Here is a 419,204-nt window from a genome sequence, read left to right on the forward strand (position 1 = left end):
ACACTTAGCATAATGCTTGGAACATAATGAGGCTCAGTAAAAAAAAAATGAGGCTCAGTAAATATTTGCTGAATGAATTAACATGTCCTTTGTTATTATTGTTTTATGCATTTGGTAAATACACCACATCAACTATATTAAGAAGCTTCTTCACTATGAATGTATTTCTTTTTTCTCTGAATTTTTATTTAAACTCCAGTTAGTTAACATACAGCGTAATATTAGTTTCAACTGTAGAATATAGTGATTCAAATTTACATACAACACCCAGTGTTCATCACAAATGCCCTGTTTAATACCCATCACCTACTTAACCCATCCCCTCCTCTAGTAACCTTCCATTTTGTTCTCTAGAGCTAAGAATCTGTTTCTTGGTTTGCCTTTTCCCCCCTATGTTCATGTGTTTTGTTTCTTAAATTCTACATATGAGTGAAATCATATGGTATCTGTCTTTCTCTGACTGACTTATTTCATTTAGCATAATATTCTCTAGTTCCATCCATGTTCTTGCAAATAGCAAGATTTCATTCTCTTTATGGCTAATTAATATCCCACTCTGTATTAAATTTCACCTTCATAAATGTTTATTCATTCAACATTCCTCTTAGCTTATAAACATGCATACATCTCTCTCATTTAAAAAAATCAAAATCCCTTCATCAATTCAAGGATTTTAATAAATCCCTGTTTCTCAGTTCTTTCAGTTAAGTCCCTCTACATCTATCTCAAATATTTTTTTTTAAATATCTGCTCCATCCTGCATTATCACTGTCTCTGTTCACCTCATAGAATATGTTCTTGGACTAGTTATACTAATGATTCCTCTTAACCTGTCTTTCTGACTCCAAATGTATACTCTTTCTCCAATCCATCCTCCTCACTGGCAGCCCAGGAATCAAAATTCCTCAATGATAATTCATCATTGCTAGTAAAGCATCCACACTTATTAGCTCTTAATGTGAATGTTCTCACCAACTGGCCTCTATCTTTCCAGTTTCATCTACCATCTCAAATTCCAGTCAGATCTATGCACATGTTATTGTATCTTCCTTATCCTACTCTTTCTAAACAACTTATTTTTAATAGCAGTCAATACTGACAACTACAATTACTGAGAGCCTACTATGCTCCAAGCATATACTCTTCATGAATTCATTTAGCCCTCATAACAATTTTTAAAAGTTCATATTATATAGATAATTTTACAGATGAGGAAACTGAGCCTGAGAAAGGTTCAGTGATTTTACCAATACCTTAGAGATATTAAATGGAAATTCTAGAATTAAAACTACATCTGCTGGATGCCAAGCTTTCTACCCCACCCTGTTGTTCTGTGAAAGCCCTCTGATATTACCTTCCCTCTCCATACCCTAATTCCACTCATCCATAGGAAAAATTAGTTACCCATTCTTCTTTACTTCCATAAAACTTTTTGCCATATCCTTATTTCAACACTGCTTTAATTTTCTTTAGTAAAAAACTTTGAGATTTTGGTGTTAATTAATTTACCTATTAAGATCTGCTTTCACAGCACATGTCTGGTGCTCAATATGTTGGATGGGCAAACAGTATTTCCCTACTCTAGCCAGAAACAGTTGAGGCTGTGGGCTAATATAACAGTGTATAACAGTACTTAACCCTGCATAGTTTCTTTTTTCTTTTTTTTTTAAGATTTTATCTATCCATTCACAAGAGACACAGAGAGAGAAGCAGAGACACAGGCAGAGGAAGAAGCAGGCTCTATGCAGGGAGCCCGAAGCGAGAAGCGAGACGCGAGACCCGATCCCGAGTCTCCAGGATCACGCCCTGGGCGGAAGGCAGTACCAAACCGCCGAGCCACCCGGGCTGTCCTTAACCCTGCATAGTTTAATGCTTATTTGCTCTGTTTTGATTCCCTTTATCAAAGATGTATTGTCTGATTTTAAGTTACTAGTAACCAAGACCTATTATATACAATTTCAACTAGCTCAGAGGTCCTTAGATTCTTGGTGAAAAACATGATGACTTTATTTAAGCACAAAAGCAGTTATTAAGGAAGTCTCAAGCTTCAGTCTTCTGAAAAGTATACATAGCACATAGCAGATATTCTTGCTTTCTCTTTAGTCTTCAGGAAATTTTTAGCCTGAAATTTTCTATATGCCCATGTATCTCTGGATGTCTAATTATTGGAGCATAATATTAGAAGTTTACACAATAGAGGCACCTGGGTGGCTCAGTGGTTGGTTGAGCATCTTCCTTCAGCGCAGGTGGTGATCCTGGGGTCCTGGGATCGGGTCCTACATCAGGCTTCCAGCCAGAAGCCTACTTCTCCCTCTGCCTATGTCTCTGCCTGTCTCTCTGTGTCTCTCATGAATAAATAAATAAAATATTTTTTAAAAAGAAGTTTACACAATATTTAGTAATATTTTGTTGGCTCTGGAACTGGGATGTACTATATCTAGTTTCTAAATAATATATTGTTCACCATAAAAGGTAATGAGATGTGCTCCACCATCATTAGAGCATGTGTTTTGAGTATTTTCAGGACTAAGGAAAGAGTACACTTAAACATTCACAGTGACTTATTTACCTTGTGATAAATGGCACTCATTGGATTACCAAGGTCAAAGGTGAAAATAAGTGGTCATGTAATTTAACTGAAAAAGGTTAGCTGACCCATATAGAGATAAAAATCTTCTTGGCCCCACTAAAGTTGTGTAAAATATGAACCAAGGACCTTTGATCACCAGATCACAGACCACTCACAGATCCTACGCTATGGTCTTGATTTCTAAACTGTAGAATTTACAAAGTAATGCTTATTTGGGGTATAATTATAGAAAGAGCCATTTAGTCTCTCAGTATTCTATGCCTATTTCCCCAATGTTTATAATCCAAATAGCTGGAAAATGGTGAGCCAACACAGAATATAAAAGCACTACTAGGAAAATATTCAAATATTTTATTTTGAAGGTATTCAGACATAAATTATAAAAATTGATTCATATACACAAACAGAGAAGTTTTAAATGTTTAAGTTTTAGCAAATACTTACAGTCTTTAGATAATTCCTTGAAGTGTCAGAGAATTTTCATTTTCTAAAAATAACAACTTTGTACCTTCTACAAATCAATTTGAAAATGGAAGCAATACACACATATCAAATGTCAGCTCATTGTTGCCTTTTTGGTGAAATTAATGAGATTAAACAATAAATAAATGATAAATATGATAATAGTTTTTCTTCTTTGGACAGTAACAATGCATGCAAAGCTTACAATGCATGAAAAGTGAAATCACTTAATAATACTAAAGACTAGGAAGAATACTAACAATCATTTTGTAATCTAACTCTTAAGATATTTATGAAAGATTGTTAAATTTCATGATTTAGCTTCAACTTACTAAATTGTAGTAACGGTATGTGCTACAAAGGCATTCTGCTGTATCACATATAAAGAAAATATCAAGCAGTAAAATTTTATTTTCTTTTTATTTCTGAGTCTCTTCAAATCATATCAACATATTTGGTTATAATGTCATTTTCTGAGGGAAAAAAAAAAGTTGATCTTACTAGTGGGTTTACCAAAATGATAGAATGATAGGAAATGAATTCCAATGATGATGTAAATAAATATAATAACCAATTATAGTTGACAAAATGGATACATTTTTTACAAGCCAAAGGAATATGCCAGATGTAAAGGTAATCTGGCTGCCCATGTCCTTCACAGCATTGTTCACAAAAGTTGAGTCACCAGTTTGACAAGTTACTTGATGTCTCTTCCCTAATTCACAATTTTCCATTGGGTTCCTAGCAAAGCTTAGAACCTTTTTAAGGAGACTTCTTTCTGAGATAAGGTGGACCAGTCACTGATTAAGAATATGGGAGTAGCTATGTTACCCTATTCAAGCTTCAAACATACTCATAAATTTGTAAAGCAATTGAAATATATAAATGTATGCAACTACCAATTTAACTAGTTTCAGATTGTCCTTTGCATATAATTCACAAAACTGTTTTCCCCTACAATAAAACATGTGATTAGAGTTCCCATGACTGAAGTAATTTCCCTGGTGCCATCCATACCTGCTTACTAGGTTCTCCAAGTGTTTAAGGTTTCTAAATAAAATTTACATTAAACTGAACCAGATAATTTTAGACTTACAGTCATGGTCTTATTAACAACATACTCTAAGTCACTGGTAAGTATGCATCAGAATTTTCTGCAGGACTTTGTCAAAACACAGATTGCAGAAACCCAGTGTTTCTAATTCAATAAACTGAGGTTGGAAACTTAGTGTTTGCATTTCTACCAAGTACTCAGGGATTCTTATGATGCTGGTTTTGGGACTCCAATTTTAGAGCCACTGCTTTTTAAGTTATAATTAGGCAAAGTAAGACACACATATTTTAAAGTGATTTTGTTTAAAAAGCCTAAATAATTCACTTGAATTTCAGATCCTTTGAACTCATATGACATATGAACAGAGACTTGGAAAGTAAATATAAATTTAAATTTTCTAAGGAAAACCGATAGAGGGTAGAAACCCTATAGAGGTATTTTAAGATAATATAAAAACAGTTGGCAAGCTAATAACTTATTGTTAGTGTACAGAGTTGAATATAATAAAAAGTGTCTTTTCCCTGATGCCCCATTTCAGGAATTCAACTGGTAAAATAGGCAAATTTGGAGGTGGATATAGAAGAAAAGGATTTAAAAAAGAATAGGATTAAAACATTAAGACAACGTCAGGTACATGCAGCATAGTACCCTGGATAGCTCCCTGGAAGAGATGTTGTTTTGAGTCTAAGTTTGATCTTCTCTAAGTAAGCCTCTTCTATTTAGAGCCCAACTCCTTATTTGAATTCTGAATGTTCAAGAAGGCCATATATTTTTGTATATTTTTTATTTAAGTTTGATTTGCAAACATATAGTATAACAAGCAGTGCTCATCCCATCAAATGCCCCCTCAGTGCCTGTCACCCAGTCACCCCATCCCCCTGCCCACCTACCCTTCCACTACCCCTTGTTCGTTTCCCAGAGTTAGGAGTCTCTCCTGTTCTGTCATTCTCTCTGAAGGCAACATATTTATGTAAAGTTGAGTCCCTGGAAACTAGGGAGTGGGGAATTATTTAAATTTCCTCATTAATATTTGGACCCCATGCACATAAAAGTTGTATATATTTTTACCTAATTTGGAGTAACAGACATTCATAATATCAAGTAGGCTTATGTCAGGGCCTAGACATATGTACATAAAACAAGATGTTTCAAATTAAGAATTGGGTTTCATTCTGAAACTGAGAATCATTTTCATTATTTCCTTTCTTTATTTAGTGAGTCAGAGTTCATTTAGCTCCTAAATTATTTATTGAACTGACCTAAGTCTAGTCTCAACAGATTTTCACAGTGAATATAATATAAAATAGTCTTACAACTTAACATACTCCTAGAAAATACATCCTATAAAACCACTGGAAGTTCTTAAAGGCAACACAGTTTCTAGATAACTTCCCTTCTTTTTACAACTTTGAGTTCATTTAAATGGAAATTTAGTTAAAGCAATATTAAAACATATTTTAAACAAAAAGTTGTACATGCTTAATGTGTACAATATGATGATTTGGTACACATATACACCAGTAAAGATTAATAGAGCCAACTAATTAACTTATCATTTTCTCTTTTTTTTCAGTTCTTCAGCATTAAACTTTTTTTTAATAATAAATTTATTTTTTATTGGTGTTCAATTTGCCAACATAAGAATAACACCCAGTGCTCATCCCGTGAAGTACCCCAATCAGTGCCCATCACCCAATCACCCCCACCCCCTGCCATCCTCCCCTTCCACCACCACTAGATAGTTTCCCAGAGTTAGGAGTCTTCATGTTCTGTCTCCCTTTCTGATATTTCCTATCCATTTCTTCTCCCTTCCCCTCTATTCCCTTTCACTATTATTTATATTCCCCAAATGAATGAGAACATATAATGTTTGTCCTTCTCCAAATGACTTATTTCACTCAGCATAATACCCTCCAGTTCCATCCACGTCGAAGCAAATGGTGAGAATTTGTCATTTCTAATGGCTGAGTAATATTCCATTGTATACATAAACCACATCTTCTTTATCCATCATCTTTCCTTTTTTTTTTTTAATCCATCATCTTTCGATGGACACCGAGGCTCCTTCCATAGTTTGGCTATTGTGGACATTCCTGCTAGAAACATTAGGGTGCAGGTGTCCCAGCGTTTCATTGCATCTATATATTTGGGGTAAATCCCCAGCAGTGCAATTGCTGGGTCATAGGGCAGATCTATTTTTAACTCTTTGAGGAACCTCCACACAGTTTTCCGAGTGGTTGCACCAGTTCACATTCCCACCAACAGTGCAAGAGGGTTCCCCCTTTCTCCACATCCTCTGCAATATTTGTTGTTTCCTGCCTTGTTAATTTTCCCCATTCTCCCTGGTGTGAGGTGGTATCTCATTGTGGGTTTGATTTGTATTGTCCCGATGACAAGTGATGCAGAGCATTTTCACATGTGCAAGTTGGCCATGTCTATGTTCTCTTCTGTGAGATTCCTGTTCATGTCTTTTACCCATTTCATGATTGGATTGTTTGTTTCTATGGTGTTGAGTTTAATAAGTTCTTTATAGGTCTTGGAAACTAGCCCTTTATCTGATACGTCATTTGCAAATATCTTCTCCCATTCTGTAGGTTGTCTTTTAGTTTTGTTGACTGTATCCTTTGCTGTGCAAAAGCTTCTTATCTTCATGAAGTCCCAATAGTTCATTTTTGCTTTTGTTTCTTTTGCCTTCATGGATGTATCTTGCAAGAAGTTACTGTGGCCGAGTTCAAAAAGGGTGTTGCCTGTGTTCTCCTCTAGGATTTTGATGGAATCTTGTCTCACATTTAGATCTTTCATCCATTTTGAGTTTCTCTTTGTGTATGGTGAAAGAGAGTGGTCTAGTTTCATTCTTCTGCATGTGGATGTCCCATTATCCCAGCACCATTTATTGAAGAGACTGTCTTTCTTCCAATGGATAGTCTTTCCTTCTTTGTCGAATATTAGCTGACCATAAAGTTGAGGGTCCACTTCTGGATTCGCTATTCTGTTCCACTGACCTATATGTCTGTTTTTGTGCCAGTGCCGCACTGTCTTGATAACCACAGCTTTGTAGTACAACCTGAAATCTGGCATTGTGATGCCCCCAGATATGGTTTTCTTTTTAAAATTCCCTTGGCTATTCGGGGTCTTTTCTGATTCCACACAAATCTTAAAATAATTTGTTCTAATTCTCTGAAGAAAGTCCATGGTATTTTGAAAGGGATGATATTTAAAGAGAGAACAGCTGGAATGCTCCATTAAGAAGAGTTTGCGCTTCTATCAAGGTAGGAAAACGAAAAAAAAAATAAAGAAGGAAATAAACAAAAAAGCATCCAAGGTGGAGGAGCCCCCGTGAAGAGAAGGGCTAAGGCCAGGCAGCGACCTCCCCCAGGACAGGAAAGCCCAGTCCCAGAGAAGCAGGAGCTTTACCAATCTTCCCAGATGGAAAGGCACTCACAGGGAGTTCCTGCAGGATCCCCGGAGGGGCAAGGATGCCCTCAGGCTCCCAGAGGCACTAATAGGAACTACACCCCAGGGGAGAGCGCACCACACAATGCGGTCCGAGCTCCCTAAAGAGCTGGAGCACAGGCTGGCAGGGCCTGGGAGCAGCTCCAGTGGCTCAGGCGGCGGCTCCATGCAGAGGGGGCTGCGCGGCCCCGGGAGCGCAATTTCACTGGTGCAGGCCCCGGAGCTCAGGGCACTGGGGACACAGCCAAGATCCGGCGCTCCCCCCAGGACAGGCAGAGGCCAGGAAGACACAGAACAGCAAGGACACTCCTGCTGCCTGCCACCCTGAGCCGTGCAGATCGGCACCCCCCACCCCCGGAGCATCCAGGCCCCTGTGGACTGGGAGCTGCGGTAGTTACTGAGGATGACTCCAGAGCTGGAGAGCTGGCGGCCACCACTGCTGTTCCTCCTCCAGGTGTCACCTTGTACCTGGGACTGAGCAGGGGCCTCACAGGATAAACAGCTCCTACTGAGCCGTGCACCTGGCAGGGGGCTGGTAAGCTCCCCTAGGTGCACACACCAGAAAATCAGCACAGCAGGCCCCTCCCCCAGAAGATCAGCTAGAAGGACAGGAGAAAAGCAAGTTATTGACCAGCAGCACTGAAAAGTTCCAGGGGAAGTTGAAGGATTTAAAGTATATAGAATCAGAGGATACTACACCTTGTTTTTTGTTTTCTGTTTGTCCCCCCCACACACTTTCTTTCTTTTATTTTTTCTTTTTCTCCTCTTTCCAGTACAACTTGTTTTTGGCCTATCTGCCCTGAGCTAAATGACTAGAAGGAAAAACTCACCACAAAAGAAAGAATCAGAAACAGTCCTCTCTCCCACAGAGTTACAAAATTTGGATTACAATTGAATGTCAGAAAATCAATTCAGAAGCACAATTATAAAATTCCTCAGCATCTTAAAAGCCATCTATGAAAAGCCCACAGCAAATATCATTCACAATGGGGAAACACTGGGAGCCTTTCCCCTAAGATCAGGAACAAGACAGGGATGTCCACTCTCACCACTGCTATTCAACATAGTACTAGAAGTCTTAGCCTCAGCAATCAGACAACAAAAAGACAAAAAAGGCATTCAGATTGGCAAAGAAGAAGTCAAACTCTCCCTCATCACCGATGACATGTTACTCTACGTAGAAAACCCAAAAGCCTCCACCCCAAGATTGTTAGAACTCATACAGCAATTTGGCAGTGTAGCAGGATACAAAGTCAATGCCCAGAAGTCAGTGGCATTTCTAAACACTAACAATGACCCTGAAGAAAGAGAAATTAAGGAGACCATCCCATTGACAATTGCACCCAAAAGCATAAGATACCTAGGAATAAACCTAACCAAAGAAATAAAGGATCTATACCCTAAAAACTATAGAACACTTCTGAGAAAATTGAGGAAGACACAAAGAGATGGAAAAATATTCCATGCTCATGGATTGGAAGAATTAATATTGTAAAAATGTCAATGCTACCTAGGGCAATTTATACATTTAATGCAATCCCTATCAAAATACCATGGGCTCTCTTCAGAGAATTGGAACAAATCATCTTAATATTTGCGTGGAATCAGAAAAGACCCCGTATAGCCAGGGGAATATTAAAAAAGGAAAACCATAGCTGGGGGCATCAAATGCCAGATTTCAGGTTGTACTACAAAGCTGTGGTCATCACGACACTGTAGTACTGGCAGTAAAACAGACACAGAGATCAATGGAACAGAATAGAGAACCCAGAAGTGGACCCTCAACTTTATGGTCAACTAATATTCGACAAAGGAGGAAAGCAGCACTGGACAAAAGACAGTCTCTTCAGTAAATGGTGCTGGGAAAATTGGATAGCCACATGCAGAAGAATGAAACTAGACCATTTTCTTACACCATACTCAAAGATAAACTCAAAATGGATGAAAGATCTTTTTTTTTTTTTTTTTGGATGAAAGATCTTAATGTGAGACAAGATTCCATCAATATCCTAGAGGAGGGCAGCCCTGGTGGCACAAAGGTTTAGCGCCGCCTGCAGCCCAGGGCGTGATCCTGGAGACCGTGGATCTGTTCCCACGTCAGGCTCCCTGCATGAAACCTGCTTCTCCCTCTGGCTGTGTCTCTGCCTCTCTCTCTCTCTGCATCTCTATGAATAAATAAATAAAAATCTTTAAAAAAAAAAAAACAAAATCCTAGAGGAGAACACAGGCAACATCCTTTTTGAACTTGGACACAGTAACTTCTTGCAAGATACATCCATGAAGGCAAGAAAAACAAAAGCAAAAATGAACTCTTGGGACTTCATCAAGATAAGAAGCTTCTGCACAGCAAAAGAAACAGTCAACAAAACTAAAACACAACCTACAGAATGGGACAAGATATTTGCAAATGATGTATCAGATAAAGGACTAGTATCCAAGATCTATAAAGAACTTATTAAACTCAACAGCAAAGAAACAAACAATTCAATCATGAGATGGGCAAAAGACATGAACAGAAATTTCACTGAGGAAGACATAGACATGGCCAACAAGTACATGAGAAAATGCTCTGCATCACTTGCCCTCAGGAAAATACAAATCAAAACCACAATGAGATACCACCTCACACCAGTGAGAATGGGGCAAATTAACAAGGCAGGAAACAACAAATGTTGGAGAGGATGTGGAGAAAGGAGGAACCCTCTTGCACTGTTGGTGGGAATGTGAACTGGTGCAGCCACTCCGGAAAACTGTGTGGAAGTTCCTCAAAGAGTTAAAAATAGATCTTCCCTACGACCCAGCAATTTTACTGCTGGGGATTTACCCCAAAGATACAGATGCAGTGAAATCCTGGGACACCTGCACCCCGATGTTTATAGCAGCAATGTCCACAATAGCCAAACTATGGAAGGAGCCTCGGTGTCCGTCGAAAGATTAATGGATAAAGAAGATGTGGTCTATGTATACAATGGAATATTACTCAGCCATTAGACATGACAAATACCCACCATTTGCTTCAACGTGGATGGAACTGGAGGGTATTATGCTGAGTGAAATAAGTCATTCAGAGATGGACAAATATTATATGTTCTCTTTCATTTTGGGAATATAAAAAATAGTGAAAGGGAATAAAGGGGAAAGGAGAGAAAATGAGCGGGAAATATCAGAGAGGGTGACAGAACATGAGAGACTCCTAACTCTGGGAAAGGAACAAGGGGTGGTGGAAAGGGATGTGGGTTGGGGGTGGGGGTGACTGGGTGACGGGCACTGGCGGGGCACTTGATGGGATGAGCACTGGGTGTTATGCTATATGTTGGCAAATTGAACTCCAATATAAATAAATAAATAAATAAATAAATAAATAAATAAATAAATAAATAAAAAGTCTTTACATTAGCTGATAGAATCAACTACCGAGACCATCAAATTCATGATTCTTAGTGAACCTGGACTAAATTTAAAGTTTTAGATATAGCTGATGTGAATAAAACAATGAAAATAGCACCCAATTTTATAGACTAGAGTAGTTAGGTTGAGGAAGAAAATGTAAAAGGAAAGGGAAAAAAATGAGGGCAGGCAATGAGCCAAATGCTTTACGTTAAGTTACCTCATTACCTCAAATTCTGCAAATTAAATATAATTCCCATTTCGCAGGTAAGAAAACAGGTTTAGAGAAGTTAAGTGCCCCACTAATTAGTAGCAAAGCTCACATTGGAATTGAAATCTGAGCCCAAGGGCTGTGTTTTCAACTACCCATCACTCTAGTGAAGGAAAAACATAATGAAGAATGAGACAAACTAACAAAAGCTAATTTCCAACAAAGTGGCTACTCATTACTTTCCCCATTATCCTACTCTGACTAAACAGCAAAACAATAATACAGCTTTTCTATTTAGTTCCAAAATATACTTACAGAACTGAACTATTTATTAATAAACTATGTTTATAAAAATTGATGCAGACTTTTTCTTTCTTGGGGTCAGAAACTAGGGCCAGAAAAAAGGAATTCTATGAATTAAGAGTTGGAACTATCATTTCTAAGCATTAAATATAATTAGTATTCCAAATTCCCAAACTTAGCCTGTGTGTTTATAATATAATCATTTGTACTGCCATAAACTCTTGTGAATCTGTTCTAAAAATACAATTTAGGAAAAACATTATCAGGGTATATTATAAATGATAAAAAATGAACATACAGATCTGTAGCATTAATATTCTAGTATCAATGCACAAAGATTTATTGGCTTTGTACATTGGTTGATGGCTTAATGGATTTAGTGAATAGCTAGTTTTTATAACCAGAACATGCATGTAATAATAATCAAATATTTTATTATTTAACAAATTTCTGGAAGCATAGGTAAACCCAACCTGGAAAACAACTATTATATAATCGTACTGCTCCCTCTAACTACGACATCTTTTCCCTCCATTCATTCTCAAACACTTCAAATGTTCCACATAAGCGTTTTCCTTTTTCTAAGTAACCTCTTCCATATATATATATATATATATATATAACTTCAATTTTTACTTATGCTCCACTTCACTAGGACAACTGCTTTCTCAGAGTTCACTTTTTAGGAAATCCATGCTCTGTCTTCACAGGACATTGTGGTTCATCATTTCCATATTGAGATTCTTTCTTCTCTTTCCTCCATAACAGTATCTATCTTGGTTCTTTTTTTTTTTTTTTTTGCATATTTTTAATTGGACTTCAATTTGCCAACGTATAGTATAACACCCAGTAATTCTTTGCCTTTCCTTCATATATTCAATCTTTATTTACTCCAGTGGCTATTCTATTGTCTAGATCTTTCTGTGGACTTATTTTTTAATGCTCCTGGTTTCTTTTTCATTCTTTATCTTGGAAATTTTATTTATTTTCAGGGCTTCTATCACATCTGTGTTGATGACAGCTAAATTGAGATTTCAGGCAACATCTAGTCTCCAACTTATTACTGAAAATGTTTATACGACTATCAATCATTTCTACAGATTCTACAAGTCCAAAACAAAACTCATATTTTTCCCATAACTATCTCTTTCCTTTTTTTTTTAAATATATTTTTTATTTATTTATGATAGTCATACAGAGAGAGAGAGAGAGGCAGAGACACAGGCAGAGGGAGAAGCAGGCTCCATGCACCGGGAGCCCGATGTGGGACTCGATCCCGGGTCTCCAGGATCGCGCCCTGGGCCAAGGGCAGGCGCCAAACCGCTGCGCCACCCAGGGATCCCTCTCTTTCCTATCTTTCACCCATTCTTCCTCTTTCTCTCTCTCTCCCTCACTTGTTCCATTCTTCCATCTATGAATCATCACTTTCTTTGACCTATTTTATTATATCTTCCACCAAGTCCTATCAAATTCTTCTCTTACCACTGCTCTTATGTTATTATGTCAACTGGACATACTGGTCCAAGCCAGAGCTGGGGAAACATGTGAAACTACCATCAGCACTTTGCCTTGTGTCTCCAGAATCTAAGTCTAAATATCATGCTTTTGCTATATTACTTAGCCTGCTATCCAAGATTGTTGCATATTGACCACTTTTATTTGCCAAGCCTTTTCCATTAAAATCTTAGTTTCAAAGATTTAGTATTTTAGGTATAACACTTATTTCCTTTCAAGACACAATTTGTCTTTGCCCAATGATAAGGACTATGCTATGCAATAAAGGTTACTAATGTTTTGACATATATTAAGAATCCAGAAACTACATAATTCCACTGCCTGCTTGCTTTCTTGAACTATAACTCCTCTGAAAATACAATGAGGGGAAAAGTAGAATAGTCAAGATACTATCCCTGTCTTAACTGTTCAATCCAGCCTAGATTTCATTTTCGATCACTTCAATTATTCTCTTGCCAATTCCATCACCTTTCTTATTCATTGTCCTTATGTAGCATCCACATGATAAATTCCAAAGATATATCAATCAAAATGTCCACCTCTTTGGCTGTACTACATTGAACTCCTGAATGCTGTTATAGAAAATTATAAATTGGTCTAATTCAAATTCTTGCTCTCTAATCTCTACTTTCTTTCAATGCCACCCAGTCATTCTCCTATCTCCCTCACTTTTAACAGGCATTTCAAACATTCTCTACTCTCCTACCACTACCTCTCTGCTCTATTGTCTCTTTTTATTCATTTTTTAAAAACCATTTTATATCTTCAAGTGTACAATTAAGTGGCATTAAGTACATTTACAATGTTTTTAATCTCATCACCATTCCCAGAATTTTTCATCCCCCCAAACAGACAGTGTGTATCCATTAAACAGTAACTGCTCATTGATCTATAGTCTCTCCAGAAAGACTCACTTTCTCTGTGGTGAAATTCAAACACATTATATGAGGATCCCTTAAATTTTCTGCCATGCTACCTATAATCTTACATGCTACCTACAATCTTACTCAGTTTCTCCTCCTCCCCTTCTATCACAATGGAAGAAGTGACACACCTCTGGTCCAAACTTAATATCTCCACATAACATGTTCTTGATCTTACTGTTTCCTGATATCTCAAGGTACCACCCCATCAAGTCCCCCATCCCAAACTCACTTTCTCTTTTTATCTGTCCTATTTTTTGACTGTTTCCCTTGCTGTGCAAAAGCTTTTTATCCTGATGAAGTCCCAATAGTTCATGTTTGCTTTTGTTCCCCTTGCCTTTGGAGATGTATGTAGCAAGAAGTTGCTACAATTGAGATCAAAGAGGTTGCTTCCTGCAGTCAGATTTTTTAAAATCAGAAATATTTTTTAAGATAAACTACCAAACAAAACTGATAGCATGAGATGGCTCTCTGAAGTCTAATCTGAGTAGGCCAAGGACAAAAGAGATCTGAATAGTCACAGTGGTGGCAGCCTGGGGCTCCTGACCTGGGGGGATACAACCCACAGCCTCCCCACCCTGAGCCTGAGCGGAGCTCCCATGCCTGGGGACATGGTTCTACCACTGCCTCACTGGGATCACTAGAATTCTTCTCTAGGACTTTAATGGATTCCTGTCTCTTATTTATCATTTTTATCTATCTCATCTTTCATCCATTTTTTAAGTTTTGTGTATGGTATAGGAAAGTGGTACAGTTACATTCTTCTGCATGTGGTTGTGCAATTTTCACAACACCATTTATTGAGGAGACAATCTCTTTTTTTCATTGAATATTCTTTCCTGCTTTGTCAAAGATTAGTTGACTATAGAATTGAGGGTCCCTCTCTGGGTTCTCTATTGCATTCCACTGATCAATTTGTTGGTTTATGTGCCAATACTGTACTGTCTTGCCCATTACAGCTTTGTAATAAGAATTGAAGTCTAGAATTATGATGCCTCCAAGCTTTTTTTTTTCAACATTACATTGGCAATTCAGGGTCTCTTCTGGTTACATACAAAGTTTAGGATTGTTTGTTCCGGTTCTGTGAAAAATGCTGATGGTACTTTTATAAGGATTGCACTGAATATGTAGATTGATTTGGGTATCATAGACAATATTTGTTTTAACAATATTTGTTTTTCCAACTTGTTAGCATGGAATGTTTTTCCATTCACTTCCATCTTCCTCAATTTCTTTCAGAAGTGTTCTATAGTTTTAAAAGTAAAGATACGTTACCTCTTTGGTTAGGTTTATTCCTAGGTATCTTATGGTTTTTGGTGCAGTTGTAAATGTGATCAATCCTTTAAATATACTATTGGATCAAAAATAAATAAATAAATAAATAAATATACTATTGGATCATATTAGCTAGTATCTTGGTGAGAATTTTTGCATCCATGTTCATCGGGGATGTTGGACTGTAACTCTCCTTTATAGTGGATGGAATTCCTTCTCTGGTTTTGGAATTAAGGTAATGCTGGACTCATAGAATGCGTTTAAAATTTTTCCTTTCATTTCAATTTTTTTTGAAACAGTTTCAAAAGAATAGGTATTAATTCCTCTTTATATACTTGGTATATATCCCCTGGGAAACCATCTGGCCATGGACTCTTGTTTGTTTGGAGATTTTTGATTATTGATTCAGTTTCTTTGCTGGTTAAGGTTCTGTTCAGGCTTTCTATTTTTTCCTGTTTCAGTTTTGATACTTTATATGTTTCTAGGAATGTATCCATTTGTTCCAGATTGCCTAATTTTTTGGCATGTAATTGCTTAGAATATTCTCATATAATTGTATTTCTTTGGTGTTGGTTTTGATCTCCCTTCTTTCATTCATGATTTTGTTTATTTGGGTTCTTTCCCTTTTCTTTTTGATATGTCTGGCTAGGGTTTTATCGATTTCATTAATTCTTTCAAGGGGTAAGCTCCTAGTTTCATTGATCTGTTCTACTATTTTTTTATTTCTATATCATAATTTCTGCTCCAATATTTATTATTTATCTTCTACTGTGAGTTTAGGCTTTATTTAGTGTCCTTTTTCCAGCCCCTTTAAGTGCAAGTTCAGTTTGTGTATTTGAGACTATTCTTTCTTGAGGAAGGCCTGTATTGTTATATACTTGCCTCTTAGGATTTTCATCCCTATGTCCAAAAGGTTCTGAACTACCATGCTTTCATTTTCATTTGCTTCCATGTATTTTTAAATTGTTATTTAATATCCTGGGTGACCCATTCAATCTTCAGTTTGATGTTCCTCAACCTCCATGTATTTGTGTTTCTTCCAAACTTTTTCTTGTGGTTGCCTTATATTTTATAGCATTGTGATCTGAAAAAAAATTCCTCATATGATCTCAATGTTTTTGTACTGGTTGAAAGCTGCTTTATGACCCAGTATGTGATCTATTCTGGAGAATATACTATGTTCACTCAAAAAAGGATGCATATTCTGCTGCTTTAGGATGAAATGCTCTGAATATATCTATGAAGTCCATCTGGTCCAGTGTGTCATTCAAAGTCCTTGTTTCCTTGTAGATCTTCTGCTTCGATGATCTTTCCATTGCTGTGAGTGGGGTGTTAAAGTCCCCTCTTATTATTATATTATCATCAATGAGTTTCTTTATTTTTGGTATTAATTGGTTTCTATATTTGGCTGCTCCAAAGTTAAAACCATAAATATTTATAATTGTTAGATCTTCTTGGTGGACTGACCTTTTTATTACAATATAGTGTCCTTCTTCATCATTTATTACATTCTTTGGTTTAAAATCTAATTTGTCTAATATAATGATGGCTACTCCAGTTTCCTTTTGATGTCCTTTAGCATGATAAATGGTTCTCGACCCCCTCACTTTCTCTCTGGAGGTGTTTTGGTTCTAAAATGAGTCTTTGTAAGCAGCATATCAGTTTGGCTTGTTTTTTATCCATTCTGACACCCTATGTCTTTTTTTTTAAGGTTTTATTTATTTATTCATGAGAGACACACACTCACACAACACAAACACACACACGGAGGGGGGAGGGAGAGAGAAAGTCAGAGACATACGCATAGGGAGAAGCAGGCTCCATGCAGGGAGCTTGATGTGGGACTCAATCCCGGGACTCCAGGATCACGCGCCTGAGCCAAAGGCAGGCACTAAACTGCTGAGCCACCCAGGTGTCCCTACTCTATGTCTTTTGATTGGAACATTTTGTTCATTTACATTCAGAATAATTATTAATAGATATGAATTCAGTGCTATTGTATTATCTATAAAGTTGCCATTCCTGTAGATTGTCTCTGTTCCTTTCTGGTGTATGTTACTTTGGGTTCTCTCTTTGTTCAGAGGATCTTCTTTAATATTTCTCGCAGGTCTGGTTCACAAATTCCCTTAGTTTTTGTTTGCCCTGGAAACTCTTTATCTCTCCTTCTATTCTGAATGACAGCCTTGTGGATAAAACATTCCTGGCTGTGTATTTTTCCCATTCAGCATGTTGAATATGTCATGCCAGAATTTTCTAGCCTTCCAGGTCTATGTGGACAAGTCTGCTGCCAGCCTTGTGTGTCTACTCTTATAAGTTAAGGACTTCTTTTCCCAAGCTGCTTTTAGGATTTTTTCTTTATCTTTAAAATTTGCAAGTTTCACTATTATATGTCAAGGTGTTGACCTGTTTTTATTGATTTTGAAGAGGGTTTTCTGTGCCTCCTGGGCTTGATTGCCTGCTTCTTTACCCGGATTGGGGAGTTTCTCAGGTAGAACTAGTTCAAATAAACTTTCTCCCCCTTTATCCGCCTCATCTTCTGGGACCCCTATTAGACAGATATTATTTCACTTCATGTAATTGCTGAGTTCTCTATGTCTCCCTTCATGATTTAATACTATCTCTCTTCTTTTCAGTTCCTTATTTTCTGTCATTTTATCTTCTATATCACTGATTCTCTCCTCTGCTTAATTCATCCTCATTTTAATAAACACCACTTGGGACTGTATCTTGATAATAGCATTTTTTAAATTTCAGCTTCACCAGATTTTAGTTCCTTTATTTCTATAGTGAGAGATTCTCTAGTGTCGTTTATATGCTTTTTTCATCCCCAGCTAGTATCTTCATAATCATTGTTTTAAATTCTAGTACAGATATCTTACTCATGTCCATATTGATTAAATCCCTGCGGTACTACCTCCTGTTCTTTCTTTTGTGGTGAATTTCTCCATTTCATCATTTTGCCCAGAAAAGATAAAAGGAGAAAAAATAATAATAACAAGAATGACAACAGAATAAACCAAAGCTAAAACCAAAACCAAACCAAAACAACAAAGAAAAAACTAGATCCTGGGTATATTTTGGTTGCTTGTTAAAAGAAACTATATCTCAACATGAAAGAAAGAAAGAAAGAAAGAAAGAAAGAAAGAAAGAAAGAAAGAAAGAAATTTTATGTATATATACATATACATATACATATGTATATACATGTCTATACATATACATATATACATATACATATATACATGTATATATAATATATAATATATAATATATAATATATAATACAATGAAATTAAACAAAAATTTAAAAACATATTACATATAAATTAAAATTTAAAAATGAAAAATAATAAAATAACTGAAAAAATAGTACTGAGAGACTAAAAAATAATTTTGAAAAAGAATGCTATGTACTGTTTTCCTCAAGAGCTAAAGCTTTTCCATCTTCTATGATCAGTAAACTTGGTGGTAGACAGTTATTCCTGCTGCTCTTCCTCAGGAAGGGCCAATTGCACTGATTCTCAGTTGCACTTCCTCTATAGCAAATAAGTGTCTCTTGCACAGAAGCAGGGCTCAGTGTAAGTGGTTCCAGATTCAACCATGTGGTGCTGGTTTGCTACCTGAAAGCTTTCAGAACCCACAGGCTAGATGACTCTGGTAGTGCCCTGCTATCTCTAGCACCGGAGCTGAAAGTTTGTGCCACCCCATTCTTCATGAGCCCTCACAGAAAAGCAGTCAATCACTCCTGTCTCCCAGGGTTCAATCAAAATTCTGTGTTCACCCGGCCTGTGATGGAGTGTTTTAACTCAGGCATGCTATTGAGTTTTAAAACTCCAAATTTTAGGAATTCCTATGGTGTGGACCAATGCTGCTTCTCCTTCAGTGCGGGGAGTGGAGTCTTGCCACAATTCTGCCTTTTGCTGAACTCCTCCCAGGAAAGTGGTCACTTGATAATGCAACAGTTTGCAGTTTATAGCAACATGGAGCAGAAAGCTGGCACCTAGACTCACTGTTTTTAGCGGGCTTCATTGCTCTTATGCCAGGGAACTCTGCCACCCGAAGGCACCATCCATTGTTCTTGTGGCCCCAGAGATCCTGAGACCACACTGTCAAACCTGCGATTCTGCCCCATTTTGCCACCTAAGTGCATTTAAGCCAGACATGCCCCCCACTGTAGCAGACTTCTAAAAGTTCAGATTTTGCACTCCACTCCTTATAATACTTTGTGGTAGCCTCTTTAAGCAGGCTCCCACCCCTGTGCCATAGCTTCCGATAAATCATGCTGGATTCAAGTCTCTGCACCTCCTATTTTCCAAAAAGTGATTGCTTTTACACTTGTAGAATTATAGCATTTATTTCCTCAGATGTGCAATTGATTTCTCAAGGGTTCAGTTGATTTTATAAATAGATAGCTGAATTTGAAGGAAGAGCAAATATAGGGTCTCCTACTCCTCTGTCATCTTAACTCATCCACCATTTTAATTCCTCCTCCCAATAACCAAGACAGTTGGGAGGAGGGGCAAGATGGCGGAAGAGTAGGGTCCCCAAGTCACCTGTCCCCATCAAATTACCTAGATAACCTTCAAATCATCCTGAAAATCTACAAATTTGTCCTGAGATTTAAAGAGAGAACAGCTGGAAGGCTACAGTGAGAAGAGTTTATGCTTCTATCAAGGTAGGAAGACAGGGAAACAAGAAATAAAGAAACAAAAGCCATCCAAGGGGGAGGGGCCCCCGGAGGAGCCGGGCTAAGGCCTGGGCGAGTGCCCCCAGGACAGGAAAGCACCGTCCGGGAGAAGCAGGAGCTTCACCAATCTTCCTGGACAGAAAGGGGCTCACAGGGAGTTATAGCAAGACCCCAGGAGGGCGGGGATGCCCTCAGGCTCCCTGGGACACTAACAGACACCTGTGCCCCGGGGAGAGTACACCGAGCTCCCTAAGGGGCTGCAGCGCGTGCACGCATTGACCCAGGAGCCACTCGGAGGGGCTCGGCACCTGCTCCCTGAAGATGGGGCTGCACAGCTCTGGGAGCAGCTCGGAGGCAGCGCCGGCAGAGGAAGAGGCGCAGTGCGGAGGGGGCTGAGCGGCCCCGAGACTGCAATTACAAGGGCGCCAGCCGGAGGACAGGACTGCGGGGACACAGCCCAGGATCCGACCTCCCCCTGGGACAGGCAGAGGCCAGGAAGACCCAGGACAGGAAGGACGCTCCTGCTGAGCAGATCAGCGGCCCCAGCCCCCGGAGCATCCAGACCCATGCAGAGTGCTCTGTAGTTACTGCAGGAGCTGAATCCATGGCTCCACAGTTGGCCGCCGCCACTGTGGTTGTTCCTCCTGGGGCCTCACAGGATAAACAACCCCCACTGAGCCCTGCTCCAGGCAGGGGGCAGAGAAGCTCCCCCAAGTGCTAACACCTGAAAATCAGCACAGCAGGCCCCTCCCCCAGGAGAGCAGCTAGACGGAAAAGTTCCAGGGGAAGTCAAGGGACTTAAAGTATACAGAATCAGAAGATATTCCCCCCTGTTTTTTTTTTCATTTTGATTTCTGTTTGCTTCCCCCACCCATTTTTTCTTTCTCTTTTTTATTTTTTTCTTCCTTTTTTCTTTTTCTCTTTTCTTTCCTTCTTTCTCTCCTCTCTTTTTCCTTTTCCAAATACAACTTATTTATGGCAACTCTGCACTGAGAAAAATGACTAGAAGGAAAACCTTGCCTCAAAAGAAAGAATCAGAAACAGTCCTCTCTCCCACAGAGTTGCAAAATTTGGATTACAATTCAATGTCAGAAAGCCAATTCAGAAGCACTATTATAAAGCTACTGGTGGCTCTAGAAAAAAGCATAAAGGACTCAAGAGACTTCACAACTGCAGAATTTAGATCTAATCAGGCAGAAATTAAAAATCAATTGAAGGAGATGCAATCCAAACTAGAAGTCCTAATGACGAGGGTTAAGGAGGTGGAAGAATGAGTGAGTAAAATAGAAGACAAGTTGATGGCAAAGAGGGAAACTGAGGAAAAAAGACACAAACAATTAAAAGACCATGAGGATAGATTAAGGGAAATAAACGACAGCCTGAGGAATAAAAACCTACATTTAATTGGGGTTCCCGAGGGCACCGAAAGGGACAGAGGGCCAGAATATGTATTTGAACAAATCATAGCTGAAAATTTTCTGAATGTGGGAAGGGAAACAGGCATTCAGATCCAGGAAATAGAGAGATCCCCCTTAAAATCAATAAAAACCGTTCAAAACCTCGACATTTAATAGTTAAGCTTGCAAATTCCAAAGTAAAGAGAAGATCCTTAAAGCAGCAAGAGAAAAGAAATCCCTGACTTTAATGAGAAAGATTATTAGAGTAACAGCAGACAACTCCACAGAGACCTGGCAGGCCAGTAAGGGCTGGCAGGATATATTAAGGGTCCTAAATGAGAAAAACATGCAACCAAGAATACTTTATTCAGCAAGATTCTCATTCAAAATGGAAGGAGAGATAAAGAGCTTCCAAGACAGGCATGAACTGAAAGAATATGTGACCTCCAAACTAGCTCTGCAAGAAATTTTAAGGGGGGCTCTTAAATTTTCCTTTAAGAAGTCCAATACAATCCACAAAAAGAAGGACTGAATAGATAGGATGACACTAAACTAATATCTTTCAATAGTAACTCTGAGCATGAACGGGCTTAATGACCCCATCAAAAGGCACAGGGTGTCAGACTGGATAAAAAAGCAGGAGCCATCTATTTGCTGTCTACAAGAGACTCATTTTAGACAGAAGGACACCTACAGCCTGAAAATAAAAGGTTGGAGAACCATTTACCATTCAAATGGTCCTCAAAAGAAAGCAGGGGTAGCCATCCTTATATCAGATAAACTAAAATTTACCCTGAGGACTGCAGTAAGAGAGGAAGAGGGACTATATCATACTTCAAGGATCTATCAAACAAGAGGACTTAACAATCCTCAATATATATGCCCCGAATGTGGGAGCTGCCAAATATATCAATCAATTAATAACCAAACTTAAGACATACTTAGAAAATAATACAATTATAATTGGTGACTTCACTCTAGCACTATCTACACTCAATAGATCTTCTAAACACAAGATCTCCAAAGAAACGAGAGCTTTAAATGATACACTGGACCAGATGGATTTCACAGATATCTACAGAACTTTACATCCAAACTCAACTGAATACACATTCTTCTCAAGGGCACATGGAACTTACTCCAAAATAGGCCACATACTGGGTCACAAATTGGGTCTGAACCGATACCAAAAGATTGGGATCACCCCCTGCATATTCTCAGACCATAATGCCTTGAAATTAGAACTAAATCACAACCAGAAGTTTAGAAGGACCTCAAACAAGTGGAGGTTAAGGACCATCCTGCTAGAAGATGAAAGGGTCAATCAGGAAATTAAGGAAGAATTAAAAAGATTCATGGAAACTAATGAGAACGAAGAAACAACCATTCAAAATCTTTGGGATGCAGCAAAAGCAGCCCCGAGGGGGAAATATATCGCAATACAAGCATCCTTTCAAAATTGGAAAGAAAAAAAAAACTGGAAAGAACTCAAATACAAAAGCTAACCTTACACATAAAGGAGCTAGAGAAAAAAGAAAGGAGCTACAAAAAAAAAAAAAAAAAAAAAAAAAACAACAACAGAAAATAGATCCTACACCCAGCAGAAGAAGAGACTTAATAAAGATTCGAGCCAAACTCAATGAAATCGAGACCAGAAGAACTGTGGAACAGATCAACAAAACCAGGAGTTGGTTCTTTGAAAGAATTAATGAGATAGATAAACCATTAGCCAGCCTTATGAAAAGTAAGAGAGAGAAGACTCAATTTAATAAAATCATGAATGAGAAAGGAGAGATCACTACCAATACCAAGGAAATACAAACGATTTTAAAAACATGTTATGAACAGCTATATGCAAATAAATTAGGCAATCTAGAAGAAATGGACGCATTCCTGGAAAGCCGCAAACTACCAAAACTGGAATAGGAAGAAACAGGAAACCTGAACAGGCCAATAACCAGGGAGGAAATTGAAGCAATCATCAAAAACCTCCCAAGACACAGAAGTCCAGGGCCAGATGCCTTCCCAGGGGAATTCTATCAAATGTTAAAGAAGAAACCATACCTATTCTACTAAAGCTCTTTGGAAAGATAGAAAGAGATGGAGTACTTCCGAATTCATTCTATGAGGCCTGCATCACCTTAATTCCAAAACCAAAGACCCCATCAAAAAGGTGAATTATAGACCAATATCCCTGTTGAACATGGATGCAAAAATTCTCAACAAGATACTAGCCAATAAGATCCAACAGTACATTAAGAAAATTATTCATCATGACCAAGTAGGATTTATTCCCGGGATACAAGGCTGGTTCAACACTCGTAAAACAATCAATGTGATTCATCATATCAGCAAGAGAAAACCAAGAACCATATGATCCTCTCCTTAGATGCAGAGAAAGCATTTGACAAAATACAGCATCTATTTCTGATCAAAACTCTTCAGAGCGTAGGGATAGAGGGAACATTCCTCAACATCTTATAAGCCATCTATGAAAAGCCCACAGTAAATATCATTCTCAATGGGGAAGCATGGGAGCCTTTCCTCTAAGATCAGGAACAAGACAGGGATGTCCACTCTCACCACTGCTATTCAACATAGTACTGGAAGTCCTAGCCTCAGCAATCAGACAACAAAAAGACATAAATGCCATTCAAACTGGCAAAGAAGAAGTCAAACTCTCCCTCTTCACTGATGACATGATACTCTACGTAGAAAACCCAATAGCCTCCCCCCCAAGATTGCTAGAACTCATACAGCAATTTGACAGCGTGGCAGGATACAAAATCAATGCCCAGAAGTCAGGGGCATTGCTATACACTAACAATGACCCTGAAGAAAGAGAAATTAAGGAGTCAATCCCATTGACAATTGCACCCAAAAGCATAAGATACCTAGGAATAAACCTAACCAAAGAGGTAAAGGATCTCTACCCTAAAAAGTATAGAACACTTCTTAAAGAAATTGAGGAAGACACAAAGAGATGGAAAAATATTCCATGCCCATGGATTGGCAGAAATAATATTGTGAAGATGTCAATGTTACCCAGGGCAGTTTACACGTTTAATGCAATCCCTATCAAAATACCATGGACTTTCATCAGAGAGTTAGAACAAATTATTTTAAGATTTGTGTAGAATCAGAAAAGACCCCGAATAGCCAGGGTCAGTTTAAGAAATAAAACCGTAGCTGGGGGCATCACAATGCCAGATTTCAGGTTGTACTACAAAGCTGTGGTCATCAAGACAGTGTGGTACTGGCACAAAAACAGACACATAGATCAGTGGAACAGAATGGAGAATCCAGAAGTGGACCCTGAACTTTATGGGCAACTAATATTCGATAAAGGAAGAAAGACTATCCATTGGAAGAAAGACAGTCTCTTCAATAAATGGTGCTGGGAAAATTGGACAGCCACATGCAGAAGAATGAAACTAGACCACTCTCTTTCACCATACACAAAGATAAACTCAAAATGGATGAAAGATCTAAATGTGAGACAAGATTCCATCAAAATCCTGGAGAAGAACACAGGCAACACCCTTTTTGAACTCGGCCATAGTAACTTCTTGCAAGATACATCCATGAAGGCAAAAGAAACAAAAGCAAAAATGAACTATTGGGACTTCATCAAGATAAGAAGCTTTTGCACAGCAAAGGATACAGTCAACAAAACTCAAAGACAACCTACAGAATGGGACAAGATATTTGCAAATGACCTATCAGATAAAGGGCTAGTTTTGAAGATCTATAAAGAACTTATTAAACTCAACACCAAAGAAACAAACAATCCAATATTGAAATGAGCAAAAGACATGAACAGAAATCTCACAGAGGAAGACATAGACATGGCCAACATGCATATGAGAAAATGCTCCGCATCACTTGCCATCAGGGAAATACAAATCAAAACCACAATGAGATACCACCTCACACCAGTGAGAATGGGGAAAATTAACAAGGCAGGAAACAACAAATGTTGGAGAGGATGCGGAGAAAAGGGAACCCTCATACACTGTTGGTGGGAATGTGAACTGGTGCAGCCACTCTGGAAAACTGTGTGGAGGTTCCTCAAACAGTTAAAAATAGACCTTCCCTACGACCCAGCAATTGCACTGTTTGGGATTTACCCCAAAGATACAAATGCAATGAAACGCCGGGACACCTGCACCCCGATGTTTCTAGCAGCAATGGCCACGATAGCCAAACTGTGGAAGGAGCCTCGGTGTCCAACGAAAGATGAATGGATAAAGAAGATGTGGTTTATGTATACAATGGAATATTACTCAGCTATTGGAAATGACAAATACCCACCATTTGCTTCAACGTGGATGGAACTGGAGGGTATTATGCTGAGTGAAGTAAGTCAGTCGGAGAAGGACAAACATTATATGTTCTCATTCATTTGGGGAATATAAATAATAGTGAAAGGGAATATAAGGGAAGGGAGAAGAAATGTGTGGGAAATATCAGAAAGGGAGACAGAACGTAAAGACTGCTAACTCTGGGAAAGGAACTAGGGGTGGTAGAAGGAGTGGAGGGCGGGGGGTGGGTGTGAATGGTGACGGGCACTGGGGTTATTCTGTATGTTAGTAAATTGAACACCAATAAAAAATAAATTAAAAAAAATTAACCAACAATCAAAATAATAAAACCATTGTATGTATAGGATACACAATACAATAATATAATATGTAATGGCAACTGCAAATCAAAAACCTGTAACAGATATAAAAAAAGAAGAAAGTTAGTCCAAGCCTATCACTAAAGAAGGCCATGAAACCACAAGAGAAGAGAAAAAGGAAAAAAAAAGGAACAGAAAAAACTACAAAAGCAACAGTAAAACAAGTAACAAAATGGCAATAAGTATGCATCTATCAGTAATTACATTAAATGTAAATGGACTAAATACTCCAATTAAAAGACACTTGGCAACTGAAAAGATCCAAAAGCAAGGACCATCTATATGCTGCCTAAAAAAGACTCATTTCACACCTAAAGACATATGCAAATAGAAAACGAAGGGATGGAAAAACATCATGTGAATGGAAATGAAAAGAAAAGTGAGATAGCAACATTTATATCAGGCCAAATAGACATTAAAACAAACAATGTAACAAGAGAGAAAGAAGGAAATTATATAATCATAAAGGTAGCAATCAACAAGAATATGAAACAACTGTAAATATGTACCCAACAAGGGTGCATCCAAATACAAAAGGCAACTTATTAACAGACATAAAAGAAGAAATTTACAGAAATACATTATTAGTAGAGGATTTTAACACCACACTTAGATCAATGGATATATTATCCAGACAAAATCAATTAGTAAACGGTGTGCTTTGAATGACACATTAGACCAAATGAACCAAATAGATATACACAGAATATTCCATCCAAAACAACATAATACGTATTATTTTCAAGTGTACATGAGACATTCTCCAAGGTAGTCCACAAAACAAGTCTCAACAAATTCAAGAAGGTTCTAACCATACCATGCATCTTTTTCAATCAGAATGGTAGGAAACCAGAAATCAGCCACAAGAAAAAATTCTGGTAAGAATACAAATACCTTGAGTATAATAACATGCTACTAAAAAATGAATGGGGCATGTACTAAAAATACATGGAGACAGGGGCACCTGGGTGGTTCAGTGGTTGAGTGTCTGCCTTTGGCTCAGGTCATGATCCTGGGGTCCTCAGATTGAGTCCTGCATCAGGTTCCCTGTAGGAGCCTACTTCTCCCTCCACCTATGTCTCCACCTCTCTCTCTGTGTCTTTCATGAATAAATAAATAAAATATTTTTAAAATACATGAAGACAAAGGAAAAGGTAAACAAAATGGCTCAAAATCTTTGGAATTCAGCAAAAGCTATTCTAAGAGGGAAGTTTATAGCACCAAACACCACTCAAGAAACAAAAATATCAATTAACCTAAACTTACACATAAAAGAGCTAGAAAAAGAACAAAGCCCAAAGCCAATAGGAAAAAGCAAAAAAAATAATGATTCTGCTCTATTCTTTTCAAGTGCACTAGACACTGACAAATACAATAGAAGAGATCAATGAGAGCAGGATCTGTTTTTTTTTAATATTAACAAATTTGATAAAGTTTTAGCCAGATTCATCAGGAAAAAAAGAAGACACAAATAAGTAAAATCAGAAATGAATGAGGAGAAATAATCAACACAATAGAAATGCAAAGGATTATGAGGATACTATGAAATATTTTATGCCAAAATATAAACAATCTACTAGAAATGGATAAATTCCTAGAAACATATAATCTACCAAAAATGAATCAGGAAAAAAATAGAAAACTTGAATAAACTGAGTATTGGCAATGAAATTGAATCAGGAATCAAAAAATTTCAAACAAACGAAAGTCCAGGACAGGATGTCTTTAGAGATGAATTCTACTGAACATTTTGAAAAAAGTTAATACCTATTCTTTTCAAACTATTCCAAAAATACAAGAAGAAAGAAAGACTCCAAGTTCATTCTACAAGGCCAGTATTGCCCTGATACCAAAATCAGATAAAGACACTAACACAAATAAACAAACAAAAAACAACAGGCCAATATCTCTGGTGAACATAGTTGAAAAACCCTCAACAGGACACCTTGGTGGCTCAGTGGTTAGGCGTCTGCCTTTAGCTCAGGGCGTGATCCTGGAGTCCCAGGATTGAGTCCCACATTGGCCTCCCTGCATGGACCCTGCTTCTCCCTCTGCCCATGTCTCTGCTTCCCTCTTTCTCTCTGTGTCTCTCATGAATAAATAAATAAAATCTTCTTTTTAAAAAAGAAAAACCTTCAACAAATTATTAGCAAACAAAATCCAATAATACATTAAAATATCGGGATCCCTGGGTGGCAAAGCGGTTTGGCGCCTGCCTTTGGCCCAGGGCGCGATCCTGGAGACCCGGGATCGAATCCCACGTCGGGCTCCCGGTGCATGGAGCCTGCTTCTCCCTCTGCCTGTGTCTCTGCCTCTCTCTCTCTCTCTGTGACTATCATAAATAAATAAATTTTAAAAAAAAAGATTAAAAAAGAATAAAAAATCATTCACCACGATCAATTGGGATTTATTCCCGGGATGAAGGGTGGTTCAATGGTTGCAAATCAATCAATGCATCATATCTACATCAACAAAAGAAAGGATAAAAACATATAATTTCAATAGATGTAGAAAAAGTGTTTGACAAGGTAGTACATCCCTTCACGATAAAAAAAAAAAGTTTTAACAAAGTAGGTTTGACAGAACATATCACAACACAATAAAGGCCATATATAAAAAGAAAAACTCACAGCTAAAATCATACTCAATGGTAAAAAAATGAAAGCATTTCCTCTAAGATTAGGAACAAGACAAGGATGTCTACTTTCACTTTTTTTCAACATAATACTAGAAGTCCTGGCCACAGCATTCAAACAATGGAAAGAAATAAAAGGCATCCTAATTGGTAAGAAGAAATAAAATTTTCACTATTTGCAGATGACACAAAACTCTATGTATAAACCCAAAGACCCCACCAAAAAACTACTGGAACTGATAAATGAATCCATTAAATTCACAGGCTACAAAATCAATATACAGAAATCTGGTACATTTATTTTTCTTTAATAATAAATTTATTTTTTATTGGTGTTCAATTTGACAACATAGAGAATAACACACACTGCTCATCCCATCAAGTGCCCCCCTCAGTGCCCGTCACCCATTCACCCCCACCCGCCACCCTCCTCCCCTTCCACCACCCCTAGTTCGTTTCCCAGAGTTAGGAGTCTTTATGTTCTGTCTCCCTTTCTGATATTTCCCACACACTTCTTCTCCCTTCCCTTATATTCCATTTCACTATTATTTATATTCCCCAAATGAATGAGAACAAATAATGTTTGTCCTTGTCCGATTGACTTATTTCACTCAGCATAATACCCTCCAGTTCCATCCACATTGAAGCAAATGGTGGGTATTTGTCGTTTCTAAAGGCTGAGTAATATTCAATTGTATACATAAACCACATCTTCTTTATCCATTCATCTTTCGATGGACACTGAGGCTCCTTGCACAGTTGGCTATTGTGGACATTGCTGCTATAAACATTGGGGTGCAGGTGTCCCGGCGTTTCATTGCATCTGCATCTTTGGGGTAAATCCCCAACAGTGCAATTGCTGGATCGTAAGGCAGATCTATTTTTAACTCTTTGAGGAACCTCCACACAGTTTTCCAGAGTGGCTGCACCATTTCACATTCCCACCAAAAGTGTAAGAGGGTTCCCTTTTCTGCACATCCTCTCCAACATTTGTGGTTTCCTGCCTTGTTAACTTTCCCCATTCTCACTGGTGTGAGGTGGTATCTCATTGTGGTTTTGATTTGTATTTCCCTGATGGCAAGTGATGCAGAGCATTTTCTCATGTACCTGTTGGCCATGTCTATGTCTTCCTCTGTGAGATTCCTCTTCATGTCTTTTGCCCAACTCATGGTTGGATTGTTTGTTTCTTTGGTGTTGAGTTTAAGAAGCTCTTTATAGATCTTGGAAACTAGCCCTTTATCTGATAGGTCATTTGCAAATGTCTTCTCCCATTCTGTAGGTTGTCTTTTAGTTTTGTTGACTGTATGCTTTGCTGTGCAAAAGCTTCTTATCTTGATGAAGTCCCAATAGTTCATTTTTGCTTTTGTTTCTTTTGCCTTCGTGGATGTATCTTGCAAGAAGTTACTGTGGCCGAGTTCAAAAAGGGTGTTGCCTGTGTTCTCCTCTAGGATTTTGATGGAATCTTGTCTTACATTTAGATCTTTCACGCATTTTGAGTTTATCTTTGTGTATGGTGAAAGAGAGTGGTCTAGTTTCATTCTTCTGCATGTGGATGTCCAATTTTCACAGTACCATTTATTGAAGAGACTGTCTTTCTTCCAGTGGATAGTCTTTCCTCCTAAATCGAATATTAGTTGACCATAAAGTTGAGGGTCCACTTCTGGGTTCTGTATTCTGTTCTATTGATCTATGTGTCTGTTTTTGTGCCAGTACCACACTGTCTTGATGACCACAGCTTTGTAGTACAACCTGAAATCTGCCATTGTGATGCCCCCCAGCTATGGTTTTATTTTTTATTTTTTTATTATTATTTTTTTATAAATTTTTTTATGATAGTCACAGAGAGAGAGAGAGAGAGAGAGAGAGAGAGGCAGAGACACAGGCAGAGGGAGAAGCAGGCTCCATGCACCGGGAGCCTGACGTGGGATTCGATCCCGGGTCTCCAGGATCGCGCCCTGGGCCAAAGGCAGGCGCTAAACCGCTGTGCCACCCAGTGATCCCTGGTTTTCTTTTTTAAAATTCCCCTGGCTATTCGAAGTCTTTTCTGATTCCACACAAATCTTAAAATAATTTGTTCTAACTTTCTGAAGAAAGTCCATGGTATTTTGATAGGGATTGCATTAAAGGTGAAAATTGCCCTGGGTAACATTGACATCTTCACAATATTAATTCTGCCAATCCATGAGCATGGAATATTTTTCCAGGTCTTTGTGTCTTCCTCAATTTCTTTAAGAAGTGTTCTATACTTTTTAGGGTAGAGATCCTTTACCTCTTTGGTTAGGTTTATTCCTAGGTATCTTATGCTTCTTGGTGCAGTTGTCAATGGGATTGACTCCATTTCTCTTTCTTCAGGGTCATTGTTAGTGTATAGCAATGCCCCTGACTTCTGGGCATTGATTTTGTATCCTGCCTCGCTGTCAAATTGCTGTATGAGTTCTAGCAATCTTGGGGTGGAAGCTTTTGGGTTTTCTACGTAGAGTATCATGTCATCAGTGAAGAGGGAGAGTTTGACTTCTTCTTTGCCCATTTGAATGCCTTTAATGTCTTTTTGTTGTCTGATTGCTGAGGCTAGGACTTCCAGTACTATGTTGAATAGCAGTGGTGAGAATGGACATCCCTGTATTGTTCCTGATCTTAGGGGAAAGGCTCCCAGTGCTTCTCCATTGAGAATGATATTTGCTGTGGGCTTTTCGTAGATGGCTTTTCAGATGTTGAGGAATGTTCCCTCTATCCCTACACTCCGAAGAGTTTTGATCAGGAATGGATGCTGTATTTTGTCAAATGCTTTCTCTGCATCTAATGAGAGGATCATATGGTTCTTGGTTTTTCTCTTGCTGATATGATGAATCACATTGATTGTTTTACGAGTGTTGAACCAGCCTTGTGTCCCAGGAATAAATCCCACTTGGTCATGGTGAATAATTTTCTTAATGTATTGTTGGATCCTATTGGCTAGTATCTTGTCGAGAATTTTTGCATCCATGTTCATCAGGGATATTGGTCTGTAATTCTCCTTTTTGGTGGGTCTTTGTCTGGTTTTGGAATTAAGGTGATGTTGGCCTCATAGAACGAATTTGGAAGTACTCCATCTCTTTCTATCTTTCCAAACAGCTTTAGGAGAATAGGATGGTTTCTTCTTTATTTTTTTTTAATTTTTATTTATTTGTGATAGTCACAGAGAGAGAGAGAGAATGAGGCAGAGACACAGGCAGAGGGAGAAGCAGGCTCCATGCACCGGGAGCCCGACGTGGGATTCGATCCCGGGTCTCCAGGATCGCGCCCTGGGCCAAAGGCAGGCGCCAAACCGCTGCGCCACCCAGGGATCCCTGGTTTCTTCTTTAAACGTTTGATAGAATTCCCCTGGGAGGCCATCTGGCCCTGGACTTTTGCGTCTTGGGAGGTTTTTGATGACTGCTTCAATTTCCTCCCTGGTTATTGGCCTGTTCAGGTTTTCTATTTCAAGACATTATGGTCTGAGAATATGCTGGGGATGATCCCAATCTTTTGGTATCGGTTCAGACCCAATTTGTGACCCAGTATGTGGTCTATTCTGGAGAAAATACCATGTGCACTTGAGAACAATGTGTATTCCGTTGAGTTTGGATGTAAAGTTCTGTAGATATCTGTGAAATCCATCTGGTCCAGTGTATCATTTAAAACTCTCGTTTCTTTGGAGATGCTGTGTTTAGAAGACCCATCGAGTATAGAAAGCACTAGATTGAAGTCAGCAAGTATAAGTGTATTATTATCTAAGTATGCCTTAACTTTGGTTATTAATTGATTGATATATTTGGCAGCTCCCACATTCGGGGCATATATATTGAGGATTGTTAAGTCCTCTTGTTGGATAGGTCCTTGAAGTATGATATAGTGTCCCTCTTCATCTCTCACTACAGTCTTCGGGGTAAATTTTAGTTTATCTGACATAAGGATGGCTACCCCTGCTTTCTTTTGAGGACCATTTGAATGGTAAATGGTTCTCCAACCTTTTATTTTTAGGCTGTAGGTGTCCTTCTGTCTAAAATGAGTCTCTTGTAGACAGCAAATAGATGGCTCCTGCTTTTTTATCCAGTCTGACACCCTGCGCCTTTTGATGGGGTCATTAAGCCCATTCACGCTCAGAGTTACTATTGAAAGATATGAGTTTAGTGTCATCATGATATCTATTCAGTCCCTGTTTTTGTTGATTGTTCCATTGGACTTCTTCTTAAAGGGGAATTTTAAGAGTCCCCCTTAAAATTTCTTGCAGACCTGGTTTGGAGGTCACATATTCTTTTAGTTGCTGCCTGTCTTGGAAGCTCTTTATCTCTCCTTCCATTCTGAATGAGAGCCTTGCTGGATAAAGTATTCTTGGTTGCATGTTCTTCTCATTTAGGTCCCTGAATATATCCTGCCAGCCCTGTCTGGCCTGCCAGGTCTCTGTGGAGAGGTCTGTTGTTACCCTAATACTCCTCCCCATAAAATTCAGGGATTTCTTGTCTCTTGCTGCTTTAAGGATCTTCTCTTTATCTTTGGAATTTGCAAGCTTCACTATTAGATGTCGAGGTGTTGAACGGTTTTTATTGATTTTAGGGGAGGATCTCTCTATTTCCTGGATCTGAATGCCTGTTTCCCTTCCCAGATTAGGAAAGTTTTCAGCTATGATTTGTTCAAATACATATTCTGGCCCTCTGTCCCTTTTGGCGCCCTCGGGAACCCCAATTAAACGTATGTTTTTCTTCCTCAGGTTGTCGTTTATTTCCCTTAATCTATCCTCATGGTCTTTTAATTGTTTGTCTCTTTTCCTCAGTTTCCCTCTTTGCCATCAACTTGTCTTCTATGTCCCTCACTTGTTCTTCCACCTCATTAACCCTCGTTGTTAGGACTTCTAGTTTGGATTGCATCTCATTCAATTTATTTATAATTTCTGCCTGATTAGATCTAAATTCTGCAGTCATGAAGTCTCTTGAGTCCTTTATGCTTTTTTCTAGAGCCACCAGTAGCTTTATAATAGTGCTTCTGAATTGGCTTTCTGACATTGAATTGTAATCCAGATTTTGTAACTCTGTGGGAGAGAGGACTTTTTCTGATTCTTTCTTTTGAGGTGAGGTTTTTCTTCTAGTCATTTTTCTCAGTGCATAGTGGCCATAATCAAGTTGTATTGGGAAAAGGAGAAAAAGAGAGGAGAGAAAGAAGGAAAGAAAAGAGAAAAAGAAAAAAGAAAAAAGGAAGAAAAAAAGAAAAAAGAGAGAAGAAAAAGAGAAAGGAAAATAGGGTGGGGGAAGCAAACAGAAATCAAAAAGCAAACAAAAGAAAACAAAACACATGGGGGAGTATCTTCTGATTCTGTATTCTTTAAGTCCCTTGACTTCCCCTCAACTTGTCAGTCTAGCTGGTCTTCTGGGGGAGGGGCCTGTTGTGCTGTTTTTCAGGTGTTAGCACTTGGGGGAGCTGCTGGGCCCCCTGTCTGGAGCAGGGCTCAGTGGGGGTTGTTTATCCTGTGAGGCCCCATGTGGAACAACCCCAGTGGTGGCGGCTAGCTCTAGAGCTCTGGATTCAGCTCCCACAGTAACTAACTCCGGAGCTCTGCGTCTGCAGGGGCCTGGATCCTCCGGGGGCGGGGCCGCTGATCTGCTCAGCTTGGTCAGGAGCGTCCTTGCTGTCCTGGGCCCTCCTGGCCTCTGCCTGTCCCCGGGGGAAGTCGGATCCTTGGCTGTGTCCCCAGCGCCGTGTGCTCCCAGGCCTGCGCTGTTGGATCTGCCCCATCCCCTCCGAGCTGCTCCCGGGGCTGCGCAGCCCCCTTTCTGTAGAGCCGCTGCCGGAGACCATCCAAGCTGCTCCCGGGTCCAGCCGTTCACGCTGCAGTCCTTTATGGAGCTCGGCGCACTCTACCCTGGGCGCAGGTGTCTGTTAGTGTCCCAGGGAGCCTGAGGGCATTCCCGTCCCTCCTGGGATCCTGCTCCAACTCCCTGCGAGTTCCCTTCTGTTTGGGAAGATTGGTGAAGCTCCTGAGCCTTCATAACGGGGCTTTCCTGTCCTGGGGGTACTCGCCCGGCCTCAGCCCGGCTCCTCGCGGGGCCCCTCCCCCTTGGATGCCTTTTGTTTCTTTATTTCTTTTTTCCCCCGTCTTCCTACCTTGATAGAAGCGCAAACTCTTTTCACTGTAGCATTCCAGCTGGTCTCTCTTTAAATCTCAGGCCGAATTCGTAGATTTTGAGGATGATTTGAAGGTTATCTAGGTAATTTGGTGGGACAGGTGACTTGGGGACCCTACTCTTTCGCCATCTTGCCCCTCCCTCTGAAATCTGGTACATTTCTATATACTAATAATAAATTAGCAGAAAGAGAAATTAAGAAAACTGTCTCATTTACCATTGTAGTGTAAATAATAAAGTACCTTAAAAATGAACTTAACCGGGATCCCTGGGTGGCGCAGCGGTTTGGCGCCTGCCTTTGGCCCAGGGCGCGATCCTGGAGACCCGGGATCGAGTCCCACGTCGGGCTCCCGGTGCATGGAGCCTGCTTCTCCCTCTGCCTGTGTCTCTGCCTCTCTCTCTCTCACTGTTGCCTATCATAAATAAATAAAAAACTTAAAAAAAAATGAACTTAACCAAGAAGGTAAAACACCTCTATACAGAAATCTATAAACCATTGATGAAAGATATTGAAGATGACACAAATGGAAAGATAAAGAATAGCATATAAAACCCACAAATAAACCCATAAATACACAATCAACTAATCTACAACAAAAGAGGCAAGAATATACAGTGAGGGGGAGAAAAGCAGCCTCTTCAACAAATGGTGCTGGGAAAAATGGACTGCTACATGTAGTAGAATAAATTTGGACCACATTCTTACACCATACACAAAACATAAACTGAAAGTGTCATTCAAACCTAAATGTCTTATCTGAAGCCATAACATTCCTAGAAGAAAATATAAGCAGCAATCTCTCTGACATCAACCATAAGAAGATTTTTCTAGATATATCTCTTTGGCAATGGAAACAAAAACAAATTTAAACTATTAGGACTACACCAAAATAAAAATATTCTGCACACTGAAAATATCCATCCACAAAAAGACACTACTGAATGAGAGAAGGTATTTGAAAATGATATACCCAATAAGGGGTTAATATCCAAAATATATAAGCAACTTATGCAACTCAACAGCAAAATAATACAATTTATAAATGGATAGAAGACATGAATAGACATTTTTCCAAAGAAGTCATGCAGATGGCCAAAAGATTCATAAAAAGATGCTGCACATAACTCATCATCAGGGAAATGCAAATCACAATGAGATGTCATCTCACACCGGTCAGAATGGCTAAAATCAGAAACATAAGAAACAAATTTTGGTGAGAATGTAGATTAAAAAAAGGAACTTTTGTATACTGTTAGTGGGAATGCAAACTGTTGCAACCATTATGGTAAACAGTATGGAGGTCCCTCAAAAAATTAAAAATAGAATTACCATAATATCCTGTCATTCTAGTACTGGGTATTTAACCAAAGAAAATGAAAACACTAATAAATAAGATATGCTCTCCTATGTTTACCTATGTTTATTTCAGCATTATTTACAATAGTCAAACTATGGAAGGAACCCAAGTGTACATTGATAGATGAATGGTTAAAGAAAATGTGATATATGTATATATGATATATAATATAATATTATTAAGCCATAAAATTAATTAAATCTTGGCATTTGCAACAACATGGTTGATCTAGAGGGTATAGTGCTAAGTTAGAGAAAGACATACGATATGATTCTACTCATATGTGGAATGTAAGAAACAATATAACTGAGCAAAGAAAAAAGGACACAAACAACTATACAGACTCTTAAATACAGAGAACAAACTGGTGGTTTCCAGAGGCAAGATCGGTGGAAGGATGGGTGAAATAAGTGAAGGGGATTAAAAGTATACCTATCATGATTAGCAAGGTAGAATGGATAGAATTGTTGAATCATTTTGTACACGTGAAATTAATATAACACTGTATGTTAATTTGACTTAATTAGAAAATAATAAAATAAAAATATCATTTTTTTTTGCTAAATCCGATGGTTACATTGACCTCTCTCTCTCTTACCAAAATGCCTCTTTTTCATTTTGTTTCTAAAACACTGTCCTGCTTTTCCTCTTGTCTGTGTAGCTACTGCTTCATTGTCTTTTTTGGGGTAAATGTACTTCTCTTGTAAGTCCCTTAAATATCAGTGTTTCTTGGGACGCCTGGGTGGCTCAGTGGCTAACCGTCTGCCTTCCAGCTCAGGGTGTGATGCTGGAGTCCTGGGGATCGAGTCCCACATTGGGCTCCCTGCATGGAGCCTGTTTCCCCCTCTGCCTATGCCTCTGTTTCTCTTTCTCTCTGGATGTTTCTCATGAATAAATAAAAATCTTTTTTTTTTAATTATCGGTGTTTCTTAATGTTTTACCCTTAGCCCTTGAGTTTTCTCATTTTATACTCTCTTCTCCATGTGATCTTATTCTTATATGCTAATATGTCAGAAATTTTATTATCAATGCAGATCTCTGTTCTAAACTACTAGATACCTCTACTTGAGATTCTCTTAGGCTAGTCCAGTTCAACATATCCAAAACTGATTTCATCAACTTTCATGTTCAAACCCAAAATGATAGAACTGTTCCCTTCCCTTTGTTTCTATTCTACCTTGTCCAAATCTAGAAACCTCGATATCAACCTTGACTCTTTCTTCTTCACTAAACTTCAAATTCCTTAAACATGGTCAGCCCTTTCATAACTCTTTTACACATAGTGGCTCTCCCTTCTTCCTTACCCAGGACTTTCCCTTCTTATCTCACCCATATTGACTCTTGCAGATTTGATATTAAGTAGCAACCTAGGACTTAACTCCTCTAAGCTTCCATAACAGCTAATTTACATCTTTTCTGTGATAATACCCCATTGTTTCATTCACTTCTCTGTGTCCCCATAAGAACTAAGTAATATGATGGTAGAGTCTGTGCTTTGGTCATATTCATATCCATGTACTTCATGTAGTACACCAACATCTTAAAATTTAAATTTAAATTTAAATTCTTTTAGCTAACATATAGTACAACATTAGTTTAAGATGTAGTTTTCAAGAATTCATCAGTTGTACATAACACCCAGTGTTCATCACATCACATGCCTCCCCTTTAATGTCCATCATCCAGTTACCCCATCCCCTCGACCCACTTCCCCATCAGCAACCCTCAGTTTCCTAGCATTAAGAGTCTCTCATGGTTTTTCTCCCTGTATGATTTCTTCCTATTCAGTTTCCCCACCCTTCCCTTATGATCCTCTGTACCATTTCTTATATCCCACATATGAATGAAACCATATGATAATTGTCTTTCTCTGATTCACTACTACATTGGGGTAAATACCCAGTAGTGCAATTGCTGTGTTGTAAGGTAGGTCTATTTTTAACGTTTTGAGGAACCTCCATACTATTTTCCAGAGTGGCTGTACCCTCTTGCATTCCCACCAACAGTGTAAGAGGGTTCTACTTTCTCCACATCCTCACCAACATTTATTGTTTCTGTCTTGTTAATTTTAGCCATTCTCACAATTGTACAGTGCTATCTCATTGTGGTTTTGATTTGTATTTCCCTGATGCCAAGTGATGAACATTTTTTCATATGTGTGTTGGGCATTTGTATGTTTTCTTTGGAGAAATGTCTGTTAATGTCTTCTGGGCAATTTTTTGACTGTATTATTTGTTTTTTTTGGGTGTGGTATTTGATAAGTTCTTTATAGATCTTTGATACTCTTTATCTGACATGTCATTGGCAAATATCTTCTCTCATTTCATAGGTTGCCTTTTAGTTTTGTTGACTGTTTTCTTTGCTGTGCAGAAGCTTTTAATCTTGATGAATTTTTAAAATCTTAGCAGAATGAAGAAGGCAGGCAGAAAGAAAAATTAGAAAAGCATCAAAGGGGTTTTGGTAGCAAAATATAAAAATGTCAAATCTTCAAAAAACAGCTAATTCCTTCTTTCCTCACCATTAACACTTTTTAATCACCTTTCATCTAATTATAAAAAATATAGTGTTCATTGTAGAATTATCAGAAAATACAGATAAATTTTAAAAAGAAAATAATCTCCTACAATGGTATCATTATTTTTTTATTATTTTAAATATCTTTATAATTAAAAGTTGTGAAGATATTATAGCAAATGTCTATATGTTCATGATTATTATTTCTCAAGAACTCTTAGAGACTCCCCAACTTTTCTCACTCTCACTTTTCTCATAGTCTTCATTACCATGGATTTTTTAACCAAATTTTTTTAACTCCTTCTAAAACAGAAGAGTTTTAATTGTGTTAAGGCTTAGTCTCTATCTTGTTGATTATTTGGGTTCATTTCCCAGAGATAGCCTCCAGTTTTTCTCAGTCCTTAACCAAATAGAATGATATTTCCAAAAATCAAGTAAACTAAAGACCAACTTATTAATAATAAAGAGATACCAGTTTAGAAGATTCAAACATATATTTTAACAAAACATCAAGGAGTGCTTTTATCATTTCCAATCTTCTATTCAGGACCATAGAAAGGCAATGTCTTTTTTTTTTTTTCTTTACTAAGTCATGCCTGAAAATGAAGATGTTCAGGGGTTAAAAAAATTAATACATAATTACTCATGGTATACAATTTCTAGCTCTTTAACAAGGATCCCTTCTTCAAAGTCAGATTCCATGTGGAGACAACACTTTAAAACTTAATAATAAGAAATTTCTGCAAACTGACTGATTTCCTACTAACTCACTTTACTTGGTTGAAACTGGCACTTTTTCCTCAAATTTCATAACCATACTCCATAGAGAAAAGAGTTTCTCACCACTCCACAAACTTTCATACATATGGCTTTTCACAAAATCTTTTAACCAACCCAAAAATGTTAACTGATATATAATTTACTATTTCTCAAGACTTTTTTTCCTTAGCTTTTTACTCAGCATCCACAGGGAAATATAATGTCCTAGCTTTCTGTGAGCCAGGCTGTTTTATATTTTTCTTCCTTAACTGTGAACCTGGGAATAAAAGGACCAAAAATGTAGAAGAGTTGCCCCATCATTTTTAAATATCTTCTTTCATTACCATGGTCATCTTTTGGTCAACAAAGTCTGGAAAAAGTAGATGTCATAGACAGAGGACAGTGCATTAAACTAGCTAGTGCTTCAGTTAAGCTTGTAAAAGAGGGAGAGGAGATTTTTTTGCCCTTGTACTTAGGTCTTTGTTCTCTACCTCTTGTCTTCCAACCCCTGTCTGTATGATACCTAGGCCTCCATTGTCTTTATATTATCCCTTCAACTGCCCAAATTCCCCACACAAAACATTTGGCTAGAGTAGCCATCTATCCTCTAGATCTTTCTCCTCCTGTTTCTCACTAGCAACTCTCACTTATATTGTGGTTTTTCATCTCAAGGACTTGCTATGTGATTGAAACTGATCTGAGGAAATCACCTATGTTAAGATATTAATAGTTGACAAAGGCCTAATGAGTTTCTGCTCTGAGGTAAAAAAAAATGGCTATGATAAGAGCCTTCCACATCTTCTTAACACAAGTTACTTTCAGGCACTAAGGAAAACTTTTGAGAGAGAGATTTGTGGCCTTTTTCCAGTACCCCTTAAATCATCCCATAGATGCCAATCAGAATCTTTTGAGCTTCTGTTGCAGTTTGATAATAGCCATGCAGTTTACTTTTTTCTACTTTTTCTTACCTATCGAACCCCAACTCCCTATCAGATACAATCAGTGAAAGTAAAGGACCTCTGTAATTTATCAAATGTTGTCTAGACACATTTCCTCCTTTTTTTCCTCCTCATTTATATTGTTATTCTCCCTGGTTTATTAAGTGTTTAAGTGCCTGGACAAAGAAGCCTATGTTTTTAATTATTTATATGTACTGAGGGGGCCTCTGCAATAGGCTCTTTTTATAAACTGAAAGAATATGTTAACCAGTAAAAGGATCACCTTGGTTAGTATTTGGGGCAAATGGCCACTCTGAGTTCAGTGTCCCTATCAATCCCACACTCCTGGCAACACATAATTAATGTTTACATATTGCAAGGAAAGGCCAAATGAAAATGTGCCTAGCCAGGTCTCTGCATCGTCCTTGCAGGGATCCATTTGCCATTACACTAATCAAATTAGGCTATACTCCCTGACTTACTTAAATAAATGCTAGGGATGGCATTTTAAAATGTTAATACCATGGATAAATTCAAACCCATTTGAGAATTGCACATATTCTCAATTGAAAACACTAAAGTTCAAAGTATACTTAATTACTTCCTATAAACACAACTCTGAAAGCTCTTTTTGTTTATTTCAAGTGAAGAAAATCCATATTTCTCTTTAATGTTATTAACAAAAATGGGTGGGAAAAGTTTTTAAAATTTATTTTTATTTTTTATTACCTCACCCAAGATTTTTCTAGTTTAAGCCCTGGCTTATATAATACCTATCATAAGAATTCTAAAACAAAAAGTCATACAAATCATCCAAACAGGGTTTTTGAAGGAAAAATATTTGGTAGCATTAATCACAACAATTTATCCTTAGTGATGAATTAAATGGGCTCATTTTTTTAATATTACTTCTGTTTTTATACTTGCTGTGAATACTACTAGCTCTCCATTTCCTTTTCTGTCTCTAGGCCTCTTTTCTCTCTCATACTCACACTTACATGTTCATTCATAGTCCACACTCTCAAAAACTAAATGATCATTCTTTACAGCTGCTGTAACCAATGTCACTTGGTTTTTCTGAGTCACTAGTGTTTGCTAGAGGTGCTAAAATCCTTCCTGTTCATCTGCCTAATTACTAACTAAGCATTGCATCAGAAATTGCAATAATACAGAAGCAGAAGCTATCAATTCTCTTGAGAGAGGGTAAACAAATCAGCAGAAATGATAAAGTATCTTGTCCTTGTTTTTGGCTGATATTTGTATCTAAATGAGCAGCTTCTTAAAACCCAGCTGTGGGTTTTTACCTGAGATCCAAAGTACATTTTGCAGCAGCATTTCTTAGTACCCTCCAAAAAGAAATATTGTATCACTGCAGTGAAAATGCAAATGCAAATGCATGCATGAATAATATTTTTTCCTCTGAAGAGTATATGCTAACTCAGGCCATGTGAAATCATTTACTGATGCACGTATTTTCTTCTCTCTGATTTAAAACTCAATATTATTTAAAATTAATAACTTATTCGATATTCCTGGGGAAGATTATGGCCATGAAGATATATGTTTTTGTTTCCCTTTAAGAAATATTCACACAATTGTAAAATCCCGGATTTGCAACAAAATTAAAAACCTGATGTAAGCACTGAATTGATAAATACTTAACAAAACATACAGATTGCCTGGGTTAAACTTTTAACCAAATAGGTTCAGTGCATACACAAACATGTATTCCAAGATTTTCTCTGAGTAACAGATAGGATTCAAGTTTTCCTTTTATCTGGAGGCTTTGTGTATCCAGCCTGGCAGAGATTGCTGTGGTGTTAGAAGGAAGAGTTGTTTGGAGGATAGATGTAACATTTAACTGGTTTCTAGATTTTATTTATAGTTTCCATGACTGTAGTCCCTGGGTTGACTTAAAGGCTGAATTGTGAAGTGAGAAGCAGAGAGGCACCAAAGGAAATATTAGATTGAAAATAGGGACATCTGATTCACTCACAACCCCTACTTCCTACCTCTTTTCCTCTATTTACAAAATAATAAAAGAAAATCACTAAACTGCACTATGCCTGCTACTCTACATTCTATAAGCTGGCAAAAGAAAAAAGTATTTCACATCTTAACCAAACACATTTTTAAGAAATCCAATCTGCATTATGTGTTCAATAAATACTTATCAAGAGTGTCAATTTTCAAAGGAAATAACAAGTTCCAAACTGACTCCTCATACAGCTATTGTGCCCCTCTAGCTTTGTCTTCTCAAAATACAAATAAAGTTTACCCTCTAGGGCTTTAGGAAAAATAAAATATTTCATACTTGTGAAGGAACAATATGGGTCTAAGGATAAAGTAATCCACAACTCAGAATCCCTTGTTTCTGGCTATGCCTAAAAGCATAGTTTATTGTAACAAGATATGAAGGTATAGAGAGAGGTAGATAAATTAAATAATAATTTATCACTTAAGGCAGTCATTAAAAAGCATACACTTTTATTAACAGTGATTGAGTCATTAAAAAACCAGAGCTACTCAATACATATTCAGTGCTTGTTATGCTATGCTATGCTAAGTGAATTCTGTGGGGGGTGGGTAAATTGCTATTAACTAAGATTACATTTGAGAATTTACTTTTCTTGTGAGCCCAAATGAGGTGCTCAAAACCTCAGTTGGTTTTGATGAGTTTTTAAGCAGTATAAAGTTTTGCGTTGAGCCCAAAGATTTCAGATGTTATAAAAATCCATCTTATCTAACAATAACTTTGAAACTGCTATTTTTTCTCTTATTCACTCTCTCCAAAAAGTGTTGCCTCAAGACATGCCACTACCATTGCTTTCCACCCACTCCATTCTCTTTCCCTTAGTTTTCATATCTCTTCACCCACTTGATTTTCACTTTTTGTTCTAGTTAGCACATTAGCTTAATATTAATTTCAGGAGTAGAATTTAGTAATTCATCACTTACATATAACACTCAGTGTTCATCACAAGTGCCCTCCTTAATACCCATCACCTATTTAGCCCTGGTTCATTTTCAGTTTTAATGTCTTCTCATTCAAATAAATGATTGCAAAGTCCTTTTGCAATTTAATCCATAGTCTGAATTCTAACTTCTTTGAGATTTCATTTTCTTTTTTCTCTTTTTGAATAATAATTTCTTTTCTCCTTTCTTCCAAAAAAATTATTTGGAGTAGGAGGGATAAAAAGGTAGAAAGCATCAATATTTTATTTCCTTCTCTCTATTTTTGGGAAACTCTTTCTCTCTCTAAATTTATTTATTTGTTTATTATATATTATATATCAATATATATGTAAACTTTTGTAGAAATCTCTAACTGGCAATAAATGTCTATCTGTGTTTCACCTATAGGCCATAATTCTCTTTGTTGTTCTTAGAATCCTTATTATTTATCTTTACATTTTCTGCAACAATCCTTTTTATTTCTTATTTTTTCCCACCCTTTAAATCCTTCTATGATTTTTTTCCAGTGGTGATTTCTACCATTTTTTTAAAGATTTTATTTATTTACTAGAGAGAGAGAGAGAGAGAGAGAGACAGAGAGAGGAGGGAGAGAGACAGAGAGAGACAGAGAGAGAGAGGAGAGAGAGAGAGGCAGAGACACAGGCAGAGGGAGAAGCAGGCTCTCTGCAGGAGCCTGATATGGGACACGATCTCAGACCCTGGGATCACGCCCTGAGCCAAAGGCAGACAGATGTTCAACCGCTGAGCCACCCAGGCATCCCTCTACTAAATATTTCATTAAAAATTTATATCAAACCTTCACAAACACTTCCAAAAGAGCGCAACATCTAGGAAATTTATCAATTCATTCCATAGGACCACTTATTACCCAGATAACAAAGCCAAACAAAAGAAAAAAAGAAAAAGAAAAAAAGTAAAGTACCCAATTTGTTATCTGTAATTTCAAGCTTTGATGGTTTACCCCTTAAGAGTTTCATGACTTCTTTGCTGACATAGTCTAGGCAAACTCATTTGGTTGAAATGAGAACTATTTTTTTCTGAATAGGTTTTGGCTGAACCCCTGGTTATAAAGAGAATGAAAAAGGTTTCTGGAGGCATTACCTTAGTCACAATTTACAGAGGTATATTATACCATCCACCTTGCATCATCAGTCACAATCCCTTAGGGAGAACAGCAGATGGGGTAGAACAGAATGAGTCAGTATGGCCTTTTTTATTTACCTATGGCCTTTTCCTTCTGCTTTTTCTTTCTTCATGGGATTCTTAGTCATTAATAATACCACTAATAAGAATTAATCCAAAATACAACATCTTATAGTTCAATTAGCCTAGGTTAGCTGTCCCCCAACAATTAGATAATGATTTATTGGTAGATCTCAAAGCCTTCTCTGGATGGTTTCCAAGCCATGTAGATCAAAGGTTGAAAGGTTGAAATATAAGTCAGCTTTCCTCATTACATGTTCCTCTCCAAAGCTCTGTGTAGGAAAATGTCATGCACCAATGTGATATAGGGGAAAATTACTCCTTTATCTTAGCAACTCATACTCCCCCTGCATTCCTGCAACAATCACAAAACCTCAGTTAAATATAAATGTCTCTCCATTATATTCCTTTTAAAATGAAAATGACTTGAAAATCCCAAAAGAAAAAAAAATAAAATGAATATATTGAGGACTCATTTATGGAAGTCTTGATAACTGTGACTAAAATAAGAAGAGGTAAAGCAAAAATGAAGGTTGTTGCTTTCAACAAAAGTCCATTTCAAATTGTAGACCATGGAAATATTGTTCCTACCCAATGATTAGGCACTACAAAAGATTTCAAGAGCCATCAAAACAACAGTCTCACAGGGGTTTGGGGAATACTGGGTGATTGGTTGACTTGTATTTCAACCAATTACTCAGTCATATTTCCCAGGATTAACATTAAATCAACAAGAAAAGTGGAATTGTGCTATTCTTATTAATCCACTTAACGGAAAACTGACAAAACAAAGGATAGGCCAGCAAGGATGGACCCCCACTGTTCCCTTGAACCACTTACTCTGCATCCTCATTCAGAAAAGGGAAGTAGGTAAAAATGAACAAAGTATTGTAGATTGGCATCAGGCCATTGTGGACAAAAATATGTTACCTACAGCTAACATCAATGCCATTAAACAGGGGAATGGAGACTTAGCCAAACAATAAATGAAGGGTCTCCTACAGCTAATGAATCAGAAGATAAAGCCAGCCATTGCTTGAAATGATGAAAGAAGATAAAAAGAGTAAGCTATGCCTGTGAATGAAAGAATCTATAAATATTGACTTAATAGAAAACCATCTTGTTATTGTGAACCTACTTAAAGATCCTAAAGCTCCATGGACAGAATTCCAGCGATACTCTTCTTAACATCAAAAGTGTTGATTTTTAAAAGTATTATAAAGGAAGCACAGTGAGAGGTGCCTGGGTGGCTCACTGGTTTTGCATTTGCCTTTGGCTCAGATCATGATCCCAGAGTCCTGGGATAGAGTCCCTCATCAGGCTTCTGTGAGGAGCCTGCTTCTCCCTCTGCCTATGTCTCTGCTTCTCTCTGTATGTCTCTCATGAATAAATACATTAAAAAATCTTAAGAAAGCACAATGAATTTGTTTTGAATTCTAGTTATCCTGTATTTAAGTATGTATTTAAAGGTTATGTCAATAGAGAGAAAAGAACAGCCTAGCCTAGGGGTGCCTGGGTGGCTTAGTCAGTTAAGTGTCTGTCTTAGGCTCAGATCATGATCCCAGAATCCAGGGAACTAGTCCTGAGTGCCACTTTCATTAGGCTCCCCACTCAGTGGAGAGTCTGCTTGTCCCTCTGCCTCACCCCTATGCATGCTTTCTCTCTATATATAGGGAGATTAATTAATAGAGATTAATAAATTAGAGAGATTAATAAAGATATTAATTTAATAATATATTAATATTTAATTAAATGATATATTTAATATTAATTATATTTAATTAATGATATAATGTATTAAATATATTTGAAATATATTTAATTAATATATTACATTTAATATATTAAAATTATATCATATAATATGAATATATAAATATTATACATTATATTTATAAATATAAATATTATATTTATATATTTATATATAAATGTATATTATATAATATTTATATATCCATATATAATATATTAATTAATGTTTTAAATATATTTAATAATATATTTAATATTGGTTATATGATTGATAGTTAATATATTAATATATTGATTTATTATATAATAAATCAATAAAAACTTTTAAAAAATAAGGATAATCCTAGCCTAAAGCCCACATATGGAAAGCTGTGTCTCATAACAGTAGAGCTTATGGACATCACAACACTATCTACAAGATGTGTAATGACTAATTTTTTCATGAAAATTGGGATTTTACATAAGCTTTAGCCTCAAAGAGTAGGACCTGAGCTGGGAAGAAAAAGATAAATCATCTGTTCAGAAAGATATTTACATAAGTTTAACAAGGATTTACAAGAGAACCAAAATATAAATTATCCTTATCACAATTGTTCCAAATTGAATAGTAGGAAGATGGGGACTCAATTGCAAGATTTTGGAATTGTAGGCAAGTATTTGGGAATCAATAGAATATCATAGCACTGAGATAAATTGCTTTAAACAAAATGGGAATTTATTCAACAGAGAATTATTAGAATATTACCAACTAGACTATCCGGGCAAAAGTTTATTCAAACCCATTACCCATCCAAAAGTACCAGGCCCTGACCTGCTGCAGAATTTTTACTACAAGGTGCTCATGTCAATACCCAGAGCTACTGCTAAATATTTCTTAGTAAGGGGTAAAAATCAGCATTAGACATCATTGCTTTAAATTTCACCATGGAAACATTTACCACATACCAAATAATTCTAGGGAATACTCACTCAAACTGTTACAAGAATAACATTATGAGTGGTGAACAAGACTAAGTACCCCAAATAGGCATTTGCCTATCTGGTGTGATTTTAAGAGGCACTGAGAAAGTAATATGCCCCAAACTAACTAATGGTTGAATTTCCATTGTTAGGGATCCATTAATTTAAGGAGTTCAAAACTGATAGATTTCAGCACTTCCCTCATCCCCAAATTAAAATGTAATTCCTTCTGAAAAATGCCAAAGATCAATCTTCTTGTACTTATTACAAAGAGTTACTAACCTCTTGCAAAAGTTATTACAAATCTAGCTGAAAAAGTACTTTATCAGCTAGATTTGTAAATATGACCACTAGTTGAGAGAAGTACACTATGGTGGAAAGGGCCTCCAGGGCAAGGTGATAGTCAGATAAGATATTAAAATAAAGTAAAGGGGAAGAAAACTTTGCTTACTTTATTTGTTATTGGTCCAAAAGTAGGTCCTGTCTATAGACCTGGACAATAGATGAAGAAAAATTCCTGTAAAGATAGAATAAGAGTAGAATTAAAGACATGGGTACAAGGGGTTGGTGATGTAAATAAAGGATATTTATTCTATAATTAGAAGATGACGTGGAAAAATTAGACTGGAAAGATAGAGATGTGAGAAGGAGAGAAGAGAAAGATCTCGTTTATACAAACATTTAGTTGGCCATGTCAATATAAAGACTGCTGAAATGGAAAAATATGAAGGGAAAGTTTGAGTTTAGGACTTAGGGGTACCAGTAATTATTTGGAAATGTGTTAGAGGTTTATAAATAATCTCAACATCTTCTGGTGACACTTGACTACATAGTTACAAGAATGGACAAAATAAATAGAATACTAATGAAAAAATCTCATATATCTCACCTGATATCTTCAGTTGAACCATAAGTTTTTCACAGGGAGACAGAAAAGAGGATTAATCAATACTGAAAATTTAAATTGCCCCCAAACTGCCACAGTTGGAATAAACATTTTAGAGCAGCTATGATTATAATCTGTATAAGAGTGTCAGGGAAATGACTAGTTCTTTATTGCTAAAATGAAAAGAGATGGTATCCTTGTTCCTTGATTATACCATAACAGCCTAATAGTAAAATCAATCCTGAAAATTGGGTTTCACTATTCTGTGTTATAATGGGTTAGCCAAGATTTTAAATGTAAAACCACATTAAATTAGCTTAAGTTTAAAAATACAACTTGCTCAGTGATGCTGAAGGGTTCAGTGATTTAGGATAATGATTGTCACTACAAATAACACTTGGGTCAATTTCTTTGGAAATTCATGAAAAACAAAATATCACCCATTATTTATAAAACAAAAAAAAAGTTTTGTTTTTAAAAGGTAGAGTGATTGAGATCCATATTTAAATTGGAAACATATGTGGCAATTCTTAAGTTACATTTAGCCAAAATAAGAGTAATGGTCCTAAGATTCACCAGCAAATTAAGAGAATCTAACTCATGAGAAACAGAATTGATGTAAAACAAATGGTAAGATGTTACTGCATTTGGTTCACCAGCAATTAGCTCTCAAATCTGATTAAATAATTTTATGGCTACTTATGATCATCAACATAAGATTCACTGAAAAGAAACTATTACACCAAACCAATAAAGTCTGGCCAAAACACAAATATTTTGGCCATTAAGCAAACCCTCTAATATAGTGAAATATTCAGTTGTAGCTAATCAGTTGCAATCTAAGCTCACTTTCACAGTTTGCAAAAGCCTTTTGCAAACACCATCTGTATCAGTCATCACAGTAACTAATTTAAGACTGGTTTCCCATAAACTGAGTAGGTTGTTCAAGGTCACAAACAGAGCCAGAACAGGAAATCTGACCTTCAAGTTCTAAGTCCCTCTCACTCTGTTGTTACACAGTTTTCTCTCAACAGATATATTTTTAAAAACTTGCATAAATCAAATAAATAAATAATGTAGCCTTGGCAAATGAGGAGAGAATTTTCTAGGCATCAGCTTGCTAACTAGAGAGGGTTGACAAATCCTGGTTATAGATCATGACCCAATGACAATCTACAAGGTGGCATTTATGGACACTATTTCAAGTTGATCAGGATACTTCTAATCCAAAAGCAAATCACCATAATATTGGACAACTGATTTCATGTTATGAAGAAGTCACACCAGATTAGCAACAAACAAAAAGCATCTCTTAGAAAATGGCTTTTTCTGGGTGGCTTGTACTTGGGTCCAGATAGTGGTAAGTTTTCCCATTCTTATCAGTAATAATTCAAGAGGACCACTGCCATTTATTAATTTGTGACCTTAGGGATTTGTGACTGAAAGTGGGGATTATAGTGTGGATGAATGGCTATAACAAATTAAAATACCTTCCATGTAATATGTAATTTTTATAAAATTAACTTTTTTTCTGATATATAAAAATAACTAGTAGTTGATTAATTTATTACTTTTATAAAAGTAATTCTGTGGATTTAAGAAGAGACACTTCATTGAGCATAAACAGAGGTAGTAGGAGCAGAACTAAGGTACTCCCTCTCCTTGTGAATATAGTGGCAATGAGTATAATTGATCTTAAAAGAACAGGAAGTATTGGACCATTAGACAAGACCTCTGCTTTAAGACCCCATGCAGAAATTGTGAGAAAGACAGCAGGATGGAATGTCAACCAGGACCAACTTATATACTATTCTGTCATCAGTTCTTTTACTTTAATGTTTTCCAGAAGCAGCCACACATAAGCTAATTCTGCTCTCATACTATTTGGGGATTCACATTTTGGAATAAATTAACTTTGCTCCCTAGGTTTCTGAAGTTTTTTTATTAGCTTACTATCATATGACTCTTTCCAATTTTTCCTGCATAGAAACATGGAAAATCTGTACAAAGAAATGAATTCCTGTTTCCAACAAGAATGATAACTTCATAAAATCTCAGTACTTAAAAAAAACAAAATCCCATCCTTCTCAATACTATGAAGTTATTTGTATTCTCCAAAGCCTAAAAACTCTTAATAATTATGACACTTGTAGAAATTTGTTTATATGTATTTGTAACAAATTTGTTTTGAAGTACCTCTGACAGAGTTAAACCTTAGACAACCTGTTATAATAAGCTTAGATAGGAAGTGTGGAATGGGGGAAAAGAGGGTAAGAAGTGTGGAATGGAGAACTGTAGAGGCCTTAACAATCCCAAGAAATAATACCTTAGTCAATTAGAACTACTAAAAGCAGTAGATCAATGACAAAATATAATTCACTAAATTAGAGGCTTGTTAAAAAAATTTCTCTGGGATTTTCTTAGCCTGAGACAAACAAAAAGAACATATTTTCTTCAACAGTTGAGCATTTCTTACAAATTTGATTTAATAACTGTTCTGGAATGATTCAAAAGTAACCTACATAAAGTAGCCGACACAGTATGGTATACTTCACAGAATTTTTTTATTCTGCACATATTTATATGGACCTCAAGAAAAAAAGTATACAGATAGAACACATAATTTAATCACATGGGTGGCATCAAGTTGAAAGATCAATTTTGCCCTGATTTAACAGATTACTTTGGCATAAGAGAAACAAAAATCAATGGGGATGTTAGCAGCCTTTCTGTCATGCAGAGCTAAAGGAGTTGGCTATAATCATTTCAATGCATGGAGAAGCCAGCAGTGCCAATACTGGCAAAGAGTGGTCAGTTTTTATGGTGCTGAAACAATCTGATAAAAATAAAAAGTAGCCTTGGGATTTGAAACACTCAGCTAGGAATGAATGATGTATATATTAAACATGTTAGTGAATTGGTTCTTGAAATAGAAACAGGAAAAATTTGTAGAAAAACATGATTTATATTCTAAATACCATAGAGAAGTGAAATGGAATTGTTATGGGGAACTCAAAATTCTAGAGCTAGTAGCTGGATAGGTGGAGGGAGGAGAGAGAGACAGTACACTTGTGACATAAATAAGAGAGAATATAGGTGTTCCTACCCCTTCATTCAGTAAATCCTTTACATCAAGACTACTTGATATACATTATTTCTGAAGGTCATTGAAAAAACTAATAACACAACTCTATAACTATACAGGAATAAGCCAGTTAGATCTTATTCTAATTCCCCTCTCTTCCCAAAGGGAAACTTTATATCATTGCTGTAAGTTTATCAATATTTTTTTCTAACAATCTTAAATTATAAGATCAGATGTAGGATCACATTTCTTCCATCTCTTTGAGGTAGCTGAAGGAAGATAGTGAAAGAGGGGAAGAATGGCTGGCCTGATAAACTCTATAAACATAGCAAGCTTATGTGACTTGTAAAAATTCACCCAGGTAAACATAGGAAGTTGATAATAAAATATAACCCAGAATTCCACTCTGACTCCCAAGGCAAAGAAAAAGAATGAGAGAGAATGCTCCCTGTGAGTATGTTTTAGGAGAGAAAAATGGCATTTCTCCACAATATATTTTCTTTATGAAATGCTTTTCTCAGATAAAATGAGATTCTGCAGAGAAGCTAACAAGAATAAATTAATAGCTGAATATGAACTTAGAAATCATATTTTAAACTTGCCAGATTAACTCTAATATTAATTGATTGCATAAATTGGAAAGAATTGTATGAGATTAAACCCCAAGGCCTGAACCCTAACTCTCAGTTTTACACAGAGAAGCAAATCCTAATATAATGTTATCCATTTATAAAAATTTAACTGCCTATCATACACAGGCACCATAATGAGATAAAAGACACTGCTCATGCCTGCTTGCCTTAAGTAGCTCATACTTTATAAATATAAAAAATATATACATACATACAAAAAATTAGGAAGCTTCAATTGAATCAAGAAAAAGGAGGCAATGGGGGCAGGGAAAGATGGTGGAGGAGTAGGGACCCCAAGTCACCTGTCCCACAAACTTACCTAGATAACTTTCAAATCAACTTGAACACTTATGAATTCAACCTGAGATTTAAATAGAAAACAACTAGAATGCTACAGAGAGAAAAGTTTGTGCTTCTAACAAGTACAACTTGTTTTTAGTCACTCTGCCCTGAGCAAAATGACTAGAAAGAAGAACTCACCACAAAACAAAGAATCAGAAACAGTAGTCTCTACCATAGAGTCACAGAATTTGGATTAAAATTCTATGTCAGAAAGCCAATTCAGAAGCATGATTTAAAGCTAATTGTGGCTCTAGAAAAAAAGCATAAAGGATTAAAGAGACTTCATGACTGCAGAATCTAGATATAATCAGGCAGAAATTAAAAATAAATTAAATGACATGCAATCCAAACTGGAGGTCAGTTGACGAGGGTTAATGAGGTAGAAGAACGAGTGAGAGACATAGAAGACAAGTTGATGGCAAGGAGGGAAGCTGAGGAAAAAAGAAAAAAACAATTAAAAGACCATGAGGAAATGTTAAGGGAAATAAATGACAGCCCTGGAAGGAAAAATCTATGTTTAATTGGGTTCCAGAGAGTGCTGAGAGGGAGAGATGACAAGAAAGCATATTTGAACAAATCATAACTGAGAACTTCCCTAATTTGGAGAGGGAAATAGGCATTCAGATCCAGGAAATAGAGAGATCCCCTTAAAAGAAAAAAAAAATGTTCAACACCTCAACATTTAAGAGTGAAACTTGCAAATTCCAAAGATAAAGAGAAGATCCTTAAAGCAGCAAGAGACAAGAGATGCCTAACTTATATGAAGAGAAATATTAGATTGACAGCAGACCTCTCCACAGAGACCTGGCAGGCCAGAAAGGGCTGGCAGGATGTATTCAGGGTCCTAAAGGAGAAGAACATGCAGCCAAAAATACTTTTTGCAGTAAGGCTCTCATCCAGAGTAGAAGGAGAGATAAAGAACTTCCAAGATAGGCAGAAACTGAAAAACTATGTGACCACCAAACCAGCTCTGCAACAAATATTAACAGGGATTCTGTAAAAGAAAGAGGATGCCCAAAGAAATAAGCCACAAAAACAGGGACTGAATAGGTAATATGATGACACTAAATTCATATCTTTCAATAGTAACTCTGAATGTGAATGGACTTTATGATCCCACCAAAGACGCAGAGGTTCAGGCTGGATAAAAAAGTAAGACCCATCCATTTGCTGTCTACAAGAGACTCATTTGAGACCTAATGACACCTCCAGCCTGAAAATGAAAGGTTGGAGAACCAATTACCATTAAAATGGTCCTAAAAAAGAAAGCAGAGGTAGCAATCTTCATATCAGATAAATAAAAGTTTATCCCAAAGATGATAGTAAGAGATGAAGAGGGACACTATATCATACTTAAAGGATCTATCCAACAAGAGGACCTAAAAATAATGAATATTTATGCCCCTAATGTGGCAGCTGCCAAGTATATCAATCAATTAATAAGCAAAGTTAAGACATAGTTAGATAATACACTTATACTGGGAGACTTCAACATGGCGCTTTCTGCAAATGACAGATCTTGGAAGCACAACATCTCCAAAGAAACTGGAGCTTTAAATGATACACTGGACCAGATGGATTTCACAGACATTTACAGAACTTTACATCCCAACGCAACTGAATACACATTCTTCTCAAGTGAACATGGAACTTTCCCCAAAATAGACCACATATTGGATCACAAATCAGGTCTTAACCGATACCGAAAGATTGGGATCGTCCCCTGCATATTTTCAGACCATAATGCTTTGCAATTAGAACTAAATCACAAGAAGAAGTTTGGAAGGATTTCAAACACGTGGAGGTTAAGGACCATCCTGCTAAAAGATGAAAGGGTCAACCAGGAAATTAGGGAAGAATTAGAAAGAATCATGGAAACTAATGAGAATGAAGATACAACTGTTTAAAATCTTTGGGATACAGCAAAAGCAGTCCTGAGAGGGAAAAACATCACAATATAAGCCTTCTTCAAAAAATTGGAAAAAACTCAAATACAGAAGCTAACCTTGCAAATAAAGGAACTAGAGAAAGAACAGCAAATAAAACCTACACCCAGCAGAAGAAGAGAGGTAATAAAGATTCAAGCAGAGCTCAATGAAATAGAGACCAGAAGAACTGTGGAACAATCAACAAAACCAGGAGTTGGATCTTTGAAACAATTAGTAAGAATGATAAGCCATTAGCCAGCCTTATTAAAAAAAAAAGAGAGAAAGAGAAAACTCAAATTAATAAAATCACGAATAAGAAAGGAGAGATCACTACCAACACCAAGGAAATACAAACGATTTTAAAAAACTATTATGAGCAGATATACACCAATAAATTAGGCCATCTAGAAGAAATGGATGCATTTCTGCAAAACCGCAAACTAGCAAAACTGGCACAGGAAAAAACAGAAAACCTCAACAGGCTACTAACCAGGGAGTAAATTGAGGCAGTCATCAGAAACCTCCCAAGACACAAAAGTCTAGGGCCTGATGGCTTCCAAGGGGAATTCTATCAAATGTTTAAAGAAGAAGCAATACCTATTCTACTAAAGCTGTTCTGAAAAATAGAAAGGGATGGAATACTTCCAAACTCGTTCTATGAGGCCAGCATCACCTTAATTCCAAAACCAGACAAAAACCCCACCAAAAAGGAGAATTATAGAACAATATCCCTGATTGAACACAGATGCAAACATTCTCAACAAGATACTAGCGAATAGGATCCAACAGTACATTAAGAAGATTATCCATGATGACCAAGTGGAATTTATCCTGGGGAAGCAAGGTTGGTTCAACACTCATAAAGCAATCAACATGATAGATCATATCAACAAGGGAAAAAACAAGAACTAAATGATCCTCTCAATAGATGCAGAGAAAGCATTTGACCAAATACAGCATCCATTCCTGATCAAAACTCTTCAGAGTGAAGGGATAGAGGGAACATTCCTCAGCATCTTAAAAGCCACCTATGAAAAGCCCACAGCAAATATCATTCTCAAAGGGGAAACACTGGGGTCCTTTCCCCTAAGATAAGGAACACGACAGGGATGTTCACTCTCACCACTGCTATTCAACATAGTACTAGAAGTCCTAGCCTCAGCAATCAAGCAACAAAAAGAAATAAAAGGAATAAATTGGCAAAGAAGTCAAACTCTCCCTCTCATAGATGACATGATATTGTGCATAGAAAAGCCAAAAGTCTCCACCCCAAGATTGCTAGAACTCATACAGCAATTTGGCAATTTGGCAGGATACAAAATCAATGCCCAGAAGTCAGTGGCATTTCTATACACTAACAGTGATACTGAAGAAAGAGAAATGAAGGAGTCAATCCCATTTACAATTGCACCCAAAAGCATAAGATACCTAGGAATAAACCTAACCAAAGAAATAAAGGATCTATACCCTAAAAGCTGCAGAACACTTCTGAAAGAAATAGACACAAGAGATGGAAATATATTCCATGCTCATGGATTGGAAGAATTAATATTGTGAAAATGTCAATGCTACCTAGGGCAATTTACACATTTAATGCAATCCCTATCAAAATACCATGGGCTTTTTTCGGAGAATTGGAACAAATCATCTTAAGATTTGTGTGGAATCAGAAAATACCCCAAATAGCCAGGGGAATATGAAAAAAGAAAACCATAGCTGGGGGCATCAAATGCCAGATTTCAGGTTGTACTACAAAGCTGTGGTCATCAAGACAGTGTGGTAATGGCACAAAAACAGACACATAGATCAATGGAACAGAATGGAGAATTCAGAAATGGGCCCTCAACTCTATGGTCAACAAATATTCGACAAAGAAGGAACACTATCCCCTGGAAAAAGGACCCTCTCTTCAATAAATTGTGCTCATAAAATTGGACAGCCATGTGCAGAAGAATGAAACTAGACCATTCTCTTACACCAGATGCAAATATAAGCTGAAAATGGATGAAAGATCTAAATGTGAGATAAAAATCCATCAGAATCCTAGAGGAGAACACAGGCCACAACCTTTTTGAACTTGGCCACAGTAAGTTCTTACAAGATACATCTATGAAGGCAAGGGATACAGAAACAAAAATGAACTCTTGGGACTTCATCAAGATAAGAAGCTTCTGCACAGCAAAAGAAACAGTCAACAAAACTAAAAGTCAACCTACAGAATAGGAGAAGATATTTGTAAATGACCTAGCAGATAAAGGGCTAGTATCCAAGGTCCATAAAGAACTTATTAAACTCAACAGCAAAGAAACAAACACTCCAATCATGAAATGGGCAAAAGACTTGAACAGAAATTTCACAGAGGAAGACAAATACATGGCCAACAAGCACATGAGAAAATGCTCCACATCACTTGCCACCAATGAAATACAAGTCAAAACCACAATGAAGTACTACCTTACACCAGTGAGAATGGTGAAAATTCACAAGACAGGAAACCACAAATGTTGGAGAGGATGTGGAGAAAGGGGAACCCTCTTGCACTGTTGATGAGAATGTAAACTGGTGCAGCTATTCTGGAAAACTGTGTGGAGGTTCCTCAAAGAGTTAAATATAGTACTGCCCTATGACCCAGCAATTGCACTGCTGGGGATTTACCCCATAGATATCACTGCATAGATACAGTGATACCCTGGGACACCTGCACCCCAAGGTTGATAGCAGCAATGTCCACAATAGCCAAACTGTGGAAGGAGCCTCGGTGTCCATCGAAAGATGAACAGATTAAGAAGATGTGGTCTATGTATACAATGGAATATTACTCAGCCATGAGAAATGACAAATACCCACCATTTGCTTCAAGGTGGTTGGAAGTGGAGGGTATTATGCTGAGTGAAGTAAGTCAATCAGAGAAGGACAAACATTATATGGTCTCATTCATTTTGGGAATATAACAATTAGTGAAAGGAATAAAGGTTAAAGGAGTTAAAATGAGTGGGAAATATCAGTGAGGGTGACCAAACACGAGAGACACCTAACTCTGGGAAACGAACAAGGGGCAGTGGAAAAGAAGGTGGCCGGTGGTTAGGGCGACTGGGTGACAGGCACTGAGGAGGGCACTTGGTGGCATGAGCACTGGGGTTATGCAATATTATGTCAAATCGAACTCCAATAAAAAATTAACAAAAAATTAAAAAATAAAACAGTACAGTGTCCAAATCAAGCTATTACACAGTTCTCTGAATGGATCATATCCAGTGTATAAATATGGGAGGGTGTACATTTGAAAAAGGTCATTGACAACTTGTATGTAAACAAAGGCAGATAACCAACTTTATTTTTTTTATTTTTTATTTTTTTTATTTTTTATTTTTTTTTATTTTTTATTTTTTTTAGATAACCAACTTTAAGGAAGAAACTGAAGGGTTGGGTGGTGGGGAAGAGGACTGTATACATAGTGGCAACTTTCAAAAGTTTTAAGGTCTGTGAAATAAAGATTAATTTATTCTCATTTTGATAAGGAAATTACGTAAATCATCAATTAATAGCATTTTGTGTTTTTTTTTAAGATTGTATTTATTTATTTATGAGAGAGAGAGAGAGAGAAAGGCAGAGACATAGGCAGAGGGAGCAGCAGGCTCCCCACAGGGAGCCCAATGTGAGATTCCATCCCTGGATCCAGGATCACACCCTGAGCTGAAGGCAGACACTCAACCACTGAGTGTTTTAATAACTGAAACATGAGAACCATGTGGGGCAATGCAAATCAATTTCTCCAGAGTATTGAGTGCCACTTGCTTATTTCAGTGCTTCGCAAGAAGAAAAGTCAATGAATTTGGCAAAATTATCAACTTGAACAGCAGAAATCAACATCTTCTTACTTATGAAAGCAATAACCAGCAACTATCTGTTAGGAAAGAGAGGAGAGAATGGCTGGTAAATGAAGCAAATTCTGAAAAGTTCAAGTATGCTGAGACAAAGGAGCCCCAGTCTTCAGGATAACCAGTGACAAGTTAATTCTTGACTCTGAGGCTTCCTAGCCTGTTCTAAAACACTCTTAAAAAACTACCCATCACAGAGAAGTTGGCTCTTTATATGTGACCAGAGGCAGCTCGTCTCCTCCAGCAGACAGGCACAGAACAAGGAAGCAGGAGCCATGGTTTTTAGTTCCACCTCAGCCACTGACTTGTTTTGTGATTTTGATCAAGTTCCTTCACCAACTAAACCTCAGAGAGGTGCTAGAAGAACTCAATGAAATCACAGATATGGAAGTACTCTGCAAAGCAAAGAGTCCTGTACAAGTGTGAGGGATTATTATCAAAACAGATTTTATGCCAACCTTTCTGATATCACCTCAAAGCCTCCTCAGCTTTGATGCAGGATTCCCAGCTCCCTAGTTGCTTCTTCTAAATCCTACTGGCATGGAAACATGAGCTTGCACCTTCCTGTCTCTTGCCAACTGCATCCTTAATGAGGCCAGATGGTTATTCTTTACCAGCTCTAGTCTCTCCCAGAGGGGCACAGTCTTCCTCAGAAAAAAGACCCTCCCTTCCATAAACAGCAATGACTCTTTAGGCACAATCTACCTATGTGGTAAGTGTGAAGCAAGGAAGAAAGAAAGCTGGAGCCATCTACAGCTTCAGAGGAGAAATCTGTAATTTGAGTAAAACTTGCTTGACAAGCTCTCAGTATCTATAACACACACACACACACACACACACACACACACAGTTAATGAAAGACTCAGTTTAGTCCATATACCATAGCAATCAGAAATCTTACCTGATTTCCTCTCCCTGCTCCTAATCCCGTGCTGCCCACTCTGAGTTTGTCTTCTCTCTACTGCCTGTGAAGATTCTAATTCAGTGCTGCCAATTTATACACTCCTGGGAGGGACAGGATTCCAGGAATCTTTGTCCCTGCCAATCATAAGTTAGAATTCCCAAATTTTTGGTCATGTCTGATTTAACCCTGTCTATATATTACATGAATGTTATTGGCTTCCTAACTGGGGACAGGAGTTGGCCTCAAAATTAAGAATCCGTTGTTTCATTCCTGCTGTCCAGACCCTGTACCTGGTTCTCCAATTCTCATAGACAATTCAGTGTGCCAGTAAGGCATAAAGAATATTTTGGAGAACAAGTCTCACTCCCAAGTGACATGAGGAAAATAGAGGACACATTAAGTCCTATGGAACAAGGGGCTCAAGGGTATAGTGGTTCCAAAAGGAAAAACTAAACTCAGGGATTTGGGTGTCACATTAAAGCAGAGGGAATAGGATATGGACATAGTTAAAATAGGCAGTGAGCTTAATACTTACAGATCCAGGCTTGGCACAAGAACACAGACCAAAACAGTGTCTCAACATTCAATCAAAATTTGGTAGCTCAACATCCTAACTGGTGTGGACAGAACTGGAGTCTAAAGATAATATACAGGTGGGAAACGGTATAGACTGAGCCTAAGAATAGTGTCCTAAGCTTTCATACACTCAAATACATTTCTAGAGTAAAGAAGTCATAATATGTCTGAAATTCTTAGGCTGAGAGTACCAATTTTCAGCATGCCACCTGGTATAGAAAAACAAGGACCCTGAAAAAGGAGGTAGGGCAATATCAGGCTTCAGAACTGAAGCTCAAGCAGAGAAAAGGGTTCTGGATTACTATATTGAGTGTTATTAAATCTTGGAGCAAATGCCCTACCTAAATGGAATATAAAGATTGCCTTTGTGGTTTAAATATTAGGCTAAAAAAATTTAAAAAATAAAGATTAGGCTATTCCAACTCATATTCAGTCCTGGATGGCTTATCGGGAAAACACTTCTCTCTTCTCTTATTCTCTCTATTATTTCTTTCCCTTTTACTTTCATACTTCTTCTAAGTTTTCAGGGAAGTTTGTTGTAGAATATAACTCAGGACTTGTGATACTATGCCAGAAAAGAGGACTACTATGGTAAGTTTACTCCTCATGTCATTTGATTCCCACATGCCAATGGCCACAGGAAACAAAAACAGCAAGAAAATTGTGTTAACTCTTGGCAGGATTTTCCATGGCAAAAGTAGTCTCTACCAGAGGTATCTAGGGACTATATCTATTTTAGTCCAAGCTTCTCATTTATAAAAACAACTATACACCTCCCTGTTCCTCATGGAAGTGAGAACAGGTGAAAAGCACTTGGCAGAGTAAGACCCAGGTGGTAGCAACATACTTTGCCAAGGGCTGAAGTTGTGAAATTGGGACAGATGTTGGAATAGATTGTTTAAAGAAAATCACAGGTAAATAACTAAATCTGTTCTCAAGTGGCTCCATCTAAAATAATATCCCCACAAAATTTCCCTTGTAGTAACTGATATAATACCTACTTAACTCTGAGCCTGGCACATAGTAGGCACTCAATAAGTGGTTTTAAGTAAATGAATAAGTTACACAATAAAACAGCAAGATAGAAGGATGCTGTGAAGATAGGGTTGTAAGAAGAGCTTAAGCTCAACCTTTCCCATGTTTACAACTAGATATCACTGACATCCATGTCGATAAACCTGACAGTGACCCAAAGACTGATAGGACTGACAGAACAAACTCTACAACTAAATGTAGAGAAGAAGCTGCCTCTGAGAATTTAGAAAATGCAGAATGGTGTTTGGAAGGCAGTCCCTGCCTGCAGGAAGGAGAGACCTGGGGACGCCTGGGTGGCTCAGCGGTTGAGTGTCTGCCTTTGGCTCAGGGCATGATCTCAGACTCCTGGGATCAAATCCCACATCAGGCTCCCTGCATGGAGCCTGCTTCTCTCTCTGCCTATGTATCTGCCTCTCTCTCTGTGTCTCTCATGAATAAATAAATAAAATCTTTAAAATAAAAAAGGAGAAAGCAGTGGAAAGGGGAAAGCATTAGGGGGCCCACACAGGGGAAAATGAATCCCCATAACTTCTGGCCTTGAAAACCAAAGGGGCAGAATTCCCTGAATTTATATAACCAGCAGAACTTGGAGCCTGGAGCTTTAAAAGTCAGGTGACTCAGCACTGAGCAAGCTGGGAGGGCAAATGATAGCTGGGTCCCTACCCTCAAAGAGACAATAGTCCAAGGAGAAGACATAAAAGCCACAGCTTGCACAGCATGGCGGGGGGATATGTTTGTCCTGATTTCAGAGCCTTTTGGAGGAGTTCTCTGGGAACAAAGGAGCTGGCAGACAACATTTTTTCCCCTCCCCCCACCCCTAAGCATCTGGGAAGTGGAGCTGCCCAGACATTTGCTACCTAACCAGCTAGCAGTGTGCCCATCCACAAATTCTGAGGACTTGCCCACTCCAAGCCTGCTGGCCTCGCCCTGGATGCAATGTAACTTTTGTGGATAAATGGCTCAGTGAAAATTTTTCTGTCACCATACATACCCTTCTCAGCCACGATGAACCCAGCCACCATTTGTCCAACAGACACAAGATCCAGCTGCCCTGCCCACAGACACCACAGGACTTTGGCTTATACTGCTGCTGTGCACCATGCCCTGGGCTGCTGTCACACTGTGGGGGGATTAGCCTGGTACTAGTTGCTCAGAGCAAATTTGGCTAACGCTGCCGCCCCACCCTTAAGACTTCTGCTGTCATACCCACTCAGAGCCTCCCTGCCTGGATCTCAGTAACATCATAGAGAGCAGGCACAGCCCACAACAGGCAAAGAGTCAGTGCAGACTTCTGGACTGAAAGAAAGAGCAACTCAGACACAATAACAGGACACAAGCAACACCCAGACTCCTCTAAATCCCAGGTTCTGGTGAACAAGGTACACTGCACCACTTCTTCTTCATAAAGCCACTATTTTCAAGAGCAGAAGACATAGCTAACTTTCCTAACACGGATAAATAGACACAGAGAGGTAGACAAAATGAGGAGATGGAAAAATATGTCCCAAATGAAAGAACAAGACAAAGCCATAGCAGGAGATCTAAGCAAAAGAGAAGTGATATGCCTGATACAGAATTTAAGGTAATGATCATAAAAATACCCACTAGACATCAGAAAAGGGCAGAAGACATCAGTGACATCCTTGACATAGAGATAAAAAATAACATACCAGAGAGGAAGAACTCAATCAATGAAATTACAAATAAAATAGAAGAAGTAAATAGTAGGCTACAGGAATTAGTGGAACATATCAATGACCTAGAAGATACAGTAATGGAAAGCAATCAAGCTGAACAGGTGAGAGACAAATAGTGCATAATGAAAATAGATTTAGAGCCACCCTGGGTGGCTCAGTGGTTTAGCGCCTGCCTTCGGCCCAGGGTGTGATCTGGAGTCCTGGGATCGAGTCCTACATCAGTCTCCCTGCATAGAGCCTGCTTCTCCCTCTGCTTGTGTCTCTGCCTCTCTCTCTCTCTCTCTCTCTCTCCCTCTCTCATAAATAAATAAAATCTTTTTTAAAAAGAAAGGAAATAGATTTAGAGAACACAGTGATTCCATCAAGCATGATAACATTTGCATTATAGGGATCCCAGAAGGAGAAGAGACAGAAAGGAGGGCAGAAAATGTATTTGAAGAAATAATAGCTGAAAACCTCCTGAATCTGGGGAGGGAAACAGAGATTCAGATTCAGAAGGCACAGAGATCCCTAAGCGAATTAAATTCAAGCAGGTCCACACCAATACACATAGTAATTAAAATTGCAAAAAATACTGTTAAAGAATTTTTATAACTGTAGAGAAAAAATGACACTTAAATACAATGGAAACCACATTAGGATATCAGCTGATTGTTCAAAGAAAATTTGCAGTCCAGAAAAGAGTGGCATTATGTACTCAAAGAGCTGAAAAGGAAAAATCTGCGGCCAAGAATAGTTTATACAGCAAAGCTGTCATTCAGTATAAAAGGAAAGGTAAAGAGTTTCCTAGACAAATAAAAGTTAGAAGAATTCATGACAACTAAGCCAGTACTATAATAAATGTTAAAGGGAACTCTGTGAATGGAAAACAAAAACCATGAGTAAGAGTAAGAAAAACAGGGACATCTACGTGGCTCGGAAGATGAGTGCCTGCCTTCAGCTCAGGGCATGATCCTGGGATCCGTCATCGAGTATTGCATCGGACTCCTTGCATGGAGCCTGCTTCTCCCTCTGCCTGTATCACTGCCTTTCTCTGTGTGTGTGTGTCTCTCATGAATAAATAAATAAAATATTTTTAAAAAAGAGTAAGAAAAATAGGAAGGACAAAACTAAAGGATATAAAAGATGATACCAATTACCTGAAATGTGGAGGGAGAGGAGTAAAGAATAAGTTGAAAAATAAGTGACTATCCACCTAATATAGACAGCTATATGCAGAAGATATTATATATAAATGGAATGGTAATCACAAATTAAATAAAAGTAAAGGTTATGCAAAAATGAATAGTAAAAAACTCAAGTATACCACTAATGAAAATGAGAAAACCATGAGAAAGAGAGAGAAGAAATGATCAGGGAAGAACTATAAAAAACAACCACAAAGCAAGTAACAAAATGGCAATAAATACATATCTATAAATAATTACTTTGAATGTTAATGGACAAAATACTTCATCAAAAGACATAGGGTGACAGTGCATAAAACATTAAGACCCATCTATATGCTGCTTACAAGAGACTCATTTCATAACTGACACCTACAGATTGGAAATTGAGGGGAGAGAGAAATATTTATCATGCAGATGAGTGTCAGAAAGTCAGTGGAGCAATACTTATACAAGACAAAATAGACTTTAAAACAAATTCTGTAAAAAGAGTCAGAGGATATTATCTAATATATATTATATAATAATAAACAATTTTAAAAACCACAAATAAACAAAAAATAAAACAAACCCCCAAAACAATAAAACAGCAATAGAACAGATCAATGAGCAGGAGCTGGTTCTTTGAATAGATCAACAAAACTGACAAACCTCTAGCCAGATTATCAAACAAAACAAAAAAAAAAAAAGAAAGAAAGAAAAAAAACCAGAAAGGACTCAAATAGACAAATGCATCACTGAAAGAGGAAAAAATAACCGACATCACAGAAATACAATTTTAAGAATATATTATGAAAAACTACATGTTAACAAATTAGACAATATGGAGGAAATTGATAAATTCCTAGAAATATATAGCCTAACAAAACTGAAGCGGGAAGAAATAGAAAATTTGACCAGACTAGTTACCAGAAAGGAGATTGAGTCAGTAATCAAAAAACTCCCAACAATCAAAAGGCAAGGACAAGATGGCTTCACAGGTGAATTCTACCAAATATTTAAAAAAGAGCTAAGACCTATTTTTCTTAAACTATTTAAATAAATAAGAGGAAAATTTCCAAATTCTTTTCATAAAGCAAGTATCACCTTGATAGCAAAACTAGATAAACACACCACAAAAAAGGAGAACTAGAGGCTAATATCTCTGATGATTCAAAAATTAATAACAAAATACTAGCAAAAAGAATCTAGCAATACATTAAAAAATAATTCACTATGATCAAGTGGGATTTTTTTCTGGGATACAAGTATGGTTAAACATTTGCAAATCACTCAAAATGATAACATCACATCAATAAGAGAAAGGATAAAGAATCATATGTTCATCTCAATAGAAACAGTAAAAGCATTTGACAAATTACACCATCCATTCAAGATAAAAGCCCTTAACAAAGTAAGTTCAGAAAGAAAGTACCTCAACATAATAAAGGCCATCTATGACAAAAAAAAAAAAAAAAAAACCCACAGGGAACATCATCCTCAATATGGTAAAACTGACAGATTTTTCCCTAAAATCAGGAACATTACAAGGATATCCACTCTCACCATGTTTATTCAACATTTTACTGGAAGTCCTTGCTACAACAATCTGAGAAGAAAAAGAAATAAAGTTATTCAAATCTGTAAGGAAGAGGTAAAAGTTTCATTATCTGCAGATGACATAATACTGTTATACAGAAAACCCAAAAGACTCCACCAAAAACTACTAGAACTGATAAATTCAGTAAAGCCACATAATATAAAGTCCATGTGCAGAAATGTTTCATTTCTACACACCACTTATTAAGCAGCTGAAAGAGAATTAAGTAAACAACCCTATTTACAATTATACCTAAAATAATAAGATACCTAGGAATAAACCTAATCAAAGAGGTGAAAGGCCTATACTCTGAAAACTATAAATCACTGATGAAAGAAATCGAAGATAACACAAAGAAATGGAAAAACATTCTATGTTCATGAATTGGAAGAATATTGTTAAAATATCTACACTATTCAAAACAATGCATGTAATCTCTATCAACAGCATTTTTCACAGACCCAAAACAAATAGTCCTAAAATTTGTATGGCAGCAGAAAAAAAAAAAAAACTGAATAGCGAAAACAATTTGAAAAAAAAAAAGCTGGAGATATCACAATTCTGGATTTCAGTTATATTAGAAAAGTGTAGTAACCGAAGCAGTATGGTCGTAGCACAAAAGTAGACATATAGAGCAATAGAACAGAGTAGAAAACTCAGAAATAAATCCACAACTAGATGGCCAATTAATCTTTCACAAAGCAGAAAAGAATATCCAGTGGGAAAAAAGTCTCTTCAACAAATGGTGTTTGGAAAACTGGACTGCACCACTTTCTTTTACAATACAAACTTGCACACTCACATACACACTCATGCACACAAACACACACACACCTCAAAATGGATTAAAGACCTAAATGTGACACCTGAAACCTTAAAAATCTTAGAAGAGACCACAGGTAGGAATTTTTCTGACATTGGGCATAGCAAGGTTTTACTAGATATGTCTCTTGAGGCAAAGGAAACAAGAGGAAAAATGAACTATTCAGATTACATCAAAGTAAAAACCTTCTGCACAGCAAAGGAAACAACAAAACTAAAAGGCAACCTACAGAATGGGCAAAGATGTTTGCAAATGGCATATCTGATAAAGGATTAGTATCCAAAATATATTAAAAATTTATTAAAATGAACACCCAAAAAACAAATCATCCCATTAAGAAATGAGCAGAAGTCATGAACAGGCATTTTTCCAAAGAAGACATACAGATGGCTAACAGACTCATGAAAAGATATTCAACATCACTCATCATCAGGGAAATACAAATCAAAATTACAATGAGCTACCACCTCAACCTGTCAGAATGGCTAAAATTAACAACAGATGAAAAACCAGATGTTGGAGAGGATGTGGAGAGAGGGAAACCCTTTTACACTATTGGTGGGAATATAAACTTGTACAGCTACTCTGGAAGACAGTATGTGGGTTCCTCAAAAAGTCAAAAATAGAACTACCCTATATCAAGCAATCACACTACAATATATTTACTCAAAGTTTACAAAAACACTAATTCAGAGGAATGCATGCACCCCAATGTTTATCAACAATACCCAAATTATGGAAACAGCCCAAATGTCCATTGACTGATGAACAGATAAAGAAGAAATGGTATATATACACAATGGAATATTACTTAGCCATAAACTCGATATTTGCAGTGAGGTGGATAGAAATAGAGAGTATTATGCTAAGTGAAAAAATTCAGAGAAATACAAATAGCATGTGATTTCACTCATATGTGGAATTTAAGGATGTAAAGTTTTAGTAAAGTTCCTCTTATACTGAAACAACTACTTTCAGAAGTAATTTTACATAGCTGATATAATATTTTTCTCTCATGATTTAAAGCCTCAGTTATATACAATATTTCCTAAAGATGTAATGGGGAAACTGTCTAAGACCAGTGAGATTATAGGGCAGTGGAGGAAAGCAGAAATCAACCAATCAAAGGTAGAAATATATAAAATATTTTTATTTTTTTAAAGATTTATTTATTTATTCAGAGAGAGACAGAGAGACAGAGACACAGGCAGAGGGAGAGCAGGCTCCACGCAGGAAGCCCGATGTGGGACTCAATCCCGGGTCTCCAGGATCACACCCCAAGCTGCAGGCGGCGCTAAACTGCTGCGCCACCGGGGCTGCCCTAAAAGATTTTAAAATTAGAACAGAACTATACCTCATCTTGTTAATGTGACTATAAAAACTGTTCTTACAAAAACCAAAGGCTAAGAAAAAACAATGGGATATATCCATGGATTTCTTTTTTTTTTTTAAGATTTTATTTTATTTATTCATAGAGACAGAGAGAGGCAGAGACACAGGCAGAGGGAGAATCAGGCACCACACAGAGAGCCTGACGTGGGACTCGATTCCGGTTCTCCAGGATCACGCCCTGGGCTACAGGCGGCGCTAAACCGCTGCGCCACCGGGGCTGCCCTATCCATGGATTTCTAAAGTCAACAATTATGCCTCTGTATTCCATTGACTCAATTCAACTTAAGCCCCCTTCCCAATCGGCAATATTCCAATTTTTAAATATTCTGTGCCTCTGGATGTAAAAGAATATGTTAGAAAAATGTGCAAGCCTTAGTGAATGTATAGGCTGGTTCTGGAAGAAAGCAGGGTCCAAAGTCTTGGAGGTTTAACAGTTGTCAAGAGGATAAGAGATGTGCAGGGTCAATTAGCTTTAATCTGAAGAGAGCATCTATTTGTTTCTACTAGATTTTAACCTATGTGCTAGGTGTGATTTTACAGGTATAAATCACAGCCAGAATAAATTAAGAAGCCTATAGATAAATTCTGCCCTTACCAGAAAGCCAGGGAGAGAGATGATAGAATCATCCCTATGAATGGAAAAAGATGTGAGATATATATCTATATATCCGTATATAACATCCTAAATTTATAATTTATAGTTTGTATTGACACCAAATTAGCTTCAATAAACATATATTATCAGGGCAACTGGGGTGGCTCAGTGGTTTAGCTCTGCCTTCAGCCCAGGGGTGATCCTGGAGTCCCAGGATAGAGTCACAGGATCGAGTCCCACGTCAGGCTCCCTGCATGGAGCCTGCTTCTCCCTCTGCCTGTGTCTTTGCCTCTGTGTCTCTCATGAATAAATAAATAAAATCTTTTTAAAAAGAAAAGAAACATATATTATCTCTTATATAGCTCCATCTATCCCTTTATGTTTTGTCACAAATTAAATCTTTATACATTGTGTGCTCATTAACATGGATTTGTAATTATTTTCTTACGTGTCTGTGAAATCATGTTAGAAGCAAAGTTGCAAACAAAAAATACAATAATACAAGCTTTATTTCTTTTATTTTTATTGAAGTATAATTAACATACAATTTTATATTAGTTTCAGTTGTGCAATATAATAATTCAATAACTCTATACATTGTTCAGTGTGTACCATGTTAAGTGTACTCCTAATCCCTTTAATCTATTTCACCTCCCCACCTCCCCTCTAGCAAACATCAGTTTATTCTCCACATTTCAGTCTGACTTGTCTGATTCATTTTTCTTCCTGTTTATGTTGTTTCTTAAAATCCACGTATGAGTACACTGTATTTTATGTTCTCTGTATGACTTATTTCATGTAGCATTATAGCCTCTAGTCCATCCATGTTGTTGCAAATGGCAAGATCTTGTTTTCTTTATGATTGAGTAATATTTCATTGCATATATATAACACCTCTGTATCCCTTCTATGGAAGGACACCAGGGTTGCTTTAGTATCTTGGCTATTGGAAATAATGCTGCAATAAACATAGGGGCCCATATATCATTTCAAATTAGTGTGTTTGTTTTCTTCAGGTAAATAGTAGTGGAAATACTGGATCATACAGTAATTCTATTTTTAATTTTTTGAGGAGCCTCCAAACTATTTTCCACAGCAGCTGCATCAATTTACATTTAAATCAACAGTGCACATAGCTTCTCTTTCTTCACATACTTGCCAACAGTTGTTATTTCTTGTCTTTTTCATTCTAGCCATTCTGACAGGTGTAATGTGATATCTTATCGTGGTTTTAATTTGCATTTCCATGGTGATTAGTGATGTTGAACATCTTTTCATGAATCTTGGCCATTTGTGTGTCTTCTCTGAAAAAATGTCTATTCAAATTCTCTGTTGATTTATTAATCTAGTTTTTCATGTTTTTTTTGATGTTGCATTGTATAAGTTCTTTATTTGGTTTTTCTATACTAATCCATTATTGCGTATATCATTTTCAAATTTCTTCTCTCATTCATTAGGTTGCCTTGTCATTTTGTTGATGCATTTCTTCAATTTACAAAAGCTTTTTATTTGGTAGTAGTCCTATTAATTTGTTTTTGTATGTTTTCCTTGCCTGGTGGCACATATCTAGAGAAATGTTTCTGTTGCAGATGTCAAAGAAATTGCTTCCTATGGTTTCTTCTAATAGTTTCATGGTTTCCAGGCTCATTGAAGTCTTAAATTTACCTTGAGTTTATTTGTATGTATGATGTAAAAAAAAGTAGCCCTGCCTCACTCTTTCCCAATAACTGTCCAGTTTTCCCAATATCACATATTAATAAAGACTGTCTTTTCCTTATTGTATATTCTTGCTTCCTTTGACATAGGTTAATAGACTATATGGGGGTAGATTTATCATAGGCTCTATTTTCTGTTCTATTGATCTATATGTCTATATTTGGGGCAGTGCCTTGCTGTTTTGATTATTGTATTTTTGTAGCATGCATTGAAATTAGAGACTGTGTTATCTCTGACTTTATTATTTTTTTGTCAAGATGGCTTTGGCTGTTTGAGGTCTTTTGTAGTTCTGTAAAAGTATGTTTTATTTGTTCTACTACTGTGAAAAATGCTGTCGGTATTTTGATAGGGATTGCATTAAGAATGTAAACTGCTTTGGGTTGTAAGGACATTTTAATAATATTTGTTCTGCCAATCCATCAACATGGAAGGTCTTTCCATTTGTTTATGTCATCTTCAATTTCTTTCATCAATGTTTTAGAGTTTTCAGAGTACAGAGCTTTCACATACTTGTTTATTTCTAAATATTTTATTTTGGTGCAATTGTAAATAGGATTATTTTCTTAATTTCCATTTCTGCTACTTAATTATTAGTGTACAGAAATGCAATAGATTTCTGTATATTAATTATATAACTTGCAAATTTACTAAATTTATTTATTAGTTCTAGCAGTTTTTTGCTGGAGTCTTTAGGGTATTCTTTTATTTTCCAAATTATTATTTAAATTCTAATTAGTTAACATATAGTTTAATATTGGTTTCAGAGGTGGAATATACTGATTTATCACTTACACATAACACCCAGCCAGTGATCAACACAGTAAGTGCCCTCCTTAATATCCATCAGTCATTTACCCCATCCTCTAATCTCTACCCTCCGTCCACACTCAGATTGATCTCTATCCTTAAGTCTCTTTTTTTAAGATTTTATTTATTTATTCATGAGAGACACAGAGAGAGATGCAGAGACATAGGAAGAGGGAGAAGCAGGCTCCATGCAGGGAGCCCGATGTGGGACTCGATCCGGGGAATCCAGAATCACGCCCTGGGCCGAAGGCAGGCGGCACTAAACCACTGAGCCACCTAGGGATCCCTATCCTTAAGTCTCTTTAGGAATATTTGCTTTCTCTTTTTTCCCTTTTCCCTATGCTCATCTGATTTGTTTCTTACATTCCACATATGAGTCAAATCATATGCTTTGTCTTTCTCTGACTTATTTTACATAGCATAGTACACTCTACCTCCATCCACATCATTGCAAATGTCAAGATTTCATTATTTTTTATCTCTGAGTAAAATTCTATTCTATATATTTATGTCACATCTTCTTTATCCATTCATCAGCACATTTGCACTTTCCATAATTTGGCTATTGTTGATAATGTTACTATAACCATTGATATGGGTGTGCCTTACAAATCAGTATTTTTGTATCCTTTGCACAAATACCTAGTAGTGCAATTGCTTGGTCATAGAGTAGTTCTGTTTTTAAATTTTTGTGGAAGCTCCATACTGGTTTCCAGAGTGGCTGCACCAGTTTGCATTCCAACCAACAGTATGAGAAGCTACATCTTTCTCCACATCCTTGCCAACATCTGTTGAATCCTATGTTGTTAATTTTAGCCATTCTGACAGGTGTGAAGTGGTATTTCATTGTGGTTTTGATTTGCATTTCCCTGATTATATGTGATGTTGACCATCTTTTCATGTTTCTTGTTGCCATTTGTATGTCTTCTTTGGAAAAATGTTCATGTTTCTGCTCATTTCTTTTTTTTTTTTTTTTTTAATTTTTTTTTTTTCTGCTCATTTCTTAATTGGATTATTTGCTTTTGGGGCTTTGAGTTTGATAATGTCTTTATATATTTTGTAAACTAACCCTTTATCAAATATATCATTTGCAAATATCTCCTCCCATGCCATAGGTTGCCTTTTAGTTTGGTTCATGGTTTCCTTCACCATGCAAAAGCTTTGTATCTTGATGACATACCAATAGTTCCTTTTTGCTTTTCTCTTGCCTCCAGAGATGTGTCTAGTAAGAATTTGCTATGGCCAAGAACAAAGAAGTTGTTACCTGTGTTCTCTTGTAGGATTTCAATGTTTCCCTGTCTCATATTTAGATCTTTTATCTATTTTTAAATTTATTTTTGTGTATGGTGTGACAAAGTGGTCCAGTTTCATTTGTCTGCATGTTGCTGTCCAGTGTTCTCAGCACCATTTGTTGAAGAGACCATCGTTTTCACATTGGATATCCCTTCCTGCTTTATTAAAGATTAGTTGACCATAGAGTTGAGGGTCCATCTCTGGGTTCTCTAGTCTGTTCCATTGATCTATGTGTCTGTTTTTTGTGACAGTACCATACAATGTGGATATCTACAACTTTGTTTTTTTTTTTTTAATTTTATTTATTTATGATAGTCACAGAGAGAGAGAGAGGCGCAGAGACACAGGCAGAGGGAGAAGCAGGCTCCATGCACCGGGAGCCCGATGTGGGATTTGATCCCGGGTCTCCAGGATCACGCCCTGGGCCAAAGGCAGGCGCCAAACCACTGCGCCACCCAGGGATCCCCCGATATCTACAACTTTGTAATATAGCTTGATGTCTAGAACTGTGATGCCTCCAGCTTTGCTTTTTTTTTCAAGATTTTTTTTTGGCTCTTTAGGGACTTCTCTGGTTCCATACAATTTGAGGATTGTCTAGCTCTGTGAATGAGGATGATGGTATTTTGATAGTGATTGCATTAAAAGTATAGGTTGCTTTGCATAAGATAGACATTTTAACAATATTTGTTCTTCCAATCCATAAGCATGGATTGTCTTTCAATTTCTTTGCATGTTCTTCAATTTCTTTCATGTGTTCTATAGTTCTCAGAGTACGGATCTTTCACTACTCTGGTTGGGTTTATTGATAGGTATCTCATGGTTTTTGGTGCAATTTTAAATGAGATAGATTCCCTGATTTTTCTTCCTGCTGTTTCAGTATTGGAGCATAGAACCACAACAGAGTTCTGTACTTTGCTGAATTTGTGTATACATTCTAGCAATTTTTTGATGACGTCTTACAGATTTTCTATTTAGAGTATCATGTCATCTTTGAATAATAAAAGTTTGACTTCTTCCTTGATGATCTGTGTGCCTTTTATTTCTTTTGTTGTCTGATTGCTGAGGCTAGGACTTCTACTACTATGGTAAATAGAAATGGTGACAGTGGCCATCCCTGTGTTTTTCCTGATCATGGAGGAAAAGTTTTCCATTTTTCCCCACTGAGAATAATATTAGGTGAGAGTCTTTTGCATATGGCCTTTATGATGTTGAAGTGTGTTCCCCCATCCCCACTTTGTTGAGGTTTTTTACCAAGAATGGATGTTGTGCTTTGTCAAATGCTTTTTCTCATCTGCTGAAAGGATCATATTGTTATTATCCTTTCTATTATTAATGTGGCGTATCATATTAATTGATTTGCAAATATTGAACCAACCCTGAATGAAGCCCAGGAATAAATCTCGCTTGCTCATGGTAACTAATTGTTTTAATGTACTGTGGGATTTGCTAGTAATCTTGTTGAGAATTTTTGCTACCATGTTCATCAGGGATATTGATCTGTAATTCTCCTTATCATTGGAGTCTGTCTGGTTTTAGAATCAAGGTAATACTGGCCTCATAGAATGAGTTTGGAAATTTTCCTTCTATTTCTATTTTTGGAACGGTTTGAGAAAAATAGGTATTAACTCATCTTTCAGTATCCGGTAGAATTCCCCCCTGGAATTTGACCCTAGAATTTGATTTCTTGGGATATTTTTTTGTGTACTGATTCAATTTCTTTGCTTTGTTTATGGTTGTGTTCAATTTTTCTATTCCTTCCTGTTTCAGTTTTGATGGTTTGTATGTTTCTAGGAATTTTTCCTTTTCTTCCAGATTGCCCAATTTGTTGCCATATAAATTTTCACAATACTCTCATAATTGTTTTTAATTTCTGTGGTTTTGGTTGTGATCTTCCCTACTTTATGATTTTATTTATTTGGGTTCTTTGTTTTTTCTTTTTGATATATCTGGCTAGGGCATTATCAATTGCATTAATTCTTGCAAATAATCAGCTCTTAGTTTTGTTGATCTGTTCTTCTGTTTTTGTTTCTGTGTCTTTTATTTCTGGTCAAATCTTTGTTATTTCCCCTCCTCTGCTGGCTTTAGGCTTTATTTTCTGTTCTTTTTCAAGCTCCTTTAGGTGTACTGTTAGGTTGTGTATCTTAGACTTTTCTCTTTTCTTGATGTAGGCCCATATTTCTTTATACTTTCCTCTTACGACTGCCTTTGCTGGATCCCAAATGTTTTGGACTGTCATGTTTTTATTTTCATTTGTTTCCATGTATCTTTTTAATTTTTCTTTAATTTTCTGGTTATTGCATTCATTTAGTAAGATGTTCTTTGTCTTCTATATGTTTGTGATCTTTTCTGTATTTTTGTTGTGGTCGCCTTAAAGTTTTATAGTGTTGTAGTGAGAAAATATGCATGGTATGATCTCAATCTTTTTGTCCTTATTTAGGCCTTATTTGTGACCCACTCTGTGATCAGTTCTGCAGAATATCCCATGTGCACTTGAAAAGAATGTGTATTCTGCTGCTTTAGGATGGAATGTTCTGAATATATCTATTAAGTCCATTTGGTGCAGTGTGTCATTCAAGTCCACTGTGTCTTTTTTTATTTTCTGCTGAGATGATCTGTCCATTGATGCAAATTGGGTATTAGTAGCCTAAAAGTATTGTTATCGATGAGTTTCTTTATGTTTTTATTAATTGATTTTTATATTTGTATGTTCCCACTTTGGGGGCATAAATATTTAAAATTGTTAGATTTTCTTGTTGTATAGACTCTTTAATTATGACATAGTGCCCTTCTTTATATCTTATTTTTGTTGGTTAACATCCTATTTTGCCTAATATAAATATGGCTACTCTACCATGATAGATGATTCTCTACTACCTGTCTTTCAATTCGGCAGAGATTGTAGGTCTAAAATGAATTTACATTTTTTATTTTACTTAAATTAATTACTATATAATGTATTATTGGTTTCAGAGATAGAGGTCAGTGATTCATCAGTCTTTTATAATATCCAGTGTTCATTACATCACTTGCCCTCCTTAATGTCCATTACCCAGTTATCCCATGCCCTCACCTCCCACCCTCCCAGTGACCCTCAGTTTGTTTCCTATTATTAAGAGTCCATTGTGGTTTTTTCCCTCTCCAATTTCACCATGTCTTATTTTTTTCCTTTCTTCATTCATGATCCTCTGTTTTGTTTCTTAAGTTCCACATATGAGTGAGATCATATAATTGTCTTTCTTTGATTGACTTATTTCACTTAGCATAATATCCTCTAGATCCAACCACATCATTGCAAAGGTGAGATTCTTTAATGGCTGAGTAGTATTTCATAAAATGAGTTTCTTATAGGCATCTTATAGATGGGTCTAGTATTTTAATCCATTCTGATACCCTAATGTCTTTTGATTGAAGCATTTAGTCTATTTACATTCAGAGTGATTATTGATAGATATGATTTTATGCCATTGTATTACCTGTAAAGTCAATGTTTCTGGAGATTTTCTGTTCCATTCTAGTCTTTGTTGCTTTTGGTCTTTCTTTCCCACTCAGAAAGTCACCTTTATTATTTCCAGCAGGGCTGGTTTAGTGTTCATGAACTCCTTTAGTTTTTGTCCAGGAAACTCTTTAGGTCTCCTTGTATTCTGAATTTCAGGCCTGCTTGTTAAAGTATTCTTGTCTGCATGTTTGTTTGTTTGTTTGTTTGTTTGTTTTTTCCATTCAGCACAATAAATATATCATGCCAAATTTGGCCTGCCAAAATTTCTGTAGAGAAATCTGCTGTGAACCTCATTTGTCTTCCTTTGTAGGTTAGGGATTTCTTTTTCCTTGCTTATTTCAGGATTATTTCCTTATCTCTATATTTTGCGAATTTAATTACAATATTTCTTGATGTTGCCTTGCTTTTGTTGATTTTGATGGAAGTTCTGTGTGCCTTCTGGATTTGGGTGTCTGTTTCCTTTCCCCAATTGGGAAAGTTTTTGGCTTTAATTTGCTCAAATAAACCTTCTGCCCCTTTTTCCCTCTCTTATTCTGCTGGGACTCCTATGATATGAATGTTATTATGCTTAAAGGAATCGCTAAGTCCCTAAGTCTACATTTGCGATCTAATGTTTTCCTTTCCCTCTTCCTTTCAGGTTCATTATTTCCCATAATTTTATCTTCTTTATTACTAATTCATTCCTCTGCTTCTTCCATCAGAAGAAGCATAGGAAGTACATCCAGTCATTTTCACATCTTATGATATTTCTTTATTTCAGCCTGACTAGTTTTCAGGTTTCTTCCCTCTGTGTTAAGGGATTCTCTGGTGTCTTCTATGCTTTTCTTTAGCGCAGATAGTATCCTTAATGATTTTTTTAAATCCGGTTTGGGCATGTTACTTATACCTGTTTTGATTAGATCCTGGCAATGACCTCTATTTGTTCTTCCATTTGTGATTAATTTCTTAATTTATGCATTTTGTCTAGAGCTCTGTCTTCTGTGTTAGGAAAACCTGTTATGTTTCCTGCTCTTGAGAGTAATGGCTATATTAAAAAGAGGTCATATACTGTCCAAGACCTGTCTCTTCAGGAAGTGTTTTTGGCGTATTCTGTGTGCAGTTTCTACTTGCCTATAGTGTTTGGACCCTATCCACTGTGTGGTGAGCTTTAACTATATATGTTTTGGTCTGCTTGTTAAGAAAGGCCAGATACTATTTTCCCTAGAAGTGAAGCTTTGCAGAACTCTATGGTCAGGATACTTGGTGCATCAAGGGGGTGGTCATCTTGGAGATGGGCCTGCTGCTGTTCTGAGTCTCAGGCGCACTTACCTAATTAAAAACAATCACCTAAAGAGCACAGAGGGGTGGGGCTTGCTGTAAGCAGTTAGTCTCCACTTTGGGCACTGTGCTGCTCACCAAAGTCCATCCTTGCTGGTGGGCAGGGGCAAAGGTGGACTCAATTCCAGTTGAGTTGAGCCCTCTTCTTGTCCCAGGCGAAGGGAGCTCACATCTGCCACTGATCAGAAAGCCCTCACAGAAGTGTGAAGACTCTCCCCTCATTTGTCCCGGACATCCTTCATATACCTGCCTTCACTTTGTGCCTGAGCCATCTGTCCACCAAGTAGTGCAGTGTTTCTGTATTTTATCTCAGGTGCACTAGCTGGGTTTCAAAACTCTCAATTTTAGGTATCTGGTATGGTGTGGACCCATCCATGCTGAAGGTGTCCTTTAGATGTGGCTGTGCAAGTTTGTCCCAGAAGAGCAGTCATAAGAATGTGCAGAGGCTTGGAGTTTATTGTAAAGTGAGGCAAAAAGCCCATGGGCAGGTTAGCTGCCTTAAACAGGTACCTCTGTTCCTATGCTAATGAACAGGGCAGCTCAATAGCACCCACCAGCTCTTTTGTCCTTGTATAGGCAGTGTCACTTTTCCTAAAGGTACTCCAAGATGGGGTACTATCTCTCCCACTGTGATCTAGGGCACTCTCAGACCATGCTGTGGGCTCCTAGGCCACTGCCCTCCTTCTTTTTTTTTTTTATTGGTGTTCAATTTACTAACATACAGAATAACACCCAGTGCCCGTCACCCATTCACTCCCACCCCCCGCCCTCCTCCCCTTCTACCACCCCTAGTTCGTTTCCCAGAGTTAGCAGTCTTTACGTTCTGTCTCCCTTTCTGATATTTCCCACACATTTCTTCTCCCTTCCCTTATTTTCCCTTTCACTATTATTTATATTCCCCAAATGAATGAGAACATATAATGTTTGTCCTTCTCCGACTGACTTACTTCACTCAGCATAATACCCTCCAGTTCCATCCACGTTGAAGCAAATGGTGGGTATTTGTCATTTCTAATAGCTGAGTAATATTCCATTGTATACATAAACCACATCTTCTTTATCCATTCATCTTTCGTTGGACACCGAGGCTCCTTCCACAGTTTGGCTATCGTGGCCATTGCTGCTATAAACATCGGGGTGCAGGTGTCCCGGCGTTTCATTGCATTTGTATCTTTGGGGTAAATCCCCAACAGTCACTGCCCTCCTTCTCCACAGAGCACCCGTGGAAATCCACCTGCCAGGCTCCACCCCAGCAATTTGCAGACTCTAAGACTTCAGACTGTGAGCTCCTCTGACTGTGAAAACTTGCAATAATCTACCCCTCTTGTTTTCCCAGTAAATTGTTTAGGAAATTGTTTTTCTTATGCAATGCGTTTCACCCTGCTTGCTCACTCTCTTTCTCACTCCCTGATTGGGGCTGTCTTTCCTCCATAGCAACAGTGATTCCTTTCTCCCTAAATCAGGGCTCTGTGCCTCCTCTCTTCCACAATACAGCCTTTTTTCTTCCTCTAGTTGTACAGTATGTTCTCAGTCTTCAGATGGATTTCCTGGGTGTTCAGAATGATTTCATATTTATCTAAGCTTTGTTTGAGGGACAATGCAAGCATAAGGTCCTCGCACTACTCTACCATCTTAAGTCTCCATCCTTGGGGGTTTCTATATGTGGTTTCATGTCTTCTATAAATAGTGAAAGATTTATTTCTTCCTTACCAATTTGGATGCTTTTCAATTCTTTTTTTATCTAATTCCTGTGGCTACAATTTCCAGTACTATGTTGAATAAAGTGTTGACAGTGGAAATCTTTGTCTTGTTCCTCATCTTAGAGAAAAAGCTTTCAATTTTTTTAGCATTATGATGCTAGCCATGTGATTTTTATATACAGCCATTCTTATGTTGACTTGTGCTTCCTCTATATCTACTTTATAGAGTTTTTATCATGAATTGATCTTAAGTTTTTCAAATGCTTTTATTGCATCTATTGAAATAATCATATACTTTTTGTCCATTCTCTTGTTAAGGTGACACATTGACTGATTTATGAATATTGATCAATGCTTGCATCCCTGGAATAAATGCCCCTTTGTGATGAGTGAATTTTTCTAAAATTTACTTGTTTATTTTGAGAGAGAGAGAGAGAGAGAGAGAGAGAGAGAGAGAGAGAGAAGATGTGCATGTGTGAGAGAAGGAGGGCAGAGGGAGAGGGAGAGAAAGAATCCCAAGCAGACTCCCTGTTGAGGGTGGAGCCTGATGCAGGGCTTGATCTCAGGACCCGATCTCAGGGCCCTGAGATCATTACCTATGCCAAAACCAAGAGTCAGATGCTTTAATGACTGAGCCACCCAGGTGTCCCTGTGATAGGTAATTTTTTAATGTATTGTTAGACGCTGTGTGCTAATATTTTGTTGATCATTTTTTGCATCAATTTTCATCAGAGATACTATCTTATAGTTTTAGAATTTTTTTCTTGTGTCTTAATCCGGTTTTGGTATTAGTGTAAATCTTGTCTTGTAGACATAGTTCTGGGTGATGTCCTTCCTCTCTATTTTTTGGAATTGTTTGAGAAGAATAGCTATTAACACTTCTTTAAATGTTTGGTAGAATTCATGGGAATCCATCTAGTCCTATACTTGTTTATTAGAAGATTTTTTATTACTAATTCAATTTCATTGCTAGTAATTAGTATGTTTAAATTTTCTGTTTTTTCCAGATTCAGTTTTGGAAGGTTATATGTTTCTAGGAATGTATTCATTTCTTCTAGGTTGTCCAATTTGGTGTCATATAATGCTTCATAATGGTCTCATAATCCTTTTTTATTTTTCTCCCATCAGTTGTTATTTCTCCTCAATTTTTTATTTAATTTTTGAGTACCATTATTTTTCTTCTTTTTGAATCTAAAAGTTTATCAATTTTGTTGATCTTTTCAAAGAACCATCTCCTTCTTTCATTGATTTTTTCTGTTGTTGTTGCTTTTGTGGTTGTGGTTTGGTCTCTATTTCATTTATTTCTATTCTAATAATTATTATGCCTTTCCTTTTACAGCTTTGTGATTTGTATGGCTCCTTTAGCTGTAAGATTAGGATTTTATTTACAATTTTTCTTGCTTTCTTGGGTAGGTCTGATTGCCATAAATTTCCCTCTTGAAGAGGTTTTGCTTCATCCCAGTGATTTTGGACCATTGCATATTCACTTTCTTTTGTGTCTATATATTTTGATTTCCTCTGTAATAACTTGGATAACCTAGTCATTGTTTAGTAGTATGTTATTTTTTCTTCATGTATTTGTATTCTTACCAGATTTTTTTCTTGTGATTGATTAGTGTCATAAAGTTGTGAGTGGAAAAGGTACATGCTATGATTACAATTTTCTTGAGTTTCCTGAAGGTTAATTTGTGACTGGACATATGATCTGTCCTGGAGAATGTGCCATGTACACTTTAAAAGAACGTTTCTGCTTTTTTTTTTTTTTAAAAGAATGTATTATTCAAACCATACTGGTTCTTTGTTGATTTTGTGTCTGGATGACTTTCCCTTGAAGTAAGTGGGGTGTTTAAGTCCCTTATTTATTATATCCCTGTGAATTTCTTCCTTTATGTCTGTTAATGTTGCTGTATGTATTAAGATGCTCCCTAAATGCTGCACAAATATTTAAAATTGTTATTTACTATTGTTGGATTATTCCTTTTTTCCACTATGTAGTACACTTCTTTGTCTCTTGTTGCAAACCCTTTTTTATTTTGAAATAATATTGTTACAATAGCTGTTTTTCCTCTTCCATTTGGATGATAATATTTTTCCATCCCTTCACTTTCAATCTATATGTGTCTTTAGGTTTAAATTAAGTCTCTAGGGCAGTCCCAGTGGCGCAGCAGTTTAGTGCCACCTGCAGCACCGGGTGTGATCCTGGACACCCAGGATCGAGTCCCACCTCAGGCTCCCTGCAAGGAGCCTGCTTCTCCCTCGGCCTGTGTCTCTGCCTGTCTCTCTCTCTCTCTGAATAAATAAATTAAAAATCTTTTAAAAAATAAAGTCTCTTGTAGGCCACGAATAAGTAGATGTTACAGTTTAATCCATTTAGTCACCCAAAATTCTTTTGATTGGAACATATAGTCCAATTACATTTAAAGTAATTATTGAGGGGAGGAGGGGCAAGATGGCAGAAGAGTAGGGTCCCCAAGTCACCTGTCCCCACCAAATTACCTAGATAACTTTCTTTTTTTAAAATTTTTTTTATTTTTATGATAGTCACACACAGAGAGAGAGAGAGAGGCAGAGACATAGGCAGAGGGAGAAGCAAGCTCCATGCACCGGGAGCCCGACGTGGGATTCGATCCCGGGTCTCCAGGATCGCGCCCTGGGCCAAAGGCAGGCGCTAAACCACTGCGCCACCCAGGGATCCCTAGATAACTTTCAAAGCATCCTGAAAACCTACGAATTCGGCCTGAGATTTAAAGAGTGAACACCTGGAATGCTACAGTGAGAAGAGTTCGCTTTTCTATCAAGATAGGAAGACAGAAAAAAAATAAAGAAAAAAAAAGCATCCAGGGGGAGGGGCCCCATGAGGAGTGGGCTAAGGCCATATGGAGACTGCCTCCAGGACAGGAAAGCCCCCTCCCGGAGAAGCAGGAGCTTTATCAATCTTCCCAGATGGAAAGGCGCTGGCAGAGAGTTCGTGCAGGATCCCAGGAGGGCCAGGGATGCCCTCAGGCTCCCAGGGGCACTAACAGAGCACCTGCGCCCCCGGGGGAGAGCGCGCCACAAACCACGGCCGAGCTCCCTAAAGGGCTGCAGTGTGCCCGCGGCTGGGCCCCGGGAGCAGCTCAGGTGGCTGCTCAGGCCGCGGCTCCACATGGAAGGAGCGGCCCGGGAGCGCAAATCCAGCAGCGCAGGACTCAGAGCCCAGGGCAACTGGGGACATAGCCCAACATCCAGCGCTCCTTCTGGGACAGGCAGAGGCCGGGAGGGCACCGGACAGCAAGGATTCTCCTGCCGCTTGGCGGCTCCGAGCTGTGCAGATCGGCGGCCCCACCCCCGGAGCATCCAGGCCCCTGCAGACTGAGAGCTGTGGTAGTTAGTGCTGGTGCTGACTACAGGGCTGGAGAGCTGGCTGCCACCACTGTTGTTCCTCCTGGGGCCTCACAGAATAAAAAACTCCCACTGAGCCCTGCACCAGGCAGGGGGCTGAGCAGCTCCCCCAAGTGCTCACACCTGAGAATCAGCACAGCAGGCCCCTCCCCCAGAAGACCACTTAGGGGAAAAGCAAGTTCTTGACCAAGAAGCACTGGAAGGTTCCAGGGGAAATCGAGGGATTTACAGTATATAGAATCAGAGGATACTCACCCTTGTTTTCTGTTTGCATCCCCCCATTTTTTTCTCTTCTTTTTTTTCTTCTTTTTATCGTTTTCTTTTCTTATTTCTCGTCTTTTTCTCCTTTTCCCATTACAACTGTTTTTGGCCACTCTGCACTGAGCAAAATGACTGGAAGGAAAACCTGACCTCAAAATAAAGAAACAGAAACAGTCCTCTCTCCCACAGAATTATAAAATTTGGATTACAATTCGATGATAGAAAGCAAATTCAGAAGCACTATTATAAAGCTACTGGTAGCTCTAGAAAAAAGCATAAAGGACTCAAGAGACTTCATGACTGCAGAATTTAGATCTAATCAGGCAGAAATTAAAAATCAATAGAATGAGATGCAATCCAAACTAGAGGTCCAAAAAACGAGGGTTAATGAGGAAGAAGAATGAGTGAGTGACATAGAAGACAAGTTGATAGCAAAGGGGAAAATGGGGAAAAAAGAGGAAAACAATTAAAAGATCATGAGGATAGGTTAAGGGAAATAAATGACAGCCTCAGAGGAAAAATCTATGTTTAATTGGGGTTCCCGAGGGTGCCGAAAGGGACAGAGGGCAAGAATATGTATTTGAACAAAACAGCTGAAAACTTTCCTAATCTGGGAAGGGAAACAGGCATTCAGATCCAGGAAATAGAGAGATCCCTGCCTAAAATCAATAAAAACCACTCAACACCTCGACATTTAATAGTGAAGCTTGCAAATTCCAAAGATAAAGAGAAGATCCTTAAAGCAGCAAGAGACAAGAAATCTCTAACATTTATGGGGAGAAATACTAAATTAACAGCAGACCTCCACAGAGACCTGGCAGGCCAGAAAGGGATGGCAGGATATATCCAGGGTCCTAAAGGAGAAGAACATGCATCCAAGAATACTTTATCCAGCAAGGCTCTCATTCAGAATAGATGGAGAGATAAAGAGCTTCCAAGATAGGCAGAAACTGGAAGAATATGTGACCTCCAAACCAGTTCTCCAAGAAATATTAAGGGGGACTCTGTAAAAGAAAGAGGAAGTCCAAGGAAACAATCCACAAAATAAGGGACTGAATAGGTATCATGATGACACTAAATTCATATCTTTCAAGAGTAACTCTGAAAGTGAATGGGCTTCATAACCCCATCAAAAGGCGCAGGGTTTCAGACTGGATAAAAAAACAAGACCCATCTATTTGCTGTCTACAAGAGACTCATGTTAGACATAAGGACACCTACAGCCTGAAAAAAAAAAGATTGGAGAACTATGTACCATTCAAATGGCCCAAAAAGAAACCAGGGGTAGCCATCCTTATATCAGATAAACTAAAGTTTATCCCAAAGACGGTAGTAAGAGATGAAGAGGGACACTATATCATAGTATCATAGTTAAAGGGTCTATCCAACACGAGGACCTAACAATCATCAATATTTATGCCCCGAATGTGGGAGCTGCCATGTATATCAATTAATAACCAAACTTAAGACATACTTAGATAATAATACACTTATACTTGGTGACTTGAATGTAGCACTTTCTACAATCGACAGGTATTCTAAGCAGAACATCTCCAAAGAAACGAGAGCTTTAAATGATACACTGGACCAGATGGATTTCACAGATATTTACAGAAGTTTACATCAAAACGCAACTGAATACACATTCTTCTTAAGTGCACATGGAACTTTCTCCAGAATAGACCACATACTGGGTCACAAAGCAGGTATTAACCAATACCAAAAGATTGGGATCATCCTCTGCATATTTTCAGACCATAATGCTTTGAAATTAGAACTAAATCACAAGAAGTTTGGAAGGATTTCAAGCATGTGGAGATTAAGAACCATCCTGCTAAAAGATGAAAGGGTCAACCAGGAATTTAGAGAAGAATTAAGAAGATTCATGGAAACTAATGAGAATAAATATACAACCGTTCAAAATCTTTGGGATACAGCAAAAGCAGTCCTGAGGGGGAAATACATTGCAATACAAGCATCCCTCCAAAAACTGGAAAGAACTCAAATATAAAAGCTAACCTTGCACCTAAAGGAGCTGGAGAAAAAAACAGCAAACAGATCCTACACCCAGCAGAAGAAAGGAGTTAATGAAGATTCGAGCAGAACTCAATGAAATAGAGACCAGAAGAACTGTGGAACAGATCAACAAAACCAGGAGTTGGTTCTTTGAAAGAATTAATAAGGTAGATAAACCATTAGCCAGCCTTATTAAAAAGAAGAGAGAGAAGACTCAAATTAATAAAATCATGAATGAGAAAGGGAGATCACCACCAACACCAAGGAAATACAATTTTAAAAACACATTATGTGCAACTATACGCCAATATATTAGGCAATCTAGAAGAAATGGACGCATTCTGGAAAACCACAAACTACCAAAACTAGAACTGGAAGAAATAGAACACCTTAACAGGCCAGTATCAGGGAGGAAATTGAAGCAGTCATCAAAAACATCCCAAGACACAAAAGTTCAGGGCCAGATGGCTTCCCTGGGGAATTGTCTCAAACGTTAAAAGAAGAGATAATATCTGTTCTACTAAAGCTGTTCCAAAGAATAGGAAAACTGTGTGGAGGTTCCTCAAAGAGTTAAAAATAGATCTGCACTATGACTCAGCAATTGCACTGCTGGGAATTTTCCCCAAAGATACAGATGCAGTGAAACACCGGGACACCTGCACCCCGATGTTTATAGCAGCAATGTCCACAATAGCCAAACTGTGGAAATAGCCTTGGTGTCCTTCGAAAGATGAATGGTTAAAGAATATGTGGTTTATGTATACAATGGTATATTACTCAGCCATTAGAAATGACAAAAACCCACCATTTGCTTTGAGGTGGATGGAACTGGAGGGTATTATGCTTAATGAAATAAGTCAATAAGAGAAGGACAAACATTATATGGTCTCATTGTTTTGGGGAATATAAAAAATAGTGAAAGGGAGTAAAGGGGAAAGGAGAAAAATGAGTGGGAAATATCAGAAAGGGAGACAGAACATGAGAGACTCCTAACCCTGGGAAACGAGCTAGGGGTGGTAGAAGGGGAGGTGCGCTGAGGATGGGGGAGACTGGATGAAGGGCACTGAGGAGGGCACTTGATGGGATGAACACTGGGTGTTATTCTATATGTTGGCAAATTGAACACCAATAAAAAATAAATTTATTAAAAAAAAGAGGTAAAGGATCTATACCCTAAAAACTACAGAACACTTCTGAAAGAATTGAGGAAGACACAAAGAGATGGAAAAATATTCCACGCTCATGGATTGGCAGAATTAATATTGTAAAAATATCAATGCTACCCAGGGCAATTTACACGTTTAATGCAATCCCTATCAAAATACCATGGACTTTCTTCAGAGAGTTAGAACAAGTCATTTTAAGATTTGTGTGGAATCAGAAAAGACCACGAATAGCCAGGGGAATATGAAAAAAGAAAACCGTTGCTGGGGGCATCACAATGCCAGATTTCAGGTTGTATTACAAAGCTGTGGTCATCAAGACAGTGTGGTACTGGCACAAAAACAGACACATTGATCAATGGAACAGAGTAGAGAACCCAGAAGTGGACCCTCAACTTTATGGTGAACTGTATTCGACAAAGCAGGAAAGACTATCCACTGGAAGAAAGACAGTCTCTTCAATAAATGGTGTTGGGATATTGGACATCCACATGCAGAAGAATGTAACTGGACCATTCTCTTACACCATACACAAAGATAAACTCAAAATGGATGAAAGATCTAAATGTGAGACAAGATTCCATCAAAATCCTAGAGGAGAACACAGGCCACAACCTTTTTGAACTTGGCCACAGTAACTTCTTGCAAGATACATCCATGAAACCAAGAGAAACAAAAGCAAAAATGAACTCTTGGGACTTCATCAAGATCAGAAGCTTTTGCACAAGAAACGAAACAGTCAACCAAACTCATAGAGAACCTACAGAATGGGAGAAGATATTTGCAAATGACCTATCAGATAAAGGGCTAGTATCCAAGATCTCTAAAGAACTTATGAAACTCAACATCAAAGAAACAAACAATCCAATCATGAAATGGGCAAAAGACGCAAACAGAAATCTCACAGAGGAAGACATAGACATGGCCAACATGCACATGAGAAAATGCTCCGCATCACTGGCCATCAGGGAAATACAAATCAAAACCACAATGAGATACCACCTCACACCAGTGAGAATGGGGAAAATTCACAAGGCAGGAAACAGCAAATGTTGGAGAGGATGTGGAGAAAGGGGAACCCTCTTGTACTGTAGGTGGAACGTGAACTGGTGCAGCCACTATGGAGAACTGTGTGGAGGTTCCTCAGAGTTAAAAATAGACCTGCCCTATGACCCAGCAATTGCACTACTGGGGATTTACCCCAAAGATACAGATGCAGTGAAATGCTGGGACAGCTGCACCCCGATGTTTCTAGCAGCAATGTCCACAATAGCCAAACTGTGGAAGGAGCCTCAGTGTCCATCGAAAGATGAATGGATAAAGAAGGTGTGGTATATGTATTCAATGGAATATTACTCAGCCATTAGAAATGACAAAAACCCACCATTTGCTTTGAGGTGGATGGAACTGGAGGGTATTATGCTGAATGAAATAAGTCAATCAGAGAAGGACAAACAGTATATGGTCTCATTCATTTGGGGAATATAAAACATAGTGAAAGAGAATAAAGGGAAAGGAGAGAAAATGAGTGAAAATATCAGTGAGGGTGACAAAACATGAGAGACACCTAACTCTGGGAAATTATCAAGGGGTAGTGAAGTGGAGGTGGGTGGGGGTATGGGGTGACTGAGTGATGGGCACTGAGGGGGGGCAGTTGGCAGGATGAGTACCGGTGTTATGCTAAATGTTGGCATATTGAACTCCAATAAAAAATTTAAAAAAATAACATTATATGTTTTCAATATAGAATAGGAAGTATGGTTCTTATGTAAAGCAGCTACTTATTAGTTCTCTAGAACAGATGCATTGTTATTGATGAAATTTTTGTGTTTTTTTTCTGATATAAATTTTTAAAATTCTCCCTTTAAGTACAAATGTAAAATTCCTTGGTGGAGAATGATTACATAGGAATGCTATCAATACATAATTAAGAAAATCTTGGGGAATCCCTGGGTAGCTCAGCAGATTAGCGCCTGCTTTTGGCCCAGGAGGTTATCCTGGAGTTCTGGGATCGAGTCCCACATCGGGCTCCCTGTATGGAGTCTGCTTCTCTCTCTGCCTGTGTCTCTGCCTCTCTCTCTCTCTCTCTCTGTGTCTCTCATGAATAAATAGGTACAATCTTTTTAAAAAAAAAAATAAAAACAGCAGGAAATGAAAAAACATATTCAGTATAATCCGAATTTTGCTGAATATATGTAATATGCAGAAGAAATGACCGGAATGAAATATACTAAGATGTTATCAATGATTTGTGGGTTACAAGTGTTTGTCTTTTTTATACTATTTACATTTTCTAGAATGTCTAAAAGGAACATATATTACTTTGTAATATAATACACATAAGAAATGTAAAAAACTAGTATAAAAGGTTGTGAAAAACATTATTCAATCCTAGGGGCATGCTCATCCATTAACTTGTACCTTAAATAGATTTATAATAATTCCCATTCATTTTTGTAAAATCAAAGGATTTCACCACCTTAACTCAATGTTTTTGCAGGCTGAGAAAGAGGGGTCATTTGAAGCTCTTGTTTGTATGTGATTTTTCTCCTTGCAACACTCTTGAAAATTTATCAACTGGGAAGGAAAACTGCTGATGTGCTTTTTGAAACTCATCCCCTGTCCTCTCCCATTAGTTAGGTAACATGAATAGTTTAATTGATTTAAGATTTTGAAAAAAAAAAAGACATGGGCATATTCTACCCAAATTAAAAGCATGCTCTACTGATGTCAAAGAAAGCAAAAGTTAGATGCAACACCGTCACTTTGAAAATTTTGCTATGAAAATAACATTCTTTTTTTTAATGGATTTTTTTAAATTTATTTTTTATTGGGATCCCTGGGTGGCGCAGCGGTTTGGCGCCTGCCTTTGGCCCAGGGCGCGATCCTGGAGACCCAGGATCGAATCCCACGTCGGGCTCCCGGTGCATGGAGCCTGCTTCTCCCTCTGCCTGTGTCTCTGCCTCTCTCTCTCTCTCTCTGTGACTATCATAAATAAATAAAAATTTAAAAAAAATTATTTTTTATTGGTGTTCAATTTACTAACATACAGAATAACCCCCAGTGCCCGTCACCCATTCACTCCCACCCCCTGCCCTCCTCCCCTTCTACCACCCCTAGTTCGTTTCCCAGAGTTAGCAGTCTTTACGTTCTGTCTCCCTTTCTGAAAATAACATTCTTTGTTTATGCTGTGGCAATTTACTTGCTGGTTTTACCATTTAAATATCCTATCCTGGACAAATCTGTTATCTATTATAGAATATTCACTCTATTACATTGATATTACAGTAATTATTTTTTTAAGTAAAGTCAATTAAAAATGACATATGTGGCAGCTTGGAAGTCAACCAAATTTCCACTTGAACATTACAAGTTCCCCTTTCTCTGACCACCAGTGCCTTATTATTCTTTGTATTTTGGGTTTTTTTAATCAGAAATTTATTTTGGGGAGGAAAATACTATCCTTATAAAAGGAACAATTTTTTTCAAAGCCAAGTGGAAAGTTGTTTTTTTACATTTTTTACATTTAAATCCAATTTGCCAACATATAATATAACACTCAATGCTTATCCCATCAAGTGCCCTCCTCATTGTCCATCCCAGTTACCCCCCCCCCCACTTCCCCTCTGCAACCTTTTGTTTCCCAGAGTTAGGAGTCTCTCATGGTTTGTCTCCCTCTCTAATTTTTCCCCTCCTTTCTGAAAGGAACCATTCTTTTTTTATTTATTTACTCATTTTTTTTTATTACACCCAGCTCAAATTTAGTATTAATCTTTTTAAAAAATTTTTATTGGAGTTCAATTTGCCAACATATAGCATAACACCCAGTGCTCATCCCGCCAAGTGCCCCCCTCAGTGCCCATCACCCAGTCACTCCAACCTCCCGTCCACCTCCCCTTCCACTACCCCCTGTTCATTTCCCAGAGTTAGGTGTCTCTCATGTTTTGTCACCCTCACTGATATTTTCACTCCTCTACTGAAAAGAACCATTTTTAAAACAAAAAGACTTATGGAGCATCTGGGTGGCTCAGTTGTTTAAGTGTCTGACTCTTGGTTTAAGCTCAGGGTCATGAGATAGAGCCCAATATTGGATTCCCCACTAAATGTGTAGCTTTCTTAAGATTCTCCTTCTTCCTCTGTCCCTCCTTCCCCGACTCTTGCTCTCTCTCTCTCTCTCTCTCTCTCTCCAAAACAAAACAAAACCACAAAGACTTAGAAAGAAAAATAAACATTAAAAGAAAGAAATAGATGTCTATTAGTTGGAAATCATTTATTGCCTCTATAAAAGTTTAAATAAAAACCCTACAAAAATCACATTACAGTGATGTGCTTTTAAGGTGGTAATATATTTCAGAGGTAGTATCAGTAAAATGGGATGCAGGATCACTTAAAGGAATTACTTAACAAGTTAATACAAAATAAAATTTCAATTCAGAGCAATATATACTCAGTATAAACTTTAACGGAGCAATCAATTGTATTTTCATGAAAATATTATTTTATTCTTTTTCCCTCTTAGCAAATCTGTTCTTAATAATGGTTTGTTTGGGGCGATATGCTAACTGTAGTCTCCCAAATTATCAGGATCCTCCCTTATATCATCACAGAGCATAGCTTGATAGGATGAGTATGATAGTGTTGTCTGCCAAGGATAACACCAACTTCAAAGATAAACATTAATTCATCTTTTAGACACTATAGCACTGATGGTTCCCTTAAAAAGGTAATTTGACAGAATATGTCACTTTGAGGACCTGAATGAAAATCTAATATATTTTTTAAAATAGACAATATTCCTTGTATACCATTACTATAATGTGGGAGAAGGGCAGAATTTAAATTTTCTCAGAATTTCTCCTAGAAAATAATAATGAACCATCAGGCTAAGGGGGGGGAATTATTCCTTGGAAATGGGCTGACTGTCCCCTCCTCCAAAACATAAAGCAATAAAGTATAATTTAGAGCCTAGAATTCTTTTAAATACACCACTTACGTTTTCTCCTACAAACTTAAAATGGCTGAATATGGAAGTGTCTTAAAATAGATGCTGCTTCCTTTGGGGAAATGGCCTCTCCAACATTTCTTGAAGTCTGGTAGTATAGAGAGCACAAGATGTGATTGGTTTGTAGCTTTTTCTTCTTCAACAATAACATTTTATCATTATTACAATGGTAGCATAGAAGTCCTAATGTGGATACCTGACCTTATAACAAAATATCCCATTTCCATGAAAAGATTAATTTTCTTTTTCTTAAACGTTTATTCACTATAGAGAGAGAAAGAGACAGCAAGTGGGAGAGGGGCAAAGGGAGAAGCAGACCTCTGCTGAGCAGGAAGCCCAATGCTGGGCTCCATCCCAGGACCCTAAGATCATGACCTGAGCCAAAGGCAGTTGCTTAACCAACTGAGCCACCCAGGTGCCCTCCAAAAAGACCAATTTTCTTTTTAACATTTTCCTTGCATGTGCTAAGTTTCCTATTTTCCAGGATAACTGCAGTTCTCATTTTCTTGTGACTAACATTAGCTTGGGTGGAATGAGGAGGGTACCTTCAGGTTATTTTTAATACACATTTTAAGGTAAGTGCCCTTAGATAAACATTTGTTACTTAGAAACTGGCTATCCCTAGCTGAAAGCAGACATCAAAATGCAGTGAAAAGGGAAAGAAAACCTTTTTCACCTTGATATCTGTCTTTGTGAGAGATGCTTCACATAGTATGGCTTGTTTTAACGTGTCAAAGCCCTAAAGAAAGAAACACTAGTTGTTTTTCTTCCCCTTTTGTGAAGATGTCACAAAAGCAGTGAAACTGATATTTTTTCTGCTTTAAGATGTCTCAAAAAATTTCAACCTATATGTACAAAAATATAATTTCTTCATAATAAAATTTTAATACTTGGCTTTGACATCTTTTAAAATCTCTGCAATGGTTAATTTCATTTTGTCAATTATGATTTTTTTTCTCTAGATACAGCTATTTCCTTTGGTTCCTGGTACAGAACAACCAAATGTCATTTATAAAATGCTTTAATTTTAATGATAATAAAAGAAAATTCTGGTGCTGAAACACAAATACCAAAACAAAAGGATTCCTAAGTATATTGTTTCTATTTTAATGAAACTTTAAATAGGAATAAAGGAATCATCTATGCTTCTTTTCAAAATTATACATGAGGATTTTTTATAGGAATCACACCTAACGGAACCTTTAAATCTATTAAAATTTCTACTTAATAATTTTTTATTGTTATCCCTGAAAAAGTGAAAAGACATAATTCATTTTGAAGTTTATGGCTTGCTGAGGAGTAGAAATCCAATGCCCCTATAGCAGAAGCCCAATGAATAGTTTTTGATTTGGTGACTAGTTGCTGAGATGTGACAAATATAGTCCATAAAGTTGAAGATGTAGGAGATAATTATCTATCCTTACTTGGTGATAAGAACAGAATGAGAAAGAACTTAAATTAAAGCAGAAGAAATTAGAGTTTAAAGATAGATTCAATGGATAGGAAGGAAGCGCCTAAGAGAGACTTGAAAGCCTGAAATTTGTTCATTCTATCTTAAGAAATGGTTTCTACATTTGCTGTATATAGTAGGGACTCTAGCTCATGGAGGAATTGGTGTGGCTTATAAATTTAATCTTAGTGTCTGAGATCCTTTTACTTAGCACTCTTTTTCTGAATGGAATTTTACTTGTCAGCAAGGAGTACTAAACGTTATTTGAAAAGAACCATATGGCGTTCAGCTAAAAGGGGTCATAACTAACCATTGAAATATTTTTGTTAACAAAAGAACCATAGCAGTAGCATGGCAACAATAATAAACAATAGCTAACAAAATGAAGGATTATCAACGAACCTTAACTATTTACACATGTGCGGAGGGGACATTTCAAGTTCAAAAATATTCACTGAATGAATTCGAGCATTTATGACTGCTTTTCTGCATTCATAAATTGGTATCTGTAAATTCCAAGATCAAAACTGATTTTACTTGCAAATTACAAAAATATGTGACATAGAAACTTGGCGAAAAGAACCACGTAGTTGGGGCACCTGGGTGGCTCAGTCAGTTAAGTATCTGAGTCTTGATTTCTTCTCAGGTCATGATCTCAGGGTTGTAAGATTGAGCCCTAGTAGGGAGCCATGCTGGAGATGGAGCCTGCTTAAGATTATCTCTCTCCCTCTCCCACTGCCCCTCCTCATCTCTCTCTCTCCCTCTCTCTAAAAAAAAATCTAGCTACTTGATTAATCTTTTAGGAATAAATAGTAAATTAACCACGCAACACAATTCCACACAGCCAATTCACAAATAGATGATTCTGTGTGCTTAGGGAGAAACTGAGAAACTGGCATTTACCTTTCTATGGGTCTTGTTAATACCATCTGGTGCCCCAGAAGAAACAGTCTGCAAAAATTTTCTACAGTGTGTAGCCATCTGGTACCTACTCATAGAACAACTGGGTAACATGCCCATTTTAGGAGTGTACTCACTGAATAACGTCCAGGAAATTCAGAGGATTGTGAGTTACATTCATAGTAGTGTATAACTCATTTTGGATATTATCCTTGGCTGATGGCTCTGTACAAGCCTCACATGAGAATGAGGTAAATTTTGTGGCAAAGCTGAGTGACTAGATTAAAAAAGAAGACTCTGCCTCACCTTGACTTCCTGTTTCATAAAATGCAAGAATTGAAACAAATATAAATGTGTAATATTTGTGCAACATTTCATCTAACTCAGTTACACAAATTTACTAGTAAAAGGTAAGTCTTATCAATATTTTTCATTTACAGCAATGAAAAATCCTCATTAAGACTAATGTTTTACAACATTTTGTTTCTGTACACTGAATTTATTTGACTTCATGTTGGTTAATTACTTTTCCATAGTGCTTCCCCCTACCCCCAGATATTTGGGTTAGAAAACAGAAGAAGAATACCAACAATTTACACATATATACCAGTAATCACTTCAATTTTCAATCATTAGCTTAAGTCAAATTCTCATAGGAATTGGAAAATAAATCCCAGGACTCATCCAAGTAAAATCATTTTTAAAGTTTTGTTTTCAAATTTTAGTCCACTTTCCTGAGTAAAAGTATATGTGGATGATAGGAAAGGAGAGAGAAGAAAGATGTAATGGCTACAAAACAAAACTAACCAAACTTTAGTAACTTGATAAGCAATGTTGAAATACCTTTATTTTTGTGTCTCTGGTGAAAACTATTACTAAAACTAAGATTCTTCTAAAAACCACACAAAATCTTTCAGAAATTAGGTATTATGCATTTCATAGATAAACTGCTAAAAATTAAATACACTTTTCCCCAGATTTTTGTCAGTTTGGAAAAAATGCTGCTTTTAAATTTCACATACATTTTTGCACTGTAGCCATTATATCTTGTCCATTCTTCACAGAACATGTAAGTTTCAACAATATGTTTTTCCAACTGAAGAATTTTGAGGCAACAGAATGAAGTTATCTTGAAATGTACACCTGTTAGGCAGCCAAAAGGCTGTATTACATATCCCCCTCAAATCACAAACTGTCTGAGGCATTTTTCTCAGATAAAGAAGACACACTGAATGAGGTATCATCAGGCTCCGGTGAGGCATGATTGAAATCCATCTCTTCTAATTCAGGAGGTAAATCTGACAGCAGTGCCTGAGTCAGAAAAATCAATTTTTTAGAATTAGTATGTGGGCAAGTTTTTTTCCCCCAATTTTATGTTAATAAGTGTTCTCTCTTGTCAATTTATTTTCATGTACTTAAAGAATGAAACATTTTTCTTCAGGACCTTATACAATACCTTACATAAAGCAAAACTCTTCATACACTATTAAGGAAGTAACAAAATACTGGATCTTGAGATTGTGGTTTATATAGAGTGAAACCCTAGACAAAGGGAAATCAGGAGGGAAATGAGCAACTATTTTGAACCAAGTGCTTTGAAGTATTTGAGAAAAGTGATTTTCATACTAATTTTTTTAAATTTATTTATTTATTCATTCATTCATTCATTCATTCATTCATGAGAGACACAGACAGAGAGAGGCAGAAACACAGGCAGAAGGAGAGGGAGAAGCAGGCTCCATGCAGGGAGCCTGATGTGGGACTGGAGCCCGGGTCTCCAGGATCACGCCCTGAGCTGAAGGCAGAAGCTTAACTGCTGAGCCACCCAGGTGTCCCTCATACTAGTTTTAAATGTTCACTGATCACTGCTAAAGGACTTTAAAATTATATTCATTATTAAAATACTCCTGCCCACTTATGCTGTCCTTTGGAGAAAAATACTTTTCACAAGATTAATTGGTACTTCAGTGGGAGAAAGAACATATCAATTAGGAAAAAATCTCAGTTATTCTACTTTAAACTAAACATTAACAACTTGAAAATTCCAAGTATTTTTTTTTCTTTTCTTAGGCTATGGCCTTATCTATAGATGGCCAAGTACCAACCCATTGAACCAATGAAACTAGTTGTGGAAATATGTATCTAAGAGGGCTGCTCATTTCTCTATTGGAGTAATGAAAATAAGCCAAGAGTCATGAACTAAGCTTTGCCATGGTATAAGTGTTTCAGCTGGAATTGTAGAGCATGCACCCATACAAGAGGAATAAATAATTAATAGTTTTACGTGATTGACTGTGCTAATGCTCACTGGACCATAAAAAATACTGTGAACTAAATGATTATTTTGACACTGCCAATATTAAAAATAATATATCATATCTGGGTACTTTTGCAGAATTAATTGTAGTGTGGGCTTTGGGTGCAGCACCAATAAAGACCAAGGGAACAGGGACAAATGCAAGCTTGCCATACTGAATTAAAGAACAGAGAGGCAGGGCATATTGGAGAATTTATGAAATCCATTGTTGAAATAAGATAACATTTTATTTACTTTATTAAAATAAATGACATTTATACCTTTTGTCTTATAGCAGAGAGACAAGATTAGAACCTTTCTCCTTTTTGTCAATCTACATAATGAAAGACTAACTCCTATCTGATAGAACAGTTGTTATTTATTTTATACTATTAAAGCTCATGAACTTCTTGCTGAAATTTGGAGAATTTACAAAGCAGTGATCTACTGGTTCTATATTATTTCTAAGGTGTTAGGTTGCAGTCATAGGACACAAAGCCGTTTTCTTATATAATGGTTGTTTATCACTAACCCAGTCAAAATGGAACTGACTAGGCTGTTCATAGTGGCTGATCATGGTTTATGAGAAATACACCACTGCATTTAGTTCACTTTGCAACTGTGAAGAAGCCATATTTAAAAAGTCAAAGTCCTCCAACTCACATTCATTGATGATGTGCTTAGAGTATTAGAAAGCCAAGTAAATGAACGGACTTAATGACATTCTAAATGCTAGTGGGGAGACCTTCAAGTCAAAAGAAAATTTTATTTATTTATTTATTTATTTATTTATTTATTTATTTATTTATTTATTTTGTTATTTCATGTCATGTGCTGACTGACTATATATAAGGCAGCATGGGGCATTACTGATGCATAAGGTCCACTTCAAATTTCTTTTTACTATCTTACTGGATTGCAACTTTGGCACACCAAAGAAATCTATGTATTATGACAAGAGCTGCCTTTTTCATAGATACAAAACACATAATTTTTTTAAACTATAGGTTAGTCTATCTTCATTCTATCCTCTTCATTAGTCTATCTTCAGTGTCTGATCTAGTGCCATATTCCCAAATGATTAAAGCAATTCCCAGGCATTTGTCTTTATAACACTTATTCTAAGCCCTGAGAAATGAATGCCAAGTTCCAAAATGTTAATCATTCTTATCCTCCTTGCAAAGTGGATAAATTGACGTTCAAGAAAAGCAAAGCAATTGATCTGGCTGGGATCTCACCGTGAATTGCCAGGGGAAGAAGGAAAATAACTAATGATAGTACAGTGTTGGCAACATTATTTTTATTTAAAACGGCTATTAATTAAAAAAAATCCTTTTGGGTAATCTAATATTTCAATGAGATAGAGCCAAATATTTTTAAACCCTGGACTGCTCCATTGGGGAAAAATATGCTGTGGACAACTCATCTCACTGAGCTTACCCAAACCAAAATTCATGGAAAAAAAAATTTAAGATTTTTAAAAATGAGAAACCAATCACACAATGTTTTTTTTTAACTAGGTAGAATAAAAATTGCTTTCTCCCATAAATAAACCTTTAAGTATCTCATAATGTAAAAATTAGTAACTTAGATCACCTTAATAACTTTTGTAAACTACTATTGGTGTCTTCTATATTTAGACATTTATTATACCTGATCTCAACTATAAAAATTAGTAGTTTCTATTTGGGTGCTAATTATATATGCAATTACTTTCAGTACAATTTTCATATGACTTTCTCCTTTTTGATGGCCAATGTTTTGTCATATCTTAGTTCATTGGTCTTTTATCAGAAGAAAAGTAAGTATAAGAGAAGGAGAAAAGTAAGATATACAATAGTTACTTTTATTTGTTAGTGGTCTTGGAGAAAGAACCAAGTCAGGGATGAAGTTAGAATTTGAAAACAAAATGCAATCTGTGTGCTGTTCCTAGATTTCAAGACACATATCTGCTAGTTAGCTAGCCATGTAACTCTGAATTAAAAAACCATGCTGTAACTTTTGGAGCCAGTACCACACTCTAAGTTATTTCTATGATTGAACCTAAATTTTACAGTTATTTCAAATTTACATACAGGTGGGGCCATGTTTAAGACTGTCATTTTATTCATTTAAAATCCATAATTTACATTCCTAAAAATACACTTTCAATATGCCATGGAATATGAATAATTCACATAATACAGCAACATGCTTAAATAAAGTGGGCAAAGGTAACTGAAGATAAGTGTCTTGGAACATCTATTTGTGGGAGGCATGGAGAGAGCAAACTTTATAAAACTGGACACATACTGTACATACTCGATTGAATCTCATGAGTATTCTTTTCCTTTAAAAAAGAAGAATTGTGGAATGCTAAGACTTTTTCCCTGGAGATATCTGGGAGGATACAAGTCTTGTTTAGATATAGAAGATGATTTTTTTTCTCAGTATGCTTGATATTCCTTGCTGAATAAAAACCTACAAGGCTGCTTCCAAATTAATGGTTACCTGTGTGACATACTATTTACTGAATGTCTCTAACAACAAATCAACACTATAGTATACAACTCAGAGGAAAATTTGGTATTATTTAGCATTGAATGTAACACTTAATAAAACTTTATAATTTTTAAGCAAGCTTAATACATTTTATACAAATTTCACATGAAAAAATGAGGCAGGATATGTAATTTGGAAGGAATTTGTAAATAAACTCCATAGTGACAAACAAAAGACATCTTTGAAGCAAAGAAACCAAACATTCTAGTTAAATTGTGAAAAGTAAATGATGCAATGTGGCCACAAAGAATTTCACAAATTGCATATTTTTTAGTGATAAGCAACATATTATGAAATAGAAAGTATTCAAATGTTTGTGAATCTAGTGAGATCTGGAGGGTAACTGAAATCCAGAAGAGGGGCAAATTCCTCACCTCTGTTATTCACAATCCAAAACTGTGCCTCTCCAGTTGAGGTAGCCCAGTCTCTACAAACATTTTGAGAATTTCTTTAAAATTAAATTTTAAAATTATTTTTCCCTGCTTAAGTCTAGCCTGAAATTAAGAAAGTATGTTAATCAGTTATTTTTATTTTCTACAAAGCAGCATACAAATATCTGAATATGAATCTACTCTTAAAAATACTGTGATAAAAAGGTTATAAAGTAACAAATCCTTTCTTGATGTCAAGCAAGAATGAAGAATAAAAATAAAAAAAATATTAAGAACTCAGCATCAAGTCATTTTTCAACATGATACATTACAACTTACTATTCTCTTCTGGCACCTACCTGCTGTTGTTCCTTATCATCAGCTTTCATAGCCAGTATCAAGCTTCTAACAAACGTCTTGAGTTTAAAGTATTTTTGCTTTTGAATCTCTAGCTCATTTTCAATGAATCTGACTTCTTCATTCTGAAGGAGAAAAGATAAAACAATACAATTACCCTATGCAAACCTAAGACTATACATGTTTGATGCACAATAAAGGTTTAAAAAAAGCAATGAAATTGGCACAGAAGATAACGTTTTGGCATAAGGAATGTAAAGCACAGAAGGAAATTACCCTGTTACTCAAAGGCTACCTTTTAAGCAAATCACCAACAGAAAACAATTTGCAAGGTCAAAAATAAAATCAAATAAATTCCAGTAAGATAAAACTCAAGAAATAGTTTCCTTTTGGAAAGAATCCTCCTATGTGAAATCTAATTAGCATTTGGATTAGCATTAAGGACAGAGTCCAATTAACTCCAACTAAAGAGCAATTGAATATGCAGTAATGCTGAAAGAACCATTCACAGAGCCAAATACTGAGAACTAAAAAGATTATTATTTTGTACCAAGGAGAAACTAAAATTATTACTGTCTCAAGTAGTTTGTTGAGCTCTCTGCCTTTATGTAAGAGTCTGTTATTCAAAAAATATCTCCTAATGTACCACTGTGTACCACTGATTTGAGACACTGTCTCTTTTCACTACTTTTGTTAGTTTGGTAGGAAAAGAACAATATACTAAGATTTGTGAGGATTTTAGTGCCAGGTCTACTAATAGCTGTGGTAAACTTGAGCAGGCCAATCAAGCTTTCTGTGATTCTATTTACTCATCAGTGAAATTGATATTAATACTAGTAATCTTTGACAATTCTAGGTTTGAGGCTTATAAGGCTCAAATATGATAATGGTCACAAAAGTGTTCTGAATAGGTTAACTAGTAAAGCTACAGTAATCAAGAAGGTGTAATATTGGCAAAGGGTGGACATACAGATCAACAGAACAGAAAAGTGGCCAGAAACATATATATTTTCTTAAATATATTAAATATTTTCTTAAAATGTGAAGTAATTCAATAGAAAAGGACAATCTTCCAAAAATAGTGGTTGAACAATTGTAAATCCACATAAAAAGATTATCAATCCTAAAAAAAAGATTATTAATCCTTACATCATATACAAAATTTAACAAGTTTATAAAACCTAAAACCATAAAACTAGAGGAAAGCAGGAGAAAATTTTTGTGTCCTTGGTTTAGGCTGTTTTTCAACAGGCACAAAAAGCATGAAACTTAAAGACTTCATCAAAATTAAAACAATTAAACAAAAAAACTTTGCTCTTCAAAAGACACTGTTAAAATAAAAACATGAGGTACATATTGGGGGAAAATAATTGCAAATCACAAACTGATAAAATACTTGTTTTCACAATACATAAAGAATGTTGACAATTTTAGGACCACCAACAGAATAAAAACAAGAAAAAATATTTGAATACACATTTCATCAAAGAAGAATTGAATGACCAATAAACATGTGAAAAAATGCTTGTTATTTGTCATTAAGGAAATGCAAATTAAAACCTCAAAGAAATACTACCACTAACAAACTACAATACCTAAAGTTAAGAAGACTGACAATAGCTAATGGTGGAGAATGTGGAGCAACTAGAAATCTCATACATTGCTGGTGGGATTATAAAACAGTACAGACACTGGAAAATATTTTGGCAGTTTCTTATAAAATCAAACAATCTTTGTTTCTTGCCATCTGACTCAGGAATCTTACTCTTAAGTATTTACCCAAGGGAAATGAAAATATGTGTCCACAAAATGACATACATGAATATTCATAACAGCTTTAATCATAATAGCCAAAGCCTAAGAACAACACAAGTGTTCATCAGCAGATAAACAAAATGTGTTCTTGATTACACAACTGTGTCCACTTGTCAAGACTCATTTAACTATATAAGAGATGAACTTTATTGTATGGAAATTATATATCAAAACTTGATTTAAATTGTTAGCTAGCGGGAGGAGGGGCAAGATGGCTGAAGAGTAGGGTCCCCAAATCACCTGTCTCCACCAAATTACCTAGATAACCTTCAAATCATCCTGAAAATCTCCGAATTCAGGCTGAGATTTAAAGAGAGAAAGCTGGAATGCTACAGTGAGAAGAGTGCATGCTTCTATCAAGGTAGGAAGACCGGGAAAAAGAAATAAAAAAACAAAAGGCCTCCAAGGGGGAGGGGCCCCGCGAGGAGCCGGGCTGAGGCCAGGGCGAGTGTCCCCAGGACAGGAAAGCTCGTCCGGGAGAAGCAGGAGCTGCACCAACCTTCCCGGGTGGAAAGGCGCCCACAGGGAGTTAGAGCAGGACCCCAGGAAGGGCGGGGATGTCCTCGGGCTCCTTGGGACACTAACAGACACCTGCGCGCCCAGGAGAGTGCAACATACCCCGCGGCCGAGCTCCCTAAAAGACTGCAGCACGCACGGTGGGCCCCGGAGCAGATCGGAGGGGCTCGGGCGGCGGCTCCGCAGAGGGGGCTGCGCGGCCGGGAGCTCGAATCCAACAGCGCAGGCCCTGGAGCCCAGGGCGCCAGGGCCACAGCCTGGGATCCGGCCTCCCCCCGGGACAGGCAGAGGCTGGGAGGGCCCAGGACAGCAAGGACGCTCCTGCCCCGAGCTGAGCAGATCAGCAGCCCCGACCCGGAGCCTCCAGGCCCTGCAGACGGAGTGCTTCAGGGTTCCTGTGGGGGCTGAATCCAGGGCTCCAGAGCAGCCGCCGCCACCGTGGTTGTTCCTCCTGGGGCCTCACGGGGTAAACAACTCCCACTGAGCCCTGCACCAGGCAGGGGGCAGAGCAGTTCCCCCGAGTGCTGACACCTGAAAATCAGCACAACAGGCCCCTCCCCCAGAAGACCAGATCGACGGACAAGTTCCAGGGGAAGTCAAGGGACATAAAGTACGCAGAATCAGAAGATACTCCCCCGTGTTTTTTTTTCTTTTCATTTCTTTTCTTTCTTTTCTTTTCTTTCTTTTTCTTTTATGGGCGGGGTATTTTCTTTTGTGGGTTGGGGAGTCGGGGGGAGGGGAGGGGGGAGGGGGGTTTTGTTTTCTTTGTTATTTCTTGTCTTTTTTTTTTTTTGTTTTTTTTTGTTCTTTTGCTTTTTTTTTTCTTGATTTCTGTTTGCTTCCGCCACCCTTTTTTTCCTTTCTTTTTCTTTCTCTTTTTCTTCTCTTTTTTCTTCTTTTTCTTCCTTTTTTCTTTTTCTCTTTTCTTTCCTTCTTTCTCTTTTTCTCCTTTTCCCAAAACAACTTGTTTTTGGCCATTCTGCACTGAGCAAAATGACTAGAAGGAAAACCTCACCTCAAAAGAAAGAATCAGAAACAGTCCTCTCTCCCACACAGTTACAAAATCTGGATTACAATTCAATGTCAGAAAGCCAATTCAAAAGCACTATCATACAGCTACTGGTGGCTCTAGAAAAAAGCATAAAGGACTCAAGAGACTTAATGACTGCAGAATTTAGATCCAATCAGGCAGAAATTAAAAATCAATTGAATGAGATGTAATCCAAATTAGAAGTCCGAATGATGAGGGTTAACGAGGTGGAAGAACGAGTGAGTGACATAGAAGACAAGTTGATGGCAAAGAGAGAAACTGAGGAAAAAAGAGACAGACAATTAAAAGACCATGAGGTTAGATTAAGGGAAATAGACGACAGCCTGAGGAAGAAAAACCTACGTTTAATTGGGGTACCTGAGGGCGCCGAAAGGGACAGAGGGCCAGAATATGTATTTGAACAAATCATAGCTGAAAACTTTCCTAATCTGGGAAGGGAAACAGGCATTCAGATCCAGGAAATAGAGAGATCCCCCCCTAAAATCAATAAAACCGTTCAACACCTCGACATCTAATAGTGAAGCTTGCAAATTCCAAAGAAAAAGAGAAGATCCTTAAAGCAGCAAGAGACAAGAAATCCCTGACTTTTATGGGGAGGAGTATTAGGGTAACAGCAGACCTCTCCACAGAGACCTGGCAGGCCAGAAAGGGCTGGCAGGATATATTCAGGGTCCTAAATGAGAAGAACATGCAACCAAGAATACTTTATCCAGCAAGGCTCTCATTCAAAATGGAAGGAGACAGAAGTGCTTCCAAGACAGGCAGGAACTGAAAGAATATGTGACCTCCAAACCAGATCTGCAAGAAATTTTAAGGGGGACTTTAAAATTCCCCTTTAAGAAGAAGTTCAGTGAACAATCCACAAAAACAGGGACAAAATAGATATCATGATGACACTAAACTCATATCTGTCAATAGTAACTCTGAATGTGAATGGGCTTAATGACCCCATCAAAAGGCGCAGAGTTTCAGACTGGATAAAAAAGCAGGACCCATCTATTTACTGTCTACAAGAGACTCATTTTAGACAGAAGGACACCTACAGCCTGAAAATAAAAGGTTGGAGAACCATTTACCATTCAAATGGTCCTCAAAAGAAAGCAGGGGTAGCCATCCTTATATCAGATAAACTAAAATTTACCCCAAAGACTGTAGTGAAAGATGAAGAGGGACACTATCTCATACTTAAAGGATATATCCAACAAGAGGACTTAACAAACTTCAATATATATGCCCCGAATGTGGGAGCTGCCAAATATTTAAACCAATTAATAACCAAAGTGAAGAAATACTTAGATAATAATACACTTATACTTGGTGACTTCAATCTAGCTCTTTCTACCCTCAATAGGTCTTCTAAGCACAACATCTCCAAAGAAACGAGAGCTTTAAATGATACACTGGACCAGATAGATTTCACGGATATCTACAGAACTTTACATCCAAACTCCACTGAATACACATTCTTCTCAAGTGCACATGGAACTTTCTCCAGAATAGACCACATACTGAGTCACAAATCGGGTCTGAACTGATACAAAAGATTGGGATCATCCCCTGCATATACTCAGACCATAATGCCTTGAAATTAGAACTAAATCACAACAAGAAGTTTGGAAGGACCTCAAACACGTGGAGGTTAAGGACCATCCTGCTAAAAGATGAAAGGGTCAACCAGGAAATTAAGGAAGAATTTAAAAGATTCATGGAAACTAATGAGAATGAAGATACAACTGTTCAAAATCTTTGGGATGCAGCAAAAGCAGTACTAAGGAGGAAATACATCGGAATACAAGCATCCATTCAAAAACTGGAAAGAACTCAAATACAAAAGCTAACCTTACACATAAAGGAGCTAGAGAAAAAACAGCAGGTGGACCCTACACCCAGCAGAAAAAGAGACTTAATTAAAATTCGAGCAGAACTCAACGAAATCGAGACCAGAAGAACTGTGGAACAGATCTCCAGAACCAGGAGTTGGTTCTTTGAAAGAATTAATAAGATAGATAAACCATTAGCCAGCCTTATTAAAAAGAAGAGAGAGAAGACTCAAATTAATAAAATCATGAATGAGAAAGGAGAGATCACTACCAACACCAAGGAAATACAAACGATTTTAAAAACATATTATGAACAGCTATACGCCAATAAATTAGGCAATCTAGAAGAAATGGACGCATTCCTGGAAAGCCTCAAACTACCAAAACTGGAACAGGAAGAAATAGAAAACCTGAACAGGCCAATAACCAGGGAGGAAATTGAAGCAGTCATCTAAAACCTCCCGACACACAAAAGTCCAGTGCCAGATGGCTTCCCAGGGGAATTCTATCAAACGTTTAAAGAAGAAACCATAGCTATTCTACTAAAGCTGTTTGGAAAGATAGAAAGAGATGGAGAACTTCCAAATTAGTTCTATGAGGCCAGCATCACCTTAATTCCAAAACCAGACAAAGACCCCACCAAAAAGGAGAATTACAGACCAATATCCCTGATGAACATGGATGCAACAATTCTAAACAAGATACTAGCCAATAGGAATCAACAGTACATTAAGAAAATTATTCACCAAGACCAAGTAGGATTTATCCCCGGGACTCAAGGCTGGTTCAACACTCGTAAAACAATCAATGTGATTCATCATATCAGCAAGAGAAAAACCAAGAACCATATGATCCTCTCATTAGATGCAGAGAAAGCATTTGACAAAATACAGCATCCATTCCTGATCAAAACTCTTCAGAATGTAGGGGTAGAGGGAACTTTCCTCAACATCTTAAAAGTCATCTACGAAAAGCCCACAGCAAATATCATTCTCAATGGGGAAGCACTGGAAGTCTTTCCCCTAAGATCAGGAACAAGACAGGGATGTCCACTCTCACCACTGCTATTCAACATAGTACTGGAAGTCCTAGCCTCAGCAATCAGGCAACAAAAAGACATTAAAGGCATTCAAATTGGCAAAGAAGAAGTCAAACTCTCCCTCTTCGCCGATAACATGATACTCTACATAGAAAACCCAATAGCCTCCACCCCAAGATTGCTAGAACTCATACAGCAATTTGGTAGTGTGGCAGGATACAAAATCAATGCCCAGAAATCAATGGCATTTCTATACACTAACAATGAGACTGAAGAAAGAGAAATTAAGGAGTCAATCCCATTTACAATTGCACCCAAAAGTGTAAGATACCTAGGAATAAACCTAACTAAAGACGTAAATGATCAATACCCTCAAAACTATAGAACACTTCTGAAAGAAATTGAGGAAGACACAAAGAGATGGAAAAATATTCCATGCTCATGGATTGGCAGAATTAATATTGTGAAAATGTCAATGTTACCCAGGGCAATTTACACGTTTAATGCAATCCCTATCAAAATACCAGGGACTTTCTTCAGAGAGTTAGAACAAATTATTTTAAGATTTGTGTGGAATCAGAAAAGACCCCGAATAGCCAGGGGAATTTTAAAAAAGAAAACCATATCTGGGGGCATCACAATGCCAGATTTCAGTTGTACTACAAAGCTGTGGTCATCAGGACAGTGTGGTACTGGCACAAAATCAGACACATAGATCAATGGAACAGAATAGAGAACCCAAAAGTGGACCCTGAACTTTATGGTCAACTAATATTCGATAAATGAGGAAAGACTATCCATTGGAAGAAAGACAGTCTCTGCAATAAATGGTGCTGGGAAAATTGGACATCCACATGCAGAAGAATGAAACTAGACCACTCTGTTTCACCATACACAAAGATAAACTCAAAATGGATGAAAGATCTAAATGTGGGACAAGATTCCATCAAAATCCTAGAGGAGAACACAGGCAACACTCTTTTTGAACTCGGCCACAGTAACTTCTTGCAAGATACATCCACGAATCAAGAGAAACAAAAGCAAAAATGAACTATTGGGACTTCATCAAGATTAGAAGCTTTTGCAAAGCAAAGGATACATTCAACAAAACTAAAAGACAACCTACAGAATCGGAGAAGATATTTGCAAATGACATATCAGATAAAGGGTAGTTTCCAAAATATATAAAGAACTTATTAAAGTCAACACCAAAGAAACAAACAATCCAATCATGAAATGGGCAAAAGACATGAAGAGAAATCTCACAGAGGAAGACATAGACATGGCCAACATGCACATGAGAAAATGCTTTGCATCACTTGCCATCAGGGAAATACAAATCAAAACCACAATGAGATACCACCTCACTCCAGTGAGAATGGGGAAAATTAAGAAGGCAGGAAACCACAAATGTTGGCGAGGATGTGGAGAAAAGGGAACCCTCTTACACTGTTGGTGGGAATGTGAACTGGTGCAGCCACTCTGGAAAACTGTGTGGAGGTTCCTCAAAGAGTTAAAAATAGACCTGCCCTACGACCCAGCAATTGCACTGTTGGGGATTTACCCCTACGATTCAGATGCAATGAAACGCCGGGACACCTGCACCCCGATGTTTATAGCAGCAATGTCCACAATAGCCGAACTGTGGAAGGAACCTTGGTGTCCATCTAAATATGAATGGATAAAGAAGGTGTGGTTTATGTATACAATGGAATACTACTCAGCCATTAGAAATGACAAATACCCACCATTTGCTTCAAAGTGGATGGAACTGGAGGGTATTATGCTGAGTGAAGTAAGTCAATCGGAGAAGGACAGTGTATGTTCTCATTCATTTGGGGATTATAAATAATAGTGAAAGGGAATATAGGGGAAGGGAGAAGAAATGTGTGGGAAATATCAGAGAGACAGATCATGAAGACTCCTGACTCTGGGAAGCGAACTAGGGGTGGTGGGAGGGGAGGAGGGCGGGGGGTGGGGGTGAATGGGTGACGGGCACTGAGGGGGACACTTGACGGGATGAGCACTGGGTGTTATTCTGTATGTTGGTAAACTGAAAACCAATAAAAAATTAATTTATTAAAAAATAAATAAATTGTTAGCTAGCCCTCTTGCCAAAAAAAAAAACACCTTAAAAATGTTAAAAATAAGCTATAAGTATTCTCTGTAGCTGGAGAACTGGTCTCAAAGAGCATAGCAGGACCTTTATCAGTATATGTTCAAAGAGCTCCATAAAAAACATTGAAATTAGTTAATTCTATGGTCATTCTTATTGTTTCAATTGTAAGGATACAGTTATATTAATTGCATTCACTCTATGAACTGCACCAATTATTTCATCAGCTCAGTTTAGAGCTTCTTTTGCCTAATAAAACTGCTTCCTTTTCAGACAATTTAATATCAAGCTAATATCAAGCTATCAATTTAATATTAATTTAATATCAATACAAATGATTATTTAAGCCAAATTCCTTATACAAAAGCTCCCTACAGCAATCTCATTTAGTAAAGCATTATAATAAAATTCAACACGCTTCTGCCATATTATATTTGACTAATTCTAAACTTATTTTTTTAGTATTTACTGTCAGAGCAATACTATTAGTAAAGTATGGACCCAGAAGTCTTTTCAAATGCAGGAATTGTAATGTCTCCTTTGAATGTATAGTCTTAATGAACAGCACTCACAGTCCATTAGAAAACATTTCAAAATATTAACTCACATTTGCAGAAATCACAAATCATCTTTTGGTTTACAGATCTCTATTTTCTCATGCAAATATTTCTTTTACTCAATATTTATACAATGTTTGAGGGGTCGAGCTCACCAACTTGCCTCATAAGTATTTTGGATTAGTCAAAACTCAGCATGTGTATTTCTAGCAATATATATCATTCAGAAAACCCACTATGCACAAACTGAGTATTGCATAGTAATAATATTACTATAGTAATGATTATTACTACTAATTGAACACATATAAGAAACCATTCTTTCATTTTGTTTCAATGAATTCCAAGAATAATGAGGGACTATTTAATTCAATGTGGGAAAAAAAAAAATAATTCAATGTGGGAGAAAAGTTATAGTGATCCAGTTTCTAATTTTAATTGATTTTATAGAAGTGAGTACTTGCATACTACAATTAAAAGTTTTTTTTAAGGATAAGTAAACTAAATTATTCGCTGATGCAGGAATTAGATACTAGATACCTATATGCTGGAAACTAGACCAGGTAACACATAGATGAAGAAAAATATGTAGTTTCAAGAAGCTTATGATGAATATACTTAAGAAATCAGTGAAGTGATTTTGATCCCCAAACAAGGAATACTAGCATATGTATGCAAAAAGGGAACAAAACTATTCTCTGAAAAAAGACTGAATTTCAAAACTGATCAGCTGTTTTAAATCAACATCCTGAAATCAGCAATGAGAATTGTTATATGAGGTTTTATTTACCCATAATTTATATTTCCTTTTTTTCTGGGAGAAAATAGATTTCAATTCAACTAATCTCCAACAAATCAATAAGGAAAAGACATTAAAACTTTAGAAAATTAGGCAAAATACTTTAAAAGTTACTTCACAAAGATTATACAAAAGGCCAATATCATAATAAAATATTTAGATGTATTAATTACCAGGGAAATGAAAATTAAAACCATAATACAATAATATTTCACATGAAACAGAAAGGCTAACATGCAAAAATCAGACAGTACTACTCAGGGAGAATACTAGAACTCCCATTCACTGATGCTGATGTGTAAAATTGGGAATTCCAATAAAGTTGAACATTTTTTACTTATTTCCCTTATGACTCAGCAATTCTATATGTGTGGAAATGTATGTGTGTAGATATAGATATAGATACAGATACAGATATAAATATTTACACATATATGATATTACTCTTTTCTACAAAACTGTTATAATTGAGGTAAAATTGACATACAATGTTATATTGGTTTCAGGTATACAAAATATTGATTTGACAAGTTTCTCAATGCTCATAACAATAAGTGTAGTCCCAATCTGTCACCATATAATGTTAATAACATAACAATATTATTGAATATATTCCCTATGTTGTACTTTTGTACTCTGCATCTTATTTATTATATAACTGGAAGTTTGTACCTCTTAATTCCCTTCATCTATTTTGTTCATTCAAAAATTCCCATAGGAACCACCTCCCCTCTGGCAACTACCACTTTGTGCTCTGTATTTAAGTGTCTGTTTATTCTGTTTGTTCATCTGTTTTGTTTCCTAAATTCCATGTTATATGTGAAATCATATGGTATTCATTTTTCTCTGCTGGATTTATTTCAGTTAGCATGATACCCTCTAGGTCCATCTGTGTGGTTGCAAATGGCAAAATCTCACTCTTTTTTAAGTTAAAGTAATACACATACACCACATACACACAAACACATATTATTTCTTTACCCATTCATATATCCATGGACAATTTGGAAGACTGTATGTTTCTAGAAATTCATTCATTTCTCTAGGTTGTCAGATTTGTTGGCATATAATTTTTCATAATATTTTTATATAATTCTTCATATTTCTGTGGAGTTGGTTGCTATTTCTCCTTCATTTTATTTATTTGAGTCATTTCTCTTTTTTCTTGTTGAGTCTGGATAGAGGATTATCAATTTTATCTTTTCAAAGAACCAACTCTTGGACTCATTGATCTTCTCTATTACTTTTTAGTCTCTATTTTATTTATTCCTGCCATAGTATTTATTAATTCCTTCTTTCTACTAGCTTTGGACTTTGTTCTTTTTGTAGTTCCTTTAGGGGTAAGTTTTTGTTGTTTATTTTTTTCTTGTTTCTTGAGTTAGAGCTGTATTGCTACATAAACTTCACTCTTACAACAACTTTTGCTACATACTAAAGATTTTGGATTATTGTGTTTTCATTTTCGTTTGTGTCCATGTATTTTTTAATTACCTTTCATTTCTTCATCGACCCATTGGTTGTTCAGTAGCATGTTATTTAGCTCTGTGTGCTTGTGTTTTTGAGAGATTTTTACCCCTGTAATTGATTTCTAGTTTCATACCATTGTGGTTAATTTTTTTTCTTAGTGTTATTTTAAACTTTTCAAATTTATCGAGGCTTGTTTTATGGCCTTGTTTTATGATCTATCCTGGAGAATGTGCCATGTGCACTTGAAGAGGGTGTGTTCCTCTGCTTTTATAATATTCTTCCATCCCTTCACTTTCAATCTACATGTGTTTTTAGGTGTGAAGTAAGTGTCATGCAGGCAATATATAGATGGGTCTTGCTTTTTTATATTATTCATGAGAGACACAGGCAGAGGGAGGAGCAGGCTCCTTGCAGGGGGCCTGATGCGGACTCGATCCCAGATTCCAGGATCAGGACCTGAGCCAAAGGCAGGCACTCAACCACTGAGCCACCCAGGTGTCCCTGGTCCATTTACATTTAAAGTAATTATTAATGGTTACATATTTATTGCCATTTTAAAATTGTTTTCTTGTTGTTCTGGTAGTTCTTGTCTGCTCCTTTCTTCCCTCCTTTACTTCTCTTGTGTTTTGTTGTTTTGTTTTGTTTTGTTTTTTTCCCAAATCAGTATAGTTTTTATTGCATTATTAAGGTATCACAAATAAGTCTGAAAAATCATCTGGCCACTTGCTGTTTCTGTTGCTGGACAACTGAGAGCTTATTCATCAGCCTGCTGAACTGTTCGTTTTTCAGAAATATAGATACCATCAAAAAATTTTCTGATATCCTTGTTCTTAACAGTTGTCGCTTGCTGAATCAAAGCAGCTGAGTTCGAAACAAGTTCAATGTCATTTCCTTCAAGAATTAACTCATCTTTTTGGGCTTGAGATACAGAACAAGCAATACCTCGCCTCATTCAAATGCTGCGAATGTATTTTTCACCTAGGAAATTTCGGATTTCAACAAGAGAACCATTCTTCTGAATAACACTGATGGGGAAGTGAGCATACCCCGACCTCATCTTGTTTTTTTTTTTAATTTTATTTATTTATTCATGATAGACAGACAGACAGAGGCAGAGACACAGGTAGAGAGAGAAGCAGGCTCCATGCAGGGAGCCCAACGCGGGACTTGATCCTGGGACTCCAGAATCACGCCCCGGGCCAAAGGCAGGCGCTAAACCACTGAGCCACCCAGGGATCCCTCACCGACCTCATCTTGTAAAGGAAGCCCAGTGTAATGCCCTTGATCATGTTCAGTATGTGACTACAGATCGTGAGAACAGTAGCCAGTTATTTTCTATTTCCCCACCATGCGTCAACTCGGAGCCTCTTCTTTTTCTTTCCGAGAAGACTGAGTTCTACATTGATGTGATTGAAGTCCCTTCGCAGCGTTCCTCTGGGGTCCTTCACAATCACAGTGTGTACCTTCATGGTGATGTCAACATTTTCTGGAATGTCGACAGTCTGATTGCTGAGAATGGTCTTCATTCTCGCAATAGATGTGGCAAAGCTTCCCTTGCGTTTTGATAGCTTTCTTTAGTGTTTGCTTAACTTCCCTTCTCTTTATTTTTTTGTTTATTGTGATTTTTTTTAACTTGTGGTTACCACTGCATTCATATATTATGCATGTTGTGTGTATAGTAGGCTATAATAAGTTGATGGTTGCTTAAGTTTGAACGCGTTCTAAAAGCCCTAACTTGTTACTCCCTCCCTCACGTATTATGTATATGATGTCATATCTTACATCTTCTTATTTTGTGTAACCCTTAACCAAATTTTTGGCACACTTTATTTTACTACTTTTGTGTTTTAACCTCCATACTGGCCTTATAAATAAATAATCTTTCATTCTGTTGTCATATGTGAAATTGTTTCCTTTCTTAATTTTCTTTACTTCTAATTATCATTACTTATAAAGTTGGTTTAGTGGTGATGAATTCCTCTAACTTCTTTTGCCTAGGAAGCTTTTTCTGTCCTCTTCAATTCTGAATGATAACCTTGCTGGGTATTCTTAATTGTAGGTTTTTTACTTTTATCACTTTGAAGATATCATGCCAATCCCTTCTGGCTTGCAATGTTACTGCTAAAAAAAAAAATAGCTGATAACCTTATGGAGTTTCCCTTATTTGTAACTACTTTCTTTTGTTGTTTTTAAATTCTCTCTTTATTGTTATATTTAGCTTTTTTAATTATTATGTGTCTTGTGGACCTTGTTGGGTTCATCTTGTTAACGGCTTCTTTTAATTCTTGCACCTAGATCTGTTTCCTGCCCCAGGTTAGGGAAGCTTCCAGCCATTTTCTCAAATATTTTTTGCCCCTCTCTCTCTCTCTCCTCATTCTGGGATTTCTATAATGTGAATGTTTTTATGCTTGATGATGTTACATTGTTTTCTTAACCTATTCTCTTTTATTATTCTTTTTGCTTTTTGATGTTCAGATTGGTTACTTTCCATTATCCTGTCTTCCAGATCACTGACCCATTTTTCTGCATTCTCTAATCAGATGTTGATTCTTTTCTAGTGTATTTTTCATATCACTTACTGAATTCTTCAGCCCTGATTCATTATTATTTATATTATCTATGTCTTTGTGGAAGCTCTCACTGAGTTTACCCATTCTTTGCTAAAGTCCTGTGAGTATCTTTATGACCATTACTTTGAACTTTTTATCAGGCATATGACTTACCTTTGTTTCATTTCATTCTTTTACTGTGATTTTGTCTTGTTCTTTCATTTGGAACATATTCCTCTGTCTCTTCATTTCGTCTAACTCTCTGTGTTTGTTTCTATGTATTAGATAGGTCAGCTACATCTCCTGATCTTGAAACTGGTGGCCTTGTGTATAAGAGCTCCTGTGGTACCCTATAGTGCAGTGTCCCCATATCATCAGGATCAGGTGCCTCACAGGTGTGCCCTGTGTGGGCTGCATGTAACCTTCTGTTGCGGCTGAGCCATCATTGCCTTCAGCCCAGATAGCTACAATGGCTCACTTTGCCCTCTGTGAGCACACTTTTGAGAGTTCTGGCTGAGACCAGATAGGACTGGTTGGTGGGTGAGACCATTACACATCCCAGCAGTGTGCTATTAGCCTCTCTGCCAAAACTGCACAAAAGTGCAGGGCTCAGTCACTGTACATGCAGTTAAGAAGCCAGGCTGAAGGAACTGTGGATGCCCAGTGTGTGGGTTTGAGACCCCTCTCCAGGACTGGAGTCCCCTTGGAGTGGTGCTAGTCCAGGCCTAAGCTGCATACCAGGTGTAGTAGGGCAGAAACAGCTTTGGAGGGCTGGGGGCAAAATGGTGGAAAAGTAGGGGTCCTCAATTCACTTGGTCACATAAACTTACCTAGATAACTCTCAAAGCATCCTGAACACCTACAAATTCGACCTGAGATTTAAAGAGAATAGCTGGGGATCCCTGGGTGGCTCAGCAGTTTGGCACCTGCCTTTGGCCCAGGGCATGATCGTGGAGACCTGGGATCGAGTCCCACATCGGGCTCCTGGTGTGGAGCCAGCTTCTCCCTCTGCCTGTGTCTCTGCCTCTCTCTCTCTCTCTCATGAATAAATAAAAATATTTAAAAAATTAAAAAATAAAGAGAACAGTTGGAATGCTTCCAAGAGAAAAGTTTTCACTTCTAATGAGGTAGGAAGGTAAAAATAAATAAATTACTTAATTAAAAAGAATTAAGTGGGGGAGAGGAACCGTGAGTAGCAAGGCTAAAGCAGAGTGGCAAAAGCCTCCAGGATAGGAAAGCCCAGCCATGGAGAAGCAGGAACCTTAAAAATCCACACCAGAAAAGTGCTTAGCAGGGAAATTGGGTCAGTGAAGCCTCAAGATTCCTGGAGTCACTATAAGAGGAGGGGCACCCAGGGGAAAGCTCACGGCAAACCATGGTCCAATATCGGTAAAGCGCCACAGCCCTTCAAGGCATTTAGGAGAAGCCAGTGGTTAAGAGAGTGGCTCTGGAGCTGCATTAACTCTATAGCCAAGCAATGGACAGAGGTGACTGAGCCCCATTGTCTTCAGAAGAGGCAGTCCCTGGGAGTGCAGATCCAGTGGCACTGGCCCTGGATCCCAGGGCACCCAAGCAGACAAAGCCCGGGATCATGTGTTCCCCCTGTGATAGGCAGAAGTGGGGAGGGCACAGGATAGCAAGAACTCTCCTGCTACTGGGCGCCCCACAAACTGTGCAGATCAGTGTAGCTGTGCGGACCTGGAGCATCTAGGCCAGTGCAAACTGGGAGATTGTGGTTAGTTACTTGCAGGGAGCTTGAATCTGGAGCTGGAAATCTGGCTACTGCCATTATTGTTTTTCCTCTTTGTTTCACCTTGTTCCTGGGAGAGGCAGGGCCTAGAGTGAACAAAGGCCTCACAGAATAAACAGCTCACATGGAGCTGGAAACTTGGCAAGGGGCAGGGCACCTCTGCCCAGGCACACACACCTGAAAATCAGCAGAACCCTGCCCCAGAAGACCAGCTGGAAGAACAAGGGAAGAGCAACTTTATTGACCAAGCAGCACTGAAAAATTCCAGGACCTAGGGAAAATTGAGGGAAAGTACTATATAGAATTAAAGGATCCCCTTTTTTTCTTCTTTTTTCTTCCATTTTCCATTATACTCATCTTTATATCACACTAAAAATTTCCAATATTTTTTCTCCTTTCCCACCTTAACTACATTATACCAGCTCTTCAATTTTAAGTTTTTTCTTTTTTGACTTTCATATTTCTAAAAATACATGTCTTAGGTATATTTTTCACTTATGGATTCCCTTCAATGTATTCAATGTAATTTTGGTAGATATATGAGATATGAGTTTTTGTTTTGTGTTTTTTGTTTGTTTGTTTTCTGCCTCATTTTGTTTTACAATGGTGGGAGTTAATACCTTCTAAAACATGACCAACATACATCCAGAACCAAGTGGAATACCATACTGGTTCATTCTGTGAGATTATATCCCCTCTTTCTTCCCATTCTGACCCCTACTTTTATCTTGTTTATGTTTTGGTGGTCAATGTTGGGGTTTTCTACAAGTATTGCTGTTTTAAACAAATTTGGGATTGAGAATTTTCTAACATACAGAACAAAATTCACTCAGAACCAAGAGGATCACCCTCGAGGACCCCTCAGGTAGACTACATTCTCTCTCCACTACCACTTCTTCACCACAACTATCCCCAGACTGCTTTTTTTACTCTTTTCCCTCCTTTCTTTACTGTTTTTAATTTTTTTCTTTTTTCTGCTTCTTTGTGGTTTTTTGGCCTTTTATTTTTACCATTTTGTTTTAAAATTTGTTTTTCACATTAGTGGTCATTTGTTTTATTTTGTTCTGTTTTTCTTTTATTTTCTAGTCTCTGACCTCTTCAGAATCATAAAGGGTGGGGGATCCCTGGGTGGCGCAGCGGTTTGGCGCCTGCCTTTGGCCCAGGGCGCGATCCTGGAGACCTGGGATCGAATCCCACATCGGGCTTCCGGTGCATGGAGCCTGCTTCTCCCTCTGCCTGTGTCTCTGCCTCTCTCTCTTTCTCCCTCTGTGACTATCATAAATAAATAAAAACTTAAAAAAAAATTAAAAAAAAAAAAGAATCATAAAGGGTGTATTTTAATTAGGTTGTGGTTGATATTTTTGACACAGCCCACTCATAAAGACACTCGGCACTGAACTAAATGACTAGAGGGAAGAATTCACCACAGAAGAAAGAACCAGAAAGAGCACTCTGCCACAGGGTTATAGAATTTGGATTTCAATACAATGTCGGAAAGTCAATTCAGAAGAATAATTATAATGCTACTGGTGGCTCTGGAAAAAAACATAAAGGACTCTAGAAACATCATTACTGCAGAATTGAGATCTAATCAGTCCAAAATTAAAAAGCTGCAGGAGACTTCAACACAGGACTTTCTGCAAATGACAAATATCCTAAGCACAACATGACCAAAGAAAGAAGGGCTTTAAGTGATACACTGGACCAGATGGATTTCACAGATATGTACAGAACTTTGCATCGAAACGCCACTGAATAACATTCTTCTCAAGTGCACATGGAACTTTCTCCAGAATAGACCACATACTGGGTCACAACTCAGGTCTTAACTGATACCAAAAGATTGGGATTGTCCCCTGCATATTTTCAGACCACAATGCTTTGAAAATAGAACTCAAACACAGGGACTTTCTTCAGAGAGTTAGAACAAATTATTTTAAGATTTGTGTGGAATCAGAAAAGACCCCGAATAGCCAGGGGAATTTTAAAAAAGAAAACCATATCTGGGGGCATCAATATGCCAGATTTCAGGTTGTACTACAAAGCTGTGGTCATCAAGACAGTGTGGTACTGGCACAAAAACAGACACATAGATCAATGGAACAGAATAGAGAATCCAGAAGTGGACCCTGAACTTTATGGGCAACTAATATTCGATAAAGGAGGAAAGACTATCCATTGGAAGAAAGACAGTCTCTTCAATAAATGGTGCTGGGAAAATTGGACATCCACATGCAGAAGAATGAAACTAGACCACTCTCTTTCACCATACACAAAGATAAACTCAAAATGGTTGAAAGATCTAAATGTGAGACAAGATTCCATCAAAATCCTAGAGAAGAACACAGGCAACACCCTTTTTGAACTCGGCCATAGTAACTTCTTGCAAGATACATCCACGAAGGCAAAAGAAACAAAAGCAAAAATGAACTATTGGGACTTCATCAAGATAAGAAGCTTTTGCAAAGCAAAGGATACAGTCAACAAAACTCAAAGACAACTTACAGAATGGGAGAAGATATTTGCAAATGACATATCAGATAAAGGGCTAGTTTCCAAGATCTATAAAGAACTTCTTAAACTCAACACCAAAGAAACAAACAATCCAATCATGAAATGGGCAAAAGACATGAACAGAAATCTCACAGAGGAAGACATAGACATGGCCAACATGCATATGAGAAAATGCTCTGCATCACTTGCCATCAGGGAAATACAAATCAAAACCACAATGAGATACCACCTCACACCGGTGAGAATGGGGCAAATTAACAAGGCAGGAAACAACAAATTTTGGAGGGGATGCGGAGAAAAGGGAACCCTCTTACACTGTTGGTGGGAATGTGAACTGGTGCAGCCACTCTGGAAAACTGTGTGGAGGTTCTTCAAACAGTTAAAAATATACCTGCCCTACGACCCAACAATTGCACTGTTGGGGATTTACCCCAAAGATACAAATGCAATGAAACACCGGGACACCTGCACCCTGATGTTTATAGCAGCAATGGCCACGATAGCCAAACTGTGGAAGGAGCCTCGGTGTCCAACGGAAGATGAATGGATAAAGAAGATGTGGTTTATGTATACAATGGAATATTACTCAGCTATTAGAAATGACAAATACCCACCATTTGCTTCAACGTGGATGGAACTGGAGGGTATTATGCTGAGTGAAGTAAGTCAGTCAGAGAAGGACAAACATTATATGTTCTCATTCATTTGGGGAATATAAATAATAGTGAAAGGGAATATAAGGGAAGGGAGAAGAAATGTGTGGGAAATATCAGAAAGGAGACAGAACGTAAAGACTGCTAACTCTGGGAAATGAACTAGGGGTGGTAGAAGGGGAGGAGGGCGGGGGGTGGGAGTGAATGGGTGACGGGCACTGGGGGTTATTCTGTATGTTAGTAAATTGAACACCAATAAAAAATAAATTAAAAAAAAAAAGAACTCAAACACAGGAAGAAATTGGGAAGAGACTCAAATACATGGAGGTTAAAGAGCATGCTACTAAAATATGAATGAGCCAAATAGGAAATTAGAGAAAAATGGAAAAGATTCATGGAAACTAAAGAAAATGAAAATATAACCAATCAAAGTCTTTGGGATATAGCAAAAGCAATCCAAAGAGGGAGATGCATTGCAACACAAGCCTATCTCAATATATTGGAAAAAAAACTCAAATACACAAGCTAATCTCACCAAAAGGAGGAATTGGATAGAGGACATAAAGTAAAACCTATACTAAGCATAAGAAGAGAGATGATAAAGATTCGAGCAGAACTCAATGAAATGGAGACTAGAAATACTGTACAACAGATCAACAAAATCAGGAGCTGGTTCTTTGAAAGAATTAAGAAGATAGATAAACCATTAGCCAGCCTTATTAAAAAGAAAAGAGAAAGGACTCAAATTAATAAAATCATGAATGAAAGAGGAGATACCACAATCAATACCAAGGAAATACAGTTTTAAAAACTTATTATTCCATTGTATACATAAACCACATCTTCTTTATCCATTCATCTTTCGTTGGACACCGAGGCTCCTTCCAGAGTTTGGCTATCGTGGCCATTGCTGCTATAAACATCGGGGTGCAGGTGTCGTGGGAAATATCAGAAAGGGAGACAGAACATAAAGACTCCTAACTCTGGGAAACGAACTAGGGGTGGTAGAAGGGGAGGAGGGCGGGGGGTGGGAGTGAATGGGTGACGGGCACTGGGTGTTATTCTGTATGTTAGTAAATTGAACACCAATAAAAAATAAATTAAAAAAAAAACTTACTATGAGCAGCTATATGCCAATGGATTAGGCAATCTGGAAGAAATGAATGCATTTCTGGAAAGCCACAAATTACCTAAACTGGAACAGGAAGAAATAGAAAATCTGAACAGGCCAGTAACCAGCGAGGAAATTGAAGCAGTCATCAAAAACCTCCCAAGACACAAAAGTCCAGGGCCAGATAGCTTCCCAGGGGAATTCTCTCAAACGTTTAAAGAAGAGATAATATCTGTTCTACTAAAGCTGTTCCAAAGAATAGAAAGGGATGGACTACTTTGAAACCGTTTTATGAAAGCCAGCATTGCCTTGATTCCTAAACCAGACAAAGACCCCACCAGAAAGGAGAATTATAGACGAAAAGCCTTGATGAAATCAGATGCAAAAATTCTCAATAAGGTACCACCCAATAGGATACAACAGTATATTAAGAAGATTATTCACCATGACAAGGTGGGATTTATCCCCTGGATGCAAAGGAGGTTCAACACTGTTAAAACAAACTGATAGATCACATCAACAGGAGAAAAAAAAAAGATATGATCCTCTCAATAGTTGCAGAAAAAGAATTTGACAAAACACAGCATCCATTCCTGATCAAAACTCTTCAGAGTGTAGGGATAGAGGGAACGTTCCTCAATATCTTAAATGCCATATATGAAAATCCCACAGAGAATATCATTCTCAATGGGGAAAAGCTGTGAGCCTCTCCCCTAAGATCAAGAACACGAGAGAGATGTTCACTCTCACAACTGTTATTCAACATGGTACTAGAAGTCCTAGTCCTGGCAATCAGACAACAAAGGGAAATAAAAGGCATTCAAATTGGCAAAGAAGAAGTCAAACTCTCCCTCTTCACAGATGACATGACACTGTACGTAGAAAACCCAAAGACTCCACCCAAAGATTGCTAGAACTCATACAGCAATTCAGCAATGCAGCAGGATACAAAATCAATGCACAGATATCAGTGGAATTTCTATACACTAAAAATGAGACTGAAGAAAGAGAAATTAAGAATCAATCCCATTCACAATTTCACCCCAAAGCATAAAATACCTAGGAATAAACCTAACCAAAAAGATAAAGGATCTATACCCTAAAAACTACAGAACACTTCTGAATGAAATTGAGGAAGGCACAAAGTGTTGGAAAAACATTCCATGCTCATGGATTGGAAGAATTAATATTGTGAAAATGTCAATGTTACCCAGGGCAATTTACACGTTCAATACAATCCCTATCAAAATACCATGGACTTTTTTCAATGAGTTGGAACCAATAATCTTAAGATTTATATGGAATCAGAAAAGACCCCGAATACAAGGGCAATATTGAAAAAGAAAACCAATGCCAGGGGCATCACAATGCAAAATTTCAAGCTGTATTACAAAGCTGTGATCATCTAGACAGGATGGTGGTGGCACAAAAGCAGAGACACAGATCAATGGAACAGAATAGAGAACCCAGAAATGGGCCCTCGACTCTATGGTCAACTAATATCCCCTGGAAAAAGACACCCTATTCAATTAATCGTGTTGGGAAAATTAGACAGCCATGTGCAGAAGAATTGACCTGGACCCTTCTCTTACATCATACAATGATAAACTCAAAATGGATGAAAGATCTAAATATGAAACAAGAATCCATTAAAATCCTAGAGGAGAACACAGGCAATACTCTTTTTGAACTTGACCACAGCAACTTCTTGCAAGATACATCTAGAAAGGCAAAGGAAACAAAAGCAAAAATGAACTATTGGGACTTTTTCAGGGTAAAAATATTCTGCACAGCAAAAGAAACAGTCAAGAAAACTCAAAGACAACCTACAGATTGGGAGAAGATATTTGCAAATGACATCAGATAAAGGGCTAGTAATCAAGATCTATAAAGGAGTTATTAAACTCAACTTGCAAGAAACCAAAAATCCAATCATGAAATGGGCAGAAGACATTAACAGAAATTTCACCAAAGAAGACATAGACATGGCCAACAAGCACATGATAAAATGCTCCGCATCACTGGCCATCAGGGAAATACAAATCAAAACCACAATGAGACACCACCTGACACCAATGAGAATGGTGAAATTTAACAAGACAGGAAACAACAAATGTTGGAAAGGATTTTGAGAAGTGGGAAACTCTCTTGCACTTTTGATGGGAATGCAAACTGGTACAGGCACTCTGGAAAACAGTGTGGAGGGTCCTCAAGGAGTTAAAAATGGAGCTACCCTATGACCCAGCAGCTGCACTACTTGGTATTTACCCCAAAGATATAGATGTAGTGAAATGCCAGGACACCTGTACCCCAATGTTTATAGCAGCAATGTCTATAATAGCCAAACTGTGGAAGGAGCTAAGATGTACTTCAACAGATGAATGGATAAAGAAGATGTGGCATATATGGCATATATATATATATATATATATATATATATATATATATATATACACACACACACAATGGAATATTAGTAATCAGAAAGGATGAATATGCACCACTTGTTTCAACGTGGATAGAACTGAAGGGTATTATACTGAGTGGTGTAAGTCAATCAAAAGACAATCATCATATGGTTTCAGTCATACGGGGAATAGAAGAAATAGTGAATGGGATTATAAGGGAATGCATGAGAACTGAGTGGGAAAAAAATCGAGAGTGAGACAAACCATGAGAGACTCCTAACTCTGGGAAATGAACAAAGGGTTGTGGAAAGCGAGGTGGGCTGGGGGTTGGGGTAACTGGGTGATGGGCACTGAAGAGGGCACTTGATGGGATGAGCACTGGGTGTTATACTATAAGGTGGGAGATCAAACCTCAATAAAAACAAATTTAAAAAAATAAAGAAAAAAACAGCTTTGGAAATTGTGTGGCAGGTATATTGGGTGTGGCTGGTCCACAGGGGTTTTCCAGGTTGAAGCACTTGGCTCTGGCAAGGAAGATGGAGAGTATTAGAAATGGCTCTTGTAAGCCTCTGGCCATTTACACTGGTGGAAGGAAAGAAATATGTGTCAGCTTGTATGTTCATTCTTGTAGAAATTTAGATACACTTGTCTTTCCAGCACATGTTCTAAGATTAGTCAGTAAATCTCTTTCATGGAAAACCCAGCAACTTTTCAAACTGCTGCTTCTGTGCTGTGTCTTGGGTCCATTTATATTATGAATATTCTGGCTCTTTTCCTATCAATTCCAGCTTTTCTGGCATTAAGTTTACTGAATTTTAAAGCTCCCAGAGTTAAAGACTGCTAGTTTTTAAAGTCAGACATTATGAGGGACTTGTCTTCTCAGTGTGTCTCCAGTACCAACAGTGCCCTGTGTGGGGTCTGAGTCTCCCAAATCCCCATAGTTGTGATATCCCTCTTGTTTGTGTTTAGTCACACAAGGGGTTTGGTTCCCAACTGCATCTCTGTTCATCTTACCCTTTTTAACGTGGCTTTCTCTCTAAGACTAGCTGTGGAATGTCTCTTCTGCTAGTGTTCATGCTGTTTTCAGAGTTAGTTGCATAGATATAGCCTTGCCTAGGTGTGTCTGTGGGAAGAGGAGCTCTGGAGTCTCCTAGTCTGCCACCTTCTTTCTTTTACTAAGTTGTCCTTACTTTAGAATTAAGGCAATACAATTCACAGATGAGGTGAAGTATTTTTTATAATGATTATGAAAAAATATATTTCTATATAGGTGCTAATTTTTTAGAGTTAAGGGAAAGAAATTTATGTAGTATGTGATATGTTGTCAAAAACATTTTATAGTTAAGAACTCCTTGTTACCACAGCATTTACCACAGTGGAAAACACAGATTATACGAACTGTAGAGTTCAATAAAAACGTTAATTAGCATGCCTGAATTGGACACTCTACCCCACTCTGGTCTTTAGCTCCAAATCTTCTCAAGTGTTACTCCAGAAAGATGAGGTTCTGGAAAGTATCTTTGTTCTGAGCCTAACCCATTGACCTCTTTCAGACTGCTAAATGGATAATCTTTAACAGCTGTGCAATCCAGTCCTCCCCTCTATAGTTTCCATACCCTGTGTCAAGTGGTAAAGAGCCCATTTAAACCTGAACTGGGCATTTAGAAATATTTTATGACCAATGAGGAGAGATCAGGATGATATCTTGTAGTTCAGAAACAACAATCTTATAATTTTATTAGTGGAAAATACAGTTAAAATACAGGATTATACAGTGGTCTTTGAGCATGTATCAAATAAATTTCTTTTTAAAAAGATTTATTTATTTATTCATAAGAGACACGGAGAGAAGGAGAGAGGCAGAGACATAGGCAGAGGGAGAAGCAGGCTCCTGGCAGAGAGCCCGATGTGGGACTCAATCCCAGATCCCAGGATCACGACCTGAGCCGAAGGCAGGCGTCCAACCACTGAGCCATCCAGGCATCCCCCAAATAAATTTCAAAAGAAAATTTCCTTCTGTATTTACAATATTCACTATTATAAAGTCTGACATGTTATAAACATTTAGGAAAAAATTTGTTGAATGACATAACCTTCAATTATAGTAAAACTAAAAATATTTTTGAGAAAATGAAAACTATTGTCTTTTCTAATTAAATTAGTTAACCTTTGTGTATCATGTAAGAGAATGGTCTAGTTTCATTCTTCTGCACGTGGCTATCCAATATTCCCAGCATCATTTATTGTGGATAGTCTTTCCTGCTTTGTCAAATATTAGTTGACCAAAGAATTGAGGGCCCATTTCTTGATTCTATATTCTTTCCATTGATCTATAGTCTGTTTCTGTGCCAGTACCACACTGTCTTGATGATTACAGCTTTGTAGTACAACCTGAAATCTGGCATTGTGATGCCCCCAGCTCTGGTTTTATTTTTCAATATCCCCCTGGCTATTCGGGGTCTTTTCTGATTCCACACAAATCTTAAGATGATTTGTCCCAACTCTCTGAAGAAAGTCCATGGTATTTTGGTAGCAATTGCATTAAATGGGTAAATTTCCCTGGGTAGCACTGGCATCTTCACAATAGTAATTCTTCCAATTCATGAGCATGGAATACTTTTCCATCTATTTGTGTCTTCCTCAATTTCTTTCAGAAGTGTTCTGTAGTTTTTAGGGTATAGATCCTTTACCTCTTTGGTTAGGTTTATTCCTAGGTATCTTATGCTTTTGGGTGCAATTGTCAATGGGATTGACTCCTTAATTTCTTTCTTCAGTCTCAGTGTTAGTGTATAGAAATGCCACTGACTTCTGGGCATTGATTTTGTATTCTGCCACACTGCTGAATTGCTGTATGAGTTCTAGCAATCTTGGGGTGGAGTCTTCTGGGTTTTCTACATACGATATCATGTCATCTGCAAAGAGGAAGAGGTGGACTGCTTTGCCAATTTGAATGCCTTTTATTTCTTTTTGTTGCCTGATTGCTGAGGCTAGGACTTCTAGTACTATGTTGAATAGCAGTGGTCAGAGTGAACATCCCTGTCTTATTCCTGATCTTAGGGAAAAGGCTCCCAGTGTTTCCCCATTGAGAATTATATTGGCTGTGGGCTTTTCGTAGATGAATTTTAAGATGCTGAGGAATGTTCCCTGTATCCCTACACTCTGAAGAGTTTTGATCAGGAATGGATGCTGTATTTTGTCAAATGCTTTATCTGCATCTATTGAGAGGATCATTTGTTTCTTGTTTTTTTCTCTTGTTGAAATTATCCATCACAATGTTTGCTTTAAGTGTGTTGAACCAGCCTTACATCCCAGGGATAAATCTCACTTGGGAATGGTCAATAATCTTCTTAATGTACTGTTGGATCCTATTGGCTAGCATCTTGTTGGGAATTTTTGCATCTGTGTTCATCAGGGTTATTGGCCTATAATTTTCCTTTTTGGTAGGGTCTTTGGTTTTAAAACTAAGATGATGCTGGCCTCATTAAACGAGTTTGGAAGAATTCCATCCCATTCTATCTTTTGGAACTCCTTTAGTAGAATAGGTATTGCTTCTTTAAACATTTGATAGAATTCCCCTGTGAAGCCATCTGGCCCGTGACTTTTCTGTTTTGGGAAGTTTTTGATGACTGCTTCAATTTCCTCCCTGGTTATCGGCCTGTTCAGGTTTTTTTTTCTTCCTGTTCCAGTTTAGGTACTTCATGGTTTTTCATAAATGTGTTCATGTCTTCTAGATTACCTAATTTATTGGTGTATAGCTGCTCATAATAAGTTTTATAAATCGTTTGTATTTCCTTGTTATCTGTGTTGATCTCTCCTTTTTCATTCTTGATTCTATTAATTAGTCTTTTCTCTCTTGTTTTTAATACGGCTGGCTGATGGTTTATCTATCTTATTAGTTCTATCAAAGAACCAACTCCTTATTTTATTGATATGTTCTACAGTTCTTCTGGTCTCTATTTCATTAGGTTCTGCTCGAATCTTTATGAAGTCTCTTCTTCTGCTCCATGTAGGTTTTACTTGGTGTTTTTCTCCAGTTCCTTTAGGTGCAAGGTTAGCTTGTGTATTTGAGTTTTTTTCCGTTTTTTTGAGGGATGCTTGTATTGCGATGTATTTCCCTCTCAGGACTGCTTTGGCTGTATCCCGAAGATTTTGAATGGTTGTATCTTCATTCTCATTAGTTTCCATGAATATTTTTAATTCTTCTCTAATGTCCTGGCTGACCCTTTCTTCTTTTAGCAGGATGCTCTTTAACCTCCATTTGTTTGAATTGCTTCCAAATTTCTTCTTGTGATTGAGTTCCAGTTTCAAAGCATTATGGTCTGAAAATATGCAGGGGACGATCCCAATCTTTTGGTATCTGTTAAGATCTGATTTGTGACCCAGTATGTGGTCTATTCTGGGGAAAGTTCCATGTGCATCTGAGAAAAATGTGTATTCCATTGCGTTTGGATGTAAAGTTCTGTAAATATCTGTGAAATCCATCTGGTTCAGTGTATCACTTAAAGCTCTTGCTTCTTTGGAGATGTTGTGCTTTGAAACCCGTCAAGTGTAGAAAGCGCTACATTCAAGTCACCAAGTATAAGTGTATTATTATTTAAGGATGTCTTTACTTTGGGTATTAATTGATTGATATACTTGGCAGATCCCACATTTGGGGCATAAATATTGATGATTGTTAGGTCCTCTTCTTGGCTAGATCCTTTAAGTATGATATAGTGTCCCTCTTCATCTCTTACCACAGTCTTCGGGATAAACTTTAGTTTATCTGATATAAGGATGGCTACCCCTGCTTTCTTTTGAGGGCCATTTGAATGGTACATGGTTCTCCAACCTTTTATTTTCAGGCTCTAGATGTCCTTTTGTTTAAAATGAGTCTCTTGTAGACAGCAAATAGATGGGTCTGGCTTTTTTATCCATGCTGCAACTCTGTGTCTTTTGATGGGATCTTTAAGCCCATTGACATTCAGAGGTACTTTTGAAAGATATGAATTTAGTGTCATTGTAATACCTATTCAGTCCTTGCTTTTGTGGCTTATTTCTTTGGGCTTCCTCTTTCTTTTGCAGAGTTCCCCTTAATATATTTTGCAGAGCTGGTTTGGTGGTGACATATTCTTCCAGTTTCTGCCTATCTTGGAAGCTCTTTATCTCTCCTTCTATTCTGAATGAGAGCCTTACTGGATAAAGTATTCTTGGCTCCATGTTCTTCTCATTTAGTACCCTGAGTATATTATGCCAGACCTTTCTGGCCAGCCAGGTCTCTGTGGAGAGGTATCCTCTTAATCTGATATTTCTCCCCATATATTAAGAATCTCTTGTCTCTCACTGCTTTAAGGATTTTTCTCTTTATTTTTGAAATTTGCAATTTTCACAATTATATGTCGAGGTGTTGAAGGGTTTTTCTTAATTTTTGCAGGGGATCTCTCTATCTCCTGGATCTGAATGCCTGTTTCCCTCCCCCAGTTAGGGAAGTTCTCAGCTATGATTTGTTCAAATATGCTTTCTGGTCCTCCTGGAACCCCAATCAAATGTAGATTTTTCTTTCAGAGGCTGTCATTTATTTCCCTTAACCTTTCCTCATGGTCTTTTAATTGTTTTTCTCTTTTTAACTCAGCTTCCTTCCTTGCCATCAACTTGTCTTCTATGTCACTCACTCGTTCTTGTACCTCATTATCTCTCATCGTTAGGACTTCCAGTTTGGATTGCATCTCATTTAATTGATTTTTAATTTCTGCCTGATTAGATCTAAATTCTTCAGTCATGAAGTCTCTTGAATCCTTTATGCTTTTTTTTTCCAGATTCACCAGTTGTTATATAATTGTCCTTCTGAATTGGTTTTCTGACATCAAATTGGAATCCAAATTCTGTAACTGTGGCATAGAGTGCTGTTTCTGATTCTTTGTTTTGTGGTGAGTTCTTCTTTCTAATAATTTTGCTCAGTGCACAGTGGCTAAAAAATGAGTTGTACTGGGAAAAGGAAAAAAAAAGAAAGAAAAAAAACAAGGAGGGGTATCCTCTGGTTCTATATACTATAAATCCCTAGACTTCCCTTGGAGCTTTCTAGCACTGCTCGGTCAAGAACTTGCTCTTCCCCTGTCCTTCCAGCTGGTCTTCTGGGGGAGGGGCCTGCTGTGCTGATTCTCAGGTGTGTGCACCTGGGGGAGCTGCTCCACCCCCTGCCAGGTCCATGGCTCAGTGGGAGCTGTTTACCCCATGAGGTTTCTCTTCCCTGGCTGCCCCGCTCCTCCCAGGCACAGGGTGACAGAAGGAGGAACAAGAACAATGGCGATGGTCAGCTCTCCATGTCTGGAGTCAGCTCCTGCAGTAACTACCACAGTCTCCCAGTCTGAACTGGCCTGGATGCTCCGGGGGTGGGGGGTGCTGACCTTCACAGCTTGGAGCCGCCCAGTGGCAGGGGAGTCCTCAGTGTCCTGTGTCCTTCCCATCTCTGTCTCGGGGGAATGCAGGATCCTGGGCTGTGTCTGCCCGGTGCCCTGGAATCTGGGGCCTGTGCTGCTGGAATTGCGCTCCCAGGGCTACGGTTTCCGAAGGCAGCCGGGCGCAGACCCCTCCGCCGAGAGCCACCGCCTGAGCTTCTCACGAGGCCCTGCCGGGCGTGTGCTCCAGCCCTTTACAGAGCTTGGCCCACAGTCTGTGGAGTGCTCTCCCCCGGGCGCACTTCCTCTTAGTGGCCCTGGAGACTGGATGCTCCACTGCCCCTCCTTTGGTTCTGCCAGGTTTCCCTGCTAAGCATCTTTCTGTCTGGGAAGAATCTGGTGCAGATTTTTAAAAATATTTTATTTATTTATTCATGAGAGACAGAGACAGAGAGAGAGAGAGAGAGAGAGAGAGAGAGAGAAAGAGAGAGAAGCAGGTTTCACACAGGGAGCCCGATATGGGACTCGATTCCGGGACTCCAAGATCATGCCCTGGGCCAAAGGCAGGTGCTCAACCACTGAGCTACCCAGGAATCCCCCTCGTGTGGATGTTTAAAGTTCCTGCTTCTCCGGGACTAAACTTTCCTGTCCTGGAGGCTTTCGCCACCCGGCCTTAGCCCGGCTCCTCACGGGGGGTCCCTCCTCCACTTGATTCTTTTATATTTTATTTTTTTCTGTCTTCCTACCTTGTTAGAAGTGCAAACTCTTCTCTCTGTAGCGTTCCAGCTGTTCTCTCTTTAAATCTCAGGTCGAATTTGTAGGTTTTCAGGATGATTTGAAAATTATCTAGGTAAGTTGGTGGGGACAGGTGACTTGGGGACCCTACTCCTCCACCATCTTGCTCTGCCCCCTGGGGAATTGTTATTAAAATGTAAAAGAGGTTTCTTAAAAATGTTCTTCAGAAGTTGCAATTCAAGAGAAAATTAGCAAGGATCACTGGAAAAAAATCTCCCCATTACCACTATTTAAAAATAAACTTTAGCTTTATAGTCACTGTCATAAATTTCGCATTAAGCACAATTATGCCCTGCCTCACCTTGACATACACTATAAATACCTACTTCCACTCAGCAAGCTCTTTGCTTAAAACCATAATCAGCAAACCAGCCAGATTTGATTAAAGTGTCCAGCATGCTGACTGAAATCAAGTGCCTGAGAAAGTCAATGAGGAGTCCCAGTTTAACTTATCAAATAAAAGGGAAAGTGAAATAAGTTAGTACATAGGCACCATAAAAGTCTGTCTCATTTAAAGCTTTCTCTTAATGAATTCAGAATTTGAAATTATTTTCACCTTATAATCCAAGAGAGAATTCACTTGTTCAACTTCAGAATTACTTATCATGTCACTTTCTTCATCATCAATAATTTCTATTTTCTGTAACACAAGTTGAGAAATTTTCATAAGTACCTATCTGATCATCATCACTATACTCAACAATGTATAGAACATAAACATTTAATGTTTAGTTTTAATGATGGGATTATCTAGTCTAGGTTATCCAGAATAAACTCTGAATGGCTCTTCAGTGTTATACCCAGTGTGTGTCTGAGCCATCTTTCTCTACCTTTAATTTATGGCTGCTTAGTAAATAGAAAACTATTAAAATACTATTTAAAATAGAAAAATTTCTTTCATAATATTTTTGAAAAAAATAGGCATTTGAATTCTGCTTAAATAGTGCCTTCCAGTGATAGGAAACACATTTTGTGTAAAAGTAATCTATTTAATGCTAACCATACCTACTTTGTTGCAAGTTTTTTTTTTAATTACTATACATTTATTTACAACTTCTAATGTAAAATATCAACATGTGACATGCTTCCAAAGTCAAATACAGGGATTTTAAAAATTTATTTATTTATTCATGTGAGACACAGACTGAGAGAGAGGAAGAGACATAGGCAGAGAGAGAAGTAGGCTCCTTGCAGGGAGCTCAATGTAGGACTCAATCCCAGATCCTGGGATCACGACCTGAGCCGAAGGCAGATGCCCAATCGCTGAGCCACCCAGGCATCCCCAGGGATTTTTTTAAGTCACTTATTTAATGCACTCCATTATGGGCTACACAATTGAAACCAAATATTTATGATATATTAATAAAAATAACTTGGGTGTTTTCTTCCTTCACTGTACAGTAAGTAAGGAGAGAGAAAGAGAGATGCTAAACTGCCATTAGCTTTAGAATTAAGGTGCAACATAGTTTGTACAGTATTTTGTACATAGTAGGTACTAATTAAACATCTGTCAAAAGAGTGAATAAAACAGCCTACTGCTTATGTGAAGAATGACCACTATACTGTAACCATGGGGGCAAGGAAAGTTCTCTAATCATGGAATATTTAAAAAAAAAAAGAAAAACCAAAACCAAAATAAACTCTAAATATCTGAGCACCAGTGTTGTGTGGAAGTGTTGAATCATTACATTGTACACATGAAAATAATATACTGTATATTAATTCATTGGAATTTGAATAACAATTTTTAGAAGTCCCAAACATATGTGGAATGATCATGCTTAATACATGGCCTATGAGGATATGTAACCATAACAGGGTGTGTGACTTGCAGGTTTCTGAGTCAAGAGGATAGTTGCAAAGAAATTGCTTTCTACTGATGACTGGACATGAATCTAATGTTTTGGTTTTTATTGAAATCACTATAAACTTGGGGTTTAATCATGTCAGTTTTCACAAGACCTGGTATACTTTCTAAAAAAATTTTTTTAGATTCTTTATTTGGATCAGTTCTTGGGAAAAGGAGATAATAAGTATCCCAGGGAAGAAAGCACCAAAGGCCACTCTATAGGTTTGTGCATGTAAATCAGTCTTAATATGTTTTTGTGATTTGCCATCTATGAATAATTGGGGGCATTCAAAAGTTGCAGACAGAGATGAGGCTTTGAAGGTTTAAAGTTCTGTCTCTAAAAAATAATTGTGTTTTTTTTTTTCAAAAATTAGGAGGTGCTAAGCGATTTGGGTCATTCTATGTCATTATTTTATTTATTATTTCCAAATGTCTGCTGAGGGAGATCCAGTGCAGAGAAATTCAGATTAAATGTGAGCATGTGTCTATGGGGGAAAAAAGTGTTTTTTTTTTTTTTGTTGTTGTTGTTGTTTGGTTTTTTGTGGGAAAAAGTTTAATTTGTAAATAATAGTATATAACTTATTTAGTGTGACCCGAACCTAAAACAGAGGAGATTATTACTTCATGGAATTTAAGAATATTAACACAATCAATTGTGGAAAATAATTATTACCAGCTATCCAATGAAAACACTGCATCAAAATAAAAGTTTGCTTTCCTATATGCCTACTGAGTTGTGTTAGTAGAGTCAAACATCAATTTAAATTAGGACTGAAATCAATAAAATGTAATCCTAAACTATATCCTGCATGTGGAAAATACTGTTATATACTGTTGATGTTTAACAAAAAAGAGCAAAACTGTATTTTATGTGTTCAATTTCTAGTAAGGAGATGTGGCAGAATTATAATGTCATATAATGTCATTTGTAATGGAAGCCAGGGTAAATGAAGTTACACTCATTTTGTAACAGAAAAATCCATTACAGGGACTATTTTTTTTAAAGATTGCAATCAAGAGGTAGCTGGGTGGCTCAGTGGTTGAGTGTCTACCTTTGGCTCAGGTCATGATCCCAGGGTCCTGGGATCGAGTTCCACATCAGGCTCCCCGCAGGGAGCTTGCTTCTCCCTCTACCTATGTCTCTGTCTCTCCTGTGACCCTCATGGATAAATAAAATCTTTTAGAAAAAAAAAGATTGCAATCAAGCAAAAATCATTGATTTAGAAGAAAAAAAAAATGGCCCTTGCTTTTATGTTTGATTTTAATACTATCTTGATTTCTGTATTACTTAATGGAGTCAGGATATAAACATGCTGCTAAAATAAAAACATGCTGCTTGGAGAACATTTATGTATACTAATAATGTTTACATTTTCACAAATCCAAGTTTAATCCACATACAGTCTGTCTCTGCCTGTTATTCAGTCTTTGAATATTGTCTTTCCTCCATTAGTGCAGTTTTAAAGAAGACTAAGAGAATCTAATTCAACTAGAAAGAGGAAAGGCTCCAAACATAGTAGAGATAGATATGGTCTGAACAGAGAACTCTGAATCAGGAATCCTTGGATACAATCTTAGAACTAACAAAGGCTTCTTTCATGATTGCAGGCTAACCTCAGTCGTAATTTCTCCATCTGTTAAATGAAAGAAATCTGCTCTTTGCTAAATGTGTTAAAGAAGAATAACATATGTAAAAAATGTCTATCTGTAGTAAGCATTAAATTTTTATATTTGCAAATCTCTTCAGTCATAAAAATTTGAGGTACAAATGACAGTGCTTTAAATTTCATTTCTTAAACCCTCAAATATTTAAATTTCATTTCTTAAGCCCTCAAAGATACATAAATTCATTGGTGACAGCTTTGTTTTGGTTTGTGAAATGGAGCAGGATTTAATTATGGTAACACTGATATTATTACCAACTGGAAACATATCCTTGAAATCCATCATGAGGAAAGAATTTCAATATGTACATACCACATTATCTGCAGATACTGCATGGTGGTCCTCTTCCTTATGAGCCCTTGCCTCATTTGGAACTTCACTGGACTCTTCTATAGAAAAAATAAAAAGGCTATGATTTCATTTTTCATTCCTCAAAACTTTATTGAGAATGTTTTTCACAAGATCACTTAAATAATTTCTCTATTTTAAAAAGACACAAATGGGTGTGCATTAGTGGCTCAGTCGATTAGCATCTGCCTTCTCCTCAGGTCATGATTCCAGGGTCCTGGGATTGAGTCCCACATTGGGCTCCCTGCTCAGTGGGGAGCCTGCTTCTCTCTCTCCTCCTGCCACTCCCCCTGCTTGTGCTTTCTTGCTCTTTTTGTCAAATAAATAAATAAAATATTTAAAATGAAAAAAATAAAAACCCAAAGATGATAAATTCACATCATATATGCTTTGATGAGCAATTGTATTTCTAACACTGCATTCTAGGAAGTGTGGATAGGTGTAAATACAAGGATGGCCACTACTGTACTGTATAATTGGAAAAACATGGAAGCAGCCTATATGCTTCACAATGGAGAATTGGAGAAATCATTTAGGACCTGTTCCTACAATAAATACTATAAAATTGAAGGACAAGAATAGTTTATAATAAGGAAAATATCATTATCTATTGGAAAGTGAACAAGTGATGGTGACAAATCCTACTATGTAGGTACACTGTGATTTAATTTAATTTGATTTCTTTTTTTAGAGAGTAAGTGCAAATGGGAGAGGGGTAGAGGGAGAGAGAGAGAGAATCTCAAGCAGACTCCATGCTGAGCACAGAGTCCAATGTGGGGCTTGATATCATGATCCTGAGATCACAACCTGAGCCAAAACCAAGAGTTGGACATTTAACCAAGCCACCCAGGTGCCCCTGTGATCTTAATTTTATAAAAGGAAAAAAAAGTGTACATTTTCATAGACAATGAAAAGACTGACATTATTTATACCAAAACAGACATTATTATTCCTGGATGGAATTACAGGAATTCATTTTTTCTTCCTTTTGTCTAATTTTATTTTGATACTTCTTTTTTTCAAGTTGCTTACTTATATTTAGATATTTTAAAAATGAACTTGTATTGCTTGCTGTAATAAGAGAAAAATGATAAAAATAATTTTGAATACATGATATAAAACTATAAATACAGTACATTTCCATTTTTTTTGAAGAAGCATGTGTATGTGAACACACACACATACCTGTATATATAAAGAGAAAACACTGGAAAATATTCGACGCACTCCAATTTTAAGAAAATTCATTACTGAGAAGTGGGATTATTTCAAGTTTTTTCACTGTATTTTATTATATTTTCTATAATGAACATGTATTCCCTTTATGATCAAAAAGGAGACAAACCATAAGAGACTCCTAAATATAGGACACAAACTGGGGATTGCTAGAGGAAAGGTGGGGGGTGGGGTGAAGGAGTGATGAACATTAAGGAGGGCACTTGATGTAATGAGCACTGGGTTAAATGCAACTGATGAATCACTAAAGTCTACCTCTAAACTAAATGCATTATATGTTAATTAATTGATTTTAAATGAAATTTAAAAATTCAATATTCTAAAAATGCGAAAAAAATAAACTAGGAAAAATTAATTCAGAGGAACAAGTCTATTAAAAAGCTCTCTGTGTTGAGCTAGGAAAAGTGGCTGGTTCACAGCATATGGTATCTACAAAATAAAGTCTTGTCTTAGATTATCCCTACCTCTACTCCTTAGTAAAACAGGGCAGTAAGTTTCTTTTTTTTTAAGATTTTATTTACTTATTTATGAGAGATACAGAGAGGCAGAGACACAGGCAAAGGGAGAAGTATGCTCCATGCATGCAGGGAGCCCGACGTGGTACTCTCTGCTGGGTCTCCAGGATCAGGCCCTGGGCTGAAGGTGGCACTAAATCAATGAGCAGCCCAGCCTGCTCTGCCCCATGTTTCTTTCTATGCACAGTCATGTCATTGAGATTATTTAAACACTAGTTGAAGTTCTCAGCCTCTTGGTAACTGATGTTTTATTTCACTATAGAAAGTAGAACAAAAATATTTATCAGTCCTCCTAAGATTTTTTCCAGATCCATTCCTTCACATGGAAAGATATATAGAGGTGCCCTCTACGAGCATGGAGCATGAACAAGCAAAAACATGGCTAACTGAGGAACTCACATGAAGACATAGAGAATTAGGTTTAAGATATACAGAAAAACCTTACCAGAATTTTAATGCAAAGTCCACCATAAATTCAATTTATGTTTTTATCAAGTTAGTTATTTTCAAGTTTTTATCTAAATTCCAGTTAGTTAACATACAGTATGATATAAGGTTCAAGTATGTAAAATAGTGATTCATCACTTCATACAACGCTCACTGCTTACCACAAATGTACTCTTTAATCTCCATCACCTATTTCACCCATCCCCACACACTTCCCTACTGGTAACCATCAGTTTGTTCTCTATAGTTAAGAGTCTGTTTCTTAGTTTGTCTCTCTCTCTCCTTTTTTATTCCCTTTACTTATATATTTTGTTTCTTAAATTCTGCATAAGACTGATCTTTCTCTAACTGATTTATTTTGCTTAGCATACTACTCTCTAACTCCATGTTGTTGTAAATGGTAAAATTTCATTTTATTTTATTGCTGAATAATAATCTATTGAATATGTATATACTACATTTTCTTTATCCATTTATCTATCAATACACACTTAGGCTGCTTCCATAGTTTGACTATTGTAAATATTGCTGCAATAAACGTATGGGTGTATAAATCCTTTCAAATTAGTATTTTTGTATTCTTTGTGTAATTACCTAGGAGTTCCATTACTGGATTATAGGGTAGTTCTATTTTTAATTTTTTGAGAAACTTCCAAAAGTTTCCACAGTGGCTAATCAGTTTGCATTCCCACCAACAGGACACAATAGTTCTTCACATCATCCCCAGGGCTTTTTTTTTTTAATTTCAGCCATCTGACAGATGTGAGATGATATCTCATTGTAGTTTTGATTTGCATTTCCCTGATGATGAATGATGTTGAACATCTTTTCATGTGGCTGTTGGCCATCTGTATGTCTTCATTATAAAAATGTCTATTCACATCTCCTGCCCATTTTGTAACTGGGTTATTCATTTTTTGGGTGTTGAGCTTTATACATTCTTTATATATTTTGGATACTAATGCTTTATTGGATGTCATTTACAAATATCTTCAGCCATTCCATACGTTGTCTTTTAGTTTTATTGATTGTTTCCTTCATTGAGCAGAAGCTTTTTATTTTCATGTAGTCCCAATAGTTTATTTTTGCTTTTTTTCCCCTTGCCTTAGGAGACATATCTAGAAGGAAGTTACTACAGCCAGTGTCAAAGAAATTACTGCCTGTGTTCACTTCTAGGATTATTATGGTTTCAGATCTCACATTTAGGTCTCATCCATTCTGAATTTATATTGTGAATGTTGTCTTTTGCCTGTAGCTGTCCAGTTTTCCCACCACCATTTGTGGAAGAGATTGTCTTTTTCACATTGGATATCATACTTGCCTTGTCAAAGATTAATTGACATAGCTGTGGGTTCATTTCTGGGTTTTCTATTCTGTTCTATTGGTTTATGTGTCTATTTCGGTGCCAGTACCACACCATCTTGATCACTACAGCTTTGTAATACAATCTAGAATTGTGATGCTTCCAGTTTTGCTTTTCTTTTTCAGGGTTACCTTGGCCATTTGTGTGTGTGTGTGTGTTTTAAAGATTTTTAATTATTTATTCATGAGAGACATACAGAGAGAGGCAGAGACATAGGCAGAAGGAGAAGCAGGCTCCCTACAGGTAACCTGAGCAGGACTTGATCCTAGGACCCTAGGATTATGACCTGAACCAAAGGCAGATGCTCAACCACTGAGCCACCCAGGTGCCCCTGCTTTGGCTATTTGTAATCTTTTGTAGTTCTATACAAATTTTAGGTTGTTTATGCTAGCTCTGTAAAAATTGATGTTGGCATTTTGATAAGGAATGCATTAAATGTATAGATTGTTTTGGGTAGTATAGACATTTTAACAGTATTTTTATCTTTCAATCTATGAACATGGAATGTTTATCCATTTTTTTGTGTCCTTTCAATTTCTCACATAAGTGCCAGTAAAAGGATGTCTTGTGCATGTTTGAAGCAGAATGCAAGGGAGACTATAAAGTGGATCAAGAAATCCTTAACATTATCCAGGAGAAGCTGAAGGCTTGTCAGCAGCAGGAAGGCAATAGCTGCAGGCAGAACTGTGCCAAGGAGCTGGCGCAGTCCACCCAGGTGGCCAAAGCCTACCAGGACTGCTATCATGACCTAGGGGCCCATTATTCTGCCAGGAAGTGCCTGGCAAAACAGCAGCAGAGGATGCTGGCAGAGAGAAAAGATGCTAAAGAGGCTGCCTGCTGCCTAAGGCAGCTCCTTGAGCCTCTTTACAAGATTATCATAAAAATAGAGTAGTAAGAAAAAAAAAGAGCCTCTTTGGTTGGGTTTATTCCTCGGTATCTCATGATTTGGGGTGCAATTTTAAATGGGATTAATTCCTTGATTTATTTTTCTGCTGCTTCCTTATTAGTGTATAGAATTGCAATAGATTTCTGTATGTCGATTTTGTGTCCTGAAACTTTACTGAATTCATGTATCAGTCCTAGCAGTTTTTTGTTGGAGTCTTTTGAATTTTCTATGTAGAATGTCATAACATCTGTAAATAGTGAAAGTGTGACTTCTTTATTGCCAATTTAGATTCCTTTCATTTCTTTTGTTTTCTGTTTCCTATGGCTAGGACTTCCAGAACTATGTTAAACAGCAGCAGTGGAAGTGGACATCTCTGTTTTGTTCCTGACTGTAGAGAAAAAGTTCTCAGTTTCTCCCCATTGCAAATGGCATTAGCTGTGGGTTTTTCATATATGATTTTTATTGTGTTGAGATATGTTCCCCTACAGTTACTTTGTTGAGGGTTTTTATCATGAATGGATGTTGTGTTTTGTGAAATGTTTTTGCTGCCTCTATTGAACACCATAAATTCAATGTAATTTTGTAATAAAAATGACTGCTAGATGGAGGAGACTTTATTCATTATTTAGACATTTCAAATCACAGAAATTTCAAGTCCTATGTAATCAGCAACTAAATGAAATGAAGAAGTGGGGATTGTTAACAGATTTAGGTGCAGAGCTAGTATTAGTACTAATGCTGTAAGAATAGAGGTTATAGTGCTCATCAATAAGATCATTACTGTTATCATTCCTTATAGGTTTGTCTCATATTTCTGTTCTTACTTGCTCATAACTATATACATTTCTGCTTTACTAGCCACATGTACATGCAGGGTTTATTTTGTTGGATGTTAAGAAAAGCTGTTTTGAGGATTTCTAAAATATAATGTTATGAAGTGATACAGCTAAATGAGGCATGTTTTCTTTTGCTTGCAGATAGCTTTGACATTACTGCAAGTTTGAAAGCTAAGTACAATGTGTCTGCTTATTCCTCAGGAAAAGCAACTCTGCAAATTGAAAAGTGAACAAATAAGTAAAATTAGTAATCAGTGAAAATGCTAGAGGGCACTCTATATGGTAGCCATACACTTATGTGGAGTAACTATGCAGAAATATATTTTATATGGACACCCACATAATAGATACAGCTGATAAGAGGCTTTGTTATAAAATTTAACAATATAGATGTTAATTGTTCTTATAGTTTAAACAGTTTGATTCTCTGGATAGTAAAAATCTTTAAGATTGCTCAACCATGCATATGTTTTAGTAGACACAGAACTTTAAAATAAAGAGCTGAATCATCTATTACTTTTGTTAGAGTTTGCAGTTGTGTGAGGGGTGAAGTCAGGTAGCTTTACCATATCTCCTTTCTCTTCACTTCCACACAGGGAAAGGAAAAAGAAATGGGAGTAGTGAAGGTGGGAGATAGAAGGTGGAAATAAGAGGTAAGTCAGAAGCTTTGTATCAGGGAAGTACCTGAACTCTCAGAAAAAAAGGAAATGAAACTGAAACTGCTAAAGGATCAAGAACACTTTTTGGAGATTTTGGCTAAACTTGCCTTTTACTGTATTTTAAAACTATAATGCTTATTTTAGCTTGTAGATTTTTTCTAGAGAAATTTAACATGATTTTTAATTGATTTTTAACATGTAAAATGTAAGCCTTGCTTTAAAGATGTTTTTTTCTTAGACATTTAGAAGACTAACTCTCTTAAATCAATAGCTATAACATAAAGGACTCTGAATTTCAATTGCTAGATTTTTGAAATAGTATGGGCAATTATATTGACTATTTTTTCTCTATGTCTCTCAGATGTAACTAATGTAAATCTCAAAATAAACACATTTAACTACATTTTCATAACTGAAAGAGTATATGGTGAGCATATCTGAAAGTTATATTAGTCCAGGCCGAATGATACAATTTGCTTGATCATCACAGAAGGATCACGCAATTAAATTAATCAGATTAGTATTTTCCATCAGCAAAATAAGGAGGAAAACAGTACAGAACTCATTGGAAATAGAACCTCCAAAAAGGTTCTTTTTGTATTTTAAGACTCTTATGCTTTTCTGTTCCAATTTCTGATAAGAATGAAAAGGTTATTATGCATCTGTAAAAAATAAACCACGAAGAGGAATTATAGGCAATCTTATTTCCCATCAAGTGTTTTTTTTTTATTCATGCATTAAATTCTCTCTCCTTTTTCTCACTAGGTTTTAATTACTATACAGTTATCTAGAGAACACACTATTAATCAACAAAGAATGCCAGAGAAGGAGCAGTGGTCCATTAGCAACCTTAAAATACACTCATTTTCCCCCCACTAAATACTTATTTTGTAAATTCCCTGTTAGATGAGGAAATGGAAGTCATGGATTGAAATTCCCCTTTAGGGGCTTATGTAATTTACTTTTATCAGAATATTTCTTTTCTCATCCATCCATAGAAACAAACAAATCCCTATTATCTTCTAAATGGCTGCCAGCCATCATTCTTTAAAGATCTATTCATAAATCACTGAAAGTACACAGCAATTTGGCAGTGTGGCAGGATACAAAATCAATGCTCGGAAATAAGTGGCATTTCTATACACTAACAATGAGACTGAAGAAAGAGAAATGAAGGAATCAATCCCAAAAGCATAAGATAACTAGGAATAAACCTAACCAAAGAGGTAAAGGATCTATACCCTAAAAACTACAGACCACTTCTGAAAGACATTGAGGAAGACACAAAGAGATGGGAAAAATATTCCATACTCATGGATTGGAAGAATAAATATTGTGAAAATGTCTATGCTATCCAGGGTAACTTACACGTTCAATGCAATCCCTATCAAAATATCATGGACTTTCTTCAGAGAGTTGGAACAAATCATCTTAGGATTTGTGCAGAATCTGAAAATACCCCGAATCGCCAGGGGAATATTGCAAAAGAAAACCAGAGCCGGGGGTATCACAATGCCAGATTTCAGGTTGTATTACAAAGCTGTGGTCAAGACAGTGTGGTACTGGCACAAAAACAGACACATAGATCAATGGAACATAATAGAGAATCCAGAAATGGGCCCTCAACTCTATGGTCAACTACCATTCAACAAAGTAGGAAACACTATCCACTGGAAAAAGGACAGTCTCTGCAGTAAATGGTGCTGGGAAAATTGGACAGCCACATGCAGAAGAATGAAACTGGACCATTATCTTACACCACACACAAAGATAAACTCAAAATGGATGAAATATCTAAATGTGAGGCAAGATTCCATCAAAATCCTAGAGGAGAACACAAGCAACACCCTTTTTGAACTTGGCCACAACAACTTCTTGCAAGATACATCTATGAAGGCAAGAGAAACAAAAGTAAAAATGAACTATTGGGACTTCATCAGGACAAAAGCTCCTGCACAGCAAAAGTAACAGTCAACAAAACTAAAAGACAACCTACAGCATGAGAGAAGATATTTGCAAATGACCTATAGATAAAAGGCTAGTATCCAAGATGTATAAAGAACTTATTAAACGTAACAGCAAAGAAACAAACAATCCAATCATGAAATGGGCAAGAGACATGAACAGAAATTTCACAGAGGAAGACAGAGACATGGCCAACAAGCACATGAGAAAATGCTCCACATCACTGGCCATCAGGGAAATACAAATCAAAACCACACTGAGATACCACCTCACACCAGTGAGAATAGTGAAATTTAACAAGACAGAAGCAACAAATGTTGGAGAGGATGTGGAGAAAGGGGAACCCTCTTGCACTGTCAGTGGGAGTGTGAACTGGTACAGCCACTCTGGAAAACTGTGTGGAGGTTCCTCAAAGAGTTACAAATAGACCTGCCCTACAACTCAGCAATTGCACTGTTGGGGATTTACCCCCAAGATACAGATGCAGTGAAAGGCTGGGACACCTGCACCCCGATGTTTATAGCAGCAATGTCCACAATAGCCAAACTGTGGAAGGAGCCTCAGTGTCCATCAAAAGCTGAATGAATAAAGAAGGTGTGGTATATACATTTATATACAATGGAATATTAGCCATTAGAAACGACGAATACCCACCATTTGCTCCAAGGTGGATAGAACCGGAGGGTATTATGCTGAGTGAAGTAAGTCAATTGGAGAAGGACAAACATTATATGGTTTCATTCATTTGGGAAATATAAAAAATAATGAAAGGGATTAAAGGGGAAAGGAGAGTAAATGAGTGAGAAATATCAGAGAGGGTGACAAGTTATGAGAGATTCCTAACTCTGGGAAACAAACAAGGGGCAGTGGAAAGGAAGGTGGGCGGGGGGGATGGGGTGACGGGGTGACGGGCACTGAGTGGGGCACTTGATGATATGAGCACTGAGTGTTATATTGTATATTGGCAAATCGAACTCCAATAAAAAATATACAAAAATATAAATCACTAAAAATATACAAGTATTCCTAGGCACATATAATTTAGTAAAGACTAACAGAAAACGAAAATGGTTTGATGGACCAAATTGATTATGAATAAGAGATTTGGAAATGAAGCAATAGTCTCTCTTATTTCCTGCTTCAGTTTTCCTGTACACTAAACTCTATGCTATCATCTTCATCAATACCAACAGCAAATTTTGGTAAAGACAGAGAGAGGGAGGGAAGAGGGAGATAGAAAGAGAGAGAGAAAAAAAACACTTGAATACTCATACAACTTTTCAGACACTTATTATTAAAATATATGGCCCTGGCAATACTAAAGGCTTTTTAGTCAACCTACTGTAATCTGCCTGCCTCCACCTTGCAACACACATTGATTTTAGAAAGAACCTCTTAAGCACCAAATTCAGTGGGTTCTCATTCGTTTTTATTTTAATTTTCCTGCTTTATTAAGATATAATTGGTATACACAGAGTGCATATAACTTACTGTTTACAATTTGGTGAGTTTGGACGTGTGAATACACTCATGTTACCATTACCACAATCTAGATAATAAACATATCCATCACCTCCAAAAGTTTCTTGTCCTTTTTTGTGTTAAGAACAAAATATGATTTATCCTCATAACAAGTTCTTTAAGTCTATAACCCCTAATTACCAATTATAGGCACTATATTTGTTCAACAGTTGTACTCCAGTTGTATAACTATAACTTTATATTCTTTGAACAGCTCCTATCCTTGTCCCTCATCATCTGGCACACAATTATATTGTCCACGTATATACCTTTGACAATTTTAGATGTCCCATGAGAGAAATTTCTATTCAACTTCCAAAAGATGACTGAAACAATGACATTTCTTTTTTTCTGAAATATCTTTCCTTGATTTTAGTAATAAGATAATATCTTTATTCAGTCTTAATGTTCCTTTGGTGGCTCCCTTTTCTCTTCTAGCCCCTAAATTTGGATATTTCTCAACACACAACTCTTGTACATCTTTCCGTCTTGTTCTCCATTTTCTCATTTAACCAAATCTTCTATTTCTATGCTAGATTTTTTTTGGCTTTGATGTGGGTGGTTCCTATATTTCTTTTAACGTCTTAACTCCTTTTCTGAGCTTCAGACCCACATTATCCATGAGTTTGCTGAACAGCTCCACATGGATGTCCTGATGTCATCTAAAACTCAACACATGCAAAATTGAATTTATCTTTCCACATTTTACTACGATTTAATGCAGTGCCAATAAAAATCTTAAATGATTTTAGGGGAGAGGGATTGGGGAAGTTATGACTAAACAATTCTAAAGTTAATCTAAAAGAATTTGTGCTACAAGAGCTAAGAATAGTAATCAGAGAACTACCAGATATTTATATATTTTATAAAGCCACAGGTATAAACAATCAGATCAATGTAACATAATACGATAACCCAAATATATATGTATGCATGTATGTGTGTATGTATATGTGTGTATATATTATACTTGATAAAAAGCTACAATTAAACTCAATAGAAAAATGCTGGATTATCTAACAAATAGAGTAGCTGGTTAAACATTTGGAAAAAATAAAATTAGGTATTTTCCTCATACATCTTACAGTTAAATAAATTCTAGCCAGAATAAATAATAAGTTGAAAAAATGAAACCATCATAATATAAGAAGCAAATGTAGGGGTATGTTAACATAATTGTGGTACAATGAAGGACTTTGTAATCATGATGCCAACATCGGAAATCATAAAGAAAAGGATTGATATACTTAGCAAGATAAATATTATAAGCAAAAAGTTCTGACATCCATAATCACATTTAAAAGGCAAAAATTAAACTGGAAAATACATTGTTAATATTCTGATCAGCAAAATAAAATGGGTCAGTGCAAGATTTTCTTTCTCTCAGATGCAAAAAGGCTACGTGTTGTATGATTCCTTTTATAAGAAATACTCAGAAAATACAAGTTTGCATTGTCAGAAAGTAGACCTGTGGTTGTCTAGGTTTGGATGTGAGAATGAGGGTTGATTACAAATGGGCTCAAATAAATTTTTTGAAGTGATGAAAATATTCTAACATTGGATTTTAGTGATGGTGATAATTGTACAACTCTATGAAATTTACTAAAAATCATTGAATTCTGCATTTACAGTAGATGAATTTATAATATGTAAATTAAATCTAAAAGTGCTCATTGCGAAGGCACATATTATTTCAATTCGCCTTAGGGAAACACTGGGCAATGCTATAAAGATGATTTAGTCTATTCTTCTTAGATTACAGATGTGGAACTAAAGCACCATGAACTAAATGTTTTGCCTGAAGTCACAAAATCACCCAGTAGAAGATCCAGGGCTTTCACCCAGTTTGTCTGACTACTACTCTGGTGTTTATCACATTATACCATACCATATGTATTTATTACAATACATTTATAATTTTATAATCTAAATTGATTAGAATTTCAATAAAATAAAAACAATCATGTACTTAATTATAATTATGAATTGTTGCAATAATCAACATTTCTAAATGTGAGAGATCATTATTGTGGTAGATAAGTGTTCCTTGTGATGACTCAGTGTGGGAATTTCTTTAGTTGGAGGCATTAAAACTTTAAAAAAAAGATAAAAGATAATGGGTGTTGGTGAGGATATAGAATAAAGGGAACACTTGTACACCATTGTTCAGAAAGCAAATTGGACAGCCATTATGGAAAACAGTATGAAGTTTCCTCAAAATCTTAAAGACAGAACTACCATGTAGTTCTATCTAGTAATCCTTCTAGTAATCTAATAATCCTTCTTCAGGATATATAATCAAAGGAAAAAAATCATCACCTCAAAGAGATATCTGTGCTCCCACATTTCCTGCAGCATAACTATTAGCCAAAATATGGAAGCAACCTAAGTATCTGTTGACAGATGAATGGATAAAGAAAGTGAGAAAAAAATATATTTATATATATATATATATAAGAATTATATATATGTAAAACACATATAATATTTATATATATATATATATCTCCTATATATAGGAATACACCATACACACACACACACACACACACATGAATTTATTCAATTTTTTTGAAAGATTTTATTTATTTATTCATGAGAGAGAGAAAGAGAGAGAGAGAGAGAGAGAAACACAGGCAGAGGGAGAAGCAGGCTCCGTGCAGGGAGCCTGATGCGGGACTCAATCCCAGGACTCCAGGATCACACCCGGGGCCAAATGCAGGAGCTAAACCGCTGAGCCACCCAGGGATCCCAAATTTATTAAATCTTAAATAAAGGAGATCTTGCCATTTACAATGACATGGATGAACCTGGAAGTTACTATGTTAGATGAAATAAGCCAGGAACAGAACTAAAAATACCGCATGATCTCACTTATATGTGAAATCTTAAAAAGTCAAATAGAAGCAGAGAACAGAATGATAGTTATCATGCTGGGGAAGTCCAGAAAATGGGGAAATTTGGTCAAAGGATACAAATTTGTGATTACACAGGATGTATAAATTTAGAGAATTAACGTACAGCATTATTATTACAGTTAACAATTCTATATTGCATACTAGAAATTTGCTTAAAGTAGATTTTAGGTGCTCTAGTCATACACATAAATGATAACTATGAGAGGAGATGGATATGTTAATTTGTAAAATAATTCATTATGTGTGTAAATATATAAAGTATAATAAAAATAAATCAAAATAAATCCATTTCTTTCCAAATGTTTAACCAAATGTTTTGAAGACTTTAGATTTGAAATGCAATTAGCTGAAAAGCAAGTAAAAATCCATCAAATTTACAAAAACTTTTATTAGTAAGTGCAGCATATTAAAATACCTTGAGAGCTTCCTTCAGACAAACAGATAGATACTTCATCATTTCTTTCATTATCTTCTCCTACTTCAGGACCAGCTTCCTCTCCTGATGTGAGTGCAGACAAAGAACCAGGCTCAGGCTGCTCAGAAAAATCAGCAGGGCCTCCTCTTGGAGGAGGAACTTCAATCCCCATTAAACGATATTTCCTTCTTCGATTCCCAATCCAAGTCTTTTAAGAGAAATAAAAACGGAGTTTTTGTAAATATTGAACCTTTAGCAGTTCTAGCCATTAAAATAATAAATGGATGCTGCATAAAACATGATTAAAAAGAAACCGGTACCTAAAATAATAAAATGTATTTATTAGTCAATAAACAAAAGTTAATTATGCTTTTACTTTTAAATATATTATTAGCAGAAAGATAAACTTTATCTAAATATTCAGACTTTCAAGCAACATGCAGTCCCTTGTAGAACACTTTTTTTACATTTTTGAAATTGCTTATTTTATTGATTTTATGTAGTATAATGTATCAAAATGTCCAACAATGTTGAATAAAGGACTAATAAAAATTTATAAGCAGATGTTTATTTTTATGAAGCAAACGTAATTCAAACAGAACAACCTTGAGAGGAAATTAAACAAAACATATTTAAATTTCTGATAAATGATAAATAAATAACAATATTAATTTGTTACAAAGTATTTCTCTTAAATAAATTATTATATTTTTTAATTAGTCAAAATTCATAAATACTTAATATTTCTGTAAAAATAATCCACCATATCTTTCAAACAAAACATAAATTGATTCTTTTCCTAAAAGGACTAGACATATAAGAATAACTGCAGTTCATATTTCATTTTCATTCTTGCTTCCATGGTAAAAATGTAACTTCTATTAACTTTGACTCTTTAATAGTTACTTGGGTATTTCTAGTATTCTAAAATGTTATTTCATTGGATCCAGAACAAAATTTTAAAACTTTTTATATCAAAATATTTTGAGTCACAGGAAGTTGCAAAGGTAAATCTCCTTCACTCGATTTCTCCAATTTATGTTTTGTATAATTATATTACAATAATTAAAACAGGAAATTGATAATGCATGATATGTATGTACACTTCTATGTTCCTTTATCACACTATTCTTCTTCCTCTTTTTAAGAGTTTATTTATTCATGAAAGACATAGAGAAAGAGGCAAGAGACATAGGCAGAGGGAGAAGTAAGCTCCCTGCGGGGAGCCCAATGCAAGACAAGATCCCAGGACAATGGGATCAAGACCTGAGCCAAAGGCTCAATCACTGAGCCACCCAGGAGCACTCTTCCTCCTCTTTTATCTACCATTCCCATCCCCTGGCAACCACTAGTTTGTTTTTCACTTCTGTGGAAATTTCAAGAATGTTATATAAATGGTGTCATACAGCATGTGATTTTTTTTTAAGTTGACTTTGTTCATTCAGCATAATTTTCTGAAGATTTTTTCAAGTTGCATGTAACAATAGTCCATTCCTTTTTATTGTTAAGTAGTATTCCATAATATTTATGTGCTATTTTTCCATTGTATTTGCTATGTTTGTTTAATCATTAATTCATGAAAGGGCACTTGGGTTATTTCTCAGCTGGGGCCCTTAAAGCTCCTATGAACAGTAATGAATAGTTTTTGGTGCAGATATAAGTTTCTATTTCTCTAGAATAAATGCTCAAGAATTCAAATGCTTGGACATATGGTAATTACATGTTTAGTTTTAAAAAAATTGTCAAATTGTTTCCAGAAAGGTTGTACCATTTTACATTTTTACCGGCAATGTATGAAAAATCCAATTTCTTGGCATTCATGCCAGCATTTTGGTATTCTCAATAATGAAAAAATTGGCTGTTCATTTTTGTGTGTGCAGTGATATAGGTCATTGAGTTCTTAATTTGATTTCCAATGGCTAGTGATGTTGAAAATATTTTCTTGTGCTTATTTGCCATCTATATACTCTCTTCAGTGAAATGTTTGTGTATTTTGCTCATTTTCTAATTAAACGTTTTAAAATGTTGAGTTTTAAGCTTTATTTATTTTATATTAAGTTATTATCAGATATGTAATGTGCAAAAATTTACTCCCAGTCTGTAGCTTTTATTTCCCTCATCCCAGTCTTTTGCAGAAAAAAAAAAGACTTTTAATTTTGATGAAGTACAAGCTATTGCTTTTTTTCTTTTATGGATTGTACTTTTAGTATCCTTTCTAAAACTATGTCACCAAGTCCTAGGTCTTAAAGATCATCCCCTATTTTTTTTTACTTTTTTACATTTTAATCTATGATCCATTTTTAAATCATTTTTGTTTTTTTTCAGTTTCAAATTTTATTTCAGTAACTTAAATGTTGAAGAAAATGTGTATTTCAAATTTTTAATTAAACTCATTTATCTAAAACATGCTTACACACAGGACAGATACAGGATTTCAAGTAACTTATGGTAGAGTTCACTGTCCATTTAAAAGTATGCTTCTGGGGATCCCTGGGTGGCGCAGCGGTTTGGCGCCTGCCTTTGGCCCAGGGCGCGATCCTGGAGACCCGGGATCGAATCCCACGTCAGGCTCCCGGTGCATGGAACCTGCTTCTCCCTCCTCCTGTGTCTCTGCCTCTTTCTCACTCTCTATGTCTATCATGAATAAATAAATAAATCTTTAAAAAAAAAAAAAATAAAAATAAAAGTATGCTTCTTTCTTCCACAAAAACTCTGCGTTGAAAAGCAAACAAAATTTTCTTTTATACTGCGTAAGGGCTAGATGCAAAGTTCTGATGCAAATTTATTACGCTGTCAACTCTGATGCTGAAGCTGAGAGGCAGAGATGTCCATAGTTCGGTTAAATGATGCAAATATAAAGCTTCTGTTTCTCTTAAATATAAATTAGAAGACTTCATTCACGGTCTCTCTCAGTAGTACCAGACTTGGTTCCCATACGCAGTCACTTCTTTCCTTTTCCTTTTTTCACTTCCCTCTCCTTGCTGAAGACTTTCGTCCCCACCTCCTGTTTTTTGTGTCCTTGTTTTTAGTTTAGGTATCATTTCTGCTGCATACAACATTACTGACTTACGTGATGGGAACTGTACGACACAGAGGCTGCCATCTTCCTGTTTGAGTTGGACCCGGACTCTGCCTCTGTACTGAACATCACGATTCCACTCTCTAGAGTACATTTTATTTTTCTCAAGGAATACATTAAGTCCGACTGCTGAGCACCCATCTTGAATCTCAGTAGCTTGCTGATGGGGATGCGCCGGCCCTTGGTGCTGGTCTTCTTGTTGTTCAGATACGCAGGATAGATACAGAAGAACCTGTTCTGCTTGGCTGGGGACTGCGCAGCGGTGCACGCCATCTCCGCCCAGGGACCGGTACGCACAGGCCCTTTAAATCATTTTTGTATAAGGTGTGAAACTTGGATCAAAGTTCTTTTCTGTTTTCTATGGATATCAAAGTGTTCCAGAAACACTTTTTGAAGACTTCTCCATTAAATTGCTTTTGCATCTTTGTCAGAGATCAACTAAGCTGTTCATACTTGTGCAGGGCTATTTCTGGGTTTTGTCATCTGTTTCACTGATGTGTATATGTATCTTCCTGTGAATACCACATAGTCTTGAAATTATATAGATGGATTTCTTCCACTTCATTCTTTTTTTCTAGAATTATTTTAACTATACTAGCATGTTTCCTTTCCATATGAATCTTGGAATTTTCTGGTCTATATCAATCAAAAATATTGTTGAAACTTTTATAAGAATTATGTTAAACCTGCACATTAATTTTGGAAAAATTTACATTTTTACTATGTTGAAAGTCTTTCAGTCCATGAACACAGATGTCTTTCCATTTATTTAGAATTTCTTTGATTTCTTTCATCAATGTTTTGTAGTTTTCAGCATAAAAGTCCTATACATGTTTTGTTAGATTTACATTAAGTATTTGACTTTTTTCAGTGATTGAGAATAGTATTATATGTTTTATTTCAGTTTCAATATGTTCATTTTTACTGTATAAACAAGCAGTTCATTTTTGTATGTTGATCTTGTATCCAGAGACCTTACTAAATTCACCAGTGCATTTTGGAGAGATGGCACTCTCTCAGAGGACAAAAGTAAAAGCAGAGTTGACTTTGAGCTGCCCTGTTCATTAGCATAACAACAGAGGCACCTGTGGAAGGATATAACCTGGAAGTCAGCTTTTGGCTGCACTTAATCATAAACTTTGAGCCCCTGAACAGTTGTGAAACTGCTTTTCTGGAACAAACTTATACTAGCCACAGCAAGGCAAGACTCTCCCCTAGTCTGAGTCCCTAAATTGGGAGTTTCAAATCCCAGCTGGCATGCCTGAGACAAAACACAGGAATGGAGATTGCTTACTTACAGACAGGGTAAAAGAGGTGTTCTGACAGAGGCCTGGGACACAAAAGTGGAGAATGTTCACTCTTCTGTGAAGGCTTCCCGAACAGTGGCAGGCATGAACTTGCCTCTCCAGAGACAAGAAAGCCAGTTGACATATTTGCCCATGTTAATCAGCACAGATAGACTTCATTGAACAACACAGTACCCCCAGTGAGCCACCTACACCACGCCCCACCCCACTGTGCCCTGCAGGTGCATCTTTACTAGGACAAATCAGCCTAAGAACCAGAGCAGAAGGCCCCTCCCCCAGAAGACCAGCACAAAACTCCCACATACACCAAGTCTACTGATCATAGAGTGCTGCAAAGCTTCAGCTCTAGAGGAAATACGACCTAGCTTTTCTGACAAGCAGGCCAAAACACATTTAGTTAAAATTTGCCACACACTGGAGAAAGTCCAAACACCCTATTGCAGGCAAGGAAAAACTCTGCACAGGATGGGTCTGAGGGAAGGAGCAGAAGAACAGCAGAGTGCAAAGAGCATACACCAATAAAACTTTCTCAAGTGCCAGGTCCTGAACAGTGTATCACTTCTTCTTAATATAGCCTTTATTCTCAGGAGCAGGAAACATAATAGGCTTTCCTAACACAGAGAAAGCAGAAATATTGGTGAAATGCCAGGATGGATGAATTCATCTCAAATGAAAGAACAAGAAGTCATAGCCAGGGATCTAATCAAAACAGATGTATGTCATATGCCTGGGCAAGAATTTAAAATAGTAATCACAAGGACACTAGCTGGGCTTGAGAAAAGCATAAAAGAAACTACTAAGTCCATTACTGCAGAGATAAAAGAACTAAAACTAGGCAGGCTGGAATAAAAACTGCTATAAACAAGATGTAAAAGCAATTGCATGTAATGACAACAAAGATGGAAGAAGCAGAGGAACAAATGAATGATATGGAAGATAAAATTATGGAAATAATAAGCTGAAAAGAAGAGGGAATGAAAAACATTAGATCACAAATGTAGACTTAGGGAACTCAGTGAATCCTTAAAGCATAATAACTTATATAAAATAGGAACCCCAGAAAGAGAAGAGAGGGAGAAAGGGGCAGAATGTTTATTTCAGCAAATTGCAGCTGAAAACTTCTCTTGAAATCCAGGAGGCATGGAGAACTTCAATGAAAATCAATAAAAGCCAGTCAATACCAAGACAAATCATAGTAAAATCTGCAAACTACAAAGATAAGGAAAGAATCCTGAAAGCAGTAAGGGGAAAAAGTCCTTAACTTATAAGGCAAGACAAATAAGTTTTGAAGTAGACCTCCCAACACAGAAAATTGGCAGGACAGAAGAGAGTGGTAAAATACATTCAATGTGCTAAATGGGAAAAATACACAGTCAAGAATACTTTATTCAGCAAGGCTGTCACTCAGAATAAAAGGAGAGACAATTTCTTCTTCAAGAACCCTCCAAATTAGAGGAGTTCATGAACACTAAACCAGCCCTGCAAGAAATATTAAAGGGGATACCTTGAGTGGGAAAGCAAAGACTATAATGGAACAGAGAACACCTCCAAAACACCAAATTTATGGGTAATACAATTGGACTAAATTCATATCTATCGATAATCATTCTGAAAGTAAATGGACTAAATGCTCCAATCAAAAGACACAGAGCATAACAATGGGTTAAAAATACAGCATCAGTATTTCATAAAAACCCTCAACACAGTAGGGATAGAGGGAACATACCTTAACTTCATAAAGGTTATGTATGAAAGACCCACAACTAATATCATCCTCATTGGGCAAAAACTGAGAAATTTTCCTCTATGGTCAGGAATAAGACAGGGATGTCTACTCTCACCATTGTTATTTAACATAGAACTACAAGTCCTAGATTCAGCAATCAGACCACAAAAGGAAATAAAAGGCATCCAATTCACCAAGGAAGATGACATGATACTCTATGTAGAAAACGCAAAAGACTCCAAAAAATTTCTATAACTGATACACGAATTCAGGAATGTGGCAGGATATAAAATCAATGTACAGAAATCCGTTCCATTTCCATGCACTGATAATGAAGCAACTGGAGGAGAAAGGAAGAGCTAAAAGACCTGTTTTTTGAAAACTGTAGAACACTGATGAAAGTAATTGAAGAGGACACAAAGAAATGGGATTATATTCTATGCTCATGGAATGGAAGAAAAAATATTGTTGAAATGTATATACTCCCCAAAGCAATCTTCATATTTAATACAATCCTTATCAAAATACCACCAGTATTTTTCGCAGAGCTAAAACAATCCTAAAACCTGTATGGGACAATGTTGAAAAAGAAAAGCAAAGCTGGAGGCATCACAATTCTGGACTTCAAGCTATATTACAAAGCTGTAGTCATCAAGACAGTATGCTACTGGAATAAAAGCCGATACGTAGATTCACGGAACAGAATAGAAAACCCATAAACAGACCCTCAATTCTTTGGTCAACTAATCTTTGTCAATGCAGGAAAGACCATCCAATGGGAAAAAGTCTCTTCAAAAATGATATTGGCAAAACTGGACAGCAACATGCAAAAGAATGAAACTTGATCACATTCTTTTACCATACACAAGAATAAATTCAAAATGGGTGAAACGCCTAATTGTGAGACCAGAAACGATCAAAATCCTAGAGGAAAACACAAGCAGCAACCTCTTTGATCTTGACTGCAACAACTTCTTGCAAGACACGATTCTTTTTTTAGTATTTTTTAAAATTTTTATTTATTTATGATAGTCACAGAGAGAGAGAGAGAGAGAGAGAGAGAGAGAGAGGCAGAGACACAGGCAGAGGGAGAAGCAGGCTCCATGCACCGGGAGCCCGATGTGGGATTCGATCCCGGGTCTCAAGGATCGCGCCCTGGGCCAAAGGCAGGCACTAAACTGCTGCGCCACCCAGGGAGCCCGCAAGACACGATTCTAAAGGCAAGGGAAACAAAAGCAAAAATGAACTATTGAGACTTCATCCAGATAAAAGTCTTCTATACAATGAAGGTAACAATCAACAAAACTAAAAGACCACCTAAGGAATGGGAGAAGATATTAGAAAATAGCACTTCAGATAAAAGGCTAGTATCCAAAAATCTATAAAGAACGTATCAAACTCAATACCCAAAAATAAATACTCCAATTAAGACATGGGCAGAAGACATGAGTAGACATTTTTCCAGAGAAGATATGCAGATGGCTAACAAACACATGAAAAGATAATGAGCATCAGTCATCACTAGGTAAATACATCATAATTATGAGATACCACCTCACAACCTGTCAGAATGGCTAAAACTAACAACATAAGACACAACAGCTGTCAGAAAAAATGTGGGCAAGGGGAACCCTTTCATACTTTTGGCAGGAATACAAACTCGTGCAGTCTCTCTGGAAAACCATGTAGATTCCTCAAAAAGTTAAAATTTGAATTACCTTTTCATCCAGCAATTGCACTCCTAGAATTTACCCAAAGGATGCAAAAATACTGATTCAGAGGGGCATGTGCATTCCTATGTTTATAGCAGCATTATCAACAATAGCCATAGCATGGATAGAGCAGAGTTCTCCATTGACTGATGAATGAATAAAGCAGATATAGTAGTAAGACAAAATCATAGAGGAACACAAACCATAAGAAACTCTAAACTATAGGAAATGAACTGAGGATAACTGGAGGGGAGGTGGTTGGGAGGATGGGGTTACTGGGTGATGGGCATTAAGGAGCGTACTTAATGTAATGAGCACTGGGTGTTATATACAACTGATGAATCATAAAGTTCTACCTCTGAAACTAAAACAAAACAAAACAGAAAGATGTGAGATACATACGCACATATGCACACACAGAATGAAATATTACTCAGCCATCAAAAGGAATGAAATCTTGCCATTTGCAATGACATGGATGGAGCTAGAAAGTATTATGCTAAGTAAAATAAGTCTGTCAGTGAAACCAAATACCATATAGTTTCACTCATACATGTAATTTAGGAAGCAAAATAGATGAACACAGGGAAGGGGAAAAATAAAGATTGAGGGAGGCAAACCACAAGAGACTCTTAAAAATAGAGAACAAACTGAGGGTTGATGGAGGGGTGTTTGTGTGTGGGATGGGCTAAATGGATGACGAGTATTAAGGAGGGCACTTGTTGAGGTGAACACTGGGTGTGATATGTAAGAGAGGAATCACTAAATTTTACATATGAAATGAATTTTACCATATATGTCAACTAACTAGAAATTAATTTAAATCTTGAAATACAATTAATTTATTATTGAAGTAAAATTGGCTTGTAATGTTACATTACCTTCAGGTATACAACATATTGATTTACAATTCTGTACAGTCCTCAATGATCACTAAGATAAATGTAGTAATTGGTAATATATATATATATACACATACATATGTTATATATAGTAAACACCAAATTTTATTTTATATATATATTTTTACTACTTTTTTCTACAAACTTTTTATTACTGAAGTGAAATTGACATATATATATATTTTTTTCTATATCAAGGTTTATTTTTCCACTGAATTGCCATGTAGTTTTGTCAAAGGTAAATTGACTATATTTATGTGAATTTACTTTTAGGCTCTTTATTCTTCTCTATTGTTTATTTTTTTTATACATTTGCCATGCCACAATGTGTTTTTTTTTTCAACTAGACTCTCTGCTATGAGAGTTAAATTTTTTTTTTATTGGAGGTCAATTTGCCAACATATATAGCATAACACCCAGTGCTCATCCCGCCAAGTGCCCCCCCTCACTGCCCGTCACCCAGTCACCCCAAACTCGGGCCCACCTCCCCTTAACTACCCCTTGTTAATTTCCCAGAGTTAGGTGTCTCTCATGTTTTGTCACCCTCACTGATATTTTCACTCATTTTTTCTCCTTTCCCTTTATTCCCTTTCACTTTTTTTTATATTCCCCAAATGAATGAGACCATATAATGTTTGTCCTTCTCCGATTGACTTATTTCACTCAGCATAATACCCTCCAGTTCCATCCACGTCGAAGCAAATGGTGGGTATTTGTCGTTTCTAATGGCTTAGTAATACTCCATTGTATACATAGACCACATCTTCTTTATCCATTCATCTTTTTTTAAAACTTTATTTATTTATTTATAAGTATTATAAGTATTTTTTTTAATTTATTTCTTCAGAGAGAGAGAGAGAGACTGAGAGGCAGAGGGAGAAGCAGGCTCCATGCAGGGAGCCTGACGCGGGACTCGATCCTGGGTCTCCAGGATCAGACCCCAGGCTGCAGGCGGCGCTAAACCGCTGCGCCACCAGGGGTGCCCTCCATTCATCTTTTGATGGACACCGAGGCTCCTTCCACAGTTTGGCTATTGTGAACATTGCTGCTATAAACATTGAGGTGCAGGTGTCCCGGCGTTTCATCTGTATCTTTGGGGTAAATCCCCACCAGTGCAATTGCTGGGTCATAGGGCAGATCTATTTTTATAACTGTATTTTTTTAAGATTTTATTTACTCATTCATGATAGACATAGACAGAGAGAGAGAGAGAGAGAGAGAGAGAAAGAGACACAGGCAGAGGGAAAAGCCGGCTCCATACAGGGAGCCCGATGGAGTCCCGGGATTGAGACTGCAGGATCGAGCCCTGGGCCAGAGGCAGGCGCCAAACCGCTGAGCCAGCCAGGGATCCCCCAGATCTATTTTTAACACTTTGAGGAACCTCCACACAGTTTTCCAGAGTGGCTGTAACAATTCACATTCCCACCAACAGTGCAAGAGGGTTCCCCTTTCTCCACATCCTCTCCAACATTTGTTGTTTCCTGTCTTGTGAATTTTCACCATTCTCACTGGTGTGAGTTTTGATTTGTATTTCCCTGATGGCAAGTGAGGCGGAGCATTTTTTCTTGTGCTTGTTGCCATGTCTGTGTCTTCCTCTGTGAGATATCTGTTCATATCTTTTGCCCATTTCATGATTGGATTGTTTCTTTGCTGTTGAGTTTAGTAAGTTCTTTAGAGATCTTGGATACTAGCCCTTTATCTGATACGTCATTTGCAAATATCTTCTCCCATTCTGTAGGTTGTCTTTGAGTTTTGTTGACTGTTTCTTCTGCTGTGCAGAAGCTTTTGATCTTGATGAAGTCCCAATAATTCATTTTTGCTTTTGTTTCCCTTGCCTTCATGGATGTATCTTGCAAGAAGTTGCTGTGGCCAATTCAGAAAGTGTGTTGCCTGTGTTCTCTAGGATTTTGATTGAATCTTGTCTCACATTTAGATTTTTCATCCATTTTGAGTTTATCTTTGTGTATGGTGTAAGAGAATGGTCTAGTTACATTCTTCTGCATGTGGGTGTCCAATTTTCCCAGCACCATTTATTGAAGAGACTGTCTTTTTCCCAGTGTTTTAATTAGTGTAGCTTTTGTTAAGTTTTGACGTTTCGTAGTTTCAGTCCTCTGTTCATTCTTTTTTTTAAGATTTTATGTATTTATTCATAGACACACAGAGAGAGGCAGAGACACAGGCAGAGGGAGAGAAGCAGGCTCCATGCAGGGTGCCCGATGTGAGAGAGCATGACCAGGGAGGAGGAGCAAAGAGAGAGAGAGAGAGAGATAAGAGTTCCATGGGCACTTAAAAGAAATGTGTATGCTACTTGTTTGGTTGTGTTCTATAAATGTCCATTAGATCCTGTTGATTAAAGGTAGTTTTATCTTTGGATGCACACAAAGCTGTACATAATTGAAGTATATAATCTGATGGGCTTGAAGAGAAGTATACACCTGTGAAACAATCCCCACAATCACAAACCTCTACATCATTACCAAGTTTCCTCTTATTTTTACATTTGTATTATTATTATTATTACTACTCGTAGTAGTAATATTTGATAATAACTAACCCCTTTGACAGATTTTTAAGAATACAATACAATATTTTTTACTATAGGGGTACCATGCTGTGCCTATTTCTAGGACTGATGGATCATATGGTAATTCTATTTTTAGTTTTTTTGTGGTACCTCGATAAGGTTTCCCATACTGACTGCACCAATTTAAAGTCCCATCAACAGTGTACAAAGGTTCCTTTTTTTCCACATCCTCTCCAGAATTTGTTATCTTGTACTTAATTGCTAATAGTCATCCTAGTAGGTGTGGGGTAATACCTCATTATGCTTTTAATTTGCACTTACCTGATGAATAATGATATTGCATACCTTTTCATATATTTGTTAGCCATTTGTATGTCTTTGGAAAAATGCCTATTCAGTTCCTTTGCCCATTTTAAAATCAAGTCACCTATCTCTCTATCTATTATCTCCCCATGTATCATTTATATATCATATATATTTTGACAGAATTACATAAGGGAAAAAAGTCTAGGTTTTCTACTTGGTTTTCATTGCCACCCAATAGAGGAAAAGATTTTTTTTGACTTTTGGTTGGATATGGAATTCCAATATCTCTACTATATCTCCTCTAACACTACCTCAATGATGAATGGGAAGAAGTCTTCATTAACTTTAAATGGGGGTGGGGGTGAAAGCCCTCTACTGACATGACAGAGAGAAAGGGAAGGAGAATTTTTTTTTAATTTTTATTTATTTGTGATAGTCACAGAGAGAGAGAGAATGAGGCAGAGACACAGGCAGAGGGAGAAGCAGGCTCCATGCACCGGGAGCCTGACATGGGATTCGATCCCGGGTCTCCAGGATCGCGCCCTGGGCCAAAGGCAGGCGCCAAACCGCTGCGCCACCCAGGGATCCCGGGAAGGAGAATTTTTAATGCCCACCTCTGCACACTTTATTCTCTGACACCACTCTGAAAATGGTTGGGCCATCTAGTAGCCTGGTGAGAGCACAAGACTAAGCCCTTCACTTAGTCATTTCTGATAGGGGTTTGGATGCAGATTTTTCTGTGGTATTTGGCTGGAAAGTTATTGTCTAAACGTTTACTCTTGGTAAGCTGTCCTTTTCCTGCTTCTCTGTCTGGATAGAACAAACTTTTTTGGGAGGAGAGGGATTGTTGTTATTTGCACCCATGGGTATTTCTGGATTGCCAGCTTCTTTAATATCCAATATGGGGTATATGAGGGAAAAAGAGAACCCAAGGAACTCATCATCACTGTGTGATTTCTTAGTTCCTTTGGTTTCTAGCAGATGTGACTTATTTCCTCTCTTCACATTCTTCTTAGGTATCTTTTATATATAATGGTGAGGAATTTTTGTTGCAGATAGTGGGGAGAATAAGGAGAATTTTGTCTACTCCATCTTTTTGGAAGCAGCAGTCTAAAACCAATTTTTTATTTTTAAAAATGTTTTTATTTATTTATGATAGTCACACACACACACACACACACACACACACACACAGAGAGAGAGAGAGAGAGAGAGAGAGGCACAGACACAGGAAGAGGGAGAAACAGGCTCCATGCACCGGGAGCCCGACGCGGGATTCGATCCCGGGACTCCAGGATCGCGCCCTGGGCCAAAGGCAGGCGCTAAACCACTGCACCACCCAGGGATCCCTAAAACCAATTTTATTTTCAAGTTTCTTCTGTATTTTTTTAAAAGCTGATTTTATATGACTAGAATTTATAAGCTTTATAGTTTTGCCATACCAATCTACAAAATAGAATTGGCATGACAATATACAAAGAAAATATATTTCTTAAAACTTCTGTATTCTCTTTCAGTGTGGAAAGCCATTCAATATTTCATAGTATCCACTCTAAATTTGATTATGGTACCCTTTCTTTTTGTACCAAGCAGTATTTCTTCCATTCAAGGCCTACATAAATACACATGAATATATTCTCTAATATAACTTATTTATTTTAAAGACTATTTATTTGAGAGAGAGAGAGAGAGAGAGAGAGAGAGTTCACCTGTGTGCACATGTTCAGTAGTGGAGGGAGGGGTAGAGGGTGAGAAAGAAGGACAAACAGACTCCACGCTTAGCACAGAGCCCAGTGCAGGGCTTGATCTCATGATCAAGCCACCAGGAGCCCCTCTAATATAAAGAATAAATGAAGTTAATTTCATACTTGGTATGCCTTTGCAAAGAAAATGCAGAGCAAAACAGAAATATTCAGGTAGTCAAAGAAGACTAGATCTTCTATATATTTGTTGGAGGCCATTTTCCTTCAAATTCAGAAAATGTAGTTCCTTCAGTGCTAAATGTGATGCCTGAAGCACATGGATTGTTTTGTAGACTCCCAAGTGAAAATTACCCAGTAAAAACGAATATATATATATATATATATATATATATATATATATATATAATAACATATATAATATATACATTATATATATACTTTTCTAATATCCTTGATAGGAAAAGTACTAGTTCTAAGAATATGGTTCCATTTCAATTTTTATTATATGGTGTACTGAAATGAAATACTAGAATTCCAGAACAAACAAAAAGCAGCAACTTCTTAATAAAACTCTAGTAAATTGTTATGTACTTTCACTATTTTTTGGTCTATGAATACTGATGTTTCTCAAATTCTAAATTCAGAAACTTATCACTTATAAAAATCCCAGTTACTGATGCTTGTGAAAATAATGGTGTGGGAAAAAGAATGAAGATAAGAGTTTCTTCACAATGTTTCCTGTTTCCTTTGATCATAAAAGTTTGGGAAGAGAAAAGAAATTAATAACCAAAGTTAAAACATACTTAGATAATAATACACTTATACATGGTGACTTAAATGTAGCACAATATTTATGCTCCATATGTGGGAGCTGCCAAGTATATCAATCAATTTATAACCAAAGTTAAGACATACTTAGATAATAATACACTTATACTTGGTGACTTCAATCTAGCTCTTTCTACCCTCGATAGGTCTTCTAAGCACAACATCTCCAAAGAAACGAGAGCTTTAAATGATACACTGGACCAGATAGATTTCACAGATATCTACAGAACTTTACATCCAAACGAAACTGAATACACCTTCTTCTCAAGTGCACATGGAACTTTCTCCAGAATAGACCACATACTGGGTCACAAATCAGGTCTTAACCGATACCAAAAGATTGGGATCATCTCCTGCATATTCTCAGACCATAATCCTTTGAAATTAGAACTAAATCAAAAGAAGAAGTTCGGAAGGATTTGAAGCACATGAGGGTTAAGGACCATCCTGCTAAAAGATGAAAGGGTCAGCCAGGAAATTAGGGAAGAATTAAAAAGATTCATGGAAACTAATGAAAATGAAGATACAACCGTTAAAAATCTTTAGGATGAAGCAAAAGGAGTTCTGGGGGGGGGGATATACATAGGAACACAAGCATCCATCCAAAACAATGGTAAGAACTCAAATGCAAAAGCTAACCTTGCACCTAAAGGAGCTGGAGGAAAAACAGCAAATAGATCCTACACCCAGCAGAAGAGAGTTAATAAAGATTCGCACAGAACTCAATGAAATAGAGACCAGAAAAACTGTGGAACAGATTAACAAAACCAGGAGTTGGTTCTTTGAAAGAATTAATAAGATAGATAAATTCTTAGCCAGCCTTATTAAAAAGAAGAGAGAAAAGATTCAAATTAATAAAATCTGTCTTTCCAAACAGCTTTAGGAGAATAGGTATGGTTTCTTCTTTAAACGTTTGATAGAATTCCCCTGGGAAGCCATCTGGCCCTGGACTCTTGTGTCTTGGGAGGTTTTTGATGACTGCTTCAATTTCCTCCCGGGTTATTGGCCTATTCGGGTTTTCTATTTCTTCCTGTTTCAGTTTTGGTAGTTTGTGGCTTTCCAGGAATGTGTCCATTTCTTCTAGATTGCCTAATTTATTGGCGTATAGCTGTTCATAATATGTTTTTAAAATCGTTTGTATTTCCTTGCTGTTGGTAGTGATCTCTCCTTTCTCATTCATGATTTTATTAATTTGAGTCTTCTCTCTCTTCTTTTTAATAAGGCTGGCTAATGGTTTATCTATCTTATTAATTCTTTCAAAGTACCAACTCCTGGTTTTGTTGATCTGTTCCACAGTTCTGGTCTTGATTTCGTTGAGTTCTGCTTGAATCTTTATTAACTCTCTTCTTCTCCTGGGTGTAGGATCTATTTGCTGTTTTTTCTCTAGCTCCTTTATGTATAAGGTTAGCTTTTGCATTTGAGTTCTTTCCAGTTTTTGGATGGATGCTTGTATTGCGATGTATTTCCCCCTTAGGACTGCTTTTTCTGTATCCCAAAGACTTTGAACGGTTGTATCTTCATTCTCATTAGTTTCCATGAATCTTTTTAATTCTTTCTAAATTTCCTGGTTGACCCTTTCATCTTTTAGCAGGATGGTCCTTAACCTCCACGTGTTTGAGGTCCTTCCAAACTTCTTGTTGTGATTTAGTTCTAATTTCAAGGCATTATGGTCTGAGAATATGCAGGGGACAATCCCAATCTTTTGGTATCGGTTCAGACCCGATTTGTGACTCAGTATGTGGTCTATTCTGGAGAAAGTTCCATGTGCACTTGAGAAGAATGTGTATTCAGCCAGCATCACCTTAATTCCAAAACCAAAGACCCCACCAAAAAGCAGAATTATAGACCAATATCCCTGATGAACAGGGATTCAAAAATTCTCAACAAGATACTGGCCAATAGGATCCAACAATACATTAAGAAAATTATTCACCATGACCAAGTAGGATTTATCCCCGGGTCACAAGGCTGGTTCAACACCCGTGAAACAATCAATGTGATTCATCATATCAGCAAGAGAAAAACCAAGAACCATATGATCCTCTCATTAGATGCAGAGAAAGCATTTGACAAAATACAGCATCCATTTCTGATCAAAACTCTTCAGAGTGTAGGGATAGAGGGAACATTCCTCAACATCTTAAAAGCCATCTACGAAAAGCCCAGAGCAAATATCATTCTCAATGGGGAAGCACTGGGAGCCTTTCCCGTAAGATCAGGAACAAGACAGGGATGTCCACTCTCACCACTGCTATTCAACATAGTACTGGAAGTCCTAGCCTCAGCAATCAGACAACAAAAAGACATTAAAGGCATTCGAATTGGCAAAGAAGAAGTCAAACTCTCCCTCTTCGCCAATGACATGATACTCTACTTAGAAAACCCAAAAGTCTCCACCCCAAGATTGCTAGAACTCATATAGCAATTTAGCAGTGTGGCAGGGTATGAACCAATGCCCAGAAGTCAGTGGCATTTCTATACTCTAACAATGAGACTGAAGAAAGAGAAATTAAGGAGTCTATTCCATTGACAATTGCACCCAAAAGCACATGAGACCTGGGAATAAACCTCACCAAAGAAGTAAAGGATCTATACCCTAAAAACTACAGAACACTTCTGAAAGACATTGAGGAAGACACAAAGAGATGGAAACATATTCCATGCTCATGGATTGTAAGAATTAATATTGTGAAAATGTCAATGTTACCCAGGGCAATTTACACATTTAATGCAATCCGTATCAAAATAACATGGACTTTCTTCAGAGTATTGGAACAAATCATCTTAAGATTTGTGTGGAATCAGAAAAGACCCCGAATAGCCAGGGGAATTATAAAAAAGAAAACCATAGCTGGGGGCATCACAATGCCAGATTTCAGGTTGTACTACAATGCTGTGGTCATCAAGACAGTGTGGTACTGGCACAAAAACAGATACGTAGATCAATGGAACAGGATAGAGAATCCACAATGGACCCTCAACTTTATGGTCAACTAATATTCGACAAAGGAGGAAAGACTATCCACTGGAAGAAAGACAGTCTCTTTAATAAATGGTGCTGGGAAATTGGACATCCACATGCAGAAGAATGAAACAGACCACTCTCTTTCACCATAAACAAAGATAAACTCAAAATGGATGAAAGATCTAAATGTGAGACAAGATGCCATCAAAATCCTAGAGGAGAACACAGGCAACACTCTTTTTGAACTCAGCTACAGTAACTTCTTGCAAGATACATCCATGAAGGCAAGAGAAACAAAAGCAAAAATGAACTGTTGGCCTTCATCAAGATAAGAAGCTTTTGCACAACAAAAGAAACAGTCAACAAAACTAAGACAAGCTACAGAATGGGAGAAGATATTTGCAAATGACCTATCAGATAAAGGACTAGTATCCAAGATCTATAAAGAACTTATTAAACTCAACAGCAAAGAAACAAAGAATCCCAATCATGAAATGGGCAATAGACATGAACAGAAGTCTCACAGAGGAAGACATAGACATGGCCAATACGCACATGAGAAAATGCTCTGCATCACTTGCCATCAGGGAAATACAAATCAAAACCACAATGAGATACCACCTCACACCGGTGAGAATGGGGCAAATTAACAAGGCAGGAAACCACAAATGTTGGAGAGGATGCGGAGAAAAGGGAACCCTCTTACACTGTTGGTGGGAATGTGAACTGGTACCACCACTCTGGAAAACTGTGTGGAAATTCCTCAGAGAGTTAAAAATAGATCAAAGCCCTGGTGTCCATTGAAAGATGAATGGATAAAGAAGATGTGGTATATGTATACAATGGAATATTACTCAGCCATTAGAAATGACAAATACCCACCATTTGTTTCGATGTGGATGGAATGGAGGGTATTATGGTGAATGAAATAAATCAATTGGAGAAGGACAAAGATTATATTGTCTATTTCATTTGGGGAATATAAAAAATAGTGAAAGGAAATAAATGGGAATGGAGAAAAAATGAGTGGGAAATGTAAGAGAGGGAGACAGAACATGAGACACTCCTAACTCTGGGAAATGAACAAGGGGTAGTGGAAAGGGAGGGGGGTGGGGGATTGAGGCGACTTGGTAATGGGCACTGAGGGGGGCACTTGATGGGACAAGCGCTGGGTGTTATGCTGTATGTTGGCAAATTTAACTTCAATTAAAAATATGTAAAATAATAAAAAAGAGAAACTAATGAAATAGAAACAAAAAGAATAATAGAATAAATCAATGAAACTAAGGGCTGGTTCTTTGAATATTTAATAAGATTTTTAAACCCCTCCTCAGACTTATCAAAGAGAAAAAAGAAAGGACCAAATAAATAAAATCATAAATAAAAGAGGAGAGATCACAAGATGTTGCTTGTCATCAACATCAAAGAAATGCAAGCAATTCTAAGAACACATTTTGTGCAATGATATGCCAACAAATTAGGCAATCTGGAAAAAAATGGGTGCATTCCTAGAGATGTATAATCCACCAAAGCTGAAATAGGACGAAATAGAAAATTTGAACTGACCCATACCCAGCAAGGAAATTGAAGCAGTAATCAAAAACCTCTCAACAAATAAGAGGCCAGGGCTGGATGGCTTGCCAGGGGAATTCTACCAAACATTTTAAAGAAGAATATATACCTATTTTTCTGAAGGTGTTTCAAAAAAATAGAAAGGAAAATTTCCAAACTCTTTCTTTAAGCCCAGCCTTACCGTGGTCCCCAAACCAGACAAAGTCCCCACCAAAAAGGAGAATTACAGACCAATATCCCTGATGAACTCGGGTGCCAAAATTCTCACCAATACAGTAGCCAATAGGATCCAATGGCATATTAAAAAGGATTCTTCATCATGACCAACAGGGATTTATTCCTGGGCTGCAAGGTGGTTCAACAACTGCAAACCAATCACTGTGCTATGGTACATTAGTAAAAGAAAGTATAAGAACCATATGATCCTTTCAATAGATGAAGAAAAATCATTTGACAAAGTCCAACATCTTTCCTTTATAAAAACTTTCCACAGTGTAGAGATAGAGGAAGCATACCTCAATATCGCAAAAGACATGTATGAAAAGCCCACAACAAATATCATTCTCAATGGAGAAAAACTGAGAATCTTTCCCCTTAAGTCAGGAGCATGGCAGGAATGTCTACTATTGCCAATGTGTTCAACATAGAACTAAAAGTCTTAGCCTCAGCAATCAGAAAACAAAAAGAAATAAAAGGCATCTGAAATGGAAAATAAGAAGTCAGACTCTCACACTTTGCAGATGACATGAATCTCTATATGGAAAACTCAAAATAATTCACCTCAAAGTTGCTAGAACTCATATAAGAATTCAGCAATGTGGCTGGATATAAAATCAATGCACAGAAACCAGTTGCATTTTTATACACTGAGACTGAAAAGAGAAACTAAGGAGTCAATCTCATTTACAATTGCACTGAAAACCATAAGATACCTAGGTATAAACTGAAAGAGGCAAAAAGATTGGTACTCAGAAAACTGTAGAACACTCATGAAAGAAATTGAAGAAAACACAGAGAAATGGAAAAATTTCCATGCTCCTGGATTGGAAGAACAAATATTGTTCAAGTGTCTGTGATACCTAGAGCAATTTACACATTCAATGCAATCCCTATCAAAATACCATCAACTTACTTTACAGACTTGGAACTAATAATTCTAAAATTTCTATGGAACCAGAAAAGATTCCAAATAGCCAGATGAATGTTGAAAAAGAAAACTAAAGCTGGTGGCTTCACAATTCTGGATTTAAGGTCTATTACAAAGCTATAATCATCAAGACAGTATCGTACTTGCACAAAAACAGACACGTTGATTAATGGAAAATAATAGAGAACCCAGAAATGGACCCTTAACTCTATGGTCAACTAATTTTAGACAAAGTAGGAAAGAATATCCAGAGGATAAAGGACAGTTTATTCAACAAATGGTGTTGGGAAAATTGGACAGCCACATGTAGAGGAATGAAACTGGACCATTTTCTTACACCATACTCAACAATAACCTCAAATGGGATGAAATACTTCATGTGAGACAGGATTTCATCAAAATCCTAGAGGAGAGGGACACCTAGGTGTCTCAGTGGTTAAGCATCTGCCTTTGGCTCAGGTCATGATCCCAGGGTCCTGGGATCTAGTCCCGCATCGGGCTCGCTGCAGGGACGCTGTTTCTCCCTCTGCCTATGTCTCTGGCTCTCTCTCTTTGTCTCTCATGAATAAATAAATAAAATATTTAAAAACTTCTAGAGAACAGAGGCAGCAACCTCTTTGACTTGAGCCACAACAACTTCTTGGTAGACACGTCTCCGAAGGCAAGGGAAACAGAGGCTAAAATGGACCACTGGGACTTCATCAAGATAAAAACCTTTTGCAGAACAAAGGAAGCAACTGGAAAAACCGAAAGACAGCCAAAAGAATGGGAGAAGATATTTGCAAATGGCATATTAGATTAAAGGCTATTATCCAAAATCTATGGAGAACTTATCAAACTCAATACCCAAAGAAAAAACAATCCAGTCAAGAAATGGGCAAAAGTTATGAACAAACATTTCTCCAAAGAATACATACAAATGGCCAACATACATATGAAAAAAAATGTTCAACATCACTTGGTATCAGAGAATTACAAATCAAAACCCACAATGAGATACCATCTCATACCAGTCAAAATGGCGAAAATGAACAAGTCCATAAATGACAGTTGCTGGCAAGGATATGGAGAAGGGGGAACCCTCTTACACTGTTGGTGAGAATGTAAGCTGGTTCAGCCAATCCAGAAAATAGTATGGAGGTTCCTCAAAAAGTTGAAAACAGAGCTACCCTATAATCCAGGAATAACACTACTGTGTATCTACCCCAATGATATAAATATAGTAATTTGAAGGTGTACCTGCACCCAAATATTTATAACAGCAATGTCCATAATAGCCCAATTGTGGAAGGAGCCATGATATCCTTCAACATATGAATGGATAAAGAAGATACACACACACTCATACACACACACACACACAATGGAATACTACTCAGCCATCAAAAAATAAAATCTTGCCATCTGCAATGATGTATATGGAACTAGCGGGTATTATGCTAAGCGAAATAAGTCAATTAGAGAAAGATAATTATTGTATGATCTAACTTTATGTGGAATTTAAGAAGCAAAGCAGAGGATCATAGGGAAAGAAACAAAAAAATAAAACAAGATGATATCAGAGAAGGAGACAATCCGTAAGAAATTCTTTTTTTTAAAGATTGTATTTATTTATTTGTGAGAGACACAGAGAGATAGAAAGGCAGAGACAGAAAGGCAGAGAAAGAGAGAAAGGCAGAGGGAGAAGCAGGCTCCATACAGGGAACCTGATAAGGGACTCAATCCTAGTACTCCAGGATCACTCCCTGAGCCGAAGTCAGATGCTTAACTGCTGAGCCACCCAGGCATCCCAAGAGACTCTTAATCATAGGACACAAACTGAGGGTCTCTGGAAAGAGAGAGTGGGGGTCAGGCTAGCTGGGTGATGAATATTAAAGAGGGCATGTAAATTAATTAGCACTGGGTATCATATAAGACTCATGAATCACTGACCTCTGCCTCTGAAACCAGTAATGCATTATATACTAATTAAATGAATTTAAATAAAGTTGTAAAAAGAACTGATTGGTTGATATAACTACATAAGAATTAAAAATGTCTAAAGTGAAAGTTACCACAGATAAAGTTAAGCATAAAACTAGAAACAAATATTTGTAACAATGAAGACATTGTTTTACCCATAATAAAGATATAAATCGCTCCTAAAACATCAATATAAAAGCAACCACATAGAATAACAGAAGAATTGTCAAAAGATACAAAGAAAACAAACCCAGAAGTAAATAAAAGAAATATAAAACATGCCAATATATGTCTAGTTTTATTTTTTAGCAGAATAAATAACTAAAATAAAAGACTATTTTTCTCCCACAAAAAAAAAAAATAACCGGGAATATGGAACATGTTACTTTGCAGGGTTCCTTAGTCCTATTTTTGAATAGTTTTTTTTCTTAAAATATTCTTCCTTAAAACAAATCAATATCTATTATCTTACTAATTCTAGGCATTAGTTCTGATTCTTCACTCTGGATCCACCTCATCCAAAATACCTTCTTCTATATTCCAGCTATCAATTATGTAGTTTTCTTTCCTCTCTTTCAAATTGAACATCCCTGTTTTTGAAACATGCAGTTTTCAACTATTTTATATGACCTGTGGGCAAATTATTTTATAATCTGTGCCTTAGTTTCCTTATCTGAGGAAGCTGCAAAATGAGGGAACTGTTTCCAAATATTTAGTGTCCTGGGTAATTTTGGTCCGTCCTGGATGCTCATCAATCTGTAAGATGATACTCTATCTTTTCAACTACAACCCATATATACTGGCAGCACAAATATAATGGCTATAAAAATGAAGACTCTCAGGCCCTAAAAACTTCTAAGTACATTTTGGTTGAAATAATATAAAACAATATTTAAAACTGCTGTTTGTTTAAATGTATACTATTATATATTTGTATGGTGGGAATGGTATATGTAACATATATATGTAGAGGGTACAGTGTTCTGTTAAACAATCATTCCACAAATATTACTGAACATCAACTATATACCAAACTCTGTTCTAGTTCTGGAATCTGAGTAATAAACAACCAGGCATAATATATGTCCTCATGGAACTCAAACTTACAATCTAGTAGAGACAAAAAAAATTTTTTTGTAAAGATTTTATTTATTTATTCATGAGAGACACGCAGAGAGAGGCAGACACAGGCAGAGGAAGAAGCAGGCTTCCTGCAAGGAGCCCAATGTGGGACTTGATCCAGGATCCCGGGACATGCCCCAAAGCCGAAGGCAGACACCCAACCACTGAGCCACCCAGGTATCCTTAGACAAAAAAAAATTACAAGAAAATATAAATAACAAAATTTAATCAAGTATTATAAGACAAGGGATGCCTGAGTGGCTCAGAGGTTGAGCATCTGCCTTTGGCTCAGGGCATGATCCCCGGGTCCTGGGATCGAGTTCTGCATCGGGCTCCTAGCATGGAGCCTGCTTTCTCCCTCTGCCTATGTATCTGCCTCTCTTTCTGTGTGTCTGATAAATCTTTTTTAAAAAGTATTATAAGACAAAAGAACCATCTACAATATTTAACCACAATGACATACTGTAGTGTAATGAAGTGAATGCTTCCAAATTTACCTGATCATTAGAATTATTGAGGGAAAGAAAACATACAGATTCCCAGGTCCTTTCCAGGAAATACTGATTTAGTGGCCCTACATGGAGTAATCTGTATTTTTAAAGAACCATTCAAGTTAATTCTTCTGATAAGGCATACGTTGGTGAAATGGAAATGGAAACAATATTAGACTAGTAATACAGAGATCTGGCGTCTATCTCTGACTAGCAGTGTGAGCTTTAACAAGTCATTCTTCTAACAATGAAGTATAATTTTAAAAAATTTTTGGAAGTATAATTGACATAAAATATTATATTAGTTTCAGGTGTAAAATATATTGATTTGACATTTGTATATATTGTGAAATGATCACCACAATAAGTCTAGATACCACCTCTCAACTTACGAAGTTAATACCATAACATTGACTATATTCCTCACACTATACATTTCATTCCCATGACTTAACTTTATAATTGGAAGTTTATTCCTAATTCTCTTCAGCCTTTGCTCATCAAAACCTCCAACTCTTCTGGCAACCAACAATCTGTATCCCATTTCTAAAGCTTCTTTTGAATTTTAAGATTCCACCATATAAATAAAATCACACAGTGTTTTTCTCTGACTTATTTTACTTAGCATGATATCCTGATGTTTCCTCCATGTTGTCAAAAATGGCAAGATAGCAAGATCGCATTCTTTTTTATGGCAAAGTATTATTTAATTGTATATATACAACATAAACATTATATATATAATATATACATATACAATATATATATTACTTTTTAGAGTTTTTATTTAAATTCCATTAGGTTAACATACAGTGCAGTATTAGTTTTAGGTGTACAACTTAGTGATTCCACATTTATTATATAACACCTGGTGCTCATATAGTGTTCTCCTTAATCCCCATCACCTACTTAGCCCATCCCCCAACCAATTCTACCCTCATAACCATCAGCTTGTTCTATATAAAGCATTTTTTTTTAATTTTTATTTATTTATGATAGGCACACAGTGAGAGAGAGAGAGGCAGAGACACAGGCAGAGGGAGAAGCAGGCTCCATGCAGGGAGCCTGACGTGGGATTTGATCCTGGGTCTCCAGGATCGCGCCCTGGGCCAAAGGCAGGCGCTAAACCGCTGCACCACCCAGGGATCCCGAGCTTGTTCTATATAATTAAGAGTCAGTTTCTTGGTTTGCCTCTCTCTTTTTTCTCTTATGTTCATTTGTTTCTTAAATTCCACCTATGATTGAAATCATATGGGATTTCTCTTTCTCTGACTGACTTATTTTGCTTAGCACAGCACACTCTAGCTCTATCCATGTCATTGTAAATGGCAAGATTTCATTATTTTTATGGTAAAATAATATTCCATTGTATATATTTACCACTTTTTCTTTATCCATTCATCAGTTGATGGACATTTGTGCTCTTCCCATAATTTGACTATTGTATGTAATGCTGCTATAAACATTGGGGTGCATGTATCCCTTTGAACTAGTATTTTTGTATTATTTTTGGTAAATACTTAGTACTGAAATTGCTTAATCATAGGGTAGTCCTTTTTTTAACTTTTATAGGAGCCTCCATATTGTTTGCCTGACTGGCTGTGCCTATTTCTATTTCTACCAACATTGCAAGAGGATTCCGCTTTTTCCACATCCTTGCCAACACGAGTTGTTTCTTATGTTGTAGATTTTAGCCATTCTGACAGATGTGAAGTGATATCTCATTATAGTTTTGATTTGTATTTCCCTGATGATAAAGTGATATTAAACATCTATTCATGTGTCTATGGGCCATCCATAGGTCTTCTTGGAAAAATGTCTATGCATGTATTCTGCCCATTTTAATAGGATTATCCATTTTTTGGGTGTTGAACTTTATAAGCTCTTTATATATTTTGGATACTAGCCCTTTATCAGATTTGTCATTTACATATATCTTCTCCCATTCCTTAGGTTGCCTTTTAGTTTTCTCAGTTCTTTCTTTTGCTGTGCAGAAGCTTTTTATCTTGATGAGTTCACAATAGTGTACTTCTGCTGTCATTTCCTTTGTCCCCAGAGATGTGTTTAGTAAGAAGTTGCTATAGTCAATGTCAACTGCCTGTGTTCTCTTCTAGAATTTTAATGGTTTCCTATCTCACATTTGGATGTTATCCATTTACAGTTTACTTTTGTGTGTGGTGTAAGAAAGTCATTCAGTTTCATTCTTTTGCATGTTGCTGTCCAGGTTTCCCAGCACCAGTGTTGAAGAGACTGTCTTTTTCCCATGGGATATTCATTCTTGCTTTGTCAAAGATTAACTGACCATATATTTACGAGTTCATTTCTGGGTGTTTGTTAGTCTGTTATTACCTTTTACACATTCTTTATATTTTGGATATTACTTCTTTTTTAAGATTTTATTTATTTATTCATGAGAGACAGAAGGAGAGGCAGAGACACAGGAAAAGGGAGAAGTAGGCTCCATGGAGGGAGCCCAACGTGGGACTGGATCCCGGGTCTCCAGGATCACACCGTGGGCGGAAGGCTGCGCTAAACCGCTGAGACATCCGGGCTGCCCACCTGTCTTTCTTTCTTTTTTTTTAAATAATAAATTTATTTTTTATTTATTTATTTATTTATTTAGTATTTATTTATTTATTTATTTATTTATGATAGTCACAGAGAGAGAGAGAGAGAGGCAGAGACACAGGCAGAGGGAGAAGCAGGCTCCATGCACCAGGAGCCCGACATGGGATTCGATCCTGGGTCTCCAGGATTGCGCCCTGGGCCAAAGGCAGGTGGTAAACCGCTGCGCCACCCAGGTATCCCATAAATTTATTTTTTATTGGTGTTCAATTTGTCAACATACAGAATAACACCCAGTGCTCATCCTGTCAAGTGCCTCCTCAGTGGCCGCCACACAGTCACTCCCACCACCACCCTCCTCCCCTTCCATCACCTCTAGTTCCTTTCCCAGAGTTAGGAGTCTTCCATGTTCTGACTCCCTTTCTGATATTTCCTACCCATTTCTTCTCCCTTTCCCTCTGTTCCCACTCACTATTACTTATATTCCCCAAATGAATGAGACCTTATAATGTTTGTCCTTCTCCGATTGACTTATTTCACTCAGCATAATACCCTACAGTTCCAACCACCTTGAAGCAAATGGTGGGTACATGTCATTTTTAATGGCTGAGTAATATTCCATTGTATACATAAACCACATCGTTATCCATTCATCTTTCGATGGACACCGAGGCTCCTTCCACAGTTTGGCAATTGTGGACATTGCTGCTACAACATCGGGGTGCAGGTGTCCTGGCGTTTCATTGCATCTGTATCTTTGGGGTAAAAACCCAACAGTGCAATGGCTGGATCATAGGGAAGGTCTATGTTTATCTCTTTGAGGAACCTCCACACAGTTTTACAGAGTGGCTGCACCATTTCATATAACCACCAACAGTGTAAGAGGGTTCCCTTTTCTCTACATCCTCTCCAACATTTGGGTTTACTGCCTTGTTAATTTTCCGCATTCTCACTGGTGTGAGGTGGTATCTCATTGTGGTTTTGATTTGTATTTCCCTGATGGCCAGTGATGCAAAGCATTTTCTCAGGTACTTGTTGGCCATGTCTATGTCTTCCTCTGTGAGATTTCTATTCATGTCTTTTGCCCATTTCATGATTGGATTGTTTGTTTCTTTGCTGTTGAGTTTAAGAAGTTCTTTATAGATCTTGGAAACTAGCCCTTTATCTGATACGTAATTTGCAAATATCTTCTCCCATTCTGTAGGTTGTCTTTTAGTTTTGTTGACTGTATCCTTTGCTGTGCAAAAGCTTCTTATCTTGATGAAGTCCCAATAGTTCATTTTTGCTTGTCAGTCTTTTGCCTTCGTGGATGTATCTTGCAAGAAGTTACTGTGGCTGAGTTCAAAAAGAGTGTTGCCTGTGTTCTCCTCTAGGATTTTGATGGACTCTTGTCTCACATTTAGATCTTTCATCCATTTTGAGTTTATCTTTGTGTATGGTGAAAGAGAGTGGTGTGTTTCATTCTTCTGCATGTGGATGTCCAATTTCCCAGCACCATTTATTGAAGAGACTGTCTTTCTTCCAGTGGATAGTCTTTCCTCCTTTATCGAATATCAGTTGACCATAAAGTTGAGGGTCCACTTCTGGATTCTCTATTCTGTTCCATTGATCTATGTGTCTGTTTTTGTGCCAGTACCACATTGTCTTGATGACCACAGCATTGTACTACAACCTGAAATCTGGCATTGTGATACCCCTAGCTATGGTTTTCTTTTTCAATATTCCCCTGATATTCGGGGTCTTTTCTGATTCCACACAAATCCTAAAATAATTTGTTCTAACTCTGTCAAGAAAGTCCAAGTTATTTTGATAGGGATTGCATCAAACATGTAAATTTCCCTGGGTAACATTGACATTTTCACAATATTAATTCTGCCAATACAAGAGATTGGAATATGTTTCCATCTCTTTGTGTCTTCCTCAATTTCTTTCAGAAGAGTTCTATAGTTTATAGGATATAGATCCTTTACCTCTTTGGTTAGGTTTATTTGAAGGTATCGTATGCTTTTGGGTGAAATTGTAAATGGGATTGACTCCTTAATTTCTCTTTCTTCAGTCTCATTGTTAGTGTAGAGAAATGCCACTGACTTCTGGGCATTGATTTTGTATCCTGCCACACTACCAACTTGCTGTATGAGTTCTAGCAATGTTGGGGTGGAGGCTTTTGGGTTTCTACGTAGAGTATCATGTCATTGGCGAAGAGGGATACTGTGACTTCTTCTTTGCCCATTTGAATGCCTTTAATGTCTTTTTGTTGTCTGATTGCTGAGGTTGGAACTTCCAGCACTATGTTGAATAGCAGTGGTGAGAGTGGACATCCCTGTCTTGTTCCTGATCTTACGGGAAAGGCTCCCAGTGCTTCCCCATTGAAAATGATATTTGCTGTGGGCTTTTCGTACATGGCTTTTAAGATGTTGAGGAATGTTCCCTCTATCCCTACACCTGAAGAGTTTTGATCAGGAATGGATGCTGCATCTTGTCAAACGCTTCTGTGCATCTAATGAGAGGATCATATGGTTCTTGGTTTTTCTCTTGCTGATATGATGAATCACATTGATTTTTTTACAAGTGTTGAAACAGCCTTGTGTCCTGGGGATAAATTGTATTTGGTCATGGTGAATAATTTTCTTAATTTATTGTTGGATCCTATTGGCTAGTATCTTGTCGAGAATTTTTGCATCCATGTTCATCAGGGATATTGGTCTATAATTCTCCTTCTTGGTGGGGGTCTTTGTCTGGTTTTGTAATTAAGGTGATGCTGGCCTCATAGAACGAGTTTGGAAGTATTCCATCTCTTTCTATTTTTCGGAACAGCTTTAGTAGAAGAGGTATGTTTTCTTCTTTAAACGTTTGATAGAGTTCCCCTGGGAAGCCATCTGGCCCTGTATTTTTGTGTCTTGAGAGGGTTTTGATGACTGCTTCAATTTCCTCCCTGGTTATTGTCCTGTTCTGGTTTTCTATTTCTTCCCATTTCAGTTTTGGCAGTTTGTGGCTTTCCAGATATACGTCCATTTCTTCTAGATTGCCTAATTTATTGGCGTATAGGTGTTCATAATATGTTTTTAAAATCGTTTGTATTTCATTGGGGTTGGTAGTGATCTCTCTTTTCTCATTCATTATTTTATTAATTTGAGTCTTCTCTCTCTTCTTTTTAATAAGGCTGGCTAATGGTTTATCCATCTTATTAATTCTTTCAAAGAACAAACTCCTGGTTTTTTTGATCCGTTCCACAGTTCTTCTGGTCTCGATTTCGTTTAGTTCTGCTCTAATCTTTATTAACTTTCCTCTTCTGCTGGGTGTAGGATCTATTTGCTGTTTTTTCTCTAGCTCTTTTAGGTGCAAGGTTAGCTTTTGTATTTGAGTCCTTCCCAGTTTTTGGAGGGATGCTTATATTGCGATATATTTTGCCCTCAGGACTGTTTTCTGTATCCCAAAGATTTTGAACCGTTGTATCTTCATTCTCATTAGTTTCCATGAATCCTTTTAATTCTTCCTTAATTTCCTAGTTGACCCTTTCCTCTTTTAGCAAGATGGTCCTTAACCTCCACGTGTTTGAAGTCCTTCCAAGCTTCTTGTTGTGATTTAGTTCTAATTTGAAGGCATTATGGTCTGAGAATATGCAGGGGATGATCCCAATCTTTTGGTATCGGTTCAGACCTGATTTGTGACCCAGTATGTGGTCTATTCTGGAGAAAGTTCCATGTGCACTTGCGAAGAATGTGTATTCGGTTGAGTTTGGATGTAAAGTTCTGTAGATATCTATGAAATCCATCTGGTCCAGTGTATCATTTAAAGCTCTCATTTCTTTGGAGATGTTGTGTTTAGAAGACCTATCGAGTGTAGAAAGCGCTAGATTGAAGTCACCAATATAAGTGTATTATTATCTAAGTATGCCTTTACTTTGGTTATTAATTGATTGATATGTTTGGCAGCTCACACATTGGGGGCATATATATTGAAGTTTGTTAAGTCCTCTCGTTGGATAGATCCTTTAAGTATGATATAGTGTCCCTCTTCATCTCTCACTACAGTCTTCGGGGTAAATTTTCGTTTATCTGATATAAGGATGGCTACCCCTGCTTTCTTTTGAGGACCATTTGATTAGTAAATGGTTCTCCAACCTTTTATTTTCAGGCTGTAGGTGTCCTTCTGTCTAAAATGAGTCTCTTGTAGACAGCAAATAGATGGCTCCTGCTTTTTTATCCAGTCTGACACCCTGCACCTTTTGATGGGGTCATTAAGCCCGTTTACGCTCAGTTACTATTGAAAGATATTTTAGTGTCATCACGATACCTATTCAGTCCCTGTGTTTGTGGATTGTTCCATTGGACTTCTTCTTAAAAGGCAATTTTAAGAGTCCCCTTAAAATTTCTTGCAGAGCTGGTTTGGATGTCACATATTCTTTCAGTTCCTTCCTGTCTTGGAAGCTCTTTATCTCTCCTTCCATTCTGAATGAGAGCCTTGCTGGATAAAGTATTCTTGGTTGCATGTTTTTCTCATTTAGGACCCTGAATATATCCTGCCAGCCCTTTCTGGCCTGCCAAGTCTCTGTGGAGAGGTCAGCTGTTATCCTAATACTTCTCCCCATAAAAGATAGGGATTTCTTGTCTCTTGCTGCTTTAAGGATCTTCTCTTTATATTTGGAATTTGCAAGCTTCACTATTAAATGTCGAGGTGTTGAACGGTTTTTATTTATTTTTTGGGGGGGATCTATTTCTTGGATCTGAATGCTTGTTTCCCTTCCCAGATTAGGAAAGTTTTCAGCTAGGATTTGTTCAAATACATATTCTGGACCTCTGTCCCTTTCTGCACCCTGGGGAACCCCAATTGAACGTAGGTTTTTCTTCCTCAGGCTGTCACTTATTTCCCTTAATCTATCCTCATGGTCTTTTAATTGTTTGTCTCTTTTTCCTCAGTTACCCTCTCTGTCATCAACTTGTCTTCTATGTCACTCACTCGTTCTTCCACCTCGTTAACCCTCATTGTTAGGACTTCTAGTTTGGATTGCATCTCATTCAATTGATTTTTAACTTCTGTCTGATTTGTTGTAAATTCTGGAGTCATGAAGTCTCTTGAGTCCTTTATGCTTTTTTCGAGAGCCACCAGTAGCTTTATAATAGTGCTTCTGAATTGGCTTTCTGATATTGAATTGGTATATCCAAATTTTGTAACTCTGTGAGAGAGAGGACCGTTTCTGATTCTTTCTTTTGAGTTGAGGTTTTCCTTCTAGTCATTTTGCTCAGTGCAGAGTGGCCAAAAACAAGTTGTATTGGGAAAAGGAGAAAAAGAGAGAAGAGACAGAAAGAACCAAAAAGAAAAAAAGAAAAAAAAAATGAAGAAAAAAGAGAAAAAATAAAAGAAAAGAGAAGAAAAAGAGAAAAAAAGAAAAAAGAAAAAAAAGAGGCAAGCAAACAGAAATCGAAAAGCAAAAAGAAAAAATAAAACAAAACAAAAAAACGAACAAACAAGCAAACAAACAAACAAAAAAAAAAAACAAGGAAGAGTATCCTCTGATTCTGTACACTGTAAGTCCCTTGATTTCCCCTGGAACTTTCCAGTGCTACTTGGTCAATAATTTCTTTTTCCCCTGTCCGTCTAGGTGGTCTTCTGGGGGAGGGGCCTGTTGTGCTGATTTTCTGGTGTTAGCACTTGGGGGAGCTGCTCAGCCCCCTGCCTGTTGCAGGGCTCAGTGAGTGATGTTTATGCTGCTTATCTGGTGAGGCCACTGTAAGCTCAGTGTGGGTTGTTTATCCCGTGAGGCCCCAGGAATAACAACCGCAGTGGCGGCAGCCAGCTTTGGAGCCCTGGATTCAGCTCCCAGAGAAACTACGGAGCTCTCAGTCTGCAGGGGCCTGGATGCTGGGGGTCGAGGCCGCTGATCTGCTCAGCTTGGGGCAGGAGCGTCCTTGCTGTCCTGGGCCCTCCTGGACTCTGCCTGTCCCGGGGGGAGGTTGGATCCTGGGCTGTGTCTATGTCACATATGAGTGAAATTATATATTTGTCTTTCTATGACTGACTTATTTCACTTAGACCATCCTCATCTCTCCATGTTGTTATATGCATAAAATGCTATATATGTACCTATGGGTATCCACAAATTAAAACCTATACTAGATAAACAAAAAGAGAGAGAAAGAGAGAGACAGAGAGACAGAGAGAAAGGAAACCAAGCATAAAACTAAAGAAGGTCAGCAAACTATAAGGAAAATAAAAAGAGAATAACAAAGGAACAGAAAATCACAAAACAACCATAAACCAAGTAACAAAATGGCAATAAGTACATACCTATCTAGAATCATTTTATCTTATTTTTTACTACTTAGTTAATGGGAGAGGATCTGGCACTTGTAGTTGAGGGAAGCCTCTTCCTTACAGTGTAAAACCAACTAATCACACCACAATTTACTACTTATAAAGAAAAAAGATGAACTTTTCAATGGTCAGATCTGACATCACCTTAGCCAACCTTGACATCACTTGTAATGAAAATATCAACAGCATACCTCATGAAATAATGCTAAACACATTATCCACAAAAAACACAATATCCTTTCTTCATATTTTGCCAAAAGTGCGATTGAGTGTCTACAAATAGATGGTCACTACATGACTATTTTAAATGGCCAAGGAACTGTTTCTGATTAAGACAAAAGGGACATGAAAAATGAATGCAATGGATGGTCAGGAATTTTGCTATAAACAACTCTCAGAACAATTAGTGAAATTTGCATCAGGTCTGTAAGAATAGCTAATAGTGCTATATGCATAGTGTTTTCCTGCTTGTTAGGTATGCAGTTGTTATGTCAGAGAATATCTTCAGTTTTAGGAATACTCAACTATGTAAGATCAACAATTGCGCAATAATTTTTATGCCTCCCTCAAAATAAGAAAATATTTACTAATACAAGAGTGTGTGTGTCTGTGTGTGTATGTGTATGTGTGCCTGTGGGTGTACAAGAGAGAGAAGTGAAAGTTGAATGTTACCATGTAGAAAACTGACTGATGAGGATGTAAGAATTCTTTGCAATTTTCTTGTGACTTTTCTGTAAGCCTAGAATATTGTATTAAGTAAAAATTTAAATGAATGCAATCCCATCTACTCTTGGAATGTCTTGGAGATTTAATTTATTTTTTATTTTATTTTTTTAAAGATTTATTTATTTATTCAAGAGAGACACAGAGAGAGAGGCAGAGACGTAGGCAGAGAGAGAAGCAGGCTCCATGCAGGGAGCCCTATGTGGGACTTGATCCCAGGACTCCAGGATCATGCCCTGAGCTGAAGGCAGACACTTAACCGCTGAGCCACCCAGGCATCCCTCTCTTGGAGATTTTAAATGAGCATTATGATATTGAGGGATGGGCAAATATGTTTTAAAATTTTGTTTAGGTTTTATTTTTTGAGGATTTATTTAAATTCCAATTTATTTTAACATATAGTGTTCTATTAGTTTCAGGTGTAAAATATAGTAATTTAACACTTCCCATACATTATCCTGTGCTCCTCACAAATGCACTCCTTAATCCCCATTACTGGTTTCACACATTCCCAAACTCACCTTCCCTCTGGTAACAGTTTATTCTCTATCCTTAAGATTCTCTTTCTTGGTATGCCTATCTATCTTTTCTCCTCTTTGCTCATTTGTTTTCATTCTTAAATTTTACATATGAGTGGAATATGCCATTTCTCTTTCTCTGATTGACTTATTTTGCTTAGGATAGTATACTCTAGCTCCATCAATATCCTTGCAAATGACAAGATTTCTTTCTTTTCTATGGCTAATATTCCATTTTATATATTTACCACTTCTTTAACCAGTCATCAGTCAATGGACACTTCTACTGTTTCCATAATCTTACAGATAATGGTGTTCTAAAAACCAAGGTGAATGTATCCCTTTGAATTAGTATTTTGTATTAATATTCTTTTAAAATATTTTTTTATTTATTCATGAGAAACTTATAGAGAGAGGCAGAGACATAGGCAGAGGAAGAAGTAGGATCCCTGCAGGGAGCCTGATGTGGGACTTGATCCCAGGACCTCGGGATCATGACCTGAGCCAAAGGCTGATACTCAACCACTGAGCCACCCAGGTGCCTCTTTGTATTAGAATTTTTTATAAAAACCCAGAAGTGAAATTGCTGGATCCTAGGGTAGTTCTATTTTTAACTTCTTAGGATCCTCCATACTGTTTTCCAGAGTAGCTTCACCAGTTTACATTTCAGCAACATTGCAAGAGTTTTCCTCTTTCTCCATATCCTCAATACCTGTTGTTTCTTGTGTTTATTTTAGCCATTCTCACCATTGAGAGGTAATATTTCAATGTAGTTTTGATTTGTATTTCCCTGATTATGACCGATGTTGATTACCTTCTCATGTGTCTATTAGCAATTTGTATGTTTTCTTTGTAAAAATGTCTATCCCTGTCTTCTGCCCATTTGTTAACTGGATTATTCATTATTTGGATGTTGAGTTTTATAAGGTCTTTATATATTTCGAATATTAACCCTTTATCAGATGTGTCATTTACAAATATCTTATCCCATTCCATAGGTTGCCTTTTAGTTTGTTGACTTCGCTGTGCAGCTCTTTTGATTATGTCCTGATAGTTTATTTTTGCTTTTGTTTCTCTTGCCTCAGAAGACATGTCTAGAAAGATGCTACTATGGCCAATGTCAAAGAGATTACTCGCTGTGTTTTCTTCTAGGATTTTAATGGTTTCCTGTCTTACATTAAGTCTTTTAACTATTTTGAATTTATTTTCACATATGTTTGAAGGAGGTTGACCAGTTTCATTCTTTTGCATGTTGCTGTCCAGTTTTCCCAACACCACTTGTTGAAGAGACTGTCTTTTTCCCATTGGGTATACTTTCTTGCTTTGGCAAAGATTAGTAAAGCATATAGTTCTGGGCTCATTTCTGGTTTTTATATTCTATTCCATGGATATATGTTTCTTTTTTTGTGCCAGTATCATACTGTCTTGATCACTACAGCTTTACAATGTAACTTGATGTCTGGAATTTTGATACCTCCAGCTTGCTTTTTTTCAAGATTGCTTTGTCTATTACAGATCTTTTGTAGTTTCATACAATTTTAGAATTGTTTGTTCTAGATCTGTGAAAAATGCTGGTGGTATTTTGATAGAGATTGCATTATATGTGTAGATTGTTTTGGGTAATATAGTCATTTTAACAATATTTGTTCTTCCAAACCATGAATATATAATGTTTTTCCATTTTGTTCTGTGCTCCTCGATTTATTTCATCACTGTTTTATATTTTTTAGAGTACACATTCTTCATCTCTTTGGTTAGGTTTATTTTTAGGTAGCTTATGGGTTTTGGTGCAATTCTTAATGGGATTAATTTCTCAATTTCTCTTTCTGCTATTTCATTATTTCTCTGTAGAAACTCAACAGATTTCTGTACATTTATTTCTTTATCCTGCAAATTTAGTGAATTAGTTTATTGGTTCTAACAATTTTTTTGCATGTTTCAGGTTTTCTATGTAGAGTATCATGTCACCTGCAAATAGTCAAAGTTTCACTTCTTCCTTGATGATTTGGGTATCTTTTATTTTTGTTATCTGATTGCTGTGGCTAGGAATACCGGTGCTATTAAGTAACAGCAGTGAAAGTAGACAGAAGTAGTCTGTGTTTTGTTCCTGACCATACAAGAAAATCTCTGTTGTTCCCCATTGAAGATGACATTAGCTTTGTGTTTTTCATGTATGAACTCTATTATATTGAGGTATGTTTCCTGTACACCTACTTTGTAGGAGGTTTTTTATCATAAGTGGATGTTGTCCTTTGTGAAATATTTTGTCTACATCTATTAAGAGGATCATATGGTTCTTATCCCTTCTTTTAATAATATGTATCACGTTGATTGATTTGTGAATATGGAATCACCCCTGCAACCCAGGAGTAAATCATATGTTATCATGGTTAATGATTATTTTAATGTATTGTTGGATTTGGTTTGCTAGTATTTCACTTAGAATCTTTGCATCCATATAAATGGACTAAATGGTCCAATCATAAAATATAGGGTGATAGAGTGGATAAAAAAGAAAAACTCATCTATATACTGCCAAAGGGAAATCATTTTAGAACTAAAGACTCATGCTGAAAAAAGGTGAAGGGATGGAGAAACATTTACCGTGCAAATGGACGCAAAAACAAAGATGGTGTAGCAATACTTATATCAGACAAAAACAGACCTTAAAACCAAGTTTGTAACAAGAGACACAGAAGGACACCACATAATTATAAAAGGAACAGTCCAACAAAAGGATGCAAGAATTGTAAATACTTATTCACTCAATATAGGAGCACCTAAATAAATAAAGCTGCTAGAATAGAAACAGAAATAGAAGAAAAGTTGATAGTAATAGAATAATAGTAGGGGACTTTAACCATCAATGTATAGATTATGCAAACATAAAATCAAGAAAGAAACAGTGGCTTTTCATGACACATTGGACCAGATGGATCTAACAGATCAATTCAGAACATTCCATCTCAAAACAGTGCAATACACATTCTCTTCAAGTACACATCGCACATTCTCCAGGATTGACTATATATTAGGCCACAAAACAAGTCTCAACAAATGAAAAAAGATTGAGACAATATCATATATCTTTTTGAATCAAAATAATTGAAATTGGAAATCAATCACAAGAAAAATATGGAAGGCACACAAAGGGAGGCTAAATAACATGCTACTAAACAATGAATGGATTGACCAAGAAATAATTTTTTTAAAAAAACACACGAAGACAAATGCAAATAAAAACAGAATGATTCAAACTCTTTGGGAAGCAGAAAACTCTGTCCTAAGTGGAAAAAGTGTAGCAATACAAGCCTACCTCAGGAAACAAGGAAAATCTCAAACAAACCACCTAACATAACACTTTAAGGAGCTAGAAAAGAACAATTAATTTCTCCCTTTATGTCTGTTGATATATAGCCTGGTACTCCTATGTTGGGTGCATATATATTTATAAATGTTATATCTTTTGATGGCTTGACTATCATTATGTAGTACTTCTCTTTTTATTAGAATCTGTTTTTAAAAGATTTTGTTTGTTTGTTTATTTGAGACAGAGAGAGAGAGAGAGAGAGAGAGGCAGAGGGAGAAGCAGGCTTCTTGCAGTGAGCCTGATGTGGGACATGATCCCAAGACTGGGATCACACCCTGAGCCGAAGGCAGACACTCAACCACTGAGCCACCCAGGCATCCCTAGAATCTATTTTAAAGTCTATTTCATCTGATATGGTCATAGCTACACCATCTTTCATTTTATTTCCATTTGCATGGAATATCATTGTTTATCCTTTCACTCTCTGTGTGTTCTTCTGAAGTGAGTCTGTTGTAGACAATGTAGGTATGTATGTGAATTGTTTTTTTATCCATTCAGCCATGCTACAGTCTTTGATTCACAAATTTAGCCCATTTACATTTAAAGTAATTATTAATAGCTATGTGCTTATTTCCATTTTAATAGTCTTTTGGATATTTTCATAGTTCTATTCTCTTCTTTCTAGTATTTTCTCTCTGTGATTTTATGACTTTCCTTGGTGTTTTTAGATATTTTTCTCATTTTCTTTTGTGTTTTTACTTTACAGTTACCGTGAGATTCCCATTTTATCCTACCTATGTAACAGTCTAAGATGATAGTGACTGAAATTTGAACACATTTCAAAACTACATTTTTACTCCTCCTTATTTTATGCTTTGATGTCACTATTCCCACCTTTTCATTTTATGTATCCCTTAACTAATTATTGTAGTTTAATTAATTTTCCTACTTTTGTCTTTTACCTTTCAAATAGCTTTATAAGTGATTAATCCATTACCTGTACTGCATTTTTACATTTGCCATTTAGATTTTACTTTTGTATGTTTTCTTGTAACTAATTAGTGCTATTACTTTTCAGCTTAAAGAAACTCCTTTAATATTTTTAAGGACAGTTTTTAGCAGTGACAAACTCAGTTTTAAGTAGTGATTAGCTTTTGCTTATCTGGAAACTTTATATCTCCTTCAAATCTGAATTTGGTAGAGTATTCTTGATTGGAAAGTTTTTTTTTTCCCTTTCAGCACTTTAAATATCTCATGCCACTCTTTTCTGGCTTTCAGTTTCTTCTGAGAAATCTGCTGATAGCTTTAGGGTATCCTAATATGTAACTATTTTTCTCTTGCTGCTTTTAATATTTGCTCTTTAACTTTTGAAATTTTAATTATAGTGTGTATTGGTGTTTCTTCTTTTGGGTTCATCTTGTTTGGAACTCTCTGGGCTTTCTTGACTTGGATGTCTGCTAGGGAAATTTTCAATCATTATTTCTTCAAATAAGTTTTCTCCCCTTTCTATCTCTTCCCTTTTTGGGGCCCCTATAATGTAAATGTTATTTCACTTGATGTTGTCATAGAGTTCTCATAAGTTATCTTTATTTTAAAAAATTGTTTCTGTTTGCTACTCTGGGTGAGTTCCATTGCTTTTTCTTCCAGCTTACGGATTTGTTCTGCTTCATCCAGTCTGCTGTTGAATCCCTGTATTGTATTTTTCAGTTTAGTTATTGTATTCTTCAGCCCTGTGACTTGAATTTTGTACTTCCTTAAGCTTTATATCCTATTATTGATGCTCTCACTATATCCACCCATTCTTTTGAGTTTGGTGAGCATCTTTATGTTCATTAATTTGAATTCTTTATCAGGAGATTACTTATCTCTGTATTACTATAATCATTTTTAATGTTTTTTTCCTTGTTCTTTCATTTGGAACATTTTTCTGTTTTGTTTTGATTTTTTTTTTCATTTTGCTTTACTCTCTGCATTTTTTTTAAGGTATTAGGCCAAGAGTGAAGGAATAGCTATGTTAAATCCTCTTGTTTAATCTTGTCCTAACTCTTGGTTGCCTCTTGAACCTTGGGATTATCTAAACTGCCTAACTTATTCTTAATATGCCCCCATTATTGAACATAAGACCTTTCAGTAATCCAAGTGGAAGAATCTCATTTAGCATCTACTTTCAGGCTGACTAGAAGCCAGACCTTCAGGCAGCAGCTCTTGAACTACACAAATATATGTAACTCTATGGGGATATAATTCTATTCTCTCCTGGCCTCTGAACTAAGATAGATGTCCCCTGGGTGACATTTGTCAATACTGGGGCTTTACACAAGTGATAAGCTCATCTTGGAGAAAGAGTTATTGAGATGAAATGAGGCCAGGTGGGTGCACAAAGCTGGTGTCTTCCTGCTTATGTTCCCTAGGAGTGTCTCCTTAGTCTCTAAATGTGTGGATAACCTGAAGCCTGTGTCTCTGGCTGTAGCTCCAGGCTAATAGAGAGGTTGTGGTTTTTTCTGCTATTTGTACAGTGTATTAGGTGTGGTGGCCTGTCAAGAATTGTTTCTCTGATTGTTTCAGTTCCCGTGAAGCTCTGTAAGATTAGCCCTCAGGACCATCAAGGCCAGGCAATCAAAGGGTATCCCCTATGTCTATCATACATACCCAGTGGCTTTAGCAAGGCAGCTGGAGTGTGTCAGGAATGGGGCAAGCTCACCAGTTTCAGAAAGGCAGTGGGAAGTTATCTTGACAGTGTGCACCAGTGGGCTTCAACAATGCAGCAGGAGAGTGCCTTGCCTATGCATGTGTTGGCTTTAGGCTGTGAGCAGGAGAATGTCATGACAAGGCATGTGCCAGCCAAGTCAGAGTGCATGGGAGTGTTACAACTGCTTGCACTTGCAATATTTAGGTAAAGAGTGGGAGAACTCCGTAAGCATTTTTGTTCACCCATTCCAGCCAGAAAGTGAAGGAGCACTGCTACTACTCATTTTCTCTAGCAAGTGACATGACTGCTCACCCTTACCTGTCCCAGCACAGTGGCAGGAAGATGCCATGTTTGAGCTTACTTACCAGTACTAGCAGGCTATGTGGAGAGAGCAAAAATGTTGTCCACCAGCCTCTCTATCTCCAGGGAGTATCTCAACTGTCTCTCACCCTTCCATCTGATGCCCCTAGGTCAGCAAATGAATTGCCTTCATATGTAGTCTAGGCACTTTTTTTTGAGGTACTATTCAGTTTTATTAGGCACAAAGAATTATTGATCCAAGTCAGAAGCAGCACAACTACTGCCATGTTAGAAGGATTAATATGCACCAGCCCCACCTGTGACTTGCCTGGAGGCCCTCACCTGGCCCACCCCAATCTTCACGCCTTCTGAGAGTCCTTGGAGAAGAGACCTACCACCAAGGTCATCCCTTCCAGCACCTAACTCTTCTGTCTGCTAAAAAAATAGCAACCAGATTATTCCTAAAAAGATCATGCTTATCTTTGCCATGTGTCGAAAAAGCCAACCTGGGTCCCAAAGTATCTCAGTCCCATGTTTCCCAGTTGGGAAGCAGAACACAAATCTCAGTAAAGACCTTCTCTCTTCAACTAGTCACCAGGGAAACTGAAAGTAATGAAAAATATGTATACCACCCTTTATGCCACAGGTTTGTAAACTCAAATGTCCACCAGGACCAGGCAGGTGGCATAGATGAGTGAAGTACAGTGGTGGGGTGGACTAGGTGGGTGGGAGGAGGGTTCCAGGGCAGGGGGATTACAGCAAACCAGACTTAACCAGCATGCCCCATCCTCCACCCAGAAAACCAGCTTTTTTAACATGCAATCTCTCAAGTTTCAAATATTGGCAACAAATACAAAAGGATTTTAAACACAGCAGAGACTGTGCCTTGTAACTTCTGCCTTATATAATTTCCTACCTTAATTAAAGCTCCCTCCCCCCACCAAATAATAAGACTCCAACCCAATTATTACAAAGAAATTAACAGAGAAATAGAAAAATATAGCAGCTTCAAAAATACCAGTTTCCCCATTTTAAAACAAAATCAGTGGTAATTCTTTGAGTTCATTCATGTATAGGAGGTCAGCCAGGTCTACCTATTGGTAAGACAGCCTTGCATTATTAGAACCAACCCCAAATAAGATGTCACCCTGCCTGCCTTCACACTATCCCCACCAGGCAGAGAAAGGATAAAACCAGGCTGAATTTTATGAAGAATAAATTGAAGCACAAAGCCAGGAGGGACCCTCCTTGATATCACATGGCCCCTCAGCCACAGGTTTCCAATTCCACATTTTGGTATCAGAGATGAAAGCCAACATAACTACTGGAAGGTATGCAGCACCTTATAGAATCCTGGGCAGATAGTAGCCCAACTGCATGTCCGCTGAGCAAATCATGCACGAATGAATGAATCTAGCTATTTCCCTTAGACAGTGCTTCCTACCAGGGAAAATCAGGAGCTGCTCTTGCCATTCCAAAGACCGCATTTCTCCAGGGGCAGGAGAGGAAGGCAAGGGAGGTAATGCAGAGTTCCTTCTATGAGTGAATAGATGGCTTTCCTGGTTTTTAAGGGAATATCATCAACTCTAGGCACTTTTTAAATTGCTGTTTTACTGCTGGGTCTTAGGGTGAACAAGACTGCCCACGTGCCCTCCAAGAGGGGAACCTCAGTTTCCTATAGCACTTTGAGACCTCTAGATTTCAGCTTCATTGTTTTTCGAAGCCAGACATCCTGGTCCTCTGTCTGGTGCAGATCCCAGGTGCTTGAGTGACCAGTGTGGGGCACCTACCCTTCCTCCTCCATAATTGTCTGTATGGTGAGATACCTCCCAAATTCAACCCCTATTGTTGCTGGCCCAGGGGTAGGGTTTTGTGAGACCATGTCTCTACATCTCAGTGTGGTCTATTTATCCTTTGTTGTGGATAGCAGTCCATTCGGTTTTCATATCTTTTTCAGTGGGAAATGATCCATATGTAGACATAGATTTGGTGTGTCTATTGGAGGAGATGTTTTCAGAAACTTCCCACAACACAATCTTGAAACTTCCTTTTTTGCTAATTATTCTTATATAAAATAATAGTATAGAATTCAACCTCAAGGTACTTACCAACCTTGAGTCAATATCTATATTAGATAATAGAAACTTTACTATTATTTTTTGGTACAAACATTGGGGGTAGAGGCTTATATTTAATGCAAAAGGCAAGGTTAAAACAGTATAAGTGAAAATCACTCTTCTATTTAAAGACATTTTTAATCTAGCCATATTCCTTAGAAAATAAACATAATCTAAAATGTAAAAACATACATTTTTCAGGAAATTTGTTTTTCAAAATGTATTTCAAACACCAGACACATGTTTCTTACACAAATATTTCACCACACAAGAGTACATTCAGACATATGTCAACTATAACCAAAACATATGGAAAGGATAGGCATTAAACTGAATTGTAGAGAGATAGGGGAAGGAATTAACTTTTACCGAGGAATTATGGTGCTTTGCACTTATTATTTACATGTATTTTCTCAAAATAACCCTTTGTTAAATTGCTTCAATTTACTGCTAACTGAAGCACAGCTACTAAAAAAATTGACTATGTTAAATTGCAAGTTCCTTAGGAGAGCTGAATTTTTTCATGGCACCTGGAAGAGTTGTGGTCCATAACAGGTGTTCAGTTTACCTTTGGTGAATGAATATTTCAATACGTAATAGGCACTAATCTGGGAATGACATTTTAAGTTAAAAAGAAATATATTCTAGAAGTATAAAATATAACAAGGGAACATTAATCTAAAATTTCCAAATTATATCACAAATAATGATTAACTAGACATACTGAGGCAAATTTCATTTTGGTGATCAATAAACCAGAAGGTCTATTAGACTTGAAAACATCTACATCGAGTTTCTCTTGAAATCTTAAGAGTATATTCATGTGGCAAACATCTTCTTTGGAGTTAACCTATCAAACATTATGGAAGAGGTCTTACAAGACATCATATTTCCAAATTTTCTCTCTACTGTGGTGATGCTGGCATTTGGAAAATCACTAGAAACATAATGATAGCAAGAATTTCCCTATGTTTTAGTAAAAAGTTTAACTAGTCACAAGCAAAAAAGAAAATGGTAACACTTCTTCCTTTTCCTGTGTGTTAAGATTTTCCATAGGGCTAGAGGGTTCTGCACAAAATGATAATTCATGGGGCAGAATTGCCATACCAGCTTTAAATTGTATACCCCTGGACTTGTCCATGAAATTAAGAAATCTTGCTAAGTCACTGTTACTTTGAATCTTCCTGTTACAGTCAAACCTAATTCTAATTAATACAGCACCTTATTCATAGATGGAAATAAATGCTAAATGAATTATCTAGAAGAGTGAAAAGTGGTTGATTCTAGCCATTAGGAAATAGTAATAAGGGAGCAGTAAGGAATATTGGTTTTATAGCAAGTTTTATGGAACTTAACTCCTTAAGCTATGTGCATGTATAACTTTGATTTTTAAAAAAGTAAAAAAGATAATAACAATAAAAATATGCTCTGATGTTCCTTATTTTGGCATTTAGGCTTCTCATACCATTATCCTACTCCAGTTCCTCTCTAGTCATTTGTATTCTTGTATTATCCCTCTTCTAGACTCCAATCTCCTTAAAAAGAGAAAAAGTGTCTAATGCATTTCTACTTCTTTGTTAATATATATACCATAGCATATTCAGCAAACGTAGGATTTAATTTGATTTTCCTTATGGATCCTAACAAAATAAAAGGCAAGGCTCTGAACAAGGCACTGTTTATTTTGAAAATAGTATTTCTTTTTAGAACCCTGTGCTCCATGATTTATCTCTATATTCTCTTTTTCTTCATGTATTTATGGGATAATACTTGATTTCTTCCTTTAGAATAATTTGTGTTTTGCCATTTTTTTCATTAATAGCATTTCCTTTTTGATCTTCTGGGATGACTCTCCAGTGTGAGCTGAAGCCTACTCGTATTTCCTTGAAAGGGCCAGCTGTAAGAATCTTTTCCGATTTACACACTGAATGATCCATGAAGTCAGCCATGGTGGGAATCTTTATGCCACAGAAATCAACAAATACTGTAAATCAGGGTATTTTTCCTTAAAAATATTTACCATCATACTACTGCTACTACTTAAATCTTATATCCACATCTTTCAAATTGAATGTAAACTACTGTTTCCCTGACTGATCAATATAATTTTTCAATCTAATATTCATTACATAAAATGTGAGATATATTTCACATTGCATCATACAATGTTTTAAGTAGTGTTACTGAGATATGTTTAGTATATCATACAATTCACTTATTTCATGTATATGATGAAAAGGTTTTTCCAAAAATATATTCATAGATTTGTGCAACAATTAGTCCAATTCCAAAATACATTTAGCATGCCAAAAAGAAACCCTATCCTCAGTAGTCATTCTCCATTCCTCCTTATCTCAAGCCCTTGGCAATTACTAATCTACTTTCCATCTCTGTAGATGTGACTATTATGGACATTTCATATAAATGGAATTATAAAATATGTGGTGTTTGGTGACTGGTTTCTTCACTTAGCATAATGTTTTCAAGAATCATCTATTCTGTAGTATGTTTCAATATTTCATTCCTTTACATGGTCATATACTATTGCATTATATGTATATATCACATTTTATATGCATTCACTTGATGAATATTTGTTTTTCCCCCACTTTTGAACAATGCTGTTATGAACATTCATGTATAACATGTTTAATTTTTCATTTAAATTCCAGTAGGTTAACATACAGTGTAATATTAGTTTCAGGTGTACAGTTTAGTGATTCAACACTTACATGCAACATCTGGTGCTTATCACAAGTACACTCCTTAATCCCCAGCACCTATTTAACCCATTTCCCAAACTAAATCCCCCCTTGAAATTATCAGTTTGTTCTCTGTAGTTGAGTCTGTTTCTTGGTTTCTCTCTCTCTCTCTCTCTCTCTTTTATTCCCCTCTCTCCCTCTATCTCTCTTTCCCCTATGCTCATTTGTTTCATCAAAATAACAAACTTCTGCACAGTAAAAGAAACAATCAACAAGCAAAAGGCAACTTAGAGAATAGGAGAAGATACTGGCAAAGGACATATCTGATAAAGGGTTAGTATCCAAAATCTACAAAGAAGTTATAAAACTCAACACCCCAAAATGAATAATCCAGTTAAAAAATGAGCAGAAGACAAAATAGACATTTTCCAAAGAAGACACGAGGATGGCCCACAGACACATGAAAAGATGCTCACCATCACTGATCATCAGGGAAATAGCAAAAACTACAATGAGCTATCACCTCACTCCTGTCAAAATGGCTAAAATTAACAACACAGGAAACTACAGGTGTTGGCAAGCATGTGGAGAACGGGGAGTCCTCTTGTATTGTTTGTGGAATGCAAACTAGTACAGCCACTATGGAAAACACTATGAAGCATCTCAAAAAGCTAAAAATACAATTACCCTATGAACCAGCAGTTTCATTACTATGTGTTTATCTAAAGAATACAAAAATACTTGTTCAAAGCAATAGATGTAGGCCAATGTTAATATCAGCATTATCTACGATAGCCAAATTATGGAAATAGCCCAAGTGTGCATTGAATGATGAATGGAATATTAGTCAGCCATAGCAAAGAATGAAATCTTAACATTTACAATGACATCAATGGAAATGTGGAGTATTACATTAAGTGAAATAAGCCAGACAATGAAAAATATTATATGATTTCACTCATATATTGAGTTTAAGAAACAAAACAAATATGCATATGTAAGTTTTTTAGTATATATACATTTCATTTCTTTTGGGTATGTGACTTGGACTGGAATTGCTGGATCATATGATAATTCTATGTTTAAAATTTTGAGGACTGTTTTCTAATGTAGTTAAAATATTTTACATTTTCACCAGAAGTGTATAATAGTTCCAATTTATCCACATCCTGGTCAGTACTTGTTACCATCTATCTTTTTTATCATAGACATCATATTGCCTGTTAAGTGGTATCTCATTCTGGTTTTCATTTCCATAATTACAAATGATGAATATTTTTTTGCATTTATTGACCATTTGTATATGTCCTCTGGATAAATGTATATTCCAATTCTCTGCCCATTTTAAATTTCATTATTTGTTTTCATTATTAAGATGTAAGAGATTTTTATGTAACCTGAATACAAGTTATTTATCAGATACGTGATTCGAACATATTTCCTCCCATTCTGTGGATTACCTTTTTCACTTTATTGATGTTCTTGTTTAGAGCACCTTGTGCAATTTTTAAAGCTTTCATTTATGACAATCTTCAGCCACAGCATGAAAATTATTGAAAATGTCTTACCCGAACTATTTCACAGTCAACATTTAATTCAGTTGCAACTGCTTCAATTTTCTCTCTACAGACAGAACCAAGGCTGGTCATTCCATTGTCCCAGTACTTCTTAAGGGTGGCTAAGTCTCGGTCACTGAACTGAGTGCGATCTTGTAGCTGTAAAACAGATTTAAAATAATTAGAATAATCAAAGGAAAGAATATCATAGAAAGAACCGTCTGGGTGATACATGCTAGGTTAATTTAAACACATAACAGTAGTGAAATTAATTTCATAGTACTTTTTAAACAAAATATTTATTTATTTATTTATTTATTTATTTATTTATTTATGAGAAAGAGTGGGAGGAGGGGTAGAGGGAGAGGTAGAGAGAATCTTAAGCAAGCTCCATGTTCAGTGTGGAGCCTGATGCTGGGTTCAATCTCATGATTCTAAGATCACAACCTGAGCAGATACCAAGAGTCAGCGGCCTGACTGTGACACCCAGGCACTCCTAATTCACATTTCTTAATATTCTGAAATGGGCCTTTCTATGATATTTATTTCCATAATATGAAAGTATACTAGAATAAGATGAGTAAAAAATTTTATTTGTTAGCAATAAAGCAGTACTGATTTTAAATGGTTATTTTTAAAAAATATATTTATTCATGACAGACACAGAGAGAGGCAGAGGCACAGGCTGAGGGGGAAGCAGGCTTCATGCAGGGAGCCTGACATGGGACTCTATCCCAGGTCTCCAGGATCACACCCCGGGCTGAAGGCAGTGCTAAACCACTGGGCCATAGGGGCTGCCCCTTAAATGGTTATAATCACTTAAATAATATAATGTCATTATAAAATACAGATAAAATTTTAAAAAAGAATTTAAATAACCCACAATTCTGGAAATAGCACTTGTTGAAATTATGATGTGCATTTTTCAAAAATTTTTCTATGATACCCATATTCACATTTACACTATACACATTTCAAAAATAATAGGATAGGAGGGTGGGGGTTTGTCTCCAGCTCCTCTGCTTGAGCTGCCATCTCATCCAGTGCCCTGAGTAGATGGAATGGAACACTGATAATAAAATGTCTATTAACAATAAATAAATACATACATACATACATACATACATATATACATACAAACAGGATCACATCACTGTGTTATTTTTGGATAAGTTAATCTAGATTTGCCATACATATATCTTGCACTACTGTTATAATTAAAAGTATAAATAAAAGAAATATAAGAAGGAAAGGTAGCCATAAAAATCATGTTTATGGCTTCAGAAAGTTTCATAATAGAATAGAATTTCTATTCTATTTGTTCCTATCCCTTTTGTTCTTAGATTTTTTAATCCAATCAACAATGGTCTTTATATATTTTTTTAATTCAATGAATCCTGGAGGCATCCCTAGGAAGTAAATTAGAAGCCTAATGGAGAGGCCCTGGGTAGCTCAGTGGTTGAGCATCTGCCTTTGGCTCAGGTCATGATCCCAGGGTCCTGGGATCGAGTCCAACATTGGGATCCCTGAGAGAGTCTGCTTCTCCCTCTGCCTATGTCTCTGCCTCTCTCTGTATGTCTCTCATGAATGAATGAATAAATAAAAACTTTTTTAAGAAGTATGATGGAATAATGACTTCCATTTTACTGATAAGGAGTCAGAAAAGCAGCGTTATGGATCTCATTCAACAGGGCATAGAATGTCCATAGCAGAGCTAGAAATAGAAATCTGATATTTTTTCTAGTAACTTCACCCCATGATGCCTCCAATTATCTCACAGGATAGCGAAAAAATCTAAAAATAAATTTTAGTTAAAAATATATATCCTACAAAGCCCTGTATGTGTATATATATTTTTGTGATGAGAGAACAAGAATGGGAGAACAAGAGAGTGAGAGAAAAAAATCTTTGAGAATGAGTTGAGGAGAAATGCTGCAGATCATGGAATGAGGTATGAGGTTCTGATGCTGCCCTCCACCTCAGAAGATATCGTCCGGTCTCATATAGGCTGCACTTCAAATCCTTTGTAGACATATACTAATTTCTTTCTTTTTAAGATTTTATTTATTTATTTGAGGGAGAGAGCAGAAGTAGGGGGAGGGAGAGGCAGAGGGGGAAGCAGACTCCTTACTGAACAGGGAGCCCAATGTGGGGCTAGATCGCAGGAACCTGAGATCATGACCTGAGAGGAAGGCAGATGCTTAACTGACTAAGCCACCCAGGCACCCCAACATATACAGATTTCAATATTCTTTTTCTAACTGAAATTTAGAATGGAGCCTTTTCCTAAATTGGATTTGAATAATAATGGAAAATAATATATACAACATATAAAATGACTTATATAAAAGAGTTATCATAACTAAAACTGATAAAATACTAAGCAACAAGTGCAAATTTGTTTTAAAGCTACAATCTTTCGAAAAAGAATTTTAAACATTAGGAATGAAAGCAATATATGAATGCATGGTTTACTACCAAAAGAGTGAATTTAGGCTGTATAATTAACCTGTTTGTCTATTTGTAAGAAATATAATACAGTTGTTCTGTGTGTATGTTAATCAACCAAATTGCTTATCAGATAAATCTGTTCTTCTACTTAAAAAGCCCTGATAAGTAACATGTATTATAAGTACTAGTACTGAATTACATGCTCCTAATAAATGAATCAAAATATTCCATCCAAGCTTTCTTTTTAAAAACAAGTCACATAACCTCAAGTTATTTACATAAAAATCTCATTAGGTTTTCATTCTATATTGATTATATAATAGTTTTATAGTTAAAATTCTCAAAATGGATAGCAAAATAAATGGTAGTCAGGTTCTATGTAGATTCAAATAATCCACCATAACAGCCAGCATAAGTATTCTCATATATTTTCATTGCATCAAATTCTCCAGTGAAAGACAGCCTATATTACTGTCAGAATGGAAGGAATAATTAGAACACTAAACACACTCAGCCATTAATTTGTAATTCATTTAGAAGACACCCAAAGCTGATTCATTCCTTGAATTGAACTAAATAAAACCTAACTTGATTTGTTAGAAATGTGCTGGGGTCTCAACATTACCAATGTTGATAGAATCTTTTTGCTTATTTTTTTAAAGATTTTATTAATTTATTCACGAGAGAGAGAGAGGCAGAGACACAGGCAGAGGGAGAAGCAGGCTCCATGCAGGGAGCCTGATGTGGGACTCCACACCGGGTCTTCCAGGATTAGGCCCTGGACCAAAGGTGGCACTAAACTACTGAGCCACCTGGGCTGCCCTCTTTTTGCTTATTAAGTAGAAGTTTATGGGGGAAGAGTAGTTACATTTAAAGTTCTTTTTGAAAGGTTTATATTTATTTATTCATGAGACTCAGAGAGAGAGGCAGAGACACAGGCAGAGGGAGAAGCAGGCTCCCCATGGGGAGCCCCATGCAGGACTTGATCCCAGGAACCCAGGATCATGCCCTGAGCCGAAGGCATATGCTCAAACACTGAGCCACCCAAGCGTCCCTATTTTTAAAGTTCTTAAGAGCGGATGGCTGGATGCCTCATTGGTTAAGCTCTGCTTTCAGCGCAGGGTATGAGCCTGGGGTTCAGGGATTGAGTCCCACATCAGGCTTCCTGGGGCGAGCCTGATTCTCCCTCTGCCTATGTCTCTGCCTCTCTCTCTTTCTCAGTCTCTCATGAATAAATAAATAAATTTTAAAAAGGTTATTAAGAGCATATTTTAACCAAGCAAATAAATAAGGTAACAAAAATAATTTATCATTATAACTGTAAATATTGACTTAGAGAAGGATAAAAAGGTGGACCCAAAGAATAAGGTAGATACTGTCTTGAAGTCAAAAATCAGTTTTGTTTTTCAATTGAGCTCTAAAGCCACTTTCACTTTACAAAGAAACTTACTGCCTAAGCCACTGGCTTAAGTTAGAGAGACATATTACACAATGCTCTTGCTGATTTTGTGAAAAGAGTGACATTCCAGTTACATTCCTTGACAATTTAGGTGAAAGCTGAGGCTTGGCCCAAGTGACCAGATAATTGTGTTGATTTTATGTGAATTATATTTAATACAACAGAAAACTTCTGGCCTCTTCACCAGCTTCAATAACATTTCTAGGAATTTAGTTATTTGTTTTTCTTTTAAAAAATAGAATTAGATGTCAAAAGTGTGATGTTGGGGAGCACAGTTTCCTGTTTTAAATGTGTATCTTAGTTAAATGTAGAACTAAACTATTTATTTGTATTCAGAGGTAACCCTTATTCCTTTAGTGTTCCATAGGCTGTGCACTATTCAGGTCTATTTCAATCATCAGTCAAGACACTAGGCAGCACTGCTGAGATATCAAACTTGTTTTATGAAATTCTGTTTACCTTTCCACTTGACAATGGGCTCATTAATAGCAGAGATCATACCTCTTTACTTTTTTTTATACCTCTTTACTTTCATTTTCACTGTAAAAATGAATTAATAATGTACTTGATTAAAAAAATAGTCAAACTCTCAGAAAGGTATAAAATGAGCTACATCCTCTCTTCCTTATTTACAAATTCCTATTCTAAACAACAAAGACAACTGCTATAAGTAATTTCCTTCTTTTCAAATAATAAATTTATTTTTTATTGGCGTTCAATTTGCCAACATACAGAATAACACCAAGTGCTCATCCTATCAAGTGCCCACCCTCAGTGCCCATCACACATTCACCCCCATGCCCCGCCCTCCTCCCCTTCCACCACCCCTAGATCGTTTCCCAGAGTGAGGAGTCTTTATGTTCTGTCTTCCTTTCTGATATATCCTACCCAATTCTCCCATCACTTCTATTCCCTTTCACTATTACTTATATTCCCCAAATAAATGAGAACATATAATGTTTGTCCTTCTCCGATTGCCTTACTTCACGCAGCATAATACCCTCCAGTTCCATCCACTTTGAAGCAAATGGTGGGTATTTGTCATTTCTAATGACTGAGTAATATTCCATTGTATACATAAACCACATCATCTTTATCCATTCATCTTTCCATAGACACTGAGGCTCCTTCCAAAGTTTGGCTATTGTGGACATTGCTGCTAGAAACATCAGGGTGCAGGTGTCCCGGCGTTTCATTGCATCTGTATCTTTGGGGTAAATCCCAAACAGTGCAATTGCTAGGTCGTAGGGCAGGTCTATTTTTAACTCTTTGAGGAAACTCCACACAGTTTTCCAGAGTGGCTGCACCAGTTCACATTCCTACCAACAGTCAAGAGGGTTCCCTTTTCTCCGCATCCTCTCCAACATTTGTGGTTTCCTGCCTTGTTAATTTTCCCCATTCTCACTGGTGTGAGGGGGTATCTCATTGTGGTTTTGATTTTTATTTCCCTGATGGCCGGTGATGCGGAGCATTTTCTCTGTGCTTGGTGGCAATGTCTATGTCTTCCTCTGTGAGATTTCTCTTCATGTCTTTTGCCCATTTCATGATTGGATTGTTTGTTTCTTTGCTGTTGAGTTTCATAAGTTCTTTATAGGTCTTGGAAACTAGCCCTTAATCTGATAGGTCATTTGCAAATATCTTCTCCCATTCTGTAGGTTGTCTTTTAGTTTTGTTGACTATATCCTTTGCTGTGCAAAAACTTCTTATCTTGATGAAGTCCCAATAGTTCATTTTTGCTTTTGTTTCTTATGCCTTCATGGATGTATCTTGCAAGAAGTTACTGTGGCCGAGTTCAAAAAGAGTGTTGCCTGTGTTCTCCTCTAGGATTTTGATGGAATCTTGTCTCACATTTAGATCTTTCATCCATTTTGAGTTTATCTTTGTGTATGGTGAAAGAGAGTGGTCCAGTTTCATTCTTCTGCATGTGGATGTCCAATTTTCCCAGTACCATTTGTTGAAGAGACTGTCTTTCTTCCAATGATTAGTCTTTCCTCCTTTATCGAATATTAGTTGACCATAAAGTTGAGGGTCCACTTCTGGATTTTCTATTCTGTTCCATTGTTCTATGTGTCCGTTTTTGTGCCAGTACCACAGTATCTTCATGATCACATCTTTGTAGTACAACCTGAAATCTGGCATTGTGATGCCCCCAGCTATGGTTTCCTTTTTTAAAATTCCCCTGGCTATTCGGGGTCTTTTCTGATTCCATACAAATCTTAAAATAATTTGTTCTAACTCTCTGAAGAAAGTCCATGTTATTTTAATAGGGATTGCATGAAACGTGTAAATTGCCCTGGGTAACATTGACACTTTCACAATATTAATACTGCCAATCCATGAGCATGGAATATGTTTCCATCTCTTTGTGTCTTCCTCAATTTCTTTCAGAAGTGTTCTATAGTTCTTAGGGTATAGATCATTTACCTCTTTGGTTAGGTTTATTCGTAGGTATCTTATGCTTTTGGGTGCAATTGTCAATGGGATTGACTCCTTAATTTCTCTTTCTTTAGTCTCATTGTTAGTGTATAGCAATGCCCCTGATTTCTGGGCATTGATTTTGTATCCTGCCACAATTCGAAATTGCTGGAGGAGTTCTAGCAATCTTGGGGGTGGAGGCTTTTGTGTTTTCTACTTAGAGGATCACGTCATCGGCGAAGAGGGAGAGTTTGACTTCTTCTTTGCCAATTTGAATGCCTTTAATGTCTTTTTGTTGTCTGATTGCTGAGGCTATTGAATGCCTTTAATGTCTTTTTGTTGTCTGATTGCTGAGGCTAGGGCTTCCAGTACTATGTTGAATAGCAGTGGCAAGAGTGGACATCCCTGTCTTGTTCCTGATCTTAGGGGAAAGGCTCCCAGTGCTTCTCCATTGAGAATTATATTTGCTGTGGGCTTTTCGTAGATGGCTTTTAAGATGTTGAGGAATGTTCCCTCTGTCCCTACCCTCTGAAAAGATTTGATCAGGAATGGATGCTGTATTTTGTCAGATGATTTCTCTGCATCTAATGAGAGGATCATATGGTTCTTGGTTTTTCTCTTGCTGATATGATGAATCACATTGATTGTTTTACGAGTGTTGAACCAGCCATGTGTCCCAGGAATAAATCCCACTTGGTCATGGAGAATAATTTTCTTAATGTACTGTTGTATCCTATTGGCTAGGATCTTGTTGAGAATTTTTGCATCCATGTTCATTAGGGATATTGGTCTGTAATTCTCCTTTTTGGTGGGGTCTTTGTCTGGTTTTGGAATTAGGGTGATGCTGGCCTCATAGAACGAATTTGGAAGTATTCCATCTCTTTCTATGTTTCCAAACAGCTTTAGTAGAATAGCTATGGTTTCTTCTTTAAAAGTTTGATAGAATTCCCCTGGGATGGCATCTGGCCCTGGACTTTTGTGTCTTGGGAGGTTTTGAATGACTGCTTCAATTTCCTCCCTGGTTATTGGCCTGTTCAGGTTTTTTGTTTCTTCCTGTTCCAGTTTTGGTAGTTTGTGGCTTTCCAGAAATACATCCATTTCTTCTAGATTGCCTAATTTATTGGCGTATAGCTGTTCATAATATGTTTTTAAAATCGTTTGTATTTCCTTGGTGTTGGTAGTTATCTCTCCTTTCTCATTCATCATTTTATTATTTTGAGTCTTCTCTCTCTTCTTTTTAATAAGGCTGGCTAATGGTTTATCTTATTAATTCTTTCAAAGAACCAACTCCTGGTTTTGTGGATCTGTTCCACACTTCTTCTGGTCTCGATTTCATTGAGTTCTGCTCGAATCTTTATTAATTCTCTTCTTCTGCTGGGTGTAGGATCTATTTGCTGTTTTTTCTCCAGCTCCTTTAGGTGTAAGGTTAGCTTTTGTATTTGAGTTCTTTCCAGTTTTTGGATGGATGCTTCTCTGCAATGTATTTCCCCCTCAGGACTACTTTTGCTGCATCCCAAAGATTCTGAACGGTTGTATCTTCATTCTCATTAGTTTCCATGAATATTTTAAATTCTTCCTAAATTTCCTGGTTGACCCTTTCATCTTTTAGCAGGATGGTCCTTAACCTCCAAATGGTTGAAGTCCTTCCAAACGTCTTGTTGTGATTTAGTTCTAATTTGAAGGCATTATGGTCTGAGAATATGCAGGGGATGATCCCAATCTTTTGGTATCGGTTCAGACCCAATTTGTGACCCAGTATGTGGTCTATTCTGGATAAAGTTCCATGTGCACTTCCGACGAATGTGTATTCACTTGCGTTGGGATGAAAGTTCTGTAGATATCTGTGAAATCCATCTGGTCCAGTGTATCATTTAAAGCTCTCATTTCTTTGGAGATGTTGTGTTTAGAAGACCTATCGAGTGTAGAAATCACTAGTTGAAGTCACCAAGTATAAGTTTATTATTATATAAGTATGCCTTGACTTTGGTTATTAGTTGATTGATATTTTGGCAGATCCCACATTCGGGGCATATATATTGAGGATTGTTAAGTCCTCTTGTTGCATAGGTCCTTTAGGTATGATACAGTGTCCCTGTTCGTCTCTCACTACAGTCTTCGGGGTAAATTTTAGTTTATCTGATATAAGGATGGCTACCCCTGCTTTCTTTTGAGGACCATTTGATTGGTAAATGGTTCTCCAACCTTTTATTTTCAGGCTGTAGGTGTCCTTCTGTCTAAAATGAGTCTCTTGTAGACAGCAAATAGATGGGTCCTGCTTTTTTATGCAGTCTGACACCTCGTGCCTTTTGATGGGGTCATTAAGCCCATTCACATTCAGAGGTACCATTGAAAGATATGAGTTTAGTGTCATCATGATATCTATTCAGTCCTTGTTTTTGTGGATTGTTCGACTGGACTTCTACTTAAAGGGGAATTTTAAGAGTCCCCTTAAAATTTCTTGCAGAGTTGGTTTGGATATTCTTTCAGTTCCTGCCTGTCTTGGTAGCTCTTTATCTCTCCTTGCATTCTGAATGAGAGCCTTGCTGGATAAAGTATTCTTGGTGGCATGTTTTTCTCATTGAGGACCCTGAATATATCCTGCCAGCCCTTTCTGGCCTGCCAGGTCTCTGTGGAGAGGTCTGATGTTACCCTAATACTCCTCCTCATAAAATTCAGGGATTTCTTGTCTCTTGATTCTTTTAGGATCTTCTCTTTATCTTTGGAATTTGCAAGCTTAACTATTAAATGTGGAGGTGTTGAATGGTTTTTATTGATTTTAGGGGGGGATCTATTTCCTGGATCTGAATGCCTGTATCCCCTCCTAGATTAATGTTTTCAGCTATCATTTTTCAAACACATATTCTGGACGTGTGTCCCTTTCGGCGCCCTCGGGAACCCCAATTAAACGTAGGTTTTTCTTCCTTACGCTGCTTTATTTCCCTTAATCTATCCTCATGGTATTTTAATCGTTTGTCTCTTTTTTCCTGTTTTCCTTTGCCATCAACTTGTCTTCTATGTCACTCACTCACTCTTCCACCTCGTTAACCCTCGTCGTTAGGACTTCTAGTTTGGATTGCATCTCATTCAATTGATTTTTAATTTCTGCCTGATTAGATCTAAATTCTGCAGGCATGAAGTCTCTTGAGTCCTTTACGCTTTTTTCTAGAGCCACCAGTAGCTTTATAACAGTGCTTCTGAGTTGGCTTTCTGACATTGAATTGTAATCCAGATTTTGTAACTCTGTGGGATAGAGGATTGTTTCTGATTCTTACTTCTGAGGTGAGGTTTTCCTTCCAGTCATTTTGCTCAGTGCAGAGTAGCCAAAAAGAAGTATTGGGGAAAGGAGAAAAAGTGAGTAGAGAAAGAAGGAAAGAAAAGAGAAAAAGAAAAAAGAAAAAAGGAAGAGAAAAAGGAAAAAGAGAAGAAAAAGAAAAAGAAAGAAGGAAAAAAAGGGTGGGGGAAGCAAAAAGAAATTAAAAAAAAAAACCACGGGGGAGTATCTTCTGATTCTGTATACTTTAAGTCCCTTGGCTTCCCCTGGAACTTGTCCGTCTAGCTGGTCTTCTGGGGGAGAGGCCTGTTGTGCTGATTTTCAGGTGTTAGCACTTGGGGGAGCTGCTCAGCTCCCTGCCTGGTGCAGGGCTCAGTGGGGGTTGTTTACCCCGTGAGGCCCCAGGAGGAACAACCACAGAGGCGGCGGCCAGCTATGGAGCTCTGGATTCAGCTCCCGCAGTAGGTACAGAGCTTTCAGTCTGCAGGGCCTGGAGGCTCCGGGGCGGGGCCGCTGATCTGCTCAGCTTGGGGTAGGAGTGTCCTTGCTGTCCTGGGCCTTCCTGGCTTCTGCCTGTCCCGGGGGGAGGCCGGATTCTGGGCTGTGTCCCTGGCGCCCTGTGCTCCCGGGCCTGCGCTGTTGGATTCGCGCTACCGGCCCGCAGCCCCCTCCGCTTGGAGCCTCCGCTCAAGCCCATGGGGAGCTGCTCCCGGGTCCAGCCGTGCGCGCTGCAGCCTTTTAGGGAGCTCGGCGCACTCTCCTGGGGCGCAGGTGTCTGTTAGTCTCAGGGAGCCCGAGGGCATCCCCGCCCTCCTGCGGTCCTGCTCTAACTCCCTGCCAGCACCTTTCCCGCCCGGGAAGATTGGTGAAGTTCCTGCTTCTCCGGGTCGGTGCTTTCCTGTCCTGGGAACACTCGCCTGGGCCTTAGCCCGGCTTCTCCCGGGGCCCCTCCCCCTTGGATGCCTTTTCTTTCTTTATTTCTTTTTTCCCCCGTCTTCCTACCTTGATAGAAGCACGAAATCTTCTCACTGTAGCATTCCAGCTGTTCTCTCTTTAAATCTCAGGTCTAATTCGTAGATTTTCAGGATGATTTGAAGGTTATCTAAGTAATTTGGTGAGGACAGGTGATTTGGGGACCCTACTTTTCCGCCATCTTGCCCCTCCTCAGAGGGATGGTTTAAATAGATGATAGGCATTAAGGAGTGAAATTCTGATGATCACCAGGTGTCATAAGTACTTAATCAGTATATTGTACACCCTAAATTAATATTACACTGTATTTTAACTAATTGGAATTTAAATTAAAGTTTAAAAGAATTAAAAATAAAATAAAAAATAAAGATTATTTAGAACCCCTCCCCCCAAAGAAAGTTCTTGCATCCCAGGATAAATTCAACTTGGTCAGAATTTATGAATCTTTTAATATGCTGTTTAATTCAGTTTGCTACTACTTGTTTAAAAATTTTGCATGTATATTCATCGGGGTTATTGGTCTGTAGTTTTCTTATAGAGCCTTTGTCTGACTTTGAATCAGGGTAATGCTGGCCTCTAAAAATGTGTTTGGGTGTTTCTTGCCTTTTTTTTTACAGCTTTCATAGACCTAGTGTATGTAGCATCCCATTACCATTCTGAGACAGAGGAGGTAGAAACCAGTTGCTTGGTAGCACTCTGAAAATCTGGGATACTGAATATTTGATACATCTCTTACCCTCTTCAAGAAGAAGCTGGGATCCAAGGGTTTCCTCCTAATACTATGGTGCTATGCCAATGGTAGGGATTATAATGAGAGTATCTCCAATTTTCTTACCAGTTTCAATGTGGCTAGTTTTACACTTGCCCTGGGGCCAGGAACCTCTAACTTGTTTCTTGATTTCTCACAAAAGAACTTCTATGTGTATTGCTGTGGAACTGATAGGTCTGTCAGGGGAAAGACAGTTTAGGGCTTCCTATTCTACTATCTTGCTGATGTCACTTCCATTATTTTTTTATAGGTTAACACTAGAATTTCAAAGGTTTAGACTGATTATTAGTTTATATGACTCTCACGTATTACTCTTTTTTTTTCTAAAGAGAACATATTATATTTTGGCAGTTTTAAATTGTATTACGTATTTGAAACATTGTAGTGCTCTTTGGCTCTCAATGTTGATTTTTTATAAATCCTAAAATCATGTAAAGTTGTTAAAAGATCTTAAAATATATTGCAATTAACCTGAGTAGCTTGCTAAATACTAATTTAATTTGTAAATTTCTTCTTTCTGCTACAAGTTATGAGAAGATATTTTAAGAAAATCTCAGGGTATAAATAGAAGTAACAGAAAATTAGAATTCAAATGAAATTACAAATAAATCCAGGAGGTTTCATAGACCTATAGTCCTTTTGGGAATAAAAAAGTCACTTAAAATTTTGGTAAGTTTATTTTCATAATATGGCTTAATTACTGACAGACAATGGATTCTGATCAGTGCACCCCAACCAGAAGAATAAGGACAGTGTTTTACAACTTTGACTTATCATAAGAATCACCTGGCCATTTTTTAAAAGATTTTATTTGTTTGAGAGAAAGAGAGAGAGAGAGAGAGAGAGAGAGAGAGAGAGAATGAGCAGAGGGGTGGGGCAGAGGGAGATATAGAGCAGACTCCCCTCTGGGCAGGGACCCTGACATAGGGCTCAATCCCAGGACCCTAAGATTTGACCTGATCCAAAGGCAGATGCTTAACCGACTGAGCCACCCAGGCACCCCTCAGCTGGCCATTTATTAAGAATACTATTTTTAGGTCTTCCCTTAGAGATTCTGATTTGCTAGATTTTGGATAATATCCAGACATTTATTTTGACACAGCACATCCACCCTCAACACACAGTGATTCCTATGGTAAGGCAAGGTTGGGAAACAGTATACTGCCTTGACAAATTCAAGATACTGACTGCTATAAACTGTTAATTCCAGGGGCTGAAAAGAAGAGAATGCTATTAGTACCCATTATCAGCGACTTGCTTAAAAAGTTAAACCTCCATATTTTTGCAAACCTGACTGGAACAGCTACCCATCTTCTTTCTTCCATTCTCCTTGTAGTCCAAACATAATCCTAAACATGCCAAGACTCCAAAGAAATAAAAATAAATAGGCGATCTTACTAGAAAGAAAAGCTGAGGACCCCTACAAACAATAGCTTTTTTGCTTTGCTGATTCTACTACAAGGCAAAATACCAAAGATTGTTAGATCACAAGTCAGAAGAGACTTGAGTTCTAATCAAAGTTTAATCATTTGATAGATATACAGTATTTTCAAATAATTTAATCATTCTGCATTTAGTATTTTCATAAAGGAAATATAAATAAAAATGTCTACCCTATCTATCTTTTAAAATTTTTGCACAGATTAGAATAAGGTGGCATAAATAAAATACAGTTGGCCCTTGAATAATATGAACGTTAGGGGCACTAACCTCTGCAAAGTCAAAAATCTGTGTATAACTTTGACTCCTCAAAGCCATAAGTACTAAGGGCCTACAGTTGACCAGAATTCTTACCAATGAAATAAACATTTGATTAACAAATACATACTGTATTCTTACAATGAAGTAAGCTAGAGAAGAACATGTTATTAATAAAATTATAAAAGAAAATGCATTTATAGTACTGTACTGTATTTAAAAATCTGCATGTAAGTAGACCCATGCAGTTCAGACCCATGTTGTTCAAGGGTCAATTGTAACTTTAAACTATAAATAACTATGCATATGTTAGAATGATTTTTACTACTGAAGAGCCAAAATCTAATACAAGTAGTATTTCCATACATAGATTGTTATAATAACAATCAGAATGATTTTGTAGTTCATAAAATTCAAAAATACAGCATCCAGATTTTTAAAATGCTACTTTAATTCCCTAATTTATATAGACCTATTTTCATTCCACAAGTGGAATGAAAGCATATTTTCTTACAGTTTGGTTAATACAAGAAACTAAAGCACACAAAATTCCGCATTTTTTTCTGTATTGGGAATGCACCCCATTTTTACATTTCTTTTTTTAATAAATTTTTACTTATTTATGATAGTCACACAGAGAGACAGAGAGAGGCAGAGACACAGGCAGAGGGAGAAGCAGGCTCCATGCACTGGGAGCCCGACGTGGGATTCGATCCCAGGTCTCCAGGATGGCGCCCTGGGCCAAAGGCAGGCGCCAAACCGCTGCGCCACCCAGGGATCCCCCATTTTTACATTTCTAAGCACAGTTTTCAATAATCTTTCTGAGGCTTTCTGTAAACCACATTTCTGCCTTTGAACCAACTGTCTTTGAATGAGATTTTGCCAACAGAGTGGTAGATGTTCCTTCCTTTCATTTTGTTTTCTATTTCTGTCAGCATCATCCTAGGAATAGCAGTTCATCCTGGCACTGATTGCTGGTAATAGTAGCAATCAGTTTCAGTTTTCTCACATTACTAGAATCAGCCTCCTTGTGCCCCCAGAGATAACATCATTAGCTGGCAGGGTACCAATACTCGGAAATCTGAGTCTTAGCTTAGCAGATCCCCTCATTTAATTTTGTAGCTTCTGAAAATCCAAACTTCACTTTGTCTTCTTAGCCCCAGGGGTGACAGCAACCTCACACATTTACACTCTTGTTGTTTCAAAGTTTCCTCTTTGGTTTTAAAAATTATCTAAAATTTGTCTAAACAATTTATCATATTAAATTCCTCTGGCGTGTTTTCTGTTTTCCTGCATGGACACTTATTGATACAAACTGTTCATTTAACAATCAGTTTCACAAAAATGACCTTTCAGGATGATGTGTTTGTGGACAATAACTATTGCATGAATAGAATATTAGACACAGTGTGGTACTGGCACAAAAACAGACACATAGATCAATGGAACAGAATAGAGAACCCAGAAGTGGACCCTCAACTTTATGGTCAACTAATATTCAATAAAGGAGGAAACACTATCCACTGCAAAAAAGACAGTCTCTTCAATAAATGGTGCTGGGAAAACTGGACATCCACATGCAGAAGAATGAAACTACACCACTCTCTTTCTCCATACACAAAGATAAACTCAAAATGGATGAAAGATCTAAATGTGAGACAAGATTCCATCAAAATCCTAGAGGAGAACACAGGCAACACCCTTTTTTGAATTCAGCCACAGTAACTTCTTGCAAGATACATTCATGAAGGCAAAAGAAACAAAAGCAAAAATGAACTATTGGGACTTCATCAAGATAAGAAGCTTTTCCACAGCAAAGGATACAGTCAACAAAACTAAAAGACAACCTACAGAATGGGAGAAGATATTTGCAAATGACGAATCAGATAAAGGGTAGTTTCCAAGATCTATAAAGAACTTATGAAACTCAACACCAAAGAAACAAACAATCCAATCATGAAATGGGCAAAAGACATGAACAGAAATCTCACAGAGGAAGGCATAGACATGGCCAACATGCACATGAGAAAATGCTCGGCATTACCTGCCAAAAGGGAAATACAAATCAAAACCACAATGAGATACCCCCTCACTCCAGTGAGAATGGGGAAAATTAAGAAGGCAGGAAACCACAAATGTTGGAGAGGATGCGGAGAAAAGGGAACCCTCTTACACTGTTGGTGGGAATGTGAACTGGTGCAGCCACTCTGGAAAACTGTGTGGAGGTTCCTCAAAGAGTTAAAAATAGACCTGCCCTACGACCCAGCAATTGCACTGTTGGGGATTTACCCCAAAGATGCAGATGCAATGAAACGCCGGGACACCTGCACCCCGATGTTTATAGCAGCAATGTCCACAATAGCCAAACTTTGGAAGGAGCCTTGGGGTCCATATAAATATGAATGGATAAATAAGATGTGGTTTATGTATACAATGGAATATTACTCAACCGTTAGAAATGACAAATACCCACCATTTGCTTCAACATAGATGGAACTGGAAGGTACTATGTTGAGTGAAGTAAGTCAATCGGAGAAGGACAAACATTGTATGTTCTCATTCATTGGGGAATATAAATAATAGTGTAAGGGAATATAAGGGAAGGGAGAAGAAATGTCTGGGAAATATCAGAAAGGGAGACAGAACATAAAGACTCCTAACTCTGAGAAACGAACGGATGGTGGAAGGAGAGGAGGGTGGGGGGTGAGGTTGAATGGGTGACGGGCACTGAGGGGGGAACTTGACGGGATGAGCACTGGGTGTTATTCTGTATGTTGGTAAATTGAACACCAATAAAAAATAAATTTATTATAAAAAAAAGTCGTGAATGATGGAGGATTGGGGACAGAAGCTAAAGAGAAGAGGAACTTTAAAGACATGTCTGTTTCTAAAAAAAAATTAAAAAAATAAAAAAGACATATCTGTTTCTGTATGTGTATGAGTGGTATTGAACATAGAAATATAGTTCATCATAACAATCACTCTAAACCTCAAGTACTCTAATACTATATTAGTTTTCCAAATGGATTCATCCTTCTTTATTCCTTCTTTTGGTTAACGGAATTTCATTTTCCTAGTCACCATTATAAAGAAAAAAATTAGAAGTCACCTATGATTTCATCTACTCATTCATTCTTTCTACATTGAATCAGTTATCAAGTCCAATCATTTTTCTCCTTTACACCTATTGTATTCACTACCTCATTCTATCCACACTGTTACCGTCTTCATTCAGGTCATCATTTCCTGCTTGGAGTATTGAAATTGTTTTAGATTGTGTTCCCAGCTTCAGTTTAGTATTTTTCCAACTGCTAAAGGTTTACCAATCTCACTGATTTTTACCCAGAATTAGATTGTTTGTTCATTGATTTTATCTATCCCTTTCATATTTTAATTTCCATGATTTCTGCTCTTTTAATTTCCTGCCTTCTGTTTGCTCTGGGTTTGTTTTGTTCACATTTTTCTAGTTTCTTGAAATACAAACTTAGATGTTCAATTTGAGTCCTTTCCTCATTTCCAATGTTAGTATGCAGTGTTGCAATGAAAATTTTAGTACTGTTTAAGCTATATTCCACCTGTTTTGATTGCTGTATTTTCATTTCTGTGTAGTTATATGTATTTTCTTCTGTGATTCTCTCTTTGATTCATGGATTATTTAGAATCATGTTGTTTAATTTCTATGTAATTAGTTAATGTTCTTATTGTTTTCCTGTTACTCAGTTCTAGTTTGATTCCAGTGAAGTCAGAGTTTACAATATGTACGGTTTCAATCTTTTAAAGCTATTGAGACTTTTTTTATGGTTTTGGATAAGGTGTATCTTGATGAATGTTCCAAGGACCTTTATTTTTTTTCCAAGGACCTTTAAAAGCTATGTTCTCTTCTTGTTGGGTGGAGTATTTTATACATGTTCTATATATTTTTATTAGATCTTATTGGTTGTGTTGTTCAAATCTTCTTTGTCCTTATTGATTTTCTGTCTCGTAGTTTTATCAGTTTCTGAGAAGACAGTGTTGAAGTACCAATCTATAATTGTATACTTGCCTATTATCCTTCCTGCTCTATCAGTTTTTGCTTCAGGCATTTTGAAGATCTATTTCTTTTGTACAATTTTAGGATTGATAGGTCTTCCTGGTGAATATACCATTTTACAGTATATAATTACTTCTCTTTATCTAGTAATTTTATTTATTTTAAAGTCTATTTTAGTTTTATTGATTGCTTCCTTTGCTGTACAGAAGCTTTTTTATCTTGATGAGGTCCCACTAGTTCATTTTTGCTTGTTACATTTACCTATGTTGATGTGTCTAGGAAGAGGTTGCTGCCTGTGTTCTCCTCTAGGATTTTGATGGTTTCCTGTGTCACACTTAGATTTTTCATCTGGTTTGAATTTACTTTCCTCTGTAGTGTAAGAAAGTGGTCCAGGTTTATTCTTCTGCATGTTTCTGTCCAGTTTTCCCAACAGCATTTGATGCAGAGATTGTCTTTTTCAAATTGGGTATTCTTTCAGCTTTGTTGAACTTTATTTGACTATATATTTATGGGTCCAATTCTGAGTTTTCTATTCTGTTCCATTGCCTATGTGTCTGTTTTTGTGCCTGTACCAGAATGTCTTGACAATCAAAGCTTTGTAATATTGCTTGGTGTCTGGAATCATGATGTCTCAAGCTTTGGTTTTCTTTTTCAGGATTGCTTTGGTTGGGATCCCTGGGTGGCGCAGCGGTTTGGCGCCTGCCTTTGGCCCAGGGCGTGATCCTGGAGACCCGGGATCGAATCCCACATCGGGCTCCCGGTGCATGGAGCCTGCTTCTCCCTCTGCCTGTGTCTCTGCCTCTCTCTCTTTCTCTCTGTGTGACTATCATAAATAAATAAAAATTAAAAAAAATTAAAAAAAAAAAAAAAAAAAGGATTGCTTTGGTTATTCAGGGTCTTTTGTGGTTCCATACAAATTTTAGGACTGTTGTTATAGATCTGTGAAAAATGCTGGTGGTATTTTTTAATTTATTAATTTAAATCCAATTAGCCAGCATGTAGTACATAGTTTTAATGTAGAGAGAAGCAATCAATAAAGCTAAAAGGCAGCCCATGGAAGATATTTGCATAATATCTGATAAAGGGTTAGTATCCAAAACCTATAAGGAACTTACCAAACACAACACCTAAAAAAACAAATAATCCAGTTAAGAAATGGACAGAAGAGATGAATAGATCCTTTTACAAAGAAGACATTCAGATATTAAAACATGCTTGGGAGTGCCTGGGTGGCTCAGTGGTTGAGTGTCTGCCTTTGGCTCAAGCTGTGATCCCTGTGTCCCGGGATCAAGTCCTGAATCAGGATCCCCACAGGAAGCCTGCTTCTCCCTCTGCCTATGTCTCTGCTTCTCTCTGTTTCTCATGAATAAATAAATAAAATCTTTTAAAAAAACATTTTTAACATCACTCATCATCAGGGAAATACAAGTCAACACTACAGTGAGATGCCACTTCACATCTATCAGAATGAATATATTTAACAACTCAGGAAACAACAGATATTGTCAAAGATGGGGAGAAAGAGAAACTTTCTGGTGGGAAAGAGAAACTGTTGGTGGGAATGCAAACTGGTACTGGCATTCTGGAAAACATATGGAGGTTGCTCCAACAGTAAAAAAGAGAACTATCCTATGACTTAGTAATTGCACTACTGGGCATTTAACTAAATGATACAAAAATATAAATTTGAACGTGTATATTCTCCCCAATGTTTACAGCAGCATTATCAACAATAGGCAAACAATGAAAACAACCCAAATATTCATCGACTGATGAATGGATAAAGATGTGAGATTTATGTACATGTATATACATGTGTGTATACATACATATGTATGCATATATAAATTAATATTACTCAGCTAATACAAAAGTGAAATCTTGCCATATGAAACAACGTGGATAGAAGAAGAATGTGTTATGCTAAGTGAATTAAATTGGTCAGAGAAAGAAAAATACCATTTGATTTCACTAATGTGGAATTTAGAAAATGAAACAGATGACCAAATTGGTAGGGAAAAATAAGAGAGGGAAACAAACCAAAAGAGATTCTAAAAAATAGAGAACAAACTGAGGGTTGATGGAGAGAGGTGAGCGGGATATGGGTTAGATGGATGATAGGTATTAAGGACATATTTTGGGCAGCCCCAGTGGCCCAGCAGTTTGGCAACGCCTTCGGCCCGGGGTGTGATCCTGGGGACCCGGGATCGAGTCCCACGTCAGGCTCCCTGCATGGGGCCTGTTTCTCTCTCTGCCTTGTCTCTGCCTCTTTCTCTCTGTGTGTCTCTCATTAATAAATAAAATCTTTTTTTTTAAATGGACACAGTATAAAATTGGATTGACATTGGTCTCTTTCACTATTTCATATATTCCACATATGAGTGAAACCATATAATGATCGTCTTTCTCAGACTGACATATTTCACAAAGTGAAATAGCTTTCATTTCCATCCATGTCAGTGTAAATGGCAGGTATTTGTCCTTTCTGATGGCTGAATGATATTCTATTGTGTGTGTGTGTGTGTGTGTGTGTGTAGATGATAGATAGATGATAGATAGATAGATAGATAGATAGATAGATAGATAGATAGATAATGTGTGTATATGTATAATATCTTCTTTACCCATTCATTTTTCAAAGGACATATCAGCTCCTTCCACAGTGGCTATCGTGGACATTGCTACTATGAACATTGGGGTGCAGGATTCTTGTCAATTCACTACACCTGTATGTATCTTTGGTGTAAATACCCAGTAGTTCAATACCTGGGTCATAGGGTAGCTCTATTTTTAACTTCTTAAGGAATCTCCACACTGTTTTTCCAGAGTGGCAGTACCAGCTTACATTCCCACCAACAGTACAAGAAGGTTCTCCTTTCTCCACAACTGGTCAACATTTGTTGTTTCCTGTCATATTAATTTTAGCCATTTTCACTGGCATAAAGTGGCAAGGAATGTGAAGCAATTTTTCATATGCTTGTTGGAAATGTGTAGGTCTTTTATGGAAAAATAGTCTGTTCATATCTTCTGCTCATTTCTTGACTGTTTGTTCTTGGGTATTGAGTTTGATAAGTTCTTTATAGATCTTGGAAATCTGTGTAGCTGATATGTCACTTGCAATTATCTATTCTCATTGTGTACGTTGTCTTTTAGTTTTGTTGACTGTTTCTTTTACTGTGCAGAAACATTTTATCTTGACAAAGTCCCAATAGTTCATTTTTGCTTTTGTTTCCCTTACCTTCATAGATGTGTCTCACAAGAAGTTGCTGTGGCCAAGTTCAAAACGGTGTTGCCTGTTCTCCTCTAGGATTTTGATCGATTCTTGTCTCACATTTATATCTTTCAACCATTTTGAGTTTATTCTTGTGTATGGTGTAAGAGATGGTCCAGTTTCATTCTTATGCATGTGGTTGTCCAATTTTCCAAACACCATTTATTGAAGAGATTGTCTTTTTTCCACTGGATATTCTTTACTCCTTTGTCAAAGATGAGTTGACCATAATGTTGAGGATCCATGTCTGGGTTCTCTGTTCTGTTCCATTCATCTACGTGTCTGTTTTTGTGTCGGTACCATACTCTCTTGATGATTACAACTTAATAACATAGTGTCAAGTCTGACATTGTGATGCCCCCAGCCTTAGTTTTCATTTTCAACATTTGTCTGGCTATTCAGGTTTTTTTTTCTGATTCCATACATATCTTAGGATTATTTGTTCCAACTCTGTGAAGAAAGTCCACGGTATTTTGATAGGGATTGCATTGAATGTGTAAATTGCTCTGGGTAGCATAGACATTTTCAAAATATTTATTCTTCCAATCCATGAGAAAGGAATGTTTTTCCATCTGTTTACATCTTCCTTGATTTCTTCATAAGTGTTCTGTAGTATTTGGAGTATAGTTACTTTACCTCTGTGGTTAGGTTTATTCCTAAATATCTAATGGTTTTGGGTGCCTTAATTTCTCTTTCTTCAGTCTCATTGTTAGTGTATAGAAATGCCACTGATTTCTGGGCACTGATTTTGTACCCTGCCACACTGCTGAATTGCTGTATGGGTTCCAGTGATCTTGGAATAGAGTCTTTTGGGTTTTCTATATACAGTATCACATCATCTGCAAACAGGGAGAGTTTGACTTCTTCTTTGCCAATTTGAATGCCTTTTCTTTCTTTTTGTGTCTGCTGTGGCTAGGACTTCTAGTACTATGTTGAATAACAGCAATGAGAGTGGACATCCCTGTCGTGTTCCTGATCTTAGGGGAAAGGCTCCCAATGTTTCCCCATTGAGAATGATATTCACTGTGGGATTTTCATAAATGGCTTTTATGATATTGAGGAATGTTCCCTCTATCCCTACACTCTAAAGACTTTTGATCAGGAATTGATGCTGTATTTTGTCAAATGCTTTCTCTGCTTCTACTCAAAGGATAATATGGTTTTTGTGTTTTATGTTATTGAAGTGATTGCAAAATTGTTTTATGAATGTTAAACCACCCTTGCATCCCAGGGATAAATCCCACTTGGACATGGTGAATAATCCTCTAAATGTACTGCTGGATTCTATTGGCTAGTATCTTGGTGAGAATTTTTGCATTCATGTTCATCAGGGATATTGGTCTATAATTCTCCTTTTTGGTGGGATCTTCGTCTGGTTTTGGGATCAAAGTAATGCTGGCCTCATAACGAGTTTGGAAGTATTCCCACCATTTCTTTCCTTTGAAATAGCTTTAGTAGAGTTAAGTATTAATTATTCTCTAAATGCTTGTTAGAATTCTCCTGAGAAGCCATCTGGCCCTGGAGTTTTGTGTCTTGGGAGGTTTTTTCCTCACTAGTTACTGACCTATTCAGGTTTTCTATTTCTTCCGGTTCCAGTTTTGGTAATTTGTAGGTTTCCAGAAATGCATCCATTTCTTCCAGATTGCCTAATTTGTTGGCATATTGTTGCTCATAATGTGTTTTCTAAAATCACTTCTATTTCCTTGGTATTGGTTGTGATCTCTCCTCTTTTGTTGTTGGTTTTATTAATTTGGGTTCTTTCTGTTTTCTTTTTAATAATGCTGACTAGGGGTTTATCTATATTATTAATTCTTTCATAGCCAGCTTCAGATTTCATTTACCTTGTCTAGGAAAGATGGTAGAAAAGTAGGAGTCCTTGATTCATCAGGTCCTCCAACTAGATAACTTACAAATCATTCTGAACACCTATGAATCCAACATGAGATGTAAAGTGAGAATAGCTGGAATCCTACAAAGAGAAAAGTGATCACTTTTGACAAGACAGGATGGCAGAGAAGAGGAAAGGTGGGGGAGAGGAGCTGTGGAAAGCCTTGGCAGGAAAGCACCACAGTGGACAATCGGGAACTTTAGAAATCTGTGCCTGAAAGAGTCTTCTCTGACTGTAAAGTGCTCATGGGGAAATAGAGCAGAATCTTAGGAGGGGCAGTGAAATCTCAGTATTTCCAGAGACACAACAAGAATAGGGTCGCCTGGGAGAAAGCTCATCACAAACTGCAGTAGGATCTCAGTAAAGGGTTGGAATGCCATAACCCTCCCGGAGCATCTGGGAGAACCCGGCTGGGTGCATGGACTATCACCTGAGCTCTCTTACCCTAGAGCTCTGCAATGGATGGAGGCAGGCTGTCTTCCATTCCCTTTGTGAGAGGTGAAGAGAGCATGGGTACAGTGGCACAGGGCCCTCAATCTGAGGGCACCAAAGTGGAAAAAGCCAGCTATCCTCCATTCCCTCCAGGACAGGTGAAACCAGGGAGGGCACAATATGGCAAGAACTCTCCTGCCACTGGGCCCTCTTCAATTTGTGCAGATCAGTGCCCTCACATCTGCCCCCAGGATGATCTAGGCCAGTGTGCACTGAGAGACTGTGGTTCAGTACATGTGAGGAACTCTTGGCTCAGGGGCTGGAGATCTGGCTGCCATTTTTTTCCGTTTTGCCTTTCACCATGGAGAGGCAAGGCCTCTAAGGAACAAAGGCCTCACAGGATAAATAGCTCACACTGAGCCAGGCTAACTGGCAAGGGACAGGGCATCCCCGCCCAGGCACAGATACCTGAGAATCAGTGCAGCAGGCCCCTCCCCAAGAAGACCAGCTGGAAGAACAAAGGAAGAGCAAGGTTACTGATGAAGCAGCACTGGAAGGCTCCAGGACTGAGGAAAATAGTATATAGAACTCAAAGTTCTTTCCTTATGATTCGTTTATCTTTCAGGTTAAAAATTTCCAATATTTTTTCTCTTTTCCTGCCTTAATTTCAATATTTTACCAACTCTTTGTTTTTAAGCTTTTTCCTTTTTGACTTTCATATTTCTACAATTATATATCTTAAATATATTCTTCACTTTTGCATTCCTTTAAATGTATTCAAGTTAATTTTGGGAGATTTATGAACTATGGGTTTTTGGTTTCTGTTTTGTTTTTTCCTGTCTTGTTTTGTTTTATAATGGTGGAAGTTAGTACCTTCTAACACATGGATCAAAATACACCCAGAACCAAATGGAACATCATGTTGGTTCATTCTGTGAGATTATATTCTCTGTTCCTTCCCATTCTACCCCCCTCTTATCTTGTTTCTGTTTTGGTGGCTGATGTTGGGTCTCTATATAAGTTTTGCTGGTTATATAAATTTGGAATTTAGCATCTTCTAACAAACACAACAAAATACACCCAGAACCAAAAGGTTCACCATCTAGGTCCACTCTGTGAGACCATATAGTCTCTCTGCCACCCCTACTCCCCACCCTTTTTAAAATTCTATTTTTTAAAATTTGTTTTTCACTTTCCTGGTACTTTTATTTTGTTCTGTTCTTCTTTTTCTTTTATTTTCTGGTCTCTGACCTCTTTGACATTGTCTACATTGTAATTTACTTAGGTCTTGGCTGATATTTTTCACTCTGCTCACTCATGTAACCATTCTGCACTGGACAAAATGACTAAAAGGGAAAATTCAACACAAAAGAAGGAATCAGAAGGAATATTCTCTGCCACAGACCTACTTGATATGGATTTAAGTAGCATGTCAGAGATAACATTCACAACTACAATTATAAAATTACTGGTGCCTCTGGAAAAAAGCATAAGGGACTTGAGATTCTCTTACTGCAGAATTGAGATCCAATCAGGCTGAAATTAAAAATACTTTAATTTAGATTCAGTCTAAACTGGATGCTGTAACTGCTAGGGCTAATGAGGTGGAAGAGAGAGTGAGTGACATTGAAGACAAGTTGATGGAAAGGAAGGGGTGAGGAGAAAGAGAAAAACAAGAACCTACAAGGAAAGACTTCAGGAAATAAATGATAGCTTGAGAAGGAATAATCTTATTGGGATTCCAGTAGAAGTAGAGAGAGAGAGATGATCTCAAAGTATATTTGAACAAATCATAACTGAGAACTTCCCTAATCTGGGGAAGGAAACAGGCATTCAGATCCAAGAGATAAAAAGGACCCCCCCAAAAAAATCAACAAAAACCAATCAACACCCTGACATATAAGAGTGAAGCTTGCATATTTCAAAAATAAAGAGAAAATTCTAAAAGCAGCTAGAGACAAGTGATTCTTACCATATATGGGGATAAACATCAGGTTAACATCAGATGTCTCCACAGAGACCTGGCAGGCCAGAAAGCACTGGCATGAAATATTTAGGGTACTATACAAGAAAAACATGCAGCCAAGAATACTTTATCCAGAAAGTCTGTCTTTCAGAATAGAAGGAGAGATAAAGAGTTTCCAGGAAAGACAGAAACTGAAAGAATATGTGACCACCAAAGTGGCTTTGCAAGAAATATTAAGGGGGACATTGTAAGACATGGAGGGAGCCCCCCCCAAAAAAAACTGCAGAAATAAGGACTGTATAGGTAATACTATGACACTAAATTCATATCTTTCAAAAGTTACTGTGAACATGAATGGACTAAATGATCCCATCAAAAGACATAAGTTATCAGACTGGTTAAAAAAGCAAGACTCATTTATATGCTGTCTACAAGAGACTCATTTCAGACCTAAGGACACCTCCAAGGGTTGAAGGGGTGAAGAACCATTTACCATTCAAATGGTCCTCAAAAGAAAGCTAGGGTAGCAATCCTAGTTTCAGATAAAGAAGGCCACTATATCATACTTAAAGGGTGTATCCAACAAGAAGATCTAACAATTATGAATATTTATGCCCCTAATGTGGGAGCTTCCAAGTATATCAACCAATTAATAACCAAAGTAAACAGATACACAGATAATAATACGTTAATAGTAGGAGACTTCAACACAGCACTCTCAGCAAAAGACAGATATTCTAAACAGAACATCAGCAAAGACACAAGGACCTTGCATGATACATTGGATGCAATGGATTTAACAGATATATGCAGAACATTCCATCCTAACGCAACAGAATACACATTCTTTTCAAGTGCACATGGAACTTTCTCCAGAATAGACCACATGCTGGGTCACAAATCAGGACTCAACTGATACCAAAAGATTGAGATTATCCCCTGCATATATTCAGACCACAATGCTTTGAAACTAGAATTCAATCAAAAGAAGAAATTTGAAAGGAACTCAAACACTTGGAGGTTAAAGGGCATCCTACTAAAAGATGAATGGGTCAACCAGGAAATTAGAAAAGAATTCAAAAGAATCATGGAAACTAATGAAAATACAACTGTTCAAAATTTTGGGATTTGCAGTCCTAAGAAGGAAATATGTTGCAATACAAGCATCCCTCAAAAAATTGGAAAAAAACTCAAATACACAAGCTTACCACTCACCTAAAGGAATTGGAGAAATAACTGCAAATAAAGCCTAAACCAAGGAGAAGAAGAGATATAAAAGACTAGAGCAGAACTCAATGAAATAGAGAGCAGAACTATAGACCTGGTCTCCAAGGTTTCAGATGAGAAATCCACTGTCATTTGAATTGGTATTCCCCCATAAGTAATGCATCATTTCTATCTGTCAGAATTCAGGATTTTTTGCTTTGTCTTTGTTTTTCAGTTTAATTATTATGTGCCTGGGTGCAGCAGCTTTCTTTTCATGTATCTTGCTTGGAATTCACTCAGCTTCCTGAATCTGCAGATTTAGGTTAGATTTTTCCCCAAATTTGAGAAGCTTTGGCCATTATTTCTGTGAGTATTCTTTAAGTCCTGTTCTCTCTTTCCTCTTATTGTAGGATTTCCATGATACAAATATTGAATTTTTGTTATTGCCCCACAGGATTTTGAGGCTCTATTTATTTTTCAGTCTGTTTTATCAGTGTTGTTCCAATTGGGTACATTCTAACAATCTGTACTCAGCTTAATTGATTTGCTTCTCTTTTATAACCACTCAAATCTTAAGGAATCTTGTAGGTTTGTTGTAACTTTTAGTAGTGTAATTCTATTTTTAATTTTTTTTGTTTTTATTTAAATTTGATTTGCCAACATATAGTATAACACCCAGTGCTCATACCATCAAGTGCCCTTCACCCAGTTACTCCAACCCACTGCCCATCTCCCCTTCCACAACCCTTTTTTTTTCTTTCCCAGAGTTAGAGGAGTATCTCATGATTTGTCTCCCTCTAATTTTTCCCACTCAGTTCCCCTCCTTTCCCTTATAATCCCTTTAACTATTTCTTATATTCCACATATGGGTAAAACCATATGATGATTGAAACCATAATTCTAATTCGGTTTTTTATAACATTAATTGCTTTCTTGAGATTTTCTATTTTTTCATTGTTTCAAGGTAATGTGTAATTGCATGTTGAAACAGTTTCATAATGGATGCTCTGAAATACTTGTCATAAAAAAAACAAAATAAAATGCTTGTCAGATAATTCCATTATCTCATTCACCTCAGCATTTGTGTCAGTTGATTTTCTTTTATCATTCAAGTTGTGACTTTCCTGGTTCTTGGTATGCTGGGTGATTTATTGTTTCCTGAACATTTTAGCCATTATGTTAGGAGATTCTGGGTTTTGTTTAAATCTTTTTTTTTTTATTTTATCAGGCGGGCACGTGGGTTCTCGTCTACATTTATGTGTTGTGGTTCCAATGGTACTTTCTGGTGGTATTTTAATTTTCAAATCATTTTAGTATTATTTTAATTTGCTTGGTTTATTTGGTACCACATGGGCTACTGTCTCTATGTGGGAAAAAAGATTTTCCACCCTTCAGGGATGAATAGCACACTTAATAATCTGTGCACATTTAGTGTCTTGATCATTTTTGTTGGTGCTAACCAAGCCATATGATTCTTTAATTGGGGGAAAGAATTCTCTGGCCTACAGGGAAAAAGAAGCTTTCCAGGTCAGAATACTTTTTGTAGAATCTCCTTCAGCATTACTACCTGGTATCTCAACCAAGGGAGGAAAGGTTCAGGCACAACAGAGAAGGAGAGCACTTCTCTGGTTGCTAATTGTCACTGAGGCTTCCAATTGAGCTCCTTTGCCAATCTTTCTAGGATCACTTCATGCTGTTTGGGGACTCCCATCCCATCAGTAGAAGGAATGAGCCTACTCAAGCTGTTTTTTCTTGTTATATTGGGGGTCATGAGTTGCCTGGCCTGAGTTAACTTCTGTTGTTAATTGGGAGGCAAAATACCCTGTAGTTCTTCCAAGTCATGGAGTTACTAACCAGTTGCTTCCTTTCCAACTTTCAGAGATCTCCACTGGTGGCATCCTAATTTTTCCATGGTTTATATCTCTACTTTTTGGGGAAGAAAAAAAAGGAGAAAAAGAGTTTACATAATATTGTTCAATTCAAAAATTCCTAGCTTCAGTTTTATTATCCCTACCTACCATAAAGTAACTTATCTTTCTAAAAGTCTACTCATGTCTCTTTTATAATTAAAGTCCATTAATAGTTTGCCATCTATTGCAATGTCTGGGTGGCTCAATGGTTGGGCATCTGCCTTCGGCTCAGGGCATAATCCCAGGTCCAGGGATTGAGTTCTGCATCGGGCTCCCTGAAAGGAGCCTGCTTCTGCCTGTGCCTGTGTCTTGGCCTCTCTCTGTGTCTCTCATGAATAAAGAAATAGAATATTTAAAAAAATAGTTTCCCATCTATTGACATCACAATCTCCTAAGGTACTTGTTAAAATTCAGATGTATAGGTCTTATGTAGACCAACTGAGTAAGATTCTTTGAGAAAACACAATTTTAATGTTTTTTTAATATTAATATTACACAAATCGCAACAACTGTAGTAGGACGTCAGAAAAGCGAAATAAGACTTAAAATACTAGTTACTCATTGCTTCTAAATCCCAAAATGCACTAATAATAAATAGTAATGTGAATTTCTTAATTTTGATTGAGATATTTATATCAATCATGACTCAATTATATGATCAAATTAACTGGGATAATTAGATGTAAAAACATTATGATACTTTATTAATTATCTTTTTATTGATATATAATTAATATATAGTGTTATATCAGTTTCACTATATAGTGTACACTATAATGATCCAACAATTCTACACATTAATCAATGGTCATTATGATAAGTGTACCTCTTAATCTCCTTTATCTATTTCACCTATATCATTTATTACCTTAGAGTGCTTTTTAAAATTGCAAAAACCTGGTCAAAGTTTAGATGGTGTACTGATTACATTTTATTTAAGGTTACATTGGTAATATATATAAATATGATCTCAAAATATGTCCTTTGAGATAATGCTGTCTTATTGAGATTCAATTTTGCCAACTTTACAAATATCATGACAATTTTCTCAATGTCATTCTTATCAACAGCACAGGGTAAAACCCTGCTTGCTGCTTTAAATAAAATATTACTTACTGCTCTTTTTCTAGAACACCCTGTAATCCAAGGCACAGTAAGGTTTCCTGAAATCTGTGGAAACAACAAATGGAATTTCAGTAAGGTATGAATTGATACTACTTGGAATGCTGATCAACAACAAAGAATTCATATAAGAAAGATGTCAAGATAGGTCTGCATTCAGAGCATATCTCCCACATAGACAATGTCATCTCCTTATTGAACACAACAGATTTAAAGGGCCTTCTTTTGTAGGAAAATTTTAGAAGTTGTACAGTTCCCCTGGGAAATTCAAGAAAATTTCTAGGGTGTTGTTGGGGCCTGGAGGTATTCTGTAGACAAGATAATTTTTATAGGGTGGCTCAGTTGGTTAAGCACCTGCCATTGGCTCAGGACATGATCCTGGGGTCTTGAACTCCCTGCTCTGCAGGTAGTCTGCTCTTTCTCTGCCCCTTGCCCCTGTTTGTATCTAACTCTCAAATAAATAAAATCTTATAAAAATTTTATTTTTATAGTAAAAATTAAGTAGTCTGTAGAATACATGTTACAATAATTAAGTTATTAACTATAGTCATCATGCTATGTATTAGTTCTCTAGACTTATCCTACATAACTGCAAGTTCCTTTTTAAGCAGAAACTACTAAAATGAATAACCAGCAACACCTTATTACATCAGCATTGACACACAAGAAGATAGGTGCTACTCCAGTTGGATTCTGGGAGACCAAGGTGGTCCTGTGAGCTACAGCACAGGGTAGCCTAGATGTAACCATACTTTTTGCTGGCATACATAAATTTTGGGGAACACTCCAAATTCTCCACTTGCCATCTCCTTCCCTTCCAAATAAATACCTCCTGAGAGACTGACAAGTCAAATCAGCTTACTAAATGGTAATGCTGAGAATATGGTATTCACTTGAACACTTATTTTTGTTGATAAAATTATATTTAGTGATGACCTATGAATGAGTATTATGCTTACTGATGAGGAATGATAATCAAACAGACAATGCAAATAGTAATGTCCTTTATTCAAAATTCAGGTAAAATATTACTGTCCCTGTTACTAGATCTGAAATTTTGAGTTCAAAATACACCAACATACTAGGGTTAGGCTAAAAAATTTAATTATATAAACTCCAAATAATACTTTTAAGTAAAAAATATTAAAACTAATTTTACTTGAGTTAAAATCGCATTACAGTAACATAGCAATAAACTGTAATGTTTGAGGATCATGAAGTTTTGAGTAACTGATTATTAAGATGGTAAACTAAAAAGTAAATAAATAAATACATAAATATATAAATACAAAATGGTAAACTGAGTGAATATGAAATTTCTATGGAAAAAATTCTTCAAAATGTATACTTTCTTGTCCTCCCATCAATACTTTGCATATAATATGCTTGCAAAGTAAATTGGTTGCTAGTCTTTTTTTTAAAGATTTTTATTTATTTACTCATGAGAGACACACAGAGAGAGGCAGAGACATAGGCAGAAGGAGAAGCAGGCTCCTTTGGAGGAGCCTAATGCAGGACTCCAAGACCACGACCTGACGCAAAGGCAAACGCTCAACCACTGAGCCACCCAAGTGCCCCAATTAGTTGCTGGTGCTATGAAGGAGGTGATGCTACTATAATAATCACATGATATAGTCTTGAAAAAATAGAGATATCCACCTATTTTGTATTATCTGTGCATATGCTCCCACCTATTAATGAGGATAATTTGAAACTAGCTATATAAAGTTGCTAAAGAAAACATGTTAAATCAAAGGAATTGCAAAAAAGAAAAACCAAAACCCATAAACCAGTAAGCAATAAAAAGTTGCATGTGAAATTTAAAAAAATGATACATATAATATACATGGCAATCGGATGTCTTTAAAAATGGGCATTATACATTTTAAGAACATAAATGTGGTTTTGAGGAGTGCTTGTGTAGTTCAGTCTGTTAAGCACTCGACTCTTGATTTTGACTCAGGTCATGAACTCAGGGTCATGGAACTGAACCCCACATTCGGCTCCACACTCAGGGCTGAATGCTTGAGATTCTCTTCCTCTGCCCCTCCCCTCTACTTGAGCTCCCTCTCTCTCTCTGTTTCAAAATAAATAAATTAATTAATTAATTAATTAAATTTGGTTTTCTGCTTAAGTCAATTGTATGTAACCAAGAAAATAGAAAACTCTTATAAGCACTTTCACATACAAATCTTATCAATTCCATGAGCATTAGGAAGAGATGAAGTTTCATACCTTTTTAAAAAATTCTGTGACACCAGTTACAAAACACTCAAATGCTATATTCAACTATCTTCCCCTGTTTACTTCAAATCATTTTTCAGTTCTTTATGTTTCTGGCAAAATTCAGGAAAGCCAAGGATAGCAGGTAAAATTGTATGCTTTTTTGAATAATAATGCTGTAAAAATATATTCTTCAAATTCGGGTAGTTTTGTTTGGTCAATAGTGATTATAAGATTTCTCCCTCATCAGAAGCTATAAAAATAGTATTTCAAATGAAAAGCATACCACATTTATCATTTAAATGACATTTAAATTCCAAATGCATTTTCTAACACCCTGATTTGGAAAACTGCAAAATTAACTGACAAAGAGAAAAAACTGATTCAACAAATATATTCAAACTTACACATCCAAATGAGTACTGTGTGTATCAAAGTAGAAAACTTAGAAATTATAAAGTCATTACAATGATGTTGCCATTGTTTGAAACATCTTGGGAACTTTTCTTTCAGAGTTGGTAATCCATAACACCCAGAGACTGTCTCATTATTTTGTATTCCCATTGTTTTAACCGAAAATATAAAAGCCCAAATTGGATATCAATATTGTTCACTAAATGTGGCTTAAAATAAATTCTATTTTACAAAATCAAATTCTCCCTCAAATGATGAAGATTTGCCACCAGTGAGAGCATATAAAAAAACCTCATAGGCCTTAAAAGCAATTGAAAAAGAACTTCAATAACTTTTTGACATATTAAACATTATTGAAATAAGTATAGATAGATAACTTTCCAAAGTAACTAATTGAATTCTGTTCAGGTATTTATCAGGCATCTCTTCTACAATGGGCAAGTTTTAGGTGCTATTGGAAATAAAAAAAAAAAAGATGTGTAAAACATAATTTCCTGGAGGGTAAAAATTATGATACGAGAGGGAAAGGTAAGAAAGGAATATGAATGACATTAACATAAAGAATACTATGATAAGTGTCATAAGAAAGGTACAATTGAAATGCAACAGGAGTTCAAGATATGGCAAAATTACTTTAAACTTGCGGAGGACAAACATTATATGGTCTCATTCATTTGGGGAACATAAAAAATAGTGAAAGGGAATAAAGGGGAAAGGAGGAAAAATAAGTGGGAAATATCAGAAAGGGAGACAGAACATGGAAGACTCCTAACTCTGGGAAATGAACTAGGGGTGGTGGAAGGGGAGGTGGGCGGGGGGTGGGGGTGACTGGGTGGCAGGCACTGAGGTGGGCACTTGATGGGATGAGCACTGGGTGTTATTCTATATGTTGGCAAATTGAACACCAATAAAAATAAATTTATTATTTAAAAAAATAATAAAAATAAACAAAGTGCTAGAGATTAGGTAAACTCAGTTATTGGTAGTAATGAAGGTCTCAATTCAAAACCCTCTTTTGGGTAAAGTGATTCAGAGTGAAAAAAAAAACTTGAGGATTTGTATCTCAGCTGGACCTTTAAAAATGAGTAGAATTTTAATAGAAATAAAAAAGAGCATTTAAGGGGGAAATAATGGCATGAGCATAGTTGAATAAAAGAATAGGATGTGTTTGGGAATAGTCAGTTCAACCAGACCTCAAAGTAGAATTGAGGTGACTTTGGGGAAGCCATGAATAACAAAGTACATACACATCGAATTCAGTGGAAAATAGGGAACCACTGAATGTTTTTAAGCAAATGAGTTGTTTGTTCAGAATATATTTTTATACATTAAGATGACTGATTTAACTCAATGTGTATAGTAAACTGAATAAATATGGAAACTTAAAATAGTTTAGGCAAGAGGCAATCTAGGCTTGGAATAAAGTTAGGGGAGGTAGTAATTGAGAAGAGGCATGTAAAATACGTTTCAGAAAACAGGTCATCTGCATGAGATTGAAGAGAACTAGACAGGCAGTAAATTACTGGAATGGTTTTTTTATGGTCCTCATAAGACCGCCTCTCCAAATGGCTGGCCTGCTCAAACAAAAAGAGAGTTGGAGAGTCACAATTTTGGATGTGAATGCAAGGAAGTGCCTAATGTTGTAAATCTGCTTCTCATGGCTAAAAGTAGATATACCAAAGGAAGCAATACACTTATTGGCATATAAACTGGAGCCACATCATATGGATAGTTAAGGTTTGTGAACCCAACTATAACATACTTATATTTTTTTTGTGGAAATTTATGTTTAACATAGGTACTATATATCAGAATATAAATTATATGTGTGTGTGTGTATACATATATATATATATATATATATATATTTCTGTACATGAGTATGCATTCACAGGAAGGCATGTTTATAGTTACTTTTATAAATGATTTAAGGGATTTTTAAAAATAATTTTACTACATTTCATTTTACACAATTTAGACCCTACATATGACTCTGCTGTAATATTTCTGCTGGACTATGAGATTCTTAAGGGCAAAGTATCATATCAATTTAGTCTAATTATAGTTACACATGAATATATACAAAAAAGCATTTATGTGATTTCAAAACACTTTCTTATAAAAACAATTCTAAGGGCACCTGAGTGGCTCAGTTAAGTGTTTGACTCTTGATTCTGGCTCAGGTCATGATCTCATGGTTGTGAGATCAAACCCCAAGTCAGGCTCCATGGAGCCTGCTTCAGTTTCTTGGTCTCCCTCTCCCTCTACCCCATCTCCCTCACTCTTTCCCTCTCTCTCTAACAAAGCAAAACAAAACAAAACCACAAAAAACCCACAACACAATTCTATACATATTCTGGATATTCTATTTAAAAAATTAATTAACTAAAATAATCAGACAATAACCATGTCTATCAGAAAAGTTTGTCAGTAACAGATTTGTAAACCAATATTTTAGCTTTCCATCAGTTATTCTAATGTCAGCTGAACAATAAAACCTATCAATCATTCTGCTTTAATCATCAAAGCTTCCTAGATATTTTAAAATTATAAGATTTATCACACAGAAGATACTGCTAGGTATGTGGTAAGCAATCAATAAATATATGCTGATTGACTGAATTAATCATGCACCATCACTACACACTAGTTTTACTTGCTGAAATTCAACAAAAGGCCAAAAGTGGAAATGTACTAGAGACCATTATATGCAGGTAGGCCATTGGGAGGAGGGAATAACTAGCTTCTGGTAGAGAACAATCTGTTCTGGAGCAAAGAAGAAAAGATGTACTGGCTTATTTAAAAATACTTCCCTCTGATCTCTCTACCAAATCTGGAAAAGCTTTCAGAAATAAGCTTTACAAATTGAAATTTCAATACTTCAACTTTTGTCCAAACAACTAACACCTTATTTAAGCATATGATTTTTTCTTCTATTAAGTGATGAAAATAAACTTGTGTTTAGAAAATCTTATCATCCTGAAAAGTTCTTGCAAGCAAAAACCAAGATGCTATTTGGGATTATTCTTTTTCCTATATAATTTTAGTAGTTAAATTTCATAAAGCACAAGAGACTAAAATCAGGGAAACTCAAATTCCAAGATGTTCAATGGAATTATAAAAAGTAGTCAGACATAACATTAACTAACCTGATTTCACCATTCTGATTCTAGTAGAGATACTATTTGTGAAAAATAATGGAAGGATATTAGAAAAATAATATAACTTAGCATGTGGAATGATTATTTCTGATCCAATGGCCTTGGGGAGTATACAATTACAAATCTGGATACCCTGAAATTATACTCTAACATATTTTAAAATATTACATTAATTTTACTCATATAAGAGAAATTTTATAAATTATAAAAATATAAATTCTTTACTATCATCAGAAAATAAATTGTCAAATGGTATCTTTCAGTTATAAATATACAACTGAAATGAAATGTTTTATTACAGGTATATTCAGAGATTAGTTCCTTAAACAAAAGAAAAAGATTTATAGTTCTTATCAAGTTAAAATTCCTGCTAGGTTAGGCCAGGTTTCTTAATATTAATTATGATTCCAAGTCTTTGCTTTACACATGGTTCCTTGTTTAACCAAAAGATAGGCATTTAAAAGAAATAAAACATCCTGGATATTTTTTGCAATAACTCTATATGGACTACATTTACCCTGCAATTTAAAAAACAGAGAGATGCCAGCAAGATAAATAAGCAGCTCCATAGTCTCATCCCCCATGGAAATATTAAAAATTAGAGAATGACAAGAGTTACATTATGGTAGCTTTATAAATGATTCAAATATCTACAGCAATCAGGCAAAAGCCCAACCAAAAAATTACACATTGTAAATGGTAGGAAGTTTTATGGAATTTTGACTTGATCTTGTCATACTCACTTTCTGGTGGAGCATGACACAGTTCAGGAGAAGTACTGGACTGGTTTCCAATTATCTTATGTGAACCAAAGAATAGAACAGACTGAATTTATAGCGTTCTTACCTGGATTTGGGCTGCCTGAGTGATTAATCTCTTTAGCACCTAACTTGGAGCTCAGATAGCTAAAAGTGGCATGAATCACATCTCAGGCTAGGGAAAATAAGAGGAAGTAGCAAGCAAGGCTCAAGAAAACTCCAAGGCCACCACAGACCCACATACAGCTCGATAAAAAGATTACTGATTGAGGAGATAATAGACCAACCTAGAGTTCTAGGAGAAGCATAAGTGATGCTCTTTGGGAAATGAAGACCTTTCATAGGATAATCAATAAAAAGCATATACACAGGACCAAGGGAGACACATGCCCAGAAAAGGCCTGCAAAGGCGTTAAGCCTTTATACCAGGCAAATTAGTGAAGGTCTTAAAGTGCACTGACCCAGACTGCAAGGACTGGAAGACAATTGTTTTTCAAATGCCCAATTTAAAAAAATCACAATATGTATAAAGAAACAGGAAAACTTTGCCCATTCAAAGGAAAAATTCTGTAGAATATATCCCTGAAGACATCAGACTTCCCAGACAAATATGTTAAAACAATGATCTTAAATATGCTCAAAGAGCTAAAGGAAACCATGGACAAAGAACTAAGGGAAAAAAGGAAGAAGGTATATTAACAAAATGAGAATGTCATCCAAGAAATATAAATTACAAAAAGAACAAAACAGGAATTTTGGAACTCACAAGTGCAATAATTGAAGTGAAAAATTAACTAAAAGAGTTTAACAGAAAATGGAAGAGATAGAAGAAAGAACCAGTGGACTTGAAGAAATATAATTTGATATTATTGTGTTTGAAGACCAAAAAGTAAAAAGGATGAGAAAAAGTAAAAAGGGTTTAAGAAACTTATGGAACATTAACAAGCAAACCAATATGTGTATTATAGAAGTCTCAAAAGTAAAAGGAAAAGAAAAAGGGGCAGAGAAATGATTTGAATAAATAAAAACTGAAAACTTCTCAAATCTGAGGAGAGTCATTGACATAAAAATCCACAATCCACTAAGCTCAATTCTAACTAGGATAAATTGGAAGGGATTCACAAGGAGATACATTATAATCAAACTGTCAAAAGACACATACAAGGAGAGAATCTTGAAAGCAGCAAAAGAGACTCACTACACACAGGGGCTCACAGCAACCACTACTCAGATTTCAGCAGACCAAATTCTTAACTGCAATGCCCAGGCAGTAGTTCCACTCAGTGGTATGGCTTCTTCTACAGAGTCAACATGGATGTACAGTCTGACCAAGGAACTCAGCAAGGTGCAGGTCTGCCCAGTTCGGGTGCTCAAATAAAGAGCTTTCAAGCTCTGCAGTACAGTTTTCTCCTAGGTTGCAAAGTCATAATCCAACCAACTGCTGAGTGTAGCTCTTAACCATTCCTAATCAGAAAGGCTAGCCAGAATACCTGGAAGCTGCATAATTCAGCATCACTACCACAGAGTGTGGCAGGCAAAGCTGATTATCCACAGAACATAGCCAGTGGCACTGTTCAACTAGGGAACAAGGACAGTGGGCCAACTTGAATGAAGATCATAAATAAAGAGCTTTTCCCAGATTGGAGTCAGTTTACCCACTCTTCCCAAGTTAAGGGAGTTAATCTGCAATTCCCTTCATTGAGGAGCATAGCTCCAGACTCTCTGGACCTTGACTTGGAATACATGGGAGGTTGCTTGGGGCTGGCCATTCTGTTTGTTCAGATGGGGAGCTACAACCTACCATATTCACTGCTAAGTGTAGTTCCCAGTACCACCTGACAAGAAAACCTGGCTGAAACATGTGCAGAGCCCAGCAATGCTTAAGTGGAGAATCTGGCAGGAATAGCTAATTATCCACAGAGCAAAGGCAGTGGCCCCCTTCAGCCAGGTAAATTGGTGAGGTGGTTTGACTTCAGTCAAGATTAAAAGCAAAGAGCCTTTCCAGCCTTTTCTCTGTCTGCTCCACTCAGGTAGAGAAATTAATTTTAGCACTTCCCAATGTTGAATACAACTTTCCATTTAAGCATCCAAGGAACCTAACATGGAAAGTTGCACACCTCATCCAACAGCTCTGCTTACAGTGGGACTTAAACAGAAAGCAAAGCCAATAGCTTTCCCCATCTGCAAAGTAAAACTGGTGGCCTATCTGGCTAGGGAATTCAGAACGTAGGCTTGCCTGATTTAAATCCCTAAACAAGGAGTTATGAAGAACCTGGGGCCTGTTCTATTACACTGAACAATTTCAAAGCATCAACTATTACTGAGTATAGTACCCAGACTTAATTATTTAAGAAGCCTGTCCATGGAACCCAGGCAACTGTGGAACATAACCTACAAGGTAACTTGCCTTGCTTGAGAGAAGCAAACCACAAGAAGTCCTATTCAACTGATTTCAGCCAGAGGAAACCCAATTAAACTCAGAGCTCAGGCAGTGTTTTTGCCCCAAAATAGATACTGATAGCAAGTTCCACCTTCCCAAGGACATTACCAGGAGACATATTCAGAAACCCAAAATGAGCTGACTGGTAAAGAACTGTCTCTGCCAAAGAGAACATGTAAATTCTGGAAGGGGAGACTGCTTATTCAAATGCAAAGGCACCAAAGTAAACAATCAAGGATCATGAAAAATCAGGTCACATGACACCACCAAAGGAAACTAATAAAATTTAAATAACTGCGCCTAAAGCAATGGAGGTCTATGAAAATTAAAAAAAAGAAGTTAGAACAATCCTTTTTAAATAAGTGTACTAGTGAACTGAACTACAAGAACACAAAGATATAAAATTAAGGAAACAATGCATGACCAACAAGAGAAGCTCAACAATAGAAACCATCATTGAAAACAAAAACAACAACCAGAAAGCCTAGATCTGAAAAATATCATGACTGACCTGAAGAATTCAATGGAGAGCTTCAAAACCAGGTTCAATCATGCAGAAGAAAGAATCAGAGACCTAGAAGATAGACCATTTGAAATTACACAGACAGAAAAGGAAAAAGGAAAAAAAAAGTATGAAAAAGAGGGAAGAAAGCCCATGAAATTTATGGGGCATGATAAAAAAGAAATATACACATTATGAGAATACCAGAAGGAAAAGAGAAAGAGGATAGGACAGAAAGTATATTTGAAGCAATAATGGCTGAAAACTTCCCAAATGTGGGGAGAAAAATGAACATCCATATCCATGAGTTCCAAAGGATCCCAAATAGTTTGAACCTGAGCAGGGCTAAGCTGAGATACATTATAACTAAATTTTCAAAAGTCAAAGATAATGAAAGATTTTAAATTAGTGATAGAAAGAAAGTTACATACAAGGGATCTCATAAAATCATAGGCAGATTTCTCAGCAGAACCTTTTCAGGCCAGAAGATAACGGAATGATACATTCAAAATATTGAAAAAACAACTGGAGTACCTGGGTGGCTCAGTCAGTTAAGCATCTAACTCTTGGTTTTAGCTCAGGTTATGATATCATGGATCATGAGATCAAGCCCTGTGTCAGCCTCTGAATTCACCGGGAAATCTGCTTGAAGATTTACTCCCTCTGGCCCTGCCCCTCCTTTCACCTATGTGCTTGCTCTCTCTCTCTCTCACTCTGTCTCACTTTATCTCTTTTTCCCAAATATTTTTTTTAAAAAAGAAAAGAAAAGAACTGTCAACCAAAGATCTATACCCAGCAAAGCTGTCCTTCAGAAATACTTTCTTGAATAAATAAAAGCTGAGGGAGTTTATCATACTAAGCCTGCCTTACAATAAATGCTAAAGGGAGATCTAATAGTGAAAGTAAAAAAGATGATAAATAACACCATAAAAACATGTAAAGGTAGACTAAAACTCACTGGTAATTTTAAATATATAGTCAAAGTTAGATTCTATAATATGGAAGTGGTGGTGTATAATTTGCTTACCCCAGTAGTTTTTTTTTTTTTTTTTATGATAGTCACAGAGAGAGAGAGAGAGGCAGAGACACAGGCAGAGGGAGAAGCAGGCTCCATGCACCGGGAGCCTGATGTGGGATTCGATCCCGGGTCTCCAGGATCGCGCCCTGGGCCAAAGGCAGGCGCTAAACCGCTGCGCCACCCAGGGATCCCTACCCCAGTAGTTTAAAAGTTAAAATATATAGTAAAATACAACTGTAGGTAACAAAATGTGTTACTGGTTATACAACAAAAAAAAAATGTAAACTGCAACATCTATAATCCAAAATATGGATGGGGAGAAATAAAATGAAAAGAAACACAATGGCTTAATGTATGGAAAGGCATGATTCAATAACACACTGCCTACAAGAGACTCACTTTACCTTTAAAGATATACATAGACTAACAGTGAAGAGACAGAAAAATATTTCAAGGAAACTGTAAAAGAAATCAGGAATATCTATAATTATATCAGACAAATTAGACTACACTATAAAAAGGTAAAAAGAGACAAAGAAAATCATCATACAATGATAAGGGGGTCCAATCCATCAAGACAATATAATAATTGTAGATGTTTATGCTCCCAACATCAGAGGACCTAAATATATAAAAACTAAAAGAGATAAAAAACAAAATAAACAATAATATAGCCATAGTTGGTGACTTTATACTTTTTAAGTTTTTATTAAAACTCTAGTAAGATAATATACAGTGTAGTATTAGTTTCAGAGGTACAGCTTAGTGATTCAACACTTTAGTGATTCAACATTTAAATATACACCCAGATCTCATCACAACAGGTGTACTCCTTAATAACCATCACTTATTTAACCCAACCCCCAACCACATCACCTCTAGTACTCATCAGTTTGCTTTCTATGTTTAGTCTGTTTCTTGAAGGGAAATACTTTTTCACTGTTGGTGGGAATGCAAACTGCTGCAGCCACCCTGGAAAACAGTATGGAACATCCTCAAAAAGTTAAAAACAGAGCTACCACATGATCCAGTAATTGCACTAGTAGGAATTTACTCAAAGGACATAAAAATGCTGATTCGAAGGGGCTCATGTACCTCAATGTTTACAGCAGCACTATCAGCAATAGCCAAATTATGGAAAGAGCCGAAATGTCCATCGACTGATAAATGAATAAAGAAGAGGTGATACACACACAATGGAATATTAGCCATCAAAAGAATGAAATCTTGTCATTTGAAACAACATAGATGGAACTAGAGTACATTATGTGAAGTGAAATAAGTCAGTAAGAGAAAGAAAAATATGAGATTTCACTCATATGTGGAATATAAGAAACAAAATGGATGAACATAGAGGAAGGGAGGTAAAACAAAAAATAAATACAGACAGGGAGACAAACCATAAAACAGACTCTTAACTATAGAGAACAAACTGAGGATTGCTGGAGGGAGATGAGTGGGGGGATGGGCTGAATGTGTGATGGGTATTAGGGAGGGCACTTGTTGGGATGAGCACAGGGTGTTATATGTAAGTGATAAATCACTAATTTCTATTCCTAAAACCAATACTACACTCTATGTTAATTTGATTTTTTTAAAGATTGTTTCTTGGTTTGCCTCTTCCCCTTTTTCCTCTATGATCATTTTTTTTGTTTCTTAAATTCCACATATGAGTAAAATAAGATGGTATTTGTCTTTCTCTGATTGATTTATTTCACTTAACATAATATTCTCTATATCCATCCATGTTGTTGCAAATGGTAAGATTTCATTCTTTTTACAGCTGAATAATATCCCATTGTGTGTGTTCGTGTATACACCACTCTATCTCTTTATCAGTTGATAGACATTTGGATTCTTTCCATAAATTATATATAATATTTGGGCTCTTTCCATAATTTGGCTATTGTTGATAATACTGCTATGAATTTCATGATGCATGTATCACTTTGAATTGGTATTGTTGGATTCTTTGGATAAATGCTTAGTAGTGCAATAACTGTATCTTAGGATAGTTCTACTTTTAACTTCTTGAGGAATCTCCATACTGTTTTCCAGAGTGGCTGCACTAATTTGCATTTCCACCAAAATTGTAAACAAGTGAAAATTAAAATGCAACAGTCCAAAACCTTTGGGATACAGCAAAAGTGGTCTTCAGAGGTAAGTATAAAGCAATACAGGCCTACCTCAAGAAACAAGAAAAATCTCAAATAAGTAACTGAACCTTATATCTATCTAAAGGAACTAGAAGAAAAACAACAAATAAAGCCTAAAGCCAGAGAAGGAGTGACATAATAGAAGATTAGAGCAGAAATAAATGATATAGAAACTAAAAAACAATAAACTAGCTCAATGAAACAAGGAGCTGGTTTTTTGAAAAAATTGGAAAAAAAAATTGGTAAGCCCATAGCCAGAGTTGAAAGAAAAAAAAAGACCCAAATAAATAAAATCACTAATGAGAGAGGAGAAATAACCAACACCAGAGAAATACCAAGAATTGTAAGAAAATATGAAAATCTAATGGCATTAAATTAGAAAATCTGCAAAAAATTGATAAATTTCTAGCAACATATAAATACCAACACTGAAATAGGAAGAAATAGAAAACTCAAACAGACTGATAACCAGCTAAGAAATTGAATCAGTAATCGGAAAATTACCAACAAACTCTAGGGCCAGGTGGCTTCACAGGTGAATTCTACCAAACATTTAAACAAACTATTCAAAAAAAATAGAATTGGAAGGAAAATTTCTTTTTTTTTTTTTTTAAATTTTTTTTTTAATTTTTATTTATTTGTGATAGTCACAGAGAGAGAGAGAATGAGGCAGAGACACAGGCAGAGGAGAAGCAGGCTCCATGCACCGGGAGCCCGACGTGGGATTCGATCCCGGGTCTCCAGGATCGCGCCCTGGGCCAAAGGCAGGCGCCAGACCGCTGCGCCACCCAGGGATCCCGGAAGGAAAATTTCAAAATTCATTCTATCAGGGGCACCTGGGTGGCTCAGTGGTTGAGTATCTGCCTTTACCTCCGGTCCTGATTCCAGGGTAATGGGATTGAGTCCCAAAGCAGGCTCCCCACAGGGAGCCTGTTTCTCCCTCTGCCTGTCTCTACCTCTCTCTGTGTCTCTCATGAAAAAAAAATAAATAAAATCTTTTTAAAAATTAATTCTAGGAGGCTAGCATTACCCTGAAACCAAAACCGGATACATGAAGAAACCACTAAATAAGAGAACAATAGGCCAATATCCCTGATGAATATGGATATAAAATTCTTAATTAAATACAAGCATAACAAATCCGAAAGTACATTAAAATAATCATTCACTGGGCAGCCCAGGTGGCTCAGCAGTTTAGCGCCGCCTTCAGCTCAGGGCTTGATCTTGGAGACCTGGAATCCAGTCCCACTCAGACTCCCTGCATGGAGCCTGCTTCTCCCTCTGCCTGTGTCTCTGCCTCTCTCTTTCTCTCCCTGTGTCTTTCATGAATAAATAAATAAAATCTTTAAAAAAATCATTCATCATAATCAAGTGGGATTATTCCTGGGATACAGAATGGATCTCTATTCGTAAATCAGTCAACAGTAATAAAAAATTATAAGAACCATCCGATCCTCTCAATAAATGCAGAAAAAGCATTTGGCAAAGTACAATATCTATTCATGACAAAAAAAGTCAACAAAGTAGGATTAGAGAGAACTTATTCAGCAAAAAAAATTCCATATACAACAAACAAACAGCTAATATTGTCCTCAATGGGGAAAAGTTGAGAGCTTTTCCCTTATTGTCAGGAAAAAGATAGGGATGTCCACTCTGACCACTGTTATCTTACATAATATTGAAAATCCTAGCCACAACAATCAGAAAACAGAAAGAAATTAAAGGTGTCCAAAAGGCAAGAAGGAGTCACTTTTCACTATTTGCAGGTGACATGATACAGTATGCAGAAAACCCAAGACACTGCACCAAAATATTGCCAAAACTGACATATGAATTCAGTAAAGTTTCATGATACAAAACCAATGTACAGAAATATATACACCAATAATGAAGCAGCAGAAAGAGAAATCAAGGAATCAATCCCATTTACAATTGCACCAAACCCCATAAGATACCTAGAAATAAATCTAACCAAACAGGTAAAAGAACTGTACTGTGAGAAGTATAAAACACTGATGAAAGAAATTGAAGAGGAGATAAAAAATGGAAAAACATTCTATATTCATGGATTGGGAAAACAAATATCGTTTAAAACGTTTATGCTACTCAAAGCAATCTATATATTTAATGCAATCTTTATTAAAATACCAAAATAATTTTTCAAAGAGCTAAAACAAACAATCCTAAAGTTTGTATAGAATCAAAAAAGACTCTGAGTAGCCAAAGCAACTTTTTAAAAAAAAGCAAAGGTGGAGTCATCACAATTCCAGATTTCAAGCTACATTACAAAGCTATAGTGATCAAGACACTAGGGTACTGGCATAAAAACAAATGCATCACTGGAACAGAATAGAAAACCGAGAAATGAACATAAAACTATATGGTCACTTAATTTTTGACAAAGCAAGACAGAATATCCAAAGGAAAAAAAAGACAGACTTTTTTTGTTGGGAAAACTGGACAGGAACATGTAGAAGAATGAAACTGGACCACTTTCTTACGTCATATACAAAAATAAATTCAAAATGGATGTAAGACCTAAATGTGAGACAGGAAGGAGGAGAACCAGGCAATAACCTCTTTGACTTAAGCAATAACAACTTCTTACTAGTTACATCTCCTGAGGCAAGGGAAACAAAAGCAAAAATGAATTATTGGGACTTCATCAAGGTAAAAAGCTTCTAAAGAGCAAAGGAAACAATCAACAAAACTAAAAAACCAACCTATGGAATGGGAGAAGATATTTGCAAATGATATATCTGATAAAGGGTTAGTATCCAAATTATATGAAGAATTTATCAAATTCAACTCCCAAAACCAAATAATCCCTTTTAAAAATGGAAAGACATGAATCAACATTTTTCCAAAAAAGACATCTAGATGGCTAACAGACACATGAAAAGATGTTCAACATCCCCCAACATCAGAGAAATACAAACCAAAACTATAATGAGATACCTGTCAGTATTGCTAAAATTAACAACATAAGAAAGAACAGGTGTTTGTGTTTTAAGGATGTGGAGAAAGGGTAACACTCTTACACTGTAGGTGGGAATGCAATCCAGTGCAGCTACTCTGGAAAACAGTATGGATGTTCCTTAAAAAGTTACAAGTAGAACTCCCCTAGGATCCAGTAATTGCACAACATGGTATTTACCCTAAAAATGAAAAAAAAAAAAACTAATTCAAAGGAATGCATGCACCTCAATGTTTATAGCAACATAATCTACAATAGGCAAATTATGGAAATAACCCAAGTTTCCACCAACTGATGAATGCCTAAAGGAGAAGTAGTATATGTATACAATGAAATATTACTCAGCCATTAAAAAGAATGAAATCATACCATTTTCAATGACATGGAAGGAGTGAGACAGTATCATGCTAAGCGAAATAAGTCAGTCGGAGAAAGTCAAATATCATATGATTTCACTCATATGTAGAATTTAAGAAACAAAACAAATGAATATAGGGAGAAAGAAAAAGAATAGCAAACCAAGAAACTGACTTTTAAGTATAGAGAACAAACTCATGGTTACCAGAGGGGAATTGGATGTGTGGGTGGGTTAAAAATTAAGGAGAGCAACTGTTGTAATTAATCACCTAATTGTACACCTCAAACTAATATTACACTGTATATTAACTAAGTAGAATCTAAATAAAAAGATAAAAAATAAAAATCATATAATCATTTCAATAGATGCAGAAAAAATCATTTGACAAAGTACAACATCCATTCATGATTAAAAAAAAAATCTCAACAAAACAGGGTTAGAGGGAAAGTATCACAACATAATAAAGGCCATATAGGAAAAACCTACAGTTAATATCATTTTCAACTGGGGACTTTAATTCTACAGTATCAAGAAGATCATCTTGACTAGGAATCAATAAAAAACAGCAAACTTGAATTACAATATAGACCAAATGGGGCTAACAGACCTATACAGATCATTGTATTTGACAATAGCCCCATACACATTCTTCCTAAGTGCACATGGAACATTTTCCAAGACAGGCATTATGTTAGGTCACAAAACATGTCTTAGTAAATTCAAGGAGACTGGAATCGTACCAAGTTTCTTTTCTCACCACAATTATATAAAACTGGAAATCAATAATAGGAGGAAAAGTAAACTCACAAATACATGGAAATTAAACAATATTCTCTTGAATAACCAATGAATCAATGAAAAAATTAAAGGGAAGATTAAAAAATCCTGAGACCAACAAAAATGGAAATACAACACTCCAAAATATGTAGGATTCAGCAAAAGCCATTTTGAAAACAAAGTTAATAAGAGCAAATGCCTATATTACAAAACAAGAAAGATCTCAAATAATCTATCTCTATGCTTCAAGAAACTAAAAATGAACAAACTGAACCCAAAAGTAGCAGATAGAAGGATTTAATAAATAGAAATAAATGAAACAGAAAACAGAAAAATTAGGAAAAATTGACAAACCTAAGAGTTGTTGTTGTTTTAATGGCAAATTTGACAAACCTTTAGTTGATTACATACAGAAATGAGAGACCATAACTTAACAAAATTATAAGTGAAAAATAAACCATTACTACTGACTCCACAGAAATGTGAATGGTAATAAGGCTCACTTAGGAATAAAAAGAAAATTTGAACAGACCAATTACTCATAAGGAGATTGAACCCATAATCAAAAATCTCCCAACAAAAAGGTCCCAGGTTCAAATGACTTCACTGGTAACTTTTAGGAAACGTTTAAGGAAGAATTAATGGCAATTCTTCTCAAAATCTTCTAAAAAGCCCAAGAGGAGGGAACACTCTGAAACTCATTTCATATGGGCAGCATTACCCTGATACCAAGGGCAGAAAAGGGCACTATCAGAAAAGAACATTACAAGCCAATACCACTGATGAATATAAATGCTCAAATTCTCATTGAAATACTGGCAAACTTGGGCAGCCTGGGTGGCTCAGCGGTTTAGCACCGCCTTCAGCCCAGGGCCTGACCCTGGAGACCCAGGATCGAGTCCCACGTGAGGCTCCCTGCATGGAGCCTGCTTCTCCCTCGGCCTGTGTCTCTGCCTCTCTCTCTCTCTCTCATGAATAAATAAATAAAATATTAAAAAAAGAAAGAAATACTGGCAAACCAACAAGGATATGAAAAGATGCTTAACAGTAGTAATAATTAGAGAAATGTAAATCAAAACCAAAATGAGGTATTGTCTCACTCATTGTGGGAGCACTTAAAAAAACCTGTTGTTAGGATGTAAAGAAACTGGAACTGTTGTGCATTGTTGATGGGATGTAAAATGGCGTAGCTACTATGGGAAGTATGGTAGCTCTTCAAAAAAATTAAAAATAAAATTACTATATGATCCAGCAATCTAATCTTACTGCTTGGTATATACCCAAAAGAATTAAAAGCAGGATATTGAAGAGATATTTGCCTGATATATTTATTACAAAATTATTCACAATTAGTTAAGAGGTGGAAGCAAACCAAATATCCATCTTGGATGAATGGATAAAGAAAATGTTGTATATACCTACAATGTATGGCTGTATACCTTGTATAGAGTCTCAAAAAGAGAAGGAAATCCTGTCACATTCTACCACATGAATGAACCTTGATAACCTTATGCTCTATGAAATAAACCAGTCACAAAAAAAGATAAATACTGTATGAATCTACTTATATGAAGAAGCTAAAGTATTCAAACTCATAGAAACAGGAAGTAGGACGATGACTTCCAGGGGATAATGGAAGGAGGAAATGAGGAATTGTAGTTCAATGGCTATAGAGTTTCAGTTTTGCAAGATGAAAAACTTCTAGAAATCTGATTCATAACAGTGTGAATATAATTAACAATCTAGTAGTCTACACGTAATAATAGGTAATATGGTGAATTTTATGTTTTTTACACAATTAAACAAGAAAAACACTACTAAAGCTATTCAAGAAGAAATAGCCTGTATAGTCCTATATTGAGGAAATTAAAATCCCACACTGTAAACTCCAGGCACAGATGGCTTCATTAGTGAACTCTATCAAACATCTGAGGAAGAAATAAGACCAGCTATATACATACTTTTACCAAAAAATCAAAGAAGAAAAAATACTTCATAACTCATTTTACAGGGTTGGCATTATACTTATAAATCAGACAGTTTTCTTTTATAAGAAAACTCAGATCAATACCTCTCATTGACATAGATGCAAAATTCTAACAAAATTTTATCAAATCAAATCCAACAACACAGTAGTAGGATACTGCATCATGATGATGTGGGGCTTGTCCCAGGAATGTGGGGTTGGTCTTAACTATAGAGAACAAACTGAGGGCTGCTGGAGGGGAGGGGAGTAGAGCATTGAGCTAAATGTGTGATGAGTATTAAGGAAGGTACTTTTGATGAGCACTGTTTATTTTTTTAAGATTTTATTTATTTATTCATGACAGAGAGAGAGAGAGAGAGAGAGAGAGGCAGAGACACAGGCAGAGGGAGAAGCAGGCTCCATGCAGGGAGCCTAACATGGGACTCAATCCCAGGTCTTCAGGATCATGCCCTGGGTTGAAGGCGGCACTAAACCACTGAGCCACCAGGGCTTCCCAATTTATTTATTTATTTATTTTTAAAGATTTTATTTAGAGCACTGAGTGTTATATGTAAGTGATGAATTACTAAATTCTACTCCTGAAACTAATATTACACTATATGTTAACTAAGTGGAGTTTAAGTAAATTCTTGAAACCAAAAAAAAAAATCAATGTAATTCACCATATTAATAATCTTTTAAGAGTTATCTGAGATGAAGAAAAATCACTTGACAACATCCAACATCCATTCATAACAAAAAACTCTCAGCAAGGGGTGACTGGGTGGCTCAGTTGGTTGAGCATCTGCCTTTGGCTCAGGTCATGATCCTAGAGTCCTGGGATCAAGCCCCACATTGGGATCCCTGACCAGTGGGGAGCCTGCTTCTCCCTCTCCATCTGCTGCTTCTCCTGCGTGTGCTCTCTCTCTCTTTCTCTCTCTCAAATAAATAAATAAAATCGTTAAAGAAAACTCAGCAAACTACAAATAAAAAGGAACTTCCTCAATCTGACAATGGTCATCTACAAAAAATTTCAACCAATATCATACTTAATGTAAAAGCCTAAATACTTTAGCCCTAAGATCGGTGACAATAAATGGATGTCCATTTTCACCACTTATCTCCAACATTCTATTGGAAATTCAAATTAGTGCAACTAGGCAGGCTAAAGAAAAGGCATCCAGATAAAGAAAGGAAGAAAATCATGTTCACAAAAAAATATGATTATGTAGAAAACTGAATGGAATCTACAAGAATAGCTATTGGAGCTGAATGACTTTTAGAAGAATGTAGAATGAAAATATATAAAAGCAACTGTGCATCTATATAATAGCAACAAACAGTAAGAAATTGAAAACAAAAAATCAAATACCATTTACAAGAGTACCAAAAATATTAAATAATTAGGAATAAGTAATGAAGGATACAAAAGGTGTGTATACTAAAAAATATAGAAAAATGTAAAGAAATCAAAGACCCACATAAATGGATTAATATGCATTATTCATGGATCCTTAGTTAAGATTATAATTTTCTCTAAATTGTTCTATAGTTTCAATACAATTCCCTAAAAATGAATGTTTTTTTGTAGAAATTGACAAAAATAGACTTTAAAATTTATTTAGAGCATATAGAAAGTCAAAGGCACTAGAATAGGCAGAACAATTCTGAAAAAAAGAATTAAGTCAGAGTACTCACACTACCAAACTTCCGGACTTACGTATAGTAATCAAAACAGTGTGGCATTAACTAAATAATGGACATATTTAGTTAATTATGTAGATTAGTAGAGCAGAATAGAGAGCCTAGAAACAGACTCACATAACTGGATGTTTCACAAACGCAACTCAATGGAGGACAAATATTTTTTTCTGTTAACAAACTGCTAGAACACATGGACACCCGTTTTTAAAAAGTGAACAATACGTACCTCACACTTTGCATAAAAAATAACTCAAAATGAATCAGGCTTAATTATACTCGTATGTACACATTATATTTACACAAATTTACAAAACTGCTAGACAAAAATGTAAGAAAATCTGCATGTTCTTGGGTTTAGGTATGAGTTTTTAGATACAGGGGGGAAAAAGCAAAGCACAATTCATGAAAGGAAAAAAATAAATTCAACTTTATCAAAATTAAACCTTAAAGAGAAAAATCACCAATGCCAGCATGTGATCTCTCACACCCCACTCCACCTGCAATCACCCCACTTCAGTGGTAAGTAAAGGCAGCCTGAGAAAGACTGAAAGGCAGAAGAAAGAGACTGGTGAAGGACCTAAGTTTAAATCTTAATGTCCAATATGTAAAAAATAAATAAAATAAAATAAAATAAAATAAAATAAAATAAAATAAAATACTAGCAAACCAAATCCAGCAGCCCATCAAAATGATCATTCACCATATTCAAGCGTGATTTATCCCTAAAGATGGTTTAACATACACAAATCAATCAATGTGATACAAGGTATTCATTAATAGAATGAAAGAGAAAAATCATATAATCATTTCAGTTGATGCAGAAAAAGATTTTGACAAAACTCAACATCTATTAATGCTAAAACGTCTTAATAAATTAGGCATAGCAGGAAGAGATCTCAACATTAAAAATAGCCATATATGGGGGATCCTGGGGTGGCTCAGCAGTTTAGCGCCTGCCTTTGGGCCAGGGAGTGGTCCTAGAGTCCCAGGATCGAGTTCCGCTTCGGGCTCCTGGCATGGAGCCTGCTTCTCCCTCTGCCTGTGTCTCTACCTCTCTCTCTCTCTCTCTCTCTCTCATGAATATATTAATTTAAAAAATCTTTAAAAAATAGCCATATATAAAAAGTCCACAAATAACATTATACTCAATATTCAATGGTTTAATGCTTTTCCTCTAGGATAAGAAATAAGACAACTGTGCCCACTCCTCACTCTTATTTAGCCTAGTTCTGGAAGTCCTAGCCACAACAATCAGGTAAGGAAAGGAAAAGGCATCAGAATTGGAAAAGACATAAAATTGGCTCTATCTGAAGATGACATATTATATGTAGAAAACCCTACAGACTCCACAAAAAACCTATATCCAATCAACAAATTCAATATAGTTGCAAGAAAAAATTACATGCAAAAATTAGTAATATTTCTGTATGCTAACAACAAATTATTTGAAAAAGAAATAAAGAAAATGATTTCACCTTCACTGGAATCAAAAAGAATAAAATACTTAAGAACAAACTTAACCAAAAAAGTGAAATACCTCTACTCTAAAAACTTCATGGCATTGATGAAAGATATTGAAAAAGACACAAATAAATGAAACAATATCTTATGTTCATGTTTTGGAAAAATTAATATTGTTAAAATGTCCATACTATCAAAATCCATCTATAGATTCAATGCAATCTCTATCAAGATTCCAATGACATATTTTTTACCAGAGTAGGAAATAACCCTAAAATTTATATGGAACCACCAAAGACTCCAGATAGCCAAAACAATCCTGAGAAAGAACAAAGAAGGGGGAATCATACTTCCTGACTTCAAGCAAGATCAAAAATGATAGTAATCAAAGCAGTGTGTACTGGCGTATAGATGAATGGAACAGAATTGAGACCCTAGAAATGAGTTAATGCATATATGGTCAACTAATATTTGACAAAAAAGCCAAGAATACTCAATGAAGAAAACAGTCTCCTCAATAAATGGCTCTGGAAGAATTGTATATTCACATACAAAATAATGATACAAGACTTACAAAAATAAACTCAAAAAGGATTAAAGACTTAAAGGTAAGATTGTAAGCCATAAAACTCCTAGCAGAAAGGATAGGTAAAAATCTCCTTGACATGGGTCTTGGTGATAACTTTTTTGGTATATGATATTTAAAGCACAAGCAGTGCAGTAAAGAAAATAAACAAGTGGAACTAGGGGCACTTGGCTGGCTCACTCAGTGAAGCATGTGATTCTTTTTTTAAAAAAAAATATTTTTTTTATTTGAGAGATAGAAAAAACAAACAGTGGGAAGGGGCAGAGAGAGGGGGAGAAGCAGACTCCCTGCTGAGCAGGGATCCTGACATGGGGTTTGATTCCGGGACCTTAAGCTATCAGGACCTGAGCCAAAGTCAGTCACTTAAATGGCTGAGCCACCGAGGGGCTCCAAGCATGCAATTCTTGATTGTAGGATTGTGAGTTCGAGCCCCATGTTGGGTGTAGAGATTGCTTAAAAATAAAATCTTAAAAAAAATAAGTGGAACTACATCAAACAGGAAAGCTTCTGCACATCCAAAGAAATGATCAAGAAAATGTAAAGACATATATGGAATGGGAAAAATACTTGTAAAACACTTATCTGATAAACAGCTAATATTCAAATTATATAAAGAACTCATATATAGCAATAACAAAATTCTTATGATCTGGTTAAAAACTGAGCACAGGACCTCAATAGACATTTTCCAAAGAAGATATATGAAGAGCCAACACATACATGAAAAGCTGCTCAACATCACTTATCTTAAAAGAAATACAAATCAAAATCATAATGAGATATCATCTCATGCCTGTTGAAATGGCTATCATAAAAAATGACAAGAGATAACAAACATTGGTGTGGATGTTGAGAATAGGCAACCCTTGTGCAATGTTGGTTAGATTGCAAATTGATACAGCTACTGTGCAAAATAGTATGGAGGTTCTTCAAAATATTAAAAGTAGAACTACTGTATGATCCAGCAATTCCACTTCTGGGAAGTATCCGAAGGACACTAAAAATCTTTGTCAAAGAAATATCTGCAGTCCCATGTTCACAGCAGTATTGTTTTTTACAATAGCCAAGACACTTAAATTTCCACTGATGGGTGAATGGATAAATAAGTTGTGGTACACACACACACACACACACACACACACACAGAAGAATATTATTCTGCCATAAAAAAGGAAATCCTGCCATTGGCAATAATATGGATGGACCTTGAAGTCATTAAGCTATGTAAAAATAAGTCAAGCAGAAAAACACAAATACTATATGATCCCACTTATATGTAGTATTTAACAAGAATAAAACACCACCTTATAGAAGAAAAGATCAGATTTGCAGTTATCAGGGGTGGAGGTAAGGGGAGGAGGATATTGGAAGAAGGTTGTCAAAATATACAGACTTTCATTTACAAGACAAATAAGTACTAGAAATGTAATGTACAACATGACTATAGTTAACCTAGCTGTATTGGTATATTTGAAAGTTAAGAGTATATATAGTTCCCACAGATTCTCATCACAAGAAAAATAACATTTTTGTTTGTATCTATAGGAGATGATGAATGTTAACTAAACTTCTTGTAATACTTTCACAATATAATTGAAATAATTAATGAGCATTTTCACCTTATACAGTGCTTTATGTTAATTAACTGAAAGAAGATATACACAATAAATACCAAAACAATAAAAAGAAAAAAGAATGTCAATCAGTGCAATACTTTATATTAATAGAATGAATAAAAAATGAATATCTTATTAAGTGCAGAAATAGCATTTGACAAAAATCCAACATCTTTTCATGATAAAAGCCCTCATCAAACCATGAATGAAAGGGCATTTCCTCATCCAGATAAAGAGTATCTACAAAAAATTCACAGATAATATCATATTTAATTGTAAGAGATGGAATGTTTTCAACCTAAGATCAAGAAGATAAAGATATCTGGTCTTACCAGTTCTATTCAGTCTTGTACTGAAGGTATTAACAATTAGTAAAGAAAAAAATGCATTCAGGTTTCACACAAGTAAAATTACCTGTGCTTGTAAGGTGACATGATGGTATATATAGAAACTCTAAGGAATCCTCTAATGTCTATTGTAACTAGTACTTCAATTCAGCACCTTTTCAGGATTTAAGTTCAATATACAAAAATCAATTAAAAATTCAACAATTAACTAAGAAATTTCATTTAAAATAGCATACAAAAAGTTATATACTTAAGAATAAATTTAACAAAATAAGTGCAAGCAGAAAGCAGAACACATTGTTAAAATTTTTTTAACTCTAATAAGTGGATAGGCTACCATGTTCATGAATCAGAAAGCAGAATATATGACAAAACTACTCAAATTGATCCACAAACTGAACGTGATCTCTATTAAAATTCGAGCTGGCTTTTTGCAGAAATTGATAAGCTGATACTAAAACTTATATGCAAATCTGAAGGATCCAGAATAGCCAACATAATTTAGAAAAAGTAGAACACAGTTGGAAGACCCACATTTCCCAATTTCAAAACTAACCACAAAGCTACAGCAACAATAATAGCATGGTACTAGCAAATAGTGTGATATTAGCATATATGTCAATCAAGTAGAATTGAGATCCTGAAATAAACTCTTACATATGATCACTGATTTTGAGAAGGTTGAAAAGACATTTAATGGGGAATGTATCATCTTTTCAATAAGTGGGGATGGGACAGCTGGATATCCATATGCAAAAGAATCCAGATAAACTCCTGCCTCACACCATACACAAGAACTATCTCAAAACAGATGAAAATACTACATGTAAAAGACACAAATATAAAATCCTTAGGAAAAAAGGCAGGATTCAGTCTTTGTTATTTTGGCTTAGGTAATAGTTTTTAGATAGAACACCAAAGCACAATTAACAATAGAAACAACAGATAAATTGAACTTCATCAAGATTAAAAATGTTTGTGTATAAAAAATACCCTTGAGAAAGGAAAAATATGAAGTGGGAGAAAATATCTGCAAGTCCTAACTCTGATAAGGACTGGGGTATAAAATATGTAAATACGCTTACAAGTCAGAAAAAAAATAAACAATTGGGGAAAAAAGGACAAATTATTTCCAGACATTTCTTCAAATAAGATGTTCAAATGGCCAATATGTACATGAAAATAAGGTTACATCATTAACTATTAGAGCAATGCAGATAAAAATTCCATCAGAGGGGCGCCGGGGGGGCTCAGAGTTGAGTGTCTGCCTTCGGCTCAGGGCATGATCCCAGAGTGCCGGAATCGAGTCCCACATCGGACTCCCTGCATGGAGCCTGCTTCTCCCTCTGCCTGTGTTTCTGCCTCTATCTCCGTGTGTCTCTCACGAATAAAAAAAATTATATCAGATATTTTACACCAGTGATAGTGGCTATAATCAAATGATCTACATAACAATTGTTGATCAAGATGTGGAGAAATTGGACACCTTATACAATGATGGTGGGAGCTTGAAAAAATGTTTACAGTTCCTCAGAATTTTAAGCACAGAATTATAATATTAGAAATTTACTTCCAGATATAGACTCAAGATATTTGAATACATGTCCACATAAAAATTTGTATATGAATGCTTCCAGCAGCATTATTCATGAAAAACAAATGTGGAAACAAATCAAATATCCATTAACTAATGAATAGATAAGCCATACATGCTATATACACACAGGTGAATATCATAGAGAAATAAAAAATAATGTAGTACTGATACATATTACAACATGGACAAACCTTGAAAACATGCTAACTGAAAGAAACCAGTCACAAAAGGCTTGTAATTGTATGATTCCATTTAAAATAATATCCAGAATAGAGCACCTGGGTGGCTCAGGCAGTTAAGCATCTGCCTTTGTCTCAGGTCATGATCCTGGTGTCCTGGGATTAAGCCTTACATGAGCTCCATGCTCAGCAGGGAGTTTGCTTCTCTCTCTCCCTCTAACCCTCCCACCTGCTCATGCTCTTGCTCTCTCTCCCTTTTTCTCTCAAATGAATAAATTTTAAAAATCTATTTAAAAAGATGAAAGTAATATCCAGAATAGGCAAATTCATAAGACATAAAAAAGATTAGTGATTGTGTAGTGCTGGGATGGGATATTTGTCATGCTAATGGGTAGGTCATTCATTTTTGAAGTTTAAAATACTCTAAAATTTGGTTGTGGTGGCATTTGAATAGCTCTGTGAAAAAATGACTCAACTGTATGATTTTAATTTGAATTAATTAAATAAATTAAACTGAATTGAATTCTACAGTATGAAAATTTTGTCTCAATGAAGTTGTTCAAAAATGATCCCTGCTAACTATACCCATTCAACACATATTACTATTATTTTTTAACTCGAATATTTGCCTGAGAGTTATTTTAGCAAAGTCATTAACTAATGATTTCCATTTTTCTGAGATCACAATGCCATTTGTATTGGCTGAGAATTTTTTTAAGATTTTTATTTATTTATTTATTCATGATAGACATAAAGAGAGAGGCAGAGACACAGAAGGAGGGAGAAGCAGGCTCCATGCCGGGAGCCCCATGCGGAACTCGATCCCGGGACCCAAGATCGCGCCCTGGGCCAAAGGCAGGTGCTAAACCACTGAGCCACCCAGGGATCCCCCGTATTGGCTGAGAATTGAATGATTTTAAAGTTTCTACAACTATTAAAATTTCATAATACACTAACGTTCACAAATACTTGAATAAAGTTGGAGTGCACTACCAAAGCACTTTCACAGATGGAGATGCATTCTATTTATTAAGTACCTTTTAAAATGTCATTAAAGATTCCTAGAAACAAAGACAAAAAAGTAATAAAGGAAATTCAAAGTACTCAGCTACTATTAACTCCTAAGTCTTTATGAAGTCCATGAGAGATGGGAATGCAGCTAATTGATAAGCCATAATAATAATTGCAACAAACATATCCTATACTTACAGCACTTGTCTCCCAAAATGCTCCAGTATCTTCAAATAAATGATCAAATATTAATCTCCAATCATCACAGTACTCTTATAACAAGAAGGTGAACTAACATAGAGATATTATAAAACATGAATGGCACTTTGGAGACCGATATGGTAACAGTGTGGCCCCAAAGGAGTGAAGTTAGTCTGGAAGGGTTTTTTTTTTTCTTTTTAAGATAGAACTGGAAAGAGGAAGAGCTAAGGTGGTAGAGTAGTAGGAGGACCGTAGGCTTGACTCATCCTTTGAATACAGCTAGATAAATATCAAATCATTCTGAATATCCAAGATATCTGAGGACTGACATAAACTGCACAACTAGAGGGAGAGAAGAGGCAAAATCATGGAAAGTAGGAGAAGTGGAGACATGGTTTAGGGGAGAAAGGGATTTCAGGTGCTGCAGAGAGGAGGAGCCCTGGTCACGGACAGATGAGAGGAGGGCAGCACACAGAGGATCATGCAAGGAAAACACTTCACCAAAGCCACTGACCGGGGGAAAAAGAGGGGGTGGTTTTCCTGAGTTTTTGCAACCAGTGGAGCTCAAAGTTGAGATTTAGAGGTCCTTGGTGTGGCTAGTATACAGCTCTGAGGACACTGTGATGCTCCTGCACAGAAGGCAGACAGCCTGGGGGCAGAAGGAGCAATGTGAGAATCCCATGGGACACACTGAGACAAGGAGCTGCAGATGCCATATTCCTTCCCTAGCCCGCAGCATAGGCCCAGAGACACCTGCTGATGGCAACTAACATGGACACTGACTCTACTGTGCTTTACTCCAAACCTCATGCTCCTGCACTTTAGTGCAAAGGTCCTTCTGGGTCAAACCTGCATAAGTTTCCCGCACTGTGCAAGAAAGTTCAAAACCTTTGGGATGCAGCAAAAGCAGACATAAGAGGTAAGTGTATAGCAATACATACTTACCTCAAGAAGCAAGAATATTTTCAAATAAACATAAAACAGAAATAGAACAACAAATGAAGCCTATAGCCAGTATAGTAAGGGAAATAATAAATATTAGAGTAGAAGTAAATGATATAGACACAACAACAACAAAACAGTAGAACAGATCAATGAAACAAGGAGCTGGATCTTTGAAAACCTTAATAAAACTGAAACTCCAACCAGACTTATCAAAAAGAACAGAGAAAAATGCAAATAAATGAAATCCAAAGAGAGAAGAAAAATCAAAACCAATACCACAGAAATACAAACAATTATCAAAGAATGTTATGAAATTATATGCCAACAAACTGGGCAATACAGAAGAAATGGATTAATTCTTAGAAACATAAAAACTATCAAAACTGAAACAGGAGGGGCAAGAAGCCAGAGGAATAGGGGTCGTCAACTCACCTGGCCCCACCAACTTACCTAGATACCTTTCAAAACATCCTGAACACCTACAAATTCGCCCTGAGATTTAAAGAGAGCAGCCAGAATGCTACAGAGAAAAAGGTTTTCACTTCTAAAAAGGTAGGAAGGCGGAAAATAAAAAAGAATCAAGTTGGAGAGGGGCACCCCGAGGAGCCAGGCTAAGGCGGGCAGAGTGTAAGCCTCCTCAACAGGAAAGACCTGTCCTCGAGAAGCAGGAACTTTACAATTTATTTTTTTTAAGATTTATTTATTTATTTATTCATAGAGACACAGAGAGAGAGAGAGGCAGAGACACAGGCAGAGGGAGAAGCAGGCTCCATGCTGGGAGCCCGATATGGGACTCGATCCCGGGTGTACAGGATCACGCCCAGGGCTGAAGGCAGCGCTAAACTGCTGAACCACCCGGGCTGCCCGAGTAGCAGGAACTTTAAAAAATCCACCCCGGATTCTTCCCGGATGGAAAGGCACATACCAGGGAAATCGGGCAGAATCGCAGGAGGGGCAATAAAGCATCCAATCTCCTAGAGTCACTAATACAGGAAGTGCGCCCAGGGGGAATGCAAGCCACAAATTGTGGGCCAATCTCAAAGGGCTGGAGGGCAGGGGGCATCCTGGAGAAGCCGGTCATTAGTCGGGGGGCTCTGGACTGAGGGGTCTGCGCCCCATTCCCTGCTGGAGCCACGAACCCCTCCCCCCTCCCCTCCCCCACCCCTGTGAGCGCAATTCCAGCAGCATAGGGCCTCGGATCCCAGGGCGCCAAGCAGACACAGCCCATGATCCTGTGTTCCACCAGGACAGGTGGAAACGGGGAGGGCACAGGACAGCAAGTCTCCTGCCACCGGGCACCCTGCAAGCTACCAGATCAGTGCACCGGGCGCCACACCGGGAGCTTCTAGGCCAGTGTGGCCTGGGAGACTGTATTAGTTACTAGCAGGGAGCTGACTCCAGGGCTGGAAATCTGGCCCCTGCCATTGTTGTTGTTCCTCCTTGTTTCACTTTGTGCCTGGAAGAGGTAGAGCCTCCAGGGAACAAAGGCCTCACGGTGTAAACAGCTCCCACTGAGCCCTGCACATGGCAGGGGGAAGGGCAGCTCTGCCAGGCACACACACCTGAGAATCAGCATAGCAGGCCCTCCCCCAGAAGACTGTCTGGAACGACAGGGGAAGAGCAAGTTCTTGACCAAGCAGTGCTGGAATGCTCCAGGGGAAGTCAGAGGGCTTTATACTATATAGAACTAGAGGATACCCTTCCAATTTTTTTCTTCCTTTTTCCAATACAACTCGTTTTTATATCAGACTGTAAATTTCCAATTTTTTTCTTTTCCTACCTTAACTACAATATTTTACCACGTCTTCATTTTTAAGTTTCTTCCTTTTGGACTTTCATATTTCCACAATAAAGTTCTTAGATATATTTTCCACTTCTAGATTCCCTTCAATATACTCAACATAATTCTGGGAGATATACAAGATATGTTTTTGTTTGTTTTGTGTTTTTTTGTTTTCTCTGCCTCATTTTGTTCTACAATGGCAGAGGTTAATAACTTTTAAAACATGACCAGCATGCACCCAGAACCAAGTGTTATACCGTGCAGGTTCATTCTGTGAGATTCCTGATTCCCATTCTGCCTCCCCATTTTATCTCATTCATGTTTTGGAGGTCAGTGTTGGGGCTTTCTACAAGTATTTCTGATTTATATAAACTGAGCATCTTCTAACATACAGAACTCAATATACTCAGAACCAAAAGGATCAGCCTCTAGGACCCCCAGGTAGACTATATTCTCCCCACAAAACAACATCAACACCACCACCATCTCCCAGTCCACCCATTTTTTCTCCTTTTCTTTCTTTTTTTCCCACTTTACTTTTGTTTCTATTCTCTTCTTTTTTTCTTTTCCTTTGTTTTTTAATTATTTGGTATTTTTGAACTTTTTTACTACTTTGTAAAATTTGTTTTTCACTTTAGTGGTCGTTTTGTTTTATTTTGTTTTAATCTTTGTTTTCAATTTCTGGTCTCTGACTTTGTCAGAATCATCAAGGTTGAAATTTACTTAGGTCGAGGTTGATATTCCTGACTCAGCCTACTCATACAGCCAAGCTGCACTGAGCAAAATGAATAGAAGGAAGAACTTACCACAAAAGAAATAGTCAGAAACAGTACCATCTGTCACAAAGTTACAGAATTTGGATTACAATTCGATGTCAGAAAGCCAATTCAGAAACACAATTATAAAGATACTGGTGGCTCTGGAAAAAGCATAAAGGTTTCAAGAGACTTCATGACTGAAGAATTTAGATCTAATCAGGCCGAAATTAAAAATCAATTAAATGAGATGCAATCCAAACTGGAGGTCCTAACGACGAGGGATAATGAGGTAGAAGAAAGACTGAGTGACACAGAAGACAAGTTGATGGCAAGGAAGGAAGGTGAGGCATAAAGAACAAAACAATTAAAAGACCATGAAGAAAGGTTAAGGGAAATAAATGACAGCCTCAGAAGGAAAAATTACATTTAATTGGGGTTCCAGAGGCGTCGAAAGGGACAGAGGACCAGAAAGTGTATTTTAACAAATCATAGCTGAAAACTTCCCTAATTTGGGGAGGGAAACAGGCATTCAGAACCAGGAGATGGAGAGGTTCCCCCAAAATTAATAAAAACCGCTCAACACCTCGACATTTAATAGTGAAACTTGCAAATTCCAAAGATAAAGAGAAGATCCTTAAAGCAGCAAGAGACAAGAAATCCCTGATTTTTATGGGGAGGAGTATTAGGGTAACAGCAGACTTCTCCACAGAGACCTGGCAGGCCAGAAAGGGCTGGCAAAATATATATAGGATCCTAAATGAGAAGAACATGCAGCCAAGAATTCTTTATCCAGCAAGGCTCTCATTCAGAATAGAAGGAGAGATAGAGCTTCCAAGATAGGCAGAAACTGAAAGAATATGTGACCACCAAACCAGCTCGCAAGAAATATTAAGGGGGACCCTGTAAAACAAAGAGGAAGCCCAAGGAGTAAGCCACAAAAACAGAGACTGAATAGGTATCATGATGACATTAAAATCATCATTCTATATTTACTCTAAATGTGAATGGGCTAAATGATCCCATCAAAAGACACAGGGGTTTGGACGGGATAAAAAAGCAAGACCCATCTATTTGCTGTCAACAAGAGACTCATTTTAGACCTAAGAACACCTCCAGCCTGAAAATGTAAGGCTGGAGAACCATTTACCATTCAAACAGTCCTCAAAAGAAAGCAGGGGTAGCAATCCTCATATCAGATAAATTAAAGTTTATCACAAAGACTGTAGTAAGAGATGAAGAGGGACACTATATCATACTTAAAGGGTCTATACAACAAGAAGGCCTAACAATCATAAATATTTATGCCCCTAATGTGGGAGAGGCCAAGTATATCAATTAATAACCAAAGTAAAGACATACTTAGATAATAATACGCAAATACTGGTAGACTTCAACACAGCACTTTCTGTAAATGACTGATATTCTAAAAACAACATTACCAAAGAAAAAAGAGCTTTAAATGATACACTGGACCAGATGGATTTCACAGATATTTACAGAACTTTGCATTTAAACTCAACTGAATACACATTCCTCTCAAGTCCACATGGCACTTTCTCCAGAGCACACCACATACTGGGTCACAAATCAGGTCTCAACCAATACCAAAAGATTGGGATTGTCCCCAGCATGTTTTCAGACCATAATGCTTTGGAACTAGAACTCAATCACAAGAAGAAATGTGGAAGAAACTCTAACAGAGCATCAGTGAGGGAGACAGAACATGAGAGATACCTAACTCTGGGAAACGAACAAGGGGTGGTAGAAAGGGAGGTGGGTGGGAGGTTGGGGTGACTGGGTGACAGGCACTGGGGGTGCACTTGATGGGATGAGCACTGGGTGTTATGCTATATTTTCACAAATTGAACTCCAATAAAAAATATACCAAAAAAAAAGAGCATCCTGCTATAGATGAATAGGTCAATCAGGAAATTAGAAAAGAATTAAAAAGATTCATGGAAACTAATGAAGATACAACCGTTTAGTCTTTGGGACACAGCAAAAGCAGTCCTAAGAGGGAAATACACTGCAATACAAGCATCCCTCAAAAAATTGGAAAAAACTCAAATACACAAGTTAACCTCGCACCTAAAGAAACTGGAGAAAGAACAGTAAATAAAACCTACACCCAGAAGAAGAGAGTTAATAAAGATTCGTGCAGAACTCAATGAAATAAAGACCAGAAGAACTGTAGAACAGATCAACAAAACCAGGAGTTGATTCTTTGAAAGAATTAATAAAATACATAAACCATTAGCCAGCCTTATTAAAACCAAAAGAGAAAAGACTCTAATCAATAAAATCATGAATGAAATAGGAGAGATCATACACAATAATGTTGAATACAAACTTTTTTTTAAAAAGATTTCATTTATTTGTTAATGAGAGACACACAGAAATAGACAGTGGCAGGGACACAGGCAGAGGGAGAAGCAGGCTCCATGCAGGGAGCCTGATGTGGGACTCGATCTGGGTCTCCAAGATCTGGCCCTGGGCCAAAGGTGGCATTAAATGGCTGAGCCACCCAGGCTGCCCGTAAACGGTTTTAAGAACATTTTATGAGCAGCTATACACCAATAAGTTAAGCAATCTAGAAGAAATAGACACATTTCCAGAAAACCAAAAATTACCAAAGGTGGAACAGGAAGAAATAGAAAACTTGAACAAGCCAATAACCAGGGAAGAAATTGAAACAGTCATCAAAAACTTCCCAAGACACCAAAGCCAGGGCCAAATGGCTTCCCAGGGAAATTCTATCAAATGTTTAAAGAAGAAACATTACCTAATCTACAAAAGCTGTTCCAAAAGATAGAAAGGGACAAAATACTTCCAAACTCTTTTTTTATGAGGCCAGCATCACCTCAATAAAAAAACTAGACAAAGATCTCACCAAAGAAGAGAATTAAAGACCAATATCCCTGATGAACATAGATGCAAAAATTCTAAACAAGATATTAACCAATAAAAAAAAAGATATTAACCAATAGAATCCAACAGTACATTTAGAAGATAATTCACCAGGACCAAGTGGGATTTATCCACAGGATGCAAGGCTGGTTCAACACTCGTAAAACATTCAACATGATAGATCACATCAACAAGAGAAAAAACAAGAACCATATGAACCTCTCAATAGATGCAGAGAAAGCATTTGACAAAATACAGCATCCATTCCTGACCAAAACTCTTCAGCGTGTAGGGATAGAGGGAACATTCCTCAGCATCTTAAAAGCCATCTACGAAAAGCCCACAGCAAATATCATTCTCAATGGGGAAACACTGGGAGCCTTTACCCTAAGATCAGGAACACGACAGGGATGTCCACTCTCACCACTGCTATTCAACATAGTACTAGAAGTCCCAGCCTCAGCAATCAAGCAACAAAAAGAAATAAAAGGCATTCAAATTGGCAAAGAAGAAGTCAAACTCTCCCTCTTCACAGATGACATGATACTCTACATAGAAAACCCAAAAACTCCACCCGAAGATTGCTAGAACTCATACAGCAATTCGGCAATTTGGCAGGATACAAAATCAATGCCCAGAAATCACTGGCATTTCTATACACTAACAATAAGACTGAAGAAAGAGAAATCAAGGAATCAATCCCATTTACCATTGCACTCAAAATAAGATACCTATGAATAAACTTAACCAAAGAGGTAATGGATCTATACCTTAAAAATTATACAACACTTTTGAAAGAAATTGAGGAAGACACAAAGAGATGGAAAAATATTCCATGCTCATGGATTGGAAGAATTAATATTGTGAAATTGCTACCCAGGGCAATTTACCCATTTAATGGAATCCCTATCAAAATACCAGGACTTTCTTCAGAGAGTTGGAACAATTCATCTTAAGATTTGTGTGGAATCAGAAAATACCCTGAATAGCCAGGGGAATATTGAAAAAGAAAACCAGAGCCGGGGCATTACCATGCCAGATTTCAGGTTGTACTACAAAGCTGTGATCATCAAGACAGTGTGGTACTGGCACAAGAACAGACACATAGATCAATGGAACAGAATAGAGAACCCAGAAATGGGCCCTCAACTAATATTCGAAAAATCAGGAAGGACTATCCAATGGAAAACGGACAGTCCCTTCAATAAATGGTGCTGGGAAAATTGGACAGCCGCGTGTAGAAAAATGAAACTTGACCATTATCTTACACTATATACAAAGATAAACTCAAAATGGATGAAAGATCTAAATGAGAGACAAGACCCATCAAAATCCTAGAGGAGACCACAAGCAACACCCTTTCTGAACTTGGCCACAGCAACTTCTTGCAAGATACACCTATGAAGGCAAGGGTAACAAAATCAAAATTGAATTATCGGGACTTCATCAAGATCAAAAGCTTCTGCACAGCAATGAAACAGTCAACAAAACTCAAAGAAAACCTACAGAATGGGAGAAGATATTTTCAAATGACCTATCAGATAAAGGGCTAGTATCCAAGATCTATAAAGAACTTAATAAGCTCAACAGCAAAGAAGAAACAATCCATTCATGATATGGGCAAAAGACATGAACAAAAATTTCACAGAGGAAGACATAGACATGGCCAAAAGGCACAGGAGGAATGCTCCACATCACTTGCCATCAGGGAAATACAAATCAAAACCACAATGAGATACCACCTCACACCAGTGAGAATGGGGGAAAATTAACAAGACAGGAAACCACAAATGTTGGAGAGGATGTGGAGAAAGGGGAACGCTCTTGCACTGTTGGTGGGAATGTGAACTGGTGCAGCCACCTTGGAAAAATGTGTGGAGGTTCCTCAAAGAGTTAAAAATAGAGTTACCCTATGACCCAGCAATTGCACTACTGGGGATTTACCCCAAAGATACAGATGCAGTGAAATACCGAGACACCTGCACCCCAATGTTTATAGCAGCAATGTCCACAATAGCGAAACTGTGGAAGGAGTCTCAGTATCCATCCAAAGATGAATGAATAAAAAGACGTGATCTATATATACAATGGAATATTACTCAGCCATTAGAAACAACAAATACCCACCATTTGCTTCAAGGAGGAAGGAATTGGAGGGTATTATGATAAGTGAAATAAGTCCATCAGAGAAGGACAAACATTATATGGTCCCATTCATTTGGGGAATATAAATAATAGTGAAAGGGACTAGAAGGGAAGAGAGAAGAAATGAGTAGGAAATATCAGAAAGGGAGACAGAACATGAAGACTCCTAACTCTGGGAAACGAACTAGGGGGTGGTAGAAGGGGAGGAGGGCAGGGGGTGGGGGTGAATGGGTGACAGGCACTGAGGGGGGCACTTGAAGGATGAGTAGGGGGTGTTATTCTGTATGTTGGCAAATTGAACACCAATAAAAAATAAATTTATTATTAAAAAAATAAAAATAATAAAAATAAAAATAAAAGGAATTTAGAGGAAAGGAGAGAAAGTGAGCGGGAAATATCAGAGACAGGTACAGAATATGAGAGACTCCTAACTCTGGGAAACAAACGAGGGTAGTAGAAGGGAAGGTGGGCAGGGGGACAGGGTGACTTGGTGATGGGCACTGAGAGGGGTACTTGATGGGATGAGCACTGGGTGCTATACTATGTTTTGTCAAATTGAACTCAAATAAAAAAACTATACAGGAAAAAAAAAACTGAAACGATAAGAAATAGAAAAATGAATAGACTGATAACCAGAGAAACAATTGAATAAGTAATCAAAATCTCCCCAGAACATAATATAAAAAATAGTGAAAGGGAATAAAGGGGAAAGGAGAAAAAATGAGTGGGAAATATCAGAAAGGGAGACAGAACATGAGAGACTCCTAAATTTGGGAAATGAACTAGGGGTGGTGGAAGGGGAAGTAGGTGGGGGATGGGGGTGACTGGGTGACGGGCACTGACTGGGGCACTTGATGGGATGAGCACTGGGTGTTATTCTATATGTTGGCAAATTGAACACAAATAAAAAAAAAAAATCTCCCCGGAACAAAAGTCCACAGCCAGGTGGCTCCAAATGTGAAATCTACCAAACATTTAAAGAAGAGTTAAAACCTATTTTCTCAAGCTACTCAAAAGGTAGAAATGGAAGGAAAACTTCCCAACTCATTTTACAATTCTGATTCCAAAATCAGACAAAGGGTTCATTAAAAAAAGAGAACTATACACCAATATCACTGATGAATATTGGACGCAAAAATTCTCAAAAAAATACTAGGAAAATGAATTCAACAATACATTAAAATATGTTCACATGGGGTATATCCTGGTGTGCAAGAGTGATTCAATATTCACACATCAATCACTGTAATATATCACACTAATAAAAGAAAGGATAAGAACCATATGATCCTCTCAATTGATGCAAAAAAAGCAGTTGACAATGTACAGCACCCATTCCTGTTAAAAATCCTCAACAAATTAGGGATAGAGGGGAACATACCTCAACATCAGAAAGGCCACATTATAAATATCATCTTCAATGGGGAAAAATTGAGAGCTTTTCTCTCTGGTCAAGAACAAGACAAGTATTGTCCACTCTCACCACTGTGATTTAACATAGTACTGGAATTCCTAGTCTCAGTAATTAGATAAAAAAAGAAATAAAAGGAATCAAATTGGCAAGGAAGAAGTGACACTTTCACTATTTGCAGACAACGTAATGTTCTATGTAGAAAAACCAAAAGACTTCACCAAAAAAAATTACTAGAACTGATACATAAATTCACTGAAGTCACAGGATACAAAATCAATATACAGATACCTGTTTCAATCCTATACACCAATAATGAAGTAGGAAAAAGAGAAATCAAAAAATTGATCCCATTTACAATTGCACCAAAAACTATAAGGTACTTAATATTAAACCTAACTGAACAGTTAAAGATCTGTACTCTGAAAAGGATAAAACACTTATGAAAGAAACTGAGGAAGACACAAAGAAATGGAAAAACATTCCATGCTCATGGATTGGAAAAACAATTATTACAAATGTGGATACTACCTATCATAATCTATATACTTTATGCAATCCCTATCAAAATGCCACCAGCATTTTTCACAGAGCTGGAGCTAACAATCCTAAAATTTATATGGAACTACAAAAGATCATGACTAGCCAAAGCAATTTTGATAAAGAATAAGAAAGGTGGAAGCATCACAATTCTAGACTTCAGGTTATATTACAAAGTTGTAGTAATGAAGACAGTATGGTGCTGCCACAGAAACAGACACATAGATTAACTGAACAGAATAGAAAACACATAAATGAGCCCACAACTATATGGTCAACTTATCTTAAACAAAGCAGGAAAAAACATCCAATGGAAAAAATCTCTTCAACAAATGGTGTTGAGAAAACTGGACCTCTTTCTTACATGATACACAAAAATACATCAAAAATAGATGAAAGACCTAAATTTGAAAAAGGAACCCATCAAAATCCTGTAGGAAAATGCAGACATAACATCTTTGATGTTGGCCATAGCAGCTTCTTACTGGAAAGGTCTCTGGATGCAAGGGAAACAAGCAAAAATGAATTATTGGGACTTAATCAAGATAAAGCATACTCTCTTAAAAACTATTTTATTTGTTTATTTGACAAAAGAGAAAACAGAAGCAGGTGGAGCAGCAGGCAGAGGGAGAGGGAAAAGCAGACTCCCTACTGTGCAAAGAGCCCAGTGCAGGGCTTAATCCCAGAACCTTGGGACCATGACCTGAGTTGAAGGCGGATGCTTACCTGACTGAGCCTCCTGGGTGCCCCATGATAACATACTTCTGCACAGCAAAGGAAATAATCAACAAAACTAAAAGGCATCCTATGGAATGGGAGAAGATATTTGCAAATGATATATCTGATAAAAGGTTAGTAGAGAATATTATGATAAGGGAAAGAAAAGGATAAAAGGAGAAATACTATATTATTTCATTCATATGTGGAATTTAAGAAACAAAGCAAATGATAATGGGGGCTAAGAGAGAGGCAAACCATAAAACAGACTCTTAACTATAGAGAACTGAGGGTTGCTGAAGGACAGGTTGGTGGGGAGGTGGGTTAAATGGGCAATGGGTATTAAGGAGGAGACTTGTGATGAGCACTGAGTGTTGTACGTAAATGATAAGTCACTAAATTCTACATTTGAAACTATTATTATAGTGTATATTAACTAACTGGAATTTAAATAGAAACTTGAAAGTACAAGAGAAACACATGTATGCAAAATGAAATAAATTGGCCTATAAAGAAAAAAAAATTAGAACTGAATTATAGTATCCTGATATAGCCACCCTCTGACAGTTTCCTTACTACAAATTCAACCCTTAATATGGTATTCCCAAGACATTCCAAAAGAGAGCTGATTTCAACTTTCCAGCATCTTTTAGGATTCCTTCAATTTGTACTCACTCACCTAGATTGCTTGGATTTAGATTGCCTTCCAGGAATGGGACATCAAGTTGAGGATCCCTGGTTTAACAGGAAGAAGAGGCAGATATCTCTGCTATATAGCCCTACAGTGAGAAACTATTGAAAATTGCTTGTAGTTTCTTAGACAGAAAGTTGCCAATATGTCTGCAGGTTCTATTTTTCTAAGTATCACCTAACAGTAATATACCTTGGTAATAAAACTTCATCAAAATCTTATAGAATAGAGGAGGGGCAAGATGGCGGAAGAGTAGGGTCCCCAAATCACCTGTGCCCACCAAATTACCTAGATAACCTTCAAATCATCCTGAAAATCTACGAATTCGGCCTGAGATTTAAAGAGAGAACAGCTGGAATGCTACACTGAGAAGAGTATGCGCTTCTAATCAAGGTAGGAAGACTGGGAAAAAAGAAATAAAGAAACAAAAGGCATCCAAGGGGGAGGGGGCCCAGGAGGAGCACGGCTAAGGCTGGGGCGAGAGTCCCCAGGAGAGTAAAGCTCCGCCCCAGAGAAGCAGGAGCTGCACCAATCCTCCCGGGTGGAAAGGCACCTGCAGGGAGTTAGAGCAGGACCCCAGGAGGGCGGGGATGCCCTCAGGCTCCCTGGGACACTAACAGACACCTGCGCCCTGGGGAGACTGCGCCAAGCTCCCCTAAAGGGCTGTAGCACGGGCACACATTGACCTGGGAGCGGTCCGAGGGGCTCGGGCGGCGGCTCCACGGAGAGGCAGCTGCACAGACGGAGCGCGAATCCAACAGCGCAGGCCCCAGGGCATAGGGCGCCTGGGACACAGCCCAGGATCTGAACTCCCCCCGGGACAGGCAGAGGCCGGGAGGGCCCAGGACAGCAAGGATGCTCCTGCCCCGAGCTGAGCAGATCAGCGGCCCAGCCCCAGAGCATACAGTCCCTGCAGACCAAAAGCTCCATAGTTACTGTGGGAGCTGAATCCAGGGCTCCAGAGCTGGCCGCCACCACTGTGGTTGTTCCTCCTGGGCCCTGACGGGGTAAACCACCCCCACTAAGCTTAGCACCAGGCAGGGGGCAGAGCAGCTCCCCCAAGTGCTAACACTTGAAAATCAGCACAACATGCCCCTCCCCCAGAAGACCAGCTAGACGGACTAGTTCCAGGGGAAGTCAAGGGACTTAAAGTATACAGAATCAGAAGATACTCCCCCGTGGTTTTGTTTTTTTGTTTATTTGTTTCTTTGGTTTTCTTTTGCTTTTTGATTTCTGTTTGCTTCCCCCACCTATTTTTCCTTTCTTTCTTTTTCTTTCTCCTTTTCTTCCCTTTTTTTCTTTTTTTCTTCCTTTTTTCTTTTTCTCTTTTCTTTCCTTCTTTCTCTCCTCTCTTTCCTCCTTTTCCCAATACAACTTGTTTTTGGCCACTCTGCACTGAGCAAAATGACTAGAAGGAAAACCTCAAAAGAAAGAATCAGAAACAGTCCTCTCTCCCACAGAGTTACAAAATCTGGATTACAATTCAATGTCAGAAAGCCAATTCAGAAGCACTATTATACAGCTACTGGTGGCTCTCGAGAAAAGCATAAAGGACCCAAGAGACTTCATGACTGCAGAATTTACAGCTAATCAGGCAGAAATTAAAAATCAATTGAATGAGATGCAATTCAAACTAGAAGTCCTAACGACGAGGGTTACCGTGGTGGAAGAACGAGTGAGTGACATAGAAGACAAGTTGATGGCAAAGAGGGAAACTGAGGAAAAAAGAGACAAACGATTAAAAGACCATGAAGACAGATTAAGGGAAATAAACGACAGCATGAGGAAGAAAAACCTACATTTAATTGGGGTTCCCGAGGGCGCCAAAAAGGACAGAGGGCCAGAATATGTATTTGAACAAATCCTAGCTGAAAACTTTCCTAATCTGGGAAGGGAAACAGGCATTCAGTTCCAGGAAATAGAGAGATCCCCTCTAAAGTCAATAAAAACCGTTCAACACCTTGACATTTAATAGTTAAGCTTGCAACTCCAAAGATAAAGAGAAGATCCTTAAAGCAGCATGAGACAAGAAATCCCTGACTTTTGTGGGGAGGAATATTAGCGTAACAACAGACCTCTCCACAGAGACCGGGCAGGCAAGAAAGGGCTGGCAGGATATATTCAGGGTCCTAAATGAGAAGAACATGCAACCAAGAATACTTTATCCAGCAAGGCTCTCATTCAAAATGGAAGGAGAGATAAAGAGCTTCCAAGACAGGCAAGAACGGAAAGAATATGTGACCTCCAAACCAGCTCTGCAAGAAACTTTAAGGGAGACTCTTAAAATTCCCCTTTAAGAAGAAGTTCAGTGGAAAATCCACAAAAACAAAGACTGAATAGATATCATGATGACACTAAACTCATATCTCTCAATAGTAACTCTGAACGTGAACAGGCTTAATGACCCCATCAAAAGGCGCAGGGTTTCAGACTGGATCAAAAAGCAGGACCCATCTATTTGCTGTCTACAAGAGACTCATTTTAGACAGAAGGACACCTACAACCTGAAAATAAAAGGTTGGAGAACCATTTACCATTCAAATGGTCCTCAAAAGAAAGCAGGGGTAGCCATTCTTATATCAGATAAACTAAAATTTATCACAAAGACTGTAGTGAGAGATGAAGAGGGACACTATATCATACCTAAAGGATCTATCCAACAAGAGGACTTAACAATCCTCAATATATATGCCCCGAATGTGGGAGCTGCCAAATATTTAAATCAATTAATAAGCAAAGTCAAGACATACTTAGATAATAATACACTTATACTTGGTGACTTCAATCTAGCTCTTTCTACCCTCGATAGGTCTTCTAAGCACAACATCTCCAAAGAAACGAGAGCTTTAAATGATACACTGGACCAGATGGATTTCATAGATATCTACAGAACTTTATATCCAAACTCAACTGAATACACATTCTTCTCAAATGCACATGGAACTTTCTCCAGAATAGACCACATACTGGGTCACAAATCAGGTCTGAACTGATACCAAAAGATTGGGATGGTCCCCTGCATATTCTCAGACCATAATGCCTTGAAATTAGAACTAAATCACAACAAGAAGTTTGGAAGGACCTCAAACACGTGAGGGTTAAGGACCATCCTGCTAAAAGATGAAAGGGTCAACCAGGAAATTAAGGAAGAATTAAAAAGATTCATGGAAACTAATGAGAAGTGAAGATACAACCGTTCAAAATCTTTCGGATGCAGTAAAAGCAGCCCTTAGGGGGAAATACATCGCAATACAAGCATCCATCCAAAAACTGGAAAGAACTCAAATACAAAAGCTAACCTTACACATAAAGGAGCTAGAGAAAAAGCAGCAAATAGATCCTACACCGAGCAGAAGAAGAGAGTTAATAAAGATTCGAGCAGAACTCAACGAAATCAAGATCAGAACAACTGTGGAACAGATCAACAAAACCAGGAGTTGGTTGAAAGAATTAATAATATAGATAAACCATTAGCCAGCCTTATTAAAAAGAAGAGAGAGAAGACTCAAATTAATAAAATCATGAATGAGAAAGGAGAGATCACTACCAACACCAAGGAAATACAAACGATTTTAAAAACATATTATGAACAGCTATACGCCAATAAATTAGGCAATCTAGAAGAAATGGATGCATTCCTGGAAAGCCACAAACTACCAAAAGTGGAACAGGAAGAAATAGAAAACCTGAACAGGCCAATAACCAGGGAGGAAATTGAAGCAGTTATCAAAAACCTCCAAAGACACAAAAGTCCAGGGCCAGATGGCTTCCCAGGGGAATTCTATCAAACGTTTAAAGAAGAAACCATAGTTATTCTACTAAGGCTGTTTGGAAAGATAGAAAGAGATGGAGTACTCCAAATTCGTTCTATGAGGCCAGCATCACCTTAATTCCAAAACCAGAAAAAGACCCCACCATAAAGGAGAATTACAGACCAATATCCCTGATGAACATGCATAAATTCTAAACAAGATACTAGCCAATAAGATCCAACAATACATTAAGAAAATTATTCACCATGACCAAGTAGGATTTATCCCAGGACACAAGGCTGGTTGAATACTCGTAAAACAATCAATGTGATTCATCATATCAGCAAGAGAAAAACCAAGAACCATATGATCCTCTCATTAGATGCAGAGAAAGTATTTGACAAAACACAGCATCCATTCCTGATCAAAACTCTTCAGAGTGTAGGGATACAGGGAACATTCCTCAACATCTTAAAAGCCATGTACGTAAAGCCCACAGCAAATATCATTCTCAATGGGGAAGCACTCGGAGCCTTTCCCCTAAGATCAGAAACAAGACAGGGATGTCCACTCTCACCACTGCTATTCAACATAGTACTGGATGTCCTACCCTCGGCAATCAGACAACAAAAAGACATTAAAGGCATTCAAATTGGCAAAGAAGAAGTCAAACTCTCCCTCTTCGCCTATGACATGATACTCTACATAGAAAACCCAAAAGTCTCCACCCCAAGATTGCTAGAACTCATACAGCAATTTGGTAGCGTGGCAGGATACAAAATCAATGCCCAGAAATCAATGGCATTTCTATACACTAACAATGAGACTGAAGAAAGAGAAATTAAGGAGTCAATCCCATTTACAATTGCACCCAAAAGCATAAGATACCCAGGAATAAACCTAACCAAAGAGTTAAAGGATCTATACCCTAAAAACTACAGAGCACTTCTGAAAGAAATTGAGGAAGACACAAAGAGATGGAAAAATATTCCATGCTCATGGATTGGCAGAATTAATATTGTGAAAATGTCAATGTTACCCAGGGCAATTTACATGTTTAATGCAATCCCTATCAAAATACCATGGACTTTCTTCAGAGATTAGAGCAAATTATTTTAAGATTTGTGTGGAATCTCTTCAAAAAAAAAAAAAAAAGATTTGTGTGGATTCAGAAAAGACCTCAAAACCAGGGGAATTTGAAAAAAGAAAACCATACCTGGGGGCATCACAATGCCAGATTTCAGGTTGTACTACAAAGCTGTCCTCATCAAGACAGTGTGGTCCTGGCACAAAAACAGACACATAGATCTATGGAACAGAATAGAGAACCCAGAAGTGGACCCTGAACTTTATGGTCAACTAATATTCGATAAAGGAGGAAAGACTATCCACTGGAAGACAGTCTCTTCAATAAATGGTGCTGGGAAAATTGGACATCCACATGCAGAAGAATGAACTAGACCACTCTCTTGCACCATACACAAAGATAAACTCAAAATGGATGAAAGATCTAAATGTGAGACAAGATTCCATCAAAATCCTAGAGGAGAACACAGGTAACACCCTTTTTGAACTCATCCACAGTAACTTCTTGCAAGACACATCCACCTAGGCAAAAGAAACAAAAGCAAAAATGAACTATTGGTACTTCATCAAGATTAGAAGCTTTTGCACAGCAAAGGATACAGTGAACAAAACTAAAAGACAACCTACAGAATGGGAGAAGATATTTGCAAATGACATATCAGATAAAGGGCTAGTTTCCAAGATCTATAAAGAACTTATTCAACTCAACACCAAAGAAACAAACAATCCAATCCTGAAATGGGCAAAAGACATGAACAGAAATCTCACAGAGGAAGACAAAGACATGGCTAACACGCACATGAGAAAATGCTCTGCATCACTTGCCATCAGGGAAATACAAATCAAAATCACAATGAGATACCACGTCACACCAGTGAGAATGGGGAAAATTAACAGGCCATGAAACCACAAATGTTGGAGAGGATGTGCAGAAAAGGGAACCCTCTTACACTGTTGGTGGAAATGTGAAATGATGCAGCCACTCTGTAAAACTGTGTGGAGGTTCCTCAAAGAGTTAAAAATAGACCTGCCCTACGACCCAGCAATTGCACTGTTGGGGATTTACCCCAAAGATTCAGATGCAATGAAACGCCGGGACACCTGCACCCCGATGTTTATAGCAGCAATGTCCACAATAGCCAAACTGTGGAAGGAGCCTCGGTGTCCTTCGAAAGATGAATGGATAAAGAAGATGTGGTTTATGTATACAATGGAATATTACTAAGCCATTAGAAACAACAAATATCCACCATTTGCTTCAACGTGGATGGAACTGGAGGGTATTATGCTGAGTGAAGTAAGTCAGTCGGTGAAGGACAAACATTATATGTTCTCATTCATTTGGGGAATATAAATAATAATGAAAGAGAATATAAGGGAAGGGAGAAGAAATGTGTGGGAAATATCAGAAAGGGAGGCAGAACATAAAGACTTCTAACTCTGGGAAACGAACTAGGGGTGGTGGAAGGGGAGGAGGGCGGGTGGTGGGGGTGAATGGGTGACGGGCACTGTGGGAGGCTCTTGACGGGATGAGCACTGGGTGTTATTCTGTATGTTGGTTAATCGAATACCAATAGAGAATAAATTTATTATAAAAAATTTATAGAATAACTACCATGGATTTGAATGTTTCCATCCCAGTGGAATTCATATGTTCAAGCCTAATCCTCAGTGTGATGATGTTTTGTGGCTTGGCTTTTGAGAGGTGATTAGGTCATGAAAATGGAGCTGTCATGAATGGGATTATTTCCCTCATAATAATGAACCCAGAGAATTCCCTTGCCCCTTATGCCATATGAGGACATAGTAAGAGGCCAATCGTTTATGAATTAGGTAAGCAAAAAGGAAGCATCCCTTTACCAGATACCACAATTAGGTAAGCATAAAAGAAGAATCCCTTTATCAGATACCAAATCTGTCAGTACCTTGATCTTGGGCTTCCAGGCTTCCAGAACTGTGAGATTTAAACATTTGTTGTTTAATTCACCCAGTCTATAGTATGTTTGTTTTAGCAGCTCGAATGAACTAAGACATTTTTATGGACTACACTTCCTCAGGCTGCTTTGATTTCCCTCAAATCTCAACTAAATAAAAGAAAGGTGGGGCAAAGTGATGCCCCAAGGATTCTCTGCGAACACCTTTTGCCATACTGTCTAAGGTCAAGTTAGAGAACATCCAGTACAATATAAATAAGTACACAGCTTATGTTAAAGTTGATGGCTGATCTCCAGCCAGCACTACGGCTACTTCTTCTTCAACTACCCTGTGATAATTGTGGACTCTGCAATATGATATTTTATTTGAAATTGAATGTAAAGGAGACCTGGACTAGCAGAGCTTCATTAACTTTCCAACTAAAACATAAAAAGTGTAAGAAAGTTTATGTTCCAAGTAATGCGCAAGTAGCCTTACACTGATTGTGATGTAATCATGGCATAGCTTTCCTGGGAAATAGATATTATTAACCACATTATACAAATAAAGAAACTGTTACACAAAGAATCTGTGGCACTTGCCTGAGGTCACCCAAGTAGAAAGTGGCAGAACCTAGATTTGAATCCAAGTCTACTGGGCTCTAAGTCAATGCCCTTCATTGTTATGTCAGACTGCCTTTCTTTAAAGAGATTACTATTTTTTTAAAGATTGTATTTATTTATTCATGAAAGAAAGAGAGAGAGAGAGAGAGAGAGGAAAGAGGCAGATACATAGGCAGAGGGAGAAGCAGGCTCCATGCAGGAAGCCTGATGTGGGGCTCCATCCCAGGACTCTGGCATCACGCCCTGAGCCAAAGGCAGACACTCAACCACTGAGCCACCCAGGCATCCCATAAAGAGATTACTATTCAGAAAAGTTGCTAAGTTGTATTTCTTTTAAGGGGTTCTTTTAAATAAAACAAATTTAATCCCTTTAAAAGTTCTGTCAGGAAAAAATAGAGACTATAAAAAAGCATAGGTTAAATTATTTTTAATGGAGTGGTTGGTTTATGAAAAAAATAAAAATTAAACTGTACGTCCAGACTTCCAGATAATTCTAACACAGTTGAAATCATTAGGCTGTATGATAAAGTAGAAAAAATACACATGATATATTTCTTAGTTGGAATACTGGTTCTGTCATGTACTTACTGGCTATGTGATCCTGGACAAGTTATTGAAATATATATAAAATATCTATATGTCCAGAAGATTATATGAGATCAGGTATATAAAGTGACTGATGATGCCTAGTATGTGAAAGTCCCTCAACAGATGGTAATTGTTATTGTCATTACAGTTATTAAGAACAACACTAAAGGGTTTAAAAAATACAAAAGAGAAGGTGAATTAAAGCTGGTTTGGAAAAAAAAAAGCTGGTTTGGTGGAGAATCTTAATAGTATGATTCAATGTTGCTTTAAGCATGCTTTAGGAAATAACAAACACAGGAAAATGAGTAGATTCTCAGTAATAAATGAATATTAATGATGATACCCTGTTACTGCTTCTCATATTGAAACATGGAGCTATAAACTGGAGTTAAGAGAAATTGGTTCCTTACATTGGTTGAAAATAGCCAAAGGATCTTAAGTCCAGATTAAACTTAAATACTGTGGCTGAAAAATTCAAAGGGTCTAGCCAGTAGCAAAGAAAAATAGCAAACACCCATATCCTGCTATTCAAATTCTCAGAAACATATTTTTCAGAGAAAACTATGGTCTTAGATGTTCTGAGGTGGGCTTGCACCTCACTGTTGAGATTATCTGAAGCATACATAAACAACTGAATATGTGAAATAGTGAAGAAATAATACCTATTTTTTGCACAGGCTTAAAGTTACTTTAAATTTTACTCTGAACAACTCTTCCTATAAATATTTTTAAAACTCGATCAATCTTCCATTTGATGTTTTAACAGGGCATTTATTTTTAGATAAAGCAATTGGCTGAGCTATTGTATTCTCTGACTTCTTTACCATTATCTCTTGGGGAAATGACTGACTTACCTTGCCAAACTACCACTTTGAAGCAAAAAAAAAATCTCAAATTACTTCAAAATATGAGTTAAGTGAGCCAAGTCTCATGTTTAACTGGATATCAAGTGCAGCTTTTTATTCCAAAGAAAACTTTTTAAAAACTTATAGAATAAATGTATACATTACCTGGTAATTGTTTTGGTTTTGTGATAACCTCAGCTGGTTTGATGAAGCAAAATGCGATGAAAAATTACTCCGTGATGGATTTGTATTACTGTACATTGTAGTAGCTACTGTATGTAATGAGGTCCGTGGTGTCAAATGGTAGTCTCTGTTTTGATACAGTACATTGTCTGAAAAATCTCTAATATTTACCATTTGGGAATTTGGCATATTTCTTCCTGGTCCAGGCAATGCAGTACTTTGGTTCTCTGCTCCATGGGATCTACCACTTTCATAAAATCTTGAGTAGCTTGGTATCTGTGCTCCCATCAATGCCAACTCTTCCTCTTTGGCATATTCATCATCAGCATCTCCAGTCTCCATTGCAATGGACAAACAAGTTCCTTCTGCTGAACTATGCTTCTGTGGGGCATTTCCTCCTAGAATTCTCTGGGGGTAGTCACTAACAGCCAATGAAAATACTTCGCGGATTTCCAAGTTTTGTGTTCTACAGTAAGGGTCTCTAATAGGTGGCTTTTGTCCACATAAGTTATGTGAAGCTAGACCTGTGTGTTCGGGCTTATATGACCTTTGAATTCCAACTGGTTCAATTTTGCAAGGTCGGTGGCATTCAGATGGCTTTTGAGGTACCATCATCTCAGAGGCTTGCATTGAAGAGCTTCCATAGTTTTTCTTGGTGTGGCTGTATACTGAGTTTCCAGCATTTAGCACACTTGTCTGTCTTGATAAGATAATTGTTTTTTCACCTAAGAGCAGAGAGGCATTTTTACAGTGTGCTACTTGTCTTTGAACAGGAATGTGCAACTGAAACTCAGTATCATTTTTACTGGCTGTTTTCTGAACAGGAATTTTATGTGCTTCTGTAAGTTGTGTATCTGAAAGTTTGGTTGTCACTTGCCTACTTGATGAACTTGCCGGACTGTATGTACCAGTTACAATGACATCATTATTGGCAGATGTCCAAGAAGACTGTTGGCTTGAGGGTCTAGTGATGTTAACTACATTTCTGACTGTAATGTCTGGAGCTGTCAAAGAGGTACCAGCAAGTGTTCCTGTTGTTGCTCCTGATTCAGAATTCTTACTACTCATTTTTCTTCTCTTATTGCCAACCCACGTCTGTAAGGATAAAAAATGACAATATAAAAATGTTCTTAACAAAAACAATAAGAAAAAACACTTCCAATGTGATAAACTGTACTCTCATTTGTCATAGGAATAAGTCCTATACAAATTTAAAACAAAAAAGATATAATAAAAGAAAAAGTAACTAAAGTATAAGATTAAAAAATAAAAATAAATAAAGTATAAGGTCAGACAAGAGCTTACTCTTAACAAATATCTAGGAACTTTGATAACAGAATTGTATTATTGCTTCTTTCCTCAAAATCCATTCAATTAATCTGTAGCAAGAATCCTAAAAATGTTTATATCCCTTGACCTAGTAAATCCGTTTCTAGGAATTTATCCTAAAAATAATCATAGATATATACAAAGTTTATATGCAATTAAGTTCGTCATATATTTATTTATAATAGTGAAAAATTGGAAGCATACTAAAAGTAGGATGCTTACCAAGATTGGAAAATGCTCAGAGTATTATTAAATAACTATATACTTGTAATCTTCAGGTTTGACAACTTCTGTTCTACAAATATATCATAACTTGGTTAATTTATTTATCGCTAGATACTAATGGGTTATTTTAGAAGTATTCACTATTATAAATGATACTGAAATACATGTCACTGTATGTGCATCTTTGTGCTACTGGTCCATTAGAATGCTATCCTAGAAGGGAAAGTGTTGGGCATTTTGATACTTTCAAAGTACCCTCCGATGTATGAGTTCTGGTTTCCCTACACCCTCAACAACATTTTGCGTTATCTTTTTGTAGTCTTTAGTAGCCTAGGATTAAATATAAGGTATATAATCACTGTTTTCATTGGAATTTCTATGGTTACTATATTACTTTAATAAACTGTCTATCCATTAACTTTACTCATTTTTACATTGGAGTATTTATCTTTTTAAATTGATATATAAAACAATTTTTTACTAGAGATAGCAACACTTCATCACAAGTTACAAATACTTCTCCCAGTTTGTCATTAATTTATGGTAGTTATTTCCTTCTTTATAGTTCTCTCTACCTACCAAATTTTATATAGTAAATGTGTATTACTTTTATAAACAGAAAAATCATTATTAATAAAATAATAAAATAGGTTGGCATTTAGGTTTAATTTAAAAATATGTACTTTTATATAAGTAATTTGTTTTAACAATCACAGTGATATTACACTGAATCATAATTATGCAATAAGAAATATGCTCTAAGAAATACATTCCATAATGTGATCAGTAAACTTTGTAACTATTTCAAAATGCGTACCATATTTATAAACTACCAAAACACATTAATCTATTATATTTTTTTAAAAAAATAAAATAAGTGAAAATATTAAATGAACTAAACTACCACAAACATGGTGCAGGGTGTATTTGTTAACTTTTATGTGACGTGTTTTTGAAGACCACAAAAATTACTCAGTTTTTGATGCTTACACCATTAATGTTGCTGTAATTCTACAAATAAAAGCTAACATATATTGAATCCCCATTATGTGTTTATATATATTAGCTTATTTGATTATTCTTCCTAATTGTATAAATGAAAAAAAATGGGGTTCAGAAGTATTAAGTAGCATATAGAAGGATAACGTGTCAGCAGGTGTTGGAGCAAGGATTCAAAATCAATTTTACTTGACCTCAAAGCAAAATCTCCTTCCACTAATGCAAGAAACTCCTGAAATGGTCATCTTTATTGGCCATTTTACTTTTATAATTAGTATTTCTCTAACAAGGAAAATATTCTAGAGATATAGATGCTCTATTTTGCTTCACATGAGGCTGTGGGAATTTTAAACTCATTCTAATTTAGTTTTATTAAACAGCAGAGGTGAGAATTACAAGCAGAGGAACAAAGAAATAAAATGTCAAAGGAGAATGAGGCAGAGTAGAAAAAGTGAAAGGTTTTAAAGTATATACTCGAAATATTTTTGGATAAATATAATTTCAAGGTATGATTTAAAAAGGTGAATTTTACAAATATTCAAAATAAGTTACTCTCTTATGGTTTTTCAAGTTTGAAAAACATGCATAGGAAGTATAATGTGTTTGTTCATAATTTTTTAAAATGTACAATCATTACACTCAGAAACTTTCAGTGGGATGGCATAGTGAATTTGTAAAATTTTAACTCAAGGACTACTAAATCTGGAAGGTAGCTCTGGGCAATATTTCTAAGAAAACAAATAAACGTCCTCTAATATAACTACCTTAATGCAGGAAGTTTAAGAGTGATCTTAGTGAATAGTTTTACATAAAATATTAAATAAGCCATAAATTTGCAATCTAAATATAGAAATATACATATATAGAAATGCTTAGTATATATAGTATATGGTATGCATAATATATATACATATAGACATATATAGAAATATACAGTATATACAATGTGTATATTTCTATATATATGTATATTTCTAAATATAGTAATTTATGTAGTTTTTATTTTTTAAATAATAAATTTATTTTTTATTGGTGTTCAATTTGCCAACATACAGAATAACACCCAGTGCTCATCCTGTCAAGTGCCCCCCTCAGTGCCCGTCACCCATTCTCCCCCACTCCCCGCCCTCCTCCCCTTCCACCACCCCTAGTTCATTTTCCAGAGTTAAGAGTCTTTATGTTCTATCTCCCTTTCTGATATTTCCTACCCATTTTTAGATATTTATATTACATACTCATCAAAAAGTAAAACGCAGTAGCGTATCACATGCATATGAAGCTCAGCTATCTAACAATTTCATTTGTCTAGAACAGACAATATAGATATCACAAGATACATGTACTTTACTAAAGCACAATCGTCCACCTTAAAACACACTTCCTCTTATTTTATACATTATTTCACCAAATCTGGTATTCTAATCTATAACAAATTAGAAATAACAAAATAAGTAGAGCATTGGTGATAGAGATTGCAATTGGAGGCAACTTGATAGCACCGAAATGGAATGTCCATGATATTTTGCTCATTAAAAAGGGGAAGTAAAAAAAAGGAGAAGTAAGGAAAACATAAGAGAATTAATGTGAGAAATAATTAGTTTGTTGTTCTTTAGTGAAGGAGAAAATAAATCCATATAGCTAACCATGTTATGAGAGTTATTATTTTATAGCATAGTACAGTAATTCATTTAATAATGCAACTGAGTCAAAAAGTAAAGGTTGAATTCAATATTTTCCACTGAAGTTAAAGTGGGAAAGTGTATACTTAAGAAATATTTTTAAAATTCTGAAAATAAAGAAAATGTATTGCCTGAGCATTCCCAATAACCGAATTAAATTTTATTTAAATCATTCAGTTACACAATCCAAAAATAACGAGTGCCTACAGGATATAAATGATTCTCATTCCAAATGCCTCATTGGTGAGAGAAAAAAAATGGGTCAAACAAAATTGATATGATGAGAATTTGGGGTCTGTAGCTAACAAAGTAAAAAGAAAGAAAGAAAGAAAGAAAGAAAGAAAGAAAGAAAGAAAGAAAGAAAGAAAGGAAGGAAGGAAGGAAGGAAGGAAGGAAGGAAGGAAGGAAGGAAGAGAAAGAAAGACAGGCAGACATTAGGTCGCCAGTTAATAAAATCCTCTTTCATTTCTGTCTTTGAAATTCACTGTCTTCGTTGCTTCTTGGCCTTTTGGCTATGATCAAGTGAAATTCACTGTCTCTAAACCTGTTTTCCTTTTTCTATACTTCCTTCTTTGTTTCCCTGTTCCCTTACTCTGTTTTTACATGGTGTTTTAGCCTTTTAAGTTCATTTTACATTACATTGAGATCAGGTCCTTAGTGCCATGGGATTTGAGTTCTGAGGAAAAACACAATAAACACTGTATTAAAAATAATAAAGGTATCTTTCAAGTAGAACATATAGACCTACTAAAATACTGAAGGCAGAAGAGGTTATTGAATGATGTCTATAAACAACTCCCTTCTCAGACAGGAAAACAACCAAAATTGTGTTGGAATTTAGATTAGGAAGACTGAAATTCTGTACAATTTACATTCTTTTAGAACAGAGAGAATGAATCTGTTTTACACAATTCCTTAAAACTTAAATAACATCTTCCTTGTAAGCTTACAATCTAGGAGTTTATTCCTTTTATTCCCATTGTTTTAGATTTCATACCATTTGGAGCATAAATTGGAGCATAAATATAAATCTTTGTATTTCAGTATTCTCAGTATTCTCACTATTCAAGTACAATCAAGCAAGTTATTGAGGGGAAATTGCAATAACAAATTGGAAATATAAAAGGTCACATAGTCCACAAAGCAGCTTTCTGAGAAGGCTTTTCACTTTAAAGTAATGATAAAATAAAAGGAAATAAAGAAGAAAAACAGTACTTCAAAAAACTGAGTTTGTAGTTATAAAATACAATCTCATCAATCTGAAATATTATATATTTAATTTTTCTAAGGAAATTAAACACTTTTCTCTGAGATTTACTAAAGGAAAATAGGGACTTGAATTTACTAAAAGATCAACATTTGACCTAAAACATACTTTCTCTTATTTTATGCACAATTTTACGAAATCTGGTACCAAAAAAAGAACCCATTAAATACTCAAGGGTTCACAGTAAAAAAGAAAATCGAGTTGTAAATTCAAATAGGGAATTTATAGCTATAAATGGAAGATACTCCTAGTTCTTACATTAATCTGAATATAATGGTTGATTTCAGAAATTAAAAAAAAAAACAGATATCCTGTGATATTTCCCCCCTAGAACTGGAGTCATAATTCCCTGTTCAAAGGTGAATATATCTTTTATTTTTTTTTAATCTTTTAATTTTTAAGAAACTTTCCAAACAATTCTTCTTATCAAGAGTTTTTTTTTTTTATATTTAGGGTCCTTTGAAAGTTCCTCCAAAAGAAACATAAACCTAAAAACAGATGTCCCTTCTCTTTGACAAATTAGCCTAATGAATGACAAGAATGGGAAAGTCACCAATCTTTGAATCCATAAGTTTTCAAGTGAGAAGTATTTGCATCATGTTCAGACAAACATAAAACATGGTGTTCAGACAGACCTGTGCACTTAATAATACCAGGAACTAGTTCTATTAGATTTATCTCTTGTCTCCTCTCTATCTATCATCTTCCCATTGCCTTTCACAAAAGTTTAGTGGCTCTGATTTTTACAGATGAATACTTATGGTCATAATAAAGGAAAATTTCCTCCCGTGGGATTTCTTGTTCCTTACTCATTAGCTAAACCATTAAAACACATGCATTTTACTTAGAAAAGAGGAGTGGGAATTCATTTTAAAAAGGCCAGGTTTTCCTAAAAAAAATACTGAAAATGTCTGGTTAAAAAAATTCAAATATACCAAGAAAATATGCTAGGTACATAATAGTCTCTTGGTAAATGATGTTTTACTAATATCATTTTGGAGGGTTATATGAAGATCAATCCTGGATTTAAAGAAGGCACAGGATAAGGAACTAATCTTAAAAGTATTCAGTAGTTCAAAGGACTGGAATTTTTTAAAACTATGTTTATGATGTGAAAGTTTTGGTGTTTTCAAGGTATTTACAGAAACACATACTAAATTATTAGCTCCATTTATTATTTTTTAAAGTAGTATTTTTATACCAGGGAAACGAAACTGTTTATAAAGTTAGTGACTTCATACTCTTGATGATTTTTTTCATATTAAACAATTATCACTTATAATAAAAAGCCATAAATTCAAGAATTATGACCTCAATACTTACCCTGACTACACTGAAGTCCAGCTTAGTCTCCTGTGCACACTGTAATATGAGCTGAAAGCAATTTTTACTTTGATTTGTCATTCCATTTTCATAATAACGCTGTAAAATCCTTTGTTGTTCTACAGTAAATACAGAACGTAGATTCATCTAAAAATAAAAGAAAGATACTCTGAGAGTTGGAATAAAAATTGGGTATATGCAGAATTTCATGCTCCCACTTTTTGATACAGTTACAATGCTTCAAAGCTGAAAGGTTTATTTAATTGAACTAAATCCCAGTAGTGGGCAATAATTTGTGTGCTAAAGGGAGACAGGTTCTAACTGAAAATTATATATAATGCAAAAAGTTATTAAATTTGTTCAGAAGAAGTAACAATGTTAAGGACAAAGAGAAAGAGAGAGAGAGAGAGAGAGAGAGAGAGAGGAAAACCCGATCTGGCTAGTGTCACTACACGGGAAATAAAGATTCTTTCACTGAAATAAATATTTTTGGCCAGTAAAGCCAGAGATCGTGGTAGCCATACATTCATGATAGGTTATCAACAGGACACTCACTATTTTTCATCAAACAAGGCATCTGGAATATGTCTTACAGCTAGAAATTGTGGTCTGAAATAAAGGGGTGCTTTTATTTTTCCTTTCTTGGATAAAGGGGTTATTTTTATATATTAAGACAAAAATTATCTTAAAAAGCTTAAAAATAAACAGGAACTATTAGTGACTCAAAATATCTTTGCTTTAGCCAATACTAACCAAAATAATTGTATATAAATCAAAATTCAAAATCATGTGCATTTTCCTAAAGTAAACCATGTACTTTTAATCACTCAATGGGAGGACCGCCTGGGTGGCTCAGTGGTTGAGCACCTGCCTTCGGCTTAGGTCGTGATTCCAGGGTCCTGGGATTGAGTCCCACATCTTCCTCTGCCTATATCTCTGCCTCTCTTTGTGTGTCTCTCATGAATAAATAAATAAAATATTTTTAAAGTTATTTAAATAAAAAAAAGTTATTTAAATTTACCTCAAAATGTACTAATCTAATACTCCTTGCAATGTGCCACTCACTCAGCATATGACAGCCCATAGGAATAAAATGACCTGTGTACTACACTTAGCTCCACTGCAGACTACTGTGTAAGTCACTTAATTTCTATGAGCCTCTATTTCTTAGTTTGTAAAATACTAGAACACATGACATGTTCTACCTACCAGTCTGGGTTTTTACAAATAATTTAGGATATGTGAACTCATTTTCTTAAATTATAAAGCATGCTATAGTTGTAACATTTATAAGTATGACTAGGCCCTTCACTTTATCATTTTCAGATATGGGATATCTCAGGGTACTCTCAGCTTTAAGATTCAGTGTTTTTAGTGAAGATCCTGAGCCACTGAAAGGATTATGCTCAGTGTGTTCTATTCAAACAAGCAAAGCAATAAGTAAAATGTTATAAATTTATTGCTTCAGGAATACTTGAAAAATGAAGCTTCTAAGAATGACTTCTTAGCAGTACCACAGAGCTTAGATCATATTTTCACATGGGAACATTTCAGACAAATTTCTACATAACATTTTTCTTATACATCTGATGTCATACATAAAACCAGCTTTAATAATGCCCTAATAATGTCTTAACTGGTTGAATCATTTGAAAAGTACTAAACAGTTTTACTCATAAGTACTCACTCTTGGAAAGCTGATTCTAAAAATGGATTGAGTCCATAAAATCATCACTAAGTCAAATATAACACATTCTTTCCAATATTAGAAACTTTAATTTTAAGTAAACCACTGATTTTTTTTAGTTTACAAAGAGATGCACCTAGATTAATAAAACATTTTGAAAGTCTTTAACTTAACCAATATGTCTCTATTAGCATTGTTATTTTATCTATTATTATTAACTTTTAAATTTATATATAGTTAATTTCACTCTTTTTGGTATACTGTTTAATGAGTTAAGACAAACATACATAGTAATGAAACCACCACCACAACCAAGATACAAAACAAATCTATTACTCCAAAAAAATTCCCTTATGCTGCTCCTTGATAATTAAATCCTCAGGTTACCCCAGCCCTGGGCAACAACTAATCTGGTTCTATAATTTTGACTTTTGAAGAATGCTATATAAATGGAATAATAGAGTATATACATATTCCTCTTAGACGAACATCTTTCACTTACCTCCACTACACTTAGCTAGCTCCACTGCAGACTACTGTGTAGTAGTATAATGTATCTGAGATTTATCTGTGTTGTCTGTATTAATAGTTTTCTCCTTTCTATTTCACAGTAGTAGCCCATTGCAAAGAATGTACCAAAGTTTACCCATTCATCCATTGGAGAACATCTGGAATTTTCAAGTCCTTGGCTATCGTGAATAGAGTTGATAAAAAAAAAAAATTGTGTGCAGGTATCTGCAAATGTCTTTTCATTTCTCTGGAGTAAATATCTAGGTGTGGGATTCCGTTATGGTAAGTGTATGTATAACTTTATAAGAAACTACTACACAAGTCTCAAAAGTGACTAAAAATTTGCTTTCTCAGCAATATTGTACGAAAGTTTCAGTTTTTTTTTCATGTTCTCACCAGCATTTTGGGATTTCAGGAAGGGCTATGTCATAGTGCTGCAGTTTGCGACAAGTTTCTCCCACCCCCTCACCCAGAGTGCCATCATAGGCCACTGTGACGTGAAAGCCATCACCAGGCTTATTGCCATCTTCCTGGAACTGCATCACCTGGAGAGTCCTACGGATCTGTCTCAGAGCAGCAACAGTGAGGATAATGGCCCCAGGGACCCAGAGCTAATGCCCACAGAGCCCCTGGTCTTTGGTTCTGGTAGCGCCTTAGTGGACTTGATGGACCACTGGCAAGTCTTCCTTCAGTGCCTGGCTGTGTCCCTGGCAGCCCCAGGGTGGAATCCTCAGCCATTCCTGCTGCTTGCTTCTGCCCTCTGAGCAAAACCACAGGCTGGACCATTTCTGCTGGCTCTGAGCCATCCAGGGAGGGCACACGCCTCAGAGCTGTCTCCTCCTGGCATCAGATGGCCAGCTCCAGCCTGGCCAGTGTGGGTGGGGTGTGAGGGTACATGTACCCCACTGCCACCAGCTATGTGAGGATCAGGTCTCTGAAAGGATAGAGATGCCTAGGCTCCCCAAGGTGGGAAGGTAAGTTTGCCAGCACCACCTCTCCCAGCAGTTCAACTCCCCAGTGAGCACAAGGCCAGCAGCTGGGTTAGGCCCTGAGGATGCCAGGGGGGCTGCCCAAGCTGGTATGTGTTCTCCCTGGGAATTCCGATTTGCCCTGCCCCAGGTGCTGCAGCCCTTCACTGGCTCAACGTCCTCAGCGGTTAGAGTGAGGTGCTGGCCCAGGGTCTGTGGGGCCCACTGGATGTGTGTGCTGCAGCCACTCCAAAGGCCTCCCCAGCCCACGGAGAGCCCTTGTCCAGCTGGGAGGACAGCTGGGCTTTCACAGGGTGGGGGGAAGCCTGTGCACGGCCTGGGCCTGGGTGACTCCTTTAGGGACCCAGGCAGGAACTGATGCCCTGGGCAGTGAGGGCGCCACTGAGCGGGCCCGGGGGAGCTGGGAACATCACATGAGAAGGAGACCTGGCCCTTTCTTGGAGAAGGTCACCAACAGCTCTCGTTTGAGGACACAGTCATATACACATACCAAAGGTAGGTTTGTAAGTGGTAAAATCCGGAAGCCTTCTTTTTCTAAAATAAAGTATGAAATGCCATTAAAATAAAGCACAGCTCTATCTCACAATGCAGAGATCATGACCTGAGCTGAAATCAAGAGTTGGACATTTAACCAACTGAGCCACCCAGGCACCCCAATGATCAGATATTTTTTTCAGATATTTTTTAAAATTAAATACAACTACACTATGATCCAGCAGTTTCAATATTTACCCAGAGAATACAAAAATACTAATTCAAATGGATACATACACCCTAATGTTTCTAGCAGCATTATCTACAATAGCCAAATTGTGGAAACAGCCCAAGTGTCCATCAACCAATAAATGCATAAATAATGAGTGGTATATATATTCAATGGAATATTAGCCATAAGAAAAAAAGGTATCTTGCCATTTGCAATGAGATGAATGGAGTTTGAGAGTATTATGTTAAGCAAAATAAGTCTATCAGAAAAACACAAATACCATATGATTTCACTAATATGTGGAATTTAAGAAACCAAACAAATGAACAAAAAAAGGGGGGGGGGCAAACAAAAAAACTCTAGAGAACAAACTGATGTAGTTACCCAAGGAGAGGTGGGTTAGTGGATGGGTAAAATAGGTGATAGGCATAAAGGAGTTATACTTGATGAGTACCAGGTATTGTATGGAAGTACTGAATCACTAAATTGTACACATGAAATTAATATTATACTGCATGTTAACTAGAATTCAAATAAAAACTAAAAAATAAAAAAGACATAAAAACTAGCCATTCTAAAAGGTTTAAAATTGTATGTTATTATTGTGGATTTAATATGTATCTCCCTACTGAGTAATGACATTAAACATTTTCTTTCTTTCTATTTATTTATTTATTTATTTATTTATTTATTTATTTTAATTGGAGTTCAATTTGCCAACATAAAGCATAACACCCAATGCTCCTCCCATCACGTGCCCCCTTCAATGCCCGTCACCCCCAACCCCCGCTCCCCTCCCTTTCGACCACCCCTTGTTCGTTTCCCAGAGTTAGGAGTCTCTCATGTTTTCTCTCCCTTTCTGATATTTCCCACTCATTTTTTCTCCTTTCCCCATTATTCCCTTTCACTATTTTTTATATTGCCCAAATGAATGAGACCATATAATGTTTGTCCTTATCCGATTCACTTATTTCACTCACCAAAATACCCTCCAGTTCCATCCACGTCAATGCAAATGGTGGGTATATCTCATTTCTAATGGCTGAGTAATATTCCATTAAATACATAGACCACATCATCTTTATCACCTCATCTTTCGATGAACCCCAAGGCTCCTTTCACAGTTTGACTATTGTGGACATTGCTGCTATAAAAATCGGGGTGCAGGTGTCCCGGCGTTTCATTGCATCTGTATCTTTGGGGTAAATCCCCAACAGTGCAATTGCTGGATCGTAAGGCAGATCTATTTTTAACTCTTTGAGGAACCTCCAGTTTTCCAGAGTGGCTGCACCAGTTCACATTCCCACCAACAGTGTAAGAGGGTTCCCCTTTCTCCCCATCCTCTCCAACATTTGTGGTTTCCTGCCTTGTTAATTTTCCCCATTCTCACTGGCTTTAGGTGGTATCTCATTGTGGTTTCGATTTGTATTTCCCTGATGGCAAGTGACGCGGAGCATTTTCTCTTGTGCTTGTTGGTCATGTTTATGTCTTCCTCTGTGAGATTTCTGTTCATGTCTTTTCCCATTTCATGATTGGATTGTTTGTTTCTTTGGTGTTGAGTTGAATAAGTTCTTTATAGATCTTGGAAACTAGTCCTTTACCTGATACGTCATTTGCAAATATCTTCTCCCATTCTGGAGGTTGTCTTTCAGTTTTGTTGACTGTTTCTTTTGCTGTGCAAAAGCTTCTTATCTTGATGAAGTCCCAATAGTTCATTTTTGCTTTTGTTTCTTTTGCCTTCGTGGATGTATCTTGCAAGAAGTTACTGTGGCCAAGTTCAAAAAGGGTGTTGCCGGTGTTCTCTGCTAGGATTTTGATGGAATCTTGTCTCACATTTAGATCTTTCATCCATTTTGAGTTTATCCTTGTGTATGGTGTAAGAGAATGGTCCAGTTTCATTCTTCTGCATGTGGATGTCCAATTTTCCCAGCACCATTTATTGAAGAGACTGTCTTTTTCCCAGTGGATAGTCTTTCCTGCTTTGCAGAATATTAGTTGACCATAAAGTTCAGGGTCCACTTCTGGGTTCTCTATTCTGTTCCACTGATCTATGTGTCTGTTTTTATGCCAGTAACACAGTGTCTTTTTTACCACAGCTTTGTAGTACAACCTGAAATCTGGCATTTTGATGCCCCCTGCTATGGTTTTCTTTTTTAATATTCCCCTGGCTATTCAGGGTCTTTTCTGATTCCACACAAATCTTAAGATAATGTGTTCCAACTCTCTGAAGAAAGTCCATAGTATTTTGATAGGGATTGCATTAAACGTGTATATTGCCCTGGGTAACATTGACATTTTTACAATACTAATTCTTCCAATCCATGAGCATGGAATATTTTGCCGTCTCTTTGGGTCTTCCTCAATTTCTTTCAGAAGTGTTCTATAGTTTTTAGGGTATAGATCCTTTACCTCTATGGTTAGGTTTATTCCTAGGTATCTTATGCTTTTGGGTGCAATTGTAAATGGGATTGACTCCTTAATTTCTCTTTCTTCAGTCTCATTGTTAGTGTATAGCAATGCCACTGTCTTCTGGGCATTGATTTTGTATCCTGCCACGCTACCAAATTGCTGTATGAGTTCTAGCAATCTTGGGGTGGAGGCTTTTGGGTTTTCTATGTAGAGTATCATGTCATCAGCGAAGAGGGAGAGTTTGACTTCTTTTTTGCCAATTTCAATGCCTTTTATTTCTTTTTGTTGCCTGATTGCTGAGGCTAGGACTTCCAGTACTATGTTGAATAGCAGTGGTGAGAGTGGACATCCCTGTCTTGTTCCTGATCTTAGGGGAAAGGCTCCCAGTGTTTCCCCATTGAGAATGATATTTGCTGTGGGCTTTTTGTAGATGGCTTTTAAGATGCTGAGGAATGTTCCCTCTATCCCTACACTCTGAAGTGTTTTGATCAGTAATGCTATATTTTGTCAAATGCTTTCTCTGCTTCTATTGAGAGGATCAAATGTTTCTTATTTTTTCTACATTAAGCATTTTCTAATATGCTTTTAAGCCATCTATATATCTACTTTGTAAAAGTGTACAAATATTTTTCAAGTTTTATATTGGATTTTATTTTTTTACTTTTTATTCATTTTTTAGGGATCATTTCATATTCCGGATACAAGTACTTTATCAGAAATATGACGATCTTCCTGTTAGTGGCTTGTCTGTTTTATTTTTTAAAGTAAAGCATATTTCAAAAACATAAAGTGTATTTCACAGAAAATTGTATTTAATTTTATTATGTCCAACTTCTCACTGTATTCTCTCTTACAGATTGTGCTTTTAGTGCTACATCTAAGAAATGTGTCTAGCACAAGTTCAAAGAAATATTTTCCTATGTTTCCTTCTAGTAGTTTTATAGTTTTCCATTTCACATTTACGGTTATGATCCTTTTTTTTTTTATGATAGTCACACAGAGAGAGAGAGAGGCAGAGGGAGAAGCAGGCTCCACGCACCGGGAGCCCGACGCGGGACTCGATCCCGGGTGTCCAGGATCGAGCCCTGGGCCAAAGGCAGGCACCAAACTGCTGCGCCACCCAGGGATCCCGGTTATGATCCATTTTGAGACAATCTGTGTCAAAGTATGAAGTACAGGTCAGTTTTGTGGGCTTTTTTTGCATATGGATATTTAATTTTTCTGGTCAGTTTTGTGGGCTTTTTTTGCATATGGATATTTAATTTTTCTAACAACATTAATTAAAAAAACTTTATATTGAATTGCTTTTTCATCTTTATAAAAAATCAACTGACAATATATGTATGGGTCTGTTCCTGGACACTCTTTTCTATTCCGTTGATCTATGTGTCCATTCTCTCATCCAAACCACCCTGTCTTAATTACTGTAGCTTTACAATGACTCTTTTTAAAATTTAAGTAAAGCTGACATATAATATTAGTTTCAGGTGTACAATGCAGTGGTTCAATGATTACATATATTCAAAATGCTCACCACAAGAAGCATAGTTATTGCGTGTTACCACACACTTATTACAATATTATTTACTATATTTCCTAAGCTGTACTTTTCATCCATGTAGATTATTTATTTTGTAACTGGAATTTTGTACCTTTTAATTCTCTTCATTTATTTTGCCAATCCTCCATCCCTCTCCCCTCTGGCAACCACTAGTTTGTTCTCTATATTTATGAGTATTTTCTCATTTTATTATTGCTGTTTGTTCATTTTTCTTGTTTTTTTTTTAGATTACACATATAAGTAAAATAAGGTATTTGCTTTTCTTAATCTAATGTATTCCACTTAGCATAGTACCTTCTAGGTCCATCCATGTTGTCACAAAGGGCAAGCTTTAATTATTTTTATGACTAATATTCCATTGTGTATATATACTACATCTTCTTTATTCATTCATCTATTATGGACACTTGGGTTGATTCCATATCTAGCCACAGCAATCAGACAAGAAAAATAAATAAAAGACATTCATAGTGGTAAAGAAGTTAAACAGCCACTATTTGCAGATTATAAGATACTATACATAGAAAACCCTGAAAAAATCCACCAAAAAACTACTATAAGTAATAAATGCATTCAGTAAACTTGAAGGATACAAAATTAATACCCATCAACCTATTGCATTTCTATATCCTAATAACAAAGAATCAGAAAGAGAAATTAAGAAAACAATTTCATTTACAATTGTCCAAAAAGAATAAGATACCTAGGAATAAACTTACCCAAGGAGGTTAAAGACCTATGTCTGGAAAACTATAAGACATGGATGAAAGAAACTGAATATGACACAAAAAATGGAATTCCATACTCACGGATTGGAAGAAATAATATTGCTAAAATGTCTATATTATCCAAAGCCATCTACAGATTCAGTGAAATCCCTATCAAAATACCAATACCATTTTTTCATAGAACTAGAACAAATAATACTAAAATTTGTATGGAACCACAAAAGACCCTGAATGTCCAAAGTAAACTTGAGAAAAAACAACAAAGATGGAGATATCACAGTTCCAGATTTCAAGGTTATACTACAAAGCTGTAGTCATCAAAACAGCACGGGACTAGCACGCTGACAGACACACAGATCAATGAAACAAAATAGTCCAACACCAGTCCAAATTCATACTGATATGGTCAACTAATCTATGACAAAGGAGGCAACAATACATTTTGGAGAAAAAGCAGTCTCTTCAACAAACGGTGCTGGGAAAATAGGACATGCGAAACTGGGCCACTTTCTTACACCATACACAAAAACAAATGCAAAATAAATTAAAAGGCCTAAATGTGAGATCTGAAACCATAAAAATTCTAAAAGAGAACACAGGCAGCAATTTCTCTGACATTGGCAGTAGTAATATTTTTCTTATAATAAACTGCTGGGATTACATCAAAATAAAAAGGTTTTGCACAATGAAAGAAACCATTAAATAAAACAAAAAGCCAAGTTACTAAATGGTAGAAGATATTTGCAAATGATATAACCAATAGGGGATCAATATCCAAAATATATAACTAACATAAACTCAAGACAAATAATTCAAATCAAGACCAATAAAACAAATAGTCCTCTAGTTACTTTTAAGATTTTTCTTTTTTCTCTGGATTTCAGTGATTAGAATATGAGATGCCATTTTCTTCAGCTTTTTTTGGGGGGGGATTTACTGAGCCTCTTACTATGTGGGTTTATACTTTTTATACTTTTTATCAAATTAAAACTTTTTTCAATGTTAATTTCAAAATAATTTTCATTTTCCCACCTTCTGAGACTCAAAAACTATGTATGTTACATTGAATAATATTGTCTTACAGTTCACTGTTGCTCCATTTTTTTCTGTATTTTTATATCTTTTTTTGAATAATTACTGGTATTATGTATTCAAGTTAACTAAGCTTTTATTCTTCTGCAGTTAATCTGCTGCCAAACCCATCCAGTGCATTTGTCATTTTATGTACTTTATTTTGTCTCTAGAATTTCAATTTGGATCTTTTAATAAATCTTCAATTTATTTCTTTATCATGCTTTTACTTTCCTTTACCTTCTTGAACATTGAGAATACAGTAATCCACAGCTGTTTTAAATACTTGGGGGGCCTCTTTGGGACATATTCATGTTACTTGGAAATTATCGGATCCTTTGAGTTTTAAATTTGTTAGGAAAATCCAGAATTGCCTATAGGTTAAAGCTAATTTTCCCATTACTGAGTCAATATCCTTCTGAGACCTTCTTAGATGCTTCATAAAATAGAAGATTTTCCAGTCTGGCTATTGGGAATATATAGAATTTTGAGTCCTGAACCATTCTAGTGGTTCTTTCCTTTTACTCGATAGTTTTGTTTTTGTTTTTGTTTTTGTTTTTGTTTTTGTTTTTGTTTTAAGACACGGGAGCTGAAAAGTATTTAGCTAAAGACTTGAGGGGTCCTTCTGTAAAACTTCATAGCTTTCTCAATGTGCAGTTTTCATCTCTCTGTGAGCTTTCTCCTCTCCAGTATTGTCTCTCAAATGCTAGTGACCCAATCCTTCCTGAACCCTGTCTCCTCAACTCAGAGATAATTCCAATCTGTTTTGCTTCCTTTTCTTTGATTGTGATCTGGATACTTTTTTGAGACAGTGATTGAGACATAGAGGATTCATCTTGTTTCCTTTCTCTCAATAATCATGGTTTTGTGGGGGATGCCTGTGGCTCAGTGGTTAACCATCTGCCTTCAGCTCAGAGTGTGATCCAGGGCTCTGGGGATCAAGTCCTGAATCTGACTCCCTGCAGGGAGCCTGCTTCTCCCTCTGCCTGTGTCTCTGCCTCTCTCTGTGTGTCTCTCATGAATAAATAAATAAAATCTTTTTTTTTCAAATAAATAAAATCTTTTAAAAAATCAATCATGGTTTTGTGCTGCCTTTTGCTAAATATCTGAAATCCAATGTTTCATATAGATTTTTCCTTTTTTGTTTGTATTTAGATACTTAACAGAGTAAATCCTGCTCCTGTAACTTCACCATGGCCATAAACAAAAGTTTAGGTGGTCTTTAGGAGTGGTAGAGTAGTAATAAGATGTTAAGAAACAGGAAACAGGGGAGCCCCTGTGGTGCAGCGGTTTAGCGCCGCGTGCAGCCTGGGGTGTGATCCTGGAGACCCGAGATCGAGTCCCACGTTGGTCTCCTTGAGTGGAGCCTGCTTCTACCTCTGCCTGTGCTTCTGCGTCTCTCTCAGTGTGTCTCTCATGAATAAATAAATAAAATCTTTTAAAAAAGGGATCCCTAGGTGGCGCAGCGGTTTAGCGCCTGTCTTTGGCCCAGGGCGCGATCCTGGAGACCCGGGATCGAACCCCACATCGGGCTCCCGGTGCATGGAGCCTGCTCCTCCCTCTGCCTGTGTCTCTGCCTCTCTCTCTCTCTCTCTCTGTGTGACTATCATAAATAAATAAAAAATTAAAAAAAAAATCTTTTAAAAAAAGAATCGGGATCCCTGGGTGACTCAGTGGTTTGGCACCTGCCTTCAGCCCAGGGTGTGATCCTGGAGACCCAGGATCGAATCCTGCATTGGGCTCCCGGCATGGAGCCTACTTCCCCTCTGCCTATGTCTCTGCCTCTCTCTCTCTCTCTCTCTCTCTATCATTAATAAATAAATAAAATCTTTAAAAAAATAAAAAATAATAAAAAAGAATCAAGAAACATCTGTTTATACTCAGCTTTACTATTTACTAGTCTTATCACCTTAGCAGATATAGTTGACCTTTTGGACTCAATTTCTTCATCTGGAAAATAGGGCTACAAAACCTTTCTTATTCTTCTTAACATAATTAGTTATCTTCATTAAAATACATGGCAAACTATAATGTGCCATGTAAATGCTATTTTTTGTTAATACTTAACATTTTCTCTAATACTCCTCCCCATAAAAGTTAGGGATTTCTTGTCTCTTGCTGCTTTGAGGATCTTCTCTTTATCTTTGGAATTTGCAAGCTTCACAATTAAATGTCGAGGTATTGAACGGTTTTTACTGATTTTGGGGGGGATCTCTCTATTTCCTGGATCTGAATGCCTGTTTCCCTTCCCAGATTAGGAAAGTTTTCAGCTAGAATTTGTTCAAATACATATTCTGGCCCTCTGGCCCTTTTGGCACCCTCGGGAACCCCAATTAAACTTAAGTTTTTCTTCCTCAGGCTGTCGTTTATTTCCCTTTATCTATCTTCATGGTCTTTTAATTGTTTGTCTCTTTTTTCCTCAGTTTCCCTCTTTGCTATCAACTTGTCTTCTATGTCACTCACTCGTTCTTCCACCTCGTTAACCCTCGTCGTTAGGACTTCTAGTTTGGATTGCATCTCATTCAATTGATTTTTAATTTCTGCCTGATTAGCTCTAAATTCTGCAGTCATGAAGTCTCTTGAGTCCTTTATGCTTTTTTCTAGAGCCACCAGTAGCTGTATAATAGTGCTTCTGAATTGGCTTTCTGACATTGAATTGTAATCCAGATTTTGTAACTCTGTGGGAGAGAGGACTGTTTCTGATTCTTTCTTTTGAAGTGAGGTTTTCCTTCTAATCATTTTGCTCAGTGCAGAGTGGCCAAAAGCAAGTTGTATTGGGAAAAGGAGAAAAAGAGAGGAGAGAAAGAAGGAAAGAAAAGAGAAAGAGAAAAAAAAGGAAGAAAAAAACGAAAAAAAAGAAGAAAAAGAGAAAGAAAAAGAAAGAAAGGAGAAAAAAGGGGGATGGGGGAAGGAAACAAATCAAAAAGCAAAACAAAACAAAACAAACAATAAAAAGAACCACGGGGGAGTATCTTCTGATTCTGTGTACTTTAAGTCCCTTGGCTTCTCCTGGAAGTTGTCAGTCAGTCTAGCTGGTCTTCTGGGGGAGGGGCCTGTTGTGCTGATTTTCAGGTGTTAGCAGTTGGGGGAGCTGCTGTGCCCCTGCCTGGTGCAGGGTTCAGTGGGGGTTGTTTACCCCATGAGGCCCCAGGAGCAACAGCCCCAGTGGCGGGGCCAGCTCTGGAAACCTGGATTCAGCTCCGGCAGGAACTCCGGAGGTCTCCGTCTGCAGGGCCTGGAGGCTCCGGGGCGGGGCCGCTGATCTGCTCAGCTCGGGGCAGGAGGGTCCTTGCTGTCCTGGGCGGAGGGCCCTGCCTGTCCCGGGGGGAGGCCGGATCCTGGGCTGTATCCCGGCGCCCTGTGCTCCGGGGCCTGCGCTGTTGGATTCGCGCTCCCGGCCGCGCAACCCCCTCCACGGAGCCGCCGCCGGAGCCCCCCCCCCCCGGCCGAGCTGCTCCTGGAACCTCGCAGCCCCCTCGGAACCGAGCCTCTTCCTCTGCCCGAGCCCCTCCGAGCTGCTCCGGTCCCGCCGGGTCCCGCCGTGTGCGCTGCAGCCCTTAGGGAGCTCGGCGCACTCTCCTGGGTGCGCAGTTGCTCTGTTACTGTCCCAGGGAACCCGAGGGCATCCTCGCCCTTCTGGGTCCTGCTCCAACTCCCTGCGAGCCCCTTTCCGCCCGGGAAGGTTGGTGCAGCTCCTGCTCCTCCGGGACGGGGCTCTCCTGTCCTGGGGACACTCGCCCCGGCCTCAGCCTGGCTCCTCGCGGGGCCCCTCCCCCTTGGATGCCTTTGTTTCTTTATTTCTTTTTTCCCGTCTTCCTACCTTGATAGAAGCGCAAACTCTTCTCACTGTAGCATTCCAGGTGTTCTCTCTTTAATTCTCAGGCCGAATTCGTAGATTTTCAGGATAATTTGAAGGTTTTCTAGGTAATTTGGTGGAGACAGGTGATTTGGAGACCCTACTCTTCCGCCATCTTGCCCCTCCTCCTGAATAATCTTCTTAATGTATTGTTGGATCCTATTGGCTAGTATCTTGTTGAGAATTTTTGCATCCATGTTCATCAGGGATATTGGTCTATAATTCTCCTTTTTGGTGGGGTTTTTGTCTGCTTTTGGAATTAAGGTGATGCTGGCCTCATAGAACGAGTTCGGAAGTAATCCATCTCTTTCTATCATTCCAAACAGCTTTAGTAGAATAGGTACAGTTTCTTCTTCAAACGTTTGATACAATTCCCTGGGAAGCCATCTGGCCCTGGACTCTTGTGTCTTGGGAGGTTTTTGATGACTGCTTCAATTTCCTCCCTGGTTATTGGCCTGTTCAGGTTTTCTAGTTCTTCCTGTTCCAGTTTTCGTAGTTTGTGGTTTTCGAGAAATACGTCCATTTCTTCTAGATTGCCTAATTTATTGGCGTATAGCTGCTCATATGTTTTTAAAATCGTTTGTATTTCCTTGGTGTTGGTAGTGATCTCTCCTTTCTCATTCATGATTTTATTAATTTGAGTCTTTTCTCTCTTCTTTTTAATAAGGCTGACTAATGGTTTATCTACCTTAGTTCTTTCAAAGAACCAACTCCTGGTTCTGTTGATCTGTTCTACAGTTCTTCTGGTCTCTATTTCATTGAGTTCTGCTCGAATATTTATTAACTCTCTTCTTCTGCTGGGTGTAGCATCTATTTGCGGTTTTTTCTCTAGCTCCTTTAGGTGCAAGGTTAGCTATTGTATTTGAGTTCTTTCCAGTTTTTAGATGGATGCTTGTATTGTGATGTATTTCCCTCTCATGACTGCTTTTGCTGTAACTAAAAGACAACCTACAGAATGGGAGAAGATATTTGCAAATGACCTGTCAGATAAAGGGCTAGTATCTAAGATCTATAAAGAACTTACTAAACTCAACAGCAAAGAAACAAACAATCCAATCCTGAAATGGGCAAAAGACACGAACAGAAATCTCACAGAGGAAGACATACACATGGCCAACAAGCACAAGAGAAAATGTTCCGCATCACTTGCCATCAGGGAAATACAAATCAAAACCACAATGAGATACCACCTCATACCAGTGAGAATGGGGAAAATTAACAAGGCAGGAAACCACAAATGTTGGAGAGGATGGGGAGAAAGGGGAACCCTCTTACAGTGTTGGTGGGAATGTAAACTGGTGCAACCACTCTGGAAAACTGTGTGGAGGTTCCTCAAACAGTTAAAAATAGATCTGCCCTACGACCCAGGAATTGCACTGCTGGGGACTTACCCCAAAGATACAGATGCAGTGAAACACCGGGACACCTGCACCCCAATGTTTATAGCAGCAATGTCCACAATAGCCAAACTGTGGAAGGAGCCTTGGGGTCCATAGAAAGATGAATGGATAAAGAAGATGTGGTCTATGTATATAATGGAATATTACTCAGCAATTAGAAAGGACAAATACCCACCATTTGCTTCAACGTGGATGGAACTCGAAGGTATTATGCTGAGTGAAGTAAGTCAGTCCGAGAAAGACAAACATTATATGGTTCCATTCATTTGGGAATATAAAAAATAGTGAAAGGGAATAAAGGGGAAAGGAGAAACAAATGAGTGGGAAATATCAGAGAGGGAGACAGAACATGAGAGACTCCTAACTCTGGGAAATGATCTAGGGGTAGTAGAAAGGGAGGTGGGCGGGGGGCGGGGGTGACTGGGTGATGGGCACTGAGGAGGGCACTTGATGGGATGAGCACTGGGTGTTATTCTATATGTTGGCAAATTGAACACCAATAAAAAATAAATTTATATAAAAAAAGAAGGAAATTGATAACAATACAGGCTGACTTCTAGAAACAAGCAAAATATCAAGTATAACCTAAACATACAAGTAAAGGAGCTAGAAAAAGAAGAACAAAGCCCAAAGCTAATAGAAGGAGGGAAATATTAAATATCAGAGCAAAATTACATGAATAGAGACTAAAAAATAAAAAAGGTCAATGAAACCAAGGGCTGATTCTTTGACAAGATCAACAAAAGTGATAAATGTTTACCTAAACTCATTAAGATAAAAGAGAAAGAACTCAAATAAAAACAGAAACAAAAAAACAACAACAAAAGGAGAGAAATTATAACAGATACCACACAAACACAGAGGATTATGAGTCTACCATGAAAAGTTACATGCCAATAGATTGAAGAACCTAGAAGAAATGGATAAATTCCTAGAAACATACAATTTCCTTAGATCGATTTACAAAGAAATAGAAAATTTAAACAGACTGATTTATAGTAATGCAATTGAATCAATAATCAAAAAAAAAAAATCCCAACAAAACTCCAGAACCATTTCACTACACAAGTGAATTATGCCAAACATTTAAAGAAGAGTTACTACCAATTCTTTACTAACTATTCAAAAAAAATAGAAAAACAAAATAATTATTCCTAATTTATCCTATGAGGTCAGCATTAACTTTATATCAAATCCAAAAACACTACGAGAAAAGAAAGTTACAGGCCAAAACCCTTGATGAGCACAGATGCAAAAACTCTTAACAATATATTAGCAATCCAAATTTGAAAATACGTTAAAAGGATCTTTGACCACAATCAAGTGGAGTTTATTCTAGGGATACAAACATTATACGTTCTCATTCATTTGGGGAATATAAATAATAGTGAAAGGGAAAATAAGGGAAGGGAGAAGAAATGTGTGGGAAATATCAGAAAGGGAGACAGAACGTAAAGACTGCTAACTCCGGGAAACGAACTAGGGGTGGTAGAAGGGGAGGAGGGCGGGGGGTGGGAGTGAATGGGTGACGGGCACTGGGTGTTATTCTGTATGTTAGTAAATTGAACACCAATAAAAAAAAAAAAAAAAAAAAAAAACAAAAACAAAAAAAAAAACAAAAAAAAAATATATAAACATAGTTCAATATATGCAATTCAATCTAATAAAGCACATTAACAAAATGAATGATTAAAATCTTAGGATAATCTCAACAGATGCAGAAAGAACATTTGACAAAATTCAGTATCAATTTATTTAAAAATTAATAATAAAGTATGTATAGAAGGAACATAGCTCAAAATAATAAAGGCTGTATATGTCAATCCCACTGCTAACATCATACACAACAGTAAAAAACTGAAAGCTTTTCATTTACGATAAGTGACGACACTAGGATTCTTATTCTCACCAGTATTATTCAACATAGTACTAGATGTCCTGGCCACAGCAGACAAGAAAAAAGTAATAAAAGGTCTCCAAAATGGTAAGAAATAAGTAAAACGGTCACTATTTGTAGGTGGCATGATACTATACATAGAAGACCCTAAGGATTCTTCCCAAAATTATTACAACTAATAAATGAATTCAGAGAAGTTGCAAGACACAAAATCCATATACAGAAATATGTTGCATCTGTATACACTAACAAAAAAGCAGAAAGTAAAATTAAGAAAACAATTCCATTTGGAATTGCATCAAAAAGATTAAAATATGTAAAAATACATTTTTCCAAGGAGGTAAATAAGCAGTACTCTGAAAACTACAACACAGACAAAAGAAATTGAACATGAAACAAATCAATGGAAAATTATAGCATACTCAAATGTTAGAAAAATTAAATGTTAAAGTGTTCATATGATCCAAAATAATCTACAGATTAAATGAAATCCCTATTAATATACCAATAGTATTTTTCTGAGTACGAAAAATCCTAAAATTTGTGTGGAAACACAAGAAACCCTGAAAAGCCAAAGTGATCTTGACAGAGAACAAACCTGGTGGTATCACAGTCTCAGATTTCAAACTATACTAAAAAATTATATATAGTAATCAAAATAGTACAGTGCTGGCACAAAAATAAGAACACAAATCAATGGAACAGAATTGAGAGTCCAGGAATAAAACCACGTTTATGTGGTTAATTAATCTATGACAAATGAAGCAAGAATGTATTTTGGGAAAAAAACAGTCTCTTCAATAAATGGTTCTGGGAAATTGGACAGCTATATTCAAAGGAATGAAACTGGATCACTTTCTTTCCATACACAAAAATAAACTCAAAGTGTATTAAGTACCTTAATGTAATACTTGAAAACATAAAACTCCTAAAAGAAAATATAGGTAGCAAACTCATGGACATTGACCTTTGCAATATTTTTCTGCATATGTCTCACCATGCAAAGGAAACAAAAGAAAAATAAACAAGACTACATCAAGCTAAAAAGATTTTGCACAGTGAAAAAAAACCACCAAGAAAATGAAACGACAACACCATATGGTTTCACTTACATGAGGAATCTACAAAAAAATCCCAAAACAAATGAATAACAAAAACAACAAAATATGAGAATAGTTGCTTGCCACAGGGGATGACATTTGAGGTAGCAGGCAAAATAGGTGAAACAGATTGAGAGTTACAAACTCTCACTTTTAAAATCAGGGATGCCTGGGTGGCTCAGTGGTTGAGCGTCTGACTTTGGCGCAAGGCATGGTCCCATAGTCCAGGGATTGAGTCCCACATCGGGCTCCCCACAAGTAGCCTGCTACCTCTGCCTATGTCTCTGCCTTGCTGTGTGTGTCTCTCATGAATAATTAATTAAAATTAATGAGAGAAGATATTTGCAAATGATATCTGATAATAAATTAATATCCAAAATATACAAAGAACTTAAGCAACTCGAACACCAAAAAAAAATCTGATTAAAAATGGGCAGAGAGCCTCAATATACTTTTTTTTTCAAAAAGACATACATACGATCAACTGAGACATGAAAAAATGCTAAACACTATTAATCATGAGGGAATGCAAATCAAAACAATGAGTATCACCTCACACTAGTCAGAATGACTAGGACCAAAAAGACAAAAATTCGGGGATCCCTGGGTGGCTCAGTTGTTTAGCGCCTGCCTTTGCCCATGGTGTGATCCTGGAGTCCTGGGATCAAGTCCAACATTGGGCTCCCTGCATGGGGCCTGCTTCTCCCTCTGCCTGTGTCTCTGACTCTCTCTCTCTGTGTCTCTCATGAATTAATGAATAAGTTCTTTAAAAAAAAAACAAAAAGACAAAAAATAACAAGTGTTGGCAAGGATATGGATAAAAAGAAAATCTCAAACTCTGTTAGTGGGAATTTAACTTGATGCAGTCACTGTGGAAAACACTATGGAGATTTACCAAAAAACTAAAAATGGAAATATCATATAATCTAATATTTCCACTTTTGTTTTCTGAAGAAAACAAAAACACTAATTAAAAAGATATCTACACCTCTATGTTTATTATAACATTACTTACAATAGCCAAAATATTAAAGAAACCTAAATGCCATCAATAAATGAATGTATAAGGAAGATAGGGCATGTGTGTATGCAATGAAATATTACTTAACCAAAAAAAATAATGAAATCTTGAAATAAGACAGAGAAAGATAAATACCATATGACTTCACTTACATGTAGAATCTACAAGAAAATGGAATAAATGAATTAATGAACAACAACAAAATACAGATAGGAGAATAACTGGATGCCAGAGGGGAGGCCATGGAGGGGCAGGCGAAATAGGTGAAGGAGATTAAGAGTAACAAATTTTCACTTTTAAAATAAATAAGCTACAGGGTGGAGCAAAGAAGATGGCATAGTAGGAGGACCTTAGGCTCATCTCTTCCATGGAACACAACTGGATAACTATCAAATCACTCTAAATATCCCCAGCAATAGGGGGCAGGGCAAGATGGCGGAGGAGTGGGGTCCCCAAGTCACCTGTCTCTTACCTAGATAACTTGCAACTCAACCTGAAAACCTACAAATTCGACCTGACATTTAAAGAGAGAATAGCTGGAACGATACAGAGAGAAGTTTGTGCTTCTAACAAGGTAGGAAGGTGGAAAAAATAAATAAAAAAGAACCAAGTGGGGAAAGGGCCCGTGAGAAGCCAGGCTAAGGCCGGGCTGCAAAAGCCTTCAGAATAGGAAAGCCCAGTCCCAAGAAGCAGAAACTTTAAATATCTGCACTGGATTCTTCACGGACGGAGAGGCGCTGAGCAGGGAAACCAGGCAGAACTGCCATAGGGCACTGGAGACTCCAGGTTCCTGAGGTCACTAACAGAGGAAGTGCCTGTCACACACCACTGGCCTATCTCAGTAAAGGGTGCAGTGTGAGCCCAGCGGGGCCTCAGGAGAAGCTCAGGAGGCAGCTCTGGACAGAGGGGGCTGCACCCTGCTGCCTTCAGGAGCCGCAGCCCCAGGAACGCGATTCCAGCAGCACAGACCCTAGATCCCAGGGCGCCGGGGGACACAGCACAGGATCCTGTGCTCCCCGCAGGACAGATGGAGGCGGGGAGGGAACCGGACAGCAAGGCCTCTCCTGCCGCTGGGCGACCCCAAGCTGTGCAAACCAGCAAACCCCGTACCTGGAGCATCAAGGCCAGTGGGGACTGGGAGACTGTGGTAGTTACTGCAGGAGCTGACTCCAGAGCTGGAGAGCTGGCCCCACCAGATTGTTGTTCCTCCTGGTGTCACCCTGTGAGGCAGGACCACCAGGGTACAGGTGCCTCACAGAGTAAAAACTGCAACTGAGCTGAGCACCTGACAGGGGGGCGGGGCAGTTCCCCCAGGTGCACACACCTGAGAATTAGCACACCAGGACCCTCCCCCAGAATACCAGCTGGAAGGACAGGGGAAGGGCAAGTTCTTCACCGAGCAGCACTGGAAAGCTCAGGGCAAGTCGAGGCATTTACAGTATATAGAACCAGAGGATACCCTTCCTTGTTTGTTCGTTTCTCTTTTCTTCCTTTTTCCAGTACAACTCGTTTTTAGCCACCCTGCCCTGAGCAAAATGACTAGAAAGAACTCACTACAAAAGAAAGAATCAGAAATAGTACTCTCTGCCACAGAGTTACAGATTTTGGATCGCAATTCAATATCAGAAAGACAATTCAGCAACACAATTATAAAGCTACTGGTGGCTCTGGAAAAAGCATAAAGGATTCAAGAGACGTCATGACTGAAGAAATTAGATCTAATCAGCCCTAAATTAAAAATAAATTAAATGAGATGCAGTCCAACTGGAGGTCCTAAAAATTCAATTAAATGAGATGCAATCCAAACTGGAGGTCCTAATGACAAGGGATAATGAGGTAGAAGAACGAGTGACGGAGAAGACAAGTTAATGGCAAGGAAGGAAGCTGAGGAAAAAAGAGAAAAACAATGAAAAGACCATGAGGAAAGGCTAAGGGAAATAAATGATAACATCAGAAGGAAAAATCTACGTTTAATTGGGGTTCCAGAGGGCGCTAAAATGGACAGAGGACCAGAAAGTGTATTTGAACAAATCATAGCTGACAACTTCCCTAACTTAGGGAGGGAAACAGGCATTCAGATGACAGGTATTCTAAGCACAACATTTCCAAAGAAACAAGAGCTTTAAAGGATACACATGACCAGATGGATTTCACTGATATTTACACAATTTTACATCCAAACGCAACTGAATACACATTCTTCTCAAGTGCACATGGAACTTTAGTACATTAAGAAAATTATTCACCATGACCAAGTAGGATTTATCCCCGGGTCACAAGGCTGGTTCAACACCCGTGAAACAATCAATGTGATTCATCATATCAGCAAGAGAAAAACCAAGAACCATATGATCCTCTCATTAGATGCAGAGAAAGCATTTGACAAAATACAGCATCCATTCCTGATCAAAACTCTTCAGACTGGGAAGGAGGGAACATTACTCAGCATCTTGAAGGCCATCTATGAAAAGCCCACAGCAAATATCATTCTCAATGGGGAAACCCTGGGAGCCTTTCCCCTAAGATCAGGAACACGACAGGGCTGACCACTCTCACTACTGCTATTCAACAGAATACTAGAAGTCCGAGCCTCAGCAATCAGGCAACAAAAAGAAATAAAGGCCATTCAAATGGGCACAAAAGAAGTCAAACTTTCCCTGTTCGCAGTTGTCATGGTACTGTCCATGGAAACCCAAAAGACTACACCCCAAGATTGCTGGAACTCATACAGCAATTTGCCAGTGTGGCAGGACACAAAAATCAATGCCCAGAAGTCAGTGGCATTTCTATACACTAACAATGAGACTGAAGAAAGAGAAATTAAGGAGTCAATCTCATTTACAATTGCACCCAAAAACATAGGATACCTAGGAATAAACGTAACCAAAGCTGTAATGGATCTATGCCCTGAAAACTACAGAACACTTCTGAGAGAAATTGAGGAAGACACAAAGAGATGGAAAAATATTCCATGCTCATGGATTGGTAGAATTAATATTGTGAAAATGTCAATGTTACCCAGGGCAATTTACACATTTAATGCATTCCCTATCAAAATATCATGGACTTTCTTCAGAGAGTTAGAACAAATTATTATAAGATTTGTGTGGGGATCCCTGGGTGGCGCAGTGGTTTGGCGCCTGCCTTTGGCCCAGGGCGCGATCCTGGAGACCCGGGATCGAATCCCACATCGGGCTCCCGGTGCATGGAGCCTGCTTCTCCCTCTGCCTGTCTCTCTTTCTCTCCCTCTCTCTGTGACTATCATAAATAAATAAAAAAATTAAAAAAAAAAAAGATTTGTGTGGAATCAGAAAAGACCCCGAATAGTCAGGGGAATTTTAAAAAAGAAAACCATATCTGGGGGCATCACAATGCCAGATTTCAGGTTGTATTACAAAGCTGTGGTCATTAAGACAGTGTGGTACTGGCACAAAAACAGACACATAGATCAATGGAACAGAATAGAGAACCCAGAAGTGGACTGTGAACTTTATGGTCAACTAATATTCGATAAAGGAGGAAAGACTATCCATTGGAATAAAGTCTCTTCAATAAATGGTGCTGGGAAAATTGGACATCCACATGCAGAAGAATGAAACTAGACCACTCTCTTTCACCATACACAAAGATCAACTCAAAATGGATGAAAGATCTAAATGTGAGACAAGATTCCATCAAAATCCTAGAGGAGAACACAGGCAACACCCTTTTTGAACTCAGCCACAGTAATTTCTTGCAAGATACATCCACGAAGGCAAAAGAAACAAAAGCAAAAATGAACTATTGGGACTTCATCAAGATAAGAAGCTTTTGCACAGCAAAGGATATAGTCAACAAAACTAAAAGGCAACCTGCGGAATGGCAGAAGATATTTGCAAATGACGTATCAGATAAAGGGCTAGTTTCCAAGATCTATAAAGAACTTATTCAACTCAACACCAAAGAAACAAACAACCCAATCATGAAATGGGCAAAACACATGAACAGAAATCTCACAGAGGAAGACATAGACATGGCCAATACGCACATGAGAAAATGCTTTGCATCACTTGCCATCAGGGAAATACAAATCAAAACCCCAATAAGATACCACCTCACACCAGTGAGAATGGGGCAAATTAACAAGGCAGGAAACCACAAATGTTGGAGAGGATGTGGAGAAACGGGAACCCTCTTACACTGTTGGTGGGAATGTGAACTGGTGCAGCCACTCTGGAAAACTGTGTGGAGTTTCCTCAAAGAGTTAAAAATAGTTCTGCCCTACGACCCAGGAATTGCACTGTTGGGGATTTACCCCAAAGATACAGATGCAATGAAACGCCGGGACACCTGCACCCCGATGTTTCTAGCAGCAATGCCCACAATAGCCAAACTGTGGAAGGAGCCTTGGGGTCAATCGAAAGATGAATGGATAAAGATGTGGTTTATGTATACAATGGAATATTACTCAGCCATTAGAAATGACAAATACCCACCATTTGCTTCAACGTGGATGGAACTGGAGGGTATTATGCTGGGTGAAGTAAGTCAATCGGAGAAGGACAAACATTATATGTTCTCATTCATTTGGGGAATATAAATAGTAGTGAAAGGGAATATAAGGGAAGGGAGAAGAAGTGTGTGGGAAATATCAGAAAGGGAGACAGAACATAAAGACTCCTACCTCTGGGAAATGAACTAGGGGTGGTGGAAGGGGAGGAGGGCAGGTGTGGGGGTGACTGGGTGACGAGCACTGAGGGGGGCACTTGACGGGATGAGCACTGGGTGTTATTCTGTAAGTTGGCAAATTGAACACCAATAAAAAATAAATTTATTATAAAAAAATAGCATGGACTTTCTTCAGAGAGTTGGAATAAATCATTTTAAGATTTGTGTGGAATCAGAAAAGACCCTAAATAGCCCCTGGAATATTGAAAAAGAAAACCAGAATATTGAAAAGAAAATCACGATGCCAGATTTCAGGTTGTATACAAAGCTGTGATCATCAAGACAGTGTAGTACTGGCACAAAAGCAGACACATAGATCAATGGAACAGAATAGAGAACCCAAAAATGAGCCCTCAATTCTATGGTCTTCTAATATTCAACAAAGCAAGGAAAGACTATCCAATCGAAAATGGACAGTCTCTTCAATAAATCGTGCTGGGAAAACTGGACAGCAACGTATAGAAGAATGAAACTAGACCATTTTCTTACACCATACACAAAGATAAACTCAAAATGGATGAAAGTTCTAAACGTGAGATAAGATTACATCAAAATCCTAGAGGACAACACAGGCAACACCCTTTTTTAACTTGGCCACAGCAACTTCTTGCCAGATACATCCATGAAGGCAAGGGAAACGAAAGCTAAAATGAACTATTGGCACTTCATCAAGATAAAAAGCTTCTGCACAGCAAAAGAAACAGTCAACAAAACTAAGACAACTTACAGAATGGAAGAAGATATTTGCAAATGACCTATCAGATAAAGGGCTTGTATCCAAGATCTATAAAGAACTTAGTAAACTCAACAGCAAAGAAACAAACAATCCAATCATGAAATGGGCAACAGAAATTTCACAGAGGAAGACATAGACATGGCCAACACGCACATGAGAAAATGCTCCGCATCACTTGCCATCAGGGAAATACAAATCAAAACCACAATGAGGTACCATCTCACATAAGTGAGAATGGGGAAAATTAACAAGGCAGGAAACAACAAATGTTGGAGAGGATGTGGAGAAAGGGAAACCCTCTTGCACTGTTGGTGGGAATGTGAACTGGTGCACCTACTCTGGAAAACTGTGTGGAGGTTCCTCAAAGAGTTAAATATAGAACTGCTCTACGACCCAGCAATTACACTCCTGGGGATATACCCCAAAGATACAAATGCAGTGAAACAGCAGGATGCCTGCACTCCAGTGTTTATAGCAGCAATGTCCACAATAGCCAAACTGTGGAAGCAGCCTCATTGTCCATCGCAAGATGAATGGATAAAGAAGATGTAGTCTATGTATACAATGGAGTATTATTGAGCCATTAGAAACAACAAATACCCACCATTTGCTTCAATGTGGATGGAACTAGAGGGTATTATGCTGCGTGAAGTAAATCAATTGAAGAAGGACAAACATTATATGGTCTCATTCATTTTGGGTAATATAAAAACAGTGAAAGTGAATAAAGGGGAAAGGAGAGAAAATGAGTGGTAAATATCAGTGAGGGTGACAGAACATAACAGACTCCTAACTCTGGGAAACGAACTAAGGGTGGTAGAAAGGGAGGTGGGCAGGGGGTGGGGGTGACTGGGTGACGGGCACTGAGGTTGGCACTTGATGGGATGTGCACTGGGTGTTTTTCTATATGTTGGCAAATTGAAAACCAATAAAAATAAATTTATAAAAAAAAGAAAACAATCAGTCCAAAATAAAAATACAATAATTGAGACTGAAAGTAGAATTGGTAGAATGAACACAAGGATAGAAGCAGAGGAATGAATTAGTGATACATAAGATAAAAATAATGGAAAATAATGAAGTTTAGCAAAAGAAAGAAAAAAGAATTATGGAACATGAGCATAGATTTAGGGAACTCATTGACTCCATCAAATGTAATAACACTCATAGGAGTTCCAGAAGGAGAGAGAGAAAAGCGGGCAAAAAATTTATTTGAGGAAATAATAGCTGTAAACTTCCTAATCTGGGGAAGAAAAGAGACATCCAAATCTAGGAGGCATGCGGAATTCCCATCAAAAGCAACAAAATAGGCCAACACCAAGACATATTGTAATTAAATTTGCAAAATATAACAATAAGGAAAATCTAAACAGCAGTAAGATAAAGGAAATCCCCATCTTGCAAGGGAGAACCAGAAAGATAGCTATATATCTGTCAACAGAAAAGGAGCAAACCACAAGGGAATAGCATGATATATTCAGTGTGATGAAAGGGAAAAATATGTAGCCAAAATACTCTGTCCAAAAAGACTATCTTTCAGAATAGGACAGATAATGAATTTTCTAGAAAAACAAAAACCAAAAGAGTTTTTGACCACTAATCCAGCCCTGGAAGGAATGTTTAAAGGGGTCTCTCTGAGTGGAAAGGAAAACCAAAAGCGATAAAGACAAGACAGGATCAGAGAAAATCTCCAGGATCAATGACAAAACAAGTAATAAAATGACACTAAATATATATGTATCAATAATTATTATGAATGTAAATGAACTAAATGCTCCAATCAAAAGATATAGGGGTCAGAATGGATTAAAAAAAAAAAAACATGACCCATCTATATCCTGCCTATAAGAGACTCATTTTAGACCTAAGGACACCTAAAAACTGAAAGCCAGGGGATGGAGAAATATTTGTTACACAAGTGGAAGTCAAATGAAAGTCAGAATAACAATACTTGTATCAGACAAACTATATTTTAAACCAAAGACTGCAACAAGAGATGAAGAAGGGCACTATATCATAACAAAGGGGAATAGCGAACAAGAAGATCTAACAATTGTAAATATTTATTCCCCAGCATGGGAGCAGCCAATATATAAAACAATTAATAATAAACATGAATAAATATGAAGGAACTCATTGATAATAATATAATAATAGTAGTGGACTTTAACACCTCACATCAATGCACAGATCATTTAATGAACAAGGAAGCAATGGCTTTGAATGACACACTGGAACAGATGAACCTAACAAATATATTCAGGACATTCCATCCTAAATCAGCATAATACACATTCTTTTCAAGTGCACATGGGACATCCTCCAGAATATGTCACATTCTAGGTCACATATGAGGTCTCCACAAGTACAAAAAGGTTGAGATCATACCATACATATTTTCTGACCACAGTGCTATGAAACTTGAAGGCAACAAAAGAAAAATAATGAAAAACCACAAATACATAGAGATTGAACAACATGCTACTAAACAGAGAATGAATGGGTCAACCAGGAAATCAAAGAACAAATAAAAAAATACATGGAAACAAATGGAAATGAAATATAATGCTCCAAAACCTTTGTGACGCAGCAAAAGTGGTCAGAAGAGAGATGTATATAGCAATACAAGACTATCTCAAGAGGCAAGAAATACCTCAAATAAACAACCTAACCTTAGAAAGGAGCTAGAAAAACAACAACAAATGAATATGAAAGCTAGCAGAAGGGAAATAATAAAGACCACAGCAGAAAAAAATGATATAGAAACAAACAGAAAAAACCCAGGAGAACAGATCAATAAAACCAGGAGTTGGTTCTTAGAGAAAATTGATCAAAAAGAAAAGGCAAATGACCCAAATAAATAAAATCACATATTAGAAAGGAGAAATAACAACCAAAACCACAGAAACATAAGCAATTACAACAGAATATTATGCAGGACGCCTGGGTAGCTCAGCTGTTGAGCATCTGCCTTAGGCTCAGGACGTGATCCTAGAGGTTCCCACATCAGGCTCCCTGCAGGGAGTCTGCTTCTCCCTCTGCCTACATCTCTGCCTTCTCCCTTTGTCTCTCATGAATAAATAAATAAAATCTTTAAAGAAGAGAGAGAATATTATGAAAAACTATATGCCAACATATTACACAACCTGGAAGAAAAGAATAAATTCCTAGAAACATACAAACTACCAAAACTGAAAGAGAAAGAAATAGAACACTTGAATAGACCAGTAGCCAGCAAAGAAATTGAATCAGTAATTAAAAATCTACCAACAAACAGAAGTCCTATACCAGATGGCTTCACAGGTAAATTGTACAAAACATTACAGAAGAGTTAACACCCATTCTTCTCAAACTACTCCAAAATAGAAATGGAAGGAAAACTTGCAAACTCAATCTATGGTTTTGATTCCAAAACCAAACAAAGATTCCACTAAAAAAGAGAACAAAAAGCCAAATCTCTAATGAACATGGATGCAAAAATTCTCTATAAAATATTAGTAAACCAAATCCAACAGTATATTAAATGAATCATTCACCATGATCAAGTGCAATTTATTCCTGGGCTGCAAGGGTGGTTCAATATTCACAAATCAATCAATGTGATACACCACATTTAGAAAAGAAAGGGTAAGAACAATATGTTCATTTCAATAGATGCAGGGAAAGCATTTGGCAAAGTATAACATGGGCTCATGATAAAAACCCTCCACAAAGTAGGGTTACAGGAAATAAACCTCAGCATAATAAAGTCCGTATATGAAAAACCCACAGCTAATATCATCCTCAATGGGGAAAAACAAACCTTTTCTCTAAGGTCAGGAAAAACACACAATCTCCACTCACCACTGTTACTTAACATTGTACTGGAAGTCCTTGCCACAGCAGTCAGAAAAGAAAAATAAATAAAAGGCATCATATCGGCAAGAAGGAAGATGAAATGATACTCTATTTAGAAAACCTAAAAGACTGCACCCAAAAATTGCTAGAAGTGGCAAATTCGTACATTCACAGGATGTAAAATCAATGTTCAGAAATCTGTTGTATTTCTATATACCAACAATGAAGCAACAGAAAGAGAAATCAAGGAATTGATCCCATTTACAATTGGACCAAAAACCATTTGAGACCTAGGAATAAACCTACCCAAAGAGCTAAAAGATCTGTAGTTTGAAAACTGTAGAATACTTGTGAAAGAAACTGAAGAGGCCATGAAGAAATGGAAAAAATTCCAACCTCATGGATTGGAAGAACAGATATTGTTAAAATGTCTGTATTACCCAAAGCAATCTATACATTTCACGCAAACCCTATCAAAATATCATCAGCATTTTTCAGAGGTAAAATAATCACAAAATTTGCATGAAACCTCAAAAGATTCCAAGCAGGCATAGCGACTTTGAAAAAGAAAAGCAGAAGCAAAGACAACACAATTCCGGACTTCACCTTATATTACAAAGCTGTAGTGTTGAAAATAGTATGATATCGGCACAAAGGTAGACACATAGACCAAAAGAACAGAACAGAAACCCAGAAATGAACCCATAACGATATGCTGAATTAATCTTTGACAAAGTAGGAAAGAATATCCAATGAGAAACAGTCTCTTCAAGAAATGGTGTTGGGAAAACTGGACAGCAACAGACAAAAGGATGAAATTGGACTTCTTTACACCATACACAAAAATAAATTCAAAATGGATTAAAGACCTAAATGTCAGACAGGAATCCATTAAAGTCCTAGAGAAAAATACAGGCAGTAACCTCTTTGAAATTGGCCATAGCAACTTCTTACTAGATATGTCTCCTGAGGCAAGGGAAACAGAAGCAAAAATGAACTATTGAGACTTTATCAAAATAAAAAGCTTCTACACTGTGAAGGATGTTTCCTTTTTCCTTTTTCCTTTTCAACAAAACTAAAAGGCAACCTAAGTAATGGGGGAAGATAGTTGCAATAAATGGTTAGTATACAAAGTATACAAAGAATTTATAAAACTCAACGCCCCCCTCAAAAAAATCCAGTAGTAAAATGGACAGAAGCCATAAATAGACATTTTTTCAAAGAATACATCCAGATAACCACCACAGACACATGAAATGATGCTCATCATAACTCATCATCAAAGGAACCTAAATCAAAACTACAATGAGATATCACCTAAAACCAACCAGAATGTCTAAAATTAACACAATAAACAAGTGTTGGCCAGGATGTGGAGAAAGGGAGTCAACCCTTTTACACTGTTGGTGAGAATGCAAACTGATGCAGCCACTCTGGAAAACAATGGTACAGAGGTTCCTCAAAAAGTCAAAAATACATGCATATGAGAAAATGCTCTGCATCACTTGCCATCAGGGAAATAGAAATCAAAACCACAATGAGATACCACCTCACACCAGTAAGAATGGGGAAAATTAACAAGGCAGGAAACAACAAATGTTGGAGAGGATGCGGAGAAAAGGGAACCCTCTTACACTGTTGGTGGGAATGTGAACTGGTGCAGCCACTCTGGAAAACTGTGTGGAGGTTCCTCAAACAGTTAAAAATAGACCTGCCCTACGACCCAGCAATTGCACTGTTGGGGATTTACCCCAAAGATACAAATGCAATGAAACGCCGGGACACCTGCACCCCGATGTTTCTAGCAGCAATGGCCACGATAGCCAAACTGTGGAAGGAGCCTCGGTGTCCAACGAAAGATGAATGGATAAAGAAGATGTGGTTTATGTATACAATGGAATATTACTCAGCTATTAGAAATGACAAATACCCACCATTTGCTTCAACGTGGATGGAACTGGAGGGTATTATGCTGAGTGAAGTAAGTCAGTCGGTGAAGGACAAACATTATATGTTCTCATTCATTTGGGGAATATAAATAATAGTGAAAGGGAATATAAGGGAAGGGAGAAGAAATGTGTGGGAAATATCAGAAAGGGAGACAGAACGTAAAGACTCCTACCTCTGGGAAACGAACTAGGGGTGGTGGAAGAGGAGAAGGGCGGGGGGTGGGAGTGAATGGGTGACGGGCACTGGGGGTTATTCTGTATGTTAGTAAATTGAACACCAATAAAAAAAAAGTCAAAAATAGAACTACCCTATGATCCATCAATTGCACTTCTAGGTGTTTACCCTAAGAATACAAAAATACTAATTCAAAGGGATACATGCATCCAGATGTTTATAGCAGCATTATCAACAATAGCCAAATTATGAAAGAAGTCCAAATGTCCATCGATTGATGAATGGATAAAAAAAAAAGGTGTGGTATAGGGGCACCTGGATGGCTCAGTGGTAGCAATCCCAGGGTTTTGAAATCAATTCCCACTTCAGGCTCCCTGCAGGAAGCCTGCTTCTCCCTCTGCCTATGTCTTTGCCTCTCTCTGTGTCTCTCTCATGAATAAATAAATAAAATATTTTTTTAAAAAAAGGTGTGGTATATATACACATATATGTATATATATACACAATAGAATATTAGCCATAAAATAGAATGAAGCCTTGCCATGTGCAACGACATGGATAGACATGTGATGAGCACAGGGTGTCCTATGTAAGTGTTGAATTACTAAATTCTACACCTGAAACTACTATTACACTGTATATTAACTAACTGGAACTTAAATTAAAACTTAAGACAATAAACAAATAAGGCATGGAGACAAAAATATAGAATAAGGAATATAATCAATAATATTGTAAGAACTTTTTATGGTGATAGATAGTAACTACTTATTGTGGTGAGCATTTCTTATTGTGTGCAATTGTCAAATCACTATATAGTACATATGAAATTTATATAATATCTTATGTATATCTGAATAAAAGTTTTTGTAAGTTTTGATTAAAATAAGCTTAAAAACAGAGCATTGGTAAGTAGATATGCTAGACCTCATTTTGTTTTATCATATATAATTATTTATTAGCTTTTAAGACACTTGTTTTATTTTTTTTAAGATTTTATTTATTTATTCATGAGATACACACACACACACACACACACACACACACAGAGGCAGAGACATAGATAGGGAGAAGCAGGCTCCATGCAGGAAGCCTGACGTGGGACTTGATCCCGGGTCTCCAGGATCACGCCCTGGACCAAAGGTGGCGCTAAACCGCTGAGCCACCAGGGCTGCCCAAGACACTTGTTTTATTACAAAATCCTAATGTTAAATTAATAAAATACCTTTAAACTACAAGTACCTTATCATATACTCAGACATCAAATCTCACATTTTTAAACAAAATAAAGAAGATCAATTTCAAATAGATAATGAGTTGGATAACAGAGGCATAAATAGAGCCTTTATTGGATAATTGATTTCCTGTTGTCTTAATTCTGCTTTGATACAATCCCACAAACCCTCATTCAAAATGTATGACGATTAATGACCAGTGATATACAGCATCTCCTGGTAGCCTAAGTAGGACCACAAATACCTATTTGTTCCATACATTTTTGTTGACTAAATTAAGCTTTATTCTTACATTTCTAGCCCCAAGCAAATTATGCAAATAAATCACTTATATCTTCTACCAGTAAATAAAAGTGTTTGCACTGCTTCAAGCACTGACCATGAACAAGCTTGCAATTCACATTCTAGTTTAACACCTTTAAAATGTAGGTTGCATTTTCAGTTACTTTTTAGAGGATCTCTATGAAATTTTCCATAGCCACACTTTGGAAAAGTAATTATTAACAAATTATTCATCATATCTAAATAATCTATATACCCCTTAATTTACTGTACTGTAAACTTATTAGTTTTTTCTTAACCTTTTTAAAATTATCCACATAACTCCATCCTATACTGTCTACATATTCTCTAACCCATTCCCAGCAAAAATTTTGATTGGTATTTAAAATTTGTTTTAATAGGGTTAAAACCACACTTATTTACTTAGACTAGATATTGTTTTAGTGTTTTGTGAATCAAATTTAAATGGCATATAGTAAGATTTAAGGGCAGCTTCACCTAGAACCAAAGAGATAGTCTATTAAATGTCTTGTATCTTCCATTCTCAATTTTCCTGCAAAAATTAGTGGAAAAATTAAACATCCTCCTCTTTTAGGATTAGATAAAGGATTAGGATTAGGATTAGGATTAGGATTTGGATTAGGATTAGATTCAATGCACACCATCTAGTGGTAAATTAGTAGGTAGCAGTATATAAGGACATACATGCATAGAGTGTTGAAACGAGATACATGCACATATTTAATTCATCAAATAGTGGAAGCACAAATTTATCTCCACAAATAATTTGAATAGACTAAGAAGCTGCTTAATAACTTAAAAGCCTTATAGAGTACATCCCAAATCTGAAAGCCATAGGTAAAGCCCACTCTTTCTTCTTCCCTTGAAAGAATAACACAAAAAATATCTTTCTTATCCCACAAAAATCTATCTTTGGATGTCACTTTGAGGAACTCTCTATTAAGATATTCAATCTATTCCATTAGATGTCTTTTAAATGTGATTTATGACTATAAAAGAGAAGATTTGTGTTTATACCTAGTAGAAAGGCCTTCTGTATGAGTGAATGCATGCATAATTTGGATTTTTCTTTCAAGTTCATCATTTACTTTTTAAGATAATTTATTTCAAGATCAAATAAAACCCTCAAATTTAAAAATAGCCATAAGAGTTGCAGACCTCTGAAAACATGTCCATGGGCCCCTAGGGGTCTGCAGACCTCAGTTTGAGAGACATTGCCCTATGTTAAGCCTATAACATTAAGTTAAAAAAACATATGTTGCTGTCAAATTAGAGACATACATATGTTTGAAATATGATATTAACATTGATCCCTAATGTTTTTGTTGGCACTTCATTTCTCCTGCCTAGTCATTTTGTTTTCATGTAGATATGAAGCACTAATGCAGAGACTGCTACGCAACTAATGTGTTTCTAAATATTTTATTACAATTACATTCCTTGTTGTTAATCAGACCAGAACGGAATACATGGAATATACTCTCCAGTGTTTAATTATGACTATATCAGCAATTATTTTTTTACTGTTAATTAATCCAGGAAACCTGATAACCATTTGTAAAAATATTCTCGAGTCTACTACAGCTCCATCAGTGAATTCTGAGAGCACATATTGCTCCAATATACTTTGCAGTAATGAGAAATCAGGGCATAACTTTTTCAAAATAACCATTTCCTCTTCAAGTCACTGCTCTCAATATTTTCTAATATATAAATGTCTTGCCTCAGGTTTCTGACAATTTACTCATTTATTTAAATATTTATTAAGCATATATCATGTGCAAAAGTATCATTAATATACTATGTCCTGAACATAAGTCTTTCTTTTAAGATTTTATTCATTTGAGAGAAAGAGAGAGAGAGAGCATGCTTTACGGGGGGTGAGGAGGGTCAGAGGGAGAGAGAGAGAATCACAAGCACACTCCATGCAGAGCATGGAGCCCAACATGGGGCTCAATCACAGGACCCATGAGATCATGACCCTAGCTGAAATCAAGAGTTGGATGCTTAACCAATGGAGCCACCCAGGCACCCCTGAACATAAGCCTTAAAACAATTTCAAATGGGTCGAGTCAAAAGAACAAAAGTGTTTCTCAAAAATGTCTTTAATACTTCTCTTTAAAATTGAAGGATAGGAGCACCCGGCTGGCTCATTTGGAGGAGTGCACAATTCTCGATCTTGGGATCATGAGTTTGACCCTGATATGGGGTATAGAGATTACTTAAATAAATAAAACTTTAAAAAATTAAAAAAAATAAAATCGAAGGATAGAAAGTGGGCAATGAATAGCAGAGATGGTAATAATTAAGATACTGATCCTGAAGAAAATTTTAAGACTGTTTTGATGGCTTTGCCTGACCTTAATACTTTTTATTAATGTATGGATATAATAACTTCCTAAAATTCAATTAATAAATAGAAGTATGAATTTTTAAGCTAGAAATGCTGTTAGATTTTATGAATACTATGTTCTCTTTTCATAGTTGAATAAATGAAGGGCCAGAGGTGTAAAAGTCATTTATTTCAGAGCTTGCTATATGAAAATTGTCTAATATATATAAGTTCTTTAATGTCTAATTCACTTTGTCCAACATCTAGCACATTACAAATATAAACTTACTAATTAAGTGCTTTTGAGGAGAATGACACTTATTATTGACTGAAAGACAACCCTGACTTTTCTTAGGTTGCTGTAACAAGGTACCAAAAACTGGATGGCTTAACCAGAAATTTATTGTCTCACAATTATGAAGGCCAGAAGTCTGTAATCAAAGTATTGGGAAGGTTGGTTGTCTCTGAAGGCTGTGAGAGAAGGCTCTGCTCTAAGCATCTCTCCTTGCTTATAAATGGACATCTTCATGTTCACATGGCATGCTCCCTTTATGTGTGACAGTATCCAAATTTCCTACTTCTATAAAGGCACCAGTTATATTGGATTAAAGGCTTACTTTACTCAACTGTCACCTCATCTTAAATTAACTACTTACATCTGCAATGAACCTATTTCAATATAAGGTCACATTATGAGCTACTGGGCATTAAAACTTCAACACATGAATTTTGAAGTTGGGGGGGAGGAAGCACAATTCAACCCATAACACTAAATACTTATTTTCTTTTTTTTAAATAATAAATCTATTTTTTATTGGTGTTCAATTTACCAACATACAGAATAACACCCAGTGCTCATCCCGTCAAGTGCCCCACTCAGTGCCCATCTTTTCATAACAAGATTAGAGGTTGACTTTCTTTATTGTCCAAAAAGGTTATCAAATCCTGTGCCCCCACAAACATACCCAGAGATATTTATATCTAATTCCTGAAACCTGTGAATATGTTAGATCCCATGGCAAGAGTGAATTAAGGTTGCAGAGGAATTAAGGTTCCTAATCAGCTGACCTTAAAATAAAGAGATTATTTTAGATTATCTGAATGGGCACAATGTAATCACAAGGATCCTTAAATGTGGAAAATAGATTCAGAAGAGTGTCAGAGTGATGAGATATGAGAAAGATTTGATTTGCCATTGCTAGCTTTCAAGATGAACATGGCCATACACCAAGGAATGTGGGTAGCCTCTAGAAGCTAAAAAAGGTAAGGAAATAAATTATTTCCCAGAAGCTTTAGGGAAAAAATGCCTGTTGACACCTTGATTTTTAACCCAATGATACTTATTTCAGACTTCTAACTGCCAAAACAGTAAGATAAGTTGTTTTATTTTTTTAAAAGATTTATTTGAAAGAGAAAGAGAAGGAAAGAGAGAAAAAAAAGAGAAAGCACATGTGTGGGATGGGCAGAGGGAGAGAAAATTTCAAGCAGACTCCATGCTGAATGTAGAGCCCAATGTGGGGCTCAACCCCAGGATCCTGAGATCATGACCTAAGCCAAAACCAAGAGTCAGATGTTTAGCCAGCTGTACCACCTAGGTACCCCAATACATGTGTTATTTTAAGCCACTATGTTTGTAGTGATTTCTTACAATAGGAAATAGAAAAACAAGTACGGTTCTTGTAGATATTACTGACAGTGACCCCAATACATCCATATTCTTTTGTAACACTCTGTTGACAATTAGGAAAAATATTGTTTCAATGGTAAGGCCATTGCTATCACCAAAATAATTCGATTCACTCAGACTCAACAATTTTACCCATGTAAAATACCCATACCCGTGTAGCTATTCTTTCAATGAGATAGACGCCAAAATGGAGCAAAGCTGATGTATATTAGATAGATAATACTTCAATTACATATTTCTTTACATATGTGAAAACCGTCAAAAAGAAATTAAGGAATTTTTCTTATTATCAGCTCTTAAAAGTCTAAGTTGTACAGGAAGTCATATTTCACTTTGTATCAGTGGTTCTCAGAGTGTAATGTGCATATGAACCACCTGAAGATCTTATTAAAATGCAGAGTCTGATTCAGTAGGTCTTGGTTGAAGCCAGAGATTCCATAATTTCTAAGAAGTTTCTAGGTGATTCTCATGCTGGTAACTCCATGGAACACACTTTGAGGAGCAAGAATTAAATAGATACAGATTAATTAAATCCTACCAGAAAAGTAAATTGGCTATACATCACAATAAATACTGTGTGTTTTTTTTTTTAATGTCTCTTTACATTAAGCACTAGCAGTTGGGGAAAGAAGAAAAAACTCAAACTGATCTTTAGCATCTTTTAAGCATTCATTGTTAATAAAAGTGAGACTAGAGGTTCCAAATAAGATGATCATTTTAGTAACTTACATACATATTCAAAAATAACTTCATGTTGTCTCAGGATAGTGGAGATAAGTCAATGCTGAGCATTCTATGCCTAATGTAATATTGCCCGCTACCATAGAATGTATTTTTTCTTCCATATTTCATAATGTTTCAGATCTCTATTGAAGAAATTGCAATACAACTAGCAGGTCTATGGAAAGGCAAAACTATTTGTAGGATGGGTCTTAGATAATTACTTTCCTAAGTGGCATAACTACTTCATCCATAAAATACACAATACATAGACCAAATCAATCAAGTCAGACAGTATGTATATATAAAGAAACATATTAAAACAATATATTACTAAAACAAACAAACAAGAAAACAATATATTAGTGTAGTAAAACAAAACCTGAAGAAGAAATGCTTTTTCCATTGCTTAGTACTTGACAATTGAAAAAAAAAATAGTGTATGGGTCTATCTGCCTTTTGCCTCTAAAGCCATTGGAAGTTAACACAATGATCCCTTTCTCCCAAACCTTGGCTTTTCTATTCAAAATTTGTATCTCCACTGATATAAAAAGGAAAATGTCACAGGCATTAAATACTTAGAAAGAGAAAAGTTAGGGGTAATTATATACATACACATGCACACACACACAAACATATAAACAATTTATAAAAACAAATAAAGATGGGCCTCATTCTAGCTCTTCAGTCTGTAACCTAGTAAAGAGCGCAGCATCTAGAATGACACCTGCTTTAAATCTCTGGCTCTGCAACTGACTACTTGCATGACCTTAGACAAGCATCATGCACAAATTCTTGTCTACATAAGAAAAGTGCCTACCTAGGGCATTTTTGCATTTAAGAATCTTAAAATAAATTTCCACCAACTCCAAGGGAAACAAGGCTACAAAAATGTTTCCCTAAATTTTTGCCACTCTGACAACATATTTTTCATTAGTTTCAGGTCTACAATTTAGTGATATGACAAGTTTATGAGTTTATGCATTATGCTATGTTCACCACAAGTATAACTGTCAATTGTCCCATTACATTGCTATTACAACATCACTAACTGCAGTCCTTAGGATCTTCTTTTTATTCCTGTGACTTATTCATTCCAAAACTGGAAGCCCATATATCATTCTCCCCTTTACCGATTTTGTTCAAACCCCTATTTCCCTCCATTTTAAAGATTCTAAGGATCAACCCAATTAGAACATAACTCTAGTTGCAAAACAATAGGATACCAAGAAGGTAGGACAGCTGCTATTGTAGAGTTCTTTATAGATGACAAATGTATAGTATAGCATTTAGTTGACATGATAAAATCTCATTTATTCAGTTGCCATGTATCTAGATCTCCAGTTAATCCAGAAAATTTTGCTACTAGTTGGTATATGGATGACTCCATTTGCACACACAGGTTTCAGTTTATTGTCTTGAAATTTTACACAGACCAGAAAGGTCTCAGGGTGTTAATGATAGCTTCTGAATATACTAACATCTCCAGATCCCATCTAATTCAGAATATATTTTTCTAAAATTCTCATTACTTACTTCCAAACCAGTATGCTTAGATATAATATACTCTATACAAGTATATTAAGACACCACCAACTTCATGTTTAGCTGACTCCGCTGTAAAATCAAAATCAACAATTCAAGTATTTTGACTCTGGGGTTACAATACACAAAAATATATAATTCCTTCTGGAAGTATAATTTTTGAAGCAGAACTAATTAAATATCTTAAAAATTATATTTTGTTTGTACAAAATGTAATGCCATTCTTTTCAACCAAGACAGAGCAAGTGTGTTTTAGTAAAATACCTAAAAAGAAATATAAGTGTACACCATTTGGTCAAGTTTAGAAATCAATGATTTTGTAGAAGTAGTATGCTATTCATGGAAAACATTATGATATAAAACACACACACACATATACACATTGGGCTGGGACTCGAGAGACTTAGGTTCTTGCTAAAGCTCTGCCTAAGATTCACTGCATATTACCTTGGTCAAGTATAGTTTGGTGATTCAGAGTCAAAGCAGACCTATGTTTGAATCCTGACTGTGACATTTTGTAGTTGTATGGCCCCAGGGAAGTCAACTACTTTAAGTCACTGTTTTTGCATTTGTAAAATGAGAAATAATACTAGAAACTATCTCATAGGGATGTGGTGAGGTTTAAATGTGAAAACATATATAAAGTTGTTAGCACAATGCCTGGCATTAAGTGCTTAATAAATATTAGCATTTATTAATTCTGTTAAGTTACTTCACTTCTCTAGACTTCAGCTTCCTCATACATAAAATGGGGGGACTAGCTTATCATTATAAAATCCCCTCCAGCTCAAACTAAAACTTAAATGAGAAAAGTCCAATGCCATCCTCTTATTCAGGCAGGAATTGTAAAATAAACCTTAAAACATGAATACCACACTCTTATTTTTTCATATTTTATTTTAAGCTTTCTAAAATGGGTAGCATAACGCTAAGCATTACATATTCTATCTAGAGTGTCCGACCTTTGAACAGTTTAGTCTATTAGTCTACATGTAAATGTCTGGGTAAGTCTTATTAATTACTATGAAATGGCTACAAGCTAAAACACTTTGAGGGAATTTGCATAATGTAGGTAATAAGAGAAAAAGTCGAGAATAAAGGATTTGCTTTATAATAAATAACATTCATTGTTCACTCATAATGATATAGGAAAATGATTTCTAAATGTAAAGGTTATAATACTTATTCTAGAATGTTTTTTATCCATGTTTCTTAAACCACAAGCTTTGATGTGATAATGGTTGGGAAGTAGAAGCCAAAGTGAAATCTGTAGAAAACCTCTATATTAAATTGTAATCACACTTTCCTTCAAATATAACTAAGCTTTATGAAACAATGAAGTTTGAAGCCGAAGGGGTAGATATACTGATATACAGTAGCAATTATGGCAGCCATCACAATGATAAGCTCTGACTCAATATATGTACACATGAAAACTACCAGTGATAGACAATGTAAAGCAGTGATTTCAAGATACATTGCAGCAAAAAGAGTAAACAATTAGTAAGTACTAGCAAAGCATACATGATGTAATGTCATCAAAGAGAAATACAGAAAATAGAAAATGACTTAGTATTTTTAAAACTGGGAAAATTACAGACAGAACCACTTCTGGGATAATGTCCCTTTGGTCTCCTTTATGAAGACAGTATATATTTGGGAGCCACCCACTATATAGATATATCCATGTTGCCTATTCTCTGACTCACATTAAAGTTTATTCAGTCACTGGAGGGTCTCTTATCTGACCAATGATGAATACATTTTCACACATATACAGTTCTCTCTATAACAATTATACTTTGCTACCCAAGAAATTGGGATACAAAAAAACATGCATAGTTATAGATATTTCAAATAATCATCTGGGTGCTGTAGGCAGAGGATAAAGAATGAGGTTGCACGGTCCCAATACTTAAGAAGGGGTTTAAAATCCAGTTGAGAAATTTAGTCTAACACACGCACACACACAAATAAGGGGACGATATAAAACAGGCTATAAGAAAGTGACAACTACAAGAACTGATGTAGGAGTTCTAGAAAAGGTGAGCTTAATAATAGTTGGGTTACACTTGGAAGGCACTTATGGAGAGGTGTAACTTGAGTCTCCAAATTGAGGAAGATCTGAATAGGCAGAAAGTGAGGGCATCCTGGATTAAGGGAGTGGTAGTGGTGAAAAGAGCAAAGCTCTGGAGGTAGATTGTTCAGGTATATTGAGGAGAATTGTGCACTGAAAAATCAAGTAAAATAAGGTCCCCATGATACAATGAAGCCAGATTATTAAATTTTTGCAATCTGACTGGAATTAGACTTGGAAGAATAAAAAAAAATTCCAAGAATATTTTGGTGAAGAAAGTGATTTGCTAAAACGAGTGTTCACTAACCATTATTAATCTGGCAGGATGAATTAGGGATTTGGGGCACAAGTGAAAACTGGTTAGGAGGTTCCTGGAATGACTATATGGGTGATGAGAGCTTAGATTGTAGAATAAAGGAAGAATTATAAGAGTGAGCTTTCAAAGGAAAATTCACCAGGATTTGATAATCACTTAACTATAAGAAACGAGAAAAAAAAATCAGAGCTCTCCGTGAAATAGTCAGGAGTTAACACTACTGTACAATTTTTCTACCAAGGACAAACAGGCAGGTTGTTCCTCACAACTGCTAAGTAATATTGCCCCTCTCAAAGAAGGAGAGTTAGAAAGGATCTCCCAAACAGAATTTTACTTTCTTGTTTTACACAGAGGATGGAAGGAAGGAAGCCTCAGTACCAAACCAGAAAGGGAAACCAAGGTTTTGTAAGAAACCATTCCAAGAAAGAAAAAAAGAGAGAAGAAAGTTAAATTTTTTACTCTGAGTCTCTCCAAAAAAGTTTAAGTTTCAAAATCACTGAGTGGCACCTCAAATCAGAGTTCACTCAAAATTAAAAGTTGGATTTGCTTGAATAGTGTTCTTTTTTTAAATGGTTTCTCATCTCAGTAATTTCTATTCCACAAATTACTTTCCGAGTTTTTTCAATTATTACAAACCTGACATTTGTAGATTAAGAACTTGCTTTCTTAAATTCATCAGGTCCATTTGGGGTCTGGGTATGCCCAGTAAGCCAGATTCAAAATAACTGGCAGATCCCTCTCCAGCAAGAGGCGCTTGAAATACCACACAGACAACTCCCCAGCCCTTTCGGCCCGGAGCTCAGCCCCACCTCCTCCAGCGAAACAGAAAAGGCGCCTGCGCAAACTCCATGTCTATTCTTCTCGCCACGAACTCCCCCCTTCCCCCAAGATCTCAATGCGCAAGCGCGGCACTCAGTGCGTTTGAGTAGGGCTGTGAGAAATCTGCTGTCCAGTGAAATCTAGAAGTGGTAGAATTCACTACCAACCCCCCGCCTCCTTTCTTCGCAGGCAGAGGTGCCACTTCCTCCTACTCCGAAGCCAGAGCGCATCCCAAACATTGCCGTCTCTCGGAGCAAGGTCCTTTGCTCTCTAGCAATACCCACTGTATCCCTAGCCTCAGCTCTTTTTTAACCTCATGCTGCCGCCAGCTTTGGCTCAAATAGTAGAGGCAGTTAGCTCCCCAAAAGACGCAGGGGTTTGTTGGCAGCCTCTTTAGGCCTCTGGACCTATAAGCCCCCCACTGGGCAGAGCATTAGCTCCTTGCCTTGCTCATCCTCCTTCGCCCTTCACACCCACCCAGGCTGGGTCCTTACCTCGGGGCGTGGTGCGGTCACGGGAAGGATCGGAGAATCCCAAATCAGGCCGGTGCTGGAGCAGGCAGATTCAGCAAGATTTTTCCTGGGTCTCACTGTCTCCTCAGACAATGAAATCAGCGTGTCCGATCATCAATTCTCATCATGATTGTGACGTCACAAAAGACAGCGACCAATGGGAGCCCGAGATCAGCTCCGGACAGTCCCTGGCCTCAGCCCAGAACCCAAGAGTGGGGAGAGGGGGAGGAAAGATAGCTGCCTGCAGTGGGGCTGCCTCTTCTCCGCACATATCAGCTGTGTCCAAGGCCAGACCTCTCTGTACCTCTCTCTTCCTGAATAGCTGTGGACACCCAACATCCCTGTGACTATAGTAGTTATATTCCTCCATTTGGGCAGGTGCTGCCTGGTCTTACAATTTGAGATTCTTTTTTCAGCAGAATTTTTGCATGCCAAACTCAAATGATCACATACAGAATTAATAGTTGTTTTTTTTTTTTTTTTTTGTGGTCAGTGTTCAATTGACATGTACATACTCAGTGTTACTAAAATCAAGAAGGTCTCCATCAATCCTTTGGAATTTATCAATAAAAGCAAGTGTACTGTTTTATGTGACCAGCTGACTCTGCGACTATAACAAGAAATTAAAACTATGAGTTCTATTCACCTAGCCTCAATCCCTGTTCTGCCAGAAGTTACTTGCATGATCACCATTACACCCTTGCAGAAAAGAAGCAAGCAAGCAAGCAAGCAAGAACTTAAGCCATATGTTTCATCTGTTAACACACACTTGGTACCCTCCCCAAATTTGCTGGGTGCCATGAGAGATGTACAATTTATTGGTCCTATGCTATTACAGAATTTATAACATCATTCAGAAGGCAAGATTAGCATGCATTCACGACAATAAAATTAAGTACATTGTTAGGTGCTCAATCATCAACTATAGACAAGAGATACATTGTTTAATGACTGGAAATACTAGTGAGGTGATAATAGTGGGGAAGAATTTTATTTTGTAATTGAAACTTGAGATGGTTCTTGAATGGTGGAGAAGAGAGGACTGAAACCACTGTCTTAACAAAGAAAGAATAAGCAAAAGTAGGAAAGCATAGATAGATGTGCTATGAGGAAATCCATGATGAACTCAGCTTAGCAAATAGAGAGCATATATGAGAACTAGTGGGGAAATAGGCTGATAATAAACGTCTTTGAAAGTAGACAGAGAGCTTTCGTTTTATTAAAAGCAACTGAAGACCCTAGGGCAAGAAGACCCTCAGTCTTCTACAATCATCTACAAAGCAGCTTGAGTGATTGTTTTAAGAGGAAAGTCAAATCATGCCCAGCTCCAGATTGTCCAATAGTTTACATTCACATATACTATAAACTGCGTATTTCCTACCATAGTTTCAAGGTCCTAGATGAGCTGGCCTTTACCATATTTCTGTCCTCAACTTTTGTCATTCTTCAATTAACTTACTTTCAAATCACATGGGCCTTCTTTCCACTTCTCAAACAAACTAATCTCATGATCACATCAGGACCCTTACACAATTGTTCAGTTTGATCTCTGTATTACTTTACTCCATCATTTGATTCACATCTCTGCTCAAATGTAACTTCTTTAAAATTAATCTTTTTAAGATTTTAAAGAAGTCACACTGCAACCCTATTTCAAATTGTGATCTTCTCGACATTTCATCTACTTCCCTATATTCCTTTCCTGTTCTATTTTTGCTCATAGCACTTATTGCTATGTAACATACTCTATGTATTTAGTTATTGCAAATATAAGCTCCATAAGGGCAGGATTTTTTGTCTATCTTATATATTTTTATATCCCTGGCATGCAGAAGAGTCCTGGATATAAGGTAGAGAAATCAGTAACTATTTGTTTAATGAATGACTGAAAGCAAATTTTTGAAGTAATTAGTCATCAATTTGCAGTTTGAATCTGATTGACGATAGGCTGGAGAAAGAAAGATCAGTTAGACAGTTGTAATGGTAATACATTTTCTAGATGACTTGGGCCTAGATCAGGATAATAAGAGCAGCAATGAAGAGAAATTATTGAATTTCAAATAAAGAATGATTAGGATGAAAATGGAGGATTCAGATATGGCCTACCTATTATAGAGTAAGTAATTACTGCATAGTTTATTTAATCATTTTTTAAGTAGTCTCCATATCCAGCATGGACCCCAATGCAGGGCCTGAACTCCCAACCCTGAGATCAAGACCTGAGCTGAAATCAAGAGTTGGAGGCTTAACCAACTGAGACATCCAGGCACTGCAGTACCTACTGTATATCCTGAACTGAGGTGATTTGAGAGAAAAAGAAAAGAAGGATCCCAACCCTTAGAGAATTTATAGTCCAACTGATAAGAAGACAAATATGAAACCAGAGTACAAAAAAGTAATCAAATTCATCCAGTCGCTTATTCTTCTTTTCCCTTCACACTCTATGTCTAAGTCATCTCTGAATCCTGTAGGTGGCACCTTCAAAATATGTCCGAAATCTGAGCACACCTTATTTCTTCCATTACTACTACAACTACAACAATCAAAGTCACTATCATTTTTAGCTTGAACCACGAAAAATCATCTTACATGGTTTGCTATTTTCTACTACTACCTTCTTTAATACTTTCACTTAACTGCTGTCAAAATATTCTTTATAAAGTTGAATAGGACCATATTACTCCCCAACCTAAAGCTCTCCAAATGCTTCCCAACACATTAACAATAAAATCCAAAATCCTTGTTATGGTTTATTTCCTACCACTTCTTTCTACCTTGGTTCACTATGCTACACTGATTTTTTTTTTCTCCTTCTTTCTTTCTGGAAATCCTGTTCCCTCTTTGGAGACTTTGCACTTGCAATGCCTTCTTAGAAAACGCTTCCAGATCTTCACATAGCATACTACTTCACTCAGGTGGCCAGCTAAAATTTACCACCTCAGATGTGTCTTTGTGGAACAATCTGTTTAAAATAGCATCCCCAAATCACACTATCTCCTCCATTCTCTTGCTGTGCATTATTCTTCTCAAATAACTTTGGGAAATCACATAATTTGTTTATTTATTTTGCCTTTCCCTAATGGGTTAGGATTTTATTTCTCTTATTTATTGTTATATCCCCAGTACCTAGAATTGTACCTGGCATGAAACTTTGTTGAATGAATGGATGTAGAAAAGCATAGATTGTGTCGTGTAAGCTAGAATAATTGGTTTTTAGAAATCAGAGATATTTCTTGTACCATGTCATAGATATCCATCCCTATTCTACACACAATGTGTCAATTAAAACCATGTTTATTGAATTTGTGGATAAAAAAATATCTGGGGAAATAATTAAAGCATGGATATTAACCATGATTTCAAAGATCTCAAAGACTCAAAATTCAAACGCAGCAAGATCAAATTTGAGAGCACTGAACAGTTAAGTCTTACTTTTAGGTTTATAAAAAAGCAACTGCACAAGTACAGGATGGGCAATAAACACTTAAGATGGGCAAATTTTATTTAAAAAATTTATAAATTCAGTATGAGTTGATATACCATAGCTATTAAGGAAGATAATTAAGACTTAAACTACATTTAAAAAGTTAACATCTAAAGCAAGAAAGAGTCCTATAATCCTTAACCCTGATCAGACAAAATCTGCTCTATTCAGTCGATTATTTTTTTTAAATTCATAAATGGGGGCACCTGTGTGGCTTGCTCAGTTAAACATCTGACTCTTGATTTCAGCTCAGGTCATGATCTTTGGGTCCTGAGATTGGGCACCACATGGAGCTCTGCACTCACCACGGAGTCTCCTTAGGATTCTCTTTCTCCCTCTTCCCCTTCCTTGCTTACACAATAGATAGATGATAGATAGATAGATAGATAGATAGATAGATAGATAGATAGATAAAATATTTTTAAAATTTCATAAATGGCTGCATCTAGAGAAGAGAGACCAGGAATGATGAAACATCTTAAAAAATATATGATATGAGGCAAGGTTCCAGGAAGTGAGGATGCTTAGTTAAATTCAAGAAAGATCTGGAGAAAATAGAACTACCTTCAAATAGTTGAAAGACTACCAGAAATGAAAGACAGACTTATTGTGTGGTTCTCAAAAAGGCAAAACCAAAGCCCAAAATGAGAACTGATAAGGGGACAAGTTTCAGTTTAACATTCAAGTTTTCAAAACTGATGGGGGCTGCTTTGTGAAGTCAAAAGGCATCAGATCACTAGAAATGTTTAAGCATAATAACCATCAATCAGGAAGAAAGGCTTATCTATGTTGTGTGACTGCTAAAATCCATTCCAAAATGAATTTTTCATTTTGGAATGAAATAGATTTATCTATTCATGAGAAACACAGACTGAGAGAGGCAGAGACACAGGCAGAGGGAGAAGCAGGCTCCTCACAGGGAGCCTGATGGGGAACTAGATCCCAGATGCTGGGATCATGACCTGAGCCGAAGGCATGTGCCCAACCGCTGAGCCACCCAGGCGTCCCCCAGCATGAAATTTTCTAATCTTTGTGTCATGTCAGATAAGAATTAGTTCAGAATATGCCTTCAAAGTAGAAGAGGGTTTGTTTTTTTAGGATTTGGCTTGGTGGAGCTGAATAGGAGGGAAGTTCTAGGTTGGGGCGCCACTAATAAAAGACAAAAAATTACTGCTTTCCAGTTCTTCAGTAGATAGAATCTAAATAAAACATTTTCGCAGTGCATTTTGGGTCAGTGTGGAGCTCTGTGCACCAAAGAAAGTGCTTTCTTTTCTTTTTTTAAAAAGATTTTTAAAATTTATTTATGAGAGAGAGAGAGAGAGAGACGTAGGCAGAGGGAGAAGCAGGCTTCCCGCTGCGAGGCTTATGAGGACTGGATCCCAGGACCCCAATCCCAGGACCCCGGGATCCTGAGATCACAACCTGAACCAAAGACAGACCCTCAATCACTGATCCACCCAGGGACCCCAAAGAAAGTGCTTTTGACCTTTATTTTTGCTGTTTAAACGTTCCGCATTAATAAGCAATTCATTTCCAGTTCATCTTAACCAAGTCAGTCACTTATTAAAATATGTGAAACCTGACCATATTATCCCAAACCACAGCTATTAACAACATGGCTTGCTAAGTTTTCAAAAACTAACTTCTAAGGTGCTGAAAATTAGATTGATCTCCCTGGTAGGGCCAATCTTCACTATAATTAGAGGCTCAATGCTTTGTAGATTATTGAGGCTCTTCTCTTTCACTTTTTTGCTGTCCAACTTTTAGACATTTTCAGCTTACTGATATTGCCAATCAAATTTGTAAACCAAAAATTAATGAGAAAATTAAAATTAGCTGCTGTCCTTTAAATGTTCTTGATACAAAGCAAAACAATTTTAAAATGAAAATGCAAAAAAAAAAAGAAAACACAATGTTAAATTTGTATGTTCTCAATAGACTTCATACATTCTCAATAGACTTCAATTATCCATGACAGTCTTATTATTAGGATCCTGGTTAGTTAAAAAGATGCCAGTTGAAAAAACTTGCCTCAGCTGTGGGCCAGGTCAGAGTAAAATCAAGAAGGAAAATATACTATGGCACAAACCTTTGGTGGGAACCTCCTCAAAATCATCAACATATCCTCTTCTGCTCTGAAGATACTTTTTTGAAAAGTATTTTATTTAAATTTCAGTTAGTTAACATACAGAGTAATATTAGTTTCAGGTGTACAGTCTAGTGATTCAACAGTTACATCAACATCTGGTGCTCATCACAAGTGCATTCCTTAATCCCCATCACCTATTTAACCCATCCCCCCCACCACCTACCCTCTGGTAACCATCAGTTTGGTTTCTAAAGTTTCCTGTTTCTTGGTTTGCCTCACTCTTTCTCTTCCCCTATTGTCATTTCCTTTGCTTTTCAAATTCCACATATGAAGGAAATCATATGGTATTTGTCTTTCTCTGATTGGCTTATTTTGCTTAGCATATACTAACTCCATCCATGTCATTGCAAATGGCAAGATTTCATTATTTTATATTGCTGAATAATATCCCATTTTATATACATACCACAACTTCTTTATCCATTCATGAGTGGATGAACATTGGGACTCTTTCCATAATTTGGCTATTGTTGATAATGCTGCTATAAGTATCAGGGTGCATGGATCCCTTCAAATTACTATTTTTGTGTTCTTTGGATAAATACCTAGTATAACTCTATAAATAACCTCTACAGAATATTATTATTTTTTTAATTTTTATTTATTTATGATAGTCACAGAGAGAGAGAGAGAGAGAGAGAGGCAGAGACACAGGCAGAGGGAGAAGCAGGCTCCATGCACCGGGAGCCCGATGTGGGATTCCATCCCGGGTCTCCAGGATCGCGCCCTGGGCCAAAGGCAGGCGCCAAACCACTGCGCCACCCAGGGATCCCTCTACAGAATATTATATTTCTTCTTTGTACTTTCGTTATTAAGGGACTTCATTTATAGAAAATATATTTAATGAAATTTGTTTTCCTAGTAAATTTCAAAAATGAAACTGATTTTGAAGTTGCACTGTGGTTTTTAAGATGCAATTCAATGTGTATTACTAATATTCCTATTTGTTTCTACTTAAACCAAGCACGTTTTCCCCGGACCGATAGCATAATCATCTGGAAATTTGTTAGAAATGTAAATCTGAGGGCCCTACCCACAGATTAAGAAACTCTGAGAGTAAGACTCAGCAACCACTGTTTTAGCAAGCCCTCTAGAGAATCCTTGTGTATGATAAATATTGAAATCCAATTTATTAAGTTATAAGTTATAAGAGGGAATATCAGAGGCAATTTCATTGCATAAACTTTGATTTAGCTCCTATTATGTTCAGTCTTATATAATTTGCTAAAATCATGATTTTTGTCCTCAAAATATTTGTAGACTAATTCAGTAGTCAAAGACTTAAAGAGAAAATGCAAAATAGTGACATAGAGATGGAAGGGGGGGCAGGAATTGTGAGTGGATCCAGGAAAACTAAAGTTATGAGAGTAAGTGATTGTCTTTGTATCATGGAGTTCTATATCTCATATGTCCACAGCTATATTCCTCATATGGCTCCAGATGCTTTTCCCTTTAGTCACGCTATTGATGGCAAGATAAAGCAAGAGACCAGAACCTCAGTTATTCTAACTTGGCAGTTGTGCAATAGCAAAACATTTAAAAAGGAAAAAAAGAAAGAAAGAAATATTTTTATACATCCAGGAAAAAGTCCACTTATAAATATCTTCCTCGAGCACATAATAAAATTGATTCTTGTTTTTCTAATTCCATATTGAAATATATCTGCAGAATTTTACCAGATATGTAGGGGACCTACATATTTGTGTTGATTGACTTCAGGAAGCAATTTGAAGCCTATTTATATAAGAAAAGAATTAGACTACTTTCTCAATGTTAAACTGCCTTTTCTTTAAATTTAAAGTTGTTGTCAGCCACTCAGGGGATTCAGGGATCCTTTTGTTACTATGACATAGTCATGGATCCTTTTTCCAGAAACATACACACATACATACATACATTTCCTATAGATCATCTTTTTTTAAAAAGATTTATTTATTTATTCATGAAAGACACAGAGTGAGAGACAGAGGCAGACACATAGGCAGAGGGAGAAGCAGGCTCCATGCAGGGAGCCTGATGTGGGACTCGATCCCAGATCCTGAGATCCCAGGATCACGACCTGAACCAAAGACAGGTGCCCAACCGCTGAGCCACCCAGGCGTCCCTCCTATAGATCATCTATGAACTTGCTGGAGTGGGTAGACTGTAGGAAATAACTCTTTTGTTGTATCTTCAAAATGGTCCAAAAAAAAGCAAAATGGTCCAAAAAATTATGTTTGGTCCTAAAAGTGCCAGTAGTAGTCCAGAGAAATTATCCAGAAAGAGATTAGTTAGTTATTTAGCACTATGAGGTATAGGCCATTCCAGAATGCCTCAAATTAGTATTCTCTGCAAGTTTTCACCCCCAAACCACATAAATATATCAGCCAGACATCCATAATTTGATATGAAATCTCGTCTATCTCTAAGGAAACTAAAAGATCTGAGGATTTGAAAGGACCAGTAGTCCTCAGGTCAAATCAAGGGATATACATTGAGAATACTTTTACCCAAATAAGGAAAATGTATCTGAAGAAGCACAGATACATGCTTTCTATCTGTGCTATCAAAGAAGATAGTAAAAAAGCCTAATTTTTCTAAACTAATATTTGAGTTAGAGGGAGAATTGGGGAAGGAAAGACAAAGAAGAGCTCTTAAATAAAATCTTTTTTAAAATGAGATAGATTTTTTTCATTACTTTTTTAAAAGATTTTATTTATTCATGAGAGATACACAGAGAGCCAGAGACATAGGCAGAAGGAGAAGTAGGCTCCCTGTGAGGACTCTGATATAGGATTCGATCCCAGGACCCTGGGATCATCACCTGAGCCAAAGGCAGATACTCAATCACTGAGCCACCCAGGTGCCCTAAACCTATCTCATTTTATACATCATTTTGCCATCACTTTTTATGAATGAGGAAAACAAAGTAAAAGAAAGAAAAGTGAATTATCTAACTTCGATGGATCAGTACTTTACTAAATGATATACTTTTGATCAAATAGAGTTCATGATTATTTGAAAGTCACTATTAACAATTGTGTCATGTTAAGGCCTAGATAACGGATGTAAATGGAGGCAAAAGATTTGACAAGTCAAATTAATGGATTCAGGAGCTGGACTTAAGTCAAGGTAGAACTGATGATCTGAAACCATGTGAATGGAACAATCCTATATATATATATATATATATATATATATATATATATATATATATATAAAATCTCCAACAGTCAGAAGCAAACAGTGAAATCAGAATTATAGATAGTCAGGGAAAACAAAAAGACGTGCAGGAGGGTGTTTAGGTGGCTCAGTCATTTATTTGTCCAATTCTTGATTTTAGCTCAGGTCATGATCTCAGAGTCCTGAGATCTAGTCCCACAGTGGCTCTGCTTACTGGATATGGAGTCTGCTTAGGATTCTCTCTTCTCCCTCTCCCTTTGCCCCCCTCTTTCTTAAAAGCAAAAAGATATTTAGCAAAACTCACAGAAGGCAAGATTCTGAACTCAGAGGTGGAAGACTGGGTTACAGAAATCAAGAATGTAGTTAAAGAAAATAAGCATCAAAAAGAAGTCAAAGTACTGGGAAAACAGTACGTTAGAACCTAAGTTGGCAGGAAAAAGATGGGCAGATTCCAATACAAAAGTCAAGTTGAAAAGAAAGAAGCCAAAGATCAAAGAAGATAAACTAAGGCCAGGCAAATTTGATTTATTTAATAATTAAAAAATTGAGTGGTCAGGGAATCAAAGCCAATCAAGAAATAGCAGCCAGGGCAGCCTGCGTGGCTTGGCGGTTTAGCCCCTGCCTTCCGCCCCGGGGCATGATCCTGGAGACCCAGGTTCGAGTCCCACATCGGGCTCCCTGCATGGAGCCTGCTTCTCCCTCTGCCTGTGTCTCTGCCTCTCTCTCTCTCTCTGTGTGTGTGTGTGTGTCTTTCATGAATGGATGAATAAAATCTTTTTAAAAAGAAAGAAAGAAATAGCAGCCATATAAGCACAGAGGATGTATAAGTAAAAGGATATATGTATTATATAAATATTATATATAATATAAATATATATCTAACCATTGTCCTTTTTTAAAAGTTTTAATTTAAATTCCAATTAGTAAAGGGAGGAGGGAAAATGGTGGAAAGATAGGGGACCGGTCTTTCATTTGGTCCCTTGAATTCACGTAGATATCTCTCAATTCATTCTGAACCTGTGATTTCAAACTGAGATCTAAGAAAAGAATTGCTTCAATTCTACAAATATAAAAGCACAACTTTTTGCAAAGTAGGAAGTGCAGAGAAGTGAACCTGAGGGGATATACTGGAAGATAAATGGGCAGGGTGGGGGGAAAGCCTCTCTAAGCCATCTACCAGGAAGTGATATAACAGCAGAGTGCAAAATTGGAACTTTTAGCAGTCTGCTCTGGTAAGGGACATCCTTGCCTGAAAGCTGCTAAGGTGGAGAAGTGGGCAAAATCATAGGTGGGAAAGTATGGTCTCAGGATCCTTGGGGTCACAGAAAGAATGGGAGTGACTGAGTGTGGCAGAGAACTAAGCATTGGAGCAGGGAAGTTGGGCTACAATCAGTGAGCCCCGGAGTGCGCTCTCAGCTCATGTTGCCATAAAATGTGAAGTCAGGTATGATCAAGCAACTGCTGCCAGAGCAGGTGCCCAGAAAGTGGTAGTACCACAGTAAGATCATGCTTCTTCCCCCATGAGGATTTGATTTGAGCACAGGAGTCTGCAGAGATTATGTCGAAAAAAAAAAATTGACTGCTTTTCCCTGAGGGTGCACTGAAAAGTGGGACTGACATCATTCAGTTTCAGGGCTGGAGATTGGGGCACTGCATTTTTATTTATTTTTCTTCTTCAAGCTGCACAGAAAGCCTTCAGGAAACAAAAGCCACATAGAGCAGCCCAAAGCAGCTTACACTGAGCCTGGCCTCCTGGTAAAGGGTTGCACAATTCTGCTTCAGCTCCAACTGATAATCAGTGCAAAGGCCCCATCCCAGAAGATGAGCAGGAACATCAGACTAATATCGAGTTTATACATCACACAGAACTAAAAACTACTGTATGCGGGGAAAATAGTATATGGGATTTGAGGTTTTTTCTCATGAGTCTTTGGTATTCCAATTTAAAATTTTCTTTTTCTTTTTTTCCATTTCAACTATTTTCTTATATTATTAACTCTTCTTTTTAAGACTTATTTTAATTTACATTTTTCATCTACATTTTAAAGATCTATTATTCATTTTTGCTTCCTTTCACTGTATTCAAATTTATTTTTGGGTAGAAATAAGTGTTTCATTTTTTTAATAAATTTATTTTTTATTGGTGTTCAATTTGCCAACAAACAAATAACACCCAGTGCTCATCCCGTCAAGTGCCCCCCTCAGTGCCCATCACCCATTCGCCCCCACCTCCCACCCTCCTCCCCTTCCACCACGCTTAGTTCGTTTCCCAGAGTTAGGAGTCTTCATGTTCTGTCTCCCTTTCTGATATTTCCCACACATTTCTTCTCCCTTCCCTTATATTCCCTTTCACTATTATTTATATTCCCGAAATGAATAAGACCATATAATGTTTGTCCTTCTCCAATTGACTCATTTAACTCAGCATAATACACTCCAGTTCCATCCACCTTGAAACAAATGGTGGGTATCTGTCATTTCTATTTCTAATGGCTGAGTAATATTCCATTGTATACATAAACTACATATTCTTGATCCATTCATCTTTCGATGGACAGCGAGGCTCCTTCCACAGTTTGGCTATTGTGGACATTGCTGCTAGAAACATCGGGGTGCAGGTGTCCCAGCATTTCATTGCATCTGTATCTTTGGGGTAAATCCCCAGTAGTGCAATTGCTGGGTCGTAGGGCAGGTCTATTTTTAACTCTTTGAGGAACCTCCACACAGTTTTCCAGAGTGGCTGCACCAGTTCACATTCCCACCGACAGTGCAAGAGGGTCACTCTTTCTCCACATCCTCTCCAACATTTGTGGTTTCCTGCCTTGTTAATTTTCCCCATTCTCACTGGTGTGAGGTGCTTTCTCACTGGGGTTTTGATTTGTATTTCCCAGATGGCAAGTGATGCGGAGCATTTTCTAATGTGCGTGTTGGCCATGTCTATGTCTTCCTCTGTGAGATTTCTGTTCATGTCTTTTGCCCATTTCATGATTGGATTGTTTGTTTCTTTGGTGTTGAGTTTAAGAAGTTCTTTATAGATCTTGGAAACTAGCCCTTTATCTGATATGTCATTTGCAAATATCTTCTGCCATTCCGTAGGTTGCCTTTTAGTTTTGTTGACCGAATCCTTTGCTGTGCAAAAGCTTCTTATCTTGATGAAGTCCCAATAGTTCATTTTTGCTTTTGTTTCTTTTGCCTTCGTGGATGTATCTTGCAAGAATTTACTGTGGCCGAGTTCAAAAAGGGTATTGCCTGTGTTCTCCTCTAGGATTTTGATGGAATCTTGTCTCACATTTAGATCTTTCAACCATTTTGAGTTGATCTTTGTGTATGGTGAAAGAGTGTGGTCTAGTTTCATTCTTCTGAATGTGGATGTCCAATTTTCCCAGCACCATTTATCTTTCTTCCAGTGGATAGTCTTTCCTCCTTTATTGAATATTAGTTGACCATAAAGTTCAGGGTCCACTTCTGGATTCTCTATTCTGTTCCATTGATCTATGTGTCTGTTTTTGTGCCAGTACCACACTGTCTTGATGACCACAGCTTTGTAGTACAACCTGAAATCTGGCATTGTGATGCCCCCTGCTATGGTCTTCTTTTTTCATATTCCCCTGATTATTCGGGGTCTTTTCTGATTCCACACGAATCTTAAAATAATTGTTCTAACTCTCTGAAGAAAGTTCATTGTATTTTGATAGGGATTGCATTAAACTTGTAAATTGCCCTGGGTAACATTGATATTTTCACAATATTAATTCTTCCAATCCATGAGCATGGAATATTTTTCCATCTCTTTGAGTCTTCCTCAATTTCTTTCAGAAGTGTTCTCTAGTTTTTAGGGTATAGATCCTTTACCTCTTTGGTTAGGTTTATGCCTTGGTATCTTATGCTTTTGGGTGCAATTGTCAACAGGATTGACTCCTTCATTTCTCTTTCTTCAGTCTCATTGTTAGTGTAGAGAAATGCCACTGACTTCTGGGCATTGATTTTGTATCCTGCCACGCTAGCAAATTGCTGTAAGAGTTCCAGCAATCATGGGGTGGAGACTTTTGCGTTTTCTAAGTAGAGTATCATGTCATCGGGGAAGAGGGAGAGTTTGACTTCTTCTTTGCCAGTTTGAATGTCTTTAATGTCTTTTTGTTGTCTGATTGCTGAGGCTAGGACTTCCAGTACTATGTTGAACAGCAGTGGTGAGAGTGGACACCCCTGTCTTGTTCCTGATCTTAGGGGAAAGGCTCCCAGTGTTTCCCCATTGAGAATTATATTTCCTGTGGCCTTTCTGTAGATGGCTTTTAAGATGTTGAGGAACGTTCCCTCTATCCCTACACTCTGAAGAGTTTTGATCAGGAATGGATGCTGTATTTTGTCAAATGCTTTCTCTGCATCTAGTGAGAGGATCATATGGTTCTTGGTTTTTCTCTTGCTGATATGATGAATCACATTGATTGTTTTATGAGCATTGAACTAGCCTTGTGTCCCGGGGATAAATCCTACTTGGTCATGGTGAATAATTTTCTTAATGTACTGATGAATCCTATTGGCTAATATATTGTTGAGAATTTTTGCATCCACGTTCATCAGGAATATTGGTCTGTAATTCTCCTTTTTGGTGGAGTCTTTGTCTGTTTTTGGAATTAAGGTGATGCTGGCCTCATAGAACGAATTTGGAAGTACTCCATCTCTTTCTATCTTTCCTAACAGCTTTAGTAGAATAGGTATGGTTTCTTCATTAAATGTTTGATAGAATTCCCCTGGGAAGCCATCTGGCCCTGGACTCCTGTGTCTTGAGAGGTTTTTGATGACTGCTTCAATTTCCTCCCTGGTTATTGGCCTGTTCAGGTTTTCTATTTCCTCCTGGTCCAGTTTTGTTAGTTGTGGCTTTCCAGGAATGCGTCCATTTCTTCTAGATTGCCTAATTTATTGGCGTATAGCTGTTCATAATATGTTTTTAAAATCGTTTGTATTTCCTTGGTGTTGGTAATGATCTCTCCTTTCTCATTCATGATTTTATTAATTTGAGTCTTCTCTCTCTTCTTTTTAATAAGGCAGGCTAACGGTTTATCTATCTTATTAATTCTTTCAAAGAACCAACTCCTGGTTCTGTTGATCTGTTCCACAGTTCTTCTGGTCTTGATTTCGTTGAGTTCTGCTCAAATCTTTATTAACTCTCTTCGTCTGCTCGGTGTAGGATCTAGTTGCTGTTTTTTCTCTAGCTCCTTCTTGTGTAAGGTTAGATTTGAATTTGAGTCCTTTCCAGTTTTTGAATGGATGCTTGTATTGCGATGTATTTCCCCCTAAGGGCTGCTTTTGCTGCATCCCAAAGATTTTGAACAGTTTTATCTTCATTCTCGTCTCCATGAATCTTTTAAATTCTTCCTAAATTTCCTGGTTGACCCTTTCATCTTTTAGCAGGATGGTCCTTAACCTCCACGTGTTTGAAGTCCTTCCAAACTTCTTGTTGTGATTTAGTTCTAATTTCAAGGCATTATGGTCTGAGAATATGCAGGGGACATCCTAATCTTTTGGTATTGGTTCAGACCCGATTTGTGACCCAGTATGTGGTCTATTCTAGAGAAAGTTCCATGTGCACTTGCGAGGAATGTGTATTCAGTTGCATTTGGATGTAAAGTTCTGTAGATATCTGTGAAATCCATCTGGTCCAGTATATCATTTAAAACTCTCGTTTCTTTGGAGATGTTGTGTTTAGAAGACCTATCGAGTGTAGAAAGCGCTAGATTGAAGTCACCAAGTATAAGTGTATTATTTTCTAAGTATGTCTTAACTTTGGTTATTAATTGATTGATATGTTTGGCAACTCCCACATTCGGGGTATATATATTGAGGATTGTTAAGTCCTCTTGTTGGATAGATCCTTTAAGTATGATATAGTGTCCCTTTTCATCTCTCACTACAGTCTTCGGGGTAAATTTTAGTTTATCTGATATAAGGATGGCTATCCCTTCTTTCTTTTGAGGACCATTTGTATGGTAAATGGTTCTCCAACCTTTTATTTTCAGGCTGTAGGTGTCCTTCTGTCTAAAATGAGTCTCTTGTAGACAGCAAATAGATGGGTCCTGCTTTTTTATCCAGTCTACCACCCTGCGCCTTTTGATGGGGACATTAAGCCCATTCACGTTCAGAGTTACTATTGAGAGATATGAGTTTAGTGTCATCATGATATCTATTCAGTCCTTGTTTTTGTGGATTGTTCCACTCGACTTGTTCTTAAAGGGGAATTTTAAGAGTCTCCCTTAAAATTTCTTGCAGAGCTGGTTTGGAGGTCACATATTCTTTCAGTTCCTGCCTGTCTTGGAAGCTCTTTAACTCTCCTTCCATTCTGAATGAGAGCCTTACTGGATAAAGTATTCTTGGTTGCATGTTCTTCTCATTTAGGACCCTGAATATATCCTGCCAACCCTTCTGGCCTGTCAGGTCTCTGTGGAGATGTCTGCTGTTACCCTAGTACTCCTCCCCATAAAAGTCAGAGATTTCTTGTCTCTTGCTGTTTTAAGGATCTTCTCTTTATCTTTGGAATTTGCAAGCTTAACTATTAAATATCAAGGTGTTGAACAGTTTTTATTGATTTTAGGGGGGGGAATCTCTCTATTTCCTGGATCTGAATGTCTTTTTCCCTTCCCAGATTAGGAAGGTTTTCAGCTATGATTTGTTCAAATACATATTCTGGCCCTCTGTCCCTTTCGGCACCCTCGGGAACCCCAATTAAACGTAGGTTTTTCTTTCTCAGGCTGTCATTTATTTCCCTTAATCTATCTTCATGGTCTTTTAATTGTTTGTCTCTTTTTTCCTCTGTTTCCCTCTTTGCCATCAACTTGTCTTCTATGTCACTCACTCGTTCTTCCACCTTGTTAACCCTCGTCGTTAGGACTTTTAGTTTGGATTGCATCTCATTCAATTGATTTTTAATTTCTGCCTGATTAGATCTAAATTCTGCAGTCATGATGTCTCTTGAGTCCTTTATGCTTTTTTCGAGAGCCACCCGTCGCTGTATAATAGTGCTTCTGAATTGGCTTTCTGACATTGAATTGTAATCCAGATTTTGTAACTATGTGGGAGAGAAGACTGTTTCTGATTCTTTCTTTTGAGGTGAGGTTTTCCTTCTAGTCATTTTGCTCAGTGCAGAGTGGCCAAAAACATGTTGTATTGGGAAAAGGAGAAAAAGAGAAAGAGAGTAGGAAAGAAAAAAGAAAAAGAAAAAAGAAAAACGGAATAAAAAAAGAAAAATGAAAGAAGAAGAAGAAAGAAAGGGAAAAAAAAAGCATAGGGGAAGCAACCAGAAATCTAAAAGCAAAAAAAAAAAAAAAAAAAAAAAAAAAAAAAAAAAAAAACAAACACAACCAAATAAAAACAAACAAACAAAATAAATAAAATAAAAAAAAAAAAACAAAAAAAAAAAAACACGGGGAGTGTCTTCTGATTCTGTATACTTTAAGTCCCTTGACTTACCCTGGAACTTGTCTCTCTAGCTAGTCTTCTGGGGGAGGGGCCTGTTGTGCTGATTTTCAGGTGTTAGCACTTGGGGGAGCTGCTCAACCCCCTGCCTGGTGCAGGGCTCAGTGGGGGTTGTTTACCCCCTGAGGCCCCAGGAGGAATAACCACATGGCAGCGGCCAGCTCTGGAGCCCTGGATTCAGCTCCCGCAGTAGCTATGGAGCTCTCAGTCTGCAGGGGCCTGTAATGCTCCGGGGGTGGGGCCGTTGATCTGCTCAGCTTGAGGCAGGAGCGTCCTTCCTGTCCTGGGCCCTCCTGGCTTCTGCCTGTCCCGGGGGGGAGACTGGATCCTGGGCTGTGTCCCCAGCTCCCTGTGCTCCCGGGCCTGCGCTGTTGGATTCGTGCTCCCGGCCACGCAGCCCCCTCCAGGTGGAGCCACCGCCCAAGCCCCTCCGAGCTGCTCCAGGTTCCAGCCGTGCTTGTGCTGCAGCCCTTTAGAGAGCCCGGTGCACTCTCCTCTGTGCGCAGGTATCTGTTAGTGTCCCAGGAAGCCTGAGGCCCCGCCCTTCCCGGGGTCCTGCTCTAACTCCCTGTGAGCGCCTTTCCACCCGGGAAGATTGGTGAAGCTCCTGCTTCTCCGGGACGGAGCTTTCCTGTCCTGGGGGCACTCGCCCTGGCCTTAGCCCGGCTCCTCACATGTCCCCTCCCCCTTGGATGCCTTTTGTTTCTTCATTTCTTTTTTCCCCGCATCTTCCTACCTTGATAGAAGCCCAAACTCTTCTCACTGTAGCATTCCAGCTGTTCCCTCTTTAAATCTCAGGCTGAATTTGTAGATTTTCGGGATGATTTGAAGGTTATCTAGGTAATTTGGTGGGGACAGGTGATTTGGGGACCCTACTCTTCCGCCATTTTGCCCTTCCTCCCACGTTTTTCATTCTTTACAATTTTCAGAATGAGTGTCTTTGAATGAAAATACAAAATATGCACCAGACCAAATATGTCCCTGTTTTGTCAGCTTGTTAGGTTATATTCCCTCCTTTCCCTCCTTTTTTTTTCTTTATTGGTTTCTGATGTGTTTGGATTTATCTAGTGTGCATTTCACTGGGGTCATAGTTTATATTTTTCTATTTTGTTCACTATTTCATCTATTCTTCTCTGGACAAAATGACTACAAAAAGAAATTCACAATGAAGGAAAGAATCAGATAATAATCTCTGTCATAGATTAAATTAATATGGATATAAGTAAGATGCCAGACCTAGAATTTAGAATAATGATTTTAAAGATAATAACCGGATTGAAAAAAAAGCATAAAAGACACTAAAGAATCCCTTAGTGCATAAATATGAGAACTAAAATCTAATCAAACCGAAATTAAAAAGGCATTAACTCAGATGCAGTCTAAAACGGATGCTCTAATGGCTAGGGTAAATGAGGCAGAAGTGAGAGTTAGTGACCTAGAAGACAAAACAATGGAAAGTGGGAAGCTGAGGAAAGAGAAAAACAATTACTGTATCATGAGGAGGGCTTCAAGAAATCAGTGGTACCATAAAGCTAAACAATATTAGAATAATTGGGGTCCCAGAGGAAGGGGAAAGAGAGAGAGAGGGGCAGAAGGTGTATCTGAGCAAATTGTAGCTGAGAACTTCCCTAACCTGGGGAAGGAAACATGCATTCAAGTACAAGAGGCACAGAGAGCCTCCATCAAAATCAATATAAATAAGTCAACACTGCTACATGTAATAGTGAAGTTTGGAAATTTCAGACATAAAGAGGAAATCCTGAAATACTCAGGACAAGATATCCTTAACCTATAAGTGGAAAAACATTAGACTGACAGCAGACCTATCCACAGAGAGCTGATAGGCCAGAAAGGGCTGGCATGATATACTAAGGGTACTAAATAGGAAAAACATGCAGCCAAGAATATTTTATCCAGCAAGGCTGTCATTCAGAATGGAAGGAGACATGAAGAGTTTCCAGGAGAAACAGAAACCAAAAGAATTTGTGATCACTAAACCAGCCCTGAAAGAAATATTAAAGGGAATCCTGTTAGCAAAGAGAGAGCTCAAAAGTAAGAGAGACGAGAAAGGAACAGAGACAATCTACAGAAGCAATGACTTTACAGAAATTACAATGATACTAAATTCATATCTTTCAATAGTTACTCTGATGGTAATTGTGCTAAATGTTCCAATCAAAAGACACAGGGTAACTGATTGGATAAAAAAGCAAGACCCATCCATATGCTGTCTACAAGAGATTCATTTTAGAGACAAAGAAACCTCCAGATTGAAAGTGACGTGTTGGAGAAATATTTATCATGCTAATGAACATCCAAAGAAAGCTGCAGTGGTAATCCTTATATCAGACAAACTAGATTATAAAGGAAGGACTGTAGTAAGAGATGAAGAGGGACACTATATCATACTTAAAGGGTCTACCAAGAAGAATATCTAACAATTGTAAATATTTATGCTCCTATCTTGGGAACAGCCAATTATATAAACCAATTATCACCAAAATTAAACACATTGATAATAATACAAAATAGTAAATCACAAATCATCTAAGCAGATCAATAAGGAACAAGGGCTATGAATGACACACAGGACCAGATGGACTTCACTGATATATACAGAGCATTCCATACTAAAGCAATAGAATATAAATTCTTCTTGAATCCATATGGAACATTCTCCAGAATAGATCACATACTGGGTCAAAATTCAACTCTCAACCAGTAACAAAGATTGGGATTATTCCTTGCATATTTTCACACCAAAATGCTTTGAGTCTTGAATTCAATCACAAGAGGAAATTTGGAAGGAAGCCAAACACTTGGAGGATAAAGAGCATCCTACTAAAACCGACTGCGTCAACCAGGAAATTAGAGGAGAATTAAAAAGCTTCATGGAAATGAATGACAATGAAAGCAAAACTGCTCAAAACCTTTGGGATGTAGCAAAGGGCAGTTCTAAGAGAAAAGTACATAGCAATACAAGCCTTTCTCAAGAAACAAGTAAAGTCTCAAATACACACCTAAACCAAACAACTAAAGGAGCTGGAAAGCACAGCAAATAAAGCCTAAATCAAGCAGAAGATGAGAAATAATAAAAATTAGAGCAGAAATCAATGAAATAGAAACCAATAGAACAGTAGGACAGATCAACAAAACTAGAAGCTGGTTCTTTAAAAGAATTAGTAAGATCAATAAATCCCTAGCCAAATTTATCAACAAGAAAAGAGAAAGTACTCAAATTAATAAAATCATGAATGAAAGAGGATATATCACAACCAACACTGTGGAAATACAAGTATGAGGACATATTATGAGCAACTCTGTGCCAAAAAGTTAGGCAATCTGGAAAAAAATGAATGTATTCCTAGAAACATATAAAATACCAAAACTGAATCAGGAAGAAATAGAAAACCTAAACAGATCAGCAATCTTCCAGCAAACTAGAGTCCATGGCCAGATGGCTTCCCAGGGGAATTCTACCAAACATTTTTTATTAATTTTATTTATTTATTCATGAGAGACACACAGAGAGAGAAGCAGAGAGATAGGCAGACAGAGAAGCAGGCTTCATGCAGGGAGCCCGATATGGGACTCAATTCTGGATCCTGGGAACACACTCTGAGCCAAAGGCAGATGCCCATCCGCTGAGCCACCCAGGTGTCCTGTCTACCAAACATTTAAAGAAGAAATAATACCTATTCTACTGATGCTGTTTTAAAAGTGAAACAAGAAGAAAATTTCCAAACTTATTCTACAAGGCCAGCATTACCTTGATCGCAAAACAAGACAAAGACTCCACCAAAAAGAATTGCAGACCAATATCCCTGTTGAACCAGGATGTCAAAATTCTCACCAGGATACTAGCCAATAGGATCCAACAGTACATTAAAAGGATTATTCAACATGACCAAGTGGGATTTATTCCTGGGCTGCAAGCCTGGTTCAACATCTGCAACTCAATCAATACGACACATCACATTAACAATAGAAAAGACAAAAGACATATGATCTTCTCAATTGATGCAAAAAAAAGCATTTGAAAAAATAAAGCATCTTTTCTTGATTACAACTTTCCACAATGTAGGGATAGAGAGAACATAACTCAATATCATATAAGCTATATGTACAAGGCACACAGCAAATAACATTCTCAACTGGGAAAAACTGAATTTTTCCCCTAAGGTCAAGGACACAACTGGAATGTCCACTCTCACCACTGTTGTTCAACATAGTACTAAAAGTCCTAGCCTCAGAAATTAGACAACAAAACGACAGAAAAAGCATTCAAATTGGCAAAGAAGAATTCAAACGCTCACTCTTTACAGCTGACATGATACTTTATGTGGAAAACCCAAAAGACTCTACCCCCAAATCGCTAGAACTCATACAGGAATTTAGCAACATGGCAGCATATAAAATCAATGCACAAAAATCAGTGGCATTTCTATACACTAACAATAAGACTGAAGAAAGAGAAATTAAAGAATCAATCCCATTTACAATTGCACCCAAAACCATAACACATCTAGGAATAAAGTTAACCAAAGAGGTAAATTATCTGTACTTTAAAAACTACAGAACACTTATGAAGGAAATTGAGGAGGACACAAAGAAATGGAAAAGCATTCCATGTTCATGGATTGGAAGAATAAATATTGTGAAAATGTCTGTGCTACCCAAGGCAATGTACACATTCAATGCAATCCCTATCAAAATACCATGATTTTCTTTCACAGAGTTGGAACAAATAATCCTAAGATTTATATGGTACCAGAAAAGAACCTGAATAGCCAGAGGAATGTTGAAAAAGCAAACCAAAGCATTGGGGGGCATTGCAATGCCTAGCTTCAAGCTATATTACAAAGCTTTAAACATCAAGACAGCATTATACTGGCATGAAAACAGACACATAAATCAATAGAACAAAATAGAGAACCCAGAAATGGACCCTAAATTCTATGAGCAAGTGGTCTTCAAAAAACAGGAAAGAATATCCAATGGAAAAAAGGCTTTTCAATAAATGGTGCTGGGAAAACTGTTCAGCCACATACAGAAGAATGAACTAAACAATTATTTTACACCATACGCAAAGATAAACTCAAAATGGTTAAAATATCAAAACGTGAAATAGAAATCCATCAAAATTCTAGAGGAAAACATAGGTAGCAACATTTTTTTAAACTCAGTGGAACATCTTCTTGCAAGACATGTCTCTAATGGCAAGGGAAACAAAAGCAAAAATGAACTATTGGGATTTATCAAGATAAAATTTGTACAGGAAAGGAACCAGTCAACTAAACTAAAAGACAACCTATGGAACGGGAGAAGATATTTGCAAATGGCATATTGGATAATGGGCTAGCATCCAAGATCTATAAAGAACTTATCAAACTCAACACCCATGGGATCCCTGGGTGGCGCAGCGGTTTGGCGCCTGCCTTTGGCCCAGGGCGCGATCCTGGAGACCCGGGATCAAATCCCACATCGGGCTCCCAGTGCATGGAGCCTGTTTCTCCCTCTGCCTGTTTCTCTGCCTCTCTCTCTCTCTCTGTGACTATCATAAATAAATAAAAATTTAAAAAAAAAATAAAAAAAACTCAACACCCAAAAACAAACAATCCAGTCAAGAAATGGGCAGAAGACATGAAAAGACTATTTTTTTTCCAAAGAAGACCTACACATAGCTAACAGGCACATGAAAATATGCTCCACATCACTTGTCATCAGGGAAATACAAATCAAAACCTCAATGAACACTTTACACTGCTAAGAATGGCTAAAATTAACAAGGTAGGAAACAATAAATGTTGGTGAGGATGTGGAAAAAGGGGAACTGTCTTACACTGTTGGTGCAAATACAAGCTGGTACAGCCACTCTGGAAAATAGGGTAGCGGTTCCTCAAGAAGTCAAAAATAGAGCTACCCTATGACCCAGGGATTGCACTACTGGATAATTACCCCAAAGATACCGATGTAGTAAAACTACGGGACACTTGCACTTCAATATTCATAGCAGCAATGTCCACAATAGACAAACTGTGGAAGGAGCCATGATATCCTTTGACAGATGAATGGATATAGGTGTGGTATATGTATACAATGGAATATTACTCAGCCATCAGAAAGGATGAATAACTATCGTTTACATCAACATGGATGGAATTGGATGGTATTATGCTAAGTGAAATTAGTTAATCAGAGACAGACAATTATCATATGGCTTCACTCATATGTGGAATGTAAGAAATAGTGAAAGGGACCATGAGGGAAGCATGGGAAATTGAATGGAGAAAAATTAGAGAGGAAGACAAAGTATGAGAGACTCTTGACTCTGGGAAATAAACAGAGGGTTGCTGAAGGGGAGGTGTTTGGGGGCATGGGGTAACTGGGTGATGGGCATTAAGGATGGCACATGATATGATGAGCACTGCATGTTAGACTACATATTGGCAAATTGAATTTAAATTTTTAAAAATTAAAAAAAAACTTGTATGAACTTCTATTATTTACAAAATTTTAGAAGCACCATCTAATGATGCATTCTCAAGGGACTAGACCTTTAGGTAGAAAACAATATATGGACATAAAGAAGAGACCTACATTTATAAGCATAGCCTCAGAAAAACCTTGTGAGGACTGGAACTCTTGCCATGTTCAGAAGAAGGCTTCATCTTTTCCAAAGCTGTTTCTGGTTGAAAAACAGCAGGTGGCAACAAAATCAAGCTTTTTGGTAACAGAAACTTCTGGATTTTCAAATGGTTTGCAGGAGGAGAAGCAGCTTTTAGTGAAGTCTTTTCATCTAAAAATCTAAACTCAGTCCAAGAACAAAAGCAAAACAGAGCAAGGACCTGCCAGAATCAGCTTTAGTCACTTTGGATCCAGACATCAGTCCCTGCCTGCCATCCACAGAGACACATATTGTTTCTCCAAGGAATTCGGGGATTACTATGGACCGCGGCCAGGAAAAACCCCCAAGATCTGTCTCTCCTTGACTAGATACTGGATAGGATTCCTGCCCTGATGGTGCCCTTGTCACATGTTGAAGCTGGTTCACCAGGAAACAGGCTCCAGTCAGGGTTGAACTCACTGGAGAGGTCAGCCCAAATTCAGAACTAATTTGTGCTTGAAGGAAGGGTTTTTTAATAAAGGAGATTTTGTGGGTAATATAAAGAAATGAAGTACTGATACATGATACACCATGAATGAACCTCAGAAATACCATGCTAAGTGAAAAAGACAGTCATAGAAGACCACATAATGCATGTTACCATTATAGGAAATGTCCAGAATAGGCAAACCTATAGAGAAAAAAACAGACATAATGGATCACAAAGTAGACACAGAGAACTCAGCTAATTATTAAAACAAAATAACATTTGTATCATAGGATTCCCAGAGGATGAAGAGAGAGAAAAAGGGGCAAAAGGTTTATTTGAGCAAAACATACCTGATATTTCCCTAATTTGGGGAAAGACACAGGCATCAAAATTCAAGAAGCAGAGAGAACTCCTGTTAAATTCAACAAAAATTCGCCATCGCCAAAGCATACCACAGTCAAATTCACAAAATACGACAAAGAAAGAAGCCTGAAAGCAGCAAGTGAAATGAAGTTTTTAACCTAGAAGGAAAGACTGATCAGGCTTGCAGCATTTCTGTTTACAGAAACTTGACAGGCCAGAAGTGAATGGCAGGATGCTGAATGTGAAAAATATGCAGCCTAGAATATTTTATTCAGGAAGGCTGTCATTCAGAATAGAAGGAGAAATGTAGTGCTTGGATGGCACAGTCAATTAAATGTCTGACACTTACTTTTGGCTCAGGTTGTAATCTTAGGGTCATGAGATTGAGCCCTGTGGCAGTCTCTGTACTCATTGGGGGGGTCTGCTTAAGACTCTCTCTACTGGGTGTTATTCTGTATGTTGGTAAATTGAACACCAATAAAAATTATTTTATTAAAAAAAGACTCTCTCTACTTCTCCCTTTGTCCCTTCCCTCTAATCTCTCTAAAATAAATAAATTAATAAACCTTTTAAAAAATTAAATTAAAAAAAACAGAAGGTGAGAGAAAGAGATTCCAAGGCAACAGAAACTAAAGGAGTTTGTGTACACTAAACCAGCCCTGTAAGAAATACTAAGGAGGAATCTTTGAGTGGGAATATAAAAGATCAAAGGCAATAAAGACTAGAAAGGAACAGAAAACATCACCAGAAACACCAACTTTACAAGTAACAAAATTGAACTAAATTTATATCTTTCAATAATCACTCAGAATGTTAATGGCCTAAATGCTCCTATCAAAAAATATATGTATTAGAATGGACAAAAAATAAGATCCATTTATATGTTTCCTCTAAGAGTTCATTTTAGGCCTAAAAAGATTAATAGTGAGGGGTGGAGAACCATTTATCATGCTAATGTATGCTGACAAAAAGCCAGAGTAGCCATGCTTATATTAGAAAAACTATATATTATTTTTTTTAGAAAAACTATATTTTAAACCAAAGGTTGTAACAAAAGATGAAGAAGGGCATTACATCATAATTAAGGGGCTATCAATGAAGAAGATCTAACAATTGTAAACATTTATGTCCCCAACTTAGAAGCACCCAAATATATAAAATAATAATAAAAAACACAAAAATGTTCATTGATAATACAATTAGAGTAGAGGACATTAACACCCCACTTGGATTGGAAAATCAACAAGGAAACAATGCTATTAATGAAACAATGTTATTAATGACACACCTGACAAGATGGACTTAACATATATATTAAGAACATTTCATCCTAAAGCAGCAGAATACATATTCTTTTCAAGTGCACAGGAAACATTCTCCAGAATAGATTACCTACTGGGTCACAAATCAAGTTTCAACCAGTACAAAATATCAAGATCATACCATGCATATTTTCAGACCACTATGCTTTGAAACTTGAAGTCAACCAGAAGAAAAAATTTGGAAAGACTATAAATACATGAAGATTAAATAGCATCTTACTAAAGAATCAGTGGATTAATCAGGAAGTTAAAGAAGAAAATTAAAAATACATGGAAGCAAATGAAAATGAAAATATGACAGTCCAAAACCTTTGGGATGCAGCAAAGGCCATCCTAAGAGGAAGTAAATCACAATACAGGCCTTCTTCAAAAAACAAGAAAAGTCTCAAATACACAATATAAACTTACACCGAAAGGAGCTAGAAAAGGAATAGCAAATAAATCATAAAGCCAGTAGAAGTAGGGAATTGATAAAGATTAGAATAGAAATGAACTATATAGAAACAAACACAAAAAGCACTAGAACAGATCAGTGAAACTAAGACCTGGTGTTTTGAAAGTACTAATAAAATTGATAAACTCTTGGTCTTATCAAAAAGGAAAGAGAGGGATCCCTGGGTGGCGCAGCGGTTTGGCGCCTGCCTTTGGCCCAGGGCGCGATCCTGGAGACCCGGGATCGAATCCCACGTTGGGCTCCCGGTGCATGGAACCTGCTTCTCCCTCTGCCTGTGTCTCTGCCTCTCTCTCTCTCTCTGTGACTATCATAAATAAATAAAAATTATTTAAAAAAAAAGAAAGAAAAGAGAAAGAACACAAATTAATTCATGAATGAAAGGGAAGACAATACAATCAATATCACAGAAACACAATTATAAGAGAACATTATAAAAAATTATATGCCAACAAACTGGTTAATCTGGAAGAAATGAATAAATTCCTAGAAACATACAAACTACCAAAATTGAAACATGAAGAAATAGAAACTTTGAACAGACCGATAACCAGAAACGAAATTGAATCAGTAATCAAAATCTCCTAACTAACAAAAGTCCGGGGCTAGATGGCTTCGCAGGGGAATTCTACCAGAAATTTAAAGAAAAGTTAATAATTATTCTTCTCAAACTGTCCCAAAAATAGAAATGGAAGAAAAACTTCTGAACTCATTCTATGAAGCTAGTATTACCTTGATTCCAAAGCCAGACAAAGAGCCCACTTCAAAGGAGAATTATAGGCCAATATCCCTGATGAACATGGATGCCAAAATTCTCACCAAGATAGCAGTAGCCAATAGGATCCAACAGTAAATAAAAATGATTATTCACCATGACCAAGTGTGATTTATTTCTTGGCTTCAAGGTGGGTTAAATATTTGCAAATCAAATTAATGTGAAGCACCACATTAATAAAAGAATACTATATGTTGGCAAATCGAACTCCAATAAAAATATACACAAAAAAAGAAAGGATAAGAACTATATGGTCTTCTCAATAGATTCAGAAAAAGCATTTGACAAAATATAGCATCCACTCTTGGTAAAAACCCTCAGCAAGGTAGGGATAGAGGGAACATACTTCAACATAATAAAGGTCATATATGAAAGACCCACAACCAATATCACCCTCGATGGAAAAAAAAACCAAGATCCTTTCCCCTATGATCAGTAACAAGATAAGTATGTTTACTCTCACCATTACTATTTAACAAAGTACTGGAATTCTTAGCCTCAGCAATCAGACAACAAAATGAAATAAAAGGCATCCAAATTTGCAAGGAAGAAGTCAAACTTTAACTATTTGCAGGTGACATGATACTCTATGTAGAAAACCCAAAAGACTCCAGTAAAAAAATTGCTGGAAGTGATACATGAATTCAGCAAAGATGTAGGATATAAAGTCAACTTACAGAAACCTGTTGCATTTCCATACATCAATAATGAAGCAAAGAAAAAGAAATCAAGGAGTTGATAAAATTTGTGATTATACCAAAAACAAAAATATTCTGGCTATATCAAAATAAAAATTTTCTGCACATTGAAGTAAACAATCAATAAAACTAAAAGTCGACCTAAAGAATGAAAGAAGATATTTGCAAATGACATATCTGATAAAGGGTTAGTATCCAAAACATGTTATGAACTTGTAAAACTCATAACCCAAAAAATAAATAATCCAATTAAAAATGGGGAGAAGACATGAACAGACATTTGTCTGAAGACATCCAGAGGGCTAACAGAACCCTGGAAAAATGTTCATCATCACTTGCCATCAGAATTAAAACTATAGTGAGATACCACCCCATACCTGTCAGAATGGCTAAAATCAACAACACAAGAAACAACAGGTGTTGGTGAGGATATGGATAAAGGGAAACCCTCTTACACTGTTGGTGGGAATGCAAACTGGTGCAGCCACTCTAGAAAGCAGTGTGGTGGTTGCTCAACAAATTTAAAATAGGACTTCCCTGTGTTGTAATAATCACACTACTAGGCATATAACCCAAAGAATACAAGAACATTAATTGAAAGTGATACTTGCACCCCTATGTTTATAGCTGGATTATTTACAATAGCCAAGATATGGAAGCAGCCCATGTGTCCATCAACTGATGACTGCATAAAGAAGATATATATATATATCTTCTTATATATAAGATATATATATAAATTTATTTATAAATAAATAAATATATATATTTATATATATAATTTATATATATAAAGAATTTCATTCATTTCATTTCATATATATATATATATATATATATATATATATATATATATATATCAGCCATAAAAAGAATGAAATTTTGCCAGTTTCAATGACATGGGTGGAGCTAGACAGTATGATGTTGAGCAAATAAGTCAGAGAAAAAGAAATACTATATGATTTCACTTATATGTGGAATTTAAGAAACAATACAAATAAGCAAGGGTAAAAAGAGAGAGAGAGACAAATCAAGAAACTGTCTCTTACAAATACCATATGATTTCACTTACGTGGAATTTAAAAAACAAAAGAGATGAATATGGGGAAAAAAGAGACAAACCATAAAATAGACTCTTATCTATAGAGAACTGAGGGTTGGTGGAGGGGACATGCGTCGGGGCATAGGTTAAATGGGTGATGGATATTAAAGAGGACACTTGTTGTGATGATGAGCACTGAGTGTTATATGTAAGTGACGGATCACTAAATTCTACTCCTGAAACTAATATTGCACTAATGTTAACTAGCTGGAATTTAAATACAAGCCTGAAAGAAACCAGCAAAGAAACAAAAAACAAAAACAAACAAAACAAAAAATAAAACAAAAGAAAGTTTATTTTTTACAGACTTATTTATTTATTTGACAGAGAGAGGGAGAAACTGAGGGTAGTGGCAGAGGGAGGGGAGAGAGCCCCAAGCTGACTCCGCACTGAGTGTGGAGTGTAACTCAGGGCTCCATCTCACAACCCAGAAATCATGACCTGAACTGAAACCAAGAGTTGGATGCTTAACCCACTGCACCACCCAGGCACCCCGAAACAATTTCTTAATTATAGAGAACAAACTGAGGTTACCATAGGGCAGGGGGATGGGGGAATAGATTAAATTGGCAATGGTAATTAAAGAGTGCACTTGTGATGAGCACTGGGTGATGTATGGAATTGTTGAATCCCTATATTTTAGACTTGAAACTAATAAAACACTATATGTTAACTAACTGGAATTAAAATAAAAACTAAAAATAAAAATGAAGGTGTCAAACTTAGGTTCTTTGAATTCCCTACTAGCTCTAACTTTCTAGGATCTAAGTGAACATATAATAGAAATAGTTTCTATTTCTGGTAATAATTCCGTTATTTGAAGCAGACTCTCCACTAAGCAGGGAGCCCAACATGAGACTCAATCCCTGACCCTGAGACATGACCGGAGCCAAAGACAGACGGCTAATGGACTGAGACACCCAGGAGCCACAGATTATTCCATAATTTAACAAATTCACATAGTAAAGATAATTTGAGCTAGGATATGAACCAGGCTTCCACTAAGCACTTCAGAAGCATTGGAGGGAAGTAGATATTGTGAAGCAGAGGATAACGTTTCACTTTTATTTATCTTTGCAGCCTATTTTTAAAATATATCTCCACAAGTATGAGTTACTATTTGAAAAAAATAAAATAAAGAAGCTAAGTAGAAAAACAATTCACCATTTCTTCAAGAAATATTTATCAAGCACTCAGTACCTGCCAAGCCCTGTAGGATAGAATTTTGAACAAGAAAGATATGATTTTTTTCTTTCATGGACCTTAAAACAAGGATAGGTTCTCTGATGAAGTATAGACATATCTGACCTACTCAAGATATTTTTCTTAATTGTGGTCTGGAGATTGCTTATATTGGAACCACCTAGGCACTTGAAAAATTGAGATTCTCAGGTTCCATCATAAACTTATTTTTTTTAAGATTTTATTTATTTATTCATGATAGTCACACACACAGAGAGAGAGGCAGAGACATAGGCAGAGGGAGAAGCAGGCTCCATGCAGGGAGGCCGACGTGGGATTCGATCCTGGGTCTCCAGGATTGCACCCTGGGCCAAAGGCAGGCACTAAACCACTGCGCCACCCAGGGATTCCCTCCATCATAAACTTATTGAATAAAATTTCAGAATGAGGCCAGGAGCTCCCAAGTTTAAACAAGCAGCACAGGTGATTCTTCTGCACACTATAGTTAGAGAATTTCCATTCTAGGGCGTGGGGGTAGTTTTACATCTTATTCTCTTTGTATATCTGCATTTTCTACAGTTTCTTCAGTGAATATGCATACTTAAGAAAAAAACTACATGGGATCCCTGGGTGGCGTAGCGATTTGGCGCCTGCCTTTGGCCCAGGGTGCGATCCTGGAGACCTGGGATCGAATCCCACATCAGGCTCCCGGTGCATGGAGCCTGCCTCTCCCTCTGCCTGTGTCTCTGCCTCTCTCTCTCTCTCTCTCTGTGACTATCATAAATAAATAAAAAAAAAGAAAAAGAAAAAAACTACATTAGTTAAGAAAAATTAACTAAATGTATAGCTAGAGTGAATTCCTGCTAACAGAAATCAGTGTTGTAACCAGGGTGTGGATTTTAAGGTAAAAAATCAAGTTAGGTTTTGAAGAATGGGAAGCCAATAGATTAGCTGAGAAAACATTCCAAAAATGTAGCACAGACTCTGTTAAGAAAAACATGGAGATAAGAGTAAATAAAATATGGTCAGGGAACTAATGAAACAAATCTGCCCAGAGTAGAGAGATTTTTAGGGAGGAACCTGATTATGTTGAAGGAATAAAGGGTAACATATTAATGAAAGGTCTTGTTTATCAAGCTGAGATGTTTTTATTTGACATAGGTCAATCAATAAATTTGCTTGACCAGGGATGGATAGAATTATACAAACTAAACCTTGGTAAGATTGCTTGGTAGTGTTATGCAGGTTAAAGAGAAAGACTAGAATAAAGGGGATTAGCTATAAGGCTGGCAGAGTAATACAGATATATTATGGTGAGCTCCTAGAAAACTAGTGATAGCTGTAAAATTGTATTGAATAAGGGTTAAAAATAGTAAATAAAATTTAAATAATTGATGGTTATAAGACCTCTATTCTCCAGATTTTTGTATTAATAAACATGGTGTTTTGCTCTTTGACTAGAGGACAGTGCTTTCTGTATTAAGATAATGGTCTCTTTCAGACATTTGGTAACCTGATTTACTATGTTTAACGATTGACTCTTTAAGCATTTACTCTATACATTGTAAATTTTGTGTAACAAGAAATGCATTCTTTTTAAATGCCAAAGAACAAAATAGCCTTTATACACTTTGTTTTTGAGTTATGAGACCCTAAGAACAGAGCTTTTAGGGAGCATTATCTCATAGATTCTGGGCATAGTAATCTGAATGGAGAAAATCTTCACTGGGTTTAGATCATTGTTACATGCTGGAGCTAAAGGGGACTATGGTAATTATCTAGTTTTACTATCTGACTTTATCAATGAGGAATTTGAATCCCAGAGAAGTTTAGCAACTAGATCTGCATTTCCAATAGGTCAGGGTCAGAGTCTGAAGCAGAACCTAGAGCTCTGCCTCCTAGTCTTAGTTCTTTCTGCTACACCATGTAGCTTCCTGACATTATTGCCTGATTTTGCCTTTGGCCAACCGTTTTGATTATCATCATCTCTGCTGTTGAAACAAAACAAAACAAAACAAAACAAAACAAAACAAAACAAAACTTCGTCTGTTAACCTAGTAGTGTCACAGGATTTTTTTTGTCCCCTTAGTGCCCATGGTTCTTGGTCCGGCTGCTTGGAAGAATGAAGAGGTAGACCAGCAAGAGAATGATAGGTAGCAAAGCAAAGTTTATTGAGTGAAAGTATAAAACTCACATAGAGGGAGGGGACCTAAGAGGGATGTCATTTATGCGTTCAAATCTAGGGGTTTCTATAAGCTCTTTTGCAGAACTACCTTTAGCATAGCGACTGTGGGCCCCCTGAGGATTGGCTGCTACATTGTGCCAATAAGGGCTTTGATCATGCACCCATCTATCCACCCGGTTACTGTTCACATCTGGACTGTCCTTGGGGCTGACATCTGAAGACTAACTGCCTCAACTTGTAATAGTGACCAATGTTTTATGGTTGTTTTGTTTCAGGATATTTTGCAAGAGTCACTTCTGCGGAGACTGCTAGACAGGATGCTATTGTGGTCTTGTGAAACAGGATGATAGTGCAGTTTCATCTTAGCTGTCCCGGCTTCTTGTTTTCTTGCTGGGGATCCTGGCCCTAACTACCTAAGTGTCCAATTAACTCCTTATCAGTAGGTCCTATCTCATAAGCTTACTCAAGTAGTGTCATATTTGCTAATGTTGATCAAAGTGTACTAGTCTTCCTGTGAAAAACTTAGACATAAAATAAAAAGTCCTTTGGCTCCACGTTTCTAATTTTAACCTAATAAACTTCCCATTCCTCAATTAGATAGCACTTTCAATGCTATATTGGAATTTCAGAGACTTAAGTTTAAAAAAATGGAAGAAAAAGATGCTGGATTTTATAGTTTTGTGCATGTAACATCACACTAGAAAGTTTTGGGTGTAAACATTTTCCCCATATTTAGATGGTCAAGGATAAATTTATGAGGACTAAGACCATAGGCAAAAATTGAAATATTGTGAATCCAACTAAATTTACCCGAAGAAAAATGGCAACTGTTGTTGTAGTATAGCTTGTTGCCAGCCTTTCCTGTGCTAAAAGAAGAAGCAATGCTTAGAGAGTGGAGGAGGGAGCATTCCCCTCCTCTCATGGGACATACAAGTAAAATTATAATTGTAATTTCTGGCAAGGAGAGGGTTTCCTTAACGCATAAGAAAGTCATCAAGTTCTAACAAAGATGGTCACAGATACTTTATGGACTTATGGCCTCCCAAATCTAAGTCCAACTTATTAAATAGTGTTCACCTTTTGGCACCAGGTATATTTTACTCCAAGACTTAGGCCAAATTACTGGTTTTCTTTCCTATATGCACCCTCACAATGACTGATCACCCCATGACCAAGTAAGGATGGATCTATCTACATATACAATGGACAGACTTGCTTGTGTGAAAAAAGTAGTTCTACCTGTCTCTGTCTATTTCTCTCTCTCACACACATTCATACATACATACACATGGCAAAACCTCCAAATAAGATCAATAACTTATATTTGTAAATTGAGGCAATTATTGCATGATTTTTACTTTACTTTGTCTTGACCTGATAGAGTACTTTTTACTGGAGTATGAAAGTGTTGCAAAGATAGTGGTTCACTTAGAAAAAGAAAATAATGTATCCTGGGCATTAGAAAACTCCATCTGAAATCATACTTATGAAACCAGTTCATAGATGGATACTTCCCAAGACATAGCTCCTTCTTAATTACACATTTGCCCTGCCTCCTTTGTATTTTCACTGTAATCATTTTCCCTCCCTAACTGACCTTAAACCATGAAGTCCCAGCTGTCCCCCTCCTCTCTAGTTTAGCAGAGCAGCTCTTCTAAACTATACTGATCTGATTGCTAAAATAGCAACTTTTGCCCAACCCAATAAACTATTTTAGACAAACTGATACCGCCCTTGTTGATCCAGCCAACTAGCAATTGTTATTCCCAGAACAGAGATCCTGCATTAGATACCTTGTATAAATAAGCTCAACTATTTTGTATCAAATACTGTCAGTATACTAAGCACTATACTGGCATTGTGTGCTTGTATGTAAGGAAGGAAGGAACATGTGAAAAGGGGTTGTTGAAAAACAATAAACAAGTTTCCTCTAACCTCAAAGTACTTCCAATCTATTGAGAGGAAAACAAATTCAGCTCCCTAGAATTAATTAATTAATATATTTATTTATGAGAAACAGAAAAAGAGGTAGAGACATAGGCAGAGGGAGAAGCAGGCTCCCTGCGGGGAACCCAATGCTGGGCTGGATTCCTGGACCCTGGGATCACAACCTGAACCCAAGGCAGAAGCTCAACCACTGAGCCAGCCACCCAGGCATCCCTAAAATCGTAAAAAAAAAAAAAGAATTGCTATTAACAGCAAACTCTTTTATGATATTACCATAACTGATCATTTTAAAAAATTTTTTTCCAATTATAAAAGTAAATATGGGTCAAATGCAGAAAATTTTTAAAACATTAAAAAGTACATTATATGTAATATTGATATTATATGTAATATTAACACCAAGAAATAATTATTGTTAACATTTCTGCATATATATCTATATATATTTAATTACATTTATAATTATATTTCTGTATATATTCTAAAGTGGTATCATACTGTACATGTTTTTTGACCCCTAAATTTTTAATTTAGCACTGGATTGTATTTTCCCATGCCAACAAATATTTAGTAACAATATGGTTTTTAAAGGTAGTATATTCTTTACCTCTATATAGAGTTATTATAAATAGAACAATTTTCCATTGTTGGATATTTTGATTATTTCTAATTTTCACTATTATAAATAATATAATGAAAATCATTATGTATTAATTTTTGCATACATCTCTCAGTATAAATATACTAAGTATAAATATACTAATATAAATATACCTTAGTATAAATCTCTAAGAATTACTAGATGAAAGATCATACACTAAGGAGAGCAAGTGATGTGATGAACATTGGGTGTTATACTGTATGTTGGCAAATTGAATTTAAATTTTAAAAAAGTGTCATGCATATTATAAGATTTTATGCTTTTTTTGTCAAGTTATACCTGGCCTTATCATATATGTTTGCCTTATATTGTTTATATTATATTGCTGTAGAAAGAGTATCCATCAGTTTTTGTATTTGTTTTTACATGAAGAAATAGCTACACATATATTCAAAGGTTTATACTAGTTACTATTTTTTGCATATGATAGATATATCTGTATGCAAGTGCATTTATTTTTTTCTGACTAATATTGTAGGCCAAATCAATGTTGCATACATTTATTTTTTTTTATCAAATTCAGGACACTACCCATAAGCTTCCAGCTGAACACAGATATTACCAAATGAGAATGGAGAAAAGAAGAGTTCCCCAGCTGATTATTCCACCAGCAGAGCTGAGCATTTTCAGAGTATGCATATCTGGACATACAACATAAGTGAGTATAGTGGGGTCAAAATGGCAAAGGTCTTTCAACAAGCCTATATCAAGTGTCCGCTTTATATAAGTTATTATGCTAACTACCCTGCATTTGCAAGTGCATAGTTTTGGGGAGATTAGTGCAAGGTCATATATACAAAAACAAAAACAAAAGCTTTCAAGGACTGTCAGGAAATGGTTGCTTGGGAATTAGATATTCAGTAGAAAGGCTATATGGGTGATGTAGCAAAGCAATTTCACCAAACAAAATCAAATCAAGATGAATAGATTAAAACTAAAAATTGGTTTGTGATGATCAGAATCAAAAGTTTGTTCTTATAACTGCATTTTAATTTCATTACTGTTCTCCCAACATGAAAAAGGATTCCCTAAAATTATGCTGTAATGCAAAAGAAAATATTCACACAGAATATAGATAAATAGCACATTTTCAAATCAGTCCTGATGGTTAATGCTCCATTGTGAAAAATTATTGTAGAAGGAGGAAAAGATTATCATAAAAGGCTGACAGCTTTAGAATTGAGGTGGAGGTAAAGAAAGGTCTATTGAATTCCCAGAAAGCATTTGTGCTTTGATTTATTAAACTTTATATCTATTTTTTGACTACTAACCCTATCACTGGCACTGTGCTAGGTTCTGTGGAGAAAAAGACAAAGCAAAGTGTCTGTCTTTATCTAATAGAGGATAGCAGCAGGAAATAATAATAGATAAATTGCAAGAAATAATAGTAGATAATTTATATTGAAGACTTAGTATATGTATTAGGGTTTTTGGTTGCAAAAAAGACTAAATTAAGCATCGAAGACTAGTTCATACACTCTCAGTCTAATGAGTTCAGAGAACCAAACTTGAAAGTTTCACAGATTGTATTGATAAGATACTGGAAACTACCACTAAAACCGATACCGCCAGTGACTCCAGTAATTGGACATAATTGCTTCTACTGCCATCACCCAGCACCAAAATTACTTCTAAATGGCCCCAGTGTCCTCACATTTCTAACTTCCACTCAAAGTATGTGATTTTGACTGGTAGAGTCATAATATCCTCATGCTTTACTTTCAAGGGAAGTTGGTAAAGGTAATAGTTGATATTGTCAGCTTCAAAAGTGGGAGGTTGGATATGCCTCATAAAGTGAACAATTACCAAAACATAAGCAGATGTTCAAGATGCATGGAAACTACAAAGAATTATAAGTATTCATTACAGTTAGATACTGTGCTAAGTAATTTATATACCTTTTCTTTTTTTTAATCTGCAGAGAACCACTATGTTAGGTGGATGCATCAGTCTAGTTAGGCAAAGTTACATTTGGAAAAAGCTGCCATATTTGCTCCCATTTCATTGGCCAGAGCTACACATATAATCATGTCTAAAATAAAGCATATGGGGAAGTATAATCCTCCATATATTCATAAATAGAAAGAGAACCAGCTTTAGGGGGAATATTAATAATGTATATAAAGCAGGTACTAATTTTTAGCACCTTCAATTTTGGGGAAATGTAAACACAGAGTTTAATTTAGGTAGTAGTAAATGATAAAACTGGAATTTTAACTTTTTAGAAAATTACATTAAGTTTTTTAAAAAATTACAGTTTTTTAATAACAATGATATCTAATATGCATTGAGAATCACTAAGCATTATTTTAATTTTAACAAGAATCCTTTCTGACAAATTTAATCAGTGTCTCAATTAAATATATAAAGAAACAAGGGCTGCGAGAGGTTTGATAATTTGTTCAAGTTTACCCAGCTAATATATAATGAATCAAGACTGAATGCAGTAGTGTGATTTCAAAGTCACATTTTAACTACTCTACTACACAGCCTCCACATACTCTGCTTTCTAAGGCAATATAATTAATGTATAGTTACCAGCTTATTTGAATGAATGTAATTGACTACTAAAAATGGGTTTTTCATAATACATCTTTAGAGCAGCAAGGGACTTTAGAGATTGTCTAGGTCAGTCATGTGCTTTTAGTTTGATTTTTACTTTTTCCATATTTTATTTTTATTGAATTATAATTAATATATGGTGTTATATTAGCTTTAGCCGTACCAGTATAATTCTATATATTACTCAGTGTTCATCATGATAAGTGTATCTTAATCTCTTTTATCTGACTTCATCCCTCCCCCCACCCACCTTCCCTTTGGCAACCACTAGTTTGTTCTTTGCATTTAAGTCTATGGTAAAAAGTAAAATAAATAGAATTGAAGTTTTAAAAAGAGTCTATAGTTTGTCTCATTTTTCTTGTTTTGTTTCTTAAATTCCACATACATGAATGAAATCATATGGTATTTGTTTTTCTCTGGCTTATTTCACTTAGCATTATACCCTCTGGGTCCATCTATGTTGTAAAACCTAGGAATAAGCTTAACAAAAAGATGGGAATCCTGTACTCCAAAAACTAAAGGATTGATGATAGAAATTGAAGATGACACAAATGGAAAGATATTCCATGCTCATAGATTGGAAGAACCAATATTGGGAACCCTGGGTGGCGCAGCGGTTTGGCGCCTGCCTTTGGCCCAGGGCGCGATCCTGGAGACCCGGGATCGAATCCCACGTCGGGCTCCTGGTGCATGGAGCCTGCTTCTCCCTCTGCCTGTGTCTCTGCCTCTCTCTCTCTCTCTCTCTCTCTCTGTGTGTGACTATCATAAATAAATAAAAAAAAAATTAAAAAAAAAAAAAAAAAAAAAAAAAAAAAAGGAAGAACCAATATTGATAAAATGTCCATACTACAAAGCATACTATCCAAAGCAATCTATAGATTTAATGCAATCCCTATCAAAATACCAACATCATTTTTCACAGAACTAGAACGAATAATACTAAAATTTGTATGGAACCACAAAAGACCCTGAATAGTCATCTGCTTTTTCAAATTAGAAAGTTGGGGCCAAAAGAGGGAAAGAAGTTCACGTAAAGTTATTGGTATTTAGTGGTAGAAGTAGGACTCAAGTGTGGGCCCTAAGCAATATTGTTTTGTAATGAAACCCACAGGACTTTTCTGTATCTTTACATGGTAGGATTATTGCAAAGCTCATCTTAGACCATATCTCATCTAGGCTCATGGATATATCATCTTTCCTTTATTGACAAGAATATTCTCACCTTTTGGCAGGATGGCTATTGGAGTGTGAGAGAAAGAAAAGTAAACCTATTTGGGTATACCAATTAACAAAAATTAAAAGGGGATGATTAAGGGTCGTATAGAGTCTGTTTCTTCTTTTAGTTGTGAACTGACTGTAGGGGAAGAGGAATAGAAACATAGTTTATCATACTCAATCAGTAAGAGAATGGTAATGTTATGACAGCTGTCCTAAATATACTCAAACCAGTAACTGATATAAAAAGGAGAGAAAAAAATTGATAGGTGGTATCTGCTTCTCATAACCTCCTGTAGCATTTTATTCCCATTTCAGTGTTTATTGTTATAGTTAGAATAGCTCTATTTAGTAAGTTTCAATCCTATGGTAAGGACTCTTTACTGTTATTTATATTTTATTCAACAGATAATTCTACAAGGATCTAAATTACACAGAGGTCTCATTGTGCCTTGAAAAAAAATGGCTGAAAAACACTGTTTTAAATCAAATCAACATTTATAACCCTTGCCTAGTATGTGGGAGGCATCATGAGGGGTAATTTTTCCCAAAACGTTCATTATTCTTTGAAACAAGGAGCAAAGAGGGCCAGATGGGGAGAAGAAAAAATTTACTTACTAGTACAATAAGACTACAAATAGTTGAGATTAATGCTGTAAGTGTGTCCCTCTGATATTTAATATCATGTGTCCCTCCCTCTAATATAATTTCTGAGTACCTGGGGCTGGAAAGGAAAAGTTAGTTAGAGTCCACTTTTATTAATGGCTATACAATTAAAATTGATGAGCTGTTTCTATGCTTTTTGGTGGTTTTATGTGAGTAGCTACAGCTTCATCATTGGAGCTTTAACGTGAATTCTGTACTTGTTAGAAATGCACAAAATCTATTTTATAGCTAAAAAAAAGTTTCCTCCAAACAAGTTGTCACATGCCACAAGCAGAAATCTATTTGTTTGTTTGTTTGTTTGTTTAAATTAGGCTTGGGGAGTATGAGTGGTAAGCTATCAGGTTTGAAAAATTCCTTTTGGTGGAATTAACTGAAGAAGAATGTATTCAAAATCAAAATTATTCTTCTCTCAAACTAGCAAGACCTGACTTTTCTATTTTATTTCTCCATCTCCCTGCTGTACACGTCCAAGAATTGACTGAATTACCAAATTCTAGAGCCATGAGGAATCTCAAATCCATTTTTTCCCTTGCAATTATCTTAACCCAGACTTTAAATATCTTTCACTTAAATCATTACTGTTGTTTCAACCTTTTTTTTTTTTTTTAACCACTGGCCTTTCCTCTTTCCTATCTAGGAATTCACAAACTTTCGTGTGCATCTGAATCACATGAAAAGCTTATTAAAACAGAAACTTTGGGCTTTTGTTTAGTTTCTGATTAAGTAGGTCTGGAGGTGGGGTAAGAATTTTTAATTAGCAAATCAATGTTGATGCTGCCAGTTCTGGGATAACACTGTGAGTAGCCCTACTCTAATCCATGGTTTTCCATTACACTATTGGCCAAGTCCATCTTCCTAAAACATAACTCTATAGATATAAATAATCTCTTATATTCACAAAATTTCTTTTTTTTATTCACAAAATTTCTTTGGATCTCCATTCTCTAACAAATAAAATTCTCTTTATCCTAACAGAAAAAGCTTTCCTCTGTTTTCTTAGCTCCATCTACCTTCCTTCCTTATTTTCTATCTTTACTTTTTAATATGTTAGGATGCATAATCAGTTACATACAAGAGATCTGGAATTAGATATCCTTGGGTTTGAATCCTATCTTCCCACTTAAAGAGTGGGAGATTGAAGAATTACCATGGGCCTTGGTTTTCTTATTTCTTATTTGTAAAATTAGAATAAAAGTACCAACCTCTTAAGATTTTTGTTAGGATTAAGTTAATTAATACACATGGAATACTCAGAACAATGTCTGGCACTCAATGAAAGGTAGTTATTATTATAAATACATTACACTTTAGTCTAAATATACATCTCATCATTTCCTGAAAAAGCCTCCCTGTTTCCCTCTTTATAATTATGCTTATACTCATAACTCTTCTTCCTCTGGTAAATCTTTTCCTCACTTTCTACCTTTGGCAAATCGTTTTCATTTATTAATGTTTGCCCCAAATGCCAAATGCCAAGCCTTCCAGGAAATATTGCTTTACCCTTAACCCCCAGCCAGGAGGAATGATTATTTTTCATCAATATACATACAAAAATTATATGTACTTCTTTCACTGTGTATTTTTCTTTGTATTATAAATAATCAGATGGTTTTCATGTACCCCCTACCTGACTGTAAATTCTTAGAGAATAGAGTTTAATGTCTTCTACCTTCAGTACTAAGTAGGTACTTCACGAGGTATAACAAAACTTACATGATCTAATACCTGCTTACATACTAAGCCTCCTCTTATATTAATCTACCATTTATTTTGTGTATCTTGGTCATATTGAAATTTTCTGTTCCTGGAGTGTACCACTTTCTCTTCTACTTAAGGGCCCTTGTACATGCTATCCCTTCTGCCTGCAACATTTGCTTTGGAAGACATTCCCTGTTATATCATCTAAAAGCACCTTGCACTTCTTTGTCATAAATAATACCACTTTGTATGCAGTAATTTTATGTTTATTTTCCTCATTTTTCCAAGAAGGAAGAAAATATATCTGTTTTGTTCACACCTTATATCCCAATGTCTACAGCACTGTTTTTAACTGTATTTGCTCACCTGATACTATGTAATGAAAACTTGACAGGAATTGCATTGAATCTTTAGATGGCTTTTGTTATTATTGACACTTTAACAATGTTAATGCTTCCAATCCATGAACATGAGAGATCTTTTGTGTCTTCCATTTTTTACATCATTGTTTCATAGACAGAGTAGAGATCTTTCACCTCCTTAGTTAAATTTTTTAAAGATTTACTTATTTATTTGAGAGAGAGCATGAACAGGGTGGGGGCAGAGGGAGAGAGAGAGAAGCAAACTCCCCACTGAGTGCAAAGCCTGACCTGGGGCTTGATCTCAAGACCTTGACATCATGACCTGAGCCAAAACCAAGACTTGCATGCTGAACCAAGCCACCCAGGTGCCCAATTCCTAAGTATTTTATTATTTTTGGTGCTATTGTAAATGGAATTAATTTATTTGTTTTTCAGAGAATTCATTTTTAGTGCATAGAAATGCTTCTAATTTTATGTGTTAATTTTGTGTTTTAGAACTTTACTGAATTCATTGATTTGATCTAACAATTTGTTGAGTCTTCAGAATTTTCTAATATATAAAATCATTTCACCTACACATAGGAACAATTTTACTTCTTCCTTTCCAATTATTTTAAAAATATTTTATTTATTTATTTGAGGGAGACAGAGCAAGAACAGGGGGAAAGATAAAAAGGAGTGAAGCAGGCTCCCCACTGCTATGGGAGCCTGGGATCATGACCTGAGTAAAAGGCAGGCATTCAACCAACTGAGCCACCCAGGCACCCCTCTTCCTTTTCAATTCTGATTGGAATTGGAAAATACCTTTTTATCTCTTTTTCTTGTGTGATTGCTCTAGCTAGAACTTCAGAAGAGGAGTGACAAGAGTGGGCATCCTTGTCTTGTTCCTGATTTTAGAGAAAAAGCTTCCAGGGCTTCACTATTAAGTATAATGTTGGCTGTGGACTTGTCTTGTATGGCCTTTATTATGTTGAGATATGGTAGTTCTCTATCTAATTTGTTGAATTTTATCATGAAAGGGTGTTAAATGTTGTCAATTGCTTTCTCTGTCTATTGAGATGATCATATGATTCTTTTCCTTTATTCTATTAATATGACCTATCACATTGAATGATTTGCATATGTTGAACTATCCTTGCATTTCAGGGATAAATCAGTTTATTATGGTGAACAAAAATTTCAATGTCCTGAGTTTTGATTGCTAGTAATTTGTTGAGAATTTTTGCATCTATATTCATCAGGGATATTAGATTTTAGTCTGTAGTTGTCTAGTAGCGTTGTTTTCTGATTTGGCATCAAAATAATGCTGGCCTCATATGATGAGTTTGGGATTACTCCTTTCTCTCTTTGATTTTTGGAAGACTTTGAGAAGAATTGGTGTTAATTCTTCTTTAAATGTTTGGAAAAATTCACCAATGAGGCCCTCAGGTCCTGGTCTTTACTTAGTTGTGAAATTTCTTATTATTGATTCAATCTCTGTATTAGTAATTGGTCTATTCAGACTCTATTTCCTCCTGATTCAAGCTTAGTAAATCCTAGGTTTTCCAAACAAGTGAGATGCAACTTGTAAGTTTATATAAGAATTTTTTCTTTTCTTCTAGTTTGTTCATTGTTTGCCATATAGTTGTTCATAGTAGCTTCTTATTTTCCTTTGAATTTTTGTGTTATCAGTTGTAATGTCTCCTTTTTAATTTTGTTAATTTGGGTCCTGTCCTTTTTTTCCTTGGTTAATCTAAAGATTTGTGAACTTTATCTTTTCCAAGTAGCAACTCTTATTTTGCTTTTATTTTCCATCATTTGTTCTGTTATCTATTTCTTGTATTTCTGCTGTAATCTATATTATTCCCTTTCTTGTTCTAACTTTAGGGCATATTTGTTTTGTTTTTCTAATTCCTTAAGGCATAGAATTGAATTGTTTATTTAAGGTATATCTTGCTTTTCAATGCAAGCATTTATTGCTATAAACTTCCCTCCTAGAACTGCTTTAGCTGCATCCCTCAAGTTCTGGTATGCTGTGTTTCCATTTTCATTTTTCTCAAGAAATTTTTTATTTCCCCATTTCATTTTTCTCAAGACTTTTTATTTCCCCTTTAATTCATTATTTGATCCATTGGTCATTTAGGAAGTGCTGTTTAATTTTATGTGTGTGTGAATATTCCAGTTTTCTTCTTGTTGCTGATTTCTAGTTTAATGTCATTGTGATCAGAGAAGATACTGGGTATAATTTCAATCTTCTTGAATTTGCTAAGATTTGTCTTGTGGCTTAACATATGATCTATAGCAAGAAAACATTTCATGTGCATCAGAGAAGAATGTGTATTCTACAGTTGTTGGATAGAATGTTCCGTAGGGGGGAGGAGCAAGATGGCGGAAGAGTAGGGTCTCCAAATCACCTGTCTCCACCAAATTACCTAGAAAACCTTCAAATTATCCTGAAAATCTATCAATTCGGCCTGAGATTTAAAGAGAGACCAGCTGGAATGCAACAGTGAGAAGAGTTCGCGCTTCTATCAAGGTAGGAAGACGGGGAAAAAGAAATAAAGAAACAAAGGCATCCAAGGGGGAGGGGCCCTGCGAGGAGCCGGGCTGAGGCCGGGGCGAGTGTCCCCAGGACAGGAGAGCCCCGTCCCGGAGGAGCAGAAGCTGCACCAACCTTCCCGGGCGGAAAGGGGCTCGCAGGGAGTTGGAGCAGGACCCAGGAGGGCGGGGATGCCCTCGGGCTCCCGGGGACACTAACAGACACCTGCGCCCCGGGAGAGTGCGCCGAGCTCCCTAAGGGCTGCAGCGCGCACGGCGGGACCCGGCGGGACCGGAGCAGCTCGGAGGGGCTAGGGCAGAGGAAGAGGCTCCGTGCAGAGGGGGCTGCGCGGTTCCAGGAGCAGCTCGGAGGGGCTCAGGCGGCAGCTCCGCGGAGGGGGTTGCGCGGCCGGGAGCGCGAATCCAACAGCTCAGGCTCCGGAGCACAGAGCGCCGGGACACAGCCCAGGATCCGGCCTCCCCCCGGGACAGGCAGAGGCCGGGAGGGCCCAGGACAGCAAGGACGCTCCTGCCCCAGCTGAGCAGATCAGCGGCCCGGCCCGGAGCCTCCAGGCCCTGCAGACGGAGTTCCTGCCGGAGCTGAATCCAGGTTTCCAGACCTGGCCCCGCCACTGGGGCTGTTCCTCCTGCGGCCTCACGGGGTAAACAACCCCCACTGAGCCCTGCACCAGGCAGGGGCACAGCAGCTCCCCCAACTGCTAACACCTGAAAATCAGCACAACAGGCCCCTCCCCCAGAAGACCAACTAGATGGACAAGTTCCAGGAGAAGCCAAGGGACTTAAAGTACACAGAATCAGAAGATACTCCCCCGTGGTTCTTTCTTTTTTTTTTTTTTTTTGCTTTTTGATTTGTTTCCTTCCCCCACCCCCTTTTTTTCTCCTTTCTTTTTCTTTCTCTTTTTCTTCTTCTTTTTTTTTAGTTTTTTTTTTCGTTTTTTTTTCTTCTTCCCTTTTTTTCTCTTTCTCTTTTCTTTCCTTCTTTCTCTCCTCTCTTTTTCTCTTTTTCCCAATAAAACTTGCTTTTGGCCACTCTGCACTGAGCAAAATGACTAGAAGGAAAACCTCACCTCAAAAGAAAGAATCAGAAACAGTCCTCTCTCCCACAGAGTTACAAAATCTGGATTACAATTCAATGTCAGAAAGCCAATTCAGAAGCACTATTATACAGCTACTGGTGGCTCTAGAAAAAAGTATAAAGGACTCAAGAGACTTCATGACTGCAGAATTTAGAGCTAATCAGGCAGAAATTAAAAATCAATAGAATGAGATGCAATCCAAACTAGAAGTCCTAACGACGAGGGTTAACGAGGTGGAAGAACGAGTGAGTGACATAGAAGACAAGTTGATAGCAAAGAGGGAAACTGAGGAAAAAAGAGACAAACAATTAAAAGACCATGAAGATAGATTAAGGGAAATAAATGACAGCCTGAGAAAGAAAAACCTACGTTTAATTGGGGTTCCCGAGGGCGCCGAAAGGGACAGAGGGCCAGAATATGTATTTGAACAAATTCTAGCTGAAAACTTTCCTAATCTGGGAAGGGAAACAGGCATTCAGATCCAGGAAATAGAGAGATCCCCCCCTAAAATCAATAAAAACCGTTCAACACCTCGACATTTAATAGTGAAGCTTGCAAATTCCAAAGATAAAGAGAAGATCCTTAAAGCAGCAAGAGACAAGAAATCCCTGACTTTTATGGGGAGGAGTATTAGGGTAACAGCAGACCTCTCCACAGAGACCTGGCAGGCCAGAAAGGGCTGGCAGGATATATTCAGGGTCCTAAATGAGAAGAACATGCAACCAAGAATACTTTATCCAGTAAGGCTCTCATTCAAAATGGAAGGAGAGATAAAGAGCTTCCAAGACAGGCAGCAACTAAAAGAATATGTGACCTCCAAACCAGCTCTGCAAGAAATTTTAAGGGGGACTCTTAAAATTCCCCTTTAAGAAGAAGTTCAGTGGAACAGTCCACAAAAGCAAGGACTGAATAGATATCATGATGACACTAAACTCATATCTCTCAATAGTAACTCTGAATGTGAACGGGCTTAATGACCCCATCAAAAGGCGCAGGGTTTCAGACTGGATAAAAAAGCAGGACCCATCTATTTGCTGTCTACAAGAGACTCATTTTAGACAGAAGGACACCTACAGCCTGAAAATAAAAGGTTGGAGAACCATTTACCATTCAAATGGTCCTCAAAAGAAAGCAGGGGTAGCCATCCTTATATCAGATAAACTAAAATTTACCCCAAAGACTGTAGTGAGAGATGAAGAGGGACACTATATCATACTTAAAGGATCTATTCAACAAGAGGACTTAACAATCCTCAATATATATGCCCCATATGTGGGAGCTGCCAAATATATAAATCAATTATTAACCAAAGTGAAGAAATACTTAGATAATAATACACTTATACTTGGTGACTTCAATCTAGCTCTTTCTATACTCGAGAGGTCTTCTAAGCACAACATCTCCAAAGAAACGAGAGCTTTAAATGATACACTGGACCAGATGGATTTCACAGATATCTACAGAACTTTACATCCAAACTGCACTGAATACACATTCTTCTCAAGCGCACATGGAACTTTCTCCAGAATAGACCACATATTGGCTCACAAATCGGGTCTGAACCGATACCAAAAGATTGGGATTGTCCCCTGCATATTCTCAGACCATAATGCCTTGAAATTAGAACTAAATCACAACAAGAAGTTTGGAAGGACCTCAAACACGTGGAGGTTAAGGACCATCCTGCTAAAAGATAAAAGGGTCAACCAGGAAATTAAGGAAGAATTAAAAAGATTCATGGAAACTAATGAGAATGAAGATACAACCATTCAAAATCTTTGGGATGCAGCAAAAGCAGTCCTAAGGGGGAAATACATCGCAATACAAGCATCCATTCAAAAACTGGAAAGAACTCAAATACAAAAGCTAACCTTACACCTAAAGGAGCTAGAGAAAAACAGCAAATAGATCCTACACCCAAGAGAAGAAGGGAGTTAATAAAGATTCGAGCAGAACTCAACGAAATTGAGACCAGAAGAACTGTGGAACAGATCAACAGAACCAGGAGTTGGTTCTTTGAAAGAATTAATAAGACAGATAAACCATTAGCCAGCCTTATTAAAAAGAAGAGAGAGAAGACTCAAATTAATAAAATCATGAATGAGAAAGGAGAGATCACTACCAACACCAAGGAAATACAAACGATTTTAAAAACATATTATGAACAGCTATACGCCAATAAATTAGGCAATCTAGAAGAAATGGACGCATTCCTGGAAAGCCACAAACTACCAAAACTGGAACAGGAAGAACTAGAAAACCTGAACAGGACAATAACCAGGGAGGAAATTGAAGCAGTCATCAAAAACCTCCCAAGACACAAGAGTCCAGGGCCAGATGGCTTCCCAGGGGAATTCCATCAAACGTTTAAAGAAGAAACCATACCTATTCTCCTAAAGCTGTTTGGAAAGATAGAAAGAGATGGAGTACTTCCAAATTCGTTCTATGAGGCCAGCATCACCTTAATTCCAAAACCAGACAAAGACCCCACCAAAAAGGAGAATTACAGACCAATATCCCTGATGAACATGGATGCAAAAATTCTCAACAAGATACTGGCCAATAGGATCCAACGGCACATTAAGAAAATTATTCACCATGACCAAGTAGGATTTATCCCTGGGACACAAGGCTGGTTCAACACCCGTAAAACAATCAGTGTGATTCATCATATCAGCAAGAGAAAAACCAAGAACCATATGATCCTCTCATTGGATGCAGAGAAAGCATTTGACAAAATACAGCATCCATTCCTGATCAAAACTCTTCAGAGTGTAGGGATAGAGGGAACATTCCTCAACATCTTAAAAGCCATCTATGAAAAGCCCACAGCAAATATCATTCTCAATGGGGAAGCACTGGGAGCCTTTCCCCTAAGATCAGGAACAAGACAGGGATGTCCACTCTCACCACTGCTGTTCAACATAGTACTGGAAGTCCTAGTCTCAGCAATCAGACAACAAAAAGACATTAAAGACATTCAAATTGGCAAAGAAGAAGTCAAACTCTCCCTCTTCGCCGATGACATGATACTCTACATAGAAAACCCAAAAGTCTCCACCCCAAGATTGCTAGAACTCATACAGCAATTCGGTCACATGGCAGGATACAAAATCAATGCCCAGAAATCAGTGGCATTTCTATACACTAACAATGAGACTGAAGAAAGAGAAATTAAGGAGTCAATCCCATTTACAATTGCACCCAAAAGCATAAGATACCTAGGAATAAACCTAACCAAAGATGTAAAGGATCTATACCCTCAAAACTATAGAACACTTCTGAAAGAAATTGAGGAAGACACGAAGAGATGGAAAAATATTCCATGCTCATGGATTGGCAGAATTAATATTGTGAAAATGTCAATGTTACCCAGGGCAATATACACGTTTAATGCAATCCCTATCAAAATACCATGGACTTTCTTCAGAGAGTTAGAACAAATTATTTTAAGATTTGTGTGGAATCAGAAAAGACCCCGAATAGCCAGGGGAATTTTAAAACAGAAAACCATATCTGGGGGCATCATAATGCCAGATTTCAGGTTGTATTACAAAGCTGTGGTCATCAAGACTGTGTGGTACTGGCACAAAAACAGACACATAGATCAATGGAACAGAATAGAGAATCCAGAAGTGGACCCTGAACTTTATGGGCAACTAATATTCGATAAAGGAGGAAAGACTATCCATTGGAAGAAAGACAGTCTCTTCAATAAATGGTGCTGGGAAAATTGGACATCCACATGCAGAAAAATGAAACTAGACCACTCTCTTTCACCATACACAAAGATAAACTCAAAATGGATGAAAGATCTAAATGTGAGACAAGATTCCATCAAAATCCTAGAGGAGAACACAGGCAACACCCTTTTTGAACTCGGCCATAGTAACTTCTTGCAAGATACATCCACGAAGGCAAAAGAAACAAAAGCAAAAATGAACTACTGGGACTTCATCAAGATAAGAAGCTTTTGCACAGCAAAGGATACAGTCAACAAAACTCAAAGACAACCTACAGAATGGGAGAAGATATTTGCAAATGACATATCAGATAAAGGGCTAGTTTCCAAGATCTATAAAGAACTTCTTAAACTCAACACCAAAGAAACAAACAATCCAATCATGAAATGGGCAAAAGACATGAACAGAAATCTCACAGAGGAAGACATAGACATGGCCAACAAGCACATGAGAAAATGCTCCGCATCACTTGCCATCAGGGAAATACAAATCAAAACCACAATGAGATACCACCTCACACCAGTGAGAATGGGGAAAATTAACAAGGCAGGAAACAACAAATGTTGGAGAGGATGCGGAGAAAAGGGAACCCTCATACACTGTTGGTGGGAATGTGAACTGGTGCAGCCACTCTGGAAAACTGTGTGGAGTTTCCTCAAAGAGTTAAAAATAGCCCTGCCCAGGACCCAGCAATTGCACTGTTGGGGATTTACCCCAAAGATACAAATGCAATGAAACGCCGGGACACCTGCACCCCGATGTTTATAGCAGCAATGGCCACGATAGCCAAACTGTGGAAGGAGCCTCAGTGTCCAACGAAAGATGAATGGATAAAGAAGATATGGTTTATGTATACAATGGAATATTACTCAGCTATTGGAAATGACAAATACCCACCATTTGCTTCAACGTGGATGGAACTGGAGGGTATTATGCTGAGTGAAGTAAGTCAGTCGGAGAAGGACAAACATTGTATGTTCTCATTCATTTGGGGAATATAAATAATAGTGAAAGGGAATATAAGGGAAGGGAGAAGAAATGTGTGGGAAATATCAGAAAGGGAGACAGAACGTAAAGACTGCTAACTCTGGGAAACGAACTAGGGGTGGTAGAAGGGGAGGAGGGCGGGGTGTGGGAGTGAATGGGTGACGGGCACTGGGGGTTATTCTCTATGTTAGTAGATTGAACACCAATAAAAAATAAATTAAAAAAAAAAAAAAAAGAATGTTCCGTATATGCTTGTTAGATCCATTTGGTCTGAAATGTTGCCTAAAACCACTGTTTCCTTATTGATTCTCTGTTGGAATCATTTGTCTGTTGTTGTGAGTGGAGTACTAAATTTCCCAACTGTTGCTGTATTACTGTTTATTTCTCCAGTTTGTTCTGTTTCTTTTTATTTTATATATTTAGGTGCTCCAATTTTGGGTGCAAAAACACTTAAAATTGTTATATCTTCTTGATGTATTGACCACTTTATCATTACATAATGAACTTCTTTGACTCTTTTTACCATTTTTATTTTATTTTTATTATTTTTTATTTTTACCATTTTAAAAAAATGTATTTGTCTCATATAACTACCTCTTCTTTTTGTTTTTTTGTTTTTGGTTATTATTTGTTTAAAATGTCTTCTTCTGGGGCCCCGGGGTGGCTCAGTCAGTTAAGCATCTGCTTTTGGCTCAAATCATGGTCCCAGTGTCCTGGGATTGAATGCCATGTTAGGCTTCCTGCTCAGTGGGGAACTTGCTTCTCCTTCTGCCTCTGCAGCTCCTTCTGATTGTGCTCTCTCTCTCTCTCTAATAAATAAAATCTTTTTTTAAAAAGAAAAAATGAATAAAATGTCTTCTTCCATTTGTTCACTCCCAGCCTGTGTTATCAAGGCTAAAGTGAGTCTTTTGTAGGAAGCATATTGTTGGATTTTGGCTTGTTTTTTCATCCATCATACATTCTTTGTCTTTTAATTGCAAAATTTAATCAGTTAATGCTTAAAGTAATTATTGACAGGTAAGGACTTATTGTCAATTTCTTAATTGTTTTCTGGCTGTTTTGTAAGATCTGTTTTTTCCTTGTTTCTCATCATGCTGTCTTTGTGGTTTTATGTCTTTTGGCATCAGTATGTATACATTGGCTTCTTTATTGTGTTCTTTTGTATAATACTACAGTATTTTCTCTGGTGGTACCATGAGGCTTACATAAAATATCTTAAACTTATAGCACCCTATTTTAAATTGACAACTTAACTTCAATAGGATTCATGAACTTGACACTTTCACTTCTCTTCACCTTCACATTTGAGGTTGTTGCTGTTGTAATTTACATCTTTTAAAAGATTTTATTTATTTATCCCAGAGAGACAGACAGAGAGAGAGGCAGAGACACAGGCAGAGGGAAGAGCAGGCCCCATGCAGATAGCCTGACATGGGACTCCAGGACCATGCCCTGGGCTGAAGGTAGGTGCTAAACTGCTGAGCCACCCAGGCGTCTTTGTAATTTACATTTTTAGATATTGTGTAATCAATAACAGATTAATGATTTTGACATTATTTTTACTGTTTCTTTAAAAAAATTTAGACTACAGTTATAAGTAAATTATGCACCGCTATTATATTGTAGAACTTAACTGTGACTCTATATGTATCATCACCAGTGAGATATATGCTATTTTTTCTGCTTTATTTTATTTATTTTAATTTTTTAAAGTTTTTTTTATTTACTTATTCATGAGGGACAGAGAGAGAGAGAGAGAGAGAGAGAGAGAGAGGCAGAGAGAGGCAGAGGGATAAGCAGGCTCCATGCAGGGAGCTCAATGTGGAACTCAATCCCAGGACTCCAGGATCATGCCCTGAGCTGAAGGCAGGCGCTAAACTGCTGAGCCACCCAGGCTGCCCTTTTTCCCTTTTATGATATTAATGTTCTTTTACTTCCACTTAAATAACTCCTTTTAACATTTCTTGTAAGGCAGGTCTAGTGGTAATAAATTCTTTTGGGTTTGCTTGTGTAAGAAAGTCTTTATCTCTTTCTCATTTCTGAAGGACAAGTTCACTAGATATATTATTCTTGGTTGACAGGCATTTTTTTTTAATATTCAAATATGTCATCCCATTCTTTCCTGGCCTAAAATGTTTCTGTTGAGAAATCCACTGATGGTCTTATGGAGGTTCCCCTGAATGTAATTTCTCTCTTTCCTTTTGATGCTCTTGAAATTCTTTATTTTCCTTTGACTTTTGACAATTTAAGTATAATGTCTTTGTGTAGCCCTATTTGAGTTCAACCTATTTGAGATCCTTTCAGCTTCATGGATCTGGATGTACATTTCTTTTCCAGGTTTTGGCATTTTTCAGCGATTTTTGTTTCTGTAACTTTCTGTTACTTCTTCTTTCTCTTTTTTTCTGGAATTCTCATAATGCAAATATTATTTCTTTTCATTGTGTTCATGACATCCCCGTCCTTTTTCATTCTTTTTTTTAATTTTTTTTCCTTTGGGTAATTTTCAATGTCTTATCCTCCAAGTTGTTGATTCTTCTGTATGATCAGGTCTATTTTGAAATTCTCTGTTGAATTTTTCAGCTCAGTGATTTTATTTTTCAACTGTAGGATTTCTGTTTGGTGCTTATTAATGGTTATCATTTCCTTTTCAAATTTCTTGTTTTGTTTGTGCATTGTTTTCCTAATTTTGTTTAGTTGTCTGACAGTTCATAGACCTTAATTTTTCAGGATTAATTATTGGAACTTAATTAGTTTCCTTTGGTGGTGTCATATTTACTTGGGTTTTCATGATCCTTGATTGTTTACATTGGTATCTGCTCATTTGAGTAATCAAGTTTACCTTCTAACTTTAAATTTTACTTTGGCAGAGACAGTTATTCACCAGGTAGCTCAGTTTGGAATTTTTATTTCATCTGCTGAGAATGTCTTGGGGGCAAGAGTGGCTTGCAATTACAACTTATTTTTGGTGAAGCAACTGTTGGAGCTCTGAGGACAGAGGTGGCAGAGTGTGCTGCTGGCTGAGAAAAGTTGGTTAGGACTTCTGGCTTGATTCTATACTTATGTGAGGTTCTAGTATGGGTTTCATGGTTGCTGGGATTTTCTGGTCAGGCTTACTAGATAGTTAGAACTGGGTACTCTATTAATATAGTATGTGGGGGTATCAATTAGCTCCTTACTTTGGCAGGGCATCAGGATGGGACCCAGGCCTATATAGCTCATTGTTTCAGGATCTTAATCAAGCTAGAGTGTGCACTGACTTCCCTGGCCAGGTAAGGCTCCTGATTTTGTTCTGCAGATGAGGGAAGCCACACCCTATTCTCTCCATTTCAGTGCCACTATACATAGGTACATTAAATAGTTATACACCTTTTCATGTGCTATGGTAAGGATCCCAAGTCAGAGAAGATATAGGCTGTATTCAGTGATGAGTGGGGTTACAAGGTAGATTCTCTGACCAGGTATAGTGAGAGAAGCAGCTCTAAAACTGGGAAATAATTTTGCTGTCTCAACTCAAACTTACTGAAAACCCCAAGTTCTTTGGTTGTTTTTTTTTTTTGTATATTTTTTATTGGAGTTCAATTTCCCAACATATAGCATAACACCCAGTGCTAATCCTGTCAAATGCTCATCTCAGTGCCCATCACCCAGTCACCCCAGCCCCCCGCCCACCTACCCTTTCACTACCCCTTGTTCATTTCCCAGAGTTAAGAGTCTCTCATGTTCTGTCTCCCTCTCTGATATTTCCCATTCATTTTCTCTCCTTTCCCCTTTAATCCCTTTCACTATTTTTTATATTCCCTGTATGAATTAAACCATATGTTTGTCCTTCTCTGATTGACTTACTTCACTCAGCATAATACCCTCCAGTTTTATCCACATTGAAGTAAATGGTGAGTATTCATTGTTTCTAATGGCTGAGTAATATTCCATTGCATATATATATACCACATCTTCTTTATCCATCTTTCGATGGACACTGAGGCTCCTTCCACAGTTTGGCTATTGTGGACATTGCTGCTATAAACATTGGGGTACAGGTGTCTCCGCTTTTCACTGCATCTGTATCTTTGGGGTAAATCCCCAGAAGTGCAATTACTGGGTCATAGGGTATCTCTATTTTTAACCCTTGAGGAAACTCCACACAGTTTTCCAGAGTGGCTGTACCAGTTCACATTCCCACCAACAGTGCAAGAGGGTTCCCCTTTCTCCACATCCTCCCCAACATTTGCTGTTTCCTGTCTTGTTAATTTTTACCATTCTCACTGGTGTGAGGTGGTATCTCATTGTGGTTTTAATTTGTATTTCCCTGATGGCAAGTGATGAGAAGCATTTTCTCATGTGCTTATTGGCCATGTGTGTGTCCTCTTTGGTGAAATTTCTGTGCATGTCTATTTCATGATTTGCCTATTTCATGATTGGATTGTTTGTTTCTGTGCTGTTGAGTTTAATACATTCTTTATAGATCTTGGATACTAGCCCTTTATCTGATAGATCATTTGCAAATATCTTCTCCCATGCTGTAGGTTGTCTTTTAGTTTTGTTGACTGTTTCTTTTGCTGTGCAGAAGCGAAGCTTCTTATCTTGATGAAGTCCCAATAGTTCATTTTTTTGCTTTTGTTTTCCTTGCCTTCAAAGATGTATCTTGCAAGAAGTTGCTGTGGCCAAGTTCAAAAAGGGTGTGACCTGTGTTCTCCTCTAGGATTTTGATGGATTCTACATTTAGATCTTTCATCCATTTTGAGTTTATCTTTGTGTATGGTGTAAGAGAATGGTCTAGTTTTATTCTTCTGCATGTGGCTGTCCAATTTTCCCAGCACCACTTATTGAAGAGACTGTCCTTTTTCCAATGGATACTCTTTCCTGCTTTGTCGAATATGAGTTTACCATAAAGTTGAGGGCCCATTTTGGGGTTCTCTATTCTGTTCCATTGATCTATGTGTCTGTTTTTGTTCCAGTACCACACTGTCTTGATGATCACAGCTTTGTAGTACAACTTGAAATACGCCATTGTGATGTCCCTGGCTCTGGTTTTCTTTTTCAATATTCTCCTGGCTATTCAGAGTCTTTTCTGATTCCACACAAATCTTAAGATGATTTGTTCCAACTCTGTGAAGAAAGTCCATGGTATTTTGATAGGGAATTCATTGAACGTGTAAATTGCCCTGGGTAGCATAGATATTATCACAATATTAATTCTTCCAATCCATGAGCTTGGAATAGTTTTCCATCTCTTTGTGTCTTCCTTGATTTCTTTTAGAAGTGTTCTGTAGTTCTTAGGGTATAGATCTTTTATCTCTTTAATCCTCAAGTCCTCTGATCAACAAAGCAACTGACTTTGCTCTGCAAACTATTGACTCGGCCCACTTACATCTTACCTCAAACGTTGTAGCCCTTCTGGGAAGATGAGGCTGGAAGATACCTTCCGCAGTGGCTAGCTGTGATTCAACTTCATATTTGGGTGGAAGGTGAAGAGGCCACACTCTAGACTCTTCTCATTATTGCCGAATATTGCTAATACTCAAACTGAGCAAATGACAAGCAATAACAATAAGGAGAATGTAGGGCAATGGAAACACTCATTTATTACTGGTGAAATTCAAAATGGCCAGTCATTTTGGAAATAATTTTGGCAGTTTTCTATAATGATAAAAGTACTCTAACCACATTTTCCAGTAATTATGCTCTGAGATAGTTTTTCAACTGATTTGAAAACATATACCTACGTAAAAGCCTGCACACAAATATTTATAACAGTTTTATTCATAATTTCCAAAAACTGGAATCAACTAAAATGTCCTTCAATTAGTGATTGGATAAACAAACTAGTACATACCCACAATGGCATATTTTTCAAGGAGAAAAATGAATGAATTTTCAATCTGCTCAAGAATCTATATGAATCTTAAATGCATACTTTTAAGTAAAAATTGTTATTCTGAAAAGGCTACATACTGTATAATTCTATTTATATGACATCCTGGAAAAGGTAAAACTATAGAAACAGTATACTGGCAAATAGTTGCCAGAGACTTTGGAAGGGTTGAGTGTGTAAAATATAAGATCTTTTTTTAGAGTGGTAAACTTATTTTATGGTATCGTTATGCTGGATACATTACATATTTGTCAATACTCATAGGAATTTATAGCACAAAAAATAAACCTCAATATATACAAATCAAACCTAATCAATTAAGAAGTAGGGAAAACTCAATATGGGATGCAGATTGTGACAAAATATTTTGACTGTATACAAATGTATGAAAGACACAAATATATATATATATATATATATATATATATATATATAATCTCACAAATGCTATATTTAAAAGCAGAATAGTGGTATCTTGCCCCAGGAAATCACAGAAATCTATTCACTATCACTATGTTTTGTGTTATTCCAGCAAGAAAAATAAATCCAAGTATGAGAGAAAAAAAAAAGTAAAATGTAGAAGACAGACAGGTAAAGGAAGGAGCTGGGGAGCAAGCAGGGGGGTACCAGGGGGGCTTTCCCTCCTTCAGATCCAAGCTACTCCAACAACCTGAGATGTTCTCTTCACGGTCATCAGAGCCGCGATGACCCCCCAGGTTCCAACCTGACCAGGGCATGTGTGACTGTCCCCCTAGAGTTGGGATGATGAAGCCCTGGCCTATCCACACAACGATGGCACCTCAGGCAGCAGCTGAAAAGGGTGAGTGGTAAGATGCTGACCTAAATAAACTTTGGAAGTGATTAAAGACTGTCATATTAAAGACAATAGAGACTATACATAAATATTGTACTTTGGTTGATAGTTATTTCTCACAAAATATGGGTTAATAGTTCTGAAATAACTGTGTCTGTATACTTAAATTGGATGATTAAGTAAATGATGGCAGATAGTTGGATCCTAGATACTCATTGTTGGAGTGGGAGGTTACAGTCAAATGGAGGGAAGGCTAGAATGATCCATGTGATAATGGCTTAGTGTTGGAGATATCACTATGAACTCATGTTTAGCTTAATATACATACAGATGGATACATATGGAAATATTATAAATCATGTGTATATACATGGGTTAGTATACATACTTTTATGTCTTCATTCTGTCAGCTGAAAGGGTCTAAAAACAATAAAAATACAGTAGCAATGAACACATTTGATTTTTGATAATAAACAGAACTTGGACTTCTTGGAAAGATGGCAGATTAGAGAATTATAGCAGGGGATACAAAGATGACCCTGGAACATCAAGAAGCGCCTTTAATTTAGCGCCTGAAAATAAAGAAATACTCAAACACATACACATACAAAAAGAGAAAGAGAGATGAGGACATGGCAAAGTATCATAAGAGCCACATGAAAAGATTCTCAATGGAAAAGCTAGAAGGATTTGAACAAAATAAAGTAGCATTGGATTGTAACCCAGTATATAAAATACCTATGAGTTCATACTAATTTAAATAATTGAATAACAATATAAATGAAACAATAGACAAAAGCTCCGATTAGGAAAAAAAACAAATAAGTTATGTGAATACTCCACCCTCAAGGAAGTATAGTAGAGCTCTCCATTGCTTAAGTATTGGCTACATATAGTGACTTTCTTCCATAAAGTGAAGAATGAAAAAGAGTAAAAACTACATCTACAATGGACCAACCTGAAAAACATTACTAAAGTGATAACTCATATTGATAGTATATATACTTTATTTAATGTGATGTGGATGGTATTTTATCTCTAATGGTCTCCCTCCCCAAAACCCATAAACCTTTTCAAAGCACCGGAAAACCTCAAGTTGAAGGACAATATACAAAATATCCAACCAGTATACTTCAAAACTCTGTTTCATTAAAAACAAGATGAGTCTGAGAAGTCATTGCATCCCAGAGGAACCTCATGAAATATGACTAAAAGTGATGCAGTATCCTGAATAGCATCCTGGAAAAAAATACTATTAGGTATAAACTAAGAGGAGGGGATTCCTGGGTGGCTCAGTGGTTTAATGCCTGCCTTTGGCCAGGTCATGATCCTGGAGTCCTGGGATCGAGTCCTTAATTAGTCTTCCTGCATGGAGCCTGCTTCTCCCTTTGCCTGTGTCTCTGCCTCTCTCTGTGTGTGTGCCTCTCATGAATAAATAAATAAAATCTTTAAAAATAAATAAACTAAGGGGGAAAAAAGCATGAAACGTAGATAATAATAATGTATCAATATTGATTCATTAGTTGTGAGGTATATACTATAATAATGTCAACAAAAAAGGAAACTCTGAGCGCAGAGTATATGGAAATGTCTGTAATATTCTTTCAACTTTTCCTGAAATCTAAAACTATTTTAAAATAAAAAAAACATTAATTATTATTTTTTTAAAAATACTAGGCTAGAGTGGAAGATGTCTATTGTAAATATAATTTAGTGGTTAAAAGTTTCGTACTAGTGGGGCACCTGCGTGGCTCACTCAGTTAAGCACCTCCCTTCTGCTCAGGTCATGATATTAGGATCCTGGGATGGAGCCCCAAGGGCAGCTCCCGGTTCAGAGGAAAGTCTGTTTCTCTCTCTCCCTCTCTCCCTCTCTCCCATCTCCTGTTCATGTTCTCTCTCAAAATAATAAATAAAATCTTTTTTTAAGTTTAATGCAGATTAGGAAGAGGCAAACAAATCAAAGGTAGGATTCTTTCCAGAAATTACACTCATGGGAACATAGGATAAGTTTAAGGTGTCCTCTCACTAAATCTGAAAAAAAACCCAGAATATTTAAAAAACAGTATTGGAACATTTAAAAATGCAAGATAGGTTCAGAAAGTGATGACATTCGAAGTGGCTGAAGGATGGAATGTGTGGGGGTGAAAAAATAGAAAAGACTGCACAGGGATATGAGGAAAATATGAGTTAATATAATATAATGGTGAGAAGCATTGTCTTTTGGGTCAGACTGATTTTGTTTGATCACGGACTCTGCCAATTGGCAAATACGTGACTTTTGGCATAGAACCATAATTCCTAAATATAGTTATTTTCATCTGTAAAATGAATATAATTGCTTCCTTTCTAATAAGGAGAACTGAATGACAAAATTCACGAAAAACTCTTAAAGACTACTTGGCACAGGCAAGTGCTAAATAAATGTTGTTATTATTTAAAATATCATTCAGTTGTCAATCGCTTTTACAACAATTAATTAGAGTGCTTATTTCCCATTCACTTTACAACATTAGGATTATCAATTTTTCCCAATTTTATAGGTGAAAAATGACACCTTGTTACTCATGATTTACATTTCTTTGATTATTAATGTAACAAAACATACTATGTTCACTGGCTATCTGTATTTCTTCCTTTGTAAATTGCTTTTATTTTCCTAAGGCACATTTTCTTATGTTTGATTTGTATGATTTCTTTGTATAGTAGGGATAGTCAACCTTTCATATCATATATGTTGCAAACATTTCCCCCAAGCTTGCTTTTTGCCTTTTAGCTTTGAGACCAGAAAATTTTTAGAGGTATCTTAGTAGTTGTATTTTCTAATAGAATTGTCTCCAAAGCAAAAGAATCCTCTAATCTTAGAGTTGAAATGTACTTCAGTTCTCATAGCTCAAATATATATTCATCCCTACCAAATCCAAATATGAAACCAGAATTTCCTTCCATAACTTTCTTGAGATAATGAATCCTTGCTTTGCTTGAATACTTACAATTATGAGTCCTTTACTTACAGCATTGCATGTATCACATTTGAACCTTTGTAGTTATACAGTGCTTTCTGATATTGAACTAAAATCTATCAATTTGTGATTTCCCTCTCTGGCTTTTATTCTTTCTTGAAGATAGAAAATAATTCTTTTCCACATGAGAGCCCTTGGAATATTTTAAGGCAGATCTCATTTTCCTTTTTAGCTTATTTTTCCCCCTAACCTAAATATAGTTGTTAGTACAGAATAAACTTTTCAAGTTACCATTAAGGGCATGATTGTGAGGTAATGAGAATTTATTTTTCTTTTTTTTAAAGATTTTTATTTATTTATTCATGAGAGACAGAGAGAGAGAGAGAGAGGCAGAGACACAGGCAGAGGGAGAAGTAGGTTCCCTGCAGGGAGCCCGACGTGGAACTCGATGCTGGGTCTCCAGGATCAGGCCCTGGGCTGAAGTCAGTGCTAAATCGCTCAGCAACCTGGGCTGCCCAAGAATTTATTTTTCAAAGCAATAAAAATCAAGTTGGTTCTTCACATCTGTAAACCTTTCATGTAATCCACAAAGTTTCTCGAGATAGGAAGTGTGGAGGGAATTAAATTGACCTCATTGTCTAAAATCTACCTCACTTTTTCATTTTATTAAATATCTATTGTTTTATAGTGATAATGGAATGCGTCACCTTTTATGGAAGTTGTAAGAGAAAGTACATCAAATAAAAAATTAATAAATTATGGGAAATTAGCATATCCCCAAATTTAGCAGCTAGTTATCCCAGGGGGCTGGCTCTTAATGTATCCTGTATTTATGTATATGGAATTTGATAGCAAAGTAATAGTTGTTTCATATAATTTGATGCAACAAAAATTTATGTCTGTGCATGAAACTCTTTGATGCATACCAATAAACCAGAGATAATAAGAAATAATTTCTAATTTTTCTCAGAAATAATTTCCTAACAAGATAGAATATTTCCTAACATCATTCTTATTTAATTTTCCTAATATTTTTCTACTTTTTGAAGGAATAATAACTATATTTTTGTAGCAATGAGACTTTATAAATATTCAAATAATGCATACAGAAACAAATAATATATTTTTAAAAATTAAATTATACACTCAGAAGCAACAATTGTTAACATTTAATAGACATCACTCCAGACATCTCATTTGGCACATATATGTGAATGGATAAATGGCTGAATGGCTAGACACTGTATCAATCATCTACTGTTGTTTAAAAAATAATCACAAAATATCAATGTTACTCAAAAACAAGCACTTATTTCTCATTTATATTTCTGTAGATCAATTGGAGAAGTTTTTCTACAGCCTGCAGATCTGTCAGTTTTTTCTAATGTTTCTCCTTGGTATTTAGACTGAAGAAGCAATGGTTATAAGTGTATATTTTTCTCATGGTAATGACAGAAGTACAGAAGAGCCAATAAAAACTACACAGGGCACTGGGGTGGCTCAGCGGTTTAGCGCCGCCTTCCGCCCAAGGCTTGATCCTGAAGTCCCACATCAGGCTCCCTGCATGGAGCCTGCTTCTCCCTCTGCCTGTGTCTCTGCCCACCTCTCTCTGTGTCTCTCATGAATAAAAACAAACAAACAAACAAACAACAAACAACAACAACAAAAAACAAAAAACCCTACACAGATACATCTAAGTCTAAAGTCTCTTCTGGTATCTTGTCTATTAACATCCAACTGGCCAAAGCAAGCCATGTGGTTAAATCAAGGTCAAAGATCAGAGAAGTACATTTACCTTGAGGCAAAGGTGTAGATATATAATTAATTAATTAATTAATTAATTCTATTTATAGGAGAGTGAATAATTGGAACAAATAATTCAATCTATCACAAATGGATAAATGGAAAAATGGAGAGACAGTTTGATCATCTGGTAGAATTATATCAAAATATAAGCTATTTAATTATTAAATATAAAGGAAAAATGCATAAATAATTGTTTAATGTCAAGTAAATATTTTTCCACTACAGGATATATTTGTTTTTGAAAAACAAAATAAAAATCTTTAAAATTTTCTTTTTAAAACTTTTTAAAACTGGAAAGTATAGTTGACATAACATTATATTATTTTCAAATGTATAATTTGGTAATTCAATATTTGTATTATTACAAAATGATCACAATAAGTTCAGTTAACATCCATCCATCATAGATAGTTATAATTTTTCTCTCATGATGATAAGTCTCAAGATCCACTATTCCAGCTATTTTCAAATATGGAAAACAATATTATAAAAACTATAGCCACTATCCTGTACATTACATACCCATGACTTATTTTCTAACTGGAAATTTGTAACTTTTTTCATTTCTATTCATTTCTATCTTTCTTCTCTGACATTTACTTTCTTTATATTTCATGTACTTACTTAACTTTTAGAACATAAAGAACATATAGAATATAGTTATAACTGTATATAACTTTTAATGTCTTTATTTCTTTAAGTTTTTATTTAAATTCCAATTACTTAACATATAGTGTAATATTAGTTTCACATGTACAATATACTGATACAACACTTCCATATAACACCCAGTGATCATCACAGCTAGTGCACTCCTTAATCCCCAACACCTACTGAACTCATCACCCTCACCCATCTCCCCTCTGGTAACCATCAGTTTGTTCTCTTAAGAGTCTTTCTTAGTTTGCCTCTCTCTTTTTTTTTCCTTTGCTCATTTTTTTTGTTTCCTATATTCCACATATGAGTGAAATCATATGGTGTTTGTTTTTCTTTGACTGACTTATTTTGCTCAGCATAGTACTCTCTAGTACTATACCATTTTGATGACTACAGTTTTGTAATGTATCTTGAAAGCTTGGATTGTGATACCTCCAGTTTTGTTCCTCATTTTCAGAACTGCTTTGACTATTTGAAGTCTTGTGTTACTCCATATGAATTTTAGTATTATTTGTTTTAGTTCTGCAATGGATTTTGATAAAGATTACATAAAATCCTTACATTTATTTGGGCAGTATATTGTAACAGTACTGGTTCTCACAATCCATGTCATGTCTTTTTGTCATCTTCAATTTCTATCATTAATCTTTTATAGTTTTTGGGGGTACTAATCTTTTGCCTCCTTGGTTCAATTTATTCCTAAGTATCTGATTATTTTTGATGCAATTACAAATGGGATTGTTTTCTTAATTTATTTTTCTACTAGTTCATTTCTAGTGTATAGAAATGCAACAGATTTCTATACATCAAATTTCTCTCCTGAAATTTATTGAATTCACTTATCAGTTTTAATAATGTTTTGGTGGAGCTTTTAGGATTTTAGGATTTTCTCTATATAGTATTTATCATTTGTAAATTGTGACAATTTTACTTTTTCCTTATCAATTTGGATGCTTTTATTTCTTTTCCTTGTTTGTTTGGCTTGTAGCATAGAAGAGAAAGACTACTGTTATATATATTTTTATTATATAAATAACTTATAATAACATATTTATATAAGTTATTTATATTATATTTATAATATTTATTATATAAATAACTTATAATGTACAATATTATATAATGCTAGCTTATTCATTATATAATTTATATTAATTATATATTATATTAATATTAGTTATATTATATATTATATATTAATTAATATTTATGTAATATTGTTGAATTTATATTGAATGATGCTGTTATATTTGTGACATAATGTCTATCTTCAAAATCTGGATACCAAGGCTACTCTGGGAAAGAGATAATTAATAGGACACAATATGATTTGTAGTGTGCTGAAAATCTTGCTTGACAAATCTAATTGTAACTTCCACCATTAGAGATTAGAAGACACATGATGAAGTTTATCTTTATTTGGAATGACCAACTAACTCAATGGTTTTATGTTTAAGGTACATTATAATCACTTGGGAAGCTTCTTAAAATGCAGATTGAGTCTCCATTCCTGGAGAGACTACTTCAGATAGAAACAAGACCTCTAAAAAAAAAGAAAGAAAGAAAAAGAAACAAGACCTCTGTCAAAAAGTGAGATGTATCAAATTCCAAAAAAGTTGTTAATGCAGGGCAGCCCGGGTGGCTCAGCGGATTAGCGCCACCTTTGGCCCAGGGCGTGATCCTGGAGACCTGGGATCGAGTCCCATTTCAGTATCCCTGCATGGAGCCTGCTTCTCCCTCTGCCTGTGTCTCTGCACCTCTCTCTACCTCTGTGTCTGTCATGAATAAATAAATAAAATCTTTGAAAAAATTGTTAATGCAAGTCTTTTTCAAAACTGTATACAGAAGGATGAATGTATAAAGGTTTGAGATATATGTAGATATATATATATCTACATATGTATATATATGAATATTACTCAGCCATAAGAAAGAATGAATACCTACTATTTACACTGATGTGGATGGAACTGGAGGGTATTATGCTGAGTGAAGTTAATTGATTAGAGAAAGAGAATTATTATATGGTTTCACTCATATGTGGAATGTAAGAAACAGTGCAAAGGATCATAGAGGAAGGGAGGGAAAACTGAAAGGGGAAAAACCATGAGCGATGTTTAACTATAGGTAAAAAACTGAGGGTGGCTGGAAGAGAGATGGGTAGGAGGATGGGGTAATTGGGTGATGGATATTAGGGAAGGTATATGATGTGATGAGCACTGAGTGTTATTTGCAATTGATAAATTATTGAACGCTACATCTGAAACTGATGATGTACTATATGTTGATTAATTGAATTTAAATTAAAAAGAACAAAAAAATTTAGTTGAAAAACAAATTGTATAGAGAAAGTGAGCCTAGAGTGATAAAATTCAGTTGACCAATTAACCCTTATTACTTTTCAAATCTGCACTAACACCTTTGAGGCAAATTTAATTAAATCTTGACTAATGTAGTTCTCTGTTTTGGGGATTACGTATATATTTCTCAATGAATGTTTAGTTTTTCACCTCTGCATAGTAAATTCTGTTTCTTCATATTTAATTAGGTTGCCCAGCTATTATTCTTACAATTTCGTTAATATAAGTAATGGAAGAAATATTTACCAGTGTAAGACTCTTGCATTTTCCCACATTCTAACATGCTTTTGCAAGTTAATTGTTAAATAAGACAATTTGAGAATGTCTACTGTAGTAACAAGTAGGTTTGTAAATAGGAATGAAAGCACACACAGAGAGAGAGGAGGGGCAAGATGGCCAAAGACTAGGGTCCCCAAGTCACCTGTCCCCACCAAATTACCTAGATAGCTTTCTGAAAACCTACGAATTCGGCCTGAGACTTAAAGAGAGAACAGCTGGAACGCTACAGTGAGAAGAGTTCGAGCTTCTATCAAGGTAGGGAAACAGAAAAAAAAAATAAAGAAATAAAAAGCATCCAAAGGGGAGGGGCCCTGCAAGGAACCGTGCTAAGGCCACACTGCAAGTGCCCCCAGGACAGGAAAGCCCCATACCGGAGAAGCAGGAGCTTCACCAATCTTCCCTGATGGAAAGGCACTGGCAGGGAGTTGGAGCATGATCTCAGGAGGGGCGGGGATGCTCTCAGGCTCCCAGGGACACTAACAGAGGACCTGCGCCCTGGGGGAGAGTGCCACACCCCGCGGCCGAACTCTCTAAAGGGCTGCAGCCCAGCCGCCTGGGCCTGGGAGCAGCTCCAGCAGCGGCTCCGCCCAGAGGGGGATGCTTGGCCCAGGAGCGATTCCAGCAGTGCAGGCCCCGGAACACAGGGTGCTGGGGGACACAGCCCGGGATGGGCGCTACCCCCGGGACAAGCAGAGGCCGGGAGGGCACAGGATGCTCCTGCCACTGGGCGCCCCGAACTGGGCAGATCAGCAGCCCCCGTCCCCAGAGCATCCAGGCCCCTGCAGACTGAGAGCTGAGGTAGTTACTGCATGAGCTGACTCTAGGGCTGGAGAGCTGGCTGCCGCCACTGTTGTTTCTCCAGGGGCCTCACAGGATAAACAACCCCCACTGAGCCTCACAGTGGCCTCACAGGATAAACATGAAAAACAACTCCCACTGAGCCATGCACCAGGCAGGGGGCTGACCAGCTCCCCCAGGTGCTCACACCTGAGAATTAGCACAGCAGGCCCCTCCCCCAGAGGAACAGCTAGAAGGACAGGGGAAAAGCAAGTTATTGACCAAGCAGCACTGGAAAGATCCAGGGGAAGACGAGAGGTTTACAGTATATAGAATCAGACGATACGCCCCCTTGTTTTTTATTTTCTATTTGATTCCCCGGCCCCTTTTTTTTTCCCTTTCTCTTTTTCCTTCTTTTTTTTTTTCTTTTATTTTTTTTTCTTCTCTCTTCTCCTTTACCCAGTACAACTTGTTTTGGGCCACTCTGCACTGAGCAAAATGACTAGAAGGAAAACCTCACCTCAAAAGAATCAGAAACAGTCCTCTCTCCCACAGAGTTACAAAATTTGGATTACAATTGAATGTCAGAAAGCCAATTCAGAAACACTATTAAAAAGCTACTGGTGGCTCTAGAAAAAAAAGCATAAAGTTTTCAAGAGACTTCATGACTTCAGAATTTAGATCTAATCAGGCAGAAATTAAAAAGCCATTAAATGAGACACAATCCAAACTAGAGGTCCTAACGAAGAGGGTTACTGAGGTAGAAGAACAAGTGAGTGACATAGAAGACAAGTTGATGGCAAAGAGGGAAACTGGGGAAAAAAGAGAAAAACAATTAAAAGATCATGAAGATAGGTTAAGGGAAATAAATGACAGCCTCAGAAGGAAAAATCTACATTTAATTGGGGTTCCTGAGGACGCCGAAAGGGACACAGGATCAGAAAATGTATTTGAACAAATCCTAGCTGAAAACTTTCCTAATCTGGGAAGGGAAACAGGCATTCAGATCCAGGAAATAGATCCTCCCCTAAAATCAATAAAAACCGCTCAACTCCTCGACATTTAACAGTGAAGCTTGCAAATTCCAAAGATAAAGAGAATATCCTTAAAGCAGCAAGAGACAAGAAATCTCTAACGTTTATGGGGAGAAATATTAGATTAACAGCAGACCTCTCCACAGAGACCTGGCAGGCCAGAAAGGGCTGGCATGATATATTCAGGGTCCCAAATGAGAACATGCAGCCAAGAATATTTTATCCAGGAAGGCTCTCATTCAGAATGGAAGGAGAGATAAAGAGCTTCTAAGACAGGCAGGAACTGAAAGAATATGTGACCACCAAACCAGTTCTCCAAGAAATATTCAGGGGGACTCTGTAAAAGAAAGAGGAAGTCCAAGGAAACACTCCACAAAAACAGGGACTAAATAGGTATCATGATGACACAAAATTCATATCTTTTAATAGTAACTCTGGACGTGAATGGGCTTAATGAACCCATCAAAAGGCACAGGATTTCAGACCGGATAAAAAAGCAAGACTCACCTATTTGCTGTCTACAAGAGACTCATTTTAGACATGAGGACACCTACATCCTGAAAATGAAAGGTTGGAGACCATTTACCATTCAAATGATCCTCAAAAGAAAACAGGAGTAGCCATACTTATATCAGATAATGAAAGTTTATCCCGAATACTATAGTAAGAGATGAAGAGGGACACTATATCATGCTTAAAGGATCAATCCAACAAGAGGACTTAACAATCATCAATATTTATGCCAAGTATATCAATCAATTAATAACCAAAGTTAAGACATACTTAGATAATAATACACTTATACTTGGTGACTTGAATGTAGTGCTTTCTACAATCAACAGGTCTAAGCACAGCATCTCCAAAGAAACAAGAGCTTTAAATGATACACTGGACCAGATGGATTTCACAGATATTTACAGAAGTTTACATCAAAACGCAACTGAATACACATTCTTCTTAAGTGCACATGGAACTTTCTCCAGAATAGACCACATACTGGGTCACAAATCAAGTCTTAACCTATACCAAAAGATTGGGATCATCCCCTGCATATTTTCAGACCATAATGCTTTGAAATTAGAACTAAATTAAAAGAAGAAGTTTGGAAGGAATTCAAGCAAGTGGAGGTTAGGGATCATCCTGCAAAAAGATGAAAGGGTCAACCAGGAAACTAGAGAAAAATTAAAAAGATTCATGGAAACTAATGAGAATGAAGACACAGCCATTCAAAATCTTTAGGATACAGCAAAAGCAATCCTGAGGGGGAAATTCATTGCAATACAAGCATCCATCCCAAACTGGAAAGAACTCAAATAAAAAGCTAACCTTGCACCTAAAGGAGTTGGAGAAAAAGCAGCAAATAGATTCTACAACCAGAAGAGGAAGAGAGTTAATAAAGATTCGAGGAAAACTCAATGAAATAGAGACCAGAAGAACTGTGGAACAGATTAACAAAACCAGGAGGTGGTTCTTTGAAAGAATTAATGAGATAGATAAACCATTAGCCAGCCTTATTAAAAAGAAGAGAGAATGGACTCAAATTAATAAAATCACCAAAAACAACAAGGAAATACAAATGATTTTAAAAATATATTATGAACAGCTATATGGCAATAAATTAGGCAACTTAAAAGAAATGGATGCATTTCTGTAAAACCACAAACTACCAAAACTGGAACAGGAAGAAATAGAAAACCTGAACAGGCCAATAACCAGGGAGGAAATTGAAGCAGTCATCCAAAACCTCCCAAGACACAAAAGTCCAGGGCTAGATGGCTTCCCAGAGGAATTCTATGAAACATTTAAAGAGGAAACTATACCTATTCTACTAAAGCTTTTCTAAAAGATAGAAAGAGATGGAGTACTTCCAAACTCGTTCTATGAAGCCAGCATCACCTTAATTCCAAAACCAGTCAAAGACCCAACTAAAAAGGAGAATTATAGACCTATATCCCTGAAGAACACTGATTCAAACATTCTCAACATGATACTAGCCAATAGGATCCAACAATACCTTAAGAAGATTATTCACCATGACCAAGTGGGATGTATTCCCGAGATGCAAGGCTGGTTCAACACTCGTAAAGCAATCAATGTGATTGATCATGTCATCAAGAGAAAAAACAAGAACCATATGATCCTCTCAATAAATGCAGAGAAAGCATTTGACAAAATACAGCATCCATTCCTGATCAAAACTCTTCAGAGTGTTGGGATAGAGGGAATATTCCTCAGCATCTTAAAAGCCATCTAGGAAATGCCCATAGCAAATATCATTCTCAATGGGGAAACACTGTGAGCCTTTTCCCTAAGATCAGGATCACGACAGGGATGTCCACTCTCACCACTGCTATCCAACATAGTACTAGAAGCCCTAGCCTCAGCAATCAGGCAACAAAAAGAAATTAAAGGCATTCAAATGGGCAAAGAAGAAGTCAAACTCTTCCTCTTCGCATATGACATGACACTCTATGTAGAAAACACAAAAGACTCCACCCCAAGATTCCTAGAAGTCATACAGCAATTTGGTAGTGTGGCAGGATACAAAATCAATGCCCAGAAGTTGGTGGCATTTCTATACACTAAGAATGAATTTGAAGAAAGAGAAATTAAGGAGTCAATCCCATTGACAATGGCACCCAAAAGCATAAGATACCTAGGAATAAACCTCACTAAAGTGGTAAAGGATTTACACCCTAAAAACTACAGAACACTTCTGAAAGAAATTGAGGAAGACAGAAAGAGATGGAAACATATTCCATGCTCATGGATTGGAAGATTTAATATTGTGAAAATGTCAATGTTACCCAGGGCAATTTACACTTTTAATGCAATCACCATCAGAAAATACCATGGACTTTCTTCAGAGAGTTGGAACAGATTGTTTTAAGATTTTTGTGGAATCAGAAAAGACCCTGAATAGCCAGGGGAATATTAAAAAAGAAAACCATAGCTGGGTGCATAACAATTACAGATTTCAGGTTGTACTACAAAGCTGTGGTCATGAAGACACTGTGGTACTAGCACAAAAACAGACATATAGATCAATGGAACAGAATAGAGAATCCAGAAGTGGACCCTCAACTTTATGGCCAACTAATATTTGACAAAGCAGGAAAAACTATCCACTGGAAAAAGACAGTATCTTCAATAAATGGTGCTGGGAAAATTGGACATCCACACGCAGAAGAATGAAACTGAACCATTCTCTTGCACCATACACAATGATAAACTCAAAATGGATGAAAGATCTAAATGTGAGACAAGATTCCATCAAAATCCTAGAGGAGATCACAGGCAACACCCTTTATGAACTTGGCCACAGCAACTTCTAGCAAGATACATCCATGAAGGCAAGAGCAACAAAAGCAAAAATGAACTATTGGGACTTCATCAAGATAAGAATGTTTTGCACAGCAAAGGATTCAGTCAACAAAACTAAAAGACAACCTGCAGAATGGGAGAAGATATTTGCCAATGACCTGTCAGATAAAGGGCTAGTTTCCAAGATCTATAAAGAACTTATCCAACTCAACACCAAAGAAACAAACAATCCAATCATGAAATGGGCAAAAGACATGAACAGAAATCTCACAGAGGAAGACATAGACATGGCCAACACACAAATGAGAAAATGCTCCGCATCACTTGCCATCAGGGAAATACAAATCAAAACCCCAATGAGATACCACCTCAAGCCAGTGAGAATGGGGAAAATTAACAAGGCAGGAAACAACAAATGTTGGAGAGGATGTGGATAAAGGGGAACCCTCTTGCACTGTTGGTGAGAATGTGAACTGGTGCAGCCACTCTGGAAAACTGTGTGGAGATTCCTCAAAGAGTTAAAAATAGATCTGCCCTATGACCCATCAATTGCCCTTTTGGGGATTTACCACAAAGCTACAGATGCAGTGAAACACCGGGACACCTGCACCCCGATGTTTCTAGCAGCAATGTCCACAATAGCCAAACTGTGGAAGGAGCCTCGATGCCCATCGAAAGATGAATGGATAAAGAAGATGTGGTTTTTGTATACAATGGAATATTACTCAGCCATTAGAAATGACAAATACCCACCATTTGCTTTGAGGTGGATGGAACTGGAGGGTATTATGCTGAGTGAAATAAGTCCATCGGAGAAGGACAAACATTATATGGTCTCATTCATTTGGGGAATATAAAAAATTGTGACAGGGAATAAAGGGGAAAGGAGAAAAAATGAGTGGGAAATATCAGAAAGGGAGATAAAAACTAATCAATAATTAATTGTTCTAATATCAAATGTGACTTGACTTTCATAAACACAGAAGCAAAGAGAAAAACAGATATTATTCAGATTTTTGCTACCTTACCATATGCTTGATTGAGTCTTACAACTAACACAAGAATTTGAAATGAAGAGGGTGTTGAAGATTAATCAGCAATGTAGAAGTTTAAAGAACAAAAATAAAATAGACATTACCATTTAAGACAGTTTTTAATACAACCAGTAAAGAGATTATCAAGTAAGCTTCCAGGTATCATCAATGGTATTTACCTTGCTAAAATGTAAACCAGTTTTGGTTATGTATAAGATTAGGTGAAACTGCCACCAGCAGGTGGGTTTGAATCCTCCCTTGCTCCCCCCACCCTTATTTTAAGATTTTATTTATTTATTCATGAGAGACACAGTAAGAGAGAGGCAGAGACAGACCGAGGGAGAAGCAGGCTCCCCTCAGGGAGCCCGACTCTATCCCCCCTGTCCTGAGATCATGCCCTGAGCCTGTCAGAAACTCAAATGCTGAGCCACCCAGATGTGTCCTCCCTGCCCCTTTTTAAAACTTATATGTAAATATCGTAAGTGAAAAAGGAAATCTCTAATCTCAGCTGCTAATAGATGGTCATTACTGAGGATTCAGTTTTGCAGAGGGTAAGAAATTGTGAAAAATATGAGAAACATGTTAAGTAAAGAAAATAATATGAGTATAGCAGTCAGATGCTGGGAAACACCACCAACGTGGATGAGATATTAGTTCATGGTGGAAAATTCTTTTTTAAATGAGCCAAACATTACTTTATTGAATGGCATCCTAGGGATGATTCTTAAAATATAAGCAGTTATTGGATATCTACATGAGTGGGGCTTTACTGTGGTATGGATATTTGGACATTGTGTATATTTAACCAAAATTTGTTATATGTTATATATTATAAAACTATTTTTTGAGTGGGGCATGGGGAATTTAACTTCTTAGTTGCATACTATATTAGGCTTTCAAAAGCAAGAGAGAGAGGATAGAAGGCAGAGAAAAGCTAAATTAAGATTAAAAAATGCAATGGGTAATACATATGAAGTTAATAGAGACTTAACTGTTTATTTTAACATCCTGTTTGATGTTCTGTTGAATAATCACTTAAAGAGATGTTTTTATTTTGTATTTGTAGCCTCTGCAAATGCCTCGGGGCAGGGGGAAGCTTTAATACACTGAAAGAACATAAATTATAGAGGATTCTAAGTTTATAGTTTTTCCGTACATATCTATATACACTAACATCACAGAAAGCAGGATTAATTTTCCAAAGTTCATGTTAGTCATGGAAATTCTAGAGTCCTTAAGGAGGCAATATAGATGAACCTTTAACAATGTAGGGATTAAGGGCACTGATCATCCCCTGCCCGTGCATTTGAAAATCTGCTCATAATTTTTGGCTCCCCCCAAACTTTACTAATAGCCTACTGTTAACCAGAAGCCTTATCAATAACATAGACAATTAACACATATTTTGTATGCTATATGTATTACATATTGTGTTCTTGCAATAAAGTAAGCTAGAGAAAAATGTTTTTTTTAAAGATTTTACTTATTAATTTATTCATGAGAGGCACAGATTGAAAGGTAGAGACATAGGTAGAGGGAGAAGCAGGCTTCCTGCGGGGAGCCTGATGTGGGACTCAATCCCAGGGGCCCGGGATCACACCCTGAGTCAAAGGCAGATGCTCAACCACTGAGCCACCCAGGCATCCCAAAATAAAATGTTTTTTAAGAAAATCATAAGGAAGAGAAAACGTTTACAGTACAGTAATGTATTTATAAAAATGTGCTTATAATCAGGTCTGTGTAGTTCAAACCCTGTTGCTCAAGGGCCTAATGAAATGGTAGTTTTAGAGATGAGTGGTGAAGAGGTAGTGGACACAAATAACAAATTCTCTCCTCTACTAAAGGTGTTTATCTATGTGACTTACAGCTCCTGATATATTTTGGACACCGTGAAGGAACTTATTTGCTGTAACTCTATCTTGAGTTTAAAGCTTGTTTTAGAGTCAGAGATCGTGTCTGGTTAATGAGTTCTCACTTGCTAACTCTAGATGAGGCCATTTCTGATCATTCTATTTATTTTTATTGATTATTTTATTCTTTAGTGCCTTTTAATAGTAAATCACTGCAGTTTTTATAGATACAATCATGTTAGTAATTAACCAAAAGCATTTCCAACTCATAAACACATAATGAAATAATTACAGCCCAATTTCTCTCTGCTATAGCAGAAAGTCTCCTTTGTAACAGATAAAAAGAATTAAATCACCAAGACTGCAAACTTACATGGTGACTGTAGATTACACTAAAGTGCACTTTTTTTAAGTGCGACTTTTGTTATCTATATTAGTTTTTTTTTCCTTTTAGATAGAGAAAGCAAGCACTTGTGTGTGCAAGTGGAGGTAGGGGAAAAGGGCAGAGGGAGTGGGGGAGAGAGAATCTTAAGTAGATTCCATGCCTAAGGTGGAGATTCAGAGATCAATCTCACAACCCTGAGATCATGACCTGAGCCAAAATGAAGAGTCAGATGCTTAACCAACTGAGCCTCCTAGGCGTCCCTATTTATCTGCGTTGATACAGTTACTAAAGCAGCTATTGGCTGTCTCAGAGACACAGCTAGAAGAGAAAACAAAGAGAAGGGAGAATTTCAGGTGGCTGTGAAAAGATAGGCAAGGAGTCTTCTGAAAATATTAAATATTTTAATAATTAAAAGCTTAAAGTGAATGTTTTACTTAGTAATGACAAGTCTGAAGGGAGAAAGTTTACTTCTACTGGTGATATGGCAATTTTGTTTGGTGTGTAACAACAAAACTGAAGAATTAATAGAATAATTCTATTCCTTAAAAATGACATTCAAATTACATACCTCTGTCAGTGTTTCATTGATATGTCAGTAATGATTCTTCAAATATCTCTGCTAGTATAATTTTCTCTCTTGTATATGAATAATACCTTTCTGTTAACACACTGTTTCTGTTTATTTTTGAGTAGTTCATAATTATAAAAAGAAAGTCTAAATATCCTTTATAATTTTAAGGACAAAATAGTGAAAGCTTAAAATGTTCACAGTTGCTAAGAAAACAAATTACCTTCCTTTTAGTATTTTCAATACAAACAACCTGACCTTTGTTTTCTGGATGAAAGTTACTTACAAGGGAAATTCCATAAGGTTATCAGCAGATTCTTCAGCAGATTTTTCAGCAGAAACTTTACAGGACAGAAGTGAGTGGCACAATATAGTCTGAAGTGCCAAGTAAGAAAAATCTGGAGCCAAGAATACTCTATCCATCAAGGCAATCATTCAGAATGGAAACAGAGATAAATAATTTCTCAAACAAAAAATAAAGGAGTTCATGAAAACTAAACCAGCCCATCAAGAAATATTAAAAGGGATTCTTTGAGTGGAGGGGAAAGACCATAAGTGAGAATATGAAAAGTTGGAAATAAAAAGCAGTAAAAACAAGCATATCTGTAAAAATCTGTCAAAAAATTCACAAAATAAAAGAAAGTAAAATATGACACCGAACTTAAATTGCGAGGAGGGAGGTCAGGAGTAAAGAATGGGATCAAATCTAAAAGATCATCAATTGCTATGTGGATAAGATATTATATACAAACTTAATGGTAACCACAAATCAAAACCCACTAGTAAATATACAAAGAATAAAGAGAAAGGAATTCAAGTATATTACTAAAGAAACCATGAAAGAGAGCTAGAGGAAAAAAGATCAGGAAAAGGACTGCAAAAACAGCCACAAAACAAATAAGAGAATGCCAATAAATACATATCTTTCAATAATTACTTTGAGTATAAATGGCCTAAGTGCTCCAATAAAAGACACAGGGTGACAGTATAGATAAATACAAGACCCATCAACATGCTGCCTACAAGAGACTCATTTCAGACCTAAGACACCTGCAGACTGAAAGTGAGGGGATGGAGAAACATTTATCATACAAATGCATGTCAAAAGAAAGCCAGAGTAGCAATACTTTTATCAGACAAACTAGATTTTAAGACAAAGACTGTAACAAGAGACAAAAGAAGACACTATATAACCATAAGAGGGAAATCCAACAAGATATAACAATTATAAATATTTATGCACCCAAAATGGGACCACCCAAATACATAAAATAATTAATAACAAACATAAAGGAATAATTGATATTAATAAAATAAATATAGAAGATTTTAATGCCCACTTATATCAATTGATAAACTACCCAAACAGTAAATCAACAAGGAAAACTTGGCTTTATGTGACATACCAAAACCGATGGATTTAACAGATACATTTAGAACATTCTATCCTAATATAACAGAATACAAACTCCTTTCAAGTGCACACAGAACATTCTCCAGAATAGATCACATCTTGGGCCAAAAAACAACTCTTAACAAATTTAAAAAGTTTAAAATCATTCCATGCATCTTTTCTGACCTCAGCATTATGAAACTAGAAATCAACCACAAGAAAAAAATTCTGGAAAGAACACAAATATATGGAGGTTAAATAACATGCTACTGAGCAATGAATGAGCCAATCAGGAAATCAAAGAAGAAATAAAAAATTACATGGAAACAAATGAAAATGAAAACACAATGGACCAAAATATTTGGGATGTAGCAAAAGCTGCTTTATGTGGGAAGTTTATAGCAATACAGGCCTACCACAAAGACTCAAATAAACAAACTAAACTTAAACCTAAAGGAGCTTTAAAAAAAAATCAAACGGAACCCAAAACTAACAGAAAGAAGGAAATTATAAAGACTGGAGCAAAAATAAGTGATACAGAAATTAAAAAAAAAATAGAACGAATCAATGAAACAAGAAGCTGATTCATTGAAAAAAATATTAAAATTGATTAACCTTTAGATAGACTCGTTGAAAAAAAGATACTGGACTCAAACAAAATCATAAATTAAAGAGGACAGATAACAACCAACACCACAGAAATATTGACAATTATTTTTTAAAGATTTTATTTATTTATTCATGAGAGACGCAGAGAGAAAGAGAGAGGCAGAGACACAGGCAGAGGGAGAAGCAGGCTCCATGCAGGAAGCCTGATGTGGAACTTCATCCCGGTACTCCAGGATCACGCCCTGAGCCAAAGGCAGGCGCTAAACTGCTGAGCCACCCTGAGATCCCCAAAATATGAATAGTAATTCTTAAGAGAACATTATGAAAAGTTATAATCTTCTTGGAAGAAGAATAACTTCTTTGACAACCTGGAAGAAATGGATAAATTCATAGAAACATATACTCTACTAAAACTGAAGCATGAAGAAATAGAAAATTTGAACAGACTGATTACCAGCAATGAAATATAATGAGTAGTCAAAAAATTCCCAGCAAACAAAAGTCCAGAACCAGACAACTTCACAGGCGAATTCTACCTAACATTTAAAGAATATTTAATGCTTATTTTTCCCCAACTATTCCAAATAAAAGAGAAAGTAAAACTCCTAAATTCATTCTATGAGGGCAGCATTACTCAGATACCAAAGCCAGATAAAAGCATCACAAAAAAGAGAAATATACATCAATATCACTGATGAACATAGATGCAAAAGTCCTCAACAAAATACTATCAAACCAAATCCAACAATATATTAAAAAATTATTCGCCACAATCAGGTGGGATTTATTCCTGGGCTGCAAGGATGGAACAATATTCACAAATTAGACAATGAGATATATTACATCAATAAAAAGGATAGATGCAGAAAAGTCACTTCACCAAGTATATCATCCATTTACGACAAAAATCTTCAACAAAGTAGGCCTACAGGGAACATACCTTGTAGGGTATAATAAAGGCCTTATATGAAAAACCCACAGTAAACAACAAAACAAAGCAGCAGAAAAAGAAATTAAGAAAACAGTTCCACTTGCAGTTGCCAAAAGTAATAAAATTCCAAGGAATAAATTCATCCAGAGGTGAAATGCTTGTACTGTGAAAATTATGAAACATTGATGAAATAAATCGAAGATGACACAAATAAATGGAAAGATATTCCATGCTCATGGATTGAAAGAACAAATATTACCCAAATAAATCTACAGATTTAATGAAATCTCTATCAAAATATCACCAGCATTTTATGTAGATACATAGATAGATAAAGATATACCTATATATCTCACCTTTTCTTTATCCATTCATCTACTGATAGCTGATATCCATTCATCAGACATGAGCTCCTTGCTACTTTCATAATTTGGCTATTGTAAATAGTGTTGCTATAAACATGGGATGCATATATCCCTTTGAGTTAGTGGTTTATAATTTGGGGGTAAATACACAGTAGCACAATTACTGAATCATAAGGTAGTTCTACTTTTTAACATTTGATGTACCTCCATACTGTCTTCCACAACAGCTGTACCAGTTTGCACTCCCACCAACAGTACACAAGGATTCCTTCCTTCCCACATCTCTCCAAAACTTGTCTTTTCTTGTGTTTTTGATTTTAGCCATTCTGACAGGTGTGAGATGATCTCTCGCACTTTTGATTTGCATTTCTCTGATGATGAATGATGTTGAGCATCTTTTCATGTGTCTGTTGGCCATCTGGTTGTCTTTGAAGAAATGTCCGTTCATGTCTTCTGCCCATTTTTAATGGTATTATTTGTTTTTTGGGTGTTGAGTTTTAGGTCTTTATATATTTTGGATACTAACACTTTATTGGATATATCATTTGCAAATATCTACTCCCGTTCAGTAGGTTGCCATTTAGTTTCATTGATTGTTCCCTTCACTAAGCAGAAGCTTTTTATTTTGATGTAACAGTTTAATTTTTCTTTGATTTCCCTTGCCTCAGGACACATATCTAGAAAAATGTTGCTACAGCCAGTGTCAGAGAAATTACTGCCTGTGCTCTTTTATAAGATTTTTATGGCTTTAGTTTTTACATGTAGGTCCTTAATTCATTTTGAGTTTACTTTGTGAATAGTGTAAGAAAGTGATTCCGTCTAGCTGGTGTTCTGGGGGAGGGGCCTGTTGTGCTGATTCTCAGGTGTGGGAAATATCAGAAAGGGAGACAGAACATAAAGACTGCTAACTCTGGGAAACGAACTAGGGGTGGTAGAAGGGGAGGAGGGCGGGGGGTGGGAGTGAATGGGTGACGGGCACTGGGTGTTATTCTGTATGTTAGTAAATTGAACACCAATAAAAAAAAAAAAAAAAAAAAAAAAAAAAAAAAAAGAAAGTGATTCCGTTTCATTTTTTGAATACCACGGTCCAGTTTCCCCAACATCATTTGTTGAAAAGACATTCATTTTCCCCTTGGATATTCTTTCTTCCTTTATGGAAGACTAATTGACCTCATAATTTTGGGCTTATTTCTGGGTTTTCACTTCTGTTCCATTGATCTATGTGTCTATTTTTGTGCCAGTATGATACTGTTTTGATTACTACAGGTTTGCAATAGAACTTGAAAACTAGAATTGTGATACTTCTAGTTTTATTATTTTTTCTCAAGATTGCTTTGGCTACTTAAGAGTCTTTTGTGGTTCTTTACAAATTTTAGGATTGTTTGTCCTAGTTCTGTGAAAAATCCCGGGGGTATTTTGATAGGGAATGCATTTAATGTATAGATTGCTTTGGGTAACCATTTGCTTTGACGTGGATGGAACCGGAGTGTATTACGCTGAGTGAAATAAGTCAATCGGAGAAGGACAAACATTATATGGTCTTCATTTGGGGAATATAAAAAATAGTGAAAGGGAATAAAGGGGAAAGGAGAAAAAAATAAGTGGGAAATATCAGAAAGGGAGACAGAACATGAAAGACTCCTAACTCTGGGAGACGAACTAGGGGTGGTAGAAGGAGAGGTGGGTGGGGGGTGGGGGTGACTGGGTGGCGGGCACCGAAAGGGCACTTGATGGGATGAGCACTGGGTGTTATTCTGTATGTTGACAAATTGAACACCAATAAAAAATAAATTTATTAAAAAAAAGATTGCTTTGGGTATGTAGACATTTTAATAATATCTATTCTTCCAATCCATTACATTAAATGTGTAGATTTATTTGGGTAATATTCTTTCAATCTAAGAACATGAAATATCTTCCATTTTTTTGTGTCATCTTCAATTTATTTCATCAATGGCATAGGGTTCACTTAAAAAAAGAAAGAGATATAAATACAATTTCACTGTTTTCATAATAATATATTTGTTGCTACTGAGTTTAAATTGCTTTGTATATGTATTGACCTATGTATTTCTTTTTTTTCATTTTTTCAAGGCCTCTGCACATTTTTCTAAAGTGTTAGAATATTTTATTCTATACATACATTCTATTCTGTACATAAGAACATTTTATATAAAATATTAATCTATTATATTTGTTGTAAATATTTTTTATCAGTTTGTCATTTGATTTTTAGTGTTGTTTATGCATTTTGTCATATAAAAAAACTTAGCAAACCTTTGTCATCAGACTTTTTCAGGAAAGCTTCTGCTTAAAAAGACTTTACCAATCTTACATCCAACAAATATTTACCCTTATTTTTCTCATTACATAATTTTTACTGAACTATTTGATCCATTTAGATTGAATTTTGACATTAGATATGAGTAATAATCCCCCTTTATTATTTTTCCAATTAGCTAAAATAATTGTTGCATAAAAATTTATTGGATAATCCTTCATTTTTTTCACTGCTTTGTGATATCATGATTCTAATAAAGTGTTTTCCTCTAGAAATCTACTACCATAGCATTTTCCTCTGAAAATTTTGAACTTGCTAGTGCGTTCCATAATATTACCCATAGCTGTGTGTTTGCACATTCCATACTCTTTAATCATAGGGGCTATAGCGTCTTTCAAATATATTCATGAGCCTATCATCTTAGTGCCTACCTAAAACATTGCTAGATACAACAATGAGTATTAAATATGACCCCATGGCTAAGGATGATGACTCTAGGCCTGGACTTTCTCAGTTTGAAAACTGGCTTTGCCAAATATTGCTTTTTGCAAATAATTTCTCTAAGTCTCAGTTTCCCCATCTTTAAGAAAGGGGAAAACATTCATACTTATCTTGTAGACTTTGTGAGAGTTAAATGAGATAAACCATGCAAATGTTTAAGCCAGTGCTTGGCAAATAGTAAGTACCCAAACGCTGACACTTTCAAAACTACTACTATTGCTGTTATTGCTGTTATTATTATTTTAGTGAATAATATAGCAATGGCGAAGGTCAGTGCTGACAATAGAAGGGCCTTATTGAGGACAGAGAAATTCACAGCCTCCTGGATAGACACTGACCTATAAGCAGAGGCACTCTCAGAGATAGCTTAGTAGTGATAGACTTATGGTCTCTTCTTTGTCATAGTGTCATGCCAATAAGAATCAAGGAACAAGGGAAAGAAAAGTGCTAGAAGGGGATTCTCTAGGTATGTAGGTAACATACTTATTCTATAACTTTATTTGAAACAGATTTCTTATATTAATTTTGTATCCTGCAACTTTGTTGAATTAATTTATCAGTTCTAGTAGATATTTGGTGGAGTCTAAGTTTTTTTATATATAGTATCTTATCATCTGCAAATAGTATAAGTTTAACTTCTTACCAAATTGGATGCTTTTTATCTCTTTTTCTTGCCTAATTACTGTGGCAAGGACTTCCAATGCTATGTTGAATGAAACTGGTGAGGATGAGCATCCTTGCCTTGTTCCTAACCTTAGGGGAAAAAGGTCTCAGTTTTTCCTTATTAAGGATGATGTTAGCTGTGGGTTTTTCATAAATGATGTTTATTATGTTGAAATATGTTCCATATAAACCTACTTTATTGAGGATTTTTTAATTATAATTGGATGTACTTTGTCAAATACCTTTTCTGGATCTATTGAAATGATCATATGGTTTTTATCCTTTCTCTTGTTAATGTGATACATCATGTTGATTAACTTGTGATCTCTGGAATAAATCCACTTGATCATGGTAAATTATTTTTTATTTTATCATTGGATTCAGTTTACCAATATTTTGTTGAGGATTTTTGCATCTATGTTCATTAGATATATCTGCCTAAAGTTTTTATTTTCCTAGTGTCTTTATTTGGTTTCAGTATTGGGGTAATGCTGGCTCTGTAGAATGAATTTGGAAGCTTTCCTTCCCCTTCTGTTTTTTAGAATAGTTTGAAAAGAACAGGTATTAACTCTTCTTTAAACGTTTGATAGAATTCACCTGTGAAGCCATCTGGCCCTGGACTTTTTTCTTTTAAAGGTTTTATTTATTTATTCATGAGAGACACAGAGAGAGAGGCAGAGACACAAGCAGAGGAAGAAGCAGACTCCATGCAGGGAGCCTGATGTGGGACTTGATCCCAGGACTCCAGGATCATGCCGTGGGCCAAAGGCAGGTGCTAAACTGCTGAGCCACCCAGGTGTCCCTGGTCCTGGACTTTTTTGTTGGGAGTTCTTTGACTACTGATTCTGTTTTGTTGCTAGTAATTGTTCTGTTTGAATTTTCCATTTTTCCTGATTCAGTTTTAGATTATTTGTTTCTAGGAATTTATCCATTTCATCTAAGTTGTCCAATTTGTTGGCATATAAAAACAGAAAAGTATAACGAGTTTCATTTGTTGGTTGTGGTGGACGCTAAGGTAAATAATCATTTAAAATAGCTTCTTTGTTGACCTCATTAAGCCTTAAAATGAGGCTAAAATTATAGAATATTACACATAAGGAACAACCTAATCCAAACTTCTTATTTTACAGATGAAACAGACTGGCACCGAGAGGGTAAGTGACTTACATAAGGTTACTCAGAATCTTACATGTTAGGCATGGAGTTTGAACTCAAAATTTCTTAAATACAGCCATGTGTTTTTTAAATTGCCTCCCTATCCAGAGCTTAGTTTGAAAATGGAGATAGAATACAGGAAAACAATTACTGACTCATAAAATACTATCTCAACAAACCTTTATGATTCCTAGTCCTAGGGTAGATTAGCAATGCTGTTTCGTGGCATAAAATACTTTTAATGAAAGACAACTGCGCATTGTGGTTAGAAATCAAAACAAATTTATTCTGAAATTGATAGCATTAACATATTTACTCAAATATGGTTATAAGGTTTGAGTTTAGAAAATAAACTGGATTGTTCTTTAACTGTGCCTCTTCAGGTAATAATTTCATGTAAAGCTATTATTCCAGTTGGTACTGATTAATCCCAGAGATTATTTGTAGAGCAGCTGGGAAGAAAGGCATGTTCCGAAATGACTTCATATATAAACACTTCTCTTATAAATATGACTTATTTTTCATTGGTATTATTCCTTGATCCCTGTATTCCTATGAGGTGATCCAGAGACAGAAATTAAAATAAAATTAATTAATTCAGTTGGCAAACTGTCTAAGAGGATTACATTGATTCCCATTCAGATTAATTTTGGGTAAATGGCTTTCCTTAAAATGTAATTCCCTGATTTCAAAGTGGCTCATAAATGAGAAAGAGGCCAAGAGGGAGCAGAGATGTTGGTTAGTGGATCTTATTAACATTTCAATCATACAGGCCTGTTGTTACTCTCTTTCAACTTTTGTTTTCTTTTCATTAAATTAGTTACTTTGTATTATTACAACATAGTGAACTCTTCAGTTTTCATAACATTTTTAAACAGTGATTTAAATTGTGGGCAAAATAATAAATATAAGAATATGGTATCCTTTAATGTTCGTTGCTCAATAGCTTGCAGTTCTCTTCTCTTAAAACCCTATCTCTTTGATCATCCATAGCAAATAATAAAATTTTAGAATTCTAAAAAGGGGCACGAGGCAGTATATCTAACTGCTGAGGCCAAAAATATAGATTCGACTCAGTAGCAAAAGGAGGCACAGGGGTAATTGAATACCTTTAACTTAGAGACAGAGAAAGAAGACTAACAGCACAATTTCAGACACAGGTACTTTTCTTTAGGTTTTCACTATCCTCTTCTTAGCGTCCAAATAAAAAAAAAAAAAAACATGAAATATTTATCATTCTAGTCCAAAATAGGCCTAGGATGCTTGAAAACATATGTATGTCAGAGTCCTATCTTTCATGTGAGTTGTACCCCTGGCATGAACTAAGGTGTGATACTTATGAGGATGTTGTACCAATAGCATTGTCATGATTAAACAGGTTATGTGAGTTCTTAGCCACATTGCTCATTTCTAGCCTTTCTGTGCCTTCCTCTATTACATCCTTTTTCTCAATAGAAAATTCAAATGGCATTGTAAATTTGAGGCAACCCAATTGTAGCTCTGTAGCCAATTAAATTGTCAGGCCCTCGAGGAAAGCCAGTATTTTTCTGCCAAGTACAGCTACTGCAAAGTGTTGAATTATTATAAAACCATAGACCAGGTGGTCAGTATAAAACCTAGACTATGATAAGCAATCTACTTTTATCTGTGTTTATCTCTTTTCCCTAATGAGGCTCATTAGGGCTTGGTACATGAGAAGGACAATTCAGGGTTGATCACTCCTTTCTAAATATCCCTGTTCAGTTGCTTCTTTGTAAAAAGACAAAAAACAAAACAAAACAAAACACACAAACATTAGAGGTCATTCTATATTGCTTGTTTTATGATATGAAAGACAAAGATTTCATTTTTCTCTTTTCTAATGTTGTTCTACAAGAATGGGCAGCCAGTTTTTTAAAAAATCTTTTATTTGTGTTACTACATTCCTATGAAATGATTCACCTTACATTTACTATATAAAACACTTTCTCATAAATTATGTAATTTGATTTTCAAAGTAGCAATAATTTGATCTTCAAAGCACTTTGAAGTAGTCTTAGCTCAGTTTTGCAGATGAAGCAATTGAGGCTCAGAAATATTAAAATACTTGTCAAAGGCAATTAAGCAATAAAGCAGGAATAAACCTTGGATTTCTAAAAGGAAAAACAGAAACTGAGAGCTTAGCTATTTTGACCTTAGCATCTCTTCCTTTAATATTTTAGGGTGCATTCTTTGAAGAGAAAATCTGTTTGATTTACCTGATATTAGAACAGATTTACTCAGGAAAGAAGCTAGAGCAAACCAAGCTTTTCTTTTGAAGGAACTGTGCTGAGGTTTGATGGATGTCAAAGACTGGCTCTTTGGCCGATGTTTGATGGATGTCAAAGACTGGCTCTTTGGCCGAACTGAGAAATAGGACAAATCTGTCTTAATCCCAATTTCCCACCTTTCTGTTCATGTAGCATCTGAAGTTCTGTATCTTTTCCCTCTTATTACTTATCATACTAAAACTTTAATGTCCTCTGCCTCAATCTCTTGGCAATGAAATTGATAAACCACCAGTTAATTGTTAATTAGCAATGATATTCAATCTGTCAATCTCTGGATCTTTACATTTGGGTATTAAGCCATAGGAGGGATTGAAAACGTTGCCCACTGTGACAGGCTATTAGCTTCTAGGGAATTTGAGGGATGATGTGTGTTTTACATGTCCTTCATTTGACACTATATACAGTGATTCTCACTACCTGCATATGTGCTCTAAATTCTGGTGAAGGATTTAAAAACCAAGGGTGTTAAGGTAGTAAAAGGAGGAATTGGTAGATGTACCTCAGATTAATGCTATTAATTTCAAAACATGAAAGATTCTACACTTAGCCACATAATAATGAACTCTAGAAATTAGCACAGAGATCATCTTCAGGGTAGTTCTCACTGGGATAACTTACACATTCTCTATGCTTACTAGAACACATATGCTAAGTGCCATACTGAGATTTCAATTCAGGGCTCTGTGGCTAACACCAAAGCCAGTTTTTCCAATATATCAGAATTTCCACCCAGCACATGATTAGCTCTCCCTGCTCTCTTCCATGTTTTTAATCCCATTGAATTAAATTCTACTCATTCATGTCTCTCCTCCTGCCTTACCCATCCATCTTTCTTTTTTAAAAAAGATTTTTTTTTATTTATTCATTTGAGAGAGAGAGACAGAGAGCACAAGGGAGAAAAGCAGAGGGAGAGGGAGAAGCAAACTCCCTGCTGAGCTGGGAGACCAACATGGGGTTCGAGGACCTGGGGATTATAACCTGAATCAAAAGCAGATGTTTAACTGGTCTGAGCCACCGAGGTGCCCTCCATTCACCTTTCTGGTAGTTCATCTATTGTGTGTTTGACACTCTCATTTTCTTGTGAACAAACGCTTCTGTATCTATGTGCAAGGAAACGAATCAGATTGCTTCAGTTCAAATTCTGAATCTACCACTCATTAGCTTTTTTTATGCAAACTCAAGCTGGATACTTAACCTCAGTTTCATGATCTATAAAATGTGGAGACCATTAGTTCCTATATTACAGTGTTGTTTACTGGCTTAGATGAGCCAAACTATGTAAATCACTTGGAAGAGTGCTTGTAATATTTTAACTGTTCAATAAATGTTGGCTGATTATTTTATTTCTTCTGCCATCTTATTTTAATTAAAGCATGGGTTTTACCTAAAACAATACTTAAAACTTCACCTTACCTGTGTGCTTCTTATTCTCAATACATATGAACTCTCCTGCCTCTACAATCTCTACTCCATCTCAGTATTTCCCCATATGTACATCCTCCTTTCCTTCTATTATAAAAAAACATATTCCTGTTTTTCTTGGTTAATCATTTATCTTTCATTTCTTTAACAAATTAGCTTCTTTCTTTCTTTTATCTTGGATCATTTCTTCTCCACTAGCTCCTTCCCCTTAGTCTGCAACTATCCTCAGGGATCATATTTCAAATTTTCCCTCAGCTCTATTGGTTACTCAAATCTTATTTATTTATTTATTTATTTATTTATTTATTTATTTTAAATATTTTATTCATTCATTCACGAGAGACACACAGAGAGAGGCAGAGACATAGGCAGAGGGAGAAGCAGGCTCCATGCAGGGAGCCCTATGTGGGACTCATCCTGGGTCTCCAGGATCACACCCTGGGCGGAAGGCGGCACTAAACCACTGAGCCACTGGGGCTGCCTGGTTACTCAAATTTTAGTTCTATATCTAGTCTTCATATCACTGTTAAACTTTTTGAAAGCATGTGTGGCATGAACTTTTCAGGTAGAAGGAAATATTCCAAACTGCTCTCTATTATTTACAAACAGGAAATCTTGGACATGTGAACATCTCTGAACCAGTTTTCTCATATAAAAAAAATGGGAACAAGAATAATTACTTCATTGAATTGTTGTAAGAATGAAATACTGTATTTTAAAAAGTACTTAGGGTGGGTAATGTTCTGCTTTTTTCAATTAGCAATAATCGCGCCTCGGATAAACCTCATTGGCTACGATACTGCCACTGCGCAAAGCTTGTTCTGCTTTTTTGATCTTAGTACAATTATATAGGCATGTTCAGTTCTGGAAAATTCACTGACTTGTACACTAGTGACAAGTGCCCTCTTTTGTATATATGTTATATTTTCTGTGTTTAAAATTAAATAAATGACAATGCAGTTCCTAGAATGGAGTATGTGCCCAATAATTGTGGCTATTACTATTTTTATTGCTAGTAATTACAATTTGAATTCCACTTCTACTGCTCCAAGTTCATCAGTGACATCTAATCAATATATCCAATGCCTTTTCCTATTTGAAGAATAAACACAATTACTTTGAATCTTTTTCCTCCTTTGGCTTCCTTGATATACCTGAGCTACTACACTCAAATACCACTTAGCCAGGTTTTTGTTAATAATTCTCTAATTATGGAAAGTTCTGAAGATTCACATACATATATACCTACATATATAGAGAGAATTCCATAATTTGCACATATATGGGGGACAGAGAAGGAATTTTTGGATAGTTAGGGTTGGAGTCACAATAGTGTATTGTCCAGATAGACAACCAAATATTGTGCTTGTGATATGCAATTAATTATACATTAATTTCTGAAGGTAAAATTGAAATTACTGCAAAAAGAGGTGCAAAATGTCATTAAAAAATCACTGATATCCCCATTTGAGGGGTAGTAGAGAGAACACTTAGACATAAATTTGATAATCTAGGTTCAAGAATCAGCCCTTCTACTTAGGTAGTAGTGCTGTACTTGGTAAGTTATTTAAATCTAAGAGCTTCAGTTTTCTCATCTTCTGATGTATATAACAGTCTCTCCACTCAGTAATTTTCAAAAATTTTCTGTGGAGCTCAAATAAGCTAATATATGTAAAAATGTTTGCAGCTCACATGGTATCACACAAATGCAGGAGATGATTTGTAAGGTATTTGTTACAGATCCCTTCCCATCCACTTGCCATGTGATTGAGTATTACTATAGAACAGTAAATGATGTCAAGGATAACAAGATCAGTAGATGGATGAAGGCTGTAGCTTAGAGGTTGGAATTGGAGACAGTTCCCAGAGTATAGACTGGTGGTTAACTCTTGCTTTTTAGAGTCTTTGTTCAAATTCCATCCTGAACGTGATAACCTGCTGCTTATGCATAGATAAGTCATTCTTATAAATATATCAGCTGTGCCTGAGTTGTATGGGGGGTTGAGTGAAGAAAATAGTAAATAAAGAAATGGAGTACTTTTGTTGCTAGCTTATATTAGCTAATACTATAAAGATGAAGAATAGATATTTTAAGGGTTAAAGGACAATTAATGTTTTCTATTTAGAGTCTCAGAAGGATATTTGTGAGTTTGTTATCTGGAGAACTGAATTATATTGTAAATGATAAATTTCAGGGTTAAATGTTTGGGAAACAAAACTATACCTGACGTATTTATTTTTTAATGGAATCTTTCTGGCTTAACACAATCAGAGGTCTATCTTATCTGAGATACTTGAGCCCTACAAAAAAGGGAATGGGAAATATGAACCAAGTGTGATTACTCAGTTAAATTGGATTTATTTCATTTATATATTAATAAAATAGGGAAATTCACTAATAGCACTTTACCCCTGTCTTATTATTTGGGAATATTTTGTATATGAAGTAGAAGAGACAAACAAAGCAAAATATTCTGTTTATGAGATAATACATTGAAAATTGCAAATCCATAATGTCTCTGAAATGCTTGGGAAGCTGTGCCTTCTATACTAATATTTGGTATGGTTATTATTATGGAAATTGTGCCAGAGATTCTTTGCAAATACTCCCTAGTAGTAATATGAAACTCACCAAATACGATGTAGTTGTAATAATCATCAAAATGAATTATTGACTTTTATTACATTTTAATCAATACTTATTATCAACTCATGAATTTAACTATCTCTGTTAACGGACTGCAGCATTCACTATAAACTCATAAGAATTTAGTCTTGTTTTCTGGAAAATAGTATACTACCAGTTGAAGGAAATGAGAAAATACATGCAAAAAGCCCTTTGAAATATGTGACATAATATTCATAAGCTCTACTCCTGTATTTTTCATTATTCATTTTTATTATATATATTTTAAATACTTATATTTATATGCATTTGTTAATGCATGAACTTCTTAAAAAGTTTTTAATTTAAATTCCAGTTAGTTAAAATACAGTGCAATATTAGGTTCAAATGTACAATTTAGTGATTCCACACTTACATAGAACACTGGGTTCTCATGATGGCAATGGCACTCCTTAATCCTCATCATGTATTTAACCCATCTCCCTCCCCACTTACCTTCTGGTAACTATTAGTTAGTTCTCTATAAATAAGAGCCTGTTTCTTGGTTTGTCTGTATCTCTTTTTTCCCCCTTTGTTCATTTGTTTTGTTTCTTAAACTCCACCCATGAGTGAAATCATATGGTATTTGCCTTTCTCTGACTTGACTTATTTCACTCAGCTTAATACTCTGTAGCTCCATCCATGTCATTGCAGTTGGCAAGATTTCATTCCTTTTATGTCTGAATAATATTCCATTACACACACACACACACACACACACACATGCACACACACCCCACTTCTTTATTCATCAGTTAATGGACACTTGGGCTATTTCCATAATTTGGCTATTGTAGATAATGCTGCTATAAACATTAGGGTACATGTAACCCTGTGAATTATTGTATTTTTATATTCTTTGAGTAAATACCTAATAGTGCAATTGCTGGATCCTAGGGTAGTTCTAGTTTTTACTTTTTTTTTAAAGATTTATTTATTCATGATAGACATAGAGAGAGAGAGAGAGAGAGAGAGAGAGAGAGAGAGGCAGAGACACAGGCAGAGGGAGAAGCAGGTTCCATGCCAGGAGCCCGACGTGGGACTCGATCCCAGGACTCCAGGATCAGGCCCTGGGCCAAAGGCAGGCGTTAAACCACTGAGCCACCCAGGGATCCCCTAGTTTTTACTTTTTGAGGAAATTCCATACTGTTTTCTGCAGTGACTGCACCAGGACACACCTGCCATCAATTGGATATGAGGGTTCCCCTTTCTCCACATTCTCAACTATTGTTTCTTGTGTTGTTAATTTTAGCCATTCTGAACATTTTGATATATTAACATATTACATTGATGTGTATGCATTATATATATGTATGCATATGTATAGTTTTAAGGAACAAACAGAAAAGGAATTGAGGAGTAATTAAATCTTGCCAGCTTTCCCTGATTGCCATTCAGCACACAAAACTACTGCTAAATTACAAATATCTTCCAATGAAGTTTGGCAGCAATTATTAATAAATTAGCACAGATTAGTTTATTAGATTAACTTGTACAAAGTTGAAACCCTGGGGAATAAAATAAAATAAAATAGTTATGCTTCAACTCCAGAGATATAGTCTATTAGTTCAATGACAGAAAGTAAAATCCTACAAGTTGAACATGCCAACCCTAATCTAGCTTCTGTAACACGAAGTCTTTTGAATGACACATTTGACTACCAAAAAAATAGCTTTTGACTGCAGGAATCCAGAAGTTATGTTAATTATAACTGAAATCAAAATCCTAATTACTTAAACCTGTATAGTATATGATTAGGTTATGTTTAAGATTCAGTAGTTAAGAGGAAAAGCTACTTTGAGACAGCTGATTAAAATGGCAAACAGGGCAGCCTGGGTGGCTCAGCGGTTTGGCGCCTGCCTTCAGCCCAGGGTGTGATCCTGGAGACCCAGGACTGAGTCCCACATCAGGCTCCCTGCGTGGAGCCTGCTTCTCCCTCTGCCTGTGTCTGTGCCTCTCTCTCTCTGTCTCTTATGAATAAATAAATAAATTCAAAAAAATAAAATGGCAAACATCTGTCTTTGTAAAAGTGGATGTAAGCCAAAATTTTTTACTCAAGCCAAAATTTTTTACTCTGTTTTCTAAGTGATTCTAATAATTTCATGTGGCCAGAAGTAATTAATTGGATGTTCACGCTTGTAAAAAACTCACTGTTTTCCAATATTGCTTCTACCTCTTCCCACTGACCATCCCTTGCTTGTACCTCTCATCATTAGAGTGTTTGGACGTTCTTTGGTTCTTTCATTTTGTTTTTCTCACCCCTTCTTGTGTCTACATCCTGGGAGACAGAAATCTTCTGTGTGATTTCTTCCCAACACTTTCTCCATTTGCTTGAGATGCCATTGAATTTTGGTATGTATGGCTTTGGTGGAAGGAATACTAAAGTTCAGATACCTGGGATCTTTTTCTAGTTCTGGAACTAAATTGTTGTGTAACTTAAAGCATGTATCTTCTGTCTGGGACTCAGTTTTCCTCATCTGTAAATGAGGGGGCTAGATAAAATTATTTTTCGGGTCATTCCAGCTACATTTAGCATCTGATTATTCTACTTTGTGGGCGAGATTGCCTCCTTTGGTGATTTGGAATGCCTAAGGAAATGTTTCCCAGTGAATAGGACTATTAATAGGAATTTTGATTTAGTTTATTACTGCTTTTAGACATTTGCTTTGGTAAAGGACTTTAAACATAATGCATTCACGTATTATGGTACCATATCTGTCTTCAGAGTTTCAAAAACAATGCAGGAAAACTAATATTCAGGTGTGATATTGAGGAATACTGCAATAGCATGAGAGAATAATTTCAGCTTTGTTTAAAATGGGGTTCACAAACTCACAAAATTAAGGGATGCCGTGTTCTGATGATAATTTGTGTTCAAATAAAACAAGCTATTTTAAATTTCGTTTTGAACACTGAGTACTACTGCAAGTCCACTTTTAAACTGGCATTATCTAAATCCATAGAACATCAAAATGGGAGGTACTTGAAGTAATCTCGTTGTGTAAGACTGCTAGAGACCCTAATTCTAGCCTTTCCCTACCCCCAAATCTGAGCCTCAGTTTTATGGTCTATAAAGTCACATTAAGAAAAGAAAAGGGGGGATCCCTGGGTGGCGCAGCGGTTTGGCGCCTGCCTTTGGCCCAGGGCGTGATCCCGGAGACCCGGGATCGAGTCCCACATCGGGCTCCCGGTGCATGGAGCCTGCTTCTCCCTCTGCCTGTGTCTCTGCCTCCCTCTCTCTCTCTATGTAACTATCATAAATTAAAAAAAAGGGAGTCTGGCTGGCTCAGTCAATAGAGCATGCCACTCGATCTCAGGTTTGTAGTTGCGTGAAAGGATTACTTAAAAATATAAAATCTTAAAAAAAATGGATTTCTCATGAACACCAGAGAGGGGCTTGTCTTCACTTCAGCTCAGCATTCCACCAAATGTCTCTCTTATTGAGAAATCTGTGACCACTTGTTGCCTCTAGGATAGTTTTCTTCTTTCCTTGAATTCATATTCACTCGGATTGTGTGTGTGTGTGTGTGTGTGTGTGTGTGTGTGTGTGTTTAATCTTCTCATGAGAATCTTTACAGCACGACCTCAGGCATTTGGGCAGTATCACAAGAAAAACAAACTTTCAACAGCCATTATGGGCGGTAAGAGCGAAGACCAGCTCCCCACCAACCGGCCCCCTCCCCTGTGTGGTGTAGAGCAAGAGCTACGTCACCATCAACCCACGGAAACGCGCGGGTGCTGGAACTAGCGGTGACCTGCGTGCGCAGCGCGGGGCAGCTGGGAGCTATCCTAACCAGACTCAACCGCCGGATTGGTAGCTGAGGGGATCCTGTCCCTGTGGCGTCAGGCCGGACAGGGTAGGGAAAGAGGCAAGTAGAAAGACTGCTTACTGTAGCCTTCGCATGGGGCTGTAGAGGAAGGTGGTTACTTTTCTGAGGAGCATCCCTTTGAAAGCCCTAAATGGCGTCGCTGTCTGACATGAATGCGGGTACTTCTGGATAGGAAGAGGCCTAAAAGGACTGCCTGGGCAGAGGGGCAGGGAGAGTGTGAGGGTTACCACGTGGCCTCTGGATCCTCCAGACTCAGTTAATAAGCCCACCTTGGCCTTGAATCTCACCTCCAAGCCCCACATTGCGAATGGAGGTCCTGATAGACTAGTTTCAGACATTTGGGTGAGAACAGCGCTGGGAAACTATTCTATGAAAAATAAGGGGAAAAGGGTGTGCGGGACCGTTAGACTGGCCAACTGACAACTCATTGGGATTCAGTGGTAGACTGGATGATGCTCCCTGAGGTAAAAGTCTTCAGAGACTCCTTCACAGGAACAGCCTGGGTCAGAGCTAGGACAAAAATAGGGGGTAGGTGCGAGAGTTCAGAAGAGGCTGACTTCAGTTCAAACATGAGGGAAAATTCCCACAGAGTTTTAACTGTTGACAGGCCTCATCAATCTCTGTGCCATTTCTATGGCAGTTAATTCCAACCGTCGAATTCCAACGTTTTGGTTAGTTATCATCTCTGTTTTTTAAATCACCTGAGTCAGTGATTCTCTCCTTATAGTAATAATATAGTAATTCATCTCAGCATTATTTTATATTATTCTCTTATGGAAAAAGAAATCCACCATGCTCGGAAAGGCCGATGACTTAATTTAGAATTTGTTTGTTTTAAATCCTAACACTTTATTGTCTAGGATATGGATAATAGGACTTCTGTGGTTGTGTGTGTGTAATACATTAGGCTTAATTAAAATGCTAACAATTAGGGACTATTTAACGTCTAGTTTATCACCCTACATAGGAGATAGAACTGACCCAAGCCTTTCAACATAAAGGAATGTAATTTAATTTTTTAAAAATCTAGTGAATATTCATAATAGACACTGAAATCTCGAGGAGGGAGATTTTTCAATATCATATATCATTAATTTTTATTTTTTTCTTGGTGTTTGTTTTGGCAGTTTTATTTTCCTCCTTTCTAATTTATGGGGGGAGGGGACTCTATTAAAGCTGAGTGGAACACCTTGGTGAATATTTTGCATAAATAGCTATATGAATAAATAGCTATATTTGTCTATTAGGAGGAGAAAATGAGCAAAGTTCTTCTGAACTGAGATTAAAGGAAGAAAACAACAGAAACTGGAAAGAACAAAGAAACGCTGAAAGGAAGAAAACGTCATTTAGATACATTCAATAAGTATGTAAATGTTCATAGAAAAAAGAAAAGACTTGGGAAACCACTGCATACCCCTTTCCTTGAAATCAGAGGACTTTAAGTGATGTTGCACAATTATATAAAACACAATCACATCTTTAAATCAATGAAATCTCCTGTGCCTGGCACATAGTAAGCACATTATTGTTGAATGTGCTTGAGTGAAATGAGATTTATATCTATTTATTTTAACATTCTCTGCTGAATGTGAGAACTTCACTATATTTTTTTTTACATTTTTATTTATTTATGATAGAGAGAGAAAGAGACACAGGCAGAGGGAGAAGCAGGCTCCATGTATCGGGAGCCCGACATGGGATTCGATCCCAGGTCTCCAGGGCCTGGGCCAAAGGCAGGCGCCAAACCGCTGCGCCACCCAGGGATCCCACTTCACTATATATTTGTCTTACCTTATATATTTTTATTTTTTCAGAGTGACTGAAACCTATTGGAGATTCATTTCACCACTGGAGGCTACCCAAATCTCCTTTCCTTTGCTGCCCCCACTCTGTACAGTCTCTTCTACCTTCATACCTCAGGTGAAGGGGAAATCAGAGAAGGACCAGGGACTTGCTGGTATTGGTAAACCCATTGTCACTTTCATTGTGCATTTTTTTAAAAGATTTTATTTATTTATTCATGAGAATATACAGAGAGGAGAGAGAGGCAGAGACACAGGCAGAGGGAGAAGCAGACTTCACGCAGCGAACCTGACGTGGGACTGGATCCCTGGTCTCCAGAATCAGGCCCTGGGCTGAAGGCGGCACTAAACCACTGAGCCACCTGGGCTGCCCTCATTGTGCATTTATTTTTTATTTTTTTATTTTTAAATTTTATTGAAGTTCGATTTGCCAACATATAGTATAACACTCAGTGCTCATTCTATCAAGTGCCCTCCTCAGTGCCTGTCACCCAGTTACCCCATCCCCCCAACACACCTCCCCTTCCACTACCCTTTGTTCATTTCCCAGAGTTAGGAGTCTCTCATGTTTTGTCACCCTCTCTAATTTTTCCCACTCATTTCCCCTCCTTTCCCTTGTGCATTTTAAGCCTACAGATAACCTGATAGTAAGCATTAAGATTCTTTCAGCTCTTCCTATTCCCCTAGCAGCCCTCATTTTCAGTCTAAGATTGTCTACCATGTATGTAACCCTCTGCTTGATTAGAGGTTTTAGAATTGTGTTGTGCAGTATGGTAATCACATGTGAATTGTGATCACATTCAAATGTGAATCACATTCAATCAATTAAAATTAAATGAAATTAGGAATTGTGTTCTCAAGTCTCACTAGCCACATTTTTCATGCTTAATAGCTGTATGTGGTCAGTAGCTACTATATTAAATAGTGCAGATGTATAATATTCCAATATTGCAGAAAGTTCTGTTGGACAGTGCTGCTCTAGAAAGCACTCCCTTGTCATTTCTGCTGTTTAAAAGATACTCAGATTCAAACCCAGTTTTCTTGCAGGGCAAGATAAACACAAATATGCTGTAGTAGTTCAACAAGTGGCTCTGAAATGCAGAGCCTGAGTTCATTGGCTGAGTGAAGAAATAAAATATGGCAGCACCACTCATCTGATTTCGTCATACATATTTATACTGGGAAAGTGCTACCCGTGTTTAAGTTTTTTTTCAGGCATGGATTTAGCTATAATTATAGACTATTAGTTTAACGTGAACATCAATGATTTACATTTGTAAAGCATTTCTAGATACAAGGTCATAAAATTTGGTTTAAAGATGGTAAACAGGGACGCCTGTGTGGCTCAGCGGTTGAGCACCTGCCTTTGGTTCAGGGTGTGATCCTGGAGTCCCGAGATCGAATTCCACTTCAGGCTTCCTGCATGGAGCCTGCTTCTCTCTCTGTCTATGTCTCTGCCTCTCTCTGTGTGTCTCTCATGAATAAATAATAAAATCATTAAAAAAAGATGGTAAATGGAAGGGATAAACAGTTGATTCTGACAGTATTATCACAATTAGACAACACTACTTTTTAAATTGTCATTACTGTGTCCTTTGTATCTTGGTTTCAAGAGCTGAGTAATACAGATAGGAAAACTGCAAGCTGCAACAAATTGGAGTTTTAAAACTACCAGAACTAATAATGATTCACATTTCCATAATGAATGTTTTACTTAAAAAAAAGATTTATTTGTTTTAGAGAGAGAGATAGAGGAGAGAGAGAGAGCTGGGGGGAGGGGTATAGAGAGAGGCAGAATCTCAAGTAGACTCCCTACTGAGCATGGAGCCCTGCACTGGGCTCTATCCCAGGACACTGAGATCATGACCTGAGCTGAAACCAAGAATCTGATGCTTAGTTGATTGCACCACCCAGGTGCCCCTGTTTTATATTTTTAAAAAGGGTTCTCCTTCCCATTTTTTTTTCTTTTCATTGATCTCACAAGACATTCCTGATGTCGGTAGGGAAGATATCATTATCGTTTTTCTCTCAAGGTTCTTTTTTGTCTAGTCTTTGGCTTGACTCAGATGGCACCTTCTGCATGAAGCTGTCTCTTTTCCTTGCAGTTAAGCATAAACTCCTTAGCACTTTTTCTGTAGAGTACTTGTCTCAAGCTAATTAACAATGCTGTTCATGTGCTTTTGATCCTTCTTAATAGATTCACAATTATTTTTGGACAGAAGTTGTGTCAGATATATACAGATATATTTGCCTTTTAAATTTTATCTTACTGAGGTAAAACTTACATAACAAAATTAACCATTTTAAAGTCTGCAATTGAGAGGTATTTAATATATTCACTATGTTGTACAACCATCACTTTTATTTGTTCCAAAACATTTTCATTAACCCAAAAGGGAGCCCTGTACCCATTAAACGGTCACTCTTCCTATCTGCCTCCAGCTCCTGGCAATGACTAATCTTTCTATGTCTATGGATTTACCTATGATGAATTTTCAACTAAATGGAATCAGACAGTATGCAACCTTATATGTCTGGCTTCTTTTGCCTAGCATAATGTTTTCAGTGTTCATCCACATTGTACCATATCAGTACTTCATTAAGATTTATATTTGAGTTTTTGTGTTTTACTAAAGACATGTATAATACATACTAGTTAACTAATTAATGGTGGGCTCTTTATCTCAAACTCCCACACCTGACAGCATATGTTAATATAATATAGTCTGTATGAATAGATGATACCTGAACCTGATTAAGTTTTGTTATTCCATTCTTAGCTTATTGGATAATATAAGCCTTAAACATTAAATGCCAGAGGATTTTCCCCATCCATTCTGAGACATGGCACAATCATTTCATCTTCTTCCACAACATCCTACTGTGACATCCTCTCCTATTGAAGTTCATGTGTGGATAGAAGGTAAGATGTTTTGAAATCTCTTAGCTCTGCACATCACATTTCATCTCTTACAGGCTCAGCTGACCAGAATTCACAGAATATTAGTGCATAAAAACATTATTTTGCAGTCTTTTACAGAGGATGCTTCAATATTAAAGATTTAAACCTGAAATTTGTAACTTTAAGGTCATAACATTGTGTTTTAATAAACACATTCCAAGAATAATTTCCTTGTTTTGATTAATGTTTTTGTATGAATATTAGAATTAATATATTATTTTAAATTAACATATTAATGTGTGATTTTGTTCTTAATCGACATAATATGCAAATATTGGAAGCAATCAAATACTCTAAAATAATGACATTAAATAAACAGTAAAATGCGCTAACAGATATGATTTACATTGGAAGAAGCCATTGCTGACTGAAGAGAATGGATTGTGTAAAGGAATTTATGCAATGAAAGGATGAGTTAAATGTAATTAAGTTAAATAATTTTATTATTAATTATAATTTATTATCTTTGGTATATAGTTTACCTTTGAGCAAGTGCTATTCCTGCCTCGATCACTTGGTGTTTACATGAATATGTACTAAAAATAATATGCCCAGTGATTTAAGAGAGAGGAAGGATCCAAAGATCTTTATTATCTGCTGTCTTTATTAGCATCATACCAAGGAGATGTTTAAGACAGATTGGCAGGGCTTACCATTTTTTAGTTACAGAAACTATTCTAGTGATGATTAATTACTATGACACTTTGCTCTATTGCAGAGTTTTCCTTATGTAAAACTGGTTTAATATATTCTGTTGTGTTAAGCATAGTGGATTAGGTATTACAAAGATGAAAATAATATATTATCATTACAGAATTATAGTATCTTTTTGAAATTTTAGTTCCTCATCCATAAAATTCCATTCAGTAAGATTTCCCTCCCAATAAATCAAGTTCATACAGTTATCTAGCACAATGTGTTTATTATAAAAATAATTTCAATTATGTCAATAAAATTATTTTAATGCAGAGGAATTTCAAATGAAGAATAAACCCCAAGTTTTCTTGGTTCACACTTTAATCCTAACTTTTATAATTTTTAACATCAGAAAACAAACATTTTAACATCACCCTCATCACTAATTTAGGGAATAAAATATTGGTTCCCGCTTTTGGAAAGAAATTCCAAGTTTTCTCAGCTACATTGCTATTTATTTTCTGAATAATTCCTTTTAAAGTTGAGACCTTGGGCATCCCCGGTGGCTTGGCGGTTTAGCGCCGCCTTCAGCCCGGGGCGTGATCCTGCAGACCCGTTATCGAGTCCCATGTCAGGCTCCCTGCATGGAGCCTCTCTCTCTTTCTCTTCTCTCTCTCTCTCTCTCTGTGTGTGTGTGTGTGTGTGTGTGCCTCTCTCTCTTTCTCTTCTCTCTCTCTCTCTCTCTCTGTGTGTGTGTGTGTGTGTCTAATAAATAATAAAATCTTAAAAAAATAAGGTTTAGACCTTGCATTTGCAAACTACTGATAAGATACCAATGCAAGAAGAAATGTCTTCTTCCCCGTGTGCTTCCGTAATATTTCTTTACATTCCAAAGCACTTTGTACTTGTCCATTGTATTTGTGTGTATTTATCTTTTTCCTATTAAATTGCAAATAGTTTGAAAACAAAATGTAATATTCTACTTATCTTTGTATCTCTGACAACGCTCAGCACAATACCTTGCAAAGACTAGGTGCTTAGCAAATATTTTTGTTATTATTGACCAAATAATGTTAGTATTTCATTCTCAATTTTTCCTATAAAATCGGCCTAATGCCCAGAAACTTTCAGGTTGCCATTCTTAGTTAACTTTTGTTTGGTGATATTGGCATATTCTTATAACAGTAATTGTAAAAGAAAGTAATTTCAAACAAAGAGGCTATAAATTATAGGCACCAGACCTCAATACTTTATTGGTATCCAGCTTGGATTCCGTTGTTGATTAGTGGTAAGTTACATTATTAAAAAGGTAAATGGTTGGGGCACCTGGGTGGCTCAGATGGTTAAGCATCTGCCTTCAGCTCAGGTCATGATCTCCAGGTCCTGGGATCAAGCCCCACATCAGGCTCCCAGCTCAGTGGAGAGTCTGCTTCTTCTCCCTCTCACTCTGTGTTTCCCCCTGCTTGTGCTCTCTCTCTCTCAAATGAATAAATAAAAAATCTTAAAAAAAAGAAAAAGGTAAATGGTTTCCATTATATGAACAGAAAACCAAAGATAGTTATAATAATTTGACTTACTGAAGATCTTTTAACACAGTTAATTTAGAGGGAAAACCTAGAACAGGATAGATAGCACCATTAAAACTGAAAATGCAAAAAAACAAAAACAAAACCTGAGAATGCCAGAGGATTTTCAAGGAACTGTTATTATAGCATATACAAGATATTACCATGTGTAAACAGGTTACTTTAGGAGTATTACTCATTTAGCATTATCTATTGAAGTTTGGGTGCAGTTTGAGACTTAAAATAGACTTTAGAGGAATAAACTGGTATTGAGACTGCCAGTGTTTAGTAAAATCATTATTTAGTCTTTCATTTTATATGTGTTTATTTGTTTGAGCCATGTAGATGGATCATGACCTCAAGTTGCATTTCTAGTCTAGTTCAGATGTTGTGCTTTCCAAAACTCTCAGGTTGTCCTCAGAATTAACAAAGATTCCCATAGAAACTCCATTTGGTGTGGATTTAATTGTAGAATCACTTAGCATAATACACCTTAGCTCCATCAACATTGTTGCAAATGGTAGGATTTCATTCTTTTGGATGCCTGGGTAATATTCCATGTGACTGACATGGAATTTTTTATTTATTTATTTATTTATTTATTTTTTAAATTTATTTTTATTGGGACGCCTGGGTGACTCAGCAGTTGAGCATCTGCCTTTGGCTCAGATGTGATCCCGGTCCACGGATCGAGTCCTGCATCGGGCTCCCCGTGAGGAGCCTGCTTCTCCCTCTGCCTGTGTCTCTGTGTCTCATGAATAAATAAATAAAATCTTTTTAAAAATTAAAAAAATAAAATAAAATTTATTTTATTGAGGTATAATCACACTTCTTAGTATGTATGTATCCATGTATTAAAATTCCAATATAGTTAACAGTGTTATATTAGTTTCAGGTGTACAATATAGCGATCCAACAATTCCAAACATCACCTGTTGCTCATCATGACAAATGCCTTCCTTAATCCCCATCACCTATTTAATGCATCGCCCCACCCACCTCCCCTCTGGTAACCATCAATTTGTTCTCTATAGTTAAGGGTCTCTTTCTTGGTTTGCCTCTCTCTCTCTCTTTTCTTTTTCTTTTGCTCTTTTGTTTATTAAATTCCATATGTGAGTGAAGTCATCTGGTATTTGTCTTTCTCTAGCTGACTTATTTTACTTAGCATTATACTCTCTAGCTCCATCTGTGTTGTTGCAAATGGCAAGATTCCATTCTTTTTTATGGCTGAATAATATATATCTCACTTTTTTATCCATTCATCAGTCTAGGAACATTTGGGCTGTTTTCACAATTTGGTTATTATTGATAATGCTGCTATAAACATCTGGGTGCATATATCCCTTTGAATTGATGTTTTTATATTTTTTGAGTAAATATCCAGTAATGCAATTACTTGATCTTCGGGTAGTTCTATTTTTAACATTTTGAGTAACCTCCATACTGTTTTCCAGAGTGGCTGCAGTAGTTTGCATTCCCACGAACAGGGCAAGAGGGCTCCTTTTTCTCTACATCCTTGCCGACACTTGCTGTTTCTTGTGTTGTTGATTTTAGCCTTTCTGACTGATATCTCATTGTAATTTTGATTTGTATTTCCCTTGTGATGAGTGATGTTGAGCATCCTCCAGTGTGTCTGTTAGCAACATTTTATAGATATATCTCCTGAGGCAAGATAAATAAAAGCAAAAACAAAGTATTGGGACTACATCAAAATAAAATCTTGTGTACAGTGAAGGAAACAATCAACACAACTAAAAGGAAACCTACTGAATGGGAGAAGATATTTGAGAGGGAAATCATTCTGCTATAGTGACTATGCAATACTGAAATCATTCTGGAAGAGACTTGTGAATGAGCAGAAGGACTTTTTTAAATTACAAATAATTAAGAATAGTAGGTATCAAAAAGTCAGGAAAGAGACCAAGTAACTGTTATAGCCTATTCCTTGAAATAATAAAAATACATAGACAGATAGATAGATTTTGGAAAAGGTTGGGTACAAATCACCAGTTATGAAATATGATGCATTAACAAAAGAGAAAGTTTTATTTGTGAATAAGAATCTTTCAAATGCTTCCTAAATTATATTTTACAGATTACTGGCTGTGCTGTCTTTATCTCATGTCAAGGCTAATATTGAGTAATAGGATAGTTATAGACACTTCTGGCAAAAAAAAAGAAAGAAAGAAAGAACGATGCCACCCTTCCCGGTCTCTATCCTTATTCACGTTCTGGGGATGGAGATTTGGTCCTGATAATTAAGACCAGGTTGGGATGATTACAACTACTATTTATAGATTGCCTGTACCAAATTTACCATAGTAGGTTATTTACATTCAAATAGTAAGTTGGGCACTTGGGGAGATGCTTTAGCTTTCAGAGCTTCAGATGCTATTACTGGATATACTGATGTAATTGTTTTGCTTAACAGTCTGTTATAGATGCCAGCAACCTATTGCGTTGCATAGACGATTTCTTAAACATTTAAGTGTCACAAGTCCTAATCCTTTGAAAATTTGATGAAAACTATAGACTTCTCCTTCGGAAAATATATATGTACATATGTAAATACATATATATATTATATGTATATACATATATATATTCTATTTTGTATATCATGACAGTCAGATGGTTTATACACCAGTATTCCAGACCAAAGAACTTCTTAACTAGGTAATAAATCATTAATGTGTGATGAGCATATCTTTCTCCCCTTTTGTCTTCAATCTTTCCCCACACATAAAAATATATTGCTCAGATTTAAAGCACCTAAGCAGTTTATCCTAAGTGAGAAGTCATAGTTGTATAGTATACATAAAGAAAAAAAAAGCATGGAGATATAAAGACTAGGAACACATTCTTGCCATGAAGAATAGTAATTTTCCCTGTTGATTGTCAGAGTTAGCAGGTAGTTAAGCACCAACTTTTTAGACATATATCTGCAATATTTTGACAGTATTAGCATCCACCACAGTTTGAAATAATTTGTATAAGTGTTCTTCTTGTTTCCATCAATTTCTTTTTGTCTGCTTATAGACCTTTTGCTTTTGTTTTGAATGGTTGATGGAAAGTGACTATATTTACAGAAATTCCTAAGTATCTTTTTTATAGTTTTCTTCCAAAGCAGATGTTCTTAGCTTTCTCAAAGATTGCAGTTCTTCACCAAAAAAGCATAGCATTATAAAGCTTCTGTGATTTTTTTCAATCTCCACCATGCCTCCAACAAACTTGAGCTGACAAAACAAGGTGATCTTTATTTTTAGTAATGGCCTATGGGTAAGAGGACTGAGAATATCTGAATATCCAGTATATAAAGTGAATAGTGAATCTCTATTTAAAAGAATTCTACTTATTTGTGGAACCCAATCTTCCTCCTCAATCATAATAGAAACTAGAGGTCTGAGTTGTTTTTTAAAAAGTATATTTTGTATTTTAGGGCAGTTTTAGGTTCATAGCAAAGTAGAGCGAAAAAAGAGTTTTCATATATTCCCTGTTCCCCTACAATCAACATTCCAATCCATGGTGATGCCTTTGTTACAATTGATCAACCTACAATTGACACACAATTAACACCCAAAGCCAATAATTTACATTAGGGTTCATTCTTGGTATTGTACATACTAGGAGTTTTGTCATATGTATGACATGTACCTACCATTGTAGTATCATATGAAATAGTTTTATTGCCCCCCAAATTCTCTATGCTGTTTATTCATTCCTCCTTTCACCTGAAGGAAAGGAAAACTTCTTCTTCTACCCTTCCAGGTCTTCCCTCTGAACTAAGAATTAAATTTACATGAGACAGGTTAACAGGAGTAAAACAAAAACAAAACAGAAAGTTTTGTTACATGTGCAAGGAGACCTGATATTGAAATTGAAAACTAAAGAAATGACCAAGGCAGGCAGTTTTTAGACTCTTCAGACAAAAAGACAATAAACTTGTGAGGAATTGACAGGATAAAGAAAACAGATATTTGGGAGCTTTAATTAGCAAGGAATTCTGAGTATGTGGGCTGTGATACTAGATTAGTTAAAAACTATGAATGCTTGTTACTATATCTTTCTCAGTTTTAAATTTCCTATTTCTAAAAAAAAATCCTATCTCTGACGATAAGACTGTTTCTACTTCTTAGTACAGGGAGGGTACTTTTCTTTTTTTAAAGATTTTATTTATTTATTCAGGAGAGACACACAGAGAGAGGCATAGACAGGCAGATGGAGAAACAGGCCTCTGCAGAGTCTGATGTGGGACTTGATCCCAGGACTCCTGGATCACGCCCTGAGCGGAAGGCAGATATTCAACCACTGAGGCACCCAGGCGTCCCTGGGAGGGTACTTTTCATATGAAAGATTTATTTCCTGTGTTGGGGAAATAGGAGAATCTTTGTGTCCTTGCACTGCCTATTTCTTAAGTAACTTTTGTTTAAGATAATCAATATGTCAAAGTGGCATTTTTAGGTGGCTTGCCCTTGGCCCCTACACAACCTAACAACTGATAATCACTTAGCTTTTTACTGTCTCCATAGATTTGCCTTTTCCAAATGTCATGTAGTTGGAATTATACAGTATGTAGCTTTTCAAATTGGCTTCTTTCACTTAGTTATATGCTTCTAAAATTGTTCCCTGCCTTCTCATGGTTTTATAGCTCATTTCTTTTTACTGCTGAATAATAATTCATTGTTTGGATGTCCCACAGTTTATTTATCCATTCATCTCCTAAAGGATATATTGGATGCTTCCAAGTTTTAGCAATTGGGAATAAAGCTGCTATAAACATTTGGGTGCAGGTTTTGTGTGGACATGTTCTAAACTCCTTTGAGTAAATACCAAGGAATGTGATCTGGATCTTATGGTAAAATATGTTTAATTTTGTGAGAAACGGCCAAACTGTCTTCCAAAGTGGCTGTGTCATTTTGCATTCTAACCAGCAATGCTGAGAGCTCTTGTTGCTTCATATCCTGACAACATTTGTTGTTTTCTTTAAGTTTTATTTAAATTCCAGTTTGTTAATATGCAGTGTAATTAGTTTCAGGTGGACAACTTAGTGATTCAACACTTAGAAATACCCAATGCTCATCAAAGGTGTGTTACTTAAATCCCATCACTTATATAACCCATCCACCCACGCACTTCCCCTCTGATAACCATCAGTTTGTTCTCTGTAGTTAAGGGTCTGTTTTTTGGTTTGCCACTCTTTTTTTCCTTTACTCATTGGTTTTGTTTCTTAAATTCCACATATAAGTGAAATCATATGGTATTTGTTATTTATCTAAGTGACTTATTAACTTAGTATAATACTACTCTCTAGTTTCACCCATGTTGTTAAAACAGGCAAGAGTTCATTCCTTTTTATGGATAAGTAATATTCCATCGTGCATATATACTACATCTTTATCCTTTCATCAGTTGATGGACATTTGGGCTGTTTCCATAATTTGGCTATTGTAGATAACACTGCTATAAACACTGGGGCACATATATCCCTATAAATTAGTATTTTTGTATTCTTTGGGTAAACACTTAGTAGTGCAATTAATGGATGGTAGGATGGTTCTATTTTTTATGTTTTGAGGAACTTCCATGCTATTTTCCACTTTTTTACACCATACACAAGAATATATTCAAAATGGATTAAAGACCCTAATATGAGACAGGAAACCATTAAAATCCAAGAGAATAACATAGGCAGTAACCTCTTTGACGTTGGCTGTAACAACCTCCCTGAGGCAAGGGAAACAAA

At 36.9% G+C, this 419,204-nt stretch overlaps 1 protein-coding gene, 1 long non-coding RNA gene and 2 pseudogenes across 8 annotated transcripts; 1 reads left to right on the forward strand and 3 right to left on the reverse strand.

Annotated features, from left to right (window-relative positions):
• Window positions 1–35,073: 35,073 nt before the first annotated feature.
• On the reverse strand, window positions 35,074–315,878 carry HDX (highly divergent homeobox). 7 transcript variants are annotated; one of them, XR_005386374.1, is made up of 12 exons: window positions 315,743–315,878; window positions 273,876–274,022; window positions 267,036–268,148; window positions 218,708–218,761; window positions 189,866–190,012; window positions 143,716–143,923; window positions 130,919–130,995; window positions 127,649–127,732; window positions 97,761–97,883; window positions 89,835–93,504; window positions 47,625–47,690; window positions 35,074–35,123 (listed from the first exon to the last, which is right to left on the reverse strand). XR_005386374.1 is itself a non-coding variant. In XM_038587792.1 (10 exons), the coding sequence occupies exons 2-10, from the start codon at window positions 274,020–274,022 to the stop codon at window positions 93,379–93,381; spliced, it is 2,079 nt and encodes a 692-aa protein (XP_038443720.1). In that variant the 5' UTR covers window positions 315,743–315,878; the 3' UTR covers window positions 89,074–93,378. The 7 variants fall into 7 exon arrangements, 2 of the variants coding, with proteins under 2 accessions (XP_038443720.1, XP_038443721.1); XR_005386375.1 differs by lacking the exon at window positions 35,074–35,123 and having other exon boundaries at window positions 89,835–89,931; window positions 93,216–93,504; XR_005386373.1 differs by lacking the exons at window positions 35,074–35,123; window positions 47,625–47,690 and adding an exon at window positions 87,771–87,826 and having other exon boundaries at window positions 89,835–89,931; window positions 93,216–93,504.
• Window positions 109,693–110,641, reverse strand: LOC100685091 (annotated as a pseudogene).
• An 84,789-nt stretch (window positions 315,879–400,667) lies between the features above and the next one.
• Window positions 400,668–400,818, reverse strand: LOC119868684 (annotated as a pseudogene).
• A 6,923-nt stretch (window positions 400,819–407,741) lies between these two features.
• Window positions 407,742–411,263, forward strand: LOC119878031. Its single transcript, XR_005385971.1, has 3 exons — window positions 407,742–407,859; window positions 408,311–408,416; window positions 411,079–411,263. It is a non-coding gene; the product is annotated as an uncharacterized LOC119878031 (long non-coding RNA).
• Window positions 411,264–419,204: the final 7,941 nt, after the last annotated feature.

Source organism: Canis lupus, chromosome X, assembly GCF_011100685.1.
Source record: "Canis lupus familiaris isolate Mischka breed German Shepherd chromosome X, alternate assembly UU_Cfam_GSD_1.0, whole genome shotgun sequence".
Taxonomy (NCBI): domain Eukaryota; kingdom Metazoa; phylum Chordata; class Mammalia; order Carnivora; family Canidae; genus Canis; species Canis lupus.

Excerpts from the sequence above, each read along its gene's own strand:
- HDX (XM_038587792.1), bottom strand. The coding sequence starts at position 274,022 with ATGAATCTACGTTCTGTATTTACTGTAGAACAACAAAGGATTTTACAG. Across the intron at positions 190,013-218,707 it reads GGTGTTCTAGAAAAAGAGCA|CTACAAGATCGCACTCAGTT; the intron begins GTAAGTAATATT and ends TCTGTTTTACAG. Across the intron at positions 143,924-189,865 it reads TTGACTGTGAAATAGTTCGG|ACTTGGATTGGGAATCGAAG; the intron begins GTAAGACATTTT and ends TTCTCTTAAAAG.